We start from the raw sequence: 576,716 nt of genomic DNA, 5'->3' as shown, positions 1-576,716 counted from the left end.
TATCGACGTGTACGTACTTATGAACATCTTGAGCGCCTGCAGCGAGGCGTGCTCGTCGGAGTGCGGCGGCGCGACCACGCGCTGGGCAAAGGCCGCTGCGCGCTGTAGCTTCTGTACGGTGAACGCGCAATCCTCGCCCGTCACGTTGCTGCTCATCTGAATAGATTTATACGGTTTAGCTATGATACTTTTTCTAATAGGATGATTTAGAACAGTACAAAATAGTAAGATAAGCGACTATCTCAAGCAGGGTCTGAACTTGTGGGCCGTTTGGTGTAGTGGTTCAGAACGGACTACTATACCGAGAGGTCCCGGGTTCGATTCCCAGCCGGGCAGAAATTGAAATGATGAATTTTAATTTCTGTGACGGGTCTGGGTGTGACTATGTATAATATTTATGTATTTAAAAAAAAAGTATATAAGTAGTATATCCGTTAAGCTAGCACCCATAACACAAGCATTAAGTTGCTTACTTTGGGGCTAGATGGCGCTGTGTGAAATTGTCCAAAGATTTATTATTTATTATTATTGTAAAGAACTACGATTTGATTGAGACACCGAGGCCCAGAAATACATCGATACGCGTCTCATAGAAATGTAATGATCAGCCGGCGTGCAGTGATGGCGATCAATTAGTCTGGTCGCCATCGCTGCACGCCGGCTGATCGCGTGTGATCGCGTTGATCGCCGAACCTTAACTTGTCAAGCAAAAAATATAAAAAAGTATTGAAATGTACTTTAAACACTATTTACAGTCTTCGAAATTCGAAGAATTATTGAAGGAATCATAACGTCATCACATTTGATTATGAAGTGACTGTAATCAGATTTTTTAAAGTGATGCTTGATATTCTAAGTACTTACAAATTCCTTGTTATCAGGCGTCAGCGATTTGGAAACACACTTCAAATTCCAGATGGGAGCCAATATTCTTCCAATGTAGATATAGAGGCCGTTGTGTTTCGCGCTGTACTCGACTTGTATGGGGAAATTTTGATCCCTTTGCTGCTGTGTGACATTCCCCACGAAGGAAGACTGGTTGAAGGGCGTGGGGCTCATCATGTTTTGTTGGAATGGCGACTGCGGCATCATAGACTGGTTGGGAGAGCCGGGGAAGGACTGGTTCATTGCGGCCTGTTGATACGACTGGTTCAGTTTTCCGGGCTGCATTTGCCCTTGAGGACCTCGCATAGACATGGGCGTAGACATTTGCCGCGGCGAAAACTTGGGTGAACCTGGAAATAAGATAAAATAGTTCTGCTACTACCATGACTTAAAGTGAGAACGAGGGCCTCCACTATATTGAAAAATAGTATGATCAGCGCATATGTATATGTAACGTGTTTCCATTGGTACGGCGGGGGGCGAGTTGTTTCAATAGGAGTACTTCTAAAAACGTCAACGACATTTAGACTGTATCAAAATACGTGAATTGGGCTACTGGTCCTTCTAAAGCAGTGTCTTTCAACCTGTGGGTCGCGACCCCCTGGGGGGTCGCCAAGCCTCTATAGGGGGGTCGCAAGAGGTCGTAAAAACTACTTCAGTAAAAAAAATCCTATAAAGACAGATTAATCCGAAATCTAATTATGCAAATGTTGTATGGGTTGAAGTATTCAGTCCCTACAAACATGTTTGCAACATTATAAAACGCATGAAAAAAAAAGCGAACAGTCGGGGGGTCGCCAAAAATTTTTTCATACTAAGGGGGTCGTGTCATGAAAAAGGTTGAAAAACACTGTTCTAAAGTAATCACAAACGCACCTATACTGGAGGGCAGCTGCGAGGTCTGGTGCGGCAGCAGCGGAGCCGGCGCGAGCTGCGCGCCGTACAGGAAGAAGGCGCGCGCCGCCCACTCGCTGACGGACAGGTCGTTGGAGGTCGCGTCCTCGCACGCCAGGTACACTGCGCACGCGCACGCCTGCTCTACGCTGTGGAGCTAGATACACTAATGGTTAATACGAGTATATGAATTGATACTTAGAACAATGGGCCTCAAACGCGACACTAGATTAGGTAGTTTGAGACCCGTTAGTGTCAATTTTAATGGAAAGTGAAAGTTTAAATTCGAGTAAGGGCTCGAGTAAGGTCAGCTGGGAGAGCCACATGGTATTAAGCTCGCCTTTTTGTACCGCTTGTTTTTATGTCTGTGCAATAAGGTTTTTAAATAAATAAGGGCTCAAACACACGAACAGTAGTTTGCTGTCGAGTCGACGAATGTAAGTTCAGCCGACGTTAGGAGTCGCCGGCTGATGTCGAGGGCTACCCGCGTCCTCCATTATAAGTCGACTGCAGAAGTCGAGGAGCGAGGAAATGCACAAAGTGAGCTTAATCGAAGAAAATTACTTTAAATTGCATATTAGTGCTGTCAAAAAAATAAAATGATTTGGAACTCGAACCTACAAGATTACCACAACAAATTATTGAGCCGTAACAAAATGTTAAAGCACTAAATAAACCCGAACATAATTACCTGGAAGAAGTCCTTAACAGCATGCGCCTCGGGCCCGCGGCAGTCGCGCAGCAGCGAGCGCAGCAGGTCGGGCGCCGCGCCCGCCGCCAAAACCGCTGCGCCCGCGCCGGTCACCACCGCCCAGCGAGACACGCTCCACACCTCTAAAAAATACAAATAGTAAAAACGTTATTGACATAGTATTCCTTTTAACAGTTGCAACCACTGATCACAAAAAGTAAAGGGAGATGTGACAAGGGGCGCGGCCGGCGTCGCAGCAATATGCCCAAAACAGAACACATTGCTCGTGATAGCAATGATGACAGCAGCTACGTCATAATGTAAAGAGTTTACATTTATTACATGGTACTAAAGATTATTCCAACGTTGAGTACTGATACCGCAGTGGATAATGAGCACATATTTTGATTACTTTGTGTGTGTGAATTTCTAATGCGACACTGACTTTCGAACTCATCGCATTAGTTGGCATCTCTCTACATCTCTATGGTCGCAATATATTGAAATAGCAGGCAAATCAGCATTTATCGTCACATGCTCGCAAGGGGTATGTCAAGACGCTGGTCTTCCGCGGACACCCTTAATTGTTGGCATTGCGCATCCTATCGCGGAGACACCGACTTCTAAAGAAACCACGGTACTCATGTTACGCTGTGTTGGTAGCCAATGTTCCAGGAGAAAACATCACTAAAACATAACATTGTTTTGTATGTAAATACAAGCAGGCGTAGGTACACCAAGCGGACAGTGACGAATATGCTTTGCGACACTGACAGTAGCACTTAGTCGGTCTACGACGATGGAAAATACAACCACTAAAAATCCCCAAATAAATTCTGATTAATCTTGCAGGCCGCCAGGTTGGTCTCTTCGTCCTTTCGTTATCCTCACTAGAACACTGACCTTTACTGGCGACCATCACAGGTGACAGGCCAGGCCGGCCCGTCCAGCGCTAGCAGGGAATGCGCCTCGCTGAAGCCGGGCCCGGGCAGCACGCGCCTCCCGGCTAATCCTGTCGGCCCCCCATTAAGTGGGGGCGTGTAGGGTACCGCCGTGTAGGGCGGGACGACCGCGGAAGGCGCCGTGGTCGTTTCTAGTACCCAAGGCGCCGACCACTATGCGACAGAGGGAACACCCCAGGTTTTTAGTGGGTTCGAGCCCCACTTAACCTACCGTCCCCCGGCGGTAGGTATGGATAGGCCATTTTCCTGGGTGAAAAAAAAAAGGCAGCACGCGCGACAGGTTCCACAGCGTATCCGCTTCGGCGCCGTTGCCCGTGGAACACCGCCAGGTTGGTATAATTTCGTCTTTTTCTCGCTGAGGCCGCATCACATCCGCACTAGAACACTGACCTTTCCTGGCGACCATCGCAGGTGATAAGTGAGCGGCGCGGGGCGCAGGCAGCGCTGTGAGCGCCCAGGCCGGCCCGTCCAGCGCGAGCAGGGAATGCGCCTCGCTGAAGCCGGGCCCGGGCAGCACCGCCAGGTTGGTATAATTTCGTCTTTTTCTCGCTGAGGCCGCATCACATCCGCACTAGAACACTGACCTTTTCTGGCGACCATCGCAGGTGATAAGTGAGCGGCGCGAGGCGCAGGCAGCGCTGTGAGCGCCCAGGCCGGCCCGTCCAGCGCGAGCAGGGAATGCGCCTCGCTGAAGCCGGGCCCGGGCAGCACCGCCAGGTTGGTATAATTTCGTCTTTTTCCCGCTGAGGCCGCGTTACATCCGCACTAGAACACTGACCTTTCCTGGCGACCATCGCGGGTGACAAGTGAGCGGCGCGGGGCGCAGGCAGCGCTGTGAGCGCCCAGGCCGGCCCGTCCAGCGCGAGTAAGGAATGCGCCTCGCTGAAGCCGGGCCCGGGCAGCACCGCCACGTTGGTATAATTTCGTCTTTTTCCCGCTGAGGCCGCGTTACATCCGCACTAGAACACTGACCTTTCCTGGCGACCATCGCGGGTGACAAGTGAGCGGCGCGGGGCGCAGGCAGCGCTGTGAGCGCCCAGGCCGGCCCGTCCAGCGCGAGTAAGGAATGCGCCTCGCTGAAGCCGGGCCCGGGCAGCACGCGCGACAGGCACCACAGCGTCTCCGCTTCGGCGCCGTTGCCCGTGGAACACACCATCACTAGGCAACCTGGTGGACACGAAAAATATTTGAAAAACTAATCAAAATCAAGGATCACAAGCATTATTATTAGGATTGGCCTTCTCATAGAACATAAATCTAGTCATCACTTCAAAGATTATTTTTCATGAACAACAGGGAATAAGGTAGAAATGAGATTATTTTTATCACTGGAAGAAAAACAAAATCTTGGACAGCAGTCATACCGTTTTCATGAACAGCACTGTGGACTTGTTTAGGCCTGAGTACTGAGGCATTGGGAGTGAATCCAGGTGGAAGTCTCACATGCAGTAGTGTGAGGTACTGAGGCCTTTGAGAACCACCTTGATTCGCACTGAAAAACAAAGCATGATTAAAGATCATTATTTAGTAGGTTTATTATTTGTTATTTTTCATTCAATAATAAAATCAGCTACTTACTCCCCACTCCCTGTACTGAAATAAAGTCTAGCACCAGTTTGCGTAACAGCTACGAGATTTAAGTGTTCAGACTCTGACTCCTCCACAGCTGATATTGCTACAACTGGTTTGAAGTTAATAGGCTCAAGTGTTCTGGAACAAAATCCGATACAATATTATTGATAAAAAACACATATTTAAATGTTAACTAATTCAAACATATTTGTATATTGCTTACTTAACAATGTCCAAAGCTGAAGTAAGAATCTTTCCTTGTGTAAATCGTACAACTCTACTCAATCCCTCACCATCAGCGCCCAAATCGAACACTTCAATGCAGCCTTTTTCACTCAATGTATACAGAATGTTCCTAGAGTTATCCACTTCAATTTTGACAATAGGATCTTCATCGTATAAAGCTGCATTGAGGAATGATGGCACCAAGAATGATAAAGCACTGGTTGAATGATTTACTTTTTTACAGTGTTTGCCAAACCATCCCAATTGAGCCTGGAAAAAATACAAATTGTGAATATACAGCTTGTTATGCTATTCGCTATCAATTTAAAAAAAGATAAATCTGAAAAGACATTATTTCAGCAGTAAATAAGGGAGATTTTTTATATTCCTGACAATGTTAAAAATATTTCTGCAATATGTACCTGGTATGTGATTTCATACAAACATCCATCTTTTCCACCCATAAATATGCGACCTTTTGCAGTGGACTTGACTGACATCATAGATACACCATCAGTTGGCAAAACAAAAACTGGTTCTGGTACTAAGTGTATTTCTTGGAATTCTGATGAGCCATCATTTTTGCTTGAGGAAAATGTAACACCTGTAAATTAAAGAAAAGTAAGTATGTATACCACATTTTAAATAAAAGTATTTGAAAGGTTTCAAGGAGTTCATTGCTTACTACTTGCTTACCTAATACTACAATTTCAACTGTAGTGGTCAAAACCAGTAAATACTTTACAAAACTTTGGAATACCCCCGGTTTAGGCTTGACTAACCCCACGCTGACGATGGTCTCTCCTAGGCCATCAAAGTATGCTACATCACAACCATGTTCAAAAGCCCACACATAAATATTGCTATCTATTGCAAGCCAAACTCGACTGATTTCTGGAAACACCCCCATCAGGCAATGACATTGCATATCTGATAGAATTATTAAGAAAATTATCAACTGCATACAAAATTGCCAAATCCATAAATTACAAAAATAGGTGAAGGAAAAACCAATATTAATTAATAATTATCAGACTCAAAAATAGTATTTCAAATGTAGGTATTGGCATTTAAGACCAAGAACAAAGGATAATAATGAAGCAATGATACTGATTTAATGTAGGTATTTTGTAAAAGGATACGGGCAAAATGTTCCATTATTTCTGGTGGCAGTGGAACCTTATTTAGTATTTTCAACTGTGATAAATTTGGATGATTGAGCAGGACTTCGAGGTTTCTGTAGTCTCCAGCGTTCAATCCACTGCATGTTGGACTCCTTTGGGCTGCTATTCCAGTTATCTATAATTTAGAAACCAGACCAATAAATTCTCAATTACAACATTTGTAAGATATTTGAACTTGGATTTTATATCAAGCAAAAGTTCATATTTTGCTATGTAACGAGAAAAATAAAAACAAACCTCCAAAAACGAAGGGCGCGAATTATCAGAGCTTATGTACCGGTCTAAGGTACAACCAGCCAATTCCAAGCACTCCAGCTGCATTTTGCTTCCGTCCGATGGGCGAGGTACGTCGACACTACTACTTACTATACTTGGCATCTAAAATCAGCATCATTTACTTTAATGTACACGAAATTCTTCAATCACAAAGTTTTGATGAACGTAGCTTTTGAGGTTATATTTTATGTCAAAATTTAAAGATGACATTTACATACCTTATAAATTAATTGTTGTAAATTACTTATCACTAATTAATGAACGCATTACCATAAATCTCCGTTTAATTAATCAATTATATTCAGAAATAAATTTGTTTTGATAAGAGTAAAATAGCATAAAAAAACACTAGCTTTTCAAAGTTTGAAACGGTCGAACTTAGAATGTTGCCTGCAACAAAAAAACTACAAAAAGAGACCGAGACAGGCATGTTTATGGTGTAACTAAGAGGGCTATTAGCTAAATTTATAATTGGTTGGCAATGGCAACTAATTCAGTAACAAATCTTTCTTACCATTACCGTGTTTTCAATGCTCATTTTATTGAAAGAGATGATGATAGATGATTCGATCACTTTATTTGTTCTAACGGTTGCTAGCTTATCAAATAGGTAAGCCTCAAGGAATTTATGCTTTAGTGTGTGATTGCAAAAAAATTACAGATGTCACGTGACATCCGGAAAGTTTTTCACTTGGCGCCATAAATTACGTATCAAGAAAAATTATATGCTTACCTCTAAACTATCTAAATATAAACACACTCCTCCTAACTTTTAATAGGTAAGTAATTGCTATGATACATAATTATTAAAATTTATTAAAAACCGTTGATAAACTGCATCACCTAGCCCTGCGAAAGGTATAAGAGAAATAAAAGTCGAGTTATAAAAAACTGATTTCGAAATAAAAATGTGATCATTCTTTATTATTACTCCACAGAAATTCCATGGTACTACACGCACACCTAAATCCATGAACTGAAAATGTATCGGTATTCGAATATCTAAATAAAATTATTATAAGTAAATTACCTACTTACCAGACAATAAATAAGTACGATATTTTTCTGCTATTTATTTCTATGCTTCTTAAGTAGGTACTAAAGTCGGTAGGTACGACAATGTAGGGGAGAGGGTGGCAAGATGGGGTACTTAAGCTTTGAAGATCAATAAAAGAAAAATATACATAGTTAGACAATCATATTAATTTTTTAATTAACAATTAGTTAATACTCTTTTAATATTTGGCAATATTAGGAACTTTTAACTATCCATTTTAGGACAAAAATAACAATAGAAAAAAAGGGGTTTCACCCCGTCTTACCCCATGGTGCTGGTAAGATAGGGTACCCCCCTGAGGTAAGATGGGGTAATGAGAACTATCAGGCAAAAAGATAATTATTTGGAGTGGCAGAACTCACAGACATGATGGCTGGCTTCGTCATCATCGTCATCAATTCCCACACAGCTATTATGTGACCATCTTCTACAATGTGAGCATGATATCCACCCCTCAATGGAAGCGGAATATACTTCACTGCATCACACATGGTGTATCCTCTTCTTCACTTTAATTTTCAGATGAAGTCTCTGTAACTCTTCGTCGTTTTGCTGTTTTTGCTGGAGTTTTTGTAGTAGCTTTCTTCTGTTTTTTTCAATTCCTCTTTTCTCTTCTTTGTTTCTACTTTCTCAATTTTCTTCTGTTCAGCATCTTTTTTCTTTTGGGCGGTGACTTATAATTCTTGTTTGTAGGGAGACGACGTGATAATTTGTGTTTTCCCACGTTTTTTAGTAACACGAAAGGTTTTTTTGGTAACCGAAAGGGAAAGGAGATGTTTTGGAGAAGTCATTACCCCATCTTACCTGCTAAGTCATTTTCTAATAATATTCAAAGAAAAAAAAAACAAACAGCAATCTCTAGAAAACACAATGCCTACCTTATTATAGGTTTGTTTAAGCATCAATCACAGCCACACATCATCAGCTAGCGTTATTAAACAAACCATAGTCACGTGCCAAAACAGAAGAAAATATGACAAGCAATTTGCAGCAAAACAGTTTTTTCAAGATATATTTTACACGCGTGCACTTGTGATGTTAATGGCCGGGCGACTGATAGGTGTCATGGCGGAGCATCGAACGATGTATAAACGAGCGTGATTGGTCAGTTAAAACTGTGATTTTTGCTGGGTACCCCGTCTTACCCGCCACCCCATCTTACCTCCTTCTCCCCTACCAGCCAGTATGGTAACTAGTAAGTTTAGATTTTAGCATTTTTTACAAGATTTTATTAAAATTAGCAGATTTTACTACTTACTTCTTTTTATTTTTACTGTAATTTCGTAAAACATTTAAAAATTTACAAAAAAAAATATTTGTGTAAGAACGTTACATACTTAATTCTTGCCTACGTTTCATACAATGTCTACTAAGATGAATAGGTACATAATTTACCTACATAATATACTTTGTAACAACTCCAACAGTAATAAAGAACATTAACAAATTGCTTGTAATACATGTAGCACTATTTACTCTAAAGTTTTTAGCAGTTTCCACTTCCATTGTTTCGATTGGTTTTGCAGGCTGTAAGGCACCATTGTTTGGAATAGTCGCTTTGTTATTAAAATGATCCTCTGCTTTAACTGCTGTCTTATTTGTCTCTAGATTTGCCCCATCTTCAAAATTCTCCATGATGATCGGGTAATCTACATGTTTAATTTTGTTATCAATTGAAGTTGTCATGTTGCTTAGAATATCTTTAGTGTGATTTTCATTATCTTCTTGGGCATTCGATTTTTTGGCTGATATTTGGGCGATAGTTTCACTAATACTGGGCATTGAAATATGTGGTTTAAGTATTCTTGTGGCGGTATCATTCTCATCTAGATGGTGAATTTGATCCATTTCTAGGACAATCGTCTCTTCATTTTTGGTTTCATTTTTTGGTAATTCATAGGCTAAAATAACAATTTAATTAGGTAGGTTATATAAAATATTAAATTTTATGTTCGAAGATCTTTTTACTGAAGTGAAAACCGTTAGACATTATCGAAAAGGAGGATGATGATGATGATGACGAAGACCGCACGGATATAGAACGGCGTTAGGTTTATCGGCTTCTCAAGTTATAAATGTCATTAAAACTAACTTTAGCAACAGATGGTCATAATTCATTGCGTCGAAAGATTCAAATTAGGGTTTGTTGGTAAATATCCCTCAGATATGTAAAGCTGTTGATTTGCAGCTGCAAAATAATAAAAAAACCCTGAAACCCATGAAATTTATTCATTTAAAACCATCTATCAGGCAGCTAACCAACCCACCCTGGCCTTTTCAGTGGGCGGTTTATTTAATTTTAGTTTTTGTCATCCCCATCAGTCATATTCCGCTGAATGCGGTGCAGTTATTGTCAATCGTCCTTTTCGTTTTTGATAATATTAGTTAGGGATGTGGCCAAGAATCAAATTCAGATCCATTGTTGTTGTTGGGGTATACTCGTACTACGTACGAATACTTTAGTGTCCAAACAAAAAGTGCACATGTTAGAACAAATGTGTGTGTACCAAGTGCATGATAAAAACCCCCTTACTTAATTCTATCCGGTACACTTACTTTCTAGTGGGTGCTAATCATTACCACCTCACTTATGTATTCAGTGAGTGGCTTTTTGATAGTGAATTACAATGTGAATGGTGCAAAATGGGAAGTGAAATAAAACAGTGCAGAAAAGTGATACAACATTTATCTATTTACTTATTTGTTTAACAACTATTAAGCGCATTATTTGTACATACTTATAAAATAATTTATAGCACACGAACTTATCATAACGAATAGTTTTGGTCTCTGCGTGGACTCTGTGAAAATGGTTTTGTAATACCACAACGACCGTAAACCGTCAAAACACGAATAATACTGATTCACAGTAACTATTAGTAAACACAAAATGGCATATTAGTAAGTTACATACGACACATAAAAACACAAAACACATTCTTTTTAATAATGACCCTCTCTAAGCAGAAGTTGCCCCCGAGCCTCCTTGCCGACCAAATCTCCATCAGAGTAGATTAGTTGCCCGCGCAAGTATGTTCTATGCACTATTCCATTTAGAACTCTATTCATGTATGGGCTTATCTGTAACAAAATGCATTTTTACACTTGAGGAAACATTGAGCATTATTTACCTCACTGAAGGTAAAATAAATTAAGAATCCACTATTACTTTTACAGTTTAGGTAGGTACTGTGAACATTTCCTAATATTTTCCTTGTTTTTTTATTCCTTTCCATTGTCATGTAGTGCAATTCTTGGCTCTACTTAGCAATATAACTTACCTTGTTTTTATAACGAATGACTTCAGGCGTGACTATGAAAGAGCCGTTGGGGTCGAAGAAGATGAGGTCAGCATCGAGGCCAGGCCGCAGCGCGCCTTTGCGGTCTTGGAGGCCTACGAGCCTGGCAGGCCCGGCAGATAGGTAATGGCTCACTGTGCTCAACGAGTAGCCCCGGGCCTTGGCCTCCGTCCAAAATAATGGAAGATCTGGAACCGAAGTTTAGTAACTCATAAACTCATTTGAATTAAACTCTTAAATTGATTCCGATCCAAATACAGATTTGGGAAATTAATTAATGGTGTCTATTGTCGCATCCATTCGACTGTCCTCGAATTAAATTGAATACTTTTATGGTAATTTTAAATTAATTATCAGTCTTAAAACAACTAAGTAATGAAGGTTACGCTCTTCGTGCAGTGTTATGTATGTACTTAGGTACAGAAAAGTAAATATCGCACTTTAAATTTTTAAGTGATACCTATAAAAAAAAATAGTTAAAAAAGTTAAAATCTTCAAATTAAAAAAAAATGAACATAGCTTTAATGTGAAAGGAAATACACATATTAATGAATATTGAAGAAAAAGAAAACGCTAATTTCATGTTAGGACCATACTAGTTGTAAAACATACCAAATTGAAGTGATGATATGCCGCCCCATGCAGTCAAAAAATTTGTTCCTTTGAGATCCTCGACACTAGGAGAGTGGTCGGACACCACTAAATCTAATCTTCCCTTTCTTATATATTCCCAAAGTTTTTGCTAAAACGATAAGGGGAATATTAAAACCGCTAATCATAAATGTCAAACTAATCGTCAAATCCTAAAATTAAAATTAGTTAGGACGATATTATAGCTAATAATAATATTGTGAACATTACAGAAATAGTAAGAGTTAAATTTTACTGATAAGCCTCTCATCACACCTGTTCTTAAGGATGACGTTTAGATACTTTACTTATTACAAATTACGGAGAACAACTGTTTCTGACAGTAAGTATACCTACGTAATTGTCTCGCAATAATAAAATAAGTATTTAAGTTTGGACGTCACATTAAACTTCTAAAGAGATGACGTTATAATTACAAAATTAGCCTAAAACCAAGGCTAAAAATATTTATTTAGGTGTAATGTAATGAATGAAGTTGACCTAATTGAAAACGTAGTAGGTAGCTATATTTACGTCAATTTATCGACAAAGCCTTCCATAATAAGTAAAATAAACAAAGTTTTTACCCGGGTCTACAAGTTCACGAATACCTAACTATTCATACATAGGTCACAGGTATTATTAATACATTCGGTAAGTAAGTAAGGTACCTAACACTGAAATACCTAGTTCAAAGATTTTAAAAAATTGTACCATATTAACTACTATTAAGAAAGCAATACATTTATTGAGTATTTTGTTAACAATGGCACAGGCAAATGAACCAAGTTGGTTTAACCAACATAACTGTGTTATGAAACAACAGAAAGTTATATCACATTTCAAACTTAGTCCGATTGTACTTAAACTGTAGAAGATTCCATACGAATTCAATACTCTACCTTGTTTGTATTGTTTCTGATAGGAGGCGAGCATTTGAACTCGGAGTGCCCAGGTGGAATTTGCTCAGAGCTGAGGGTCAGGTAGTGGTTACAGGTCTCGGCAGTAATACCTCCCCTCCAGCCCTTGAAACCAGATTTCAACCGTTCTTCCCTGGCCTGCTCTAGTATGGGCACCACACCTTCGGCCGATACGTGGACTATATGGACATGGACGCTGCATCAGAGAAAGAAAAGTGTTAGTAGACGAACATGTGACGAGAACGTTAATGATGCCAGTCTTATAGTTAGTATTTTAAGGTATATTATTCGAGTTTTTTTTTTTTTGGGAAAATATTCTTGACCAATTAATGCTTGATCTCCTTTGTGTGTGCGTATGAACCGACGATTGCGTAAACCTACGACACAAGTAAAATACTCGTACATGCAATGATAGCAAACACGCAAACACGTTACCATTGTGCATAGGAAAAATTAAGACCGAAAAAGCCGACTACCAAATCCCCAATTTTCTTTTAGTACCTAACCATAAAAACTTAGAGCAAGTTTCTGTTTCTTACTCTGTATGTGGTAAAAATGATGTGATTAGCTTAACAGCTTCTAGTTCCATATCTTCGGGGTGTGTAGCCATGAACGTAGTGAACAGAGTTGGGTCTGAAAAATATTAGGAGTGTTTTTAGTAATGTTTGAGTGTTAGCAAAATAAATAAATAAATAATTTGTGAAATTAAAACCCATGTTAAATATTTACCTGAACAACCACCTTTATTGCATACATTGTTACTCAGACTATTATTAGTCACCTCCGCGTGAAACTGGAATAAAAATTATCTTCTTTAATTAAACGACTTGATTGACACCATTGCAAGACTGGCTGCATCGCCAATTCGTCAATGTTGATAAGAATGATTAATTACCTACTTTGAATAGCATTTAACGATGTATAAATGACAAAGCAAAATAATTAACAAACGTAAGTATGTATTGTATGACCAGATAATGTTACTACTACACTACTATAAACTACTTGAATGTCTGTGAACCAATGTTATTAAGTTGGAAACGATAAAAGTGCTTTATTTCTTATTTGCTACTTACAGCTAAAACTGTCCCTGTTCCATTCAGAACTGTGAAAACTTTTTTCAAATCCGTGGCTGTAACTTTCGGAAACTCTGACACTCCGCTATCAGTCAAGAAACACTTAAAACCAACCACTCCTGCTCTGATCAGGTCATGAAGCTCTATCTGAAAGAGAATAAGTATTGAAGCAGAATGTATTTTCAATACCCAACCATGGAAAGAAGTGAATTTTATTTGTTTTATGTTGGCTACTACGGGATATTTTTCGTAGTTGCTACGAAAACTGAGACAGCTCTATTAACAACACCTGAAAACCCTGTCTTGTGGCGTAGATAAAACTAATCGTAGAGCCAATAAAATGATAAACACGTGAGTCATTAAAAATGTGTTTGCATAAAAAGAACATGAAAATTCCTCGTAGCAGTTTCGTAGCTACGAGTTGTTGCTACGAGGATACCCTATTTTTACTCGTTGATCCCGTTAACTAAGAGTTTTTTCATGAAACTCTAACACATAATATGGGACAGGAATGTTGTGATTGTTATAAACTCATTTAGGTACTACCTAGTTATAACTTTGGTTTCAAAACTTACTTCATTACCGGGGACCACTCCTCCCCAAAATCCGACATCAATAAACACCTCCCCTTGAGCTATAGAAACCTTACTCCTCAAATTATCCAGAGTAGTTGTAGGCGGTATAGAGTTTCTGTAAACAATAAAACAGTATTTATCAACTAAACATAGGTATTTGAATTAACACTTTTAAATTATAAACTACCTATTTCGTCTGATAAGGTGCACTTACTTATGCAAAGCGCATGTGTTTTGCGCAAATGTAAGTACCTAACTTTAGGGTTTTGGTAGACGTATTTTTACATTATTTTCGTTTTAGGTGGAAAATGGAATTAGTTGTAAAATTAAAAGGCGATTAAGTACGTAAATAAGGACATTATGACGTCCCAATCTGTCTGACCAGCGTAAGAAGTGAAGGCCAAAAGGGTTGTGTTTCGCAGTGGAGACTTATTTCATCATCATCATTTCAGCCACAGGACGTCCACTAGCTCACATAGGCCAATGACTTCCACATCGCCCGGTTGATAGCGGCCTGCATCCAGCGCCTTCCTGCTATCTTTATGAGGTAGCAGGTTCACCTTGTGGGTAGACGTAACACGCTGCGTTTTGCGGAACTTATTTGGAGACTTATGCCCGTTTTCACATTCAATCCCAAATTTTTAAGTGGGGTCACTTATTGGTAACACATACAGGAATTTTGATTTCAAATGGGTCACTTAAAAATTAGGGATTGATGATGATGTACTTACAGCGGCATATCGATGATAGTGGTGATGCCCCCCACTGCAGCCGCTTGAGTGGCCGTCACGAACCCCTCCCAGGAGTTGCGGCCTGGCTCATTGATATGGACGTGGGAGTCCACCACGCCGGCCATTAACGCTAACTCACCACCATCGATTATCTGAATGCGATGAAAAATAAATAAGATAATTGATAAGTTGAAAAGGAAAACCATGAAAATACCTTCTTCTTTCAGTTTAAATTTTCCTTCAGTTTTATACTGTATTTTTTAAAATTATATTCTACGTAAAGATTTTAGGGAATAATAAAAACAGGTTTTCCCAAACATTTTAAAACTTGGTACGTCTATTGTCGCATATAGAGCCCTTATTGTCTTGGGATCTCAATCTTACGTTGAAATACATCGACGTACTTACATTTGAAGCTCATTTATCATCAGTACTTTTTTTTACGGATTGTGGAAAGTCATATTGTAAAACATCACTGTGGTAAGCTTGTTTAAAAATCTTTACAAACCTTCAATTCATTAAGATTCTGTGACAGAATCGAATTGATCATATCTCGCTTGAGCACCGCATCTATTATTCCTTCTTCGTTAACCAGCACTCCTCCATCAAATTCACTTGATTCTGTCACAACATGTCTACTCAAAAATAATTGTTTCCCCAGGGTCTTCGGTTTTGGCATTATGTCGATCATTCGACATGATCCTGCAGCTGTATAAAAATATAACAAATATTAACTATGTATCGTTATCCAAATATCAAATTAGAAAAATAAAATTTGTATTTACTCAAAAGTGTTAAAATCCCCAAAATATTAAACAACAACATTTTAATTCGCGCGTTTGTAGCAGGCAGCGCGCCGGGAAAAACTGTTACGATTATTGAAGACGGCTCAAGATCATGAATCGCTTCATCAAATACCAATTGTATTATCTTTTATGTCGTCGACGCAATACAGTATGACATATTTAGCCATTTGTTTAAGAAGTGGCTAATCGCACGTCACTGATAACTTAGTAGGCTGTTAGGCGCGACTCATTTATGGATCACTGAAGCAAATCTGCATACAAATAAAGATAATTTGTCTAAGTAAAAACTGCTTCAATTTGGGCTTAGAATACATATAGCAACTAAGTACGTACTTAACAACTATACTAAGCACACACAATACACTTACAAATTATTATGTTATGTTACAATATTCGTATGAAAACATTCCTGATTATTTTTTTCAGCTTATGAAATCTATGAACGTGTAGGTACACGCTGCAAGGCAGGTACCTTGCAGCTTCCGCTGAACAATAACATTCTTAGCCACATAGTGTCGATAGTGTCATTGATACTATAACATTTCCGTACATTTCTAGAAATATGTGTACCTAGAGTCAAAGATATTGTTTTAATAAGTAAAACCAGCAATAGTGCCATGAAGTCATGCTACAGTAGAAAACATAATACTGAAATAGTCATGCGCCATTAATAGTGTTTATTGCATAGCATGTGTTTTCTAAAGGTGTTGTCTACGCATTTTAGTCGGCCGTTTTTGGTGCAGTGGTTCGCGTAGCGGACTAGCTACTATGCCAGAGGGCCGCGCATTCGATTCGCGCTCGGTACAAAATTTGTATCCATGAAAATATTTGTTTGTATTGGGTCTGGGTGTATTCTATTATCTATATGTAATGTACTTACAAAAACCAGTTGTATAAAGTTTATTATATCCGTTATCCCATACCCATAGGACTAGATGGCACAGTGTAAAGTGTCCAAAAATATTTATTTATTTATTTTCGATGATTACCTACTTACAAACACTGAAAAAACAATAAAAGGAAATTATTTATTAAAAAAGCATCCTCCAACGTAGAGTCAAGAAAATATTTGCATTTAGGTAGGTACCTATTCATGAGGGCAAAGACCCCTTTAACAAAGGATGCATTATCTACTTTATCATCTGGCTTTACCTCTAGATATCCTGTTTAATCTTGTCTGTTCTCAAAATGTCAACTAACAAAGTTAGAATCTCGGAAGATAGCAGTGCATTATCTTGATTGTGTTCAATCCCATTTTGATAAAACAAAATGAGAACACTGTTGTCATCAATCTCGATAAATTGATTTGTGAAATACTTTTTGTAATCTTAACAAAAGAGAACATAATTTTGAATCCAATGAATCCGCAGTGAGGATTCCGCACTTAGGTAAATGTCATAGTAAGAAATAGCACACAGTCCTTGGAATTTTTCCACTAGTCGCAAATTAAGCAAATCTTATTAGTATTAAGTAGTAGAACATTATTATGTTACCTACATGTATTTACGTAAACGAAGTTTGAAATATAATAAAATGAAATCTGCAAAAAATCCCGTTAATGATATCATTTTAAATAATGTAAAAACTAAATAACTATACGCACATTTGGTTTACTTTAGTCATGGAATTTCACCATGAAATTAAATTCATCGAACTCAAGCCATTATAATGATGGGTAATTGCCTAAGCAGCGAGTGCTACCACACCTTTATTTAACCCTTGAACGGGTATTACAATGTTCATACATTGTATTTGCATTATTCAAGGACTTCGTACAATTTTGAAAAAATAATGCCCATAAGATCGCTTACATGTCGTTTGTTATGCATTTTTTTAAGAAACTACCTTGATATTGTTCGGTATTATTTGCTTTGATTCGGAAGAAGGTATTATTGGAGGTAATTATCAACTGCCTAGGAGTTTATGAAGATTTATAGGTACTATTTACATGAACTGAAGGTTCATATTCTATCAACTTGATTCTGAATTGAGAAATTGTCGCGATGAAAATTTTTCCTGATTAGCTCTTAGCTTCTTTTCTTTTTTGCACTGATAGAGTTATCTCGTAAAATATTTTGCATATTATAGTAGTTTGTTAACGTTTCGAATTTTGTGGTGGTTAGACAGGGTTCTCAATCCAAGCCAAAGTTTAAAAAAATAATAAAACCTCAATAATGTACATTTACAATAATATGTATAAGCTGACTTAAAGGCAGTTAAAGGAACTTGCTTGTAGATAGAGAGCTCCAAAAACTAGGTACATACTAAAATTGCGGGCGTCTATCAGTACCTACCTAAGTTGGTAATAAAACACATAATATTCTTATCCATATTCATTTATTTTAGAAGTTATTCAATAACAAAGTTCCCTTAGGTTCGCCAACAATGTCCCCGTCGGCGTATATCAGTTGTCCGCGTAAATACGTTTTCTTCACCACACCTTTTAGTTCCTTGCCAATGTACGGTGTCAGCTATTAGGAGAAGAAAAAATAATTTAATTAGAAAATATTTAAACTATCTTATCCATTGTAGTTCAATGCACTTTATGAGGACTAAAATAAATACTAACTATAGGTTAAAATCTCCTACTTTAATGTATATGTAGGACGCTAATCTTTTATGTTTCCTAATTACGTATTTAAAATATTGGTAAGGAGACTCAAACAGGAATGACGTTGCATTTGCATCATTTAAGAGAAGAGTATTTAATGGTTATTGAAATCTAAAATTACCAGGATAAGATAATATCTACTTAGTTTTTCAGATAATGCTTCGGTTTTAATAATTCAGGTAGAGTGTTAATAATACTTTGCAGAAACAAAATATATCTTCGAAATCAATTCGATTCAATTTTCAATACATTTATAGAAACTTCCTTCCTTGCTTTGTTTAGATAGCATCATTAATTTAAGTCCTTGTCGAAATGATAATACTGGATAATACCTATCTTGCTTTGATCTAGGTATAGCATTAAGTCGCAGATTTATGATTTCAAAAATGTTACCTTATTTTTATGCCTAATAATGTCAGATGTAACGACGAACGAAGCATCAGGATCAAAGAAGACCAGGTCAGCGTCGAGGCCTTCCTTCAGCGCCCCCTTCCTGTCCTGGATGCCGCACAGGTGGGCGGGGCCAGATGACAAGTACTTGCTGACCGTCTGAAGGTCCAGCCCTCGACCGACGGCATTCGTCCAAAACAGTGACAGGCCTACAAGTAACAAAGTTTATTAAAATATTTTCTTTGTTGCCGGCCGCGACTTCGTAGGTACGCGTGGATCCCGTTTTATCCCCTTAGGGGTGGAGTTTCGTAAAATCCTTTCTTAGCGGATGCCTTCGTCATAACATCTACCATGCCAAACAGCCCGATCCGTCCAGTGGTTTGGGCTGTGCGTTGATAGATCACTATGTCAGTCAGTCACCTTTGAGTTATATAATATTTAGAAGATTGCAACACCTATTTTCAAAAATTACCTAGATAAGTACTTACTTATCTAGGAATTTTTACTTAGGTACTTACTAATGGCAAAAAATGTGGTTGAATAAGTAAAGCAGCTCTACTCGTAGCGCGCATCTTAACAGTATTATGAAGTAGTCTTATGTAATCACTTTTGGATTTTCCGTAAGCAGCAGCTGATAAATAGCTTACCGAATTGCACTGATGAAATTCCGCCCCACGCTTCTAAGTTGTTAGTGCATTTGAGCTCAGGGGTGCACGGCGAGTGGTCAGACACTACCAAGTCCAGTTTGTCTTCTAATAAATATTGCCACAGTTTTTCCTGAGGAAGAGATATAATTAAAAGAATCAGCTCATGGATCTTGGAGTAACTATTGTTTCAATTTCAATGATAAACATGGGACACGTATGTAAACACCTAACAAACAGTCACATATTACTTTAAGAGATTCTTATAATACAATAATTGAAACACCATTTCAGCCACTGCTGATCAGGCGATCCGTCTGCTCGTTTGCCTCCTGTCACATAAAAAAAACTGCTGAACATATGCTTCCTCCAATGATTTTCAGGATTCAGCGCCTTCCTGCAACCTTTTATAATCCAAAAGTTTTAAATAATTAAATAATCAATTACTTCATGTAATAAACAGGTTCCTATTGGCATATAAATGGGAGAATGAAGATCTTTCTATGGGAGAACCTTGTTGTCCTTATCCCTGATGGGCGGAGCGCATTTGTACTCGCTGCGCCCGCGCGGCACGTCGTCGGCGCAGAGCGTGAGGTAGTGGTGACAGGTCTCCGCGGTGACGCCGCCGCGCCAACCCGAGTGGCCGGCTGCGATGCGGTCGTTGCGAGCCTTGACCAGCATGGGGACCACGCTAGCTGATGATACGTGGACTATGTGCACGCGGACGCTAAATTGCATTAAAGTTAAATGTTGGAAGTATTTAGTTGACTATTCTTAATATTGACAAAGAAAGAACTGAAATATCATATTGATTTCTCTAGATATTGAAGTGTAGCTTATGCCTTTTCAGGATCCTTGTATTGCATGGAATCCATGGACACTGAATTATATTTGAATAGAAACAAAAAAGCTTACTGCAGAAAACTACCTATACTAAACGGCTTTTAAAAGTCAAACAACTTTCATGCAATGCAAAGCTTCAGGCATTCGCAAATTTTGGAACCAACTGGTTATTTTTATGGACCAGTATAGATTATGAGTAGTTTTCTGCAAAATTGCTTTAAACAAATACATGAGTAGATCTCAACCCATGATAGTTCTTACTTCGTACTGTCGAGAAAAGAAGTGACGAGTGAAATGGCGTTCTGCTCCATACTGGACGGTCGTGATTCCAAATACGTTTCATACTCTTCCGGGTCTGAAAAAAAACTCTCTTTTAAATTGCCATCTTAAGTTTATGTTAAGGCATGTATTTTCCACAGAAACCTACCTTTCTTTTTTATTTTCTTTTTACTAGCAGCAGTTTCCTCCTCTACTTCAGCGTGGAACTGAAACAAAAAAAAGTTATTAAAATGTCATTTCAATACCTTTAATCTAACTGAATGTCTATCAATCAAGTCTTTTTAAAATTAAATATCATTAATCGTACAGTTTATTCAATAGCACTCATTAAAAAAAATGTTGGTCGTCATAAATTAAGTCTTTCAAGGTTTGTTTCAGTTACGTTAAAGGTTAAATCTGAGACGAATGGCAATAGTTGGACAATTTATTTCCTATTGTGATTTAGTCATAACGCGAATGTCTTCAGCAACTTGTTAAGTTAATTACCGCTAAAAGTGACCCAGTTCCTTCTAGAGCTTCGAAAGCCTTCTCCAAATCCTTTGGCTCTACATTGGGAAATTCGTCTACTCCGCTCGGACATAAAAAGCATTTGAAACCCACTACGCCAGCTTTCACTAGGTCACGCAAGGAATCCTGAAAACAAAATAAATATATGTATTAGGTATTATGCTCATGATTCAAGTCTGAATTCGTTGGAGGTGACACACGCTTATCGCAAAAAGATACTGAAATATTTTTACAATGTGATAGGTACTTAGGATAGTTCCTACTTTATTATTTTATCGTCCGGAATGATTCTACTTTATAAAACAACAACTTTTTCTGTAAGCCTGTTATTGGATGGAAAATATTTAATAAGATAAGTAAAACATACAATTATTAAGCGTTAAGGACGTCTTAGGCATGAACATTTTTAATATTAGTACATTAAATAATAAGTAATTATTTTCACAAACCTGGTTTCCCGGGATCACACCGCCCCAGAAACCAACATCAACAAAAATATTCCCTTTTGCTGATGATGCTTTGGTTTTGAGATTCTTTAAGGTGGTGGTCGGCGGTATTGAGTTCCTGAAAGTTTATATTTTAGTTACTACTTTTAGTATTAACTGATAACGCTTTTCTCTTGAAATATTAGTACATTTTGTAAATTTTTATACATATAAGGAAATAAATTCTTCTAAAAATACAGCGATTGACTTATTTTACTTTACACAGTAAGTTAAAATACTAGATCACGCAAAATTTTCTCTTTTACACTTTCTGCCCCACAATTTCTAGACTTATTGAATCAGTTCTTACAAATATACCTAGTCAAATCTTGCTTCCACAAGGAGCATTTACATGTCACATGATTGTTTTGCTCTACCATAGCTTCCTAGACCAACGTTTCGCGACAGTCCGACGTAGAACAGCACCTAGGTGCTGTTCGTGGACTACGCCAGGTGCTGTTCGTGGACTAGGCCAGGTGCTGTTCGTGCAGGTGCTATTCGGGCGGGTGCTCTATGTGGACTACCTCCGTTTGGCAAGCGCCGCAACGAATTCAGCCTGCTCAGTAAAGCTGTGACTTACAGAGGCATGTCGACGATGGTGGTGATTCCCCCTGCGGCGGCGGCGTTGGTGGCAGTGCGGAACCCCTCCCAGGCCGTGCGGCCCGGCTCGTTCACGTGCACATGCGAGTCTACCACACCAGCCAGCAGCGCTAAATCGCCTCCATCCACCACCTACACAATATATTCGGCGTATGATTCTAGTCTCCAGTCTATTCCACTTTGATCACCTGAATTTGATCACCCAGGTGATCAAAGTGGACTCCTAGGGTCGCTACCCTTTGGTGTCCTTTCATCACCCATGGGTAATATCACCTAGGCGATGCAGTGGACTTCTTATCCATGGGTGATCAAAGGACACCAAAGTGTCGCCTGGAGTCCACTTTGATCACCTAGGTGATCAAATCCAGGTGATCAAAGTGGAATAGACCGCGGTATCTTCACCTACTAGCTGGACTGATGACCTTATAAAAGTTGCAGATAGCTGTTGGATTCAGGCCGCTTCCAACTCCAAATCATTAGTCGGAATTTATTGGCGTTACAGCGGTTCTGGCTACACAGGATTTGCAGCAATGTGAAGGAGAAGTGATAATGGTTCCGTAAATCATGTGGGATGTGGAACGGACTGTGGCGGTCTATTTTAATGATCTTAACGTGTTGCTGATAAGCTGCAGGCCTAATCGACATATTAAGCGCTATTAATGTTTTCAAGTTCCTATCTTTGCAAGATATCCATCACGTAAACGATTAGGTGCCGAAGGCATTCGCATGCCTAGGATTTCAATTTATAAATAAGTAAGTAAAACTGATGTTTCAAACGAATGGTTATCTATGTTTAATAAATGGATTTGTGTGAATATACAGACACTTAAATGAAATCTATGTAATAGAATTACATCTCTGAACTAAAGATTAAATGCTTAAAATGCGTAAAACTGGAATTGATCTCGTATCTACACAAGTGTAAGTGCATCATATTAAAAACTGCAGACAGCTAATAATAGCAATGCCATGCAATGTCATAATCAAATTACCTTGATCTTTCCGTCATTATCGGCGATGATTTTGTCGGCTTCAGTTCTATTGACTATTTTTTCTATAATACCCGATTCGTTTACCAATATTCCTCCATCTAAAATGTCTTTTTCTGCAACTATTCTCTTGCTTAGAAACAACTGCTGACCTTCTAGAGCCATAATTGTAACTCTCGCGTGAACAGCGATAATTTGCAGTAAAACAAACGACCGGCAGAACGGTCATCCAATACACAACTACAGTATTGAACTCAATTTCTGCTGTTATCACAATGTGATATTTGTGATGCGCCTAAGTACTTAGGTATTGAAAACAAACAAATCTGTTGATAAGCAGACAGTCCAAAATTATCGTCACGCCAAAAATATATTGATTGAATAATACCCGTCTTGTCTCTATCTACTTACTCTCAAAGCCTGTTATCAATTTAGTAAAAAGTAAATCTTTCGTCTTGGATGCTTTTCGTCAAGGAGAAAAGTAAGAAAATTGGACCAAAGAAGACAGAAAGGGAGCAGATCCAAATCTGCTAATGGTTATTGCACAAGTTATCATTATGCCATGAAGATGCTAGATAGAGCAAAGAGAATTTTTAATTAATTTATTCGTTCGTTTCAGACGAATGACGTCCACTGCTGGACAAAGGCCTCCTCGAAGGATTTTCACAAAGACCGGTCCTGCGCTGACCGCATCCAGGTACCTCCCGCGACCTTCACCAGATCGTCGATCCACCTAGTGGGGGCCCTGCCCACACTACGTCTTCCGGCTCGTGGTCGTCACTCAAGAACATTTCTGCCCCAGCGGCCATCAGCTCTGCGAGCTATGTGCCCCGCCCACTACCACTTAATTTTAGCGATTCTGCGGGCAATTTGATTCTCCTGCGGATCATCTCATTTCTGATTCGACCACGCAGGGAAACTATTTATGAGCATAAACAATAATTATTATTGTATCAAATTAAAAATATAGGTCACTAATGTGGACCACAGTTCCATTACAAGGAATCGCAATCAACTCCTGGTCTGGCGTGGCATCTACTTCGGGTATTACATACTACTTTAAGCAATCGTTACATTTGTTTTCATCAAAGGTTCAGATGATAAATTAATAAGAATGATGTCAATCATTTGACTCAATTCAATAGATAAGGGCTGTTATCAGGCAGTAACCTTCAAGATGACCGCTTTAAAGTTAAGTATTTTTCTTATATTATCTTGTAAAATTCAATCCATCTCGTCACTAAAGATTATCTCCAAAAATAGCGATGTACGAGTAATTCCATATACGTTACGAGTATCTACTGAAACTCTACTTCAGACAATTAAACTTCTTCTGTACCTAAGGCAAAGCATTTCACCCATTAATATGTATTTTAAAACTCTACCTCTGACTGAAGTATTAAACATAAACTTGAATTGAAATAGAGTTTTGTATTATAATATTTGTAGCAGAGCAGCACCGAACTGAAAGTTTTGATGGCAACTTATTCGTAGGCGCTCCCCTTTTAAATACTTTTAGACATCAGAACGCTATTTAAACTACAGGGTGGCCCAGAAGAAAATTCACTTTTGAAAATTCAAGGAAACGAAAACTGTACATTTTTATAGAACTTTAACTATTGCAATTTAAAGGAAATTAAATGCAATTTATTTTTAAATTTACCTTTATTAAATTACATAGCCCAGGAGATTACCCTGACGTTTACAACATTCGATTGACATATTGTATCAAAATCTTGGAATGCGTTCGTTAGAATTACTTCGAAACCTATTTTAATTTTTTTTCCAAATGCTCGGCTTCAGTTGCTGCATGGTTGTTGGATTATAAAAGTATACTCTATTCTTAATGTAACACCACAAAAAAGAATTTTCTGGAGTGAGATCAGGGCTTCCTGGTGGCCAGGAGATGTCACCCCTGTCTGAAATTATTTTTTTGTGGGAACATGTCTCTTACTATCTAAATGTTCTGATTTGAAGTGTGACACGTAGCCCCATCTTGATGAAACCAAGTGCTCCGGTCATAGCCTTGCGAATCTTGCAGCTTTGAAATCAAAAAGCTTTTCAGCCTACCTGTATAGCGCTCTCAAAAATTAATCATCCTTTCAATGCAACAAACCAATTAAGCAGGGGTGAAATCTCACTGCCTTTAAGAAGCGCTAATCTCATTCCAGCAGACTTCTTTTTGTGGGGTTACCTTATGAGCAGAGTATAATCCATCCATCCTGAATCCATTTCGAGGTAACTACTACTAACGAAAGTTTTCCAAAATTTTGATGTATGTTGACCGAATGTTGTAAACGTCAAAGTTGAATCACATGTACGATAAAATTTATTAAAGAAAGTAAATTTTAAAATAAATTGCACTAAATTTCCTTTAAATTGCAATAGTTAAAGTTCTACAAAAATGTACAGTTTTTGTTTCCTTCAATTTTCAAAAGTGAACTTTCTTCTGGGCCACCCTGTATAATGTTAGGTACAAACAGCTTATCAACCTAAACTTATACATTTAACTTATGAGTGATTTTGCAACAATAATATAATATACCTATTCTGATGTGCGGTAACACATATTAATATAGTAGGTACTTTTATGTACAAACTTACCAGAAAAGTTATGTAATAAAATATGTATAGATCTAATGTAAGCCTACCTACGAAAATGCTTACTTATATAAGTATTTTTCTTAATACGATTGTATTGTTTTAAATCGCCTATTAGAAAATAAGTAAACGAATTTGATGATGAAAACATTGCCTAAAATATACATCTAGGCACCATTTAGGCGCTATGACGACTTAAAACAAGAAAATTATCAGATATTAGTCCTAGCGGAAAAGACATTTTGTTGCAATTTACTTTAAATAGGAATAGAGAACTTCTTTTACGCTTAAGAGACTAGTTTTTTAATACAGGATGTGTCATAAGACACTGTCGAACAAATGTAAATCCACTAGGAGGAAATAGGCTAGTTGCCACTATTTTTATTATTTGATAAAACGGTTCATTACGATTATATTACACCATAAAAAAAATATGAATTTTTTTCGAAGTACCTATCCTAATATATTTTAAATTTTAAATTATATTTTATCTATACAGCCATAAACGCCGTCCGCCATGATGGTCTATTAATTATCTGTGCCGTGACGTCACTATTCTTGTAAACAATACGCGTGAATAACATAACCTTTTTATCGGAATTTAAAACCATGGCTTCGAAAGGATTACATGATAAATATAGTAATTACCACTATTGTATCGTGCGGGAATGTCAGAATACATCAATAAAGAACCTAGAGAAGTTGTGGATTAAAGTACCCAGTGATGAGAATATGCGGAACTCCTGGTTACAACTAGCTAAAAGAGATCCCGTAACTCTGTCCAGTTGAACTGCAGTGTATTTCTGTGAAGATCACTTTAATGTACGTACAATAAACTAACAGCAGATTATTTTTTCAATTTTCACTTTAAACGTTCAGGTGAGGTTATAAAATATACTAAGTCAGTCAATTTTAATTGCATGTTGATCATCATTTAAATGATTTATTCATGTAATTTGTTCGTTTCAGAATTGCCTAAGGAGGATGCTGTACCATTCTTCTGTTGAGGATAAGATTTGTGACAAAATAATGCAAGCAGAACAATGTAATCCTCACTTCAGAGATAAGGCAGTGCAAGCTGAGCCAGAACATGCATCATGCCAAGTAGTTTCAAATTATGATCACAAGGTCACTCAAGTATCAATAATGAAACACTATAGAAGTAAGAAGGTGCAATTTAGTGCAACTCTGAAAGATGTCATATCTTCACCAATAAAGTCTACGTCCCACCAATCAACTACAACATCTCCCAAGAAATCTACATTTAGAAGTAAATTGTCAACAAGAAGATTAGTTTTTTCAAGTGAGGAAAAATATGACAGTGATTATCATACACACCTTCTTCAGGATAGCAAATTTACAAGACTCTCATTCAATAAATTAAATGATACATACATAAAGTATTTTATTTTTATATCAGTCTATTGTACAAAATAGCTTTGTTTTATGGGTTATACTCGTATATTCATAAATTATTAAAGGGGTAAGTATTCAAAAATTAGTCTCCCCACTACGTTGTAAGAGGAACTGCTGTGCAAAATTTCAAGTTTCTTACCCTTTTATACATAAGGCAAGAGGTTATAAATATGTTTGATAGCATTGATATTATGTCAGTCAGTCAGGTAGCTTCTTCTTTTATACTACTGGTTTTCCCATGATTTAAGTTTATTCATCTCATACTCTCTGTTTATTCAGATACAAACATCTTTCTTTATAATAATTTACACTATTAGGTAAACATTAGATATGGAAACAGATTGATAGAAAAGAAAAAAAAATGTTAATATCTTACTATTCAGAGCTTAGGCAATGTGAATTAAATGTGTTTTTGAACAGAACAAGTTAATGAGTATTTTTGTCTTAATACTAGACTTACAAATGGGTAAAAATAATAAAGCTAATACTAAGAGTTAAATGATTTATTATTGAGTTACACTTTCAAATAGTTTAGGACAAATCGTCTTTTGGCCTAGTTTCATTGCAGCCGTCAACACAGACCTTGCACCAAAAATCTTTGCAACCAAAGAACCATCATGCGTTCTGCACCAACTAACTTTTTACCTCTTCATAATCTCCAACATGCTTGATAAACTGACATGATTTAATTTTTCGGTTTTTGCATTCAATTACAAATTCCTCCATAACACTGGTATCTGGTTCCGGAACCTGATGTTTTGTGCTGCCGACTTTTGAACGATTGGATTTTTTTCAGTAGCATTCTACTGATGTGCAAGATGTCTCTTCACTGCGACGATGCAACTACATTAAAAATGCAACAGCATGTTTGCAGCCCCCTGCTGCAGCTGGACAATCTTGACAAACAACATAATCTCTTCTTCTTCATCAATGACTGCTGAAACTGATACTGCTTAGAGTGCACCTTATGTTCAGGACACATTTTACATTTCACATTGTAGATTTTACTTTCCCTTTTAAGTTGAACATAACCAATTGCATCATCACCATAATATGATTCTCCTGCAGACCTGAAAAATAATATAATAGTTTAGCAATAAGTAGTTGGTCAGAGGTTAGAATACACTTATTAGTACTTATTTCCTTATTTTCAGTTAATGATGTGGTCTAAATTAAAAAAAAAGGTTGTAAATGAACTGTACTTACTTAGTTAACTTAACATTCCTTAGCTTAGCTGAGCAGAAATCAGGATTTAAAGCAAACAATTTTGCAACCATCAATGTGTCGATTTTGAGCAGATTTGTGCTTTCTGCTTTCACAAACTCAGGATCCATGATAATTTTCAATAAATGCGAACTGTACAATATTTTTATGTGAAAACAAGGCGTTTATATGAAAGACCACGAATAACCTGAAACTAGTGTTTGACGTTTTGTTGTTTACAATATTGGTGACGTAGAAACATGGCGGACGGTGTTTTCAGTCAAGAGAAAAAAAAGTAAAAAATTAACGGGTTTCAGTTGAATTTTTACAGCAATCCCTTATTTATATTTATTGAAGTTTATATATTTCGGACCCTTGTACAGAATAATATTTGAATTAAAAGTTATTATGATAAATGGTGACATGAGGCAACTAGCCTATTGCAGCCAAGGGCTTGCTAGCAGTCATAGTACCTATTAGTAATAATAACTTAAGTAGTAGTTCTTAAACTATACAGGGTGTTCCAAAAAATAGTGCCAAGCCGAAGCTCAGAGGTAGAGCATCATCACTAGAGCTACCCCAATCACTGCGACTTTTGATAGTTTTCGAGTTATGATTTTCTTTTACAACATTCAGAACTTTTTATGTCTTAGTGTTATGGATGTAAATACTTCGCAGCTAGGCCTAGTATTCATCTAATAATAATAAAAAAATCAGGCATGTACCTTAACTATTTGCGTCACAGTAACCAAAAAAGTACCTAAGCATACAAATTTAAAACAATCATACCTAACTCGAAAACTATAAAAAATCGCGGAACATACATGGGGGTGATTCGGGTAGCTCTAGTGATGCTCTACCTCGGTTTTGGCTTGGCACTACTTTTTGGGACACTCTGTATAAAGACTTTTTTAAGACTGGTTGCCTACGATACAATTATCGTTTTTAGTGACCTTTTATGTTAATACAACATAAAATATGCACAAAATTTTTGGAACACAGGTATAAGTATCTGAAAAACTAAAAATTTTCATTAGGTAAGGCACATTTATTTTTGGGTCGCTCAATTTAGTCCAATGCATAAATCCACGATAATCATTTTGCGCGCGTAATTAGTGCATCTTGTGTCAATCGTAAATTCTGATAAATTCACAGATGAGACAGGGACAGATAGGAAACGGCCCTATGATTGGTCCGTTCATAGTAAAAGTTCCGGCATCTATGGACTTCCATTGGGTAGCGCTAAAAAAAAAAAAAAGATCGTAACTTTTTAATAACGACTGCTTTAGCGACGTTGCAGTACCGCTTTAATATATTTTATAACGGGTAACGTTACCGCACCAATAACGGTACGGCTACATTATTATTTCAAATTATTTATAGAAATAAAAAACCATAAAATAAGTTTTATTAAAAAATTTATTTCATAAAAATACAACTTAAAAACAAATGCATACAACTAACGACAAAATTACAAAGGTGGTCCTATCTTTTGAGCACTTGAGTCTGAACATGAAGTACATCTTAGAATTATCTACACGTTCGAAGATAAATACCAACCGGATGATTTCTTATTCCGTAAGGAAAATTACAAAATAATAATGGAATAAAAAATCATCCGCGCATAACTCGATAAAGTAAGCACCATAAACTTAGGAAACTATGAAATACTATTAGTAATAAGTAAAACTATACAGCCATTAATTCACAGAATCATCAACTGCGGGTTTTTAAGAAAAATAAAAGAAAACCTACCGCGCCAATAGAAAATAAAGTCTGGTTGGGCTTTATTTTCATCAATAACATTGAGACTGAACTATTTATGAACATAATATTTAGTAACTAGCTGTTGCCCGCGGCTTCACACGCGTGTAATTTAGTTTGTCAAATATCGTCATAAATTATAGCCTATACAGGGTGGAATTTTGTAATGCCACCTGGAAGGAAAGTATTCTTAATACTGTAGATAGAAAAATTTATCTCAAAGGAAACATTCCTTTATTTTTGTAAAGAAAGAGAACTGCATTCAGATTTCCGAAAAATTTTGCGAAATTCACCACCATACCATACAATTTTCCGTAAATAATTACAATAATTTAAGATTTCATCCTTATACTTAACTTTCACGATCGGTGCAATAAAATAAAGGGTGTAGTTTTTTCACAGATTTTAGTTGGTTCGATTCCCGGGTGTGGCAAGCTAAGTTTTGGAAATCTTTGAATGCAGTTCTATTTCTTTTAAAAAATAAAGGAATGTTTTCTTTGACTACAATTTTGTATCTACAGTATTAAGAGTACTTTACCTCCGAGTGGCATTACAAAATTCCACCCTGTATGTTAGTTATTTTGGGTTTTAAAGTATAATACTGCAAAGTTTCATCAAAATCCGTTCAGTAGTTTTTGCGTGAAAGGGTAACAAACATGTTAACATCCAGATTCCAGACATCCATCCAAACTTCCGCATTTATAATTTAAGTAGGAAGTAGGATTTGAGTAAATCTATCTTTAATTGCCAAGTAAGTAAATGTTAAAGATTCTTAGTTAATTTATCTCTGTTTGAGTCAATTTTAGTCATAAAACCCATTATTACAAAAAATTAAGCCCGGGATGAACCTTAGAGAATTAAACCTCCTCTATGAATGGGATGAACACTGGTTTAAAATTACATTTCCATACTAAATGTCAATTTTACCTAGAGTTTAACTTTTTGTAATAAATAGGTACCCACCATTGAAGCCAACAGGAACATTTCTATTGTCGCAGACTATAAATCCTACTAATATTATAAAGGTCAAAGTTTGTGTGGATGTTTGTTACTCTTTCACGCAAAAACTACTGAACGGATTTGGTTGAAACTTTACAGTATTATTATTTGTTACATAATAAATTATAATTTATGCCAATCTGTAGCACTAAATTTCACGCGGGTGAAGCCGCGGGCAAAAGCTATTTATAAATTATAAATGGTACCTAATTCTGTTTACAATAAAAATGATGATTACCTGTAATTGCGTAACACTAGACAGCCATTAACAAAATTAATCATTTTTACCGTATTTGCATGTTTATAAGAAACTAGCTGACCCGGCGAACTTCGTACCGCCAGTAAAAATCCGGTTTTAGCCTATCTTCATTAGGGAAAATGAAGGATTCTAATTGTGAAATAATTTTTCAAATTGGTCCAGTACTTAGTTTCGGAGCCTGTTCAATATAAACAAACAAACAATCATAATTATTATGCCCCCTTATAAGTAAAATTTGTGTAGAAAAAAATATACTACGATTTTCTTTAACTTGCGTAAAACTATACAGCCATCAACAAAAGACCTACTTAACAGTACAATTTTCCATAGTAAATTATGGTATTAACAAGTAATTATCAGTTTCCAAAAAGTGAATAATGTATTGCAAGTTTCTAAGAAAAAAAAGACGACAATAAAATTTACCCTAATAGATTTATAAATTATTTGTTTATACAACAACTACGATTTTCTTTGACTCAAGTAAAACTATACAGCCATTAACAAAGAAATTCACAATAAGTACATTCTTGAGGCAAAAATAACAAAAAACTTTAGTTGAAAAAACTATACACTGGGCCGGAATCTGAAACAATATGAATTACATTATTATGATTCTTATTACAAATAATAACAGACTGAAGAAGCTGTTTATAATAATAGAAAAAGAACTCAAAATGGCGACTTGTATCCACTGTGTGCACGTGATGTCTGTCGTCGCTTATTCCATTCATATTAAACCAGATTAAATTATTAAGGATAATACTACTACATACTAGGTGATTCTTTAAGGTGTTGCCATTTTTTTATCATTAGACTCACTCAGAATTATTAGTAACTTAATCGATTTACGTAAAGAGCAGATTTTTTTATTTATTTCTTAATTTATTATTATCAAAAACAGCATGCGTGGACTTATCCATGAAATCACAGTCATTATGGCGCACGAAAATAAACCTTATAGCCTTTACAACTTAAGGTATATGCATACGCTCAAATTCAACAGATTATAGCGCAGTAGCGTAGTCAATACTGCGTTACCGCAACATATTTATGAACAGCTTATGATTACATTTGTCTGAATTTGTTTTAGATTTGTATGATCGTTAAAACACTTACAATATTTTTTAAAATTGGCACTGCGTTTATATTTATGAACTCGACTGTACATAATTTATATTTAAATGATATTATTGAGCGTTTGTCAAACCTACCAAATTTGGTGCTGTATCATTGCGGCAGTTTTTTCACTCAATACCTTCATTTTCTTGATCGTTGACTAAAGATATAAATATGTGGCGAAATAGCTCATACGCTTTCGGGCTCCGTTTTAAAAAAAACAAAGAGTCCACCTTTTGTTTGTATGTACCGCCTCTGTTTGATGAGTTTATTTGCAAGCTGAACCTGAAATAATTAATGACAATAGTATAATACAACATGTATTAATCATATTATAAACGCTTACTTAAAATTAATTATCTACTTTGAAAAAAGCATCAAAATTAAACTGAAATACTTAATATTAATAATTTTAGAAGAATACTAGCGGCCGCCCGCGACTTTGTACGCGTGGATCCCGTTTTACTCCCTTCATCTATCTTACGCGGTTTAGATTTTTTTATACAAATGTTTTTTCCCGCTAATTCCCGTTGCCGTGGGAATTTCGAGAATTCCTTTCTTAGTGCACCTCTACGGTACCTAAGCTATGTCCCTTCCAAATTTCAAGTGCCTACGTTTAGCCGTTTAGGCTGTGCGTTGATATGTCAGTCAGTCAGTTTCTCCTTTTATGTAATTAGATTTGAAATTTAATAAATTAAATACATTATTATGATACCTTAGGACGCAGCAATAATATTATCCATAATGTGGCTCTGATGTAGATGGCAGGATACAGTTTCTGAAATATTTTAATAAAACACAATTAAAATTTATTACATAATTAAAAAAATAGCATAAAATAAACCTATAAAATTAATTAAGTATGATGGTAATTATAACCTGTGGTATAACTATGTAAAATTAATTTAAAAAGATAGTTTTTTAAGATAGAATACTGCAACCTTTACTAATTATAAGTATATTGGAAAAATCCTGTAAAACTTAATGTACAATTAATTATCAAACAAAACAATATAATTTAAATAACTTAAGATAGTTTTCTTTGCAGAACAAAATTAAATGTTCATCATAATAAATACTGCTTACAAAACATTACAATAGAAAAATTACTATCACAAAAAATCTGTTTAAATTAACATATTGAAATTATAAATTATGTTCGAAGAATATTGTAGGTGAATTTCAATTTAAAAGTACTTAGGTATTATTTACAACTGAGTTGAACACAGCATTATCTAGCAACAACATTGAATTGAAGTTATCTCTATTAAGAACATTGATTACTTTTTTAGTCAAATTAAAAAATTAAAATATCTTTATCCGTATAGACTAATTAAATTAGTACTTGCAAAACACTTTATGGTTGAATCTAGGTATATACTTTAACTTACTGGATGACCTGATCAGCAACAGCTTGGATGGTCGCCGAGATGTTATTATTATCTTCATGGATGAATAAAAAATAGGACATCCATTCATCATAACCAATAGATTGTTTTGGATTTATTTATCCTCAAAATGTGATTGGCAGACCTGAAACAAAAATCAGTCAGTTCAGTCCTATAGAAATTGCAGCAAACTTTATAGCAATTTGGAAGGTTGTTTAATAACCTAAAATCACTTGCCTTTCTTTGACGAAGTTGCTCCTTTGTCATAGTTCCTGATAAAGGATTTGCAGGCAGGAAGTACTGCATCTGGCTCATCTGTGTACTGCATCCTTAGAGCCTGCAATGCTTCATCACGTGGCAGGGAAAAAACCCTGGACTTGGTGGACGAGCAACTGGTCACGATGCATTTGAAGTGTATTTAAGTAAATACGGTAAAATGACCATTATGAGCAATGAAAATTGCTTTTTTGTTAGCTTTTATTTCCGAATATTTCGGAATCAAGATTTTTTCAACTCGGAATTTCGAAAAGAATTCAGTGAATGATTGATTGAATGAATGAGCGAGCGAATTCTGCGAATGAATGAGTGGATACTGTCCTGTCAATGTCATTAAAATGACAGTTGACGTAAAGGATGCTTTTTTTTTTTTAATTGGCCTAATCCTACAGGCTATGTTCGCTGAGATTATGTGGATGCCCCTAGAAATGACATTTGACTAACCATCTGTCAAACACTATGGCGTTTCCACCCCGTGGTTATATTTGATACTCGACAGAAGTCGAGTCGATAGACACAAAGATGCTTTCTCAAGAGTACTGCACAAAATGATACGGAACAATTCCCATCTCCCGTTCCCGCCGCTGTAACTCCTGTGTAGCCAGTATCTACAACTTAACCGCCAACAAAAACCCAACCAATGAAGGTAAATTTTGTCCCGGGAAAGTTAAACTGTCACAAAATGATAGGTAGGTAAGTACTGTGTCTACTGGAAAGACTATAGTAACTCATTTCGGTATGACAAAAATTTCAACAGAATATCTTCATTGTATATTAATCATACTACCTACAAATTATCTACAAGATAAACGAATGGACAATAACATTTTATAACACACATCTTTATTTATTTTTAATGACCTTTACAAACTACCCCAATTTCGTAGATGCTAAATTTAGATTTTATATTGATTAAAATCGAACATCGTTTATTTTGAGATTTTAGGCAGGTACATACATCGAGAAAAAAGTTTTCCTTTTTTGGGAGCGAACATAAAAATCCAAAGACGCAGTGAAGTTAGTTAATCAAGGACCGATAGTTAATAAGGCGCATTTTGCGTCAGACCCAGTAAGACTCATCTTGTGGAGTTAATTGTAATAATAATAATAGTGCCACGTTGCAACAGAACTATACCTATAAGTCTAATGCACTGTGGACTGTAGCACTGTACATAAGTACATACTGAGTCCTGTAGGTAAGCATAGGTCCGTAGTTACACATAATTTCATTTTGACATAACACTAATAACACTTATCTCCGACAAGGCGTAACATTTACCTGCGTGTATGAATAATAATTAAAATAATTACGATTCAAACAATAACTGCTTGGCAGCGATGTGGGCGAAGACAAGCGTATGTGACGTGGATGTTGACGAATCACCCAAAATGCCAACGAACCACCTTGAACTTGGCCGCGCGGGATGCTCCCGGCCAGCCACCCCACACCGCATTCGGCCTGCCTCAAAGTCGAAAGACCTAGTCAATTTAATCGCATTCCAGACCGGTTCTTTGGAGTATCTCCAAAAGGGCAAGGGATCCGGACTCCGAAGAGATACAATAACATCATATAAAATCATCTTCACTCTACCTACGACACGCAAACATAGTAGGACACGAATATTCGATGTAATTTCTTTTCTAATGTAGAAAAGGTGTTGGATTCCTAAATGTCGTAGCAAGTTTGGTAACAAATACCGATATCTAAAGCTTCCGACCATCAGGCAAGTAAAAGAAGGAGGTAGGTATATCTAACAAATGATTTAGCACGTAGAGTAGCTCAGTATGAGAGCTACTCTTCGTGCTAAATCAATTTGCAAACATGCACTTAAGTGCGCAAACCTTTACGAAAACAAAGAATGAGTGAATGTCACTAAAAGACTGAAGATCTGTTGAATGAAAGAGCTAACTCATACGTTCATTAGGCGACGACTTCCTTAAATAAGCTAGGTCACCCGTCCAGGTCAGAGCTGAGCGTTGAACAAGGGCAATGCCAATTTCAAGGTCCACTTAGTCAGAGTACAGTTAGGTGGCATCGGCAAAGAAACAATGCGAGTGACATTGGCGGGAAGAAAGGATGGTACGCTGCGTGCATAATAATTGAAGCGCCCAGCGCGCCGGCACCAAGGTGCCACGTACGGTGGCTCCTCACATCAACACCTGACGACTCTTTGTCAGGAGCTGGCAACATTTTCTTGTCGCATTAAAAACATAACCCTAAATCGTGGGCCGGAAAAGAAATTATGAAATGTTCCAAATAAAGAAAATAAAAATAGGTGTAAATCTTTGATTAATTTTGTGCAGACATATCACGAAATACTGGTTCATAAACTGAATATAACAGTTTTTAGTATGTTTACTAAGAATAAATTCAGCTACAAATATTTTGTTCCCATAACTCATTATAATTTAAAAGCAGCATATCGAAAATGAGTTGCAAGCTAAAATTAATTAGGTACATACATATTAATAGCTTAGATTTAAAATGTTTAGCATCTCTTACATTTGTAAGGTATTGTGGGTCTATCGTAAGGCAAGTGTATTTTATTTAGCTACTTCATTGCGAGTATCATTACGATCACATATTTACAATGTGAAAACAGTGCTGAAAAACTACACAAATCAAGTGAAAAGTGTTTGTTCATTTTTGGAGTTATCGGACAATACGCACATAAATACTTATAAATTATTTGAAAACTTGATTAAACAGTAAGTATACTAGATTTTTATTGCATTAATAAGGTTTAAAGATTCTTTATTTCTCAATAAAAAACATATTGTCACTTACTTGAGAACAGAAATAAACTGAGTGATTTACATTTGTATTGTTCGCACCGATATGTTTTATAAAAAGCATTGGCTTTAGTAAATTAAACCATCTGATTGGTAATAAAAAATAAATAACATGCGTAGTTTCAAAACAAACACAATTACATTACAAATATTGGTTTAAGGCTCATTCCACAACGTCTTGAATGTGTAGGGCAAGTTTCCTTTTAAACATATTAAGGGAGTCAATGGTTTTTATTGATGCGGGTAGTTTGTTAAATAGCTGTGCTCCCATGCTCAAAATTATGCATTTTCTTGTGCGTATCTTGGGTAGAATCAAATAGCTAGAGCAATATTATTAGATATTAGGTAGTTATGTCCTCCAACATGCCATCACGCATTATCCAAGTACCTAAATAGGCATATAAGATAACGAAATAAGCATATTAAGCATATTGTATTACAATGTAACAATCTAAACTGCCGAGTCGGGAACAAAGACATATTATAATCGAAATCAACATCCGGCAGTTCCCGGTAGACGCCTCACGCCACCGGACCGATAATCAGCTCTATATAAAGAGCCCGTGATGATGGTATAAAACATTATATTTTAGGCTTCCAACTTCGAAGCACCTTAGGCTAGTTAGGTTAGAACCGTTCAATCGCTGAACACTTAGTTGTAATTTTGTACTTTATAACTTCATTAAAAATCATTGAAAGTTTAAAGTTGTAGTTTTTTTTATAAAGTCTGCTCGCCGCACAAACTTGACTGGCGCAGCCGGTAGGATCTCGCGTCGCGATAATCAAAGTATAACGATTATATCGGTCTTGAGCAATCGCGGTTAGGCTATCAAGTCTACAACGGCGGGATCCACGAACCAAACAAATAAGTCAAGCGGCACCAGCACCAGCAGCAGCACCAGCAGCAGCAGCAGCACCAGCAGCAGCAGCGGCACACCGAGAAGATATGGGGGTGAGCGGCAAGTGAGTAAACCTCTTCGCTACCGTTTTTGTACCATTCTTCCCAACTTTTTGTAACGTTCTTTATCCCAAATCATAATAAACGTTACTGCTCGTAGTTCCTTCCACTTTAAGGATTACGCCAGCGCTTAGTAATAGGAAAGAAATATTTTGAAATTGTTTATTTTATCAGAAAATTGTTAATTAATTAAAATGGAACATATAAATGTTATACCTAGTGAAATGTTAAATTTAATACCGAAGTTTGAAGGCGACGGTAAAACGTTGAATTTATTCCTAAGGGAATGCCAATATGTTATAAATATATATAGAGGCCCTGATGAAAATGTAACACAAAACAGTTATGTATTTCATGCGATAACTAGTAGATTAGTAGGACGCGCAGCGGCATTGTTAAGCGAGCGCGAAGATATTAATACATGGATAGCATTAAAACAAGTGTTAACCCAGCATTTTGGAGACCCCAGATCGGAAGCTTGCATAGCGATCGAACTAGAACAAATTAAAATCAAACATGGAGAGTCGTATAGCGAGTTATGTCATCGTATTCAGAATGTTAAGAGCACACTGATGTCTAAAGTCAACATGATTGAGGACGAAGGCATTAAAGCAGCTAAAGTAATTATATACGATAATACCGCGTTAAATGTCTTTCTATTCAACCTAACTGAAGACATGATTAGAGTGATTAGACTTAGAGGTTGTACCACCTTAGAGCAAGCCCTAAGCATTGTGTCTGAGGAGGAAAACTTCCAATTTCAGTACAATATGAAAAATAAGAACAAAATCACACCAAGTAAACCCAGCTTTACCCAATCTCAACCGGCATTTAAACCGAATTTCGTATCGCCAACTCAAGCATTTAAGTTTGGCATACCTTTCAATAATAATAATCCATTCAAACAAAACTTCACACCTTTCAATAGGTTTAATCCAAATGGACAAAACTTCAGATATAATATGCCACAGAATCCTAATAATATGTCCAATCAACCCAAGTTTGTTTTCTCAAACCAGAATCCACAAAATTTCAGATTCCAGCCTAATCAAAATCCTAGACCTATTTATAGGATGCCTAGCAATAATAACAATCACTACAGGCCTAATCCATATTCGGTTCCAATGAATCGATTCAATCAATTCCCACAACAAAATAACCAATTTAAATTTGGATTAAGCAACCCACCTTTGGCGCAACGTCCCTCATACAAGTTGGACACTGATGTTTCAATGCGTTCAGCAGCTCCAATCCATCATAACTTAATAAATAACCCTGAAACCCCGGAAACACTCTTTTACGAGCCCGAGCCCGAGAGTCCCGAGGACCAGTACTATTATTACTACGACGGTCAGTACGAGGACGTACCTCAGTATGAATCAGAGCAAATAGTAGAACCGGAAACTCATAATGACGAAAATTTTCAAGTAGAAGCCTCACCGGATATAAATCGGAAGTGATAAATCTAAATTATTATGACGGAATGTTAAGATTGCCACACGTGTTAATACCTGAAATTAAAGCAAAGTTTATGATAGATACGGGAAGTACACGATCGTTCATAAGCCCGAAAAAGGCTAACGAGTATTTCAACGCCTATAAATACGAAGAGCCATTTGAAGTCATTAGCACGCACGCGCGTAGTAGCCATAATAAAGTAATCCATATTCCATTATTAAAATCATTTGCAACCACAGGAAGTCATAAGTTTTACGTGTATAACGTAGACAATCGTTTCGATGGCTTGATAGGTAGCGACTTGTTAAAACAGTTGGGCGCTACCATAGACATGGACAAACAAATATTAAAAACTCATAACGCACAGTTGAGAATAATATATAGCCCACCATATGAAGTAACTATAGCACCGCGATCCGAGTCACGTGTTAAAATCCCCACCACTGTGTCAGAGGGTGACGCAATAATTAATTATACTAACTTCGGACAAGGCGTCCGTATGCCCAGTGCTCTCGTGAGCTGTCAACGAGGTTACGCGTATACCGTGATCCAAAATAGTTCGGATAACTATATAACAATAACTATATCTAAACCATTCGCAGTAGAACCGTACAGTGTCAGTGAAATACCAGTTAATAATATCAGTGACGTACCGCAAGGTTATGAGATCGACGAAGTGTTACAGCAGAATCTGGAAAAACTCAGGTTAGAACATATGAATGATGAGGAAAGAAAGGTTATTAGGAATCTTTGCTATGAATACCGTGATATATTTTATTGTGAAAAAATACCTTTGAGCTTTTCAAACAATGTAAAACACCAAATCCGTACTAAAAATGAGGATCCTATTTACGTAAGACCATATAGGTTACCTCAAGTCCAGACAGACGAAATTAATAAACAAGTGGAAAAACTTTTATTAGATAATGTAATTCAGGAATCACATTCCCCGTGGAATGCCCCAGTGCATCTAGTTCCAAAGAAAATGGATGCATCAGGTGAAAGAAAATTTAGGATGGTCATTGATTACAGACGTTTAAATGAAATCACAACCGACGATAAATACCCATTACCCAATATCGCGGATCTTTTTGATAAACTAGGAAAATCAATTTACTTTACCACCTTGGATTTAGCAAGTGGGTACCATCAAATCGAGATAGATAAGGATGACAGACAAAAGACAGCATTCAGCACCCAAGCGGGGCACTACGAATTTCTGCGCATGCCGTTCGGTTTAAAAACCGCGCCGGCGACGTTCCAACGCGCAATGGATAACGTACTGCGTGGGTTACAAGGAATGCACTGTTTAGTCTACCTTGATGACATCATAGTTTACAGTAATAGCTTACAGGAACACATTCAGAGCTTAAGAAAGATATTTGATCGCTTAAGAGAAACCAACCTTAAAATCCAATTAGATAAATCTGAATTTTTACGCAAGGAAGTCTTGTACTTAGGACACACAATCACTAAGGAAGGTCTTAAACCGAACAATGACAAAATTAAAGCCATCTTAGATTTCCCTATTCCCACAACTACAACAGAAATCAAAAGTTTCTTAGGTCTTATAGGTTACTATAGGAAGTTTATAAAAGACTTCGCCAAGATAACACAGCCACTTACCAGTTGTCTAAAAAAACGTAATAAAATAATAATTGATGACAAATACAAATCCGCTTTCGAAACATGTAAAGAACTTTTAACAAACGCACCATTGTTACAATATCCCGATTTCGAGAAACCGTTTGTTTTAACAACAGACGCCTCTAACTTCGCTATCGGAGCCGTATTATCACAAGGAACTGTAGGCAGCGATAAACCGGTCGCCTACGCAAGTCGTACACTGAACGAAGCCGAGACGCGATACAGTACCATCGAAAAAGAATTATTAGCCATAATTTGGGCAGCAAAGCATTTCAGACCGTATTTGTATGGTAGGAAGTTTACAATTTACACCGATCACAGACCACTAGCATGGTTAAATTCGATAAAGGAACCCAACAGTAAACTCACCAGATGGAAGTTACGTTTAGCGGAATTTGATTATGACATCATATATAAAAATGGTAAACAAAATAGCAACGCTGACGCGTTATCCCGAATTAAATTAAACGTACTCACCAATGAGGAAAATATGTCAATGCAGGTAAATATAGACAATGATAAACCATCAAGTATAGTGACCATTTCATCAGATTCCAGTAATTCAATTAATTCCCAAAAACGAGTAGAAAAAGATGATTACGGAGTTATTAGATCACCATCAAATAGTAGCACAATATCAGCACCAGAAAGTAGTTCACATTCCGCAACAGCACACTCCGCTAAGGACATAGATACCATAGGTATACCCATATTAAATGAAGCAATAGACACGAAACCCAATCAAATCATAGTAGATTCTTGGGGATTAGACAAGTTAGAAGTAGTCGATGTTTCCAATTCCAAACAACGCATTTTAGAAATCAATTTACCATTAAATCGCCCTGATCTAATTAAAGACTTCTTAAAACGATATACCCGACCTAAAGTAAAACATTTTATTCACTTCACTGACCCTAATCATCGTAAATTATTTGTGGAAACAATAATAGCATTGTTTAGAAAAGATACTGTACATTTCTTTGAATGCACAGAGCGTATCATTCATATAACAGATGAACAAGAACAACGCGCTATAGTACTAACTTATCACACCGGAACAACATGTCATCGTGGAATACGAGAAACAATAATGCGTCTTAAACGCACCTACTTTTGGAGTAAAATGGAAGAAACTGTTTCAAGCATCATAAATGCATGTGAAACTTGTAAACGAATGAAATATAATAGAAAACCTTTTAAGCCCGAATTACAGTTAACGCAAACTCAAACAAAACCATTTCAGGAAGTTTTTATGGATCTGTTTAGTATAGAAGGCAAATACTATCTTACAATCGTAGACGCGTTTAGTAAGCTAGGACAGGCTATGGAAATACCTAATAGATCTACACCGGAAGTAGTTAGAGCATTGCTAAGGTATTTCTCATTTTATGGAGTTCCGACAAAAATCAATTGCGATCCAGGCTCAGAATTCAATAACGCCCTTTTAAAAGAAATGTTAACATTTAATAAAGTGGAATTACACATAGGTACTCCACATAACCCCAACTCAATGGGAATCGTTGAGAGATTCCACTCAACACTAATCGAGATCTACAGACTCGCTAAATTCGAACAAAAATTCACAGACGCAGCAGCCGTAATGACGTATGCAATATTGGCATACAATCAAACGATTCACTCAACGACAGGTTTAACGCCTTTTGAAGTAACTTTCGGACACACGGACTCTTCAAGCCCGTTTAACGTAGATTTTAATCAGCAATATACGCAACAGCTAGTAAAGGAACATGTAAGAAAGACTAAACACTTATACAGATATTTAACCGACAAAATTATCGAAACTAAAGAAGGCATTAGGAACAAACGCGGCGGTGAAACTGAATTCGACATCCAAATGGGTGATACAGTGTTTATAAAAGGCGTGAATGAAAGACGAAGTAAGGATAAACCCCGTTATCAAAAAGCACAAGTCTCAGGTGAAATAGTTAGAAACACAGTCCCTGTAATATCAAAAAATAGACCCACTAAAGTTCCAATTAAAGACATAAGGCGTCCTCCGCAGGTGCCTCATCCTGATGATGATCCTGACAATCCGCGCCCGGGCCCTTCAACTCGACAAAATTGAAAAGAATCCGGGATTGCTACCAGTGAAGGAAGGTCAAGCATTGATAAGTGAAGAAAACTGGACGGTGATAAAAACCTTAAATCTGACCAACATCCAAAGGGATTTAGATCATAACGTAGACAAATATAGGGAATTTAAGGCTCACATGAGTAACACGGTTAAAATAGGAAATGCATTTGAATATAACAACATTAAAATGCAAACTGATAATATAATGCTCATTACTGTAGAAAAGTTTAAGCAAGTAGTACCTGTAAGTCGTAAAAAGCGCGGCCTAATAAATCCATTGGGATCATTCATTAAAGCTATCACAGGTAATCTCGATAACGATGACGCTGAGAGATACGATACCATGATTAAAGAATTAAAAACAAATCAAGACGCTATTGCAAATAAAGTAACGATCTTATCCGAAATGGCGGGTATTATAGCCAATAATACCAATGCTACTCGACACAATTTCGCCCAAATCAATAAAGAGCTATTAATAATTAGAAGACAGATAAATCAAAGTAACGTAGAAAAATTAGAAAACAAGATCATTCAAGTATTTCATTTATTTATTCATAACTTTCAAACGATCTTTACGCATTTGGACGATATTGAAACCGCTATAGCTTTTAGTAGACTTAAGGTGTTACATCAATCAATAATCGATAATAAAGAATTGTTAAATGTATTAAAACAAATTGAAATAACTAATAAGTTAGTATTCCCAGCAAAATTAGCGAATTTAATTAAAATTGAACAAACCATAGAGTTAAAAGCATATTTTAAAGAAAGACAGATAACGTTTATTATGAGCATTCCCTTGGTTACACCATACATATATAATTACTATAGAATAATTCCTTTACCCATCCTTAATAAAAATAATATCACCACCATCCTTGCACCTAAATCCCCTTTTATCCTGGTACAAGAGGCGAAAACTTGGTCACTCCCCTCACCATGCCAGGAGATCGATGAAAACCTTCATCTATGCAGAAATGTGGATACTACTACACAAGAACAGGACTTATGCACTTCAAGCTTAATGAAATCGGAAACTAACACTTCCATGTGCAAACCTATAGCCGTGGAAATCAATAACTTGTACATCAGATCTTTTTATGAAAACTGGTGGATTGTGTATTCCAGAAATCCGGTAACCCTGAAGGAAACCTGTAAGGGGGAAATCACGAGAAAACAACTTCGTGGCACTTACCTGGTTGGAATGGACGGAGTATGCGATCTCCAAATACAAAAGGTAACTCTCAGACGACGCCACTCTGGAGCGAGAGGCTTCAAATACCATAAAACAGCAAAGATAAACTTACCTGAAGTAGCACAAGGCCCTGTTAACGCAGATGAAGTAAAACCTGTAAACCTGGACGACATCAACTTGGACAACTTGCAGCTTTTGGCGTACGCGCTGAAATCTCCCGAAAAACAAGTGTTAAGTGATGCAGTGATAAATATAAAAAGTGTTAGTGTTGGCACGGTAATTTTATATGTTATAATTGTGTTAGTTATAAGTATAGTTATATTTTATAAAATAAAGAAAATGTACCCAAATTTATGTAATCGAAACCCTCCGATTCCAATTAAGCAATCGGATGATTTCGAACTTAAGGAGGGAGGAGTTATGTCCTCCAACATGCCATCACGCATTATCCAAGTACCTAAATAGGCATATAAGATAACGAAATAAGCATATTAAGCATATTGTATTACAATGTAACAATCTAAACTGCCGAGTCGGGAACAAAGACATATTATAATCGAAATCAACATCCGGCAGTTCCCGGTAGACGCCTCACGCCACCGGACCGATAATCAGCTCTATATAAAGAGCCCGTGATGATGGTATAAAACATTATATTTTAGGCTTCCAACTTCGAAGCACCTTAGGCTAGTTAGGTTAGAACCGTTCAATCGCTGAACACTTAGTTGTAATTTTGTACTTTATAACTTCATTAAAAATCATTGAAAGTTTAAAGTTGTAGTTTTTTTTATAAAGTCTGCTCGCCGCACAAACTTGACTAGGTATCCATTTATTCTTTAAACAATAAACATAAATAACATATTATAAGCAATAAATATACTTTTAATCTCAATTAATAAACCTTCCCCCATTATAAAAGAAGAGAAAATAAGGTATAAATCAAGTTCAATTTAGTGTTAATTTTTCACGTCTTCTCGTTAGCTATTTTGAATGTTGCTTTAAGATTTATTTCCAACAAAACGAAAAGCTATATGGGTGTTCTATAAAATATGATGCCATTAAAGTGACATAGTTTAGATTTAAAGAACCGGTAGAGTCAAGAAAAAAGCTATTGATACATACTATCGTTAAGCCGGCGATGGGTTGAAGAACACAATAATGTAGAAAACCGGTCTACTTTTACAAAATATATGTATGTAAATTAGATATGTTTAGGTATATTTCTTTTTATTTTTCTAATTTACCGTTAATTTCCTTAACCATAATTTATAATGAGGGGTAAAAACAAATGTTTTATAATATTCTACATTTACTAGACTGAGTTTATAATGGTTCATCAAAACATGTTATTATAATTGTCATAGCAGCACAATACAACCAATTTACTTTAAAAATGTATCATATTAGATATCTATCTAACTAAATACTACTTCAAATATCGAAATTATAAGCTACGATTAAAGAAATGCTTAGTTACGAGTAAACAGAAACAAAAATGTAAACAATTTGTGAAGTATAGACTACTAATAAGCTACGAGTATGTCTACTTATGTCAATAACAAGTAGCATACTTGTTTATCATAATTAAGGTAGCAATTTCACGTGCATGTGATTAAAATATTTACTTATAAGAAGGATGCATATTCCTCGTCAGTTATATGATACAAATTCGCTAAGGTGTAAAATATAGGACCCACAAAAGGCACCTTCAGATGCACATTGTTTTCCCAAAATATGTTCCAAAATTCCACCGATACATATACATAAGCGTGGGTGCGAGATGAAGAGCTCGATGACACCGAGTATTTAACACTAAGCGACGCGCGCGCCGCCCGGTCAGTCGCGACACGCACAGCCTAAACGCAGGCGCATCTTCCTGGGGTACCAGTATCGATCCCCACTTATACCAAACAGATCAAAAACTTTAGGTAATTATAATATTATAATAATAATAAATTCCCAAAAAGGCATAATAACAATTTTCAAAATTTGATGTGCTCATTTTATTTGTTTACAATTGCAGATAGAAAATTTCGGGAAAGTGCAATACAAGTCCCCCGTCATGGGGCGAATAACTTGGGTAAGTAGTCTTTTTAGAACTTATTTCAATCTCCAGTTTCTATTTATTTACATTTACAATTGATAGGAATACCTTAAGTAATTTAACATATCAATAAGTTTTCTGAATTTTCTAAATATTTGATAGATTACTTCATAAATTCAAACAAATTTTCCATAATACTTATTTAACAACATAATGATTAATTAATCACGTGTCCATTGAAAGATAATAAACAAACACAATTTGTGTATTAAAGATTGAACATAGGTGCGCGCATTTTGTTAATAGCTTGGACTATTAGAGCTGTAATAAAAGAAGAGTGATTTGTATTTTAAGGTATTTTCCTAATCATTTGTGTTATCTTTAAATCGAATAAGATGTTTTTTTTAAGTTACTTACAAAAATACCTAGACAATTAGTGATTTATCCTTAAACACATACCTCCTTACTAATAAAAAGATACACAGTTGTAAACACTGTTCAACGGCCGTGTAAGTTTTATTAGTAAGGGGGATACTCAGTACGTATGCACAAATAGTGCCCCGTCCCAAAATTTCACTACGCTAAATAACTTGCACTTGGCTCATTACTTATTCGTCGCATATAGCTCGTATAAGTCGTTTGTACAGCCATACGGGACCACAGGACACCTGTTTCGTTATAGGGCAGTGGAACTTACGTGTCTGGCAACGGGGTGGGTTACTCGCAACGGGATTCAGAGATAAAACTGTTCACATTTAAATAAATTGTCAACAATGCACATTTATAGCACAGAAGTTAATAAAAAAAATAAAAATATAAGAAACTAGTCATTATCTCATTATCAAAGCTTATTAAATGAGACATTTAATCGAAATTTATTTTTCGTAAAAACTTGATAAAAAGCTCGAAACTTTCTCTAGCGCGTTTATGTCTTTTTAAGGGCTGTATGCAGATTTAGCAAATGTAGTGAAATTGGTTCTTAATCGAATGATAAATATTACTCGTATGTAGGCAACGTTGAATATAATCACATAGAATTCTTTCGTACTTATTTAACGAACAACGGTAACATTGCAATATCCGATTAAAATAATATAATTTTAGTTTGTCGAAGTCAAACTCAAAAAAAATTTACAACATTGTGTATGTCAATACTGGCTATCTGACTATATTTATGCATATTAATTTAACGTAAGTATCACAAATACCTATAAAAATCAAATAAGAAAATAATCGCTGATTAAAATAATATCAAGTTTCTGAGCGCTCGTTTAAGTCTTTTTAAGGGACAAAAGCTTGAAGGATATTGTTTAACGGAAATTGAAGTACTTATATGATATCAATCAACCTTTTTTTAAAACCTAATCATAATGTAAACATAAGTATGTTTACAGTAGTGAAACACATACATTTCATGTTTATTTACTTTTAATAGAGCGCAGTAAATAAATGACAAACGTGTTGAATAAGAATAGGAAAAAATAGTGTCATTCTTTCATACAACTAACTTCCTTCTTGGTCATATACTATAGAATGACAACATAAAGTATGCAATCCACGTTCTTCGATAAGCTGAGCTCCCTTGTCTGGTTGTGTGATGACCTTCCGTGATACATCACTACAATTACTAAACGAAAGTTATTATTTTTAAAATATCTACATTTTCAACATAAACATAAATATTCGATAATAATAAAATTATTAAACTAGTAGTAAATAGATCGGCACTTAGAATACTAAATGAAAAACAACTAACCACAAAATGTAAGTGGATCTAAAAGCCCTATCACAAAAAGGGCAATTAATATTAGGAATCAATTAAGGACTTAGCAAGGTCGACATCGAAAACACACATGCATAATATAAACAGAATATCTTAGATATGCATATAAGGATAAAAGGCAAAGTATGGAAGCTCAACAAAAAAAAACATTAACATTTGAGAATAAATAAAACTCGCTCTGGGGGCTCTCTGCGCGCTGCTAGTTTGTATCGACTCCAAACATCCAGCAGAAACAGGGTTTAAAGGTATTCACAACACATATTGTATTAAAACGAAAACAAAAACGACAGACTTGCCTTACCAATTAACTTAAAAGCTTCGCGAACTTCAATAGGGTGTTATGTTTTCACAAACAATTCACAGTCTCCGCGTGCGGCATTAGCATCCCAAAAGTACTTTTATTTAGTTGTCAGTTTGAACGTGCCCAAAGCTGTGACATTAATGTAAATTACGTGCAATTTCATGATCGTAAACTTAACAAGGGGCGTGTTCGGATTAGTCCAAATAACACCGAAATAAAATGTATAGCAATTTATACCTCGCACATCAACCGAAAACAAAATAAAGTGCGTCCTAATCGTTGGTGGCGAAATGTCACGCGAATACCATGGTCTTGGGATGATGACGATGACCCCGCCGCTACCTGCTCCTCATATATGCAAATGATTGTTTTCCGAACAGGCTCACTGAGTCAACGTACTGGCGCTCATTTACCACTATAATTTATTAGATCGACTCCACGCCATAATACTGCCTAATCGAGAGGCGAACCTAATCCAACCAATGCCAAGGAAATGTCAGTCGGCGAAACCAGACGTTCCTTGATTAAATGTTAAATTCAAAATATTGTTAATTTCATTTTTTATTGCAATTTGCAATAAAAAATGAAATTTACGAGTACTATTAATAAAGATTATTAACAAAATTTTTACAACCATTTATTTTTGGATATCGTTTCTTTTATTTTTATTATTAAATCCAGTCAGTTTTTACTGGTGGCGTCTCGCATGAGATTTCATTTACAATGAACAAGGATTGAGATATATTGCTCTAAATGTTTACTAAATTATTTATTTTAACCGTAACAATAACAAGTTTTTGTATGGAGTTTGACAGATTTTTGATGTTTGTCAATGTTAAAGTAAGATAGTGCATCTCACCCTAATAAATTCTAAGACCGAAAAAGAAAACCTTTATACTGAAATGATAATAATACCTAATTCAACATGACGGATGGACTGCTTGTGATAACAATCTGACCTATGAGTTTCTTAATATTATTACAGTCAAATATCATAAATGAAGAACCTGATTATAAGATCATAGAGCAACGTAGCGGGAATTTAAATAATTTATATTAAAATATATAACAAGATGCTAATTCAACAATAGAGTCTGTAGCAGAGCAGTCCAGCGCGCTTTAAGTATGCATTCTTTCGATGGCCATTGACTCTGGACTGGACCAAAATATACATTTGAACAGAATAAACAAACTTTTGTGAACCAGTCTTAAGTGTTGATCTTGATTCTTGGCTCTGTCAAGTTATGTAAATTACGCAAAGACGAAGTGCGATACTTGATCGATAGGTCAGCGACCGCTCGCCCACACGCTCAGTTTCAGGCGCCGAATTGAACGCTACCAAACTTCTAATAGCATCTTTGAACTCTATCGAATGATCTTCACAATAAGAAGATTGGCAAATAGAACACTTTTTGCTCGCATCTTCTTTGTTACTGGAATGTAACGGTCTTAAAGGCCGCATAGCGTGGAGGTACCCTAAATAATAGGTAACTATTTAACTCTATTGACTAATGCAGAATTGTGAGAGGTCAACAACCCATCATACCTTTGTTTGATTATTTGATACGAAACATGATAGCCGTATAATCAATGCTAATAGGCCTAACGAACATAAGATGAGGATAATCTATTGACTGATTAAATCTATACTAAAAGATGCAAATGTTTTTTTATCAAGTAAGTCATGAAGTTCCTTGTTTAACTCAGTCAAATACCTAAATTTTCTGTTTAATAATACGGTGACATACCGTTTAAACGGTACATTTTGCCTCATTTCAGAGAGTTAGGAAAAACTAACACAGCTTCTAATGCTAAACATAACTGTGTTTGACTAGTAGGTAAATTAATCATCTGTTTTGTTTCAGTGCGTGCTAGTGTTTTGCGCAACCACATGGGCATCTCCACATTCAGACGTGTCAGAGTTCCTCCGGAGTGCAGTGGAAACAGTCCCCCAACATGACCCCATTGCTGCACCCATAAGATCCTCCGTGGAGAGCATACCGCTCAGGTAACTTTACACTTTAAAAATAACTTTATTAAGTATTCTCGGCAGGCTATTTGAGCCTTTTTTATCTTTTCCTTGACACCTCTACGGCCTGTGAAACATATTAACTTAAATTGGACAATCTGATGATTTTATACCTCCATAAAGCGCAACTTGACTCGATTTATTACAGGAGTCTTCGTGAAGAAGGAGAAGGGAGGCTGCCGCTCCGAGATGCAGTGGAAAAACGACCAATTTCGTTAATTGATGAGAATTCGTTTTCGTTAAAAACGGTTGAGGTAAAACTAAAATTAGTAAACTCCCACAATAACACAATAATATCTCAAAATCTTACATGAAATTTCAATTGACACAATTTCCGATTTCAGGACGAGGAACCGGATAACAACGACGACACCTTCGTAGAGCTCAAAAAATTTTACGGAGCCGCTAGTTATCTAAACACGTATGATACATTATTGAATGTTTTATAAACTTTCTATACAGTGTTCAATGACTTATCATTTCAATTTTTTACAGCAAAAACGATGAACGACTACAACATGGCAATGAAAACTTACAAGGTGAGAAACAATTAATTCAAATACTTTTTAGAGGATTTTCGATTCATAAGTTATTAATCTTATTTATACTTATATTGGTTGTAATGTTTCAGAAATGCAACAAACTAGTGGGGCAACGGATCGTCGCATGGTGGTGTGTTACATGCAGTCCTGGGCAGCGTACCGGGCGCCGCCGTTGGCATTCACCGCTGGCTTGGTTCCACGTTCCTGCACACATCTGCATTATGCCTTTGCGGCTATACACCCCCACACATATGCGGTACTACCGGCCAACGAAGACTATGATATTATTAAAGGTAACATTATAGTTACAAGGCTTTAAAGCTTTGTTTAGTAAATAATTTAAAAAAAGATTTCTTCAGAAATCACGCTATGTCCAAGCTATGTCCACAACATAAATCATATTTATTTAAACTTTTCATTCAAAAGAGGTGGTTTTAATGCCATATAGCATTATCTACCAGTCCACTTTGAGGTTTTCTTATCTGGATTATCTGGATTATCTTCGGTCACATCTGCCATCAACTGGTGTCTTCGAACAGTTTTTTCAGTATCATATTTTCAGGTGGTTACCGCATCGCGACTGGCTTGAAACGCCGACTTCAAGGGCTCAAAGTCATGATCAGCGTGGGCGGCGAGGGCACGGACCGGCTGTTTAGCGAGCTCGTTCAAGAACCCAACAGGCGCAGCCTGTTTATTGACAGTGCTGTCGACTTCTTGAGGGAACACGACTTCGACGGACTTGACCTTCATTGGGTTTATCCAGGTACATAAGTTCGATTTGAGTCACTGAGGTGTATTTGTTTCTTCAACTATGTTTAGTTATTTTACCACTCCTATAAAACATTATTTAAAACGTTATGAATATTTCAGGCGAAAGAGATGAACGCGAAAAAGAACTTCTGACTTCACTACTTTATGAACTCCGCGAAAAGTTTTCATCATACGGACTCCTCCTCTCGACTGTCCTGCCACCGTTTAGATACCAAATCGAAGATGGTTACGATCTGAGCGCTGTCAGTGGGGCGACGGACTACACTATTCTGCAGGCTTGGGATATGACTCATGGAAAGAAAGACGAACCTCCTGCGAGAGCGCTACATCACAGCACTCTACATCGAGACCCTGGCGCGGCATCGCGCGATCAGAGATATGACAACATCGTATGTACAAATAATTTTGATAATTTTCACACATCCTCTCTCTGTTTTGGAAAATTAAACATTTACAAAATATATTTCAGGAGTTCATGGTAAAATACATCATCCGCCATGGAATGGCAGCCGACAAACTCGTCCTTGGAGTGCCACTGTTTGGTCGCAGCTACACGTTGGCCGCGTCCACGTTGCCTTCCCCGGGGGCGCCAGTCAGCGGTTGGGGCGAAGAAGGGCAATACACACAAACAAAGGGAATGTTATCGTACTTTGAGGTGAGACATGCCGTTATATTTAGTATCGTAATATCTGACTATCTATTCAAGTGACCATGACATAATTATCCTAACAACATAAATTGTTGTTTTTAGATATGTATGAAAGAACGCATGGGCGACGGCGTGGTTGCATTCGATGAAGCTGGCAATTCATTCGCATTATTCGACAACCAATGGGTGTCTTTTGACTCCCAAAGCACGGTTTTGGAAAAGGTACGTAATGACACGATACTTCACGATAGGTATTTATAATATGCTTACAGGTTTCCGCATAGTATGATTGATTTTTATGTAATATTCATTAAAAAAAAACTTTACTTCGCAGATGAGATTTGTCATTAGTACTGGACTAGCGGGTGCTGCCGCGTGGTCAGTGGACATGGATGATTTCAGAGGACTGTGTGGTACTCCGTTCCCAATACTGAGCACCATTTCAACGAGCTTGAATGGTAAACCAAAAACCCATCAGTTATTATAATACAACTTATAGTTACATACAGGAATCTTTAGTTACATAATAGTTCTAACTTTTATTTGCAGGAGAATCTATACAATCAGACCAATCTACATTGAAAATAGGGTTCTGCGAATCAGACACTCCATACTTGGCATCTGACGAAGAATCCTGTGCACACTTCCACTTCTGTGCAGGTGGTATTAATTACAGAATGCTGTGCGAAGAGGACCGACTGTACGATCCATCTACAGGATTTTGCGGGTAATGCACCTTATTTCATATGGCGTAATAACTAAGTTCAGAAATGATATAACTATTATTATGTTATTGTTTGTTTCAGTCATTTAGATGTCGCTAAGTGTATTCCTGGCCAAAGTCTTAGGATCAGCGTGCAAGAAGCAGAGCGCTACCTGTCACAAGCTTACGAGACTGATTTTGAAGTAATTACAAATTACAATTAGTTAAAATAATAAATAGCATTAGTTACACACTAATAAAATATTATTATATATTTTTTATTTTCAGTGGAATGGTCAAAGTATCAAAGACATTCAAGCTGCACAACTGTTGTCAAATGATGTTGACACAAAGAAAAGTAAGCCAGGACCATTAATATAAATACATGCTCACTATCTCCCTTTTCTCTGTCTCTTGAACTTAGTCTTACTAAACCCGTTTATAATTTTCTATTAAATTCTTCTTAACCTGTCTTTTTGCAACTTATCTATGCTTGTATTTTCTTTCGCCTATTAGCCAAGGTTGGTGGTATACGGGTCCGCAAAAACGTTTCGACTAGAAAATATAACAAGTTCACCGCTTGGGATACTTCTTACCGGCCGCAATTAACAAACAAAAAGCCCAACACTATTTTTATTGTTCAAGAATCCAATGTTAAACAATATGACGACGAGACAGGTAAGAATTCTCGTAGTCGTAGGTAGTTGTACCATAACATACTCGTACAACATCTGTCGAACAAACATTAAAAAATCATAATATCTAATTACAGATAAAGAAAGCGACAAGAAAGTTGTATGCTACATGACTAGCTGGGCATTTTATCGGCGAGGCGAAGGAAAATTCGTCCCAGAACATATTGACTCCAGGCTCTGCACTCACGTGGTGTATGCCTATGCATCCCTTTCTCCTGACGAGCTTATTGCAAAGGAGTTCGACCCATGGGCTGACTTGACCAACAGTAAGTAAATAGTACAATCATACAAAAAACAAACATAAAACCAAAGATTTTAAAAAATTAAACCAATAATTTCTTTAACCTTTAGAATGCATACTAATTTATTCTTTTTCAGATTTATACGAACGAGTAACTTCTTTGAAAGACGTCAAAGTGCTCCTTGGATTGGGTGGGTGGACCGACTCGGCTGGTGACAAATACTCCCGCCTGGTCTCCTCGGACTCAGCTCGATCGAAGTTTATACAGAAGCTCATACCTTTCCTGCGCATGCACAACTTCAACGGACTTCACCTAGATTGGAACTACCCCGTGTGCTGGCAGAGCAACTGCAAGAAGGGCGCAGCGTCCGATAAGGCGAATTATGCTATGTTTGTTCAGGTATGATTGAAAACATACACAAACTTATTACTCAGAAGTCTTCTTTTTGATATTATCAAAAATTCAATGGTAGAGACAGAAACTACTTTTTGAAATTATGCTACGAAATAACAAGGGATGACGACCAGGCAAGGGAGAAATTTAGGAAATTACATGACATTAAATAAACTTTAAATGACCTGAATAACTTTGCTCTACAGGAACTATCAAAAGCGCTGCACGCAGCTGGCATGGAGCTCGGGGTAGCTCTGTCAGGGTACAAAGAAGTGATCGACTCGGCGTACGACTTGCCAGCGATATCGAGGGCAGCCGACTTCATGAGCACCATGACGTACGACTACCACGGCGGCTGGGAGTCGAGCACGGGGCATCATACCCCACTTGTTCCTGCGCCCGGCGACGCTCTAGCTTATTACTCCATTGTAAGTAAAATAATAATGCAAGTATTTTTGTTATAATATAGGTCCTAGATATTATTATACAAGCGAATGCGCATGGCATGGCGCATGATTGGGAAAGCCGACCCCGCCTAACGGTGATTCCGAGGCAGAAGATTTGAAGAAAACTAGATATTATTATATCGCAGCGATGCTGCTACAGCTTTAGATTTTATTATTTTAAACGGTTGAATTAATACATTTCAGGAATACGCTATCAAAGCTCTTCTAAAAGGTGGCGCCGACCCTAAGAAACTGCTCCTAGGATTGTCGTTCTACGGTCAATCATACAGATTAGCCAAGGTAGAAGGCTCGAAGAACCCTGGGGCCCCAGCTGGGGGCCCTGGCGAACCAGGCGAATTCACCAAGCAACCTGGAATGCTGGCCTACTATGAGATTTGTTACAGAGGTTTGTCATTCGATTTAATTAATCATCATTTCAGCCACAGGACGTCCACTGCTGAACATAGGCCTCCCCCAATGACTTCCACATCGCACGGTTGGTAGCGGCCTGCATCCAGCGCCTTCCCGCTACCTTTATCAGGTCATCGGTCCACCTTGTGGGTGGACGTCCTACGCTGCGTTTTCCGGTACGTGGCCTCCATTCCAGAACCTTGCTGCCCCATCGGCCGTCAGTTCTGCGTACTATGTGCCCAGCCCACTGCCACTTCAGCTCGATTTCGATTTCGATTTAATTACTAAGCACTTATTTTAATGCCGACAAAAATCTAATGTAGAAACAAATTAAGGTATTCTACCTAGATAACTAACTTCGTTGTGTTATGTTTTACAGTAAAGAACTTACGTTGGGCAACGGGCCGCCAAGCGAATGCTGGACCTTACGCATATTCCGACAGTCAATGGGTTGGATATGATGATCCCAAGTCGATTACTGAAAAGGTCAGTATTAAATCTTTGCGTGCACACAAATAAAAACTATTCTTTAATTTTTATCAATTCCAACTCTTTGCACAAAATAATAGAAAACATTATACTGGCCACTTTTTGTTGTAAAATGGATTTAGAAAAAAATATTTTTATTTTTTAACAAATTAATGCCTTTATTATATTTTCTCAGATTAAAATGGCCAGACTTTTTATGTGCCTATAATTTTAAGAACGATAACGTAAGACAAATTTTTTTTCAGTTAACTATTTTCTTTTATTTAAATTATAGGTAATAACGCCTGAATAGTTCTACTTTTAATTAGTAATTTTTAATTAGCAAAAGGTTCGGTAACAATCATCATTCCGCATACTTTTTTGTTACTTGTAAAAAATATTTAAAAAAGTTTAGTCCGTATCTAACTTTATCTGTCAAACGATATTGGTGGGAAACACATTTTCCTTTCGAAATGCGATCAATTCAATATCCAGAAAAATAAAACCTAGTTAGGACTGTTAATAAATTTTGATTAATCTTACACTTAAAAAAACGGTGCAAATCGGAAATCTGTTTAAGCGAAATGAAATAAATAATATTTTTATACACTTACAAACTATGTATGGATTTTTTGGAAGTATGGGTTCGGCCCATTATTTTTCAACTTATTGATTCTGGAAGGTTTAAGTTTAACGTTCTGTTCCTCTAGGTGGAATGGGCAATGCGCCAAGGCTTAGGCGGGGTGACAGCCTGGGCGATAGACTTGGACGACTTTAACAACCGCTGCTGCGCGGAGCCGTCGCCGCTTCTGCGCGCTGCCGGCCGGGCGCTCGGCCGTTCTGTACCCGCGCCAGGCGCCGAGTGCGAGCGCCCGCCGCAGCCGGTCACACCAGCACCTCCTACGACCACCACTGCACAGGCTGATGGTAAGTCAGATAATAAGTAAGCAGCAATAGACACGACGGTATTGTCTCTGGACTTGATAGAACTTCAAATAAGTTCTTGAGCAATAGTCTTGGACAACTTCGAAAACCGTTGCTGCCGGACACCGAGTGCAAGCGCCTACGACTATCATGGTGCAGGCTGATGGGAAGTCTCTGGACTTGACAGAACTTCAAATAAGTTCTTGAGCAATAGTCATGGACGACTTCAAAAACCGTTGCTGCGGGGAGCCTTCGTCGCTGCTGCGCTCTTGGTATTTTTGGTAAATGGTGTCAAATATTGAATATTGAATATTAACTGAAGTTAATTAAAACAAAAATAGGATAACAGAAGAGCAGCGACATGCCGAAATGATGAAAAATTGAAATATTCGATACACCTTACTAACTAGATAAGAAGTTTTATGTTTTTTTTTTAAATCGCATTAATTGCTTTAGGATCCCTCGGTGGCGGCGACCACAGCGGCCACGACCATGGTCAACATACGTCGACGACATGGGGCTGGGTGCCCAGCTCGACGACGCCAACCTCCGCGCAGACGTGGTGGCCGCCCGCTACCACGCCCAGCACGACCACCACTACTAAAGCCACCACCACCACCACCACCACCACCACGACCAGACGACCCACTGCGGCTCCAGTGCGCCCGCCTCCCGATGCAGGTATATTAAAAACATACACTCTTTGATTGGCTTGATACTTCTACATAATGATGTGTGCATATTACGTAATTTTATTTCATGAGTGGAATTCATCAACTTTAGCTAGGTACTCCAGTATTAAAGCTCTTCTGGTAAGATCACAGCATGAATATTCTGTTTTCAGGGAGTGTAGGTACTTATTGTTTCCGCTGAGATTTCAGGCGAAAATTATGACGATAAAAATCTTGTTTAATCACTTATAGTCCAGTAGAATTAGCTTTTAAATCGGAAATAATTCCTACAAAAGATTTTATTGTTTTAATGGCTTCATTGGTTGCCCATTAAGACTCTCCTAAGTTTTCGACTTCGACGGAGTTGTGCTTAAGTGGTGGGGGCCCCCGAAAGAGGCATTTTTTCGGTTTTCCGATTATACTGCGTAAAGGACTTACCCTATCAAAAAGTGGTCTTCATGACGGTTGAAGGGCACTTAATCCTGCATTGAATAAGACCAAATTCATATGTTTTGGACAAACCGTTCTCGCGCTAAAGTTCGGCAAAGTAGAAAATATACGTATAATTAATGACCCTCTCCACGTCCAATGGTTTGTTACCCACAGGCTTCCAAGTCTTGAAAAGGGCCACCTCAACCAGTGTAACCCTATCAAGGCTTACGAGCTTGATGCGCCTATCCTTGTTCGTCCCAGCCGTTCCTTAACTGCGGTTGCTGCACCTCTTCCTGGCACTCACCTGAACGACTCTGTGTTACCTACTGTGGCTGCCCCTCTTCCTTGTATCCTCCTGCATGACTACGTTGCCTAGCCGTATGCCTGGTCTAAGGTTCGACGCCAAAAATCAACAACAAGTTCATATTAAAACGATGAAGAGTTTTTTGTTTGTTTGTTTGAACGCGCTAATCTTAAGAATTACTAGTTTGATTGAAATCATTATTTTTGTGTTGAATAGCTCATACATTGAAGAAGGCTATAGGATATATACAATCACTCTACGACTAATAGAGGCGAAGCAGTAAAGAAAAATGTTGCAAGCACGGAAAATAGTATTTAAACTATTTTCACGCGTACAAAGTTGATTTTGTGGCGTCGAACCTTGGACCAGGCATATAGCTAAGCAATGCAATCGTACAGGAGGGTACAAGGAAGAGAGGCAGCCACATTAGGTAACACAGAGTCGTTCAGGAGAGTGTCAGGAAGAGGTGCAGCAACCGCAGTTAAGGAACGGCTGGGACGAACAAGGATAAGCGAATCAAACTCGTGAGCCTTGTTAGGGTTACACTGGTTAAGGCGACCCTTTACTGCGCGTTGTAGCCGGCCGAGTAAACTGTCCATTTATCACGCAGTGGGTTCGGCTGCATGTGTAAAATTTAATTGATAGTTCTTTTTAATTTATTTTTATTATATAAGACTGTTTTGGCTTTTGTATATTTTTCCTTATTGTATGGACTGTATAGTGTCTGAAATAAATTTTATTGATTTGATTTGATTTGATTTACAAGGCTTGGAAGCATGTGGGTAACAAGCCATTGGACGTGGAGAGGGTCATTAATTATACGTATATTTTCTACTTTGCCGAACTTTAGCGCGAGAACGGTTTGTCCAAAACATATGAATTTGGTCTTATTCAATGCAGGATTAAGTGCCCTTTAACCGTTATGAAGACCACTTTTCGATAGGGTAAGTCCTTTACGCGGTATAACCGGAAAACCGAAAAAACGCCGCTTTCGGGGGCCCCCACCACTTAAGCACAACTCCGTCGAAGTCGAAAACTTAGGAGAGTCTTAATGGGCAACCAATGAAGCCATTAAAGCAAAAAAATCTTTTGTAGGAATTATTTCCGATTTAATCAATTTTTGTGTTTAATTCTACTGGCCTATTATGGCATCGTTTGTAGAGTCACTTGCGTGTGACGAAGCAACCAATCCAAACTTCTGTATTCTCTTCAGGCGGTCTAGAAGGCACGTCGTGTACCGCGGGCGAGTACCGCGCAGCGCCGGGCGACTGCGGCGGCTACCTGCAGTGCGAGGGCGGGCAGTGGCGCAAGCAGCGCTGTGCGCCCGGCCTACACTGGGCCGCGTCCGCGCACCGCTGCGACTGGCCCAGCTTCGCCAAGTGCACTGGTAAGTTAAGCAACTATTTCATTTGGTCTGCACGATTGGCCCAGCTGCGACTGGCCCAGCGCAACTGTTTCCTTTGGTCTGCAAAATGCGTCTTACAACAAAGGTCATTATCGCGATCATATCCGAATTGATAAATAACTTTTTCAACAGAAGAATCATCTAGCAACGAAGCAAGCACAGCGACCAGTACGCTAGCGCCTATGACGTCACGTCCCCCGCCAAGGCCGTCTACAACTACGAGACGAACTACGACATCTACAACTACAACTACCACTACTACGACAACGACCACGCCTAGGCCTACGACGACTCGTAAGCCTACGACCACGTCCAGGCCTTCTGCGCCGAGCAGCAGCGGTAAAAGATTAATCTATATTACAAAAAATACTTAATTTAATTCTAAAATGCATTTAGCATCTCATCAAAATATTGTTTTTTTTATCAGAAGAAGTTTCGGATGGCAAGCCGTGCAATAACCAAGGTTATAAGCCAGCCAGTGACTGTAACTCATACCTTCACTGTGATGGAAACATGTGGATTAAGCAGCAGTGTGCGCCCGGACTACATTGGAGCCCCACTGAAAACCAGTGCGACTGGCCCAAGTACGCCAAATGCAAAGGTAAGGCCACAACATAGAAAATGTCTCTGAAATGTTGTAGAGAAAGTAAATTAATTATTAACCACTTTACCGATAGTGGCTGAATCGTTGCCATGGTGGAACTTTTTAAACTTTTGAACTTTAGTGACTTACCCCCTTACTAATAAAACTTACACGCTCGTTGAACAGTGTTTTAAAGTGACGTTTAGTATGGAAATGTCATTTTAAAACAGTGATCAACAACTGTGTAACTTTTTATTAGTAAGGGGGATACTTAACATAATATGGTACAAAACCATTTTTCTCTCCAGTTTTCTCTATATTGGTTAAAGGGTAACTACTTCATTTCATAAAATTGTTTCATTCAGTTTCAGCATCTACACCAACTACATCTGCGCCAAGACCGACTTATCCTTCTCCAAAACCAACGAGTCTGAGTACGTATTCTGTTTTTAGTGTTTTTTGTCATTTCAATTTCTTCTTTTCCTAACGACTTTTGTTTTATTCAACCAGTGCTGTTCAGAGACTACTTAGCCGTGTCTATAAATTGTATATCTTTACTTTTTTTACTTTTTCCTAACGTCTTTTGTTTCATTCAGCCAAGAGGCAAGCAGTGTGTTTATTTTAATCGTTTCATTTTCTAACTTCTTTTGTTTTATCTAACCAGTACCTTCCAAAGACAAGCCGTCTCTTCATCATTACGATTTCTTCTTTTTTCCTAACGTCTTTTGTTTTTTCAAACTAGTTCCATCGGGAGACAATCCGTTCGAAGACGGCCAGTGTGGTTCCAACGACGTGCACGCGCCGGCCAAGTCGTGCGATTCGTACCTGCTGTGCGTGGGCGGCCGCTGGCGGAAGCAACTATGCCCGCCCGGCCTGCACTGGGACAAGCGGACGAGTCGCTGCGACTGGGTCGAGTTCGCTATGTGTCAAGAAGGTGACAGTCATTGACACTATGATACACTCATAAAACACCACACTACACTTCTTTTCAGTTGACATTGGCACTACTTTGTTTTTTTTACCTATTACTTATTCTGTGCTACTACATACGCCTACTCAAGTCATATTACTGCTTCACAGGATCACTTGTAGTTGCGGGTTCAAACCCCGCAAAGAACATGCAAAATTGATGTTCTGCGATTGGATGGGTCGTACCTACTCACAGAGAATGCCATAAAATACACATCGAAATACATAACAAACCACAAACTCATTCATAAAATCGTCTATCAATTGAAAATGAAATATTTTATTTAGCGACACAAAACAACATAAAAAAATTAAAACAAAGTTTCCTTTCAAATCTCTAACCACTGCTTATTTACTGGTAGATAAACCATCGGCAACGAAATCTCCGATAGCACAATCAACGATAACAACGACCACTACTACTACAAGAAGACCTAAAACTACTACAACAACAACTAGAAGACCAGTCTCCGCGGCTATTGAAGAATCGCATAGACCGAGCACGGTAAGTAGTAGCTATAAAATCAATTTTATGACTCAAAACAGCTATTTATAAAGAGCCCTTCTAGGAGTATCTATAGACTTCTAAAATGTTTGTAGCATCAAGTTTCAGAACAGCATGAGAAGAGATATTACATGAGTATAACACTCAAAACTTTCAGGGTTGCATCACCGGCACGTACTATCCCCATCCGAAATGCGAGAAGTTCTTCGTATGCGTAAACAACTTGATGGTGGCTCAGAGTTGCGCGCCGGGACTGGTATGGAACGCCGAGCGGTCGCAGTGCGACTTCCCTAGTTCGGTCTCCTGCTCCGATAGGAGACAGGTCATGTCTGCAGCTATGACTGACGCCAGTGGAGAATCAACCTCGATGCAGCTCAACGATGAAGTTCCTTGTAAGTACAAAATTACCATGACCTTAAATCTTTCAGAACGTAACCAAGTAACCAAGAGCTAGGCTGCCCTTACAGCTTGGCTATGCTATTTATGGTTTTACAAATGACCACGATGCGTAAATCAGATAATAAGTCACAGATTGGATTGTAGATAACAAAAAAGTGATAGGCAGGCTTCGATCAATCGAAGCTTTTGACTGTGTGATCTGCCTCTAATCGATCACATGATCACGTAACAAATAGCTTAGGGACAAGAGGATAATATATCATTGAGTTTTATTAAATGGCAAAATGATTTCAATAAATTCCTCTTCCTTTCCATAACTCAACCTGTGATGACGGTAAAGTGAAAGCATACATCAAAAGATGATCTGAACTGAAAGCATAGATGATTATAAAACTTATAATGTAAATCTTTATTTAACTTGTTTAACTGCTACAGTCGAATCGTCTTACTATTATGGAGCCCGTACTACATTGATGGACCCTTCCCACTACGTTGATGATGCCTTGTACACACCAGAGCCTACTATGTCCGATGCTATACCTGAGCCCTCCAACTCTCAAGAAGAACGTACGTTATCGTCTATTTGATAGATCAAATCATCACATATATGGAAACCCAACCCCAGATCAACTGGGTAAAACACTAAACAGGAAAAAGTATTCCAAATCGATAATTTAGGATATCACAAGAAAACCCAAAGAAACGGAGGTTGTACATGGACAACATTCACATCAACTACTTTTTCATTTTCATCATCATCATTCATCATAACCACTGGAGCAATGGACTGCAATTTATTGGTTCTTGGTGATCATTCATGACATTCTCATGCTTGCCATCCAAGTCTACATCAATTAGTTTCTTGTTTTGCGGGAATAAAATGACAATGGTATGTTTACAGTGTATTGTGACAATGGGCAGTACGCAATGCTCCCGACTGACTGCACTCGCTACCGACACTGCATCTTTGGAAAATTTGAAGAATTCTCTTGCAGTGCTGGTCTTCACTGGAATCAGGTAAAAACATAACTTCACCGATCTGGGCAACTATTTACTAGTTAATATAAATGTACCAAACTAAGATCGATTTCGTTTCTCATAGGAAAAACAAATCTGCGACTGGCCGAGCAACGCCAAATGCAAAGCTAAAGGAACCACTAAACCTAAGCCTACTGCAGCGCCAAAACCAGAGTCTTCTACGCGACCCACCAAGCCAACAAAGCCCGTCTACATCGATAACGAGGATCATTTACCGGAGCCAAGTCCGACTAAACCGATCGCGTCAGCACCGCCTACTGGAACTTTACCAGATCTACCCTCAAAGCCGTCCCTGCTGAATTGTAAGTTTAAATAATCCTTGCCTTAAAGTTTTATGAAAATTAAGTAAGGCTTGCCATACACGGAACCGCTCGAGCAGTTTATGACTAAAGTCTGGTCCTTGAGCACGTAGAATTTTGTCCAATGACCCCAAGCTACCCATCCTTATCGATCGCGCGTAATTATGTTGCTAACTCGCTCGCACACTCACTGCGGGCGCCCGTCGCACAGTCGCGACAGCAATATAATTACGCGCGAGCGATAAGGATGGGTAGCTTGGGGTCATTGGACAAAATTCTACGTGCTCACGGACCAGGCTTTAGCTGACAGCAGTTTATAACTCCAACTGTCCGTATAAGACGGGCGTAAGTGACACTTCCTATATTCCTATGTTGTAGCCCGCTACAAGCTGGTCTGCTACTACACCAACTGGTCGTGGTACCGGCCCGGCATCGGCAAGTACAGCCCCGAGGACATCGACCCGTCGCTCTGCACGCACATCGTATACGGATTCGCGGTCCTGGGCAATGATGGACTCATGACGGCCCACGACACCTGGTCCGACTATGACAACAGTAAGACTTTGAAATCAAAACAAATCATTTATTTGTAAAAATATGGGTGAACATGTGGAATTCAGATGATAGATGAGAAGACCTATTATGTTTGGCCTATGAGTGGCGTACAAATTAGTCTACACTAATATTATCAAGAGGAAAACTTTGTTTGTTTGTTTGGTTGTAATGAATAGGCTCAAAAACTACTGGACCGTTTTTAAAAATTCTTTCACCATTTGAAAGCTACATTATTCATGAGTAACATAGGCTAATCTTATATAATTATATGAAGCGTACAAACAAAACTAGTTAAATCATAGCAGTTCTTAACATGTCATAATAATTAAATTCTTACTTATCCATTATGTGGTATTTGCGTGAGTAGGTAACATATTCATATCTCCATACAAACTTTTTGCTTTCACAGGATTCTATGAGCGCGTGGTAGAGTACAAACGCTACGGCATTAAAGTCTCCCTGGCCCTTGGTGGGTGGAACGATTCCGCTGGAGATAAGTATTCCAAACTTGTCAACGACCCAGCAGCTCGCGCCAAATTCGTTCAACACGCTGTAGCCTTCCTCGAGAAATACGGATTTGATGGTCTCGACCTCGACTGGGAATACCCTAAGTGCTGGCAGGTTCGTTCTTCAGTGTCTTTTAACAAGTTGGATTTTTTTTTTGTTTTTGCCTATGCTTTAATTTCTCTATGTGACTGACTTATGAAAACTCAGGTCGACTGCTCAAAGGGTCCAGATTCCGACAAGCAAGGTTTCGCAGACTTAGTCCACGAACTATCTGCTGTATTAAAACCTAAGGGACTGCTACTGTCTGCAGCGGTATCTCCCAACAAGATGGTTATAGACGCTGGATATGACGTGCCAGTTTTAGCTCGCCTTCTCGACTGGATCGCTGTCATGACTTACGACTATCACGGCCAATGGGATAAGAAGACTGGTCACGTCGCACCTTTGTACTACCACCCTGATGATGACACCACTTACTTCAATGCTGTAAGAATTTTTCGAGCTTTCAAAACATACCTAATGCGTTTTTTGTAATAAAAATTCTAATGCAACCAAAATGAATCCACAGAACTACACAATTCACTATTGGATGGAGAAAGGCACCCCAGCTTCCAAGATCGTTATGGGAATGCCCATGTACGGACAGAGTTTCACAATCGGTGATAAATGGGACTCGCCCAGGGAACAATGGAGAAAGGACGCCAACGGCCTTAATATTCCTGTCTCCGATGGTGGTGAACCAGGAGAATATACAAGGGCTAAAGGCTTCTTAGCTTATTACGAGGTAAATTAATCAAATTATTGACTAGACCTATGTATAAATTTATTAGACAGAAGATTTATTTACATTACTATTTCAGATTTGTGACCGCATCAGAAACAGCGGCTGGACTGTCGTTAAAGACCCATACCAACGCATGGGACCTTACGCATACAAGGGCAACCAATGGGTGTCATTTGATGACGTAGAAATCATCAAGAAGAAAGTCAACTTCATCAAATCCCTGAACCTTGGTGGTGGTATGATCTGGGCGCTTGATCTCGACGATTACAGGAATAGGTAATATAATGAATAAAAAGTGTCCACAGTACATTTGTAATTTACAGCTAAATTACAGAAAGAACGTTATAAAAACCTATCATAAAACTTCTAGGTGCGGCCAAGGAAAACATCCACTTCTCAACGCAATCAAGTCTGAATTACTCAACCCCAAGATAGAAATGGAGAAGGAAATGCAACAAAAACCTCATAAACCTATTTACGAACCTCCAAACAATATTGACGATGACTTGGATGATATTCAGGTGCCAATATACCATAGACCGACCTCTCGCCCGACCAGTCAGACAAGCATCATGACTACTACGACTAAGAAACCAGTTATGGTTGCAGCTCCAGTTAAAGAGGAACGGTTCAAAGTTGTCTGTTACTATACCAACTGGGCTTGGTACAGGTAATAACAAATTGATCAATTAAATGATAAATCTGCTTTTCATCGTCTTCTGTTTTTATTTATATTTTTTTTACATTTTCAGACCCGATAACGGAAAGTACACTCCTGGCGATATTAACCCAGAACTGTGCACCCACATCATTTACGCATTTGCAGTACTAGACAAGGAGGAGCTGGTGATAAAGTCACATGATATTTGGCTAGATGTAGAAAATAGTAAGTTACCCTACGATACATTTACGTTTTACTTATCACCTGCTATTAGTTTGGAACTGTCCAAGTGTTATTTTAGAGGATGACATTGGCCTGGCATGAAATTGGCCGCTGAAAATGTAGCTAAAGAAAGAACATCTTCTCGATCGAATCTACACTTGCGAGCAAAAGTATGGAATCACTTACATGAAGTTGTTTCCACGCGATCTAGTGTACTAACCAATTTGTTAGTAACAAAAAAAGTAGCACCATTTTAAAGATTAAACTTTTAACTTTAAATTGATACCAAATTCATTTAAATCACACCAGTATTTAAAAAGATATCCCGGCTGATGTGAAAAAGTAAGGAAAAAGAATGTATCAACTGTTTGATACGTCGCGAGTTGCGGCCTATTTACCCCCCATAAAAGCAAGTGTTTTCGGATTTTTGCTTTCACACGTTGATCCATACACATCTCGGCTTCTTTTGACACTTTAACTGGGATTCTACACCTACAGATGCAGCACAAATCGTTGCACTATTGCAAGAAGGGCTCAGCCAGCGGGCTGTCCCACGTCAGCTCCACATAAGCCAGTCCTGGGTTTCGAAAGTTTTAAGACGCTTTCGGGATACCGGTGGCTTTATCCCGAGACCAAGTTCTGAACATTGCCGGTGCACATCGCAGAGGGAAAACCGTTTTTTCATGTCAACTTCTCTACGAAATCGTCATTTGACTGGTATCAACGTCCAGCAAGAACTCAGAAATGTTCGTAGGATAGCTGTTAGCAAGTGGACAGTTCGTCTAAGATATAAACAATAGAATTTGACTCCAAAAAGGCCTGCCACAGGCTTGAAACTGACGGCAGGTCACCGAAAGCACGCTTTCAATTTGCTCCTACACATCTCGATGGGAAGTCGAGCAAGCCACCCCCATAAGCCAATGTTTTAGCGAACCAGCACCCCAGGCCGTCTATAGACCCGACCTCTTCGACTGCGGCACTGCAAAAACAGTCTGCATTCATCGGAGAACAAAACTCGCCTCCATTACTCGCCTTCCGAGTGCGAGCTAATTGAAAGCGTGCTTGTCGGTGACCTGCCGTCAGTTTCCAGCCTGTGGCAGGCCTATTTGGAGTCAAATTTTATTGTACATATCTTAGACGAACTGTCCACTCGCTAACAGCTTTCCTACGAACATTTCTGAGCTCTTGCTGGACGTCGATACCAGTCAAATGACGATTTCATAGAGAGGTTGACATGAAAAAACGGTCATCCCTCTGCGATGTGCACCGGCGCTGTTGAGAACTTGGTCTCGGGATAAAGCCACCAGTCTCCCAAAAGCGTCTTAAAACTTTCGAAACCCAGGACTGGCTTATGTGGAGCTGACGTGCGACAGCCCGCTGGCTGAGCCCTTCTTGCAACAGTGCAACGATTTGTGCTGCATCTGTAGGTGTAGAATCCCAGTTAAAGTGTCAAAAGAAGCCGAGATGTGTATGGATCAACGTGTGAACGCAAAAATCCGAAAACACGTGCTTTTATAGGGGGTAAATAGGCCGCAACTCGCGACGTATCAAACAGTTGGTACATGTCTTTTTTCTTACTACTTCACATCAGCCGGGATATCTTTTTAAATACCGGTGTGATTTAAATGAATTTGCTATCAATTTAAAGTTAAAAGTTTAATCTTTAAAATGGTGCTACTTTTTTTGTTACTAACAAATTCGTTAGTACACAAGATCGCGTGGAAACAACTTCATGTAAGTGATTCCATACTTTTGCTCGCGAGTGTATATAAAACCTACTCGATTATCTCAAAAGACAAATAAATACTACTAACAAAACGAATTTCACAGAGTTCTACGAAAAGGTCACAGCCCTGAAGAGTCACGGTGTAAAGGTGCTTCTCGGTCTGGGCGGTTGGGACGACTCGGCAGGAGACAAGTACTCGCGACTAGTTAACAACGTCTCTGCTAGAAGGAAGTTCGTAGTTCACGCTGTTGATTTCCTCGAACAGTACGGATTCGATGGACTTGACCTCGACTGGGAATACCCTAAGTGCTGGCAGGTAATAAAATAAAATATCTTCAATCAAAGTATTTTATAAATAACAAACAAATTATTGTTTATTGAATAAAGAATCCATTTACAAACTCCTAATTTTGTTTGGACAGTTAAACAAGTCTCATTTTTCAACAGGTGGAATGCGAGAAAGGACCCGATTCTGATAAGCAAGGTTTCGCTGATTTGGTTAAAGAATTACGCAAGGCATTCAACCGTCGTGGTATGCTGCTATCTGCTGCAGTTTCTGCTAGCAAGCGTGTCATTGACTATGGTAAATGACTTTCCAATTGAAAGTTTTAATTATTATTTTAAAGAAATTACATTAATTTGTTGCAATAATATTATTTCAGCTTATAACGTACCAGCTCTATCAATGAATTTGGACTGGATCTCGCTAATGACGTACGACTACCACGGTCAATGGGACAAGAAGACTGGCCATGTCGCGCCTATGTATGTCCACGACAAAGATACCGATAACACATTCAATGTGGTGAGCTTATAATTATAATAATACTTTAAAGTTAGTTGATTGAAAACAACATGTTCAGAAGACTTTTTAAGACTTACAATCCGATCAAGCTAACTGCGCACCTCGCTGAATGCGACTTTCCCTCCCACTTACGGGACTTCACGGCTGCCAGGTGCGCAGTTACCTAACTCGACCGGGTTTAAAGGTGAAAAATGAAATTTTCCATCGCGTAAAAAGCAGAGGATATTCAAACTGTTTTTTTCCAGAACTTCACGGTCAACTACTGGATCAACAAAGGCGCAGATCGCAAGAAGTTGGTTGTGGGCGTTCCATTCTACGGACAATCGTTCTCGGTGGTGGAGGGCGCCGGGACCGGGCTTGGTGCTCCGACGTACGCGGGCGGCGAAGCTGGAGACGAGACTAGGGCTAGAGGCTTCTTGTCGTTCTATGAGGTACGAAAATATTTTTCTGTTCAGTACTTAAGGGCTAATAATAAAATACTACCGAGGAGTAGCCCATTTTCTCAGTCCTGGATTAAGACTAACTTGTTGCCCTAAGCAATATAAGCCCGTGCCACAGAATAATAATAAGTACTTACTGCCGTGCTACCACCCATAAATATCTTAGTATCACCCATAATTACAAAAAATTGGCATTTTTTTTAATGCGACTTGCTACTTTTACGGGAATCTAATTCGCGGAAAATTATTTTTGTGCGCCCCCAAAACGTGGTGCCCTAACTAAGCTATTGCTTAATTTGCTTCTGGGTTAACTGCACTAGCACCCTATTTAGAATAAGTTTGAGGAGGATTGTTTCCTTTAAGACTCTGATGCCTGTAAGAGGTAGTTATAAACAGGCGATTAAAACTTCTGCCAAATTACAGATCTGTGAACGAGTGAAAGTGAAGGGCTGGAAAGTTCACCGCGACCCAGGCGGTCGCATCGGGCCCTACGCTACCCACGACGACCAGTGGGTGTCCTTCGACGACGACTTCATGGCTCGCCATAAAGCCGAATACGTTCGAGCTATGGAACTCGGAGGCAGTATGGCTTGGTCCTTGGATCTAGACGACTTCACCGGCAAATACTGCGGCTGTGGGAAAGCACCACTTCTAACTACCATAAACCATGTGTTGAGGGGAAAGGAAGCTCCACCACCGTGTATTCTTGAAGAACGTAAGTATGAGAAAGACAATTTTTTCATAGTCTTTAGAATTAGACAAATATCATCCCTCCTTGGATCTTGATGACTTCACTGGCAAATACTGCGGCTGTGGGAAAGCACCTCATCTAACTACCATAAACCATGTGTTGAGGGGAAAGGAAGCACCGCCACCGTGCATTCTTGAAGAACGTAAGTATGAGAAAGACAATTTTTTCATAGTCTTGAAAATTAGACAAAAATATCATCTCAAGTCAGGTTGATGGTGTTTAAAATACCTGTTGCTGATCAAAAGCTTAAAGTGAAAATAAGTAATCCTCTCAAACATCATAATACTCTTGTACTATCGGCAACAGTGTTAACTGCCCATTGCTGGTCTTGCCGTCTCGTTCTATCGCAAAGCACCATTTGATGAGAGCAAGAGCAAAAACGGAAATGGGTAAGTTAACATTGTGGCTGTGTGTACATTTTTAAACGTTACAAAATCCTATTAATTCCTCGCTAACGATTGCTTCAATTTTTTCAGTCCATGAATCATCGCCAATGGCAGTGCCTGGAGTACCATCTCAACCTGAAGTTCCAGAACCGGAAGAAAAACCAATGATCATTGACACTGATCGTCATCAACACGTCGAACACGTAGAACCTAGTGTAAGTTCCTAATTTTTAATCGACTTAGTGAGCACCTACGTTCTAATGACCCCATGCAAGAGACTCCTAGTACTTGTAGTTTCTGAGATTTCGTGATGAGTGAGTCAGTCAGTCTCAGTTACCTTTCGCTTTTATACAATTGATTAAAATATGTTTTCCTTATTTCAGGGCATATCGCTTGACGGTAAAGCATGTTCTGGAGCCATTTTCAGAGCAGATGAGAGCAACTGCGCCAACTATTACTTGTGCGTTGGAAAGAGATACATGCAACTCACATGTCCCGCGCCACTGGTTTGGAACCAGGTGAATGACCATTAAGTTTAACTCATAAATTAAATAAGCCATAATAAATTAAATTAGCATATCGTGTATTTAGAGTGTGTCCGTTAAAGGACAGTTAAAGGATTATGAAAACCGGTCAAATCTTTTGCTTTTAAGGCCCCGGTTTGTTTATGAATGCGTAAACATTGTCAGCGACTAATTAACGACATCCGAGATAGTATAAAATTAGATCTTTCAATCTAATTTTGAAAATCATTACAACACGATTTCGATGTAACATAATTCACGACGTAATTATGTACGTACCTACATCGTACGTGTTACGTGAACATGATTATTAAAATTACTTATTGTCTTACAGAACCATTGCGACTGGCCTGAAAAATCGCAATGCAAAGGAAAGACACATCTGAGAATCAGAGATGAAATGGAGCCAGTAGTGCAAGAAAAGCCTATACTTGCATGCTACTTCACTAATTGGGCATATTACAGGTATTTTAGCACTATTTTCAGTATTTAATTAAAATAAGTAAAATGGAAATTTTATTCCAAGTTCCAAAGACATTTATTAATTGCAAGAATCGGGGATGTCATCAAAGTAATAATTATCATTAATTTGAAATGTATTTTTGCAGACATGGCAACGGTAGCTTCGGTCCAGAACAAGTGGACCCATCAATGTGTACACACATCGTGTACGCGTGGGCACACCTTGATCCGGCCACTTACAAATTGGTGCCAGGAAACCCAGAACTGGATATCGATAACGGTAAATTCCTGAATTATACAAAAGCCTGAATTACTTAGATTCAAAAGATTATTTTTTTCCGTACTAAAATTATAAAACCTACTGAAACGATTTTGATAGAGGCTTAGAGATAGTTTGAGTTCCGGGAAAGAGCATAAAATAGTTTTTATCCCAGTTTTTTTTAAATTTCAAGTTTCTACTCTTTTCCTCATGAACGCGTAGACGTATCAAATTGAAATCCATATCAATAAATACTCAGGTCTATCTTGTCTCTCATACACATAAAAAATGTGTTGCCTTTCATATAAAATGCAAGAATATTCATATAAAATGCAAGAATATTCATATAAAATGCAAGAATATTCATATAAAATGCAAGAATATTCATATAAAATGCAAGAATATATAATATAGAACCTTTAGACTGTAACAAAATAAAAGTTATAATACCTACGGGTTTGTACGGAACCCTTGGTGTGCGAGTTCGACTCGCATTTGGCCGTTGGTTTTTTAAAAAAGGACGCGCGCGATAATGTTTTCCTGTGACAGACAAAATTTCACGCGGTTGAAACCGCAGACAAAAGCTAGTAAGAAATAATAATAATGTGACTACTTACAGATTTCTACGGCAAGATGACGGAACTTCGCATGAAGGGAGTGAAGGTGATCATCGGTGCTGGTGGCCTCGAAGACTCGGAAGACGAGAAGTGGGTCGAGATGTCTTCGAGTCCTGAAAGCATTGACGTATTTGTAGAGTCCGTTCTGAAGTTCCTGAACAGATGGAACTTTGACGGCTTGCAGATCGCGTGGCAATATCCTGTCTGCAAACAGGTAAATTGACTCATTCATTATTTTGTTTGTAAAATTTCAGATCGACTATTATCCCTTTTACAAAAAGTTAGACTGGTTGAACTCTGGTTTAAATTGACATTTAGTATGGAAAAGTCATTAGCAATAGTAATTTTGGCAATAGTAGAGCATGAAAGATATGGCACAAAGCTCACGTACTAATAATAAACCATATCGGAATATCTGTCTGTAGTTCAAAATAGAAAGCAAGGGAATTCGTAGAACCGACACGACTTGTTATTATGCCTTAGGGTCGTCTTGCCACAAATGTTATTCTTCATTTCTTCTTTTCAGATCCCATGCACAGACTTCGATATCACCGAGAAAGACAACTTCAGTCTCCTCATCGCCAAACTTTCAAAGACTCTTCACCAGCACAACTTTGAGTTGTCCGCCTTGGTTTCTTCATCCCCCGAGGTGGCAGCACTGGCGTACGATCCAGAGGTCCTGACAGCCACGGTCGATTGGATAGCTCTGGCTGCTAACGATTATTATGCTTCTACATCAGGAAGAACTTCCTATTTGGTACCTTTGGAATCCATCGAAATGGCTGGGATTAACAGCTTCGTAAGTATTTTATTTTTTGTTACGCTTAGTTCGACTTAGATGTTAATATAGGTAGCTATAAAAAAATATGGCTACCGTATAAAACAGTTTCATCATCTTCATCATTTTCAGCCATAGGACGTCCACTGCTGAACATAGGCCTCCCCCAATGATTTCCACAATGGCCGGTTGGTGGCGGCCTGCGTCCAGCGCCTTCGCGCTACCTTTATGAGGTCGTCGGTCCACCTTTAAAACAGTTTATTTTACACCAATTTCCTTAGAAAGATAAGGTGACCATCAGATCACATACTGTGTTCTTTAAAGTCGTCTTGTTTCTGCAGTCGGCAATCATTCTCTCTTAGTTTAAAAACAGAACAGAAGTTTTTAACAGTCATTTTTTCCAGAACTCTTCCTTGGCATACTGGTCGAGCGTGGTGCCCGCTGAAAAACTCGTGATAGGCGTCCCGGCTTACGCGCGCTCCTACACGCTACGCAGCACTGCCCACAAGCACATACAGTCGCCCGTCACGGGACCAGGCATCCCCGGGCATTTCACCAGGGTCCCTGGATTCCTTGCTTTCTACGAGGTTTGTAGTTTTAATGTTGTAGGGTAGATAGAGTCCGCAGACTGTTGACTGCTAAGCTAAGAATGACGCAAGTTGGTTTCATAAAATATTTTCTTTTAGATACCGTGTTAGTGATGTGTAAATAACAAGTACCTTTTTCGGCATGTCATCGTCACGTATTAGTTATTTATAGCTGAGATATGCCTGCTCTATCTTTATTCTGAAGATAAAAAAATTTACTAAGTCCAAATTCACACAAACTTGTTCAGCTCTTTCTTTCGTGGTGATGACTCAGCAATATCGTTTTTTATCGCAGCTATGTCCGGGGTCGAAGTGTAGCAGCTGGGAGGAGACTCGTACTGAGGACGGTACGTTCGCTGTGCACCGATCTCAATGGGCCTCGTACTTGCGGCCAGAGGAGATCCATCGGGTGGGAGCGAGCGCCGCGACAGCTGGCCTGAGGGGCGCCGCACTATGGGCACTCGATCTAGACGACTTCCGCGCGCTTTGCTCCTGCGAACCCAACCCTCTATTGGCCGCGCTACGGCAAGGTCTACTCGACCCCAACATACCGCCTACCCTCTGTAACTCAGAATAGTAATAACTTTAGACTAGGAATAGCCACGCTAGCATTTGGAAATGAGAACGAGACTGAAAACATTTTTTATCGTTCAATAGGTACTTGCTTATTTTTAATTTACCCTTGTTCCACTCAATATTTTTTTGTATTTACAGTATTTTTCAGACACGACTTCGTTCTTGTAATTAACAAAGAGTAAGTAGTACTTATGTTTATAATTATTGTAATTTATATTAAAAGACGTAGCTTTACCAACTACGTTTGTAAAATTAAGGATTTTAAAATGTAAAAACAACTCAAGAAAATATACTTATTTTGTGATATTTTTATTTTTTATCGAAGTAATTTTATACTACATCTTTGAATTCTATTTGACTTGACAATAATTTTATCATATTTTTATCGAAATACGATTACTGCAATTGTCATTTTGAGTAAAATTGCAAAGAAAACAATGTTAATGTAAAATCGTTTCGTGCATGCACGCAACTATCTGTTTCTGTGGGTTAGTTGTTTGAAAATAACAATAACATTGTTTTGAAGAAATAAATGTTCAAAATGTGTTGGCATGTTTTATTTCATCATAAGAAGATAAAAAACAATAGATATGTACTAATTTACTAAATGCATCCCCACTGAATGCTGATATAATTTAAAAGATATACCTAGGCTAGGTATAAACTTCCGTGTGCTTGAGTAGGCACCTGTCAGTATCAGTACAATATCGCTATCTTTTCTAACGTGTTAGATGTCTTATGATAAGGACCGACTTAAATATCTTTCTTATCACATTTTATTCTATGCTATTATACTTAATCATTCCAATAATAACGTGTTACTACATGATGAACCATTAATTTCCGGGTAGGTAATTTCGGTAGAGCATTTTCAGAAACATTCAGTTTTGATTCTCGGGCATAGAGTAACTTTGTATAAATTTTCGGGTAGCGAAATAGGCAAAAGCAAAAGGAACAAAAATGTATTTCAAGAAATTAATCTTGGTGTAGTACTTATTGTAAGGGCTATTATGAGGTAATAAATATACATCGTACCTCATAATAGCCCTTACATAAGTATTTTATTACAAAACAATTTCATGTATGACATCATTCAGGTTGATTCAATACGAGGTGGGATTGTAGAGGCTAAAGTCCACCGTGACTGCAAAATTGTAAATTCACTGCGTTACGTAGCGGCGGAGTTTGAGTTTGAGGCGCGTCGCGTTGCTACCAGCCAAGGTCTCGGCGCATGGCCCTGCCATTATTCTCGATCCGTACGTCATCGCGTTAGGTTATCCGTGATGTTACGTTATAAACAGTGTTATAAATGTTAAATATTACGAAATATTATTCTTCACACAAACTTTTCTACAAAATTGTTTGATTTAGTGAAATTTGATCATTCAAACTGTGGAAGCTCTACCTTAAATATAATCAATAAATGAAGCAATTGTGGGTTAAAATTAACCGAGGAATTTAGTGTTTCATCGCCGTCTAAACAAAAGGTGTTAACAGAACAAAGAGACGTTTTCTAACATAAAATTATTATTTAATTTGTATGTGATAAATAATATTTTTTAAAACTTTGCCATAATGGCACGTGGGTTATGTTTTCGCGCAATTTTTAATTCTAACTCATATTGTAGAAAACCAATAGCAATATTAGCAAATATTCAAAGTCATAATTTACATACTAAGCCAGAGGTAAGTTATTTTATTAAATGTATGGAATTGTATTACAAATATTATTCAGTTCAGTAGTAGATTTATCATTATTTGACTAATAGATTTTTCGAATGGAACCAAATTTTATTTTTAATAAAAACATTTGCTTGTTTTTCCAGGTTCCCACAAAAGAAATCCAAATACCCATACAGTATGGTCACATAGCGGCCAAGTTGTGGGGCAGTGACCAAGACCGGCCGATCCTGGCGCTACACGGCTGGCAGGACAACGCCGGCACTTGGGACACGCTCGCTCCCATGTTATGCAAAAACCGCTCCATTTTAGCTATCGACTTCCCTGGACATGGATTCTCATCTCGCATTCCCGCAGGTAAATCAATAAATTACATTTGATTAAGGATTATATCAAATTGAACCGTTTAGTAGAACACCTAAGTAGGCCTACTTATTACTGGATTGGTATTTACTTGACGCAGATCATAATTATCTGTTTACGTCATTAATTAGTAAAACCGTATTGTTCTCTACGCTAAATATGTGCATATTACGTGAGTTTGAAATAGATGAACTGATACCTACATTTTAATTTTACTTATTCCAGGTATGCATTACTATACTTGGGAGCTTCCACGGCTGATCTTGTACCTGAAAAACTACTTCAAGTGGGACAAAGTGTCACTGCTCAGTCATTCCATGGGATCAATAGGAAGTCTACGATTTGGTAGCGTATTTCCGGACGAGGTCGACTGTTACGTAGCAGTAGACAGTCTTATCTACGACGATTTTGATCTGAATCCCCTTGTGGAAAGGTATCCGACTATATTAAGAAAAATTGAAATAGCGCAGACACGTTTAGATGAAGAACCGCCCTCGTATCCGATGGAAGAACTCGAAAAAATATGGCATTTAAGTACAAAAAAATCAGTTGCCCTAGAAAGCGTTAAATACCTCATAAAACGTGGAGCAAAACCATCAGCAAAAGACCCCACAAAATATTATTTTTCGAGGGATTCTAGACTAAAACAGGCCTTGTTTCAACCGGAGAACAAAAAATTCGTGGAAGCTCTCGTGAGAAGACTTAAATGTCCAACATTGTACATAAAAGCCATAGATTCTCCGTACGCGTCGGACGAGTTTTCAATAGAGATGCGTGAAGTGATTGCGGGCAACAACGAAAACTACGAAATACATTTCGTGCCGGGAACTCACCACGTGCATTTAAACAACCCTGAAAGGCTAGCACCGCTAATAGAGCAGTTTATGAAGAAACACAATCTACGTATCTAAATCTAATACCAAAATAGGTATAATGATACATTTTATTTTAACATGTAATAAATGATTACAATTGCTAGTAATTTATTATCCTGTCGCACAGTATGTTATGAGACTGTATAATCGGACATTCTAATTTATTTGATGAACCGTATAGAGCTCAGTTATACAAACATGATAGTAAAACTCCCGTTTGAAAATTCCAAGTAGTTTTCGCGGTATAAAAATTCAAAGTTACCTATTTTTTTACTTCAAATTTATGCAAAAATATTCTCACTCGTTAACTAATAACATTTAATTCAGAATTGTTATAATACTTCATAGAGCTCTTAAAACTACACGTAATAAGCGTATGAAGTGCTTCGTAAACGCATTCAGTTAATTAGGAAAAATGATTTTAGTGATTTTTGTTTTTATTTTTTTTCTCAATTATACCTTAATATATGCAAACATTTTAAATTGCAAGATATAGTCTGATATTTAATCTAATTGTATAAAAAAAATCAGCTTTAAATTCCGTGATATATTTGAGGAAAATCAAATTGAAAATATGCGCCATATAGAATTGTAAATTTCCCATCACTTTTTAATAGCAATATTTCTTTTGGATGTTTAAATATCATCAGCTCGATTGTACAAAATTATTGTATTGACATTCGATTTACATAGGTTTCAAATCGATGAGAAAATTATTAAAGGTAGGATAAATTCGACTTCCTAGATTTGTTTACATACTTTTTTAGTTAGTTACTTACATACAACTTAAGTTAATATAAGAGTGTTAAAAAAGAAAAAAGACTCGACTTGAGAACCTCCTCCTTTTTTTGAAGTCGGTTAAAAACAATGTGAATGTGACTTTTAAGAACCTTCAACACTATGCACATAACAGGCGGGATTTGAAACTTTTTAGACATGAATTATTCCTTCCAAAATTGTCGACCCTAGACTCGTAAAAATTTTATTAAGACGTTTTATGTTTTTTCTCAAATATATCACGGAGTTTAAAGCTAATTTTATTAATATAATTAGATTAAATATCAGACTATATTTTGCAATTAAAAATGTTTGCATATATTAAGGTATAATTGAGAAAAAAAATAAAAACAAAAATCACTAAAATCATTTTTCCTAATTAACTGAATGCGTTTACGAAGCACTTAATACGCTTATTACGTGTAGTTTTAAGAGCTCTATGAAGTATTATAACAATTCTGAATTAAATGTTATTAGTTAACGAGTGAAATTATTTTTTTATAATTTTGAAGTAAAAAAATAGGTAACTTTGAATTTTGATACCGCGAAAACTACGTGGAATTTTCAAACGGGAGTTTTACTATCATGTTTGTATAACTGAGCTCTATACGTTTCATCAAATCAATGAGAATGTCCGTTTTTACAGTCCCATAACACACTGTGTGTCGGTAATAAATTCACTGAGTTAAAGCACACTATTTAGTAAGTGTTCATTAATTTGTAATAAATATTAATAAATGAGTATAATTGAGGACAACCAAAGATTCTTGGAAAACAATCTTGGCGCCGAAAACACAGATAGTCAAAAGAGAAAACCAAATAAAAAACAGTAAGAAAGAATATAAATAAATAAATATAAATAATAAATATAAATATCCTTGGACATTTTACACTGCGCCTCTAGTCCCAAACTAAGCAAAGCTTGTACTATGGGTACTAGACAACGGATATAAACATACTTAAATACTTTTTTTTTGTAAATACATACATAATATTATACATAGAAAACACCCAGACCCGTCACAGAAATTGAAATTTATCGTTTCAATTTCTGCCCGGCCGGGAATCGAACCCGGGACCTCTCGGCATAGTAGTCCGTTCTGAACCACTACACCAAATGGCCGAAGAAGAAAGTTTATAAATAAAATTATTTAATAGTTATGATAGCAATCCAAAGGAAATTATTTTTTTGTTATCATTACAGTATTTTTGCAGTTTTAAAACTTTCTGTAAGAAATATAACAAATCCTAAATACTGAAAATTATTGTAAGATAGATCCAACTTACTGAAATTGCTAAAAATGTACCAAGAAATACCCTAGGATTTTTTTAGAATCAAATATTTATTTATGCACTTTATGTAAAAACTATTGTACTTAAATACCTGATTAATATTATTAGAATAGTTTGTAAAAATGCACAAAAATTGTTATTTATTTGCTTTATTATTACACTTTTACATTAACCCTATGGGCTGTGTTGTTATGAGACTAGCATATAATGCTGTTCGTCTAAAGGAACATACATATTTTTTGTTATAATAATACAAAAACTAACATTAAGAGTAAAATTATGTTTTGTCACTGTCATCTAAACTAGAATTACTAATGTTGTCACAAACATGGACTCCTTTCCTAACTGGTAGCACTTTGATCAGAGCATCTTGCCAAGACACGCCCTCACAAACTTTCAGCACTATCTCAAAAACTGTAACAAAAAAATTCTCAAATAAGTATTGAATATTGAAAATGTATAATACTCAGAAGTTCATAAGTAACAAAATATATATTTACCATGGTCAATTGTTAAAACCTTTCTTGTTTGCATATTAACATATTTATCTAAAGGAAGCTGCCCATGTCTAATGCCCTGCTCTGTGGCTATTGTATGACACAAACCCTGAAAATGAATAATTTTATATTGTAAAATATTACATTGCTCCAAAAATTTTTGGATAAATAAATTATGCTGATATTACATTACTCACTTTGTGTTTATTGTGATCTACCAATCCACCAATTATATAAAAAGTGTCATCTTCAAAATTTTCAATGACATTCTCAGACTCGCTAGATAAGTAAACTAATTTTTCTTTTGGGAAAACATCCAAATAAGATTCTTCATGAAATTCAACCTAAAAACAATGTATAGTTAGAAACAATATAATTATAATGCTTTTAACAATTCTATATTTAACTTTATAGTTAGACTTACATCCCAATTCTCATATCCATTATGTCTGGAAATATCATTTTTAGATTTCTCCCCAAAACTAGTTACATGAAATTGAAGAGGTGTGTTGGATCTTCTATTTATTGAATAACATCTCAGAATCTGTTTGATGACTTTATACCTGTCCTTTTCCATCATTAGATGATCAAAACTTAGGTCTATAATTATTCCAATATTTTTCTTAGACTTTTCAAATTTCATTTTCTTTAAGGATTTTCTATTCGGGCCTAAATCTATGTTGGCTTCTCGAGCTTCCTTGCGCCTTTCTTTTGCCCGCGCTTTTTCCTTAGCTCGTTTTTCAGCTTTATGGGTTTCCCATCTAACTTTTTTCAGCCACTTGCGCATTTGGTTTTTATTGAATGGTCTTGGTAGTTCGTTACCATCGTCATCCTTTAGACCAGGATCGGTACTTATATCAAAAAGAGTATACTGACGATAGCCGGTCGGAGTACCGACGGCTTCTGCTTCTTCTGGAGCTATTTGTAAGGAATCCTCTGTCATTTTGCCACAAAATTAGAAGATCTCTAATTTAGTAAACAACATCCAATATGATTCGTCAAGACTCCAATAGTGTTTAATTACATAAATAAATTGTACAAACTTGTGTTTTTTCCCAAATGTGATACTGAATTACACATTAATTATCAATCAAATAGCACATTTATCCTGAATTAATAATTTAAATAAATCTATTTGACCAACAACATAACCTCACCGCTAAACGTTCAAATCAAAACATGAGCTCCGAGCTGTCACTGTCACTGTCAAAATTTCAAAACATTACTTTTTTTAATTTACCACTACAAACCAGGCAACGACAATATTATGAGAATAAAAGTAGTTACCAACTTTAATTACCTAGTTATCCAATAAGGTCTGATCTGACGACTAAAGAAATGTCAGTAAATTTTATCGATATCGATAAAATAAAATGATTTATTGCACAGATGAGATTTATTGGATGTCTCGAACGAACGATACACTCTCTGTACTAAATGACTCTCTACTGACCTACCTATGTACAGACTTTTTAGCACAGCTTTTAGTCTTAGTTCTTTTAGTCGGCCGATAGTTAGGCCCGATTCTAATTAAATTTGTATGAAGAATCAGCCGATACACTAAGGTCCGCCAGTAACGGACTAAGAATACACGGACCGCTCATGCAGTCATAGTCAACAGCTTTGAAGCTGCCATTGCACAGCTTTGAGGCACTGCTGGAACAGTTGACATTAACTGCTCAATAAGTCACAAGCGCGCGCGACTATTAATCTAAGCGCGACATGGAATTAAGAGCGGAGGCGGAGGTACGGAGGTACAAGAGCATTCGACCGCTCAATCAGTCAGAGTAGGTATGCCTGGAAGACGTTGTCGAAGCACCGACGTGTGTAGTGTAGCAGCGCCAGCTGCGCTAGCATTAATTAAACCGCTGACGGCTGAATCTGATTAATTCGGTCTTTAAATGACGCGAAAGTAAAGCCTACCTACGCTAATAAATTAGCCTAAGATGCTCGTCGAAACGAGCATCTTAGCGTAGGCGTAGACGAGCATAGGCTTTCCAAAAAAGTCAGAAAACTATTTTTGAGATTGCATCAATAAAGGCATTGCATTTGAGTCCATGCAACTCTTCAAACATATGATTATGATATCTCATGATTGGCAAGTTAAATATTTAACCTATTTAACCCGTTTATAAGATAACAACAGAATTGTCACGAGATAATTAAGTTCTCAGAATAAACAAACCATTCTAAATAAACGATTTCACATTATCACGTGAGTACCTACTCTTGTGGTTAGTTTACGCTTAAATTTTGTCGTAGTCTACCATGTCCGCAGTAAGTAATTTAAAATTGTATAAATATCAAGTTATCGTTAAGTTATTCAAACTTCATACGCAGACAGAAATACAAATCAATAATTGCCTTCAGCCGCAGACCGCTCCGAGATCGTTGAACCGTTTGAATGCATTTCATTCTACGATATTGTAGATAAGTCTAATCTATAGCTGCTAAACTGAGGCCTAAGAACCAATAGATTAGACAAAACCATAATATCTTCACTCATATGTCTACTTCACTCAATTACCCTCAGGATAGATACCAGTTATGGGGTGGGTGTTTCGAGGAGGAGCCGTCAGCAGTTCTGCGTCGGCTGAACGATTCCTTGAGCGTCGATAGCCGGCTGTATCGCGAAGACATCCGCGGTAGCCAGTGCTGGGCCCGGGAGCTGCACCGCAGCGGTCTACTGTCCCACGACGACCACCAGGCCATACAAGAAGGACTCGCGAAGGTGAGTTGAGGTGAATTGAGTTTTGTAAGTTTGGGGAAGAACGTTGTAAGTTTGGACTGCGGCAATCGGAAATGAGTATTTCTCAAAAAAAATGTACATTTTGAAAAAAAAAAGTGTGCTTTGAAACAGTTCAAAAGTTTTATATTTATAAATCATCACACAATAAAAACACACACACAATTTTGAAGGATGACTATTAATCTTTAAGATAACGAAGAATTATAGCTATAATCCTGCTTATTACCAAATATTTAGATATTTTAAAAATAGTCCTTTTTTACCTTTCATACAAAAACCTGTTTGCCACCCTAGCTTTTTCATGTATTTTTGTTTCATAAAATGCGATACGTAACTAAATTATTGTAAATTTCTTTGTATTATCGTTCTACAGTAATCGCAGTTTCTGTATCAAATTGATTTTCTATGGGGTGTCATAATGAATTGGCAATTTAAAGCAAAAAAACAAAATGAGTCGCTCTCATTTACTATTTCGTTATTTACTCTTTAGTTACGATTTATTTCTACTTTCCCATGGTTTCTGAACAATACCGTATTTATTTTACACGGACCACAATAGCTGCACTCTGAATGGCTGTTGGCCTGACGTCTCCGCCATAACATCTATCGCGAAAATTAGTGAAAACGTGTGTGTTTTGTGGGATTACTTTTTCGTAACAGGCAGTAAAATCAGCGATTTTATATAGAACGGTAAGTCTTCATTTAACCATTTTTTGTAAACCGTGTGGTACGAACATTTAGTAAGCTTTTATATTGGCTGTAACAAATTTTATCAAAAAAATACTTGTTTCTGATCTCATTTTGTCTAATATTTCGTTACGTTTTTTACGAATTTCGTTACGTTACGAAAAAGTACAACATAATGCTGAGTGTATAACTGTTATTACCTGACTAAGCATAGTAATATTCACTACTTAATTTATTTCAAAAAATATAGAGCGTTAATAACAAAAGGATTGGATACTATCTGCTTTACAGAAGTGCCACCAGCAAAAAATTATCAAATCATTTAGATTACGTTTTTATGTGATTACTTCTTTTGTTTTTTTAGGAATGCCGCCAAAAACCAATGCCGAAAGGCAAAAAGCTTACAGAGAACGACTCAAAATGGATAAACATGATGGAACAAAAATAATTTTATTAAAATTGTATGAATGATTACTCCCTTATTTTATTTCTAACCCCTTAATATTACCCCGTATTTGGGTGCATACTTACAAATATTTCGAATTGAATAAATGAAGAGCATTCACAATATTTCGCCAATGTATAACAAGCCTTATGGCCTTACTATTTCGTTACTACCGTTTCGTTACGTACATTTTTTTTGAGAAATACTCAAATAATAGTTTGGTTTCCAGAAAATATTTGAACCTGTGATTTCAACCTACAAGCCGCATCTGGGACGGAATCTACATAATATACTAATATTATAAAGCTGAAGAGTTAATTTGTTTGAATGATAATCGCTAAAAATGTTGCGAAAACGGCAAAAAATATTAAAACGGTTTTCACGCGTACGAAGTCGCAGGCACAGCTAAGCTAGTAATAAACTGACAAACGAAATTCTACAGGCAGTCTATGAACCGTCTGAACTGCAAAATTACAGGTTGAGAAGGAGATAGAAGAAGAGCTGACTAAACACGGGTGTCTAAATGACCCCGAAGAAGACATCCACTCGGCGGTGGAGCGAAGACTGCACGTGCACGCGGGCGATGCCGCGCTGCGCCTGCACACCGCGCGCAGCCGCAACGACCAGTCAGCTACCGATACCAGGCTGTGGATGATGGCCTCTATGCAACGACTGCACGGTAGCCTTTTAGAGCTTATTATGGTATGGACTTGTTCGTATAACGAAATATACGTGGTGTAATAAAGAAACGCGTAAAGCGTTTAGCCATAGCTAAATAGACATTACAATAGCCAATAGTTCCACCCAGAATTAAGTTTTTAAAGAAACTGATCGTTTGTGTCAACTTATTTCTGAGTACGATCTGTAACAGATCATCTGTTAGTTACAATGAGCAAATAAACTAACAATATTAAATGTTAAATTGATTACAGGTTCTTGTAAAAAGAGCACAAAAAGAAATAGACATCATTGCACCGGGTTACACCCATTTACAGCGCGCACAACCAATACGCTGGAGTCATTTTCTTCTAAGGTTTTTCACCTTTTATTTATTTTACTTATCATAAATCATGCTATCGTTAACGGCTATCAGCAATAACCACATTTGAAAGTGCTAATATTATTAATCATATTTATCTTGTTGTATGATAGTCACACCTGGCCACTGCATGATGACGTGGCGAGATTAGAGGAGCAAAGGAGCCGTTTATCCCGCTCTCCCCTCGGCAGCGGAGCAATAGCGGGGTGTGCCTTCCCCATCGACCGAGCTAGATTAGCAAAAGACTTGGGATTTGAGGATATCACACCAAATTCCATGTTTGCTGTCAGTTCCAGGGATCATATTGGTTGGTTCATTACGTTACGACTCATTTTTTTTTATTAATTGTAATTATCAAAAAAAATCTCAAGATAACTGTTTCGAGTTTTTAATTTAGATGCGTTTTTGTTTCAGTGGAATTTCTGAATTGGGCATCATTGTGTAGCTTGCATCTTAGCAGGCTTGCTGAGGATTTAATCATTTACAGTTCCCAAGAGTTCAGTTTCGTCCGGTTCTCTGATCAGTTCTCTACCGGATCGAGTTTAATGCCCCAGAAACGGAACCCTGATGGCCTGGAACTTGTGCGAGGAGCGGCAGGCCTGATGTTAGGCGTTTCAATGGCTTTCAGCTGCGTTCTGAAAGGCCTGCCAAGTACCTACAACAAGGACCTGCAGTCTGATAAAGAGCTGCTGTTCAAGTCTTACGACAAACTACTGGATTGTTTAAGGGTCGTAACTGGGTCCATTGATACGATGGAGGTAAGCTCGTAACTACCGTATATTCCGTAAGAAGATAAAGAACACAATCAAACTAGTAATAATTATTACAAAAATTTGCAAAGAAAACCTCACAAAGATACGCGTTTTTGTATACAAAGTTTTTGGATAATTAAACGACAAAGTTTGTTTTAATAAATTGTACTGAAAACTTAGCATCACAAAGCTGCACGTAGCATGAAAGAAAATCTATCAAGTTACCAGTAGTAAAATGTGTACTGATGCAGGCATTTATCAAGTTTGTTATATGTGTCATAGTCAAAGGTCGATATGCAGTCTCTTCGCGGAATGACTGGTCTATCCTAGGTTTGACCAAGGCCTTCAGGCAAACCCCGAAGTGAATTCTTATTTCGGCCTTTGACTAAGTCAAACCTAGAAGTGCCTAAACTGTTCAGTCAAACGTCGAAACTAAAATAATCTGTTTCAAGCTTTGCCTAGTCAATCCTAGAAACGACTGGCAGACTCGGTCAAAAGTAGACGGCAAATAGAAAACCGGCCAAGTGCGAGTCGGATTCGCTCACGAAGGGTTCCGTGAGACTTTGTTGTTGTATGGGAGCCCCCCATAAATATTTATTTTATTTTAATTTTATGATTTATTTTTAAAATAGATATGCAACTAAATAATATTTCAAGGGTTCACCTGTTTACGTTTTAATATCGAGTAGAAAACTGCAACAAGTCACGTTTGATGTATGGGAGCCCCTCTTAAATATTTAGAAAGAAAGAAAGAAAGAAAAATATTTATTCGATGCAAGTAGGTACACAGCAAGATAATAACTAAAACTATTTATTTTTAAGGTGAATAAAAAACTAAATATTTTGAGAATGATTCATGAGATACGAGCTTGGTGACAGACAACCTTTAACGAAGTCTACTATGAATTCGCTAAAGGTTGTCGCTAAGGGTCGCGTTTTAACTCTTTATCCTTTAATTTAAGGTAACAGAACCCTAAAAATTAGTAATTTCAAGATCGATCTAGAAACACTGACAAACAACCTCAGTAAATAAGTTTAGTTACTCGTACCTTTACCTAAAGAGACAGCTGCGCGTGCACGTGAAAACCGACCGTAACGCCTATGCAATAAGTTCAAGATCAGAATAAAGTATAGTTTAGTTTAAAGTCTTAATTGAGGTTTGACTAGTCAAACCCCGATTTCATTAAATTGAGTTTCGACCTTTGCCTGACCAAATTAGTTACTCCTAGGTTTGACTAACATTATTTAGTCAAAGGCCGAAATGTTTGGGCTTTGACTAAGACTTCTAGTCAGACCTGAGGATTGACTAGTTAAACCTAGGAGTGCCGGAAGTTCGAGGTTTGACTATAACATATGAACCATTAATTATTCCAGAGCTTGAAACTTAACGAAAACAACAAATAATTAACTTACCAGGTGAACGCCGATAAGGCACTCGCCGCGCTCGAACCAGGCATGCTAGCGACGGACCTGGCCCACGCACTGGTCCGCAGCGGAGTGCCGTTCCGCCGCGCGCACCATCTTGTAGGCGCCGCGCTGCGACGCGCCGCGGCCCTCCACCTCGACTTGCGGACCATGCCGTACTGCGAATACGTCGCGATTTGGTAACTGTCCTTTTACATTTACGTAGCTAATATTGTTCATAAAAAATATTTTAATCGTATATTGTTTCCTCCAAAAGAATATGGAGATAACAAGTACGTAGGTATTTTTTTAAATAATTACCTGTGCCCAAGAGATTGCTTTATGACAATGTATCTACCACGGTATTGAATTTTCACTTCAATCTTTAAAACCAATTAAGCACAGCTTCCAATAATAATCAAACTTGTAAGCCAGTTGAGCATGAACAACCCGTCATTATCGGGTAACCCTACTTCAAAATAATGCAAACAATCAAATATTTACAGGTATGGTAAAAAGGGACCACTGATTGTGTCCATGCAAATGAGAGAAATGGACAGGGAACGGTGATATTTTTAATCGATATAAAGCTTCGGGCTCCCAGCCCACGTTAGCGACTTAGAGCGACGCGATGTTAGTGCGGCTTTACATTTGAAAGAAGATAGCAGTCACGCTATGTGTTTGTGTATCAAACCCTTAAATTATGATTGAGACAAAACTTTTGGACTGGAGAAAGCAAATCCCACCGAAAACATTTTCATGTAAAATATTGCCAAGCCAAGAGAAGAAACATGAGTATGACTCGCCTGTAAAAAAGCTAACTCTACGTCACCATAGTCAAAATATATTTTCTATTTCAGTCCAGAATTTGGCACGGAAGAAGAGCTGCGGGATGTGTTTTCCTGGGAAGCGAGCGTGGAACAATACACCAGCGCCGGAGGCACATCGCGTGCCGCTGTGCAGAAGCAACTGGATGACTTAGCAATCTGGATTAAACAGACCCAAACTGTATCATGCACCACTAAAAAGAAAATTTAAAATGAAGTACGAATATTTAATGAATAAATGTATTATAATAAAATGTTGTTGTTGTTATTAATGCAAATAACATGTCAAGCCTAGCCCCGGGTGCCAACTAGTGTCCGACCGAAACTAGTTTTACGACCGAAACCGAAACCGAAAACGAATTTCGGCAACGGTGTCTGTTTCGGCCGAAACCGAAACCGAAACCGAAACTTCCTTACAAGGCTCATATTTTGAGGGAAAAATAAAGAAAACGTTATTATAATCAGTCAGTCTTTATTGTTTTCTCTTTCAATTGCATTAAAATTGAACTTATATAGCGCCTTTTCGAATCGATAAAATAAAGTGACAGTGGGCGGGGCACATAGCTCGTAGAGCTGATGGCCGCTGGGGCAGGAAAGTTCTTCCACTAGGTGGACCGACGATCTGGTGAAGGTCACGGGAGGTGCCTGGATGCGAGCGGCGCAGGATCGGTCTTCGTGGAAATCCTTGGGAGAGGCCTTTGTCCAGCAGTGGACGTCTTTCGGCTGAAACGAACGAAAGCGCCTTTTTACTCTTAAAGGTATCAAATTATGTACCTATTAAAAAAGAAAAAGAAGGATTAATAAATAGTCTAGATTTTTTTTAATTACTCGCAATATTCAGGACATAACCCGTCCCATGGTCGGGTCTTTTACTTTAATAATTTCTCAATACAAAATTGGTAGTACGTAAGTTAGTATCTACTGTACTTGCCACTTGGATACCTTAGTGATAAATACTAAAATGAACTTTGAAACTGAATCCATAATACGAGTATTATCACCTTGAAATGCACTATAGTCATAACTAACTAACTAATGTTTGTTTACGTATAGCATTTGCGAACCAAAAAAAAAATGTATAGGTTAGATAAAACTTGATTATACTTTTATCAGTCACATTGAATATTTTTTTTTATGTTTACTACCCGCTCTTGTTGTAACGACATAAAACGAGATAAAACTTACCTAATTCAAAATAAATCACTCGAAAATTCGCCACCACAACAAAACAAAACTAACAGCAAACAAACAAGCGAGCGAATCACGACATTGGCTCTGATCGGGATCGGATTCATTCCTCATTCAACGCGCCGAACATGACCGATAACAGCGCGGAAACTCCCGAATGCACATTCGGTTTCGGTCGTAGTTTCGGCAAGTTTGCCACCGAAAACGAAACTAAACCGAAACTCGTGTTTTTACCGAAACTCAACCGAAAACGAAACCGAAACCGAACATTCGGTCGGACACTAGTGCCAACCCATGCTACGCCGCCACTGCTTATTAGTTCCTACAATAGTAACGCAGCGTAAATACCTATACCTTAACATCTAAAGCATTACTCAACAAGAACGTCTCTCGTAGCCCTACACCTTCTTATGTAAAAATAGAAAACAAATTGAATGTCCCATCACTGCAAATAAAAATGACGTAAAGTTCACGAGTTGTCAAGTACGATGCCGACGGCGCACCCTGGCACCTGTCTCGCACACCACTCCGTGGGCTGTTTTTCCGCCCCGATGCATGAGGGCGGCAAAACGGCGGCGGATTCCACCCCCGTGTTACCTCATCCACCCCCTTTCCTACGCTCAGCCACCGTGCCTGTGGACATTATAACGTTGCCTCCGTCTGAAGCAAACAGTGGACACTGCTCCTACGCGAATTTTGTAAAACGAAATAAAACGTGACTTGCGGTTGTTTTAACTTTTTGAAGTAGTGCTCAACAGGTAAGTTTAAATTTTATATTAATGTAATACCTAATAATATGTAAAAATTCAAATTATTATTTGAAAATAATAAATAGGTAGTACTTATGATTAAACTCAAACTTATTTAGATATTATTGTGCTCATGTTACAAATAGAAAGTTACCAATAAAAATATCTGGAAAAGCTTACGTGCCAATACACAAACAAAACTGTATTGGGTTATTATGTCGAAATCTTCGACTTTGTTGATACTTAGTTGCTAGAAAATCATTTTTATTATATTTATTTATTTATTTTCTTTTCGGATATATTTATAATTTACTTCCCTGATATGATGCTTGTTAGTGTTATTGTAATACACCAACGTAATTACATTTTTTTTGCTGTTCAATGAATTCATGTTAAAAAATACATTTACTGGCTTAGACGTAATAAGGATGAGGATTATTTTCTCATCAGCAAACACAATATAGCTCGAACACATAAAGCCGCCCTTGATAAGCAAAGCTACGCCTCATTGATACCTTTTAAATATTCGATACTTTATTACCGGCGCGCTTGATCGATACAATCGTTTAGTATAAGTATTGGTCGCCGATATAACAATCGAGTATTCTCACTGCCTTTCAGTGAAACTATAGTTCGCTATAATATTGTCATAATAAATACGTGTTTTGTACCAGAATGATTGCGGCGATATGGTCCATCACCACACTGCTCGTGATGACGTCTTTAGCTGCAGAGGTTCCCCTTCCTGAAGTCAACGACTATGACTACGAAACTCTACTCAATGAAATACCGGAGTTATTGCCCTACATCGCCAACAAGGAGGTAAGCGAGTTTTACCTGTCACCTACAGATGCCGATATTGTCTCATTCAACAAGGGAACAAAATTTTCACGCATCGCTTAATTTCTGGCGAAGTCATTACGTATTAATGATTGAAATCTTTTGTTTTGTACGTGTTTTAACGATACTATGGTTTTTAGCAATAAACTGCAATAAATAAGAAAAAAATAGGATTTTCTGAAATTACATTGACGAGACAATATTTATTTACAATAAATTCATGCCTTGGCAGAGTAAAGTCGTTAGTACGTTCTAGCAATGTGTCGTGTGGGACATTTACCACTAGGCCGAAATACGCGAATTGAAATCCAATAGTGTATAGTATTATCATATTTTTGTCAATTTAATACCTATCAAATAAAATTAATCAAACAGTTGAGATGTTTTCTATACAGGGTGTTAGGTAAATGGGTATATGAGCCGACACTAGCCCATGTTAACATGGTCATATAAATGGTATGGTGAAGTCAGAAAATTGATATCTTCATTTTAATTATTTTAATTTTCATACAAATCGGATTTTTATAAAATTTATTATGTATGAAAATTAAAAAAATTAAAATGATGATATCAAATTTCTGACTTCATCATACCATTTATATGACCATGTTAACATGGGCTAGTGTCGGCTCATATACCCATTTACCTAACACCCTGTATAAGTATGTATTTTTTTAGGGTACAGGTCCACTACACTGTTGTAATTAATAATAATAACGTCATTTTTAATGTATGTTTCAGTATTTGAAGAAAATGCATTCGCTGATGAACGACAATCGCGGAGAAAAAAATGATCGAACCTTGATCGAGACAAACGCACTCATCAACACAAAATACCGAACTTGGAAGCGGAACGCAGACCTCATCAACTCTCTGCTAGCTTTGCCTAAGGGAATGAACGACGCAGGCCGCCGCTAGTTCCCAGTATTATATTTCCTTTATCATATTATGTATTTACCATAAGTTGTCTATCCGTAATGTAAACTACAGGTAATTGCTATTAAAACAACATATTTCTCAAAACATAATATAATTATTGTACCATTTATTTCTAATCTAGATCAAATTACATCTAATATTATCTGCATTGAGGTTCACTCACCACTAATACTTAACTACATTAAACAATGTATTTACATATTTTTTTTGCTTTTATAATTTTAAGATTATAGTATAATTACTAATAAGTAACTGTTTCGAACAATTTTAGGTTTTATTTGTTTCGCTTTAGGGGATTATGAGGACATTTTGGTTTCTATATGCAACCACCATTATTGGTTTAATTTAGTACATTTTATGACGATATTTCTCGTTACCAACATGTAACGATACCTATTAAAATACTATATACTATATTATTATCTATGTTTTGAAGTTACATTTTGGGTTTGTCTAAGTAATGCAAAAATATTAATATTTACATATTTTTCAATACATATTTACGAAAAGATTTTGAAGAAGTGACAAGTAGTTACAAACAATACAAGGTTAAATGCTAAGATAAGTACAACGACTATTCGCTTTTTATACGTAACACATAGATTTGTAATATAAATATTATGTTTTGCACGATTTCATTAAATTCAGTTAGTTATTGCAGTTAATTTTGCTCGAAGGCACATTTTTCAAACGAAACCTATTGTCGAAAAAATATCTATAATTATATAGGTGAGGTAATTTCAAAAAACTTATGTGAGATAAACCTCGTAATGATGGTAAAAATATAATGTAAATCGCGAAGTGTACTCAACGCGTACCAAAAATGCTAAATAATATACAATATTTTTATTTATAAACACCCATTGCGCTCGAACGACAGCGGAAAAGTGCTATTGACAACATTTAGATATTATGTTGTGACGCCTAATAAGGCTTGGGCACGCGGTCCCGTATACCCCCATACGGGGTATCCCGTTTAAGCATTCAACCTTGGGTCCGACCAATGAAACATGGCGGTCCTATTAGCACTAAAGCCTTGTTCGCACTAGTCGAGTAATTTAGTAGAATAACTCGCTTTTAATAACAAACTACTAGTTAAGACCAAAAAGCCTTTCGCACTTTCATCGAGTACAGTTACAACTATTTAGTGGTTTTTATATGAACTCTACTAAACCGCCCGGTTCGAACTCGTTTAGCCGGTGAGCGAGTGAGCAGGGACGCGTGGTGGCTTGGCTCGACTAAACGAATTAGTAACCTGCTCCACTAAATTTTTGGTATTCGGACACGTAGCTACAAAATTGCGAACGAGGCTAGTCGAGTGATTTAGTGCGTTTAGCTTAGTTCCGTCGGCGAGCACGGCGCGGATGGAGGCAAGAGCCGGCTAGAACTTGAGCGAGAAACCTGGCGCGAAGTTGAGCGAGCGCTGTTGCACGTGGAAGCAGTGGAGCGTCGTCGGAGTCGGAGCGCGCGAACTGGCAAAATTTTTGGTGTTCGGACACGTAGCTACAAAATTACTCGCCACTCGACTAAATTACTCGACTAGTGCGAACGAGGCTTGGCTTAGTGCGTTAAAAATATCAGCTTTCCGTCTGCGAGCACGGCGCGGGTGGAGACTATAATAGAGCCGGCTAGAACTTGAGCGAGAAACCTGGCGCGACGTTGAGCGAGCGCGGCTGCACGTGGAAGCCGAGCGCGTCGTCGGAGTCGGAGCGCGCGAATTGCTCGTAGGCGGCGCCGCCGGCCGGCGGGCGCGGGCTGTGCGTGGCGCGCCGGTTGCCCTCCGACTTCGCCGGCCACGTCGGGAACATCGCCGGGTCTATCGCCACCGGTTGCTCCTGTTAACGATATTGTTGTCATGAGTATTTTCGTTGCGGCGTGGGACGATTTTTCATTTAGTTTTTTTATGTAGAACAAGGCAGTTGACCGCAATTGCACCTGATTTTAAGTGAGATGCAGTAACAGGATATGGTATATCTGCCCTGTGATCATTATCGACACATTTCAGACAAGACGGTATTAGTTTCACTTAAAAAAATTGGTACAAAATAAAATTTAGCCTAAAATGATACTCAATTAGTTTCTATCGGTATTTTCCATGCGATGTTTACGTACGTTACGAGTCAGTCAACAGTTACTCTATCTATACTTTGACCTCCACGCCAAAGCAAGATTATCTTCATGAACTTTATCCACTTGGTGCTCAGACTGCAAGAAATAACACATAATTTCAGCCGTAAGACGTCCACTGCAACGGGCCTCCCATTGCGGCCTGAAACCTTCCTGCTACCTTTATGAGGTCGTCGGTCCACCTTTTGGGTGGACGTCCTACGCTCCGCTTTCTGGAACGGGCCTCTACTCCAGAACCTTGCTTCTATCGGCTGTCAGTTTTACGTACTATGTGCCCTACCTATAAAAATAACACATACATTTATCACACACAAAAACAAGTGTCAGTGTCCAACAAACCTTAAAGTAAGGATGGTCCAGCGCGGCGTCGGCCGTGAGCCGCTTGGCGGGGTTGTAGGTGAGGAAGCCCTGCAGCAGCGCCAGGCCGGCCTCGGACAGCAGGTCGGGCCCGATGCGCTGGCGCAGCCCGCCGGCCGGGTGCTCCGCGAACGTCATCTTCTGCACCGGCGGCAGCTCGCTGTAGCCCGGCCACACCGCGTCCGATGGCGTCCCGAGATCCTACAATTTTAAATCCTTCACTGACTCACTTATTCACCACCATCAGGTCTTTTAGTCTCTATCACGGAAGTCTAAGGGACGATATCCATTGACCGGCGCGCGTCGGAGCGCACCTACACGGTCGTAAAGAAAATACTATTTTATTAACAGCTCTTAGAGTCGTAATTGCTTACAACTGATCAACTGACATTTCAATCCGGACGGATGCGCGAGCATGCGTCGGCAGCCGGTGGGCTCCGAGCGTATTCCAGCGGATACGCGCGCAGACGCGCGCATTCCACCGCATTTTTACGCTGAGCTGAGCGCCGACTCGCACCGTTCAATGTTAATCCTGCCTAAGGCTACGGCCGGATACTTGCGACACCCCCACTCGGGCGATGACGGAATGTAGTTTTAGTGGTTAGAGCCTTTCCTGTTCAGGACGGAGCTGCGCCCTTTACTCCATGTCAAAAAAGTGATTTATCTCAACTGCAGGAGCACGACCGTCTTTATGTACCAGAGGCAAATGGAGGATTTGACCTACACGTTTGCCAGACGGGTTGCGAAGGAAACTCACTTATTATAAAGACAAAATTAACATCTACAGAAATGTGATGTGCCAAAAGAAGTAACGATCTGGGTAATACACGATTTCAACATCAGCAAAAATGCAGAGTAGAAACCAAGAGAATTTTAAAAATCTAAAGATCAATTTCTGTGTATTTATTAAAGCTTAAATTAAATTAACAGAGCTGTTTTTGCGATTAATTCATTCTATTAAATAAATGAAAATTTTTGATAATGGCGGCAATGACAGATAAAACATAATGGCGTATTATAACCACTCACCTTAAATATCCTATTCAGCTGGTCTACCTCAGACCTGCCCGGGAACAACGGGTTCATAGAGACGAATTCTCCAAAAATGCATCCCACGCTCCACATATCGATGGGCGTAGAGTATTCCTTTCCATAGAGCAGCAGTTCTGGTGACCTGTACCACAGAGTCACTACGACTGGCGTGTATTGACGCAAAGGGGACCCGTATTCTCTCGCAAGACCAAAATCTCCCACCTGTAACATAAAAAAATTACATTAGACTCTACAATCCTTAATATGGAAATAGCAAAATAAGCCAATCACAGCATAGTTCTTACCTTCAATACGCCTTTGTGTGATAACAGAAGATTGCTCGTTTTAAGATCTCTGTGTAAAATCCAGTTGTCATGAAGATGATGAACAGCACTTAGTAGTTGTGTCATCAAGCATTTCACTTCTCCTGTAAAATATTAACATTAAATTATGTAGTTTAGTTAAAACAACTACAAAATTTTCTTATGTATAGAAAATTCAAATCTGCACGTGAGCCATTTGACACCACCACCCATTGGCATCCACAGTATAAGAGTCACCAATGTGCTGCATGCCTTTAATAAAGAATTTCAGTTGATATAACAGCACCAATAACTACAGTAGTTAGTTAGATATTAACAACAATCAGCTGGACTAAAAAACATAGTTACCTGGAAGGAACACCTGCTTCTTCGCCTTCATAGTCACCATAAGGCTCTTCAAGTCGTGCTCCACGTAGTCCATGACGATGAATATCTTGTCCATGTTGGAGCCGACCACGATCTCGCGCACCGTGACTATGTTCGGGTGCTGGCCCTGCAACAAGCGAAGCGGTTGTGCGACTTGTTAGTACTAATGGGGCCACCCTCACCTTCAATGCTTTCAATCCATCGTTTGGGCATTTACAGCTGTCATTTTACCCTGATATCGGTAAATTACAGTATCGTAAAGTTCTAAACTTAGTTTCCCTGGAAAAAACATCAAGCCCGTGCAGTTAAAGAATGAGATTAAAAATGAAGTCAAATGCATTTAGCACTTCTTAGTCGCTCATCATGTGGCGAAAGTAAGATACATTTGACGCCATGTTTTAATCACATTTTATCTGCCTTTACGTTTGGTCATGTAGTACGAAATTTAGAAGCAGCAGCTTGTACACAGCCTGATCGAATACAAAGTTTAAACAAACTGATTTTGGAGAACTTATATCAATCATGTATTATGGATATCTGCAGAGTTATAGGAAAATAAAGAAATAATCGGGCTGGTAACAATGCCTGTTTTTTGTGTAAATTCATTCAATAATACGTTCACAGCATGAAATTGAAACTACGTCTAGCTAGGCTCTGCGCAAACGGGCCACCAACCACAATACCAGTGGCTCGCAATAGGCTGTTCACATGATTTCTAACACGATTTGTATGGAGTATCCATACACGTGTAGGCCGCGACACTCCACCGGTAGCGGCCACTTAATATAAATTAATTATAGCCACCGCTAACTACTAGTAGCGGCCATCGTCCACTTCTGGCAGCCATCGACCATCACGGCCAAAAAGTCGCAACGTTTTTGTTATAATTGAAATAAGGTTGTGTCGTCAACTTTTTGACTACTTTAGGTGTCACGAACTATTTGACGCTGACTGCACCAAACGTGACGCGCGACTTTCACCGGTGGTTGTGGTCGTTGGTCTGCTTTGCACCAAGTACCATTTAACACAGATTTTTTAAACGTTTTTTTTTTACTATTTTCATTTTATTTTTCTTCTTTATCTGGCCCATTCCCATTTTATTTGGGGTTTGGGGTCGGCCCTCTGTATCATGCGTCTCCAGGCGGCTCGGTCCTGAGTCGACCATTATAAAATTTATTCCTCAATAATAAATGCAGTAAATAACAGAAATTATATGATATAGGTTCCCCAGATTAGGGGATACATATTTTGAACAGCATTTAGACTGAACTATGAAACTAATAAAAAAAATTGCAACCAGAAGATATTCAGAAATTAAAATTAAAATAATATTTTTTGGCTATAATGATTTGATGATATTAACCCATTTTTGGATTGTCTTAATATTTTCTTTCTAAACCTCTACGTTGTTTACGTGTCTATGTGTCTTATTCGATTAATTTTTCAAGTTTTATGTGTCACCATAAAATTATGAACTTCGCAAGTTTATAATATAACACGTGAGATTGTAAAACAACGCCAGTTACTAATCTAACGGAGTTCACAATTACGGTGGCATATGTATCTATTATTACGTAGTTTCAATTTCAACAAGTGATACAAATAATTTTCATCATTCATTCATAAATCTAAAGAAAAAATAGATTAACATAACTGCTGTTATAATTTCGAATCTGTGATCTAATAATATAATTACAGTACAGACGACTGTCCATCAAGACAAACACTATAACATTACTAAAGATGTAATGTAATTTACAGAAGACGGCACGTCAACGAAACCACTGTGGGTTCTTGTGCAGTTGCGATAGGGGCGAATTTGCAACAAAACGTGAGTAACCTGATGTGCTGTCGTGTTTACTATTTTGCACCAAAAAACTGAGTTTGAGGTACTGTCGCTGTACATAATACTGAGAGAAATTTTAGACTTATTGAAACCGAGAATTATCACACAGCTTACATAAGTTACTATAAAATCACTAAAAACTTAAGATAAATGACTAGCTTTCTCTATCTATAATTTTTTTTTATTTATTTGCGGTTTTGTTCGAAACTATAATATAATAATGAGTTCAGATTTACAATATCCACCGCTTTCCTGATTATGCAACTCAGCATCAATCGTTTTTTGTTTGACATTCATTGCTGGAGCAATAAAATGAATAACGAAAACCGTGTGTATCTATTTGCTTAGTTGGGTGTTAACTAGTCATCTAGAACCGTAAAAAATATTTTCTAATTGAAGAGGAGGGTTTGACGCAGAACGTTCACCGCGTAAAATGAACACTCGACTGAAAATATGAATTCCGCCGTAGGTGTATTTATCACAAAAGGCACACGATGACGCAAACATGTTCGATGTTTTTTGCTGCGTTGTTTGAATCAACTAATTCAATAGTTTTGTTCTGGTAGTTACCAGAACGTTTTGTTGAATAATTAATTCATTACGTTATAATAATTTTATAGTGACACTATCTCAACCATTCTACGTCAAATCCAATAAGGTTTCTAGTCTAACGAGTATTTTAAATCAGAACTTACTTTGTGAAGTCTAAGGAAATAAAAGGGGAATGCTTGTAATCTTGTAAATTATCAAATGTAACGCTAACCCCAATAATAATAAAAATTACACGTTCGTTGAACAGTTTTCAAAGTGACATTTAGAATGGTAATGACACTTTGTGAGGTGCCTGGATGCGAACGGCGCAGGACCGGTCTTTGTCCAGCAGTGGACGTCTTTCGGCTGTAACGAACGAATGAACGAACGAACGAACGAACTTTGAAACAGTGTTCAATAAGTATGTAACTTTTTATTATTATGGTAGTTATCGTTACATTCGATAATTTACAAACATTCCCCTTTTATTTCATGTGGTAGTTACACAAACTTACAGTATTAATGACTGAACTACCTTAGTCTAACATTATACGAGTAAATAATGACCCCTTAACATAAAGCATGTAAATTATAGTTCTCACTCAGTGCCCCGATTACGCTAATTTTTAACGTCTCCAATATATACGCGCTTCTTCTCCAGTTGCGCTCCGTTTTTCATTCCAGCTGAGGTGCAAATTCGGTATCACGGTAATGGACGTACCTTCCTAGTATTTTCATTGTCACATGAGATATTTAGCCTTACGTTTACGTCTATGCTTCGTTTCAACTAGCTGTCAAAACGACACCGCGATACGGATTTGTCAAAACGTCAGCTATGTTCGTTCGTCGTCCGGACACGTTGAATATGAAAATTTTTTGCGTGATCGGGGCCCTGGTCTGACTTGGTTTTCTTAATTTAAATAAAAATAGACTAGATGACTAGATTACAGACTACATGAATAAAGTTCCTAATAACATAGAAAGATGTTCAGATTAAACAAACAATATTGATTGTTAGGAATATAATGTAGGCATAGATTTAGGGCGTTATTCAATCTAACGATGGCTTTGTTTATTTACCGATTTTTAGCTTGTTTTTTCAACAGCACAGTACTTAGTATTTATTAAGGAAGGAAAACCTGTGATTTGCCATAATTTTGGACATGTTTTATCTATAATTTAATTTCAGAAAAATGCTGTTGGTTTTTTTAGAAAATAAATAAATAAATAAACCTTTACAAGTCAATAATTAACTAAAATCAATTGACATGTCGTCACAGTTACTTCACTAGGTATATGAAAATCACTTAAAAAAGGGAAAAGTCAATAAATTCTTGACAGATTGAATTTCGTGATACAAGTCAATTCGATTCGAAAGGCAAAACAATAATTAAATTAATCTGTCAGGGAATGTTACGCTGTCAGGCACAGAAATACATAAAATATAAGGCACACATTTCATCGACACGTTTGGAAATTTTCTGCACGCACTTTATTAACTGTGTTTTCATTCCATTTCCAGAGCCACTCCAGTTGATAAAGTGCACCTTATGGCCAAAAGTATTCAGTCAACTTACGCGCGCCTTTAGCCTAATACATTATAACAATTAAATTATAATAGTTTTACGAAATAACATCTTGATTAATCGTGGAGTCGTTAATAAAAATGCATAAGACTGAATACTAATTGACAAAGACGCTGCCATAGCTGGGGGAAACTTAAATCATAAACTCATTATTATATTCGTCATATTTATAAACCAAATATATAGTTCGATAAATTAGGAACATTACTTCATATAATTAACGAGAAAATAATTTAAATTATAGTAACTTTATTGTTTCGCTGTATGGTAATTTTCAAGACATAAGACTCAAATAAAAGAGTAATGCCCGTTTTCACCATCAATCCCTAACTATTATTAAGTGACACCTATGAAAACATAATTCCTGTTATGTGTTATCATAAGGGTCACTTAAAAATTAGAGATTGATGGTGAAAACGGGCATAACTTTCACACAGTACAGCGGAAAGAGTAGTACTATTAATTTAATCGGGTTTTGCTGTATTAAGTAATGACCACTCTCTCAGATGTTCGTGTGATGTCACTGCTAATGTTCTAATCTAATCTTCCACAAACTTACAAATAAATAGTCCTCGTAGACTATAGATGACCGATAGTTTGGTTGGCTTCTAGTTTGTTCCGCCACTTCTTTCTTTCTTGTCAACACTTGCCATAACCGGCAGATACCAAATCGGTGTGGCATATTAACAGCCCGATTAAACTATCGACCGACAAAAATTGTAGTCTGCGGGGACTCGTAAGAAAATTGTATTTAGATCCACTTGCGTAACTTTCTTCTATCTAGGATTAGCTTAGAAAAATATACAACATCAAGAAGCACGGTATTAACTTTAAAAACCGGGATGCTAATCATAGATAAAAAAGTATATTATCAATGTGGACCTAAGTTATAAATGGCAATGCCAGATTTTGTATGGAAAGTGGCGTCTTTTTTTTTTCGCGCGTCCATCGACCAAACTTTGTTTTTTGATTACAAAATAGTGTAATAAACCAAACTTACTATGGCATGTATACCTCTAAACTCAGTCTGAACTGAGTTACGAGCAATAGAAGTTTGATTATTTTCATACTAGATTTGCTTTTTGTGCGCAAGTTTTGTAAGAAATTGCAACAAAATATTGCGCTATTTTTTTATTGCGCTGATTCTGCTCCATACTGATGTCTGGAGCCTTTAATGGATGATATTGTTTGTTTACACATACAATCTCACTATTTTGTTGCAATTTCTTACAAAACTTTGCGCGCAAAAAGCAAATCTAGTATGAAAATCATCAAACTTCTAATGCTCGTAACTCAGTTCAGACTGAGTTTAGAGGTATACATGTCATAGTAAGTTTGGTTTATTACACTATTTTGTAATCAAAAAACAATTTCTGGCATTGTCTTTTGGTTCCTGCGGCAGGGAACTTCTTACTTCCTATTAGGGCAGACTCCATTCGAGTTTCAAACATTTTTTATAAAAAGATTGATTGATAAATCTTGTTTGAGCGTCGAATTGAATCCACGAGTTGAATAGTGGAAAAACATAAAACAACCCTGTACAGCCGCCAGTAGCGAATTGTACATTTGGCTACATTATTAGAAATAATATTATTATATCACGAATTTTTCTTATGCCCACTAGTATGATATTTCATGTTCACTTTCTGTTATGCGACTACGAAACAAAAAAAAATGCCTAGAAAAGCTCAAGCTCCGTTTTCCAAAGTATAGAAACATTTGAGGTGGCGATATAACACTCAACTAGACCTTATAATATAAAATAAACGCATTTAATCACAAAATATTGACTAGTAAATGGTACGTCACGAATTATAAATATACGTGCACTTGAACATACATTTTATTAATTCTCTATGATAATATAAATAAATATGTAACAACAAATAGAAAATTCAATGAATATTTGGTAAAAACAACTAGGTAATACATACACAAAAAAAACTAATATACATATACCTAGAAGAAATCCTACAAGAGATGATTTGGAAAATTCCATATTGTTACTAGTTGCATACTCAAAAGAAGTCTTAGGATATGTCCAAATTGTTTATCACGTTTTTTGTGTAATATGTTACAAAAAGTCATATTAGTAGCACATGCCATCAATGTTGTTTATGTTACATAGTCTGAATTCCTTTTTTATTTTTTTTAATAAAAGATTTATCTATAACTAAAGAACTATGAGCCATAGAGCTTAATGAGGGCTATCGTTTTTATACTTAACAGTTGGCACCACTGGTGGTTGACACGCTCAACAGTGGCGCCACTGTCTTCGCAACTAGCAGGCGACAGTGAACATACTCTCAGTGGTGTGAACTGATGACCACTAAAGTCCGGTCGCCGAGCACGTAGCATTTCGTCCAATGACCCCAAGCTACCCATCCTTATCACTCGCGCTTAATTATATTGCTGTCGCAACTGTGCGAGGGGCGGCCGCAGTGAGTGTGCGAGCGCGACAGCAATATAATTACGCGCGATTGATAAGGATGGGTAGCTTGGGGTCACTGGACGAAATTCTACGTGCTCGGCAACCGGACTTTAGGACGATAGCCCTCATTCCAGATGAAACCTTGAAAGGTCTGAAAACAGAAAAATAACATATCGAATTTCATAGTCAGTGAGCTTAGTGTGAGTTTACATCAAACGTCTTCACTAGTGACTGCGTAAAAAAATGCGGCGCTGTATCGTTTCCACCCTGTATAATTAAGCTTTGAACGCCAGGGCCCCTTGGCCCAGGGACCTTTTTTTATGAATATTTAGAATCTATATCTATACAGGCTGTTAGGTAAATGGGTATATGAGCCGACACTAGCCCATGTTGACATATGCATATAAATGGTATGGTGAAGTCAGAAATTTGATATCATCATTTTATTTTTTTTTATTTTCATACAAAATAAATTTTATAAAATCCGATTTGTATGAAAATTAAAATAATTAAAATAAAGATATCAATTTTCTGACTTCACCATACCATTTATATGCCCATGTTAACATGGGCTAGTGTCGGCTCATATACCCATTTACCTAACACCCTGTATATATAAAAGAAAGTCGTGTTAGTTACACCACTTATAACTCAAGAACGGCTGAACCGATTTAGCTGAAAATTGTCAGGGAGGTAGTTTAGAACCAGGAGAAGGACATAGGATACTTTTTATCCCGTTCGAAATAAAAAAAAAGTCTGCTTATTTATTGCCATTAAGGCAGAACAAAGTTCGCCGGGTCAGCTAGTTTAGAATATTTCGGGCGGTCACTACGCCTAGCCGACATTGTATTTTATTGTTACAAAAAATTCAAGCCTTAATATATCTTACGTTAAAGTTACTACACACGTTAAACATATTGTTTATACAGACAAAAGTAACATACAATATTCCTATTGCAACCTTTAATTTGTCTATAACAAAGGCAGTTAATACTTTTAAGTATGAACTAGTAACAATCAGATTCCTCCAAGTCATGTCAATAAAATAAATACAGAGTGTCCCGAAAAGACCGTAAGGAGAAGAAAGACTAATGGATTACCATCTATTTTAGACAAAAAAATTACTTTAGTAAAAGTATCACCGTTTCAGACTATGTTTGATTTGTCATATTTTTTAAAATCCCCCATTTAGGGCATAATATCATGTAACAGTGTCTACAAAAAAGCATGTATTTTTCTTATTCTACGTCTTGTCAAATACTCTCAAAGAATTGATCTACCTCTTTATCATTATTAGAAATGTATTAGAAACTGATTTTTTTTTCTATTGTAATTTTTTTGTCTAGATGGCCATCGATGACCATTAGTCTTTCTTCACCTTAAGTTTGCCATGGTCTTTCTGGGACACCCTGTATACGTCGCATACAAAAAAGCGCTTAAATAATTCTACATTATACAGGGTGGCCCAGAATAAAAATCACTTTTGAAAATTCAAGGAAACGAAAACTGTAATTTTTTTTTAGAACTTTGACTATAGCAATTTAAAGGAAATTTCATGAAATTTATTTTAAAATTTACTTTCTTTTATAAAGGATGGTGCCAGGGTCTGGACCAAGTGTTGCCCAGAATCAACCCATAGTGAATGAGGATCAGTACTGTTGTAGAAATTCAATAAAACTAGTATCTACGTTAATCATTAAGACATAAGAAAGATATATCCTTTTGAATTATCCAAATCGGACCATTACTTACGAAGATATTAAGTAATAAACATAGGCCGTTTTTGCCGCTAAAAGTCAACGTACGCAGGGCCGCGTGACGTCACTATATCCGAATCGAGCGCAGCCGGCGTACTATTGGGATGGAAAATATTTTTTTCCAGCTAAACTATCAGTTTTAGAAAAAAACTTTTAATAACATTTATTCATCAAAATAAAGTAACGTATCGATCAGTAATTTTTAAAAATAAAAAAAGCTTATGCTTATGGACTGGGGGAAGGGGCTAGCCTTACCCAACTTCTGGCCTGGGGGAGGGGCGGGGGCGGGGTCAAGTCATAACCAGTTTCTATGGGCTGGGGGGAGGGGCTAGCCTTACCCAGCTTCTGGCCTGGGGGGGGGGGGGGACTCCAGGGATAGATTTCAGTGCACTCCGGTTTATAAATTAGTATTGGCCTGAGGAACAAAATGCACTATGGTTTCATTCTGGGCAGCACTTAGTCCAACTTCTATACATGGATTGGCACTGTCCTTTGATCGTACATGTGATTCCCTTGATGTTTACAACATTCGGTCAACATACATCAAAATTTTGGAAAACTTTCGTTAAGAGTTACCTCAAAATGGATTCAGGATGAATGCTGCAGTTTTTGGATTATTAGAGTATACTCTGCTCATAAGGTAATCCCACAAAAAGAAGTCTGCTGGAATGAGATTAGCGCTTCTTAGATGCAGTGAGATTTCACCCCTGCTTAATTGGTTTGTTGCATTGAGAGGATGACTAATTTTTCTTTGTTTGAATTGAAAATAGGTTTCGAGGTTATTCTAACGAATGCATTTCAGGATTTTGATGTATGTTGATCGAATGTTGTAAGCGTCAAGGAAATCTCCTGGGCGATGTAATTTAATAAAGGTAAATTTTAAAATAAATTGCATTAAATTTCTTTTAAATTGAAATGTACAGTTTTCATTTCCTTGAATTTTCAAAAGTAAATTTTCTTCTGGGCCACCCTGTATATTAAACATATTAATATGTCTGATAAGAATGTATACTTACATAAAGCCTAAGTAGTTTTTAAAGCATGATATAATCAAATGTTCGAAAAATAATATAAGGAAAATTATTAGGAGTCGTCTCTGGCAAAACACGTTTACCACATAGTATGCAGATAGCAGGTAGGTACCTCAAAATTAAGACAAATGGTAAGGTTGTCTCAATCGTACGTTTAAAAAAGAACTTTCATCTGATCCCAGCCAAATTCGCGTGGATATCAGTATAAAACTATATAGAAAATTCTTAGGTCGACGATAAAAGTATGCGTCTATCTGTAATTTTATTACTACAGATGTTGATTTGATTAATATGAAATAGGATCTATTTTTCATAACAAGAATATAAATTATAGTATGTAATTAAATGTACCATAGATGCCACATATTTTTCAATTAAATTTTGAATGAAATTTTAATCAAAACTCATTATTCCCAATCAGAGGTGGAATTGTGTAAAGCAATCGTAATCATTTGACAGTTCATAACGTATGATAAAGTCAGTTAAACAAAGCGTTTGACAGAATAATCGTACGTTATGAACTGTCAAATGATTACGATTGCTTTACACCATTCCACCTTAGATATGTTTCGCGCTGCGTACTAATTGCTAAATATGGTAGTGATTACCCTTGCTAGGCAATTGGTATACTTTTTATTGGCTGGCAACACGACTCGACGTCATCAAATTGCGAACTCAATTGACTGTCAATTAAACTCAATGGGCTTAGTGTGAGTTTACATCGAACGTATTCGATATCGACTGCGTAAAAAATGACAAATGTATGATGGATTGTACAGCGTCCCTAGCGGATACTTTCAAGAACTAAAGTACGGCCAACGAGAAGGGATACTAAATTATGTAAACAAACCCAATGACAATGTCATTAGGAATAGCAGGGGTGCATAACTTTTAATAATTAGATTTCATATTTTTGTCGACAATACAGTTTTAAAAAATACTTATGTGGTAAAACAAAAAAAAAATAGATGTTTTATTGAATTTTATTTTTGTTATAATTTGAATTATTGTATAATATACATTTAAATTAAATTACGAGAATAATAATATAATTTTTGCCTCACAAACTGTGTGCCCGGTGTATGGCAACAGGTCTACCCCTTTTTCATAGATATCTAAATATATCTGAATAATAAAATAAGAACCGACAAGTAACAGATTCGCCCTCGACTACTTATACTAAAATGGATGTCCGAATGTTGACGACCCCTCTTGACTTTGACATATTTTGGCGGGAGAACGAGATATTGCGACAAATTCACAAGATGGAAAGAGACAGAATAGATTGTCAACTCGACATTCGAATCGATCTTTCGTATCGCTCGCTGCTAGTTGGCCGTACTTTAGAATTTTCATAGATTTTTTTGACGCACTCGATATCGACCACATTTGATGTAAACTCACACATGATTAAACGCTATACGAGGCGTCCGACGTCAGCTCTAACGTTTCTACATCCTTACACCGACGTCAACGTCTGAGAGACGTAGTAGGTACATTTCTATAGTGACGCTGTACGCGACCTACGGCGTTTGAGACCACAGCCTAAAATCGAATTTTACAGCCAATTAATATCAAACTCTTTTATAATGCAGCTGGAATTTGCTGCCATTAGCCAAGGTCGTCAAATAACAAGCTAATGTTATATCATTCCATATAATATGATGCCATTTTCTTTTCGGTCCAGGAATCATGAAAATAATTCGGCACATTATGACCCCTTATTGTTCAAAATTTAAGTTTCAAACTGTATATTTGCTTAATGTAGATATAAATTATTTATTACTTCTCACTAGAGATGGGCCGACTAGTCGCCGACTAGTCGGGAAAGCCGACTATTCGGCATCATTTGTAGTCGGCCGACTAGTGACGACTATTCGGCAAAATATGCCGATTATAATCGGCGCATTAAAAAATTAAATATGTGAATGAAATAAAACTCATAATCACCAAGATGATTATGAGGTGGACCAAGGGCGTTTATCTAAATCACTTTTGACTGCAAAAAATCAGTAAGAAGTGGTTTCACCTGAATGGAAATTTTGGCAATCAGTCTAAATTCATACTAAGTTAAGATTAGTTAAAATTACCAGGAAATCATAAAAAATGTGTAAAGTTTATGTAAGTCCATATAAAAATTATGACACCTTTTTCGGGGAAAAAATGCATGAATGACCTTTTTCGGGGGAAAAATGCATGGAATTGCATACCTATACCGGGGAAGTGGTAGATTATGTGAAGCTCCTCTCATCGGAAGGATGAGGAATACCCACATAAATAACCCTTGAGATCGCCTTATGGCTCATTTTCATTAAGAACTATGGGAACCGGACAAAGCCATCAACTATCACAGTCCGTCCCAGCAATTGCCCACCTGTATGGCGGGCTCTGCCTATCCGACGGTGGTGGTAGTCCGTGCTATGCAGACGGGGGAACCCCCACGCCCCCAGCTCGCTGACCATCACCGTGGAGGGTGAAGAGGAAACAGTGGGCCTAGGTAGGATGCGTGCTGCGATAAGCGCAATTTTGCCCATACCATTTTAACGTCGATAAGTAAGAATAATATCACGGCGCGCATCCTAGCCCAGCAGGAGGCGATCATATTGTCACCTCTTCTGACCCCTCCCCCGTCGAAAATTATGACATCTACCTTAGGTACTGTTAGGTGATTGTAATGTTGCTTTATTTTTTCTCATATTGAAGAAATCTCATTTCTCAAGAAGTTATATTTATCTCTTTAGAAATCTAGATATTCATATTTCTTTGAGAAATCTAGATATTATTCTTCGGACAAGTAGGTATTAGAATGATCGGCATTGCCGATTAGTCGGCCGACTAATCGGCAATTTGAAAACCGATTAGTCGGCTAGTCGGTTAGTCGGCAAAGACCATAGTCGGCCCATCACTACTTCTCACCCATGACTTCGATGGTATAATTGCCAAATACACTTTTAACTCTTCTATTGGTCCACAGTAAAATTTTGGAAAGACTAAATCAAGAGGCCAAAAAAGTCGTCAAACCTGCGGTCATGATAACGACTGTCATGTTGATGAGTCAGGTGTGAGTAATAAACTTTAATGCTTCATCTTGCAAGGAACAGACGCATCATTAGGTCATTCAGTTTCTATTGCAGGAATACGACCTTCTCTAATTGACTTAGGATTCGGCCCCGGGCACATTCCGAAGAGGCTGGGCTGACCCGATGTTCTAATATTTACAACTCGTTCGCCTTTCGCCACGGAAAAAGTGGGAATGGCTCTATTATGCTCTGCGCTTCTGCTATAATAAAAGTCAATATCACGTTGCGTAGAGCCATGACTCATGCGAAATCGTCTTGGTTTCAAAAACTTTACTAAGGTCTTCGACGATTGCTGACATTACACGAATAATCATCCAACTACCGAACAATGAAGGGCGGATTTGTGAATAACGACGATTTCGGAAATCTGGTCTTTCATTCACACCAGTCTTAAGGATTTGTCACTGCATGCGGTCTCTGCGATCAGGTCAAAATAACTCCGCCCGCATCATGTTACATCATCATTTACTTTGACCTGACCGCAGACCGCATCCAGCATGGCATGTCCTTTAACAACTTTACTCTCCAGTAGTTATTACTGTCATCAGCAAATCTATCTACAGCAAAATGGTAAAACTTTCTCAATTCATTTTGATCCATATACTAAAGGTGTTTAATTCAAAATCTATTAGAGAACTTCGATATTTTTTTACTAGGTTGATTAGTTGATTTGCTGACGACATACGTTTCAAAAAATCTACGAATTACTTGATTTTTGAACGTTTGGAGTTCTCGATGTGTTGCGAACTGGTTAGGAGATTGTTCAAAATGTAGCCTCTCCGTTGAGTCAGTGATATTCGCCGATCGGATGTTGGATGATTGTGCCGAGTCAACATTGTCGGTCCGCTTCCCACTCGGAGCCACACGTGCGAGCTGTTTCTGCAAAAATCATAGAACGCCGCCGCAACTGATAAATTGCCCGCGGGTCCGATTGCAAAGTTACACCCGTGTCGGCGTATACACGGGATTATAATCAAAACAAACAGTTACTATATTATATACCTTTTTACGAAGGTATGAGTCAGTAAAATTTAAAATCACGTTACTGCTAAAAGATATGTTTTGTGGGTCCCATGAACGAAAGGTAAATAAAGTAGGATTGTTTTAGGAACCAGTCAAATAGCCAGTCATGAGTTCTTTGTGCGACACCTTGTGAGCCATTTAAACAAAGAGCAAACTTTAAAATTAGCACTGCCTACACAAATAAAATACCTTGCCTATTACTTTTTGGGGAAACGCAACATGATTTACATCAATAAACGTTACGATTTAAGATTATACCATGCTTTAAAATTGTTGGAAAAATAACTTACAATATAATCACTTTATAAGTCAGTTTCACAATCAAAGTTTTAATTTAAAAAATACAACCAAGTCAACAGGATCATTGTGAAAGTGACTCATTATGTCGGGTTACCTTGCTGAATGTTGAAAGTTTCATTCATCCTTCTTGATGTCAAAGGCGTATATTTAAAACTAGTCGTGCGTGAGATATATCGCCATCTCAAATTGCTTCAAAATTTGTTTAGAACCCATATGAGATAATTTGAATAAATTCGTACATTTGTGAAGATGAAAGCATTGGAGTTTGTCCCCTGGAATAAATTCCTTAAAAATACTTAGGCCCGCCCGTGTATCGAAGTTGTTAACCCTGCAAGGGTCACACCTCTTAGCACAACCCTCTTGCAGGTAAGAGGTGCCGGGCCTGTAGGAATAAAATACATGGCATTAATTAAGTGTATTGAGCACATGAGCCATCGAGTGCTTCACAGCTCGCGGCTCAAACGAGCTGCAAATATTACGCTACTACTAAAACATTATACCTTCAAAATAGAGCAGTGATGCATTAAGATGGCTCAAGTGAGCTTAGAGTTATGAAAATGTCGACAGTGATCCTACCTTTAACAGTGTATTAATTTCCCTCAGTGACGTGATCGGGAATCCCTCCTTTTCCTTTTCCATTTTGAGACGTTTAAGAGCGACAATTTCATCGGAAGTTTTGTCACGAGCTCTGTAAACAACGCCGTATGTGCCTTCTTCTATTCTGTTCAGACATTGAAACTCCTCTACTGACCGACAACCCTATAAAACACGACACATTAGAAACAATCGAAATAATTATTATGTAACTATGTAAAACAAGAATTAAGAGATGAATTCCTTTTCAACACTGAATAAAAGATAAACTCAATTCTGTATCAAACTTCAAACAAATGGTACCTAGTATAATCTTAGAAAGTAAAATATATTTCTAGTGACAAATATGACTTGTTTAAACAGAGAGTCAACTTACATAACACAATGTACAAGTTGCACATTTTTAATCAGACAATAAATGGATCACATTTTCCAATACTAGCTAGGTACGTGCCTAATCATAACTTGAAAATATTTAAAGATTTTATAGAAAAAAATGGTGTTAAATAAATACATAAAAAGGTTTAACTTTTACTTACTACAATAAAAAGTTAAATGTGGATCACTCAAAAAATATAGCTAAACAAATATCATGTAAAAACAATTCAAAGTTCACTGAAAAATGAATTCTAAAGAAAATATAATGTTTTACCTGGAGAGCGGGATAATAAGGGGGCAAAGCACTAATAGCTTCCTCTCTCTTTTTAGCTTCTTCATCATCCACTTTGGGTTTCTCTTCTTCGGGAGCTGGTTTGCCATTTTCTCCTGGAGGTGGCGGAGAAAAAGAATGTGATCTACTCCTACTTTTGGATCTAGAAAGTGACCTGCAAATAAAAATAAGAATATTTTTTTATACTTCAATGTGTTCTTCCAAAATAGTTGTGGGATGAAATAGACTATACTATACCTTCTTGATCCATGAGATGATGGAGTTCTATTATCTGAATTAGGAGTATGCGATTTCGATCTAGACTTTGGGCGAGCTTTTTCAGGAACTTTCTCCTTTAATTCTTCCTTGTCTGATTTAATATCCTCTTTATTATTGTCTTCCTCATCATCCTCAGACTTTGAGGCAGCATCAGAATCCGAGTCTGTACTAGAACTGTCATCATCGGTTTCACTGTTGGAATGTTCGCCTAGAATAAAGCATGTATGATTAGAATAATTTTTAATGGAATTCATTAACAGTATTTCTAAAAAAAAAAAATTTTTGGATGCTTACCATCTTCAGGTTCGGAATGTGGAGAATTGCTTTTCATCTCAACATCACTGGCATCAGAGACAGTAACAACTGAGTCTCCGTATGCAGGGGAATGATTGGTCTTTGACTTTTTACTGGACACCTCTTCCGGTGATACTGATCGCTTCTTCCCACGGCGGCGGCGTTCTTCGCGTCTAGCTTCCAGCTCAGTGCGTGATTCATGTTTCCTTTTTTCCATTTCCCGTTCTGTAACACAAGAATAAAATCGTGAGCTTGGTATACACAACATTTATTAAAAGTCATCAAGGAAAATAGAAAATTTATTTTTAGAAATTTTTTTATTTTAAAATTTTACCTGCTTCAAGCAATTTTTTCCTTCTTTCCTGCTGGTGTTTATCCAAAGTGACATGGCGATCCGATCTCATCTCTTTTTCAGAATAGTCAGATGATCTCTTAGAGTCTTGACCTTGAAGTTCCTTCGATATTCTTTTGCTCAGTAATCTAGATCTTAGGTCTTCCAATTCCTTATCTCCAGAAGTTCTATCCCTATTTTCTTTTTCATTGTTATGATTACCGTGCCCTTCTTCAGCCAATAATCTTAATCTTGACTCAATTCTATTATTTTCAACTCCTTTTCTATCACTATCTGAATATTTATATTGACGTTCACGATTTAAGTACACATCACGTTCCCGTGGTACATCTTTCTCCTTATAAGACTCTTTTTCCCTGTATGCTTCACGAGGTCGTACTGCATCTCTCCCAGAAGGATCCCTATAAGCTTCTCTTTCCTTGTAATGATCTCTTTCTCTATAAGGGTCTTTGTCTCTGTACATATCCTTATCTCTTACTTCCCGTTCTCTGTACAATTCCTTTTCTCTGATATCCTTATCCCTAAAAATTTCCTTTTCTCGATAAACCTCCTTATCCCGATAAGCTTCCTTGTCCCTGTATGCTTCTTTTTCACGATAAATTTCTTTGTCTCTATATGCTTCTTTCTCCCTGTACAACTCTCGATCCCTATTGTATGCATCTTTTTCCCGATAAGGGTCTTTTTCTCTATAAGCCTCCTTTTCCCTATAGTATTGCTTTTCTCTGTAATATTCTTTGGTCATTTCTTCACGGTCAGTAGTTTTACTTAGTTCTCTTTTTGACTTCTCTGGTTTGTCACGTTCCCTGTTAAAGCAACAATGTAGATGAATGTGAATAAGCCAGAAGGCCAATCTTATTTAACCATCATAGTTGTGAAATATACACTACCTAAATAATATATTAAAAATAAAAATAAACATAAATTCTGACATTAAAAATAAAATACAGGGCCAGTAATGTAATTAATAGGAAACTTTTTAATGCCTATGTAAAACAGTAAAGCCAGCAATACTTAACCTGCAGGCCTGCATTTATAAAATTGTTTGTTGGAGCTCACATGAACCTAATCACCTTTGTTCTATGGAGAAATACACCAGCTATACTATAATTCCAGGTGCAGTATCATCATCACAATTTATATGGACACATCCAAGCTTAATTTGGTTGAGCTAGCAGCCAGAAAACAAATGTGGATTAAGCATAACTTACCTGTAAAGATGTTTCTTTTCTTTCCGAGATACTTCTTTGAATCTCTCTTTACCAGCTCTTTTGTGACTCCGTTTGTCTCGATGTGATGAACGAATCACAGCCTGTGGTGGCTTTATAACTAAGGAATCAGCATTATCGCGGTCCTCATCTGATAAACTATAAAATAACTTAGGTTAGGACAGCAACAATAAAAAACACCAATTAGGTGATGATGAGGGACTTATTAGTTTTGAAAAACACGTCACATTGTGAACCCTTCACCAAAACTTATGATGCGCAAAGGCTAGTATTACAAAATGATATTTTCACTTGGAAGGACTAGGTATGTTTAGAAAAAGTAGACAAGAACATTGGCCATTTTTCCTTGAATGACCATGCATCCCAAAAGCACATCGTGCAAGAAACATGTAGTAATAAGTTTTCATGTAAGTCACATTTTAGAAATAAGACTAGATTTACCTGAAATCCATTTCGTCTTGAACAGGACTGCGTGCTAGCTCTCCATCTTCACTTTGATCGTCATCGTAATTGCTCATTGTGCAAGTCAACCACTCTAAACATATACACTGCACAAACTAATAGTAATAATAAAAGGAATTTAAAATAATTTACAAAATAAAAATTACGTTTTGTAAAATAAAACACAAACATGAGAAATCCGAGCGTCCAATGAAAATTCAATGTCCGAAGCACTCAAAAAGTCAAGAACGCCATCTTGTTTTGAGCATAAATATTTTCTGTAGGTTGGTAGGATTGCCTTTCCATAGAGTTTTTAGTGCTGCCAGTGCATCGATATTTCGATTTCTCGCCTCGCAGTAGCGGGCATAGAGCCGAATCCACGATTAGAGAGTATGCCGAATCAGCTGCCGGCGCCGGTAGCGGAGGCACTAAACCACAGACTAAACAGAGTAGCTGTCAGCTGTCACTGCACTGACAGTAGTGACAGCTGTTTAGATTTCTGCAATTTGTGCTTTGTATTGTATTTATTTATAAAATTTAAAATATTCTAATTAAAAAATAATAGCCGTCTTCCAGAATAGTATTATTGATCGAGAATGTTTCTAAATTGCTGATTCAAACATTTGGGTCGATGTGTTATTCATAATGGTAATTAAATATTTAATTATTATAGATTATTTTTTCATGTCTGTTCATTTAGTAATAAAATTGTAGTAACAGCAATGTTGCAGTGACGAAATCTACATTTATTAAAATTCAATAGTGCTAAAAAGTAATTTCAATTAGATAGCATAATTATAAAGTATGGTATTTTGTAGACCTTGAAAAAGAATATTAGCCTTCGTGTTACTTTATCAAGGCACAAAAAATTATCTATGTATAATTAATTTAAAATACATTTATGTAAGCCTATACTTACGCAATTCATACCTAGCCCTAACTATAAAAGAGTATTTTTAAAATTGTAACCCTAAAATATTCATGTTTTAGAATAGTAAGATATTAAACACAATCGCCAATGCCATTGACAGTAAAGAAGAAGTTAAGAAACGAATTGAAAATGGTAAATTAGTACTGCAGGAGTTACTTACATGCATTCAAAATTGCCAAAATAGATTTGGTGGAAAGTCAGAGTTGGCTACTGAAGACGACATTCGGTAAGTGCTTAGATTTATTATCAATCTTAGTCTTTAGTTTTTCTATACAATATCAATCAAATTAATTAATATATTTTTTTTATTACAGAATAGCTCAATTATGTGAAAAATGGGAAAGAGTGCTAAGCCATGGCATTAGGACGAATTTATCTAATTCAGCAATACATAACTTAGTGTCAGCTGGCTTAAACTTTACTTTCAATATAGTCAATGTTGGTAAGTCAATAATTTAATTCATTTACATCAATCAACATCTATGCAAGTAAATGATACAAAGAATTGTGAACATAATTAGAATGTGGTGTGTTTTATGTAAACCTGATAGTTTTATAAGAGGGTACAACAGCATTTGATTGATTGGATGATTTGGAAGTACAGCTAAAATGAAATAAATTAAATTCAACATTGCAAACAGGCCTTGTTGCATAGGATGCTCTTTTACTGAGCCAATTTATTTGTGTGTGTGTGAAACAATTGTTACATTTAACTTCTACCCACATCTGTTCTGATGCTCTTACTCTTACTCTCTATGAACTTACTGGAAATATTTTTGTTGTTTTATTGTGGAGGAATAAATCAAGATCTTAACTTAAACCTTTTAATTGCAGGGAATTCACTCTGGAGCTACACATGCTTGCATGTTACTAAGCATGAAAAAGAAAGGTTCAAAATATTAGCAAATATCAACACTCCTCTTGGATATTTTAGAGCATTCCTTCGTGCATCTTTAAATGAGAGATCTTTGGAAAGGTGAAATATGTGATTTTTTCAGTTTTTAAAGTGAGATTTTCTAATTTGTACAACTAATCAAACCTGAAAAGAGAGCAAAGCTGCAGATCATGACTCAACTGCTAACCCAGTGATTTCTAAATATGTATTTATATTATGTAAATAGAGTATAATATGTGCTTATCAGATTTAACAGGGTTCATAACAGTCAACAAATGATAATTTAAAAAAATATCACAATAAGTACAAATTTTAATTTTATTTACTGATAGATATCTTCAAAGCTGGATGTCGCATGGCCTTTTAATGGAATACTATGAAGATGGCGCCCTAGTTCGCGACACGGAGGCATCCAATCTGCTTCCTAATATGGCTTCAGGTAAATGACTTACAAACACTTCTCTACTGTTGTTTACTGTAGTAAAGTATTAAACATTAAAATAATATTTACATTGTTACAGGCTTATCTTCCATTTTATTCGCGTTATCAATTGACAGACCTGAATTGAATGAATCACAGCAAACAAACCAGATTAGCAGAGCGGAACATGTCATTCCATTGCCGACACCAGTGAAGTCTAGTAATATGAAACGGAGACCCTTACGCCAAGTAATATCTTTCGATAAAGCTGAACAACAAAAGAGCAATCTCAAAGAAAAAAGAAAGTCCTTGGGCCCCATTGACCAAGCCTCTGATACTTGGAAGAGTGCTCCAGCAACCTGTCTAAATTCACCTGATCCTAAAGAAAATACCCAAATTACTTGTAACAGTGATCCAACGAGTTCCGAATGTAAAACTGGTATTAGACATTTCTTCCCTGATAGTGTTAAAGGCATAGATAGCCCCTCACAAATCCTCTCTAAGCTATCAGAATGTGCTAAAGAGATTTTTACCTCTTCAAACAGTATTGAAACTAATAACGCTATGAAAGACGACCTATCAGAACTAAGCATAAACAATTTGAAAATATCAGAAAGTGACAGTGAAGAAGTTGCTGGTAGCATAGATGGCAGCACTTCATGCTTGGAGCTATGCTTCACTGAAGATGAGAGTGTACCTGAGGATAAAACTTTGAGTTCAGTTCTAGAATATAAGGAAAAGGAATGTCTCAATTTACAAATAAAGTGCAGTCAATTAGAGGTAGCAAGTAGGGAAAAAATACAAAAGTTGGAGAAAGTAGTTTTAGATTTGAGCAAGTGAGTCAGTATGAAATGAATAAGAATATACTATATTTATTAGCAATAATATATGATTAATATCTAAGTATATTAAACACTGTTTGTATAATACTGTAGAAACCCCAATTTTTTTTTCTTATTTTTACAGGGAAAATGATCGATTAAAAGATCAGTTAAGGAATTACATGTCAGCTGTAGAAATGGGAAAAGCTTTAAAAAGTGGGAGTGGCGACAGTGAAGAAGTGAGTCTGTATGAGAGAAAACTTGTTCAGGTATGTCTAGATTAAAATTATTTTAGTAAAATACAGTGGTTTACCTACACAGATGCCTTAAACCAAAATATAAATTCAGCATAGTAGTTGCTTGTTAGTTCAAGTTACATGCTATATTTTTCTAAAATAGTATGTTAAGTCTTATTTCTGTTGGGTCTAAATAAAGACTGGTATATAAATGCTTCGTGGCGCTAATTTCGTAATGTTGTCTCTATGCAATGAAGATTTAAATAAACAAACCTCAATGACTATTTTAAGTATTTTGTGTTTCTCGATAAAATTATTATAACGATTCTCCCAGGTGGCAGAAATGCACGCTGAACTCATGGAATTCAATCAGCACTTGCAGCGTCGATTGCAAGAGCTGGAGAGCACCGCTATGGAAGTACTGGACTACCCCGAGTCGAACGTTAAAGCTCACATTCCTACTGCATTTTTAGTTGGCAAGAAAACACATTCCTATCATGTTTACCAGGTACATTCAACAGCATCGATAGTATCGCTTGATAGCAGTTTCTTGTACCTTCATTATAAAAACAATTCCTAAATATAATTCATTTATAATGTTGAAAGTAAATGGTTGGTATTATTTTTAGATATTTCTCAAAGTGGGTCAAGAAGAGTGGAATGTATACCACAGATACGCGAAGTTTCACGAGCTTCACACTCAGCTGAAGAAATGTCATCCGGATATAGCAACATATAAATTCCCACCAAAGAAGACCTTGAGAAAACGAGTAAGCTATCTTAATTTTATACATGTTGATTTTCCAATTGTTTAGACGTTATCGATGCTTGAGCCTTACAAAGTCGTCCGATATTATTAAGACCTACATTTTGACTGGAGGCGATTCGTTTTTGTGTCTTTTTCTAGATTTTTATATCTTTTTCACTTTTCTACACCTGTAAAAGAGTCAAATAATATAATAATAATGAAGAAAATGGTCTGACCCTAATAAAATTCTCATTTTGAATTGTATCGATAGGTATAGGTTACACCTATAGCGCATAATCTGCGTCGGTACTAGCGATTGTAGAACGCTCCACGCCACAGGAACCGACTCAGTTGTGCGTTATAGATGTAGTTTGATGAACTTTTAGGAAATGACTTGTTGTACTTTCTCCACTTCAAAATAGATCTTCGTCATTGCGCCTGTAAATCGAACCCAAATTCTTAACTCGAAAAAGTTCCTACAACCCGAACAAGTTAACTGCGCACCTCGCTAGAATGCGACTCTCTCTCGCACTTACCCGCGTCGATGTGACGTCACGGCCGCCAGATGCGCAGTTAACTCGACCAGTAGGCTTAAGATGCGCGCCGCGATAAGCGGTTATCACGCCATTTTATCGATTTTGACGTCGATAAAAGTTATCACGGCGTAGTTTATCTGATTTTGAATTTTAGTTTCAGTCATAATATTGTACGATGTGGAAGTCATTGAGGGAGACCTATGTTAGCAGTGGACGTTCTGTGGCTGAAATGATGATGATGATAAAATTGAGTGAATATGTTATATTAGGATGCAGGGGTAGTGGAGCAGCGCCGCATCGCACTGCAAGCGTACCTGCGGCACGTCCTGCTGGTCCTACCAGAGCTTCGCGAGTGCACCAGCAGAGCGCAGCTCATCACGCTCCTGCCTTTCTTCGGGTTTGTACCCAACATTTATTTACACTTGTCGGAAACTGCAGCGTAGGATGTCAAAGGTAGCCAGAAGACGCTGGATGCAGGCCGCTACCAACCGGTCAAACTGGATGTCATTGGGGGAGGCCTGTAGCTGAAATGATGATAATGATGATTCATTTACACTGGTATTTTACGATTTTTTATGTACTGCTTGATATTTTTTACTGACCTGACACTATTAGAATGTTTTAAGGCTCGTCTTTATTTTTGATTTTGAACATGACCACAATTTTATAGTTCCTCTTTGTATAATTATATCTGTAGGATGGGATCTGTTTAACTTTTTAAAATACCGATTTATCTTTCCAGTATAACGGTAACCTCACAGCCAGAAAATATGTAGCTACAATAAAATTATTACGGGCATTTAAGAATGGATCATATCATACATTTAATAAAATATTATTTGCTGTGATGCACGATAATTATAATTAATTTTAGTAAAAAATGTATTTTTTCATTTACTTTGCAGAACCTCATCGACAACGAGAGAAAATGGATTTAGTCAGTCTATAAGCCGGCAGCAGTCTATTGATTCTGTTTCAACTTACGATGCACTATGATTATACTTTTCTAAAAACTATTTATACTGATAGTATTTGCAACCAGTACGAAGTAAAGGAACTACAATTATTCTACATACAATGAAACGGTCGGCAATAAAATAGAATTCAGAAATTCTGCGATGTAGTAATATGTAAAAAATAAAGATGAGAATTTTATAATTTTGTTATCAAAGTATAGAATAGTAATAATATTAATTAGAATCTAGGAAAGTTTGAATCTTATTTGTATTATTAATATTATTTAAATACCAGAGAAATGTATTGCCTCATCATTTTATTTATTAGTCTGTGATATTACAAGCTAGCTTTATTGTTTAAAACAAATACTTCCATATACAGGGTGTTAGGTAAATGGGTATATGAGCCGACACTAGCCCATGTTAACATGGCCATATAAATGGTATGGTGAAGTCAGAAATTTGATATCATCATTTTAATTTATTAAATTTTCATACAAAATAAATTTTATAAATTCCGACTTGTATGAAAATTAAAATAATTAAAATGAAGATATCAATTTTCTGACTTCACCATACCATTTATATGACCATGTTAACATGGGTTAGTGTCGGCTCATATACCCATTTACCTAACACCCTGTATAACAATGTTCAAGATACAAATGACACGATGTATTAATATGTTATTGGCTTTGGTGTAAGGTTTTATAAAACGTATTTTTTAATGTATCAAACATCTTCACAACGTCATATCACATTGTAGCCTTTAAAATTCATACAAATAATAATACAGTACATACTACGTAATTATAAAACTGTACAATGAACTAGTTTTAAAAACGTATTAAGAGTGAATATATTTTATTTAGATACATACCAAAAATAACAATTTATGAATATTATTTACCTACACTAATAAATGTACGAACATCAGTAGGTAAATAAATATAATTTTAAATTTAACTGGTTATTTCATTTCAATGCTTAACATTGCCTTGGAAAACTTCTAGATGAAGACAACATCACCAACAGCAGGTAGTGTCATCCCATCCACGAAGCGCTCCACCAAGGAGGTCGAGGGAAGCGCGGGGTACGGGGAGTTTTTGATCCGATCGAGGGTCAGTCGCGAAATTATTGAGTGTGCGTGTGCACTCATGATGAATAAACTATACTTACGAGCAAAAGTATGGAATTACCTTCTTGTGTTTTGTTCCCAGCTATCTGAAGAACTCGGATTTTCTATGCATCTAGGGTGATTCCATACTTTTGCTCGGGAGTGGTGGGGCGAGTCTTCATGGATGGCACTATCTATCTATACGCTGATTTATTCCCAAAGAAGGCTGGGGTAACTCTTTCTCTGGTGCGTTAAATTTTGATAAACTATTTCTAAGCGTTATGCTTCTTCGGCGATCACAACCTGGCTGGTGGGTGGCACCAACATCAATGTTTGGTAAAAATAGAGTTAGAAAATTCTAATCATTGGATTTACACTGGATGAACGAAGCACATACAGGCATAGCGTTTAGCCCAGTTTTTTTTGTGTCAAACACCGTGAAAGTCTAGAGCTGTCACGGTGTTACGACGTTTAAGCTTCAGCCAAACCAACGTGTGCAGATCGCGTCGGCGATGGCGATTACTGCGCGTTGATTTGGGGCTGAAGCTTTACGTGTCACCCCTTCCGCATTGCTCCCACAGGACAGGAACCCTACCTACACTCAGTTATCGCATGTATGGACACTATTAACATTTTCAACCGACTTCAAAAAAGGAGGAGGTTCTCAATTCGACCCGTATGTTTTTTTGACGTCTATTTATGAAATACTAGCTTTTGCCCGCGGCTTCACCCGCGTGAAATTTAGTTTGTCACAGATCGTCATAAATTATAGCCTATATGTTAATCTGGGTTATAAACAATAATACTGTAAAGTTTCATCAAAATCCGTTCAGTAGATTTTGCGTGAAAGAGTAACATCCAGACATCATGACATCCAAACTTTCGCATTTATAATATTAGCAGGAAAATAAAAACTGTAAAATGGTGTGTGTGTCGTTATTCTAAGAGGAAAAGGGTCTGTTTTTAAATAAAAAGGCGCTCTCTAGCAAATGAAATTCATAATTTTATTTTCGTAATAAATAAAAATCAAGACAACACTCTCTTCGAGAATTTCCTATATATTAAATACATCATACAAAAGATGTCAATACGAACTAAATCACTTGGTGCAAAGGCAAGCCTTCCGGTTTGGGGTTCGCCCATCCAAGTAGAAGCAGCGTCGACCTCCGGTTTGAGCTATCTATGCAACAGGCGAGTGGAAACCGAGGATAGCCTCTTATTTATCTATATTTTTAACAAAACAACTAACTTAAAGATAAACAAAGACACATATCCTATACTCCTGGAATGTATCTTTGTAGAAATCTCCAGTTTTGAATGCAAAAAATATATTTGATCATGATTACAAAATAATGTATAGAGGTATGTAAAAAAAGCGTATTATCTCCTAAAATGAAAGAAAAAACAAGATAATTTAGGTTTATGATCAATAAATAAAATATAATAAAATCAGTATAGCTTAAGAGGGGAAATAATTTACTATCAACTTTACACCTAAATTATACAATGTATTGCAACACACTAAGGAGCTTTGGAACCATTGAGTAATTGTGGGCTTAAATTTCAGCTGGTAAATAATCTCGAATAGGTAATAAATCTAAACGTTGTGATTTATCTTTGGTTTTCTGAGCACTGCGGACAGTTCCATAACTCCTCGCGGGCGCCCGGCCCAAGTGATTATTTCATAAGTACTTACACGAGTTACAGATCTACTATGAAGCTGACTCTATTCAAATTAAGTGAGTTTATTATAATAACTGCATATTACCCCATTAAAATCCAAACGTGTTAAGGTAAGCTTTAACACTAGTAGCTGACAGGAAAACTGCTTTAACATTTATTTTATTACCAACCTGCGAATGAGTGTTATGTAAATGGCAATGTTAGACATGTAAGCGATCGCCATTACTTATACAACTGTTATGAAGTGAAAGCCAATCTTGAAACTTAATGACTAATATACCACTAAGTAAATTACGCGAAACGCCACCCAAATAAGAAATAATTTGCTAAAAAAATCATCACAGCTCAAGAAGCATCGTGAAGAAAACGCGTAATCATGAGGTCCAAGCGCGAAAGGCGATATGAATGATAACCTACGCAAAACTGTATTTTTTTAATATCGGAAAGTGTTACTACGTTTTTTTCTAAAAAGTCTGTTGTTGAATCGTATCAACGTGTTAAGTTACCAGAGCAAAATGTTTTAGTTGGAAGAGATTTTCGTATTCTGCTGGCGAATACAAAAATCGCCCACTAATGTTGTCGGGAGCCCGCCTGGCGCGCGAGCGTGGCTGCTGGCAGGGAACTTGCTGTGCAGCAAGTCGCCCAGCCACTGGCGCCGGCCGGCGGGCGCGCTCTGCCTGTCGTTATCACTCATGACTCCTTGTCCGTGTACATATAACGAGTACTTAGTGTCGTGTTATCTATATAAATGCTGACATATCGGCATAACATCGCTTATCACAATATATAAAAATATATATTAAAGAAGCTTAAACTACACATCTACACATTTACGATGATGCGCACTCTTATGCATTTGCCACCACACGCGGAATATTAGACATGTACGGCCGTAGATACACATTTTTTTTTGTATTTTTTTTATATTTTTGATTTTATTTGTGCGGTAGCATATGCAAGTCTGCAAACGATTCACAGCTTATTCTTAACGATAAAAACATATTGCATCTTTGAAACCGTTGCTTTATTCCACCGGGAAGGAATGTTGACGTTCATATTTTGATGTTTTTCATACGGAAATTGGTAACTGGCTCGGTATTTCTTTGTACTGAACATTCGATATACCTTGTTACGTCACATTTCTTCCCATAAGATTAAAACACTTAATTTTAGGGTCATTTCATTTAGAAAACAATGCGTCTGGCATTTAATTGAATAACTAAATGTTATACTTAGTCATTTCATAAAAATATATAGTTTATCTGATTTATTAAAAATAGCAACATCAAAGACCAACGAAGCTTCGGGTCTGCTCACATTTCATAATACTTTTGCACGGGTACCTAATCATAATATAATCATTAACGAATTTATATGAAACCTGACCTATTAATTAGCGAAAAGCTATTAAGTTCTAAATCCATGTGCACTTATCGATTGTAAGATTAGATAGCTCAAAAAAATAAGCATATACGAGACTTCTACGATATTTTTAGTATTTTTTTCTGTGATAGAGCTTATAATTAGGCTTTCATAAACACATAGTATAATAAGGGTACAATATTTATGTGACTTTTCCGCTTCACGTGTTAGGTACATCTAGGATGTTTCATTTAAATTCACTATTATGTAACAGCCACCTCTTCAACTCTCATCTGAAAAAGAAACGTTATTTATGTAAGCAAAATCTCCTTGACCTGACAACAAAGTATAAAAGAATGTGGGCTATCTCTATAGTAGGGTATAGTAGGTTATGACAAACAACCCTGGTAGACCTTAGCATGCAGAGCATTATTTAAAATAAATTTCAACATCTTAATACTCCCTGCAGTCTACAGACTTAGGCGTCCGATAGTTTTGTCAGGCTGTTGATCAGAATAAACATGTATGGAAGCACATTACACCGATTTGGTATAGGCCGATTCCCCATACAAATTCAAAACCGATCCAACTATTGGCCGACAATCTGCAGTCTGCGGAGTATCTTGTTTGGGGAAAGCGCGGTTGCGCGTTGCTCTCTCCTAATTTTTAAATTTTTATGTGCTGGAAGATTGGGTTAATTATTTTGAGGTATATGCTAATATTGGCACCGATTATAAACCAGCGCTGCACGGAGCTTACGCTGAGCCGAATGTCTTTTGTCCGTTTTTACTGCCACCTATAAAAAAAATGCGTCAAAGGTCACTCACCCCTGGCGCCCACGATGATGGACTTCCGCTTGATGTCCTGCGCGGGCTGCGGCCGCACCACGCCCGGCGCGCCACCCACCAGGTGCCCGCCGCCGGCGCGGATCGGCTTGGCTGCGGACACATACAATTATTACACGCTGCTCCTATACATACAGCCCCTGAAGGGGGAGAACTGCTACGATGGGACAAGGACGAAGAGAAAATAACTTGTAGGGAGTGAAGAAGTGGTGTGGTGCGGTGGAGTGCAACCTGCCTTTGGCAGCCGCAATTCCCCGCACCTCTCCCGATTCGGCCAGTATAACCGCAAGGTTGGTATGGCCATGGGTGGTAGTGGGTTGCTCCTATACATCCCGTCAACTTTGTTAAGTGTAGGCGCACACTAGACGATAAGCGACAACGACAGCTCGGCGACGACAGGCTACGGCCGACAATCTCATGTACATATTTTGTTCTAAGCTTCGCACTCTTGGCGTCAGACTCGCGGAGTCGCGAGTTAGTGTGCGCCTACAATAAATCTACACTAACATTAGAAACATTTAATCGCTTGTTTGTTTATATTGAATATTGAATTACTAGGCCGATTTGAAAAATTCCTTCACCACTAGAATCCTACTTTCTAATGAACATAGGCGGTACAAAGTTCTCCGGGTCAGCTAGTATGTTAACAAAATCAATTAAAACAGATTAAACTGTCACTATCCTTAAACTGAGCAGCATTCTTCACATTCTTTAATTTATTTTTTACAGATATTCAGTACGATTTCGGTTTCATTAATCGCTAATAAAATTTATGTTACCCGTTACTGTACTACAAGGAACGTTATTGAACGTTTCCTGCTAATCGTACATTGTAGTATGTATTAGCAATCATTACGAAAGCGCTGCTTTCACCGCGCCTACGGTCTGTTTAGTAATGTTGAGTTCCTCCTGTCACGGGCATAATGAACTGATCAAATGAAAATTAATTATTGGTTCGACAAAACTACTATAATTAAATATAACTTAATTTGAAGGAAAATATACATATAAAGTTAGTAAAAGAGACTTACCGATTTGCGCCTGTGGGCCTCTTCGGGCGAGATTCTTAGCGCGGACTGCCTCCTTGATTCTGTCCACTTCAAATTGGTACCTCTTGCGGTCACGCATTGCTCCCTCTTTAGCTTCCTGCGAATTAAAATTAGATATTATAAAACCGCCTGTCTGCAAAGTAATTGTAACTAGTTTCGTCTAGCTAGCATAAGTCTTAAAAGTCAGTTTTGGATGATATAACGTACTCTGGGAAATCCGTCAAGAATTGCAAATAAAGTGGGCGTGGTTTGCGAGCTGCTGACACGACATAAAGTCCAGTTAGCAGCACTGAACCGGCGAGAATGCTTTGTTATTACATATTACGGTTTCGAGCGTTCAAACTTATGGTAGCTCACAAACTCAGTGATCAGCGAGTGACTTGTGAATGTTGTAAGCGAGTGGTCACGCAACGAAAGTTGAGGCGAACGCATGCTCACACGAATGTACTATTTGAATACAGAACACACAAATCAGTCAGAATACGCAAGACGTCAGCATGACGAGGTTTCCGGCGACTGAGACCGCAATTAACTAGGACCGCGGTCCCAACCGTCGGATCCGTAAAAAATAAATAATTTTCTTCCGGCAACTGGGACCACACATACATTTTAGTACTGTACCGATTTTGGCTTGAATAATATATTTTTTTAAGTTATCTATGAGTGGTCCTAGTCGCTGAAAGAAAAATATTTAATTTTTATGGATCCAGCGACTGGGACCGCAGTCCCAGTTAATTGCGGTCCCAGTAGCCGGAAACCTCAGCGCGACTATCGTATCCGGATATAAATTTTCTCCTATACCAGCAAACTTGACCTTCACTGATTGGGTTTTTATTGGCGGTCAAGCTGTAGATCCTGGCTACACAGGAGTTGCAGTGGTGGGAATAGTCCCGTATACCAGCATAGCTCGCTGCCCGCTAGGTATCTGCAAAGGTCATCTCACCTTGAGCGCGGTCTCGAGCGCCTTGACGCGTTCCATGGTGGCACGCAGCCGCTTCTCGAGCTTGGGCAGCTCGCAGCGCAGGTCGGCGTTGTCGCGCACCAGCTGCTTGTGAACCTTCGTCAGCTGCTCCAGGTTGTTCTCCAGGAACGAGATCTTCTGCTTCTGAGCGAGCGAGCCGCCTTCTTCCTCGGCGCCCTCCTCCGAGTTGGTAGACTTCTTTATTCTGGCCTGGTGGAACGATCGAGATCTTTGTACATTTTGCAAAAGCTAATTCGAGTTAGAAGTGTTAGCAATGAGGTGGCATAATTATTTCTAACGTTTCGTCACTTCCGACAAATGGGCGATAGGTTCAAAATGAACTCCCCGAGGAACTCTAGAAATCAGGAAAACAAGCGAAGAACGATAACACTTTATAGTGACCGCTTGAATACATTGACGAAGATAAGATTATAAATAACGGAACAAATCACAATAACACAGAAATAACAAGTATTTATAAAAACAAACAACACAAGATAATGTCGAAGGCTCTATTTAGATCTAGATTAATCTGTATAAATATTATGTATTTTTATCTTGCTTTCATAATCATGAATCACGGTGTAAACAGGATTTAAGAAGAATGCCTTACCTGCAGGTCTTGTACGAAGAGTTTGCGTAGGTTGTGCAGAGTCTGGAGCTCCTTGGCGACGGTGTCTTCCAAGCCCTTGAGGTCGGCGCGGGCTTGCTCTCGTCGCTCCACGCTTTGACTGTTCAAATTGAATACGCAATAAGTTTTAACCCCACATAAAATCTAACATAAAAGTTACCATCTAAACGTGATTACCTGCAACAGTATCTGAGTTATCATATCTTCCGTACGCACCCATCCATAAATATCGCCGCCCCGTGCTTAGGCCGAAATATTTTAGAATATGCCAACTCTCGGCAGAATGAGTATGAATGGGATACGTGCGGAATAAAATGACAACTCAAAATTAAAAAGCGGAAGGCGTTACAAGACCTCGCACTACAACTACAACGATCTTACATCGACTACTTTTGTGTTCGTTGACATCGCAACGACATATTCGTTTTTGTCGCTTCATTGTCATCGGTTTTAATCTAGAAATTCTAATGTTTAGTTTACTACGGAAAGGTTTTTACGGTTCTAGATTAAACCATACAAAGGACATGACAGTCAATCGTCTAAATAGAGAACTGAGGTTGTTAATACACTTTGGTTTTTACAAGTTCTCTGTTTACACGAGCATTCACCAACAGACGAAGGCGACAATCACTCTTCGGCATTTCGAGTGCACATAGACTAGGGGAAGTGACGTGGACTCTAGGAACAAATATCGATAAATACAACCAAGCAGATAAAAGGCGGGGGTGAGGAACGGAATCGGATTGACGAATCATGCAGTATTAATGTTGATGATGATGGCACAATATATTTAAAATAATAAAATAAATGCTGATAACGGAATGATAATAATAGTATAATGTTCCCTTATTTAAATGCATTGCTTAAAACTTATCTGTAACATTTCATCTAAAAAATAGCCTCTAATTTTAGGATTCCTAATTACAAAATGGTTCCATATCACCTATTTATACTAAGTACTAACTTTTTACTAAATACGTTTGTATTATATTTGTACGATATTGCGGTAACATACGCGATCCCGAGGTATACATGCACCCGCGGACGATGCAAGGTACGAATAAATCGCGTAACAATTCAATAAGGCAAGGACCGAATCAAATCATGAGAAATGGTCGTCCTTTTAAATAGAAAAATATTTTAATAAAAATATTAACCAACTCTCTATACAAACACTCAATTATTATTTACAGCGTTATTTACACGTCGATAGCATCTTATTGCTCGGTTTAGAAACCCTTCGCATCGTTTGAAGGTCTTGCACAATACACTTCAAGGAACTCGATTACGAAAATGTTCTTTAAATAATTGAACCTATTTTGTGACAGTCAAATATTTAGCTAAACAACAACGATAACAAAGGCAGTGTTATTTTTCAACACAACATAAAATGCACCAATGTTTCCACATCTTGAACGCGAATTTAACCTAGTTAATGTGTAAAGTACCGACCAGTTAATTATTACTAATAAACATCCACGAACACCTAGCCATGACTACTTTAATAAAAATATATGGTCTCTACTTTAAATATAAATTTTCCTATTACAATGATAGATAATACTCAAAGTTAAATAATCATCATGCTCATTCACAAATACATATCAACATCAAACATGCTACGTTTTATAAATGCTACGTCATGAAGTAATTTTCAAGCGACAATACATTTAAAAATATGTTTGTATATGTATTTTAAACGCTACGATTACCTCTATTTGACCGTTATTTCGCCGAAACAAAATTGCCTTTGTGCAAGGTATATATTGCATCAGCCAAACAACGAACAAAACGTCATTAGTAATCGAACTGTTGAATTATTATAGATTGAGACTTGACTAGCATCATAATTAAAGCAAAGCATTCAAAAAAATGCGTTAAAAATAAAAATATGTTCACACAACCGGCTCATAAACATTATCGATATTATTTGCTAGTGGTTATTGCTTTTGATAACTAGTATAATAAGCTAGTCGTTACGATGAAAGCATAAAAAAATCGGTTCATGGATCTCTCTCGAACACGACCACTCGATCACTGTATAATATGTGTAATTCATTCAATTCAATCGATAAAGGCACTGTAAATAATATTGTCTAATCGCAGGTGCAGAGATCCACGAGTATCACAGAGATGGGTAAGCTAAACCAAAACGACAATCTGCGGGTAGCGATGGGTGAGGAGGATCATGGTGACGGAGATGAGCAGGTGGAGCTGGAGGGGGTGGATGTTGCAGGTGTGGCGCGGGGGGGAGGGCTTGGGGAGTGCCGAGAGCGACTTCTCCTCTTTGGCCGAGGGCCGGTCGAGGCTCATCCCGTAGAAGCCTAGCCTCTGCTTTTTCGGGGACAGGATGTAGTCTTTAAAGTCGCCTTCGTCTTTCCACAGCGTTTGCTGGTTGGCGACCTCCTTCTCGGCCTTGTCGAGGTGGCGGCGCGGGCGCGACACTAACATGAGCTCCTTGAGCTTGGCGGACTTGTCGGCCTCCTCGCGCTTCAGCTTCTCGTAGTCGTCCTGCAGCTGCTGGCGCGCCAGGGTCAGTTCTTGGTAGGTGCTGCAACAAATTAAAACAGTCAGAATGTGGTCACAAGTATGTGTACAAGTTATTTTTACAATGATTGTTGCAAAATAATACTATCGAAGTGGGTTGTGAACGTTTGAGGGGGTGTGCATCCTGGAACTCCTAAACCTAACCCTGACCTAAGTGCTGAGGTAAAATAACACTCCTAGTGCTTTCAGAACACTCAAAACGTCCAACTATGTAGTGATTTCTGGAGCGTCTGCAGTTATGGCTTGGTAGGGAAAATGTCATCGTGCAGTGCAACTAGCTTCTCTAACAGCCAGTCACTCATTTCAAGAGCTACGGCTAAGCTGGAAACCAAATGCCGAGGGTGCTGACTCCTTAAGCAGATTTTCCGAGTGTGTAAAAATAGCTGCATAGAGCAGAACCCGTGGTTGTGGAAATTCTTGGGGAAGGTCTTTATGCAGCAGTGGACGGCTTTTGCTGGAAACGTGCAAGAGATGGCCGAAGGTACTCACTCCTCGAGTAGCCACGGCTAAGCTGTCTGAGTAGGAAAAGGTGACATTGACATATTATGACCTGACAGAGCATACAAATCTGAAGTCTCGCTGTCGTTTGACGTCAACATTAATACCCTCTCGTGCCGCTCTAAGCCTCAGGCATTAAGTTATGCGCTAGACCTACAACTCCTCGAGCAGATACGGCATTATGTCTGACCTCTATGCGCAAATTGTCAAATTCGCAAATTGTCAAGCGGTCGCAATTTGCCAAATTCGCAAAATGTCAAATGCGCAAATTGTCAAATTCGCAAAATGACAAGTTTTAAAAATGTTTTTATATTACGGTTTTATGGTTTAAAAAAAACATTAACATTTTAATGATTAAAAGTTCTGCCAATTACTTGACTTTTATTATTAAGCCTAAACAACTGGACATTTTTAAAACTTGACATTTTGCGCATTTGGCAATTTGCGAATTTGGCAGATTGCTACCGTTTGTCAATTTGCGCATAATGCCGGTTGCAGACCAAGAGCTAAGCTAAGTTACTTTCGTTTAGCTCGCATAGCTGACGCAGTTTCCCATAGAATTGGCATAGTTTTCAGTCTACACACGACTATGGGAAACTGCGTCAGCTATGCGAGCTTAAGGCCTCAGCCTCGAACTTAGCGGGCAGCGGGGCGGCGGCGGCGGCGGCGCGGGAGCGGCAGGATCTTATGCGTAAAATCAAATAGACCGGTTCTCGAAAACAGCGGCGCGGCAGCGGGGCGGCAGCGGACAACGAGCGGGCAGCGGCGAGGGAGCGGGCAACGAGCGGGCAGCGCACTCCTTCTTTTGCCCACAATAAATCGAGCGTTAGGAATAAATTTGAATCGAAATAAAATTGTCGCCGTTGTTCAGACATTTCGTTCGCCAATAAAAACAAATATCTCGACAACACAACCCCGAACACAACACTTCGCCGCTAAAGCACCGCGCGAGCTGCCCGCTGGTTTCGAGAACGGGTCTGCGTTGCCCGCCCCGCTCCCGCGCCGCCGCCGCCGCCGCCCCGCTGCCCGCTAAGTTCGAGGCTGAGGCCTTACGAAACTAACTTAGCTTAGCTCTTGGTCTGCAACCGGTATAAAGGGTGTCTGAAACGGACAAGAGCCCAGCGGTACTCACTCCTTGAGCTCCTGGTGCTGGCGCTGGTTGGCGGCGAGCTCGTCGCGCAGCGCGGCCAGCTGCGTGGCGTGCGCCGAGCGGAGCTGCTCCAGCTGCGCCTCGAGCGCGCCGCGCAGCTGCGAGTCGGCGCGCTGTTTTCGAGAACCGGTCTATTTGATTTTACGCATGAGATCATGCCGCTCCCGCGCCGCCGCCCCGCTGTCCGCTAAGTTCGAGGCTGAGGCCTTAAAGGGTGTCTGAAACGGACAAGAGCCCGGCGGTACTCACTCCTTGAGCTCCTGGTGCTGGCGCTGGTTGGCGGCGAGCTCGTCGCGCAGCGCGGCCAGCTGCGTGGCGTGCGCCGAGCGGAGCTGCTCCAGCTGCGCCTCGAGCGCGCCGCGCAGCTGCGAGTCGGCGCGCTGTTCCGCCGCCGCGAGTTGCACGCGCTCCGCGGCCTACACAAATACAATCATTTATAGTGACGACGTAAAGCCGGGTACACGGACTCGGAGGCGAATTGTAAAGGAAACAGTGGCGGCATTGATACTGGGATTTGATAGAACCAGAATAGCCGCTCAACACAAAAAAGGCGAGTACTGGTGATTTACATCAAGTCAGCAAATTGTTCTGCCGCCGCGATTTGCACGCGCTCCGCGGCCTAAAGAAATGCCACAATCATTGTAGTGATGACCTAAAGCTGGATACTGGTGGTGATTTAAAAGCCACGTACTTGCAGACGCGTGCACTCCTCACGCAGCGCGTCGGCCGCCTCCTCGAGCTGGCGCTTTTTGTTCATTATTACATTATATGTATGTTGAAGTATTTGTTCTGTTATAAAGGTATTGCTGAACTTTGAACCTTAAGACTATGTGAATAAAAGCCACATTGACGTACCTGCAGACGCGCGCACTCCTCGCGCAGCGCGTCGGCGGCCTCCTCGAGCTGGCGCTTCTTGTTCAATATTACATTAGATGTATGTTATTGTTCTGTTATAAAGGTTATTGTTGCTGAACTTTGAGCCTTAAGACTATGTAAATAAAAGCCACATGCACGTACCTGCAGACGCGCGCACTCCTCGCGCAGCGCGTCGGCGGCCTCCTCGAGCTGGCGCTTCTTGTTCAATATTAAATTAGATGTATGTTGCAATGTTGTTGCAAACATTGGAGGACTTTTATTTGTTCTGCTGTAAAGGTTATTCTTGCTGAACTTTGAGCCTTAAGACTATGTAAATAAAAGCCACATTGACGTACCTGCAGACGCGCGCACTCCTCGCGCAGCGCGTCGGCCGCCTCCTCGAGCTGGCGCTTCTTGTTCATTATTACATTAGATGTATGTTGAAGTATTTGTTTTGTTATAAAGGTATTGCTGAACTTTGAGCCTTAAGACTATGTGAATAAAAGCCACATTCACGTACCTGCAGACGCGCGCACTCCTCGCGCAGCGCGTCGGCCGCCTCCTCGAGCTGGCGCTTCTTGTTCAATATTAAATTAGATGTATGTTGCAGTGCTGTTGCATACATAATGAGGACTTTAATTTGTTCTGCTATAAAGGTTATACTTGCTGAACTTTGAGCCTTAAGACTATGTGAATAAAAGCCACATTGACGTACCTGCAGACGCGCGCACTCATCGCGCAGCGCGTCGGCCGCCTCCTCGAGCTGGCGCTTCTAGTTCATTATTACATTAGATGTATGTTGAAGTATTTGTTCTGTTATAAAGGTTATTCTTGCTAAACTTTGAGCCTTAAGACTATGTAAATAAAAGCCACATTGACGTACCTGCAGACGCGCGCACTCCTCGCGCAGCGCGTCGGCCGCCTCCTCGAGCTGGCGCTTCTTGTTCATTATTACATTAGATGTATGTTGAAGTATTTGTTCTGTTATAAAGGTTATTCTTGCTAAACTTTGAGCCTTAAGACTATGTAAATAAAAGCCACATTGACGTACCTGCAGACGCGCGCACTCCTCGCGCAGCGCGTCGGCCGCCTCCTCGAGCTGGCGCTTCTTGTTCATTATTACATTAGATGTATGTTGAAGTATTTGTTCTGTTATAAAGGTTATTCTTGCTAAACTTTGAGCCTTAAGACTATGTAAATAAAAGCCACATTGACGTACCTGCAGACGCGCGCACTCCTCGCGCAGCGCGTCGGCCGCCTCCTCGAGCTGGCGCTTCTTGTTCATTATTACATTAGATGTATGTTGAAGTATTTGTTCTGTTATAAAGGTTATTCTTGCTAAACCTTGAGCCTTAAGACTATGTAAATAAAAGCCACATTGACGTACCTGCAGACGCGCGCACTCCTCGCGCAGCGCGTCGGCCGCCTCCTCGAGCTGGCGCTTCTTGTTCATTATTACATTAGATGTATGTTGAAGTATTTGTTCTGTTATAAAGGTTATTCTTGCTAAACTTTGAGCCTTAAGACTATGTAAATAAAAGCCACATTGACGTACCTGCAGACGCGCGCACTCCTCGCGCAGCGCGTCGGCCGCCTCCTCGAGCTGGCGCTTCTTGTTCATTATTACATTAGATGTATGTTGAAGTATTTGTTCTGTTATAAAGGTTATTCTTGCTAAACTTTGAGCCTTAAGACTATGTAAATAAAAGCCACATTGACGTACCTGCAGACGCGCGCACTCCTCGCGCAGCGCGTCGGCCGCCTCCTCGAGCTGGCGCTTCTTGTTCATTATTACATTAGATGTATGTTGAAGTATTTGTTCTGTTATAAAGGTTATTCTTGCTAAACTTTGAGCCTTAAGACTATGTAAATAAAAGCCACATTGACGTACCTGCAGACGCGCGCACTCCTCGCGCAGCGCGTCGGCCGCCTCCTCGAGCTGGCGCTTCTTGTTCATTATTACATTAGATGTATGTTGAAGTATTTGTTCTGTTATAAAGGTTATTCTTGCTAAACTTTGAGCCTTAAGACTATGTAAATAAAAGCCACATTGACGTACCTGCAGACGCGCGCACTCCTCGCGCAGCGCGTCGGCCGCCTCCTCGAGCTGGCGCTTCTTGTTCATTATTACATTAGATGTATGTTGAAGTATTTGTTCTGTTATAAAGGTTATTCTTGCTAAACTTTGAGCCTTAAGACTATGTAAATAAAAGCCACATTGACGTACCTGCAGACGCGCGCACTCCTCGCGCAGCGCGTCGGCCGCCTCCTCGAGCTGGCGCTTCTTGTTCATTATTACATTAGATGTATGTTGAAGTATTTGTTCTGTTATAAAGGTTATTCTTGCTAAACTTTGAGCCTTAAGACTATGTAAATAAAAGCCACATTGACGTACCTGCAGACGCGCGCACTCCTCGCGCAGCGCGTCGGCCGCCTCCTCGAGCTGGCGCTTCTTGTTCATTATTACATTAGATGTATGTTGAAGTATTTGTTCTGTTATAAAGGTTATTCTTGCTAAACTTTGAGCCTTAAGACTATGTAAATAAAAGCCACATTCACGTACCTGCAGACGCGCGCACTCCTCGCGCAGCGCGTCGGCGGCCTCCTCGAGCTGGCGCTTCTTGTTCTCGGCCTCCCGCATGGACTCGGCCAGCGACGCGCAGCGCGCCTCGTGCTGCGAGATCAGCAGCCGGCACTCGCCCAGCGAGCGCTCGTACTCTTCGATCTGATAGATTAATACGAGAATGTATTAATTTTGATGTGAAACCTTTCTATACATCACTTTCTTCTGCTTATACAGGGTGTTGATTTCAATCCTCGCCATATTTATTTAGGTGATCTATTATGACTTATATAAACGCATTATCCACCAAAAAAAAATTACAAACTAAAGTAGAATTTTTAGCGAATATTTTCCGTGCGACATCAACTGTACTGTGGCTCGTAATACTGCAATACGGTTCAACTGCGGCACCCATCGAGCTACGCGGATCGCTCGCTTATCATGTCTGATAGTCTACTGAAGGAAGCCACGTATTAGGTAGTGTAAATAGGTATTTTTGTTTGACTAACTAAAGTTAAAGTTCGTTTTAAATTAGTTTGCTGTTTCCTATGTGTGTGTGTGTGTGTGTGTGTGTGTATTGGAGCGTACCTACGCGCTTTCCGCCACTACCTACCGCAATCGCGGGAGTATTTTGTACACAAAATTACCAGATTATTTACTCCCTACATTAAAAAAAACACATTCCTTTAAGTTTAGAACTAGGTACCTACTCACCGATGCGACTTCAGATGCGTTTCCACGTGCCCTCCCGTAACAGTAAACCATGTTTACGTACTCACGAGCACTGTACGTATGGTTTGGCATCTTCCTAACACTCACTCACTATTATTACACTCACTATCACACTTTCACACACTAAATACTCAAAACCGCACGAGAAAACAATCAAAAATCGCAAATTTGCAATTAGAAAAGTGCATTCGATGAAATACGTCCATCGAATGTCGTCGTGAATCGGTAGTTATCGTTATTCTTCATTTTCAACTACTTTACGTAATTTTTAACATCAGAAAAGTTTAATTTCGTCAGTTTAGTACAGGAAGTCTATCAACGAATGAGAATGTAAAAGCGGCGGGAAAAATACTTTGTTTAATCTTTGTGAACTAAAGATTCGTCCTATCATTAATGCTCTTAAAGCAAGCTTTCAAAACACTCAAATGCAAATGATTTGTAGATCTTTAATTACTAATCGTTATTATTAAAACGATAAGAATATCAATAAATTTTGGTAGTTATTAAAAATTACATTCATTTAAAATAATCCCGAACATGATGATGAATTATTTTATGTAAGTTATGAAGAATGGAAGTCTAACCTGAACCTAACTAACATTCGTTCAGGGTATTTAAATTAAACGCCGATAGAAATGAAATTACGTTATTACGGTAGTAGGAAGTAATAAGTACTAGAAAACAGTTATCAAGCAGAGAGGAAGAGAAAAGTTGAAGTTACAAGGCAAGAAATAAGAAAATAGCGATTGAGTACTAGGCATTCTAAATACGAGCTAGATTTCGCGGAGCGTGCGCGCGGCCTCTCTGCGTGGATAGCAAAATCGGACTGATGAACAGAGAAAATCGATGATCCACGATTGAGCGCCGGCCGCCCGATGACGCCCGAAACACGAAGATGGGGAAGTACCTATTCCGTGCGAGCCCGATGTCCGTGCCGCGCGCAAGGCGGTGGTATTATTGTATTCAATCACAAGTCACCGCTCCAAATGAAAGATATGAAATTTTCTTTTAAGATATGAAATTTTGTTTAGGTACTGAAATCAATCGAGTTTAAAAACAAAATCTTGTCTTATCTCCTATCGAAAGTGAAGGAACAAGAGTTTGCCAGTGTGTTATTTCTAGGTGTTCAGTTTGCGGTATTAAGTAAGTTAAGTTTTATTTTAATAATTACTATCGTAAAGACGTAAAAGTTATTAAGGTAGAGAGCTGGAAATGTAAGGAATAACGAACCTGTATGAAAGAGCATTATTGTCATCTGTTTACAGTACTTTTGGATGATAAGTAGGTACAAGCTTATCACACACATAAAATCATGGTTTAATTAAAAAATAATAATAATGTAGGTTCTGTAAAAAAAAATATTTTGCGGAAGGAAGCAAATTCGTGTAAAAGGTTTTTTTATTAATTAAAGAGTACTTAATTAATTAGTTTTTAGAACAACAAATAAACTCGTAACATGATAAGGTGTAAGTAACTTTACTCATTACATTTTTAGGGTAGATTTGGATTAAGCTCTGTTAAGTAGTCGTCTTTGAACTCACAGCTGATTGTGGCTGATAGAGTTGACTGACTCATGGGCGAGCGCGGGTAGTGGGGCGCGGGACGGGGGGCGCAGCGCTTGCCCGGGTCACCGGGTGAGCGCCGCGCGCCGTTTGCGTTGGGGGACTATTCTGCACTGTAGTGGTCGATTATGGAAATCGTAGATATTTAAAAATAAATAATAAAAAATTTGGAAGTCAGTTTTTTTGCTGATTCGTGATCAGAATAAGCTACTTAATCTACTCCCTAAATATGGCGGGTATTGAAATCAACACCCTGTATGTCAACGTGTAATTGTAAACTCCGTCAATTTATAATATAACGCGTGCGATTGTAAACTACCAGTGGGTTAGGTTCGATTGTAATCTGACGGACTCCACAATTTTACGGTGACATAAAATAACGTAGAAAAAAGCAGGATATTTAAATTGTGTAACCCATTAAACTCATTTCGACATCATAGTAGGTAACTTATAGTTATAAAGAAGATAAATTAAGCCTATGCTTTATTTTTAAGTGTTTGCAAACACGACGAAACATTTCAGAATAGAAATCCCCGCATATAAGGTTAAACGTGAATTATTTGCTTTTCACCTTTAAAAAAATATATCACATATTTGACCAAGGGCAAATACACATGTTGTTAAAATCTACTAATAACCCACCAAATTTAACTTTAAAATTAATGATGGGCACATAACTTCATCCCAGTGGGCATTTGTTGAAGGATAATAATTATAATTAATCATGCCTAACCACCATCATAATTTTATGTTAAATTACAAGACACACTGTCAGGAATAAACACGATTCGACCGTATTTAGAGCATGAATCATCCGACAAGCTACTCTACTTCGCACCTAATTGCAATTCGCCATAATACCTACATGTTTTTATCTTTCCGTTGTACAATTCATACATGCCTTAGACGAAATTGCAGCTATTGTTAGTTGCGACCTTTGATTCAAGGTTACATCCGAATTACAACCTGTTCATACAATTTGTGCCGACATGTGGATATCGTGTTTTATATTATTAAACTAGTCTTCTACTATTTTTTGTTAGGTTTACGTATTTAATTTCAACTTTCCTAAAATGTAAAATGGCATGCTTCTAAAAAATCTTTATATTCTTTATGATATTATACTTTAAACTACAATAAAATATGTAGAGACTGATATTGTTTATTTTAAATGTAAATAATGAAAGTGTTCACAACTATCAAACCAATTATACACAGATAGAGCAGATGATTGATTTACTAGACATAAACATACTATCAATATGTTTATTAGAATGAGGTTAGAAGTGGTTTAAATATGAAGAAACAAATATTTCTTACCTTCTGGTTGGCATCAATATTGGCAGACTCCAGAGAATGGCAGCGTTGCACGATGTTCTTGACTTCGCTCTTCATTTTGCTGATGTGCAGACGAGCGACGGTGAACTCTTCCTCCAACTTTCCAACTGTGTCTACGTTCAGTTTGAAGTCCAGTTCGGAGCCTCCGACGGCGGCGCCGATCTCGGCCAGGTCTCGCAGGAGATTCGTGAGCAGTTCCGCAATGCGCTTGCGCTGGTGAGCTGATAGGTCGCGCAGTTGTTGCAGCTCGGAAGTCGCACTTGTCAATGCGCTCTAGGAATGACATTATACTGATTAGTGTGGAGATTTTAACAAGCAAGATAATGCCAGTGATCATGTGTATACTGTAAGTTATGATATTTATTATTAATAGCTGAAATGTGATTTATAAAACAAAGTAACATCAATCATAAGACTACTCGTTATTAAGCTTCACGACTAGTCGAGACTTTAAATTTTGGAGTCATAAAACTTAACACTATTTCAGTGGTAGTCTGTTAATTAATCCCAAACTAATTCGCCGTTAAAAGCCGTTATTTAAAAGGCTTAAAAGATTAAAAGGCGCGCTTAGACACCTTGAGTGTCGCCTAAAAACTTGAGTAAATACGTTTCTCACAAACATTATCTATAATAGGATTTATAACCAGATTTACACTTTAACTTAAAACAGCTTTACGGCGACTAAAGATCGAGTTTTTCAAAACAAATTCAGCCTTTATGATATTTTTTCAGATATTTATAAGTCAATGATTTATATTCACTTCACATAATTCATGAAAATATTGTAATAACTAATGTGTGCGTTTAGTTAGAGTAAGGTTTTATTATCGTTACCTGTTTGGTCTGCAACTCCTCGGAGAGCTGGTCGCACTCGCGGCTCTTGCTGTCCACCTCCTGCGACTTCTGGTCGTAGTTGACGGCCAGCTCCTCCAGCGCTTGGAGCACCTCCTTCACCTCCTCCTTGGCGGCCTCGTTCTCCTGCTGGATGCGGTTCATGTCGCCCTGCAGCGCCTCGTAGTCGCGCCTATGGAGACAGAAAGAAAGATACATTTATTACACAAATACAAATTACATACAGGGTGATTTTTCAATCAGTGTCCAAATTCTTAGGAGCGACTCAGAATTAGTAACTTAATCGATTCACGTAAAGGAAACATATTTTTTTTCATGTTTATTTATCAGCGGCGTGCGGTTTCTAAATTTGCTTCGTTCATAGAAAAATACGTACACACAATTAACTGCAAAGTTTAATAAACATAATGGTGAACTAAAATAAGCCATAACCTTTAAAACTTAAGATATGAACACCTGCGAATTAGATTTTGAAAATCTAATTCGCAGGTGTAAAATTCCACGATTAAAAATAATTAAGATAAAGTTGTATTGTTAAACTATTCCAAAGAGCTTATTAAAAAAAATTTGATGCTGATTGCAAAGTCGCCCTGTATAGACATAACAGTGGCACATAATAATGATAGAAAAACAATAACAAAAGTAAACTAAGCAGTGCCACCTACTTACAAACTGGATGCCCAATGCGACAGGATCACTCAGCATATGCAGTTACAATACAACACTTCGAACTCTTCGTATATTCAATTCGGTATGGGTTCCAAGATAGTCAGCTGTCCTTTATGTATATTTCTACAGTCCGCTGGTCAGCGGTCGCATTATAATTAAATTCGTCGCGAGTTTCACGAATATCTTACGCGATTATTGAACTATCTAAAACCTCACCAATATTATCAATGGGGTGAAGGGAGTAAAAAAAAAATATTACGAATGACGTCTTTATGGTTTCGCTCAGTCAACCTATTGTTGACTACGTACCCCTTTTTAAATAATGGTCCAGTGGGAATATTTTGAAATTCAAAGAAAATTAATATTTTGATCTTATGCCCTTCCTAGAGTCAAATGAGATTTATGGTGTAATGCAGATTACTAAAAATAAAAACAGCCCTAATTGCCCTTATGAATATAAATATCTCCTAAAAATGTTATTGTTATGTTAACGAGACGGATATCGAAACCATTTGACTAGTAACAACGCGTAACGTAAACCAGTGGACGAATTCGGAAATCCAAAACAAACATAAGCAAGTGTTTATTATTATATTGATATTTATCAGTATTGTTACGTTATTATGATTCCTTCAGAGGTTATGAGTTATGTTTACATTTCTTGAAATTGCATAATTTAAAAGGAAAAATAAAATACAAACTTTCACTCATTTCAACAGAGCACCAGTACAATTATTCCATAAATGAACTAATATTATTACACTCTGTGAAAGTACATTAACTTCAATCAACGATGTTATTAATTTAATCATCATACCAAAATATGCATAGAAATCATGTAACAAGGAAAATATGTTTGTAGCAAATGCTCGCATGTTGGCAATAAGATATTATATTACAATAAATTTAATGAAAACTAATAAAGTACCAATGTTGTGTTGTGTATGTGATGAACATGAAATAATTAATTGAAGTTTTTTGTAGTAATAAAATAAGTATGATTCAGAAGAAATTATTAACGTCCGTGATTAATTGTATTTTTAATAGTGGATTATAAAGTAAATCTAAATCTGAAATATAAAGTAATACCAGCCGAAAGTATGTTAGCTAATTTTCTTTGACTGAATTGCAGGGCGCACTGTGACGTCAGTTATCTGAATCTAATTTATTTCATGTGCGTGCGGCGCGGACTGAAAACCTTATTTTAGAACGATTAATAGCTATTTTTGTTGTTTACGATAAACGAAGTGACATTTTAAGAAGTTCAATGTGTGTTTCAAACACACAATATTTAATTCCTCAGATGTATGATGTATAATTTATTATATCATGTAAAAGTTATTCGTTCTTTCGTTTCAGCCGAAAGACGTCCACTGCTGGACAAAGTTATTAAGTAACTATAAAACAAGTTGTTTACATGGAAATCGCTAATTAAAATTCTTGACTAACATAAACATCTATGCAGTAGGGACTGTTAGATTATGTTGAGTCAAAACAAGTTTTTTTAAAAACACCTTTGTTAAATCACCAGCAGTTCAACTGCAGTATCAGACGATACTACATTAATGGCAAAATAATATTACGAATCATAGATAAATTGATATTGCAGACTAGAAAAACTTCTAGAATATTTTCTGTAAACAAATCAAGACCTGCAATAAAACAAGATTACATGTCTATCTTACCTGGTGCAGGCGATGAGCTCCTCCTGCTCCATCATCTGCTCCTTGAGCTTCTCGATGAGCTGCGAGTGCTGGTTGATCTCCTCGTCCTTGTCGTCCAGCTGTTGGTACAGCGCTTCCAGCTTGCCTTGCATCGCCGCGTCCTCCACAGCGCTCGACACCGCCACCGGTACCGGCTGGAGAATACACCAAGTTATTGTCTATGCACGGACTACAGATCACAGAAACTAAAGGGAGATGTGACCAGGGGGCGGGGCCGGTGTCGCAGCAATATGCCCAAAAACAGAACATATTGCTCGCGACAGCAATGACACAGTATATATATGAGCTAAAGCAGTACGGAAACTTAGCCCTTTCGGCGAGTTAAATACCTACACTTCAATTGAGTGTTAGGGTTGGCACTCTTAATCTTTATAAAATTAATAAGGTTCTTACTTAAGTACTTATTTATTAAAACGTTTATTTAGGTTTTTTAATTATCAAATACCTAATGGAATAAATTAATTGACAAAAAAATAAAACGTTAATTAGGTTCTATAATGATCGAATACATAATCGAATAAATTGATTACTATTAGAGGCCGGTAGAAGATCTATTCGGGTCATTCCATAAAAATCTGTATATTTTCGACGTCATTTTGTCCGTAACTTTTTTAAGATGCTTTTGAATACTTTATTAGTATAAATTATTGTTTATTAATTAATTATGTTATGTCTAAAAGGGCCAGTCACTTTATGCTTTATTTTAGGAGAAATTATAATTTTCAATTTTTTCATACTACATTACTCCTATATGACTTCTAATAAAGTATAAAACTTTTAACCTTAACATTTATAGATAAGTTAATACATATAATGTAGTTGTTTTGTTATTATCACTATATAAAAAACATCATTCCCTAACTAGTAATTTAGTCCCAAGTGCCGTTTAAAGCTAGGGCCTGACGCTCTAGGGACTGACGATTTGGAGTAAAACTTAACACAAATGCAGAATAACTTTATATTATAAGATGCTTAATACGATGTGCCGAAAATAGCCAAAAAACTACACGTAAATACTATTAAATTATATACAATTTCCTATTATAATCAATAAAGCTACTCAACTAGGGACTGACGAAGTGACTGGATTAACACATGTTTCGGTAACATCTGGCACATTTGCACTAATTAAAAAAACGGCTACCGCAAAGCCAGTATGGTCTGAGGATAACTTCGTATCGTACTTTAAACTCAACTAAATGTCATTCACTCTAAATACATATTAAAGCGCAAAATTATAAAATCAGTGCGTGGCGAGGGAATGACGCTAAAAACTGTAGACTCTTTTTCAACTAAAGAAAATCAAATTATTGTTTATTGAAACCGCAAAATATTAATAGAATTTGGTGTAATATACATTTAAATAGATTATTCGTTAATTAAAACAAAGGATAAAGTTGATGTTTTTATAAATGTGGGTCCCAAAACACAAACTTTTGGAGTACGGACATGCCTAGGGAATGACGTTTTGGGTCATTCAAAAGGAATTTAAGATGTTTTAAAAATAGTTTAAAAAAATATAAATGGGTGATGAATAAAGCACATTGCGAGCTGTTATTTAACAATTTTGGAATAAAATATTAACAAATATTTCATGTGAAATGTGGCGCGGACTAAGAGTTGACATATTTTTGTGGAATGACCCATTCTCATAAATAAAATGCCGGATACTTACTTTCACATACCTACCTATTGCCTCATTTTAAATACAGTTCATCACGTAGTAGGTACAAAAGCGCGCGGAGCAAATTACTTTATCAAATAGATCGAACACATAAATTGTTAAAATTAAAATCAAATGTAACTAAGCACTTTATTTAAAAAGTAATATTTAATCATTTTTACAATTCAGAATTATTACGAAGTTTAAAAAATGAAAGTTCTGGTTTTGAAGATGCCGAGTTCAAGCAGCCGTATACTACGCAATACACATGTGGCATGTTTTTAAAAATACAGTGGACAGCGCATGCAATAAAATTATTACTAAAAACACAACGCGCGCGACACTCGCGACGGATGGACTGCGAGGTTCGCTTAGAGCTCGTGTAAAGCGTGCGTCTGTGTGCGTGAGTCTGATTTCGAGCGTTTGTATGAAGCTTCCGTACTGTTTGATTTATCTACTGTGGCAATGATGACAGCAGCGACTGCGACGTCATAATGTAAACAGTTTACATTGCTTGCGTAGTACTAAAGATTATTCGAACGTTGAGTACTGATACCGCAGTGGATAATGAGCACATATTTTGATTACTTTGTGTGTGTATTTCTGATGCGACACTGAGTTTCGAACTCAGCGCATTAGTTGGCATCTCTCTATATCTCAATGGCACGGACATTGAACCATAAAATACAGAGAACTGGAGACAAGCTACACAGTAACAGCCCGCGAGAAATGCACGCATAAACATCGTTCACGAAATACCAGATATAGTTGTATCAGTTCGAGCGCGATTGCCGCCCGATGCGAACACGGTACGTCACACGATTTATTTTGCAACTAATGGAACAACGAAATATAACTTTTTTTTATGACGAATGTTCGGATGCTTCTATTTTATTTTAGTCATAACATGAGTATATTGTTAACCACTTCTTAAAAAAATATACCATGTAAGATCTAGTTAAGCCAAGTACTTACCGGCACTGGGGGCTTCTCTTCAATGAATGATGTGACTGGAGTGACAGCTTCAATTTCTTGCAAGTTGACTTGTTCCTCTGGTCGCACCGTTTCGCCCGACCGCCAGCGACTAAGTTCAGCCTCCAGTTTCTCAACCTAAATCACGAATTCATAAGATTATGTGAAACTTGAAAAGGCAATGCTGTTCACAAAGATAATTAAGAGCGATTATTTACCTTTCCTTTGAGCCTAGCCACTTTCTCCTTTTCTCTCTCATAACGCCTTTTCCATTCTTCTGCAGTGAGTTCCTCATTGACACACACAACATTCTTGACAGTTTTAGCCCTAAAGAAAAAGAAATACAAACATTTTAAAAACATTCTTATTGCATGTACGCTGGGACTGTAATTAAATAGGGTTGATATTCACCTTTTACCAAAGTCCAGAGTACTTTTAGTTTCGCTTTCGTTGAATGAGGCAGGAGAGCAGCAAATAACAATGGTTGTTCTTGCGTTACCACCCAATGACTCTTGTAAAATACGTGTCAGTTTCGAGTCTCTGTATGGGATGTGCGATTTGTTACCGTCTGCTAACGCCGAAATGACATTACCCAAGGCCGAAAGTGATTTGTTGATGTTTTTCGCTTCATCAAGCACAGTACCTTCAGCACCAGTTTTAGATACCTGTCAATGTTTTTCAATTAGCAGGTGGATCAAATAATTAACAACAGATTTTAAAAAAGTTAAACATTTTTAGAAATCATACCTTTTCAGAACCAGCCAAGTCCACAAGATATAACTTTCCAGAGAGTTTCTTTTGATTTTCTAAGTTTTCTTGCTTCACATTTATGAGGAAAACTGAATGAGATCTTGATGAATGTTCATTCATGTCTAGGAAATTAAAACATTTAAATTAACGTGATATAATTTCAATATTATTAGCAAATAAAATGCACAAACTTTTACTTACTTGTAACAGCAATGTGCCGATTTGATTTTCCTTCCTCAATAACTTCAAACACCTCTTCTGGACTTGACACAAACCTTTCAGTAGCACCTTTTACGAATGGGACTCTGTTTTTATCTTCATGAACACTGAGGTTCACCTTTGATACTAAAAATAATAAAATAAAACTTTTAAATTTTAAAGAAGTAACAAATGACTCAGTAAAAATCATTAAATTATGAAAAATATTTATATTACCATCCAACAAGTCCCTGATTTTATCCATGTATATTTCAAAATACGAAACCTTAATGTGAAACTCAAGGTTTTCTTCCATTGCATAGATATGATTGAAAATATCATTGACTATTCGTGGTATGATACCCTGTTTCCCTGGATCTCCTAAAATTGTTTAAATGGGTTAATATGTGCTATTCAAAAATTATAACTAAATAATTAAAATGAAGTAAATACATGAACACCAACCTATGACACCTTCCATTGTATGTGTTTTACCGGAACTAGTCTGACCATAGGCAAATATAGTGCCGTTGTAACCTGCCAGTACATCTGACACAATGCTTTTGGCGGCTTCATTGTATACTTTCTCTTGGGTTGCGTTTGGTTTGAATACTTTGTCAAATAAGTATACTTTACCCTAAAAATACAAGACTAAATATTTTAATTTGGTTATCAGGGGAAAATTAAATCAATTGGAAATCAATAGGTACTTCCACAAAGTACTTGTTATTCATTTTAAAACATGCCAGTTCTAGATTTGATGATAAAGTATGTCTCTCAAGCTTGATTTTTTACACATAAAAGTGTACACATAGGTCAATGCAATTAGTATCCATGTATTAAGGATCATTGTTAATGTTGTTCACACGAGATACCAATCAGTCTTATACATGGGTAATACATACTTCACACATACAAGAAAATAACTTTGATAAAAGATGATTTCAGTATTCCAGAATTTGTTTATTATTATGTATTTTACAACATTTAATATTTTTTTTCCATCATAGATAAATGTAAGTGAACACACTTATAATAATAATATTGTATAATATTTTTATAGTCACTCACTCACTAGTATTAGTGAGAGGCGATATGCATTAAAACTATGCCAGTTACAAAATTATGGTCACTGCAATAGTTATTATTGACCAATAACTTCAATCACTGGCAATTATTGCGGGCATTAATACAATTCAATGATTCTAACCAAAGAAATGTAATGAAACACTAGATATTTAATTCTAATATTTTAAATGTAGGTAGGATACTACATTGAATAAAATTGAATGATGAAATCAATATTGCCAAAAAAAATTAAGACATCTCTATTTTTTTAATATTTAAAAGTTTTAGAAGACAATGTAAACATAAATCTGATGCATTTATCCAACTAGAAATAATCAAGGGATACTTGGGTCAAGGTCGAGAAGTATTTGTATTGATTTTCGACAATACAAAGACTTACGAAGTATGAATGCTGAAAAATTTGGTCAGAATCTCCAATTTTACACGATTATAATCATAATCAACGAAGCGGAATAGAAAAGAAAGGCCATTTCGTAGCAGGTGAACAAGTCGTAATGTATTAGTCATCATGATCTAATTTAGGCTGATGATTCGGGAATGCAGGCAGAGTAAATGACAACTTACCCCTATCGAAATGCAATTGTCATCAGGTCCTGAAGGAAATTTCACAATAAATTTGGAACCAGCTTTTTCTTCAGAGTCATTGAGTGGCCGAAATCGGCATACAACTCGAATGCTGTCTTCTGCAGCAATCTCACGATCAGCTGCCATTTTAAATAACAAAAATACCTTACACTAAACACCGTATATGCAGTTAAAAAATAAAACGTTCTTGGAACATAAAACCGTGCATGAAGAACTACAAAGATAAAATTTATGTCACTGAAAAATCTTCATGACAGCAATATCAAAATGTCGGCCATATTCTTCACAGAAGAAAGGTCTGAAGAGATTTTCTATTGGTCGGAAAGACAAGACTTTAGCCAACTTAACAAAAAGAAATCGATTGAATGCCAACGTGACAATTCAAACTTTAGTTTAAAAACTAAAATGTAATCCATTCTATCATTTGTCTACAAAGCTAAATTAACACTTAAAAATAATTTTTGAGCTGTAAAATTAATAAAATGGCTAAAAGTAATGTTATTAGGTAGACACAAATCTTCCTCAGATTTTACTGAACCCCATTTTAGAGAAATTAAATTTTTAGTTAGAAGACAACCAGCTGCACTGCACCTCTAAGTTTCTGAACGTAACATTTAAACGTCAAAACCAAAAACTATCATGGTTCGCTAGCCAATAGTAACATGGCATATTTTGAATTGACGAATAAAAAAAAACTTTTATTGGTCTAGTGACCAATAAATGATCGACGAAGACACCAAGACAGAGAGATCATGTATGACAGAGAGAGAAATAGGGATGGATTTATTTATTTAGCAGCAGATGAGTAATCTTTCCTACATTTTAGTTATTATATTTATTTGATTGAACTTAAAATGTATATTTAGTGTTTTTATTTCATTAATCGGTAAGTACACAATTTGACTGACATAATACATACTAGTTTCTTTGTAGATGTATAGTAATAATGGCAAGGCCCTCACACTTGCTCGCCCCATGATCTCACGACCTGATTTTAGTGTAATTGGCTAAAACAATATTTGATTCAGTCATTAAATTTATAACTCAAAGAATATTACAAGTGGTATTTGTTTCTGAAGCCTTTGGTTAAGTTAGGTTACATTTCCTCTATATCAGATGGAACTTTAAATACACAATGGGAATTGTAACATTAAATGTACTAGGTATCCCTGTTTTAAATGGTTTGAAGGTTTCTTAAGAGCTTGCTACAAATTTCAACATAGTATAAAATAACACAGGCACTTTCATCATACTAAATAATAAATAAACAATTAACCTTTATCATTTTACACTGACCCATCTAGTCATCTCAATACTACTCAATAGTTTATTGCTTCATAATGTTTACAAAAGGTATTATTGGTAAGGTAAGATACAATTATATCTATAGAAACCTTGTAATACTATTAGTACTCCTAGTGGTACAACGGTCAGGGAAACATGAAAATAGGTAGACTATGTTATGTGTATGTGTGTATGTACCTACATTACTAAATAGTATGTTGGCCAATACAAACTGATTCAAAATTCAAACTGATTAATTAATTATTAACATTAAAATATTGACAAATGTTTGTGATGTTTGGGGATTGAACCCATAATTTCTTGCATGTCCAAAATGCTAAACACTCATCATCATCATCATCATCATTCCACCTCTGTTCATAGTTCTTATATTTTAGTGGTAATAAATCTAATACAAGCCTAATTTTTCTATCAACATTATGGATTTATTTATTTATACTTCAATGCCAAAATATTAACATTAGGCGAACTGAATGCCATAAGGCATTCCCATATTATACTGTTGATGTTATTAAAAAAAACTTAAACAGATGATAAACACGTGTTTAAAATGACATTTTTATACTTAAAATATTAACTTAAAGAAGTGTTCAATGCCCATTTAACTTTTTGTAATAATGCCACTATCAGGTTTTAAATTAATTATTATTTAATGATGTTAGAATGGTTCATGCATCTTTATCAGTCATATTAAATAAAAGCATTTTTAATTGGACCTTTTTTATTATTAGGTACCCTAGTTTCTTACTTTAGAATTTGTAAAGGCTTAAAATGAAAATCAATTTAAATACATGGTTCTAAAATGAATTTACAATAAAATGCTCATCACTAATAACTCTATACCTCAATTTTGATATCAGCCATCAATGAATGTCCTCATCCCCAAATACTGCCCTTTATGATTTTACATAGATATCTAGGCTCTCCTAGTCTCCTTTATTAGTTGTAAAAAAAGTAAAAACCTTATTGATAGTTTCTCTAAAGAGTTGTATAAATATACCAAAATGTCTCTACTTTTTGCGTGGAGCCCTAGAATATTTTTATGACTCATGGTCTCCAAAAATCTCTAAAATACTCTCAGTTTATTTATTCGTTCGTTTTAACTTTATTTTCGATTTAATAACTGATAGCGTTATAACGGTTTATCAGGCGATAGGTGACGAGCTTTTGGGCTTTAATTAGCACTTATCTCCCCTGGCCATTCCCGCTAATATATGTAGTCTCTTCTCTCGTAAAATTTAAGCTTACGTATAGCCAGTCGCCGTTGCAAAACGTTTGCAATTTAAATTATTTGAAAACATTTTCATTGCGCTTCCATCGGCATCGCGTCATCCTAATCCATTCGGCCATTGATAAAGTTAACTTTACTTGATGATTTTTTTTTTCAAATCAAATCACTTTATTTACAAGACAACTTTTTTGTGACGAAAATACACTTTATGCAATAAAGGGCAAGCCGACGTGAAGTAGGGGCGGGCGTTGACCCTTCCAGTGCACCCCTCAACCGTTATAGTCGCCTTATGGAAACTGGCTGAAGTTATACGGAAACGGAGGTACAGATATAAACAAAAGTCATTACCACTTTGATCCCTACCGTCATAGACGTAAAGACATTTTTGCTATTTTGATCGTTGCACTGCCTGTACGTTTTTACCGGTAGATACACGTAGACTGTGGTTATCCATTATGTAGATTGCATGCCTGAAAGGGTAGTAGGCGGCTCGTTTTCTTGGAATACTTAACCGTACTGTTAAAATGTTATGGTGTTCCATTTACAAGTAAATGTATTCTCGTCTCATCTCTTGCATTACGCTACTATCGCTTACCATGCATATTATTCCGACTACCTAATATTACGTAGCCGGAGGAACATTAGGATCGGTTTGAAGCAATAAATGGTAGGTATACTGATATTGCTCAAATGCCCACTATTACACAATAGTAGGCTGTAGACTGTAGCTCTACAGTGTACAAGTCACTCTAGTAGAAGTACAACCCAGGACAGACTGTCCTGGCGCCTCAGATCAAGGAAAGCAGACCCCAAATATTGGGAAAAAGGGCTAGCTACCAGGCCGATCAAAAATGGTTTACGATAAAGCATTATGGCATAGATATGAATAGTAACTGAGTAATTTACATAATGCTATGGTCATCGCCGCGCTGTACCACCTCAGGTATGCTGACGTGAGCGCTTGATTCATACTATTACTTGTATGCTAATGACGCAATGTGTACGACCTACAAACCTGATGTTGGCGCTCGTTTTACCACTCCAAAACTTTTGGAAACAATTCTTGCAAAGTTTAATCAAAGTTTCATTATATTCGATTGCAAAATTTAAGACCTTACTTGGTTAATTCCTCAAGTTTGACCTCAAGAAAGGGATTTCCAGAAAATCTTTATTAATATCTTTAAATCTTCAGCTTTTGGCTTTCTAGAGTCTATTAAGGCTGTGCAAAGATAGATTTTATTCTGCGCAACAAACGATTTTATACAGGCCTGTCTTCTGAAGCACTTATGTTCCATTTCGATTTATCCTGGTACAGACAGACAGCTTCGCTACAACTATGTAGGTCAATGTCAAATAGAAGCAGTGTGTCATTGTTTCAGCCTTATAACTTTTTACGTTATAACGTTTCCTTGAATAAAAAGGGTTTGGTAACTAGAACACTAAAGTTTAATCACGAAATCATTATAGGTACTTACCTGTAGTCTAAATTTATCTAAATCGGTTCAGTAGGTTAAGCGAGATAAAGTAACAGACAGACAGAGCTACTTGAATTATAATATGTAATAATATGGATGGATGTTATCATCATCGTGTTATTGTACTTGATTTAGGAAAGCATTAATTTGAATGTCACTTCTACTAAATAGACTGACGATTTTAGTTAAATTTTGTGGTCTTCTTGTCCGTCACAGATGTCCCTAGCCCCTGCTGCTTCACGGTGAACTTTATGACTCGTATTTTTGCGTTCTCATTGATTGATTCCAAGAAGGAACGGTGACGGCGCTGCGCTGCACGCCCGCTGTATCGCTGACGAGTTATTTTCTGTTCCATTAGTCACGCGTGTATCCGGCGCGGGCGCAGGTCGCGTCGCTCTGCACTCTGCGTCTCGATAATAACGTAACACTGTTTGCAATAAAAAAAAAACTCGTTAAAACGAAAGAGAAACGACTTCTTTTGTCGCTAAAGGGTAGTAGGTCAGTGAAAAGTTTAAGTAAAAGTGATTAAAAAGTTAAAAGGGACACACCGAAACAGTTTATAATTTTTGCCTTGATTTTTGGAAATATTGATTGGGTTTTAGTGACTGATAGTGTTTAATTAAAAGGAAAACATGACATGAGTATAGTGATTTCATCCAAGAAATTGTTGTTACTAGAAATGTGAGTAATGTGACTCAACTAATATGACATTGGATTGTGATAACAGTGCTGTGGAATTTATTTCTTTCAAATAAATCGTCTAGTGCTAGAGTCACGTTGTGTATAGTGTCTGTATTTACATAAAAGTTAAACGTTTACAAGTTCTCCTTGGCTAGGTAAGTTGGAGCTTTTATTTTTGAAGATAACATAACAAACAAAACAAATAATTTGTAGCTATTAGTTGTAAGGGAGAAGAAGAGAAATAGTTTAGAAAATAGAAAATAATATGATAATATCATACTTATTCAAAAGCAGAACGTCAGAAGCAAAATGCTCATAAAAGTCATGTATATTAAAAACTCGCGCGCGAACTATTCCTTTGAGTGATCAATTCAGATGGTTGGTAAACACAAATACTTACATCAAAAATCTCATCAACTGTTCATTAGCTAATGATTACCAAACTTTTTTTTTGTTAAAATAGTACTCATGATTGATCATTACCTATTGAAAACACTTTTGACGTTGACTGTCCTTTATTTGTTTCAATGTTGATTTTGAAGCGAGAAACATGAGGGTAAATTGTGTGTAATATCAATGATAAATGTAACTAAAACGTATAACATTAATTAACAATGTCGATAAATTGTCGTTTTTATAAAACTCATACACAAAATTCTCTATTGGTTTCTTCGCTTCTTTAGCATTTTCATGTTACGTACATGGCCTTACTTCGTTCGTTCGTTTTGTATTTGCTGCACCACATGGCAACACGTTTAAAGCCGTTTGTACATTTTGTCAACACACGCTTTTATTTTCTTCGGTCATCCCACAGCCCGCCGTGGCCTCGATTCGTTGCGTGGGCGGCGCCCTTTCTCGCTCGCCGCCCACAGGTGCGTGGTAGCCCGTAGCCCATGTGGTTGGGTGTTAGTTGACAGGGACCAGTCTTGTCTCTTGCAAAAGTTGTTAAACTAGTAGTAATCTTGCACCTGTTGATAAGTTATAAGCTGTTTTCATTACTGTCCTTTTCTCTATTACGAGTAGGTAGGTATTCATTCAGAGTTGCAGTAAATGATAACGACAATTTACTTTTTACGTATGTTATTATATGTTAAGTCTAGAAACAGCAATATACTGTACAGTGTATGGCTTATCGTTTCGTATCTACATGGTTTTTATGTAAATATCGTTTTAATTTTGCAATAAAACAGTTTAAAATATGACTAATTAGTAGACGTCTTTCATGTTTTCAGTTATAAATATACCCAGCGATGAACCCATTTCGTTATTTGTTTTAAAATACAAACAGGATAAAATGCTGTTTAATATTCATTGCAATACTATACTAGTAATAGTATTTTTTCCTGTGTAAATAATTATCTTTTTGTACATATTACTTTTTTGGCAGTTAGGCCAGATAAAATACGAAACAACTAATTCATTTTGAGTAATCATTTTGCTTTCCTCAGCAATTAGTAAATCTCTGTGTAAATCGTATGTGTAGGTATGTAGCGTGTCAAGCCAAGTTCAAGTAACAGAACTGGCGAGCAGCACTGTGTGTAATTGGAGCCACTTTTGACCCCCTCATAACTCAAAAACTATTTCACATAAACGTGTAAAATTTTGCTCATATTATTGTAACTTACATGATCAATTTTAACTAACACAAATATTAAAAACATATTTTTTATTGATTGATTAAATGCCGATGTGATTCCAGCTAAATACTATACAGCATTTTACAATTAGTAAACACGATGTAGGTATATCTGACCTACCTCAACAGCTCGGAGTGTGCAGAAGTAAAGTGTGTAGTAATCATGTTTTTAAATTGTTACAGAAACTAAGATCTGAAAATCGAATCTTCAAAATGCAACGACCGATAATGCGATTGCTCATCTGGGCGTGTCTGGTGGGGCTCTGCTGGTGTCAAAGGGCGGAGCACCTGCTCGCACAGAACCCCTGCTCCAGCAAGACGAGCTGCAGCAACTGCATTCGCACCCCCAGCTGTGCGTGGTGCTTCGCCCCCGAGTTCAATGGACCCCGGTGCTTCAACCCCGCGATGGAGGGCGGCACCGCAGGCTGCAGCGAGGAGTATATCTTCAACCCGGACAACCAGCGCTCTATCGACCCTATATACAATAAGGAGCTGACTAGAGGTACCTAACTAATTTATTCATTTTATGTTGTATAGGTATATGTAATAGCCTATTACTAATAGGCTTTACTCCCTGCAGACTACAGACTTTTAGTCGGCAGATAGTTGGATCCGATTTTAATTTGTATGAAGAATCAGCCGATACCAAATCGGTGTAATGTGCGCACTGTCATACGTCTCCATACTGATTAACAGCCCGACTCAACTATCAGCCAACTAAAAGTCGGTGGTCTGCACCTAGCATAACACTTATTTATACTTCCTATTACCAAACCAAGTCCTAACAAAAATCATACCTAACTAATGATAATGACAGTTAAAATTCCATTTTTACATTGTATTGTGTAGGTAACGTGATGACTATTGAACGAATAGGTCGTTCTATCACTGTTTTGTGGTTCTACCTAATTGAACACTTAAATTGAGTTAAAAATGATGATTACATTTTTACATAATATTAAATTTTAGTCTACTAAACTATTTACAGTTTTGCGTGTATACAAAATATGAGAGTTATACCGGAAGAGATAATTGTCGCCCAGAAGCGTAGCGTACCTTGGCGGGGCCCCGTATAAAAATTTGTTTAAAGGGCCCCCCTTACGAAGGGTTAAAATTTCTCAAAAAAGAAAAAAATGTTAGCATAAAATTAAAAGAAATGTTTACTTATTCATCATAATTATCTATCTGTCACATTTTTTTTTTAAAAACAGTTAAATTAAATAATAACTCTCCTTGCCTTTTTTCGGCAAACTGATTAATTAAATCATTCATAGCTGATGATGACTAGTTTTTCTAAAGTTTCTGCCTCTATGGACAATAGTGACAGGTCTGACAGGCGTTCCTATCCCATAGAAGTTCTTAAATATTTTTTTATCAGTTTCGAGAAACTTCTTTCAGCAGTTGCAGTTGTAACTGGAAGAGTCAAAAATAAAAAGCCTGCTGTTATTACCTCCGGAAAACTGGTTGCAAGACTATTGAATTTTATCAGTAATAATTCAATGAGCTCCATAATGGAATGAATTTTTTGAATATCAGAATTCAGGCATGTTTTTTGAGCCTTAAATAATTTAGTCATAAAGATTTATTGAATGTCTATATTTAGCCGCCAGTTTTCCGGAAGCGTTTAATATCTATTCGTTTGAAGAAAACAGAAGTTTCTCTGGTTGTAATATTTCAAACATATTACTCAGGTTGCAAAGGCTCTGAAATCTTTTCTTAAAAGGGTTATGCCCACTTAGTATGGGACCTTTGGCCTGAGGTGGACAGACATTACAGCATGTAATTTGATGTTTATTAAATAGTCTATACCAGTAAGAAACAGAATATAAATATAATTTTGTATCCAAGTCCTTAAAAAAATTTTTTTTGGCTTAAGACTAGAAAGGTTAGAAGCAAAATAAAACACCATTTTTTTATTATTATTATTTTAATCTGACTCATGGGTCAATAAAATATTGTCTAGGAACTAGGCAGGTGGAAATACATGTTCCTGATACCTTGCCCAGCTCAAAAACCACTAAATTGTCATAACATGAGCACAGCGACCTACTGTTATTCGGCCAATATAAGGGCAAATGAATCCTCGTCCCATCATGTGTTTGTTGGGGCTCCACAGCATATGTAGCAGTTCGATCAGCTCACTGCCATCAGGGATGACATATTTGGTCAGATCCCCGCAGCTGAAACAAAGAAATTAATTATGGTATCATTCAAAATTAATTCTTTAAGATATTGAGATGTGATGTCAATTTTTATCTATCAGTTAGAAGTATTTGTATAGAAAAAAATATACACTTTGTTCAAATATATCAAGCCAATGTCTCTAATAAAATATAATGAAAATAATTATAAAAAAACTTACTTGACGAGGTGAAATCTGTTCCATTATTACATTATTTTCGAATATGTGATTCTCTTTCCGTGTTAATATGCAGTCTATGGAACGTATTTGAAACAAAGATAATCCACGTTAACTGTGACCGGTGCTAGTGGTTGCTTCTTCATTTGAAATATTATTTGTCCTTGATTGGTGCAGAGCCACACCGTGGACACGGTCCAACATGAGTGACAACATACACTGCTGTTATCAATCTAAAAAAAAGTTTTATTAGGATTATGGTAACCTACGGTAAAGGTAGTTGATCAAATACATTGTAAAAGGTATTCAACAAGTCCACACGCTCATTCAATAACTTACCAGCTGAGGAGTCATCCATCACCACTGACATTATAACCAACTGAACTTAATAAGCTCTAGGCTATTTCGCCTCCTCTGTATCATGTCAGCTATACAATTGATACAATATCATAGGTTCCTCATGAGATTGAGGAATTGCTGGTTGCATTATCCAAAATCGGCCTGGGGTTAACATTGGGGCTCGGGTCGGAGTCCATACGTAAGCCGTGGTCGGCGTTTAGGCAAGGTTCGAATCGATGTCCGAAAGTGAGCCATTGGTCATTCATTGGTTGAGTGAGATTCGTAGTTCGAGAGTATGCCAGGGTCCTCGGGAAGGGAAGCATCGAGGACCATGGTCAAAAAAATAAAGTCGTCAAAAGGGAAACTTATACAACACTCTTCTGCTTTTATTTTGGCAAAGACTTGGTTTTGAGAACTAAACAACACTCACGATGAAAAATACAAAACAAAGCAAATGACAGATATAACAGCTGTGACAATATTTTCAGTGTTGCCATGCTAATAATGTGGTGATGAATAAAAATACGAGCTATGTGCCCCGCCCACTGCCACTTGATTTTAGCAATTCTGCGAGCTATGTCGGTTACTTTGGTTCTCCTGCGGATCTCCTCATTTCTGATTCGATCACGCAGGGAAACTCCGAGCATAGCCCGCTCCATCGCCCTTTGGGTGACCTTGAGCCTTCTTATGAGGCCCATAGTAAGCGACCACGTCTCAGATCTGTATACCATCACTGGCAACACGCATTGGTCAAATACTTTCGACTTAAGACACTGCGGTATTTCGGACGTGAGTATATGGCGAAGCTTCCCGAACGCTGCCCATCCGAGTTGGATTCGACGATTGACCTCTTTCTCGAAGTTGGACCTACCTAACTGGACTGTTTGTCCCAGGTATACATAATTGTCAACAACTTCGAGTGTAGAGTCTCCAACCTTCAGAGGAGTGGGTGCAACACGGACATTAGACATGATTTTTGTCTTGTCCATGTTCATTCTGAGGCCCACTTGTTGAGAGGCTCTACTGAGGCCATCGAGCATTGTGCCTAGATCCTCCAAGGTCTCAGCCATGACTACGATATCGTCCGCGAATCGAAGGTGGGTGATGTACTCGCCGTTGATATTTATGCCAAATCCGTTCCAGTCCAGAAGCTTGAAGACATCTTCCAGGGCGGGAAGCCCATTGGGGCAGGAAAGTTCTCGAGTGGCGACCACGGGCTGGAAGACGTAGCGTGGGCAGGCCTCCTACTAGGTGGACCGACGATCTGGTAAAGGTCGCGGGAAGAGCCTGGATGCGGGCAGCGCAGGACCGTTCATTGTGGAAAACCTTGGGGGAGGCCTTTGTCCAGCAGTGGACGTCATTTGGCTGAAAAGAAAGAAAGAAAGAAGAAAGAATAAAAATAATCGATATAAAAATCGATTGTATTTTTTGATGACTCGAAATAAGGTGTATAATAAGGTGTGTGTGAAATAAGGTTTAATTTAGTTATTTAAATATTTTTGGTAGTGTTGTTGGAATATTAAAAAGGTTTTATAAATGTCATTTTAATGAATACGTGTTTAAAAAAATACTAATTGTCATAGTCGAAAACCAATCGATATGAATCGACTCTTACCGATAAGATTCATTTTGGCAACACTGAATTGAGTGATAAAGACAGGAAGTTGTAATTATCACATAAAGTACTATTTAAATTGGATTTTTATAAAGGCAAATTGATACAAAGTTACACTAAGTGAATACTTTAAAAATTAATTAAAAATTTTTGGCAAATTCATATTTTCATTAGCAGCTTGTCCACGCCAGGCCAGAAATGAACATTGTCCTTTGCTTTTTTTACTTTTCTCATTTCTGAAATTTAATGGGAAGTTTTTACTAATTTTTGCTTACGCACCTTGGTACCCCGTAGGGCCGGGGGCCCCGTATAATTGATACGCAGATACGGCGGTAGCTACGCCCCTGTTGTCGCCGTTCATTAATAGTGTCAAAATAACTTCACTTAACACTGAAAGTCCTGATTTAGAAGCTGTTTTCTACTTAGTTATTAAATTTTTAGCATTAAGAGTTGCATCTCAAACTGCTAATTTAAGGGTAGGTATACCCAAGCCCAACATTGATGAAACAAACGCTGGCCGTAACACTTGAAAATTTCGACGGGTTCATCCAGTGTCTAAGTAGCTCAGTTGGAAGAGCAGTCGCCTGGCAAGCGAAAGGTCGTGGGTTCAATTCCCGCCTTAGGCAGTTCGATTTTTTCAAGTTATTTATCTACTTGTTGTCTTTAAAGGCGTTTTCATTTGTAGCACAAGGCCGCATGAGCATGAGCTCGTCTACCTTCGAAGAGTCCAGCATGAAAGGCGGCAGCTTCGCAGCTGGCGGCGGAGGCTTCGGAGCAGCGGCTGGTGGCGACAACCTGGTGCAAATCAGGCCACAGCGAGTCAAACTGCAGTTGAGACAAAGTGAGTGAATAATTGCTATAGTCTGGTCTGCGAGCACGTAGAATTTTGTCCAATGACCCCAAGCTACCCCTCCTTATCGCTCGCGCGTAATTATGTTGCTGTCGCACTCGAACACTCACTGCGGGCGCCCGTCGCACAGTCGCGACAGCAATATAATTACGTGCTCACAGACCGGGCTTTACCAAGATAATTCATCAATGTCTTCGCGATAAAGGGGAATTTGGTTACTGTTATGACTTATAACAGGGTACGGTTGTAACAACCCGACTCTTGCTAGGTAGATAAGGGGTAAAAAGGGAAGGGCGTGCGAGCGACAAGACAAGTAAGGTTGTATGGACTCCCCCTTGTACCCCTCACCTACCGAACATTAATAAATAATTACATTCAAGTTGTTACAACCGTACCCTGTTACAATACTTACAACCGTACCCAGTCACTCAGTACCTACAAATCAACTGTGTCTAATTGCGACTCTCTTGCTGAAAGAATTCGCGTAAGTGGGGGCGTCATCTTTTTATTTATTTAATGCAATACGAGTAATACAATAACACTTACGTATCTTAAATAGGCGAGCAAAAATATGTTTGAAGGAAGTTTCGAATGCACATGAATTTTTACAACGCGCAACGAATGTCTTGTAAAAATAGATTTCTTGCATTAAAAGGTTATTAGAATCTAAATATGACTATGTGAGAATTTGACTTGATGAACTCATTATTGACTGTAATAGAATGAGTCATGAGATGATATATTGATGTTTTTATAAAAAAAAAAACGTATGTTTACTTAATCAGCAACACTATATTACGTATTTACCTACATTGTTAAACTAAGAACTTTGTTCGTGACTTTACGACATCTCACAAGCGTGACCCTACTCAATTACGAGTTTATAGTAGCGTAGTTCTGGGTTTATAGTTCAATAAATATTGTAATACTATGTGTTGTGTTAATACCTGCTTATAGTGCTTATTTATTAATGCGAGAAGGTACGGCATTGAGTTATATCAAAAGCTTAAATCTATTTTAATCACATCGAATGCACAGCAATAAAAATATAATGAATGAAGCAATAATTTAGTTGCTTTGACCCAGTTGCATTGCAATGTTGATAGTGATAAGTATGCGCTAATTAATTTATGCTTTGAGTATAATGATTTTATCTGTAATGAGGATTTGGTAACTTTACTTACTTCTTCATATCGTGTCGATAACAAACCTATACAGTGTAAGCCCAAAAGAGTTCTTACACTACTATTACTTCTACAAGAGTGGCGTTGTCAGGAGCATTCATTAAATATCCTTGCGTGCAGTTGTTTGGGCACGCAGGGCACGACATCATGTGCTTCATCGACTGTAACTTGACTGGTAAACACCAATACTAAATAATATTTCTTGTTTCATAGATGCGATGCAGACGCTGTCTTTCTCGTACTCCCAAGCTCAAGATTATCCCGTTGACTTGTACTACCTTATGGACCTCAGTCGCTCCATGAAGAACGACAAGGAGAAGCTCAGTACCCTCGGATCTCTGCTGTCCAGTACCATGAGGAATATTACATCAAAATTCAGAATTGGTTTTGGTTCCTTTGTGGATAAACTCGTCATGCCATATGTGTCAACTGTGCCTAAAAAGTAAGTTGGATGCTAGCACGTTATCATAATATACCCATACTGATATTATACATACATGCGAAAAGTTGTGAAGATAGAAGGAAAAAAATCTTCATGATTGTTCACATAAAAGTACTTGATGGATTTTGGTGATATTTTATAATTATAACAGGTACATCAGCCATATAGGATATCTCTATCTAATTTAAAAACCATAGAAAAGTGAAAATGAAGTAAAGCCATTTATTTTCGGTGTCTAAAATGTGTCTTTTCTGTATTTCATAAGGTCGTTTTTAAGTCAGTAAATGTGTTGTTTTAGCTTGAAATCGCCTTGCGAGGGCTGCGCTGCTCCCTATGGATTCATCAACCAGATGTCGCTTAGCACCGATACTGATAGTTTTGACGTAAGTTAATTTAGGTGTAGCGCTTAACTGAGTCAGTGACAATGACATATTAAATAAATAATAATAATAAATGTTCATCTCCACGAGTTTGCATCGAAAACAAAACACGCGAGACTGACTACACCTCCTGAAATATCTAATCGACAGGACAATCACGAGCGAGCATTGACGCACGCACGTGTATTCTTCACCCATTTGCATTGTAAAGACAATAAACTATGTATGTAAAAACGGTGGTGTAATTAATACTGTGCAGTATTTTAACTGCCTGAAGAATAATAGAAACACAAAATATAATTCATGCTCATGTATTTCCTCCGCCATTTTCCGCAGTTTGGCACCTCACGTCACACATCATTTTAATTTTACCGAAGTCAGCCCTATGGCTTCGGCGCAGTACCGATCCCTGACGTTTGTCAACAAAATGGTGCTCGACTCTTGAGACAAGTTAAATTACACCATATTGTTAACGACATTGAGCATACATTTTTTTAAATACCTTCGCGAAGGAAAACTTTTGTACGCAGTAGGTACCACAGAATAATAATAATTATAATATAACAAATTAACAATATTATACATAGAATGGTACTTATAGTGCGCACATTTTAGTAATTATAATTGTTTGTGGTTAAGAACGCATGTTATGTTTTATCATATAAAATTAATTTGTATAAAGTACAAAAAGACAGCATCAATTTGGAGTAAATTTTGTTATTTCCTTCTATATACATACATATTTGTACATCCTCTAGAATTCCTTTGTGCTATTTCTAATTAACATGCATAAGAAATGATTGATAAAATTGTTTTCACGTAGGGAATAACCTAAGGCATGTAATAAATTAATTTACATGAGTTCGGTTAATATAATAGCGAACCGACTGAATATTCGTTTCGGGGTAAAGTGAGTTGCATTTATGTGCTTAACATTTTACTATTTGTATACCTTTCTATGTTATTGAAAATTTCACTGTCAGCTGTGAAGGGTCATCGTCAGGTCATTTAGTCGACTCTGTTTAATTTGACCTACACCGCCCACGCTGGCCAAACGAGTTGGGGAAGCTTGATATTCGCATGTGTCCCTAATAAAAATAGCGGGCAGCGTATACCGGTCTTTCCTGAACACTATACAGGGTTTCCCGAAAACAATGGATAACCCTGTAACCATCGATAGGCCTCGCCATGGTCTCCCTAACGGCTAATTTTGACCCTAGTAAGAACATCACTGTTTTCAAGATTTTTGAGTTTTTGTGCATTTTTAGAAAATTTTCACCCGTGATTACTTTTTCTCATTACCTTAAAAACTTCCTTGGTAAATTGAGATTCTAAAAAGATATCACAAGCCTATGTATTCTGTATTATTCTTATTTCATGGCTACTTGAATAGCAACTAGTAAGAAGAAAACTGCAAAAAAGAGTTTTTCTCGTAATAAGTTAAACTAAGACTGCATAGTGGCATTAAATACAAATGGAAAATTTTTAGCGTAGGAATTTAAATAAAGCAACATTTTATCATCATCCATCATTTCAGCCATAGGACGTCCACTGCTGAACATAGGCCTACCCCAATGATTTTCATAATGACCGGTTGGTAGCGGCCTGCATCCAGCACCTTCCTGCTTACCTTTATTGTTCTGCATAAAAATATGTGATGTCTATTCCAGAGGGCAGTAGCGGACGCAGACGTGTCCGGCAACCTGGACGCGCCGGAGGGCGGCTTCGACGCCATCATGCAGGCCGTGGTGTGCAAGCAGCAGATCGGCTGGCGAGACCAGGCCCGGAGGCTGCTGGTGTTCTCGACCGACGCCGGGTTCCATTATGCTGGGGACGGCAAGGTAATAATACAATGTTCCGCTAAATTTTCGTGTTCAATGTAGGTACATCTAGGAGAACGAAATTTTTTGGAGGTACACCACAAATAAAAACCTTGTTTTTCCGAGGCACGCTATCTAATGATCACGGTACACCAGAGTGCCGCGGTACAGCCTTTGCGGAACACTCATAAAACTCATTTTATTTTTGCAAGCATGCTTTTAAAAACACTTTTACACGTCCCAGTATTAACCCTACCGGTGTTCGGGACAATAAATGGGCCAGTGTTGAGAAGATAATATAATATTGGAATGGCTGCATCCTCAAATTGGACAATTTCAGACAGCGTCATCTAGCCCCAAAGCAAATTATTATGCTTGTGTTCTGGAAACTAGCAAAAATATTTTTTTACCATTCCGTTATCTATCAAATGCTGGAAAAAATGATAATACGCATTAATAAGCGATGGCTTAACCACAACAATTCGTCATTTACATCGCAATTTTCCTGCTGGTTATTGATATCGGCGGAACATACCGGAATTTAACAGACGTAAACATATCCAGTACAGATGCACCCGTTAATATAGGTCCTACTAAAATAGCTTTTATAGATATTTGATTTAATTCTAGATACAATTATTATAAAGTTCATGATTTGTTACAGCTTGGAGGTATCGTTCAACCAAACGACGGAGAATGTCACATGGAAAATAATACGTACACGCATTCAACCATTCAAGATTACCCAAGTATTTCACAGATCAATCTAAAGGTAAGATATCATTTATTTAAATCTGCTTTCTAGGCTTTTGTTATTCTATTTGTTAATTTTTACTAAACATTTGTGATTCAGGTGAAACAAAACGCAATAAACGTTATATTCGCGGTGACGACGGAACAAATTGGCGTGTACGAGGAACTGAGCAAACACATCGAGGGCTCAAGTAGTGGTGTGCTCAGTGAAGACTCGGGTAACGTCGTGGAGCTCGTGAGAGACCAATATAATGTAAGTGTTGTGAAACTTACAGGAATAATGAATAGAATTAAAATCGCCACGGATCTTTTCCCACCGCTGCATTCCTGTGTAGCCAATAAAACCCCTATCAGTGAAGGCAAATATGCCCAGGGGGAAAGGTAAACTCGGTACAATTTTAGTCTACCCTAAAAGTGGCAATATCTCAATGGCGATGGCATCGGACTGCTGTTTCGATATGTATTGTTTGAACCCACTCCTAACTTTGACCACAAATGTACTGCCAACTATCAAATTGACTATCTCTAGAAAAAGTGTAAGCAATGTAAAGTTTTATACCGCTAAAAACACCCTTTATAAATGACTAGCGGCCGCCCGCGACTACGTACGCGTGGATCCCGTTTTACCCCCTTAGGGGTGGAGTTTCGTAAAATACTTTCTTAGCGGATGCCTACGTGATAACATCTACCTGCATGCCAAATTTCAGCCCGATCCGTCCAGTGATTTGGGCTGTGCGTTGATTGATAGATCACTATGTCAGTCAGTCAGTCAGCTTTGAGTTATTATATTTAGATATAATATCTAGCTAGGCGCTATTTTGCAACAAAAATATAGTTGATGTCCATTTGACTGTACATTGATGCAGCGAAACATGAAGATATTTGAATTATACTGACATGATCACCGCTCTTGTGTACTTATGTGATAAAGCGGTGACAATTTACGTCGTTAGCGATAAACGCAGCGTACCTAATGAGGGTCGTTTCAAGATTAAAACGATTCCGACGTGTAATCCTGCAATGATCGCAGTAATTGCTAGATTTCAGTTTTTGAGAACTCATATCTACTTCTGATACATATTTTTATGTCTTTAAATCAGTATACATTCACAACAGTCATGTCCTACATTTAGTGTTGTTATGACGTATACTACGCATTCGGTAAAACGACTAGACCAGAATAAATAACAAAGGTAGTCTATAATCATTTATAATCTAGGAGACCGTTATTCCAACTCATCCATGCTCGTAATTTGTTGCAGAAAATTACGTCCACAGTCGAGATGAAAGATACATCAAGCGATGCCGTGCAAATATCTTATTACTCATCGTGCAAGGGCGGCAAGGAGAAGGAGCAGACCAACAAGTGTGACGGGCTCAAGGTACCAAATTATATGATTACCGTGCCCATTAGCTTCGAATTGCAATTTTCTACTTATTTTTTATTGGTGGTATTGGTGGTTTAGTCAACTGTATTGCGATGCCTTGTTTTTTGCTACTTCCGATCTTTAGTAAATTTGTGTTTTTATTCACAACAAATACAAATACAGTGTGAGTCACGTTAAAGTGTACATATGAAAAAAGATGAAACTAGACCTATTTTTATCGACAAAAAAGAGGTCAAAAATTTTTGAGATTTTTTTTTAATTTTTTATAGAATTTTTTTTCTTCCAATTACTTATTGTAAAGAAAACGTTATATCTTTTAAACTAAGCGGTATATCCTAATAAAATAAAAACAGTAATAATGCTAAATAACAGGTGATACTAAAAAAATACATAAAATACACAAAAAAGGCCAACAAATAATAAAAAATGATACTTTTTGAAAAAAATCTGCTTTTAAATTCGTGATTTTTTGGTTATTTGATCAATTTCTCCAAAAAATGCCCCTATAACTGGTGATTTTTATTACTTTGTATTATTCTCTATCGTATTACCTTCGTAAAACCAAAAATTGCATGTCTCTATCCCTATCACAACGTTTGCAATGATCGTTTGATCTAAGCCTCTCCGGGCGCGCCATACAACGCTTCGTTAACAACGAAACTGAAAATGGCTCTAGATTTGTAATTTTGATAAAGACAAGTTAGATTTCAAATAAAAACAAAAGATTTCGAAGTAAAATAAGCATTTTAGTTAAAATTAAAATTGTCTCTACCTGTAGCGGAGAATAATGTTGTGGCAGGCCTTTGTTCAAACGATCATAGCAAATGTTGTGATAGGGATAGAGACATGCTATTTTTGGTTTTACAAAGATAATACGATAGAGAATAATACAAAGTAATAAAAACCACCTGTTATAGGGGCATTTTTTGGAGAAATTGATCAAATAACCAAAAAAATACGAATTTAAAAGCAGTTTTTTTTTTCAAAAAGTATCATTTTTTATTATTTGTTGGCCTTTTTTGTGTATTTTATGTATTTTTTTAGTATCGCCTGCTAATTAGCATTATTACTGTTTTTATTTTATCAGGATATACCGCTTAGTTTAAAAGTTATTACGTTTTCTTTACAATAAGTAATTGGAAGAAAAAAAATTCTATAAAAAATTAAAAAAAAATCTCAAAAATTTTTTGACCTCTTTTTTGTCGATAAAAATAGGTCTAGTTTCATCTATTTTCATATGTACACTTTAACGTGACTCACACTGTATGTCGTCGTCGTCGTCGTTTCAGCCAAATGACGTCCACTGCTGGACAAAGGCCTCCCCCAAATATGTATTAGACCAAAACTATTTATCAAAATAATGTCAATTGTCATTAACATCGCACAGCTATTCGAAAAAAAATTCATGACTAACGGTAGATACGAGGAAATTGAAACAGTGTCGTTTTTTTAGGTTGGAGATGTAGTCGAATTCACCGCTGAGATCACGTTGAAGGAGTGCCCGAAGGACCCCGAAAAGTGGAAACAATCATTCCAGATTTACCCTGTCGGTGTGTCTGAGACCCTTCACGTGGAAGTGGAAATGCTCTGTGACTGTCCCTGCGAGCATAAAGGACACCATGTGAGTACCTATATGTTTTTACAACCGATATTTTTGTGATTAAATATTCCTTTATTAAAAAAAATGTTTATTTGGTACCATATAAAAACAATACAAGAATAAACTTCACTGTAGTTTCGTCATTGCTAAATATTACCTACTTACATCAATCGAAATGAATCAGTCTTGGCAAGTGCGATTCGGAGCATTATAATGACGAACCGATGTGATGACTAAATTTCGAGCTATTCAAATAAAACGACATTATTGATGTATGCATTGCCTGTAATAATGATGTTCAAATTATTTTATTTAATAGGTAGGATTAATTAGTAGAATCTTCCTACAGGATTTTACATAAATGTAAACTTCAAACATCGCCATGCCTCGTTGGTGTCATGGTTATTTCGTAAAAATGACTCGTCTAAAGTAAAAATAAAAGAGTTAGAAACTGTTGTGTTTGATTATAAATGTTATCATAGAAAGCTTCCTAGTAAGTATACTTGAAAGTCTTGAAACATCATGCATTATGGGATCAGATGTGTTGATTTATTGATTCCGATGTCGGCCGCGACTTGCTTCTGGTATACCGGAATAAAAGGACTTCAGTATCCAACGATGGCTCTATTCGCAGGCCTACGACGACAGCGTATCCGTATGCAGCGGGCAAGGCATCTCCGCTTGTGGAGTTTGCCTCTGCAACCCCGGGCGCTTCGGAAAGGGCTGCGAGTGCTCGGCGCACGGCGGCGTGTCCCTGGAGCAGGAGCGCGGCTGCCGCCCCACCAACGCCACCTTCGGGCCGCTGTGCTCCAACCGCGGCACTTGTATCTGCGGCGTGTGCGAGTGCAACAAGATGGAGGACTCCTCCAAGGTACTCACTGACAGGGCGGGTGGCAGGGCTGCTAGGGCTCCGCGCACGGCGGCGTGTCCCTGGAGCAGACAAGATGGAGGACTCCTCCAAGGTACTCACTGACAGGGCGGGTGGCAGGGCTGCTAGGGCTCCGCGCACGGCGGCGTGTCCCTGGAGCAGACAAGATGGAGGACTCCTCCAAGGTACTCACTGACAGGGCGGGTGGCAGGGCTGCTAGGGCTCCGCGCACGGCGGCGTGTCCCTGGAGCAGACAAGATGGAGGACTCCTCCAAGGTACTCACTGACAGGGCGGGTGGCAGGGCTGCTAGGGCTCCGCGCACGGCGGCGTGTCCCTGGAGCAGACAAGATGGAGGACTCCTCCAAGGTACTCACTGACAGGGCGGGTAGCAGGGCTGCTAGGGCTCCGCGCACGGCGGCGTGTCCCTGGAGCAGACAAGATGGAGGACTCCTCCAAGGTACTCACTGACAGGGCGGGTAGCAGGGCTGCTAGGGCTCCGCGCACGGCGGCGTGTCCCTGGAGCAGACAAGATGGAGGACTCCTCCAAGGTACTCACTGACAGGGCGGGTGGCAGGGCTGCTAGGGCTCCGCGCACGGCGGCGTGTCCCTGGAGCAGACAAGATGGAGGACTCCTCCAAGGTACTCACTGACAGGGCGGGTGGCAGGGCTGCTAGGGCTCCGCGCACGGCGGCGTGTCCCTGGAGCAGACAAGATGGAGGACTCCTCCAAGGTACTCACTGACAGGGCGGGTGGCAGGGCTGCTAGGGCTCCGCGCACGGCGGCGTGTCCCTGGAGCAGACAAGATGGAGGACTCCTCCAAGGTACTCGCTGACAAGGCGGGTGGCAGGGCTGCTAGGGCTCCGCGCACGGCGGCGTGTCCCTGGAGCAGACAAGATGGAGGACTCCTCCAAGGTACTCGCTGACAAGGCGGGTGGCAGGGCTGCTAGGGCTCCGCGCACGGCGGCGTGTCCCTGGAGCAGACAAGATGGAGGACTCCTCCAAGGTACTCACTGACAGGGCGGGTAGCAGGTAGGGGTTGCAAGTCCCGGTACTAAGGAGTGTTACTGAATTCCCGGTACCAGGTCTAAGCCAGTACCGGGAAAACCGGGAAATTCGGGAATTTCGGTACCCACGTGAATGGTTATTATTTATTAAAACAAATTACCTAATTTGTACGTAATTTTAATAAAAATGTAAATAGGTTAACAAAAATATTAAACTTTCTCTGTTCAGTTCAATTGGTTTGTTACCTTAATAATAAATCAGTCCAAACAGTTACACAACACGACAAAACTAGTTATAAATGCCTATTAAAAATCATAACCGCCATATTCATAAAAAGCAACAATCGTCAACCTATTTTAGTTAAAATATGTTTTCTCACTTTCTATCAATGTCAAATACTGGCAGCGACAAGAGTTACCTAGAGTAGGCGCACACCGTTGATTTAGTTGGCCGATAGTTGTGCCCTATTTTAATTTGTATGAAGAATCGGCCAAATCTAATCGGCGTAGTGTGCGCACTCCCATACATGCCCATACTGATCAACTGCCCGACTAAGCTATCGGCCGACGAAAAATCAACGGTGTGCGCCTACTCTTAGGGACAAAACATAAATTAACTAAATTAGGTTTATAAAAAAACACGCTGTTGAAATAAATAATAAGTAGTATCTAAGTACAATCAGATAAAACAATCAGTCTTAAAAGAATAGTAATGAATTAGGAACATTATTAATATTTTTTCATTTGTTGATAGTGTGTACACAGTAGATATATGAGCTAAAGCAGTACGGAAACTTAGCCCTTTCGGCGAGTTAAATACCTACACTTCAACTGAGTGTTAGGGTTGGCACTCTTAATCTTTATAAAATTAATAAGGTTCTGACTTACTTATTTATTAAAATGTTTATTTAGGTTTTTTAATTATCAAATACCTAATGGAATAAATTAATTGACTAAGTAGTTAACAAAAAAATAAAACGTTAATTAGGTTCTATAATGATCGAATACATAATCGAATAAATTGATTAAGTACTATTAGAGGCCGGTAGAAGATATTCTATTCTCATAAATAAATATACCGGATACTTACTTTCACATAGCTATTACAAAATCAGATGTAAGCACTTTATTTAAAAAGTAATAAGTATTTAATCATTTTTACAATTCACAATTATTACGAAGTTTAAAAAATGAAAGTTCTGGTTTTGAAGATGCCGAGTTCAAGCAGCCGTATACTACTCAATACACTCGTGGCATGTTTTTTAAAAATACAGCGGACAGCGCATGCAATAAAATTATTATTAAAAACACAACGCGCGCGACACTCGCGACGGATGGACTGCGAGGTTCGCTTAGAGCTCGTGTAAAGCGTGCGTCTGTGTGCGTGAGTCTGATTTCGAGCGTTTGTATGAAGCTTCCGTACTGTTTGATTTATCTACTGTGGTGTGTACGTAAAAAGATGATGGCATCTAGTCAAAAAATTTTTATTAAAAATAAATTATTGAAGTCCCGAAAGTACCGAAAGTCCCGGGAATTGCATCGTCAGTACCGGAACTAGATAAAGGATTAGATTATCGGGAATTCCCGGGAAAAATGAGTACCGGGATTTCCCGGGAGCAAACCCTAGTAGCAGGGCTGCTAGGGCTCCGCGCACGGCGGCGTGTCCCTGGAGCAGACAAGATGGAGGACTCCTCCAAGGTACTCACTGACAGGGCGGGTATCAGGGCTGCTAGGGCTCCGCGCACGGCGGCGTGTCCCCGGAGCAGACAAGATGGAGGAATCCTCCAAGGTATAGTTGCGAGCGGTTTCAGCCTTGCGCTTGAGCAAGAATAAGACATAGCCACTATGTTCCAACTTTTAGCCTTTTAAGACTATTCTGAGAGCCTGTAACACGAAATAAATCTCTGTTTGAACTATCCGGGGGACGTAATTTTGACCTGATCATCACCTTCCATCAGTTAAGATGCAAGTCAACGAGTTTACTCATTGCGGGTTAAAAAACTGAATTAATTTTTATTGTGCTTTAACCTCAAGAAAATCAGGTCAAAGTTTTCGGAGAAGACACCGGCAGAAAGTTTCTGTCGCTAACCGTTAGCAACAGAAAATGAAGCGCATCATGCGTGTGCCACGAAAGTAGGAGAGGCCTAGAATAATGTCATATAATTCCTTAAAATTTGTCTATTGAACACCTTAAAGAAGCCATTTATATGTCTTAATTCTCCTGTATTTGTTATCAGGTGATATCTGGCCCGTTCTGCGAGTGCGACAACTTCACGTGCGACTTGAACAAGGGCAAGCTGTGCTCGGGCCCCGAGCACGGCGAGTGCGTGTGCGGCAAGTGCAGCTGCCGGCCCGAGTACACCGGGCCCGCCTGCCAGTGCCTGCGCGACCAGGCGCCCTGCCGCTCGCCCGGTATGGCTCTTATAGACTAATGCTGGATTTCTACCTATATTTAATCCTAATCCAAATTGGACGGATTTGGATTGTCAACTGTCAAATTTTAATATTATGATGTTTTTACATTTTTATATTGTTTATAAGACTATTTAAACAATATTAAAGTGTAAATGCATCGAACATTTTGGAAATATAATCTAAAACTGAATTCAATTTGACAGTTGTAATCTGGATTTGGACAAGGATTGATTATAGGAAACGGGCGTAAGAGTAGGCGCACACCGTTGATTTTTCGTCGGCCTATATTGGGAGCATACGCTTACAAACTTTCAGCTTTTATAAAATGACGTAGGTCTGTCGTTCACTAGCTCTTAGTCTCTTATGTAGCTGAGATTGGGGTGATATTACAATAAAAATGTTGGTCTGATGTGCTGTTGACTGTACATCCTGCCCTCGGCTGTAATCAAGTTTTCACTTCATTAAGGTCATCGGTCCACAGGTTTATTTATGCTGTGTCATATGGTTACATAATCGACATTCTCACTCATAAAATTATCACTATCGTGGGATTCCAAAATCATTCCTCTTCTGAAGCTAAAATGAAATAAAATAAAGCTAAAGTGGTTTTCTGAATAAAGAAAAATAAAATAAATAATTCCAAAACTTGCATGCAAGTATCCGGGGAGGTTTACTTGTGGACTAGTTTCCTTTTTCAATCACTTTCCATTTACTGAGTTTTTTTTTCATTAGAAAACGGTGAAATCTGCAGCGGCAACGGAAAATGTGTGTGTGGCCAGTGCGTGTGCAACGTCGACGACGATCGCCACTACTCCGGCAAATACTGCGACAAGTGTCCGGTAAGAAGATTGTTTTATTTTTAAATAGTTACTATGTTACAGTTCACGACGCCTAAGCTGAGCTTTGCATTTGTGTGAGTGATCACTAAAAGTAGAGTCAGACAAAAATCTTGTACCGTTAATAATAAGAGACTGCTTGAGTATTCTCAACAGCTTTGAGCAGACTATATGGCTCCAACGGTTTAATTAACAATGAAGTTGTTTTACTCATAAATATTGGTCGTTTTTAGGGCTAGTATGAAGTGCTTGAATGTCTACTTATCAACCCGGAAAGGGATCAACACCGTATTTCCTTTCGCCGCACTTACGTTACGGTACGGATAAATGTGCGTTGCAGTACGGAGTTTCATACTAAGAATACGGACCGCTTCAAGTTGATACGGTTTCAATCCGTTTCCGGACTTTCCGGGTTGATTAGTGTCCTTCGTTCTTTATGCTGTTAATTCATTTCAAGTTTCCAATTTTTTTCTTTTAATAAAACTTGAAAATATACAAATACAAAAGTTACAGGGCCCTAAAGTTGCGCTTAGCAAATATTCGCGCCATTTTGATCGGTGTAGTCACGACAGTCATTCGGAAATCACCCCTGCCCTGGTCCAGTGCTGTTGACCGATCCATTTATTTTTAAATCTAGTAGTTTTTAATTTTACAGCCAGGGTCACTCAAGATTCTTTCTTAGTAAAATTGTATAACCTTTTTAGACATATCCAAGACCTGACCATATACAGGGTGTTAGGTAAATGGGTATATGAGCCGACACTAGCCCATGTTAACATGGTCATATAAATGGTATGGTGAAGTCAGAAAATTGATATCTTCATTTTAATTATTTTAATTTTCATACAAATCGGATTTTGTAAAATTTATTTTGTATGAGAATTAAAAAAATTAAAATGATGATATCAAATTTCTTACTTCACCATACCATTTATATGCCCATGTTAACATGGGCTAGTGTCGGCTCATATACCCATTTACCTAACACCCTGTATAAAAAGAAAAAGAAGACTTTGACATTATAGTGTCATTCTCGACAATGCGTTAGGGGTGGTTAGCATTGTGATTGAAACTTGAACAGGTGGCCTAACGTTACGGCACCGCCTATGTTTAAGTTCCACGCGAAAATATGGAGGTAATTTAAATAATTAATTTCTCAGCCATTTCTTGATGGATTTCAAAAACAACTTCACCGGCTTTTTAGTTTTGGTCTATATTTTAATCCCATTCAGTGAAATCTAATGTTTTCAACATCACGAAACTTGTTCATTGTCAGTCTCTATCAGCGCAGTAGTATCTTTGCCAGTGCTCCCTCAACCCTCACTTAGAGTAGGCACACACCGCTGATTTTTAGTTGGCCGATAGTTGTGCCCGATTTTAAATTGTATGAAGAATCGGCCAAATCGAATCGGCGTAGTGTGCGCACTCCCATACATGCTCATACTGATCAACTGCCCGACTAAACTATCGGCCGACAAAAAATCAACGGTGTGCGCCTACTCTTACCCTCAATCTCCTACAGACGTGCCCGGGCAAGTGCGGCGAGTTCAAGGAGTGCGTGCAGTGCGAGGCGCACCATCGAGGCCCGCTGTACACAGAGGAGCCCACGGGCGCGCCCTGCGGCAACTGCGCGCTACACCCCATCATCGTCGAGGGCAAACTCGAAGGTACGTTAATACAGTACCCGGCATTAAATATTGCACATCGACCTTTGGAAAGAGAATCGGTTAATTTCGGCTCGTAGAGCGTTATCTCTGTCGCACACTACGATTGACAAAACGTCATTGACAAAACATTATTCAATGAAAATATTGCCCAAACCCTTAGTATTTCTCTTCGACAAATATTTTAACACATTGTGAACCACTTTTCTTTGATGACTATAAAAAGTTTTTAGCAATTTAATTCACAAAATCAATTGCACACATTTAAAATAAAGTTTGTTTACACTTTGCAAAACGTCATTGTCAGCCTTTGTTCAAGTGCGACAGTGATAACGCTCTACGAAACCGAAATTAGCCGATTGTCTCTTTCTAAAGGTCGATGTGCAATATTTATCGCCGGGTATTGTACGTTTCTATTGTAGACCGCATGAATAGGTCACTTTGCGGGTAAGATTCGATCAGTAGCTTTGCCATGAGTTTACATTACATTATAATCGCTACCAAGTACGTTAATAAGGGTAATCGCTAGCGAGTAAATATGGCAATCTTTAGTTCTTAAAAGTCGCTAGGGGTGCTGTGCTGTACAAACTGTTATACATTTTTTTACGCAGTAAACTCATGGTAAGCACACAGATACGTATAGCAGAAAGATTTCTAAAAGAGACGGACGGAAAAAGACGTCACGTCGTAGGTGAATATTGTAATTTATAATCAAATTTAAAGATTAACTTTTTTAATGATTTATCTTTATTTATGAAATTTATAAATAGTACAAGTACTATTTAAATTATGAGGATTAAGGATTGTAAATTACTTCAGCACTGCTAATCTTTATGGTTGTTGCAGCGAACGAAACATTGAACGAGCATTTATGTAGTTTCTACGACGACGAAGACTGCTTGTACCTTTACGTGTACTCGTACGACGAAAACCAGCGCTTGCTCATCCGGGCGCAGAAGGAACGAGAATGTCCAAAGAAGGTATGTTTAAGTAGCTTAAATCTCAACTAAAATAGAAAGACACGGGTCTTAACGCTACTAATTTGTCGTTTTAATAGGCTAGTTTCCTAAAAAAATTTTTTACCCCGTCAATTTTAGTACATATAAAACAAATATTGGACACGTATTTTTAATTGTCAATCAAACAAATAATTACAAAGTTATAGTGCGTTGAAGTTCCGCGCGACGTCACAAAGTGCTGCACTTTTACGCACTCACTGACGTCACGGGCCTTTTCTTTAGAACTTTGGCACGCTTTATCTCTTTACATTTTCATTACTTTTAAAAAGTGAAAAATACGTGTCGAGTAGTTTTTGATAAGCTAACTGACGGACTAATTAAAACTCTTGCTTTTTTACCCAGGAAACAACAATAGGGATATTGTTTAGCAACCGTTTTGGTTAAAAATTATGCAATATTTTATCCCTGACTTTACATAAGCGTGTAATGTCGAATTGAAAGAAATAATAAAGACATGACATATTCAGCGTTCCATTGCTTGTCAAATCTGATCAAAATCTGCTCTGCGATTTAAGAAAGGGAGGAAACCATGACAAATGACTTTCGCTTGATAACATTGGCTAGCATAACTTTCAATAAACCTTTATTTTTGTATGTAAGACATACATAGCCTCACGTTAACGGAGGACACTCAGTTGACAGCTATTGACGAGGGTCACACCCGCTCCGTGTCGCGCTAGGGTCGTACACATCGATTCCAATGTAATCGGGATACAAACTAGAATATGTATGTTTTATCGCAATATGACGGCCAGACAGCGATGACAAAACAAGTTCATTGAACTAGATTTGACCCAAAATACGGACTAAATCAGTTTATGCATTGTGCTTACAATATGATCTTTCGACAAACAAATATTTATTTTATCATGTAAATGTCATAATTCTTTCGACAGACAATAATTTATTTTATCATGTAAATATCATCATAATTCAAGTGAACATATTGCAATGATAGCTTTGACATAATATCATCATCTTTTGAAAGTGGGCAGGCACCCGCTGATTTAGCGGGGTTTAGCGGAGTCCTTATGCAAAAAAAATGGTATGATATCAAAATTCTTGCATTCATCGGTGACAATATTATGTATGTCAGTAATGTACGTTACAATTCGATAACTCGATAACAAGTGAGAGTCGTAACTTATGATGGTCAAGTCCTAGGTAAATTGACGTTATAATTGCCCTTAGGTGTTCATCCTGGGCATAGTCCTGGGCGTGATCGCGGCCATCGTGCTGGTGGGGCTGGCGCTGCTGATGCTGTGGAAGATGGTCACCACCATCCACGATCGCCGCGAGTTCGCGCGCTTTGAGAAGGAGCGCATGATGGCCAAATGGGACACCGTAAGTACAACACTGCTTTGGTTTTATTATTTCTTGAGTAGGTGAAAACTGCATACACGCAACTGCTTAATGACGCGTTTCCACTGCGGCTGAGCGGAGCTTAGAAGAGTTTAAATTATATCGTATTGAAGCGGCGCGAGTGGCGTGTGAAATAAGTGAAAAATCCGTGTCAGTTACATTTATTTAATGTGTGTGTTTTAATATCCTCTGTACTAAATAAAGGCTATAAATATATTATGTTCTGTTAAATATATTGTAAGAACACGGAATAACCACTTAACATTAATTAAAAATGAATATTTACAGTTCCGTTCAAATGCCCGACCGCAGCCAAATGACAAAATGTAATATTTAAACTCGCTTCGCGGTTGATGTTGATATAATGCCCCCATAGGCTCAGTAAATCTATCGCGCGTCTCTTTTGTTGTCGCTCCCGCGGGAGTCATGCGATATTGTTACTATGAACACTGACATTACATTTTTCTTTTCTCTGGACAGGGCGAGAATCCTATCTACAAGCAGGCGACCTCAACCTTCAAAAACCCCACGTACGCTGGGAAATAATGTGGATAATATTAACTTGACGACACTAAACCAACACACAAGTGTCTGGAGCGGTGAAGACACTTTCTTCGTCGGTTGCATTTCATAAGTAAAACAGTAGCATTAAAAATATTAAAATTGTGAAAGCTTATTGCTGGTGTTAGAAAAAGTTGCCTTATATTGTGCCTTTCATATATTAAAACATGTTTTAGTGTTTATTATACACTCATCCGCACATTATTGACTAGACTTAATGTAATATTACGTGACTATATTTTTGTCAGTTTTAAAAAAATACAAAAAACTGTTTCAATGCTTATCGAATAGAAATTCTGCGTTGCAAATTTTAAGGTCTGGAATAATCTCAATATTATTATATTGAAAGCGTTTTGTACTTATATGAGGGAGCGGTATGTGCTTATGTGTGTGTAGATGTAGACTCGGCAAGGTACGAATTGAAATTTAGCTTTCCTTGCTTGAAAAGTTTGTAGCATCCAGAAAAGTAGTGTTGTAAAATATCTGTCACAACGACCTGTTTAATTGTAGAAATATTGTATTCAGAGGCAATCTCGAGTCTGGAAATCAGTACATTATTTTTTTGTGGATAAAGATTTTGTATGTAGTCATAAAAAGAGTTTAGACGTTATAGATGAATGAAATTAGATGTGTTTGTGAACGTGTGTAAGGGGACTCATTTTGGTTGTCTGTATTGTCACTGCCAACAGTCAAGGTTTAATAGGGTATTTTACTACAGTCTGCCTTATTTACTACATTATTTCTTGTACTGTCTTTCTTTCTATTATCTTTTCTACACTTCTATTATACGTGTGCAACTCACATTTATTGTATTATTAATTTTTTAATTTACTTATAAGTAACTTTATCAAAAAAGGCAAAAATAGTAAATTTACCCTATTGTCTTCATCATATTGTGTATGAGAATGTATATTTAATAGATTCAAGTTGGCTTCCCTAATATTCTGGTGCCTTATACACCCTATTAACAGTAAATAATAAAACTAGTGCCATTACTAATATATAAATGAAGCGGTATTCCGTATGTAATATTTATTAAATTAGATATTTTGTAATGACTTGAATATTAATTTTATTCTGTAAGTGACATTTCTGATTATACGTAAGTTCAATTTTGTATTTACCTTAATTAATAATATTTTGCATTTTTGTCAAGTTTTTCTATCGTTATTTTTAGGTATTCTCTGACAACACTTTAGTCTTGCCTTTGTAAAATTATTTAAAACATACTTGAAATATTTGAATAATCTGTAATTCAATATACCTAATAAGAGCTTAAGTTTATTTTCAATATTTTCAAAGAATCAAAATATAAAATATACGCCAATAGAGGTTTTGAGATATTTACGTTTGTATATAATTATTTTGATAAATCTATAAATTATTTTTATTTTGTCGTGGTCTCTAATAGTAGCTAATAAAAATATTAACTCTACTTTCCTTGTTTTATTCGAAATATCTTCCACTATAAATAAATATTTCTTAAAAAACAAGCAACACTAATCTGTCAATTTCTAAGAATCCAAGGATGCTAGATCAGTTTATATTTTCACCATTCAGACAAGTTTACTAAGGTAACCTACCTACTTAATATGCATAAGAGAGAACTAACCATCAAAAACTCCGAATTTTGGTAAAATATCTGGTAAATTTAAACTGGTGTTGTATTCACTATCTGTAATTCGCAGATACAATTAGTGTGGTTAGCCGCTTGCGGTTAGTCTCGATAAGTAATAGCACAGAATAAGTAATAGTACAGGTACAGAAGGATTACTCCGCAAGACGATTTAAATAAATGCGAGTCTTGCTACGACGCGATACAGTGGAATTCAGCTCGCACAGCACTACGTACCTACAATTTTATTCACCTACAAGTTTTGTCTCTTTCTATCGCGTGCCTCTGAACTCTTCTTACGCTGTTAGGGTTGCTGTCTAGTGAAAAAATAATTAATCTACTTATATGTCATGAGGTACGTATGTAGGTTTACGTACGTATTACGTACGTATGTAGTGTAACGCATTCATTATGGAAAACCTTGGGAGAGGCCTTTGTCCAGCAGTGGACATCATTTGGCTGAAACAAACGAACGCATTCTGAGCAGTAGTCATGGTAGGTTAGGTTCCTATACTATCCTAAGAATTATTGATTACCTACATGGCCAACATACCTTTCAGCATCTTTGGGAAGCGAAAAAAAAGATAAATAAAATCCGGTAGATTTCTTTTCGAATTTAAACACCCGAACGCCGCACAATTTCTTTCTCTTTATGTCCATTTTTAAATAAAACTTCGATCGTAGAATAAGATACTACAACTCACGCCAGCGTCTTGACGGGCGCGCGCGTGACACTCGACTGATATAATACCCGCCGGCGGGGCGCTTCGCTGTAGGTAATTATCGGATGTACCGCGTGGAGTGAGCCAGGCCTGGTAATAGTAAAAATAATCCGTACAACCTATTAAGTTACATCATACATAATGTATCGTAATTGATTAATTAGTTTAACTAAGAGTATTTTTTTATGATTTGCCGGTGCCCGGGTGTGAAAAAATATTGCTTGCAAAAGCAGGAAAAGCAACGAGTTACAACAGAATTTTATTAATGCACAAGTAACTAATTATTATTGAATGTAATGCTATAAGGACATTTTTTTTAAACTTAGCACTGATGTCCAATACAAACTTCGTTTGTTATTTCCTGTGAACGTCGGCGCTTTGTTGCGAAATTTGACTTAATTTTCTATAAAAAATATTGGAAAACACTGTCCACGAGACCACCTTTAGCATTTTTTACTATTTCCTAACTGTGCGTATGTTATCATCCGATCAGTGAAACTCACTTAGCTTATTGGCCGATACGTGCTACCGCCGCTGCCAAGAAATAAATCTGTGGCTTATTGTTGTCAACACTTGCACCACCTAACTTTAACTTTAACGGTAACTATAACGATAACCGGTGTTTGTTGTATGAAGTTTGACAGATTTTTGACGTTTGTCACAGTTATAGTAAGATGATGCAACCCAGCCTAAGTTAAGTACCTACATATAGGTACGTCTGTTCATATGACACCATTATTACTTATTTATGTATGTACTAGGTAGGTAGGTACTCTGTTAATTTCCATAGTGTACCTACGTACGTACGATACAGAAATTTGTTATCCTATAGGGTTAAACCGTACATAACCGTATTTTTTGTAATATTTGCACATCGTATGTACGATAGAATATGTTGGAAACTTCTCTTTTTATAACCATTTGTAACCGTATTCTGGCAAATATTATTATTATTATTTGTACGCTTTGGAGCTCACGGGTCAAAAGTGGCCCGGTCCTTTATAAGGCTTGCGTGGGGATACAGATCCAACACGTAGAGGCCGTTTTAAGCGCAAAATAATCGACAAAAGTGAAAGTGGTGCACATGCTGGATCTAGTCTCTCATGGGATGTAGCCACCTAAGTAGGTAGGTAGGTACTTATAGTTGCTAACAAATAACTTTTTATTATTTCTATGTACGAGTAGGTACTCGTATTTGTGTAGGTAGATATCCGTGGGCAGGGAATAATTCCCTAGTTACCCTTAGCAATATAGACTTTTTTCGTCAAACATATTCTGCCCAAGGCAAAAAGTGTTCTCAAATTAAGGTTAAAAAACAGTTTTTATAAAAATAAAACTTAGCTAGAGAATGTCCTATCATTATTTTAAGAACATGTTAAACTAGCCAGTTAACGAAACCAACCTTAATAAAAGGTTTGGGAAAAACTTGGAAATCACACAAGAAATCTAAAAAATCTACGTGATTACAGGATAATGTAAAGTAAAAAAATTAGACCAAGATCTATCTAATGGGCTAACTAGCTGACTCGGTAAACTTCGTGCCACCTAAGTTCATCAGAAAAAATGTAGGATTCTAATACTTACTTACTCTATACAAAAAAAAAAACAATCAAATATTTCCTTTTTGTAATAGTATAGTAGACCAGTGATGGCCAAGAGGTCGACCGCGAAGACGATTTTGTTAGCCCGCGAGAGTTAAATAAACTGCACTTATTTATTCTCGCCAAGAACACTATCTATCTACCTATAAATATAGGTACTCACACGCATCGTTCGGTCGTAACGTGGTAGTAATGTTGCTCCTAAAATGTTAATATTTCACTCTTTTAAACTCTACCTTGCAGTCGACCGCAAGAAATATTTTCGAGCATAAGAAGACCTCACAGGTCAAAAGTTTGGCTACCCCTGGTGTAGACTAGTATCATGTGACTTATTGCTAGATACTTATTATTGTGGAGAAATGAAATGGTTCATCGATACCCTTACCCTTATCATTTAATATCCGGTTGTTTGAGTAAAACTAACTTATATTACCCCTCGGGCTTCATGGGGTCGAGTGTTACGGTCCTGGCACACGTCGGACTGGCTCACAACAAATTGGATTTGATCCTTCGGCGGTAATTCGAGGAATGGACTTCACCTTTCGGTTGGAGGCCCAACTATATTTTAGTTGCATTTTACATGAGGGATAGTGATACTTTTTATATCCGCAATGTGAAAGTTTGATCTGGTTACAAATAACATAGCTAAAACAAGCACACGCTCACTACTTGACTGGATATCAAGATTCAAAATAGCAATTACGGGTTTGAGTCCTGAAGATAGAAAAGGTACAAAATCAAATGCTATGTGACGAAATTAGCATTACGAAACAAATTATTTTGTACATACACGTCCTACGTACATCGTACACGTCTATAACAGTAAGTAGACTAGGTAGATACAATTTCATGGCTAATCAATAACTACGTGACTACGACAAAGGAAAAGCGCTTAAAGTTGAAGTTTTCTTCTTCTAACGCCAAGTTAGAAAGTTTTGGTTTTATTAATTCTCTGTGTAAATAAATTGCTGAAACTCTTATTGCATTTTCCACTTGCACTTAATAATTCTCTGAAGCAAGTTGGCGTCGTAGCACGATTGCTACGTAAATAAAAACAGTTGCGAATTAATTTTATTGAACCCAGCGTGTTTTCCCTCGCCGCGTTGTCTTCGTTTCAATGCACTTTGTTTGTTGTTTCAATCTCGAGTAGTAGTTAGTTTGTACTGTAATGTAATAGGTGATCAAAATATAATTACAACTTTGTGAGAATAACATAAATAAATAAATATCCTTGGACATTTTACACTGCGCTTCTAGTCCCAAACTAAGCAAAGCTTGTACTATGGGTACTAGACAACGGATATAAACATACTTAAATACTTTTTTTTTGTAAATACATACTTATTATACATAGAAAAACACCCAGTCCAATACAAGCAAATATGTTCATGCACACAAATGTTTGTACTGTGCGGGAATCGAACCCGCAACCTCCGGAATAGTAGTCCGTTTCGATGTTCGACATGTTTAGTTTTATTATAAATCTGTTGCATTTATAATCAATACTAAGTATTCTTGTTTTGTTTAATCTTAGTTGGACGCGCTTTGAACTTGATCGATAAGTTTAAAAATCTGTTGTAGGTATGTAGGATCTACAAAGAAATCTTTTAAATTAAAAGTATGTCGTCAGAATGTTGATACAATATCAAGATTCATGAATTAAAAAAACTTAGTATACGTTACAAAGACTGGAAGGTCGTCCAATGAAAATTATATCATTAACTCAACACATTTGATTACCTACTAAAACCGTAAGTCGCAAAGCAGGTCAAAAGCTATAAGTTAAAAGCACCTACCATCAATAAAATTTAAGGTAGCACTTACAGTATGTTATTTCCGTCATAAATGTGGTCATATGTAGTTCAAAATATATCACATGCGTCACGTATGTCATCATTGCATGGTCACAATAACAATATACTGGAACCCTTATGATCTATGTTTGGCCTCATCCTTTGGTTAGCGCAGGTAACGTATTTCTGCAGTATATTCTGAATGTGTCATAAACTTGTCAGAGATGTTATGACACTGTCGCCCAGATCCGAATCGGGGCCACATGCATGCAAGTAGCAATAAAGACAGTTTAAGAAGAGACTAAGGCTGAGTTGCACCACCTAACTTTGACCGTAACTATGACGATAACCGGTGTATTTTGTATGGAGTTTGACAGATTTTTAACGTTTGTCAAAGTTAAAGTAAGATGGTGCAACCCAGCCTTAGTAAGTTCAGGTACAGAATAACAATGTTCAGGGAACTGCTATTAATTTATAAGTACTTACGATGATACTGAATAAACATTTTTTCTTTCTTTCTTTCTTACTTAAGTACTTATTCTACCAGAGTTATCTATTAGGAAAGGGTTTAACCACAATATAATGAGTAGAGATTCTTTACTCTGTGGTTAACTTTTAGGGAACTTTATTACTCTTAATATAATAACTAGTTAAAATAAATAGAAATAATTTTAAGATAATACTTTAAGCGGCTTTGTATTCGTGTGTAGATAAGTACTGTTGGGCAAACCCTTTTTGATCATGGTGTAAATATATAATGATAGTGCAGTCCATTCGGTATAACGCCTACGCCCGCTCGTTTCTGTGAATGGAGCCAGGAATTCTCATCTGACTTTATTAAGGGATTAACTTTCATCAGAAGTCTTGTTTTACAAAGGCAAACACCCCTTTTTACGAAAGCGAACTTGTATTTCGATTCGCACATTTTATTTCAAATGTGAAACTTACTTCATAAACTATGCAACTAGGTACTTACAACTGCATCTTACCTAGGAGTCTTCCGTACATGGTGAAATATGAAGGTATTTTCCTAGACAAAGGAATACTTCTAAAATGCACTTTACTTGAAACCTTTTCAACACAACGATAAAATAGAACATTTACAATTTCTCAGAAATGGGAACAGTTCTAGAAAATAGGTAGGACTTAAAATTTTCCTCATTAAATGAAGGTAGTTACTTATTTTCTTGATTTTACTGGAGATTGATCGCAATCAAAGCTTTCAGCACATCAAAAGCTTTTAGTAAATTGTATAGGTACTTAGTGTAGGTAGGTAACTATTACTAATAACAAATCATCCATTTTAACCTTAAAGTAAGATGTTGCCTAACTGGTGTCACCGATGATTTATGATTATCGAATCATCGGCGAATGTTAATGCATACATTAGCGTCACTCACAAATATTTTGTTGGGAAATTCAATTTTCCCGAATCTCGTAAAAAGTATATCCACGTTATCAGTTCGACAGCTCATAAGGGGGATTGTTTGTCCCTCGAGGTTTATTTTACATCAGGGAAGTAAATTGGGCCACCAGAATAAGATTGGCTAAATTCGGAAAAATATCAAAAATATGAATAAGTAGCTGGCTAATATAACTTTAGTAGGTACTTAATTTGTACCAGTTAAATACTATTCTAGTTGTAGTTGTGCCACTATAGTTGTTCCTGGCCAAATTAGTAGACCGATAAGTATGTTTTTTCTACTATAAAACGGCGACTGTATCATCATCATCATCATTTCAGCCACAGGACGTGCACTGAACATAAGCCTCCCTCAATGACTTCCATATCGCACGGTTGGTAACAACCTGGCCCTGCATCCAGCGCCTTCCTCAGATTTCCTTATCAGACTGTATAAATTACTATAATACCTACTAATTACCTTTAGTTAAGAAATTAATATAAAAAATGATTAATTAAATTGGCTTTAGTAAAAAACGGATTTTTTTGCGTACTTACCTGAATATACGAGTATTTACCTAAAACCTTTCAAAGTCGTCTCTAGTAGGGTGAAGAATATACCTCTTAAGAGATAAAATTTGCAGAAACCCCTTCTCATGGTGTATCCCTAGGGTACTCAGGGAATCTTTCTGTGTGTTGTCTGTCAGTTAGTAAATGTCAATCAATCAGTCATGGTGCTGTTTTATGTAAAATATAGGTATATGGGTCCTGTTGTTGGTTTAGTAGAGGAGGCTAAGTGTAAAGGTTTCAATATCAGTAGCTAGGATGAATGTTGTCTCAAATAGGTACTTACAATAACATAACATATAATGTGTTGGTGCTATAATGTAAACGGGTCGGAGCGAAGACGTGTTAGGGCGCTAGGTGTTGGACGCCTGCCGAGCTCGTAAGTTCAGCTTTGAACAGAGCAGGCAAACTTTGACAGGGCACTGTTTAACAAATTGTTGTGCCTGGAGGTAGTTTACGTCACAACTCCTTAAAAGCTCTTAGAATTACAACGTAGAAAAGTTTGTTACGTAATCACTGTCTTCATGAATTAATTATAATTAGGAGTAACTATTAACAGAGCACTTTGTAGATTTTGTCCCATAAAAATATTTTTTCAGACAAAGCACTCATAAAACTTTATAAAATGTCCATTGAAAATAATGCAATAACTAAAGTTAGCAGCTGATTAAACATTTTAACGAGCAAACTACGACTAGTTAGACTAACAGTTATAGAAAGTTTCAGTTTGAGCTGAAATAGAAATACGCTCATAACAAAGTTTGTGTATAATAGAAAAACTTTAAAACTGCAAAATCATTTTCGAAGAGAGTAACTTGTACAATAAAGAGTTAGGGATTGGAAGTAAACAAAGAGTCACAGGTGTCAGTCGTCTGAAAGAGGCGCGTCTCCCAACGGGTTCAGTGGTGCCTGGCTCGTATTGTTATTCAAAATTGTTTGCAGTAACAGAACACATTAGCGGTATAAAGGCTCCGCAGGTGGCTCGGCGATTAATCACAGCAAGGAATTCGTAGGCGCGTGGGGCGGCGAAGGCGGTGGGCGGCGGCGGAGCGGTAGTGCCGCCGCGGAGCCACGCCGCGCCGCTCGCCCAGGCTGCAACCGCCCGCCCTCGACGCGCGCCGATCACCGACCACGCGCCACGCGCAACCACTACACTCGCACTGAGTCAACTTTCCCGACCGGTTAAAGGTATGTCAACAAACGCCTAATTGATTTCTGCACCCACATTAATCGCTCCTCCAGATTTGGACAGCTGCCTAATAAAACTTTCAACTTTATTAAGTAAGCAACCTGTTGCTGTAATTTCGTGTTTCGAGTTCGATTACCATGGTGAGTAAACTTAGTCACGATAATACTCTGTTTATTTTTTAGCAGCCTGTGGTGAATTTCTGTTTCAGCATTTTATTTTCGTTCCCCTGAGTTATAATGGGATGAATTAATTATGTGCAGATCATTAGGATCCTAAATAATTGACAGCTCTCTCCGGCCCGCTTCATGGGCGGGAAAGTGTCGTTACTCAATTAATTTACGATGGAGAGTAAGGTAAACAAATGGAATTTGGTTATACTTTGCAGCGTAAACATACTTCATATTTTGTTTCAAAGCTTAAGAAAAGATTTTAGCTGAAATGGATATTTCAGAGACTTTCTAAGTAATGCTTAATGGCAAAAGAACTTCAAAGGTAAGTAATCAGTAACTTCATTACTGTTTGTCTGTAACAGGAATTATCTAACCAAGTAATCTATACGGTTGGTTAGCTTTTTACTGGCAATATTATCTTAATTAGCCTCAGCTTACTTAATTGCTCGTCGTATTAATCACATATACGTATCTATACACGTGCGTAATTTGATATGCTGCTGGTTGGGTCGCAGTGACGGGGATGAATAGTAAAGTTTAAACATAGACAATCGCTCCAATTCGCAACAGGGGTCACAAAATCCTTCTAACAGCATTGCTTTTCCCGGAGCTCGTACCTCTCATTCATACGAGGAAGGGACAGTGTTATGGGACGGCCTGAAATAGGAACATGATTATTATTTTATTGCTGCCTACCTTTGAACTTTGTTCATATTTCATGGTTTACCCTGTAATAAAAATACATCATGCTATGTCCTATCTTTGTTACAATTTCAGAGATGAAAAAGAATCACATTCGAATATTTGGTATCACGAATTCTGTGTGTATTTCTGTAACATGAAATAGCTGCGTGCACTCCCGTCTCGATTGAACTTTCTCTCCGCCACACATTTAAAAGTGAATTGACAAATACGAAAAATATCCAAATACGGTCGTCATTCTTATAAAATAAATAGGAAGGATTATTTATTTATGTAAGTAAAGTATATTGATTAGTTTTTTAAGTAAATGAACTGTATCAAAAGAGCATGAAATAAAAAGAGTTATTCAGTTACTCGGAATGAATAAGGAGCATAATAATTATCTCTCCATTTCCTTTTTGATTTTTTATCTGTTAATGGAACTCGCTCTTAGTGTTTAGATCTTCTTATTCAGAACACGGCGTTTCCACAATATTATTTTGTTGAATTGAATTAATTAGACCGAACGAATATAAATCTTACCGTGCACGTAGTAGGGTTGAGTTGCAATCAAGCGGAATTAATAGTCCGTAGGTAGCGGTGTTGCATTGTTGATACTCGTATGTAACGAAGTCGGATTGTGTTCGGCCGGCGGTGCAGATCGACGCGGCGCGGCCTGAAGCCTGCCAAGTAATTAAATCTCTCTCTACTTGATAACTCCACAATACACACAAACAATACCGCAATCCATGTGTGATCGTGACTTAATCAAGAATGCTGACATAATTATACTTAGTTCCAATTCAACTTTATTCCATATCTAGGTCAATTAACTCGTGATGTAAGTTCTTATCGTCCCGTGACGACTCGAACTTATTCTTTGATTTAACTTACGAAATGTTAATAATTCGTTCGTTCGTTCGTTTTAGCCGAAAGACGTCCACTGCTGGACAAAGGCCTCCCCCAAGGATTTCATTCAAGTTCCAGTTAATAATTACTTGTTAATATCAATTTTCCATATGAAATAATAAACTGTTAGCAAGATATTTTCTCTCATATAAAGTTTAGGATGCTTACATCCTATAACCGTGTGTGAGAGAGTGGCTGAGAAATTGCTTTCCCGTGGGATAAACTTGGCCTTCGCTGTGTTATTGGGACTTTATTGCGGGTCAAGCTGTAGATCCTGGCTACACAGGAGTTGCAGCTGGGAACAAGAGTTTGTATCTATCCTGCGCTTTGTAACTACCTATCTCTATCAAGAGTTTCAAATGTTAGTACCTACTGAAAGTTTATCTTTTTTTTTAATTAGCTACTGTGCGGTGCGATGCGGTGCGGCAAAGGAATAATTTTTGTCTTAGTTAGTACTTTCGAAGAGGGACAGTCGTGCAATTTAGTTGGGTCCCGACAATGATAAAGGGAGTCGTTGAAGATAACCGGCAATTTTGAGCATCCAGTGTCTTTACTTAAGCCTGCACTAACATTCCTAAGTCCCTTCTCCGAGCTTTGATTAAAAGCTACACGCTGTGAGTACTTAAGCACCACCTCAATCACCTCATAATTCTTAAGTTTTTTTCTCTCTTGATGTTGTATGGTTTGCTGTAGTAATGTATCGAAAGACTTAAAGTAGAATAGACTTGATAAATAAGAGCCTAGTAGTACTCCCAATTTTCAGCATTGTCGTAGTCGGTCGTCGTAGACAATCGTAGTCTCGTAGCAGTATAGCGACTTCAACCCCCAAGACAAAAATTTTGGTGTGAGCTTTGTATTAAGGTCGAATAAAGAGGTCTATTCTTATATTATTCTATACTCATACTCATAATCACCATTTGAATACCAATATTGAAACAAGAAGAAAATGTCCCCAAATTCAAAAGCAGCATTGTTCCTGCGAATTCACATTGTCATCACGGGGCTTTTGTCGTTACTGTGACCAAAGCCTCCAATATACCATACATAATGCATGTATCCAGCTTGTTATACCGATGGCAATGCCGATTGGCCGCGAGGTTGACAAAGCTTTGTGCTAATAAATCACCATTTAGCCACAATTTCAGTCGCAATTTTGTTGATAATATGATGTCTTGATAGGTATTGTTTAAAACGCGATCGATATGTCTAGACAATAGGGAAGTCTCTTTTGTTATTACTTATTTAACTTGAAACCTACGTATGTTTGTATTTGAGGTTTATTTATGCCAAGTACAGTGACATTTTCGAGTACTACGAGTACCTAGAACTAAATAATGATTTTGTAATGAATGCGCGTGCGCCTGTTTGTGTGTTAACACAAACTTGTGTGTGCATAATTAACTCTAAGTACCTATTTATGAAATTATTAAGTTTTTTTAAAGTAAATGGGCTAATCCCATTACTTACATACTAGGTAGATATAGGAGTGTGTATAACTGGGAGATTGAGATTGGTGTGATGGTTTATAAGTAAAGCATTCCATATTGTACAATTCAATCGTATAGATTGATGACATTGACAATGGTGTACAGAAATTGAGGTTCGGTAGCAGATGTGGCGTATCTCGTCAGTAGGTGCTTTAAAATTAAAAATTAGATTGGTGAATTTGTTATAAATTTTAAATAGGAAATTGGATGTACCTAGCGACTGAATGCCTAGACAGTAAAATTTGTGACAGTAAAATTCGCATTACAAATACACCGGAGCGAAGAGTATTTGGAATTAATAGGAATTCGTACACGGGTTACAATAATAAAAGAGTCGAAAAAAAAAATATTTTCAGTTTTCGAAAAAACACGCATATTTACTGCGAAAAAATAAACATTTTGAACTACCGATGTCGGATTTCAGTTTTTCAGCGAGCGTTATTTTAAGCTCATCTGTAATTCGAGGATGAAAAACCAACCATGTCGGAATTTACCAAAATATAACCATTTATTAATACTTTCCATTTACTCCTTTCATTAAAACAAAACATGAAAACGTGTGCTTTTAATATAAAACTTAACAAGTATATTAAGGTCAGTACCTACGAGTCACCAAACCCGTTGATAGCTCAACTTCAGATCCAAGAGCTAAGCTAACTCGACACTATACCGAAGATATCCCGGACATCAGCCTATACGAGATTAGGATGGCTCTCAAACAGCTAAAGAACAACAAGGCCAAAGCAAACCGGGTGATGACGGAATAACATCGGAGCTTCTGAATGCGGGTGGAACACCGATACTGAAAGTCCTTCAGAGACTCTTTAACTCCGTCCTACTCCAGGGAACTACGCCAGAGGCATGGAACAGAAGCGTGGTGGTGCTCTTCTTCAAGAAAGGTGATAAGACCTTGCTGAAGAATTACAGACCCATCTCGCTTCTGAGTCATGTCTACAAACTGTTTTCGAGAGTCATCACGAACCGTCTCGCGCGTAGGTTCGATGACTTCCAGCCTCCCGAACAAGCCGGATTCCGAAAAGGTTATAGTACCATAGACCACATCCATACGCTGCGGCAGGTTATACAGAAGACTGAGGAGTATAACTTGCCACTATGCTTGGCGTTCGTGGACTATGAGAAGGCCTTCGATTCGATTGAGACTTGGGCAGTGTTACAATCTCTCCAGCGGTGCCGTATTGACTATCGGTATATCGAGGTGCTGAAGTGCTTGTACAAAAACGCCACCATGTCGGTCCGAGTACAGGAGCAGAGCACGAGGGCGATTCCACTGCAGCGAGGCGTTAGGCAGGGAGATGTTATATCTCCGAAACTGTTCACCGCTGCATTGGAAGACGCTTTCAAACTCCTGGAATGGAAAGGATTCGGCATAAACATTAATGGCGAGTACATCACTCACCTTCGGTTTGCCGACGATATTGTGGTCATGGCAGAATCGTTGGAAGATCTTGGCACAATGCTCGAAGACCTTAATCGAGTTTCCCAACAGGTAGGCCTGAGGATGAACATGGACAAAACGAAGCTTATGTCGAATGTCCATGTTACGCCCTACCCAGTTTCAGTTGGGAGCTCAATTCTCGAGATTGTCGACAAGTATGTCTACCTCGGACAAACGATTCAGCTAGGTAGGTCCAATTTCGAGAAGGAGGTCAATCGTCGAATCCAACTCGGCTGGGCAGCGTTCGGGAAACTACGCAACATCTTTTCGTCCAAATTACCTCAATGCCTGAAGACTAGAGTGTATAACCAATGTGTGTTACCAGTGATAACTTATGGCTCGGAAACGTGGCCTCTCACTATAGGCCTTATACAGAAGCTCAAAGTTGCACAGCGTGCTATGGAGAGGGCTATGCTTGGTGTTTCTTTGCGAGATCGAATTAGAAATGAAGAGATCCGTAAACGAACCAAAGTCGCTGACATAGCCCGACGTATTAGCAAGCTGAAGTGGCAATGGGCAGGGCACATAGTACGCAGAACTGACGGCCGATGGGGCAGAAAGGTTCTGGAATGGAGGCCGCGTACCGGAAAACGCAGCGTGGGACGTCCACCTACAAGGTGGACCGACGACATCGTAAAGGTAGCAGGGAAGCGCTGGACGCAGGCCGCTACCAATCGATCAACATGGAAAGCATTGGGGGAGGCCTATGTTCAGCAGTGGACGTCCTGTGGCTGAAATGATGATGATGATGACCTACGAGTATAGTAAAATTATAACTTACTTAATTATACATCTTTTACTTCTATTAATTAAGGCTCCTACGATCATACCTTGATTTAAAACACTTATCGAATTCAAAGAGTACCTATAAAATATTAAAAATGAAATACTGAAAATTATTTCAGTAGCAGGGTGATCGCTACTAATACGAGTAACTATAAAACTAATTGTTATTAAAATGCCTTTTTTACAATGCCTCCAGGAGGAAATCTCTATTCACATTGCGTGGGTATATAGGTAGCAATGTTCAATGAATGTTGAGCCCGGTCAAGAAACATACAAAGAGGTTTTGAATAGGCCTTTCCCGCACGGCATGGCTCTTTTCAATGCATTGCCTTGAAGTTTAGGCGAAGCAATAGCGGGTCATTCCACCGGCCAAGAAAATCACGTGTCCGGGGCCAAAAAGTACCCGAATATCATAATATTTTAGTAACAAATATTTTTATCTAATAGTATAACTTTGGTTCTTGTTGTTAAACCACAGAGATAGTTAATAATAGTTAATTAAGTAATTTAAAAAAAATCGTAAGTCGTCAAAAATTGATTACCACGACGTGTCCGCGCTCCCGATTTCAGAACAAATTTGCTCGTATAAATTAATCCGTTATTATTACTGCTTTCAATGCTTATGTAATCGATTACTGATTAAATAAACATTGATAAATTAAATACGATATAACTATATGACTAAAAGGTTTTGTAAAATAACTATTTGAAGTTGTGTCCGGGCGTTAACCGTGATTACCCCGACACGTCACTAATGTGCGCCTACGTCCCTAGCTACGCAATTTAGAAACGAGCTCTATCCTCCCCCGTGAACCTTTAGTGGTGGCCTGCGTGCCGAGGTGATCGGTAATGCAACTCTTCGCAGGATTTCGGAGTTATCGAGATAATAATATGATTACCCCGACCTTGGTTCAGTGCACGATTGATTTACTCTATCCTGTTTTTTTAGGTTTCTTTACATGGAAAGTTCTTGAGAATGTACAGGAATAATGGTCCATGTAACCGCATTTTTGTGTATTAAAACATATGGGATTCAACTTACAGATTGGGCAGGGCTCAGGATAAACCTTAATTTTTTGACTACCCCGACCTTGATTACCCCGACTTTTGTCACCGAGTAATCAATAATACTGTAATTTTACTAATGAATGATTAACTAAATAACGTTTAATAAGCAAAATTACCCTTTACTAAAATGAAATCCTATCTCCTATTAATACATAATATTATCCCTCAAAATTGGCAAGACCCCTGGACTCGACCTTATCACCGCTGAAATGCTGTAAGCCGATGTCAACTCCGCCGTTAACGTCCTGACACCTGTCTTTGAAAACATCTGGATGGAAGAGGAACTCCCAGACGACTGGCATAAGGGGCTTCTAATTATTGTGCCGAAAAAAGGGTAAAGCAAGGGTATCAGTACCGGAAGACCCAAGCGATGCGATCTGGAGTGAGGAATTGCACACCGTTGGTGCAGAGGATGTCCAACGAGTCCACAATTTCACTTACCTCGGGAGCATCGTTTCAGAGCCTGGAGGTACCGAAGAGGACATCACTTCGCACATTGCCAAGGCCAGAGCTACCTTCGCACAACTTCGAGCCGTATGGCAGTCACGGAAATTGACCCAAGCAAGATCAAAATATTCGGGTCCAACGTCAAACCAGTTCTGCTCTATGGACGTGAAACGTGGAAGGTCACTAAGGTTATCTCGCACCAGCTGCAGATCTTCTTCAGCCGCTGTCTTCACCGAATTCTCCAAAATCTTCAAACGACGAACTTTTGGAACGCTTCCACGAAATACCGATCTTTCAGCAGAATAAACGCTGCAAGTGGAACTGGATCGGCCACACTCTCCGAAGGGACCCCGATCACATCCCCAAGCAGGCTCTAGATTGGAACCCCCAGGGAAAATGCAAACATGGTCGCGCCAAAAAAACATAGCGGCGCACTGTTAAGACTTGGAGCGAGATCAAACACGAAGCTCAAGACCGAATGCGATGTAGGACTGTTGTGGACGCCTTCTGTCCCATATAGGAGACATAGGACATTGAGTCACTAATATTATATGTATAATGTATATGTATGTTTTTTACTCTTTTACGCAACAACTACTTAACAGATTTTGTTGAAACTTTACAATATTGTCGTTTATACATCAAAATAACAAATGGCTAGTTATAATAACATTTATTTTACCATAACTTAAAAAAAACCTTAGAAAATAAAATATTTTGTTTTATTTTTGATTACTCTGACCCCCAACTTTGATTACCCCGACCATGAAAATTTTGATGTCGCATAACTTTTTATTCCTGCTTGCTACAGATGGGCCAATATAAAAAATATGCTCGTAATAATGTCTATTTTGAAATGTTTTACCTAAACTTACTCTAAATTAAAAAATAAAAAAGGTCGGGGTAATCAACAAAATAATCCAGATCCGGAGAATGACCGCGCGTCGAGTACACAGATACGTCCGCGGTGAAAAGCGGAAAACCTGGCTTAGGACGTGTAGGCAAAAAAGGACCTCTCGGACAAGGTTTAGTTACCAGTACCCACTGGAAAAGGCTTCCTAGGATGAGCAGGCCAAGAACTTATTTCTCATTGTGATCAATGGATTAACAGTAAATAATATCTTATGTCTGTGATAATAAATGATGATGACACACCCCATCAAGAAGAGCACTGTGTGTAGAGTTTACCAGAATAAAATCAAGACTCTCATAACTTTTCATGCATATAATGCTATATCTTTTGGTTAAGACAAAGAGATTTTAGGTAAGTAATTAGTTCAATGGATAAAATATTGTATATTTTTATCTCAGCGGAACTTCTGTAAAGAAATGAATTATAGTCTTTGGTGCATAGAGACCGTTGCATTGTGATTGCGGGGCTATCCCGTTCCATCGCGAGCCTCTCCGCTGCGTTCGACGCCACCCCGTCCATTTGGAAAATAACGGGCTCTCCTGTTAATTGTCCACATTGTTTTAAGCGGCCCGCTCAGTGTTACTTCGTTATTGATCAATAAATTGAATGTTCCGAACGAACGGGTTTCCAGCTCCAATATAATGATATTGTTGCCGCTCCTGTCTACAGACGGCTTCAGTGGTATTTCTTAATTGGAATGTTCATAAGTTAGTTAATTTGTAGCTTATTTGTTTTGTTTAATTTTGACGATGTTAATAATAAACATCCTCAAAATGGTACAAAACATTAGGTTAGATTAGATTAAGCGTTTAATTACTTAATTAGTAATGACATACTTTTAACGTACCTACCCAAATATCCAGTTATTTTAATAAACTTTTACGAAGTCATTTCACATCATCAAATAATCCAACACCAATAAATCTGTTACTGTAAGTAAAAATGACGCGTAAAACGAGCTATTCGACACAATAGCTTGGCTTGGTTAGATCGTCAAAGTGTTTAACCGCCAATTTAGCTCGAACCACAGGCAAACAGATTGCCACATGGCAGTGCATGTATTTCACTAGTACCTAGGTAGGTACATGACGCCGAGTATCGCTACTAGGTACTCCAGCCAAACGTCGATAGTCAAGTACCTGCCTCAGTCGCTACTAGGGTTTCTGATTTCTCGACCTATTTTTTTTCTCGAGTTTCGGGAATTCTCGAGGCGAAAGTCTCGAGTTTTCTCGGGTCTCGAGTCTTTAAATTAAAACTGTTGAAATCGGTTGAAATTTAATAAAAACACAGGTTTTTTAATCTAATATACCTACTTTAATGCACAACAATCAATATTAGAATTTAGTACCACTTATTTTGGTAAGAAAACAAACAAAAAATGAAATCTTCTTCCATAATTAATATTAACTAATAATCATAACTTAGTTATTAACTAAAGGAACAAAAGTCATAAAGTCGCGTGTACTTTAAGGATAAATAACAATAAAAAATCTGGAGCTACAATTGAATTACTTGTTTTCCAAAGGACACAAGTCCAAATAGCAAAATTACGATAAATAGTTTTTTTTTTTATAAACAAAAAAAAACACTTTTTAATATTTTTTTAAATTTCTTTAGGATAACGACTTGAATAAACTTTACGAGGAGGCACGAGTACCTAACCTAACAGACAGTTAATAAATTTTTCGGTCTTTAAATCAGTCAGAGTTAAACATACATACATAATAAATAGGTATAGCATACTCGTAGGTAAACATTATTACTTAGTTTCGATTGAGATCATTAATTGCAAATCAAATCAGTTAAAAAAGGAAGACTAGGCCAGTCTAAAAGCAACGTTAACCTATTAAATAATTAAAAACTTACTTTTGTCTAAGAAAACAGGCTTTCAAGACTATTAAAGCTTCAAAATCGAAACTCGAGAATTCTCGAGCTCCGGTAATTTTTTTCTCGTCTCGAGTGAAGCCAAATTTCTCGAGTTTTCTCGAGTTCGAGAAGGCTCGAGCAGAAACCCTAGTCGCTACAAAATGCTTTTATTCGTAAAAGTATTTTCTTATTTTTCACAAAGCAGTGTTCCTACACTATAGCTAGATATTTAAAATTACAATTTTTTCATGCTCTTACTTTTGATTTTTTTGCGTCTATGAGAAAAGGGTTTTAACCCTAATGTAATTTTGCATAATTAATTAGGTACTACTCTTTAGGTAATTTCGTTTGTGCCCAATATTTGGGTTATAATAACTCTCTAATTAGAAAACTAAATATCGTAAAGATCAAGTTTGCTACATAGGTAGGTATATTCGTATTTTGCAAATAAAGTCTGAGATATTGATCTACGCACTTCTTTTTAGCCCCTCGTTCTAAGGCTAAATATGCTTGTGTCACGAGTGAGCTCACCACAATAGTCGAGCGGCTGCGGGGACCGAACCCGCGTTCCCCGGATCACGAGTCGGCCAGTCAGACCCCTTCACCGTTCGGCTATCGTGGTTTTTCTTTACGTGAGAAGTTGCCAATAAACATTTTCTTTCTTTCCTTTGATTTAACAGCTAATTTCAATAACTGAAATGAAGATATTGAAATCATGATTAAAATTTTTACTCAAATCTTTGGACAATCTACACGAAGTAAATCACATTGTATTTTTATGGTACCGTAGTAAAACTAAAGAACTCTAGTAAAGACAAGTCTGTGCCTCTGTTCGCTTTTCTACGACAGAGACTATTTGTTACTTTTATGTACCTACTTTGTGCTTTTTTTACATATTCTATTTTAAATTTAATAAAAGTGTTATTATTTTGACGTTACTTTTTGCGGGCTCTAAACCTACGGAACCCCTACGCATAATCTGACACGTCATTTTGCCAGTTTTTTTTTCGTTTCAAAGCAGTTTTTAGACTGAAAGCTGATGAAGTACCTTCTGAAAATGACAAACTGCTTATTTTCAGTAGAATTTAGTGCCTATTTGAAAAATGCTTTTAAGACATGCGATTTTGATAATAATTTATAAACACTTATAGTTATTTCGAACGTAAGTAATAATGCGTGTGTGTGTACGAGGGCGTATAAATCGCCTGTTCAAACAGAAACATTAGATATCGCCGATACAATAACACGAGTTGGCGGAAAAACTCGACCAAATATAGTTTCATGTTTATCTACGGCGGTATTCTTATCTAACATGAACATGTTTTCATTACCAAATCGATATTTACTTAGGCACAACTATCTACTAGCAACTTTCCAATGTACCTAAGTATATTGTAAAAGTCTTACTATTCAATACATATTCGTAGAGCGGATACTATGTACGAAGCTTCCTCGTTGTGGATAAAAAAAAAGTTTTTTTAACTAAGTAACCTGCTTCAGGCGCAGAGGTCCCGGGTTCGATTCCTAGTGGGGACAGATTTTTCTGTTCGGTTAGGTTGGTGGTAGGGCTTGTTCTAAGTCCGCCTGGCTAGCTACCACCATCTTACGTAAGTCTGTCGCCATAACAACAATGTTAACAGCATTGTTGTGTTCCGGCAGTTAGAGGTGAGATAGCCACTTCCTCCGTTGTTGAGGATTCCGGGTGAAGCTCGCTTCCACCTTCGGCCTGATCATCACTTACCATCAGGTGAGATACAGACCAAGAGCTTCCTCGTTGTGGATAAAATACTTACATTAGTTAAGTAGTGTAAGTATTAAATTGATACCAAATATTATATTGTTTGCTTTACCTATTTTTAATTCACAAAAAGAAGATTTCATTCGTTCATCATTCGACCTTCCTTCATAATTTTAATATATTTGTTTTCCGTTGTAAAACCAACGTTTTTGCCTAAACTTACATTGTTTCTGCCTGTTAATCCTTCTCAGGCCGACTTATAAAATTGCCCGTGGCGGCTGCTTCAATGTAATTAGGCAGAATCCATTCAAAGCCAAATTGATTAATTCAGTTTTTCGCTTAGGGGATATCAGATTACCTATGATGTTCAACCTTTTCGAGGAAGAGGTTTATAATGAACTTCTAAGGGTGCTCAATTTATATTTGAGGAGTTAAGTTGAAATAAAATACATAGCCAGAATATTTATTTAAAATTAAAACATTTAGTTAGGTATTTCAAACATTTATAAAAGTAGAGACTCCATCTAAACTGTTAAATTAAATTGTTTACTGCTTTGTTTTCAGAGTCTGTATATTCTTCGGCAAAAAGTAAACCACAACAACGCCATTTTGGACGGGCTTAAGGCGGTCAAGTGCAAGTGTAGTCCCTGCTGTAGTGGCTAGACTCTGTAACGGTATGCAAATAATATCGATTTTAGCTTACTCTGAAACTGCGTGCTATTCATACACAATCAGAATGCGATGAGGTTCTAGATTACCACGGAGACGCCAGTAAATCTACTTAAATGGAGCTGAAACATGTTTGTGGGGCTGTTATTTTACCATTCTATCCCAAATAAAAAACTTTACATAATGTTCTTGGGACTGGCTGAGTGCACTACTATTCTGATCACGTCATAATGTCTGCCTAGAGGGCTGGTAAATATCATTAAGGTTGATCGCAATTTCACTAGGGGACGTAAATATTGTAAGGCCGACCCTTCGGGACTAGCACTAGATTGTTCTACTGCCCTAGTAAAGATAAATAATACCTAGTATCAAAATTCAAAGCTGTTGTCATTTTACAAAAAAAAAAGCTACGATAAGCGACGCGACTGTAAAAAGAGGAGATTGAATTAATTTTTCCTTTTATTTATTTTCTTTGAAGTTCATCCTGAATTTGGTAAAATCCAATACTTAAATATGCAGAAACAAATCTTTCTGTAATTATTTTCCGTAAAGACGTTCCGCAAATATTTATCCGTTCAGTGTGAATACTAAACATTGGCATTGTGTTCTAATAATAACTGCAAGTGGGCAATACTGTAAACAATGTCGATGAAATATTAATTTCGTTTCCATCTGTTCCAGCAATTCGCTCAAGTTTAATATAAATGTTATTAAACATGACACGAATGATTCATTCATGATATTTATATCTTGACTGTTCGAACAATTCTAAGTAAAGCTTTTTTTAGTTGAAAATAATAAATACTGGAATAAAAATGAGTCAACGCGAATATTTGTTATTTTGTTGGTGATAAATGCAGTATCATAGGTATTTTTATATGACTCTTGCAAGGTTAAAGGGTATAAGAAAATGAAAGTTATATTTGAACCACCTCCTCATATCTTGAAATATCACAGAGCTCCATCTACGAGTAAAGTAATAAAACTCGGTGCACACTCGTAGTTTTCGGAGTGTTTGAAAATAAAATTTTCAAATCACAAATTGCCTGGTACACAACACTTCAGTAGTTGTAAAAGGAATTTTGCGAAAAAGAGTCGTAACTCACTAGGAACGGAAGATATAAATCTGTTTACAAAAAACTGCGGCGAGCGTTCCGCCCGCGACCGCTGCAGGCGCTAGGCGGCCGGTAGGGCGGCAAGGCGGCAGGGCGGGCGGAATGCCGCGGGGTCGAACCGTCTCTGCCTTATCACTGATGCAGCTGGTCGTTTGCATTCATTGACGGCTGGGAAACTTAAACAACCTCAAACACTAAGCGACCTGCTATTTAGGTTGTTAAAAATACATCAGGGTCAATTGTTATAAAGTACTTTTTAGTTCTTGAGCTGCAGAAGTAAAGGACGACCACGTTGTTAAATATATTTTTAACGGAATATGTTATGTGTAAAGTTAGACATGAAATGTTTACCCTTAAGAATTCAGCTTCATTCAACACACAAAACAATAAATTCTCGACACAACAAACTTATAGGTTAATACCTACTGAGTGAAATAATTAAACTAGGTACACATTATTTTTCATTATTAATTTCATATAGACGATAATTCAACATATTAATATCTTCGCGTTGTTGTTATTCATTAAGTAGGGATTATAAGATATGAATACTCATGAATTACAAACTGAAGAGTAGGTATAATAATATAGTACTTAAGTATTTTAGTTATAAGCGGGTATATTATAATTACCAACAACTCAATAAGGCTTAATTAAATCCTTTGAGTACGTTTGCAAATTAAATTAATGTTCAACGTATCGATATTAATTTTATTAATGTATATCCTCCCTCTGTGTTATTAGTGTCTGCCTGAATAGTTTTATAATACCTCCATTTTTGACTTCACTTGATTGTTTATGAACATATCTATTAATTTTATCTAGGTCAGCTTTTATCTGATAAATACAACTTTACATCTAGAAGGTTGAATGGAGGTTACAATCGATCCTTTTTCATAAAAAATGTATAAAAGGCAAAATGAAATACTTATCAACAAAAAATATGCTCTCTGGGGATGCCTAAGTCTAATTGTTTTCTTTAGTGCCCATTCGTATTACGCTACGAGAGGAAAGTAACTATGTAGGGAGGCTTTAGTACACTGCGACATATAACCAGACAACCTACTCGTAGTTATATCAAAGCAGTAGTGCCTTGTAACAAGCTTCTTTTAATTTAAAATAAAAGTTAGCCAGTCGTGTGCGAGAGCTAATTGGTAGCATTTACGGCGTACGAGTTAAAGGCTGCCTTATCGCGTGGCAGACTTATAGGCGGACGTCCGCTACGATCGAGTCGCGATTCATTCCGCAGATATCTCCGCTTCCCGCTCTCCGCATTAAGCCGCCAATCGGCGACGCGGCTTAAAAGATTTTTAAACCCCAATTCTCCTTAAGTATGAATACAACGGCTGATAAAATCCTCATTTAGGTGCCCTAAAAGCTTTTTTCTTCAATTAAGCTTTTAAAAATCACAAGTCGCAAAGTTTTGGTAACTATTAACCCTAAACAAGTCGGTTTTGATAAACAAGATATTTTTGCATCGATTAATCAAGTTTATGGAATTTTCTGAAAAGTATGCAAAGCGAGAACCAAAAGCTCCAACATAACTCAATGTCATATCAAATAAATGCTCAAATATTATTTCCTGAAGAGCTTTCCATGCGCGCCATCTGTCTTTGCTCTCGATCAATATTATTTTTTGTCAAAATTCAGGAACGTCTTCCAGTCTCCACTCATTGTTAATCTTATTAAAGTAGCTGCTTAAGGTACGGAGGAAAGTTGGGGAAAATATTATTTATGGTTTCTCCTGGTTACTTTGAAGGAAGCAATAATAAAATTTGCCTTTGATGTTTTCTTTCGTGAAATTCACAGTGTAAAATAACTTTCTTACCGTCGATAAACACCTTAGGCACTGTATAATGTTCTAGGATTTTTATTCATATATGCCATTAAATTCAGTCTTAAAATGTAGGCGTTGGTCACGTAAAATTGTGAATAAAGAAGAAAATCTGCTCTAAAAATATTTCAAAATAGTTTTATACTTGTACGAGTAATAAAAATACCCAAAAAGATACTCCTTAAAATGTGTTTCAACAAAGCAGAGTTTTCACGTCAGGTTTGAGTTTACTTTATATTTAGTTAAACAGTCTTATTTCAGTAACTTGCAATATTGTACTAAGCTAACAGTAGCGCGCGGGCCGCCGGCAGATAGAGAGGAAATAGTTAGAATTGCATGACAAGTTGGGTCGGGTCGCGCTCGCCGGCTTATCTCGGCATTAACTCATGCCTTATTGCTGACTGAGCCATATACTAAGCTGTTTGCCATTTGAAACTACCATTTTAAATTGAATAACGATTAATTGAGCAAACTTCTTTGATAAAAATGATCTCATTACTTATGTAGAGCGTTTGTTGACCTCATTAAAGACGACTCTATCTCTGCGTCCAATTAGCAAGCAAAAATGCGTAAGCGGCCTTTATTTACTCTGTTTGGTGGAGTAATGATGTGACTAATTGTACTTTAGTATACATATTACATACAATGTAAAAATCTGTCGTTTAAATACTGATTTGTTAAGGTGTGCAAGTTTGCCCAAAAGCGAGACAAAAAGAAAAAGTCCAGTTTTAAATTCAGGAAATCTATTCTATTGAAAAATGCTTTTCAAATGCATTGAATAAAAGTACGTCGTACCTACATGACATGCATAAAACTCGGTCATACTCAAGTGATCTCTTTGTTTCCCGGTTATTTTCCTGAAACTGTAACAAAAGAATCGATGGACAGTAAACCTCTTATTTATTTCAATGTTTATATATTTCACGTAACAAACGAGACACTTGGGTGCGTTAACAGAAATATCATCCGTTTCTCCTCGAGACGCTGCAAATCTCAGTAATCCAATAAGCAAGTACTTACTCAAACGAAGTTACTTAAGTGAACGAAACAGATAAAAGTTATCAAGTTATCGTCGCCGGTCGAGACAGAATATAAACTTTTTGGATACGTTTTTATTTGTAGTTTACCTACACTAGGTAGATTACAGAAAACAAATTTCGTATTGCTAATTGTTTAAGCAAATTAATTATTAAATTTTCATCAAATTAATGAAAATGCAGAATTTTTCACAAAAAAGCCAAATTTTCTTGTCAAATCCCAAGAAAGGAATCAATATTTCCTCGTAACTTATTGCGCTCGCAAAAAACACATTTAACGTTCACGGGCTTGGCTTTTCATAAAAACCGAGATAACACAAAAGTCGGTAATCCTACAGGAGACCCTCATAAGGCTAATATAAACCAAAGTCAATAGCACAGGCTCTTTTCGAGAACAGCCTTCAGAGAGCACGCGTCCGCCGCTAACGCAGAACGCACGTCGACCCGGCTTTGCGGGCTTAGCCGCATATTTGCGCGGATGTAATCAGCAGACCCTTAGATAACTCTGGACTAAACTAATCATATGGGTAGCTGTTATTAGGATAGAACAAAGTTTATTTACCAACAAAACCGAAGCAACCTAGACAGACCCCCAGGCGGTAAGCTATTATCATGTTGGAGGCATTAAACTTATAGTTACAAGTTTTACATTGTTACATGTATAACTTAATCTTAGAAATTATGGTATCTATGTTGTTTAGATGTTTAAAGTTATAGGTTGTGCAAGGATTAATTTGATCTGAATATTAAGTACTAGCATTTGTACTAGGTACCTATGTAGGTAACCTATCTGAGACCGCCAAGAGTAAGCTCTTCGTTTTAATTCAAATTCTTCTTAGTTAAATTGTGGTAACTTTACTGTCATAGTCACGAATTACTTGCTAGTAATTATGTTTTGTTAATGTCCTAAGCATTTAGGAATCACATTGTATCGTAGGTTCGCTGAAGCCTTACCCGCCCGCGCGGGGACTCGCTTACCATTCATAGAACATGTTCTAATAATGAGATCTATAAATCCGAAGGAAGCTGTCGCCTTTGGGGGAATAACTTGCGTAATCATTGTTCCTAGCTTACAACCCAATACCACAGATAACATATTTAACATGTATGTAATGTCAGCATCAAAAAACATAACCCTCCTTCTGGCGCAGTCGGGTAATTATTGGTATCATTGGAAAAGACTTAAATTGGAACAGAACTGCATTTTGATATTAACTTAACAAAAGTTTACATACATTACCTTTAGTTTTAGCTCTACTTCATTATATGTATAAACAAAAAAAATGTACAACTTTAACTTATGAATTGACTACGTAATAGAATATGAAAGAAGGAGTAACTACCTAATATTTTTCTGCGTCGTTATTTTATGCATTAATTCAGAAAGAAGATTATTGATAGAGTTGGTAAGTCGTGGTAAGTACCTATTAGTTTATAGACGTGTTTGCCTTACTTACTCGTACCTATTGCTTGTTCCTGTGTACGAGTATGGAACTACTGATTTGTGACTTTTCATTTAAAGATATTAATATGTTAGTCGAATTTAACAAACAATTAGACACAGTTTCCGAGTTTCGGAGATCAATAGAAAATTTTGTTCCGTTTCTGTTCTGTAGAGACGAGTGGCTGAATGAAATGAAATAGGTAAAACCACCTGATATTAATTCAAGTTCCATAGCCACGAGGTAAAAGTTTGGTTATTTTGAGAGGGGAAACATTAGCGGTTCAGGGAGAACAATACAGTCCGATCTATTTCAACGGCCCTTCTCTTATCCCTGCCCTGGTGGGAGGGATCGCCGGGCTGTCACCTGCGGTTTCGCCCGCCATTAGCTAAGTATTTAACATGTTTAATCGGCTTTTCTCATTTGAGAGTTTTATCCCAAATTTTAAGCACGTCGTCAGTTAATCCTTTATATGGATGTCTTTGACAACACCAAGAACTACCTAAAGTAGTTAAATTAGTTAAACCCGCTCGAAGCTAAAATTGGGCCAGATTCTGCAAATCAGTGCCAAACAGAGCATATACCTGTCTAAGTTAAAGATAATACTTGTAACTTAAAATCAATACCTACCTCTTATCTTACAAAAGAATAACTGGAATAGGTAATTGTGTTAAAAATATCGCAGTCACGGTCGCCGAAGTGTGTAAAAACAATAACTCATGATAAAAGAAATCATAACAAATTAATAACTTTTCGAAGAAGCGAATAATGGAGCGAAACTGGGTTTCATTTTTAAATTACAACAGTGACGCTGCAGTGTTCGACGTTTCCATCGTCAGCAGGCTTTTGAATTCCCTTTCGGCCTGTACTTTGTTAAGTCGATATTAACAACTCTGTTCAATTATAAGCGTAGTATTTCCACCCATTATTGTTAGCGTTAATGTGGATGGGGTGGTAAAAACCAAGGCTGGTAGTGAGCGGCCTTGACGCCGAGTAGAATACACGTAATAAAACATGTAGCAAACAACTAGCGAATAATTGCTAGGCAAGCTTCCGCTGCCAATTTAAAGCACCTTAGACGCGTTTAAAGCTCCATCAGTATTTATTCCTAATAAACGTTGTTACTTACTTAGAATTAATTTGTTGTTACTGTGTTTCAAAATTTGCCTTGTAAATATCATGATACTAATTTATTATAGGCAGAAATTTAAGCCAATTTTTAAAACCAGAATTTCTCAGAACTACCTTATTGCACAAGTATGTCTAGGTATTTGATATTTTTCATAAATAATACTTTAAATAAACGTAGTACGTTTCATATGTACGTCCATGAGAAGGTAAAATCATTCGATACAACATAATATCTTAAAAAGTTTTTCAAGCTAACATCGGAGTGTAGTTCCCATGTTTGAACAGGCACCTTGGTTGGGGCTTGGGGGAGTCGATAACATCTGACAGTAAGATTGGTCACGCATCTCCATATCGCACGAGGATATGGAAATAAAGACGGCAAGTGCAAGATTAATTTATTAAATGCCTGCAGGGCCAATATGAACTTTAACTAAGTACAACATTTGGAATACAATATAATAAGGCAGTTTTACATTTAAATGTTAAAACTTATAATATTTCAAAACTAAAATGTTTCAAACAGTTGAGAGTAGGTATACTGTGATTCCTAATATTATTACGTTTCAAAAGACACAAATGAAATTTCTGCTTTGAGGCATGTAACGTAACTAACGTTGCCTAGTTTAATTTACTGTCTAGTGTAGAATTTCCAGTATTCTGCGAAAATATGCAACCTCCTTCTGTTAATATGAATTTCTATGTAATTATTATAATGACACCTAACCCATTTATAGAGTCAATAGAGGCGTAATTACTGCTCAGTATCTATTCGGACAGCTAAACCAACAACCCATTGTACGAGTAGGTACCTACCCATTTCATCTACTTATCGAGAAGTTATTTAATGGTAGTTTGTTTAAGGGTAGTATTTAAACGAGTGACTGTAAATGTATGTTGTAAGTGTCAAAAATAATTAATGTGGGCTAAAGAATTACTAAGTGAGCGACTGAGTGCGAGTGACGAAAAATCAAAAGAACAGCAACTTACAAAAAAAAATTGAGTTCCTTAAAATACAAAATGAGAAGCTTCATAATATTTGAGCGACCTAATATTTGATTGAGTGTCAACGTTAGGTCCTGCATTTTTTTCAATATTTGGCAAATGCTTTTTTTATACTGAGCGGTATTTTTAACTTTAATGAAGTGTTTCGAATGCAAAAACTACTTTGAAAAATACTATTATGAGCAGCGTATTATGAGCCCACATTTAAATAAAAAATGATCTTATGAAATAAATATTTGACGGAACACTATTGTAGTAGCGAAAAAAATAAATCATTAAAATTTAAGGGTAGGTAATCAAATGAAACAATGTATTACGAAAAATGAAATAAATTTGTATTTTCTTAAATCGAATCAACAAAAAAAAAAAAAAAAAAAATAAGTCGCTTCTGTCAACCCAAAAAAAAGTAATCTTATTAATAAGGTTCATTGATTGGTACCTATGAGGATTGAGGAGCTCTACCTACTCATCGTCACTGTATGATAAGTGCTGGCTTGGACTTAGCGGGCCGGCCTCGTTTTCTTTTTTGTCCAATAAGTAGGTATCCGTTTTGCTTCCAGTGGCGGTGTTGTTAGTTTGAGCCTAATTACTAGACCCAAAACGTGTTTGCATACATATTTTGTTAAAAATTCGGGACAGTCGCCCCGCCCCCATTCGAATTCGCGCGCTGTAACAATCTGTAGTTTTCATTAATAAAGCGTATCAAAATAAAAAAACATGAGACCTCAAATATAATATCAGTAACCAATAATCATTAATAAAGCAGCTCACAAAACTTTGCTTAGAATTAACTTTTTTGTAGTTCGTTCAGTAAAACCTCAATTAGAAAAATCTAATGTATCTTCATATTAAAGTTGCCCCTCTCTGTATTTCTAGTCGCTCACTTAGTAATTTAGTCGCCCGGATATTATTTTTATGTCTGAAATGTAATAATCAAAACCCACATTTTGTAAGCTCGTTCTGGATTTTATTATTGATCAATATTCGTCGTTAGTTTGGTTAATTTTTCGCTTACTCAAATTCATACCGCTCAAGGTATTAAAACAGTATGCCATCATCAGTCGCAAAGTTTTTTTTTAGTCGCTCGTTTTATAATTCCCCTTTGTTTAATCGGCCATTCTCAGATGAGCTAGTTTTTGCGTGTCCGGGCTGTTAAATCGTTAAAAATGACAAATTAGACACATGCAAGTATTTTTATATGTTACTTAACAACCCTATCCAGTTGTGCATTAAATCATAGGCCTCTATTTTAAGTATTTGTGACTTAATTAATTTCATGAACCTCTGTTCTCTAATTACCGTTACGCGTCCGCACACCGACTTAATGTTAAAAGTTGGCTGTAATTTTTATGTCGTATAGATTTGGTTCACTCCATTCAACATTTTAAAGAGTACAAAAGATTGTCTTATGCATATCAAAATATCTATTCAATAGAACCATTGTGTAAATAATTAGAATTAAAAAACTGCTTGTCCGAGCGAAAATCCTAATTCCCGTGACGTTTTCTGTTTTTGGCCACACAAGCCTAAATAATAATATTTGACACATCATTTACGCGCGCGGCGCGAGCCCTTAGTTAGTTCTAAGACCTCTTAGCAAGTAGACGTCTATTGCGTTGGCGTACCGTCGATGAATTGCGTAAGAGTATAATTATTAATTACCATATCTTTGGTTTTCAATTTTTCTATTTACCATGTCCTTATTTTTATATTCGATTTTTGAAGGTAGATCCACGTTGTTAATTTAAATAGAATCAGTACTATGGCCTTCATACGTTGTAGTAAGACAGTATTTGTATACGCTGCAGATTTTGGAAATTTTGAAGAAAAACTATCGTTTTATAATTTCCATGTACTAATTACCATATATTTATAATCACCGTTGTATAAAATTATTACCTACAAATTGCACTCACGATTGAATAAGTATGATGATAAAATATGAAATATACCTAGACTTTCCCATAACAACTTTACGGACTTTTCTTCCAATCTGACATCAAAATTTTGAAAAGCTTTCGTTAGAGTAACTTCGAAATAGATTCGATTTCATGACGAATGTTCAGTTTCAGTTGCTGCATGGTTGTTGGATTTTAGAGTATATTTTAACCCCTAAGGTAACCCCACAAAAAAAAGTTAGCTGGAGTGAAATCGGGGCTTCTTGATGGCCAGGAAATGTCACCCCTGCGTGAAATATGTCTCGTACCAGACACTTATTTTTACTATTAATATCATTGATATTTACATGTTATATCATTAATTAATTATAATATAATACCATTAAAATCTATCCATATTACCTTTGCCCTAAGAAGATGAGATTGTCCAACATTAACACTTACCTGGCGTGATCACATTAAGAACAAAAGGGAACAAATCAACAGACAATGGGACTTTTCAAGACAAGAGTGTATAGGCACTTTGTACCATCCTAGACTGCATCCTGATTTGTTATGCATAGAAAAAACTTCGTGATATGCAATGGATACTGGGCAGAAGAAGCTTGGAGAACAAACTATATACAAATGCATCCTAAGACCCATGTAGACATAATGGCATCGACTTAGCCTCGCAAATGTAGAAATACTTTAACGTTTACAAAATAAAGTATTAAAAATCTTGAGCTGTGCACCTTGGTTTACAAAGTCCACTGAAGTGATACAAAACGTCAAAGAGGGTGTAGAAAATTCCTGTAAAGCTTACAAACAAAGACTAGACCGTCATGAAATCTATTTGCTGCATCCCTTCTAAATTCTGAGAATTCTGCATTCAGGCTCAGGAGAAAGCGAATAGCATCAATCTGCAAACTTGTTGTAAAAGAATCGAGGTGACAAATCATGGGATATGCAGAGCTGGAAATGTCATTATTACAAATTCAATTTAATCTGATAATGGCTGATGGCTGATCGCAGATAGATTAAAAAGAGGAAAAATCACCTTTTTTCGATATAATTATGCATATCCGAAAAGTCTAATTCGTGAGACCTCCTGATCCATTAATTATCTGTACGTTAAATCGTTTGTACCACATTTAAATCAAATAAATTATGATTAAGATTCTGATTCAGCTAAATGCCCTCATTTAAAATGTGACACGTAGTTCTTGCTGAAACTAAGTGTTCCTGTTATAGCCTCGATTCTTGCAGTATACTGAAAATATCTTGATACAATAAATAATAGAAATTAGTGTTTTTCTTTTTGCAAAGGGTTTATTAAGTGTACCTACAGCTTTTTTATGACGCTATACAGGGTGTTTGGCGCATCGTGTGCCAAAATGATTTGGCGGATAGAATGGGTCATCCCAACTAATATTATAAATGCGAAAGTAACTCTGTCTGTCTGTCTGTCTGTCTGTTACGCTTTCCCGCTTAAACCTCGCAACCGATTTTGATGAAATTTGGCATAGAGATAGTTTGAGTCCCGGGAAAGAACATAGGATAGTTTTTATCCCGGTTTTTGAAACAGGGACGCGCGCGATAAAGTTTTTCTGTGACAGACAAAATTCCACGCGGGCGAAGCCGCGGGCGGAAAGCTAGTTTCCTATATTTTCAGCCCCCATAACACGTTCCATGCCAGGCGGCTACTTTTATATTAATTTTTTTAGTAATTTCACCAAAATACCCAAATCGCATCATTTAATTTCGATTTAAAAAAAAAACTACTAGACGTAGCCTCAAAGTAAATATTTTGTTTTGACGTGCATTGATGTAGGGTTGCATCAAATCTAAATTTACTGGCAAATATCATCTAGTTTTTTTAAATTCAGCTTTGAAGTTTTCCGAAAAGTTAAAAATGAACTGAACATTTAAGTTTACATGGCTATATTTTTTTTTAAAAGAGATAGCGATCTTCGGATTTTATCAAAACTTCTCTAGTCTATCCCCATTCAAACGGTATACTAATCTTGTTTAAATAATAACAACAACTTCACAAATTCCTTAAATTAGTGCATTGACTCTACTCGGACTGATTTGCGAAATTTGTGTTTTTAGCCCCTTTTTGTGTGAATAGCACGTTAAATACCTTCAGGTAAAAATTATTTATCTTATGCAATGTAAAAACCTTTTCCCTATCGTTTTTCAATATGGATTTCTTGTAATTAAAGACGAAAATAATTATTTTGATCGTTTATTAATTATTACAATTTTTTTTCAAAATGTCCGCTTAGGCAACGTATACACTCACGACATCTTCTTCTAATTTCGACTGTTGTCGTATGCAGGCTCATTTCTCTTTTTTTATTACTACAAAGGCGTTTTTTAATCGTTGTTGTAGTTCTTCTATTGTTTGAACTTCCATTAAGTACACCAGTTCTTTAGCTCGTCCCCAGACGTAAAAATCTAACAGAGTTAGGTCTGGGGAACGTGCAGGCATATACAGTGGTATAGGGCCATCTCTTCCAATCCACGGATAGAAAACGCCTTTGTAGTAATAAAAAAAGAGAAATAAACCTGCATACGACAACAGTCGAAATTAGAAGAAGATGTCGTGAGTGTATACGTTGCCGAGACGGACATTTTGTAAAAAAATTGTAATAACTAATAAACGATCAAAATAATTTTATTATTTTCGTCTTTAATTTCAAGAAATCCACATTGAAAAACGATAGGGAAAAGGTTTTTACATTGCATAAGATAAATAATTTTTACCTGTAGGTATTTAACGTGCTATTCACACAAAAAGGGGCTATAAACACAAATTTCGCAAATCAGTCCGAGTTCCGAGTAGAGTCGATGCACTAATTTAAGGAATTTGTGAAGTTGTTGTTATTATTTAAACAAGATTAGTATACCGTTTGAATGGGGATAGACTAGAGAAGTTTTGATAAAATCCGAAGATCGCTAACTCTTTTAAAAAAAAAATTATAGCCATGTAAACTTAAATGTTCAGTTCATTTTTAACTTTTCGGAAAACTTCAAAGCTGAATTTAAAAAAAAGTAGATGATATTTGCCAGTAAATTTAGATTTGATGTAACCCTACATTAATGCACGTCAAAACAAAATATTAACTTTGAGGCTACGTCTAGTAGTTTTTTTTAAATCGAAATTAAATGATGCGATTTGGGTATTTTGGTGAAATTACTAAAAAAATTAATATAAAAGTAGCCGCCTGGCATGGATCGTGTTATGGGGGCTGAAAATATAGGAAATGACCCATTCTATCCGCCAAATCATTTTGGCACACGATGCGCCAAACACCCTGTATATTTGTATACAAATTTATCAATGCAAGATGTTGTTTTTTTTGCTATTTTACATACTTTTCTAATTACCGTTAGATTAAGTATTAGCCTTATCTAATTACCGTGACCATAAAATTTTTGGATCTCATTTACGCGAAAACCGCTTTGAATAATTTGACGCCTTTACGATTGTTAAATTCGTACTTTTCATGTGTTTTATATTTAAATGCATTTAAGTCAATTAAGCCAAATTTCAAAAATGATATGGTAATTAGGCTGAGAACGCCTGATCGTGAGAATGACCGTAATATGAAAAAACCTAGCCTAAGTAGTTAGTAGATAAATCAAGGGAAAAAAGTGGTCCAACTTCTGCTTGTAGAAGTTTAATGTTATTATACAAGATGCGATATTATGTAGTAATCTTAATATTATGTAGTAACTAAATCAGGTAAATAATATTTTTAATTGTAGTTATAAAAACAATTTTTATTTGTAATAAATTAAGGGTTGACTCCGCGCTCGCCGCTTACCTTCTCGGTGCTGCCTATGTTTCTATGGTACGTCATTCATGAATTCAAGAGCGTCATTCCACCCAGTGACCTGATGGACGATAATATTATCTTATCATTCTCAACAAATTGTCATCATACATAGATTTGAAAAATATACTTGGGTGAATATCCCAAACACGTTTTTTACGCGGCGGAGCTGAGAATCGATGGGAGAAATGTAACTAGAGCGATGATTTTTTTTCTGTATATAGTTTATACAGCGTTTTACACGATAGCAAAGTCTTCAGGACAATAGGTAGTTATTTTATGTACTAAAAAAATTTTCAAAGACCCAAAATCTAATAGCGGTGGCGCGTCCTAACTCTATTTCTACTCATAAATTGTGTTATTCCTTCTTTCTCGGAGATTCTAGTAATTTAAAAATAGTATAGCCATAAAATACATTAAATAAGACTTCCAAATGATATGAAAGAAATGTGATATTTCATATTTTAAGTGTTTTAAATAGCCTTTCAAAACTGTCCCACGAAAAAAAGCAATTACAGTGGCTCAATTTCGACACTCTCTTACTTCTCCAAAGAAGCTTTGAGAGACGTAGAGTTCTTCTTCCCTGCATCAATCAACTGTGTCCTCCTGATCGGGCTATAAAGACTTGCGACTTGTGGTATTGTTTTTCCAGCAGACCCGTAAATATTAGTATCAGCGGCACAGGAATACAAAATTTTTCAATTTCGCTGGCAAGTGTATGAGTGAAAGCTACTTACTTAGATGCTAAACGATTCTTTAACATGATTAAAGTTTGGTGTTTTGTTGTATCTGCATACAGAAATTATTGATCAGAATTATAGTTTTCTTTATAATTTGAATTTTTTAACAGTTTTTCAATTCCGGTGGCGCAATTTCGGTGGCTCCGGTGGCGAATCTATTGCCGGAATTGGTCTTATTGGCTCTGGAGCATTGTACCTAGGTCTACTAAGGTCTCAGTCATAACTACAATATCGTCAGTGAATCGAAGTTGTGTGATGTACTCGCCGTATCTTGATACTGAGCTCGGTCTAGCTCAGAAGCTTGAAAACCTCTAAGTGGGAGGTAGTGAAGACTTTAAGAGATTATGGTGTCTCCAACTCTGAACCCTCGCAGCAATCAGATAAGTTTCGAGTTCTGATCTTGGGGGAGGGCTGATATGATGAAGTTTTCATACAAATACTTCAGAAGTTGCATGTATCGACAGTCAATTTGACGCCATTAAAGAGACTGTAGCACAGCCCAGGTCTTGACCGAATCGAAGAAGGTACAAAAAGGTCAATAATAATGACTGATTATAGTCCTCAGTCTTCTGCATAATTTGACGCAGCATTAAATATGTACGTAGTATTACAAACGTCTTTTCGAAAATGAGGTTGTCTGGGAGACTGGATGTTTCAGGAAAAAGCTGCCTCACCTGACTCTGGACCATCGCCAACGTCCATTCCATTCCAGTCTCTAGCACCACCACCATGTCTTATTTTTTGGTTTATCGACCAATAAACATGGTGGTATTTAAGAGAACTTTAGTACTAGCTTTCCATCTGATTTCATAAGCTCAGTTGTGATTTCATTATCTCCTGGTACATACATTGTTGTTTTTAATAGGGCATTCTAATCTCACTCAAGCTAAAGTCTAGGATATCTTCGCTAAAGTGTCAGAATAATCTCGATCTTCAGCCTAATTACTAGTAGTGCTTCTTAATCTCTCCTAGCAGCTTAGGCATTTACCAAAATGGTTCTGCTATCCTCGTTATTCATGTTGGTATATTCAATTTGGTCCTCGCAAATACATACTTTCGATTTATTACAAAAAAATCGTCTCTATAATACACTTTGTATCAGCGTGAGGACTTGGATAGCTATTTATACATCGATACTAAGCAGAATCTTAAAAATAGATGAGAATAGTCCTGAAACAGCTAAAATTTCCCTAGTCTCGTAGGTTGCAATCTATTCTGCCACTCGAGATGAAAATTCGTGGGGCTTTGGAGCTGGATTGGCACTGGTCGTGGCTTAGGCTTCATCAGTCGACAGGTTTTGAGCATCTTTTATTCGGCATTCTTCTATTTCGGTGATGACTTCTTCTTCTTCCTCGGTCCCTCACTGATGAGGATCGCAACCGCAGATAGTGTTCCTTCATAGACTGCGGTCATAAGCTGTGTGGTGATCGGAGAATGCAAATGTGATTAAATTGCCTGTTCGTCTAAAAATGATTACTACATTTTGATTTTTGCAGTACTATTAGGGTGCAGCTCAGTACGCTTTTACAGTTCTGGCATCTTTTGCTAGGCCTTCTCTCTCTATGAGGCTGGCTGGATTTAGTCCTCCATTTCTTAATTGTACTACTTTCATCTAGCTCATTGTCGCTAGGTTTGCATAGTTTTCCGTTAAATTACCCTGTCACAAATATGTAATGTGTTAGTTCAGTAGCTGGTATAGATCTAGAAATATCTTCATACTTAATCTCCAGTTCGCATGGTCTTTAGCGAATAATTAGTTGCGTAATTCTGAGTATAGGATAGGTATGATACCATCATGAAAACTTGGCTAGCCTGGACCAATATTTTTACTTATGGAAGATAAACCTAACACCAACCTGGGGCAGTTGGTCGCCCTCCCGGGACTAGAGTTGGTTTCTGGGTTCGAGGGTCATGTATGATGTCTTTGTGATGACTCTAGAATAACGGGGCTGTTGGCGGCTAGAGCCAGAAAGTTTTGGATTTTTGTTCTCTATGGAGGGATTTTGCCGTTATCACCATGCTTAGCAGGCTGGTTGGTAGTTCCAGTATGGTAGTATAATACCCGGAAAGATGCTGCAGCCCACCCTCCAGTATTTTGATTCCTTAGTCGGCTATTACGACTCACGTGGGAAGATTTCATGCTTTTTTAGGGTCACAACACAGGCCTGAATATTGTTTTTAATTATAAACATCTTTACTGGATAATAATACTTAATTGATTACAAATAAATAAGTAATTTGAGACAATCATCCGTAACATTCTGAAGTCCGCTGTATAAATAAATTTCGGTGGATTGGTTGTTAATTCCGGTGGCTCAAATACAATTTCGGTGGCTCTTGATAATTTCAAATTGACATATCTCGAGAAGTATTAATAATATTTTGATCTCTACCATATCATTGAATAATACAAGTTATTTACTATTATTTCTGCCACAAAAAAGTTTTGGAAAGTGGAAATTAAAATTCGCCACCGGAATTAGGCAAAAAACGAGTTTGTTGATATTCACCCACTTACTTACTACCTTACGAGTAGGAGAGAATTGTTGTCGTAAATTGTACCTAAGACTTACCTACTTAATTCTCCAAAGAAACTTTCTCAAAGAAAAAAAAAACACTGTTCTATTGAGAATGAAGGGATCCTTTATTTCAATTTAATGCATTTGGTCACAGTCATAACTTGAAATGACATACGACTTAATAAAAGCATTTTTACCAAATCTCATGCCAAGCAATTAAACTTTTTCGAACAGAAACAAAGCCTGCATTGAATCACGGCTTTCTCTTCAGTAGTAGGTATTATTACGGAGACAATATAAACAAAGCAGGTATCACAAAGAGACGGTTTCTTACTATACATACACGTTTTACGTCTTTACTCTTTACCCACTTAAATTATTATTTCATGTAGTCTTAGGTAGCTAGTACCTAAGCTGAATAATAACCTCAATACCTATAAAAGTGCGAATATAACTAAAAGTAATAATAGACATCATACAACGTACCTATTCAAAGCGCAGGGCACATTTACATGCTAGTGTTGATCTGGTGATTTATGAACATTCTGGCGGCCGCATTATTCCGCACGCGAAACGGGGAAGTTGTTATTAAAAGGCCTTTACAAGTTTTCGTCATTATTTCTGAATACAAGAGAAAGTTCACAAGGGGCACTTACCGCGGAGTCGGCGACTACAGTGCGCTGTTCATTTTGTTCTGCTCAATTGAACCTGGCCACGCCATTAATCAGTCGACGAGGTTTCAACGTCTGCTTGCCTCGTGCTTTCAATTAAACTCCTCAAGTACGCGTTTATACGACTATTGAAACGGCTCTGGAAAGAGTCGGTAGTTAACAGCATACATAGTAACGCGATTTTCGCATCGCGAGCTCTTTTATTGTATTACATTACATTACAATAAGGATACAAAACGGCAACAATTGACGAATCTTTAGCACAGTACGAACCACTCGATATCTAATAACTGTTCATTTGTAGTAGGCAGGTCAGGTATTGGGTTTAATGAAACGGAAAATTCTATCGATTAATTAATCTGTTCCAATGATAGTAACTTGCCAACCTATAATGAAAATTCTGATTACATTAAACTTTATCGCAACTGTTTGCATTCGTTTCATCTGCGTTTAAAGTTAATAGCGCGTTTATGAGTCTTAATTTGCCCTGCGTAAATAAAGCTTAATGAACAAAAACAAACAGGCGAAAGGGTATCGATTCGACTGATATTAAATTGTGTAGTCGCTTGCGAAATGCCGTTAAACCGTTCGCATTCATTATGCGTATAAACCGATAGGTCGCGTTTTAATACTGTTTCGATAGTAAGACTCATTTACGGCACGCGGCGAGTTCAAAGGCAGCGAGTGATGTTGTCAAATCAGCGCCAGCTTTCGCCTACATCAAAGGGTTGTCATGACACATCAACCCGGCGCAACGCTTTGACGTTATTTTTTAATCTTTTCCCGGTTGTGCTCTGTAACTTCTGCCTTCTTAATAATTTAAGAACGTAGGTTTCACTTACTCGTTCTTTTGAATGTTTTCATAATTAATACAGATGTATTAATATTAATACATTTGATAAGACAATATAAAAAACAATGTTACAATGGAATTTTCATTAGATAATATAGAAGCTGTATATTGACAATATAGACAACTTTTACTCGTATATCGAACACGAAATTGTCTCTTGTGTAGATAACTAATATATCTATTAACCTTGGAGAGCTAGACACATTCACTTAACTTACTGTGTCACTGGGATTTGTAGAAAAGCAATTAATTTGCCTTTGAATGGGTATACTCGTACCTACGATGTACCTACATGGAATAATACCTGGAGACATATGGAGCATAGAGATATGAAACGTTAATAACGCTTAGGCTGAGTTGCACCACCTAATTTTAACGGTAATTATAACGATAACCGGTGCTTTTTGTACGGAGTTGACAGATTTTTGACGTTTGTCAAAGCTAAAGTAAGATGGTGCAACCCAGCCTTAGACAACTTAATAAATGTTTCTCTCTTCGCAAACTACCAACAAGATGCCTTTTTTAAAAATATATTTACGCGTTGATCTAAATATATTATACAGGGTGGAATTTTGTAATGCCACCTGGAGGGAAAGTACTCATAATACTGTAGATAGAAAATTTTACTAAAAGAAAACATTCATTTATTTAAATAGCAATAAAAATACAGGGTGTAATTTTTAACAAATTGTAGTTAGTTCGATTCCCGGGTGTGGCAAGCAAATTTTTAGAAATCTTTGAATGCAGTTTCATTTCTTTTTCTAAATTAAGGAATGTTTCCTTTTAGTAAAATTTTCTATCTACCGTATTAGGAATACTTTCCCTCCAGGTGGCATTACAAAATTCCACCCTGTATAACTCAAAGGTGACTGACTGACTGACTCACCCCTAAGGGGGTAAAACGGGATCCACGCGTACGAAGTCGCGGGCGGCCGCTGGTAGTCCATAAGTAGCAAAGTTTGGTGGCCACGAGCAACTCGCCGGGCAAGCCGCGACCGCCGCCCGCGACTTAACGTCCCAACTTTTCTAATGCTCACATATTAAAACTCCGAATCCAGCAAACGCCTTGTGCGTACGTTATAATTGGATACGCTTTTCAATTCGTGAAACTTTCATGACTCACCTTGTTACAAAATTATCCTCCCGTAAGAGGAGGCGACTGTAAACTTTGTTTTGTTTCAGTCCCATGTATTCTGAAGACTGGAATGAATTGGCGCAAATTGTTTGGAAATCTCGTATTTACCTTCAATCTTCTCTGTCTTGGTTGTGAATATTTTAAATAGGTACACCTACGAGCAAATTGGAGTCCTAACTAGAATAGTTCGAGTTTGCATAAGTACTAGTAAAGAAACCAAAACCATCTAGAATGTGGAGCTTTATTTTAACCTGGGCAAAATGTAGCAATTAAGGGTAAATTGCGAGTAGTGAGCGCTCAGTTTACAGTTTCCGAGCTCGGCAAGTTTAAGCAGCTACGAGCTTACTACGCCTGCCGTAGCGTCCACCCCGCCTGCCGTAGCGTCGTAGCAAGCTGCGCTACGAGTTTCCTCGGCGGCCGGCAAACACGCTCGCGTGCTTGCCACTATTACCTTTGCCTAGACTTCAGCTAATCACCCGGTAATATCGTATAAATATGACCCTTGACCCGATACTGCATTTATGCACCTTTTAATGAATAGTTGCAATTTTCTACACGTTGTTTTTAAACAGTGCGTCTATTATATATTTAGGTACTTTTAATTTTGGGAACAAAAACCAACACTACTGAAACAATTTGATTTGATTAAATATTGTCAATATCCTAATGTAAGTACCTACCTATTACATTACACAACTACCAGATAAGTTAATATTTTAAAAAATCTTGTTCATTTACTTGCTAAAATAACTTTGGAAACTTTGCAATGAGGTCCAACCATGGGTCCAACCGATACCCGACCCCTCTATCGCTGGCATATCAAGTTTTACGATGTTAAAACAGCGCTTTTGTGGTCGATCATAAGACGCAATCACGCTACCCATTTTCTGGCATGGTTCTTCAATATTTTGGACATTCTATTTTTATATTAAGCTAGAGTATGTCGTTCGCTGAGAGGGATAGTAAAATTGGATCGCATATTGATTTTTAGTTAACGAAAATATTTGAATATGTAATACACGAGCTTTACTTTGAATATGCTTATAAAAGAAACTACGTAGGTACGAGTACTTGTACCTTCCAATTTAAGGTAATCACTTCCAAATTACAAAGTATAATTATAGTATCCAGCAAAATTCAATCTGTGCTGTAAAAGACGATGTAGCTATTTTCTATTCGTTTTTGCAAGTAATTCAGGTCAGCACGCTAACCTTTCTTTATCTTGATCAGCTCATCAAATGCTATCACTACATCAACCACTGACACTAACAAATCGCGATAAACAAACATTCAAAATTCCCAGGGCCATCGATAACTTAATCTATATTATCTGTGACTTAATTAAGTAGAGAGCCGTTTTATAAAATACAAGCTGTAATAGAGAGCAAGTTTATTAAATTAATTGTTTTAGCACTTGAAGTAGCTAAGTAAGATTAGTAATTACTCAAGTCTATTATTAAAGTTTTCCATTCCCTTAAAATCAATGGAAACGTTGTTTCAAAGTCTTATTAAAAGGTCTCATTTATAGAAAATAAATCGTGCAATAAACTTTACAGCAAGCTGAAATTTTATTTTCAATCAGCGCTCGCGCTCGTTTAGAGCCCTTCAGGCTTGAAGCATGAAGGAAACTTCTCGGTACGAACATTAATATACCCCTCCTCTCAAAACATTCTAATTTTGCTCTATGTTACTTGACTAGGCGTACCGTTGTCTGTATTTTTATAAATAAAATAATTATTAGCCTTGAGTTCAAAGCGAAATTCGTAAATATGCTGTTAATATTTTTCACGATGAACTATGTAAATCACGTATCGGTTTCTGACTTACTTACTGCGTGTATTCGAGTAGCAATCACGTGATGACGTCATTTGCTTATCTGCCATCTTATCAGCCCCCCGCTTGTTTCCGCCTGGCATTAGGAGCCCGTGACCAATTTTCAAAACTAAGCGAAATACGGGTAGCGCGATATAAAAATTCTTATCAACCGAAAAATATTAACTGTTCTCCACTTAAACTGCAATTCATATTTAATTGAGTGATTTGATAAACTTCTTTTTGGTTAATTAAGCAAAATTTTACAGGAATTTTCTTCATCGTAACATTTTACCTAGGTAAATGTAAAAGAAGTTATTTTTTTGATATAATAATCAGATTTAGTTCGTGACAGAATCATAATATAGTTACACTGCCTAAAAGCTTTTTGTTGTGACTACATTAAATGTACCAGCTGTGACACAAAAATGAACTAGGTAATAAATAAAGTACTTAAGTAATTGAAGACATAACTAATGTAGCTAGATAGCAATATTACCATCTAAAATATCAACTGAAAAAGGTCGTACTCCACTATAAATACCACCCCAGAAATAAGATATAAAATTATCCATTAAACTGTAATAAAAGAGTTTTCTGTCCAGTGCGTTACGATGTGACCGATTTTGTAAGGCGAGTGAGCTTTACATGTGTGGTGGCTCGCTACTGTACGTTTTTCAAAAGTTTTGACAGACATACACTATCCTTATGTGCATGAACGTAGGTACAAACACAAGTAAAGCTCACTCGCTTTCGTGAGTTGCAAGAACTATACTGTTACTGGTAGTACATATAGCTGCAGTCCTACATCACATCTATGCATTCCGCCGGCGAGCAGTCGTAAGTCGGTAGAGTCGGGTGCTATGCTATGTCATGGTTTCAATTTCCGGAAAGTGCCCACATCGTGCTATCGTCAACCTCTATTTAAGCAGTTAAATTCGGCGAACCGAGAACCCATGTGATTCGTTTGATGATATTCCGAGAATTACGCGATACGTTGCTTTATCGAGTGGAATATCGTCTCGAAATTATTGAGAATTGAGGTCAATTGGAAATTTGGAATATCTACTAGACTACACAGTCTATTATGAAGTATTCGGCTGTTAGTCTTAATTGTAGAGTACATGGTTGGCTTTATTCAGAGTTAGTAATTATATTATATTTATTTCTAAGAAACGTTTTACTAAGTCGGTACGAGTAAGTAGAGATGGAGATCAAAATAGGCTCTTGTTAAGTAAGAATCAAAACATAATTTGAACAGTAATTGGAGCTAAATATACTCGGCTGTTAAAATATTTTGTTCCTTTACTTTCCTACAAAGTTATAACAATTCCATTAGTAGGTACCATGTTAGGAAATTTTTTCCTCTTAACTTATATTTGTATCACTTGTTAACAACTTAAATTAAGCATTTTATTTTACATTGCTTAGCGATTCCAAATTAAATTGAGCTTATTCACGTGGATGAAAAATAAACCTTTTTCATTGATTATACAATACCAAACGATCAGAAACCGTAGGTGTACTTACAGCTATTGGTAATCAATTTTTGTATCACAGCGGTGCCATATTTTATTTAGTAGTCAATCACGGCGGACAGGCTTTGCAATCTCGCGGGATTACCCAGGGTAGACCTCGTCAGTATTGTTTCAACATACTGTAATAGGATTGTGTAGGTACCAATACCTATCTGATTGTTTGATTTCCATTTAAATACGAATGGACCTCAAACAAACATGATGTGATTTTGTCATGCATATTTATAACTCTTGGTATGCTCTTAATATTATCGTGATATAGGTACCGAAATGTACTAGATTGTTCAATGACTGAATCATAAGACTGAGACTACTTATCTACTCGTAATCCAAAAATGACATTGCAGCGCAACGATCTCGCATCTCTTTTCCTTGTTCCAATGGCATTATCTGTACCCGACACAACTGTGCTTTTCGATTTTCATCTGCTAACTTCTAGATATAGTTACTTACATGTAGGTACCAATACCTCCACTCAAAGGTATCAGCTATGGTATCAGGCACAAGGCAGGCATCACCACGGCGCTATCCGTAACGAACATGTTTTAAGTTGCCAACTTTCGCGTGTTTCTCGTACTTGGTTGTCGTATCAGTTGAGAATTCCCTTGAGTCGTAATCGAAAAGATAACAAAACTGTTGGTCTGTCTGGTACATATTTGTTTCGTCACTGGTGAATCCGACTTTATTTAACGTTTAATCGCATGTGAAGTTCATTTTGTCAAAAACTTTATCGTGCATCCCTCGGGGAACATGCATTTTCCTGGTGTATCGTATATAAAGCAGCTTTAATTGCCTACCCCTTGTCAAGTCCTCCAAGCACTCGTGAAGGCTCTATTACAGTAATAGCGGTTAATTTAAAACTTAGTTCTAAACAATTTATATAGTGTCTAATGTAACTAATACAGTACTTATTATTATTCTGTGCCTACTAATACTAGTAGGTACTAATACCTACTTTACGTAGAAATATTAAGTTACAATTTGTAATTGCTATAAAAGGATCCAAAAGAGAGATGAAGATAGTATAGTCTTCTATGAAAAAATATTCGTTCTCTCTGCATAATAATGAAGCATCTGATTTTTTCCCACGATGCCAATGTTCATTTCGTGATAAAGGTTGTTTCAAGTTTACATGTTTAGTACCTAGGTCCATTATATTTTTTACCCAACTTACGAGTCAGTAACTTTTTCAGGTAAATGTAGAAATTTTTTAGGAGATTATAAAAGGACAAAATAATTAATTTATGAAGAATAATATTACCTATTACTTCTAGCTAAAAAGCTACTAAAAACTACTTCAAATAAAATACGTAATTGACGGGGAATTCACATCAATACTTATTTAATATGTATAGGTAGATATAGATAGTAGGTTAGGTAATGAAGAAGAAGGTCCAGACTTCAAGACTTTGGGCGGCCGCTTTGTCAAGCGTGGCCGCACAAACGGAATCACTGATGTCCGTGAAGCCCACGTTAAAGCTTAAGGCTTGACGATGACATAAAAGCCTCTTTTGAAACCATTTTTCTCACATTATTTCTTCGCTATATCCTTTCCTTCTTAAACATGATTAGACAGTCACGTCATAACAGTTTAATACATTTAAAGTACATGAAAGGCCTTTCATGCCTACAAATGTTAAACCTAGAAGGTTAACCTTGAATTTTTAATAACACAAGTAGTCCAGTAGAATTAGCTTTTAAATCGGAAATAATTCCTACAAAAGATTTTATTGTTTTGATGGCTTCATTGGTTGCCCATTAAGACTCTCCTAAGTTTTCGACTTCGACGGAGTTGTGCTTAAGTGGTGGGGGCCCCCGAAAGAGGCATTTTTTCGGTTTTCCGGTTTTACCGCGTAAAGGACTTACCCTATCAAAAAGTGGTCTTCATGACGGTTGAAGGGCACTTAATCCTGCATTGAATAAGACCAAATTCATATGTTTTGGACAAACCGTTCTCGCGCTAAAGTTCGGCAAAGTAGAAAATATACGTATAATTAATGACCCTCTCCACGTCCAATGGTTTGTTACCCACAGGCTTCCAAGTCTTGAAAAGGGCCACCTCAACCAGTGTAACCCTATCAAGGCTTACGAGCTTGATGCGCCTATCCTTGTTCGTCCCAGCCGTTCCTTAACTGCGGTTGCTGCACCTCTTCCTGGCACTCACCTGAACGACTCTGTGTTACCTACTGTGGCTGCCCCTCTTCCTTGTATCCTCCTGCATGACTACGTTGCCTAGCCGTATGCCTGGTCTAAGGTTCGACGCCAAAAATCAACAACAACAAGTTCATATTAAAACGCTGAAGAGTTTTTTGTTTGTTTGTTTGAACGCGCTAATCTTAAGAATTACTAGTTTGATTGAAATCATTATTTTTGTGTTGAATAGCTCATACATTGAGGAAGGCTATAGGATATATACAATCACTCTACGACTAATAGAGGCGAAGCAGTAAAGAAAAATGTTGCAAGCACGGGAAATAGTATTTAAACTATTTTCACTCGTACGAAGTTGATTTTGTGGCGTCGAATCTTGGACCAGGCATATGGCTAAGCAATGAAATCGTACAGGAGGGTACAAGGAAGAGGGGCAGCCACATTAGGTAACACAGAGTCGTTCAGGAGAGTGCCAGGAAGAGGTGCAGCAACCGCAGTTAAGGAACGGCTGGGACGAACAAGGATAAGCGAATCAAACTCGTGAGCCTTGTTAGGGTTACACTGGTTAAGGCGACCCTTTACAAGGCTTGGAAGCATGTGGGTAACAAGCCATTGGACGTGGAGAGGGTCATTAATTATACGTATATTTTTTACTTTGTCGAACTTTAGCGCGAGAACGGTTTGTCCAAAACATATGAATTTGGTCTTATTCAATGCAGGATTAAGTGCCCTTTAACCGTCATGAAGACTACTTTTCGATAGGGTAAGTCCTTTACGCGGTATAACCGGAAAACCGAAAAAACGCCCCTTTCGGGGGCCCCCACCACTTAAGCACAACTCCGTCGAAGTCGAAAACTTAGGAGAGTCTTAATGGGCAACCAATGAAGCCATTAAAGCAAAAAAATCTTTTGTAGGAATTATTTCCGATTTAATCAATTTTTGTGTTTAATTCTACTGGCCTAAAGAGAATTTAAGGGATGTCTAAAAACATGGAGTGAACGAAGGTAGTAAGTAGGTACATATATCCTTCACTAAGAACGGTTTTAATTATGTATTTAATGTGGGCATATTTTAATATGAATATGAGATTACGAAAATGCTGAATAAGTTATATTCCTTAAATTCTAAGGAGATACGTTATGAATCACAATGTAGGTACAATCAAAATACCACCTAAAGATTCCAAGATTTTTCCGATAAACTTCGGATATAATGGTAGGCCTAACTATCCTACTTAGAAAATATCTAATTCTCAAAGGTCGACTCGACAAAGACGGCGGCGATACTTTTAACAAAAGAAATGTTCTTTCTGAAATTCTGTCCAAACACGCTACCTTAATCTTCCTCACCAGCGGCGGCAGCTATAGATTCTACGGCCGTATTTTCACGCCCTCCTCGGTAGCTCTGCTGTGTATTAATATAGCTAACGTTCATTTTTCACTAGCCGCTATAAGCTTAAAAGAAGGAAAGCTCTCGACACCTCATTCTCTATCTTGAGATTACTGCTACTTTTTCGCCTTCGAGGGTATTAATATTAACTAAAATGCCTACATACCGAAGATGATAGTAACTAGAAGGTATTTAAGCATATAAATCGTAGCCCCGTGAATTATATTAAGCTAGTAGTATAAGGCACACTTAAGCCGACCGTTATTCAATCATGGCTATAAGTACTCAAAGATTCTCGAGTGGTGACCCCACTCGATCTATAGTTATCTTTCTTTGATTTGATCTGATTGCTCGATCACCAGAAAAAAACCATGAGACGAAGAAGACCTGAAAAATCTTTTGTGGTTTGCTATTTCCAAGAATTTTGAACTGTTTTCGCTAGTATAATGGGAAGGTATCAAGGTAGATATAGTTTTAGCAGAAGTCAATAAAATACTAAGAATACGAAGTCTACTAATTAATAAATATCGCACTAGCAAATATTTATAAATCAAAACAATGATTGAGTCGAAGTGTTTACTCGGTAGGTATACAATTTTAATTGTTCCCTAACACATCACAAGTATGTAAATTATCTGTTTATCCAGGAAAATATTTTGGAGTTCGGAACTTTGGGGAAAGTTAAGGATAAAATAACAAGCCGAAAATTACTTCGACATCATCAAAACAATTTAATTGTACAAAGGTTATATTATAATATACTATTACAAAATTTACAAATTATTATTATTTGATACCAGGGAAAATAATAATTATTTTTGTGCTCGTTATATCGAAGACGTGCTGTTAGGATAAGCTCAAAATAAAAGCTTACATCCCCTGGCTGAAAAAGAGTAGGTAGTAGTAACCATAGCTGGGCATTAACTCGTTAATCCGTTAATCGTTAATTAACGAAGTTAACATTTCTATTAACGGATTAACTTTTAAGTTAACTTTAAAAAATGTTAACGGACTCGTTAACTTCCGTTAAATTATCCTAAGTCCGTTAATCGTTAATCCAGTAGCTACTATTTACCAAAAAGATACAGCAGACACGCTGAAAAACGCGTTCTGACAAGTACGTTCGGGCTTCCAGAACTTTCAGAACCCAAAACAACAGTTTTTGTAACCAGATTACCAACGCAACGATATAAAAAATGCATTTGTTTTATTTATTTACAACTGAATTTAAGACCAGTTTTCCTCAACCGATTGAGCTGGGTATACTTATGTAAGTACGATTACAATGCAATGATATGGTACCATTGAGATGGTCTGATGATGGAGTCAGGAGGTGGCCATAGAAACTCCAAAATGAAACAGCGGAATCGCATCGAATTTGGGTTCGTTGGATTTGTCATTTTGAGCACTTTAGTACTAGATGATGTCCAGGGTCCTGAATTCCTGATGATGGAGTCAAGAGGTGGCCATAGGAATTCCTAAACGAAACGGTGGAAACTTATCGAGTTTGGGTTTGTTGGATTTGTCTTTTCGAGCACTTTGATGCTAAATTGTATTGTAATTGAACCAAGGCTCGGAGATTGAGATACAAATAAAGTGTAAAATTATAATAAAAGCTTTTATTCTGAAATGCAGTTGTACTAAAACGAAAAAAATAATTGTACTTATGCAAGGTACCTACAAATAATTTCGAAAGCTTGTTGCGCAAACATAAAAGAGGAATAAATTCCATGCGCGATACAAGCTTTCGAAATTATTTGAACTTTGCATACAATAGCTTTTTTCGTTTTATTATCACGTGTTAACGGATTAACGGTGCCCAGCTATGGTAGTAACTACCTATTCATATACCTTCTAGGTATTAACCATAGCTGGGCATTAACTCGTTAATCCGTTAATCGTTAATTAACGAAGTTAACATTTCTATTAACGGATTAACTTTTAAGTTAACTTTAAAAAATGTTAACGGACTCGTTAACTTCCGTTAAATTATCCTAAGTCCGTTAATCCGTTAATCCAGTACCTACTATTTACCAAAAGCAAGCTGAAAAACGCGTTCTGACAAGTACGTTCGGGCTTCCAGAACTTCCAGAACCCAAAACAACAGTTTTTGTAACCAGATCACTAACGACACTTGTAAGTATGTGTGGGACAAGGGACAACTCTTGCAACTGAATTTAAGACCAGTTTTCCTCAACCGATTGAGCTGAAATTTGGTATACTTATGTAAGTACGATGACAATGCAATGTTATGGTACCATTGAGCTGGTCTGATGATGGAGTCATGAGGTGGCCATAGGAACTCCTAAATGAAACGGCGGCATCGCATCGAATTTGGGTTCGTTGGATTTGTCTTTTCGAGCACTTTAGTACTAGATGATGTTCAGGGTCCTGATGATGGAGTCAGGAGGTGGCCATAGGAATTCCTAAACGAAACGGTGGAAACTTATCGAGTTTGGGTTTGCTGGATTTGTCTTTTCGAGCACTTTGGTGCTAAATTGTATTGTAATTGAACCAAGGCTCTGAGATTGAGATAGCACTAAAAAGTGTAAAATAAAATTATAATAATTAAAAAACTTTTATAAAAACAAGCTTTAATTCTGAAATGCAGTTGTACTAAAACGAAAAAAAAAAATTGTACTTAAGCAAGTTTCAAATAATTTCGAAAGCTTGTAGCGCAAACAAAAAAACCGGCCAAGTGCGTGTCGGATTTTTTTTAAAATTTAAGTTATTTGTATGAAAGATTACGCGGTAGTAAGCGGTTTACGATTTACAAGGTATTAAAAAAAACTACTTACTAGATCTCGTTCAAAACAATTTTGTTCACATCATGTTTTTTTTAGATTTTTCATTTTCTTATTTTAGAAGTTAGAGAGAGGGGGACCAACTTTTTTCCACTTTGGAAGCGTCTGTCACGCAAACTATTCGATTTAGAAAAAAAATATTTTAGAAACCTCGATATCATTTTTGAAGACCTATCCATAGATACCCCACACGTGTTTGATGAAAAAAAAAATTTGAGTTTCAGTTCTAAGTATGGGGAGCCCCCAATATTTTTTAGGGTTCCGTACCTCAAAAGGAAAAAACGGAACCCTTATAGGATCACTTTGTTGTCCGTCTGTCCGTCCGTCTGTCAAGACCCTTTATCTCAAGAACGCGTGAACGTATCAAGCTGAAATTCACATGAAATACTCAGGTCTATTGTCCCTTTAAGCTGTGAAAATATCAAACTTCTAAGCCAAGCCAATCAAAAGATACAGCCGATTATGTCGATATTTTCAACAAATTTTCGACACTCGCAAAGGAATCAAAACCTACAGGATACTTCCCGTAAACTCAGAATCTTGAAATTTGGCATAAAGCATTGTCATATAATGCAAATATAGGAAAAATTGAGAAAATTACATTTTTTTAGTTTTATAATATAATAAAAATATTTTAATAAAATGAAACTTACTACCTTATTTCTCACGAACGAATAAAGGTATCAAATTGAAATTTATACCAAATACCTAGATCTATTGTCCCTTTAAGAAGTAAAAAAATCAAACTTCTAAGTTAACGCGATCAAAAGATACAACAGTTTATACCGACACCTTAGACGAATTTCCGTCACACGCTAGGGAATCAAAACCTACAAGGTACTTCCTGTGAACTCAGAATCTTGAAATTCGGCACGAAGCAACGTTATATAGTACAGATAAAGGAAAAATTGCGAAAATGATAAATTTGAAGTTATATAAAATTTAAAATATTATTTTTGCTTACATGACATAAAATATATTTTTAATAATTATAAACTTACTACCTACCCTTTTTCACATGAACGCGTAGAGATATTAAAGTTGAAATTCATATCAAACACTTCTTAAATCTAATTGCCTCTAAACTGTGAGAAATTCTAAATCAACGCAAAAATTCAAAACGCTGAGGTAGGTACCTACCTATAATGCAAATATAGGAAAAATAAATAAATAAAAAATAATCATACCGCATATTTTGAAATTCGCCACTACTCGCAACGGAATCAAGTAAGTAATTTTATTTAATATGTCATAAATTGTAAACCGCTACGTTTGTACGGCGGAACCCTCGGTGTGCGACCCCGACTCGCACTTGGCCGGTTTTTTTTATTCACAGAATACATCTACCTACCAAGTACATACAATATAGCTCTTATAGTTTCGGAAAAAAATGGCTGTGACATACGGACGGACAGACAGACATGACGAATCTATAAGGGTTCCGTTTTTTGCCATTTGGCTACGGAACCCTAAAAAAGAGGAATAAATTCCATGCGCGATACAAGCTTTCGAAATTATTTGAACCTTGCATGCAATTATTTTTGTCGTTTTACTATCATGTATTAACGGATTAACGATTAACGTTAACTTGCGTTAAATCTTGTGAAGTGTAACGTTTTAACGTTTAACGAAGTTAATTTTTTTATTAACGGTTTAACGATTAACGAAGTTAACTATTTGATTAACGGTTCCCAGCTATGGTATTAACATATAATAAATATGTACCTACTAGTTATTAGGTAATCTGTGGTATTATTCGCAGAAATAAAGAATTCATAACTTCATTTTACAGCTTTATAGAAAGCTGAGTGAGATAAATATATTCACTGTTTTTTGTGAGGCCTCTAAGACATCAAACATGTACCTACACCTACTTGTAAGCTTGTAATAAAATTGTATCCCACGCGTGATATTGGCGTGGGCTTCACTAAGTTAATATTTCCAAGAACCATTGGGTTGTAAACACTTTGATAACATCCACTTCAAAAACTTATTTGAATCTTAATACAAAGACTATGTTACTTTGTTCGTGAGTCCAGTTCACTTGGTTCAGGCCTTTACTTATTTATTTAAGACGCTTAAATTGAAGTTATTCAGCTTATCAAAAAACAAAACTTCGCCAATTTCCTTTGCTGTAATGGACGTTTTGTGGATCCAAACTTTTGCGAAACACTGCTTAATTTCAACGTAGACAATAATAATGATAATCAAATCTGTTCCACGAATTTAATAAACCTTTTCTGCTTGATCCGTGTAGAGTTTGCAAAAAAAGTCAAACGTTATGTTCGTCTTTTGTCCCGACATAAATCAGACGACCCCTTTACAAGCGCAAAAGAATTTTCGGCAAATTTTAGGTAAGCTCAAAGTGTTTCCGTTAATTAAATCCAGAGACTGTCATTGAAACACATAAAATGCCAGGAATTTCTATAAAATGTCGACGGACGTTCTTGTCTCTCACCAGAAGAATGAAACGATGAATATATGAGACAAATATTTTGATTTAATAAATGCTTTATACATAAATGCAAATACAATTTCTAAAAGCGATCCATTTATGATGCTCTACGTATACCTACAACATACATACTACGTATTACCATTAATATTCTATTACAGCTCTCTCACTTTGTTCGCTCTACTATCCAGTTACTAATTGCATGTTCGGAGTGCTTTTCCTATAATACCTACACTTATAGAATTACACACGTGTAGGTACTGCATGCTACACTTTTGCTACATATTTAACTAGGTACTTATTTATGACAAAGTACTTTAACTGTAAAATTAAGATTAATTACGAATAATTCTTCATTTATTTATTTAAGATACTCGTACATGAACAGAATACAATCTTCCTGAAAAACGCTTCCTTTGGTAGGTTGTGCGAAAAAGTCCATTTGCTTGTGCCCTTTGGTCTAGTTGTATCTTTGTAAAATGGACCAATAGTCTACTCGGGATAGACTCAAATTGTAGCTGAAGTAGATATCTCCCGCATCACACTTTGCAAAAAGAGATCTAGTTAGTAGCATAAAACAAAACTCGACTACCTAGGTAAAAGTTACCTACCAGAGCTTTCTAGATTAAAAAGCATTATCAAAAAAATATTTTCACAGCCTCTAATTAGATACATATAAATATCTATATTTTTATTAACCTAAAATATTTAATTTTCAATTAAAGACTAATTAATTTAAAGCTTTCCATTTATTAAAAGAAATGAAACGACTTAACAATGAAAATAAAACGAGTCTTTATTGTTAATTTTAAATTAAGAACCCGTAGCGGTAACGCAAACTTACAGTAGTACCAGAACTTTGAACGTTGAACTTTTACGAGACTGACAAAGCTTGTAAAAATAATTTAATTCAATTTTTCAATTAGGTTAGTTGTGAAAATGTTAAATATTCGATATCTCTTGTTAATGGAGTGGTACAATGACTGGGAAAACATTAACACTTGTATTTGGGTAAGTTATTTAAAAAAATACTTTTCTGTATTTAATTAAAAAATATTTTCTAGAGCTAGTTCATTAGGATAAGAAATCAGTTTAATTTATTTAGGCATTTATATATGTATATACCTAGGTTTATGAAAATATATTGCCGAAAAATTCGCTTACGCTAAGAGGTATTAACATTTTAAATTATACTTACTTATTTGCGTAACATTATTCATTCCAATATTCCTCATACCTAACAAAGCGAAGACTCAAATTTCAATCTACGCAGCCTACTTACTTTTATAAATATAGGTACACGTAGGTGTCTGTCTAGCTAACATCTCAATCTCCTTGACTATTTAAGAGCATTTCTATTACCTTTATAAGCGTTTTCTTGGAACTGGTATCTAGTTAGTTGTAAAACAACAAAGGGTTTAAGTGTTTATAGAAAGCCTCTTTTACGAAGTAAGAGAGACCATTTTATTTGTATTTACTTCAGTCGATACAATAAATAACTAAAACATTATTTGAAGATGTGAAAACAAAACAAAATCTTAAAGTAATACTTGTACCACAGATAATATAATACTAGCTTGTACTTAAGTGGCCTTCAATTTTATTGATCAACATTTTATATGTTATTCTAGTTATGATCATAATGGAAATATTAATTTTGTATCAATTGAAACGTTATAAATAGGCAAATAAATGATCAAAGGATGTTAAAACACAAATGCGGGCATTGTAGAGCAATAATTACTAATAGCACGTCTATACTAGAGCTATCACAGTCCTAAGTATCTCGTACAAGCAAAGTATGAATGTATTCAAACAACACTAACTTGAGTTTATAAGCAACTTATAAACATTGATACACTTTGAGTGGGACTGTGGCTTGTTTTGTGGAGAAGTAAGTTAGTAAGTAGGTACCTATCTGTATTAAGTTCTGTGGCTGACTTGTCAACTTGAGCTTAACTACGGCTTCGTAAACTGTCCTCGGTTAGGTATAGCTGAAGATTTAATGAGGTTAAAAGAGCATTAACTTAAGTATTTTAAGTTACCCAAAGTTGAGTTAGTGCACCTAACTTATGTAATACCTATTTGAGTAGCCTACATCTAAAATTACTCGTAGCTTCTCGCAATTTCGCCTGACTGGATTTCGGTCTATTACAAGTTTAGTAATACAGTCAAACCTGGATAAGCGAGAGTTCAAGGGAGCACAATCTCATTCTCGCTTATAGAGGTTTCTCACTAACCCGAGTTTCTCGCTTATGCAGGTACATGGGTAGCGTTTCTCTCTTATAGGGGTACGCAGCAATAACAAGTCACAGCAAGTGCGAATGTAGTAAATATTTATTATGATAAAATTATGTGCATGATATGCACAACATATTATATTATGTACATAAGTAGGTATATATTTTTAAATGCTTACGAAAACAAAACAAAAATTCATGTACTTACTATGTAATTTTATTTTGTTTAGAACTTATTTGCACTCAAAAAAATCCGTCAATTTCGTTTGGGTTTCTGTTTTTGTATTTTGAATGTTTTTCTCTAACTCATAAATTTTGTCAAATATTGCTTGATCAACAACCGCCGCGTATTCAAAGTACTGATGCACCGTATTTCATTTCGCGATTTTCCGGATTCAAACGCATTCACTATTTTAAGTTTATCACTTAATGACAGTACTTTAATTTTCCGTTTTGACATGATGCAGAGCAGAACTTTCAACTATAAACTGAGTAAGTCTGACAAACAGGACGGTACACAGGCACACGTGTCCATTTGAAAAGAATGCGATAAAATAACAACAATAAAGTTATATTTAGTTCCACGAAATAGAATAGGAACAATATTGACGAGAATACAAAAACAATGGAAGAGCCATTTCACAAAAATATTCCGCGCAAATTTAGGTAAAAGCTGTCAACGCAACGTCAAAAGAGTAAAAAGAACGCTGAAATGGACAAAAAAATCTTGAGCCGTGACCGTATTAAGACTTGATTTAAGTTATTAATTTTAAGGTAGAATGAGGTATTCAAACTTGATAAATTAATTTAACTTTTTAATAGAGTTTATTAAGTTTTTTTTAATTCGATTCATAATGAAACACGAATAGGCACAAGCCCAAACTCCATAGGGTTCTATTGTTTTGTTACGGAGGTGGCCATTGCATCTCCTCCAGATCCATTATCAGACAGAGCTAAGAAATAAATAAATAAATATTATTATAAGTAAACAAATAACTAAAATAATTCATCTTACTATCTTACTTCTTACTAGTCTTACTAATATTATAAATACGAAAGTTTGTGTGGATGTCTGGATGTTTGTTACACTTTCACGCAAAAACTACTGAACAGATTTTGATGAAACTTTACAGTACAGTACAGCAGTACTAGGCAGTCTGTGTTCAACTATCACTCGGGTCGGACGTTCCTATCGCAAGAACTTTGGTTCACTCAGTTCCGATACGACTCTAGTGCTGTGTGTAATTATTTTCGTGAATACACTGAGTTTATTCATTTCTACGAGTGGATTTCATTTTGCCTGAGACCTACGCCATGAACCCTGAACCAGAAGACCCTGTCGCCAGCGACAGCGACGCTCATCCATCCCTGGCGTCGACCAGAATAACAATGTATAGGTTATAATTAACAAAATATGACGATCTGTGACAAACTAAATTTCAAGCGGGTGAAGCCGCGGGCAATACTACATATTTCATACTAGCTTTTTGCCCGCGACTTCTTCTGCGATGAAGTGGAAAATGGTTCTAATAGAATTAAAATATTCTAAGAAAATTAATTTTGTAAAATGGTTATATTTTTTGATATAAAATCTACAAATTATTATGTTTAAATATTTGAATACTTACAAAATTATGAGATCTTTCTAAAACAAAATTAAAACACTACACCTGCCGCAGATTTCTTTTTTGTTTTTCCTTCAGGTGCTAAAATCACCAGGCTATTGTGTGCGCATACTCTGGAGTATTCCACATACAACTGGTCGTCGGAGAAGCATTTTATTTTATTTTTATTTTATTTTATTCAGAACAACAAACAATTACATAATATAGCTTATACCAGTATTAATGACTATTATTAATATTACTAATTATGTAACCAATAACATTGTTCGCAAAGTAATTTTCAAAAAAGGAAAACAAAAACCAAAGCAGCGACAATCTACTAGTGTTACGTATTAATATAACAATTTATATAACAAATACAAGACAATAGTGCCGAAACTATTATGATACACAAAAGTGAAATAATTATAAATAAATTAAATTTTCACTTAATAAATTAAGAGTGCAAGAACTTCTAAATAGATTATGATGAAACTTTACAGTGTTATTATTTATATATCAGAATAACATATGGGCTACAATTCACAACGATTCGTGACACACTCAACCTCACGCGGGAAAAGCCGTGGGCAAAGTCCAATATTACCTTTATGAATATAAAGACAGAAATTAAATTAATCCTGAATGCTCGTACTAATAACTTTTAATTTTGAATGGATTGCATTTTTGAACTGCCCAAGAGATAGCGTGAATAAATCTATATTAGCAAAGTTTTTATTATACGAATGCATGATACGCCGTAGCGGTGCGCGTTGGCCCGCTATAGTCTTACAAATTCCGGGTGCAAAAACACCATGTGTACGAGTGTTGCGGAGACGTATGGAGCGACCGGGCAACTGGTAGAATATGTGGTCAGTTAACTGTGTACAATCAAACAGACCGCCGAGTAGAATTTCTGAAAAACAAGTACTAAAACCGTACTGAAAAAAAAAGTATTAATAATAATGTTATCTAATTTATTTATTAAACGTCGAATTTTATCAAAGATTTTGGACTAAAGTTTTTGAAAATATTTTATAGCCTACATAAAAAAAAATTAGGATTCTAAATCGTGAAAGATTTTTTTTTCGGAGCCTATTGCCTCCAAACAAACCAAACAAACAATTAAATCTTTCCTCTTTTATTAGTATAGATTTAACAACAAAGCTTCCCTCTCGAAACAAAACGCTTCTTTTTCTTCTTCACGAAACAAAACTCAAAGCGGATAAATAAATAAACAAATCTTTGGACAATTTCACAGCGCCATCTAGTCCAAAAGTAGGCAACCAATATGCTTGTGTTAAGGGTGCTAGCAAAATGAATATACTTTTTTATAATTTATTTATTAAATTAAATACATGGTACCTACATATTATACATAGTTACACCCAGATCCGTCAAAGAAATTAAAATTCATCATTTCAATTTCTGCTCGACCGGCCGACTCGAAACAGCCTCTCGGCATAGTATCAAATGTATTTGGTCACCGTACAAATCACCGCTTCACGACACGAACGCACGTAAACGTCACGGCGGGAAAAATGACACAGGTCCTGCCTTGACGGGCGCTCGCGCCATACTAATCGATGTCGGCTTGCGCATTGTAATTTATACTGATATTCACATCAATATTTTGACAAAGTGGTTACTAATATTTAAACAATAACTGTAGAAATCAATTCTACAATGAATATTCTTTATTTTGGGATACTTTTATTGCAGTTATTGCTGTGTTTTTAAACCAAAAACCACGATCAAAATGTGACGTTAATCTTCAAATTTGCCAAATTATTTTTAGATTTTACTCAATAATGGTAATGAAATTCAAGAATCTATTTCATTAATGAACTACAAGAATATATGTCCGATGATTACTATATATTTTTAAGCGTATTATACGAGCATAAATAATAGATACAGGACTTTGAAAATGAGTCTGCGGCAATTTTTCCGTAAAATGGTTGTGGGAGATGGGGTACTGTGAATTAAGCAAAAGAGTTTTAGTAAATCCGTTTCATTAATGGTCAACGCCAAGGATTGACCTATCTTTCGCAGTTATTAAATAATCTCTGGGTGTTGCTTAAGATAGTAATTCATGCTTCCAAAATCTTAGAAATTCGCACGAAAATGTAAAATGGCTCTTAAGAATGAGTCATAAAATAGCACATGTTAAATTTTTGTAAATAAAGCTCGACTGTCGCTTATAGAGGTATAGATAAGTAGCAGTCTCACTTACGGAGGTCTATGAGGGAAAAACGACTCTCTCTTACAGAGGTTTCTATTTCTCGCTAATAGAGGTTTTGGGAGCTTAAAATGACGGGTCCTGGCTATTACTCTCACTTATAGAGTTTTCTCACTTATCCAGTTCTCACTTATCCAGGTTTGACTGTAGACCGAAAGTGTCTCGCAAATAAAATACGGTTCATTGTTATTGTATCTTAAGTTAAATCAGTGTTTTTATGTAATTACTTACCTTACAGTTTTAGAGGATAAACTGGGACTGACATGTGAACTCAAAGTGAGTTTAAAATTGGAATTACAAATTCGAACGGATCGGTTTTGATATTGATATTCGTGTAAGCGTTAAGTATATTAAAACACGTATACTACTAAACGGGGTCCTGCAAAAAACGGGATGTCTTTTTAGGAACAAGCTCTAACTCAGTAGAGTTGTATTGTATTCATTACAATGAACTTTTACCGACATCTAGCGGAGAGCTTTTCAACTGCGTTTTAAGAACTTGCACGTAGTAATGGTGGGTGCAAAAGACGAAACATTACAAGGTTCATAATAGATGTCACTAAGATATTATATTTGATAGATTTTTTCTATAAATATTTTTTAGTTTTTATTATTTTTAGTCATTATTATTCTAAGCAAAACGATACATAATAATATTTAAAATAATATCAATTACCTTAGATACATTTTTGCTTATTAGAGCATGTAATAATGTAATAGATAAGAGTTTCGTTGGTACCTACCTACTTTTTGGGCACGGAACTGCCAAAAACTACCTGCCTACCTCCTACAGGTAGATAAACCGAATGGTACAAAAATTGTAAAGGTAAGTAATCCATGACATAGAAAAATCAAATGTCCATGAGGATGACGGAGAATTAGCGAGACACGTGTGTAAAATTTTGATGGACATCATTTTGAATTAATTAACATTGTACCTACGTGTCTACCTATCTAATTCTAGTCATAAGTAGGTACACTACACACAGATATAATTATTTACACAGAACCTACCACATAATAAAGCTATCTACCGAGCGCGTATATTTTTAACGTGCGTACCAGTACCAACCCCTGTCCCCTATTTTATTCTTACTTTACAAAAGTAATATAGGTACCAACATCGAACTATTTAGGTAGGTACCCTTATTTTATCAAGACGAATGGTTTGTGTAGAACTCTGAATGAGAAAGGATACAAAGCGTGTTTCACACAATAGTTTTATTGGGGTATTCTAACAGCTGCGACGTATAAAAAGGCCATCTGTAAACGAATAATGTGGATACACATTTCCTCTTTTGACTAAATGATCATGACATGATGATACTCTGTATTTTGGTATTGGCAATGATTGAGCGATAATGTGTGCGATTTTTATGTACAGGTAGGCGTTCAAGTATTCTCAAGTATATTCAAGTAAGTAATATTCCCGCGTGAATTTCGGTTGCCTTAAGGATTTTTTAAAATCGGTCCAGAAGTTTTATAGTTTAATCATTACAAAAATACAGATCTTTCCTCTTTTACAAGTACTAAGTTACTTAATCTATTAAATTATCAATGTTATGTACTTAAAAAATATGCAAATATAATGTTAGAACCTGTCTAATCTGTACCCTAACTTAGGGTCCCTAAGCACAAACTCTCGTAATCATCTATATATGTATATAAAAGAAAGTCGTGTTAGTTACTCCACTTATAACTCAAGAACGGCTGAACCGATTTAGCTGAAAAGTGTCAGGGAGGTAGTTTAGAGCCAGGAGAAGGACATAGGATACTTTTTATCCCGTTCGAAATTTAAAAAAAAGTCTGCTTATTTATTGCCATTAAGGCGGAACAAAGTTCGCCGGGTCAGCTAGTAACAATATAAAGGTAGGTAGGTACCTATCTAATTGACTGATCGTGCAGATCGTGCTTACTTATTCGGTAGCAACAGAACGCTGCCGCTGTTTTGTTTTTCATAAAAAAAATATTACCTTATACTTACGAGAACGATTTTTATTTGTGCTCCGGGTACAGTTTATCTTACTTAATCGAAGAGGTAAGGTAAATTTTCGAAAATAATAAGTCCTACCTACCTGCCCACTACAAAGGCTATTTTTGTGCGAGTACTTTCATGAAAAACTTTAATTAAAGTCGATCAAAAGATCGCCTAGTAGGTACGATCAATAATGGTACGATAGGTTAGGTTAGGTGTTTATGCAGTCACTGGAGGCTATATCAGTGGGTAAAATCAGTCAAGCCAGAGACACCCGCAGTGTCATAGTGCGGGTACCCGCTCAAGCAGCGAAGGAGCTGGCTAAGAGCCGGCTACTGATAGGGTGGGCTTCGGTGCAGATAACCCTGCTTAAACCGAGGCCGTCTAGGTGTGTCGCCTGCTGGGGCACTGGCCATACGGCCTTCAAGTGCACGGCTGGAATTGACCGCAGTGGATTCTGCTTCCGCTGCGGAGAAGAGGGCCATAAGGCCAAGGTGTGCTCAGCCAAGAACCCCCGCTGCCTTTTATGCGTAGCGGCTGGGAAGGCGCCGGAGCACATTCTGGGGGCAAAAAAACTGCCCCCAGCCGCCGCAAAAGCCTAAGTCGGTGCCACAGAATGGCACGGCGGCTAACCTTATGGAGGTGGACACGGGGGTGTCCGCCTCCTAACGATGAGGCCCGAAGTGCGCGCGGAGTCCCCGCGCGCTTTGGAGAGAGGGCGTCCTATTCAGACGCCTTATGGGAGAGGCTGCGGCACCCGAACAATTGTTTGACTCGCGGTGTGCCCCACTAAGCGCGACCAGAGGGACCCGACTGGTTTTTAGTGGGTAGGCCCTGCTCTTCTAGCAGGGAGAGCCCCACATAACCCATTGCCCCCCCCCCGAGCCATTGGGTATGCAACTCAATGCATTTTCCAGTCGAAAAAAAAAAAAAAAAAAAAAGGTGTTTATGCAGTAAAACTCATTGTTTCATTAAATCAAGATTTATTTAACAATCATCATCTATCAGTTGGTAATATAATTTAATAATTACCGTTAAATTTAATTGCATATTGGCAATATTAGGTAGGTACCTTGATAAACATAGGAAGGTAGGACTTACACAATAAAAAAATTGCGCGGGTAGGTAGATATTAATGCAGTATAGTATTAATCCTTCAAGCTCCGCGAATCTAGACACAATAGATAATCAATTGTTATGACATTAATTAATGCCGTCTGGGACTCAATCGGTTAAATAGCTTAATGATGAGGCCTTCTTTTTTTCTATTTCACGTTTTATCGAATTCCTACTTAACTGAACTTTCAAAATTGTTTAATGTAAAACCGTAAGTAAAAAATAAAAAACAAGCATTTTGGGTCGGTTCGTGTTTGGGTTTTGTGCTATGGCTAGCGGCTAGTAGTGGTGTAGTTAACAAATGAATAGAAAAAAATACAAAAGCAGTATCCTCCTTCCCCGCGCGAGGTGCGACGGACGGGAGTAGGTAGGGAGATGCGAATTTAGAGGGAACGCGGATCGCGGAGGTTGTTGGGATGACGCTGGGATCGGGGGGCCCGGGCGGGAACGATTCATTGATCCGAACCATTCTCGGCAATATGAAAGAGACAACAAAGGGAGAACAGAGAACACAAGATGACAAGACGCTACGCAGCTTCTCTCTTTCTATTACCGTTCCGTTCAACATAGAATTTTGACAAGTTAATAATGGTCTCATTCAGTGTGGTAATAATAATAAATTGTAGCAAAAAATAGACAATATTTAGCTTAATTATATTATCATTGAAGTTTAGTAAATCATTACCGGACTAACTATGACTATAATGCTAATGACAAAATATTAAATTGACGTGTGTTTGTGTGTGCCGATAAAGCTTTTTGTTTATGTTTTTATTAATAAACTGTTCAGTGACAAAAACAAAGTTTATTGTTATTTTTAATATACATACTTATTGAACAACATTAATTAATAAGTACCATAAAAGTCATTGTCTCGTTGACACTGCATTTAATTTAGAAAAAAATAGGATTGATAAAAAGTTGAAAACATTCATCGTGGTTGACGCTTTTATCAATGTGTGTGTGACTATGGTCGTGCCGTTCCGTCGCTATTCGTAATGTGCGAGAGTGAAACAGAAATATCTCACATCGTTATTCAATGACCGACTCGCGTTCAGTAGTATCATCTATCTTTGTCACACAGGCAGCGATTTGCACGAACGACTCGTTGAGTAGCCACGCGTGCTCGTTGTTGCACATCGACATCAACCGCTTTCAGTGCTACAGCGCGTTCCTCCGCGCTACAACTACATAACCTAAAAGTTACAATCTTGATTATTTTTAGTATTGTCATTGTAATTACCATTAAACACTCATGATTATCTCGACTTAGTAAGTTAGTGCTGTGAAAGTTAAAACGCCCAAACAAGGGGCGTACGTGGAGTGTATTTTTGTGCAACACAAAGTAAATACAAACGGCAAGCTGTGGGGATCAGGGGCCTTTTTTTTGCCGCCGCAGGGGATGTATTATCCTGTAAGTAGAAATACGCATATTATCTCTCAAAGTCTTGTAATGGTAAATAATTTATATTTAGAGTCAGACATGACAACATGTCAAGAGATAACCCTGTACTCCTCATTTGAAACAGAGAACAATAAATTAATGGCGCATGGCGTTATTATTACGCCTAATTCTCCTGTAATACAATTTACCATTGCATGAGTTATTATATTCAGCTTCAGTTTATATTGTAGTTTTGACGATTGAACAGTGAAAACAAAGTAGGTACCAAACCCAAATGACAGCCACTACTATAGGAGGTTGTCAGGGTTACCTACAACACAGATTAAAATCACCATGCAACTGTGTGAATACTGTGATTCACATTCATCATTTACTAATTTAAACAAAAGTCAATGTAAATGGTGTCAAAACAAGCCAATCAGCTTTATTTACTATATTGACTAGTAACCTATGTGTAGTGTCCATATTGATATAAATTCAATAATGCAAATTCACTTCTGATTTATTCATAATAATGGTTTTAATTCAATGAAGTAGGTATAAGTTCTGCAGATTTAAACTATCAGTGCTAAGGGAAACTGTAGTGCACAGGGAAGCTTCATTATTATAATTGCTATTGTTGTAAATCATGATATTTTAAATCAATGCTTTAAGTTTTATGTTGCAAGTACATAAATTTATAAATTTTATAATGCATCAACAAATCTCATAACGTGTTAAATGGTGTCAAATAATATGTGAGAATAGTTTTAACCTTTACCTACATTCTGAAATATTATCTTCTTTAATTTTACTTTCAAACTTTAGTTACTCACATTATTTATGAGCTGAGACAAATAATTATCTATTTCTATTATCAATCATACCAATTATTTCACCAGTCATATTTTATCGTTGTCATTCGTCTTAGATAAATTCAGTACCTGTACCTACTCTACATGCTACATTTAAATAGCACTAATACTCATTTCAAAATAATAATGTATGTTTTCAAAAACATTTTATTTCGATCGGTTTGTCTACTGGAAACAGTGGAGTAATAAACTAGTTCGGCAAGGATTTTCAAATTGTCACGAATAATTATCATTTCGTTAAGAAAGAATATTATGATGTTTGAAATTAACTAATTAATATCAATAACATTAGGTACATACATTATACCATAATGAAAAGTTTTGTAATGAACATTAAAGTATTGTAATATCACTTCGCTTATTATAACAAAATAATGGAGAGTAGTTAATCCATTTCCACACAATAATGGGAACTTTATTTTTTTTTAATCCTTCAAGGCCCGCAAATCTAGACACAATAGATAATCAATTGTTATCATTATGACATTAATTAATGCCGTCTGGGACTCAAGCGGTTAATAACAAATTATTGTAATTTTTTAATTTATTTCAATAATTGTTTCTTTGTTTTATTTTTTTTTTATTTAAACAATAATTATTACATTGTTTTATAATTGTTACTTTGTAATTGTTATTTTGTGTTTGTACATAATACCAAAGAATTGGTCTTCGGCACAGATTAGATAAAAGTTGTTCTCAGATTCAGGACATGGTCTTCGGCACAGATTAGATAAAAGTTGTTCTCAGATTCAGGACATGGTTTTTGCAATGTCTCAATATCATTAATTATTATTAACTAGCTTTCCGCCCGCGGCTTCGCCCGCGTGGATTTTTGTCTGTCACAGAAAAACTTTATTGCGCGCGTTCCTGTTTCAAAAATCGGGATAAAAACTATCTTATGTCCTTTCCCGGGATTCAAACTATCTTTATACCAAATTTCATCAAAATCTGTTCAGTGGTTTAGGCGTGAAAGCAAGACACAGACAGAGTTACTTTCGCATTTATAATATTAGTATAGATTAATAATTAGTCTAAAACTGTTTAAGATTAAGATGCATCCCTTCAAAATGTGTCTTTCATGATAAGCAAGATCTTTGGCTAAAGATGTAATGACTTATAATATTCCATATTTCTTATCATACCTTACAGTCCTTTGCCGCGTTCCGGCCGCGTGTTTTTGGACCGTAAAAGACTCATACCGACCTTGCGAACTGAGTGTGGGTAGACATTGCCCAGTTCAAAAGTTGATGACACTCAGGAATCGTACTCATTTCTGTACAGTTGTAAACAGTTCATTGCAACCAGAAATGTTTTACATCTATAGTTATTTAGTAGTCAATCAACTAGCTTTGATTGGGTAGAGGCACAGGTCTTCTACTAAGTTATGTAATTATTATCATTTCATTTTAGCACATAGCATTAATCATACCTACTATTATAGGTAACTTATTAAAGTAAACAAAGAAAATAATAATTTAGTGGAGTATACAGCTAAACAGCTTACTTAATCCATCACAGAACAAATAAGTAATAAAACTTCAACGCCGTCAGTATTTTATCATAATAGAATTTCAATCTTGCCGGAGATGTCTGACGTTCGCTTATATCCCTGATGTTTTTCAAAATGTAATAAACCACCCTCCCTCGTTCATATTTGGGCTGTGCAGCGCCACGGGACGGGTGCTTGTTTGTAGGGGATATTAAGGAACCCGTTCATTTCTCAAGGTTAACTTGCACGTCGGCCGCGCCGACCAGAGATGGTAATAAGGACAAATTATTCGCATACCGCCCTTTGTTCACATTTCGAGTTCACGGATACATTCGCAGCCTTGGGTTCGTCTACCTGCTCCTAAAAAAACATTGTACGCGTACACCCAGGTAGCGGGCATGGAACACGAGAGCTGCGTAAAGCAAAACAGTCCAGTCCCAATTTAAACGACGGTTTCATAACCGTCGTCCGATATGGTTAAACTATATTGAAAGGCAGAATGGTGCTATCAATTTTATCGGATATAATAAGGCCCTTAAGTTAACCCTCGGCTGGATGGATTTTGGATTGGACACTCAAAGAAGAGCGATACCTACTTGCCGAATCTTAATTTCTGGAATAAAAGTAGGTAATGTTAATAGGGATTCCTGAGATAATCCTTGTTATTGATTAATAGTTCGGTACTACTTACTAGTAGGTATTTTTATAAATATTTTATTTCAGCTAATTAGAGGTAATAAAATATAACATTATAGCCGCGAGTATCGTTTTCGTTAAATTTTATATATTCATAGCGATTGATTATCGGGTATCCCTCTGGAATATAAATTATTTAACTCCAGGATTTAAAATCAGCGTTGTACCTAAATTAATCTCGGATAACTTTTATTGGTATGGTAATGCCAGGCAATGTTTAGTGCTTAAACTTCATTTATTTGTTTTAGTTACCTATGCCTTTGTTTCAAAAGCAAAATAAATCGGATGAAAACGATATACCTACTTACAGGAACTAGACAATATGTCTTTAACGCAAAACGATATCGATTTATCGGAGCCATCCGTCACTCGCTAACGGCAGCATCCCAGGGTGAGCGAATATTATAATAATTCTTAGGTGTAATTTAAAAAAAAAAAGTTAGACAGCAGAACTCTATCAAATTAATTCTGATGAATCCAAATGACAATAATGAACTCCTACTCAATTAATGTAACTCATTAAAAACATCACAAAGTAAAATATTATTACAGATATACAGAGATATCTTAGTGAATAAACCAAGTAATAAGGATTACTTTATTTTTGTTGTTGTCGTTATTCGAGTCGGAAAACTCGGAAAATAAGGAAGAGAAAGCGTATCCTTATAATTGCCACTAATTAGCCGTTGTCCATTAATTTATCATCTGTTTTCTGGCGCAGGACGAGGATAACACACTTCATCATTCATGATTTGCATTCAGACGGTAACTTGTGGTTGTTTTCGTTTATGATGAGCGAAGCAGGCGGAACTTATCGGGTCGCTGTGTTGTTTATCCGTGCGTATTGTGTGACATCCTAGCGGGTTTCAATTACTTCACTGATCGACAGAACGTTCACCATTTGCAGTACGCACACTGCACTGTACCATGTTATTATAACAGTACGGTACAGTAACAGTACCCTACTACATGTCTTGATAGCGATTGTATTTTTAATTTCAGGTCTAATTTTAAATAAAACAAATACATAAAATATTTTGTGTCATTTTGAAAATTAATTTTCTTACCCTTAATATAGATATTTATGTTGAATTCTCTGGTGATATTTTATTGCCGTCTCGCGAGCCAAAGAATCTCGTTGACAGAATTGCGACATTTCTGTTTCTACTGCTACGTGTTATTTCATAATGGTACAAAATCCATGTTATTTCACATAATATAACGGTATAAAATTATAAATAAACACGTAATAACATTTATTTTATTTTTTCCAAACCTACATTTTTACGTCTTTCTTGTCGATTGTTTATTATGCATTAAAATACTAACTAGACAAATTAGTATTCGTTGTTACGAGGAACTCAAAAGACGATTCAGAAAAGTATGGTAGTTAAAAAGATACGGAATAATTTAGGTAGGACTTTACATATTTCCATTACAGGAATTTCATTTCCTGGAAAATGATAAAATAATGAACGCAGAAGAAAATACATTTTGAGAGGTTTGTTAGAGAGACATGATAAAGTCAACGGGAGGAGGTGCCAAGACAACTAAGAATGTCATCATTATGTTTTAATTATTATCACACAAAACTAACTACTACTAGTACTAATTCGGCTTTTAGGTGCCAAATGGTTTTAATAGCTAGCTATAGGCTTACTGTTGACGCGCGTCGAGAAAGTTACAAATTAATTTAATGTTCGCTGTACACCCGACCTTGCCTTGTTGGACCTGCTAATGACTTACTTATTTCGCTCATTTGAAAGTTTAACGGAGAAACAGGAAATTTATTTGCGCACCCTTTGTGCCCTTAACCCGAGGCCCGCGTTAATAAGTAGGTCTTATTAGTGCCGTGGTATGCTCGTTTAAGTGTGAGTTAAACTTTAATAGCTTTTTGTTACAAGATTATTTATTTATGACTGATGGTTGATGTTTGGCTGAAACAGACCATAGCTTCCACTGACAATGCTCATACTTTGTTTAAATGAAAACAATGTAGATAATACTCAGATATAAGAGGTGCAGCCTGAAAGCGCTAACTAAGAGCGCTTTAAATAATGGTAAATGTTGCAGATCAATGTTGAATCGTAACATATCGAAAGATAAATAAAAATAATAAATAAATCTTTGGACAATGCCAGGGTTATATGGTATAAGTTATAGCGAAGCCCTTATGCTCTTGTATCTGACAACTAACGGAACCGTGTATTTCTAGAGCTCCCGTGAGAATAGTGTTCGCCGCGATGGCAAATAGGCTTCCGCTCCTCCCATCCCGCCGCGCCGCGCCGTGCTGAGCACATCATTGAATCTACCCGTCTAGTGTTATTCGTAATGACTTTTTATTATTACCACATAGTAAAATAGTATAGAAATTTGTTTTAAATATTGTATTAATATGAGATTTCTAAAAAATATATCCGTCTAGCGTGGACCATCCTGTATTTAACCCTTAAGTAACACCGTGGGGTAATTTTTTACCCCAGGCGCATAAAAATTGACATATCTTTTTTTCTACCGAAGCTAGTGCAATGTCGTTTTGTGTATTCTCAATGCAGAGTGTGCGCTTTAACCCTTAACCACTGACGTGTCATTTTGTTACACTAACACTGACGTACGTACGGCATACGTACGTAACTTTGAAGACCTCCTGATGTATCAATAGAGTGTAACTTTGGTGAAATTTGTATTTAAATTATTTACACATATTTATATTAAACAGAGATAGTAAAAAAACATAGTAACATTAATAGAATAGTATGATATTGGTGAATTCCTCCAGATGTAATTAAAGTAAGACAGGCATTTTTTAAAAATCAACACAAAAATATTCGATAACACTAGGAACTTTTATTTTGGCCATATTAAAGATTAATAATAGTTTTAATCAGGAAAAAATCACAATAGCAGTAATTCACAAATTAAGTCACTTTTTAATACAGTTCATTTAGGAAGCCTATTTTCTATAGTCTTTCTTTGTTTGATGACCTGGTCACCAGTTTGCCGTGCTTCAAACTAGCTAGGAAATGTGAAAATATGGTAAACAATCTTCAGAAGAAGTCAAATCCAAAGCCACGAACTAAAGCTCCTTCACCATCATGATGATTGTCCTCGAAAACCGCAACTAATATAAAAATTTTCATCCACTGGATTTTTTGCTAATTTGTTCGTCATTTGTAATAATTTTTGGCGTAAATAAGGTTTTTTATATATAGACGGCCAAGTAAATAAATTAGACTGCTAACAATTAATTTTATCTATGGACCAACATACAAAAGCGATGTTGAAAAAGTTACACTAACACTGACGTTACGTACCACATACGTCGGGTGGTCTAGCTCTCCTATTTAGGGACGTGCTAGCCATCTATTTTTTCCCGTCGCACACGCATCTCTGGCCACTAGGAAACTACCAAAAAGGACACGCAAAAATTCCCGCATAAAATGAAGTTTTGAACGAAAAACCGTTTGAGCGACGTACCACGTACGTACGTCAGTGGTTAAGGGTTAAGCTCGTAGACGCGGGATGTGAAAAAAATCATCTGTTTGGCTTGTACAGGTAGGTGGGGTGGAAAATTACCCCAGGGTGTTAGTTATGCATGCTTTAATTTATCATCACCTAACATCTTATTAGTAGATTTTTACAATATTTAAACAAAATGAGTAAAAATTTATATGACGATTAAGTAGCACGTTGTCTCAAGAATGCAGAGAAATAAATAGAGCTTGATATACATGATATTTTTCGAACTTTGAAGACATCCCCTCAGAACACAGCGTTCATAAATTCGACACAGAAATACTGCCCAAAAGTGATAATTATGTAATAGTTAAGCGAGTCTGATGTGTTTTGAAAAAAATAATTAGGAATAAAATAAATAAAAAAATATATTTTCATAATTTTATTTAAAAAAAAGTTTTTTTTATTTTGCTTTATTATAAAGCCAGAAATTTTCGTTTTATTTCATTTTGTGTTTAAAATATGTATAAAATATCTATTCAATGTCCGATTAGTGTAAGTTTTTGGTTCCCACAATAACTTTCCAAGATTTTTCTAGAAGACCATTGTGGAGACTATTAGTTGCCAATGAAAAAATCTTTGTTTTTTGTTATGATTGATTTAAGATGTTTCTTTACGCTAGATAGACGTTCTTTTAAAACAATAGTATAATTTAGTGAGTCCATTAATACACAGTAAATCACAAATTAAATTGATTTTAAATATTTACTTAAAATTTTTCAATTTCCGTTTGGGGTATTTTTTTTACCCCAGGGTGTTCTAAGTGTAACCAAAAATAAGGATGTTACTTAAGGGTTAAATACAATCATAGGTTAGATAATATTAGGTCATTACTGTTCCTAAGGATTATATCTGTTTTGTGGTTAAACTCTCTAAACACACACACTAAATTCTTCTCCTTTCTTCTTTTTTCTTTTCTTTCTTTTCTAAAACTTCCCCAAAACATGCAGTTATCGTATTTTAGTATATTAGGTAATTAATTCCTAGTAGTAAAACAATTCACATTCGGAACTATTCTCTTTTTATGTCTACTTTGCGTTTGACATTGACCTCTACACACTTCTCGTGATCCTTGACTTTTTGGCTGGCTGCTGCGTCAAATTAAACTAATATAAATAACGTAATATTTATATTAATTTCAATCGTCTCATTTGATGTGACTAATCACGAAGTTGTATTAATTAAGTGGTAACACATTGATGCTTTACTGTTGAATCCTTGTTATTTCGACGTGGTTTGGTCATTTCTTTTTTTTATTATTTTGGAACTACATACTCGAGGGGCTAAATACTCATATTGTGGCAACCCGATATTATCATAAATTACAGATACCTACATTAAATTACGATGGACCGTAAACTTAAATTAAAACAGTCTGCATATCTTATGCAGCGCAGTGTTGTATGAGAGAGATCTCATTTATCAGAGACATCACTGCCAGAAATACATTACCTCCAAACAATGGTAGGTAATATAATTTTAAAGTTAATATTTTTAATGGTAGTATCTCTTGTCTATCCTATAAATGTCATACAAAACGTAATGTTTCTTGGAAACCTGTATGAAATGAAAAACATAATATTATTTTACTCATGGCTCCATTAATAATGATTTCATCAAATCCCCTTTTTTCCGTATAAGCGAAGCTACGCTGAGTTCGTGACGTCCATTTTTCAAAATGTTGAAGCAGTTTAGCTAGATCGATTGGACGCACAGACACTTGATGCCAAGTCCTTGTTAAATATACCGCACCCCTGATAAATGAGCAAGGTATGTTTGAGGTACATACCTAAATTATAATGTTGATCTCCGTAATTAACTATGCTTAATGAATTTGATTGATTCCATCACTGAACGAACATCATTCGAGGAGATTTCCCCTCGCTTCACTCAAATTCATGTCCGACCGAAGCTTTATCAAAGGTAAATTCAAAATTGTAATACGTTTATGTTGTAATTTTGTTGCTAAAATGTAGGCTTGTCTCGGTAAAATTAAGGAAATCGAATTGAGATGTATTCAGTTATAACAACATGTGCCTCGTTGGATGGAAAATTAATGATATTTTAATGTAGAAGACTGAGAATCTTTGTTTCACGGAGAAATATTAAATAACAATGTTTGTATCTCGTAAAATGACGCAAAATGTCCTTTTATAATACAATAACAGGTCAAGATCACATCTAACTGAGGCCTTTGTTGGTTTTTAGGTCATATTTATGTAGTTGTGAAATACCTTTGAGAAATTGTAGTCGACCCGGTTGTAACTAAGTTATTTAAAGATATTACGTTGAAAGCTACCAATAGCGGAATTGTTTATGCGAATTATTGCGAATACTTAAGCAGGCTAAAAAGTACCAATTCTTAAACTCCTTGCGACAGCGTCGTTTAGTACTCAAGAAGAAATTTGAAGTCAGTGCTGCTGGCGTTTTACAATTAAACCTGCGGTCTCATTTCCCTTCAGTTGCCTACCTATTGTGTTAGGGTCGCGTTATTTACTGCTCGCGAACACTCGCCGGAAAAGTGGAAACAGCTGCGACTGTAATCATTCACTCTGAAATGGGACTGAATGTATCTAAATGGTACCTCACGTTAATCTAAAATAACGGCTTGTATTCTAACAACTACTTACGACTATTTTGAAAGTTTAATTTGAAAGTTACCTTCTTTGTGTGTATTTACAGATTAATGTTACTACATATCAGCGTTGCCAGTTTTTTTTTTCGCCAAGTCGGGACTTTGGTACTTTTTGAGTGAAAATAGCGGGATTCTTCCGTACAAAAGCGGGACATAGTAAAAAAACGTATAATAATCAAAGGTTTTCAAATATTTTTCTTTTTATTTGACTTAAAATTACGTTTACGTGACAATAGATAGCAAAAGTAGCCATAGAAAATGTATTTTAACAAAAAAATAATATTTTAAATCAGAACGGCTAGCACGAAAATCTTTCGAGTTCAAATCGTTTGCGTACTCAAATCGCCATCAAAAGATTTAGTACGAAAACTACAACAGCACCCTTGTGTCGTAAAGTGGTTGCACGAAACTTATTTTGAGAATCAAAATTGTCACGTTATCGTTTAATTCGAAGGTTGAGTATCGAATTTTATCGAATACGCAAACGATTCGAAGACGAAAGTTGTTCATGCTAGAGGTACAGATTTACTCTATCATTAAATTCGTCTTTAGAATAAAAAAAGAAAAAATATCGAAATTAAAAAAGTTTTATTATTTACAATAATATGGCGTTTCAAACAATAGTCTGGTGAAGTGAGTGTTTCTCTCCGAAAAGCGGGACCGAGCCTGTCCCGCGCGGGACATTTAAATTTGATTAAAAAATCGGGATGTCCCGCCAAAATCGGGACGTCTGGCAACGCTGCTACATATGTAGGTAACTATTTTTACTCGTAGCGACAAGCAGCAGGCAGTTCATTTGTCTCGTAAGCTTTTGTTGACAGACATCTATCAACAGAGTTATTTTCTCATAAAGATTCCACTGATGAATATTGGACATACTTTCAGGATTATATAATTATAATTTTTTTTTTTTTTTTTTTTTTTTTTTTTTTTTTTTTTTTTTTATAATTACAACTAATCTTTTTTTATATTTGGGAAACGTACAGTTACAATATACCTAATTTAATAAGATACAGTAAAAACACATAAATCAATTAAGTTTCCACAGATAACTATGCATATAAAGTTTGTTTGAATGAATAGAATCAACAACTTTATTTGCAAGAATGTTACGAAGAGTGGTAAATACAATTTATTAAATTGGTAGGTACCTTAAAGCAACATCGTGTCTGACAAACCTCCTACAAATATTTGCTGGCATAGTATCTGATACTTATCGTGTGGTTTAATTTTCCGCTATTCTAAAATTGTTCTGTTAGCTGTTGTTTTAACAGTTATTCCTGTTTTCTTATGATTATTGTAATCGATGGGTCTAAATGGATGTGCCAGTGCGGTCAGAAGCTAAGTTATATTCAAGTAAAAAAAAAAATCAAATACAAAGGATGATGCTCTGAGGGAGGGCTAAAAAGTCAAAAACAAAAAAAAACCTTTGTATTACAATATGTATTTTTGTGTAAAACACATAAAATAGACAGTAGACTAAAATAGGTTGAGCCAATATTTTCGTAGGTAGATGAATTCTTTTGTATTTTCTTTTCGCGGATTTAAACTCTTCATTGAGTTCGATGCACATTGATCTGTTGCGTTACTTAGCGCACATGAACGCAGTGTTGATTAGCATATTCTTACTTGTTGGAAAAAATACGTTAGTGCAATACATCTGCATGACGCTCATGTTTTAGAGATTTTCACACTAGAAATGCAGATTTCACCTGTTTGTGGCTGGCATTTAATTCTTAATCTAATCTAGTGATCTGATCGGCTTTGTTTCTAACGTCCAGATAAACATTGAACGGTTAAAGTGAATAATAACATCTACTGTCTCTAATATTTTCCTCCTATGCACGCAGTATCTTGACAAAAATGTTTTGGACAAATTGGCTACATTTAGGGCATGAATATCGGAATCTCGGAATCTCGTAATATCGGAATCTCGGACTGCGAGATCCGATATTTCAATTCCGATATTGAGCGACCCAATATCGTAATATCGGAATCAGATAAAAGTTTTAATTGAGGTTTTAAACAAAGCGTTTAAACGCGCCACAACCTGCCACAAAGCCCAAAGTACATGATTGGCAAAGACCAATGATTTTCTCATGTCTCTCACCATCACTTTTTGTTCCACTGCAAATATTTTAATATCTTTACTATTTATGGTTAATTTAACTTGTTCCAAATCAATTTTAGCGTTTGCCATAGGTACGTGGTCAACAAAGAACGACATCTCAACTCCCTTTCAAACATTAATTTTACTGGACTATGGACCGTCAGTTCTGCGTACTATGTGTCCTGCCCATTGCCACTTCAGCTTGCTAATCCGTCGGGCTATGTCAGCGACCTTAGTTTACAGAGCTCCTCGTTTCTGATTAGATCTCGTAAAGAAACACCAAGCTTATCCCTGTCCATAGCAGGGTCATTCCATGACAAATGTTACCGAGGGTGAAAAACTAAATATGTTCTTTTCGCATTAAATCTGATGAATTTTGAAAGTATACATTCCAAATTATAATGTGCAACAAAAAAAATCTGAAAGAAACAAGTGATTTTTAAGTTATTAGTCTTCAAAGTCTATACTTAAGTCAACTGTCTGAATGATCATTTTCTCTCTTAATTATTAGTAATACGATTAAAAAAAAACTATCAATCTGTGAAACGTTTTGCCACTACATGATTCGAGGGTATTTATCATAGTATTGGTAAATAACGTCATAGTCCCAAAAAAATTGATAATCATCAAGTTTTAAGTGTGTTTTCTTGTTACTTCGGCGATGTAACACCCGAAACAGAAAAACAGGTATTTGTTTTATTACTGTACCTTACACATGGATTAGGTTAACAATATTTGGTAAAAGTAAGGTCATGGTAGTAATGATTTCAAATACTAACTAATATCTGAGCATGATACTAATTTAGTATGTTTCTTTCATGATTAAAAACTGTAACACCCGAAACGTTTCGGATATTACATTTTTATTTATGTGTCGATATTGTGTGTATATTGCTTGGAGAAGTGAAAAAGTATTACTGTGAGGGTCCTTTGACCTCCCACTAGCGCTGGAATCGGAAAAGGAGTCATATTTCTCAATTTAAGACTTTTTTGAAATGTCGACTTAACACTAAAATTAAGGTATTGCTAAAAAGTGTCGATGTTTGACATTTCCAATAAATATCGTAATTAGAAATTAAAGTAATGCTATTTCAAGCCAAAAACAATGGAAAAAGCTATATTCTGAGGAAAAATTAAACTTGCACTTTGTATATTTTTTAAAAAAAGCTGCTTCGTAATTTCAAACCAGAATTCGCTCTAATTGTGTTTATTTGTTGTACTTTTTATTTTGTAGTACCTAGCTACTAATAAAACATCGATTTTATCGATAAAACGCGTTGAATTTTCGTACTCGTAACACCCGAAACAAAACCATTGTAACACCCGAAACAAAGAAGAAATTTATAAAAAAATAGTAAAACGTTTTATTTAACAGTGATTGTATGTTACATGGTTTGTAAATTTCATACTTTAGAAGTCCTGTAAGTTTTAGGTATGATTCCTTAAGAAAATTCGCTAAATCTCGAGTAAATGCAGCGACAGTCGGAACATAGAGGCAAAATCTCGTAACGCCCGAAACGCACACTTTTCGACTCATATTTTCGTTATCCTACATTCTAAGCTGTACAAACTTTATTATTTAAATAAAACAACTAAAAACGGACAGATTAAGGCACTAACATTATTAAAATACTATTTCAAAATACATGAAATTGTTGAATATGTGTGTACGAACGTAACACCCGAAACGATGGAATGACCCAGCACGTTGTGCCCTATATTCAAAGGCCACGTTTTCGAGCCGTATATCATCAATGGTAACACACACTAATTGAAGACTTTCGTCTTCGTATTAGACGATTTACCTCTTTCCCGAAATTGCATCTAACTACCTAGCTGATCGTTTGTCCGAGATAGACATACTTACTTGTCAACAATCTCGAGAATCGAGCTCCTAACCGAAACTGGGTAAGGAGCAACATGGACATTCGACATAAGCTTCGTTTTTTCCATATTCATCAGAAAGCCTACCTGTTGGGAAACTCGATTAAGGTCTTCGAGCATTGTGATAAGGTCTTCCAACGGTTCTGCATTAGTACGAAAAACAGACGGACGATGAGGCAGCAAGGTTCTGAAGTGGAGGCCACGTACCGGAAAGCGCAGCGTAATCAAATCAAATCAAAATTCGTTTATTCGTGGAACATAGGTAAATAACATATTACAGGTGTTAAAAATTAAGTAGGACTCATAACCACAAGGTGGACCGACGAACTCATAAAGGTAGCAGGAAGGCGCTGGATACAGGCCGCCACCAACCGGCCATTGTGAAAATCAGCATCGGAGCCTGTGTTTAGCAGTGAACGTCCTATGGCTGACATTATGGCTGGCTAGTGGTTTTGTGAGTTGTACATCGATAATCAAAGGAACAAATTACAAGCATATTCAAGTTTTTTACCACTCTCTACAATTTTTGTAACACGTGATTTGAATGACTCTAAAATTCGTTCCACCAACATAAAACAGGGTAATATAATGAAGGAGTAAAAGTTTGTTTGATACCTGTGATTTTACAAAAACACTTTAATTATTTGCTAGTCCATATAGGCTCATTATCAGTAACCATTCATTATCAGGTGATCCGTCTGCTCGTTTGCCTCTTGTCACATAAAAAACAAAATGCAATGGATACCCATAACGTAAAAACGGTTTTAAAATACTTTAATTTTATGAAATGCTGTTTTGTACCAAATGACTAAAATCATTCTTTTATTGTAAACAATCCAGAATTCTTACGAATATAACCAAATATTAATTTTATAGCACATGAACTCAATTCCGATATTAATATCGGAATTCCGATATTGAGATGTAATATCGGAATCCAATATCGGAATTGAAAACCTTCCGATATTACATGCCCTAGCTACATTCCAGCAAAACTCGCAGATACCGAGTTAAATGCTGTCGTATCAGACGAATGTCGTCGACTTGAATGCTATAATTACATATGATTTACATTTCCTCCGTCAATTTAATATAGGTGTAGTAACCAATATTTTAAGTACATTATGGCTTCTTGTGCCAACTTCTAATTTTTAGTAGTCATATAAAAAATAATTTTACTACTGAGGTTAAGAACCGTTGAAATATTTTGCCATCAAGCTTGAATATAATAAAAACAACCAAGAAAAATATTGTCCGTCGTACGACACAAAACATAAATTTTCAAGTTATTACGCAAATAAATCATGATCATACATTTCCCATTTCTTTTAACTGCGATACGTTGGTACTTCTTTCTAAGAAGTATAAATAAGTAGTATAAAAATCTCGTTAGACAAGATAAGTGGGTATGTATGTATGTATGTATGTATGTATGTCACTTATCGTATTTTAGAAATGCGCGATAAATCCAGTGAAATCAATGATTCAATTTTCCTCGTATTCGTAAATAAAGAACTACGAAAGGGTGCGGGTGTTGTCTGTCAAACTAGATGATTTACTATGATACTGTATTTGTAAAATACGTAGGATCGCGGGATATGTTCTGGAAGTTCCTGATAGTTGTAATGCATGCAAGCATCCCCCATGGCAGACAGCTAGCAGCCAGACAATTTGATTCCAGGATAATTACATCCTGTTAAACTAGTTAGTCTAAAGTCTAGACAGTGACAAAAGATTATTTTTTATTTTAAAGATAGCGTGAATTCGATTCCGAAAATCTTTCTATAGACATAGATTGTATATTGGAATGAATATCTAGTTGTGTCGCAACTAGTATGTCCTAAATAAGCATTTATCTATTTAATCTTATTTGTAAATCGCATCATTCCTTCACGGAGCTTAATTTATGACATGAACTGTTACTTTAAGTTGCGTCACTGTGCGATGATTAATAACGAAAGACTACAGAATCAACATTGGCCTTAAATCTCCTCGCTCGCCGAACGGTAGTTAGTTTACAAACCGTCATTATCTCTGTGTTGAAATTCTAATAGGTTATTATAGTTTGCGTTAGATAGGAATATCTAACACGCTGCGCTGCGTTTGGCGGACACCAAGTTGGCAAGCTCCTTGCGCGAGCTTATGCAATAAAAGCTCTGGCGTTTTACAGAGCTCGTTATATGCGTTTTCTCTTTACTTACTTGCTAGTAAGCTGCCTGGGTAAATTGCGTTGTAAGTTCGTTTTAACTAAAGAGTCCATTAACTTTTCGTGTTTGTGAAGTTTTCGCGCATTTAATAACCCAAACGACGTGTACAACTCAGTATTCACACCTCCGTGCTGTTCGTAATAATTACTCATTATTAATGAGTGAATCAAATGAGATCAGATTTTTCTACTTTTTGAGGATTTATGAAGAATCAATTATGTACTCATAATTTTCAGCAGAAGCTATACTTAACTGCCGAGTTTATGCGCAAACTTTTTAATGGCGACCTCTAAATGAATTCTTTATAAGTCATGGACCCTACAAAATAAATGATATTAAGGCTTGGTATTTCTGCTAAAGTAGGTATTTCGCGCTGTCAAAATCTGCGCGCGCAATACTTCGCCGAAGACAGCGCGCCAAAGAGCTCTCGCGGCTACACAGTATAGAAATACCAGTTGGTTAGGTTAGGTTGACTTCCTTCCGTTCAAGCGTCACACTCACAGCACTTTCTAATACAAATCATATCCAAGTGATAAAAATTAAAACAACTTTCAGAATTTTTGGGAATATATTTAAGAATCGAATAAATATAAAATATAACTGCCAAAGTAAACACGGTTCAAAGAGGCGTGGCGTCACCCGACCTTCCGGAATTTTCAAGATTACGTCACCCGACCTATCGTTAGGTCCTCGGGAGCTTGAGCGATTGGAAAAACATTTTATGATCAGTTACTCTTAGTAGCGATTATTTAGAGCTTGGATAATAAATTATAGTTGTTGCAATTCACGAAACTTTGCATGTAGTTAATTACATTAATCAGTACACGCATCAATTTTGTTCAGTCTTTTTGTTTATTAATAAATAAAAATATTATACTAAAATTGCATACATATTTTTTTGTATTGGTCTGGGTGTTTTCTTTCCATAATTTATGTATAACGTATGTACGGGGCTCTGTATTGAAAATCACTATGAGCATCACACGCGGTTACTTGCCGCAGGCACCCGCTCTGAGCACTCATGGGAGTTTATGCAGAGGTCGCTAGAGTTTGACTTTGAGCTTTGTTTATAGTCATTACGAAGCAGATTTTGATGGGAAACTGCACTGTCTTGAATTCGAAAGGGTAATTTGACGGTGTTAGGGGAATTCTAGGAATAAATGCAGAGCCTCCTCATTGAAATTGAGACATTTCAATTCAAAGTCAAAGTCAAAGTCAAAATTTCTTTATTTGTTTGGACTAATAAATAGTTCTTACAAATCGTCATTTTGCTCTTAAGGAGCCTCTACATGTCTCATAATCTTTTTACCCTACCAGCGCTTCGAGACCAACATTTGGCAAGTGCTGAGAAGAAGCGCCGCAACAAACTCAGTCACCACTGTCTGCCGGTTAATATAAATAAATAGAAATAGTAGTAGTAGGTACATTCGATTCAGGAGCAGTTCACTGAATTTACCATGCATTCTTGTATGGTGTATCTTATAAGAATGGGTATACAAGATTGCGTGGTTTATTAAACAAGGTAGTGACGTGCTAATATCTAGACTTACATATTAAGATACTAGTAGAAATGACTCGCATACATAAATTTGAATAACTTGGATTGACCAGTCCCCGAAAGCAGCGCCTGTTCACAGACATGACGAGTGAACCAGCCATCGCTTCACTCGACCATATTAGAGGGAATATAACGACCCGCCTCACTACGCCACCACCCCAGAGACATTTTAGTGAGAATGACAATTCCAAGTTATCTCTTTAAAAAAAAAACTAATAATAAAGCTAAGTAACAGTCCAGATTGTGAAGCATGACACTATAACATTTGAGAAATTATTATGAGTTTATACATTACTTTTCATTTTAATTCTTTTTAGTGCGAGCATGAGAGGACCATAATCCTACTCCCAGGATGACTTATCATTAAGAAAATCTCGAGTTGTATAATAGGCTTTTTTAAGCATGTGATCTTTAACTATATCTTTAAATTTATTATACGGTAGCTCTTTATATTTATCAGGGACTTTGTTATAAAAATGGATACCTTGTCCCATAAAAGAGGCAAACACTTTATTAAGTCTAAAAGCGGGTATAGCCAATTTATTTTTATTTCTATTGTTAATTTGAGATTTCACTTGACATTGATTGCAATCTGACATGGAGTTTTCAAACACTTGTAAAAATAAAAAGTAATTAAATCAAAAGCAGTAAGACTCCCAAAATAACTTTCTACCCCTTTTACACGTTTGTCATAAATTATAATATTAAGGAATTGTTAAGCAAAATTTCAAGTAGATTGAACCAAATAATCACTGTCCCATACAAACTTTGCCCCCTTATTTCACCCCCTTCATTTCTTGACCCCATTTCAGAAAATCGGATGCCTACGTCATACAAAGAACACACCTTCCAACTTTCAGGTCTCTACGATATCCGTCAGTCATTTAGGACTAAGCATTTTTATTAGTTGTCCAATACTCTATCGTTCCAGGTATGTCATTGACAGGAGGGCGCTACTATCTTAATGGGTTATTTATTAGTCCCAACTTTATACCACTTGACATTTCAGAATCGTTTGACTTTAGATACCTAAGCGATTTGATATTCAGAGTCCCTTAATGAAATCAAGTTCTAAAATAACTTGAGGTGTTGTACCCGATCAAGCTTTTCATTGCAGGACAGTTAAATAGTTTTATTATTAGTTTCTTCTTTAAGTCTTGATTTGTCAGAGTAGGTAAAGGCTCCATGAGAGCAAAATTTAGCTTTATAATAGTTTTTAATTTTTTTCTTGAAATATTTGACGCCTTGTAATCTCTCGTTAATATAGGTCCACACAAATAAAGAATGTTTGACTTCGACTTTAATAATTATGCTCTTACATAATTAGAATAATATAAGAATAAGAATTTTTCGGTTTTTATATAAGGTGTTATTGTTTTAACTGATCATATTTTACCAACACATCCTATTACCCCCTATTGGGTTAGTAGTAGTTTCGCACGATTTTCCTTCGCACGAATATGCGAAACGTCCCCTTTCAATAATATTTTTTTTTAGTAGGCGTTTCGCCCGGATGTATTAGAAGTATTAAAATCGCGTGCGAATCGACTCTTTTTTGAACTAGTAGTATGCGATTACTAGTTCTCAAAGGGGTCGATTCGCACCCGTTCGATTGTGAAAACCAAACTAATATATTTACTGTAAGTAAATGCTAAATAGTAAATATTAGTTCGGATTGTGAATATCCTATCCTACTATAATATTATAAAGGCGAAAGTTCGGATGTCTGGATGTCATGATGTCTGGATGTTTGTTACTCTTTCACGCAAAAATTACTGTACGGATTTTGTTGAAACTTTATAGTATTATTGTTTATAACCCAGATTAACATATAGGCTAACTTATGACGATATGTGACAAATAAATTTCAATAAATAAATAAGACGTGTCTAAAAAGCGTACTCTACCTATCGTCATTGGTTAAAATCTACAGCGCTGGACAAACTACTTTAAGACGTTCGTAAATATTCATTCGGGGGAAGCCGTGAAACGCCATCTATCAACATGATATCTAACGGGGGTAAAACGAGGTCCACGCGAACGAAGTCGCGGGCGGCCGCTAGTTTATAATAGGTAGCTTTCCCTCCGCAACCTTATTGGTATTCCATGTATGTGTCTTTTAACTGATTTCTGTTAAACATTTCATGTAAAATTTGTCCAGTTATAACTCCATTTACATCTGCATCTGTAAACAAGGGTTCATGTTCTCCAGCCCAGATGCCGAGTAAACAGAATCGTCTTTCAGTGACGTGCAGCTGCCCCTATATTTGACCCTCTGACCTAATTTTTTATTATTTATTTGTATCAGTGTGCTCTTCTAATAAGTGTAAGACGATTGTATGTAGGTACTATTAATATGTAATTTTAACTCATTGGTTTTGTCTCATATTTAAGGAATTTACTATGTATCATGAGTAGAGTCTTCGTTTAAAAGGATGCGAACGATTTAAATTTCAATAGGTAGACAAAATTGATAATTCTTAATTATCAAATATTTTAGCTTTCTCCAGTAACACTGATATTATTATACTGTGACTCATCAAAGTCATCATTGTCAAAAATATTGACAAATCGCGAACTGTCACGTCCAAAAAACTGACACGCGTCCGTCCTCCGTAAGCGCCACCGCGCGACTGATTGAGATTGTCCAAGCCGTCATGGACGATTTTTTCCACATTTTTTAACATAGTAACTAAATAAGACGCAATATAAAAATTCCATCCGTTAAAAGCCCTCAAGTTATTTCTGAACTTTAGTTTAGTAAAAGATTTAGAATCTCAAATCGCTTATTTTAAAAATAAAACCATAATTAGAAAACGAATAGAGGTAACTTTGGGAATTTATTCTATCGAGTCAACTTCATCAAATCGTGTTTCCATCCGTTAATAGCCCTAGAAAATATCCTCAACTATGCCCAATAAAAATCTTAGCCTTTAATTTTACTGTTTAGTACCTCAAAAATGAAAAATGAAAACCTCATTTTCGCCATTTTCTCTGCTACCCGGCCTTAATTAATTAATTTAAATTGCGTACATGATGCTTGCTAGATACGGTAAATTACTTTTGTAATTCTTTGAACATTTGATTTTACGGCGTTTTATTGCATGGAATACTTATTTCAGAGGTTCTAGGTAGCATTTCGGTCGGGTAGAAACCCGACAAACAAAAGAAAGACCAAACCAAACCGAGATTATAAAGCTCTCTTTTGAAGGTTATTTTGCAGGCAGTGAGGTAGAGACTAGTGGACAATGATGCCCATAAATTGGCCCTAAAATACGTAGCTTTCGTGAAAGCCTGCAATGAAATGCCTGTCGTCTAACGGTTCTGGTGTAATTTTTTTATTGCTCATGGACCCTTGGGACTACGTGTTAATAGAGACCAGGTACCGCGACGCTGTAAATAGCAAAAGGGTTCGTCCCTGCAGTGCCATGTTTGGTATTGATCTGTTTATTGTAAAGAGCTGTAAACTCCTTCCTGTATCTCGGCGATGATTGACTCGTGGGTTGCGTGTTTATAACCGATAACGAGGTCACGCTTATCTATAGGATTGCTATTCTTTGTAACCGTCATACGTTTCACAATCACAATAGCTAATGACGAGTAATCTAATGAAGGTATTTGCTGTCTGTCGCTTAACCTTTGTTTCTTCGATGATACTCGTATTAGTATCTATTGTAACGACAAATAACCATCTATCTATCGATACTGCGCTGATTAAATAAGTTTGGTTTGTGTTTGTAGTTCATGGCTAGCCCCTTGTTAACCGTGTTTGATAGAGCTTGTGCACTCACTGGTAGCGAGCTTTGATTGCATCCGTACGCTCGACCGAGTTCGCTTCAAAAAACTTCGTAGTGAAAGGAAGCGTTTTTAATGTTTCCATACTCATGGGCCTTGAATGAACTCCAGTCTGTTAGTATTCGCTTTTGTTTATTCCGCCGTGAATGATACTTTTTAACTAGCAGTGCAGAGCAAGACACATAAATGTATGCCTGTGTGGGCCATATTATTTATCCATTAAACCCTTGTCGTTGACGCACTTTGGCTGTAAATACCTAACTGTAGATAGTGTCATTAACTTGTTTGTCTGTGAATGTCATTAACATGCATTTTAATGTTCTTATAATTACTTAAATGTATAAAATGGTAATTAGTCCAGTCAATAAAGCATTATAGATGGAAAACTGTAGAACACAATTTCTGACTTCAGGACTTTATTTAGACTAGTTAGGAGGTGAACATAGCAAAAGTCCCCGCCCTTAGCCCTTGAGCCGGCGGGGAGAGGGGGGTTTAAAGGTGCCACTTTTCGGTTTTTCGCTTAATCCTCGGAAACTATGCGTCCTAGTGACATGACTACTTTGAACCAAAAAAAGCATATTCAATTTGCTACAGATGAGATTGACAAGTTTTTCTATAAATTGTATAGTTTTCGCGGTATCTGCTCTAGAAGGTCTGTAATATTGGAAATTTTATTTTTGTCTTACATGTTCCCATCAGGAGAAAATCGACTAAATCAACATTGAGCAATCATTCAAGACATGCGGGAGCATGTTAAGCCTAGTTCCAGCGAGGGGACTACACCGTGCGTATATTTAGACGAATCACTTTGAGCCACTTTTGAGTCCTCATCACTCAAAAACTACTGCGCATTAACACTTCAAATTTGGCTCATGTGTTGAGACTTACAAGATATACATCAGTTTCAAATTTCATAAATCTGCCTCAAACGGTTCTTTAGATATTGACGTCCAAAAATCTACATGTCTGACCTATAGACCAAATTCTAACCACTTCCAGATGACCTCGAAGGTTCAAATTTGGCATCCAAAAAGGTAGTTATGTAAATACAAAGGAACAAATAAAAAACCAGTAAATTTTAACATTTCACATGTGATAGATAGATATTAGTGCTCTAAATATCGATGTTTGAACGTCAATACCTAAATAACCGTTTGAGGTATATTTATGAAATTTGAAGCTGATATACATCTTGCAAGTCTCAATACATGAGCCAAATTTGAAGTGTTAATGCACAGTAGTTTTTGGATGATGAGGAGTCAAAAGTGGCTCTAATTGGTTCGTCTAAATGTACGCACGGTGCAGTCCCCTCCATGGAACTAAGCTTAACATGCTCCCGCATGTCTATAGTGTTTGCTCAATGTTGATTTAGTCGATTTTCTCCTGAAAGGAACATGTAAGACAACAATAAAATTTCCAATTTTACAGACCTTCTAGAGCAGATGCCGCAAAAACTATACAAGATATAGAAAAACTTGACTGTCTCACCTGTAGCAAATTGAATAAGCTTTTTTTGGTTCATAGTAGTCATGTCACTAGGACGCATAGTTTCCGAGGATTAAGCGAAAAACCGAAAAGTGGTACCTTTAAACCCCCCTCTCCCCGCCGGCTCAAGGGCTAAGGGCGGGGACTTTTGCTATGTTCACCACCTAACTAGGCTAAATAAAGTCCCGAGGTCAGAAATTGTGTTCCACGGATTTCTCTCTACACCGTCGTTAAGGCATTCATTGACTGGACTAAATTAGAAATGAGCAGTTAATGCTGTTAAATCATATTACATTCCTCTAATCTTTAAATGAGATATTACATCGCTTACTAACAACAGCCTAATTAAGTATAATGGCACTGCGGCAGCTATAAAGTGAGGTATTTGTAAGAATATTATATTGATGTAATATTATCATGACGTATACCTACTAGAAATATAGTAGATCTCCTAGTCATTTGGTATGTGAAGGCGAACCAGTTGCGAGCAAGTGGTTGAGTTGGTCGTAACGCCTCCATTTGCGGCCCCTATTTTTCACTTTGTACGATCGCAGCAATACGCAAGCAATGGAGCGAGCAATGGAAAGTGGACTTCATTACACAAACAGTTACAATGAACTTAATCATATGACTGTTCTGTCTTAATAGATAACGTCTTGAAGTTATCACTTTCTCTTGTATTGATTTATTTGTTATTTTTATAAACATCCTTTCATTTCTTGATAAGAAGTGTAACGTGCAGTTAATTTATTTGTTTATGCTACACAATATTAATGTTCCAGTCGTTATTTTAGAGGTCAGCCTCAGCAGTAATTAAAAGCTAATAACATAGAGATGTGTACTATAGATAATTCGTGTCTATTAATTCTAATCCATTGATACTTAATGGATTATCAGATTGAACTGTTATAATATTACTGTGGCTGTGATTGCTTTAGAACACACGCCACCCAATCACAGCAGTAGTTATTGTATACGTTTGCGTTTGATCAGCGTGACTTGTGGTCATAATTATAGCTTTCCTGCGTCAAAGGGTTGGGCCTATTTTGCCGATAGGGAATCTAAGGGAGATGTATTGCATATTGGATTCCAAATCGGCTCAGTTAGTTTAACTAGGAGCCTGATGTGAGTTATTCGCTTCTTTGTTGCTGCCGCGTACAAATGTTGAACATGAAATATTACGACTGTTTGAGTAGGTAGGATATTTTTTGTGACGCATGGAATGGATGCAGCTGTTTATTCAGTAGGGTGCGAATTCGAGCGGAGAGTTCCCAAGACTGCGTAAACAGGAATGTTATTTAAAAATGGAAAACTTATTGCAATCTGACATTCTTTAATTAACGAACGAGACACGTTACGAGTATAATCGTAAATAAGGTTGCGTCTGACGTCGTAACGTTAAGTTTGTTTACATTTTTCAGTAGATGGAGTTCTACGAGTATGTATATCTATCCAACCATATATTGTAAATTCTGCGATTTATTGGCAAACAAACGCAGCAACTGTGTAAAAAATCGTTCTAGTGCTCACTTTTTTGTTCAAGTCTTAATGTATTGCTACGAATATTCGATTGGTAGAAATATTTCCATTTTACTTAATGTAAAGTACCTAACTGACGTATCTAAGATCAGAGACTAAACAATGTTGTTAGGGAAAAATCTACTTATAAAATTGATTTGGATGACCGACTATTAATAAATGATAATAATATTTACAAACATTTAACAACATTGTTTTTCGATTTAATTATTTAAATGTTTTAACGCTGACTAATGTTTTGTTTAACAAGTAGAAAATACAAAAACAACACGCTATGATATTTTCCAGTCCGATGTCCCTTGACTTTCGTCGACCGACTGATTTTACGCCGATGAAACTACCTATTAATACCTTTACTGAGAATTACTGCAAGAGACATTGGTCACTGATAATAATGTCATTTACTAGTCCTATCTTAATTATAACTGCCCCAAGTGACCCTTGTGACGCGTCATAGTTTACTCGTGACCGATAATTAGCTTGTTAATTAGACGAGTAAACATTACGGGTACAATCACATTAAGTCGTTGGTTGAGGATGAGCTACTTTGACAGTTAATGATTAAATGTAAGCAAACAAAATGGAAAACTTAATCTTCTATTGTTCTTTTCGTTTGCTATTAAGCTGAGCTTATAAATAAATGATACTATTGAAATTTTAGTTGAGCTCTTCACTATGCATCGCGATCGCGGTCAGATTTAAATGGGTACCGATTCAGGTGAATAGGGCGACTTATCCCGGTGGCGGGCGCGGCACATGAAAAATATTTGGCTGCGTGCCAGCGGCGCCGATGTTCGCTTCGCGATCGCAGCGCGGTCGGCGACCATCGTGCCTCCCTACTACGGCTCGGTGCATCTTATTGGCTGTATCATTATGGGCAAGCGAAACCCAGGATGATTTTTATATCGAGTTAACTAATATTACCTACCTATCATTTAAGTTGCCGTAGATTGTTATAAAATATGTAATGTCAAATATAAGAGTCGAAGTGATGAACTGGAATGCTTCGTAGATACCTACTACGAAACCCGTTGTGCTGTGCTTCGTAAGTTTGAAGACCAGTAGCTACTCTGTGCAATGTGCATAAATGTACCTACAATAGACATTAGATTATAATTATTGAATAATTTTGTAACCATAATCAACATCCAATTTTGGTGTTTAACTAGTGTCTTCCTTTTCTGAAATATTTTAAACAAAATAGGTACTGTGAAATCTTCTAACAAAATGTCTATTGTAGAGTAGACATGAGCGTCTGCTCATAGTAACAAAATTTAATAGAAATGCTTTGTTGTTGGTAACAATAGAATAAGTATAGAGTACAATTTTCTTAAAGTCCAAAAATTGGTACTTATACCCAATCCCTTGTGTTAAGAAAAGGACAAGACAATGTCTCTCCAGAGACAAAACGGACAAAAAATAGGACATTTACTACAATGCGACGTTCTTGTGTTAAAACACACACAACCATAAATTAAACATTAGCAGTATATCACCCCTGGGAACTCATAAAAACACTATAAAATGTTTTGTTGAGTACATGATTCTAGGGCTCACAAAAGGGATGATTCGCTGCGAAACAAAAAATACAATACAATTCCCTTTTAATACGTAATGGCGTGAGTGACAAGGGTGAGATTTTTCGGATTGCTCTTTCAATCGTACAACATTCAGCTACTGTAAATACGAGTATGTAACTTAATGGGGACGACCCGCATTAATTGCAATCCGTGACAGAGTGACAACATTAGTGCGTCACCTTACGCTGTCTGGCGGCCGCGGGCGTCCGGTACCAGCCCTAATGCAATCCGCTGACGGCTGTCAGAGATCCTCTGCCATTTATCTTGGACGCAACACGCTCCCGCACGCACGCGTGACATCGCCACCGCTACACACATTAACACACGAGTTGTAATAAAAGCGATCCAATTTACATGTTTACTCAGAATTTGCCAGCGGGTTATATTAAGTTTGCGTGTGCAGTTAAAATAATTCACATAAATCATTCAATTTTCCTTGACTCGACTCGATAAACTATCACTACACATATTCTCATGACAAGACGCACGCTTGTGCATTTTTTTTAAACAAGCTAATAATGTTATTTGGAATTTCAGTATGTTGACGTTTATTGTGATTTCTTAGGCAAAGTTGCACCATCTTACTTTAAGTTTGACAAACTTCAAAAATCTGTCAAACTCCATACAAAAAGCACCGGTTAATGTTATTGTTACAGTTAAAATAAGGTGGCGCAACTCAGCCTAGGTTTAATTAATTATACCTAACTACAAATAAACTAAAATTAATGAAAGAAATAGGTACTTATTAATTTTTTTTGTGTTTGTTACAGGTGAGTAACGGCAATGTCATCGATACAGGAACACCAACCCTACTGGTATTTATCGTTTACTTTTTCAGCATGTGTATGCTATAAACCACATCATACTAGCTTCACATGTATGAATGACCACCAGCTGTTATCTTCGTAAAAATGATCTCATTCATTTTAACATGCCTGCAAATGCAATTATTAATGTGATACATGTAGATGATGCTGATTGTTAATGTCTCTTGCTGGACTAGTCTCAGATCGTGCCATTCATGGTTAGATAATTTTCTTTGTTACTCATATGCGTCAATAGTCAAGACACGTTCAAAAGTTTCCACGAAATCTAAAAAGTTTAGCCCAAAGAGAAAAATAAAAAAGTAATAAAAGAATTTGCATATTAAAAAGTATATTTTTACTCGTATTGTTTCTAGGTGTCTGGACTTCTTAAGCATGTTTTTATTTAACAATTATTTATTTTAATTGCACAATGCATTTTCTGGCCTTAAGATTAATATATGTACTAGAAAAACATGCATACTCATTACACAAGTATCTTACTTCGAAATCTTACTTGTTTATTTGCAACACCCTAGACATTATTCGTATTTTATTTTGCTTCTATAAAGGTAGATACTATCATTTAACTGTAGTATGAAATTATAATACGATGAACCCTCATTTTATCAAAAATCTTATAAATTGGTCAAACGAGATATCGTTAACGAAGGCTCAGAAGTACGAATTTTGAGTCGCCGACTAATTACTGAAATACGTGTCTTCATAACAATGGAGACAATCATCGCGAGTATAAATCACGGGACTCAGTCGATACACTTTTATATCGAAATCAGAATTTCGAATTGCAAGTAGAGATATCGACATCATTTTCTAATTACACGCATGTTCTCACGACAATATCATCATAACCCATGTAAAATTAAACGCTTCCAACGGAGCATGGCATTGATGTAGGCTAGACATAATTGTGACAGTATGGAATGCTTTGATCTTAATAAACGTTGTGTACAACTACTACATAGATAATTATAATTTAATTAATTACATTCTCAAGTATGTAGTTGGCATGTTACAGCAATCGTCTGGCGCTATTGTTCGGTTATTATCTGAACCAACCTATTGTATGTTTTCTTCTCTATCATTTCACTGCGATAAAAATAAAGTAGATAGTAGAATCTCTTATATTCGCGAGATTTTACTTACATTTAAGTATCTTCCAGCGCTGTGTTCGGGTGTTCTTGCGGCAACCCATGGCATTGACGCCTGGCTTGACTAGTGCGAGGCGCGTGCTTTGCGTTCTAAGTTATCAAATTTTTATCGAACTTACTTTTCAAGCGAATATGTACCCTTTACTCTTTTACATAAAGTGTTGACTGATGAATTGTTTTCAAACAATGTGCTTTAACCATGATGTCTCACGCTCTTGTAGAATATTGATAGCATGTAATTTTCTCTACCGGACACATCCAAAAATATCTGGGGGCACGGCAGTGCCCCCGCCAAGTCGAGCGCGAAGCAAACACTGCAGTACCATCCTTTACTGGAACCATTTCGCCGCATTTTCAGGCCCCTATTTGAGAACCTCTGGATAAGACCAGAACGCAGAAATTTTCGTCATCTAGTAAGCTATAATCACATACTTTAAATCCAAAATTTCAAGTCTGTAGGTCATTTAGTTCCGAAGTTAAGCGAAAGCAAAGTTTCGCATTTACGACACTCACTCACTCACTCACTCACTGATGATCATCAAAATAGAACTAGTACTTCCCATTAACTCAGAGGGCTGAAATTTGGTACAGAGTTAGGGTTTAATGGCCACATAAAGGGAAAACTATAAAAACTAGGAAAATCGAAGATCTGGAGTAACCACATTCATTATCAATACTACTCCGGCACCGTGGTGTTCGCCTGTATCGCTCACCGCTAGATGGCGCTAGCACTAGCAAGCGGTGTCCAGATTTTTTTCCTTTCTAGAGAAAGTCGTCGATTAAGTTGAATGTTGTGTAATTTGCATTTCGTTGATTTCGTTTATTATACTGTAAGGTTCGCTTAGGTTATGTTATAATTAAAAACAATCTGATTCGTTGTCCATTTTAAAGGTCGTTGAGTTTATTTGTGTTTAATATCGTAAAAAAATGTTGATAAACGACGACGTTAAATAATTTTGCCACGTTCCACAAAAAGAAGTGAAATCCCACCAAAAACATTCTGTAAAAAACTAGCCAAGTCTCGATGGAGCTGCTTGTTTATCTCTAAAAAGTAATGAAATCTAGACGAAGTCGTGCCAAGTCTATGGTTCCTTACTGCGATTTCTTTATTATTATAGTTAATGTTGTGTGACTTGGCCATTGAACAATCTTTATTAAGATAATCATACATTATAAATACGCAGCTTTACTGAACCTACAATTGACTGGTTATTGTTGAATCAACGTTTTCCAAGTGGCAATTTTCCATCGTCAGTGGGTAGCGGTTCAGGCGACTGATTGGTGCAATGGTGTCATGGAGCACCTGGTTTTGTCACCCTTCAACGGCCAAGTCACACAACATTAACTATAATAATAAAGAAATCGCAGTAAGGAACCATAGACTTGGCACGACTTTGTCTAGATTTCATTACTTTTTAGAGATAAACAAGCAGCTCCATCGAGACTTGGCTAGTTTTTTACAGAATGTTTTTGGTGGGATTACTTTTTTAATGGCAGTCATATACGATACTCTTTTATTCGTTGTTATAACAACCCCTATACTTTTATTTCAATTTCAAGTACGTGGTATTGTTAACGATGTTTCAAAAGAAATTTCATTCTAAGGGGCCACAATAAAAAACTTATCCGGACTTTGCGATGCGATGTGATCGCAATCGCTCGGTTTTGCTTATTTTTACCCGTTTGGAATTGCGGAAAACGTGGTTGGGCGCTTTGAATAATTATTTTAGTATTCTCTTTGTTCGTCTTTCAGCTAAAAAAGTGGGATGGCTTCTTGATTTAATGGCGTGACAGCTGGTAGCGTTTTTTGATTCTGTAGGCACTTTCTTCTTTTAATAGTAGGCAATTAAGACATCTTATATCGTCTTAAATCTTAGAGATTTCTGCATAATGATATAGTTATTCCAGATGCTAAATATTATCAACTTTATTTTATGTGGTATTGTAGATACGAGCACAACTATGATACACTCGAGTTTTCATAAGTTTTCTGTGAATTCGTATCATCAGATGTTTAAATGTTTATTTAGGACGATAATTAAAATTGTTCCATGTAGGCTGGTGAGAAAGTATCTGAAAGTTCCATCATAAATTCATAATATTATCTGTGATATCATTCTTCTAAAATCATCTCTTTCAGACCGTCTAGTAAAAAGTTTTAATGTAATTTCAAATCTAGTAGGCCTAAACTTAATGAACACAAGTGTCTCATTTTGCTTTGCCAAAGACTAAAAGTATTTTTTATGTCCTAGTTTTTATAAAAAGATACCTACTACGATGTATCTCTAACATTTTCAAGACTTGCGGTGCGTCGGCAATAAAATTACCATAATTATCTCCTAAAAAGGATGCCCTTTATACGGAAATAAGTAATTTGCCGCTTATTTAATTGTAATCATAAAACCCTGAGATTATTACGCAAGTTATTCCTTTCATACTTTATTTTCCGTAAAGATAGCTTTACAACGGTAGAGCCTAATGCGATGGGATTTACGTTTGAAATGGGTTCGCGTTCCGTGCGATGCTGTAAGTGTACACAGTCTCTTATGGCTGCGCCACTCCGCGTGGTGCTCATTTTAATTTGATATTGATCAAACAATTTAGTATTTTTATTGGTTGGTGAAACAATTGGCTGTCAATGCTGTCATGCGTGAAAGAGTGTTTTACGAAAATAGTATAATATAGTGTTTGACGCAATGTTTTTCAGTTCTTTTGATGCTCCTTTTATTGTTATCAATCGGTATCAAAACCAAGTGTGTCACCTTTGAGAGTTGTCGTGCATCGAAGTACCATTAAGGCCTCGGCTGGACGAGTGCCAGAGGTGGGATATTATTAGCACGCCGACAACGTCTGAGTTAATCAAGCTCAAATAAGATCAATATTTCCCGTAGGTGATGGTTTCAGGGCCGGCCCGCGCCTGTCGGCCAGGATTACTCCGCATCGGACACCGGCCGACGTACGCCCATGTCGAAATCTTACAATTTATCAACCCAAATACACTTCTTGTTATGTTTTCGTAAACACTTAGTTCAGGCATCTGCGCGGTGGCTGCTTCTTATTTTTAATCTCAGCAATGAATTTCCCACACAATAACAAGTTACAAGCTACAGCTTTATTTTAGACTTTCTACCTCGTGTAAACAGCCTGACTGTGAGTGGAAATGAAGAAAGCTTAAACTGTTTACTACTCACCTACTATTGTGCTGACAGAACCGGTCCCCTGCGGCTCGAGTCTTTTTCTCGGAACGTTTGCTTGCACCGACCCACTGACACCGTGTGCAATTGAACCCCTATTTGACGTTGGATTTATCTACTTCACTGAAATACCTTTGTGTTGAAAGTAAAAATACTTTCGGAAGTTTACCAGAGATCCAGTTCTGTGGACATTAAACATTTCATATTTGGGTTTCAGTGAGTAAATCCGAACGGAAAATAAAACTGGAGCGTTATTTTTTCAGCCGTGTCCCTCATTGATGAGGGTCGTAATTCGCTGTGGAACGAAACGTACTATCGACAGCAACATACCTGACTAAACAATTTTGTTCTCTATCCTCTATTATTCTCTCTATAGCATTGATTGCATAAAAACACAATGTGGCTTTATGTCCCGATGTCAATCTTGTTGACTACTTTCTTGGAAATATTTAAATTTCAATTGACTCACTAGAGTGTAAACTGAACTCTGAAACATTTTTTTTGTGATTAATGTGAAAAAAATAATTTATCTCAAAGCTTTTTAATAAAACTACTTATTTTCTGGTGACCCCATGAATATTTGATTTCAATTTTTTGGCTTGCTATGAATATTAATATACGGAACCCTGAAAGCAAAGATACTTTCCATACCAGTTGCGTGACTGTTCGCTTCCGATGTCTACTTACCAGCCAGTGAAATTCCCCTCTATTTACGTAAATTACTATAGACACACTTGTGTATTAATGGAGCAGTGATTTAACATTACCAAGACACAAAGATTTGCAATACCTATTTATTTATGTTGTTGTAGGATTATCTCATAAATGATTTAAAATGTGAATATACAGGGTGTCCCAAAACAATGGATAACCCTGTAACCATCGATAGGCCTCGCCATGGTTTCCCTAACGTCCAATTTTGACCCCAATAAAAATATCACCGTTTTCAACATTTTTAAGTTTTTGTGCATTTTTAGAAAATTGCCACCTGCGATTACTTTTTCTCTTGCCATTTCTACAAATGAGGATACTTTTCAATCTAGTTTTTTTCCTTATCACAAGGAATAGTTGGGCTATCAAAAGAAAAGCTTAAAGTTCAACAGACTAGTTTAAAAGTATGAAAATTTTAAGAAATTGCAGAAAAGAAGGAATAATTAATTCATTGTCTTGTACTTTTGATCAGCCATCTTGTAAAAAAATGTAAGAAGACCATCGTGCCCATTACCTAAAAAACTTCCTTGGTTAATTGAGATTCTAAAAAGGTATCACAAGCCTATTTATTCTGTACTAGCTTTCCGCCCGCGGCTTCGCCCGCGTGGAATTTTGTCTGTCACAGAAAAACTTTATCGCGCGCGTCCCTGTTTCAAAAACCGGGATAAAAACTATCCTATGTTCTTTCCCGGGACTCAAACTATCTCTATGCCAAATTTCATCAAAATCGGTTGCGAGGTTTAAGCGGGAAAGCGTAACAGACAGACAGACAGACAGACAGACAGACAGACAGACAGACAGAGTTACTTTCGCATTTATAATATTAGTTGGGATTATTTTTATCTTATGGCTACTTGAATAGCAACTAGTATGAAAACTGCAAAAATGAGTTTTTCTCGTAATAGTTAAACTGGGACTGCATAGTGGCATTAAATACAAATGGATAATTTTTAGCGTAGGAATTTAAATAAAACAACATTTTATCATCATCATCATCATCATTTCAGCCATAGGACGTCCACTGCTGAACATAGGCCTGTTCCCTAATGATTTTCATAATGACCGCTTGGTAGCGGCCTGTATCCAGCACCTTCCTGCTTACCTTTATGAGGTCGTCGGTCCACTTTGTAGGTGGACGTCCTACGATGCGCTTTCCGGTACGTAGCCTCCACTTGAACCATGCTGCCTTAGTTCTGCGAACTACTGTGCCCTGCCCATTGCCACTTCAGCTTGCTGATCCGTCGGGCTATGTCAGCGACTTTAGTTCGTTTACGGATCTCCTAATTTCTAATCCGGTTTCGTAAAGAAACCCGAGCATAGCCCATTCCATAGCACGCTGTGCAAAAAATCCACGTTTCCGAGCCGTGTGTCATCACGGGTATCTGTCTATAGGCACAATTATAAGGTTTAAAACAAAAATTAAGTAATCACAAAAACGCAGAACTTACGGCCGATGGGGCAACAGGGTTCAAGTGGAGGCTACTTACCGGAAAGCGCATCGTAGGACGTCCACCTTCAAAGTGGACCGACGACCTCATAAAGATAAGCAGTAAGGTGCTGGATTCAGGCCGTTACCAAGCGGTCATTATAAAAATCATTGGGGAACAGGCCTATGTTCAGCAGTGGACGTCCTATGGCTGAAATGATGATGATAAAATGTTGCTTTATTTAAATTACTACGCTAAAAATTATCCATTTGTATTTAATGCCACTATGCAGTCCTAGTTTAACTATTACGAGACAAACTCATTTTTGCAGTTTTCATACTAGTTGCTATTCAAGTAGCCATAAGATAAAAATAATACAGAATACATAGGCTTGTGATACTTTTTTAGAATCTCAATTAACCAAGGAAGTTTTTTAGGTAATGGGCACGATGGTCTTCTTACATTCTTTTTACAAGATGGCTGATCAAAAGTACAAGACAATGAATTAATTTTTCCTTCTTTTCTGCAATTTCTTAAAATTTTCATACTTTTAAACTAGTTTGTTGAACTTTAATCTTTTCTTTTGATAGCCCAACTATTCCTTGTGATAAGGGAAAAAACTAAATTGAAAAGTATCCTCATTTGTAGAAATGGCATGAGAAAAAGTAATCGCAGGTGGCGATAAAGTAAAGATTTTCTAAAGATAAAGAGTAAAGATTTTCTAAAAATGCACAAAAACTTAAAAATCTTGAAAACGGTGATATTTTTACTGAGGTCAAAATTGGACGTTAGGGAGACCATGGCGAGGCCTATCGATGGTTACAGGGTTATCCATTGTTTTTGGGACACCCTGTATAGAGCTAAATGCATACCTGCATTTTGTCTGTCTTACCTGCTATCGGTAGAAGCAAAATTCTTGATTTTTATTGACAGAGGCAAGGTAATATAAAATGGCGTTGCTTTAATTACACGTGCAGTTTACCTTAAAAACAGTCATCATAAATAAATACTCCCAAGACAAGCTCATCAATAAATTATTCATTTATTCACAAATAAATATTAAATAACGTCAGTTCAAATAACATCCAATAACAATAATAACAAAAACAAATCGTCACCTATAGTGTAAACTTGTTAACTAACTACTAATTAAGTTTTACACGCTAAAAAAACTATTAATTTTATTTGTTGTTTAGGAAGTTAACGTAAAATACAAGTTAGTTGAAATTGCAATATTTCAATGTACCTACTTACAAGCAAACTGTAATCGTAGTCTGCTTCCTAAACAACAAACATAAAATAAAGTACATAGGTACATAATCTATAGTTTTTTTCTTCCCTGTAAAATTTAATTTATTTACACTGCAAGTTTGTATTTAGTATTTTTAATTCCTGTCTGATTAATCATGTTCCGTTCGAATAACCTAGCCCTAGAGGATCAGATTGAAATAGAAAATATTGAAAATATACTTAATTCATCCCCTGGAGTATCATCCAACTATCCATGAAGCGAAAAGTATAATGCTAATTACATTTCCAATTGTCTACCGTTCGTATAAAAATTTGCATTTTCCTAGTAACCCATATAATAGGTCGGGATTGAAAAATACAAGGGTTAATTAACGGGCCCAGCGATCCGTAAAATAGGGTACACCTCTGTGCAGTTTCAAAGAGATTGGCTGCAACGCGATGCAGCGCGTGGTAGAGCCCAGTAGTATTTTATTTACTCTGAACTAGTGGCGACATAATGATGCCTAGTCTAGCTAGTAAGCTAGTTGTAGCTACCACGGGTATATGCCACAACCCTTATCAGCAAACTATGATAAATACGTCTCTTATCACATATTTATCAATAGGTTTGAGTTGAGACGCTCCTCTAATATTTAATCGCCCGTTCGACACGTTCCCGTGTGTATTTCAAATATTAAAAACTAGTTACTTCTCATATTTATTTAAATATTAATATTATGTAGGTACACGTTATTATAATTGTTTATTTAGTTGAAAATAGAAATAATAATTATTAAATCTTACTCAACAAGAAAAGTGATTTGAATATCTGGATACCACCAATGTCATGTCGTGCACTTTGCTTGCAGCTTTTATCCTGACTTAGCCCGCGCCCGCCGCTTCACTAATTAATCGCTCACAATCCCCATTAATCACTTTCGAACGAATTAAAGTTTCAGCGGCGACTGAGCAGTCGTAATTTTATGTTAGAGTTCGTTTAGAAAGAATTTACGGCTAACAACGTTTCTGCTAATCTCTTTCTCAATACATGGTTTACTCGTTTCGTTTTCTCTGTTCTGTATTACATTTAAGGAATTTTTTCCTTTCAGTGTGGATGATTGACAGTGGCTTGAACACTTCTAATATCTACAAACTTGTAACATTTATTATGAAACTGGACTTGACCATTAAGCATGTATGTTCACACGCCTCTGAATATTTTATGAACGTTTTCTATAGTTTATGACATGATTACAGACAGATAAAATAATTTAAATGTCAATTATGTATTTCTGGATAAACCTATTAAGAAAAAAGTGTCCTTTAGACTTTTCGATACTTTTTATTTAAAAGTTACATTTGAAAATTATTCTACAGGGGGTGGAATTAATTTCCTCTTTAATTGATCGCTACAAAGGCTCTGAAAACGGTCAGGTATAAAGGCCCTTTCCCTTATTAATTACATTTAAATGATGTTTGAAACCTCAGGTGGCGAGCCTATTGGCTTAGTTAGCCAACCAACATTTTGGTTTACCTGCCAATGCAGCGTTTTCTTACTTGTCCAATATTACATTGTTTCCCACCCTTATAATGTGTAATTTAAATTTGCGGTTTAAGCAGATCCATTTTCGAAAACAATATTAAAAGAGCTGATGCAGGGTTTATCTAGATGTTAATAAAATATACTGGCAGTACTTCTGCACGATTCAATCGTAGGCCTTAAATAAAAGTTCACTTTAGTAGAACCAATTTTAATAATCGGTCCTCCATCATCAGCTCACGTTTTAGGTATATTCCGCGCTGGATGACCGCATTTGCTAATACGCGAATTCAGTTTATTATCCTGTAAATAAGTTCGTCTTCGAGAGCAAGTTATCCTGTAGCTACACTAGTGAAAATATTTAGTTAATATCTTTGTTATGAATGAGTATTATCCGAAAACTGATGCACGAGTGCTATTTTAAGTTATAGCTGTTCAGCAATATAAACAGTTTTAAAATTTAAAATTTTTTTTTAGAACTCAAGGAAAACCCTAAATAGTGTCCACATTTGTTGCTTGCACCGTCGTTATTAGCTGATAAATTATGTCACGAGTGGCACAACAAGCCGGCGCAGTCAGCATACACGGTCGCGATTTGCATGCATAACTTGCTAACGAACTGCTTCTGTGAACGGCAGCACCGATCATTCGGTCAATGCAATACCACTCAATCACTGCACAAAATGCTTAATCAGCACCCCGATAAATGAGGTAATTTGACGCTAATATCATCCCAATTTGAGGATACCAAACCAATATGATACCAATGTTAACACAATATACTACGAGTTTCCAGTGTGTAAACTCTTTTCTTTATTATAAAGATAAAATTATATTTCCAGTGGCAAAATTGTGTAAACTAAAACTTAATAAATATAAGCACTAGCTTAGTAATTGGGTACGAAACTACAATATTGACTTACTAGTGAAACAAACTTAAATGTTCAATAGATTTTAGGTTTTATACCGTCTGTATATGTTTTGACGAACGCAAATTTTATTTGAATTGATTAGAAAATAAAGTTCTAAGACAGGTTAGTAAAATGACTAAAATGTATAGTAATTCTGTAATTAATTTCAACATTTATGAGATTAGAAAGATCTATACTGTAACTTCAAAGAATTGTAACAAGGTATTTTTTCGGAAACTCGTTTCTAAATTAAATGAAACATCATCAGGCAATGTTCTTTTTTTCCCGTAAAATGTAATCAAATATTTATCGATTCGTAATTCGTTGAGCGGCTCGGCGGCGTGATGTAGGCAGACGATAGGCGCGAATTATTAATGGAGTTTTGGGAGATTCCCTTTCCATCAACCGACGCGGTCGGCTCTTGCAATTTGATCCAATACATGTAACGGCTGCTACAACAACGTAATAATACGAAAAGAGGTGCGGTTATTGGGCTCAACTCGGCAAGCATCAATAGCTTATACGCATACGCACGGTTGAACGCCGACGAATAACGTAACGGATATGTAGACACAAAGTGTGGTCAAGGTTGCCGTTTCAGTTAAAAAAACACTTCCACATCGATTGACTTGACACCTAGAATAGAAGTAAGGCATGTCATCAACCTCTCTGAAACGATGTGCGATTGAGTGCAAGCAGATAATGGCGTGGGGCGTCCATGTGAATATTAGCTTCACACTGAGTGAATAAGAGGCTAACAGGGCCCCAGCGTCCGGAAGTGGACTATTTACGACCGATCATTACCCAAGCGTATTGTCGTCGGCGGCATGACCGCGCGCCCTGTGCACTACATCGTCCCAAATTGCCTTCTGTATTTACAGCCTACATTCCATAATCTTGAGTTACTGCAAGAACAGTATGCGGAATTCAGTTTCTGTCATTGTACTATATTGGCATCTTATGAATAATAAACAATTATTCGAACGATACTCATTATCATCGCGTATTAGAAATGCGATAGCAAAAACATAATTACTGCAAAGTAAAGCAAGCTTAGCGAAAAAACCGTTTCACGGAGAATCAGTTTTTGCAGCAAGGTATTTATGTATCTACAATTTCGTGTTAATCACTTTTACTCTATTATATCGTCGACTATTAGTGGTAACATGTGTATTAAACTACTGGGTCTAACTAAGCATCAGACTGATATAGCTTAATTAATATTAATTCACGGCTTTGTTTTATTCGTAGTATCGTTTACGTAATATGCAAATATTTTTAATATGAAGAGTCTCATCCCAGTGGCTGCTTGATATGACGCTGTAGAATCCGTGTCATAATTTTAAAAGACAAATATTACGTTAGTAAGTGGCAGATTATCCATATGCATGTAATCGGCAGCGCGGGCGGCCGCGGCGGGCGGGAGCCCGGCTGGGCGCGGAGGCTTCGCGCTTCGCTAAGCACTGTAAATACTCTCCCGGTCACGTAGCGCTGCGCTGCTGCAAACTGTTGAATATTTATACGCAAAATAATATTCACTAGAAGAAATTCCCTGAAACAAAATCCCGTCCGTGCTCGAATACGCAAGAAGCGGGAGCGACGTTAATCCTCCACGCGGATGACGACCGATTCCATAGGGGGATATTAAGATAATTGATTTATATTCCATTATTATAAAAGGGAGTTTGTTGAGTCGACATTTTATGTAAATTGATTTGATATCTCTGAATTTTTATCTAATAATCGGTATTGAGTATACCGTTCGTTTTAGCTGATATTACCATCTTCTGTCATCGTTTTTACTCGAGCATCAAAACACAGTAATCTTTATTATGTACGTTACATAGGTACCTGTATACTCGTATATCAAAATTTGACAGCACTCTTGTGCCTGCTGGATGAATGTATGTATTTGAGTAGGTAATGTCAGGTCAGAAGCTGGAATAACCTTATAGAATTTTTGCAAAGTGGAATTTCGCTACATACTAGTATGTACTCAGTAAAAGGCGTTACTAATATTAATTGCAGTAATTCCTTCCCGTTGGATTAACTTAGAAATTTCTTTTTATATGTATTTAATACTAAATAAGGTCAAGAAGATGTCATTCAAGAAGTGGGTCAAGATGTTTCATTCCATAATTTCCCCTGCAAGCTAAAATTTGAAAATGAACTTCCTGTCATTGCTGAACAAAAGGATTTTTTTAATGTAACCATTAAATTGTTGTTCTAAATCCGGTTTATAATAAACTTAATAGTGTAGATGCCAATTCATAACGTTTTCGTTGATTTTCAGTTACAAATGGCTTTACCAAAATGGAATGTAGAAAGAAAAATAATTTAGACGCAGGTACTTATCATCCATCAGATCCATCCACCAAAAGAATAAACGAATTTAACGATAACTAAACCATTTTCAACTTTAATTAAAATATCCTTTTGGCTTTTGAACTTATAAAATTTGAAATAGATAACGGCAACAAATATTATCAGATCGGGATTGGGTCCGGACGGGGTGTAATTTTACTATCTCTCCTTAAACGCGGAGTGTTTGTTTACAAGAGCCAGCTTCTGTTCAGCGGGGGGCGAGAAGTAGAGCGGGCGCGGGGCCCTGGGAGGGACCACGGGCGAGGGAGCTGTGCATCTACACGCTCCGTTGAAGCCCACGTCATTAATCCATGCGTTTATAGACGGACCGTTCGGAACCTCTTTCAGATATCGGTGAAAATCCGAACATTGCTCTACTTAGTCCCCGAACCCCGTTTTGTGGCTTGTGCGATCACGAGCGGTGACGCGCGTGAAACGTACAAAGCAATCCCCATTTACACTTCCCGCAGATGAATTTCAAACGACTGCAGTCATGGAATAATGTACGCGAGGTTCTTTGTGACGCCTAATGGAATCGTGAAACATTATTCTGTTACGTAGGTATCCTATATCTACATTAAGTTATCCGCATTTGATTTTTGAAAATAATTTTACATATATTTGAAAAGGTAGGTATATCAATCGTGACAACACTGAGAACTGATTTTCTATTAGGCTTGGAAACAACAATTTGAATGTCAATGTTAAAATTAACACATGCAATAGTAGGTGTTATTTCGCTTCGATCGTAGACAGTTAACAACAGCAGGCAATCACTTTCTTGTTTTGTTCTTATTCATTGCTGAGCAATGCTGAAAACATTCGTCACTGGTTTCCAGTGCTCTGGTACTCTGTACATTGCTAAATATAGAGGTTTGTTGAACTCGCTGACTCTTTCGCAACACGCCGCTCGTAAAACCATATCATCACAGTCTACAGAAGTGTGCCTGAATGTTGTCTTGTATCAACCATAAATCAGCCTGTTTCTATACAGTTATGAAAACTTAATATGATGTATTATACGTATGAATAAGGCTGGTTTGATAAAGATATCCTAATATCCTGATTTGAATCGGATCAATATTGACGCACCCATATTACAACCACGTTCAAGTTACATATTTTCCCAGTTTGTTCGCAAAGTGTCTAAGTTCAAGGTGTGTTTGGCTCATTCTTCAACTTTTCTCATTAAGCGGGTGTATTTCGACTGTTCCTCTGTCGTGTAATAAGAACGAGCTAATGAAAAAGTCTGACCACCCAGTTTCTATTCCGCCATGTGACATTGTTTCTAATTTAATAACTAAATAAAAACGAACACGACTTCTTAAGTTTTCATAAGCTTTTCAATTTCATTTGAACCTTATGAGTTTACGATATAAGCTACCACGTAAAGATTATTCACGAAACTATTTACGTAAAGTAAAATTTTACTGAATCGTTCTTTCAAATGGCAGATTATGAAGCTTTGAATTGAATATAGAGCGCAAAGCAGTGTTTGAAAATTACTTGTTCGATCACGCCACGCTACAATTGAATCGTTTCCAGACACGATTATGCCAAATAAGGGACAAGAATACAGAATGAGCTATTTTTCGATGGCAGATGTCCATTACAAACGGACCAGTGACGCATCTCGGTCCCCAGTGCTGCGACGTACCCGCAGCATTATTGCTCCTCTCGCGTTCAATTACATTTAATTGTTCTTCATAAAATTACCTAATTGTGAGTCGGCCAGTGAATGCCATTGAATGTCGGTGTGTTTCATATTACGTCATATTACTATCACCATCCAAGTGAGGAACATTTTCCAATCCAATTTAATAACATGGTGCAATAGTGGAAAACACAATTAACTCAATTCCAATTTCCGAACGTTATTAGTGAATATGGAATTGGTTCTGATATTGGAGATCGCACAATTTTGTTCACAGTTCGCCGCACCATGAAACGGCTCATCGCAAATTCATATCCTCACCCGTATTCGTAAGTCGCGCCCGCTCTACGAAACCTGAGGAAATAACCCGTTTAGTTTGGAACATGATGCTGTTATTCCTTCACCCAGGAGTATGAGACAAATTGTTTTAGATAACTTTTCTATTTCTGTTGATTATCTTCAATTCTGAAAAGTAATGAAAAAGGAGACTGCAAAAATTGCAAATATTAAGGATTGAAAGTTCCAAAGTTAATCTGTTCAGCAGATGGATTGAGCACATTCGCTAGCTAATATAGTTCCTTTTTCTATTCAAAATGTAAACTGTTTTAAAGCGTGATCAAAACAGTTAGCGTGTTAGGTAGATTCTATATTGCAGTAAAGGCTGATCGCGCTGTAAGATCAAATAGTTTACGTTGAACACTGAGCTGTGTGTATATTGTTGACGGCGTTCATAGCTTAGGCAAAGGAGACTAAACAGAATTGCGGCGGGCGCGAGACGAATCACAGGCGCGCTCTATAAAAAGTCTGTTTACGCGACCGCCGGATATGACCGGGCTGTGGTGCGCCACATGTGTAATGGTCATCGTTTACTTTTCTCTACAGCTCCTTACTACTTAATCGAAGCCTACAGCTGCCATGTGTTTCCGTGTTTTAAGAGTTTACATTTTATTCCCTTTAAGTAAATTTTTAAGAAATTCTAAAAATAAAGCCAGTCTTTGTGATCAATCATGCATAAACTAAAAACAAATATCTAAAATTAACTGAAAATGACAAAACGCTCATTATAATTTTATGAGGAAATTGAATAGCTGTTGAAAGGAGCTGGACTATTACAGAAGTAATCCTTTGTAAGTTTGACGCGCTTTATTTTTAATCTAAAACAAAACAAATGAAAGTATTTTGGGTAGCCTAAATGCCGCTAGCACTTACAATCCCTCGTTACGCGCTGTTAAAGAGTGAGTCACACCATTGTAGCTGTTACCATAAATAGCAGCGAGATGTGAAGGGTGCTGTGGCAAGTCGACACATGTACGTACTAAATCATCGCTAGGCCTGGACCATCTGTGGTTGGACAATTAAAACTCAAAAGCCGAGTGTTCTTAGTTTGTTCGTAGCGAGACGCTACACTCCGTCGTGTGACTGTCGCCACAAGCACCTGTGTACAATGGCTTTCTTTTCTTTCTAAATATACCCCTCATCCCTTTGTTCCTCATTTTCTTCTCCTTATATTAAAATATAACCATCTAAGTGCCGCTCTTGCTAGCGCGAGGGAGTTTAATAATCTTGTAAGTAGGTATCGTTATCTTGGCAGTAGAACAGAACCGCTTTTACGCTTCTTTAATATTTCCCAAATTATTACATTTTCCCCAATAATCCAACGTAATAGCCGTTTCATTGACAATTATTTTCCCACGTGCACTTTATTACGGAACATAAACTTCTTATTAAAAATATTGAATACGAGTCATGAAATAAATCATTTGCTTAATATTTCTGTTAATGATTGTACTTTGTGCAAAAATTCCATAAAAGCTGGCGCCTTATTAAACCATTTTCGTAGTAATGTTTTTCAAGGCGCTCTTTGTAGTCCTATCGCTACAAAACCTGACTGACATCTGTCAATTTTCAACCGTTTTTCTTTCACAAAAAATCGCTGGAATTCTTTTGGCTGCCAAACCATTAAAGTATCATTAATATTTTTCATAGATAATGGCTGATGTTTAGGTAATAGAAATCGTGAATAAACATTTTGGAGATTTCTGCTCGTTGTTTTAAATTATAATGAAGGTAGATACTTAGATGAATTTCACGGCATGTTTTATGTTGATTAATGCTAACTTGACAATGTCGTGCGTCTTCTATCGTGTGTGCTGACTGCTGTAACCGCAGTCCTGGCGTCAAACTTTATGGGCCGCTGTAGGAGGTGGGTGGACATTCTTTATCGTATTTGCGCTCACCATATTAAGGACTGACGCGGTTTGATGTGTCCTTCGAAACACGAAATCGTATTTCTTATGTACATGTACAATCATTCCAGCCTTGGAACAATTAGGTGATTATACAAAATTAATTCTACTCGAATCTAGGCCCACAGAGTTTGCCACGGCGGATCACGGAGTTGTTTTGGGAAATGTTTCGTATTCCGGTTGTCTTTGGTATTCGAAAGATGCGAGCTTAAAAAAGAGCAGCACTCAAGAGCAATGAGATCGGGGAAGAAAAAGGCCGCCCACCTCCGCGCCTCGCCGCGGCCCGTGATTAATAATGTCTTTGAGACACCCTCCGTCCGCCACTATTGACTGTATCGGTATTAGTATCCGACCCACCCACCTTCAAAAGGAGTCTCATGACGTTTTTGCGAACAGACCTATTGTAAATCAACACAATGAGGGTAAAATTGTGCTATTCAAAAGTAACTCTATTCATTTTATTTATGGAGAAAATGTTTCTTTTGTAGTTTTTCCACTCTGTATTTTCGATGTTTTATTGTGTTTTTCCGTTTTTATTAATACTTGAGCTTGTAAACGAACTCTGCTACTAAACGAGGTTATTATTTTCCTCCAATCTGGATATTAGTAGCCTTGTATTTTATTTTGTGATACAGACAATGCAGTGAAACATGTTAATAACATCTGCCAAGAGCTTTTTTCACTCTCGCTTCCATTAATTACTCAACGATATGAAAGTTATTATCTCGAATTAATACTAAGTGTTACCGGTATGTTCTAATGCAATTGATTCGCTAAATTCTACACGCCAAATGATATAAATTTTATGAAATCAATAGAGCGTTTACGGAATATTTTTTATAATGTCCGCATCGGTTTATTTTACAATTGGTATGAAAACGTCGTTTTTTTTTTAATATTTAGTTGTTATTGTTATCATTATGTGTAATTAAATTCACTGTTTATTGCATCCGATTTGTAAAGCTGTTGTTATAGCAGATTAATCTAACGCCTTGTGAAAACTGAATGGGCGGGCGCGCACATAATCTTGGCCGCCCGGGCTCGCTGACCGCCCGTGGCCGATCTAATCCCACTATCGCTTGGTAAGCTATTGTAAACAAACAAGATCGTTGTCTCTGTTCTGCAGTTGATGATATTATTTCTGGTTGACAATGTCAAGTTGTCGACATCCACAATTTACAATTTCCCATTAATACAACAACTTAAGATTTTCCCATTAATAGAAAGTGTTTTACACGTTTTACATTACACTGATTATGAATAGTATGATTTTTACTTTTATTGCATGAAATACTCAAACTGGAAATTGAACGCGTTTCTAGTTGCGAGTCTAAAATCAGACAAATTTCCTGAGGGAGCGACAGCAAAAGTTTTCGCTTGTTAGATTAGTCGTTATAATTTGTAGGGAAGCAATTTTATTTCTCGAGTTGGCCGTTGTTGATCCCATAGGGAAAGTTGTATTTGACCGTTTCTCGTCTATTGACTTCATTTATTGAGTAAAGCCCAATTGTGTACAATATTTGATTTAATATCAATTATTTATTGATAAAGAGGTAATTTGAAAAGTTATTGCTGGTCATAATAAGTAGTCCTTCGGTGATAATAGTACGGTATATATTTTTATGGAGCAGATTTTATTACGTCCGCTCTCAAGCCAAGCAGACGGCTGTAGTTGACGCAATTGCGACCAATAACCACTTCCTAATTTTCTCGTTTCCGGAGCTCCGCTGTGCACTAGTCGGGTCTAATTCACTCAATGACTGGCGACATTAACTGTACTTTTTATTACTGTATCAACTGTACGAAATTCATATTTCGGGCGTGTTGGGTACTTATGTAGGTACATACGTACATTATATGATAGGTTAGAGACGAGAAAGGGTGGAAATTGCCAAAATCATGCGGCACACCGGCCAACGAACCATGGGGGAGAGTGTTAGAATTTATTCGCAATTTTAATTTTGTTCCCGGTGGATATATCGGGCGTAAAATAAAATCGAGCGTGCGAGTTTAATAAACGACAGTTATGTAGGTATATTTTAATAAAATATCCAAAAACGGTTTTCTATATTCTCAAATACACGAATAATTCGAAATTCTCCGAAACGGATTCGGTCACAAAATGCTTAGTAATTCAAGTTAAACCCTATTTGGCATGAGATCTGAGTAAACTAAGCTGGCAAACTAACTCCATTGAAAATACTGTATTCAACTTAACCTATGCGATTGCGGTAGGTATCGTGCGAGACGGTACGGTTCGTGTTTTGGCACAAGCACTCCGCGTCAATATTTCGATTCGCAGCCCAGTAACGTCAAATATATAATCGGACGTATTTATCGCGACAGAATTAGCCATAAAACTAGTCGTCGCCCCTGAGACGCGCCTGTCCTGAATTCCTATTGTTTAATTGACACATTTAATTATTTCGTTTGTGATATCTGTTCTGATGTATGGTTGTATGTTATTTTCAGCACATGGTGGGGACGGGCATGGCGGCCCCGTTTCCCGCGGCGGCGGCGGCGGCGGCGGCGGCCGCGCAGTACGCGGCCAACGGAGACCTGGCGGGGGTGAAGGCGGAGGCCGGCGGGCCCGCGGCGCCCCCGCAGCCTCCGCTCGTCAAGAGCGAGGGCCCGCCGCCACCGGCGCCCTTACCGCCAGCAGCATTCTCACCACAACCACCTCCACAACCCCACCAGCCAAATTCAATAGATCAAAATACTAGTTCGGTAAGATCCATTTTTAATATTCAAAGAGTCTGTAAATACTCCCAACCAACTAAGCAAATAATAAAGGGTCACGAGTGAATCTAGTCTAGTAAAAAACATTAGATATTAGCTCAGTAATGTATTCTGTGCCTAACGTTACAAAACGACTCTCTCGTTTTGTGTAGCGCAAATAGTATTAAATATTTCCCTCACTCGGAAGGTCAAATCGTCCCTCCCAAGTATCTTATTAAAAAAGTTGTTGGTTTTTCGGTATAAAAGGCCTGCGTAATTTTGTTTTCCTTTTCACAGTTGATAAAGCAAAACAAATAAAGGCCGGCAAAGATCCGTAAAATTAAAAAATATTAACTGTCATCTGCACATAGGTAACTCAAGCTTTGGAGCCGTTGGCATAATTTCACATTCATTTTAAATTAATGTTATTTGAAGATGTACCCACATTTTTTATGTTTCATGACAGATACCTCTACCAAAAAGGCCGTATCCGCCGTCTGTTTATTCGTGTTACAAATCCTAATCATACTGTACTTGGACTTCATTTATTTAGTTTTTTAGTCATGTTTTTAATCGTACAATCATAATAAAGATTAATGACCGGCGGACTACACAATTTTGCAAAAGATTGCAAAAGATTAGTGAGTAAGGATTTTCAATTGAATGATAAACAATATTTTGCAAACGGAACGGCCTGTCATACCAGGGATATTTATTGGCCATCAATAAATGCTTTACTCTGTTCTGGGCAATAAATCAACCACAGGACTGCGGTTGGAATGTTTGCCAAAGTGATTTGCTCAAACGTTTGTTTCGGCAATTAAGGGTTAACGTTAAATATTTACAGCAAAGCGAGGGAGAGTCGAATGAGGAAAATACACCCGTGAGCGTGTCAGCGGCCGTAGCCGCGCAACAGGCCGCCGCGGTGGTCGCACAGCAAGCCGCGGCCGCGCACGCAGCCGCCGCCGCCGTCAGCGCTGCCGTCGCCGCCGGCGCCAACGCCGCCGCCGCCGCCACGCCGGACAAAACACTCGTCCCTGTCTCACAAGCCTCACAACCGAAGCGATTGCACGTCTCCAACATCCCCTTCCGATTTAGAGACCCCGATCTCAGAAACATGTTTGGGGTACGTAGACACTTAGTTTTTTTATTCAAGCACGGCATGATTGATCGATGTTGTTATTAGACGATGTGGCGGCCGCAAATTTAATTTGACGTTTTATATTTCAGCAATATGGCACGATACTTGATGTAGAAATAATCTTCAATGAAAGAGGCTCAAAGGTAAGCATTTTTATAGGCCCATAAATAAAGTGGCTCCCTGAAATCCATTCCATGGGTGGATTTCATTGTGGCTACTTTTTATTATCACTTTATATACTGTATTATTGAAAAATCAGCAAAGCAATAAACTATAAAGATTTTTTCTCAATGTAACGTACAACGAAATGTACCTTTTTCGTTTACATGAATTATTTATGAAGAACCCTTTTATGATTATTGCTTAGTTGACAATTTCGAAATACTTACAGAGTGTAAAGAACAGCTTGGCAAAACCTTGAAAAGTGAACCCAAAAAGTGAATCATTGTCCCGAACTTAAGTTTTTCCCGGAAATGAAAACAAACATTTTGTATTCAGGTTTTTCTTTCCTTAATGTAATAACATCTCTTTTGTGCCCGTTTCAGTGCTCAAAATAGATTTTTTGGGATGTATTTTCGCTGAATATACACTTTGTAAATGAAGTATAAAATGAAATATCGTAGTATAAAAAATATGGGATGAAATTCCAGTGGTTTACGCATAGTCTGGATTTGCTATTTTAGTATTTACCAACCTGTCCCTTACACTCTACATATTGTTGCAATTACAGGAATAATTAATTACTAAATTTTCATTGACTGTGAAACATTTTATCGTAAAATATAGTGTATTTTGGAATGTTTACTCCTAGTAAATAAATTTACAAATTTTAAGCCAACTGCTGGTGACATAGAACTACACAATAATGACCCTCACTCCCTCCTACAAGTGCGAGTAAGACGCATTATTGTTGTCTCTACGTTACTCGTCAGTCCTAAAGAATGCGTATATTATGGAAATAATTGTCATTAAATATTCCTGTGATTATTTATAAGTTTGATATTCATAGCTATTGCTTTAATTTAAATCTTTCAACGTAATATAATTCAAACTTTTATTTTAAGATCAATACGAGAATTTGCTAATTTTAAAGAATATTTTTATACACTGCAGTAGCTAAGAAATCTAACTAACACTAGTAATTAGTATTTCTGCCCAAACTAAAATAACAATAAGTAAATGACCCTATACAATGAAATTTTCTCTTCTCTTTCAATTCATGTGATTTGTTAATTAATAGCTTATCAGATCTAAAGGCAAATGGGCTTAGTATTAAAATAATAATTTAATTTATTAATCATGTTTTAAACAAGACTATTTTCATAGCGTATTCTTGGTTTTAATGTTTGGTGCAGTATCTCTAATTGCATTGTATATTATCATTGAATAATAAATAATTAAAAGTCTATTATTCTGATTTTACAAATCTGATCTATGATTTCTCTAAAAATGACTGTGACATACTTTTATATCAATTTACTTTTATGTTATTGACTCTGTAATCTGTCTTGCTTAAAAATACAATTTAAAAAGTAAGTCACAGGAGCAGCTGTTAATCTGAACATAATTTTAATAATGATACTCAAAAAACAACTCACTGTAAATGACAATTTCCCATAAATTTGTGAAAATTTTACGAAAACATTTTATAATTGATTGGATTGAACGCTTTTTCGTGTTACTGCTTTCCTTGTGTCCGTTTGGTGACCGCCCCTGAAGTAGTCCATGCTCGCTCATGTCAACAAGTATTTTTACTCTTTTGGAATAATAGCTCCGAATTATTTTTTCTTCAATGCCTCACATTGGGATATGCAGTATTAGAGAATGATGCATCGTCACTATAACAGCTGATTTCCTAAGTCATATTTTTTCAGGACAGCTCTATTATTCATGACTAATAATATTGTTGTAATTTGTAATCGTCCAAACTACTCAACGAACAAATATTCTGGTCCATAATGTAACTGGGAGACCTGTAGAGTCTTCTCTCAAGAATAGATCAAGCCTGTGATTGATCTCAGTATTGAATCGATCAGACGCTTAGTCTATGCTTGAATCGATGTTCGAACATCATTTAAGAATACGACCCTAAAACTAATTTACAATTGGTTATATTCCGTGATCATAATGTGCAATAGTTTTAAAAATTATATGTTTTCTCTCTTGTTCAATGTGCGTGTAGTTTGGATGACAAATCATTCTGAAGTTCCTACTTAATCCAATTTAGTTAGACTCTCTTATACATTAATATCCTGTCCATTATAACTTACTTAAAAACCGGTTTGTAAGTCATACGCTTCCTAACAAGGGAACATGATTTTCATTAGTTTTGAGCATGTACATTCCGCTGACCTAAACAATGTGTTAATAAGTTTAAAAATTGTAAATTATATCTAGAAGTAACTGGTGCATCATTTAGTTTGGCTTATTTCAAATGTCACTCGTGTCTTCTTCGTCTATCGGTTAGAATTTGATGTTTTTCATTAATAGTGAGAGCCTGGAGGGCTCGGGCCGCGGCCGCGCCGACCCATCGTGGCGAGGCCGAAGAGGCTCGCAGTACCCTCCACCTCATTATTAATTTACCTCTCTTGACCTCTCTTTCTCTCTGCCCAGATCATTGTTTACCTAATAATTACTTGCACTCAGAATGGTAATAATAGAGCTGTCATTGCTTTTATAAGTGTAAGCGTTTCGTACAATCAGCGACTTGTTTGCCACTTTCACAACTCGTCTCTTCCACTATGATGTGTGCTGTGCTAGCTGCTTTTTGTATCTATGGGTTATCACCATGTATTGACAGTAGTTAATTTGTCTTAGCACGACCTATTGATACAAGTGATTTAATGAAATTATTATCATGTGTTTTGATTTGTATGCAGTTTTACGTCTTTTAATTATTAAATACTGACTTTTGTTTATTTTTTAACTCACGTAAAGTTGTTAATAACGAACGACATAAACCTGCGGCATTCCCAAGATATTAATATTGTTGTATCGACAATGTATCAAGTTTTTAATAGTTTTTGGCACTGTACAGTATTGCACAATGTTATAAAGTACAGTAGGTACCTACCCGTTAGTGTGTCAATGAGTTAGTACGTGTATATGTATAGGCTGTTGGTTGTTGAATGGCGATTTAGATATTGGAAGTTTTCAGTTGAAATGTGTTTTTGCTCCGTGAATTCTGTATCTTCCTCCATGTAACACATGTCAGAGACCGACTCCCAGCCACAGTGTTGGTTGCTCCGCTCCGATTAGTCCATATTAGTGATTGATGCATGATCGGTGACTTTTCTGTATAGATCAAACTGCAGCTAACATTCCACACGAAGTTTACTTGTCATTTTGATTCAAGTAGTGTCTTTCAATTAGCTTCGAAGAGATTCCTCGATCCTGACATACACAGCAATACGAACTGTCCTACAATTAGTACAGACCACTTGGTCGAGCGACTTTATATTAATTTATTGTAATCCAAATGCTTATGTGTACCCATTCAGCTAGAATACGCTCAAAGTATCAACGTAATCAAATCAATAATATCCTATCAATATTTTCACTAGAATATTTAAATAAAGAATATGCAATGCATAAATGTTAATTTTTGTTGCACGTTGTTTTTTGAGCGACGCTGTTTTTAATGCATGTTTTGTCTGTCTTGCATGCAGGGATTCGGTTTTGTAACATTCGCAAATAGTGGTGATGCGGAGCGAGCACGAGAGCGTCTTCACGGCACCGTGGTTGAGGGCAGAAAGATAGAGGTGTGCATGACTCAATGAATACCATCCGTAGCACTATGTAACTTATAACATCCCGCTCCTACGCCACGCCCACCGCAACCTGCGCTCGTCTGCTCTGTAGTATTGTCACGCTAGCGCCGGCCGCCGCGCGCCGCGCCAGCCGCGCCTTAGCACTAAGTATGCCGACATCTAATCCACAAACAAACCTTATTTATTTTATCCCTTTACTCTCTAGACGGTCATTTAATATGCCGATCGAATGAGAGAGTCTCACAGAGAATGTAGAACGAACCGTACCGTCAATGCCGCAGAGGTAAGATTACAAATACAAATTTTAGTCCATTATAATATCTATTTGTTCTGAAACACACAAAGTACTAACATGATAATGATGACTTTGTGACATTCATTTTTTTATTTTCGAAAATTCAATCCCGTATGGTTTTCCTCCTCATTCCTTTCAACACCTTCCAGTGTCAAACGTCTTACGCAATAGAGTTACCTAAATTGTTGTAGCTATTTCTGGAAATTCAAACTAATTTTGAAATCTCTTGTCAACACTTTGCAAAGACCTTTGACACGAACATTGGCTGACTTTACTGTACTATTAATAGCTTACTACTAACTATTTTTCTTGTATATTTTTATTATAAATGTCAAGTAAAGCAAAAATGGGTTCGAATCCCGTTGGTTAACTTTAAATATCAAAGAATAAATTTTTGAAAGTAAATAAAATATTATTTAATATTAGTAAGTAGAGTAAAATATAATTCAGTTTACTTTTGTTTTGTTTGCTTTAATTAGTTAATTTCTTTTATTTCAAAGTCAGCCAAATCTGTTTTTTTTTAGACTTAAAAACATGTTCTGACATAATGTTTACTTCCAAATCAGGTTAATAATGCTACAGCGAGAGTGCAGACAAAGAAACCACCAACTGTACCCAACGGTGAGTGTGAGAATTATTACCTTTACTAATTTTATTTTTATTTCATTGATAATGATCTACCAACCAGTTATTTAAATATAATATAAAAAACACATATTGTGAACCCTCTTTTGCATTATTAGCTTAACGCATTCCATAAAATTACAAACTAACATTAACTCAGTAGATTTCCCCTCACAGTTTACAATATTATGACTGCAAGTTTCACATTTACTGATGTCTTATAATAAATTTAACCGCCCACACTTGTAATGACATATAATGCATCTTGGGATTTTTCTCTTTAACCCATCCAGTCATACTGACTAGAAACGGATCAGTTCCCACTCTGGGTGAGAGAGCTGGATTTATAAAGATCGGTGTTGTCCACTTCAATGTAACTTTACATGTTGGCTAGATCCGTTGTCTGAATGCAACTAGGTGAATGCTATTTAGAGAATGAGTCCACTGTCAGCAGCCGGAGACAGTCTGCGCCTGGGCACGCGGGCGATCTTGCGCAGTTGCGTTATGCACTCAATATCACATTACACTAAAAGCTATTATCACATGACCTCGTTACTCTTAACGCATCCACCGCTACGGTTCACTTTGTTTGGTTCTGACGCGCCAGTAGTTGACATGTCTAGGCTGTCTCCGGCCTCACTGTTTGCCTGAAGACATCTCTGTGTCCGAACGAAAACACCCAACTATTAGACGGCTTGCTAGATCCATATTATACACCTTCTTTAAGCTATTGACAAGATTATGATTACTGTTAATTATCTTGACGTTTGCTGGAATGAATGTTACTTCGGTCTTGCACTGTCAATTTCAATTTTGTAGTTGAGAATGTGTTAGGTTTGTCTTTTATGTGTCTAGCCTTAGAAGTGCCGATTAATTTATGGCTCATTTTTAATTTATTCAAATTTATTTTGTTTCAGTGTGCGTCCCATGGCCTGAAGGTAAGACAGAAAGAAATCATTATGTATGATATATCATTTATTCAATCAAAAGCTTTCGCGTTTACATTAATTATTGTAACATTCATACGAGCATGATTTTTCTTTACTTAATGTGGTGGGAATATGCGGTTGATTAGATTTGTTGCTCGATGAAATGAATGTAACCTGTCGAATTTACAGCATTGGTAAAGTTGCCCCGACGGCCATGTTTCTTTAGAGCAGTAAAACTTAACCGAGTCATCCTCGGTCCTCGGTCACCGTGTTGGCCAGGCATATTTAACGTGGACATTTATCAATAATAAAGAATACGCGATCAGATAAGCTGTAACGCAGCATGGCCATACGATCCTGATTCTGTTTAATTTGTGAATTATGTCTGAACGCTCAGCATCGTCATTTGATTCGCATCCTAGTGCATATTTAGAGTAACATAGTTTATTTCGTGAATAACGTATGTACGAGCGATGTATTTACTCGCTTTTCGACTATAACTACTAAAAACACCTAATAGCAGCAGTTGTGCGTCGGCGTTCCTTTCGAATGTGGCATTTCTTTGCTGCAGTTTACAGTAACGAATTGAACTCTGTGTAGACTGGGGACATCGACATTAAAGTCGTGGATTAATGATCACCAAACTTGCATATTCAGTCTGGCAAGCAAATATCGAAAACCATTCATTTATTGCTCCATCGTAAACGAGAGGTGATAAAAGGTTTCGATGATGTAGTTCATATGATTATTTCAAATCGGGGTTAAACGGGCGATACCGAGTTGCGAGGGTATAGAGGCGCGATGTGTGCGCAGGGCTGCGGGTGTCCGGCGTGACGTGGCCCTGGCTCGGCGCGGCGCCGGCGGCCGCGCCCGCGCCGCCGCTCGTGCTGGCGCCGCGCGCCGCCCAGCGACGCAGGTACCCCCTCCCCGCATGTTAGCTCTCCCGTGTGTTGCATGTAGCGGCCGGGCTGCGCCGCGCGCCCCGCCCCGCCGCGCCCCCGCCCCCGCCCCCGCACAACCACGTGACACTCCCGCACGTCCTGCCCCGCGCCGCCGCCTACGCGACGCAGTTGCACGCGTATGCACCGTGAGTACCCACACTAGCCACCCGCCCGCGCCAGGCGCCATCGACCTACCCGCGCTCCCAGATCCTCCCTTTCACATTAGTTTCTTAAATTAATTAATTTCATTACTTTTGCTCAATTTATATTGTAAGATTTGTAAGGCACTTATTTTATTATTTTTGTTAAATTTAATAAGTAGTGCTATTGATTTTTATTGTTCATAAAATTTACATCACTACCTTTTCATTGTCTATCTTTGCCAATAAAAACAATGTTACACATAATTTGAATTAGCTGCTTTCATATCGATCAGATTTGACTTGTACTCAATTAAATAAATAATACGTGATATTTAATTGTTACCACCACAGGAGACCGAGCTATTGTTGTCAATATGGTCCGAAGTAACCTCATCCCTTTCCTCCCACCCTCCGAATCCTGATCCGAACCCCGTCCTTGTATGATTCACATGGTATGAAGTTTTAATACTTACACTTGTTAGATTAACGTATCAGCACAACCCGTAATTAGTTAGCACACTTGTTTGATCTGTAACTAACATTTAACAATGAACCTAACTAGTTTGCTCAAGCTCAGTAAACGCTTTACATGTTAATAATGCATAACAATAACGTAGCAAATATTATAGATGTTTAATAGTTTTGCATAACTGTTAGAAATATTATTTTAAATAGGGATGTCCCAAAACTTAGTGTAAGCAAGCAGCAAAACTAGTTTCATGAGAAATACAGAATCACTTCTGAAGAACTTAGACATATTAATCAATAAAAATATAAACTAGCGATTCTTCAAGATATTTGATTTGTTTGTTTAATTTCAGAATTACTTAGGTAAAACCTTAGGCTAAAGCTATGACTTATAAACATTTAATCTCATTCTGATGTAATAAAAGAGCGTAACTACTTCTGCTCTTGACACTACAGTATTGTGACGTCTTAAGAAGTAGATTTTACTCGCATAATAAAATAATGTAATCAGTAGTTCGTATTTGTAGTTACTTTTGCATATACAGTAGATTTTTTTAATGCTTTAAGTAATTAAGGCACTCAACGTATATTTTCAAATGAAATTATTTCAGATTATAATTATAGTTATGTACAGATAATATTGTGTAATTACATGTGATTTCGTTTTACTTCCAGTGTATATTACGACCCATTCTTAGCAGCGGCTGCAACGGCTGACTCCAACTACAGACTTCAGGTAAAAATTACACTTATTATGAATTTTATCTTTTTATATTGCTTATACAAATGTCACATCAAAGAAATTTCCCTAGGCGTTATTCAATGAGTCGAAAACCATCGTACAGCAACGAACACCTTTATTTCATGGTCACCAAATCACGGAACACAAGCAACCTGCTATGTGAAGGTAGGCGAAATGTATGATGCACCATACAAATCGCCTACATTGCGTAGGTACAGTATCAAACTTGTGATCCGCCTTGTGATTTTTACTTTCGACATGAAGGTGTTCGTTCATTCATAAAACCAACTTCTTATGTCTTTGCAATGTATATTTGATTAATGATGCAAGTAATCAGAGCTATGAAGGTAACTGATGTGGAGGGCCGTGGTGACCGTGCGTGTGTTGTTGCAGGCCGCGAAGCCGGCAGCAGAGGTAACCCATCTCGCCTCTAGCGCTCGGTTTCGATTGTGACTGTATCAGTATCTCTTTCGCTTCCTGATTCATGTTTACACCACGCTAGCATAAGTTGTATTATTCATCGTGGAGTGAGTGCTGGGATTTTGTTTGCTCCTTATTCGTATGGTCCTATTGGTTGGTAATCCACCGTAATGCAGGGTGCACTGTGTTTGTGATAACGAGTCGGAGAGCACTGGCGAGGCCGCCCCGCGACCGCGCGGTTTGCTTACTGTTGAGTTTATTATCCTTGTTCGTTGGTATTGTGGTGGGTGATTTAGTTTAGGCGTTTGCTCAAGCTGTGAGTTGACTCGATCTGATGCTAATTTATTATCATGCTCCGAGTAGAACATTGAGCCCACAAAATTTAATTGCAACTTTCGACGTTTACTAACAATCACCATGTAGTATAGTAACAGTATTTTTCTATTTTATTTTATTTAGTTTGTGTCGTTTTACATTATTTTGATCTTCTGTTTCTCTAATTAGTGCATGCCAATAAATCATAAAATCATCAGACTACAATTTTTTTGCGGCAAAAGCTATTTCAGAAACGCCCAGTTTGAATTTGTATTTTGTCGCAGAAAAATATTTCATCGTAGGACCGTGTGCGAGGAACGCTGCATGTTAATATGTAAATATAAGTAAAGTCTACACCGGCTCCTTATCGTGTACCTAAATAGTTTTCAATGCGTAATTCTATGCATCGTTCTAGCTTCTGTATTTCTGGCTACACAGATAAAATCTGCTATAAAATAAACTTTATATCTCATCGGTTGGTGAGTACACCTCAAGCAAGAATATGGTAAGATAACATTTACAGGCGTTCTATCTGTTTTTAACGTGAATATATCCATAATATGTATTTTATTGATCAACTGAGCTGCAAACTCATCAGTGCTGGGGCCCGCATCATTCAGTAAATAACCAAACCACGCTACCGTGGATTGTGGGCTCATTGTTCGTTGTTTAAAGAAACACGAGTTCATTCATGAAACTGAAACGCGATGCCGTATTTATTTATTTTGATGGTTAGGCTGTGTACATATTATACATATTAAATAACTTGATGAAAATCAGAGAGATTATTGTTTGCTTTTAATTTATTTACTAATTTCATTCAGTTTACAGTTCAGGAAATTAAGGGATTAATGTAATTGACTTCAAATGTTGCCGTTAGGTCATTTTACACACTAAAACCTGTCTTATAACGGCTTCACCTACAGCTATCGGGTTAAGGCTCCGTCTAAAGCTTTGTTTAATAAGAACTGAAACTAAAGATGGAACTGATAACTGTCGTTACGCACGGGTAGTCGTTATAAATACTTCGCCTTTTAGCAAAGGTGTTTTAAGAATGCTACGCGTTCAGCGTATACTTTAAATGCGCCGCATAACATGTCCGTGATCGCGCTTGCAGGCCGCAGCGGCAGCGGCAGCGGCGGCGGCGCCCCTGCTGAAGTCGCCGCTGACGACGGCGCAGCACGCGGCGGCCGCGGCGGCGGCGGCCAACTACGGCGCCGCCGCGCGCGCAGCCGCCGCCGCCGTCAGCGCCGCGCCCGCTCCCACCGCGCTCGCGCCTCTAGCGACGTAAGTGATGCTTCCATCCAACTAATGTCTTATATTTCTTCTTTTTCTACTATGTGCCCTACACATTGCCACTTCAGCTTGCTAATCCGCCGGGCTATGTTCTTTTTCTTAATGGCAATCAAACCTCTGAAGTGTAAATAAGCGAGTTACCTAAAAAAAACTTAGTCCGTCAGTTACATTATCAAAAAATATTGAACATGTATATTTTTATTTGTCAATCAAACAAGCAATTGCGAAGCTATGATGCGTTAGACCTTACATCATAAGATCATTTCTATAGTAAGCTCTTCGCTAGACCTTCACACTTTGTGAAGTTTGCGTGACGTCACAAAGTTCTACACTTTTAAGCACGCTTTGACGTCACAGGCTTCCATTGAACTTTGGCACGCTTTATCTCTCAATTTTCATTAGTTTAAAAAAGTGAAAAATACGTGTCGAGTATTTTTTGGTAAGTTAACCGACGGACTAATTCACTCTTGCTTTTTACCCATGAAACATCTCTATTGTGCCAATGTCAAGTGGAAAATTGATATACCTAACTCGAACAATAGAACATGTGTTTTAGTTCTATTGTTTTATGGATTCCGTGAAAACAAGTTTTCCGTAAGGTTTCAAGACGTCATCGGGGCGAAAGCAAGTTGTTCACACGACACACTCAATGCGTGCTTAATTAATGAGGAGCAGTTTTTACTCCAATGGAAATTGCCGAAGTTGAATAGATGCATTCTATTTCTGACAGTTGATAGGGCATTTCCTAACAAATTGACATTTAAAACGATAGTTTTTGATGTTAATTTAAAATTAAATGCCACTTTCCCGGCCAAGTTTCTAAAATTACTTTTCAGGGGCTTGCTGACCCAACGAAACGTGAAGAACATTATTCATCGACCCTGTTATTAATAAACAACGTATTTTGGCAGGTATGGCAGAGAATACGCAGACCCATACCTAGGGCACAGCATCGGCCCAGTCACGGGATATGGGGTAAGAAAACACTTTATTTTTTTCTTGTTGATTTGTACTTATTGTTTATTTTTGGTAATTTTTTTTCTTCTTCAAATTCGGTACAGTGATCTAAGTTCACTACATGAGTTTACCTCCCCTGTATATTAAAATTTACTTGTGTTTAACCTAATTAATTCTCCTTTTGCAGACTGCAGTCTACAGAAGCGGTTACAACAGATTTGCGCCATATTAAGCCAGTGGAACAAAGTTAACATTTTACTCGAATATGAAACTACCTTCACCTCTAACCTAACATGACAATGAACTCTCTTTGTAAACGTACAAACATAATTCATAATTAAGGTAACAGTAATAGTGCTAGCCGATTCCTGTGTAAGTAAGCTTGGTAGCATAGAACTAACAGCCGACCGCCGCGGCCGGCGTCGGGAGAACTTATGAATACCAAAGTCATTAAAATTTCTAACGGAAATAGTTTATTAAGTTAAACTGTATTGTAAATTATTTGTATACCTAATGCTATACAAGTGCGAGCAGCTAAAGTAAGTGCTTTCGTTCTATTTAGATATTTGTAAGAGTTACTATTTTACTAATAACACATGAGTGAATGTGAATATCTACATAATAGTGTATGGTATTTTCTAGTGTAGATGTTAACCTTCTAATTGACAATAGAAATTTCATGTAAACGATATTTAGTGAGCTTTGCACTTGCATATCATAGAGAAAATTGTAAATAATATAAATCCAGAACACGTTTTTACTGTTTTAAACGTTAATAAAATCACTTTAAAATCGTTTCCAATCGCTCGCGTATTGCGAGGTCGATACAGGAATGTAATTCTCAATTATGTTTGATGAGACTCGTTTACAATCGCCCGCGGTTTGAACCTGAGCTCCACTAGATAGCTTCCAAACAACCCACTAGAATATTAATTCGTACCGGCCCCTATTAGGTATTTATAATGCGGATTCACGTACTCTCGCATGTGCCGGGAGACAATAGAATTACCAGGGTTCGAGGATATATATCAAGGGATATATATCTTGATATATATCGGATATATATCCGATATATATCAAGCCGGTTTTAATGATATATATCAACTTTTAAAATTTGTTCCTGTATTTGTACTTTTTGACATAAGATTTTTATTTTTTTAGTTCATTTTGCCGTATTTCAAAGAAATTTTATGTTTTTGCTTTATTTCTCTGATTTTAAGTTTTAAAAACATTAAAAACATGTTTATGTAACACTTATGCAATAGTATTCATGAATAATACAATAAAATAATAGTATGGCTTTCATACAAAATTGATATATATCAAAGTTGATATATATCCGATATATATCATAAATATCCGATATTTTGATATTTATAATAAATATCGGATATTTTCGAACCCTGAGAATTACCAACCCAAGAAGTACACTTCCAGAATGTGAATGTTTATATTTATAATCATTACATTTTATATGGTGCGATTTTTATACGGTGCCATTTATTTGGTTGTTGTTTTACAAATATATTTTTTCAAAAGTTACCTTCTAACCTATACATAATATACTGAATGAGTAATTTTAAATAGTTGTAGGATTGTTCTGCGTACCTTGTAGTACGGCGCCTCGGGCCGCCTCTCCCGGTTGTGGAGCGCCAAAGTTCATTCGTGTTCCCGAAATAGTCCTTATTTCAGCACTTGCTCTGTACATACAATTCGCTTCAAGCCGGCGTAGGTAATCTCAAGATGTTTACTTTTCAGTTGAACCTATTACCTGTAAATCGAAAGCGCTAGTTAATAATTATTAATATTTTACTGAAAAGTAGGCGTAACGCTTTAGACGTAGATGTAAGAGAGAAGGGAACTCCCTCGAGTTCTCACATATCATTGAGATTTCTCCTTGTACTTTTGTTTTTGTTGTTTTCCCAACAGTGTAATTTTACAGTGCTATTTTAATACTTTTTAACCGATGTATTTTCGTTTTACGGAACAAACACGCGTACGGGTCCAACCCTTTAGACGTCGTAATGTTTAGATCTATAATAACATTTGCATTAGTGTTGTAAAGTATTGTAACATTGAATTCGCTCAACGTTTATACCAAAGCACAAAACCCATCGATTCGTACGTATCCGGAGCGTTTGCATGTCACTAACCACTTCTCAGTAGATTTCATAGTCTTTCAAATAGAAAAACTTTAAAAATCTATGAGTCACATAGATGATTCGGAACGAACAATTAATATTCTTAAGTTATATTACTGTAGTTTACTAAGTAATTTTCTCTATGGACATATCTGTTTGCCATCTAGAGTAGTCGTCGTATCTTTATCGAACAAAATGATTTTAGATCTGATAAAGTTTATTTGCTGTTACGGATGTGTCGTTCAATATGTAGTTCATTTGTAGAGAGTGTATCCTTGGAATGAGAGTGTGGCACTTTTATTTTTAAAAGTCTTCAGTTAGTTCAAGATAGGAAACAGGCACACGAACGCTACTAACATATCAAGTAACAAGTGAAGGCATATTGAGGCCTCCGAAGTGACCCGCGCGAGTGCCCGCGGTTTTAGCTTTAACTCGCACGTGCGCGGGCGCCGCGCCCGCCGCCTCAAGTAGCAGTCCCATGACATTTTTGGTCTTGCAGATATTCTAGTCTTTACGCACAAACTACATAGTAAAGGTGCTTATTCGTAAAGAATTCATGTGATATTTACGGAATAAGTTCCGTATATCTGATCTTGATTTAAACGTATGCTCTTTCTTTTATTAGTATCTTATTTGTTAAGATCTTCGTGTCATATTTTTTTCTGTACGCTGAAGTTATACAGCTTCACTCATTTTTAGTGCCACTGGCTTTGTATTGTGTAAGTTGTAGTTATTACCTTATTTAGACGTAACTGTAGCCAGTCAAGTTGCAGCTTCGATCAACATTTTGTGCTTTACTGCTGAATACTCATGCGTGAATGTGTAATTTTAAGAAACCTATAGTTTTTTAAGTGATCTGTTTAAGTTTTTTAAATGCAAGTTTTGTATCTAAGTACATTTAAAAGTACATGTGATTCTATTGATGATTTTATGTATTAGTTTTATTAATATTTTTCTGGTGGTAACTGATGTCACAAATACTTACATTAGTAATGATTGTCGAATAAGTTTGCACAAGTAAGCTAAGCGTGTTTTAGACTAGCGGCCACAATGGAATCATTAAGTGATTGTAATTCGATTATTTGTTTTAAGAGCTAACCGTACCCTGCGTCTTAAACTCGCCGCAAACTTGATTGCTAGTGCTATGATAATAATCATTTTTTTATTATGTTAAACCATTTTAGCCATTTCAAGGTGATTACGATAATAAATCTCAAAAAACTAACTCAATTTCTCGTTTTATGCAAGACTTTTAAATCTAAGCCAAATTTTCACTTGGAGAAAAATTTGAATTTAAATGACATATCTGACAAAATGGTTAGTGTGCTACGATAAGATTAAAAAAAAATCATCAAGAACAATGTATTATAAATATAATAATCATTAAATTAAGGATAATATGTATTTTGTAACGCGATTTGTTTCTCGGTTTTTATGAGATGTTAAATTAAAATTTCATACTATTCTCGTTTCTTTATGCTGTGCACAAATTATACGATCGACGGCTTCGATATTGTAATCATTAGATCTAAAATGAATTGTTAAAATATTGTGCATAATAAGTCATATCAGTAGTGTTGTTAGCGAATGTCGATGATCGCTTGGCGCCGAGCGCTGCCCCGCGCTAGCCCCGCGCGGCACATCACACAACGTCACGTCATGGCGACTCGCTGGTTAAGGCGAGATGAGTCATGGGAACCGGATCATTGCTAGCTCTCAACAAATACCAGTTGAACGGTATCCATCGCTCTGCTTGTCTGGCCAGCGCAACCGCCAGCGAAGGCGCTAGCGCGGCCCCGAGCGCCGGCGGAGCCGCCAACTGTAAATAATGTTATCGGTGGACTCTCTACCGCATGTTGTGCATATAATTTTTACCCTCGGGTTCATATTGTTAAAGTAGCCAGAGTTAATAAGTATCACTTGTTCGTCAATTGCACTCGTCGACGCTGTTCAGTTAGTGTAGTAGCGTACTCAGATATTAGCAGGGTTAAATTTTATGCCTATGTATCCGAGTGCGTAACGTTAAAGTCGTAGACGCGCCTCGCGCTCGTAGTGCACGATAGAGACATTCACGGTAGGCGCATCTACGAATTTAAGACAAATATTGTTATCTGTAATACTAAACGTGGGAACATAGGTAGACGTAGCGCATACTTTTATCGGTATCATAGAGCTCTGCCAGCTACACAATTTAGAGAAACGTTATAGAATGGTTGGGAGTAGTTTATTTTAATAATGGTAAATTACTGATGGTCGTACGTTGCGTCGCGGCACGCTGGCACCTCCGCGGCCGCCGCCGCCGCCGCCGGACCGCGCGCCGCCGCCGGTCGCCGGAGTATGCGCTACGCCGAGGGCGGGCCCTCCACTCGACCAGTATTTGGATACTAATACAGTGCTCAATTTCCATAAATGTATGTTGTACGTAATGTTAAAACTAAATGTTTTTGAAATTTAATGTGAACTACAATAGATTTGTTACATAATGAATGTCTTCCGTTTGGCACAGTTTATAGATTCAATGCACATTTTATTGTTGCACGTCGGTCCCGATGAGGAAGTGCAGTTTTAGAACGAACGTTTTCGAGCCAAGTGCACAGCGAGCTCCCCTCGTACCATTTGTGATAAAGTTAATAATGAATAGAATTTCCTTTTTAGTGTGGCAATTTTTAATAAATTGCAAAGCTGATTTTCTCTTTATTGTAAATATATTTTTTTCAAAATGAGAAATATTGAATGAAGTGAATCATTTAAAGCCTTTGGCATTGTGTACTCATTTACGTTATTAATAAATTATAGTATGAATGTTTGTTTTTTATTTGGACATCACACCATCATCGCACCTTCCTATCTCTCCAAAGAATCAAATTAATCAGTAATGGAAATCGAATAAACAATTTGATCGTTATCATTGGTGACACGAAAGAATGACGTCGAGGACTTTATTATTTTTCGAACGGCGATTATCACTGAGGCACGAACGCGGCGAACGATTCGACACGACTCTACATTATAATCCGCCGCGGTAAACGAAGGAAAACTGCCAATGCCGGAGAGCGTTGATTGGGGGAGCGTGATAATATTATTAATGTTGATAAGATTGCAAGGTTCCTTGATAATAAATAGTAATCACTCCTTAGTGTGAAATAATTAAAACAATCGGAATGGCAAGATAATCTGGCGGAGTGATAACGAGTGCCGTTTTTCCAATCACGCAGTCGAAGCCCGATGCGCGAGCGCTGCCTAGCTCTCTATTCCCATAATTAGAAAAAAAACAATGTGATATTTTCTGTGCCGGTGATAGATCAGAACATCAATATGGTGCTGTGTCCTCCGTTCCGGTGGTCATCCAAAGGTGGATTTTCTCTAAACAAAGTGCAACGCACGCATCCTGCTCGTCCCACACGACGCGAGACAATCGCAGTAAGTATTGGCTATAATCTGTTGTGTACCCTATAATTATTTACATTTGACCACCTAATGCTGCGTCTCCTTATCTGCAAACAATAGGTGTTAACTGATTGCAGTTATAACGCATAGAATGAAATTACACTGATTTAGATAGCTACTTTGCAAATGTAACATGACTTGGAAGTACCTATTTAATATAGGTAGGGTTTGATGATTTAAAAAGATGCGTTATGTCTAAAATTATGGGGATCAGGGTGAACATTACTTTAATCCAAAAGTCCTATTAGGTAAACAAAAACGTCAGTTGTATAACAATGGTTAAAATCAGCTAGACTAGGCAGATATCTACCTAAATTCTTTATTAGTACACAGGCCTTTTTCAGGGAAAGTTAAACAAGTTCCAAATAATAAATATATCGTGACTTACCACCACTTCGGAAGAACAACTGATGGACAGGTGGAAGAAGTGGCAGAAGAAACACAGTCCCTTTATATCCATAATTGTAGAGAAATGAAAGAGCATTAACTTATTATGCTCTTTCATTATAATTTTAATGCTTATTATCGCCGTAGAGATTAGGCATCGGGAATGTCCCTCGCCGACCTTCATATATCAAAATTGCCTTGGCATAATATTCTAGTTAATCTAGTACCTACTTACCTATTTGTATATTAAGTGCCGAATTAAATCTAAAATAAACGTACCTATGCTGAAAACGCCGCTTTCCTACAGTCTTAGACGGTAGAGCTATCACTTTGACCTTCGCTTTAACGTAAGCAGGTAAAAACTGAATCATACCGTTCAGAAAATGTATCTGTCCTTTGCCTTCAAAAAGTTAACTGCTAGGTATAATGTAATTAAGGATGTAGTTACACTGTCATTCAATAAATATTTAGAAGGTAGGTGTATAAAATAGTAAAAACATGAAGCAGGCAGTGATACCTACCACTTTCATTTAAAATCCAGCGGAAACAAAAAGCAATTTAAGAAACAATAATCAATGTATTGTAGATAGGCTACATAAAAGTAGGAATTAAGATAAAAATTAAGTATTGTGATAGTGGGTTAAATCACTGCAAAGATAACAGTAATATGAAACAAAATAATTTTGCTTTTTTAATCTCACGTCATAGCTTTGAAAAATTAGATCTCAATTGAAGTACCTACCTAATGTAACTTTATGTTAATTTATTTCTCTTTAAGAATGACCTTTGTTACTCGAACCTACTCATATTGAAAATGTTTTTAGGCATAAATGAGGCATCTTTATTATAGGACTTTTACGTACGATAGGTACTAATTTACTTTTTAATGTGAAATATGAATTATACCAATACATTTCAGATATTTCCCGAGGCGTTAGGAGAGTTTTCACCAAGGAGCAATGGAGAAATTACAAATGGATACTCTCCAGCGCCGAACAAGATCAGTAGCTTGTCTGCTGTTGACCTGTCCGTTATTGAAGACATCAAAAAGACCAGTGCTGTGAGCCAGCAGAGCAGAGAATCCAGATCCAGTCACATGGATGCAGATAGCGGCGTAGTGGATGACCGAAAAAGTAGCGCAGGTCGTAAGACTATTGCGGACTTAGTCCGAATTGACCCTAATAAACAAGAGCGCAAAAGAAGAGCAGTTATTGCACCCCCGGTGACCGTCGACGCCTCGGATCTACAGTATGATAAATTTGAAAAAGATCAAAGGTAAGTTTCCTTTAGAGTTTAGACAAACAAAACACTGTCACACAGTCTTTCTGCCAACCTACCAATTTGATATAACAAACAGTTGGATACTTATTATTCAGCTACAGCTACTTAATAGGCAAGAGGTTACTTCTACGGGAAAATGAGGTTACCTTATTTAAACTACTTTGAATATTTATAGATCTGCTGCACAAATCAGTAAAGCCGTTATGGCTAATGATTTCTTGAGGAATTTGATGGACGAAGAAAGACTGAAAGCCGTTGTGGAAGCCATGAGCTCGCAGGACTGTCCAGCAGGCAGCCTCATTATCCGGGAAGGGGAGAGTGGCAGCCACCTGTACGTTTCAGCACATGGACAGTTCGAAGTCTTGAAAGGAGGTCAAGTGGTCGGCGCCTTCGGAGCCGGTGAAGCGTTTGGCGAATTAGCAATTTTATACAAAGCCAAACGATTCGCATCTATACGCTGTAAGTGGATTTTCAGATAGATCCAGTTTATTCTGAAAACTAAGTATTATTTATACCGTTTGATAGAGCTTGTGAAGCACTTTCAGAATCAGTAACGAGTATTTCGATAATATTTTGTGTAGTTCGAGTAAGATCACTTATCGTATCCACCCTATATACCTATTTTTCTTTTGTGACGAACTTCAAGCAAACTGATTGATCCCATAAAAGTGGGTAATCGCCATTTCTATCGCAGTTGAATTAATCATTTAAGTAATCCGCAATAAAAGAGATTATTGCTTTCCATCTAAATCACCACTGTGTTTACATCGTTCAGGTATAACAGAAGCGAAAGTATGGACGCTGGAGAGGCGAGTGTTCCAGAAGATCATGGTGCGCAGCGGGCGTCAGGAGCAAGAAGATAACGTGCGATTCCTCGCGTCAGTGCCCTTGCTGCAGGGCATCCACCCCATTGAACTCACTAAGATATCCGGGTTCTTGAAGAGGGTATGTAAATTATCGAATTGGGTAAATGGGTTAAACAGCGTTGACTTGAGTTATGTATTTTAATTATGACAGTCGAGTGACCTACTGGTTGACCTTCATAGGTTGGGTTTTTATAGGCTGTCAAGCTGCAGATCCTGGCTATACAGGAGTTGTAGGGGTAGGAACGAGAGGTGGTAATAGTTCTGTGACCAAATCGTTGGTTTTGTTATTATAGGAGTTCTTCTCAGCTGGTACGGCTGTTGTGCGACAAGGGGATCGTGGGGACAAGTTTTACATCATCCGTGGTGGTACCGTAGTGGTGACGAAGCGAGAGGGCGACGCGGGAGAGAACCGCGTGGGCACGCTGCGGCGAGGAGACTATTTCGGCGAGCAAGCGTTGCTACACGAGGACCGGCGGCTGGCCACCGTCACGGCGCAGCCGCCCGGAGTTGAATGCCTCACCCTTGAACGAGGGTAAGTTCTGATCTTTCTAGATACGTTACGATACGTAGGACTGTTGTGCCACGGTTCAGTGCAATACATGGCATTGAATGGCAAGTAGATCAGTCCAACTTCACGTTCCGACATTCATCTGTTGCACAAGTCAATTTTGATGCAACATTTTTACTCATCATCTAGTCTAGTCCCAAACTAAGTAAAGCATTAGTGTTTCTCTTCCAGGCCTTTCACAGAACTACTGGGTGATCTAGATGAATTGAGACTAAAACGGCATACAGTGCCGCGACCCTCCCAGCAAAGCAAGACATCGCAAGTCAGAAGCGGTTTGTATACCTATCACTTTTAATCTAAACACGTTAATCGTATCGTACCTATAGTGTGTTTTAAGTTAACAATTAAATAGGATGAAATACTAAGTAGAATAATAACAATAGTAATAAAAAGATTATATTATGACACTGCTCGGTACTTCAAATTCTTTGTCCAGGTACTAGGTACACCTTTTAATAATGACGTCACTTAACTAATGATTAATGTAATGACAATGTACGCAAAGATAACATTCAGCTTATTTGCGAATAATAAATTTGATCAACAATAAATTGGGTAGGTGAGATTACAATTAGTTATCATATGGGTTTCTGAAAAACTGATCCATAAAAACTTTTTTAAAGTAGGTAGGTACCTACTTAATTAAGTTGTCACAAAGTCGTTGCCTACGATGTGTTGGGTAAGTATAGGCTATAAATGCGTGATTAAGGACCTACCTACGATCTTAAGTGGAGAGGTCTCTCGATTTTTCCTTTCCCATATTGGAGACGGAACTAAAGTAGTAGGAATTGATCTGTTTCTGAAAATTCACTTAAGAGCCATTTCACAAAAATATTCCGCGCGAATTTAGGTAAAAGCTGTCAACGCAACGTCAAAAGAGTAAAAAGAACGCTGAAATGGACAAAAAAATCTTGAGCCGTGACCGTATTAAGACTTGATTTAAGTTATTCGCTGGGTGCGAAGTACTAGGTGGGGGTAACATAATCGATCGCAGCGCTCATGGTGGTCAAAAGTAGAAATAATGTAAGCTCTGTCATCAGTTGTATCTGTCAATGGCAAAGCGATTCTACTTAATACATTTTAATATCATTAACTAATCGCATGAAAAGGGTCCTACTGGGAACTTAAATAAAAGAGTGGACTGTATTTCGATAGGGCTGGTTTAATAGCCGTTTACAATTTGGAAATAACTAGACTATACAACGTGGTAGTACAAAAATGAGTCACAGTAGTTGTTGTGCACAGATGTTTGCCTTATGATGAGAGCGTGAATTATTGAACTCTGCCCTTGTTTTGTTCTTAATTCTTCTACATCTCGGACTTGTCCAGCCAATACCAACAACTTTCCTTAAAATACGGTTTGTGGTTGGAATTTGATATTGTAAAACTCACAAACCCGGTCTTCAAAACAATACTCATTTCGATCTGAAAACGATATTTAATTTATTACTAGCGATACAGGAACATTTAAATATATTTACTTTTATATAATGAAACCGTTAAAGTAGCTTTTTCTTTTTGTTTTACTGTAAAACTACAATTATAAATGAAGTAAACAAACCCTGACACAATCAAAATTAAACACACTTTTTGGATTTGATTTGAATGACCAAAATGATTTCAAAACCTTTTTTCCATCCAAATCGTGGTATCACAACAATTTATTAGTTGAAAATATTTGTTATTTTTTCATTTCGATATCATTTCACAAATATACGACCTAAATGTCAATGTGACAGAGCACACAAAGTTGTGGACGCTAGTTGGCGCTGTAATCGTGCACAGAGCCAATTAATTTTAAGGTAGAATGAGGTATTCAAACTTGATAAATTAATTTAAAATTTTAATAGAGTTTATTGTCTTTTATATTTCGATTCATAATGAAACACGAATAGGTATAATATGTAAAATATATATTAAGTACAAAATAAAGACAGTCACATAGTGAAAAAAAAAATCTGCCCCCTTACAGCTCCATCATCGGACGCTGGATACGAACTATTCGTCAAGGCGAATCACACAAGCCCAAACTCCATAGGGTTCTATTGTTTTGTTACGGAGGTGGCCATTGCATCTCCTCCAGATCCATTAACAGACAGAGCTAAGAAATAAATAAATAAATATTATTATAAGTAAACAAATAACTAAAATAATTCATCTTACTATCTTACTTCTTACTAGTCTTACTAATATTATAAATACGAAAGTTTGTGTGGATGTCTGGGTGTTTGTTACACTTTCACGCAAAAACTACTGAACAAATTTTGATGAAACTTTACAGTACAGTACAGCAGTACTAGGCAGTCTGTGTTCAACTATCACTCGGGTCGGACGTTCCTATCGCAAGACCTTTGGTTCACTCAGTTCCGATACGACTCTAGTGCTGTGTGTAATCATTTTCGTGAATACACTGAGTTTATTAATTTCTAAGAGTGGATTTCATTTTGACTGAGACCTACGCCATGAACCCTGAACCAGAAGACCCTGTCGCCAGCGACAGCGACGCTCATCCATCCCTGGCGTCGACCAGAATAACAATGTATGTATAGGCTATAATTTATGACGATCTGTGACAAACTAAATTTCAAGCGGGTGAAGCCGCGGGCAATACTACATATTTCATACTAGCTTTTTGCCCGCGACTTCTTCTGCGATGAAGTGGAAAATGGTTCTAATAGAATTAAAATATTCTAAGAAAATTAATTTTGTTAAATGATTATATTTTTGATATAAAATCTACAAATTATTATGTTTAAATATTTGAATACTTACAAAATTATGAGATCTTTCTAAAACAAAATTAAAACACTACACCTGCCGCAGATTTCTTTGTAAACAATGTTTTTTTGTTTTTCCTTCAGGTGCTAAAATCACCAGGCTATTGTGTGCGCATACTCTGGAGTATTCCACATACAACTGGTCGTCGGAGAAGCATAGATTTCCATTAAGTCTACTCCCGCTACCATAATATAGAACTCCGCTAAAACTCGTGAGGGCGCCAACACTTACCTACTTTTGTATCGAAAATTAGTATGAGCAGCTGTGCACGCGGTTGCCCGTTGCAGGCTCTATGCAACCACACTATTTTAAACCGTGGTCCATAAGCATGAGATGGGAAACTGCACTCTCTTGAATTCTCTTGAATTTGATGGTGTTAGGGGAATCCTAGGAATGAATACAGACTTTCCAATGGAATCTCCTCATCAATATTGCGAAATTGCGAGTTGCAATGCAATGTTACGTTTTCACTTGTTATTTTATTGTTATCTGACCTTGATTTTTCAAACACGTGTCAAAATTAAAAAAAAATTAAATCAAAAGTACTAAGGAATATTTCATTGATATCAACTTAGAAACAAGCACAGATTACAGAAACTAAAGGGAAATGTGACATGGGACAAATTGGAACATATTGCTTGTGAAAGCAATGATGACAGTAGCGACGTCATTATGTAAACAGTTTATATTGCTTGCATAGTATTAAAGATTATTCGAACGTTGAATACTGATACCGCAGTGGATAATGAGCACATAATTTGATTTCTTTGTGTGTGTGAATTTCTAATAATACACTGAGTTTCGAACTCAGCGCATTACCTACTTAGCATCTCTCTATATTTCTATGGAACCAAGTTATCTCCAAAATAACATTCCACACCTTTTTAACCTAGTCAGGTAATAATTTTAATAAAATACGAAGCACGTCATCTATCAATAGGATATATGTATATTTTAGAAGTTAATAAATTATGCATAAAATATAAACACTTAATAAGTTTAGTTAAATCGTAGAATTTCTGAAAAACAAGTACTAAAATCGTACTGAAAAAAAAAGTATTACTAATATGTTATCTAATTTATTTATTAAACGTCGAATTTTATCAAAGATTTTGGACTAAAGTTTTTGAAAATATTTTATAGCCTACATAGAAAAAAATTAGGATTCTAAATCGTGAAAGAATTTTTTTTCGGAGCCTATTGCCTCCAAACAAAAAAACAAACAATTAAATATTTCCTCTTTTATTAGTATAGATTTAACAACAAAGCTTCCCTCTCGAAACAAAACGCTTCTTTTTCTTCTTCACGAAACAAAACTCAAAGCGGATAAATAAATAAACAAATCTTTGGACAATTTCACAGCGCCATCTAGTCCAAAAGTAGGCAACCAATATGCTTGTGTTAAGGGTGCTAGCATAATGAATATACTTTTTTATAATTTATTTATTAAATTAAATACCATGGTACCTACATATTATACATAGTTACACCCAGATCCGTCAAAGAAATTAAAATTCATCATTTCAATTTCTGCTCGGCCGGCCGACTCGAAACAGCCTCTCGGCATAGTATCAAATGCATTTGGTCGCCGTACAAATCACCGCTTCACGACACGAACGCACGTAAACGTCACGGCGGGAAAAATGACACAGGTCCTACCTTGACGGGCGCTCGCGCCATACTAATCGATGTCGGCTTGCGTATTGTAATTTATACTGATATTCACATCAATATTTTGACAAAGTGGTTACTAATATTTAAACAATAACTGTAGAAATCAATTCTACAATGAATATTCTTTATTTTGGGATACTTTTATTGCAGTTATTGCTGTGTTTTTAAACCAAAAACCACGATCAAAATGTGACGTTAATCTTCAAATTTGCCAAATTATTTTTAGATTTTACTCAATAATGGTAATGAAATTCAAGAATCTATTTCATTAATGGACTACAAGAATATATGTCCGATGATTACTATATATTTTTAAGCTTATTATATGAGCATAAATAATAGATACAGGACTTTGAAAATGAGTCTGCGGCAATTTTTCCGTAAAATGGTTGTGGGAGATGGGGCACTGTGAATTAAGCAAAAGAGTTTTAGTAAATCCGTTTCATTAATGGTCAACACCAAGGATTGACCTATCTTTCGCAGTTATTAAATAATCTCTGGGTGTTGCTTAAGATAGTAATTCATGCTTCCAAAATCTTAGAAATTCGCACGAAAATGTAAAATGGCTCTTAATCCTGAATGAAAATGAAATTTTTATTATTAAATAAACACTTTTAAATTACAAAATATGTGCCGCTCTCGTAAAAAGTTAACCTGTGTAACGAGAGTTAGAAGGAAGGTATAGCCTGACCAGGAACATAAAAACCCTGGCATAGAGGCGCGTCAATTGCATTTGATAGTGCAACACTGAGTACAGTCGTACCTGTGTTAAATTAATAGGCTAACTTTATGTATTAGGATTCAGGATTACGGGCTAATTTGATATTTTCATAAATTTACGAAAAAATATTATTATAGGTAACCTGGTTTAAATAAATTAAATGAAACCATCAATCGAGCTAGTAGGATTTATTTTATTATTATTCATCAATAATCAAATTCAGAACTTGAATATTCAACTGCAATGTCTGCTCATGAACGCTTCAAACACTTAGAAAGTGACAATTTTTTTTAAAATTGGTATAGTTGAAACAAACCATAGCAAAATGTTCATAGTGGACTGTACTAAACGATAAACATGTCAGTCAATTTGACAACCTTTGTCGGAAACATTATTCAATGAAAATATTGTCCGAACCCTTAGTATTTCTCTTCGACAAATACTTTAACACATTGTGAACCACTTTTCTTTCACGACTATAAAAAGATTTTAGCAATTTAATTCACAAAATCAATTGCGCACATTTAAAATAAAGTTTGTTTACACTTTGACAGCAATAGACTGACATGCAAGGTGACATGTCAATGAAGTTTTCAGTTACTGTTGCCATTAAAAGAAATTAGTACCATTAGTTTTCCGCAACATGGCGAGGGTTTTTATGTTCCTGGTCAGGCTATACTTACACAATTTCTTGTGTGTAATTCTCTCACACAATAAAATTTTGCTGCCGTGGCCAAATTTTTCTCATTTTAACCCCTCAGAGTTCGAGTACGTGGAACTAAAAGACTTGGAGATCGTTGGCACGATGGGCGTGGGCGGCTTCGGGCGGGTCGAGCTGGTGCAGTACCGGCCCGACAAGACCATCACCTTCGCGCTCAAGTGCCTCAAGAAGATCGACATGGTCCAGCAGCAGCAGCAGGAGCACGCCTACAACGAGAAGCACATTATGATGGCGTGCGACAGTCCTTTCTTATGCAAGTGAGCAGATCGAATTCCTGTCTTCATTAAAGTTCTGGCAACTCACGAAGGCGAGTGAGCTTTACTTGTGTGTACACACTCGCTATACATAGTATAAAAAAGTCGCTTTCCGCTGTCTGACCCTATCAACCCTATGTATGCTTAGATCTTTAAAACTTACGCAACGGATTTATGGAACAGTAAGTTTTATATGTATAAAATATGCATATCAGCATTGCACATGTGCGAAGTCGGAGAGAGACGCTATCTTCCTTATAAGTTAAGCACTTCAAGTTTAGGAAACGTGTCGAGAGATTCTCGAGAAACAAAATAATTTTCATAACCAAACTTAATCAAAGCTCAGTTATTTATAGTAACATTTTCAAAGATTTAATTTTAAAATAGAGTGGTGTGAGTTGTTCCATCAATTAGTTGCTCATTGATATCCTTTCTTCATCAGTTATACATAAAGATAACTACTATTTTCGTCGCGCTCAGTTGCTTCTGTAAGATTAATGAACGAAATCTGCACTGCATTTAAGCCTGTTTTTTGATTGCTTTTTTCATCCGTCTTCCTTTTTCCGAGTACATTTATTAGTTTTACGCATTTAAATAGATAAATAAATATTTCAACAGCTACAGGATTGCTGTCACCCGTAACAGAGCAAAATTAGTTTAATTAAATTAATTGATAACCTGGTTATTTCGAAATCATGACATTCTCGGTCACGCATAATGGCAGTAGCTATAGCCTCATAAACATGAAGGCGTGTCTAGACAATTTGGTATGTGGGTATTTCTCATCGCCACGGTTCTCATCGTCACCTTCGTGGCGAATTTTATTTCTAACTTATTTCAACTTTTTGTAAACAAAAATTGTAGCGCTTGATGTGAAGATTGTATTCTCAGTAAATCAGTCAAAAAGTGAGTCTCGTTTGGAAGCTTTAACGTTTTGAATTTTTTGATGCCACGAAAGTGATTCTGTACTTCACAGCAATAATTTTTTCAAACTTTACAACTGTAAATGACTCTTAAGTGTTTATAAAACATATATTTTGTCTTATTTTCATAGATAAATAGCAATAACATAATATAAATAGGTACCTACTTAAATACAAGATAAAATTTTACCGATTACGTCACCTACTAAGTTACAAGATTCTACGCAATTGGTTTTAAGGGTGACACTGGTGGCATTCTGAAATGCTAAAGAAGCAAAAAACGGATTATCAGTACCTCAATAAAAAGGAACTCTAACTGATTATCAGTCCCTCAACAAAAATACATTTTTTATTTAGGCCAGAGTGAGCCTCGTATTTTTGTTGTACAACTTTTAACTCAAACTTTAGATTACATTTATCTTACAAACAGATACACAGTCACATATACAGACATACATACAGTCATACAGACAGACAACAAAAATCGAGGCCCTTATTTATTTATTGATGTACTGATCTCTACTTACCACTTATAATTTATTAGTTATTAAAATATTGTAAAAACATAAACACCAGTCACTATATTTTAAAATAAACCAAAGCAAGAAATCACTTTCGTGGCCTAAAATCACCTTCGTGTATAAAACACCACGAAGGTGATGCCACGAAGGTGACGAAAATTTTAGTTTTTTATGAATTATCCTTAAATTTGAATTTAACGGTTCAAATTGAATACTACATACATAAGTCTAACATGTTAAGTTTTCAATGGCAAAGTTTCAATTAAATTGTTTAAATTTTAGAGGTAGAAAATATTGTTCAAGCAAGCGACGGTATGTCTATGGATAATCACAAAAAGTTACGTATTTTTTTCGCGGAACGACGATCGACCTACCTCACCTCCCCAATGGTCGAAGAGCGACTGACGTCAGGCCCGCCGCTAGCTGTTTCGTCGCCCGCGTGCAAAACCGATTATGCCGCCCTACGACTACCTTACTTACTGAGTTTTGTCAATTTAATTGATGTTTTCTCATTTTTCATGCTATGACATATTTTCTTAAACTTAATAGTCCAATCAATAGGTATTTTTTTCCTGCAAAAGGTGGAAAGTAAAATGTTTTAATTTGTATTAACTAAGTATATTTTTATGTATGGGCTTAATGGGCTAGTTATGAAAAAAGTATGTTTTCGAACTCGAGAGGTCAGAGCATTAGTCACCATCTTGAGTTAAAGGGCCGAACATTGATTATTTTTTACATTTAACGCTTCAATAGTTGACTATGAGAAAAATGTCTTTGAGAAGTATAAAGACGATAAAATTTCAATTGTTTAAGTATTTTTATTTATTCTGTACGTCGCGTAGATAAAAAGTTATACAAGGGAGAAAATTTTCATTTGCACAAAAATCATAGTAGTAGCCTCCCCATCCCTCTTGGGTAGAGGGACGGTGCACACGAGTGTGCGATAGCAGGGAGGGTTAGTGGTGGACGTTTCGTGTGCTACTCCCGCTCTAACCGCACTGGAGCAATGAAGGGTGTGGGAGGGACCCGCTCAATTTCCTCTCCCTTACCCAGATGGGCGCTTACCCGCTTTGATCGGGAGATGGCCAAGGAGGCTGCATTCGTATGCGATAGTCACGGACGGTGATATGGCGGTCATCCAATTAAGAAAATCGTTAATTAAGGTGTGTGATGTTAACATGCCTCGATCACGCTACCGCACACCTTGTCGTGCTGTCTACTGGTGGTCGGCTGAACTAGCTGAGCTGCGTTCACTCGTAGCTGGCGTAGACGTTCACGAGACCCGTCATATGGCTTGCCATTATGAAATCGGAGCCGCCAAAGACCGAGCGAGGGCAGAAATGCTCGCAAGTTTGGACGACGATACTAACTGTGGGAGATTTTATGCTAGAAACCAACTACAGCCTATTGGTCCTCCACTGGCTAAAGAGCAGGCTCTGCTAGACAAGGTTTTGCGAGCGCTCTTCCCGAACCAGTTTGCCTCTTTCGCTCTACCATCCATGATAGATTCCCGCAGTGTCAACTCAGCTGTGGGTGCCCCTCTTTGCCTGCCTAGGCCGGACAACTATGCCTGCTGCGCAAGGAAGGCCGTCCAGCTAACTCAACATCGGATATGATTGGGTACAAAGCGGCGCCCTCCACCCGGGCGTAGATGTTATCAGCTATGCAGGTGACACTCGTCACAGCCTGAGGGAGGGATTGTATGGACGCGGCCAATTTGGCGACCACTGTCAGCACTTAAATTGCCAAGCGCATCTGGAGACTGGAGTGTTTCTCCTAACGCCCATATTATTTTACCGTGGATGGAGTCAGGATAGAAGTTAAGGTTCAGAGCAATTGTCTGGGCCTGATAGTGGATAGCCGGTGTCAGTTTGATCCTCATTTTGCCATACTGTCATAGCGCCTGCCTAAGGCCGCGGATGCTTTATCGTGGGGGGGTTCGAGAGCCAAATGGCGGCTCCTTTACGCCAGCATTTTGAAAAGCATTGCGCTTTACGGGGCTCCCATATGGGTTGACATTCTCGACAGAAGTCGAGAGGCCCGCTCGAGAAGAGAGGTGGTCCGCCGCGTGGCTCGGAGGACGAGGCGCACGATACCCTCGCAGTGTGTGCGGCGTGGGCTCGAGGCGCTGGGCCGAGACCTCGTGCTGGCTAGCATAGTCAAAGAAGGAGGCTATGGCCGCCCAGGCCTCATTACTGTCCAGTAATGAGGCCTGGGCGGCCATAGCCTCCTTCTGCGAAAACGTCATGTTGCAAAATGAGTCCTCGGAGCGAGAGCACGAGGACGAACCAAACGCGCCCTCACTCCGTCGGCGGCGGAGGGGTCAGAGGAGGGGACAATATGATCGCTTCCTGATTCCCCTCCACGGTGATGGTCAGCGGCTGATAGTGTGGGGGTGCCCCCGCCTGCATTGCACACACCATCTCCTCCGTCAGACGGGAACAGCTGCGTGATCCCAGCTGTTCTGAGCGCCCTGAGCTTATCTTCTCGGAAGCTCTGAGCGCCCGATTTGCCGCCCCCCTGGGCGTGCCGCCCGCGTGCGGTGCACGCCTTGCACGCCCGCTTGCGGCGGCCCTGACTGACGTTAACCGAATAGAACGCTGTGATTGGTTGCTGGTGTTCGGTTTAACGGCAATCTTGTATTATTACTCAAATTTTTAGGTACCTAAAATCGTGTGACCAACGTATTTCGCTTTCTCAATTCAAAATAATTGTAAGAAGATATTTTTTTGACTATTGTGTGGAAAGTATATTTAATTACGATGATTTTAGTATATGCTACACACAAATTGAATGAAAATTGTGAATGCAGTAACCAAATCTTTCATTGCAACCGAAGGTGTGACACGATGAGAACGCGAAAAATGACCCCGTTTTTTATCGTTTCATGTGATTTTTTCGTATTATTTTTGCTTCTATTACGATAAAATTTATTTTGTATGTAGCTAAATAGATATTTTATCATCTGATTTCAAAGTTATTGTTCTAACATATACCGTTTATAAAAAAAAAATAAAAGAACTATTATTGTGTGACCATCAAATTTGAGTGTAAATGAGAAGTACCCATGTATGATCGAATCGAGAGACAGCAGCGACATTGAACTCATAAAAATGTAAATTTTCTACAAAGCATACTATCGCTAGGTAGATATAGAAAATAAGTCTTCAACGAACCTTAGGAAAATTTAAAACACTTTAGTCACCTTGATTTCCTTTGGTAGGTAGCAATTAATGGTCTAACTAGCCTTATAGCTAAACCAACTATTCGTGTAGCCAACTAAGTAATAATCTTTTTCGCAGTTGTTAAACTGTCATAGGGAAAAGCTTCAACACATAATTTATAAATCAATGGATTACTAATAGCGATTAATCACGTAACAGTAACCGCATAGTACCTACTTTGTCAACAGGCTCTACCGCACGTTCAAAGACAACAAGTACATCTATTTCCTAATGGAGCCGGTGCTGGGCGGCGACTTGTGGACCATCCTGCAGAAGCAGCGCTTCTTCCCAGAGAACGTGTCGCGATTCATGACCGCCTGCGTGGTCGAGGCCTTCCAGTACCTGCACTCCAAGGACATCATCTTCCGGGATCTCAAGCCGGAGAACTTGATGCTGGATAAGAACGGCTATATCAAATTGGTAGGTCACTTACTTAATGTTTTTGCTGAATATAAAAATCTCAAACAATTATTACACCCTGAAAAATGTTTCCCTTTGTTTTAGGTTGATTTTGGGTTTGCGAAGAGAATATCAGCGAACAGTAAAACTTGGACATTTGCGGGAACTCCTGAATATGTTGCACCAGAAATTGTGCTGAATAAGGTCAGTAAATACTTAACGTAATTACGTCAACGTCGTTTCTTTTTCGAGCTCTCTGGAAAATCTATAACCTAAGCTAGAATTTTCCGTAGTGGATGAGAAAATAAAGTGAAACAATATGACGTTCAGAGTAATTTTCTTATGTCAATTTAAAGGGACACGACCGTGCAGTGGACTGCTGGGCGTTAGGGGTGTTTATTCACGAGCTGCTGGTGGGCAAGCCGCCCTTCCGCGCCACCGGCGGCGACCACATGAAGACCTACACCCTGATCCTGCGCGGGATCGATGCTGTGGCCTTCCACCCGCGCGTCTCCAACTCCGCCAAGAACCTCATTCGGAAGCTGTGTCGTGCTGTACCGGCCGAGCGACTTGGGTACCTCAAGAACGGAATGGATGACGTTAAAAACCAGAAGTAAGTGGCTTACAACTCTCAAATACCATCTCGCATATATTTTGATGTCGAAGTCGACCCGAGTTCATAATCTTGAGGCAATGATCAAATTTCAGGCTCTTAGTTAGAGTAAGTATAGCTGCATTGGAATTTTCTGCAAAATCATATACCTACCTACTTAAATCACAAGACTTCATTTCCACGCAACAATACTAAACTGCTCGAATTCTCACACAGAGGTATTATTATAATAGTGGCATGTTTCATGCAACGCTCACCGACTTGTTTATTATACAAAGCCGAGCTCTGAAACATACGTAACCCACATAATACTTAATTATAATGGTACAGTACCTATAATAATCAGTTCACCTACAGTTAAGTAGGTAGGTACACTTATTACGCGAGAATGTCTGAATCAATAGGTTTTGGCTTTCTTACATTTAAATTTCTGATAAAATTAATAATTTCTGATAACTAATCCACTTATAGTGAAACGAGCTATGCGATGCACATTTAAGATTAAATGAAGAAATGCGTCATTAAATGGAATAAATGAATGCATTTCTCGTTAAATAGATAAATACTTTTTACATTTACGAGTAGATGTGGTAGTTTGTCATGCATGCATAAATGAAAAAGATAAGAACATGTTTAAATACAGGGTGGAGATTTACTCGTATGTCCCTGCATTAATGAATGTGATCAAGTTTATCAAAAATAAAGATCAAAATGACCCACTTTTAGAATAGACACAACATGATTCTTTAATGTCGTTGAGGTAGAGCGCAAATTTTTATGAAGAAACAAAAACTTATACACGAATTTAATGGTAAAATTGGTTTAATAAGCATAACCAAACCAACTACTTACTGGTTACTGCATATAGGAAATGGCCATCCTGTATTTAGAACACTGGGCTCGGCGAGTTGCGTTCTGTCTGCATTGTCGGTAGAGAAATTTAACTTTCTACAATGTTGTTTTTCCTCTATTTCCAGATGGTTCCTCGGATTTGACTGGGAAGGCCTACGCGAGCGCCGGCTGAAAGCGCCGCTGGTGCAACCCGTCGCCAACGACTGGGACCTTTCCAACTTCGAAAAGTATCCCAAAGACAAACTGCCTCCAGATGAGACGTCGGGTTGGGACATAGACTTCTGATCAATTAATAGAAGACTTGATCAAGAAATGTTTTACATGGAAAAGTACTTTTAAATTATGTAAATATTTACCACAAATCATGGAGATACTTTTCATGGGCTTTCAAAATGTTGTTTCTCCATAGATTTTGAGTAGAAACACCCACCATGTTACTTGTGGTACACAGTTCCACGCGCTAATGAGCCAGCTTTTCAATAGCCTTTAATTTTATTCCACGAGTACTAGTTTCGTGCAAAATGACAAGTTTTTCACTAAAGTTCTTAACGTGAACCGTGCAACAGTCACGGCCTATAGAATACAACGAGTTGCCATAAATGGAAAATGTGATTGTGATGGGAACCCTACATCAACCGGGTCAAATGTTACAACAAGTCTCTTGGTGTCTTGGTGTACAGGCGTTGACATATCAAACTTCTGTGACATTTTAATTTTGTAATTTGTGTGCGACTTTTCAACAAAAACGTAAAGCCTATTGTGTTGACGATTGTACATAGTCATATACCTACACCTCAACAAAAACCAAAACCTGGCACAAAATAGAATTAAAAGCCGAGATTATTCATTTATTTAGGATAAGTTAAATGTAATAATAATTTAAGATGTACTTAACTAAATGAATGTGTAAGAACAATATTAAAGCAAGATAGAAATAAATTTAAAAAAAAATATTTTCAAGTCCAAATCATAATAGAGATACTAAAACATTAGTTAATATGCTTTGTACCTAACTAGAACACAAAAAAACTCAAGTGTTGTTCCTTCAAAATTGGCTTTTAATGAAATAAGGTAAACGGCTACTAGTTCGTGATAGTACGTAAGTTCGTAAGTTTTTTTTCTAGCTCAAATAATAAGCAAATGGAATATTATTTATTAAAATTCTTCATTACTACAAAAACTCTATTATTTAAGCTATCTAAAAAACCAAGTACCAACATTGTGGCTCCAAAAATGAGAGCAATACGAAGCTTCAAACTCTCAGAGAGCCAAAAACAGCCGTGCGGCGTGCAAAGGTTGCTCTCACCCTAAGGTTAGCGCTCCAACTTCTTAAGCTTATAGAAAGGCGAAGAAACGCCCATTTGAATAAAACTTGTAATAGTGGTTTCATGTGTTCCTTGACAATTGATTTGGCTTAGAAAAAAGTTATAAGAAAACGTAGAATTCTTTTAAAATTGCGATTAATTGACTCACGAAATAGCGTACATATTATTTTTCGGGTGTCCCCTATTTCGTGACACTACCGAATCAAGGATATTATGGATAACATTTTTATGCTTGGTTTTTAAATAATTATTTATGATAATTTAAATGTAAGTTATGAAACAAATAATGCATTTATTTAAGTTTCTCATGACCTAAATTCGGTATATGTTTCGTTCACTAGAATTTATATGACACGAGTTTGAAGTTCACATAAATGACCAATTTTAAGATAAATTAGCATAAGTACTACCAGTGCAATTTTGGTTTTAATTCGATTTGTTTTATTTGTCTTTGTTTATTTGTGTTATATATGGGATAGATAATAGTTAATTGACACAATTTGACAAAAATCCATGAATTTTACTTGGGGAATTTGGAATAATCAATATCACGAAACAAGAAACCGTATTAATGTTACTTTTTTACAAGTTCGTGATACATAAATGTATAGTATTAGGTACTTTTATGATACATACCATCAAAGAAATCGACATATTTTTTAGTTTTTTTAATACTGACCTACCTACCTAGATAAAAAATTTATTAATTACTTACTTTTTATTATGAATCATTGGCGTATCTGGGGTTATTTTCAGGGGGCTACCCTCACTTGAAGCAGCTCCAGAGATGGGATTGGGGGAAGGGGGTTCGACAGCCCCCCCCCCCCCCACATTTGTAATGGTTATATAAATATTTTCACATATTGTTAGATTAACAAATCAAAATTTTATACGAAGGTACGTACCTTGCTAGACTCACATTATTTCTCATAAATATTTCAGGTAAGTAATTATCGTCAAATTCACACAATTCATTTATTCTAGATGTATATTTTCGTTTTTAAATTTATTAAACCCTTAATCATTATTAAAATATCCTAACTCGATCCATAAAACCTTATCCCGAAATAGGGGACATGAGTTCACGAACTTAGAATCAGAGCAAAATTTTATCACGAAACAGGATCCAAACAAGAGGTCCACAGAACAATTAATATTAAAAAAAGTTCAAACTATATAACTATAATTTATGTATTAAGTTACTGTCAAAAGACCAAAGTTTAGCATACAAAAGCTTTCATACTGTTAACATGCTTGGTTATTTTTAAATAAAATGTTAAAGTCGTAAGTGCCTTAATATACCGAAGTAGGGGGCACTTACCTTAGTGATAAATTGACTGTTCTGTGAATGCAGCTATCATAACGTTCATAGCAGAATCTAACCCTGATACGATCCGTCACGCAATGGTTGCATTCCCTTGATACTTATTATTACCTGCTATTTATTACCATACTAAATAGTGTGTGTTTCCGTCATTACATAATGTACCCAGCGGATTGATAAACAATAGTACCTAGTTCATGCGCTTATTCATATTATAACTTCATCATTAATAACTGCATAATTCTATTATTTTATCCAAACTAAGTAGTTTTAATTGGCGATGTGTAAATAAAATAACATACATGCAATATTCTGATTAAGTTGTAAAATAAAGTTTGTACGTTTATACTGATTTTGTGAGTTTTTATCATTTCCCAAGTAGATCGAGAACGTCCATTCAAAAGAAACTGGCAATTTTTTAATAAATTATGATAGGTAAAAAAAACCTACTAAAACAGAGATTGACACTGAACTGTTTAATGTTGTGTAACCGTCTCTGATTGCATTTGCATTAAAGTCGATGTAATTTGGGTTTAATTGCTAGAAAAAACACCAGTTTCTATTGGCGTGGACTATAGCATCGAATGGGTGCGTAGAAGAACGCACACGTGTGTTGTTCGATGCGCAAACGCATTGCCTGAATGGAGGTCAGTGGGGGAATAAACCTGCGCGCGCATTGCTCCGTGCCCTTTATCGGGGTCACTTAGCCACTACTTATTCATTTTAGTAACCGTTATTTATATCTAATCAAATATTGCTTTAGATGTTTAAATAAAATTAAAATTTAGACTAGACTAACTAACCGTTTCAGTGCCGATGGCACTTCAAATAACTGTTGGTCTCAACATCAGGCTGTTCATCATTGTCAGTCAGTGACTCCAGTATAGTTGACATCGGAATCTATAAAATATTTATTATGTCAAATTGTCTATTTTTTACATTTTAGCAATGCAAGGCAGCCATATCTGAAATTTTCTTACCAATCCTAATATTTGTGGCCCATTCCCACACTCAAAGTAATTAAATGCATCCAATATATTCAAATTGTTAAACAAAACCAAATAAATCAATCACCGGCGTGATCTGTTCACACTTGAGCGTCGTTTCTAATACATAAATATTAGACCCTAGGTCAATTTCATGCAAGCACCTGTAAACAGACGACGTTGCTGTCTTTTGTAAGAAGACCAAAAATTACGCATCTCGTGTCTCTACCTGGTTGATTTTATCGTAATATTAATTTTAATTTTATTGATGAATTATTAATGCTCTAAATCCGCTAGTTGATGAAATGTAGGACTGAATCTCTATTCTTTGGAATAAAAATATTGGAGGAAATATTAAGCATGAAAGCGCACCAGACTAGCAACCAGTTTTATGTGTACTTTCAATGAACTAAATTGAAATGTGGCTGCTACGCGCTTCCATGCTATCGAGCAGCGGCGCGGTGACAAACACCGTTCAGCCACCATGTCTCGCTGCTGGCGAGCCGTCCGTTCGAGCGGTTAGTCGCGGACACATCCCGAGAGCGGGCCCACGCGCGCGGATCCGCTCGGCGCTACGATGCGTTCCTCCTAAGATCGTCACACGTCTCAAAACAATCGCCGATAACGTAAACATTATAACACAATGGACTGTGAGTGATATTCGTAAATACGCACCACCGAATCGAGATTGATTTGCAAGTTTTAAATCAGAAACTATTACAAAACCGCGCAGAGACATACTTTCGGAGGTGAGCTTATATTATGATTGTGACATGCATGTTAATTTCGTTTAGATACAGTAAAATCAAGGAAAATGCATTTTCATATTTCTTTTTTCCAATAGTGAATACTTATACAGATTACCTGTAGGAAATTACATACATAATAAATTCTAGCTCCTGTTGAGCGCATGTTAGACCGTAGTCTGCAGGTAGGATGATAATGCACAGATTTATACATAGAGATAAAATTTCTAGGCAGCAGACACTAGACTCAAAACTTGTTTATAATATGTTTCAAGCTTATTTTATTTATATCTAGATTCTATTTAAGGCTAATTTCGTGCTCACCGGTTATTCCGGTTTAGCGAAATGGAAAAACATCTTATCAAACTTTGAAAACAATATCGTCATAGGCAGTACGTTAGTATTCATTCATCATGAAATCTTAAGAAATATTTCACGGAATTCTCCAAACGTTTAATGGGGAAAACTGGATTTGATCTAACAAGTTTCGTTGTGGTACCTACTGGCAGTTAGCGTTTACAAGTAATATCCGGAACATTGAACCTTATTTAATGGTTAAATCTTGAATTTTAGCTTAGGCTCATTGCCTGAGAGGAGGTGCTTCTATGTTGTATTTTCCCAATCCTAGATACTTTTCCACTACGAGGAGTTATTTTCCTACTACATAGTATTCGTAGCAGTCATTGTTTCATAAGGCATGGTTGTTTATCGACTCGCTTGGTGTAGGTTACAGCGCATCAGAATACATTTATTTTGTAAGTAGCAAAATATGTACAGATAGGTAGGTAGATACCGATCTATTGTTACTTACTACAGAAGATGCCAACTGTCTAGCTTGATGTATTGTAGTCTTTATAGTGCACGATCTTCATAATAAATACCTATGTATAAAAAAACCCTCATATCTATTATGTTAACTTAAACAAAACTTGCCACTTAACACTTAAGAAAACTAAAATAACTAGGTAGGTAATTTGACCCCAACATCACTACACATCCAAACGAATTGAAACATTTTTTTATTGCTTTTAGTAGGTACTGTACTTTCAGTGTCTGTAATTCAGTGTTTTGTGGTTTCTGTTAAAACTCACGCGTATATGTACTTACTTAGGATGTTATGTTTAGTGTTATGTAAAAAGCTTTTCTGAATTTAATTCATAACAATGACTACGTTTCATCACTCTTAAATATAAATAACTTCCTTTGCCACGTGCCCCGTATTACTAAAGAATGCGATGAAGCGTTACCATCGCATTGTTCTCACAAAAGGATGTTCCTTTGGTTCTCGAAACTAGACAATTGCCTTGACGTGCCATATTGGTGGCGCTGCATAAATCTATGTTAACAAAACTATTGTTCTAACGATTGTCCAAAAAGATATGTAGCTACGTACTTACCACTCACACGAACATAACTTTGTTTGCATTTCCTCGTTTGTAATAGGCATTAAAGTGGCCCGATAAGCCACTACTACCTATACATACCTAACTACATAGGTAAGGAAGGATAAACATTTCAGTGAGGAATTTCAGGATTTATTCATTAATCACTCACTTCTTAATTGCCTATAGTTAACAGAAATTGATATCATCGCCCGAAATAAAGACCGCACTTGTGGATATGTTACGGTTAATGTGATAAATTGAAAATTATTAATAATAACCGGTTATTATGAATAATTACCGACAGTCGCGGTAAAAGTGATAAATTAATCACATTTAACAGTGATTATTTAATAATTCAACCTTAGTACTAACAAATTTCTTAAAAGAGAACAACATCTTGTGTACGTGCTCGTGTACAGCCAAACTTTTGAACGTTTTGATATCATATATTAATATAATTTGGCATAATGAGTTTGGAATGTTTCTTGCATAATATTACTTTTCCATGATGCCTATAACATAATGTTTTGATTTAAAGTGAAAAATAGGTTAAGGTGCGGCGGGGGTGGCCCTTGGGCCACCCCTAAGCCGCCTATTTAGTTTTATACACACATAAATGACCTCATATTAATCACATTAACCAAATCATGCGGTAATTATTCATAATAACCGGCGATTATTCATAATTTTCACATTTATCACTTTGACCGTAACAGATACACCATTGATGAATCAAGAAAAAATAGGTCGCAGATATTTTTATCCTTGCGGCATTAACCCACTCATTATTTTTGTCATTTGTTTGATGAAAGTATTATACGAGTACGTAAATCTAGTTTAATAGTTGTTTTTTTATTTGTTCATTACGGATAAAAGTAACGAACTACGCAATTCTTATGTCGCCGTTAATGTACACTTTATAGTGTTATCTTTAAATATGTCACAAAAATGTAGAAAAGTAAACACGACCTGTCTCCACGGCGCAAACAAATGAAATTGTAATTTTAGTTCCGTTTACCTATCTTATAATATAAATCTAGTTAAATAAAATAAGTTAAGCCCAAGCCATCTGAAAATGGCCTTATAGATCCTGCATGTTAACCTGTTCAAACAAACAATTTAATCTTTCATGCATATTGCATATTAGGTAGACCACTCAAATTAAGTGTGTTGTATAATATTATGAACCTTGAAACTGTCTGAAAACGGTGTCATCGTCCATATTTAGTGACACTCCTTTTTTCGTACATTTTAGTTCAATGCCTCGTTTATTAGACAATCTCATTTGTCTCGTCAACTCGATGGGATATGGTTTAAGTGTACTAATTAGTTCTATTACTAACAGACTCACATCGCAAGTTCAAAGTCGAAAGATAAAAACTTAATTACTATCAAGTATTTGCATTGAATGATGGTTGAAAAAGATTCCGTCGTACTTATGTGACAGTTCCACATTAGTTCGCAGAAGTCTTCTCGCGTGAGGTAAAGTAAAAGCAGGTCAACGGTTCCACGCCATCCTATCTATGCTTAGTTTACGCACCAACATAAATTAACTGGAAAATAATTAAATTAAACATTGCTAATAGAAAATTATTCTATAAATATAGATTGGTATTATGAAAACTACTTATCAACTTCTCAGAACATCGAATTATTAAGCGTATTAGTTAACTGTAATATTATTATAATAATGATGTAATTAATATTGGCTATTCTGATTAATTAATCACTTACTCATAATTAACTCGCAATATAGCTAATTGTTATTTCCTTCCTATAAAATTATATTATCGAGATGAAGGCCGACGGCGAACGTTACCTTTTTCGCTATGAACGTGAACGTGATCCGTAACTAGGCACGTGTAAATAGTTAGAAACTGAAAAATCTACTGTAATCGCAGGTTTTTAGGTAGGTATGTATATAGATTAAATAGTAATTAACAAGCCACACACATCTGTCGATTATGAGACATATGTTCGAAAAAGCACAATTTAGTAAGTAGGTACGTCCTATTTCTTGGAAGCGATTTCTCCCAGACAACCCATGGTACTTAGTTATTATCAAAGACGCGACAATCAGTGGCGGCGTAGCATGGGTTGGCACCCAGGGCGATCACCCCCCCACCCCCCCTCGTTATAAGTCCTAAAGCACCCCCTGGTACCCCCAGGATTTTGGGGGTTACCTACCGATTCGAAGATTGAAAGACAATCGCACCCCCTCCCCCCGTATCATGACATAGACCGCAGACTTGCCATGCAGATGTGCGCCAGTGAGTACTAATCTGCGCGACTTGTGTCACCCCCTGATGCTTGGCACCCGGGGCGGACCGCCCCCACCGCCCCCCCCTTACGCCGCTACTGGCGACAATAGCCCACAATAGGCCAATGGTGTATATCGCGTTAGATCCGTGGAACGAGCGAGGGTTCGAACTCCGCCGCGCCGCTGGACCATTGTGGCGATGGATATTTGTAACTTACCCCGAAGTGTTAACGGGACTTAAAAGACTATAATACTAAGTTAGGTATTTAACCACGTAATTGAAGGGGTGAGTGGACAAAGGTGTTATCTGACAAAACTGAAGAATCGACTTTTTTGCATGAACATAGCCCAAGTAACATTTTACTCCATTTAAGAGTTCACATTTAGTTCCAATGTGTACTTAAAGCATTAGTACAGTTCACTCGTGATGTATAAGCTGTATTATTGCAATTAATTACACCTATACCTGTCTAAGGGACTTATAGGAGTGTAGACTAGTGTAGAGTTATACTTTTATATGATTGTTGGTGTTATAATACTCTAACAACTATCCTTTAGTCAGCCGTCTGACTAAGAGCATTATAGGAGGGTAGAGATACGGCAACCGCTGTTTAACGGCCTACTTGTACGATGTTATAGAGCTAGCATTTTAATAGAACACACGTGGTCATTTATAAAGCCAAAGGCTGTTATGTTTACTTGTTTTAGACTGTTATACAGCTAGTAGCTGTAGTAGGACTTGTTTGTGTTAATAAAATAACCTTTTTTTACTATCTGTACAAAAGTGTTTCAATGGTTCGCATGTGCACTGTAGGCTGTTAAAAGGACTATATGTGTTGTCCATTAACATCAATAGCAGTTTATTTGTCCACAAGTACTACTCTTATTTCGGCTGAACCATTTAAGAACCTAGTAAGAGCAGCGGAGTAAAGGACATTGTCAGAAACCGCCTTAGATTCCTGGGCACAGCAGTAAAGTATCAAAATTAATCTCTTACTTTTTGAATACTTAAATATTAATTAGATTGTAACGGACACTTGAGGATTAAAAAATGAAATAATAAAAGTATTTTATATGTATTCCATAATACTATGACGACATCCGGACATTTTAGGGCGTGGCCTGCTCCATATCCTATGAAGTTCCATAATTTGTGTCGATAAAATCTATGTAAAATCGGCACAAGGCAATGCCGTACTTCATTGTTAGGAATCCATGTAATAGTGATGTTGACTGCGGTCATCATAGACAATAAGATACCGATCTTGTAAATAAAATAAATCGTCCAAATTGCTACAGTATGACTAGATTTTAATTAAAAGTTAAAAATATATTGCACGATACTACAAGAAGCTATCTAATGTGTCCAACTGGTCGAAGGTCATGAATAAAATAAAAAGAATTGTGATCATAACACTGATAATTATAGACAATGACAACAATATGGGATCATCTTTAATATATCTGTTACAGTTTCAAAATTCGATGTAAAATCCAATGCCGCTTAAAGTGAGAGAAATGTCTAAAGTTCTAATAGAATTGAAAGTTTTATTCGCTCAAAATGCTTATAACAATAATTGGTAATACATTTCAAATATTAAGTACCTTTATAATGTATCTGTTACGGTTAATGTGATAAATTGAAAATTATTAATAATAACCGGTTATTATGAATAATTACCGACAGTCGCGGTAAAAGTGATAAATTAATCACATTTAACAGTGATTATTTAATAATTCAACCTTAGTACTAACAAATTTCTTAAAAGAGAACAACATCTTGTGTACATGCTCGTGTACAGCCAAACTTTTGAACGTTTTGATATCATATATTAATATAATTTGGCATAATGAGTTTGGAATGTTTCTTGCATAATATTACTTTTCCATGATGCCTATAACATAATGTTTTGATTTAAAGTGAAAAATAGGTTAAGGTGCGGCGGGGGTGGCCCTTGGGCCACCCCTAAGCCGCCTATTTAGTTTTATACACACATAAATGACCTCATATTAATCACATTAACCAAATCATGCGGTAATTATTCATAATAACCGGCGATTATTCATAATTTTCACATTTATCACTTTGACCGTAACATATCGATAGAACCAAAATGATATCCTCTCAGCTTGGAAAGGGAAAACCCAGGATTGGGGGAGCGCTCCAGGCAATTTTTAGAACATTTCGTAGGTGGTAGTAAATAATATTTATTTTATTATTAAAATTGAATATTTTGATATTGATAAAATTGAATATATCCTTCGATTCAAATACCGAATATTTTTCAATAGATAATAATTATCGAGAATTGTTAATAATATTCAATTAAAAGTTGTTCAATCCCTAGTCATGCATAGACTAAGACGGTAACCATGGAGATAGTTAGTTTGGTAAGTCACGTGTTAAATGTCAAGAGTGGAAAGTAAACATAGGATTCATGTTATTTATTTACGTGCAAAATGTAAGTAAGTAAATCATAAAAGTGGAACGCCGAGCTATTTCCAAAACCCGTCCAATATTATAATACAATTTGGCTGCGACAACTACAATACAGAACATCTCCCAAATCGATGTGCATAAAATAATATAATACAATACTAGTAAGTAAGAGGTTCTGATAACAATATTGCTATCAATAAGTTTATAGAATTGGTCCGCCAGGAATAATTGTTCTTACATAAAGATTTGTGTCATTTAGAACCTAGAAAGTATTATTTCGGCACTGTTGATCTAACGGCGAACAATGTATGGAGAACGAACATTGTCCTTTTACAGGAGCGCGAAAAAACACATTTTCGTTTACCATACTGGTATACTCAAACTTATGAAAACTTTTTGATGTTTATTTTGAAGCTTAATAATTTAACTATATATTTTACAATAAATTAATTAATTAACTTTTAAATAGCAAGTTTTATGGCCCTTACTAACACTCAAATGGTTTTCTTTTTTTTTTTACTTCGTAAAAACCAGAATCCAAACCTAGTATGAGCGCACTTCCTAGGTTTTAAAATGGTTATTGGGGTCAGGGTCCATTTCAATCTTACCATAGGTCGGTCAAAACAGGAAGTGATCACCGAATGGTAAGAGGCACATTGAATATCAGACCCAAGCTGGAGAGGCGTCGACTGATGAAGTCTACACTCCACCCAGCGCCCATCCAACTCCAAAACCCCGAAACCTTTCAGCTCGAGTTGCAAAATCGTTTCAAATGCCTAGGAGACTGTGAAAATGTGGACGAATACAATGACAGGTTCGTGGAAATTGTCCAAACGACTGGGTCTAAGTTCTTTAAAACCGTCGTTCAAAAGGAACCAAAAAGATCTCTGACCTCACCAATAAACTTATGCAAGAGAGACGGAACTTGGTTCTGCAGTCCTCTGAAGATGCTGCTCAGTATCGGCATCTTAACAGACAGATCTCCAAGTCTTTGACTCACGACCTACGCCAATTTAATACAGATCGTATTAAAGAGGCGATTAAGCGTACCAAAGGCTCTAGGGCACTTCTTCGAAATCGCATTCTTCGGCTGATTCATATGGACAAATTTCAAATTCAATTTTAGGTTTGTCACATAGACTCATATGAAAATAGGTACACCCAATAACATATATTTGGATAAGGGACTCGTTTTTGTAAAGTAGTTTTCAAGATATCGACGTTCAAATATTTTGTGCCCATATGAATCAGAATTTGTTACATATTAATCAAAAATAGAAATAAAATTTATGATATTCATGTACAATTGGCTCTAAATTAAGAAAATAATCATATTTAACAAAAACAATGATCTGTTGTTATGAAAAAATGCAACGATTCCACAATAATTCGTGAAAAAACATTTTTTTGAAACTTTCGTATACATCCATAATATTTTGTCATCATCATAATCATTTCAACTGAATATAAGCCTCTCCCAATGATTTCCATAATGACCGGTTGGTAGCGGCCTGCATCCTGCGCCTTCCTGTGAGAGGACGTTCTACATTGAGCTTTCCGGCACGTAGCTTCCACTCCAGAAACGTGGTATCCCATCGGCCATCAGTTCTGTATACTATGTGTCCTGCCCATTATCACTTCAGCTTGCTAAAACATCGGACTATGCCACCATGCGACTTTAGATCGTTTACGGATCTCCTCATTTCAGATTTCGATTGCATAAAAAAAACAAGCATAGTCCACTCCATAGTACACTATGCAACTTTGTGGTTCGTAAGCCTACAGTGAGAGGCCGCTTTTCAGTACAATTTGTCATCACAGATAAACACACACTGGATGTAGACTTTCATCTTATGGCACTAAGGTATTTTAGATGACTCTACCGAGCTGTATCACTTATCCAAGCTATTGTTGTTAAGACGTCCAACTACAAGGTGAAGAAGGTGAGATGAGCTTATAGCAATGGCAATCAGTTAATCTCGAAATTATTGGAGGCCTATGCTCAGCAGTATATTATTATGTGCTATGGACGCCATAAGTGTAGCTGAAATAATAATACAAATAAATAAATCGTTGGGCAATTTCATACACCGCCATTTAGCTACAAAATAAGCAACAAATATGCTTGTGTTATGGTTGCTAGCTTAACGGATATACTACTTATTTACTGTTAAAACACAAATGATAATGTTTTTTTTATTCCTATCAAGACCGCAATCGTCTTAAGTGATATGCAGTCTGGGATGTCATTCTTAGTTAAAAAAACCCTTTTTTGGTGCTTGAAAGACCAAAAAATAATTTATTTTGTGATTCATATAGGGGCCCTGATCATATGAATCATGCACAGATAAATCAGTTTTTTGCCTAAAATCGAGCAAAACTCGTCATACATACAGACTACAGTGTTTTCATTTTTCTACATGAATCTATAACCCAAGAGCATCACAAGAAAGACAGATTAAATTTTTAATGCAATAATGTAATTTTATAAAGTAGGCATTGTAATCAGCATGTCACCTGAACCAAGCACAGATGAATCAAGTATTTACCTTCGTCACACCGGGTTCTAAGCCAACCAGCTCCACGTCTGCCTTCTAGATCATCCGTTGCAAGATGGGCTTGCCTCCACGCCAGAAACTAGACTCTCATCATTAAAACCTGACCAGTTATGGTCAAGAACAGCTCACGCCATATGAATCAGTATTTTATGCCGGACAGTGCTTATTTATTTTTTTGCGAACAAACTAACTTAATTAAAATTATGACACATTTTTTTTGTAGAAGGACAACTCATTAGCTTTCGAAATAATTTTAATTTATATGATATATTAAAAGGAAAATGCTACATCAACCATTTTGTTCCGGAAAATGGCTAACGGACACACCATATGAATCAGAGAATCACACTTCAAATATTTTTATTTTGTATAAAGACAGCAATTATGTCAAAAATGTAATTTGCGCCAGATAGGGCTATAGCTAAGCTATACGAAAAAAAATATTGCATGCCATTTTGTTAGTTGGTTACAGAACTATACCCAAAGACATCGAAAATTTTGCCTCCGAAGAAATACCCTCTAGTGTTCGCAAGGGATCTGTCTGTTGGCCAAAGCCAACTGACCAAGCTGAAGACCGAGGATGGCAGAGACATCTCGTTGGGGCCTGAGTTATTGGAAGAGGTTGAGAAGCTCTACGGACAACTATACACGAGTGTATGTACACCTGTCACAAATCTAGCCGGAGAGCCAAGAGCTAGATTGACCCGACACTACACCGAAGATATCCCGGACGTCAGTCTGTACGAGATTAGAATGGCTCTCAAACAGCTGAAAAACAACAAGGCACCGGGTTATGATGGAATCACGGCTGAGCTTCTAAAAGCAGGCGGATACTCTTCTTCAAAAAAGACGACAAAATCTTGTTAAAAACTATAGACCCATCTCACTTCTGAGCCATGTCTACGTCCGAAACTATTCACCACCGCCCTGGAAGATGTTTTCAAGCTTCTGGACTGGAGCGGATTCGGCATAAATATCAACGGCGAGTATATCACCCACCTTCGTTTCGCGGACGATATCGTAGTCATGGCTGAGACCGTGGAGGATCTAAGCACAATGCTCAATGGCCTCAGTGTAGAGCCTCTCAACAAGTGGGTCTTAAAATGAACATGGACAAGACAAAAATCATGTCAAATACACGTGTTGTACCCACTCCTCTGAAGGTTGGAGACACTACACTCAAAGTTGTTGACAATATTATGTATAGGTACCTGGCACAAACAGTCCAGTTAGGTAGGTCCAACTTCGAGAAAGAGGTTAATCGTCGAATCCAACTCAGCTGGGTAGCGTTCGGGAAGCCTCGCAAATATTCTCACGACCGAAATACCGCAGTGTCTCAAGACAAAAGTCTTTGATCAGTGTGTGTTGCCAGTGATGCTAGGTTTTTTATGGTCGGGAGGTGGGTGGACACGAATTTTCATTTCCCAGTAAGGCACATTGACCATTATAAAACCTAGTATGTTCATGCACTTACTAGGTTTCGAAATGGTTTATGTTACTTACTGGTTTTTTAAAATGGTCAAATTGGGTTTGTGGTGTAGTTACTAGGTTTGGAGTCCCTTGCCTTTTAGGCTTCTAGTTGTTTGATCGCAATTTCTGTCTTTGTATTCGGTAGGTACCTTAATATTATGTAGCTTTATGATAAAAAACGAAAATCTGAAAACATGTCCCTTACTAGGTTCTTAAATGGTTCAGCCGATTTGCTTTAAGCTGAAAATGAATGTGAATGTGATATTCTATTACACTTTTCCCCAAGCCTGTTTTTAGTTGTATTTATGGTGGTTCTGTACATGATGCAGAGGAAAATATTATGCCTGAACCTGAAAGTTCCCTTCAAAATATACAGATATCAGTGTGATGATTGCAGTTCTAGTGATAGTGAATACAATTTTGATTTAGACAATTATTTAACGTTTAGCAAAAAAATAAGAACATGGGCTATTGAAAATCGTATTCCTCATTCCGCTTTGAATAAATTGTCAGGCATAATAAACGAATTTAAACCGGGAACACTACCGTCTGATGCTTTAGGTATTCATACTTGACTATTAGTACCTGGGCTAGGCGATTTAACGGACATTAATAATTTTTATTGCGGATCTCTAAAATTTCAGTATTTGAAAGAATTAAAGATACACAATTGACCTGAACTAGGTACATCTTAAAGCTGTACATAAGTTCACATTAGAATAAATTTATAGACATTAGCGCTGTAGTGGTACAAATGTGGAACTTCATATAGATAACAGCATTCTAACAGAACACATGTGAACCTAATATACGCTCACCGCATTAAATTGGAGTTATAACAGTTCACATAGCCGTATTTCATTTCCACCATTTTGTTCTACATAACCTTAAATATTTACCAAATAAATCTCCAAAATTAATGCAGATTTATCACAAAATTCGCAGATAGAGCGATTGAGTTTTGGTTTCATGTTATAATTAATTACCGTAGTATAATTATAATGCCAATACAATATCAAAAACTGAAAATTGTAGATTTCCTCTCAGCCAGTTTTAAATATTTTAAAATGAATATCGCGTTTTTACTGAGGCGCGTAAATATTTTAGCTGTAAATATGTATACATTTCACGATAAAGTTGCATTCCCAATGGCATTAACATTATTAAGTATTTAAAACCCGTGTTATTATTTGCATAAATGATTATATTATCCGCCCGAGTTGTTTCCTCTTGGCACTCACGTACAAATACCAAACTAATATTAAAATGTGGAAATAATTTAGGACACACGTGAACTTTATGTAGCATTGCATTGGAGTACTTTTGTCGGACTTTATAACTTTGAAAGCTGTGCATTTAGCCACTTGTTACTCTTTATTGTCCTCACGTACGTTGTATGGTTCACACTGCGTCCCATATAGTGCCGTAAGTCAGCCTTAAGTACGATGTTACTACTTAAACTGCTATTATAATGCTATTATACTGCTAATGTACAGCCATAGTGAACTTAAAGCTGTCTAATTTGTGCCCAAACTGGTTCTATAAAAGCATTATAGCAAGCTATACAGCTCGTATACAGCTGACATACACAGCTTGTGGAGTACATGTGAACGACTATTGAACTCTTAAATGGAGTAAAATGTTACTTGGGAGGTTTTAAGAGTAGGCGCACACCGTTGATTTTTAGTTGGCCGATAGTTGTGCCCGATTTTAAATTGTATGAAGAATCGGCCAAATCGAATCGGCGTAGTGTGCGCACTCCCATACATGCCCATACTGATCAACTGCCCGACTAAACTATCGGCCGACGAAAAATCAACGGTGTGCGCCTACTCTTAGTGATGATAAAATCGACTAATGAGCTCAAAACAAAGGTGTTATCTGACAAGCATTCATACATTTCAGGATTCAAATGTGGTATGAGCAGATTAACATTTTAAAACACTCACTCATTTTGTTAGTTAAGACCTTTGTCCACTCACCCCTTCAATAGACATGTTGACACCACCACTCAATTGACGTACCTACTTTTTAACTGTCAAAACGAAACTCTCCCATAGATTTTGTATGGCATTAACTACATGCAAGTGACGTCACTATTTTGTCAACTCAATCAAACTACTTTTTTCAATTAAAATGCGAACAAAAATCGTAATTTACAGGTAATTTAAGATGAATTAAATTTTTAAAACTTTTTAAAACAGTTGTGGTTCCGAATTATTGGGGTATGGTGTCAAACTGTCTATTATGTAAATGTTTGGCCACCTGTTGTTGCAGCGTCGCGCACGCGCAGCATGGAGGCGGTGTGCGCGCGCGGCGACGCGGGCTGCGAGGCGCACGCGCTGTCCGCGGCGCTGCACGCGCTGCACCTGTACTGCGCCACCATCTCCGCAGCGCTCATCTGCTGCTGCGCGCCTGGACACCACTCCTGGTAAGCAGATGTCATTATCACTACATAGAATAAAACAAAGACGCTTTTCGCTCTAAGATCTTTAAAACTACGCAACGGATTTTGAGACGGTTTTTTTATAGATAGAGTGATTCAAGAGGACGGTTTATTAAGTATACTTAGCACCCGTGCGAAGCGGGAGCGGGTCGCTACTAAAGGTATAAGTCCAAGATGGGCTGCAGACTGCAACTGCAGGCGACACTCTGACTAGGGCTGCGGTGGACCCCATTTCATATAGTCAATTTCATAGAAACCGTGGTGGCTTGCAGTTTGCGGTCTGCAGTCCATCTTGGACTTGAACTAGGCGGCCAAGACCTTGCGGCCAACTATTTCTTCCGTGGTATTATGTAAGTGCACGTATTACGCGGCGTGGCTCCGCGGCTAATGTGTGGTGGGCATTAGAACGTCAACAGTTTAAGGCTGAACAGTGAACATAGACTTTCACAAGCCGCTAAGTCATCATCATCATTTCAGAATACGTCTACTGCTGAATATGCCTACGTAGGCCTAACCCAATGATTTCCATTATGACCAGTGCATCCAGCGCCTTCCTAACTACTACCTTTATGAGGTCGTCGGTCACATTGTGAGCCTACGCTGCGCTTTCCTGTACGTGGTCTCTGCTCCAAAACCTTGCTACCCTATTGGCTGTCAAAACATGGACGTGACCTTCACATGAGATAATTTTCCAAGAGAAAAAGGACTCAACTTTTAAACGGTGTATGTTCAGCAGTAAAATGAAGGCTTTGTTTAAAAGTAAGTGTATGATTTGTCTGTCTATCTTATCTATGAAGAAGTCGTAGTAAACTTTTATGTATGTCTCTCTCACCAGTACCCATTACTAATCACCAAGTGTGTAAATTAAGGCAGATGTCCGGTAAACAAAAGTTTCCATGTGGTAGAGCACTATATGAAGGACATGAGAACTGCGTTTACGTAACGTTTTGTTTTACGAAGATTAATAAAAACTATACGTCATTTGTTAAATGAACGTACGTACGTAAATACTTTGCGGTTTACATAGGTAATACTTATTTATTGTTTCATTTAATTAACACAACAATACAATATTACAAAATGCGAGTAAATATGACTGCGACGCAGAGGACTGCCTACATGTATGCGGAAAATAAAAGTGTTTTCACATCGATATTTAATTTTGTGGTAATGGGCATATTAATGTTTACCTATTTTCTTAAAATTACTAACATAGACAATTAATTAAGTAAGTATTGGTTTAGGTATGGAAAACGCTGGCGGGGTCAAAACGTCCGCGGAGCCGCAACCCTCACAGTAGGAGCGGCCTGGTGCTGCGGCGCTGCGGCGGGGTCTCTGCGGCCCGCGGCTACCGTGGCGCTGGTCTCCCTGACCCTGGCGCCGCTGGCCTGGCTGGCCGCCACCGCGCTGCACGTCGCTCTCTGGACCCGGCGCTCCGCAGCTCCTCTCTTATACCTGGCCATTTACTGGCTACTGGCTGCCGCCTCCTCCGCTGGGATCCTGTACCAAAACCTAGCGACAACAGCTTCTCCAAACCACATAGAACTCTACATCCAAGGGATTTCCTTGGTTCTCTCGCTGGTCACAGCAGGAGTAGACAGTGTCTGCTTTTACGATGAGGTTGGTAATTTTACATAAAAAGCCACATTTGCGCGAAGCCACAACAAGGACTCTCGCGGAAAAACAGCTTCTTGACATGCCCTTACGAGCATGTCAGGATAAATGCTGAGCGAGCCTATTGACACAATGGCCCACAATTTTTCTTTATTCGTTTTGTGTTGATATTGCTTATAATTTGTGCTTCTGTGTTCAAAAAAGTCTATTTCTTTCTTTCTAAAATATTTTGCACACAACACTTGTATATAAAATAGACATAACCCATATTATCACAAATCGAAATAAACGCAGACAAATCCGCGGGCAAAGACTAACATATTATAAGTTCGTATTGTGCTACTCTACTATGTTCCGCACGTCCCAAATATTTAACGCTCGGTGTTTTAATGCGAAACACTATGCTAATGGAAAGTTGTGGAATGGAGTGATAGTTAAATGTGTGTGAGCCGGGCATGTCGCAGTGGCGTGGTGGCATGCCGTGCATACCCCGGCCTGCAATTATCGGACGCAGCGCGCGACATCGTGGAATGGGGACCATAAACCAGATATACAATCTTTAAAACCCTAAGTGGCTATGACTCTACCAAAAGTATTTTAATTTTATAAGTAAACCCAAAGGTAAGCTGGATGAGAATGCCCTATGGCATTAAGTTCGCCTAATGTTAATATTTTTGGCATTGAAGTATAAATAAATAAATAAGTAGATTGAAAATAAAAAATACCTTGAAATACATATCGACAAAAATAATAATTAATCATTGAAGGCCACAATGCCTGCTGTGTGACCTAAAAGCGTCGCATGTGTTCTCGTTTATACGTAGCTCTATTATGTAGAGTACCTATAGTCATACGCGTCACGCTCATAAATGCACGTTACAACTCCTATTAACAATCAACATTATGGTCATAAAATTTATAGAGCCAAATTATAGCTTAGGCGAAAGCAATAAAATATCTATAACATCATACAAGTCAGATGATCATTACAGAAATACTTTATGTTTCTCATACACAAAAATCGCCACAAAATAAGGAAATTCAGAAATGCTGAATGTTTTTCAGAATGAGCTTTTAAAAGAGTTAAATGTAATATTTTTCGCTAATTGACATCGTGCAGCAAGTGGTCATAGCGTAGCATTTGTTTAAAACAAATGAATACCAACTTTCTACGTAGCTCGTTTAAAGCGGGTTAACTACGGAGTAGTGTCAGCGTATCGTTAATCGTTCGAATGTTAATCGTCTAAACAACGAAAAGGGCTGAGTCATCAGCACTGGGAATGATGACGAAAGGCTTCGGGAATTACGGGACGACGACCCGGAAGAGCGACGACTTCATCCTCATATCTTATGAGATGGAAAACCCAACCTAACACATTCAGTCGCTAATCTAATTAAGAAATGACTGCATGAACTAATGCAGAATTTTAGGAGTCAGTTAAATTACGTCGTCATTTTTGTATCTTTTACAATATGAAAATAGAGCTCATAGAGCTAATTTACATAATGTCTTTATTTTTAGTACAAATAATTTAATGTAGAGTCCATTAAAGCAATTTTATAATTTGTTAAAATAGATAGTAAGGACCTACGTTACGCTACGAATTTTAAATCTAGACCCTCACAAAGAAGTTTCAAAGCATGGTGCGTCAGCATAAAGGTATCAACGACCTTCGCAAATAGCTTAGTCCAGACGATATCGAATATCTCCGGCACAGAGGTATTAAAGTATTCTGGATCGTGCGGAACAAGGAGTAGTTTCGAGTAGCAGCGGTCAGGCCGCCAGACGCCGAGCGCCCGCCTCGGTCGCTTTCCAAGTCTGGCGCCAGTGATATCCAGTTTTATACCGCCAAATTGCCACTACACATCGTAAACAGAAGCTCCGGTACAAATAAGCCATTTCATTGAAGCAATAGATAATAGTTAGTTACGAGTACATGATTTAGATAAGAAAGAAGTAACTCCAGTAAAAGTTAGCTTATTTTAATGAGCATGTTTTAAGGCTGTACCTACTCCATAACTAACTTGAGAATTCAAAATTGTTTCAGGTTACAAAACGACACCGAGATCGTCCAAAGTCTTCAATAGAAAGCCATAATGTTTCATATAAACACAATAACACTCATTTCTTTTCGAAGATAACGTTTTTCTGGCTGAATTATTTATTGTGGAGCGGCTATGAGTCACCGCTTGAGGAAGACGATTTGGGAGAGCTGCCCGAAGATGAAAGATCTACGATTTACTATCATAAGTTTAAAACAATATACAATCTCGATAGGAAGGTAAATATTGAAAGGTGCTTTACAAAGTAAATGATATGAAATGTATCAAAATAAATGTAAAGTCTGTTTTAGGTGACAAAACCCGATGAAAGAAATCCAAGTATATGGCGATGTTATATGCGAACAGTTTGGCCTAATTTCTATATCGCCGGACTTATGAAATTGCTTAGCGATTTGATAAGCGTGGTACCACCACTTGGCTTAGCTGTTATTATTCAGTATATTGAAGGACCTCTTGAAACTTACGATGGCAGTTCTGAAGTCACGCTCCAGGAGTTTTTCAGCAACGGTTATGTAATGTTGCTTGTCGTGACTCTGGCACTTGTGTTTCAAGCACTTCTCTCGCAAAACTCGACCCATCTGGTGACAGTGGAGGGCACTCGATTGAAGACTGGTTTACAGGTATTATGAGATAGGTATATCTCGGTTACAAAAGAGATCTAGGTATTCTGGATGATACGGTAGGTCCCTTGCCGATATGACGTCAAACGTAAAACCCAATCAGCTGAGTCAGTGAGTGAGATTATCGACCTGTTTTGATACCTATTACTTTAGAATGTTTTCGTCGAAATGATGCCAAGAATTTATTATTATTGTTTCATGGAAAAATCGTGATTGTATATATGTGTGTAATCTACCTTTTTAGGGAATGTTGTTCGACAAGTGTATGCGCCTAGCGCCGTGGTCATCTAACGATAATAACGGAGACGAGGAGTCGCCTCTGTTGCACGCACCCGAAGACTCTTCAGCTACGCCTTCAGGAGTTCTCACAAACCTCATGTCACAGGACACCTATAACATCATGTCGTGCGTTTGGATCTGCCACTATCTGTGGGCCATACCTTTGAAGGTAAAAAATGATAGCGTTTTTTAATACTGGACAAATAGGTACTGCAATGTTGTTTAATTTATTTATTTATTACGTGTTGAATTTTCAGGTAGCCGTAATTTTGTATTTATTATACACAAAATTAGGAGTTAGCGCAATTATCGGCACGGCTGTTAGTGTCCTATTCATAACTCCTTTACAATTTTATATCGGGAAAAAGATATCGGATAATTCCAAGGATATCTCAAAATGTACAGATCACAGAATATCTAAAATAACTGAAATATTGCAAGGCATGAATGTTATAAAGCTTTACGTTTGGGAAGACCTGTTTAAGGAAAAAATACTAAATCTAAGAGAAGTAGAGTTAAAACTCTTGAACAAAGATTCAATTTACTGGAGTTTTTTGAGTAAGTAAAACACCTACTACAAGTAGGTATGTTATTTTAATGTAATAAAACACGTAATGTATTTCTATTCTAATAAAACATTATTGTTGCAGCATTCACTACACAAGTTTCGACAGTACTGGTAACAGTGATTACTTTCTTAGCATATTACTTTTTGAACGACAGCAAAGGGCTAACAGCAGTCAATGTATTTGCCGGGCTCACTTTGTTCAACCAGCTCACTGTCCCGCTGCTGATACTTCCTGTGACAGTGCTGATGATGATACAAGCTATGGTAGGTCCAACCACCTTTCTTCATAATTGCATAGACCTAGTTAACTTCTCATGACGCCACACTACCAGTAAATGAAGGGTTGCTACTTTTCCAGGTCAGCACGAATAGAATTAAAGATTTTCTGGAACTACCAGAGTCAAATAACGTGAGAGAAGATTGCCTCTCTGAAAACTCAAGAAAACCTTCAGATATTTTCAACGACGCTTTTGTTGACAACGTGCCAGACGACAACTCTATGGTGGAAGATGGGGTAAAAGATATTGTGGACGCAGAAGATCAATTTTCTGACGATGAAAATTGTGGAATCTCTTCGAATCAAGAATACGTTGTTAGGTTTAGAAATGCCGCTTTTTCTTGGGGAATGAAGAATGACATGCTATTAGAAGTTGACGATTTGGATATTCCAGCAGGTCAGTAGCATTTATTTGAATCGGCCACTGAGAAGTAGGTAATCTTACTTATTAACATGGTGTTATTTTATAGGAAAACTAATAATGGTGGTTGGAACCAGTGGTGCAGGCAAGAGCTCGTTGCTGTCGGCAATGCTCGGCGAGATGTTCTTGGAGCGCGGTGATGTCACTTACAACGGGTGAGTACTGAATAGGGAATGATGCTCCACAACCGTGACAAGTAAACACGTTACTCGTACATGTAACGGTCTTTTACAATGACTGCGCCTGTGCATGTTGTGAACGGTATTTTGTGGAAAGTCTGAATGGGAGAATAAACTAGTACTGTCGCTCTATGAGTGAGTATCAACCTTTAGCTGTTGTAAAACCTTACCCAATATTTATAGAAAACGGTTGAATGTTTGACGATAAATGGTTCTTGAATCTAGAGGTACTGGGCCGATCCTTACAACAGTAGCTAGCTAAGTAAATTATTATTATAGTAAATATGTAACTCCGTTTCGATTTCCGAAGGTTGCGATAAAATTTATAGGGTCATGATCATGTTTAAATTAATTTTAGGCGATGCACGACATGGTACGCAGGCCAGCCTCCATGGTTGGTGGAGGGCTCGGTGCGTGACAACATTGTGATGGGCAGCCCCTGGTGCCAGCGGCGCTATGGCCGCGTGCTGCGAGCCGCTGCTCTACGGCCAGATTTGCAGCTGTTACCAGGTAACTAACAGCAGTAAAAAATCGGAAATCTCGACAAGAAAATGATTCTAGATATTAAATTAGCTTTTTAGTTGCTAATGAAGAACCATGCTACCTAGTTTTCAGTGAAAAGGTAAAAAAGACTAAAATCAAGTCCTACATTACTTGACAAAATCCTGGAGTAACCAGGCAAGAAACCGGAAGAATAACAGTATCTACGGCTAGAAGCTGAAGGTGCTTCGCACTTTACTACATGTTCAACTAGCACAACTCTTAATAATCACATCGGAGATAATATTTTCCTCCTGCTGTTAATTAAAGATTGCACTGTCAGTAGTGCCTAACAGTAATAATTAATTACAATCTAACTGTGCCTAATTAATAAAAACAGTTTGTCCATCGAATCAGCAGTTTCGCTTAACGGTTCATTTTATTAAAGTTTCTCATTTTCTTTTAACGGTTGAATTGAAAACGCTATAGGATGCGAAATATAAGATCTACGAGTAGATGACGTGAAGTAAGTTTGCGTTTTTCAACTAGCTCGCAGTCTTTTTCTATATTTAGATAGCGTATCTTTCCATCACAAAAAGTTAAGTGAGTAAAAAATGTACACAGTAAGTATTTATTTTGATCTACATAGTATCCAAATATTCTTCGAGAAAATGGTATCTCAGCAGACAGCAAATCCAATAAGCAAGTTGAAAAAACAAACGAACGCTTCATCAACATTTCACGCTACATGGCTGCCGGTTAATAGCGCACGATTTATTTTAATTACAATGAATTGGAATGTTTTTCAAGACTCATTACGTTTATGGGATTTAATACGATTGTAAATTTTATGACGATTGAAAATAAAAACTTTATCTCAACTTTAGTGGAGAAGACTACGATTAGAATAATATCTTACATCTTGCAATTTGTAATAAAAATACATAGCAAGATGAACTTGCAAATTTTAATCATCAAAATTGTCACTGTAGGGGCAAGTGTAGTCTATGAACGGTTTTACCTGTGGACATCGCTAATTACTTTCTTTCAAAATCCGGGAAATGTCCGTCCATAGGTATATTAGACACTTGCGCTGCATCTAATCATGTTTTACAAAAACGCGATCTATGTATTTTACGGGGATGTTTATGACACGTATTAACAAAGTTGAGGGAGATCGTTATCTTTTATGCATATCGGTTGGTGACACAAATTTTCTGCTTGGCCCAAAGGTTGACTGGAAAAGAATGGAAAAGCCATAGGACAGTAAATTCGCAATTTGTCCTCTGATATATTGTGTGCAATAAAGCTTGAAGTGTTTTTTATTCTTTAGAGGGTGACGCCACCCGCCTCGGCAGCCATGGCGCGCCGCTATCCGGCGGACAGCGCGTGCGCGTGTGCATCGCGCGCGCACTGTATTCCGGCGCGCGGCTTCTAGCGCTGGACGAGCCACTGGCAGCGCTAGACGCGCCACTCGCGAGACACGTCGTGGCCCGGGCCCTTGTACCCGTGGCCAGGGCCGGCCGGACGGTGGTTGTGGCCACTAATCGGTTGGAGCTGCTGCATTATGCGGATTTGGTTAGTATTTGATGCTAAAAATCTTCACTCTATATGTTCTAAAATGTTTAGTCAATATCCATCATTCCTGTTTTTTTTTTTAGATTCTTATGGAATCAAATAAATCAAAAGACTTACTTTGCATGCGTAAAAAACACCGGAAATCCTCCGGAACTTAGGGACTTTTCACGTGCAAAGATTCGTAATTTAGATGCAATACAAGAAACTGGGGATGCGAAGATCTGGATACGAGCAGCGCAGGACCGGTCACCGTGAAAATCCTTTCTAATCATGTAGAGAATATGCTCAAATGCAGAAAAATTGCAAGAGCTTATTGTCTATCGATTTTATGACCACATTGTGTATGTACTTACATAGGTGATCGCAATGGAGGAAGGACGTGTAAGCGGCGTGGGCCGCGCGGGCGCCGGTGTGTGCCCGGGCGGCGCGGGCGCAGCGGGCGCGGTGTCCCGCTGGGCGCGGCTGGCGGCGGAGGCGCGCGCGGCCGCGGCCCGAGCGGGCGCGGGCCCGCCAGGTGGCGCCGCCCGGGAACGCACCAGGCTCATGCGGGAGCTCACCAGAGCCAGGTTCCAGAGGTGCAACTCTGATGATACTATGGTAAGTAAAACTGTCGTAGCACCTACACAACTTTCTGGCTTTAAAAAATGTAAATCATAGCAGATTTGACCGCAATCACACCACATGTTAAGAGAGATGCAGTCTAGGATACGAATATTCATCGAGAGTTGCTAGATTTGAGTTACAAACTTTACGTTAAAAGCGTACTTACTTACGTTACCTATGCTTAACACCAAGGTCTTCGGTAGAATGCTATGATCTATTCGCACATGATTCGCACAAATGGAACATAAGATAAATGGACAATGGCATTATGTGAAATGCTTAGTGAAAAATCAAACAATCAGTTTAGGAAATGGTCGACTGCATTTGTGATGGATTACTACTGCTCCGAAACAAGCGACTTTCTACGTTATTTTTTTTTTCAACTTAGGTATGTTATAAATTCGATTTTGATAGACAACAGGTAGACAGTATAGCGCGATGGTGCTAGGCACGAAAGAGGAATTCCACAAATTCTTCCAAGCGCCAGTAAATAATAATTGCTGTAATAATTTATCGGGTTGTCACGCGTTCATCGTTCTAGTGATTAATTAGTCTCTCTACTAGGTCCAGGGTCCAATAGAAGAAACACGTTAAACATTACCTAATTGGGATGCTTTAATTTGGCTTGAATCAATCTGATCGTTATAAAAGAATACGTCGCTTCGGGCGATTCGGTTTGCCATGGCAATGTGTCCGGCCTAATTAACTCAGCTTAGTGTTAAACCTCAATTAGACTGCACTAGTGATTGCAGGTGCAGTCACCTAACAGATGCGATACGGGCGGACTGAGCCATTGGAAACAGTTTACACTCGCGCCATCACCCGCGCCTCCACTCTGATGAGGTTTAAGTGTATCACACTCATAGAGATATAAAGAGATGCCAACTAAGTAATGCGCTGAGTTCGAAACTCAGTGTCGAATTAGAAATTAACACACACAAAATAATCAAAATATGTGCTCATTATACACTGCGGTATCAGTACTCAACGTTCAAATAATCTTTAGTTCTACGCAAGCAATGTAAACTGCATACATTATGACGTCTAAGCAATGTGTTGTTTTTGTGCATATTGCTGCGACACCGGCCCCGCCCCCTTGTCACATCTTCCTTTAGTTTCTGTGATCTGTGATCACACTACTGTCAAGTTTGTCAAACCTCACAGGTGGGTATCTGCGAGGCGGCGGGCGCGCACCTGCTGGCCGAGGTGCCGACGCGCGCGGGCGGCAGCTGGCGGCGCGCGGCGCGGCAGCGGCCCGCCCTGGAGCGGCAGCTCTCCTCGCCGCCGCCCTCCGTGCACAACTACAAGTATGTATCATCATCATATCATCAACTAAAGTACGGCCGTACGAGAAACGATACCAAATGTAAACAAACCCACTGTCATGGGTGAAACCGTCTGACTTTGACATATTTTGGCGGGAGAACGAGACATTACGACAAATACACAAGATGGGAAGAGACAGAATATATTGTCAACTCGACAGTCGTATCGACCTTTTGTATCGCTGCTAGTTGGCCGTACTTTACAACATAACTTTCCACCGGGACAAACTTGACCATCACTGGTTGGGTTTTTATTGACGGTCAAGCTGTAGATACTGGCTACACAGGATTTGCAGTGGTGGGAAAGAGAGGTGGGAATAGTCTCGTATCATATCATCAATCATTTCAGCCACAGGACGTCCAGTATCCACTGCTGAAAATAGACCTCTCTCAATGATTCATTATTGACCTAGCTAGCGGCTAGCGGCCTGCAGCTATAGTGCCTTCGTGCTACCTTTATGAGGTCGTCGGTCCACTTTTTGGGTGGGCGTCTCACGCTGCGCGCTGTCCGGTTTTTATAATTAAAATGTACAGATGATCATCTAGTCTCATCAGCATCCTGACAGCCAATTATTTTTTCTTGAACTCTGACCAACCGTCTCTCTTAAAGATTATCTTAAACAATCGTAGTCTTATAGAGAAGTTACAATCGTAGTCTCTAAAGATGAATAAAGATGTTAAATAATTAAAACTAGCCTCTTGCAATCTATGCCATGCACATGAAATTTTATACAATGAGTGCTTTTATAAAAGGTGGCGCCGTGAAGTGCGGCGCGCCGTAAGCGCCGATGCATCGAATGCAGCGCTGCAGAGGGAAGCCAGCCTGCTGAGGCGACTGCTACGACCCCGCCCACACCGGACTTTAGCCAGGTAAGAAATAATTTATACTCAGTAACTTCTATGACTTCGGTTTGAAATGGGAAATCATGAGGAGGAAAATAATTTGATTTTTATTTTTAGATGGACGCCTCGAACTTTACGGCGACTATTGAGTTCGGATTCCGAAACGACTACCGAAGAGAATATACCTAACGGTAAGTCAAGCTAACGAGACAGAAGTGGTTGAAGTGATATTGTAAGTTTTTATTCAAAAAATATGAAATGTAACCAAATGTTATCTACCTTGGCAGGAGTAGTCGATGAATCAGCCTTGGAGACAGCGTACACATCTCTTACATCCAATGGAACAGAAACGAGTACGGTTGTTATCCAAGAAGAGACACCAAACAAACCCGAATCCGATGAACCTGCAACAGAAGTAAGCCAACTGTATTTGATAAACTCCTAACGAACGAACCATGCTAATGTGACTATGAGCTTTAATTTATTCTACTTGGGTAGGTACATTATCCCATTTAGTTCAAGGATAGAAAAGTAGATCTAATAGGCACGCCATGCAGCTAAATGCTGAATTACTGACAAAATGTTGGTAAAGCATATTATACAATTTAATGACTTCAATTGGATAGGAACGCTAACTATGACGGAGCAATCAACATTAATTCATAGTAATGGACTTCGGTAGGGGAGACCGGGGATGGTTGCCTATAGGGGTAGGTAGACTAACCGCCAAAAACTCGCCAACGGTTTGAGTATTGCGTCATCCCAGCGCAGCCGTGCATCACTCTCTGCCCCCCGCTCAGGCGTCGGTAGCGCCGCGTCGCCGGCACACGTCGTTTTCGAGTAGTGACCCGTGATTTGTTTTCATATCATGTAAGTAATATTTTCGTGTTGCAAATTTTTTGATTTGGTACCTACACATTTTATGTTAACCGTTTGCCTATTAGTCAGAGTGTTTTATGAGTCCACATTGATATTATTTTTTGTGTTATTTCTTTATTAGGTGGCAGTGTGTAGGTTATCCATGCCATCGAAACTTAAAATGTCGTTTGGGGTTGGTAGACTAATTTCTTTCGGGGCTGGTTGAATAAACCAACCCCAATAACATTTTGAGTTTAAAATATCTTTAAAATTATCTATTTATTCGATTCTTAATACATACATTCTTTTTATTGCTACAGCACGATGAGGATCTATAAACGGACGACTGAAAGATGAAGAAATAAGACCCTTTCCTAAAGCGGCGCCACGTTTAGATAATAATAGAAGAAATATTCGGAAACGTAAAAGTACTATACATGGTGTCACAGAATGGGTGAATCAAACTGCTAGGGGAGGTAGCTCTACTAATATACTATCCCAAAAAAATATGAAAAAAAAAATTTGAGTTCGGAATTTTTTTTTAAATAAAGTGCTCTAAACTCGAAATCTAGTCATTATTTTCAAAAGTTTGTTTACAGATAAACGAAGCGATCATGTACAATTAATATTAGTAAGAAAAAAGTACAAATAAACTCCAAACGCAGCAATTATAGCCAGATACTTAAGCAAAGCTTATTGATTTTCACTTAAAAAAAAAATTGTGTCTTTATGTGCTTTATTTTTTTTTCATATTTTTTAGGGATAGTACATTAGTAGAACTACCTCCCCTATCAGTTTGACATCATCTGGGACACCCTGTATACAAAGATTGATAATTATGTAATTTAAAATGAGACTGAAGAAGATTTTAGTTTAAAAAGTTTAAATACTAAGAGTTGACACTTTTTTAAAAGACTTATTAAAGATGTCTATACCTGATTATAATTGTTTTTGAATAAAGAGTTCAATTAAATTGAAAATAGCGTTTTATTACTTGACTCTTCTCATAATTTCTTGCTTATTGATACGTAGGTCTACTTACCCCGGGCATATAGTCAATCTACCCCGGAACCGGGGTAGATTGACTAAGAGTTGATGTTCTATAAAATGCATCTAAATATGATGATGATATTTAATAATGAACTATGTTTTGTTGTTTTTTATTAGTTTAATAGTTCTTCTATCCATTAATGCGATTTATTTCTCTGTATGGATAAAAACACAAAAAATATGTATGATTTAGTAAAAAATTAGTCAACTATCCCCGGTCTCCCCTAAATACGCGTTATTTTACATAGCATGTGACAGTCGCGGGAAGCAGCGGGACCGTTATGAAAGTCCTTAGGGGAAGGCCTTTGTCCAACAGTAGACTTTGGCTGAATCTAACGATCAAACTAACTTTTTAATAAGTATTAAGTAGGTACAGTCACTAAACCTTTTAATTATTTTTTACAGCTCTGCCCCTTAAACATATTTCCACCATAATTTGAACCTTCGTTTGTTCGTTTCAGCCGAAAGACGTCCACAGCTGGACAAAGGCCTCCCCCAAGGATTTCCACAAAAATTTTGAACCGTACTCCTTTTTAAGGTTAAAAAGACGACTTAGGCCAGAAGATTCACTAGTACAGAAAAAATATTTCTTTGGTTTTATACCTTGTAAGACCTCAGTAAAGTCCACACTATCACACTACATACTACCCGTTCGCGCTAAGTGTGCCGGTCCGTGGAATGCGCGTCCCCCTCTTCCAACCGCGATTAAACGTAGTAATTAGTTAGTGATTAAACGAAATTAATGTGTCTTATTTTACGAAAATACACAATTTTTATCAATAATAATAATAAATAAAAAACATTTTAAACATAGTTTGTTAAAGTTATAGACGCTTCTCTTCGAGTGACGTCATATCGCCAGCGGCAAACTTAAAGCGAACCAATAGTAACAGCTAACGTACTCTCAGGGTGGCGCTACGTGCGAGTATGCGCGCGCATGCGGCTGGTGGGGCCGCGCGTACTGGGCGGCGGCCGCGGCGGCGCAGGCGCTGGCGCTGCTGGCCGACTACTGGCTCACGCGCGCCACTGCGAAGAACGCGCAAGCGCCCCTCACTGATGAAGAGGTACTTTTTACACATTCCTATGAAATTACTAGATTTTTTTCAGCCCCATTAATTTAAATACAAAAAACTTTTTGGAAATGAAATGCACATACCTACTCGTAGGTAGTTAATATTTATAAGCAAAACAAAAATAAATACATCAATCATCAAGAGTTGCAATCTTACCTTTTTTTCCATAATGAAATGCTTTCGCGTACACACTGGCCACTAGTCAGTTAATGTGGAGCTCTTCAGGCCAAAAGGGCGGGGCCTATACCCAGTATACCCACTATACTGGGTGGTTTTATAAAACCCATTAATGTCCTCCCAAGTTCAATGGAACGGAACTGCGAGTTATCTAGTGCCCTATTAGCCTATGTTCATGCCAATATCAGTAATAGCATTAATACCATACGCCATACGTAGGCAAATTACGTTCCATTCATTAGGAAACGCTGAAAAAGGGCGTGTTATGACAACTTCAACATACACCCATTACCTTGCCATCTCCCCCAGATTCTTAGAAAGCTTTAACAATTCTCTAATATTATCCAGATGTGGTGGAGCGTGCGCTCTTACGCTGGCTGGTGCTTATGCGTGGTAGTCTGCGGCGGGCTAGCGCAGTGCGCGGGCGGCGCGGCGGGCGCGCGGGCGCGACGCGCGTTGCACGAGCGACTGCTGCACGCGGCGTTGCACGCGCCACTGCACCACCACCGCTCCGCCGCGCCCGCTGCGCTCCTGCACCGCTTCTCGGCTGATGTGCAGGTCATAGATAGGGTGAGTTTTTTTACCCACAAACAAGTACTCTTGGACAGCATCTCACTCGATGGAAAATGATGATCAGACCGAATGTGGAAGCCAGCTTTACTCAGAATCCTCAACCACGTAGGAACTGGCTATCTTACCTCCAACTGCTGGAACACAACAATGCTGTTATCATTGTTGTTATGGCGACAAACTTGGATAAGATGGTGGCAAACAGCCAATCGGAGTAGGACAAGCTTTACTACCAACCTCATCGAGCAGAAAATTTTACCCCCCTCGGATATCAGACAAAGTTCTTCCTGCAAGTCTTCTATCCTTTCACATCAAATTTTCCTTAAGACAGTGGTTTTCAACCTTTTTTATGATACGACCCCCCTAGTATGAAAAAATATTTGGCGACCCCCCCGACCGTTCGCTTTTTTTTTAATGCATTTATTTTATTTTATAATGTTATAAAGATATTTGTAGGGACCGAATACTTAAATCCATACAACATCATCTGTCTTTATAACTAATGTTTTTTTACTGCTGTAGTTTTTACGACCTCTCGCGACCCCCCTGTAGAGGCTTCGCGACCCCCCAGGGGGGCGTGACCCACAGGTTGAAAAACACTGCCTTAAGAGACAAAGCCAGCGACAGTTACTTGCACTTGGTTTGTTTAAGTTAAATTGTGATGATTTCCAGAAATTACCCATAGCGGTCAGCCGCTGGGGGCAGCTAGCCCTGCTGTGCGTAGCGGCGCTGCTCGTGAACGCGATCGCGTCCCCGTGGAGCCTGCTGGCGCTGCTGCCCGCCGTGGCTCTGTACTTCACGCTGCAGTCCGTCTACCTCTCCAACGCTAGGTGGGTCCGAGTACTTAAGTAGATAACCAGCACTTAGGAGCTGTAAGATTCCACTGGCTGAAATGACATACGAGAAGATTATTTAAATAAAGTTTGCGGTATCCAAAACGGTAACTGCTTTAAACTCCTACCTGGCCTGACCCCAGGAAGATACCAGGAAGACTGCCTACACAAGAACAGGCACACATTATAGAAACGAAACTACATAATTTATCCAGCGGCGGTCTTATTGCCAAAAGCGATCTATTCTAGATAACCTTAAAATTAAGAGTTAGTAGCTACCGTCACTATACTCGTATTAGTTTTTCTCAAAATGAGTAAGAACAGCAGAATCTATCCGCCGACTAAAAATATGCAAGGTTTCTCAGGGGTTCTTTACTAGAGTAAATAATTCGGTTTCTTTACTCATGTGCTGCTGTTCTCCCAGGGAACTCCAGCGCACCGAGGCGCTGAGCGCGGCGTCGGTGGTGGCGCTAGCGGCGGAGACGAGCGCGGGCGGCGGCGCGGTGCGCGCGGGCCGTCTGCAGCCACACATGCGCGCCGCGCTGCTCGCGCGGCTCGACGTCAACAACAACGCGCTGCTGCTGCTCAACGCCGCCAACCGCTGGCTGGGGCTCACGCTGGTAACTTGAAATTATTTCAAACCGGGCAGTCTTTGAAGCCCCGGTTATATGAGAGACAGTCTAAGCTGAGAGCCGCACATGCGCGCCGCGCTGCTCACGCGCCTCGACGTCAACAACAACGCGCTGCTGCTGCTCAACGCCGCCAACCGCTGGCTGGGGCTCACGCTGGTAACTTGAAATTATTTCAAACCGGGCAGTCTTTGAAGTCCCGGTTATATGAGAGACAGTCTAAGCTAGGAGCCGCACATGCGCGCCGCGCTGCTCGCGCGCCTCGACGTCAACAACAACGCGCTGCTGCTGCTCAACGCCGCCAACCGCTGGCTCGGGCTCACGCTGGTAACTAACATGATTCAAACTGAGCGCGGCGTCGGTGTTGGCGCTAGCGGCGGAGACGAGTGCGGGCGGCGGCGCGGTGCGCGCGGGCTGCTGTGCCCTAACTGGGTCCACATTGTATAACTGCCTAAATTGTAAGACCTAAGTAATGTGAATGCTAATGTGGTTATGCAATAAACGATTGAGTATTGGGTGACATAAAACATACAATGGAAGATTAGGTAAGAGATTAGGTCCCTGCAATAGTGAAGGGGTGAGGAAGATAACTACTTTTTTTTGTCGCGGAGGAAATGCTTTGCGCACCGTCATCACTGCCGGGGGACAGGGTGGTGTGTGGGACTCCCGGCGCCTTGAAAAGGGCGGGGTATACCCACTAAAACCTCCGCGGCGTTCCGTCATCTCCCGAGTAAGGGGTGTCGCGAGTATCTCTTTAGCACTGGAATAGTGTCACCAATAATATCTTTCTATGCTACATACTTACTTAAAGTTACATCAATATTCTAAATTGTGTTTTACAGGACCTGGTAGGCGCCGCCACGGTCTGCGTTTCAATCGGGGTGGCGTTACACGGCGGCGGCGGCGGCGCGGTGGCGGGGCTGGCGGGCGCGTACTCGCTGCTGCTACCGGCGTACTTGGCGCACCTGGCCAAGTGCCGCGCCGACCTCGACCTACAGCTGGCCGCCGTAGAAAGAGTACGAGCGGACACTAATGTGCCGCAAGAGGATTATAGGGAAGACTGTGAGTACTTACTTATAACTCGAGCTGTTCTACGGAGATAAAATATGTTCGGTGTAACTAGCGCACCTAGAAAAGTGCCGCGCCGACCTCGACCTGCAGCTCGCCGCCGTCGAAAGAGTACGAGCGGACACCAACGTGCCGCAGGAGGATTATAGGGAAGACTGTGAGTACTTACTTATAACTTGAGTTGTTTACGGGGATAGCCGGCGAACTTGGCGCACCTGGCCAAGTGTCGCGCCGACCTCGACCTGCAGCTGGCCGCCGTAGAAAGAGTACGAGCGTACACTAACGTGCCGCAATAGGATTATAGGGAAAACTGTGAGTACTCACAGGGTTGGTTGACTCTTAAGTAGGAGTTGTTTACGGCGATATGCCGGCGTACCTGGCGCACCTGACCAAGTGTCGCGCTGACCTCGACCTGCAGCTGGCCGCCGTAGAAAGAGTACGAGCGGACACCAACGTGCCGCAGGAGGATTATAGGGAAGATTGTGAGTACTTATAACTCGAGCTGTTTTACGGAGATATGATCGGTGTAACTAGCGCACCTGGAAAAGTGCCGCGCCGACCTCGACCTGTAGCTAGCCGCCGTCAAGCGGTCAGTCAGAGCGGATAGCAACATGTCCAGGGTTGGTTGACTCTAGTTATTTACGGAGATATGGTCGGCGTGCCTGGCGCACCTGGATAAGCCGCGCCGATCTTGAGTTACAAGTCGTCGAAAAAGTGCGAGCGGATACCAAACGTGCCGTAAGAGGATTATAGAGAAGACTATTAGTACTTACAGGGTTGGTTGATTCAAATGAATTAGGTATTTTACGGCAATAGGAACTTTCTTTCTTAACTAGCTATGTGCAAAACTCCAGCTGATCATATCTGCTTATTTTGTTTTTGTAACATTTCAGGTGCAATACCGTCTGGATGGCAGAGAAATGGAAAAATGGACTTCGAAAACGTAAACATACAACATGATCCAGATTCTCAACCAATCCTGAACAACATAAACATCTCTATCGCGCCAGGAGAAAAGGTAACTATAATTTTAATAAATTAATGTTGGTGAATGGAATCGAAAATGAATGCTAACCAACAGAAAAAACACTGGTTGCACTACTACTGCCAGCTATTTTCTTGAAGTCGACCTATCGAGCAGGCGGGCATTCTGCTACGTTTTTTTCAATAAAGATGTTTCGCAGGTTGCAGTGTGCGGTCGCAGCGGCAGCGGCAAGTCTACGCTGGTTCTAACCTGCGCTGGCGCCACAACTATCCGAAGCGGGCGCCTGCTCATCGACGGCGCGGACGCTACGCAGGTCCCGCTACGGGCGCTAAGACACCGAGTGGTGGTCTTGCCACAGGAGGCCATGATGTTCTCTGGCACTCTTCGGGAGAACTTGGATCCGCTAGGGGTGCATACAGATGAAGAGATCTGGCAGAGCCTGAGAGCTGTTGGGTTACAAGACTTCGTTACCGCTCAGCCCGCTGGATTAGGTAAAACTTGTTTTACTGTTTTATCTAATAAAATACTTAAGTAATCATCGACACATACAGGTTTTAAAAATTTTGAGAACTTATAGATTCCAGTATAGCTGCGTGTGCACACACGCAAGACCAACAGCTATAAAATTAAATCGATAGTCAGTGTGTTCTGCAATGTGCTTATAGAAGATGTAAACCGTGTTCTATTAGGACAATCCGATAATGCATTGTATTTGTGATCTTGATCCGATTTTACCCTATGGAAAGCTTTTGTGGTCTATAGACGTAATTATGTGGTAAAATAACAACATTATGATCAGCCGGAATAGGATGCGCGCCATGAAATGTATAGGCTTATCGCGTAAAATCGTTAAAAGTTTATCGTGGCCGCGCGTCCTAGGTTTACTATCGGCTTGTAATATTACCTATAATCCTTTGGGTATAATTTTGCAAAATTCAACCCTTATGGGAGTTAAAAAAGGGGTTGGAAGTTTGTATTGCAGTCCTCGGTTTTTAAAGTAAGAGGCTTGAAAGTTATAACTTTTAAAAAAATATATAACCGACTTCAAATGCGTGAACACAAAAAAAATACAAAAAATAAAAAAAAATTGATAATACCTATTCAACAAAAAAATAATCGTTCAAATTGGTTCATAATCGGCGGAGATATTGCGTATAAAAAAGTTCATCCCCAATTTTCCACCCTTGGGGGTGAAATATTTTCTTCAAATTCGCATGAAACCACCCTTTTGATAATACCTATTCAACAAAAAAATTATCGTTCAAATTGGTTTATAATCGGCGGAGATATTGCGTATAAAAAAGTTCATCCCCAATTTTCCACCCTTGGGGGTTGTTTTTTTTATTATTAAATTTAAATGGGACCACTCTTGAGGTATTACCTATACGCCGAAAAAAGATTTGTTCAAATCGGTTCATAATTGGCGGAGTTATCGCGTAAAAAACATAGAAAAAAAAACATACGGGTCGAATTGAGAACCTCCTCCTTTTTTTGAAGTCGGTTGAAAACGCTAAGCAAAAGTAGTTAAAATGTAATTAATTACCTACTTGTAATATTTCAGAGTGCGGCGTGGGCCGCGGCGGGTGCTCTTGGAGCGGCGGACGCGCGGCGCGAGCGTGCGCGGCGCGGGCGGCGCTACACGCGCGGCTGGCGGGCGCGCTCGTGCTGGACGAGCCGGCGGCAGCGCTGGACGCGCCGGCCGAGCGCGCGCTATTAGCAGCACTGGCCGCGGCCGCGCCCAACACCACCATCATTACCGTAGCTGTAAGTAACGACTTTTGATAGCAGCCATTATGGAAACGTGGTCGACCCAGGCAAACTTGGCGGCGCACTGTAGCGGACGAAGCGAAGAAGATCGGCAAGACCTGGAGCGAGATCAAGCGAGAAGCTCAAGACCGAACGAGATGGAGGACTGTTGTGGACGCCCTCTGCCCCATCTAGGGGACATAGGACCATAAGTGAAGTAAGTCAATTATGGAATTATTGGAACTGGAATTATGAAATTTTCCATAGTAGAACAGCGATAACTGTTCAAATCTTCGACTCGTCTCCATAAAGCATTCCCAATAATTCCAACTACAGTCTACATTACGGTCCTGAAAACAAAGATTCGAATTTTTAGTAGCAAATAAATTATAATACATGGTTCGTAAAAGTGATTTCATAGCCACTGCCAGCCTTATACGAATAGGGAATCCAATGAAATAGGTAGTCACCTTCTCACAGCTTTTAAAGAGCGTGTAAATCGACTAGTGGCGTCAAAAACCCATACCTTTACCTTTCAGTATCAAAAAAACCCCTTAACTTTCAGTATCAAAAAAATTACATCTCCAATGGAGATTCTCCATGTCTAAATCAATTAACCTGTTCACTCACTTCCAGCACCGCATCTCGTCCGTCCGCGGCTACGACCGCGCCGTGGTGCTGGACGAGGGCCGCGTGGTGGAGCAGGGCGCGGTGGGCGCGTTGCTCGCGCAGCCCGCCTCGCGTCTCGCGCGAATGCTCGCCGCGCACCGCTCGCCTTGACATCTAATGTACCCGCCGCATCGCACGCCCTGACCTCTGCTGTAGCCCCGCCCCCCTCGGCCCGCCCGTCATCGGCCTTTAGACTCCCCGCAGAATACACTTTTAGTCGGCCGATAGTTGGGCCCGATTCTAATTTGTATAGAAACGGCCGATACCACTTGCCGCACAATGTGCGCACTTTTATACATCATGTCCTTACTGAATAACAACCCGACCCAACTATCGGCCGACAAACAGTCGGTAGTCTGCGCCTAAGCTAATACGACCTACAAAACTACTTACCTACAGGATGAAGCGCAAATCTCGGTACATTTTAAAGCATTGATTCGAGGCTTAGATTGGTTAAACGTTAATAGACCAATCACAAGACAGAATCTATCTAATTGAATCGAGTTTTGCGCTACGTTTTTTAATACGGACGAACGTCTATGGACCGTATAAATACGGACAAACGTCTATGGACCGTATAAATCACGTAAGCAAAAATATGATAAATCTATGCGATCTAATACTACGCGATGTTTGTACTTAAGTTTTTCTAATTAAATTGTAAGTAATTGACGGGATTGGGAGCGATGCGTATTTTTGCTCCGGAAAGGTTTGAAGTAATTACAAATACTATCGCCAGATTATGTACTCGCATAGTATAGAGAAACACATACTGGATTATTGTTTTTCATATATGGTTATTTGGTAAAAGGGTGGGGTTATAAGTATGGCGATAATTAGTGCTATAAAGACATTTGAGTAATTCCTTATGGTCGAAAATACATAAGTATTTATCGTGATGAATCAATTTATAGAGATGTAATACATACCTGTTAAAATAAATATGACATGATGTCTAATAATAAGGCATCCTTCCTTATGCATATAGAGCTGGTGCGAATGTAAAACGAAAGATATGAACCGTACGCTTACAACAAACCGTCGATATTATCAATTTGTTTTCATCGACGTCAACGTTAATTTCTACTATTTGCTGTCCATTTTATAAATCTGAGTAAACTAATTACTGAGTAAGCTATTATATTCTACCGAATAGAATACAAATCTGGACTGTTGGCTTAATTTTAAGATCTAAAAAACTTTTTAGTTATTTATAATATTATTTTAACTCAATAAGTTTGCTTTTAAGAGCATCCAGCATTTACATCTTAAGGATGTTATTTAATACTACTTTACAATTAAAAGTACTACCCACTTAATAATGTCCAATAAGAAAATTAGCCAATTATTTCCTAACAATCAATAATTAGTATTATTTACAAATTGATTTCCTTCTATTTATTTTCCCACCAATATAACGTAAGTTATTTATGTCGTTATTAAATAAGAACTGACTTACATGATATAATAATATGTGTTCAATATAAAGGTTCAAATAAAATGCGTGTGTTTTGTTTCAAATTGTATTTCCAATAGAACAACAATTGCACATAACTGTTTAAAGCTCAGGAGCCGCCGCCCACGGGCCAGAGTCAACGATACTTCATAAAATTATATCACTACATAACAATTACAACAATATTTACGTTGGCACCGATTTATATAGTATTATAAAAACATTTGTGTCTCTTCACAAATCATATAAAAATATTTACTTAAAGTACTTACTTACGTAAATATACTTACAGTAACTAAATTAAATCTCGACACATTTTATAAATTCATCTTTCCACTTATTGACTATATTGGTATTCACGTCTAGTCTGACAGGACGGGCGTTTTCATCTAAAATTTCATAGTTACTCTACTCGTACATTATTATCACACAGAAAGCTATTAAACATACATTTCATATATTGAGGATTGTTATCTTTGGTAAAAAACAACTTTTGATACAAGTATCTGAATCCAGTTATCGTGAAGGTTTGCAGCTAACCAAGACTAACAAGGCACTGGGTGAGGCCACACAGTTCAAACACATGTCAAGTATACTCAAATAATGTACAAATCAAGAGGATATGAAAGTTCAGTCAAAAATAGTAATAAAGTGGTACGCTCAATACTCACTGATAAAAGCTAATTTCATATTTTATAACATTTTTTGCAATATAACAGCGCCAAAAAGCTTTACTAAACATTTTCTCAAATTCAACACATATTTTGTGCGTAAATATAATTTTGAATTTTGAAGCTACATAACTAGTGAACACCAACATTTTCTAATTCATAATTTTCGATTTTGCAACTTTTATAATTACCACTTCCATTAAATATGTGGTATCAACATGGCATGTTTATGAATGAATGGCAGTCGACCACCGCTGTTTATATGGCAAGCCTCGAAAGGTTAAGTCACGTCAGAGTTATTATAGCCCATCAAATAACCAGGTGAACCATTTTCTTTAAATAAGTAACGTGCAAAAAATCAACAACATCTTTTACGAAATATTTGTACATTATCACAGTCTTGGATCAGAGCCAGAATATAGTAATAAAATCCAATTTTCAACGAAGATATCAACAACGTTACGAAATATAAATCTAAATATAGGCAATGAATGGTTCATGTGAACAATTTTGATAATATCAATATTCAAAAATATTTTCGATCATCTGTTTTAAATACAAGTTACGTCTGTAAATAAGCTCTGCACCAAACCGCAATTATAAAATTATATTTCTTTACAATAATATTCAATTAGTAACTAAATATTTCTAGCTTCTTTACCGGTGAGTTGCACATCCATAGTGGAGTCAGAATCAAACAAAATAACATTAATTCATTCAGTAAGTCACCAGGGAGATTTAATATCGTCTTATTATAAAATATATAAATATAGATAGAATTATTCACAGAAATATATTTATAATACAACATAAACATATTTATAACACAATACATATCCCTTTTACACCGTGCTGTGGAAACATGTTTGAATCATAATAATAATTGTGATATATTAAAATAGAACGGAAAACTATATTTGTTACGACGCAGACGATAGAAGAAAAAGGAGACTCCAAAACATTTTAGTGTAGGAGATCAGAATATAGATAGTCTATAGTCGCTGTATTTTTTCCATTCGTTCTTAACAGAAACAGGCTAAGGTCAAAGACCATGCTGCCTAGTCATTATAGGTCTAGCGCTTAACTCAGTCAGTGCCTGGGGTATGGGAGCGGCACGGGAGGGTTTTTGACGTCAAACGTCAGCGAGGCTCCCGTTCTGCTTCAGATTTATATGCTGTCACGTCAAAATATATCAATGCCACCCCTCCCGTGCCTCTCCTATGCCTCAGGAACTGACGCGTTAAGTACTTTGGTACTGGTAGTTAAGTAAGCGTTGGACCTTCGTCCACTTGCGACGACAGAGTAATGGTGCGTTCACACTGGGCGAACGGGCTCGCGCGCTAACTCGACATCCTGCTCATTCAAGAGCAAGGTGAGCAAGATGACCTGCATGCCGCGCGATCCCGTTCGCCCTATGTGGACGCACCATAACATCTCGAATTATAATACTATAGTTCGAGATGTCACACTGTCGTCGCAAGTGGATATCAGTAATCTTATGGTCGGTGTAAAAGGGTTTTATAGTAATGAGGGCTATCGTTTTTATACTTAACAGTTGGCACCCCTGGCGATTGACAGGACCTTACTCTACAGTGGCGCCATCTTGATGAGTGCAAATGCGATAGTCCTCCTACCACTTTAGCGCTCACCAGTTGGCGCCACTGTCTTCGCTACTAGCAAGTGACAGGACCTTACTCTACAGTGGCGCTAACTGGTGAGCGCTAAAACGATAGCCCTAATTGCGAGCTCACCGGTAAAGAGGCGTGTGGTGTCGCGCTAGGTGGGCTCGCTCTTGACGCCGGCGCTGGAGGCAGCCGCCTGGCGCGCCTCCTCGGGCAGACGCTCCGGGTTGGTCAGGATGTCTGTCGTCGTGCACAGGACTCGGAGCGAGTTGAGCACAGCTGGAAGTGAGATGGCACGTTGAATAAGGCGATACAACAGTAAGGCTGAGTCGCACCAACTTACTTTAACAGTAACTATGACAATAACCGGTCTCTTTTGTATGGAGTTTGACAGACTTTTGACGTTTGTTAAAGTAAGATGGTGCAACTTAGGCCCGGTTTTTTGATTCGTAGTTAAAATAACCAATGGTCAAGTTTGACAGATGTCAAATGACAAGTGGTTAAATATCAGAGAAAAATGTTTTTCGAACAATGGTTAGCTAGACTTTTAGTACATTTTTTAACTATGAGTTAACATTTTGTTAATATTTAACCATTAGTAGCAAAATTTAACAATTTGTTATTTTAACTATGAATCAAAAAACTGGGCCTTAGCCTAAGTTTAAATATTTTTTAAGTATAGACTAAAACGTTGTTATATCAAGTTGTGTCATGTGTCTCAATGGCCACTTCATATCTTCGAGTTTTACATTGGTTGACCAATGAAATATTTTATATGTATTTCCTTTGTGGTTAAAAGCAAACCGCTAGAGCCAAAAAAAAAGTATTTTATGGAAATATCAGCGTATTTACTTTAATTCTGTAACCTAAAACCCCATGAATGTAAGATTTTTTAAAGCCACAATGTCTTCTTAAAACATTAAACTAAACTGAACTTTAATTTAATTAACTTAAAACTCATTTTATTTCACCTGGTCTCATCTCCACGAGCGAGCAGTGCTGCTCGGCCCACAGCAGCGTAGTGCGCACGAGGTCGGCGCCGCTGCCGCACGACACGCATGCGCTGAACGAGTCCACCAGCGCCGCGGCTACCACGCTAAACTGAACCTTGTGCCAAGGAACATAAAGCTCATATCTCACCTGGTCTCATCTCCACGAGCGAGCAGTGCTGCTCGGCCCACAGCAGCGTGGTGCGCACGAGGTCGGCGCCGCTGCCGCACGACACGCATGCGCTGAACGAGTCCACCAGCGCCGCGGCTACCACGCTAAACTGAACCTTGTGCCAAGGAACTTAAAGCTCATATCTCACCTGGCCTCATCTCCACGAGCGAGCAGTGCTGCTCGGCCCACAGCAGCGTGGTGCGCACGAGGTCGGCGCCGCTGCCGCACGACACGCATGCGCTGAACGAGTCCACCAGCGCCGCGGCTACCACGCTAAACTGAACCTTACTCCAAGGAACATAAGGCTCATATCTCACCTGGTCTCATCTCCACGAGCGAGCAGTGCTGCTCGGCCCACAGCAGCGTGGTGCGCACGAGGTCGGCGCCGCTGCCGCACGACACGCATGCGCTGAACGAGTCCACCAGTGCCGCGGCTGCCACGCTAAACTGAACCTTACTCCAAGGAACATAAAGCTCACATCTCACCTGGTCTCATCTCCACGAGCGAGCAGTGCTGCTCGGCCCACAGCAGCGTGGTGCGCACGAGGTCGGCGCCGCTGCCGCACGACACGCATGCGCTGAACGAGTCCACCAGTGCCGCGGCTGCCACGCTAAACTGAACCTTACTCCAAGGAACATAAAGCTCAAATCTCACCTGGTCTCATCTCCACGAGCGAGCAGTGCTGCTCGGCCCACAGCAGCGTGGTGCGCACGAGGTCGGCGCCGCTGCCGCACGACACGCATGTGCTGAACGAGTCCACCAGCGCCGCGGCTGCCACGCTAAACTGAACCTTGCGCTAAGGAACATAAAGCTCATATCTCACCTGGTCTCATCTCCACGAGCGAGCAGTGCTGCTCGGCCCACAGCAGCGTGGTGCGCACGAGGTCGGCGCCGCTGCCGCACGACACGCATGCGCTGAACGAGTCCACCAGTGCCGCGGCTGCCACGCTAAACTGAACCTTACTCCAAGGAACATAAAGCTCAAATCTCACCTGGTCTCATCTCCACGAGCGAGCAGTGCTGCTCGGCCCACAGCAGCGTGGTGCGCACGAGGTCGGCGCCGCTGCCGCACGACACGCATGTGCTGAACGAGTCCACCAGCGCCGCGGCTGCCACGCTAAACTGAACCTTGCGCTAAGGAACATAAAGCTCATATCTCACCTGGTCTCATCTCCACGAGCGAGCAGTGCTGCTCGGCCCACAGCAGCGTGGTGCGCACGAGGTCGGCGCCGCTGCCGCACGACACGCATGCGCTGAACGAGTCCACCAGCGCCGCGGCTACCACGCTAAACTGAACCTTGCGTTAAGGAACTTAAAGCTGATGTTGCATTGGCTGTAGTTCGAAAAAACAAATGTTTTTGATCCCAGAGATTTAATTAGATATTTTTCGACACTTTTAGGTTGATTTTACAGTAGGAGTGACAATATAAATTGAGCTAATAGGAGTAGTTAGGAGTGGCCGTAGTAAGCCTTTCCCCAGTATGGCGCTAATAGGGGTGGCTTCATTTGAAACCTGAGACAGTCTTCAGAAATCACCTCAGCAATTCAATCCAAAAATTGCAATCACGCCCACCCTTGGCCTCAAAAAAAGGAATACAAACAAATAGATGGTAGCAAAGGCCAAACTTTTAGAAACTTCCTCAATTTTTAGCATCAAATTGGTATCACACCCACCCCCTTCCTCTGAAAAGGGGACTTCGAATAAATTGTTAATTTCTATCTCCTTTCGACTGTCGATATTGCATTTTCTCTTGTAAAAGGATACGAGCCAATACTTCCAGTTGTGCATGGTGCGGTTGGCCACGTGGCGCGCGAACATCTCGCGCAGGCGGCCGGCGCGCGCGCGCGACACCGGCGCGCCCGTCGCCGGCAGCAGCGAGTGGCAGTTGCTGAGAGAAAAGAGACCTTATTGAACAATGATACTTCTATGAAACCACTACGAGTATATCAGATGCTTTAGCGCCCAGAATGCTGCGTTTAGGGCGCACTAAATTGTATGAACTTCTATTGTGGCGCAGTTACACTATGTGCAAACTAGAACGAATGCAAGCGCGATCACGCGCATGGAAATATAGGCGACGCACGGAAAAACAAACTGCAATGAGGGTTCTCGCGAATGAAAAATCCGCCAGATGGCAATACGTAGACGCGAGGTCCAAATGCTGCATGATTGGTTATTTTTGACATGACATTGACAGATATGTTAAAATCCACCAATCACGCAGCAGTCAGACCCCACATCCACGTCCCGCCATCTAGCGGATCTTTCATTCGCGAAAACCCTTATTGAGTTCAGATGTTTACACTATCTGATTCGATCAAGTTCGCGCACCTAACCGCGCCATTGAACAAATGCTGCATTGCATCAATCAATTTTATAGAGGAAAGGAAACGCAGAGTTCTGGGCGCGTGGCTCGTTATGACTAGTCTATAACAGAACGTAGCGCGCGCGCGACACCGGCGCGCCCGTCGCCGGCAGCAGCGAGTGGCAGTTGCTGGGGGAAACAAGATCTTATTGAACAAAAACACTTCTATGAAACCTCTACGAGTATATTAGATGCTTTAGCGTCCAGAATGCTGCGTTTAGGGCGCACTAAATTGTATGAACTTCTATTGTGGCGCAGTTACACTATGTGCAAACTAGGACGAATGCAAGCGCGATCACGCGCATGGAAATATAGGCGACGCACGGAAAAACAAACTGCAATGAGGGTTTTCGCGAACGAAAAATCCGCCAGATGGCAATACGTAGACGCGAGGTCCAAATGCTGCATGATTGGTTATTTTTGAGTTGACATGACATTGACAGATATGTTAAAATCCACCAATCACGCAGCAGTCAGACCCCACATCCACGTCCCGCCATCTAGCGGATCTTTCATTCGCGAAAACCCTCATTAAGTTCAGATGTTTACACTATCTGATTCGATCAAGTTCGCGCACCTAACCGCGCCATTGAACAAATGCTGCATTGCATCAATCAATTTGATAGAGGAAAGGAAACGCAGCGTTCTGGGCGCGTGGCTCGTTATGACTAGTCTAAAAACAGAGCGAAGCGCGCGCGCGACACCGGCGCGCCCGTCGCCGGCAGCAGCGAGTGGCAGTTGCTGGGGGAAACGAGGCTTTATTGACTAACTATACTTCTATGAAACTACTAAGGGACTTAACTGAGTCAGTGCCTGAGGAATGGAAGCGGCACGGGAGGGGTTTAATTGACATAATTATAACGTGAACAAGCATACAAATTTCGCTGACATTACGTTCCCATTATCAGACTCGCCAGCACCCAGAATGCTGCGTTTAGGGCGCACTAAATTGTATGAATTTCTATTGTGCATCAATCAATTTCATAGGAAACAGCGTTCTGGACGCATGGCAGTCCAGAATTTTTTTTATAACTAGTCGGGCAACCGATTGTGCTTGATTAGAGAGAAAGAGCGTATAAGAAATTGTAATTGAGAAAACAAAACAGTTACTTGTTATTATGATCTCAAGTGGTACTTTTGTATCTCATTGTACTAGTCACGTACAGTTAAGCCTAGACGCAGACCACCAACTTTTTGTCGGTCGAAAGTTTAGTCAGGCAGTTAATCAGTATTGGCATGTATGGAAGGAGGGGATGGAAATCCTCACTCCACATCTGGTCAAAATCTTCAGAGCCAGCTTGGCCTGGGGACATATACCGGAACGATGGACCACAGTAAAAGTCATATTCATTCCAAAGGCTGGCAGAAAGGACTACGCCTTGCCAAAGTCCTTTAGGCCAATAAGCCTCTCATCCTTCCTTATGAAGGTTATGGAAAAGGTAATTGACATCTATATTAGGGACGTAGCACTAAAAACGAAACCTATTCACCACACACAGCATGCCTACCGCAGAGGTAAATCTACGGAAACAGCCCTGATCAGCCTGATTGACAGGGTCGAAAAGGCACTGGAAGACAAGGAAATCGCGCTTTGCGCATTTCTAGACATAGAGGGAGCTTTTGACAACACTCCTACTACACTGCTGGTCGAAGGTCTGGTTGCAAAAAGCCTTGACCTGACGACCACGAGATGGGTGGAGTCGATGCTCTCCAACAGGAGAGCTAAGGTATCTCTGCTTCAAACCACTATGGAAGTTACAACCACCAGAGGATGCCCGCAAGGGGGCGTGCTTTCGCCCCTTCTCTGGACTCTGGCGGTTGATACACTACTGTATAAAATGGCCGACCTCAACATTGACACTCAAGGGTACGCTGACGACCTTGTTGTCATAGTAAGGGGCTTCTGCCAAAGTACAATATCTTCCATAATGCAAAGAGCGCTAAACACCATAGGTGGGTGGTGCAAAAGAAACAGTTTATCAGTTAACGCTGATAAAACTGTCATTATTCCATTTACCAGGCGTAGACAGTTGAACAAACTAGTCAAACCCTCTCTAAATGGAAAAGAGATCGAGTTTTCCACGGAAGTCAAATATCTGGGCGTCACTATCGACCAGAAACTAACATGGAATACTCACCTTAATAACATCATACAAAAGGCAAAAATTGCCTTAGGCTCCTGTAGCCGCATGATGGGCAACAATTGGGGCTTGAATCCCCGATCTGTCTTATGGCTGTATACCACTATCGTGAGGCCGACTATATCGTACGCCTCTGTAGTGTGGTATCACAAAACCAGCCAAAAGACAGTAACAGTTAAACTAGGTAGTCTGCAAAGGCTTGCCTGTCTCATGGCAACTGGGGCAATGTCAACCGCACCTGAGGCGGCCCTGAACGCACTACTGTGCCTAACGCCCCTAAGTATGCACATTGCTAAGGAGGCGGAGGCAAGTGCCTACAGGATAGACGCTCAGGGGGGCTTCCATTGCATATCCCAGAGAATGAGAACATTACTGGAGGCTATAAAGAGCACACCTACTCTTTGCATGACTTCTGACATCATGGTTCCAAGTTGTAGCTTCCAAAAGAACTACAAAGTGGAAATACCACACAGGGAGGACTGGCTGAACAAGCAAGTCACCTGTGAGAAGGGCAGCCTTATATGGTTTACTGATGGGTCAAAAATGGGCCCTAACGTAGGCTTTGGCGTGTATGGAGAGCAGCCGAAGCTTAGGCTATCTCAAAGCCTGGGCAAATTTGCCTCTATCTTTCAGGCAGAAGTCTACGCCATTATTGAATGTGCGGAAGCTAACCTGCGAAAAAATTATGCCAACCACATAATTTACATTAACTCAGACAGTCAGGCCGCGCTGCTGGCCTTAAACTCCAACTTAATCACCTCAAAGTTGGTAGAAAACTGCATGAGTAGACTAAATACTCTAGGAGAACGAAACAGAGTAACGCTGAGATGGGTTCCAGGTCATGCGGGAATCGAGGGCAATGAAAATGCCGACGAACTAGCCAGAGCGGGAGCGGAGGGAACACAATATGGTCCAGAACCCTTTTGTGGTGTTCCCAAAAGTCTCGCTCGAATGACCCTGGAGAACATCTATTTAAACAAATCCTTTATGGCATGGTCAGACACGCCAGGATTAACTCATTCCAAAGCTCTCATAAAAGCCTATGATCGAAAAAGCTCTAAGCAGATCATAGGACTGAGTAGGACCAAAATGCGCATCTTAGTTCGAGCCCTCACTGGACACTGCAGCTTAAACAAGCACTTGTCCACTATGGGACTGTCCGAAACAAGAACGTGCAGGATGTGCCAAGAGGCAGATGAAACGCCACTACACATGCTCACGGACTGCGGACCTCTGATGCGCAAGCGGAGCTTACACCTGGGCAAACACATCCTAAGCCCACAAGATGTAAAACATATCGCCCCCCAAAAGATACTGCACTTCCTAATGGATGCAGGACTCGGAGGCGAACTGTAAGGAAAACAGCGGCGATCACAATAGATCGATAACGGTCGCAGTGATACTAGGACTTTATTGAACTAGAATAGCCGCTCAACACAAATAAAAAAAAAAAAAATGTATGGAAGTGCGCACATTACACCGATTCGATTTTCATACAAATTAAAATCGTGTCCAACTATCGGCCAACTAAAATCGGTAGTCTGCGTCTAGGCTAAGTCAAATTTATTAGTCGTGAATCGCAACTCGTTCTATTGTATTTTGAGGTTTAATACCTCAAGTGTTTCATATCAAAACTTAGTTAATTTAATTAAAATGCGCAACTTACGATATTGAGTTATTTAAACTTTCTGTTTGTTGCCGAAGACTTTCCATTTCTTCTTTTATTTGATTCCTCTCAGCTTTCAATTGTTTGATATATTCGGCGCCTTTTTGTAACATTGCAGCTTTGCTAATCTGTAAATAATCAATTGAAGTTGTTGTCAAGTCACATAAATATCTTATATTACAATATCTAATAATCAGATCTCACTTAAATAAGGTACAGTTATAAAAAGATAGGAAAGACATATTTTATTATACGCTTTGTTTAATAAATAAATTCTTACGTATAAACATTATCACAGAGGTCTCTTTCCAATCTCACATCTTCAATTTTAAAAGCATTCAATTCGCAGTTTAGTTACGTTCAGATGGCGCTCCTACCAGGAAGAAGGCCTAAAGTCAGTAAGGATCAGTAGAAATCAGTAGGATCGCCATCGCCATCGCGCACGCAGTGCTAAATATCACGCGCGCGCCATGTTCATAAGGCACGACACGTGACGTTAAAGTTGCATGCAGTCAAACAAATAAGGTTCGAATGTCGTCGGCATAAGGCCTCCCGCGCACTAGGCAGTCTGCCGCAGCCTGACTGTGGCAGCCAGTTATATGAATACTCTTGGCTGCCTAGTGCTTTATCGTCCTCACCTTGGCGGCGGGGTGCGTGCGGCGCGGCTTATAATATAACATTAGGCCAGTCATTATAGCTACCTTGGCGGCGGGGTTGGCGTTGAGGTGCGGGATGAGCGCCTGCAGCGTGTCGAAGCCGTTCTTGATGTTGTAGCGGCGCTTCTGCTCGGCGTGCAGGTGCGTGCGGCGCGGCTTATAATATAACATTAGGCCAGTCATTATAGCTACCTTGGCGGCGGGGTTGGCGTTGAGGTGCGGGATGAGCGCCTGCAGCGTGTCGAAGCCGTTCTTGATGTTGTAGCGGCGCTTCTGCTCGGCGTGCAGGTGCGTGCGGCGCGGCTTATAATATAACATTAGGCCAGTCATTATAGCTACCTTGGCGGCGGGGTTGGCGTTGAGGTGCGGGATGAGCGCCTGCAGCGTGTCGAAGCCGTTCTTGATGTTGTAGCGGCGCTTCTGCTCGGCGTGCAGGTGCGTGCGGCGCGGCTTATAATATAACATTAGGCCAGTCATTATAGCTACCTTGGCGGCGGGGTTGGCGTTGAGGTGCGGGATGAGCGCCTGCAGCGTGTCGAAGCCGTTCTTGATGTTGTAGCGGCGCTTCTGCTCGGCGTGCAGGTGCGTGCGGCGCGGCTTATAATATAACATTAGGCCAGTCATTATAGCTACCTTGGCGGCGGGGTTGGCGTTGAGGTGCGGGATGAGCGCCTGCAGCGTGTCGAAGCCGTTCTTGATGTTGTAGCGGCGCTTCTGCTCGGCGTGCAGGTGCGTGCGGCGCGGCTTATAATATAACATTAGGCCAGTCATTATAGCTACCTTGGCGGCGGGGTTGGCGTTGAGGTGCGGGATGAGCGCCTGCAGCGTGTCGAAGCCGTTCTTGATGTTGTAGCGGCGCTTCTGCTCGGCGTGCAGGTGCGTGCGGCGCGGCTTATAATATAACATTAGGCCAGTCATTATAGCTACCTTGGCGGCGGGGTTGGCGTTGAGGTGCGGGATGAGCGCCTGCAGCGTGTCGAAGCCGTTCTTGATGTTGTAGCGGCGCTTCTGCTCGGCGTGCAGGTGCGTGCGGCGCGGCTCGCGCGGGGAGCCAGCGCGCGGCGAGCCCGGCGACGTGGGCGGCGACAGCGACTGCGCAAATCAAATCAAATCAAAAATACTTCTTTCTTCTTCTTTTATTTTGGCATCGACTTGGTTTAGAGAACCATGATTTCCCAAGTGTCACGTAAATAACTTTCACAAAGTTACAGGGTTTTTAAAAACTCAAAAATATTTATTAATTTTGAGCAGTAATTATTAACATATGGCATACGGGGGACTCCTTCACGCACATTTATGGGCCGGATCTGACGCAGAATGCAAACCGCGTGCTTTTCCATACTAGTATATAGAAACACTAAAGCCTTTACTTTATAGAAAAGTGCACATTTTGCGAAGTGCATATTCTGCGTCAAAACCTATAGGCCGACTGGGCCGTGCGTTGAATACAGGTCGTTTGAGATCTCTACGTGTAATGTAGTGCAGCGCAGAGGCGCTCAAATACGGCCTGACATTTAAGAAACACAACTTTATCATGAAACTAAAAAAAACTAAACAAGTAGGTTAAATAAAACATGTCAAAATGACAAGTTTATTCTTCAAAGTTATGACGATTAAAAATCAGCCCTGAGTCACAGATAATACTAACCGGATGTGGTGACATTATATCACTGCCGATAGGCGAGGGCTGGCCTTTCCGAATTGGGGACTTCGGATCCGATCCTCCGGCGACTTCCTCATTACTCCCCATTTTGTACACGCTTTTAGCTGGAAGGGGATGACGGAATCATTAGTAACCCTATTCCATATTTTACTGAAAATATACTAAAATAATGGCATGCAAAAAAGCTTAACAGTGTGCGTAAGATTCGCAAGTGTATGAATTGTAGCATTGAGCAAATATAGTTCAAATGCCATAGGCAAGGTGTGCTGTTCTTGCACTTGAGTGATCCGATAAACTACGCTTGACAAAAAGTCCCGGGTCGATCAAATATGCATCTTATGTCAATGTGAGTGTAGAGGCTATGGAGGGATTGTAAAGACTATTGGAGGGAGTGTAGAGACTATGGAGGGATTGTAAAGACAATGGAGGGAGTGTAGAGACTATGGAGGGAGTGTAGAGACTATGGAGGGAGTGTAGAGACTATGGAGGGAGTGTAGAGACTATGGAGAGAGTGTAGAGACTATGGAGGGAGTGTAGAGACTATGGAGGGAGTGTAGAGACTATGGAGGGATTGTAAAGACTATGGAGGGAGTGTAGAGACTATGGAGGGAGTGTAGAGACTATGGAGGGAGTGTAGAGACTATGGAGGGAGTGTAGAGACTATGGAGGGAGTGTAGAGACTATGGAGGGATTGTAAAGACTATGGAGGGAGTGTAGAGACTATGGAGGGAGTGTAGAGACCATGGAGGGAATGTAGAGACTATGGAGAGAGTGTAGAGATTATGGAGGGATTGTAAAGACCATGGAGGGAGTGTAGAGACCATGGAGGGAGTGTAGAGACCATGGAGGGAATGTAGAGACTATGAGGGATTGTAAAGACTATGGAGGGAGTGTAGAGACTATGGAGGGAGTGTAGAGACTATGGAGGGATTGTAAAGACTATGGAGGGAGTGTAGAGACTATGTAGTGATTGTGGGGGCTTTGGGGGGAAAGTAAGGGCTGAGAGGGGAATATGGAGACTGTGAATTTAGTGTAGAGGCTGTGAATTTAGTGTAGAGGCTGTGAATTTAGTGTAGAGGCTGTGGAGGGAGTATGGGAGCAATGAGAGCTATGGGAGCTGTTCAACTGACAGTGCTGCGCGGAGAGCAGCTGCGCGAGCATGACGCTGGCCTGCGGCAGGCTGGGCTCGGACGCCACGCTGTTGAGCGGCGGCCGCGCGCCCGCCTCGCCGCCGCCCGACTGCGAGCGAGAGCGCATGCGCAGCGCGCTCGGCGTGCTCTCGCGGGCCTGCGAAGCAACACGTAAAGGTTCAGCCAAACCAACGCGATCAGCCGGCGTGCAGCGATGGCGATCAATGCATTTAACGCCCGTATTCACAAACATTACTATGAGGTCTCACAGTGCGCGTGAACGCACAGGGTGACACACGAACCAATCACAGAGCTCTATTCAACGTTGTGTGTTCGATTTGCTGCTTCACTTAAGCAAGCATCGTTTGTGAATACGGGCGTAAGTCTGATCGCCATCGCTGCATGCCGGCTGATCGCGTTGGTTTGGCTGAACCTTAAGGGCGCCTTCCATTTAGACGTTTCGTGTCGAGTGTTTATCGTGCGTTTGCAAAACCGCACACTATTAGTAATTGTCCATTTATTCCGACGCAGTTGTCATACAATTTACCGTCTGCAAACGCCCGACAAATGTCCGCCACGAAATGTCTAAATTGAAAACGCCCTTTAGGAATATCCACGATTGTCTAGTGCCGGCTGTACTCTTGTCAAAGTCTCGTCTAAGAGCTCTCGCTCAGACTCGCCCGAATGGCTCGCGAGACAGCCCCATGTGCGAATTAGGGAGCGCCGAGAGAGGAAAGCCGAGAGGAAAAAAATTTATTTTCCCCTTCGGCGAGTCTACAGCCGGCATAAAGCGTGATATAACGCGAATGTGGATGGAACAACAAGAATAACGAAGCGCAGTCGCAGCATCACGCCTCTAGTTTACCTTTATTTTGTAACGCGCACTCGTCTTTTGTTTATAGTACACAAAAGACATTCACCTCAAGATTGCGTCCCCACCATTCGCGTTACATGACATTACATTACACAAGTCTGAGCTTAAAGTAATTTTGATAAAAGGACTCAACAAGGCTTTTGCTTACGTTTCAGCAGTACAGTCTTGAAATTCTTTTTTTTTATCCACAACGAGGAAGCTCTTGGCCTGTATCTCACCTGATGGTAAGTGATGATCAGGCCGAGAAGGTGAAAGCGAGCTTCACTCGGAATCCTCAACCACGGAGGAACTGGCTATCTTACCTCTTACTGCCGGAACACAACAATGCTGTTAACATTATTGTTATGGCGACAGACTTAGGTAAGACGGTGGTAGCTAGCCAGGCGGACTTTGAACAAGCCCTACCACCAACCAAACCGAACAAAAAAATCTGCCCCCACTGGGAATCGAACCCGGGACCTCTGCGTCTGAAGTAGGTGGTCTTACCACTAGACCACAGAGGCGGTAAATGGCAATGCCAGATTTTGTATGGAAGGTGGCGTCTTTTTTTTTTCGCGCGGCCATGTAAAATCATCAAACTTCTAACGCTCGTAACTCAGTTCAGACTGAGTTTAGAGGTATACATGTCATAGTAAGTTTGGTTTATTACATTATTTTGTAATCAAAAAACAAAGATTGGTCGATGGCCGCGCGAAAAAAAAAAGACGCCAATTTCCGGCATTGTCTTTTATTGAATTTATCATGTGCACTCACCCTGGCGGTATGCCTCAAGTGCGTATCGTGGGCGTGGGGCGGCGCGTGGGCGTGGGCGGGCGCGCTGAGCGACCAATCAGCGTTGAGCTGCGCGCCTAGCGGCAGGCTGTGCGAGCGGAACTGCTCCTTGCGGCCCGGTCTGCCCGAGCTGTTACCGTCTTGAACTTAACTAATTTCATCATTATACACTTAGCCACTCACCCTGGCGGTATGCCTCGAGTGCGTATCGTGGGCGTGGGGCGGCGCGTGGGCGTGGGCGGGCGCGCTGAGCGACCAGTCGGCGTTGAGCTGCGCGCCTAGCGGCAGGCTGTGCGAGCGGAACTGCTCCTTGCGGCCCGGGCTGCCCGAGCTGCTACCAGCCTGCCCTGAGCTGCCGGCGCCTGACACCTGACGACAAAAACAATATTTATAGTTTAACGATTCTAAAACGTCAAGTGCCAAAAATCGGAACTTATAACCCAGCATTATAGTTCCAAAATACTGAACTGTCCTATCCATGACATTGACAGTGGGGCGCCACCGTCAATACCGGATCGCTGGTTCCGATTTTTGCCATGTTGGAAACCATATAGTTGAACGATGGTAGCGCCCCCCTGTCATTGAGTTTGGTGGGACAGTTCAGCGTGGGTCATCTATAATAGTAGCGCCCTCCTGACAATGTCATAGCTGGGACGGTTAATGTCATACTTACTTCTATTCTTAGATTTAAGTTGACAGTCATCAAATCAAATACATATAGTATACAGATAATACAGAAAAATGAACCGGCCTGGCTGTATAAGACTGGGTCTAAAGGTAACTTAACTTTCCCCTGGGACTAAAGTAGTCTTTACTTGGTTGCATTTTATTGATTATCCAGCTAATCCAGCTAAAGATCCGGGCTACTGAAGACTTGTAATGGTGGAAAGGAGATGTAGTAATAGCGTAGAATAAAGTAGATTCATAAGAAGACTCAAGATCACCCAAAGAGCGATGGCACAGAGCTCGTAGAGCTGATGGTCGTTAGGACAAGAAGCCATAGTGTAGTTAGGCCTTCAACTAGGTGGACCGACGATCTGGTGAAGGTCGTGAGAAGTGCCTGGATGCGGGCAGCGCAGGACCGGTCTTTCCACCAGTCGTTAACGTAATTTGTCTGAAAAGAAAGTGGATTAAAAGTGGCTTACCTGCTGTGAGGTAGCTGCCACGAGAGGAGGCGAGGGCATCTTGAAGGAGCGCTGGTTGGGCGCCGCGGGCTTCGGCTTGTAGGCCTCGGGCGCCGGCAGGTATTGCATGGGCGCCGCCGGCCGCGGCCGCGCCTCGTAGCTCGGCTGGCTCGACTGTGACGAAACCACATTTAGTAACCGAACGCGCCTACTAGGGATGATCAATTGACAAAACATCGCTGTTCGGTAAAACATCGATGGTGATCGATATATGCATGAACTATCAGGTTTAATCAAGTGCACCGTGGGTAAAATTATGTCCAGGTATCAAGGTTTTAATAAGGTCAGAATTTAAGAATAGTTTTGATTTTACATACATTGTAATTTATCTACATCGACGGTTTTCGTCAATCAGTCTGCAATCAAAAATAAGTACAAAATGGGTGCATATTCTTAACCTTTTTTTCATGCAGCATAAAATTTTGAAATCCCGAGGTTTAAACAAGCAACATCGACGTTTTGTATCGATCACCCCTACTGCTCTTACGACAGGCAAGCGGAGCTACCATCTGCTGCGGGTAGGGCTGGTAAGGCGGCGCGGGCGGCGGCGCAGGCGGCGCGGGCGCGTAGTGCGGCCGCCGCTTGTCGCTCGATCGCGGGTAGCCGCGCCCTTGCAGCACGAGGGTGGACGCGTACTTTGAACTCGGCAGCGGCTGTTGGAGAAGCGTCACTGTCTCCGGCGCTGTTTGGGACGGCGGCACCGCTGGGAAAGAATAAGCATTGTTACTTTGATGAAGGTGGGTTACAAACTGGTGCAAGACGATTTAATTTCTTGAAAAGCTCAATTTTATTGGAAACAAATAAGAATGTACTCAAGTACATTCACAAGTGCCAAAATACTGGTCAAAATTGAATAAATATTTGTGATTTATTATTTTTCCGAAAATGACGGTTAGTCAGAACTGCCTAGCGGTTGTAGTGACTAGTGGTGGAGTCTGCAGAAACAACTGCCATAGAATCGCAAATTGTAGTCGTTTTACATTCATTCTTGGTCTATCGATCACTGTCACCGTTTACGGATAGCATAAAACAATAAAGAAGCTATAACACACCTGCGTAGGAGAACCAGAGTGACTGACATAGCCCGCAGAATCGCTAAAATTGTGCGGTGTAAAAAGTGGCAGTGGGCGGGGCACATAGCTCGAAGAGCTGATGGCCGCTGGGGTAGGAAAGTTCTTGAGTGGCGACCACGAGCCGGAAGACGTAGCGTGGACAGGCCTCCCACTAGGTGGACCGACGATCGCGGGAGGTGCCTGGATGCGAGCGGCGCAGGACCGGTCTTTGTGGAAATCCTTGGGGGAGGCCTTTGTCCAGCAGTGGACGTCTTTCGGCTGAAACGAACGAACGAACACACCTGCAGTATACTTGTAGTAGGAGTCGGGCTGCGTGACGATCTTGGGCGCCGCCACGTGCTGCAGCCGCGCTTTGCCCGCGTAGGGCTGCAGCGGCGCGTCGGGCGCCGGCGCCGGCTCATACCTAGTGATGCGAAATTAACAGATTTTTGAAAAACGTGAAAAAAAAACTTGACGCCGTTTTTATTTTTGCCTCACTTTTTAATTCAATTATGAATCAAAATACACTAAATCAAGCTATTTATGTATAATTTAGTAATAACAACTTCCAACAAAAGATTGCCCCTTTACTTATTTTCTTTCTTATTTTTATTCTTCATATTTCCTTTAATATCAGTTTCAATGCCTAATCTACTTGTCTTGTGGTCAACGTTGCCAATAAATTGGTGAAATATTGGTACTATTCAACCAGAAAAGTACAGTAGGTATCTTAGAGTCAATAATAAACCGAAATCTGTATTATTATGTACTCTTAGACTCCCCACAGACTACAGACTTTTAGTCGGCCGATAGTTAGGCCCGATTCTAATTTGTATAAATAATCGGCCGATTCAATGTGCGCACTTTCATACTTGTCCATACTGTTAATTATGAATAATCTAAAACGTTAAAATAACGGTATCGTTGTGGCCAATGAGGTGCTGTCATAGTGACATTGACGCATTGTCAATGTAGGGTACACTAGGTGACACTAGGGTAAAACGTCAGAATAGAGGGACGCGTGGAGACGACTCCGCGCGCTTTTGTGCTAAGTGATGAATTGTATCTAAATTAAGGCAATATAATGTGAAAGATGAGTATCCAGTGTTTTATTTATGAGAATAGATTTACCGGCCTCTAATAATACTAATTAACAGCCCGAATCAACTATCGGCCGAAGTCTGTAATTTACGGATACTAATTAATTCATTTCTAACGGTCGAGAAAAATAATTGTTTTTGCAACACTACATACCCGTACTGAGGCATCAGCTCCGCGCCCATCATGCCCTGCATCTCGCCCTGCGCGAACATTCGCGAGCCCTCGTACGCGCGCATCTGTTGCTCGTTCTTGATCGACTCCTCTGACATTAACATTTGAGTATTGTTGCTTGTGCCTGAAAGGTGAAATCATTCATGTTAAAGGGCCCAAAGTCAAGTACCCTATTCATCATGCGTAAAAGTTGGACCTATTTCTCTAATTCTTTTTTTATTGTGTTTGTTATTGTCATGAGAAGGTTCTTATGTAAGATAAATTACTCAATAATTGAGTAAACATAATGGTCATAATAACTTTTCTTAAGATAGGAACAACAGGTCATATTAACGTCTTTCGGAATAGCTAGTACTAAATATAATTAATTTGCTATATCAGTACGTTGGGCATCCTTGGGATGTTACTGAGAAGTGAGGAACAAATTCGGCCACCTTTGTCGGTCTAATTACTTTGAAATGGCAGAGAATGCCATCCGGCATTAAGTCCGCCACAGTGCATTGTTACTTTGTGTGCTGAAGTTTAAATAAATAAATAAATGTGCGATAAAATTTGAAGTTTTACTACTTAGATTTAGCGTCACGTAATGGAATACTGATTGGTTGGTATTTAACTATTTGCTAAATGCTAAATTGCCTTGAAAATAGTTTTTAATGATAATAATTAAGGATGGTGACTCATAAAAGTTTAGGTACATAACGTTACAATCATCGATGTAAACCACCTATCGAGCCGCAATAAATTTTGCTCAATAAGATATTATGATATTACATTGTAGATAAAGATAACATAAAAAGTCAAGTCATGGGCTATAGATATTATCTGTGGCTATAAGTAAGCTAGTGGAATGGAGTGCAAGTTACATAAAGACTTATTTGTGAAGTAAATTTTAACAGACTTCGTTAATTGGGTATTTGACACTATTCATTCACCAATTTAAAGTAAAACTTTTTTAAAAACACATTTCGTTCTGCTCTTAAAACCTCAACTAATTTTAAAATCAAATTAAATTAAGAGTTAATAGCCCTACAAAACATATTATGCGAGTCTCGTTTTGACAGTTCATGAAAAGTACGTCGGAATCGATAGAATAGAAGGTATTTACGCCCGTATTCATAAAAAATGCTTGCTTAATTGAAGCAGCAAATCGAACGCACAGCGTTGAATAGAGCTCTGTGATTGGTTCGTGTCACCCTGTGCGTCCACGCGCACGCAAGGAGGAGGATGGGCGCTGGGGCAGGAAAGTTCTTGAGTGGCGACCACGAGCCGGAAGACGTAGCGTGGGCAGGCCTCCCACTAGGTGGACCGACGATCTGGTGAAGTCGCGGGAGGTGCCTGGATGCGAGCGGCGCAGGATCGGACCCTATTGTAAACTGTTTTATTGTTTCCTACCATGTATAGTCATCTGGCTGGTGGGCATGGCGGCGGGCGAGCTGCCGAGGTAGCCCTGCTGGTACGAGTCCACGGACATGCCTCCGCCCCGGTACAGCGCCTCCTCGGCCGGGAGCGCGCTCTCCTCGGGCACGGGAGGCAGGCGGGGCGTTGACGACAGAAGTTCTGCAAGTATGGGGTTATGGTGGAAATAACTCATTAATTTTTGCAACTAGGTTATAATGGATAAGAATAAGAGAAATATCTGCTCATTTGTACACACAGCAACAAGAGAAAGGCTCAAAATTTAGGATGAAAAAAAAAACACGAAAAAAAATTGTATTTGATACGGGCACGGGAGGCAGGCGGGGCGTTGACGACAGAAGTTCTGCAAGTATGGGGTTATGGTGGAAATAACTCATTTATTTTTGCAACTAGGTTATAATGGATAAGAATAAGAGAAATATCTGCTCATTTGTACACACAGCAACAAGAGAAAGGCTCAAAATTTAGGATGAAAAAAAAACGAAAAAAGATTGTATTTGATACGGGCACGGGAGGCAGGCGGGGCGTTGACGACAGAAGTTCTGTAAGTATGGGGTTATGGTGGAAATAACTCATTTGTTTTTGCAACTAAGCTTTTATGCTTTTAGACTAAGATGAATGAATAAGAGAAATATCTGCTCATTTGTACACACAGCAACAAGAGAAAGGCTCAAAATTTAGAATAAAAAAACACGAAAAAAAAATTGTATTTGATATGGGCACGGGAGGCAGGCGGGGCGTTGACGACAGAAGTTCTGCAAGTATGGGGTTATGGTGGAAATAACTCATTTATTTTTTGCAACTAGGCTTTTATGCTTTTAGACTAAGATGAATGAATAAGAGAAATATCTGCTCATTTGTACACACAGCAACAAGAGAAAGGCTCAAAATTTAGGATGAAAAAAAACACGAAAAAAAATGTATATGATACGGGCACGGGAGGCAGGCGGGGCGTTGACGACAGAAGTTCTGTAAGTATGGGGTTATGGTGGAAATGACTCATTTATTTTTGCAACTAAGCTTTTATGCTTTTAGACTAAGATGAATGAATAAGAGAAATATCTGCTCATTTGTACACACAGCAACAAGAGAAAGGCTCAAGGATGAAAAAAAAAACACGAAAAAAAATTATATTTGATACGGGCACGGGAGGCAGGCGGGGCGTTGACGACTGAAGTTCTGCAAGTATGGGGTTATGGTGGAAATAACTCATTTGTTTTTGCAACTAAGCTTTTATGCTTTTAGACTAAGATGAATGAATAAGAGAAATATCTGCTCATTTGTACACACAGCAACAAGAGAAAGGCTCAAGGATGAAAAAAAAACACGAAAAAAAATTATATTTGATACGGGCACGGGAGGCAGGCGGGGCGTTGACGACTGAAGTTCTGCAAGTATGGGGTTATGGTGGAAATAACTCATTTGTTTTTGCAACTAAGCTTTTATGCTTTTAGACTAAGATGAATGAATAAGAGAAATATCTGCTCATTTGTACACACAGCAACAAGAGAAAGGCTCAAAATTTAGGATGAAAAAAAAACACGAAAAAAAATGTATATGATACGGGCACGGGAGGCAGGCGGGGCGTTGACGACAGAAGTTCTGTAAGTGGGTTATGGTGGAAATGATTCATTTATTTTTGCAACTAAGCTTTTATGCTTTTAGACTAAGATGAATGAATAAGAGAAATATCTGCTCATTTGTACACACAGCAACAAGAGAAAGGCTCAAAATTTAGGATGAAAAAAAACACGAAAAAAAATGTATATGATACGGGCATGGGAGGCAGGCGGGGCGTTGACGACAGAAGTTCTGCAAGTATGGGGTTATGGTGGAAATAACTCATTTATTTTTGCAACTAAGCCTTTATGCTTTTAGACTAAGATGAATAAGAATAAGAGAAATATCTGCTCATTTGTACACACAGCAACAAGAGAAAGGCTCAAAATTTAGGATGAAAAAAAATGTATATGATACGGGCACGGGAGGCAGGCGGGGCGTTGACGACAGAAGTTCTGTAAGTATGGGGTTATGGTGTAAATAACTCATTTATTTTTGCAACTAAGCTTTTATGCTTTTAGACTAAGATGAATGAATAAGAGAAATATCTGCTCATTTGTACACACAGCAACAAGAGAAAGGCTCAAAATTTAGGATGAAAAAAAACACGAAAAAAAATGTATATGATACGGGCATGGGAGGCAGGCGGGGCGTTGACGACAGAAGTTCTGCAAGTATGGGGTTATGGTGGAAATAACTCATTTATTTTTGCAACTAAGCCTTTATGCTTTTAGACTAAGATGAATAAGAATAAGAGAAATATCTGCTCATTTGTACACACAGCAACAAGAGAAAGGCTCAAAATTTAGGATGAAAAAAAATGTATATGATACGGGCACGGGAGGCAGGCGGGGCGTTGACGACAGAAGTTCTGTAAGTATGGGGTTATGGTGTAAATAACTCATTTATTTTTGCAACTAAGCTTTTATGCTTTTAAACTAAGATGAATGAATAAGAGAAAAATCTGCTCATTTGTACACACAGCAACAAGAGAAAGGCTCAAAATTTAGGATAAAAAAAAACACGAAAAAAAATGTATATGATATGGCAACACTTTTCCAAAAAGAAAAAAAAATTATAGATGACCATCCGTGTATCATCTCCTTAAGTTTGCTCTTTACGGGACACTGTATATTTCTCATTAGAAAGAGAAAATGAGAGACGTACTGTCACCCGTGCGCGTACGCCTTTACACGTCCCAGTATTATTTTAACCCTACCACTGCTTCGGGACAAAAAATGGGCGAGCAGCGCAAGAAGCTCAGTCACAATATTGTCAGCCTCTTTTCCAAGGGTTTACTAACTAGGGATGGGACTAAGATTTATTAACTAGCGCTACGCTCTACTCCGCTAACTGTTCTGCCTTCGCACGGCAATGTATTATATCGTACATTTATAATACGTTCTTGATCCACTCTATCTTTGCTGAGAACTGCATTAAAATCCGTTGCGAAGTTTAAAAGATCTAATCGTACAGACAGCGGGGGCGATTTTGTTTTATACTATGAATGCAAAAATGTTTATTGAGTACACAGTTACATACAGATTACAGTACATACGTTTTTGTACTAAGCTATTAGTGATGCGCATGACCTCAATTACAGCATACCTATTCAAGATATTAATAGTACCTATGCTTGTGGTAAACGGGAAGGCCGAAAAGTATTGAAGTAATGAACAATTTTACATGTTTGTTTTGCCAGTTCGATGGTAATTAGGTAGGTAATAAATTATTTTTATCATAGATGTGTCTAACTAAGAATGAAATCATTACCGTTATAATTGAATTTATAACAGGTAATAGATAAAACTCTAATCTGAAGGATTCAACTTTAAATATATGTATCCACTTTTTTTTTTCAAGATAATAAAGTACATCCTAATTTAGTACATAGATCTAGTCCCGATTTTAATCGATACATGGTTTGTCACTTTCTGTCAAATGTTAAATTCAATGTGATGAAACGAGATAACACGTCGTTTAACTTAAACCGAAGTTATTATAGTAGACATTTTTAGCGTAAGGGGATAAATAAATTTATTATTATAGTGTAGATAAGTGAGCTAGGTGACAGTTTATGAAGAGTGTCGACCTACGATAAATAGATATAAATAAGTTCCATTACTCATACTAAGATTAGCCCAAGCAAGAAGAAATGTTGACCCTTTATAAAAATAGATCGAGAATATTACGCATTTTTCTACTCGATTGCGTCATCATACTTGCAGTCATAATATGCCTATAGAAAATATAAGCGTTTGCAATAAAAGATAAAAGAAATGAAGGTCAATAAACACGTAGCCGGAAATTATTGGAGAAGTGGCACAAACATAATAATGAGATAACGAGTTTTGTCTTCCTCACCTTGGAGTGGTTCCAATGTGTCCATAAAATCATCGAGGTTAGGTTGCAAAGGACCTAAGCTCGGCTGAATGAAGTCAGCTAAGCTAGCACCTCTTGCTGAAAGTAAACAATATTACGCACGTGTTAATATTATCACATAATTATTATGAGAACGTATCTTTGTCTGTCTGTTACGTTACACTGAACCAATTTTGATGAATATTGGTATAGAGATATGTAAGCCTGGAACATGTGATTGTAATTATCCCCATGATTCAGGGGCATTCTAACGAAAATAATGTTTGTATGGGGATAATTTAGCAGGTGAAGTCGATGCAATAGCCAGTTTACAATATAGACAGGCTATCTACGCCTATCCACATTCCAAATACGGTGAATTAATTTAAGAATAAATTTATTCGTCTTGATGAATAAGTATTTGAATCAATTGTGTACAAAACCGTGTAAAAACTGACAAAAATCTCACGCACTTGTAATTTCATTTGGGAAATCTTGCACGGCACTATGTGCTGATAAATTTGTAGGTACTTTATTCGAGTCATACTGGCGATTTCTTTTGCGACAGCTTAGATAAAAATATAAGGAGTTTCTTGGTTTTATTCCCAACTATTTTTGTTTTATAACTATCCAATAACCCGTGGCTACCAAGCGGTCAAAGAGCATCCAACCGTATGGTAAGAAAAAATAAGTAAAAACTTATTTTTGAGGATTTGGAAGAGGATTCATTAAGCGATTCGGTAAAATTAAATAAATAGTCATGACATACGTCTATAGCTGGTCTATAAGGCTGAAACTAGTGTGACCTTTTACTAAAAGTACTTATCACAAGATAACAATTGAACAGCATACCAATCTCCCTGCAGTCGGGGAACGCGAAAGGTTGGTGGTTGGTGATGGTCGAGAACAGAGTGTCACTCATGAAGCTGAGGTAGTCCTCGTCTGTTAACATGTTGCCCGCGAGGTCGCTGCATTGCGAGAACGACTCCACCGTGTCCATGTCCGATATCTAAGCAGAAACATTCATGAACATTCGGCGGTCAAATGGTTAAGTTAAATCATACCCATTTTCAAATGCCTCACCGTATCCTGAACGGCGGTGTCCCCCTTGCCGAGGAGCCGCATTATATGAAACATGCGCCATTTTTTATATTCTGCGATTACTGCTTCGGCTCTTCGTTTCCAATATTTGCCTTCTAATATTGTTGTCTGTAATTAAACGAACCAGTTACTCATATTCTCAGTATAGCTTATTGTATATTTCAAAAGTTTAAATAAGTTACCTCTGGTTTTACGTGAGTGTCAACGTCTAACGGTGAAGCGAACTGGCACACCAGGGTATTTTGCTTCTTTATAACTGCAAATCAAATTCAATATTGAGACCATGTGTGTAAGTAGGCAGCTCGTGTGATTATTAGCCAATTAGAATGATAAAGTACCTACTTAATATTAATATGAAGATCGAGACGCAATCTTCAACAACAGTCTTGATTATCAGTGATTTGTTGCTCAAGACTCATTTGAATAGTAATTAAATAGTTAACTTCGCTAATACTAATTAATCATACACCTACACACACCCCTCGATGCGTATGAACACACACCCACGGCCACATCCCTCATTGCTTTTACCGACACGAACATATTGACCAACTTATCAATGATTTATAACTCAGCAAGTATTAATATGATAAAATCGTCTACACGCATCGTTCGATTGGGTCCTTTCACGATAATAGTGCGTGGTAGTCTTGTCGTACATTCGCGTTAGCAACTACAGATACCAGCACCACGCATCATTCTAGCACGTGCTAGATAACATATTAGACATAGTTACAATAGTACCGTTTTCAAAACTAGGAATTGAAACATTGCCCAAAATCTCGATAAATCTACAAATTAGACCCGATTCTCTCACCGTTTATAGAGCGGTCACAAGCGTCAATACTAGTGGACTTAAATAAAATAAAAAACGTACTTACTACCCAAAACTAAAAGTATTAGTATAATAAAAATATGTTTAATAATACTTATTGTATACATTTTCGTTTGAACCATGAAAAATGAAACGGAAAGTTTTTGTTTGGCGGAACAAACCCAATAAATTTTGTCATGCTATTTATACCTGATATAAAAAACACATAGTAATGTCTATGCTCACAAATTGTTTTTACGATAATACAAAGAGCTCTAAAGAGTTTACTTATCCCAACTAATATTATAAATGCGAAAGTAACTCTGTCTGTCTGTCTGTCTGTCTGTCTGTCTGTCTGTTACGCTTTCCCGCTTAAACCTCGCAACCGATTTTGATGAAATTTGGCATAGAGATAGTTTGAGTCCCGGGAAAGAACATAGGATAGTTTTTATCCCGGTTTTTGAAACAGGGACGCGCGCGATAAAGTTTTTCTGTGACAGACAAAATTCCACGCGGGCGAAGCCGCGGGCGGAAAGCTAGTTGTCTATATTTAGGTACTAAACCAGTCAATATTCAGCAATATCATTGTGGTCTCGACTTAGGGGCCGATTTTTAAGATATTTTTAGAGACAAGTAGTCCAATTAACACCAAGTTAGGAACTGAAGATGAAAATTAGGGGAAATCGAGAAAATTGACAAATATACCATAAATAATTTATAAATACGTAGGTACTTATATGTATTGTAATTGTAATATAAGGCACCACTAGTCCAACGTGACTACCGATTCGCGAGTCGGTAGTACGATTCCCAGTGACCACCGCAAATCCGCAATACTGCTTTGCGGGCAGTCTTACTAGACTGCCCGCACTGGTGCTACTGCACCAGACTTCAATCTGTGACCAGCTTTTAATAAATAGGACATACCTACTTAAAAAGTCACTTATTTTTAAAAATATTAAAACGTATTTCAAGACTTCAGATTTAAGCCGCTCAGTATTATCGAACTGAACTAAACTAAAGGTATTTGAGTAATATTTCTAAGCATTTCTATCGATAAAAATGTATTCACAAGCGTCACCTTTAGCAGATTTTTCATTGGCGTCGAGGTATTTGATTCATGATAATAAATCTCAAATACCTACATTTTTTTCAATAGCTGCTGATAAATGATACTTATTAAAATATAACAAAGATCATCAGTTACTGGACAACTGGACATTACCTATCTATAATTACGTTTCACGTCAAGAAATAAGTTTTAAGAGGTCACTGTTATCTGACAATATTTAACCACATTTAACTTATGCAATACAGACTTTTTAGCAATCATTGTGCATTAAAGTATAACCAGACCTTTTTTATACAAAAATATGCGTTGCTTTTTAATTAAGACATTAACGAGATAAAACCGGTAGGTTTCGGAAAATTTTGGTACATTGATAATTATTATTTACATAAAAGTATTACGCATGTAAACTGATCACGAAGTATACTTTATACATAGCAAATGACGTCACGGCACATTAAGCTGATGATTTATCTTTGTGTGAGTAAGACATCAAACAACAGGACTTCAAGCACTTCTCAAACACTAATGTGTTCTTACTAATAAAACAAATGTATAATTTTATACAATAAAGTCTACTGAATAGTACTGACACTGACTAGGATTATTACAAATAAATTATTAATTTATTACAATATTATCTATTGGCCTAGTATTAACAAAGCAGCTAAATGTAATAAATTCATTAATGACTCAAAATTTTATAGATCTTTACTTCATTTTAAATGCAAAAAATATGGAAATTATTCAGTAATGTTAATATAACAAGTAATTGGTAGTACCTCTGCAACATGGCCAAAATAAAATATTATCTCAAAAAATAAAATACTTACATTGCATGTGCCAACATCTCCATATAACATTGTTCAGTCTGATTTTGTCCTTCCACCGGAGTTTTATACCTTTGAAACGATTCCATTTTGGAGAGGTTAGTTTTTGTCTGAGAAAAATAATAAAATAGAAAAATTATTTTTATATTCACTTACCATAATTATCCTAACAACTTCCAGTCACAACCCAATACTTTTTAAAAGCACTTTACTAACTAAGTTAACTATATGAGTCCTTGAGCTAAGAAGTATCATTTTAACTTGTAATGAATTTAAAATAGGCATTATTATGAATACAAAAAAATGTATACTTTATTAACAAGTACAGACTTAGCGTGGAGCTGTACTGTTGAAATATGAAATTGTCTGACAGTCGAATGCTAAGCCACTTATCAGCTGTGCTATCAAATGGATCTTAAGCTTATTGCAAATAGCAGGTTGATAAGGAATAAACTCAGACTTCTTATCTTATCACCCTATAGTTCTACAGTCTCCCAACCGTAAATATAGGTGAAAAATAAATTACTTAACTAGTCTCCTACCTAGTAAAATCAGTTTTATTTTTTGTCTTACAGAAAATTGCTCTAAAAGTAATAAGAGTTGTAATCAGAATTTAACTTTGTTGCTTATTTTGTCTTTGTGACTTTGCTTGTTTACAAGATATTTGTTTTTTTTTAATGATCTGTTTAATGGTTACATTTATTTATTATTATTTAGGTAATATTACTATGGTTTTACAGTTTATGAGAGGTCAAGACATTCAAGACTTCAGACTTTGTAAACGACTTTGAATAAAAAAAGATGTTTTTAATTAAAGGGACTAATGTATAGCGCCAGGCTTACTCATAAAAGGTACTGGTATGGTGGCTCAAAACCTTGATTTACTTTTATGAATAAAACAACTTCAAGAACCAAAAGGATAGGTAAATTAAATATTTATTTTTAATTGTTTTTTTTTTTTACATCTGAAGTTTTTTTCTATTTACTTATTGGGCATTAACCCTTCAAGCCTCATGAATCGAGACAGTAGATATCAATTGTTACGCAGTCTTATGCAACCGTTTGGGGTTTATGATGTTTTGTTTGATATATAATTTTGATTTTCTAATAAAATTACATTTATTTCATGTATTAGTATTGGAATACTTTTTCATTTCATATAATATAGACTTATAAACATATTTTATAATCATGGTTAACCACAATATTTTTCAAGAGGTTTATTGATTAAATTACATATTCTTTTAAAACAACAAAATAGAGGACATACCACCTAAAACAACAGTAAAATCATGAATTATACTATTGTTAGGTAGCTTTGAAATTCCAGCTATGTAATTATGTTTAGTATAAATAAATCAGTATTATCAGCTACCCTTACCAACAAATCAGTGTATAAAATTAAACACAAATATCAATAACTAAGTATTCATAGACGGAGTTATCTCAGAACATGACCTGCGTCTTTTACACAGGCTATGATGACCTCCTGTTATCTTTGCACACCAAACTAATGGAAACATACTGTTTCCTCATTTTGAGAAAACAAGATTCTCTACAATGTTAATGCATGCTTTAACACTTGTAAGCAATTAAAGACTTCCAATAGCTTAGATCAGGTTCCTGTCCGACAATACAATTTCTTTTTATAGCTCCAAATTGGACATTAGTTCATAGTAAAAGCAGGATCAAAATTTAGATTTTTACTAACTAATAAATTAGTTACCTACATGAATCAATGTAACAAAACAACATTAAATTTTACCAATCATTTAAAAACACACTCACCTGTAAGCTAAAGTCATACATTTGAATAATTTTGTAAGCGATATTTCGATAGAAAGCTGTTGATGTTGTTTGGTCACGATTTTGTCTGAGGGAGTGAATTGTTCTTTCGTGCCAGGTACGGTGTAAGTTGTAACCACAGACACTTTTTGAATGTTCTGTTCTTCGTCTGGAACAGGTACTGCCAAATCGTCAAATTCATCTTGAGCTTCTGCTTCAAAATGCGACACCATAAAATGCCCTGAATGAATAGTCTCCTTTCCTGGTCGAGCCTGGCGTTTCTCAACGTGTGTCATCGTTGTTACCTTAGTATTCAATTGCCTAAACACTAGGTGGTAAAGATGAATTAATAATCACATAAAATCTAACTAAGATCAACTTTTGGACTTAGACATATTTTTCATTTTTATCACTATCGCACACACTCACATTGTTTTTCGTCTGACAATGACATGACAGCAAGACCAATTGACAGCAGAACAAACAGAGCCCCGTTGACATTATAATAATATAGAGCACTCCATCAATAGGCAATCCAACTGCTGAAAGTACACTTGGCCAAATCGCATTAATGTGAACACATACTTGACAGGTTTCTTCTTGCCGATATGATAGGTGTGCTTCGACCTTTATGCGTTAGCAAATATTTGGCTATATGGACGATATCCCAAGCCGTAAACCTTGTCTAGAAAAAAAATAAGCTGTGACGTCACAATCAATGAAATGTCAAAATTTGGCTCTAATTTTTGTTGATTTGATTTTTGAACGCTGCCTCCACTTCCTATGTATTACTTTTCTCTATGGCCTCCACCTTGTTGTAATGTGGGTATTTAACTTTCTATTTTGATACACATATTCTTTATCACTTTAGTGTTAATCATTATTTATTTGTTATAGTTTTTAGGAGACAACACAACATTTAATTTCTCTACCGTGGACAGCATTCACGTTACAAACATGAGTAATTCACCCAGTGCCAGTTCTCCTAAATTCAAAAATTTAAGGAAGAAACAAAGAAGCTCACCTATGGAATTAAAAGAAAAAATACGGAAGGTCAGTAACATTTTTTTAGCTTTACTTACATGGTTATTTCCCTTGTAATCTTGCAAACAAACACTTGAATGACCACTCCTTAATCTTATTAAACCTAGATGAGTAAGTTAGTTGGCCCCTGGCTAGATGACATGATGATAGTAGTTACCTAGTTCTCTGTTACATGCTATAAGTTACCGGTTGGCCGAGGTGACAAGACAAGTTTATTATGGTTGGATAATCGGGCAAACCAGCTTTAATGTGACTGTCCTAATTCAATTAACCCGGCGCCAATGACGTGAAAATAATTGCAAAGACGATGACCCCGGGTCATATTGACCCATACTTCATCGATCATTTTTCAGGAAATTGAACAAGTAATCTTAATTTTAATTACTGTCTATGTTTATAGGGTTCTTTACTGAACTAATAAAACAAAAATAATACTAATACATAATATAAATCAATTTTTTATAAATTTTTAAACAAAACATGAAAAAATCATGTATAAAAACACAATGAGTCTATATTTTTTGTTTTTGGTAAAGATTTTTAGTATTTATAGGAATCAACAATGTTATATAGTGAAAAAAAGACAAAATCAACATCTTATATGCAGATACAATGAGATCAGTCTCCTACTTCATCATTCAGAGTCATGGAACTGCTGCAACTGGTGCAGTATGTAATCAAATGGTCTGGGCATGTAAAAGTGGCATGACGCACTTGCCGACGTTGTACTAATACAAGTTCGAGATTATCCGAAGACTGAGTCCACACTACTTGCGTATTTTTCACATTCGTTGCCATTTCTAAGTTTTGGCTATAACAGCCTGAAATTCTTCACTTTCGGAATCAGACTCTTCTAGCAGCGCTTCATTCTTGCTGGGTCATTTAACAAAGTCATTTTGACCAAAACTTAAAAAATAACAACATAAGCTAGCACTAAACACAAAATAAGTGAATAAAAGTAAGCCACAAAATCACCGCGCCACCGATGACGCCGGGTCATAATGACCCGTTTTATTTTGAAGCCTGTGTATCTTGCTACGCAAGTGAAGTCACACTGAGTTAACTAACGGAATGGACTTAGGGAGGTTGCATCTCCAGCTATACGAACGATCGAACCACAAAATGAACGCAAAAAAAAATTATGAACGTTTGAAAATGCCTCGGGTCAATATGACCCAGCGTCATTGACGCCGGGTTAAGAATTTAATATTTCTCTCTCAGCAGACTTATGTGCTCAAAAAGGGTGGTGATCACAATTAGACAGGTTTTTTAATGTTAACTTAAAAATAGATGAGATAATCCATTTCATCTGCAGATTTAATATTTGTTTCCATTTAAAGCTCTTGATTTCTTTATCTTTGATTACAGAACTACAAGGACAAGATTCAAAATTGCCGTGAAACCCTAATGAATAGGTTTCGTGGCACAGTAGAGGAATTCGCTCTTCACAATACTTTGACTGAAATATATAATAATATGTTTGACTTATCAAATGTGCCTCAAGTTGATGATGAAGACGTAGAAGTTTTAGAAGAAATAAAAAATGAACTGATTCAGGAGGAAATGGACTGGTAGGTTAACTTAGATTAAAATTTTAACTTTAATAAAATTGTAATCAAAATATTAAATTACATAATAATATTATACTATGTGTATTTTTGTGTCAGGATAATAACATATTTATTTTGTTTAAGGATATATTGTTATATTAATGCAATTATTTTTTCAGGTATTTGGAAGAATATGAAAAGTCTCAAGTGGATGTTGATTGGTCAACAATTGAACAAGAAAATAATGTAATATGTCCAATTTGTCAGAAAAAAAATCTTTGTCTTGAAAACTGTGACCTAACTTGCTTACATTGTAAAATCACTATAAAAACCGATAAATCATTAGCTGATGTTAAAAAATCAATTTTATATTCATTAGAAAAACATAGTGCATTATGCAACCATGAATTCCAATTTGTCTTAGTACCAGAATCACATGAAAGTCACATCTACTTAATTTGTAGTGGTTGTCAAGAAATGCAAATTGTTGTTTGATTTGATGTTTAAAAATAAGATTTAAGTGATATATTTTTTAAACTAAAAAACCATTATTTGGGTCTAATTTGATAGAAATAATAATTGTTTGTATCTATTGAGTCATAGATACATACATACATTAACCCTGGACCTTAAAATAAAATGTTTGAAAATACACCTGCAACTTATTTTTTGAACAACTTATTCACTATTTTGTTTATTCTTTAGAATTTTAATTTTAATAAAATGAAAATAACTTATTCATATCGATTGTTTAATCATTTTTGTAAATATTTTAATAAATTAAATTTAATTGTTTACTTATTTATCAATTGATTTTATTGATTCCTACAAATCTGCAACAGAGGACCTGTGGTAGTGTGTAGTAGCGTGGTAGTAACGCTCTGTATAGGTAGGTACTTACTTTATCAGTTTTATAATAATTGCCTGAACGCCTACTTATTGCCAAAAAGGTAAGAAAAAGGTCTTTATTTCCATCTACCCCCTTCAAGCTTGCCACCGCGCGGGGTGTTGGTTGACAGCTTAGATTAATTAATCTAATGGCGCATTTTCATTAATCTCGTTCGGTATACAGCATGCGGGGACTCCCCGCATGCGATATAACGACCAATGAAAGTTGCAAGTTGATACGAATTCGGTACAACGCCTGCGGGGATTCCTATCGTGCTATCGACCAATGAAATTCATCATTCTGTACGGCTAGCACGAAAAACTTTCGAGTTCAAATCGTTTGCGTACTCAAATCGCCATCAAAAGATTTAGTAAGAAAACTACAACAGCGTCCTTGTGAACGTGTCGTAAAGTGAACTTAGTATGAGATGTGGTTGCACGAAACTTATTTTGAGAGTCAAAATTGTCACCTTATCGTTTAATTCGAAGATTGAGTATCGAATTTTATCGAGTACGCAAACGATTCGAAGACGAAAGTTGTTCATGCTAGAGGTACAGATTTTCTGACGCGCCATGCCTGTTTCTATTTTTTAGTAAACTTCGCACCCAGATTGCGGGCCCTGTGGCACGCCGTAGTGAATTATATCCTCTTTGTGGCACGCGTTCCAGAAATCTCTCGCACTCCGCATGCGGACCCTATCGATGAATGAAAACGGTTCCCCGAATGCGGGCTCTGTGGCATGCGCATGCGGACCCTATCGATGAATGAAAACGGTTCCCCGAATGCGGGCTCTGTGGCATGCGTTCCAGAAATCTCCCGCACGCCGCATGCGGACCCTATCGACTAGTGAAATTGCGCCATTAGGTTGGCAGGCACTAAATAAGTAGGTGGCGCGATGGCGTTTATATTCCTACCTATCTGGCCCCCTTCGGTTGTTGTCGTATGATCAATGGCATCTTCTCTTGGGTTGCGCAACTAGACAACACAAGCAGAGTATTTTGTATTCACAAACATTACTATGAGGTCTCACTGCGCGTGAACGTACAGGCACAGGATCTCAAAAACCTTTATTCATAGACAATACTTGAGTGGCGGAGTCACACACACGAAAGAGCTCTATTCAACGCTGTGCGTTCGACTTCGCATAGCGTTGCTGCATCACACAAGCAAGCATCGTTTATGAATGCGGGTAACGGGTATAAGCTCTCAGCGCTGACGTCTAACTGATATTGTGCTTTCTCTTCTGTCTCGCTTGCAGACATTTAACAAGAGCGAGGTAGCTAGCTAGTGTATTCAATATTTGAACTGAAGAGTGAAATGTGTTATTTGTGTTTGTTAATTTGTTTAGGTATAATAAATTACATCACTGAGTAACGTGTTAGCCTAAACTTTCGTTGTCATGTACTATCGCGAACAGTGTTAACTGCCCATTAAAAGTCACGTCATCTCGTTCTATCGCAAAGAATCGCCATTTGATTAGAGCGAGAGCAAAAACGGAAATGGATTAGTTAACAGTGTGGGCGTGTGTACACACAGTACACACCGCCAGTGTTAACTAGGTATCCATTTCCGTTTTTGCTCTCGCTGTCATCAAATGGTGATTATTTCTTTGCCATAGAACGAGACGACCATGCTAATAACTCTTTTATGCTCTTTGGTACACTCCATACTCAGTACACGCAGTTTGTCGCAGATGGCGCCAGCAGCGGTCCAAATATGTAGCTTCGGGAATCTTTGAGACAATGACCATGTTAGGCTATAGATAGATATTTATGATGATTTACCTACTTGCGAGAACAAATCGCATACACATCTTACTAAACGAGTAAATAGTGCAACTCAGTATGTCTTTACAGGAACGGCTATATAGTAATCATATCAATTGACTCCAAATGGTTTGTGCAATATTACACGGTACCGCCAGTTCTGTTACTTGAACTTGGCTGGACACGCTACCTCGTTTTTGCAACCTAGCCGCGCAACCATATTTTCATGATATTAAGGCGGGATTCGAACCCGCACAGGACTGGAGAGCTGGAATTCCAGTAAAGAAAACACTGTAAGAATTAATATGATAATAAATAAAACACATGATGTACAAAATAAAAAATGACCTTTTAATTCAATTCATGAAGCATGGTAACAAGGTATATTGTAAATTATTACTTTGTCATACAGTCGGGGTTAGAACATTTTATTACAGTGATTAATTCCTACTAAAAGATTAGACTAAACGGTAACTTGTATAAAATGTACAATCTTTATTAATAATATATTGTATAAAACAGTACCATTATCATTACCGACAGTACAGGGGCATCTTTTGTAGTTGAATTCATAATCAGTGTAAAATCAACTATTTTGAGAATTGCCATAGGCCTGAAAATAAGAGTTTTCAGTCATTTTTGTCGTGATATGACAACTATGATTTAAAATAATGCAAAATACGTAATTTAATTTTGACAATCAGTTTAAATAATATTAAATTAAAACTATTACTTAACTATAATGTAATTTCACTAATAGACATAACTATTCATATAATAATGCGAAAATAAAATGTATGATTGATTGAAGACGTAAATAAGCCTGTCTTACCATAATTACATTAGCTGTTAGTCGAACACAATTAATTAAAAGCCATCACTGTGTCGGTTTTACGCAGACGATCTTATTGTAAGTACTCATAGGTTTCTGACATGCATATCAGATTTTCATGGTGTCTTTATTCTTACAAAATTAAATGAAGTGCTCAATAACAAATACATTAAAAGGTTTTGCAAGTTTGAAATGTTCAGTCAGAAAGTTCAGATAACGCCAGATTTTGTAAATTGGAGAAAGTAAATAGGCAAGTTAGTAGAAACAAATAGCATAATTTATAAAGATCCTGCAATCTTTTGTTTGTGTAGTAAGTAACAACCATACAGATTACCATCACATAAACTCGTAAAAATAAATTAGAAAATCTATAAAAAGGGCACAACAAAACAGACTATTATTGGAAGGTATCTTTACTTATCATTTTCTAGTACCACCGTTTACTCTTCAATCCGATTCGCTGCATTCGAATCAGAAATGTGACATTTGGGGTATTCGGCAACAATGTTACCTATTGCTTTGTATTATGGATTGCTGATACATCTATTATGCCGTATAATAGATTATCAGCAATCCATACAATTTATACGTCACTTTTCCAATACTCATGAGCCCAATCGCGCTCGAAAGTCCTGGCTATTCTCACTCATATGTAAGTTATCAATTAACATGACCAATTATTCCTGAGGAACACCATATTACATTTTTATTTTGTACCTGTATATTATTTAGAACATAATTATAAATATGTATATAATTATTTATTATGTTAATATAGTTTATTCACACTACAGGACAATTCTATTTACCTATATTGTAATCCACATTATCTTCTTTATAATCTTACCATGACTTATAATTCATATTATTATCAAGTTAATTCAATTTCTAATATACGGCAGTTTCCTTTTCATTCAGCCACTTTTTATAAACACTAAATTTTGAGTACGTAGTATTTATTCCACACAAAATAAAAAATAGCCATAATTGATGATTACACAAATAATATCGAAATATCCACTATAAGCCAAGTTGCAGATACACCAAAAAATAAATTAGACTAAAAAGTTATGCAATAATGAATAATTTTATGGTGTATCTGAAACAATAAGAACGGCTGGATCATTATTTGGTGCGTTTATTGAATATTTACACTTGTCCACTGTTTGACACAAAGGATACTTTTTGCTTAGTTCTCGAGGCAAGGGAATATAAAAAAACTTTTTTATGGGAATGAACCCATAGTTTGGTGGTCAGTAGTCGTAGCCTTGCTCATCACATGATATCACATATTACGACACGATATAGCCCGACGGATTAGCTTAGCAAGTTGAAGTGGCAATGGGCAGGGCACATAGTACGCAGAACTAACGGCCGATGGGGCAGCAAAATTCTGGGGGCTTAGTGTGAGTTTACGTCAAACGTCTTCACTAGTGACTGCGCCCCTAGCGGAAACTTTCAAGAACTAAAATTTTAATTTTTTTTTAGCGCGCGAAGTTTGATGTAAACTCACACTCACCCCTCTGAAGTAGAGGCTACGTACCAGAAACCGCAGCGTGGGACGTCCACCCACAAGGTGGACCGACGACCTCGTAAAGATAGCAGGAAGACGCTGGATGCAGGCCGCTACCAACCGGGCGATGTGGAAATCATTGGAACCTATGTCCAGCAGTGGATGTCCTGTGGCTGAAATGATGATGAAGATGATGATGAGATGATGATGACACATATGTTATTCTCTGTCAATGTGTGTGGAATCCTCACGTCGCCCACACAATATTTTGATGCATTCATGATGGCTGTGTGCCATAGGTTATAGGTTTAAATGTTTTTACTGTGGTCTTATGCATTTCTGAAGTACATAACGGCTGTTTCTTTGAACGGGAGAAAACTTGATCAGATCAGAGTCCATTAAACATAGTAAATGGACATTTATTAGAACATAACATGGACAGCAATTATTGGGAAAGGAATCGCAAAAAATAATATCATTTTGTGATATAGGCATGATCATGTATATTGCTTTCAGATTTGTCTTAAACAGTTTATACCGATAAAAAAACATTGATGTGTTTAAATACTTGTATGTACTATTCTGTTTTCTGAATATAACATTTGTTGAACATAATAATAATAATGTACAGAATGATGTACATTTAGTGATGTCGACATCGATGCCGTACGTATATGATGTCGCTCAAAGGTTGGTCGGTCTCCAAGCAAAAACCTATGTGCCAAACAAAACGTAGACATGCGTTCTAGCTTGTACTTGAGGTTTCAAATCGGGAGCATCAACATAAATTGCATAATTAATTCTGTATTTACATCGAAAAACTATGACCCAGTCAGTTCACGTCGGCGCCTTATTCTAGGTTTATGTTGTAGGTAGAGTACTCACTATATGATGGGTAGCCCCTGGACCTCCATGAGGTCCTCCTGCTGGTGGGAGTGCGAGGCGGGCGCGGCGAAGTGGTGGTGGTGCGGGCGCGGGCGCCGCGGCGAGCGCGCCGTGATCACGCGCGGCTTGTGGATCTCGTCCATGACGGACGGCGCCACGTACGTGAAGCCCTGCGGAGGATTACAATTTTTTTATGGTTTAGAAAGAAAGAAAGATACATTTATTACAATGGACATCACACAAATACATGACAGTGGCACAATAATGGAAGAAAAAATAAAATAAAAACAAGAGTAAACTGAGCAGTGCCACCCATTCACCAACAAGATGCCCATTGCAACGGGACCTTAAGATATTTATTTTCTCAAATGTTTCCACTCACAGAGAAAATACAATTTAACAAAAATATTAATTACGTAAACGCGCGAACACAAGTGGGTACATATAAAAACATTCACACGCCGAACATTCAACTGCTGATCGAGTTCGACGCAGGCGCTAAGGCCGCGGATACATTAACTCATTTACGCAACAAAATTAATTCAACTTAATTTTTTTTGTGTTGAAATGAAAAATATTTTACGTAACCTAGGTATAGATGACTTACACTGAACTGTCCCACCAAATCATTGACAGGGGGCGCCACCATCGTTCAACTGGAAACCATGTTTCCAACATGGCAAAAATCGGAACCAGCGATCCGGTATTGACGGTGGCGCCCGCGCCCCCCTGTCAATGTCACAGATGGGACAGTTCATTGCATTGGGTTTATAGACCGAGATTTGGCAGTTATGAACGTCAATATTCCATAATCATAATAAATAATAGCCCATAGAGGGCTCTTTTAGATGTTAAATTGCTTCTAATGCTTCAACGCTTACCAGTTGGCGCCACTGTCTTAGAGTAGGCGCACATCGTTGATTTTTCGTCGGCCGATAGTTTAGTCGGACAGTTGATCAGTATGGGCATGTATGGGAGTGCGCACACTACGCCGATTCGATTTGGCCGATTCTTCATACAATTTAAAATCGGGCACAACTATCGGCCAACTAAAAATCAACGGTGTGCGCCTACTCTTAGCTACTAGCGAGCGAGTGACAGAAGAATCTTACTCTACAGTGCCACCGAATGGCGAGGGCAAATAAGATAATTGTCACTGCTGTAATGGAGCGGTGCAGGAGAGTATATTTGTTATGTCACATGTCCCGCAGCAATCCACTATCCATAAACCTAATCATAATGAGCGCTCTAACTAAAAATCATTTAGTCTTTAATGTCCGTATTCACAAACGATGCTTGCTTCAGTGAAGCAGCAAATCGAACGCACAGCGTTGAATAGAGCTGTGATTGGTTCGTGAGTCACCCTGTGTGTCCACGCGCACTGTGAGACTTCCTAATAATGTTTGTGAATACGGGCGTAAGTCTTCAACTGCTGAGAAACTAGACACAATAAAAGTCTATTTTTGAAGCTCGTCCAATATGTTAATGATAAAACAAATACAAAAGTGTCACTTTGAGCAGTCTAACACAAGTATGATAATAATTATGTAAGTATTATGATTTTTTTTGCTCTGCTAGTGATGTACGAAGGTTTTGATCTGTAATTGCGTAGCTAATGACGTCACGCTCACGTCAGTCAAAGATCTTTAAATATTCCATATAATTTTCATTGGCGTTATGTTTCGTAAAGTTCATTCTGACAAAAAATTACCTGAAACATTAAGTTGGCACTTTCGCTAAGGGTAGATTCATCAGGAGAATCAATGGGCGTTTGTAGGGTAAATCGCGTGTCGAACTGAGAGACGTCGTCCTCACTGGTCTGAAAAATAACAGTTCTCCATTAAATTGATTAATATTTATTTTATTGATAAAGGTATACCAACAGTATGTCACAACACAACACAAGCATTAAGTTGCTTACTTTGGGGCAAGCTGGCTAGATTTTATTTATTATTATTTATTAGTAGGGTAAACCGACAGTCATTGGACGCTGCCAGTTATTAGACAAAACAACCCTTGAATTTTCTTAAAATGAATATTCCTTCAAAAAAACGCCCTTTATCTCCATCAGTCGGAAGCTCTCAGTTGTTGAAATAGAAATGCTATTTTTAATTCAGTAAATAACTGTCCAATAACTTTCTTAAGTGTCCTCGCACCTGTGTAATCACACCTCGTGTTAAGTTAGATGCAGTCTAGGATGGTATAATTGATAATATTATTATGGCTGCAGGAAATCAACTTAAATATAACTGCATTATATCACTAGTTGTATCTGCAATATATTAACGATCACAATGATAATGAAAGAATTGATGGCCACATTTAGAAAAATTGTTTTCTATTACATCATTTGACTATTATTTATAGTAGATAAAATGTTATTAACCGTGACTATAAATAAATAAAAAATCTCAAGATTCCAGTTCAACTATATTGTAATTAGGACTGTAAATATCACCAATATTGATAATTTCAACAAGTACATTATTTAAGTCTTATCACTTTTATAAAACAAACTACATTAAGTATCATCAAGGGTATTGATTAAGATAATAATGAATCTGAGAAGTTTAACTTTATTGTGGATTTTTATCTCATACCAAAAGAAACTGATCATTGTTATGATTTATACATTCTAGACATTTTATCCTTTTCTTTCTAATTTATTGTAAAAAATGAACCTGTTTTCTCTTTTGACAATAATTTAGGTATGATTTAATTAATTTGTTTTAATATAGAGCTTGAGTACCGAGTATTTGTAGCTTACCAGTCTAGGTTTAATTGGAGGTTCCAGTCTTCGATTGAACACATCGTCCCAGTGCACATGCTTGAAGAAAGCATGGCCTCGGACAGCGGCTGCCCCAGCTGCACCCAAGCGTTGTGTCTCAGAACGCTTCATCAAACGCCTTATCAAGTCCCGGGCATCTTGTGTAAGGTAGCCCGGCAACATTAATTTAGCCTTCAATATTTTTTCTATTGTTTTGGTACGATTGTCTCCCGTAAATGGCGGCTGAAATTTTGAAAAAAAAAACCTTATATTTGTGTTGAATATAACTTTTTTAACAGATGGCGCTGCTTGCATATAAAACTGGGGTGCCGTAACGATTTTGAAAATGAAAATGTATTTACCTGACCAATAAGCATGTCATACATCAAGGCACCTAAGCTCCACCAATCTACAGCTTTTCCATGTCCATTTCGTGTCAAAATTTCTGGTGCCCTGAATAATTATTTAAAGTTTAATTAGAAGTTACATATTGATAATTTAACAACTAAAATTTAGTACTTTTTCTAAGTGAATTTCATAATAATTTTGCTAAAACTTAAAAAGGATTAACACTTACATATATTCAATTGTGCCACAAAAAGTGTGTGTAACAATTCCCTCTTGAATATGTTCCTTGCATAAGCCAAAATCTGTCAGTTTCACATGTCCTTGAGCATCCAAAAGTACATTCTCTGGTTTCAGGTCTCGATAAATAATCCCCAGACTGTGTAAATGTTCTAGAGCCAAGATGATTTCTGATAAATAAAAGCTAAAAACAGAAAAATATCTTCAGAAAAATGCTTGATAAAAATACAATGTGTTAAGTAAATAAAGTGGTCATTTTTAATTACAGTAAAATTATATTCCAGTTAGTGGTACTTAAAAACGATTATACACCAAGATATGAATTCAGCAGTCTGAGGTTGTTAAGAATTGCAAATGTCTAGCTGACTCAAATGAATATTATATGGACTGATTCATTATCACATAATTTAGAAATTAACAAAATCTGCAGATTGTGTACATGAGATTCAATAGTTACTAAACCAATAATTTCTTATTTGTATAAATCTCAAAGAAACATAAAGGTAAACAAGAATTTGAAAGGATGTCATTGACATTGACCTTAAGGGCATTACTCTTAAAAGGTCAAGGTCATTGAATGTTTAACATTCTGATCTTAATATTTATACAAATTTAGGTCAATGTTAATAATCCTAGCAGCAACCATCACATTCAAAAGTTATTAATTAAATAAGAAATAAAATCCCACACTAGACTATTGATAATTTTTAGGCATAACATAAATCAAACTTTTTTACTTTTGCAATCCCTCTATGAATAGGACTATTGATTAAATACAAAAGGTTAAGGTCAATTACCCTAGCCCTAGCTGTCAAGACAAAAGTCAGTGACCCTTGATCCTTTTCTACCTGGCAGGTGGTTGAGTATATTATGGTTTATATCCATTGTTTGGTAATTTTTCATAGATAACTGAGAAATAATTTATAGATAATGCAAAAATAAACCTTAATTTTAATACCTACCATGCTGTGTCCTCTAGAAATATGCCTTCACGCTCCAAATGCATGAACAATTCCCCTCCGCTTAAATACTCTAGGATTAAGTATAATTTACCACCTGTTTGAAAAGCATACACTAATTCCACTATGAATGGATGCTGGAAAATAAAAATAAACAAAATTTTAGGCACTGTTTATTGAATAAAATAAATTCCAAGAATTTTTCTTCGTTTGTTTTTTATTCTTTAATTCGTAAATAAAAAAGTACCTTGACAGCTTCCAAAATATTTCTTTCTGCTTTAGTGTGTGCTGTATCTTTTTGATTGCGCACTATAGATGCTTTTTTAAGTACTTTCATAGCAAAATGGGAACCGGCATCAGGCCCAGTAATTTTTCGCACTTGAAAGACCTTTCCATAGCCGCCCTTGCCTAAAACCTTTCGAAGCTCAAAATCTTGTGGCCCAAGGCGCTTGCATTGTCCGGGATTTACAGTATCTTCAGACAGTTGGATAGTTTCTGACCCTTCAGCTCTACAATAAAATCATAAATAGTACTGATTGTGCAGGTAGACATATAAATACAAATTTAAATGTTTAAAATACCATGTTACTTACTCAACAATACTGTTTACATGTAACTCAGGATCATAGTCCACCTGCGGTCAAAATGTATCAATTACAATTCAAATATTTAGAAACTGGTGCTAAATACATTTTGATTTTTAGTTCATTGGTTATACGCGTTATGAGCACAAATAAACTCGAAGGAAAGATCCTTGAGCATTGGGTCAATCTTTAGTTGTTAGGTTAGGCAATATCTTAACAACAATTTGCATGGAGCATGGTGATCATAAATACCTCATCAACTTCAATGATATCGTCGTCGTCTGAATCTCCAACAGTAACCGTATCTACATCTAAATCAAAATCAAAAACACCTGCCATATACGATGACATTTCAAGACATCAGCAAGTGCACTATTTTTTTGACACAAAAAATAATGTAAAACGGATCCTTTGCACAGGTATTAAACTGAATTTTGATAAAAAATACTGCGTCAATTAAGATAAATTAATTAACACGCTCTGAAAATATTTTAAAGTAACTTCTGTCACCCAACAATAATAGAAAAGTGAATAGATTTCCGTAATCGTATGAATGAACGAAACAAAATTCAATCAAGCGGATTCCCGTGGCTGGCTCGTGCCGTGCCGTGGTATTTTTTCCATTCAAATAGAATGAATGAACGAATGAAAAAATAACGGAATCACGCTGGTTCCGGTTTCTATTGTCTATGATTAAGTGTTAATGTTGCCAGGTTAGAAAATAGATGTTCAGAGAATTACTGGCAAAATCATTGTGTCTCATATCTAAAAATAAACTTCAACAAATAAAAAAAAGTACGTTGGGGGTGTAAACATGTTTTATCAAATTAATAATTTAGTGCTCTAAAAATGACTTTTTTCGTTAAGTTTTTGAGCTTTAAACGTTTCTAAAAAGCTAACTTGAAGTGATATTATCCATAACATGTGATAGTTTCAAAATCAAGTATATTTTTCTACAAAATCTTTCAATGGCTAGTGACAGCGATAAAAGTTCGAGTAATCATAACTTAGATGGTTCTCTGAGAAATACTAAGAACCAAGGAACTACTGGAAATATTGGTAAGTTATTACCTTATCTCAGTGCCGTTTTAACTTCTCAATTTTCGCCAAAGTTTTGATACACGATGCTTTTTTATAACCTTGTGGTTTTGCTGGGACTGTAAGTATACAAATAAATTCCATAGTAAATCGTGTAGGTATAATGTTTGTTTTTGTTTGGAATTTAACAAACTTATAAAAATTTTCTTTACCTAAATGTGCGTAAAGTTAAAAACTAAAACAATCTTACTAACAAATGATTCATTCATTGATGTCTCTTCATTCATTAGACCTGTTCAAATCAAATTATTACAAATGTCCTAAATATTGTTAATGATGTACCTAAATATAATCTAACACCTCCAGTAAATAAAGTGAATGAATGACAAGCAATAATTAATAGGTAGGTAATAATTATGTTATCTTTTTTATTATAGAAATAGTAAATCTCACTAAGAGATCATCGTTTAATAATATTGTAAATGCAAACTAACCCCCTTACTAATAAAAAGTTACACAGTTGTTGATCAATGTTTTAAAATGACATTTCTATACTATACAGGGTGTTGATTTCAATACCCGCCATATTTAGGGAGTAGATTAAAGTAGCTTATTCTGATCACGAATCAGCAAAAAAACTGACTTCCAAATTTTTTATTATTATTTTTTAAATATCTACGATTTCCATAATCGCCCACTACAGTGCAGAATAGTCCCCCAACGCAAACGGCGCGCGGCGCTCACCCGGTGACCCGGGCAAGCGCTGCGCCCCCCGTCCCACGCCCCACTACCCGCGCTCGCCCATGAGTCAGTCAACTATCAGCCACAATCAGCTGTGAGTTCAAATACGACTACTGGACAGAGCTTAATCCAAATCTACCCTAAAAATGTAAGGAGTAAATTAGTTACTTACACCTTATCATGTTACGAGTTTATTTGTTGTTCTAAAAACTAATTAATTAAGTACTCTTTAATTAATAAAAAAACCTTTTACACGAATTTGCTTCCTTCCGCAAAATAATTTTTTTTACAGAACCTACATTATTATTATTTTTTAATTAAACCATGCTTTTATGTGTGTGATAAGCTTGTACCTACTTATCATTCAAAAGTACTGTAAACAGATGACAATAATGCTCTTTCATACAGGTTCGTTATTCCTTACATTTCCAGCTCTCTACCTTAATAACTTTTACGTCTTTACGATAGTAATTATTAAAATAAAACTTAACTTACTTATTACCGCAAACTGAACACCTAGAAATAACACACTGGCAAACTCTTGTTCCTTCACTTTCGATAGGAGATAAGACAAGATTTTGTTTTTAAACTCGATTGATTTCAGTGCCTAAACAAAATTTCATATCTTAAAAGAAAATTTCATATCTTTCATTTGGAGCGGTGACTTGTAATTGAATACAATAATACCACCGCCTCGCACGCGGCACGGACATCGGGCTCGCACGGAATAGGTACTTCCCCATCTTCGTGTTTCGGGCGTCATCGGGCGGCCGGCGCTCAATCGTGGATCATCGATTTTCTCTGTTCATCAGTCCGATTTTGCTATCCACGCAGAGAGGCCGCGCGCACGCTCCGCGAAATCTAGCTCGTATTTAGAATACCTAGTACTCAATCGCTATTTTCTTATTTCTTGCCTTGTAACTTCAACTTTTCTCTTCCTCTCTGCTTGATAACTGTTTTCTAGTACTTATTACTTCCTACTACCGTAATAACGTAATTTCATTTCTATCGGCGTTTAATTTAAATACCCTGAACGAATGTTAGTTAGGTTCAGGTTAGACTTCCATTCTTCATAACTTACATAAAATAATTCATCATCATGTTCGGGATTATTTTAAATGAATGTAATTTCATTACACGAAATAACTACCAAAATTTATTGATATTCTTATCGTTTTAATAATAACGATTAGTAATTAAAGATCTACAAATCATTTGCATTTGAGTGTTTTGAAAGCTTGCTTTAAGAGCATTAATGATAGGACAAATCTTTAGTTCACAAAGATTAAACAAAGTATTTTTCCCGCCGCTTTTACATTCTCATTCGTTGATAGACTTCCTGTACTAAACTGACGAAATTAAACTTTTCTGATGTTAAAAATTACGTAAAGTAGTTGAAAATGAAGAATAACGATAACTACCGATTCACGACGACATTCGATGGACGTATTTCATCGAATGCACTTTTCTAATTGCAAATTTGCGATTTTTGATTGTTTTCTCGTGCGGTTTTGAGTATTTAGTGTGTGAAAGTGTGATAGTGAGTGTAATAATAGTGAGTGAGTGTTAGGAAGATGCCAAACCATACGTACAGTGCTCGTGAGTACGTAAACATGGTTTACTGTTACGGGAGGGCACGTGGAAACGCATCTGAAGTCGCATCGGTGAGTAGGTACCTATACTCTGATTTTTAATTCGACGGAATTTTGACATTTCAGAAGTGTTGCCAACATTGAAACATTCCCATTATGAATGGAGAGTATTTTCACAAATTAAAAAATAACCCTTTCTTGAATTCAAGGTTTCACTTGAAAAACTAGGGCTTAAAAATGTACTGATCATTTCAAAATGGTTATTTGAATTTTTATTATCATATTATTGAAGTAACAAAAAAAATTGGGAAATTATTTTTCTATTACTGGACTCCCTGGTCAATAATCCATGGGTTACAAACCTTTTTTATGAAAATCCTTTTATTAATAAAATCTTAGCTTCATAAAATAACCAATTTAACAAGATGCCAATTTTATAATCCAAGTTGATTATGATGACGATAATGATGATTGATGATCAATACATATTTTCGTTTATGATAATATGTTGTTTTACTGTGTTAAAAACACGTTTTTTTCTATTTAATCTCTAAAATGTACATAATGATTAGTGTACATTGAATTCACAAAACAAACAATAGTTCATTCTTGTAAGTTGTACTTGATGAAATTTCATTTCATATTATTTATTAATAATTCAAAGCAAAAAAGGCTGATTACATCTGAATTGTCAAAAAATGACAGCTGTCAGAATTCCGTCGAATTAAAAATCGGACTTTAGTTCTAAACTTAAAGGAATGTGTTTTTTTTAATGTAGGGAGTAAATAATCTGGTAATTTTGTGTACAAAATACTCCCGCGATTGCGGTAGGTAGTGGCGGAAAGCGCGTAGGTACGCTCCAATACACACACACACACACACACACACACACACACACACACACACACACACACATAGGAAACAGCAAACTAATTTAAAACGAACTTTAACTTTAGTTAGTCAAACAAAAATACCTATTTACACTACCTATTTTACGTGGCTTCCTTCAGTAGACTATCAGACATGATAAACGAGCGATCCGCGTAGCTCGATGGGTGCCGCAGTTGAAACGTATTGCAGTATTACGAGCCACAGTACAGTTGATGTCGCACGGAAAATATTCGCTAAAAATTCTACTTTAGTTTGTAATTTTTTTTTTGGTGGATAATGCGTTTATATAAGTCATAATAGATCACCTAAATAAATATGGCGAGGATTGAAATCAACACCCTGTATTAAACATCACTTTAAAACACTGATCACCGAGCGTGTAAGTTTTATTAGTAAGGGGGTAATTGTTTACAGGGCAAATAAGTATGATGAGAATTTTGCCTTGTTATGAATGTTATGTTATATGGGTTTAAATGTATCTTATTATTTCTAGTTTACTATGGCAGTAAGTAATGACAGGCAAAACATACCCACATTTTGAAATAATTTTGTTTCAATGTATTAGGTATAGAATTTCTTGTAAATCCACTTCACTTAGTTTGAAATAGCTATGCTGTCTCTAATTAGATAAAACTAACTTAATGTAAGTTTGTCAAGCAACACCTGGAATATTACACTCAACTTTCATATCATATTACATATAAATACTATGTTATGGCAATGTTCATCGACATTATTCAAATTCACTTAGCATTCTAAATGCACTTTAATTTAGACCATCTAATTGTTCATGACAGGATGAAAAAAGCAAGTATTTAAGCATGTTTATATCCATTGTTCAGTACTCATTGCACAAGCTTTGCTTAGTTTGGGACTAGAGGCGCACTGTTCAAAGATATTTATTTATTATTATTTATTTATAGGTAAGTACATATTCAGATTATTTAATAATACTGCATTAAGCATAATATTTTAATTATTAACTTGTAATACAAGTAGAACTACTTTTTTTAGCTATATATAGATATTTTGGATATATTTAATATCCAAAATGTCTAATTAAAACTAAAATATATTTCTTCAATCCATTTTTTCCCTCATTATCTGTAATTAAAGACAATTTTTATTGTTTTGGTTTGAGCTACTTTAAAATTAACAAATATAATAGTGCTCTATTTTATTCTAATTTAAACATATTATAGATGCATATAAATTGGTATGACTTAAAAAATTAACATTAGAAAAATTATTTAAGTCTCAAAGAATTTATTTTTATTAGTAGTGGAACAGTAGTGGAGCCTCAGATCATAGAAGGGGATCTCTTTCTATGATCTGAGAGTGGAGCCAACCATATTAAATTTTGCATTTTTTTTTTTTATATTGCAAAAATACGTATTTAAGACGACTGCCGAGACGCCTATATGAGCCAGTCAGAGCGCCTACGCGCCTGTCTGGGTCTAGACAAAATGCACTTTTTGATCGTATCGAAAATCGAATCCGTCAAAACTCCATACAAAAACCGAAAACCGGCCAAGTGCGAGTCGGACTCGCGCACCGAGGGTTCCGTACCATTGATTTATCAAATTAAAATTATTAATTTTTATTTAAGTTATTAGTATGAAAGATTACGCGGTAATAAGCGGTTTACGATTTACGAGGTATTAAAAAATAACTACTTACTAGATCTCGTTCAAAACAATTTTCGTTGGTAATTTTTATAGTATTGTACATTATGTGTTTTTTAGATTTTTCATTTTCTTATTTTAGAAGTTAGAGGGGGGGGGGGGGGGGGGGACCAACTTTTTTCCACTTTGGAAGCGTCTGTCACGCAAACTATTCGGTTTAGAAAAAAATGTTTTAGAAACCTCGATATCATTTTTGAAGACCTATCCATAGATACCCCACACGTATGTGTTTGATGAAAAAAAATGATGATTTTTTGAGTTTCAGTTCTAAGTATGGGGAGCCCCCAATATTTATTATTATTTTTTTATTTTTGCATCAAAATCTTAATGCGGTTCACCGAATACATCTACCTACCAAGTTTCAACAGTATAGCTCTTATAGTTTCGGAAAAAAATGGCTGTGACATACGGACGGACAGACAGACAGACATGACGAATCTGATAAGGGTTCCGTTTTTTGCCATTTGTCTACGGAACCCTAAAAAAAAATTTTCGACCACTTTTCGATTGGTTTGCGATTATAATGTGCACTTTGTCTAGTCTAGACCTACCTACTGGTTCTAATTGTATGCCAGAAGAACAGGAATATGTATGGAAACAGAATCAATTATTTTTATCTATTACAACAAAGGATTGCACAGATAAAACTCGCTTATTATTGGTAGAGTTTTAGGGGCTCCATATAAAGATGGAATGCAATAGAAATACTTTAGTGAGACGAATAATAAATTATAATTTTCGGAAATTTTCAGTCATAAGGTCATGGTCAGTAAAAGATAAATGTATGCCTTCTCCACATTGTAATTGCTCAAAGACTTATTGAAAATTTGTTTCACGTAATTGTTGAACGAATGAAATGCAAATGTCATTTACGTCAATCAACCATTTTGACACAACAAACAAAACAAACACTCGTCAAAACAACATGGTATTTTAATTCAGTAACCTACTGTTTTTATTGCTGTAAAGCTGCAGCTTCTACAAAGTTATAAATCAAAATGGATATTATAAAATATATTGCTCCTGAAGAAGAGTTTTCCGAGTCTCCTATGACGGACATAATCGTGAAGAGAGTGATTTCACAAAGCTCCGGTGATTCTATTGAAATGAACATTTTGTGTACTGTAATTATCTTATTATTAATAGAAGAAGGTTTTTTACTTATAGATCAAGAAAGTGAAGTGATTGATATACAACAGTTTGACCTTGAACAATTAAAGAAATGGCAATCAAGTGATGGTACATTTCAATTAAATTTGGTCATGAGTGGTTTCAATGATATTCCACTGAAACTCCTCATCAGTCCTCTAGGTAAAGCAGTGCTATTGAATTTAGTGATTCAGGAATTGGATGCAGAAACATACACAACATGCTTAACTCTTGGATCATATGTGTATCCTACACCACAAAGTTCTACAAGCCCTACAGTGTATAATATCAGCAAATATCAGCTCTGTAACATACTTAAGGATCGGTTGACTTGTGCTGTAAAGAGTAGAATAATAAGCCTTCATGGGACTGCAAGTGCAAGTTTGATAGGATTGCCTGAAGAAGTTCTGATTAATATTGTCATGAAATTACCTATATCGGGTGTAATCAACGTTATTAAAACATGCAAGATACTACATGATGCCATAAATAAAGAGATTGTGTGGCGTGCTTTAGTAAAAAGAGACTTTGGTATCAATCAGTGTGATACTGATTCATGGAAAACCACATACAAGAATAAATATGCAGAAAGTGAAGAGGAAAAATTACATCAAATACGTATTATGCGTGCAGGCTCAATGCATGAATATATGGATTTTTCTGATTTTATGTCTTACATTGATAATCCACTGGACATTATTTACCATTTTGATTAAATGACTATTGACTTCATACATTTTTGTTATTTTGTATTTAATAATCCTACACTAAAATTTAAGTAAAGAAATAGCTTGTAATTGTGGATAAAGGACACAATTACACAAGGGAACACCCAGTATAATACTTTGGCATTATTAGAACTGTAAATTTTTACTGGATTAAAGTCAGTTGCCAACCCAGAGCTAAGTTAGTTTAGTCTTAAGCTGCTTTAAGTTTTTATATTTATGTGCAGACCACCACATGAACAATTTTCCCAGATATGTAACCTAACTTCGCTCTTGGTGCAGACCAAGATCAGTAACAGTACTGGCATAAGTTTTGGATTTAAATTATAACATATTTGTGAATGAAATATTTGATATTGCTATAATAGTATGTGCATTTTGTCTGAGCATAAATAGTTATTGTAAAACAAACAATATTTGACATAGGTGAAAGCGGCGAGAAAACAAATCTGGGTGTGTTTCCTGTGGGCAAAGGAGGCCGGCATTTATCGGTTCCATTTGATACTTCAACAGCTAACGGTGAATTGAGTGAGTATATTTTGATTGACAATAAAATTTACAAATAAAAGTATAATCTACTTATGAGAAGTATTTTTTAAGACTTTATGCTATTAACTGAGAAAAAACGTGATATTGTATCCACTGCCTTTAATTAACACAAAACTTTCTGAATATTGGGTTTGTGATTTTATTTTTATAAATATCTAGCTCTCTTATTTATTTGTATGGGCAGAGGAAGAGCTGTTGCTGAAGGATTTATACTACTTACTAAAAAAAATTGTTTTTTGTATAAATTGCAATGTATATGAATAAATTAAGATATTATTATTATTTTAAATATGCAGACATTTTTTTTAAACAAACAACGTGAAATAAAACGCACATGGATGGATTAAAAGAGTTTCTGAGTAATTAAATAAGTAGGTAGGTAAAATGACACGACTTTCGTGGGACACAATCCTAAATATCGCGTGGTTCCTACCATTTCGGTTTTTCGTCAGTAGGTATAGCAGCTTTTAAGGAAGATTATTGGAAAGTGGAGATTATGTTAATTAAAACGAGTTTCGCATTAAAACATCCTGAGCCATAAATATGGACAATATTATCCATGTTCTGTACCTACAAACGAAACCAAAGCCACTAAATATATAAGTCCCATAGACTTAATAATAGTGCATCGGAAATAACCTTTAAGAATTCAATATTAGTATAATAATTAGTGTTTTGTCTTACAGAAAGACTTGCTAACTAACTCTTGCAATCTGCATAAGTACTGCTTATTTTGATAGGTGCCTATTACAATATCAATGACGATTATTTCTTATTATTTTGTGCTATGTATATTAAATATCTTAGCTTTAAAATAATTTCATAGTTGGCCATAAACTATTAAATAAAACATTATCTTCTTTAAATACTAAAATATGCTCGTAACATTACAACATCGTATTGAATATACCTACCTACGTAGCAAAATGGATTGTGTTGAACAACCTTTCCGTATTATCATGGGGTGAATAGATAGATGTACGCTCGGGTAGGCGGGCGCCGGGCTCGGTAGCAGGGCGGGCGAGGGGTGCGCGAGATGCGCCGCGCAGCCTCCGCTCTCCGGATCTGTGGCGCCGCCATCGGCGAGTTGATGCGAGTCCCGGGAGGTGGACGCCACGCCGAGTGTATCTCGTAGATGTAGGCCCCGTGCCAAGTTTATGTGCTGATGGCCTGTAGGTGAGCGGCCGTGGAGGGCCATCGGGGGCCGCGCGACAGGCCGCCGTGGCGGTGCTACGGACCCATGCTTACCCACAGCCGATCCGACGGCGATTTCCCCATATACGCCAGAGGTGAGCGTGTACACTCAATCTGTGTTATTGTCGTTGTGTATTAGCGATTACTGGCATGTATTACTACATCCTTTTTATACCGTCTAACACGTAGATTTTTTTATGTTTCATTTTTAATTCCTGCGATTATCGCGTAACATCGTTTGCCATGGCAAACAACATGTAAATAAGCCCCATGAAAAGAGCTCTACGTTGGACAGATTAGCTGCCATGATTAAAGATCAAGCGTTTTCGGCGTCTGTTATACAGGAGGTATAGTTATATTATATGTTTCAGGATGTAACAGTTATTTTTACGTCTCTGAGACGTTTTTATCATATTTAATGTATGTCGTTATATTAATATGACTAACCACCAAGTGTAATTAAGCATAAACATAATTTTAGATAGAGTATACCTACTTAAACGAATTTTAAGCTTCATTGCATGCATTATCCGCTACATAGGTTTCAGGCATAAAAATGATGGTTCGCCTGTTTTCTAGGGCAATAGGCTCTATTAATAAATGAAGGCTACACGCTTAATCTCACAGCGGCCGCTTCATCCATTTAAAGTCAACTCTGCGCACTGTGATCATTCAAGCAGGTAGTGACCATGTAACATTTCATACACGGTTTATTTTGGTTAATTATAATGTTTTTGCATTATTAGCAATTACCTATCTACTTTACTCTACAGCAATCCACTATAAGCTGTATGGAATTCTAAGCGTGTTCTTGAACTTATTTAGCTATATTTCTTCGGGTCATTATACTGCATTGAATTTTTTGTACCTACCAATTTTAATTCTATACATCAAATTGCATAGGAACATGCTTATAAAACTTATAATGCAAGTATCAGTATTATTTGATGCAGTGTTCCTAAGTTACCTAACCATCCATTCTAAGATAGATTTATAGGTAATAGATTTTTAGACAACGAGCTGTTAATCTAGCGCTTGTTATTTACTACCGAGCTTTTATTATAATATTTTTTCTCCTTCTTCTGGTCATGTTTTAAGAATCCATCTCCTCAACAACCCTTTGCTTGCGATTAGACATTCCATGAGATAATTTCCAGAATCGGTAGTTCTACTAACATTTTTTGTTTATCTTTATCAGTGAATAGCTAAGATGTCTCTCGACTGACTCATTCTTCCATTTTATTCGTGACATCCAATATCACTTAAGCTAGATAACTAGAAACTCTTATGTCGATTATTTTTAATCTTTGATCTGAAAATAGCTTGTTGTTTGAATTGTGAAAACCAAAAACCTAATTTTCAGAAAGGGTTAACTCGCAATATGACTCCACAAATATAACCGGGCAGGGTATTCTATACATTTATCACCATTAGAATGCGCAGACAGACAACGAAATATCTTCAATCGTGTTAGTGGCACGAGGAATCGATGGTATCCCATACATACCTGTGAATCACTCGTCTACAATTTGACGATTGCTTAACGAGCTCTGAGGCACAACAGGTATAATATCCTGTACTCAGAAAAACAATTTGATAAGTTATCGGTCTTATCTTATCGATAAGGTTTCATATAATGTCTTAGTTATAAATCTCCGTCTGAACTACATGCACATATGTGGTGGAAGTCATGGGGACGTAGTTTGAAAGTGGCAAAGTGGATTTGCTGTGTAAGAATGGATGATATGGACATAAAAAAAGTGAAAACAAAACATAGGCCGATAGATGACGACACAAGAAGCGAATCTGGGGCCTTAGATAAGGACGACAATTGTAAGTGTTAGTGTGGTATTCACAGATAACAATATTTTAAAACATACTCAGCAGTGGTTGCGGGATCATCCAGAAAATAATAAAGATACATATTTTTTTTACAAAACGCGGGGTTTAAAATGTAGAGCACGCAAGTGAAGTGGTGGAAACACGTAATCCAGAAAGAAATAAGATTTTTTTTTTCTTTCATGTTGTAAATGCTGTAACTCGTGTATCTGCAGAACCACATCACATAAAAATAACAATAATAATTGGCATTCCCTCGACACTACACAGCAGAGGTTTGCTGCTCTACCCTTTGGACTTCAGCTTGATATTTTTTTTGTTTCTATCATGCATGCCGGCATCGCATGATTCGCATGGTTGTAAGTCCGTGGAATAGAGTAAAAAAAATGCATTTTGCAGTTTTTAAACGAGCCCGAAATCACTGAACGCCTTGGTCCGTGCCTTGGTAGAAAAAATAACACATAGCTACTTAGGTGGTATTTCCAATTGCTATTCTGTTTTAAATTGTACAATTTTAAATAAAACGATAAAAAATTTAAATTTTATAATGAATTTCATATAAATTAACAAAATCTGAGTTGGTTTTGCTCAAAGAAATCAAAATTGATAATAATTAATGATACATGTGTTCATTATTTCTTATCGTCTTTACTTATGTTCATCAGAATTCACAACAATTAATATTTTAGTTATATGTATTTACTTATTTATTTATTTCAAAACTGTTGTATTATGGTAACTATTGTATAATTATTGTTTGTGGTTAATTAAATATATTTTCAAGGAAATTTGACAGAAATATTCTGGTTTGACTAGTAAATATCCTGTGGTTTTACCCACAATGTTAAGTACATGACATTATTGCTGTGGTATGATAGAATTCAGGCCATTCCTAAAATATTATTTCGTTTATGTAGGTAGGTACTATTTGTTTCTATTGAAAATGCATTATGTTTTCTTCGTCATAACTAAAATTAAATCTTCAAAATCAGTTTAACCTAGATGTCATTTCGTTTACAAGCTTTACCTGGCTGAACGTCGACTTAATCATTTTTTCATTATTTAAAATTAAATTTTACCATTTTTGCAAATAACTATAGTATCCTTCAAACTTTCCACAGCATTATTGATTAATAGATGATCATTGATTACCTAAGTTTGTGTTCACTTAACTTACGAATGCTAGTCGCATCATAGTTGTTAGCGTGGAGGCAACGTAAGGAGCCGCGGGGTGTCGGGTGTTACACCTGCTTCGCACGGGGGGCGCGGGCCTTCACGTGGGTGACGCGGCGTAGGTACCGACGCTGCACAATGCAATGGTTGCATCGCACGGAATGACCGGCTTGCCTACTGTCACGGAATAAGAATTAACCACTGACTAACTCGGTATTAACTCGCTCTTTTGTTTTTAAAAATAAAAGTTTGACGTCAGGTTTTTATAGAGTTCGTAATACTGATGGATGTAAAAAAGATTTTATGGCCGTTTATGAAGGAGATTCATTGTAGGTATTGACAATTATTCAAATGAAAACTACATTACAGGAAAAAAAGAACAAGACAAGTTTACTAAAGGTCGTTTTTACCATTATCCTTGTATTGTTACGCTGACTACTTTACTGGGTATGACTGAATAGCAAAAACAACATATTATATGGTTTGTAATTAATAACAGTTAGATGAGATTATTTTTAAACCAAGCCATGGTAAACTTGGTTGGATCTCTATTTATAAATTAAACTTACTGTAGTGTACAGATGCAAAAACATTACAAATGAAGCAAAACGGGTATGGTTCAACCGGCCGCGGCGCGCATCGCATCGTTTGTTGTCTCGGTCGGTGTTGACGTGATGCCGGCAGTCGTAGAGTTCGGAGACTCGCCGGTCGGATGGCCGCGGATCGACGAGGCGAGTCGAGTGCATTTCAACATGCAGGAGAGACAGAGGCAGGCAGCCGAGCCCCCACCCTGCCCCGCACTGCTCGACCCGCGCGCCAGTTCGCCGTTGTGCGTCCCAAGCGGCGCAGGCACTTTGCTATAATCGCTACGTAATCGTCGGGCCCAGTACCGGTATCGCGTGTGCCTTTGTTAGTGCTTCTTGACAGTGTTTGTGTTGATTTAGTAACGAAGATGTTGTGCATGCGAAATGGCGGCGTGTAGTTGACATGTCTCTGAGCGCGCCCGCTCAGGCGGTGCGCGGGACCAGGACCGGTAGCCTCGACCAACTGGATTTTCAGGAGCGAAGGCAGCTGATCGCCAGCACCTTGTCACTCACAGACTTCTTGCATGTGGGTGCCAAGGAGGTTGCAGCTGTAGCCGGTCAGCTTCCCTTTCCTTTTTGTCTCATACGCCCAGCCGCATTCCTAACAATAGCTTTGCGAAATCAAAGACTCGTGCATGGCACTTGGCGTTGGCCTCTATACATACGTATTTGTTTCATACATTCATTACAGAGTCCACCAAAGTACTCACGCGAACGTTAATTGATCAGTGTTGTTATTGGCTCTACATACATACATTGCGTAGATCATCTCAGTCATTCAATACTTGTTTGGGTTGCTTGTCAAACTTGCCTTCATGTGATGGGAGGTCATTATACCTACAACATTGTCCTTTTCAATAACGAAAACATAAAAAAAAATGAGGCATGATCTCACCAACGTTACATACAGGAGTGGCAAGTCAGGCAAAAGTCAGACATAGCGTGCTATCATTACCTTCATTCAAGTTGCGTGTTGTTACAAGTTAGAGACCCTAGCTGAGATTGTTCACACGTAAATAGAATTATAGAGATCTGACTCTATCAAATGATGATAGGTATAATAATTAAGGCTTTTAGAATGTTATCTAAAAAAGCATAACATTAATTATTAGTATAATAGTATCTTTATTATACGTATTATCTATTCCTTTAATAACTATCAATAATGATTACTTGCCTTGCTAATGTAACTTTTTGTCTCGTCGTAAATAACAGAAGGGAAAAAACTCATCGGAGGCCTGTAGGATTCGCACGATTGTCTTGGCGAATATAGTTTTTCTATATATTTTTCGACCGCAAGTACGTTTGCTTTAATACACAATGATAACTTGCTCCAGACAGCTACTTCCAAATGCGGATGGAATAGGTTGTATACTAACTTGACCTTATTATTGACTTGAACATAAGTCTAATAAGACAACCTTTACTAAGGTCGTTTGGGGTAAGGCTAAGGCTTTTTCTAGTACCGGTTTACGAGCCTGTTTATTGTCTCTGTCTACTCAACTAGATGTTGAGTCTTTCTGTGTCTATTCGATCAAACAAAAGAGATCTCATTTACCCACACTTTCCCATGTTGTCGATTACCATGGAAAGTGAAATTGTGGTTTCTTTGCACCATGAGATGTTACAAGTTGTAAACTTTGTAAACTATGGAAACAATGCAAAGTACAGTAAAAACCATATTACAGCACATACTTGTAAAAATGACTAATCTTCTTGCATGACATAACAGGTAAAAAGTGTTTTTGAGCGTTCAAATTCCAAATCATATTTATGGACGCACACAATTCTCATTTGGACTCCTAAAAACGTTATTTTGAATATTACGAGTAATCCTGGTTTCCAAAACCTTTCCTTTTACAAAAAGTAGGTAAAAGAAGGAATCATAGACAAATTATATTCACGGAATAAGCAGACGAAAGCATTCACTATAAATGGGCAATTAACTTGTTCCACGAAGTCGAATCCTTTGATGGTAACCCATTGCTTCCCAAATCTTGACTTGGGAGTTCTAGTTTTTAATTACTCTGCATAACATGAGAACAATTCAGTTTTCGAGTGCTTTAAAAATAGGTTCGATAAATCGGAAATAGTAGAAATCTAATTCTCAAACGGTTTGTTTCCGTACTTGAATTCAAGTTTCAATTTGAATGCTAAGAATACATCTCCTGTGTATCTTTTAATCAGTTTTCAAAGTTGATACCTTAATAAATTGTCTCCAAGTACCTAATAGAAGTACCTAAAAGAGTATTGTACGAGTATTAGGTAACACTAATTAAAAATAACGGACTCGTAACATGATAGTAACTGAATTCGAAAATTGGCTCTACTAATCAACGATTCTACGGATGTTAGTTGAAATTTTGATTGTATTTTTAGTCATCATTACATACGAACAAACTGAACTGGCACAATACTTTTGTGAATAACAGTATTAGATGCCCAGATTATATCTCGCGCATTATTCGCGGCGCGATGATGTCACGTCATGTTCCGTTTTCGCTGACACAGCTATTACGAAGTTAAAACATTTTAGGAACTTTCTAATTGAATATTTCATGTAAAATTAACATGACTGTTCTTTTTTTATTTTAACTATTAAATCACTTGAAGAAAAATATCATTTCGAGATTTATTTCAAAACTATACTACTCTATAAAATTCAGCGTGTTTTGAAAAAGAATCGTCATTTTTTCTATCTACTGGCTTTTTATTACTGAAATGATTGACCAAATCGGTTTTGCAACTTAAGAAATCCATTTATTGGGCTAAAACAAGGACGGCAACAATAAGTTCGTTTACATTACGAGCACGACCTCTACGCTATTTTTACTTTCAGCGCTCGTACTTTTCTCAAATTAAAAACTATGACGTCTGTAATGATATGCAGTGCTGTTGAGCTTTTAGATATTTTGTTGTTATTTTAAACTTACTCCAATTAATTATCCATGACCCAGAATATTGTTATTCCTTAAATATTAAGCATTAGGTGTAATTTAATCTCCTGAATATCATTGGGCATATAGATTTGGAACATGATAATCGTCATGTCACCTGTGTCACACGGTTTAGCCTTTGCCTTAATTGAAGTTAATAATGATTTAAAGACACTTCGCAGTGTTCCAGTTCCCTTTCTGACGTGGTACGATATGAACGCCGGATCCAATACTGCAGGGACACTAGTCTGGCTTCAAAATCGAGTGACAAGTGATTTCATCAAGAAAAATGAGAACAGTTTATTTAATTTATTGGAAAAAGCTCGTTGAAGTCTTATTTATTAGTGTCCTTTTACGCTACGAAGTCTACGAAAATAGACGAACAAAAAAATAGTTTTATGTTTGTGACTAATATTTTATGATTGAAACGTGGCACGTACGCGGTGTAAACTAACAGTGTTAAACTTTGAATGCATAGTTAACACGAGGAGCATAATAATGTGAATATGTTGCGCAATGAAGGTACAGCATTGATTCATCAACATGGGTGTCTAAAGAATGCAGTTACTACATTCCTAGGTATTGTACCCAATGTTTATACTTGTTGGTAATCTTCCTTATAATATCTAAATATAGAACGTATGTATTGGTGTTGTGACGATGTTGATAAGAAATGCTCTACAGCTGACGAATTTATCAAACGTAAACACATTGTAGAATGAATGTTCTATCCATTTTTGTCATATTCATTTACATCTTTTTCATTTCTACGTGTTGTTGCGGAATACATAACAGTATAGGTAATTGTTAACGGTGACTACAAATGACCTAATGACCAATTTTACACTTTTAAATGCCTACGCTGTATAAATGTAGAGTAACAATAAACACATTGTACTCTCAACTTTTATTTTCACGTTCATAGTATTTTGTTTACTATTGCAATTTATCAATGGAAGTCGTCGATATGAATTATAGACTCGATTGATAATACTAGTAAATAGATACATTTATATACGTCAGCACTTCAGCAGTAATGAAAGGTAAAAATATAGTGAACGTTAAGTGCGTTGGTGTCGCACCATTGATCACCGTGGGCGCCCGAGTCGTCGACGTGACGCCACGGGGCCGTCACATGAGTCACGATCACTTGCCATTTATGAGCCACCCATCACTGCCATGCCATCGCGGTCTGTCGCCCCGCTTAGCTAGACGTCTTCGTCTAAGACCGCAACACTTGCAAACTCGCAATAATTGATGCCAACACCAACACGCCCCGATGGATTTCTATGCCTTCTTCACGCCTACATATTCCATACATAATGTAGCAGTAATAGTAATAACTGTAGGGATATAATATTTTGTCAATTTGAAAGGTCTCACACTACCAGAAATGTATAGTCCATATAAGAAACGGTCATTATAACAAATTGTGAATTTTGACCTCGTATTTCTTTCTTAAAGCGATGTTTGATAATTGTGAAAACTAGGTAGGTAGTTAGTTAGATTATTTGGTACAGAGATAAGGTAATTGCGATGTTGATGTCCCAATCGGGCCTTTTCTTATCAGTCCGTATACCTAACTACAGCATTCCTTTCAAATCTATGTCAGCTAAGATTAAATTTAATGAATGCCCAAGAAAAAGTTAGGCAAGATTAATAACGGACTCATTATTTCCTACTTTAGGTTATCTCAGTTCAAAGCTCTTTACAAAGTTGGTGTTCTTGGCAGAATGGATATTTTTTCTTCTGTCGTTCCTCGCATATAAATTGCTGGTAGAGCCGTGATTTGTTTTATGCATGTCTCGGTCTACTTGGATTTTCTTGTAAATTCAGGTGATCAATTATTGCAGTAAGCACGTACATAATAACTTTAACTTATCTACATAAAACCTTTCTCATCGTTTAAAATAAATATATTCTTTTAGTAGGATTTAGTTTAAGGTTATTTCATTTTGTCGACGTATCATTGAGATAATGTTCATTGTTACTTTGTGAACTTAAGAACAAGCGATCGATATGATTGTTCAAGTGATGAATTGTGGACTTTTGTCGAGATGAGAAAGTCGTCTGTTGTAGGTATGTTCGCAGTTCCCGCTGGTATTGTGATAGTCACGGACAGTTCTTGACAATAGACACTCGACGTAATGGGGCCATTGATTGTGTGGATGTAGTGTGTGACTGCCTACTATTGGGCGGGCAGGCATCTCTTGGTGACCATATTTATACAATGTGATTTTTTCTGTTACTTTTCATTCCTCCATGCCATCACACTTTCAATGTAGATAATTTCATGCTATTATGTTTCTTTACAATAAAAATACATTGGAATATCAGTGTTTAAATTAGATAAGATTTTTATCTGTTCCCACATCACAATGCATCATTCATTGTGCATGTGAATAGAATATGAATGACAGATGTTTAAATTATAAATAAGTAGGAGCGCGTTTGTTTACAATATTACCTGTAATTAAAGGCAGTTTTTGTGTTTGTTTGCAGCTAATAAGAAACAGAATGGTTCTACGGTGCGCACGAATAGCCTCGGCTCGGGCGCCCGCACGCCACCTGTCGAGCGGACCAAATCCAAGTTCTCTGCTTTCGGCAGACTCTTCAAGCCGTGGAAGTGGAAACGGAAAAAGAAATCGGAGAAGTTTGAAGCTGCTTCTAGAAGTAAGTATTTGAAGATATGATAAGTCAGCAGTAAAAAAAATTCAGCCCGATAGCCACTTGCCACTAACTGCCTAAACTTAGCGCTAGTGTGGGCTTTATTTAGAAGTTTTGAAGTACCTATATTACCTATAGAATCATGAAAGTATAAAGTTGTAGTTGTAGCCAAAAAAGGAAGGCCTAGAGTTTCGGTTTTGTAGAGAATGTCTGTCAATCAAAGAAGGTCACTCGTTTGTCTATCGTAGATAACGATTGTCTTACCGACCGAGATGTTTAACCAGCTGATTAAATGACTAAAATAAAATTTAATTTCACCATTTCTTTTGATCTTTGGTTTTAGTTCTGCTTCTATTGTCCCGGTAGAGTTCTATTATGAACATATTTGTGTGAAGCTCTACAAAACTGATGCTACTTGCTTCTCTGTAAAGGTCGTTATGAATTGATTGTTACAACTAGGCACTTTATCGTAGGTTAGCTTATTAATTATTTCAAACTAGCTGACCCGGCGAACTTTGTTTCGCCTTAATGGCAATAAATAAGCAGACTTTTTTTTTATTTCGAACGGGATAAAAAGTATCCTATGTCCTTCTCCTGGCTCTAAACTACCTCCCTGACAATTTTCAGCTAAATCGGTTCAGCCGTTCTTGAGTTATAAGTGGAGTAACTAACACGACTTTCTTTTATATACAGGGTGTCCCGTAATGTAACGTCAAGCCGGAACTGGGTGTTGAGGCAAGTTATGCTGGTTATCAGAAAAATATAAAAAAAAATCCATGTGGCATATTTTCAAAATAATGGGCATTTAAAAAAAATCAAAAATTTTTACTCCAGGTGACGGTCTTTTTACTCGTGTTGCCACAAATCTTCACTTTTTCCAAATTTTTTTTTTGTTATGTAACCCTGAATAATTGAATAATGCTTCTCTAAATTGTTATCAAAATTACAAAACCAGCTGCTCCAACTTGGATGAAAAAAATACATTAATCCCAAAAAAAAATTCAAAATAAAAATTTTGCCTAGTTTAAACTGACTGTACTGAAAAAAAATTGTACTACGCGAGTGTGGCAAGTGACGTCATAATTTGGCGCATTTAGTAAGGATTCCAAAATGGTATAACACTTGGTAAATTCTTGCTGTAATTGTCGACAATTTTTGTTTTTTTGGAAATAATCCCGTTTTTAACATTATCTACCTTGGTTAAAAATTATTATTCTAATGTGCCCAAAATTCAAGTTTCTGTGACTGACTACCGTACAGTCAGTCACAGAAACTTTTGTCACCATGACAGTAATTAGTAGTTGACATACTGTGACAAAAGTCACCCGTGCGTGCGCGCCGTTACTACCTGCTCTGCCTGCACTTGTACTTGGTAACAGGGATAATAATGATATGAAGTTTCGGTTATGAATACGGTTACGGATATTACAATAATATTATACCGGTTTCGGTTACGGTCACGGATATGAAATCATTTCAGATTATCCGAAAGTTTCGGATAATTTCGGTTACGGAATTATTAGAATTTCAAAAATGTAGGTATAATTCAAATAGCAAGATGCTGCGTGACCCACATAGCTACTTTATGTACCAACTAAGAGGACAACCTATGTATGATAAAGGTTAAACAGGCTGGCATATTAGATGGTGCCAGGGAATGCCAGACAAGTTGGTAACAAATATTAAGATTTAAGGTACAATTCCAAGACGGGCCGCAGACCGCAAACTGCAAAACTCTATGAAATCGGCAGCGCGGCATTGCTGCTGCGGCGTGTATACTGCAGATTTCATAGAGTTTTGCAGTTTGGAATAATTGTACCCTTAGACTTCGCCTTTATCCGAAACTATCCGTAACTTTTGAATCAGTTTCGGTTACGGTTATGGACATTTTTTTATTTCGGATATCCGATAGTTTCGGTTACGGTTACGGATATCCATAACATCCCTGCTTGGTAAGATGGCCCTCTCCGTCCCGCTCATACCTTTTAAAATGGCTTCTACACCTCATTTAAGCCAGAAACTTGAATTTTGGGCACATTAGAATAATAATTTTTAACCAAGGTAGATAAAGTTAAAAACGGGATTATTACCAAAAAACCAAAAATTGTCGACAATTACAGCAAGAATTTACCAAGTGTTATACCATTTTGGAATCCTTACTAAATGCGCCAAATTATGACGTCACTTGCCACACTCGCGTAGTACAATTTTTTTTCAGTACAGTCAGTTTAAACTAGGCAAAATTTTTATTTTGAAAATTTTTTTGGGAATAATGTATTTTTTTCATCCAAGTTGGAGCAGCTGGTTTTGTAATTTTGATAACAATTTAGAGAAGCATTATTCAGGGTTACATAACAAAAAAAAAATTTGGAAAAAGTGAAGATTTGTGGCAACACGAGTAAAAAGACCGTCACCTGGAGTAAAAATTTTTGATGTTTTTTAAATGCCCATTATTTTGAAAATATGCCACATGGATTTTTTTTTATATTTTTCTGATAACCAGCATAACTTGCCTCAACACCCAGTTCCGGCTTGACGTTACATTACGGGACACCCTGTATATAGATAAAATTTGATAAATTATCTATTTGCGACTGTAGTTGCACCTAATGCTTCCTGACGTTGATTATGAAATAAATGTCTTGATTTTTGCAAACATGTCCATCAACGCAATTAATTTAATTTATTACCGAAATTTTTATTGCGTTTGATACAGACGTATTAATGTAATAAAATATATCCTTTTCTATTTGCAGCATTAGAAAGGAAAATATCCGTCCGTGCGAATAGAGATGAGTTAGTGCAGAAAGGCATCCTCTTACCGGAAAGTCCAGTGACGCCCGTGGCTGAAGCAGGTAAATGTTCTGAAATACTTATTTAATATTATACCTACATAAATTTTAAATGACAATACCGTTTAACAACATTTTCATTAATCGAGTTTATTGAGTTTGTAATTTAATTCGTTACGATATTTTTTTTACAACCGAAGATATATGAATGTTTCTAACAAAAGGAACTATCTAATAAAATGAATTTATTTTTTACCAATTTAATAAGTATCCGCAATCGAAATTGGATTGAAATTACAAGATAGAATTCGTGTTGGCCAGAGTAATGCTACAAATCTGTAGCTACGCATAAACGAGAAAGTTAGATAATTTTCTTGTGCAGTCCATGATGCGTTTACGCTATTACCATTATGTACACAAAGCATAATCAACACAAAATGTATCGCTGTAAATGTTGAATTTGCGTCCAGATGGATTGACTTGTGTTGCGCAAATTTTTGTAATAACCTGCTGAAGTTGTGTAGATCTGCGGCTATGTGTGACATTTAATAATATTTTTGAAAGCTAAGTTCTATAACTTAGATTGCTTATGTAATGCTACATTCTTAACGCTTAGAAGAGACAGCTGCTTTTCTGTTCGATTTTGGTTGCGAGGAATTTAACTTGGGTAACAAAAATAATGTCGCTCGTTCTATGGGTGACCCAACATTTTAGAACACATTTATCTATTAGTTTCTATACCGTGTATACAAGTTTATACGTTACCAAGTATTTCATTTAAATTAAACGACTGGCTGATTTAGGTACTCTACGTAATCAAATCAAACTCAATCTTTTGCAATTTACGTTGCCTGTTCTTTAAATCGAGTTAAAACATACGACGTCCTGAGTCTGATACAGTAGCTTATTTAGATTCTATATCATATTTGGTAAATGTAATTGGAATAGAGAAAGTAAAAATATGAATATTGTAATAGTAGACTGATTTATTTATTATTATTTATTTATATCTGCAATATCGACCCATTTTTATGACTTCGATATATAGTTTTTGTAGTGTTTTGCTAAGTGTAAAAATCCAAAAGTGAAAACTAACAGTTTAGAGAAATCAGATAAAAATCGAAAATGTGTGAATTCGTGACGATATTGGTGTTACACACCAATTACTTTGATAATTGCTGGCATTACTATTTTAGTATGTTATAGTGCGTTTTCGTTTATATTTATGACCCCCAGACATGCATATGGTTTTTCTTCAATAGAAGAAATGTGATAGTATGACTATCTTTTTCTTGTGTTTCACTTTAAATTTGTAATTTCTTTTTACGAATTCACCGCCATATTAATAATACGAATACAGTAAGATGTAGGTTATCTACTCTATACTTGTTAATTCTAAATATATTAATTAATCATTTTTCAAGATATAAATCAACTGTTGAATTAATCGTCCTTGTTAATGATTTAAGTATTATCTTATCAAGAAAAATATGACGTGATTGAATTTAAGAAATTATCATAAAATATTTAAATAAAATTTAAATTTTTAATTTACGCTATCTTGTCGTTTTATCATTCTCAATTTTGCGCAGTCTGGAGATACATTTTCCCAAAAGCCATATAAATGAGTGCGTGTTTCAGATAGAGCAACATCCATCATTGAGCTGGAAACTTTGGTTGATATTAACTTGGTTTTAATAATGAAAAAATTCGGTTCAGTATTGTTTTGCCACAACCCATTACGCTTTTAAATCGTTAAATTACATATAATTACTGATGACACTTGACAATCGATTGATATATTGATAAAGTGAGCGATTGGCTTACGCAGGCTTCGATGTTACGCTTATGTATAATGATTCTGTCAGTTGGTTAATTTAATTATACTTCAAAAGGCATATCCGCGAGTTTGGCATTGATTCCTGATTTGAATAAATCGGATATTGATTATTGGGAGTCATCGCCAACGTACGGCAACGATGTCCGGAGTAATCCGGGTTCCGGGTGGGCCGTAAACCGGCTTCATATCGATACGTGAATGAATTAATGAAGTAGTATACTAATGAATAAGCTAGTTATGGCGTGGATAATGGATTGATATTGATGCAGATAAGGAAGTCTATCTCATTGAGTTCATCCATCATGTATTTCAGCTCGGTGTACTAGAAATGTATGTAAACGAGTGGATTACCTTACCTCCTGATTTCCGTGTAGGTTTGCACGTAGAATACTGTAGATTTCTATGCAGTCGCAGCTTGAAGCTGTCGATATTAGCTGCTTCAAGCTGTCCGTGTATGGAGTCGATATACATGTATATTACCGTCGTCTAACATAATGTTGATGGTGTCTTGTTATTCAGTGAGGAATCATCGCTGTCGTACAGCGACGAGCGCAGCGAGCTGAGCGGGAGCGGCGGCTTAGTTAGAATCCTAATTGTTTAGTTAGTAAATCCCAAAGGGTCGTTATCGTTATAGATTGGAACGCTGACCGCCATCTTGTATTGTTTCCATGTGACTGATTGATTTTTTTGATTTGGTTTCTCCTGGCCTGGAATTTTACCGAATACTATTTCGTTAGCTTAATTTTCTAGCTGCTTATGTCCATTTGTGCAAATTTTACAGGAGAAAATAATAACAGATTTTTTTTCATGGTTAAGGTACTAATTGAAATTTCATTATGTGTGTGTATCTCGCATAGTTTCCAAGTGTCTAATGATATTTTCATGGCATAGATGAGGAATCATCGCTGTCGTACAGCGACGAGTGCAGCGAGTCGTTGTTGTTGGCTTAGTTAGATAGACCTTGACTTATTTATTAGATTCCTTACGATCACTTCGTGTATCAACGAAACATTTTTTTTATTTGTATGATATACTAGCTTTTGCCCGCGGCTTCACCCGCGTGAAATTTAGTTTGTCACATATCGTCATAAATTATAGCCTATATGTTACTCTGGGCTATAAATAATAATGCTGTAAAGTTTCATCAAAATCCGTTCAGTAGTTTTTGCGTGGAAGAGTAACAAACATCCAGACATCCAAACTTTCGCATTTGTAATCATTATTAAGTAGGACAGTAGGATATTTATAAGGGAGAAACAAAGAATATCTTGCATTGTATTGATGGTGTTTTGTTGTCATAGATGAGGAATCATCGCCGCCGTACAGCGACGAGCGCAGCGAGCCGGGCGGGGGAGCGGGCGGCGGGCCGGACCGCGGGCTCGCCAGCATGCACGCGGCGCTGCAGGCGCAGCTGGCGTCGCAGCTCGCGCACCAGAACGCGGTGCTCGCCGCCGCCGTCGCCGCCGCGGCGCAGCAGCAGCACCAGAACAATAATGTCATAGGTATGTGCTTCACTTAGGCCAGCGCCACACTTGACGGAAATGATCGCTGTCTTTCGCGACGGAATGCCAATACATATAATTGCATATAAATTACAAATAGCGGGCACACTACGCGGAAGATCGGTAGCTCTAATTTTGTATGCAGCAATTTGCTTTGCGGAAGATCCGCGACGGCATTTCCGTCAAGTGTGGCAAATGCCTAAACGGCCTAGACATTCTTTCGCAGCTCCGCCCCAGACTGTGGCTCGCTTTTAACCGTAAATAACATTATCCGGTGCTTTTTTGTATGGAGTTTGACAGCTTTTTGACGTTTATCAAAGTTAAAGTAATATGGTGCAACTCGGCCTTATAGACTAAGGGCTAGTGAACGCCAGATCTACGTCATTTTATAAAAGCTGAAAGTTTGTCAGCGTATGCTCCCAATGTAGGATATAATGTTGGTGAATTATGAAGTTTGGGTCATGGTGGCTTTGGGAGCTACCCTGTAAAAAACTGTCTGGCAAGGAGTTGGAACTGTCAAAACTGTCTGGCTGTTGGGGAAATACTTCTAATTATTGTCCAAATATTATACATAAAAATTAGATTTAATGGTATAACGTTAGTAGAATTACAGTCTATTGAATATACAGAAAAAGCCACCGTAAAAGTTAGACTTCGGTTCGTTCGGTGTAGACCCGGCAATGGAATGGTGCTGACACTATAGTTTTTTAAACAAATTTTAACCTTATTGGGTTCTAATATGTATGTCTCCTTATCTTTTAATCTTTACCGGCGCTTTTTGCTCTGTTTTGCTATATTGAATAGGCTAGCTCTTGATCATAATCTCACCCGGGTTTTGTTTTTGAATCACGTAACCTTTAGTCTTTAGACATAAATAAAGTATTGGAAAACTATCTGGGGGCACGGCAGTGCCCCCGCCAAGTCGAGCGCGAAGCAAACACTGCCGTACCATCCTTTACTGGAACCATTTCGCCGCATTTTCAGGCCCCTATTTGAGAACCTCTGGATAAGACCAGAACGCTGAAATTTTCGTTATCTAGTAAGCTATAATCACATACTTAAAATCCAAAATTTCAAGTCTGTAGGTCTTTTATTTCCGAAGTTAAGCGAAAGCAAAGTTTCGCATTTATGACACTCACTCACTGATGATCATCAAAATAGAACTAGTACTTCCCATAAACTCAGAGAGCTGAAATTTGGTACAGAGTTAGGGTTTAATGGCCACATTAAGGGAAAACTATAAAAACTAGGAAAATCGAAGATCTGGAGTAACACCACATTCATAATCAATACTACTAGCGCCACACCGGCATCGTGGTGTTCGCCTGTACCGCTCACAGCTAGATGGCGTTAGCACTTTGAGCGTCGATTTTCTGCACCGCGGTGTCCAGATTTTTTTTCCTTTCTAGACCCCCCCGTCGATTAAGTTGAATGTTGTGTAATTTATTATATTTACATTTCGTTGATTTCGTTTATTATATCGTAAGGTTCGCTCAGGCTAAGGTTATGTTATTAAAACCATTCTGATTCGTTGTCCATTTTAAAGGTCGTTGAGTTTATTTGTGTTTAACTGTTTAATATCGTAAAAAAATGTCGATAATATTTAAAGACGACAACGTTAAATAATTATGCCACATTCTACAAAAAGAAGTGAAATCCCACCAAAAACATTCTGTAAAAAACTAGCCAAGTCTCGATGGAGCTGCTTGTTTATCTCTAAAAAGTAATGAAATCTAGACAAAGTCGTGCCAAGTCTATGGTTCCTTACTGCGATTTCTTTATTATTATAGTTAATGTTGTGTGACTTGGCCGTTGAACAATCTTTATTAAGATAATCATACATAAGTATTATTGAAATACGCAGCTTTATTAAGCCTACAATTGTCTGGTTATTAAATCAACGTTTTCCAAGTGGCAATTTTCCATCATCAATGGATAGCGGTTCTGGCGACAGATTGGTGCAATGGTGTCATAGAGCACCTGGTTTTGTACACTTCAACGGCCAAGTCACACAACATTAACTATAATAATAAAGAAATCGCAGTAAGGAACCATAGACTTGGCACGACTTTGTCTAGATTTCATTACTTTTTAGAGATAAACAAGCAGCTCCATCGAGACTTGGCTAGTTTTTTACAGAATGTTTTTGGTGGGATACACTTATCAATAAAATAATTGAAAAGACAATGGTGGCTTTGGTGGCAGCACTGTAGATTACTGCTACGCACAAAAACTGTAAATGTAAATGTTACGAGTTTACTTCTCAGCGGAAACGTAGCAAGAGTAGAGCGCTTTTATTCACAAAGTATACAAACATTAATGAAACTCACCATGCAGTTTCCCTTTAAAGCACATTCATCGTAGCTAAGTAGTAGGTACTCTCTGTTCTACATTTGCAAATCGAATGGGCTTTTTTCTAAACCTAGTAAATACTCCCAAAAAAGAGAAGTTAAAGTTCTCTCCATTCCCAGCGGAATATTTGTGAATACGTGTGCACCGGCTTTTTTAAGTAAAACCAGGCCTCCGTCACTCGCCTATGCCGGCCGAGATAATTACCTACAGCGGGCGACAACTTCAAGTTGCAAATCAGTCAGGGCCGCCACGCGCCTGTGAACACACGCGTATTTCTATACACGCTCGGTCGATCATCGTCGCAATCAAGGTTTATTGTTCCAACAGCACTGTTATTCTTCTTTAATGGAAAATCGTAATATTTAGGAATAATAATTAACTGTAGTGATTTAAATTATTAAAAAAAACAACACTTTTTAAATAATTTTGAAATACTTATGACAAAAAACTGTAGCAAAAAATTATTTTAGCTAATAAAAACATTAACTTTACTTCACCGTGTCTATTTTCCGACACTACACCTTTTAAAACTGTTTGTCCAATTTCGAATTATCGCAACACTGAAGTTTATTAATAGGTACTTTAGAGATGGTACGATTATACAAACACCACTAGATTAAAGTTTACCAATCGTAAATACAATAATTGCTTCTTAAAATTAAGTTTTTATTTATTTTACTTTGCTTATACAACCCTGACGCTTGAGCTGTGAGGTAAATCAATTCTGAACACAAAAAAATTGCGGTCTTGTGAGCGTAGTAGTAAGGTGCGATTTCGAATGCACCATGTGCGTTGGATATTTTGCATTATTATTATTACCGTTAAAATGTCGGCATCTGATCCTACACAAAGGAGTGCAATTTCTGTTGCTACTATTATGTATTCTGTGGTAAAACCTAAATAAGTATGCAGCTTCACTTAAAATCTTTCTTCTAGTCTTTTTAAGCTTCTCAAACATTGGTTTGGTTTCAAATATTCATTTAGTTTTTCTGTAGTTAAAGATACTGTCCGTATGCATTATATTTTAAGAGCCGACCGATTTATCATAGTTTTACTAGTTAACCGATAGTGCATTATGCTTCACAATGCAATGACAAACGACCTGAGGACTATTATACCCAAATGGCCGTGTAGTCAACGCACATTGGAGTGAAAAAATTGTTTCGTGATTCAGCGTTTTCAGTAACTATTAATTACCGAAACGAACTTACTGTTGAAAAATTTAAACAGTAATGTTTAGTCCGTGGTTTAGTAAACAAAAAACCGCTTCTTACAATATTCATTCTTCATTTTATCAGGTTTACTATGTTTTTATGTACCGCATTGGGTGTTAGATATCGCGCTAACTTTGCTAGAAAGAATATTATCAATTTCTATAAACGAATGGGTTTACAACCAGTTGTTAACAATTGTAACATAACTGATGTTAAATTATAAGTTCTTTGGTATACTTAGATTGGCCGCGCCATGTAGACAATACGTTTAATTTATTAATACATAATTACATAGATATGAGTTTATTATCATCGTCTTATCTGTTACGTGTATTTGAAACCGTTTTAATGCAATAATTTTATCACATTTATGGCTAATATAAACATGTGGTTTTCCTTTATCAACACTTTTTAATGTCACTGTATAATATTATAACAATTGATCTTGTTATACATATTTGCGGTTTCAATAACGGTATTAATTACTAACCGAAAATTATAATTAGCTTTGAAAAGTCTAATAATTATGTCGGCTAATGAGTTTCATGTGAATTTTTAAATAGTTGGCGAGTGGTGGTGATTAAAAAGCAACTGTTGTTAATCGCATAACGTCGGTGTTTGAAGGAGTGGCGCGTGCCAGGAATTACCGCATCCTGGCAGGACGGGGGCGATGACCCGGCTTGCCAATCGTTTGCTATGCAATCATACGAGCTGGAGTCTAGACAACTAACAAGCCTCGCGAAACGTTCAATTGATATTAACCATTTATTTAATCCTGCCTAAGCTTCTTGAACAATACTCGATTGCAACCGTCGGAAGTTGGTGTGATATGCTATAAGACAGTTATTCACCACTCATTTAGGCTGGTGCTTGAACTGGCCAGCGATGAAGTCTTAAATTCGATTAGTTATATAATTTTCATACTGTAAACCGTAATCGCGTTTTTACAGGTCGATCAGACAGTGGAACCGTAGACTCTACATTAGTATTCTTCTAGAATTTAATTTAAAGTTAAAAATCTTACTTCAGACACCTTGGCTTACTTTTGCATCTAATTGATATGGGCTAGTTCTATGATAGGTACCTATTATAAACTTATCAAACAGCAATATTTCGCACGGAGAAATCCCAAAACAATAAAGCACAATTACTCATAGGCATCTAAAACCCCAACTTGCATTTGGTACTATTTGGCTTTACTCAATTATATTTGGCCGCTAGTAATTTAGTCCAAAATATTTTAATCCTTATCATGCAATATACATACTACGACAACATGTCAACTTTACTTATTACGATTATGACATGACGTAATCAAAATTTAGATAATAAATTAGCCGATTCTACGAAACAATATCTTGGGGAAAGTTTGTACCAATTGTCGGCGGAAGAATAGTGATAATAAAATAACTTTTGAGCCTAGAAATGCTTTTCAGAAAACTGTATCTCGTATAATAATTCAATTTGTCTTCTCGGTTAAGGTATTTTTCTTCATTAATATAATAACGTTTGCGTGCAGAACGTAATTTATTAGTACAGTCAAACAAACTCATGTTCGCTGTGTGTTTATGTAAACGAAAATTACTTCCTAACCACTTGATTGATTTCAGGCGCCCGCTTTAAATATATTTGCTTTACGAAAAACTGTGTTTGTTTAGTAACCTATTAATATTCATAACATGAATAATGGCTACTTTTAGGGCTGATTTTACCATCGTCGGATAACTTTTAACTAAAGAATAAACTTGTCATTTTGACATATTTCCCAAACTGTCAATGTGCCAAACTTAACAGGATAACTTTACCGAAATTTGAAAAATTAATTATTATAAAAGATCATCAACACCCACGTCATTTAGTCTTCACTGCACTTGGGTTTAGCTTACCTTCCCCGTGCCGGTTAGACGGGTCGGGCTATAAAAGATATTAATTAATTAGATTACAGTATCAGATTCTCGGGTCGCCGTCGGATTACGTGTATTAGAGTTACGTTTCCAACTGAAGTCTGGATGGGTGTCAAGAGGTTTCGCTTTGAGCCTAGTGGAGAGGGGGTGTCGTGAAAGTCTAGGTAATCCTGGTGCCTAGGGGTTGCGGCGGGGTGGGACGCGCGGGGCGAGGCTCGCGGCGCGCGCCTCAGTGTCGGCCCGCCCGCGCCCGCGCCCACCCGCGCCACCGCCGCGCCGGCCCGCGACCTGCCGCAAACCAACCCTCGCGCCCGCCTGCCCTAACCTCACTCGATAACCCGCCCACGTAGATATCCCACCTGTCAAATCACCGACTGGACACTTCACTTGATCTCCCATCGAGCACTCACCTTCACGCACGGGAAGTCGACGGCAAATGCTGACGCATACAGTGAACCTGATGCAGCGCAAACGGGCACTTCTTGTAATATGATATTTCAGTATTGTTTTGTATTTTTTTATTGATCCGGCACGAAGGACCAATTAATTAAACGTTTTAGAAATGTTTTATGTTTGCTTGGTTATTCCCATTTTGGTTGATTTATTTTATTTTTCAAAATCGACCTAATTGTGTAATATGACAAGCTTATTCATATTATTTACACAATGTTACACTTGGTTTTCGCGTTTCGTCTTTTGCTTTAGTTTCTTTTGAGATGTTATTGTATTTCTTGTGGATGTGTTTTTGGATTGTGATTCATAAAGTTAACGATGTTTGGGTTATACATTTATTGTGAAAGGGTTATGTCTTAGTTATGGCCGGCGACAAGTTGCGAGGCGCGAAGTTTGCGGCCGGTATCGATCGTCACCGGTCGCCAGCACGCGATCGCGGCCGCTGCACCGAATACGTCCCGTGCCACTCGTTATGTGTTCCGATGGAACTATACATTTTTAATTACTTTAATACATCGCATGTTCATGTGTCGGTCTAACCTACCGCACCCTTTTCAGTCATCGACAATATTGGCTGCGTCGTTCTTAGTTTTAGATTAAAGAGAGTACAAATAAAACGCAATAATAGTGTAAATTCTAAACGGAAGACTTGGCTTATAGTCCAGTCAATAAAGCATTATAGATGGAAATCCGTAGAACACAATTTTTAACTTCGGGACTTTATTTAGACTAGTTAGGAGGTGAACATAGCAAAAGTCCCCGCCCTTAGCCCTTGAGCCGGCGGGGTGAGGGGGGTTTAATGGTACCACTTTTCGGTTTTTCGCTTAATTCTCGGAAACTATGCGTCCTAGTGACATGACTACTATGAACCAAAAAAAGCTTATTCAATTTGCTACAGGTGAGACAGTCAAGTTTTTCTATATATTTTATAGTTTTCACGGCATCTGCTCTAGAAGGTCTGTAATTTTGGAAATTTTATTTTTGCCTTACATGTTCCCATCAGGAGAAAATCGACTAAATCAACATTAAGCAAATATTTTAGACATGCGGAAGCATGTTAAGCCTAGTTCCAGGGAGAGGACTGCACTGTGCGTATATTTAGATGAATCAATTGGAGCCACTTTTGACTCCACATCACTCAAAAACTACTGTGCATTAACACTTCAAATTTGGCTCATGTGTTGAGACTTGCAAGATAAACATCAGCTTCAAATTTCATAAATATACCTCAAACGGTTCTTTAGGTATTGACGTCCAAAAATCTACATATCTGACCTATAGACCAAATTCTAACAACTTCCAGATGACCTTGAAGGTTCAAATTTGGCAAACAGATAGGTAGATGTGTGAATACAAAGGAACAAATAAAAACCAGTAAATTTTAACATTTTACATTTTTAGATAGATTTTAGTGTTCTAAATGTCGATTTTTGAACGTCAATACCTAAATAACCGTTTGAGGTATATTTATGAAATTTGAAGCTGATGTTTATCTTGCAAGTCTCAACACATGAGCCAAATTTGAAGTGTTAATGCACAGTAGTTTTTCAGTGATGAGGAGTCAAAAGTGGCTCCAATTGGGTCGTCTAAATATACGCACGGTGCAGTCCCCTCCCTGGAACTAGGCTTAACGTGCTCCCGCATGTCTAAAATATTTGCTTAATGTTGATTTAGTCGATTTTCTATTGATGGGAACATGTAAGACAAAAATAAAATTTCCAAAATTACAGACCTTCTAGAGCAGATGCCGTGAAAACTATAAAAGATATAGAAAAACTTGACTGTCTCACCTGTAGCAAATTGAATAAGCTTTTTTTGGTTCATAGTAGTCATGTCACTAGGACGCATAGTTTCCGAGGATTAAGAGAAAAACCGAAAAGTAGTACCTTTAAACCCCCCTCTCCCCGGCGGCTCAAGGGCTAAGGGCGGGGACTTTTGCTATGTTCACCTCCTAACTAGTCTAAATAAAGTCCCGAGGTCAGAAATTATGTTCCACGGATTTCTCTCTACACCGTCGTTAAAGCATTCATTGACTGGACTATTAGATAAGTAGACGTGTAGTACAAATCGTAAACGTTAGCGGCCTTATCTTTGCCTAAATGGGAAAAAATCGGTAGTTGGAAGATATGACAATATTGCGAGGAAAGTGCGTCGTGATGTGGGTCGGCCGCGGGCGCGAGAGCGTTGAGTGCGGCGGATAATAGCGGGCGCAGTGTCGCGAGCGCCGCACCGCGGCCGGCGCGTGCCGCCGCCCCCGCCGCCGCCCGCGCCTCGCGTCTCTATGATGGGCTACATCATGGGATGCGCCTGCTTGAGAGGTGCGTATTACACTCAAGTCTAAGCTCGTCACAGTCACATCTTCTCAGACATTGTCAGGTTACGAGTCAGCCTTCTGCGGCTTTTGATTTTTTTGGGTGCCGCCCGCGCCTCGCGTCTTTATGATGGGCTACATCATGGGATGCGCCTGCTTGAGAGGTACGTATTACACTCAAGTCTCTGCTCGTCACCGTAGTTACATTCCTTCAGACATGGTCAGGTTCCAGGCCAGCCTTCTGCGGCTTTTGAATTTTTTTGGGTGATACCGCCTCCGCCGCCGCCCGCAGCTTGCATCTCTATGATGGGCTACATCATGAGATACGCCTGCTTGAGAGGTTCGTATAATACTCATGTCTCAGCCGTAACCGTAGTCACATCCCTTCAGACATGTTTAGGTTACAGGCCAGCCTTCTGCGGCTAAAAGTGATCTATTCGACAGTAAAATAAGTCACTAATTAAAAAAAATCGTTAATATCTATCTGTAAACTCTCATAAATCTAAATGCTACGGAAGTTGAATCTAGGTAATATACTTTTCTAGGTCCTTCTTTCTGTATGTTACGTAACTAACTAACTGATATTTTATTTTAACTGATTCACTGAAATTTCAGCTCTAGGCAATCAGTCATCATAGGTTAATGTTTAATCCCTGAAAGTGAAAACCTTTCTCGAGAGAATAATGGTACTTTGCATAATAGAAAACCTCCGGTAGCAGCGACTGCCGGAAAGCCTTTTCAGCTTGTGTTACATATTGTAAGCTCTATGTGGTGGATTTTAAGGTGGCTTTTGTCATGTTCATTTCGGGTTGAAGCCGCTTTTTATTGTTCCTTTTAATGATGATGTGTGTTTTACAAAACATTCATTATAAATTGATCCCCACCCTTTCAGGGCAGGGTTCCGAACCCAAGAGAATAATTTATAAGGTTACTGTGTTAACTGGCTAATCTGGGTTTACGTAACTAGTACCTTTTCACTCATTGGTTGTTCAATGTTGCAAGATGCGGTTGACATCTCCGCTTGGTTTGGTTTTCATTTTGAAACAGCTGTTACATTATTGAATACCTACATACAATACAAACATAAGTGAAATGGTTGCGTGTCCTGGTGGTTTGCATATCGGATTAAATTTCTAGGCGCGGTCGCGGGTTTGGATCCTACCTTAAGGGACAATTTTAATGTAATTGGAATAAGTGTTGAACGTAACAGTCGCGGACTTTGATGTATTTACGAGTATTTATGTATTCTTACGAGTTTATTTAAGTATTCTTAACTATTTTTTAAACTATTAGGTTGTCTTTGAACAATTTGTCGGCCGTTTGGTGTAGTGGTTCAGAACGGACTACTATGCCGAGAGGTCCCGGGTTCGATTCCCGGCCGGGCAGAAATTGAAATGATGAATTTTAATTTCTGTGACGGGTCTGGGTGTGACTATGTATAATATTTATGTATTTAAAAAAAAATATATGTATAAGTAGTATATCCGTTAAGCTAGCACCCATAACACAAGCATTAAGTTGCTTACTTTGGGGCTAGCTGGCGCTGTGTGAAATTGTCCAAAGATTTATTATTTATTATTATTATTATTAATTTATTTCCAAGCGCGTAAAATATAAACCTACTCAGCATTTTACCTATTCATTAGAATCAACTTAGACTTCAGTACGGCTAGAACGAAAAACTTTCGAGTTCAAATCGTTTTCGTACTCGAATCGCCATCAAAAGATTTAGTAAGAAAACTACAGCAGCGCCCTTGTGAACGTGTCGTAAAGTGAACTTAGTATGAGATGTGGTTGCACGAAACTTATTTTGAGAATCAAAATTGTCACGTTATCGTTTAATTCGAAGATTGAGTATCGAATTTTAGCGAATACGCAAACGATTCGAAGACGAAATAAGAAAAGAAGAAAGTTGTTCATGCTAGAGGTACAGTAACTTTGCAGAGTATTTTCAAGTACTTACGTATTTAAATTTAGTGCCCGCGTTGTAATAATAGGCTTGTGAGAATTCCATTCAGCGTTTAGTTATTATTGGTACTTCTAAGAAAATATTGAAAGGCGGTTCAGTGTGACCTTTACGGGTAAAAGTAAAATCTTAAGTTTATTTCGATCGATGAAACCTTTGAAATTAGAATTCTACAATACAACAATGAAAAAAATCGTAAAATGCAGAAATTATTCGTTTTAATGAACGACGATATACTTAGGGCATGGAATACCGGAATAAGTTTTATACCGGTATTGATACCGGTATTGAAATTTCAATTACCGGTATACCGAAATTTCGGTATTTTTTCGGTATTTCTTGAGATACTGCTATTTACTGTTTAAATGTTTCCAAGAACGATTAGTAAGTCTCGTTTGCGAAAAGTTATTAATAGGCCAGTAGAATAAGACGTGAAAATTAATCAAATCGGAAATAATTCCTAAAGGTTTTGTTTTAATAGCTTCATTTGTTGCTCATTAAGACTATCCTAAGTTTTCGACTTCGACGGAGGTGTGGTGGGGCCCCCCGAAAGGGGCATTTTTCCGGTTTTATGGTTATACCGTATAAATAAAGGACTTGCAGTATAGAAAATTGATCTTCATGGCAGGTGAAGGGCATTTAATCCTGCATTGAATAAGACGAAATTCATATATTTTAGACAAACCGTTTTCGTGCTTATCTTCGACAAAGTAAAAAATAAGCGTATAATTAATGACCCTCTCTAAGTTCAATGGCTCGTCACCCGCTGGCTCCCAAGCCTTGAAAAGGGCCACCTTAACCAGCGTATTCCTGTCAAGCCTCGCGAGTTGGATTCGCCTATCCTTATTCATCCCAGCCGTTCCTTTACTACGGTTGCTGCGCCTCTTCCTTGCTCTCTCTTGAACGACTTTCGTGTTATCTACTGGGGCTGCCCCTCTTCCTTGCACCCTCTTGTACGACTGCGTTGTCTATTCTTATGCCTGGTCCAAGGTTCGACTCCAATAATCAACAACAACAGTTTCATATTAAAACGCTGAAGAGTTTGTTTGTTTGAATGCACTAATCTCAGGAACTACTAGTTTGATTTAAATAACTATTTTTGTGTGGGATAGCTCGTAAATTGAGGAAGGCTATAGGATATTATACGATCACGCTACATCTAATAGGGGCGAAGCAGTAAAGAAAAATGTTGCAAGCACGGGAAATAGTATTCAAACTATTTTCACGCGCACAAAGTTGATTTCGTGGCGTCGAACCTTGGACCAGGTATACGGCTAGGCAACGCAGTCGTGCAGTAGGGTGCAAGGAAGAGGTGCAGCCATAGTAGATAACACAGAGTCGTTCAAGAGAGTGCTGGTAAGAGTTTCAGCAACCGTAGTTAAGGATCGGCTGGGAACAAGGATAGGCAAATCCAACTCGTGTGGCTTGACAGGGATACGCTGGTTAAGACGGCCCTTTTCAAGATTTGGGAGCCGTGTGGTGACGAGCCATTGGACGTAGAGAGGTTCATTAATTAATACGTATATTTTCGTGCTTATTAAGATGCTCGTGCTCGCTTCAATGATATCAGCAGAACTGACTTGACTCAATCGATTATTGGAATCGATATGATGATTCGGATCATTATCATCTGAATCAATATTAAAAATAAGTATAAAAATAAAAAGAGATGGTGTAAAACCTACCAATGACTTTCCATTAGTTGAAAAACTGCCGATATTGCAAAATTAGATCACTTTTTTCGAAAAACCGAAATACCGGTATTTTCCCCTTAAATACCGGTATCAAAATACCGAAAATTTTGACCGGTATACCGGTATTTCGGTATACCGGTATACCGGTATCCATGCCCTAGATATACTCGTATGTAAGTAAGGCTGTTTTAAAGTAGCAGCTAGGTATGCCCTTTTTACCATCAATCCCCAATTTTTAAGTGACCCCTATGGTAACACTTAACAATAATTTTGTTTTCATAGTAGTCACCTAAAAATTAGGAATTGATGGTGAAAATGGGGATTATTTTCATAAAACTGACCATTTAATTTTAACCTCACCTACATCTAGCTCAAACAAAAACTTTACTACAACTGCACTTGGCTTAGTTATTCAGTATGCGAACCACCAGGCTAGGCGACCGACAAATAAGTAGAGTTTATTCCTAACATTAATCACGATTTTACGAACGACGTACGAATCCCTTCTAGTGTTAATATATCAAACGGAAGAACCAAAAAACATTCAGGCTTTAGATAAATGTCTCTAAAAGAAACATCCATCTTATAAACGGGGCGCCGTATCCCCTAAACCAAATGTATTTCCAATTACATAAATGTTGTGAAACTTTCCTTGTGTGAAGAATATTGCTCTATTTGAAATTGTGCTATAATAGCCGTTTGGAAGGTAAATGCTTTGATCGACTAGGTATGCAAGTTAGCATGTACTATAGAGTCAGTATAATGTTATTCAAATTGCTACAATATAACGAGCGCAGCTACTCACGAATGCAATTGTACCGACACCGACAAGGTATAATTTAGCTGTGAACCTGTGTTGGTTCACAGCGGTCACGTGCAGATTATGAATAATAAAGCATTTGCCATTCTCGGTGCACTTGTTCTCCGACCGCTATTGTGTCACTGACGTCAAACCGCTTGCATATGGCAGCGCAGACTGCATAACCACCACATCGCGTGGGAGTATGACGTTAAACTATAATATACAGCAACAGTTTAACCCTTTAACAGCCGTTCACGTACTCAGTCCGTGATTATATTATGATAATATGAATATTCCGGCGGTTAAAGTGCTAACCAACTCGAGTTATATTCAGCAATGAAAATCTCGACGGCTATCCTCAAACAACAATGAAAGAAATATTCATAAAATTCAAGTACAGTTCCTTTTTCTGAAGTTGTTTCGTTCTTTTGATATTAGATTTGAAATTTACTTTCTTAAAATCCAATAATGGTAATGAAATACGAGATTATTTTTCTTTGATAAAGGTTATTTTTGTTTGCTTCTTTTGAGACAAATATCAAGAGTAAGTGGAAGCTAAGTAAATACTGAAGATACACATTTTAACGTGATTGAATGTATTTGTAGAAGTTCTACCGGCAGCACTAAGCTGCTTACAAACATACGTACATCTGGAATACACAGCTGTGCAATACCAACACAATTTCATTAATTGATTAATTATATTCTTAACTCACAAATTCCACTCTACTTATTACGAATAATGTTCGTATTATGAGTGACTCTACCAGTCAAGTTGATCTAAATTCTAGGTGTTCCATTCTTTGACTCATTGGCCAAATCTTGGTTTGCACATTTCTTGTCTCGCATGTAACAAACATAACGACACAAAAAAGATGTCATTGACTCCTCCGCCTTAATGATTAATTAACGAATGAATACAAAAACACGATGCACGTCAGCGTCATATAACACAGTTATTTTAAATTGTGTTCATGAAAATGATATCCTCTTTATGCTAATTACTTGACATGATATTATGTTCTCTGAAATATTAGTGTTACTAGCGAATACTCTCATATTCATTCAAATGGTTTGAATAATAATAGGATGTAGCTCCGAGAGGGTAGTTAACATAACATGATAACAATACGGAGAATGTAGTTTATATAGCAAGATTGGCTCTCAAGTTCTCATTGAATATTCTCTATTTGTCCAAGGACGTAAGTCAGAGGTCACTGACTTGTTGGGGCTATTTTAACATAAAGCTACCTTAGCCATTTGCAGTTTAGTCCTCTTTTTATGTGGCCATTTATGGAACTGGTACAGACACCGTACTTAAATATAATGTAGAGCTATTACAAGCATAATACCCTTTTAGAAATTCAGTCGATTTTCGTTGTTTAGATTTTGTAATGTCCTTGTTTTTCGTTAAGATCGTTTTCCAGATAAAACAACTAAACGACGCGGAATTGGCCGTGTCGTCTTGTGAACAAATCTTGCAATACAAAATATTAATTCAATAATAATATTGTTTCTTTGCTATTCGTTGTAACATAGTTTAAAATCGTTCTTTTATTTAAAGTCTTAAAGTAGGTTCTAGTTTTCAAATAACTTTGTTACGATTTACATCTAAAAGTTTTAAAGTTCACTGTTCATGTCCATAAGCAAGCAAATTAATTTCAGTTGTCAGCAAGAAGGTCACCGAACTTTAAGACCATAGAGCTGCTCTTTTTCTTGTTACGTTGCACGAGTGCTAGATGAATGGCGATAAATTAAAAATTCAAAACAAAGCGAGGCGGCGCGTGGGCGGGCGGATGGCAAACGCGGAGGGCGGGCGGCGATCGAAGAGCGCGCGCGGAGCCGGGGCTGGGGGGCGGCGTAACGATCGCGGCCGGCCGCAGTCTTCCAGCGAGCGCGCCGCGAGCATGAGCGACGTCGGCACGCTCGCCGCCATGGACGCCTTCGCGGGCGGCGCGAGGCGACGGCCCGCGCGCCTGCCGCCGCCGCCGCCCTTCGTGCCGCCGCCGCCGCCGCAGCGCCACGACCACTACTACGTCCGCCGCAAGTCCCCCATTCCGAGGCACGCAGCAAACCTCACGCTGTTCGCGCGCAAGAACGGTACCCTCACACGAAACCATGCACTTGCACTCCCGAGCCATGCACGCAGCGCGGACGCTGGCCGCGTGTCATCCTCGCCCGCCCGCACCCGCCGCCACGCCATACGCAATGTCAATGTCACGCTATCATACATATCATCACTGCACGTACACCACTTTCAATCCTTGCCTGGGAATTTCTGTGCTGTATCGCATTCTTTGGATTAGTGGAGATGACTCATGAAACTTTTATTTCAATCTTCTGGTACGTTAACTAAACTATGGATTTTTTTATAAAGCACTCTACTTTTTCAACAAACAACTTTTTAAACTTTATTCAGAGTTAGATGTGTCTGCTTATTTTAAACATCTACGAAGTTAATGCTTATTTATATCCTACGCATCTTTGTTCACCACAAAGAACTGAACTTTGGCGTAATATTTGATACACTTTTATGTTTACATATCGAATGCCTGACTGACACAAGGTTACAGGTCGTTTACGATGCGATCTAAATGGATTTTAATAGTAAAAGTTCTTCTTAATTAATTATTATGTCATATCTTGAGCCTTTCGCAATGCGGCACCGCTATATTCAAAATGACCCCTAGTTTTCTGTAAGAATTAAATGAGTATTTTAGATCACTCCAATTTGTTTAATTTATAAAAAAAAATGCTTTAATGGCTCTTTCTTCTTCGTACTGAATTTATCGCTAATTGTTGAAAACTGAACTTACTTGCATTATCATTATTATAAAACCCTTCGCGATAGTTATTTCGTCTTTCTTTTTAATATAAACTACTTTAGTTTTTTAAATTATTACGGTTTTCGGTAATAGGCTTTCAGTAATACTGATGACGTGGCGTCGGAAGGCATTGTGTACACTTTCAAAATTCGAAGTGGGTATTCTTAATCTGACGGTATTTGACGATTGGTTTCATTGGGAACAGGGATGGGTCCTTCCTTTGTCACACTTTTCATGACTGTCCATGCCATGCTTAAGGAATTGGCATCTTCACCCTGGTTGGTTTGTCATCTTATTTCCTTAACTGTGCATCTTCCGTAATTTTATTATTACATTCCAGCACGATATTTTTTTCAAAGCCTTTAAGTTCCTTCTTGCTACAAGTCCTCTAATTCTCCTTCAATATTGTAGAGTCCGTCCTACGTCTGAAAGGATTATGAAAAGAACAATAAAAACTGATGAGGGTTTCTTCTTTATTTTAATAAAAGTAGAAATACTGGACTGTAAAACTTTTAGTATGGAAATTCTGAAAATTAAATTGTCGTTCCTCAACTTTTACGTAATGGAATTATGAACAAAAAAGTAAAGGGACAATTAAAACTCCAGAAACAGAAGTCTAGTTATCTTTTAAATAAATGTCAGATACTCGTACCTTAAACAGCATAATTAATTATAAAGAAAATGTTACTATCCTTATTCAAACATTTGCAATGCTATTTGAAAGTTAACTTGTTTCAGCGGAATACAAAATATTCATTGTTAGCACACCCCGAGGTACTGAGGATTATTAATCGCCCACGCGGCGCGTTCCGCCCGCTTTTCATAACTTTAGCATAATGTAAAGTCCTTATGTGCTCGGGTTAAGTTTTGTGTACATAAGTTACCTATTACATATTCAGATTCGTCCTAAACTTATATCCAAGTATTCAGAAGGTAGGTATATCCCAGCTAATCAAAGACATTCTAAGATTTATGTTTCATTCGATCTCGCAAAATATCTACAACGATTACAGAATCGAAGCTCTTATTTGAAATAAAATGTAAGTAGGTAGAGCTTTTTACGTCTTTGTTCATATTTTCATTAGATTTTATGTCCTTTCGTGTATTGTCTGTAATATTGGATTTGCTCGTGACAATTTCCGATAGAGTGCTTGATTTTTATTTCAACTTCAATATGAATCAGTTCGTGATGTGTGTTAGTCGTCAGAGAAAAGGCGGATGTTTGCGGAGATCGGTTTGGTGCGGCGCCGACGCCGTGGATGTCGATAAATAACGAGCGAAGGCGTCGCCTCGTGGCCTTGCTCAACTATTTGCGGCGTGCGTCGGCGCCGATGCAAAATGAAACGCCGATTTAATTGCCCGTCCGTGTGTCAATCATCGCATTCCAGGGAGTAAGGACTCATCCAAACTTTCAATTCAAAAATAAGTTAAAAAAGAAAGCATTGGAAAATCAATCGCCCAATTTTTACCATAAACAGAAAGTTAAATTAAAAGTCAACAATGTTAAAGATTATGATAATAACTGTTATGCCGTAAACTTTGATTTCAAGATAACATTATTGTAAAAGAATAAATTGCTTTTCAACTAAATATAGCCTTATAAAATCAAGTAGGAATATCTGCTGAAAAATAATATAATTTTCCTATCAACTTTCATGAAGGAATCGCGTTTTGGTCACTCGTAAAAAGAACTTCAATTGCTTGTGGTTTCGCATTCCCACGTGATGCGATGTATTTTTCATACTGCAATATCAGGTGATAGGACCACTTTGTTAAATATTTACGAGAGCCGAGATTGTGCGGATATTGGGATAAAGCAAAGGCAATAATTCGGGGTATGAGAAGGGCAGATTCCCGTAGCTAGGGCGGGCGGTCGCGGCCTTGACCCACCGCCCGCCGCCGCTTCCGTTGTGCAGCGGCCGCCCGCGATAACTGCTGCTCGATTGAACGCTTTGTTTGCGCTTGTTAAACTTTTATCTACTTCTAGTCGGTGTACTGTAAACACGACATTGTTACCTATCGGATGAAAACCTGCGATAAACTTCGCACTCTGGTAATAAAACTAGGTTACCATTCTATGATGTATCTACTGAAAAATTCATCTTACAAGGATGCTAGCGGTAACATGCGTAGAAACTCAGTTTTAATGGTATGCTAGAATATTATAGTCGAGAATTAAAACAAAATGATGAATGCTGAAAAACATAATGAGACCCAAAAATATGTTAGTAGGTCAATGGTCACCATGACAGATTCCATTTGTTGCTCACGGTAGCATATAAACATAAAACATTTAAATGCGGATTATGATGATGTTTACGAGTTGGCTCATGCTTTCGTTACACTTTAAAGAGCATGTCTTATAAAATTGTATAACATACATTGTACTTAAATCAAGACATTTTTAACTTGGATTAATTAATTGATTATAATTATTATTTAATGAAATTGGTTTAATAATTACATTCCCTTTATTGTAGAAATTTTCAGCAATTTATGAATGAAACACATACACAGGCAATTTCAAGTACTAAATTATTGTTTAAGTAACAGCTGATTACACACTTTAAATGGATTTAACAATCATTTAGGTGTCATGAATTCAAAACGTCAAGCTTCAATTGGATAATTAAAATTATGTTAATAAATAAATTGTGTAATTGAAGTACTGCCTGTACTGATTTTCCGCTCTACTGAAGTTAACGAAATAAATTATTTATAAAAATAAATTATTACACTTGATACTATGATATAGTAGAGTATATTTAACATGCTAGAATATAGGCCAGTGGAGGTGAAGATATTATTTATAGTTATCTTCTGATAGTTCTGATACTGTTCTCAGTCATGTTCGAATAAACTATGTTTGCACAATACGCTCGAGATTAATCAGGTTAGCATAGTGGTTCTGATCGCAATCGTTCTAAAAATTTATTACAGTCGATCGAGTTAATGCATTATCTTGTACCGAGAAGCCATATTTCAATATTTTTAACCGATTTCATTAAAACTAGCTTTTGCCCCCGGCTTCGCGCGTGTTCAATGATTTTCTTTGAGTCACAAACTAACCTAATATCATCTAAATCGGTTCGGTGGATTAAACGTGAAAAGGTAGAGTTTGGATGATAACACTTGACTGCGTTGTTTACGTTATGGACCTAAAGATGGTACTTAGTGGAGTTTTTTTATAAAACTGAATATACTTTTATCAGTCTTCTTAAAATTGCTCTTATTAGAAGAACATTATTACCGCACCCGTCGTCGTCCGCCCACGTGGCACTCGTCACTGTCTCTAGCGATTTTTTAAACGCTTTTCTGTAACGCGAATTCCGCGCGAGCCGTTACTCCGCGACCCACTTATATTGGTTTCACTAATTTTATTGGCCTCTTTATGTCTTGTGTTCTATACTTTCGCATTCTTGACTTCTAAGCAATGTTGAAAGTGAAAATTATTTCAGCTTTAGCAAGCAACATTTAAAATTATCGTGGAATTTAAAACTAATCACTTTTTTAAATTAAACTTGCTTTTGCGTTAATGGAATTTATTGACATGTATGAATACAGTTAATGTGAAATGAGTGTTAATATTGATTGAGTTATCTCTGAAAATAAATCTTTGAATATTTTGTTTATTATGGAATAATCAGTAGTTTCACTACTATCTAAATAAACATCAATCGCAAACTAAATCGTAACATAAAATAAAATGACCGCAGCGCGTCCTTTGAAGTTATACCTAAACAACGACGTCGCTTTAGACTGCGCGGTTGGAACATTCTCTTAGGAGAGTAATAACTTTGTCAAGAATGTCGACAGTAATTTTGTTTTTGTGGGCGAATGAAAAGCTCCAAAACACTGTATTAAAGTATTCGTTTAACACTCGTAAACAGGCCAAATGCCTAACGCGTCAGTGCAAATGTTTTCTCTTCTGTAGCGCTAAATGTATTTTTAACGAGCTCGTGGTCGTGTTGTTGGCGTTTTACGCGACACGACGAGAGCGCGAGCGTGCATGTAGCGCGTGTCCACCTCTCGTACTCTTGACATTGCGTGTGCTATTACTAGTTCATCCTTCGCGCTATTGAAATATCTCACTAATTACATCATCCTATTTCCACGACACGGCCTTCCCAAAATCAACGACGATCGACGTAACGTGAAAAACGTTCGATCGGAGATTCTTCACGTCAAATTTCCGGACCGCTGCCAGCAAAATGATAATAATATTGGTTTAGAAATAATTTCCATTGGTAGTCTTACAATAACCTAGAACGCAATATCGCTTCAAAACGTTGCTCGAGATGTTCGCACCCTCAAGGTTGTTCAATTGATTAATGGTGGTGGTAACTGTGTCCTTGGAATGTCCGCGGCGAGGTTCAATAGCACGTGTTGGGAGATGGCGTTACATAACGCTGCAGCGTGGCCGTCTCGGGCGAGGGAGGATCGGCCAAGGGCGGCTCCATCGATCGGGGTGCCAGCGCGCTCGCGCACGCCCCGGTGGCCCGCCTGTTGAATAAACACCCCGAACCTCAATACCACCGAAACAGTAACAATTACGATCACGATTACTTCAACAAGCCACCCGCACTCGCTCTTTGAACTCATATTGAGTAGGCACTTGACTGAATATTGGAATTGATATTGCCTTTGTGATAGCCTATTAATTTTTATGTGCTTTGTGTGTGTTTCCCACAAAAATCTTCTGATCTTCTTCATATTAAAATACAGGTTAAATAATGGTTACGGTTAACGACGTCGTCATTTTGTTGTTCACGAAATTACGTAACGAATAAGATTACAAGTATTTGTAAGCTAAACTTTTGCTAGAAATGGTGGAATGTTTATTTTGCGACTGAGAGCTGCAATTTGTCAAATGTATCTAACCCCGAAGCAGTTTATGATGTAACTTTATTTGAGCAATGAAGCCTTAGTGGGTCATGAAAATGAAAACGGCCGGTGCCGGCGCCGCCAGGTGCCGCAGCAACATTGCTTCATGTGAGCACCGGCACATTTGAATAGGGTGATTGATCCATTTGTGTCGAACTTTGTACACACGTTATGTTTTTACAGTATTGTATCGACTCTACAACAGATTTAGAGCGCCGTAACTTCGTTTTGTGTTTACTTGCGTTAGAATACAAACAATGTGTTATTTCACATTTTTGTTTAGATATATAAAATGTAATTACCTGATGTTCTCTAGGTTTAATTACTTAAATTTATTTATACTCTACACAGTTCATTCAAACCCACTTATTTAGCTTTAAGATGAAACACATTCTAATAGTATCAATTAGAAATACGTTACAAACAGTGTTATGATTCATACACATTCTAATGAACCGTGAAGAAACATGAATTTGATTTGGTTATTTCGCATATTTACGCTCATGCCTCCTCAATCTCCCCTTCGTAAATGATGTGTGCCAAATTGTATTCTATCTTAATAATGTTGATCTATCTTCAAGGTTCGTTGGAACGCAACGAGGTCAAAGGCTATGATTAAGTTCGCAAGTTTGTTAACGTGTTGTTTGCTAGACTTGTACTTGAATTTAACGCTGAGATATTTCGAGGCGTGAATATCATCAGCTTTTGAAATGTTCGTCAACACTAAACCTAGTATAGTGGTAGTACCGTGGATATGCTAATAATAGACGAATAGTCGAGTGACGCCGCGTGGCACGCGCCTCCATTCACCGCCGCCGGCCTTGGCCGCCCATGGAGCTGTATTGACGCATCCTCGCACACTACCGACACATAAAATAAATACGCCTTCCAAACATTTACGATTCGCTGCTATTAAGCAATCGACTCTCGTTAATGAATTAAAGATAATGAATCAATGGATCGTACGCCAACGGAACAACGTTACGTACATATTCATTCATTAGCAATGTATATAATAACTTTTAAAAAAAATAAAACCGACTTCAAATGCGTGAACACAAAAAAAAACTAAAAATTGAAAATATTGGGTATAAAAAAGTTCATCCCCAATTTTCCACCCTTGGGGGTGAAATATTTTCTTCAAATTCGCATGAAACCACCCTTTTGATAATACCTATTCAACAAAAAAATAATCGTTCAAATTGATTTATAATCGGCGGAGATATTGCGTATAAAAAAGTTCATCCCCAATTTTCCACCCTTGGGGGTTGTTTTTTCTATTATTAAATTTAAATGGGACCACCCTTGAGGTATTACCTATACGCAGAAAAAAGATTTGTTCAAATCGGTTCATAATTGGCGGAGTTATCGCGTAACAAACATAGAAAAAAAAAAAAAAAAAAAAACATACGGGTCGAATTGAGAACCTCCTCCTTTTTTGAAGTCGGTTGAAAATCTTGTAAAAATAAACGATTAATCTAGTAATGATTCGTTTGTCGAGCGATAAGTCTTACAGTATGATGTTTTTTTTTCAGAACCAAAGAAAGACAAATTGGAAAATGGCGGTGAGCTGATGAGGCCCGAGCGGCCCAACTCCTTGACAGCGGGAAAGCTTCCGCGGCGGATATGCTATCAAGGAGACGTTGGTGGGTATTGATTTATCAATCAACGACTGTAAAAGGAGAAATTTTAATTACGCACCTTCTATTTTAGCTTCGTTAATTATGTCATAATTACTCGCTAGCTCGCTACCTTTATTGTTAGGTACTTTATTACTCTCGGAGGGTTAACACAAGCTTTAATCTGAGAGTAAAAGGGACTTGTTGGCAAAAACTTACACATAGAATAGAGGTATTTGCTCCGAGTTTGATTTAATTTGTTCCTTTTCTTGGAAATAGAAGGAGGAAACTTGACCGGTAATGAAATATAAGCAACATTGTTTTGTCAATCTATCCAATTCCAATATAACTATTCACATTTTATAAAAGAGTAAACATTTATGAGAATTTTCCAGAGAAACGAGATTAATCTAACCTTTATATTAATTGAAGAGACCTCGTAATTACACGTACAAAATTACATTCAGCCAAATCCTTGATTAATTTTAATAGGGGCTGTCAAGGCAGGTGGAATACTTAAATCTTTATTGATTAAAATATACCTACTACTACACACATACAAACCTTTTATATTGCAGTAATTGTATTAATATACTTTTACTCTATTCGTTAAATACTCTTCATTGTTTTAAAATAATGTATTTAATATCCAACATTATCATCACTTTTAGCCTCTTTCGCTGCCTCTGCTGTCTTGTACGTGTATGCTATACTACGTGTATGCTATAGTACTTAATTACGTACATGCACGGAAATAAATATTTGTGACACTGTACATTTTGTTTTTCCACTTACCAAGGTCAGCACCAATGTGCACTGCTCAAATGTTTACACAAACACACTGATATGCGTCCAGAACCTCTGCCTCTCCACCAGCCTTATCTAGGTACACTAATATATTATAAAGAGGAAAGATTTGGTTGTTCGTTTTTGTATTGAATAGGCTCCCGATTTGAAAAAAAAAATCACCACTGGAATTCTACAACATTTTTGATGATCATAGGCTTTTTTTGACGCGGAGGAAATTTTTTGCGCACCACTGCCGGAGGACAGGGTGGAGTGTGGGACTCCCGGCGCCCTGAAAAGGACAGAGTATAACCACTAAAACCTCCGCGGCGTTCCGTCATCGACCGAGTGGAGGTGTCGCGAGTATCCGGCCGTAGCCTAAGACTTCCGCGACAAACATAAGGCTGTACGAAGTTTGCCAAGTCTATTTCTAAGTTGACTTTAACATGTGATTCCAGTAGGTGGGTACGGGTCTTCGGGCGTCGACAGGGGCGGGGGCGGCGGCGGCGACGGCGGCGACGAGCCGCTGGTGCTCTCAGAGCTGCCGGAGCCGCCGATCGCGGTGTCCGAGATCGGGCCCATTCCGCCGCCGCCCATGTTCAGCTCGCCCAGCCCTACGAGGCACCAGCACCAACATCACCACCACCAACACGCCATCATTCAACATCCTCTCTCTGACTGTAAGTTACCTCACAGCTTCACGGCACCGAGACTGCGGCAAAATTTCTATCGGACAACAACGAAGACGATCAAATCATTGAACCATTAAATTATTCTGTCAGTCATATTCCTAATTATTAAATTTATTTATAATTATTCTTTTTAATCAGATTTGCTTTACTTACATTTATTTATAAATCCTATTAATCTTCAATAAACAATTCTATAATTGGATTACGTTGGTGGATTGACATTTCGCATAGTCAAATAGTTCTATTTTGAGCAGAATCCAATTATTTTTCAAATCTAATTATGTGCCTAATTAGTTTATTACGGAATCTTTTGGTTTACGTATTCCAATACGGTCCAATGACCTGTTTTATTCTAAAATGTAAATTACCTTCAGTTGTTGTTTTAGTTCCAATAACCGCATTTCCCGGTAATTCATACAGATTGGGTACTTGTTGTATTAATGTATACAAGATTGCGATGTCTTGATACTTGTGTCGATGAAATATACAGTTATAATCTCAGCCCCCTGTGATTATCTGTCGTTATTAACTCTTACGACATAACTTCTTAACTGGGCATAAGAATTATCTTACTCAAATTCGTTAAGTTTTTGGTTTAACAGCGATAAACACTGTTAATTAAATTACTAAATTCTGAAAACTTAAGATTTGGTTAGAGTTGAAAAGTTCAACCACCAGTAACTTATCGAATGTTGTCTCAGTAAGTTTGTATAGTTAATTATTAATTTTCCCTTCACCCAGCCGAAGAGGAGGACGAACAGGAGGAAGATATTGAACCCTTAAACCTAGGCGCGGACACCAACAGAGTAGAAGAGATCCCACCTAAGGAGCCGAGCTTCAACGCGGTGCCGCTCAAGTCTGCGCTCAAGAAGCGGCCCGCGCCCGCCGCCTCGCCCGCCGCCACGCCGCTCGCCACGCCGCTCGCGCCGCGACAAGACCATCACCATGCCAGCTTCAAGTGAGTGGGAGATATAACGTGGGCTACGATTCACAAACTGACTTGTACTATAGCATACAGCTAGCTCTTGTATCCAGTTAACTTTCATTCATGATCTAGGCTTCCATGTCACATGTAATATGAACTGTTAAAGTATCAAAATCAAAAATGTACTTGTATTGAATTAACTCACGTGTAAAATTTTTAGGACACACCTAAACTTTCATTGTTATTTGTAATCGACTCAGTGTATTGGTTTTGGGCATACTTGTGAAGTAATTCGTTTATTTCCATAATGTGCCGGCTCGCAGGCGGCCGCCGCCTAAACCGAGGATTCGCATATGGTAATGGTCCCAGACGTTACGTCAGTGTTGTCGAATCACGCCATATCGCCCAGAGGCCTTCCGACGGCCCGCTTCGCCTTTAGTCCATGCATCGTGCATCGCACGCTTCCGTCTATCATCTGTCTTGAGTATTTCCTAACTGTTCGATGTGTCTAACGCTCTCCGCCCGTACGCCAATATAGATGTGAACACCCACTAACTCACCGAGTGTTGTGACGCTTTACACAATTTCTAGACCATTATCAAAATCGTCACCGCAATGAAATGGTCTAAAAATACTTACAGACACTTTCGTATCAATGTTCAAACCTATATTATGTACTTGTCTTGACAATCATAAATCATTTGTTGTTAATGAATGTATGTCTTGAGCATTTATCTAAACTATAATTTAACTTATATCCTGTTGTTATGTGTTGCATGTAAATGTTATTTAATTTATGACTTAGTATAATTTCTTCTGTTTTATGACTATCAGATCTAGGTATTATTTAGTTTTCCTTTCGACTTAGATTTTTGTTGTTCAAGTTGTTATGTTTGGCTTTTTAATCAATAGGTAAATAAACAGTAAAATTATACATAATGTTAGTTTGTTATCGATGTTTGTACATGCAAGGATGAAAACTATGACCTAATTATTTGATTTTTATGTTACAAATTTATTTTTTCTTTTCAAAAATGCCATTTGCCTGTAACATGTATTTGCTGGGTCAAAATGCTTCATACTGCTGATACTTATTATTGATTTAGTTGAATTGATACGTAAAAAATAGCATCGTCAAACTAAATCTTACTATGCAGATGTAATTAAGTAGTAATAAAGGATAGAAAAGAAATTCAAGTATACACCTTCAGCAGACGATGGAACTCTAAAATACAGTGTCTATCATCTGCTTTGGTTCTAACGCGGAACGGTTTAACAAACATTGATTTTACGTGGCCTGTTAGATGGGACACTGATTTAACCAGATGGCCGCTCATGTTTTTCAAACCAAAGCCGTTTACATAGTTCTCACAAATATAGTCATTATTTAAATCTTGCTATCATGAATACTAAGTGCTATTTTCGCGTGCAGCACCCGTCCTGTGCGCGTGGGCAACGCGCTAGAAAACAAAGAGAACGCGCGACCGTGGGCCGAGGGCGGCGAGTACCGCGACGACTACGCCACGGAGTCGGAGCGCGTGGCTGCCAAGCTGGCCCGCAAGGAGAGCCTCAACATCAAGCTGGCGCTGCGGCCCGACCGACAGGAGCTTATAAACAGGTCAGTCATTAGCAGAGCCAGAGAACAGAGACAACGCGCGGCCGAGGGCGGCGAGTACCGCGACGACTACGCCACGGAGTCGGAGCGCGTGGCCGCCAAGCTGGCCCGCAAGGAGAGCCTCAACATCAAGCTGGCGCTGCGGCCCGACCGACAGGAGCTTATAAACAGGTCAGTCATTAGCATTAGCCAGAGAACAGAGATCACGAGCGGCCGTGGACCGAGGGCGGCTAGTACCGCGACGACTACGCCACGGAATCGGAGCGCGTGGCCGCCAAGCTGGCCCGCAAGGAGAGCCTCAACATCAAGCTGGCGCTGCGGCCCGACCGGTAGGAGCTTATAAACAGCTCAGTCATTAGCCACTAGCCAGAGAACAGAGGCAACGCGCGGCCGAGGGCGGCGAGTACCGCGATGACTACGCCACGGAGTCGGAGCGCGTGGCCGCCAAGCTGGCTCGCAAAGAGAGTCTCAACATCAAGCTGGCGCTGCGGCCCGATCGCCAGGAGCTTATAAACAGGTCAGTCATTAGCATGAGCCAGAGAACAGAGACAACGCGCGGCCTGGGGCGGCTAGTACCGCGATGACTACGCCACGGAGCCGGAGCGCGTGGCTGCCAAGCTGGCCCGCAAGGAGAGCCTCAACATCAAGCTGGCGCTGCGGCCCGACCGCCAAGAGCTTATAAACAGGTCAGTGTTTAGCCACTAGCCAGAAAACAGAGACAACGCGCGGCCGAGGGCGGCTAGTACCGGGATGACTACGCCACGGAGTCGGAGCGCGTGGCCGCCAAGCTGGCCCCGCAAGGAGAGCCTCAACATCAAGCTGGCGCTGCGGCCCGACCGCCAGGAGCTTATAAACAGGTCAGTCATTAGCATTAGCCAGAGAACAGAGACAACGCGCGGCCGAGGCTGACTAGGACGCCACGTAGTCGGAGCGCCATGCTGGCCCTCAATAAAAAAATTATCTTAAAATAGGTAAAAGGCCAAGTTTTTTAAATACTCGTGAAATTGATTTTAAAAATATACCTTCATTCACATGAGTCTTAAAAATAGACTTAATTTCTGTGAATTTTATCAAATTAAACATAAAAATATTTGAACAGGCTGTTCAGAACAGCAAATGGCCAATTATATCGCTTTGATACGAATTCAAAAATACTTTTTGGCTATGTTCAAACCATTACACCGTTAATCTATTCTAAAATTTGAGGACACTAAACGATTTTACTTGTCACCCAAGTAATTAAAAATATTTATATCGCCATTATGTGACTTGAGTATATCAGTGGTAAAAGCTGAACATAAGAAGAATCTCAAAACATTGAACAGGTCATTTTGTTTGTTCCATTTTATTTGTTTTCATACCCACAATTCCGGTACTTTGGAAAAATCCATTGTTTATTATTGTTGATGCTAAAACAATAACAATCTTGTTTAAAAATAACATTGAAATCTAATTTTATTGCATTACAAATAAAAATCCTTAGACAATGTCCATTCTTGAGAAAGGAAAAGAACCATGCTATGAATAACTTGCACAATATCTCACCATGCCCATGTAACTTAATAACTTTTTCCTACAAAAACAATCTAAAAATGACAAACAATATCGAAAATTTAGGTCACTACCGCGGATGAATGATTGTCTGAGAAATTATGTTTATTAGCCATTATTTAGATTGCCAAAATTATTCAGTGTGTGACCCAGAATCAAAGTAACCTATACATTAGCAATGGGATGACTAACATTGTGTCATCGGCGCAAGAATACAGTGAGTGTGTCAACTCGCTCCCAGCTGTACCTACGCAGCCGGCTGCTCGTTGACTGCGCCTCAGTGACAATTAATTAAACCTCATAGTTGATATGAAGTTTCTTCGGTACGCTTGTTTGTTTGTTTATAAATTTTATAGATTAACAACGTTCAATGTTATTAGTTACAAAAAAACTGGCCGCACATTTTGTGTCGAGTTTCGTTCGCTTGACAACAATGCACGCCTGGGAGTGTTATTTTTGTTTGCATCGGCGGGCAAAGTCATTGTAATCGACGTTTCGTTCTTCCTGATACCGAGAGCTCGTTCTTGGCACTGGCATTGTTACTAGATGTATAATTATCGACATTGAAAATGCGCGAAAAACTTTTTTGAAATTTCGTAATTTCTCGTACGTCTAGCGTGTATGTCATTCTCACTAGAGACAGCGTAAACTGGAAAAAGTGTTGCGGGGTGATAAACGATAGTTGTTAATTAATTAGGAGCTAGCCTTTATTAGCGACTTGGGATATAGCCAAAATATTGTGTTAATCAGGCGTTATTAAAACATTTTTAGCACCGTGCGAGCTTTTGGCAAATTTTATGTTACCGGTCGGCTGGCAGGGTGCGCGCGCAGTGAACTGAATAAATATTGTTAGTGGTATTGTATCATCGGTGCGAGACAGTTACGTCAGAGTGAAGTGGGAAGAAATAGAGTGATAGGAAATTGAGTGCAGTGTTTGTTGGCAGAAATATATTGGTGGTGCAGAGCGAGCACGAGCGCCAGGAGTCGTGGGAGGCGATCGGCGCGCGCCTCATCCGCCGCCTGTCCATGCGGCCCACCGCCGACGAGCTGGTCGAGAGGAACATATTGAAGAGTGAGTGCATTTGCCTTAACATCTCACTTAACACCAGGTGCGATTGGATTAAAACTTTCTCATGTCCTTAGTCGTCATTGCATGGGCGGCGCTCTCTGTTATGATATCATACATTTGAGCAAAGTTAACGGTGTTGTCTAATATGGAATGGTATGACTTGAACTTAAAAAGCAACTGTATTTATTCTGATTGGTTTAACAATCCCGAGATTTTTATAAAGCATCTTCCATACTATCTCCGCTTTTTGGTGCAATAACATCAATTTATACTTAGTTGTATAGATTATGTGCAGCGTAAACAGATGTTTGTATTTACATGTTTTAATGTTTGAATTATAGGTCAATCACCCGCTGAAGAAAAGAAACAAAAGGAAGAGAAGAAGAGGTATTTGTTACGCAAGCTCAGTTTCCGGCCCACAGTAGATGAACTCAAAGAGAAGAAGATCATAAGATTTAGTGATTACATCGAAGTAACACAGGTATGGATGAATTCACTTTTCATATTATTATTTCATATAAGTTTTTTCACATTCGCGTGTAAAGCTTCTTCCAAACCAAAGCGTGCTCGATAGCGTGCACGCTGGCAATCAGGTGTTGTTTATGAACTTGTAAAAATGTGTTCACATTGATGCGTCCTAGCTGCAAGCTGAACGCGTTGGTTTGGCTGAGGCTTTATTTCATCTACTTTTTTGTCAATCTATAAAACAAAAGTCACAATCAAGGCAGCATTACTGAGTTTTTTAATTACTAGCATTACTAAGTTTTTCTTGTTTTTGTATATTTTAGGCGCACGACTATGACCGCCGCGCGGACAAGCCTTGGACGCGGCTGACGCCGCGAGACAAGGCGGCCATCCGCCGCGAACTCAACGAGTTCAAGAGCTCCGAAATGGCTGTGCACGAGGAAAGCAAGCACCTCACGAGGTATGCCACCCTTATTATTTATAAAAGCGAAAAGTCACTGACTCACTCACTCATCACGAAATCTCAGAAACTACGAGTGCTAGGAGTCTTAAATTTTGCATGGGGGTTCCTTTTAGAACGTAAGTGCTCACCAAGACGGGATTTTCCAAAACGTAACCCCTAAGGGGGTAAAACGGATTTAAACGGCCGCTAGTTTATTTATATTTGGGAAACATACAGCTACGATTTATGTAATTCAAATGAGTTGCAGTAAAATAACGCACAAACTGTAAGCCTAGCGCTTAACTCAGACAGGGCCTGAAGTGTGGGAGCGGCACGGTAGGGGTGACATTGTAGATCTGAAGCCTCGCAGACGTTTGACGTTACAAAAACATTCCGTGCCGCTCCCATACCCCAGATACTGAGTTAGCTAAGCGCTAGACCTATAGTTTGTGCGTTATTTTACTGCAAAACTCAAAACTTTTAAATACTTTTTTAATTGTAGCTGTACCTATAATTAAGTTTCCACAATTAGGGCTGGGTTGCACCATCTTATTTTAACTTAAACAAACGTCAGAAATCTGTCAAACTCCATACAAAAAACACCGGTTATCGTTAAAGTTACGGTTTAAGTTAGGTGGTGCAACTCAGCCTAAGTATACACAAAGTTGAGCAAATCATGTGAATATAATTTTGTTGTGAAAAATATGAAAGTTCATTTGTTTTAAGTGTCATTCTATCCGACACTATTTTTCCTCTTTCCGTGTCTACAGTAGATAGTAGTCGCCTTTGCCATTCACTCCTTATTAAACAAATCAAGTTCGTTGTTCGCTTCGTCAGACGTCTTATCCATTTGAGACCGGGTTTGTTTATCTGGATTAATAAGTTCTTCCTTATTGATTTATTAATGTTTGGTTTTGTTCAACTGTAATTATGTTCTAAAATACTTTTTAAAAATAAACATAGTAATGACGTGACTATAAAAGCGAAAAAAGGGCCTATGAACCGACGATGTGACGAAGGTAATAACAGGAACTTGACTTTGTTGAATACAAACCGCATGCGATAGTTCGTTTACTTTGAAAGATGGCTTATGTTCAGCAACAGATCACCCACGGCTAAAGGTGGTAATGATGATGACTGTGCTTCCAAAGCGAATAGCTTTCTCTTAAAGCCAATTTCGCACACACGGTCGGCATAAGCGCGGTATTACTTTTCAATATAATTGAATAGCCGTAAGCTACATACGTGTAGCAAAGTCATAGCTGTGTAGTGAGATTGACAGGTGTCAAATCTTATGGATAAGTATAGCCTAGGTCATCGGCGGTCTGTGTATTGTTAATTGTGTTGAATCATACGTGTTTTTGTCCGCAGGTTCCATAGGCCATGACGGCTGTGCCTTACAGCGGGCGCGGGCGCGGTGGGCCTGTGTCCGCCCGCCATCGCTCACCTAACTCTTGTATCGTAGTTATTGCCGAGTACAATTTATTAATTATTATTATTAAAACGTTATGTTAAGTTCAAGTATTCTAAGCGTACCTATACATTCTTTGAATTGACCTTCGCGAAAGGTTAGTGATACTGATTATTGTGGTCGAGATTATGCGCTTCGAAGCTCGGTGAACTGTGAGATTTACGAGTGAATTATTTTGATATGTGAGACGTATCCGATTATAGAGTTTTTGTAGTCTTGTGATTTTTTCTTATATTGCTAGCTTTTAGCTTCGTAGTCGTTAAGCTAGATTCGATTTGAATACATATTTATTTCGTATTGAATTTCTATTTTACGGTCACAATTCGATTGTTTTAAATAATTTCACTTTTTGAATTACGTAGTGTTAGCGACTTACGTTGGACGCCTTCCGTTTGTTTGCACGTTTACGAAAATGCAATGACTAAGTACACAGCGGATTTTCGCTCTCCATCTGGATTAGACCATGAGATACTACCACTGATTTTCATAACTTGTGCGACAGTCACAAACGCCTGTCAACTGAATCGCCTCTTACATACAATTGGAAATGCCAGATATGTTTTGTAAATGTTTGTTGACGTGAGGATATACGTAGGTGTTATATTGGTTACGGTTGTGCGACACCTTGTCGCTCGATTTCTTTCATCACTCCAGTCTAATGAACTAAATATCTTAGAAGTGCTTCCAAATGCTGTGCAACGTAACAATAAATCATTAAATATGGGACTCCGTTCCTTATGTATAATAGAAGATTTATAAAAATAGTACTCTCAGTAGCAATTTGGTATCTATTAAAAGTATGCACAACTATTAGTTTGCTCAACTAAAGATTTCTCTGCATGATCAAAGTTTTCTTTTTTCGTATTTTAGACTAATATATCACCTACTATCTTTTATCACAATGCAAATATCTATATTTGTAATTTTAAAAATTTGTTGATAAGAGTAGTTATTTTCATAATACGCTTCTAAATCGAAGTACCTATGTATATTTATATCATAATCATTAATTTTTGTAATTGTATAATCTCCGCGTGATGTGCAGTAACCGATAATAATCGATATATTATGGTAGTTTACTTTGTGAAATTGTTTACGTATAAGGCGTATGGTCCAGTACTGCTATTCCTACAGGGAGAGTCGGCGGCCGGCGATGGCGCCGAGAGGATGGCTGAGGGCACTCGTGGTCTCCTGGTCGCTCTAGCCTAGCTCTTATTTAGGGTACTCAAAATTGAACGAAGTATTCAAGTAAACAACTAATTAATTGATCGAATAACTCTAAAATGTAGGTGTTAATTAATAATGTTACGCCTTCTGAGATTACGTTATGGTTCGATATTGTAAATGTTTGCGTATGTTTTGGTAAAGACGGTAATTGTAATTTAGAATGACTTGATAATATAATGAGCAATAATTCTGCTGTCGGTCTGTTTCGATTGTTTAAAGTTTTAACGTTGAGATTTTTTTACATTACTGTATAGGTGATTACTTCGTAGTGTAACTAATAGATAGGGATCAGTTAAATAAATCATTTTTATAAAAACGATATATTGTTCAGTAGCGGTGCCATTACTCGTGAAGTCGTGACGTGTTCGGGATCCAATCGATAATCACATTGTTGTTGAATATGATATCTTAGGAGTACTTGTCAGTGTTAAGGGATGATACGCGCACCAAGTAGGGCCGAGGTCATTGGTCTCGCAGACGTTGTAATGGATATTGTGGCATTACAATACATGTAACATCATCTCGCACGCCCGTGCAGTTCGCATTACTAAGCCACCTCACAATAATATAGGTCAAACAGGTTCATAATACGCAGAAAAATAATGATAGCAGGTTACAACAAAATGTTTATACAATGGTTATTCTTGAGACCATTCCATTATAGAATAAAGTGGAAGCCAAAATGACGACTTATTTTTCTAAACGATTTTGTTAGATTTGCAATTAAAATATTAAGGTAACATGTAGATGTTTATCGATATATTATAATATTAAGACATTCAGATTCCCAAAGATCTAAGGCTCAACTAAATTCTTTTAGCTAGCTTTCATATTGCCATTGTTATCGTATATAATGTATATTGCGATAATGTACGTACGTCTTGACCGACACAAATTCGTCTAAAGTGTGAATATAATTCTGCAGACATCACAATATATAGCGTGTATATAAATAAAATTACTTTTACCATTAAAATGTGATACGATTTTTAATTTAGCAACTTTGTATTACTTTAGACTTTTGAAAATACATACATTTATGTATAATATATTATTATATTATGTATAATCCATCATCGCTTTTTTAAAACTCTAGGTGGTGCTCCCTGAGCTGCGTAACAATAAGTATAATCATTGTTGTTGTCGCGCACACCACACAATACTCATGCGGGAATTTGTACTACAAACTTGAATATAAATAAATACGCCTGTGACCACAATGCAATTTATTAAAACCATGCATACGGATTTTTTAAAAGATTGAAGCTTTTACGAGCTTCAGGATACAAGTCTCACGTTGTATTACTTAGAGTCGTTAAAGGACGTATAAATATGAACATGGCAACAAAGTCTAATGTGATAAGGATGTTTCTAAAGCAATTATATCGATAAACATTATTTTTAATGATGTCTGTATATAATTTTAATATCGTGTACATTATGGAATCTCTTTTATTTCCATTGATATCGTGCGTATCATTTGTGCTATTATTACATTAATATAATTGCTAACTTCAGTAAACTGTATACTGTTGCTTTTATTTTGAATATCGTGTAAATTATTAATGACATGCTGTAATGAGTATATTTACTGATAGCCATAAAATTACTTGTTTTATATAACATAAGTCTGTAAATATCATGATTATACATTAAGTTTTATACTTGATTGTTTTGTTTTATCTCCAATACCCATCACCCAAACCTTCAACTTTAGACCGGCCTTGCGTTGCCTAAAATTGTAATTCTTTTCAATCTAACCTAGATTTTTATAGATTGTACATAGTTCTATCTCCATTAAACTGGCGCCGATTCTTATAGCATGTTGCTTTTATCAGAGTTCTAAGATTTTCAGTTTTAAAAATTGTGCAAGTTGACCTATATTGTTTAAAGCAAATTTCAACTAATGAGGTAAATTTTATTCTTGATTTCAAAAAACGTCTTGTCATTGTTCGAGGCAGTGTTTACGCTAGAAAACGCCAATAAATAAATACTAATGAAGGCTGTGCCCGTGAGGCTGCGGCGGCGACTTTCGACGGCGCCTTAGCTTATGCGCGGGAGAAAGTTAACTGTAGAGCGCCGCTTACCGCCCGCCCGCCAGTGAGCGCCGGGACAGAGCGCGACCGCACGCGCCATGTGCACACGCCGGCTGCCATAACAGAAAGCGACAGTGCTAAACAAAGTGCCCTCGTTGACGTGATAGTGAACAGTGGATGACCCGGACCCGGCGCACCCGCCGAAGGTCAGTGTGAGTGCGACGACCCCGAACCACCCCCGGAATGACGTTCTCTGGAAACATGAAGGAGAGCAAGCCGCGAACCGTGAAAGACACATGGGAGTCGGAGGTGAGCGCGATATTTTCTATCATCATTGTCTCACGTTTTATATGCAAGATTATGCATCTAGCACGCATGCGGTTCATGATTGTTATTGTTTTATGATCTCAGTCGAAAGTTTTCTCAATGGGTATTCTCATTAACTTACGCGACAATTATTTTTATAGCGCTACTTTCTCTCGAGTGCTTTATGGTGTCAAGATATTGCTGGTTATAAAAGATTTTTATTGCTCTCGTACTCGTTAGTAATACAACGTAATGAAACATTTTCCTCAAATCGTCCTAATCTCAGAATTTTACGATTGCATAATTAATTACATTTTTTATATCTTTTTGCAATTGCTGAAGCAACACTCTTTCTGATTTATGACTTAATTAAAATATAATTCGAATATAAAAACTTGATGTAAATGATAATAGAAGCTGCACATACTGCTTGTGAGCTTTCACAAAATATCATTTTTTATGGGATTTCTGATTGTGTACTGGACTGTGACTTTATCGATAGAGTAAATATGTTATTCTTAAACTACGAAATGTACACTCGCGAGCAAAACTATTGAATCACTTACATGAAGTTGTTTCCACGCGATCTTGTGTACTAACGAATTTGTTAGTAACAAAAAAAGTGGCACCATTTTAAAGATTAAACCTTTACCTTTAAATTGATACCAAATTCATTTAAATCACACCAGTATTTAAAAAGATATCGCGGCTGATGTGAAGAATCACATCAGCCGCGATATCTTTTAAGGAAAAAGACATGTATCAACTGTTCGATACGTCGCGAGTTGCGGCCCATTTACCCCCTATAAAGGCCCGTGTTTTCGGATTTTTGCTTTCACACGTTGATCCATACACATCTCAGCTTCTTTTGACACTTTACCTGGGATTCTACACCTTCAGAAGCAGCACAAATCCTTACACTATTGCAAGAAGGGCTCAGCCAGCGGGCTGTCGCATGTCAGCTCCACATAAGCCAGTCCTGGGTTTCGAAAGTTTTAAGACGCTTTCGGGAGACTAGTGGCTTTATCCCGAGACCAAGTTCTGAACAGCGCCAGTGCACATCGCAGAAGGATGACCGTTTTTTCATGTCAAACTCTCTATGAAATCGTCATTTGACTGGTATCGACGTCTAGCAAGAGCTCAGAAATGTTCGTAGGATAGCTGTTAGCGTGTGGACAGTTCGTCTAAGATATAAGCAATAGAATTTGACTCTAAACAGGCCTGCCACAGGCTCGAAACTGACGGCAGGTCACCGATAAGCACGCTTTCAATTTGCTCGTACACATCTCGATGGGAAGTCGAGCAAGCCACCCCCATAAGCTACTGTTTCAACGAACCAGCACTGCACAAATCGCTCCCCAGGCTGCCTATAGACCCGACCTCTTCAACTGCTGCACTGCAAACACAGTCTGCATTCATCGGAGAACAAAACTCGCCTCCATTACTCGCCTACCCATCAAAATAAGTGCGAGTTAATTGAAAGCGTGCTTGTCGGTGACCTGCCGTCAGTTTCGAGCCTGTGGCAGGCCTTTTTGGAGTCAAATTCTATTGCTTATATCTTAGACGATCTGTCCACACGCTAACAGCTATCCTACGAACATTTCTGAGCTCTTGCTGGACGTCGATACCACTCAAATGATGATTTCATAGAGAGGTTGACATGAAAAAACGGTCATCCCTTTGCGATATGCACCGGCGCTGTACAGAACTTGGTCTCGGGATAAAGCCACTAGTCTCCCGAAAGCGTCTTAAAACTTTCGAAACCCAGGACTGGCTTATGTGGAGCTGACGTGCGACAGCCCGCTGGCTGAACCCTTCTTGCAATAGTGCAAGGATTTGTGCTGCTTCTGAAGGTGTAGAATCCCAGGTAAAGTGTCAAAAGAAGCTGAGATGTGTACGGATCAACGTGTGAAAGCAAAAATCCGAAAACACGTGCTTTTATAGGGGGTAAGTAGGCCGCAACTCGCGACGTATATAACAGTTGATACATGTCTTTTTCCTTACTTCTTCACATCAGCCGGGATATCTTTTTAAATACTGGTGTGATTGAAATGAATTTGGTATCAATTTAAAGGTAAAAGTTTAATCTTTAAAATGGTGCCACTTTTTTTGTTACTAACAAATTCGTTAGTACACAAGATCGCGTGGAAACAACTTCATGTAAGTGATTCCATAGTTTTGCTCGCGAGTGTACTTTTGGATAAGATGTCTCCGCGTAGGATAAAAATATTTTCTAAACGCCTCAGAATAATATACAAATATCTTCAAAGAAGCATTCTTGCTTAGTAGGTAACGAGGCCCATATTGCTATACGTTTCGAAAATCTTCCCGTTTGAATGTCAACTAAATATGTAGAAGACATCGTCACGACATCTCTATACAACTTCGCCCGTAAACTGTGATCATAGATATGACGCGGCATTATAAAAGTACATGTATACCTATTGGTTTTGTCTCCAATAATTATCTAATCAGTTATGATCGAAAGAGCCATTGTTTGCGAGCCTGGGTTCTCACTTTGTATGGTAAAACATGCAATCCCGATGGTCTTACATAAACGTAAAAAAGTCAGTATTTATGGGTGTTGTGACGCTTTCGTAGCATAAGTATTTTGATAAGCTTTTCGCGTTTAAAGAAAAACTTAAAAAAAGTAAGTAAAAAAGTTGATATACATTCTTAGATACGTTTAATAACAATGAAAATACATATTTTCTTAAAGCTTGATTAGCAAAAGCTCCTATGTGTCACTCAAAAGTACTTAGGTACTCTATATTATTGTCCTGTTTGAAAAATTGAACAGGAAATTGTAAAGTTGATAGATCGATTTTGGTGCATATGTACGTCCTTGCCTATTGCCGCCTCTCACTTACCGGTAGGTACCGTATGTAAGGCAAGACATGGCTGTAGCCAATTGATAACGACACGCTGCACGATTTAGAGACGAGAAAACAAGTTTCGATTTCGAACAGGAAGTGTTAAGCGAGAAAACTGGGGTACTAACCAATACTACCGGTAGATCGCACGTATTCTAACATGCATGCTACTAATGAATACAATTGCATGCTACAAAATCTTAACATCGGTCAAAAGTCACAAGCCAGAACAGAATGCTATATCGTTCAGTTATATACGATAGTAAACATGTGCAAAAACTAAGGTAATTTTTCAGTTTTGCACTGTGGTAAAAGCGAAGCAAAAGAGAGTATAGTGGTATAGGTAACTAGGTACTAAGTACATTACAAATACGGTTTCCAAATCTGTGAATTCTACAGTGTTTTGTTTACGTCAAGATCAAAAGTTACTTTCATGCAACGGATAAAAATAAACTTAAAAAATCTTAAAAAGCTCAAGATAAAGTTAAATATTATAACAAACAATTTGACATTAATTTAATTCCTACATATTGTAAACATATTTATTTTAATTTTGCCTGTTTAATTGCCTAACTTACACACTATCATAAAATCAACCTATCCTATAACTCACAATGGAATATTCAAATTAGACGTTTTACGAATCTTTTTTAGACTAGGAACTATAATAGGTAGATACATCAGTATTATTTATAAATCTAAAATGTTAAGTTACATACAATCATAAAGGATTCTCCTTAATTGTTCTGGTAGGTGTATGCGTAGGTAATCATCTTGTTCATTGATGAAGGCTCATTCAACCATTAACTAACAAGCAACAACTCTTTGTTAAGTATTATTGTATTCGCAAAAGTGGTGGGTGTTTACAATGAAGCTTCTGCTCGCTACCTACGAACATCCTAGACCTATTTTTAGCACCTGTTACTTTAATACAATATTTTTCTTAACCCTTGGCATGCCTGGTAGGGTCTGTCAGACCCATACCAACGCGCGAACCGTTGTAGTTCGTTTAATTTTGAATTTTGCGCATCACCGTTTTTAGTAGCTGGCCGTTACTAACCGCGGAATGCAGTCCGCCCGCTTCCCCAGTCCGCGGCGAGCTACGAGCGTAAAAGGAAGTGCATAAAGTGCGCGCGGGTCCCGCAGACCCCACCAGGCATACGGCGTGACTTTATTTTGTAAGTATTTATTTTTCTTTCTTCTTATGAATATTGGCATTTATCCGTTAAATAATATTAGTTTGTACATTATCATATTTAATTTTTTTCAGTTTAATCATGAATAAACAACTAACAGACGAGGATATAACTAGTTTATTATTCCAAGAGTTGAATAAGGAAGACTTGCATTTGATTCAAGTGGAGAAGAGTTTGACGTTGCTCTAGAGCAGTGTTTCCCAAAGTGGGCGATAACGCCCCCTTGTAGGCGCTGCAGGGTTAAAGGGGGGCGGTAAGAGACCCAGAAAAAAAATCGGGACGTTGTGTAGAGGCTTGGGAGGCGTCATCTACTAGGAGGACTCTTAGACACCGACTGAGCTCGACTCTTGACTACAAAAATGGAGGGCGCTAAAAATAATTTATTCTCAAAGTGGGCAGTAGACCAAATAAGTTTGGGAACCGCTGCTCTAGAGGATGAAGAAGCTGTTCCTGAGGAGGAAGAAAATGATGCAGGCTCCACCTCTTCGGATTCTGAAATGGATGTGCCTCTGTCCATCCTTGCGACTACACACCACATTTGCAATCAAGAAAATCGAGTATTCGCCTTTCCACTGATCTTTGTAAAAGAATACCGTTAAAAAAATCAACTCCTGGAATAAAGCGCAGATGCCACGTCTGTCCCGCGAAAAAAGATCGGAAAACCCAGTACATTCGTGAGACATGTAGTAGTCACATTTGCCTTGACCACTCGATTTTTCAATGCGCAAAGTGTTACCAAACCAAAGCCTTACAAAGTGATGAAGACTAATTATTTTGTTATTTAGATTAAGTATATGATAGAGCCTTACACTGGATTAAAGTCTGATTAAGATCTTATTACTTTTGATACTAATTATATGTTAACAAAGTTATAGTCTCGAAATGTTGCTTAAAAATGTGAGTTAAAGTTTAATTTCAAATATTTAAATAAAGTTGATTAATTTCTAAAGTGTTTTTTTTACTATCTCTTTTTATTTAAGCATGCGTCTTGAATCATTAAATCACCTTACATAATAAAATTTATAGAAAAAAAAGCTATTTTGAAATCGGGGTCTGACAGACCCACCAGGCATAGCGTGTAACTTATGCCCACCAGGCATGCCAAGGGTTAAAGCTCGAACGACACCTTGACATCACTTTACGTTAGGACACACACTTTAAATTTAGATTTACGAAAAATTTACTCTACATCAAAAGTAAGTCATCTAAAATACAGGATCGACAATTTTTAATTAATGCGAAGAAGTTTTGATATGAGGTTGAGGTGCGTATGGAATATGGAAATATTGACCATTTAGATATTTCGGTGAATCGACTGTAGAGAAGTGTGTCAGTAGAATTAACGGCGCAAGCGCAGCGTAGTGACCCGTGATCCGGGTCGACGTCTTCGCAGAGCTGTCTCGAGGTTTTCTCAAACATGATGAAAAACAAAATTCTAAAGATGAGTCATAAAATAACAGTGTTCAAATAAATTATCTAGCGAATAGTTGGTTTGGCACTTTTTACCTCTTAAGTTACGTTACTCGTACATGAACGTTTCCTCACCGTTTACTTTCATAATTTGTACATCTAGTGCTTCTTATCTATGTTATAATGATGTTCAGTACTTGTGGTTAAATACAAGATATTTTATTTTATTAGGTATTATTTATTTTCATGAATTATTTGCTTAGTTTGGGACTAGAAGCGCAGTGTAAAATGTCTAATGATATTTATTTATTTATTTATTTTTAATTTTTTTCGGTTATAAATCGTACCAACTTAACTTCCTACTCCACATTTTAAAACAGATCTAAGTCTGATAAGTTCGAATTTAACAATACTACAGTCGACTTCTGAGCATCTCTACATTACGGGCACAATTAAGTACGGGCCTTGGGTAGATTTAAATTAAAAATATATTAGATTGAACTATTGCAGATCGTCGAACGTGTAACCTCGTAGGTAATTGTATCAATCATGTTCTACTTGAAGTCTTGGCTATGCAAACAACGTTAGTTGTTCATAAATACTTAATTAGTTGCCGTTCTAAAGTTTTACCGTAAAAGTCATGCTAAGTTAGTCAAGGTAGAAATCGATTATTTTAACGCATGGAAACGGTATTCCGTTTTGTGAGGAAGACCTATCAACTTCAACTACTAGGTAGGTACTATGCAAACCTTATAAAAGGCATTTTCATCTTTATAATGAAAAACCATTGGACCCATCCATCATTGTAGTGATGATCATTTCATAATTAACGCCATAAGAAGACAGATTGTGAGACAGACAGCTGTAGCTAGACGTGGGAAAATTTCAAGGCATAAAGAAATCTTTGATTTATTTACCAATACTGCTAGTCGCACTTAATTATAGAGTTCGATAAAAACTTAGGGAAATGGCTCTGTTCGTACATTCACTTCTTATAATTAACTACATGTACATATTTCTGGAAACGAGTAGGATTCGATGGATTTATTAATGTATTAGGATAATACACCACCTTTTATAATAATAAAGTGCCTACGAGTATGTAGAATAGCTCTACCCTCAGATCATAGCTGATCTGAGGCTCTTCCTTAGGAATAGCTATGTAATAATTTCAATTTTTTTATTTAAAAGCGTATTTTTATTCAATAACTATAATTACTAAATTAAAGCTAGATTATTGTTCTGTCAGAATACAATATTTTTCAAAAGATTTTCTGTAACACTGAAAATATAATATACCAGATAAATACGATTTGTTAATGTAATTAACAAGATTAGGCATAATAATAGTTATTATGACTATTCAAATTATAATGGCTACACTTGATTACGATTATGAACACAAATAAGTATAAGACTTCCGTAGTTTCTTACAGTGTAGGTTAACGTCTCATAATAATGTAATTTTTAAGGGACATTAATTAAATTACATAATTCAGCTTGTTACAAACGTAGCAAAAAAACTAAGTCAATAGATAAAACCGTTACACGTACGCTTCGTAGTTAATTTCACTAAAAATATATTGTTGTTATTAATTGGTAAACGATAAGTTAAAGCAAGGTACTCGTATATTCTATGAGTGTTTTGTTGCACTACCTATCACAGAATGTTGCATTCTTTGATATCATACATTTACTATACAGTTACATAAGCATGCTAATAAAATACTTATTAAATTTAAATGCAAGTACCTAATTTGCATTTCAAAACACTTGTGACAAGGTGAACAAATATTATTGAAAAGTTCACGGCCTTCGAAACTGGTAGATCACGAAGTGCTTCTTTTGTATCAATTTGAGTTTGCTTTTGCTTTTAGTCTGAAAAATCAAAATTTACGAAACAAACTGAAATTAAAAGTGGCATAAGTAAGTTCTCTAGTATTTGTGAGAACTAGGTGAGTTTTGAATAGACGCAGTGGTAATGAGATGACGTATATTATGCCGTATACAGTTTCAAAAGAGTCAAGACCGTAAACCGCATTTGCGGGATCTAGTTACGGTCACTCGTCTCGCCGCAGAAAATCAAATGACAAAAATAATGTAATAAGTTCAGTTGGAAACCTCCGTTATACTTAATAAACTTGCCCAGTGATCCAGAGCAGAAATCTGCTGAACGTGATTCACATCTCTCGCTCAACTTTCATTGGAAAAATATTACATTAACTCTAAACGGGATTTGAGACTACATAATATTTTCAATCATAGACCTTTATCAAATATTCCATGATGACCATTTGACCATAATATCATCTTTAGTAAGAACTTCACTTCTTAATGTAGAATTAAATTCCTAGGTACTTTGTAGTTAATGTAGAGTAAATACTTGTCGTAAACAAGGAAAAGTAGGTGTGTAACCATACTTTTTAACCCCCTGGGGCCAAGATCGAAATGAAGATGTAGCTTACAATGCAAAAATTACAGTACAGGTTTATTATTACATCACCTCAATAGGGCATAATAACGCCAAACAGGACAAGGAAGAAGACAAAAACAACTTGGATTATTAAAATACCTGTTTAGTCTATCTCCCCATTTATTCATTCGAATTATTTATTCAGAGAATACTAGAATTTTAGCAAACCAACACAACAACGGCACTTTATTGCTTCCCGTTAAATATTAGCATTTGAGAAATGCGGCGTCGTGACCGACGTCATCTGTCCCCGGAGGCAATGTTTACATAAAATTAGCGGGTGTAGCAAGACCTATTATTTGAAATGAGCGCGTTCAGAATGAAAGTGAGGGCGTTCGCATTGTTGAAGTTAGAGATCTTAATAGAAACCAGCGAAAAGGCAGCGGCGTGCGCACAGCGCGCTTTGTTACCGCGAGCGAGCAAAAACGTGAGGCGGGATGTAGGTCGCGGCAAGTGCACGATGCACGCACCCACTCTGCGTCATTCCCGCAAAAAATGTCACCAAAAGGCTTTTCGTGACATTACCTCTACGTATCAGAAATACGGATTTAATGAGATGTCTATTACACTTCGCTACGGTCGTCACGATCACCGTTAAATAACTCACGACCTTCTTCTAAAACCTTCACTTATTTCAAGTTATTGGTACCTTTATTACATAGGCGCATTTTTGTAATTTTGTTTAAATACTCAATGCTTGTAGTTCGTTGAAGTCTTTTCTTAGGACGGTTAACAAATTACGTGTAAAAGGCAGTAATTTTATGAAAATTACTACAAACAATTTGATAAATAGAAGCTCCAATTTATAAGTACTTATTATTATTCTGTGGCCATAGCTACACCAATACACCACCACCATACAACCATCGTAAAGTCCTGAAAGTCTGGAACGTCTTTGATAATATGATTTCATCCAAACTATGCATTTAACCAGTAAATCATTCGCTAAAGGTTTCTTACCTGCCAAATTGTTGGTCTACCTTATACCTAGTTACCAAATATTGAATTCTCTTTGTTCCCTCGTTTGCGCTCAAATGCCATTTGTATGTCAGTCGTGTCACGCTTTTGCGTTTGGGCTTGGGCCTTGTTGTGGTACATAACTTCGTAGTTAAATTTCACGATAATTTGCGCTGTTAGAAATATGTTTTGAAACCCGACTTGAGCGTCTAATGGAGCTTTGTAAACAAACGCACACGTTGTAACTTTCGCAATACGGCAAGCTTTGTATGCATCAATAAAATATAAAAGCAAAAGCCATGATATGTGTTGCAATGTGGGCGAGCGGTGTGCAGAACATCTTCGTTATATACAAAACATTAAAGCGTAGGTACTACTCGTATAGCTATTTAGCGTAAAGCTTCATGGAAAATTCTTTGTTAGTTCTCATAATAGGTCTCCTAAATAGAGCTACACACACATAGTAGTTAGGTGCATGCTCAGATTAATTGTTTAGTTTTTGACATGAAGGTAAGGTAAGCTTGGTAGGTATCTTGGCATCAATAGCAATTAAATAGTAATAACTACTTTCCCACCAATTTAATGGATACATTTTCTCTATCCGATCTGACATTCAATTAAATCGGAGTAATTTCGAATTAAATCCATATTGTACAGTCCAGCGCACTTGTTGACGCAACAAATATCTGATTTCTTGCCATTTGATATTAAACACCAGCATAGTGTTTCGATCTACAGAAACTGTTTCAACACGGCAACGAAACTATCATGATCACAGAGCTCTGCGAAATTGTAACAATTCGCTACTTCAGGTCAATTACCTGGTCTAGGACAGCGCAACTGAATTTATTCCAAATAGTTTTTTTTTACTAAAACACGCGACTGGAATTAAAAGTTTTTAAAATTCGCCATTCGATTTATTTAATTAAAGAAATACTTAATTGACCGTAAAGCTCGTAACTAATCAATAGTACGGATTGACACGTCTATTAGTTAGCAGGAATACCTACTACGAGTAGTTTCTTAGGAAGGATGACCGATTTAAGCTCCATTTTCAGAAGAAAACCAAACAATGTGTTTTATTAATTTTACAGCTGAGGCAACACAAGCTATTCACAAACACTACTAGTATTCATCCATTATTTGTTGTAAAGCTCTACAATGTTTGGAGCTTTTCAAAAAGTTAATTTCACAGATTTTTTTACATTCTATTAAAGGTTATGGAACTTTAGAAGTATCCTCCGACCTTTGCACATACATATGTACAAAATAAGTTTATTTCCAGAAGTGAGTGCCTACATTCAAGGATGTCAACAATCTTTTTTAGCTACAATAATCACTTTTCAGACATCGTATACATTGTTACTTATCTTTCTTCGCTAAAAACTGTCTGTTAAATAACGGTCAAGCTGTTGCTTATGTGGACAGAGGCAGGTGTCGTAAACACCCGGAACGTGGTAGATTAAAGTCGGTAATGACTAGGAAGCACATTTCTGTCTGGCTTCAGTGAAGATTTGGGTCTAAAGGGCGTCACACAGACGATGTTCACCGTCACCGGTGCCATTTTTGCACAAAATTGCAGTTTTAGTGGGATTAGTACCACGCCATATGTATCACTAAGCTTTTTAGTGTACTTAGTAAATTATTAGATATTTTCGAATACTTTCGATAACTTTTGAAAAATGTATCATGCAAATGAACACTGCACACATTTCAAGTCGACAAAGTTCAGTCAGTGCCTACTACTTACCCACGGTCGCTTTTAATGGTTGCTTTCATTTATTCAGTGTTAATATACAATGCCTAATTTTGTAACGCTGAAAAGATGCATCGAAGATATGAGATCACCTAATTTCTCAACAGCCAATGAGCTCGCTGTGAAACAAGAGCACTTCTGTTCAAATGTGCTTTGACATGTAAAGCGTGATGTAACTTCTCAAAGAAACACTTGCGTAGTACTTATTCGAAGCTGATTGTATTGTGAGCATCACAAAAGGAGATGAAGCGTGTCATTCAATCTTCATCATTTCTTTGACCACAACGAAATATAGGTATAGGTAGATAACTATTTTTTCCTATGCAATCATTTTGTTCGAAAACTCCTAGTATCGGCATCGTAATTTAATAGATTAACAGTACAGATACCTAATTCAACTAAAAAGACCCCATATCAGCTGTAGCTCTCACCTGTTTATTGAGTTATTGTGCATTTTTATGGACATTTTCATAGCTCAGACGAAGCAGCAAAAACGTGAGAGAATTTTTTTCTTGTTTCATGTTGTTCTTGAAAGTGATGAGTAAATTGAGTAATGATCCCGTTTTCTTTTAGCTCGGATACGGATGGTCGCACAGCGGAAGGCGATGCGCGCGCCACCGGCCGCCGGAGTCGACGATGTCGGTGAGCAGCGACATACGGTTCACGAGGCGCAAGCTCAGCCGGCCCTGCCGCGGATGCTGCGCCGCGCTGGCGTCGCTGCTGGTGCTACTCTTGCTGGCAGCCGTCGCGGTCTACTTAGGACGTATGTGTACCTATCGTTCGTTCGTTTCAGCCGAAAGACGTCCACTGCTGGACAAAGGCCTCCCCCAAGGTTTTCCACAAAAATCGGTCCTGCGCCACTCGCATCCAGGCACCTCCCGCAACCTTCACCAGATCGTCGGTCCACCTAGTGGGAGCCCTGCCCACACTACGTCTTTCGGCTCGTGGCTCCGCTCGTAATAATTAATACTAAATCAGACATTAATTAATTTTAAAACCGGGCTGCTGACCGAGACTATTGATTTTCTATTCTACTGACAAGCATAGCGAAGAACGAATTTGATACGGTGGAATTCGATAACTGCGTAGGTATTTACAAGAACTTAAGTAAGTAATAAAATATGATACGGCGTTTTCCTTTTGATATCTCAAGAAAAATTGTATTGTAAATTGAAAGGTTATTTAAGTTTTAGGGATACAAGATAATGCTTTAGTATATTTTGAACTACTACGAGTATTTTGTCCTTCCATAATGAATTAATAAAGTGCACAAGCTCATCAAATGCAGTACTGCCAACGCATACCTTTGTTGGTAAACACCGAGGCAGACAGGTGAGAGGGGTCAATAGAGTCTGCACACACGGCGAGAGGACGTGGGCAGGCGAAGTGGTCAGGCCAGGGAGCTTACTCTGAAAACCGACTTCAATATACACCGCTATGCATCTCTCTCACCTATAATGCCAGCATTCCTAGGCGAGTGAGACGGATAGAATCCAATAACAACTCAGTTTCGCGGAGATAGGACTGTAGAGTCGCTAAGGCCTGCGGGTGACGGCAGCGGCCTTGCGCGATCCGAGCGACAAGTGCGCTGATAAATACCACTACCTACTTAGTTTGTAATTTTAGATCGTATCGTTTCTATTATGATCTTATTATTAAATAGCTTAAACATTTGGTAACAACAAAATAGGTAATTAGTATCAATCAACGCGACTGAAAAATGGAGGACAACAAACACTCTCTAGTTCAATAATGATTAAAAAAAGTTGTAAACTTATTAACTTTTTTTCCATACAAGTTAGTAAATGCATGTTCAATATTATTGTTAAAGATAAATATTGCAACTTAATAGTAGTGACTTTAACTAAGTAGGTACTTATCGACCTAAAAAGTTCAACTTCAATAATGCAACATAGATTAACATCTTTTCATGACATCTACTCGTATTTCCTTAAAAAACGTGTTACATCAAGCTTGACAAATTGTTTTTCTTCCAGACATGTACCTGTTCGGTGACCCGCTAAACCGGCAGACATTCCGGGGCTCGTTCGTGGTTGGCTCGTGGGGGGAGCGCCCCGAGGGCAGGGACCTGCACAACGACACGAGGGAGGCGCGCCTGCAGAGGGCGCTCGTCGATTTATATCAGGACTCCGAGCTCCGCTCGTGTTTTGTGTCCGCCGAGATCCTCGCATTAGATAAGTGAGTCAATGACAATCTTCAATTCAATTATCTTCAAAGCCACAACAAATGATAACGTACGCGAACGAAGCAAAAACGTCCACGCGTGTGAAATTGATGAATAGCTGATCTAAGAGACATCTCTTAAATCACGGAAACCATCACATATTGTACGTGACAAACAAGTTGCCTTAACTCATACAATCCGCATAAGCACAAAAAATTACAGCAGACATTTTAAACAATTTGTTGTGTTACTTTACTGTCGTAACCCAACGAAATAGTATTTATACTTTTACTATTATTTTTACTATATTATAACCTACATTTCAAACTGTAATTTAGTTGTAGGTATTCTAAGCAATTCATATTTTAAGCACATTTGAGACGGTTTAAAAGTTAAATTCAAGAATGGCCGTTGGTACGGCTAGTTACCTCATTGAGACTTACGTAAAACTGCTCTTATTTCGAATCTCTAAATTGTTTGTTACGATGCTTGTTTTAGCATAAAATTGATCGCGAGCCACAATTTATTTTTGTTGTGCGTGTCTATATCTAGGTACTTGGTCTAAAACAATGTTTTATAGTTGTTATGAACTTACTACTTGAGTAGTTCCGCAATACGAAAACTAGTTTTTGTATCTCATAAACTTTTTCATCTTAGTATTTGAAGTTCAAAGGCACATAAGTTACGCTTTTTCATGGTCACCAGAGTTTGTTGTGTCTGGTCACGAACGAAACGAGATCACTTAATCTACATCCATGATAGAATTAGCATTTGATTTCCAATGAATTGTTAGATCACGCGTTTAAGTAGTGCGATATGAAATCAAGGTAAAGGTTTCATGGCCCTAAGTGGGACTAGAACAAAGGCGACAGTGCCTTATCGGTTCTTTATGGAGAAAGCGAACTTTCACGGAAGGTATACATTTACCTATAGACAGACCAGACCTTCTTAGTCAGGGTAGAATGCGCATTGTGAGAAAAGCTGCAATATTGTATTACATAGTTACTTAGAATAGTAAAACACGCCGAAGGAAATCTATGAAAATTATACCTACTGTTAATAAAGATTAAGGGTTAAAGCTATATTTTAATTTAACTACATGGTGTTTAGCGGCTTAGAGAAAGTTCAAATCGTTTTAATAGTGTAAAACAATAAAAGGACTTTAACAGAAGTCTAATCAATTTCATGCTACTTTGTCACACTCACAACTTCATCACGAAATTGATTTTGTTTGACCATTCGCTATGTAGCGAATACTAGCTTTAAACTATTTACCTACCTACTTCAAATTAACTACTGCATATTTTAACATAAGGTGATAAATTAAACCGTATCAGGTATTTCGATCTAAAACAAATCTTGCAAAATATAACTTCTATCAAAACTCAGGCACCGTAAAATCATAGAAATCAGAAAGTGACTGAAATTATACATACCTAATTTATATTCATTAAATGTTGTTCACTAACATGAAAAACTACATACAATATGCACGGGTGATACAGTGGAATATAATGTACCTACTGATATAGAAAGTTCGATACGTGTTTTGTTTAAAATCCTTGCACTTTCTATGCGGAGTGCGTTGTTGCACTGAACCACATTGCCATAAAGTACTAAACGATCCCGACAGTCGATGCTCAGGGCCCTCTTCTGAACTGAATGCCAAACACGCACTCGATACATTCAATATACACGTTACAGGATGTAAAACCTGCACTTGAACTCAAAAGGAATTAGTTTATGTACGAATACGTTGTACAAATTATGACCAGAGGCCATTCGGCACTCCTCTCTATATCCATATAAGTTCCTTTTCCTTGTATGTTTAAGGCACTTGGAAAAGTTGGCATTCAGTAAAAAGGCAAGTTTCCAAGCTTACCTACCAACTTCAGAGTGGTCTATTGCCTAGAATTAAAAAATTCTGCTTTCGCAACATCACAAGTGATTAACGTAGTTAATAAGTAAGTAAACGGATTTCTTGGATTAGCCGTTTTAGTTACTGGATAGGGACAAACAAGTTTTTAAATGCAAGTTTCGAATAAGACGCGATGAGTAGGTACTCCAATTTAATTAAGATACCTACAATCTCTTTTCAAGTGTAACGTGTAGAGACGTATTAGATGTCCCCGTACCTACACTTTCTTCCTCGCTTTTAAGACAACCTTTCCAACAATGCTTCAAAAGTTGATCGGCAAGAAGTAGCCCAAGAATAGCATCTGCCGCATGAGCAGTACTTACTATGATCTGCTAGCATCTCCCATTAGGTACATTGTCAATTTGTCATACTTAACTAATTCAAACGCCAAACACAAAAGATCACGCTTTCGCGAGGCCTATAGGATGTGGGCCGAGTTTTAATTTAACAATCAATGGGGCATTAATCGTTCATTAAACGTCAATCAAATGTTTTATCTAGCTTTGGAATCTGTATAGTTGCGTAGGAGCCTTGGTTTTTGCGGTTGTCAATTACGATACAAAGTGATATTAATTTAAATGGATAGATTTAACAATATTATCATTATTAACTTACAATACATAATATCATAGATAGCTGCAAAAAGCCGCAACTTTTTATACATGCCGGTAATCGATGGAGCTTAGTGAGTAGGTATACTTACATACCTAGAAACTTTGATTGAAAGATTCAAAACAACTAAATATTTGTTAAGTAATATAAAAGTTAAGCGGACTGTTTGCATTTCACAAGATTTTCTAGATTTTCCGATAAGAACAAGGTCTTAATTATGCAGTTGATGCACTCGGCGATTTTTTAATAAATAAAATGTCATACATACTGATTTTAGCGTGGAGGAAGGCGAACGTGTCCACTTCGAGGTGTCGTTCGAGCCGATCTTCACGGCGGTGACGACGGGCGAGGTGGCCGCGGTGCTGTCGCGCGAGCTGGCGGCGCCCACGCACCTGCAGCTCGTCTCGCTGCCGGAGACGCTGCATATTGAGGTTGGCCATTATTAATTGTGTCTAATAGAACAAATTAGCAAGCGCAAGGCATATAGAATCTATTAGATATGGAAGGTTGAGCGACCTATAGAACATAATCAGCGAAAATCGGCAACTGTTGATCGTATCTATTCAAGTACCTAATTAACGTCACATTATCTCTCTTTCAGTAGCTTTACATTCTATTTCACATTAAGTACCTGCTGGGAAAAATAACGCCGACATCATATTCATTCTTCAGGAAAATTCTGTAATATCTTCCCTTGAATTGGAAAACACCGAGACAACGCTCGATGATGAACCGACGACAGAAGCCATGACGACTGAGGTGGAAGAAATCAGCAAGTGCTACCCGAAGACGCTGTCGATATGTTCCCACTTGCCATACAACACGACCACTTACCCCAACCTCGTGGGACACACGTCCAAAGACGCCATTTTGAGGGACCTCGTCGCGTTCAGGGAGCTTTTCGATGCTGAATGTTCTCATCTTGCTCAGGTAAAGTTTCAGTTTATTTTACAGAAACTAAAAACATTTATGTTTTTATACTTAAAGCTGAACCACAGATAATATGCTGAACATAGGATACCCATCGAATTATAGGAAAGAAAGAGGTAAAAATCCTACTAGCTGGAATTCCGCAATTCATTTATGGAGGAAATGTAGAGTTCATTTTGTTCGAAACCCTATATCCATTTGTACCAAGATCAAAGGCATAACATTATCTCATTAGAATTCGTTACCTAACGATAAAATAGCCTATTGATTGTTTACCTTCTACCTATCTATCTCCAGGACTTCGTATGCCAAATTCTGCAGCCGCGTTGCGACCTAGGCCGGCTGGTGAGACCCTGCCGCTCGTACTGCCGCGCTTTCCACGCGGGCTGCGGCGCGCGACTCCCCGAGCGGTTGCGGGCCTATTTCGACTGCTCGCACTTCCCCGACTACTTCGGGCCCGGGTCTTGCATGCCAGAACCAGGTAACTACAATACTTCGGTCTATCATCGTGATATCAGATCAATAGAATCTGTTTTGAAAAAAATGTTGTGCTAAGTGTTACAGTGTGTGACTGTGGTTTTAAATAAGAAGCCTCAATAGATCTAAGGCCCAGAACAGACGGTGAAACGCAACTGCAATGAAACTGCAACTGCTAGTTACTTTTGAGTTGCATTTAAGTTTCTGACATAGTGTCCGTTGAGAGACCACACATGACGCGACTAGTTTGAAACTTTCACTTTCAGTTTCAGTTTCATTCATCAGAATCATCAGAAAGTTTCAGTTTCGTTGCAGTTGCGTTTCACCGTCTGTTCTGGGCCTAACAGTTCTACATGTATGTAGCGCTGATGTTTTGAGTACCTATAAGGGTAAACCTGATAACTAACCATATCCACAACAAATACTAATTTTACGGTATTGACGCAGTAACTTATTTTTAGATATAACAAAAGTCAGTGCCTATTTAGTTGTAAGTGTGATTTATTTTACTAAAGCAGCACAAAATCGCACGCTTTGAAGCGTAAGAATGTATTGTACCTAACTACGTAGGTTTTTATATTGTTTCCATTTACTAAGCTTAACGAATCCATCGTAGTTAAGTCACAGAACCGATTAAAGTAAAGAAGCGTGGAAAGGCCTTGAACGGCTTGACTAAATTTATGCGTGCCTGAAATTTTTCGTGAAGAATTTATGAAATAAATTGGTTTGGTAGATACAAATTCCAAAGAAATGTAACATTTTAAAGAATTCAAGAACATAATATTACATTCTCTTAGTAAATGCTTAAGACATAAGGAGATACTCAAGTGCAAATAATATATGAAAATGAATGGTGTTTTGAAAAGTAAAAGTGGATGTTACCCTAAATTATGTTTTTTGTTACGTATTTATGACACTGCTTTGCACTTTAGCTCTTTCGTAATAAGATAATTAAAACGAGTCTCTTACACAAATAACTTATTTAAGACATGACGTGTAATCGCCTAATTGAATTCGTCAAGAAGAACATTACTTACTTACTCAGTTTGAATAGACCACTCAGTCTACTCAGTGGGCTATTCAGTCCAATTTTGTGTAGAGTAAGTTGATTGTTACCCAGTAATAGAATTTAGAGTTTTAAATAACATCGTCTCTCGACTTTTTTTGTTTTTATTTATGTGAACTAAATCGAGACTATCACTGAATCAACTGTGTAAAAAGTACTTTTACCACAGAATAATAACTACTTCGCTTTTACGTACGTTTCTCAGATTGCCTGGGAGGTCTGAACCGGCTGGCGCTATCCCGGCGCGCGTGCGACGGCATCCCGGACTGCGCGGACGCAGCGGACGAGCGCGGCTGTGCGCACTGCGGCGCCGGCGGCGGGCTGCGCTGCGCACTGCACCCGCACTGCCTGCCCTCGCACTTGCACTGCGATGGAACACCAGACTGCCCTGATGGCAGCGATGAAGTCGGCTGCTGTGAGTGACCACACGTTATTTTTGCCTAATAACCACACTATGGTAATAACCGTTTAATGGTAGCTGGCATTCTAGCTGTTGATCTAGGATACACCAGAACTTTTAGCAGTGAAAACGAGAGTTATGGTACTATTCCCACCGCTGCAACTCTACATATAGCCGGGATCTATAATCCAACCAGTGAAACAAGAATTGGAAATGAAAATTATCTTGATAAACTGCGCGTGTGTGTAACTGTCAGCAACAGCAACACACTAACGACGCGATAATCTAGCTTCCTAGCGTACTGTAATCGCAATGCCTGTACCCTAGTATCCTGATCAGATAGCAGATCGAGAAATTAGAGAAGTTAATTTTCTCAAAGAAAAGAAACTGTAGATTATGGCTCTTCAGGAGAGGAAGAGGTGAGCTCATTACCACAGAAAACTGGTAGTCTAATCTCTCCCCGCCCTTTTTTCAAGACTTGGTCTTCAGTGCTTACCTAGAAACTTTACTAAATCTCTATCCACAGTATGGATCACGCGATCGCTGGCAGCATGGCGGCGCGAGCGCGGCGAGGCGACTCTGGGCGCGGTGCGAGGGCGTGGCGGTTACGCGGTGTGGTCGGAGCGCGGCCGCGATGGTAAGATCTGCGCCGCGCCTTACGAAGCCGACAAGCGCGCGCTCAAGAGCGTCGCCACTTCTCTCTGCAGGGCTATGAGTTTTAGGTAAGCATCTAACCCCTTTTAATCACAAAAATTAATAAGAGAGTACATAATTATAGGTGACTTGGGACAATACCTGCTCAAAAGGAATTAATTTAATTAAACTTACATTACATTATTAACTATTAACCGCCTCTATGGTCTAGTGGTAAGACCACCTGCTTCAGACGCAGGTCCCGGGATCGATCAGTGGGGACAGATTTTTCTGTTCGCCTTAGTTGGTGGTAGGGCTTGTTCTCAGTCCGCCTGGCGAGCTACCACCATCTTACCTAAGTCTGTCGCCATAACAACAATGTTAAAAGCATTGTTGTGTTCCGACAGTTAGAGGTAAGATAGCCAGTTCCCCCAAGGTTGAGGATTCCAGATGAAGCTGAATTCCACCTTCGGCCTGATCATCACTGACCATCAGGTGAGATACAGGCCAAGAACTTCCTCGTTAAGATAAAAAAACTAGACAAGTTAATTAAAATCTTAACATTTTCGTAGCAAACGTCTAACTCGTTTATGTCTTTTGTTCGACACATTGTTCATTGACGATTAATGCACAATTAATGTTGATTAATATTTTTAATTTCAGCGCTGCATTGAATGTGGAGGTGGTATCTGATGCCGAAGAATTGAAGAGTGAGCATCCAGAATACGTGGAAGTGGTAGATCCTTTCGCGCCAGAAATATCGTTCCTGAAGAGCGAATGTCCCCAGCGTAAAGTCATCAAAGTTATCTGCGATCAGTTGGGTGAGGAAAACTGTTCTTTTTCAACATTTACTGTACCGTGAGAGAAGTACATCTAAAGAATGCTAAATGAAATACTGGAGATTGAGATAGTTAAGAGTTTATTGCTATATGTCGTAAATTACAATGTTATGCTAATGCTAAGAATGACGTGTGATTGCTATGAATGCGATGAAAGCACTGATTTATTGAACGGAATTAGAACGTACAAACGGCGGAATTGCTGACGGAATGATTTGAGTGTAATACAATATGTACACCGTACATTTACAGCAGTAATACAATTAGGCGGTTATCACACTGCGCTGCGCTCCGCCGCGGAGCGCCTGATTTTCATATAAAGAATCACGCGCGCGGACGCGTTGTCAGTGTAAAGTGCCGTGCGTGTTTTCTATACAAACTGAGGTACTTGCATACAATTATTAAATCTGTCGCCCCGCGCTCCGCGGCGGAGCGCGGCGCAGTGTGGTAACCGCCTTAAGGCCGGGTAGCAGAGAAAATGGCGAAAATGAGGTTTTCATTTTTCATTTTTGAGGTACTAAACAGTAAAATTAAAGGCTAAGATTTTTATTGGGCATAGTTGAGGATATTTTCTAGGGCTATTAACGGATGGAAACACGATTTGATGAAGTTGACTCGATAGAATAAATTCCCAAAGTTACCTCTATTCGTTTTCTATTTATGGTTTTATTTTTAAAATAAGCGATTTGAGATTCTAAATCTTTTACTAAACTAAAGTTCAGAAATAACTTGAGGGCTTTTAACGGATGAAATTTTTATATTGCGTCTTATTTAGTTACTATGTTAAAAAATGTGGAAAAAATCGTCCATGACGGCTTGGACAATCTCAATCAGTCGCGCGGTGGCGCTTACGGAGGACGGACGCGTGTCAGTTTTTTGGCCGTGACAGTTCGCGATTTGTCAATATTTTTGACAATGATGACTTTGATGAGTCACAGTATAATAATATCAGTGTTACTGGAGAAAGCTTAAATTTTTGATAGTTAAAAATTATCAATTTTTTGTACCTATTGAAATTTAAATCGTTCGCATCCTTTTAAACGAAGACTCTACTCATGATACATAGTACATTCCTCAAATATGAGACAAAACCAATGAGTTAAAATTACATTTTAATAGTACCTACATACAATCGTCTTACACTGACACAAATAAATAATAAAAAATACTGTCTAAGGTCTGTAGCTAAAGGTCTAAGCTGTAAGATAGAAGAATCTTCTAGCCAAAAAGATGGCAGATGCAGCAGATGTCAACGGATTTAAAACTGGAGTTCATATGACTCCTTGTAGACTTGAGTCTCTAGAGCGTTCCTTCCTCCACCATGCGTAAGAATTTTCACAAAAATACTGTCTAAGGTCTGTAGCTAAAGGTCTAAGCTGCAAGATAGAAGAATCTTCTAGCCAAAAAGATGGCAGATGCAGCAGATGTCAACGGATTTAAAACTGGAGTTCATGTGACTCCTTGTAGACTTGAGTGTCTAGAGCGTCCCTTCCTCCACCATGCGTAAGAATTTTCACAAAAATACTGTCTAAGGTCTGTAGCTAAAGGTCTACGCTGCAAGATGGAAGAATCTTCTAACCAAAAAGATGGCAGATGCAGCAGATGTCAACGGATTTAAAACTGGAGTTGATGTGACTCCTTGTAGACTTGAGTGTCTAGAGCGTCCCTTCCTCCACCATGCGTAAAAGTTTTCCAAAAATACTGTCTGAGGTCTGTAATAAAAGTCTAAACTGCAAGATAGAAGAATCTTTTAGCCAAAAACATGGCAGATGCAGCATATATCAACGGATTTAAGACTGGACTGGCACCACCTTGCAATGTCATCCTCTCATTGTTATCTGTAATGTAAATTATTTTTAAAAAGTATTTAAAAAATAAAATGTTCGTTTTATTATTTCAATAATCTGACCTCTCAACTCAACTACACTACACAAACACCTTTGTTCGCAACTGTACTGACGAAACCTCGATATTATACCGTTCATTTAAGATGGCAAGCTTTTTGCTGCGGTAATGCACTCCAGGTAACCGTGTTTGATGCTTATTGCTCATAGTGATTTTCGGTACAGAGCCACGTACATACGTTATACATAAATTATGGAAAGAAAACACCCAGACCAATACAAACAAATATGTATGCAATTTTAGTATGATATTTTTATTTATTAATAAACAAAAAGACTGAACAAAATTGATGCCTGTACTGATTAATGTAATTAACCACATGCAAAGCTTTGTGAATTGCAACAATTATAATTTATTATCCAAGCTCTAAATAATCGCTACTACGAGTATTATTATTTTTTATTTGTGTTGAGCGGCTATTCTAGTTCAATAAAGTCCTAGTATCATATACTACGAGTAGCTGATCATAAAATGTTTTTCCAATCGCTCAAGCTCCCGAGGATCTACCGATAGGTCGGGTGACGTAATCTTGAAATTATTTTAGCCGGCGCGGAACTTCCGGAAGGTCGGGTGACGCCACGCCTCTCTGAACCGTGTTTACTTTGGCAGTTATATTCTATATTTATTCGATTCTAAAATATATTCCCAAACATTTTGAAAGTTGTTTTAATTTGTATCACTTGGATATGATTTGTATTAGAAAGTGCTGTGAGTGTGACGCTTGAACGGAAGGAAGTCAACCTAACCTAACCAACTGCGTATTTCTATACTGTGTAGCCGCGAGAGCTCTTTGGCGCGCTGTCTTCGGCGAAGTATTGCGCGCGCAGATTTTGACAGCGCGAAATACCTACTTTAGCAGAAATACCAAGCCTTAATACTGTAGTCTAGAACAGTTGATAGGAAATGTCGCACTCGCAACACCTTTCAAAGTAGGTACATATTGCGTTAAAATATGAATGGAGATTATTTGCCAGTTATCAACTGCCAAGATTTTAATCAATATCCATCTTACAGAATGTGGCATCCCAAGCGCTCGAGTGGCGCGCGCGCGCAGCGGCGTGGAAGGCCTGCCCCGTTCCGCGCAGCCCGGCAACTGGCCCTGGCACGCGGCGCTGCTGCGCGCTAACGTGCACGCGTGCGACGCCGCGCTCGTGCACGCGTCGTGGCTGCTCACCACTGGCTCCTGCTTCCAGGTTGTTCTCTTGAAATCTAATTCGATCTCCCTAGGTTGATCTGATCGAAAAACAGTGTACAGTTAGATGCAGGCCCCTCTTTCCCACTGGGCAGTTTGGCACGTGCCCAGAGCCCCGCAATCGAGGAGGCCCCCGTCTGTTCTCATAAAAGATCTTTTTCCAGATGAGAAGGGCCTCCCTTGATTCTTATGTGCCCAGGGCCCCTAGGAGGGTAACGACGGCCCTGGTTAGATGAATGAGATTGAATACTTATTCAAAATAATGTGCTAAAATGTACTTTTTAAATCTCTATCTGTTTGAGATTAGGATTCACAGACTTGCTTCTCGTATTTAGAATACTTATAGCCTCATTCGACATTTTTCTATATTGTCAGGGTCAACCCAACGTAGAATGGATTGCCAGACTTGGCACGGTGCGCATACAGAGCACAACACCGTGGCAGCAGGAGCGGCGCGTCGCAGAAGTGATCCCTTCCCCCGTCGAAGGCAGCATGCTGGCCCTACTGCGCCTTGAGAAACCCGTGGAGATGACCGACTTTGTACGTCCCGTATGTCTACCGGACAACACCACCTCCGCCGACCACGCCATCTGCAACACGCTGAGCTGGACACGGAATAGAGACCAGCTCCAGAGAGTGCAAGTGATCACTAGTCCGATGAACAAATGCGAGAACGTCAGCATTGCAACTGTCAACGGAATTTGTTCAGAAAGACTTTACGACAGTGATGATTGCGATGTAAGTTGAACAGCATCTAATTGCAAAATTATCAACCAATATTACTTACTATCCATTATTCTAATAATAACCGTTACATATTTTGCAGGAAGAAGAATACGCTGGAAGTTCCATGATGTGCTTTGACGAGAAAACGAAGCACTGGTCTCTAGTTGGTGTAAGCGGGTGGCGAATAGCCTGCTCAAAAATAGGGCTTGGCCGGCCTCGAATATATGACTCCATTGCTTCACACCTTGACTGGATCAAACAATCTATATCCCACTATCCAAGGTGACCTTTTAACAACTGAAGCTTCTGTAAAGACTGCATTGTTATTCTTAATTGTTAATTTAATAATACAAAATTTGTATGATCAAGTATAGATAAGAAAATAGTTTGTCAAACTTAAACAGGTGGTGAAGAGGTTGAGAGGTAACCCTTGAAATGATGCAACAATTGTTTTACAAATGTTATAAACTCTGTGACAAGAGATTTATCTGCAGACAAATTATAATTAATGTTAGGTATCTACAAATTCAATAAGAGCAGAGGCAAGAATAATCATCATTCTTGAATTGAAATAGGTAGGTATACCTTCAATAAATAAATTGGTACAGAATTATTTTTTCTTGTTTATGGTAGCAAAAATCTAAAACTGTGAAGTAAAGTAAGTACCAAAATAACACTGGAGTCTCAGAGTAAGTTATGAAAAAATATTACCCTCACAAGAACTCACAAGGCATCTAATCCAGTCATTAGAAAAAAATCCTATAAAACAACACACAGTTGAAAATATCACCCTGTATATTTAATTAATATGATGTTATGTTTACATGTTTAACTGTAAAGTTTATGCCTTGTTAATTACTAAACTAATGTAAATTACTATGATTTTTATTGTAGGATAAGATAATTTATTTCAAAATTGTGTCACTGGAGAAAATATCCACTTGGATTCTAATTAGATGAATAAGTTGCAAATGTGTTCGAAACTAAACAAGTAGGTAGGTATCTGTTAATTTTCATTTCTATGAAAAAGAAATTTGTAAATATAAATATAAGAAAATTTACCAAAATTAATTGCCAGATAAATGTTTGTACCTAAATGATGTGGATTTTTATTGAGCTTGCAATGCCAAGCTTACCAAACTGATCCTAGAGTAGTGAGCTAGTGAGTTACACCTTGATGCCCAGTTTTAGCTAAGATACTTCTAAAAATATTCAAGAATTAACACTTTTGTGTTAAATTATTTGTACTTTTTTGCTTTAATTTTGTAAAATGTTCCCTTCCTACCATGTTAACTTTATCAGACTAATATAAGATTTAACCAAAACTATCTTGATGGAATAATAATTGAAGCTCATATCTACTTATTGTGGTCCATCCAACTACTAATGTAGGTATTGAAGTTAATAAAACCAAGTAATGATAAAATTCAACCATTTTATTGATTTGAAATTTGAATCTAAGAAAAAGTACTAAACTATTTACACTTCTGATAACATCTTACAAATAAATAAATAAATACTAAATTACTTGAGAACACCTTCTTCCTGCAGTTCCTTTCTAATCTTGGCTTGAATGTGATCAGGGAAGTTTTTGAGTTCATTATTGATGTAATCGTTTAGGTTTTGCAGTGGTTTGTAATGTTGATGTACCAATTGAGATCCAGCTAACATGGAGAACATCGCGGCAAACGAAAACGTGAGGTACTGGCCCCAAGTCACTCCGGCAGGCATGTTAAGCAGTATGTCCAGCAGAATACTTCCTTATTTTATCTTCAACAATGTCGTGAGCTCTGCGCCTCTTGAATGTGTTATAAAAGTTGACCTCACCAACTTTCCAGTTAATCATAGAAAATTCCAAAGCTGCGCCGAGTACGAAAAACATAGGCAGAAACCTATACATTCCAAATGTTTTCTTGCCTGGCCATTTGTTGACTAGTTTTTGAATCCAGCCAATTCTCATTGCATTCGTCAATATAAATAAAACTTATTGAATTGTGTTCTGCAGTGAATAAATTGTGAACAAATCAACAAAATTGTGAAATAACCTCAAATTAGAATTTTAGTCATACTCTCTAATCTGTGATTAGAATCACCACCAATAACTGTCAATGTCAAAACACAGATGACAGAAGTATGTTCCGAAATACAGCGAAGTGTTTCATTGCTCTCACTAGTCACTGGTGAAATTATGTTCGATCCATCTCCATCAGTGCACTGCTGGGAAAAAAAGAAAGCGTAAATCATTACCATTTTTATACTGTAAGCACTACAGTGGGTCTAGACAAAGTGCAAATTATAATCGCAAACCAGTCGATAAGTGGTCGAAAAGCCCCTTTTTTGTATGGAGTTTTGACGGATTCGATTTTCGATTCGATCAAAAAGTGCGTTTTGTCTAGGGGGGCAGGTAAGCACTGGCGCTTTCGAGGTAGGTGTTCTCAGTACTTTGATCAAGTGATAAAAAAAACAAAATACTGAGCAGTGCTCACAGCGTAGATAGAGAATAGAGGTAGATGGGTCATTAGCGTACACCTGAGTGAGATAGCAATATATGTACATACCATATCTATAGCTACAACAATAGACTTAGTATTGGCTACGTTAAAAATTACCCTGATTTTAGGGGTAAATAGGTAAGCTGCGGGTGAAACTGAGGCGCAAAATCTAGTAAGTATTACTATAAAGGTGAAGTGAAAGTTTGTGTGTATGTATGTTTACCTTTTTACGCTTAAACAACTGGATGGACTTGATTGATGGCGTGTGCGTGCAAGCTTTTTTCTATATTTAAGAGGTTAAACTGAGTTTTTGAGGATTTAAATAAAAAACCACTTTAATATAATACTTTAATCAGTATCACTGACCCTTAAACAAAATTAATTTGTTTTAAAAATTCCTGACGATATCAGACTTTTCTGAAAGCTTTTTAGCTGCATGATGTATTCGAACTTTCAGATACTTTAGCATCTGGATTCAAAATGTCTGGAACATATTCGAGAATGTTGACTTGGATGCCAATGTACTCGGCCCGTACACTCCGTCCATTTATTTCTTAAACTTGGTTCATTCGGGAATCTAAAAACAAAAATACATGAGGGAATATTGACTAGGCCTGCTGGTATCCCCAGCGGCTTATAACCCGACTAATGACAGATTACATGTATTATCATAATGAATCTTCTGGCACATGATGACTTTCACTCCAGTCGGTTAATACCCAATTTATAGGTTTAGAATAATCAAATTTTTAACATAATTACGAGAAAACTTACATTTCGGTAACATCAAACAATCGTTTTCTTAATGTTTATTACCTTCAGTTACCATATAATAGCGAAAAAATGCTACTTACCGATGAAAGGTTATGTTTGGTTCTTTTCGTTCACTACGGCTTTTACAACCAATTATACAACAATTCACCATTACTGCAAACGAAATCACACAAAATACTGTGTAGAACAATGTTCTGATTGTTTTATTTGACATGAAATCACTATAAATTGATGAAAAACATCAAAACACCACGCAATTGTCTGCCACCAAAGCAAATGGTGGCAAACATAAAAAACCGATACGCAAGCGGAGACAGAAAAAAATGTTTTGTCCTGCTCTCCCATATTTATCTGACATATAAGCTTTCTCACTCTAATTTTTTTTTTTAATTAGTAGCTTATCTATACTCTATCCTCTATCTACGGCTCACAGTGTGTATTTCGGAACATTCCCCTCAGCCCCCTTCACAGATATGGATAGATCATGAAGCTAAAGATAAAAATGGAGGGCAGAGTTGGAACAAAAACTTGAGTCAAATACCTACTTATATCTATCTCGCTCTCTGCGGCCCTACCTCTCTTTTTAGTGTGAACTGTAGTATTGCTATCTTCTGATTTAAATCTCCTTGTAAATTCTTCGAAATAGCCAATTCACTAACCAAATCAGAAGTTAAACAAATAAATAATTAATATTTGAAACTAAGATTACCTAGTTAAATAAAAAATAACAAAATTTTCGGCCATTTGGGCTTAATGTGTTGGCGAATCAGGGAATTACAATCCCAATTCCTGGGTAATCGGTACCATGTGGCAACATCGGCCCAATCCGGCCCATCATGGCGGTTGTTTAGTTAATTTCGTTTGAGATTGTTTACAGGAAATAATCATTGTTTTATCACAAGAATTGGTGCAAAATTTTGTAGTGCGTGGTTGCGGTAGTACGTGGTGTCCTGGAAGTGACATAAGATTCCACGCGTAAGTGTTTATTTCGTGATTTCCGACATTGGATCATTGTAAACATTTTTCACATTTTTTACAGTAATTTCTTCCTAAAACGTTTTACCAGTAATTACACTTATCATTTTTAATGATACCTATGTCAAGAAATAAAGATTTTACATTGGTTTCATTGAATTTGAGAAATTTTATATTTTTTGTTTATTTAGAAAGAGCGAGTCTGCCCACAGAGAGCGAGATAGTGATACTTAGTTTGTGCTTCAAGTAGGTATTCGGAGTGTGGCCTCCATTTTTATCTGTAGCTTCATGGGATAGATGCAGCATGTGTCAAAAATTGTATGAAGCCGAGCGTGCCACTTTTTAAACGTCATTAGTGTCATTTTAGCGAATTTTAGTGATTGCCGCAACGTAAAAGTAATCGTATCATCGTACTGCATTTGCAAAGTCATCGAATGATATCGTGTGACTCGATTCGAAAATTAATTAATTCCGATAAAACTGATAATTTGTTAAATACAAAACCAAAAACATCTTTATTTACCTTTTTAAAATAAATTAATTCTTACAAATCGTCAAATCTCGTTATTTATTTTACCCTACCAGCGTTTCAAGACATAAATGGCAATGCCAGATTTTGTATGGAAGGTGGCGTCTTTTTTTTTTCGCGCGGCCATCGACCAAACTTTGTTTTTTGATTACAAAATAGTGTAATAAACCAAACTTTCTATGGCATGTATACCTCTAAACTCAGTCTGAACTGAGTTACGAGCATTAGAAGTTTGATGATTTACATACTAGATTTGCTTTTTGCGCGCAAGTTTTGTAAGAAATTGCAACAAAATATTGCGCTATTTTTTTATTGCGCTGATTCTGCTGCATACTGATGTCTGGAGCCTTTAATGGATGGTATTGTTTGTTCACACATACAATGTCACTATTTTGTTGCAATTTCTTACAAAACTTGCGCGCAAAAAGCAAATCTAGTATGAAAATCATCAAACTTCTAATGCTCGTAACTCAGTTCAGACTAAGTTTAGAGGTATACATGTCATAGTAAGTTTGGTTTATTACACTATTTTGTAATCAAAAAACAAGGTTTGGTCGATGGCCGCGCGAAAAAAAAAAGACGCCAATTTCCGGCATTGTCTTTTGTCAAGTGCATGAATACATTCATCAGTGTGTGTCTTATTGTTATGAGTAAGTACGGTTCCTTGGGATCGGTATGAGTGCACCACATACAGGGACCATGGTTTTAACTCTTAAGAGTACATCGCAGGATATGTATTAAAAACAATGCTACTTTACACTTCTTCTACTGCTACTTTATTCTAATTAATTATTTGTTACTTGTGCTGTTAATTACAATTCTCAATCCGTAAATAATTTCTTCTTTCTACCGTGTTCGTACTACTGTCCCCGTAAAATCATCGTAACCGATTATTGTAATCGGATTACATGAACATCACTCGACCATGTATGTCCATTTGGACATATCGGAATGGCACGCTTTGACGATCAACTTGCTGTATCTACTCTAATCCATATCTGTGGCCCCCTTAGACAAAACGCACTTTTTGATCGAATCGAAAATCGAATCCGTCAAAACTCCATACAAAAAAGGGGCTTTTCGACCACTTTTCGACTGATTTGCGCACAGATATGGATTAGAGTAGATACAGCAAGTTGATCGTCAAAGCGTGCCATTCCGATATGTCCAAATGGACATACATGGTCGAGTGATGTTCATGTAATCCGATTACAACAATCGGTTACGATGATTTTACGAGGACAGTAGTACGAACACGGTAGAAAGAAGAAATTATTTACGGATTGAGAATTGTAATTAACAGCACAAGTAACAAACAATTAATTAGAATAAAGTAGCAGTAGAAGAAGTATAAAGTAGCATTGTTTTTATTTTAATATATATCCTGCGATGTTATAGAGATGGGTTTCCACCCGGGTAAAAACCCACATGAGGGTAAAAACCCAATAAAAACCCGTTTCATTCCACCCGTGGGTGTTTACACCGGGTGAAAACAAATAATTTTATAATTATTTCAATTGGTATCTTTTCTTTATTTTTATTGAATTTTTCTCATTTAAGTTTATTGATTAATAAGTAATAAGTCAAATTTAACACTAATATGCATTTATATCGTGGCCAAATCATAAAATTGATCACGTTATGATGATGTGACCAATTATTTTATAAAATGGTGTTATTTCAAGAATCGTTGAACCGATTTAGAAGAAATTTAGTAGGAACACAATAATTTGTGATCATGGCAAGGACATGGAGGGGGGGGGAGGGGGGGGGGGGATGCCAAAGATGCCAAACTCTCTCTTTGATGATAATTACGGTATAAAGTTACAAATAACTACACCAACTACAAAGTACTTCTGCTTAAAAACTTGAAATCGAACCGCCCTTCCGCCACTGTAACGCATTGTAACGTTTTTCAAGACCTCCTCTCCCCCCAGATTGCATTACGTAACACTAGAACGCCCCCTTAGCAACAAATACCACTTCCGACTTTAAAAAAACGCTATTTTTGTTTTCACCCACCAGAATGGGTGATAATGGGTAAAAACCGGGTTTTTACCCAAATCACCCAGTTTTAACCCAATCGGGTGAAATGGGTTTTTACCCACTACCCATCTCTAGCGATGTACTCTTAAGAGTTAAAACCATGGTCCCTGTATGTGGTGCACTTATACCGATCCCAAGGAACCGTACTTACTCATAACAATAAGACACACACTGATGCATATATTCATGCACTTGACAAATTTGTCTTGAAACGCTGGTAGGGTAAAAAAAATAACGAGATTTGACGATTTGTAAGAATTAATTTATTTTAAAAAGGTAAATGCCTATGTTCAGCAGTGGACGTCCTGTGGCTGAAATGATGATGATGATGATGAAAAAGGTAAATAAAGATCTTTTTGGTTTTGTATTTAACAAATTATCAGTTTTGTCGGAATTAATTAATTTTCGAATCGAGTCGCACGATATCATTCGATTACTTTGCAAATGCAATACGATGATACGATTACTTTTACGTTGCGGCAATCACTAAAATTCGCTAAAATGACACTAATGACGTTTAAAAAGTGGCACGCTCGGCTTCATACAATTTTTGACACATGCTGCATCTATCCATATCTGTGGATTTGCGATTATAATTTGCACTTTGTCTATAGTTCCAAAATACTGAACTGTCCTGTCCATGACATTGACAGCGGGGCGCCACCGTCTATACCGGATCGCTGGTTCCGATTTTTGCCATGTTGGAAACCATATAGTTGAACGATGGTAGCGCCCCCCTGTCATTGAGTTTGGTGGGACAGTTCAGCGTGGGTCATCTATAGACCCACTGTGGGTCTAGACAAAGTGCAAATTTTAATCGCAAACCAGTCGAAAAGTGGTCGAAAAGCCCCTTTTTTGTATGGAGTTTTGACGGATTCGATTTTCGATTCGATCAAAAAGTGCGTTTTGTCTAGGGGGGCTGGTGTTCACACTCGCATGTCATTTGTCACATTTGTCAAACAACATGTGTCAAACCACAGATTAGAGAGTATGTGTCAAACAACATGTGTCAAAGTCAAACGGCCCTTGCCTCGCCCTCAACATAAAATTAATTTTATTAGAATTATTTAAGTATAATTAGTATAGTGTAGAAATCGAAATGAAGTAATGAACAATCATTTCTCGAAAAGAACGTATGAAAAAAATTTTTTCGAGGCCAATAAACCCACAAAGTTAACCGAAACAAGAAAACTGAAACTACACAACGAAGGATGGGGATTACTTACTGAATATTATCTGGAATCAGTTAAAATCAACAAAAATAACAATGGTACTATATCATCAATTGCTACATTGAAAATCAGTGATAGATCTGGACAAACAACTTGTTTAATAAGGGGTCCTACAATAGGCCTGCTATTTGGCTTGGAACCGTCTGAATGGTTGGAAGTAGAGAAACTTAACAGCTGGACACAGCAGTTATTTTATAGATATTTCAAACATGGACTTAAAACATCATTTAGCTATGAACAAAAATTGTTTTATAACTTTTGCCTCATTAATCAGAAAAAGGATGTTTTAGTTGCTATTTTCCACAGATGTGCTAATAAAAGAAACGTGGATAAAGACAGTGCTGTTCTTGAAATTGTAGAGCTTAGAAAATGTACTAACTATTTTTTAGATTTGTATTCAGAATCATTGAAAAGTTTGGGAAAATAAATGTAATATTATTGTACTTAAGTTATTATGTTATTATGAAATATTATTGAGCTTCTGTAATCTTGCTTGCCCATCTTTCAATCATGTTTATATTTGTAAATGATGTATAATTTTTAATTAAACTATGACATATTGTAAGTTTTCCTTTATTATTACTTTCAACTGATGCATTATGGTTGATTTTCTTCCTACATCTCATCCATTTCATAAAACTTCCTTAGTTTTTAAGTATTTTTTATTATTTATGATCAGGTATGTAGGTAAAATTACATTATGTACATAGATTACCACTTCTAACATAATTAATAATATCTAATAGGTACTTAAACATAGCTACAAATCAAGTTTAAATCTATTTACCAGTTACAACAAAACTACATACTTAAGTGCTTAGTATGGAAAGATACTACAAAGTAAAAGTTAAAGGAAACTCCAAATTCCCCCTCCACTGATCAACTTGGAATAACAAACACTTGATCAAAGAGAGACCCTTACAATTTATCACTCTTATAATCTAGAGTTTACAAACATTTTGCTAGAACTATTTTAATAAATCTGGTAGAGAAAATCTCATCAACTAGGTAGGTATCTAAATCAGTAGAGGTATCAGATTCCTATGTATGTTTACACAAAGAGTAATGAAATGAAACTTACTTTTACCATTTACTTGTTTTAGAAATGTTACTTTTATACCATATTTGGTGAACTTGGCTCTACTTAACCGTTTTTAACAATTTCTATTAAATATTTTTACACCTGAAAGTTCTAAAAAGTTTTTATTTCAGCATACTAGGTCAAAATGCACACCATTTGGTGAGTTACTCGATGCAACAGTCACGCGGAGTGTGGGCCGCGTTCGCAGGTCTGGGTGGCTGGTATCTCAGTACCGGTGGTGGGCGTTGACATCGAGTAGGTACGGTTTTTTGCCAACGGAAGGCAATAACGATATTCAAATTTGTTTAGTTGGTTCTGCGAGTCGCTCGCGCAGTCGGCTACAGAATAGAGAGCAGTAAGCTTTGTGACGGCGCGGCGAACGCACGAGTCGGGCCGCGCGTGATAACGAAAGAGCCTAGAGCTCCCGATTGTAGCTGCAGCGAACGAGACGCAGAGATGGAAGTCGCGGGTCAATGGCGGCGGGAGTGGGCAGGCGCTGCCGAATATGGAAAGGTGAGGCCACCGACCTACCCCTGAGCTTGCTAAGTTCAAAAAGACACTTCGACGTAAGACCTAGAACTAATTTTGTACGCGTAACGTGTTTTCACTTGAAGCTTTCTACAATATTTTATGTGGGTGTTTTGTTATAGGTGTAAATATCGTTCGTTTCATTGATTGTGGTGGGGGCACCACATAAATTAAGCAGTCTATGGAGAAAAAAACTGCTTTATGCATAGCAGTAATAAAGCACTTAGTAGTCATTACCAAAAAAGTATAGTAGTCGTTTCCTTATACGGCTGTAAAGCTACGCGGCTATCTGAGCTTTATTTTAACATTTTAAAGTATTACAAAAATGGAACTTGGGGAACATTGTGGTAAAGTTCAATGTCGAGAATGAAAAGCCCGGACAAACCAGTCTGTCAGACTTATTTTTTCTTTGCTCTTTTAGGTTTCGCGAGAATTATTAGTTACTGACGTTAAGCCAAACGTTAGGTCATTCACAATGTTCCTCATCTTGCAAAAACTAAACCAAATAGTTGGGTAAACCTCGTAGTAATTTAAGTAAGTACCTACCTACATAGGTAGATTGTTGCACCTATACTTACAGTAGGTACGTTAATTAATTAATAAAGACTTATACCTGTAAAAAAATACATGTCCTAGCTTTTGCTTAACATATTATAATATCCTACTAATCATTAGTTCCTATTGGACATCTAACAATGTTGCGCATTTCGTATTCCATGCAGTAGTTTATGCGGGTGCGATTTCACCCAAATCGTTGTGGTTGCATCTTACAATTTTCCCACTGATTCAAAATGAGTAAACAAACTTTTATATATTTTCTCAGAGAGATTTTGCATTGTCGCTACAAAAAAAAGCTATCATAGAATAAAATTATAGAAGTTTATAAAAAAATTATTGCCCTATGTGATGTTTGTTTCACTCTTTGTTTTTTTAACTAAGAAAACGGCGTGTGTTTAACGCATTTCAATTGCTTACTTACATTTAAATTTTCCTCTGAAATATAAAATAAAATATAACTCTAACGCGTTGATGTCTTTTATTCGATGTCGATATATGTATTATTTTATGTAATAAGTATTTTTTTAGTTGATGTTGGCTTGGCTTTACTTACTTATTAACCCTAATATACTATGTTAATTTAAAAAATATCGATAATAATAGTTTTATCCTTGTGTAAACCAATTTTCATTACCTTGTAGATACCTATCTAAGTAGGGAAATAAATACGTACATACACTAAATAGGAAAGTACCTAGTCCTTAAAGGAAGAAACCAATACATAAAATAGAGGCAAAACATAAAATCCTTTAATTCGATATTGATCCCTAAGTGAAAGTTATTAAGATTGTATTTTCTTAAAAGATTTCTTATTGATTATGTTGTGTATAAGGATGTAAGTATGCCTAAAGTGAGGGATTGCGTGAGATGTAACAATTGGAAGTGCTATAGGAAGCTGTAGACAATAGCAATCTCGATTCATTTGTCGAACGGTGAAAGTGCGCGACGTAGGAACCTACTACCTACAGAAAACAATTGTTTCCTATTCATTATCTTTGTAAACGTACCTAAACAGAGTAGATTACCTAATCTTTTTTAGACTAACCAAGTAGGTAACATTTTTTCTGTCAGGCATTTTGTGTCTCAAAAATTCAAATGCTTGCGTTGATATTTGAGCAAGGGAGAGAGCTTGAATAGAATCAAATCAATGGTCTATACAAATCTGTTTAAGCACCAACACGTATCCCTAAGAATCCTAAGATCAAATTAATTGAGCCTAAAACAGAGATTGCAGCCGAAAATCGGTATCGTTTTACAAAGTAGAGCCACTGATTTCATCATTGTTTTGTTGACATGGCGTGACTGCTAATGGTGGCTTAATCTGATCAAGATTTGGAAGTATCATCATTATGTTTCATCTTCAAGGACCAAGCTTGGTTGTCGCTAAAATGGTTAACGATCCATGGCAGGAGGAGCCGATGTTCAGTTTCGTGCGCATGCACACGCTGCCGGAAATCCTGCGCAAAGGCCGCGACGAGGCTGCGTATGCGTTTAATTATGTTATTTTTTGTGTTACCGGTGTTTATCATCATCTGACTAGCCTATTTAATGCTAATATGCTAACAAGAGCAGAATGCCTATCACTATCACATTCATGTTTATTAATATCTAATAGAATAGAAAATCAAGATACTGAAAAAGACGCGAGCATTTACTGCCAACTAAAATTATTTTCCAAACATTCTAAATTGTAATATATTTTATGTAAACCGCTTGCCCATAAATATTTTCCTAATGCACTAGTTTACAGAATTAGGTTATGGTCATGATTAACAAAGGTCTGCAAATAGATAATGTACCTACCTACCTACACAACGTTTGTGTTTGGTAGATAGCAATCAATGGGTTCGCCTGATTAGTTATCTTAAATAGATAAATATAGATAGTACAAAATGCAAAAGTAAGTTAAAATTGTCTAACCTAATCCAAACTAATAAAATAAGTGTGAAAAGATTCTGTGTTACGTTTCATCTAATTTCATAAACGAATGTACCTACTTAGTAGGCAGATACTTAGGTAGCTTTTTGCCCACATAATTACAGCACAATGCCATGCTAAAAAAGAAGTGATTACTTGCTCAGTACATAAGGAAGAATAGGAAGTATTTAATTTTATGTCATTCACATGATTGATGTCAATGGCACCCTTTGAGGCTTTGCGCCACAAGAAATTAAGAGATCAAAATGAGTGAGTAATAAAAATGCGCACAAGCAGGTTCATTAGCCCCCCATAATTCGTAGACGTTTCGCAACCATTCATTTCATGGTGCAATGGTTAGACGTTAATTATGTTTCAGGTTTTGTTTATTCTGTTTTTCAAATAAGATTTCGGATTTCACGGTTTAACTGCCATAGAATCCCTCTATTGTTTTACAATTATTAGTTAAAGTTATTGTTCTGTAGGCTTTAACCATTTAACATAGGTAGAGAGTAGTTAGAGGGTAGAAAGTTACAAACTTTAAGCATTCTGAGAGAAATATAGATATTGTCTTTTTCATTTTTAATGTAGGTGAACCTAGACTTAGCTCGATAGGTGATATTTTGTATTATATGAGGATGGATAGATTTTAAGACAAAAATAATTATGTACCAACCTAGCAAATCAGAACAGAATATGTACAATCTTTATGATTCAGATTTTTGAACTTAATGCAAACAAGACGCTAGTAAAGACATCCACTTGTAAAGTACCTACTTACTTAATTTGTAATTTGTCCCATACATACGTACTTATTTTTTGTCCATTGTTAACCACTGCCTATACAGCGTGCTACGCATTAATTACAATTAATACATAGACCTACTATTGGGATTATATTGGTCATTCATTGTACTTACTCCGGTAAAGAATTGCAAATTAATGATAAATACAATAAATGATAAATTGTATCTGTATGAATATGGATAATATGTATAACGTGGTATAACTATCAGAGAACAATATGTGATAGTAATATCTAGTGACGTCAATACCATACCTAAATATAAATAAATTCAAATTATAACAAGTTGCCGTTGGGTTTCTCTCGTGGGTGACTAAAAGTTACGCATACATTAAGCTAATTTATATTACCACACTGATTCACGCCTTCCGATTCCGACGAATCAATGTAATTCTCTTAATTTTCTAATAAGCATAACTCATATCGGATTTACAAAGTCCAATATTCCCTCCCAGAGCTAGATGATAAACGCAACGGAGAGCAGCATTCTAGGCTCTAGGCAGGCTCTGTACGTATTAATAAGTAATTAAGTAAGTAAGGCATCTAAGGAAATCAATACTGAATCAACAATGTAGCTCATTTGTATGAATTCTTCCTACTTTGTTGACTCATGTTGATATTTCCCTAGACGTCTTGAGATGTGTGCGTCTTGAATCTCGATTTAAGACCGGAGAGGCGCGAGTCGACGACCGCGCTAAGCATCGCGTCACGATGCCGTCCACATTCGCATCATCAAACCGTCTGACCACTTCCAATGGAAATACCTAATAAGCACTAATATGTAACATAATAACCGTTATTCGAACTGGACGAATGAATCGATGATCTTAGTACGCTAAAATATACGGAGTATTTCACTCGATTGTTCACTTCCAAAGATCCAAAGAGTAAAAGTAGTTTCATGACATCATTAACTGCAATTCTAAGAAACTCTTTGTCATCTTTGGAAGATCGCAGGCTTTTAAGTTTCAAAAGCAAGTCAGTGGGTTGCGGCAGCGACCTTACATTTAGTCGTGGTCGGCATTCGATCATACGAATGACGTCACTTTATCCACTGAAAATAAATCACCTTGATCAACAACTATTGTCAATTTTATCTTATAAGTAAATATCTCAATTAGAGTAAATAAAAATCGTGATGTAAAAAGGTAATTTAAAATTGACGGAGCATGAAAATAGTAGGTATTGAAAGCCTTCATTTTTTATTCATAATTTCTTTTTATAAGAAATTAGAATTATTTTGCGTAACTTGGTTAAGTTTTATTGCAGGCTGTTATTATTTTAACAAATAATTTAACCAAAAAAACTAAAACTTGAGCAACAGCTCCTTGAATTTCAATAATGGAAAACTACAAGACTTATGGAAATATACCTTATTGTCTAGGACAAATTATTTGTAGGCGAATAGTAAATATTGAATATGACACCCACCGAGTTCAACAAAAGTGAGTAGTTCATTTGGAAAGATCGCAATCGAGACAACCGCAATTTCGTTCGCCCCCGCACCGATCACGTCACTATTAACAATAAATACTTGCTCGCTCGCTCGAAGGTCGCCAGACTTGTACCTGGGGCCCTGAGCATAATGAAGCTTTTGTAAATAAACACCAAGTAGGAGCATTATTTTAATTATAACATAAATAAACACTGGACCCGGGGCTTGGATCCTCTCCAGAGAGAAATTGGGTTTACACACGGACCGGATCACCAGACTTGAATCTTTTTATAGTCTTCTTATTTAAAAGTTTTAACTAAAACACTATTTTGCCTTTATCTTAGTGATATCGACCTTTGATAGAAAATGAAAGCATTTATTAGCTAACACGACCGAAGGAGATCGCTTTTTTAATCGATAAGACCGCTTAAATTGAACCAACAAAAAAATAATAATTAGAAAATGACGTTTAAATAAAGTTGCTTAACAACAGTTCAACAGGTAATTTTATAATCTTTACACCAGTAACTTTTAGATTGCTGGAATTCAGTGAAAATTAGTCAATTCCTGAAATCCTGCAGCGCTACTAACCGGATCTCTATGAGCAAGGAGAGCGCAAGTGCTCCGCTGCCTTCTACGGCACGTTGCTCCGTCGAATACTTACCCAAGCACTTGCTAGACAGTTATAATAACAGTTGAAGCCATCAAAGCTCAGCCTCATGAATAATTCATGTACTATTTACTTGAAAGTAGTGTTGCTAAAGTCATGTTAAGGTTCATTCATAATTTAAACGCTTTTCAACTATTTACTTTTTAAATAAATACCGAGGGTGATTGTCAAACAAAAGTACCTATTTTCTATGTAACACAGTTACCCAGATAAGAACGACTTATTATTCTAGTCATGTTTAATAAAATTGTAGAACATGAATGCTACTGGATGACTAAGTAGCTAAGCTGTAAGCTACGCACTCCATAATTACCAGGCTATGGCATGTCATGCCTACTCTTACATGGTATACCCATGAGCTGCACCATGCATTAACTCACTACACGCATCGTAGATAATAAGGGACATTATTTCACTGGTCGAGGGGAAAATTATACAACATAGGAAAACACACCACGTACGTACGTAACTAGGTACGTAGTATATTTTCCTCTATGTAGCAGGAGGTAGTCTATTTCATAATTCAAAAGTGGTAGGTTTATGCAGCATTTTCTTTAGACGGCAACGTTATTGAGATTATAGTCATTATGTAACCAGTCATTTCTTTCAAAAAGCAAAAGTTGCTTCTTTATACCGCAAAATTTTCAGTAGGGTATTATCAGGTACTTATATACCTACGTATGAGCTCCTTAATTCATGAAGGAATACAATTCCCATTCGGTTATGGATTTGTCAAATTGTATAGGAATTCGTGTGCGATAGGTGTGTTATTTTTGTCTCTGTTGTAGACATAGACTTGCTTTTTACGGTAATAAATAAACAACATTGCACGTCTGACGTTTGCAGGTGACGGAGGGTGGCGTGACGCGGCGAGTGGCGCGGGCGATGGAGGTGCTGAATGCCAGCGGGCCGGGCGCGCGCGTGCGCGTCATGCGCGCCGCCTACCACTCCACCTCGGGGCCCGGCGTCCCTGCCTCCTCGTATATGCTCCACTCTTCAAGGAGGGTCAGTATAGAACAACATTCAGAGATTGGGAAGACCACACCTCTGCCTACTCTGCTTACTTCTTACACAAATCATATTTTTTTGTTTCAGGTCATATCTTCTGGATTCAACATTTTAGAGTCGCCAAGCTTCCCCACAAAACCGTTAGAAATATCTTCGACACCATTAGAATCATCACCAGAGTCGAATATTGAAACTGAAAATTACAAAGTGACAGAGCCGGACGATATGGATATATCGGAACCTTCTAAGTGGAGGGGTACAACTGGAAGAAGTTCTATACGAATGCCGAGCGAAGAATCATCATCCACAGACAACGCCAGCATCATAGACTTGGATTCAAGGTTTAGCCGTTCAGGGTTGTACAGAAAATACTCTTATGATTCAGAAAATAGCGATGTACACTCTTTTAAAAGGGACAGCGCTAGAACATCTCCTCTTCTAGATGCCCCAGTCACGTTGAGCACCCTAAAATACAAATCCCTCTTAAACAGCAGTAGCGATTGGAATAACAGGCGAAAAAGTTACAGTTTCGAAGACACATCTCCCTTGAACGAAATTATCTTACAAAGCAACGATACACTAGCAATGGAATCATCGACAGACAGCGGTATTTGTAAATCATCTGAAATCGTTAATGATTACACTGAAGACACACATAAAAAAGATTTTATGAGAAGGGAAAAACAGTACAATATTCGAGATTCAATTGAGAATTTACATATCAAAAACAAACATTCATCTTATAAAAGTTCCAAAATGAAAACATACAAAGAACATGATATCGTCATTGAGGACCCACAGGAAAATAACATAGCATTACAATCAACGGGGAAACTCACAATAACTGTTCCTATGACCATAGAAGGAGATGAAGACGATGACGATAATAAAAAATCGAATGAAGACGGTGATCGCAAGGTTAAAAAAGTGGAGTTTTGTAAAACTGAATTGCACTTTGCAGCAGAATCGGGAAGAGTCAATATAATAGCAACTGATGAAAAACCACCACCCACTAACGATTTTCGTAAAAGAAGGAGTGCTTTTGTACCGATTAGGGATAAATTTGAAAAACCGATAACTTTATTTGGCGAAAAGAGTGACTTTCCTGTGACGCAAACTATTGATGAATTTAGGTTAAGAGACTTCGGTGAACCTGCAGAATTTGATGAGAATACGGCAGCTACAAAAAGTATTCTCAAGAATAAAATTCCAAAGCCCAAACCATATCTTTTAGGAGAGAACATGGCATTTGGGAATAATCAAGACACTATTCAGTCTCTTGACAGCCCGGTATCTGTTGGAGTATCGCTAATTAACAAAGAATTGGAAGCGAACAGGATTTATAGTAACAAACAATCCATAAACAATTATGTAACTGAGACAACAAGGGAAAAGAGCTTTACAAATTCACTTAGGACAATAAATAAAGGTACGTAAATATTTTCTTGATACAGATAAGGTTCTTAAGTTTTGCTAAGTATACCTTACCACAATAATTTTAAAGAGCAGTTACAACGTCTAATTACGATAATAACGAATGTCTTACAAATATTTACAATGTATATATTATATTTTATTATTGTCTTTTTCAGGTTCTCCAAAAGAATTGAGCTCAAAAGTTGAAAGATCTAACACAATCAACGAAAAACATTCGTCACATACAGATTCAAAATCAAATACCGCAGCTATCAAAGGCAAATTGCAAGTCTTGCAGATGTCTCCAGTACCTACACCTAAGACGAGACAACTACGTGAAAGTGAACTCACGTATTTTGGTATAAAACAAAATGACTGTAGCACAAACAAAAAGATTAATCGTACTGAAAGCAAATCAGCTTTGCCATGGACTGATTTATCAGAAAATACTTTCAATACTTTCGAATCTGTAAGACTAATAAAAAAATATTCCAACAGCGCTCAAAACAGTGACGCTGAATCTACCGATTCCCATGATTATCAAAATATACCGCTGAAAACTAATTTTGCTCCTGTGCCCATTCCAAGGTCGCGCGCAAAATATATAAAACCTGAAGAGCAAGGTGTAATTCTAAAGCCTATAATTGAACAGGTCTATGATTCCAACAAGGCTGTGCAAGAAACGCGACGCTCGAGAAATAGAAAGCAAGACGATTTACAGACGTCGACCAGTCGCAGTCTTTCTGCACCAGCAAAGAATCATAACAATTATGTCGGTGATACGATAAAAAGATACGAAACACGAGTAAACAATATCAGAAAAGAAAACACAAAACAAAGGTATATATTTTTTGACTACTACAAAAACTAAAATCTAACAATATTTTCATTTTACTAACAACACAATACTCGTACAAGTAAATAGCGTATTGTTAATCATTGCTATTTTATTCTAGGAATGAAGTTCATTCGGGAACAAAAGTCAGCAACGACAAAAATCGTAATGATACGGCAGAAGACATTCCCCTATATGCGAATGTGGAAATAAGAGAAAATGAAATGAATGATTACAATACACAACAAGCAAAACCAGTGCCGCTTGGAATCAAAAGTTCCAAGCAAGTAGACGAAAAAAAGAAATCAGAATCAGAATTAAGTTCTATAGACAAGAAACAAATAACAAACAAGGTAAATCATCGTGTTAAACGAACAGAAAAGTTGTCTACACCTGAAAAATCTAACACTATAGACAAAGGCGCAAGTCGAACTAGAAACAGTTTAGATAAAAGTATCAGTAATTCAGGCAGCGCAAAGGATCAATATAAATCTCGTCAAAAATTAAATAACAAAGTCGATATTTCATCACATAATAATGAAAACCGCCAAGAAATTCATAAACCTAGATCTGCTAAAAAAGAGGATGTACTTAAAAAATCCAACGGTCACACAATTAAAGATAAAAATGTAAAGGCAATCGAAATACCACGCTCTAACAAAGATGTCGAAGCAAACTCTTTGAATCATCGTATCACCTCCAAGCAGTCTAAGATGGAAAAAGACGGCGCCGATAGAGTGAACAACAATACAAATGGACGAAGATCGTCTAGAAGAAGTGAATATGTTATTAAATATGACGACAAGAATGGCACTGTTTCTTCCGTATGCAAAGTTAGATCAGGTCACAGCACCCAAAGAAAAAAACATCAATCGAAAGAAAGAAATAAGGAACACATAAAAGATTACAACACTAAAAATACAGAAAAATCTGCTCTGCGTAAGTAAGTCGCATGCATGCTCGTAATATCAACATAATAACCAAATGTGTGTATGTAGATGACATATTAAAAATGGACATTTTCAGTACAGTTTCCCGCACATCGGATACTAAACGGAAGAAATGAAGAGAAGAAATGGAATACAAAAGTTCACGTACAAAGATCTTGCCAACTTTTGTAGATAGGTAAAAGCGATTGTCTAGTCTTACTGGATCGGGATTGAAAGTGTAGTCCTATAGCACTAATGAATGTGAGTTGATTGCTATTTGTGAATGCGTGCATGTTTTATCAGAACAAAATAACCATGATCTCACCATGTCAATATTTAAATCATTAATTTAATATGAGCCTAACAAAATGTATAACAATACTTTGTGGTAAGATTAAGGTATCAATACTAAGAACCAATAAAATATTTACAAACTACTTCAAGTATTTTATTACTTAAACATAATAAATTACATATTTAAACAGTTGTTAAGGGATCCTTATCAAGCTTGCTTACAAACACTTGAACTTGATTGTCAAGTCTTTTCTCAAGATATGATGAATATACCCGTAGAAATCCTCTCTCTGAATCGGAATGGTTTGTTAAAATAACTGAAATTCCCTTTTGAGCAGCATCCAGGACGTCATGATGGAGCATTTCACCTTTAACAAATTATGCACGTTCAACATCTAACATGAAGTTTAACAAGTATGTCCTAATTTTTTTTCTAGTGTTCAATTATTACAGGAAGATCAAATGGGTTTGGAATTGACGAAATATAAATGCTAAAAAGTGTATTGCAACCTTCGATCAACAATGCCAACTAGATATCGGGTCAGCACAAAAAAATACGTCTCAGGGAAATAAGAGCGCACTTGAGAAGCAATTTACTGTAATTAATCTTTAAAATTCCCATCTACACTCCGGTAACTGTGAGTTGGCGTTAATTAATTAAATAAGAATTCACTTCTCAAGTGTGTTCTTATTTATCTAGTAGTGTAGTCTTATTTACTAGTGTATCTAGTTGATATTTTTGATCGAAGATTGCAACTGTATTATTTTGATAACGCGGATTACATAACTAGATATTACCTGTTAAATAAAGATCAGCACTGACGCCTTTGAGCACCGAGCTGCCAGACCCAGCGCATAGTCCAATCTTCGATATGGTATGGTATGGTTCCATGGTTTTGCCTTTAGCAACAGCTACGCGTACATGTTGGAGACCAGTGAGTTGTTTCACACTGGATACTGCTTGTTGTAAGGAAATCCCACTGCTAAGCTTCAAAAGTCTGTAATAAACAAGTTTTCAAATAAATAAATTATTTCCATTCTTCTTAGGGAGCACGGGTGACTTTTTTTGTCGTGGTACAGTATTATCGAAGAGAGAAATACTGTCACGGTAACAAAAATCATCCGTGCGCGCGCGCCTTTATAATTTTCACATTAACATGACTTGTCACGACCGGTGCGAAAAGGCACTTAAATAGTAGAACATATACAATACCTTCCAGCTCCTGTATTAGGGTCAGCCCCTGGTGTAATAGGAACCGACTCTTGGAAGTCGAATGCAGATGCCAACCAATCGTTCACGCCGCCCCTAACGCAATCCCAGCTAGTATGAGGTGAGTAAAGGGAAATTCGTTTTTCTAACAAAAGTGATACCACTCGCTCCTTCCAGGACCTGAAAAGTGTATTCCAAGTATAAATATAACTCCAGTTTTATGTAGAGGTATTGTGTATTGTGTATCGTCGGGATAGTAAGGACGCCGTGCCGTGATGTTATATTTTTTCAGCTGAATGTATAATGATGAATCTGTATTGGTTTCGATCTCTTCACTATTCAAAGTATGTAGTAGATACAATAGTTTGGCTCATTATCAGAAACTCTCCTTATTCAACAGAAATTAGTGCCATTTAGAAACTCTTTAATCAACAGAAATTAGTTCCATAATACAGGGTGTCCCGTAAATAAAAAGAGAAACGGTAAGGAAAGGGGAAGAAGCTAGACATCCTGTTTGATTTCGTACGTGCGAAAAAATGCGAGTAAGTATACAATTAATTAAATATTTTAGCAATACAAAAAAGATTACCTTTGGACGACCGATTTCATAGGCGCAAATATGGGCGGGTGATAAGATACAATCATTTCACATCCATTTGCATCAGCCTCTATGGCTACATCCTCTGTCAAATCATTTGTGAGCATGATTTTTGTTATATTCCTGAAATAATTAAAGTTCACATTAATCTACTGCATATCTACAATTACTTTAAAAATTTAAAGTATTTTGTATGAAAATTCAATAAATCATACTTTGCTGTGTATGGCTCAACAAGTAAACCAGTATTATCCCATCCTTCTGCTAGCTGCTTGGGGGCAAATTCTTCCAGTGCAGTCACCACTTTATTCAAAGGAACACCAGCACTTATTTCAGCCGACATTTTTGATACTTTGACTGAACAATAATACCTTACAGCTGGTTTACACAAGTTTGCAAACCTCCCAAGTTTAAATAGCATTAGTTACACTGAAAAAAATTACATAATAATATAAAGTATTCCAGGAAATATTAAATTATGTAATAACAACTCATCCATCACTATTAAATTATTAAAAAAACATAATATTATTATACTATAGCAAAAAAAAAAACAAATCAATCATTCATTAAAATAAGTTTATTATTGATAAATAAAATAAAATGTAAACATGAACTCCTATACAGCCATAGCCACCACTTTTGCTTTTAATGTTAACAATATATTAATGAACTAGCTAGCTATTTCTTATAGCTACTCAGTGAATTTCCATAATTTAATTTCTCCATTATCGCTGCAGGACAAGAGCTCTTGATTTCCTGTAGGATTCCATTTTACACAATTGACATCTTGAGAATGGGCATCTAATTTAGTGCATATCAATTCAAATGTGGGTGCATTGGGGTCGGAGTCTTCTGCTTCTTTAAAGATCCTTATAATGTCATCGCCACATGCTGTTGCCAGCAAGCCAGTCTTGTGGCACCATGCTATGTCATATATGCATCTCGTGTGGAATCCTGACAAAGTACAAACACACTTCCAGACAGAGTCTCTGTCAACCACCATGACACCTTCTTGATTGTCTGGTTTATATTCCTTCCATATCTTCACAGTTCTGTCGTCACTACAAGTGGCTAATCTTTCCCCAGTCTTGTCAAATGCCAAACTCCAAACTGTTGATTCATGTGATATAAGAGTTGCGATGCAGGTCCAATCATTATCTGCAGGATCTTCTTTGTACATCTTCACTGTATTGTCATAAGAAGCCGAGGCCAAGATATCTAATGTAGGATGCCATACCACCTATAAACATAATGAATGTATCACAATCTTATTATCATTTGGTATGATAGAATTATAAATATGAAATTAATTACAAACTTTCTTAACATCCTGGTTGTGCGCATTCAGGACAGATTCACATTCATATTCATCTTCCCCAGCGACCTCCCACACCCACACCGATTTGTCCCGACCACATGTCGCCAGCAGCTGACCCGAGGGTGACCATGCTACGCTTTTCACTTCATTTTCATGGCCTTCTAATGTGGCATTGCACTCAAATTGACCTTTAAAAATATTGACAAAAATAAATGGATATTTACCAAACTGCCAACTTTTACAAATACTTTTGCTAATCATTAGCATACACACCACTTTTTTTATCCCAAATTGCAGTAGTTGCATCAAAACTGGCAGATGCAAGAAAATTTCCACAAGGTGACCAAGCCACTTCTCTGATAGTACGCTGGTGACCATCGACGAGGACTGTCTTTGTGGTGTATTCTTGACATTCATTACTCCATAATTTAATAATTTTATCTTCACCGCAAGAAGCAAATATTTTACCTAAAGGGTGCCATGACACATTCCATACAATACCTTTGTGGCCATTTAAGCTTTGCATGAGCTCTAGCTTAGCCATAATTTACTTGTAGTCGTTCAAAATATAAAATAAAGTCAATTCTTTCAATTTATTTACCAAACTGTATTAGTAATCACTACAAAAAAATTACCTCAGAAATACCAAATTTTTATAAGTGTATGAATGCAGAGTATTCTTTTAAATGCGATTAAGAAAGATCGAGTTTTTATAGAAGTAACAATGGATTAAAACCATTAACCAAACTTGAAAAATAACCTAACCTCAAAAATATTCAAGTGTCTTCCGTCTCCGACTAATATATAGTTATCTGTGGTCTTCCGTCATCCCCTGTTTTTTTTTTTTTTGGTTCCATTCGTTCACAGATATAGTTCCAAAATACTGAACTGTCCTGTGCATGACATTGACAGTGGGGCGCCACCGTCAATACCGAATCGCTAGTTCCGATTTTTACCATGTTGGAAACCATATAGTTGAACGATGGTAGCGCCCCCCTGTCATTGAGTTTGGCGGGACAGTTCAGCGTGGGTCATCTATATAGGTATATCTATATCTGTGCATTCGTTCCTTCTGGAACAGGCTAAGGTCCAAGACCATGCTGCCTAGTCATCAGTAATCTTCTTGATTTTTTTCATTTCCAGGGTAGCTTCATTTATGCTTCGTATGCTTCTTCCTCCTTCTTCAGGTAGAGTCCCCCAATCATATGGGAATATCCCACAGTCAAATAGTGAAACTTATTATGATCCATGTTGTATGTCTTCAGTAGTTTGATTTCGTAATATCCAGGTTAATTCGTTAATCTTCATTTGTTTCAAGTATTTCTTCATGTCCAATTTCCAGTTTTCCAAAAAGGATCATGGATTTCATTTCCAAGTCCATTAATTTAGTCAAATAGTGAAACTTATTATGATCCATGTTGTATGTCTTCAGTAGTTTGATTTCGTAATATCCGGGTTAATTCGTTAATGTTCATTTGTTTCAAATATTTCTTCATGTCCAATTATTTCCATAGTTTTCCAAAAAGGATCATGGATTTCATTTCCAAGTCCATTATTTTAGCAAGCAGTTGTCAGTCAAAGTTAGGCATGGAACATTTCATGAATAGCAGGTGAAAAATCATATGAAATGAATTTCATTAATCACACCTGCTATTTTACTTCACATAGACTGCTATAATTTCACAGTCAATGAAATCACGAATCACATGAATTTCATTCATTCATTCGAGCGAAGTCCGTGAGCGCAGCTCTGCGAAGCGACCGAGCGAGTAAGAAGGAATGATTTGATCATGTGCGTGTTAGAAAAGGACAAGAGATGTGATGACGGACGAAACTGGGCATTTTAAATATGAACTTTAAACTCAAAGGTGTAAGGTTTAGATTTCCTTGGCATGATTCGTATGATTTCATTAGATAGCAGGCAAATGAAATGAATGATTTTTCACTAGTCGCGCGGTTATTGATTGTTGCATACATACTGTGCTGTGAAACTGTTTGTTTTTTGTTGTTACATTTCATATTTTAGCTAATTAGCAATCGTTCATCATAATTCATACTTAATTAAAAGTAGCACATTATATGAAAGAGCTACATTAAAACACTGCGAATAAAAATCATTGCCTGTGAAATTTCGCATGTGAAATCATATGAAAAAGAATCATCATTTCATATAATGAAAATGAATGAAAAATAGCAATCATTTCCATGCCTAGTCAAAGTAGACGTTAAAAACGTCAGTCAGTTCAAAATCCGTTCAGTCAATTCAAAACACATCAAAGCAAGTCAAGTCAAAACACGTGTTTATCTGGCAGGAAGAAAGCTATTTACAATATTTACAAAGAAAAAGCGCGGGAAACGTCGGTTTGTTCGGTCGTCCTTTTTTTGCTCTTTTTGAAATTTCATTAATTTTATAGTATATTGTATAGGATCAGTTGTAAAATAGTGTGTATATTAATTATCTGTATATATTTAATATAATCAGTGTAAAAATTCCTGTACATTGGTAAGTTTTTCACTTTTATAAAGTTTCATGGATGAGTCCGACGATCCTGGCGGGACCGGCGTCCCCCAGGTATCTAATTTTGTAACCATCTCACAAGGTTCTGAAACCGAAGGATCTCAAAGAGACACTGATTGTTCAGATGCTGGTCAATCTAGCTCTACTCGGAAACGTTCTATAAACCGCAAATATTGTAAACATTGCAACAAAAAGAGGAAACATAGGTCAAATTCATCGAATGAAATTAACAGTTGTTTATGTGAAACGGAAAGTAACCAGCCTAATATCTTTATTAATCCGCCTGATAAATTTGTAGTTCCAAACTCTCCCATGTCGGAACCCATTCCAATGAACTCCACTGAAAGCCCAAATCCTCGTATACCGACTTTTGTAGGCAGATCTCGCTACGAAGCTTCTGATGCAGCCCCTTACTTAATTCATGTGCTTAAAGATCAAGACCCATCAAATGAGCGTCTATCTAACATTCACCCGATTTCATTTGGCCAATTTTTGAAAAAGAACAAGTTCAGAAATATAGTTAATGGCAGTCTGAAAAAAATTGGTAGAAACCGTATTGTAATTTCTTTTTCAAATTTTGAGGATGCAAACAGTTTTGTCTCAAGTGCATTGTTAAAACAATATAATTACAAAGCATTTATACCAGCAGCTAATGTGACCCGTATGGGAGTGGTTAGAGGAGTGCCAACTGATTGGACTGATGATGAGGTTAAAACTAGTATATCAGTTCCCATAGGTTGTGGTGATATTTTAAAGGTCAGACGGTTTAAAAGGAAAGTAACAAGTAATGGTAAAACTGAATTTGTCCCTACTGAGACTGTTGTCCTGACCTTTGATGGCCAGGTCTTACCTAAGCGTGTGTTTCTTTGCTATAACTCATTACCAGTAAATTTGTATATATTTCCAACAATTCAATGTTTCAATTGTTGTAGATACGGTCATGTCAAAAGCCAGTGCCGATCTACTCCCAGATGCTTTAGATGTGGTCAGGGACACTCGGGAGATAGATGTACTGTAGAAGAAAGTATTTGCTGCCTTTGCTCCGGTCCTCACTGTGCTACAGATAGGAAATGTCCAGAATTTGATAGGCAAAAGGGAATTAAGGAAACTATGGCTAAAAATTGTCTGTCATATGGTGAAGCCTTGAAGTTACATCCACCCATTACTAAGTCATATGCAAGTGTCCTAATATCTTCTCCTCCGCCATCTCCATCAATTAGATATAACTCTGACTTACCTAACAATAGCAACAGGTCATATAATAAAACAGTTTACTTAAAACCGAAAGCCCCACCTAAACATGGAAAGGGCTATGATCGTGTAGCCCATAGTGAGTTAGTAAAGGATTATAATGCTCCTCAGCCTGAAAATGGATGTGCCCTAAATAACAATGACCCTAATTCCCTTTTTAACATACCTATTAAAGATTTAATCATTGCGTTAATAACATCATTATCTAAGTCAAATTTAGTTTCTTTACCGTCCAACGTTGCCATACCTAACAATAGTATACAGGAAAGTAATTCTCAAAATGGATCAAAGCTCCCTAGTGTTGCAGTGGAACTGCCGCAGCATTAGTAGTAAGAAAAGTGAACTTTTTTATTTAATTAACAAGTTTAAACCATTTGCTGTGTCTCTTCAAGAGACATGGCTACAACCTCATGTACATTTTAGAGTACCTGGCTTCTCTTGTATAAGAGAAGACAGAAGTGATGGCTACGGCGGTGTAGCTATCCTTGTAAATAGATCTGTTTCCTTCACCCACATACCCATCCCCCAGCATAATAGTGATTTCTCAATTATAGCAGTTAGTATATGTAATATTTCATTTGTGTCCCTTTATATTCCTCATCCTTCCTCAGTAATATTTGATGAAGTGGAGAATTTATTAGTTAATATTCCAAAACCAGTTTTAATTATGGGAGACCTCAATGCCCAGCACCAGTCCTGGGGCAGCACTAGATCAAACTTCTATGGCTCTAGAACTTTAGATATAATGGATCATTTAAATTTATGTTTATTAAATACCGGTGAGCCGACGCGACGGACTTTACCTAACGAAGGTATTAGTATACCAGATTTATCTATTTGCACACCCAATTTAGCTTCTTCTTTAACCTGGACAACACTAAGCTCGTCATTCGGAAGTGATCACTTTCCTGTTGTAATTACATTTCCTAATGAAGTAGGTAAAACATCAGAAAGGCGTCCGCCTCGTATGAAGTATAGGTTAGCTGCTAAAGCGCGCTCTACACTCGCTCGCGATTCTTGCTGTGAATTCACGCCGCGATTCGCGCCGTGCACTTCGCGTTCGCGTGTGTCTCTCCACACTCGCGAAGCCTCGCAGTCTCGTTCGCGGCCTCAATGGATGACGACGTGATTGTCGCTGCTGCGGTGACGCTCTGTGCTATATCGTATTACAATTACCTATGTATTAAAAATAAGACACAAATAAAACATGTTTAATGGGTTTATATATTTCACTTGAGCTTGCCCCACTATGAGTGGAATCCTTAACTTTCTTTCTATAGGTTCTATAACTGGACATAAGTGAGTCCTTTTTTTTCCGCGTCCAGGCATAGTGGGTCTTATTTTTATTTTTATGGTCCTTGTGTTTGGACTGCCAAAGTATTGGTTCGGATTGAAAACACTCGATAAATTTCAACTCAAGTTCATTATTCCATGCCTAGTACTCATTTTAAAAAAAAAGAACGTTAGTAAGTACGCAATAATGCACAACCACTTGCGACGGCGTCTTCTCAGCTATTGCGAAAAACTGCGAGTGTAGTTGCGTTCGCGATCGCGCGCCGTGAACCAAGCGCGAACCTTTGTCGCGGGACAAAAAAACCGACAACGAACGGGGAACGGCGCGAAGCGTGAACGTGAACGCGCGAAAGTCCGCGAAACCATCTACACACGCGTTTCGCGGCTTTCGCGGCCTTTCGCGCCGCGAGTGTAGAGCGCGCTTAAGATGTTTTTATAGTATAGATACGTTATACCCGCTCAAGAATGGCAATGCAAAAGAGATACAATTGGACCTCTTGCATTCAGTCGTACATGATCGGTTGCCGCGAACAGCCACGAATGCACTTCCCGATTGCCTTCCTGATTGATTGATAATATGCCTTCGTGTGTTTTTAGTTGATGTACAAATTACACTGCCACTATTATGAACCAGAAAAATGTGTCATTTCATTCGTAAATACAGTTTAATTAGTAAAAAGTTAAATTTAATTTTTATTCAATTTGACAAGGGTTGACGGTTGAATTTGACATTTGAGCTAAAATCTAGAGACCACTGCCAGGGGAAGTTGGGGCGAATATCTATCACTTAAGAACTCTGCATTTAACTCACGGAATTGTTTTTCTCTAGAAAAGAATATTATTATAATTATGTATTCCTGTATTCATCCGAAATCGATAAAATCAATGCTATGGCTATTATTACTGTATGATTATAATGATTTATGATCAAACGAAAAAGACTTACTCGAGGAACAAAATTATAGCAGAAACGAATAATAATAATTATTTATTATTATTATTTATCCTTGGACATTTTTACAATACGCTTCTAGTCCCAAACAAATTTGATGTACCTGTATAAATTTACAGTCTGCTAAATCAAAACTGTGGTTAATATGAAAAATATGGGCGGACTATGTTTTCCTATCGAGGATTATATTTCAAAGCCTACAGTCAGAAATGCTACTTCCCGATCCCAAAAAGATTGCAATTTGTATAAATAATCGAATTTTAATGTCTTTTTAGGGTTCCGTAGCCAAATTGCAAAAACGGGACCCTTATAGGTTCGTCATGTCTGTCTGTCTGTCTGTAGCTAGCTAGAGAATATTCCACTTTTAATCTCAGGGTAAAACCTCATAAATTTTGCACATAAAAATAATCCGGATTTGAAAACTCATTATAAAAGACAAAAAAGGCATAAGACTCAAGTTGAGTCGGCCGTTTGGTGTAGTGGTTCGAAACGGACTACTATTCCGGAGGTAGCGGGTTCGATTCCCGCACAGTACAAACATTTGTGTGCATGAACATATTTGTTTGTATTGGACTGGGTGTTTTCTATGTATAATAAGTATGTATTTACAAAAAAAAAAGTATTTAAGTATGTTTATATCCGTTGTCTAGTACCCATAGTACAAGCTTTGCTTAGTTTGGGACTAGAAGCGCAGTGTAAAATGTCCAAGGATATTTATTTATTATTTATTATTATTATTATTATTTAAGGGAAAATAATAAGTTACGTTTTGTCTTGCTTTTGTTTAAATATTAGTTTGATAGTTCATTCGAAAATACAATTTAGGTTCTCTATATCTGTGAGGTTCACTCTACCCCATTCTCCTTTTCTGTGCAAAATGTCAAAATGAATAGCTGTCATAAAATAGGACTACTTGCGCCATTTTAAAATACAATAATGTAGGCGCATAACGTGTCTATTTATATGATATGTCATTGGTTAGCTGATGCAAATTGGTATGCATTCCAACAGGAAGTTCAACGCCAGATCCCCTCGTTACCTAATGTCTTTAGTAGTAATCATTCAGAGTGCGCGGATGCAATCTCTCAATTGCTAATTAAAACAGCTGATGAAATGTTTGCCACTAAAAACCATAATTCAAATAAAATCCCTTCTCCTCCCTGGTGGGACCAAGATTGTTTGACAGCTGTCAAAAATCGGAAAGAGGCAGAGAGGTACTATAGGTCTGAATCTACTGTTGAGAACTTTGAATATTTGATGGAAGTAATGAGTGCCACCCGGAAATTGCTCAAGAAAAAAAAGTGGGAAGGCTGGCAGTCCTTCTGCTCATCAATATCTCCGGATGTTTCCCCATCAGTAATTTGGTCCAATGTCCGTAGATACAGATCTATATTTAAAGAACCTCAACCTTATAACATGGATGATACTGTAATAGACCAATTTTTAGATAAACTAGCCCCTCCTTCTGTACCATTATGTGCCGCATTTACAAACCCATCCATGAACAATTCCCTCGATAGTAATTCTGGGTCTTTGAATGAGCCCTTTACTCTCTGTGAATTAAAAGGAATTTTGTCCTATGTTAAAGATTCATCACCAGGAGAGGATGGAATTCCTTACTCCTTTTTCTTGCACCTTAGTGATTCTAGTCTTTCCTATTATTTAACATTGATCAATTCTATAATGCTTAACGGTAATGTCCCAAATGCATGGAAATCACAAGAAATAATTCCGATTTTAAAGCCTGGTAAATTAAGCTCTGACGCTAATTCATATAGACCGATTGCACTTTCATTAGTAATTTTTAAATTGGCTGAGCACCTTGTTAAGAATCGCTTAGAATGGTTTGTAGAGAGCACAGGGTTATTATGTAACAATCAATATGGTTTCAGAAAGGGTAGAGGAACTATGGACAGTATTGGGATATTTACTACCGATATTCGCCTAGCATTTTCTTCTAATGAGTCACTTATAGCGGCCTTCCTAGATATCAAATCTGCATATGACAACGTCCTAATTAATTTACTTATAAATAAACTTCATCGACTTAGAATTCCATCTATATTAGTTAATTTTGTTATTAATATACTCTCAGAGCGATATATCAGTGTATTTCATGATGACCGCTTCTACAAAAGGTTTGTTTGGAAGGGATTGCCACAAGGATCCGTCTTAAGCCCCTTGTTGTTCAACTTGTATACATATGATTTAGATTTAGCACTCAATAATCAAGTAAATATACTACAGTACGCTGATGACTTGCTTCTGTATATCTCGGGTGCCTCTGTCCAGAACATAACTAATTCTTTGACAAATAGTTTGCTTGTTCTCAAAAACTGGTTAGATGAAAATGGCCTAAGTATTTCGGTTCCCAAAAGTTCTGTAATTTTATTTACTAGAATGAGAGTGCCTCCATCTGTATCCGTTCTCTATGATGGTAGCGCCATCCCAGTTAAAAATGATGCTAAATTTTTGGGTGTCACGCTAGATGCGAAACTAACTGCCGTCCCTCACTGTTACAATATAGCTGCTAAATGTGAAAAGTTACTTAATATTCTAAGATGCGTTTCTGGAGTCTGGTGGGGTGCCCATCCAGCCTCATTAAGACTGTTGTACAATGCAATCATAAGAAGCGTATTGGACTATGGTAGTTTTTTCCTAGAACCATGTAATTTAGTTGGCTTAAATAAATTGGATGCAATCCAATCTAAAGCACTTCGGATTGTGGCTGGTGCTATGAAATCGAGTCCGATCAATGCCCTTCAAGCCGAATGTGTTGAGCCACCCTTGAGATTGCGCCGCCAATATTTATGCGACAAATACCTATTTCGCGTTCTTCAACAATTAAATCATCCAATTTACAGTAAGCTTAACAGATTGTCTGATTTAGTTGATACTTCCCCTTATTGGTCTCGCAAATCCCCACCTTGCTTAGTTATAAGTTACCGCAAATTTGTATCTATTCAAGCTCCAGTACACAGATCCTGCTTCCTTCCGCTTTTTACTGTCAATTTTGAGTGCCTGATCCTTACTCCGACAGTTCATCTTAATTTAGATGTAAACAAAGATGACCGTAATGCTGATGTTAAATTTCGACAGATATTAAGTGAAAACTGGCATGGTTGGCATCATCTTTACTGTGATGCATCTAAACACTCGCCAACGGGTCACGTTGGAGTTGGCGTATTCCATCAACAATATCGAATTTTTCAACAAGTTAAACTTCCTCCTGAGTCGTCTGTTTTTACAGGGGAATGTTATGGAATATTTAAATCCTTAGAGTACGTTCTTCTCATGAGATTAGACAAGACTGTTATTTTTTCCGATTCCAAAAGTGCTTTGCAGGCATTATTAAAATTTCCGTTTAAGAGTAATACCAGTTATCCCGTTATCATGGAATGCAGACAATTATTATATAAATGCCATTTAAACAGTTATTCAATACATTTTGCTTGGATACCTAGTCATAGTAACATTACAGGGAACGATAAAGCCGATAAGCTAGCCAATGAAGCGATTGAATGTGGAGATATTTATCCATATACAAATTATTGCCATGATTTAACAGCAGCCCTTCCTAAAGCTTATCTCAGATCTGCCTGGGAGGAGAATTGGGAAGTGACTACTCAATCTAAGGGGAAGCATTATAAACTTATTCAACCATCTATTCCTTATAAGCCATGGTTTGCTAAAATGAACCTTTCAAAAAGAGTTACTACCACTTTGACGAGAATGAGACTTGGTCACTTGTGCACTCCAGCACATTTGGCCAAAATTCATGTTATAGACAGTGATATGTGTTCCTGTGGATCTGATGTGGGAGATATGAACCACATATTTTTTAATTGTTGCCTTTATGACCGTTCCTCTTTTATTAGCTCGCTTTTATCCATCCATGTTCCTTTCCCTACCTCTATCACTTGCCTCTTAAACTCTAATGATAGTAAAATCTATAATATTTTAGCTGCATTTATTACTCATAATAACATCAAGCTGTAAATAATGTATGATAGTATTTTTATGTAAATATATTATTTTTTTATCCTTATTATCCTTAACCACTATAAACACTGATTCTATCCTATCACACAATATCTTTGTTCCGTTTCCTTCCGTAATCATAATTCGTTTCCCTACCTTTTAACCTAATCCCACCCTGTCTAAACGCAAAACGCAATGTCCGAAAAACCAAACGCAAAAGTCAAGAACATTCTTTGTCAAGAACCACATCAAGAACTCTGTCGTGGCTAAACGCAATCCGCGAGAGCCATAAAGAAGAAAAAAAAAAAAAAATATTTACAAACACAACAAAGATTGTAGGAACAGTGATTAAATAGGTATATACATTTACTTAATTTACAATTAACAGAATTAGATTTGCCCAACCGTATTGCTGATGAATTTAAACATAGGAATATAACTTGAAACATTTAGAAGAAGATCCTGTATGGAGCACGGGACTGAACCAGGGTTATAAACTTCAATCAGCTCGTCCATAAGCACAAGGCGCTGAATGCCGAAGCACGAGCAGTCAAAAAATATATGTGCTAAGGTTTGGTCTAATTGTGAGTTACAGTACTCACAATGAGGACTGTTGACCATTTTCAAGCGAAAAAGGTGATAATTTAACCGACAATGGCCAAAACGGAGTCTCAAAATAGTAGTAAAAAATTTTCTGTTATAATATGTGGGGAAGTATTTGCAAAACCATGGCATGGTTCCAATGGGAACTTTATATGTTGCGTACCATAAGCCTTTGTTTTGAATTTCAACTATTTGATCCCAATGCTTTTTCCAAATGTGTATACTTCTTTCCTTCAATAGAGGGACTATATCAGAATGCGGTATAGAAATATTAAGACTATTGGAGGAGTCCGGAATAGTATCTGAAAAATTGGTTATAGATCTAGCTAAAAAGTCAGCTCTTTCGTTTCCTAACACGCCAACATGTGAAGGTACCCACATAAATGTAACCTTTATATTCTGAACAGTGAACAAGTCTAACCAGGATTCTTTAATTAAAGCGATAATATAATTAGAATTAGCATTAAATTTATTACTTTTGAGATTTACAAGTACACTCATGCTATCACTAACTATTACCCAGTCACAACATCCCTGATTTTTTTGCTTTATGTGTTTTAAAGCTGCTAAAATAGCTAAGGCCTCGGCTGTAAATATACTTGTATTTGAATTAATTTTATAACCAATACCAGAATTTGATAGTCTATCAAATACAGCAAATGACACTGCAGACTCAGTTTTAGAACCATCAGTATACAAAAACCTATGACCAGTCAACTCAGAAAATTTCTTGTATACATCTTCTTTTGTGGATAAATCATGATCAATGATGGTGTTAATTGCAGGAAATTTGCTATTATAATCTCCCAGATAACATGGGAGAAGAGAAGATCTATGAATTTGAAGTGTTTCAAGAAAATTTACATATTGAGTAAAGCCCAGGAGTAAGTATACAGGATTACGAATTGAAGTTGGAGGGGACTGTTTCAAATTTAAAAACAGGTGATTATTATTTTTACTGTATAATTTCAATAAGAACTTTTCTTTTAAATATAAAAACCTTATACTCAATGGTGGAAGTTTGCACTCAACTTGCATTACATTAATGGGAGTGCTTTTAAATGCTCCAGTAATGAGCCTTAGACTTTTATTTTGTATTTTATCTAATGTTTCTACTAACTTAGTATCACCAGCAAAACAAAGAAAACCATATTCAAAATGACTACGGATCAATGATTTGTATAGAAGTAACAATATTTTGGGGTCTGCACCCCAAGATGTTTTACACAATGATTTTAAAATATTGAAGGCTTTGTTTGCCCTAGCACATATCAAGTCTACATATTTCTTCCAAGACATGTTATATGTAAAGGTGACACCTAAAAACCTAGCTTCTTGAGAAACAGGAATGGGAACATTGTTATAGCTCACTGAAGGAATGTGGTTATGAGTTTTACCAAAGAGAACTAATTTAGATTTAGATGCATTTATATCAAGATTCAAATAAGAAAAATATTTACAAAGTCCTTGCAGAGATTTGTTAAGTATATTAGTAATATTTGTTAAATTTTTTCCAGAAATATATACAACCAAGTCATCAGCAAAATGAAGACTTTTGACTTCTGTACCTAAAATTAAGTTTAAACGACGAATATACAAGATAAAAATCAATGGAGAGAGAATTCCACCTTGACAAACACCAACAGAAGCGTATCTTGGACCATATAATCTACCATCAGACTTAGCATATACTTTTCTTTCAGTCAAGAACTTGTGAACCCAATGAACTATTTTGTTAGGAATTCCAATAGAAAGTAATTCAGAACAAAGAACATCAATATTGACACTATTAAAGGCTCCAGCAACATCAAAAAATATGGACATTAAAAAGTTACTATTATTAAAGCTATTCTGAATGTCAAGCTGTAGCTGACATATACTTTCACGTGAAGATGTTCCCCTTCGGAACCCAAATTGATTAGCAGGTAAAATACTGTTTTGTTCTACATAAAATTCTATCCTTTGTTTTAATAATTGCTCAAAAACTTTACCAACACAGGATGTTAAAGCGATTGGACGATAAGAGCTTGGGTCTGAGTCTGGTTTACCTGGTTTTAATATAGGTATCAGACAATCAGACTTCCATGAGTCAGGAATATCATTGTTTAGCCACAAATTATTGATAACTCTAAGAAACATTTGTAAACCATTTTCACTCAATTTTTTTAACATAATGTATGCAACACCATCCAGACCAAAGGCACTATCCTTTCTAGAATAAATAGCTGAGATCAACTCTTGTATTGAAAAAGGTTTTATTAAATAACTATTAACAGCATTGATTTGATTGTCAAGAGAGTAACTAGATTTATTGTTAACAAAGTCTGGTCTATATATCTGAAGAAAGTCTTGAATCCAGGTGTTATCACTATTGTTGCTGGAATATGTTTTGTTAAATTTACGCATATATTTCCAGATCCTTGACATAGGAGTGCACCGGTTAAAGGAATTGCATAATTCAACCCAGCTATTTTTAGATCTTACTGTTTTTATGGTAAGTTTTTTAAGTGCTTGCATTCTTTTAAATTCTACGTATGTTTCATCAGAAGGATTATTTTTGAAATTAAGGTAGGCTGTTTTCGATTTTACAACTGCCTCAGAGCATTTTTTGTTCCACCAAGGCAATGGAGGAGTCTTTGCCGACTTTTTCCTCAAAGAGATATCAATGAAAGTATTTTCAGGTGAATTAGAAGATGGAAGCGAATTTTTAACTGCATGATGTAAAATTTCACAAAAACCAGTATATGCTTCTAATGAAGTAGAATTTACAGCCTGAAAATTTGATAGTAATATATCAACATTTTCTTTATACGCTTTCCAATCTACCATCCTAAGGTTAGGGAAGATGGGCATATTTGAATTATTATTTGTAGGACCACTATTAACATTATTATTTACAAAAACTTTAATATTTACAGGAAGGTGGTAGCTGCCAAGTGGATCATTATGTACAGACCAATCACAAGAAAGAGCTAATGATGGTGAAACCTCAGAATACGGAACAAACCAGAAACCGTCAACGGGCGTAAATGTGTATTCATATAAAGTACTCCAAATCGCACTACTTTGACTTTAAAGCAATCAGTCAATGGCCGGCGCGCGCATTGTTTACATATCCGTCAGATTGACACTTTATAATTAAATTATGCCGTCTTGTGCCGTTCCAACATGTAATGGTACGTTTACACGCTTGCCAAGCCTTGGCAAGCCCCGACAATCACAAGCGTGTAAAGAAGGCGTTTGGCTTGGCTTGCGTGAGCTTGTGGGCGCTTGCTTCCGATCCAGTCGAGTGTCGGTTTTTTGACGCAGATCAAAGGGCGTTTGCGGCAAGCGCTTGGGACGCATTTACACGTTGGTCCACGTTCAGTGGGCATTGTGATCTCGCGGCGAGTACACGCTTGTACGGACAAAATAAAAAATGAGTAGCTGGTCAAATGACGAGTGTCTTTCCTTCCTCGAGCATTACCAGATGGAATCCTGCATCTGGAATCCGAAAGATGCAAATCACAAAGATAAGAAGAAACAAGCAGATGCATGGATTCGTCTCGCTCAACTTACCGGAAGGCCAGTGAAGGAAGTAAAAAATAAAAAAGAGATATTGATGACTACTTTTCGCAAGCACTTAAAAAAGAAACAGGAATCTATGCGTTCTGGCGCAGGTATGTTCCTATGATGTACCTTTATAATTATTTTGATAGTCTGCTTAGCAAGGTGTAACTTTAATTAAAGTTAGTTTCTCTATTATTCCGCAACTGTCTCGCTCTAATTTTCGACGTTTTCAAAGGTTTGAGAAAATAATTGTGATACTAAAAAAACTCTCTGTTAGTCACTAGATTACCTATTCCCGTAACATTTCCCATATTTTAATCATATTTTCTTTTTGGTCACTTCCGTATTAATTTATGAAGATACGTTTTGAATTTTTTTTTAAATTTAAATGAGCTATTAATGTAAGTGATCAAAAAAGATATATGTTTAAAAGTGTTTCCACGCATTTTAAATAATAAAAATTATATTCCTATAATTCCATTATTTACATTACATTATATATCTTTTATTTTAGGTGCCGATGAAATATACAATCCCACTTGGTATGCCTACGAAATCATGGAGTCATTCTTACTGCAAGTATATACTTGTAATGAAGGGTTAAACACCGAAACTGTAAGTCAAAAGTCATTTATTCTAAATAAAAAAAATCCGTTACTTATTATAAATTTATTTATACATTTTTATCAACTTATCCAATCCTATTAAAATATGAAGTAAATTCTTCTCTGACTTCTTTGGCATTCAGCGGAGATCTTCTCTGACTTCTTTGGCATTCAGCGGAGATCTTCGTGGTATTTGTGGTAATGTTTGCAATGCATTATATCCGTCGTTATCTCTGCGCCATGAACCAGGTGTAACCATATTTCCACTACTGTCATATACGTCTAACGAACCCTGAGGAATATATCGATTTGAAGAACTTTTACTTGTTCTCAAAAAGTTATGTAGTAATACACAAGTCATCGTAAATTCTGTCACAGTTTGTGGTTCTAAATCGATAGGACGTCTGAATATTCTAAAAACCGAGGTTAAAATTCCAAACGTATTTTCAACTACAACTCGGGATTTAGATAAGTTTTGGTTAAATAGCCTTTTTGGTGAGCCTACTTCATGGTTTCCAGGGTAGGGCTTCATTACGTGTTGACTCAATGCAAAAGCACCGTCAGCTAAAAACACGTATGGAATATTAATATTCGATCCTGGAAGTGGACATGGCGGTGGAAAATCTATCTCGTTCCTACATATTCTTTTCCATAGTAAACAATTATTAAACACGCCACCGTCACTTATTCTTCCTTGACTCCCGATGTCTGCAAATACAAATTTGTATTTGCTATCCACTAACGCCAAAAGGACAATGCTAAAAGTTTTTTTATAATTGAAATATTCTGTTCCACTATGAGTTGGGCTTTCAATGACTACATGCTTGCCATCCAATGACCCTATGCAATGTGGAAATTTGGTCCTGAATCCTTCTTCAATATTAAGCCATCCTTCTGCTGTGGTGGGCATCTGTAAAAAAAGAAACTAAATGAAGTGTGAGTAACAATACAGGGTGTTAGGTAAATGGGTATATGAGCCGACACTAGCCCATGTTAACATATGCATATAAATGGTATGGTGAAATCAGAAATTTCATATCATCATTTTAATTTTTTAAATGTTCATACAAAATAAAATTTAAAAATTCAGATTTGTATGAAAATTAAAATAATTAAAATGATGAAATCTATTTTCTGACTTCACCATACCATTTATATGTATATGTTAACATGGGCTAGTGTCGGCTCATATACCCATTTACCTAACACCCTGTATATTATTCTTTGCAGCAATCACAACAAATAGAAGAAATTACAGATCAGACAGAGGATGATCCTCTGATAAGAGACCGCACCAGTACGGCTACCACACCATCCAGACCACCATCTAGATCACCATCCATACAGGCAGTTAATAAACGTCGCCGCCTTGCTTCTGATTCTGAAACGGCTGAAAAGCAAATGGCCGTGGCTTTTGGTCAATTAACGAATGTTTTAAGTCAAAAACAGAATGAAAATAGACCTCCTTACAAAGAAGATGATTGCGATCTATATGCTAAATTATTGGCTATAAAGCTACGTGAACTGCCAAATGATGAACGAAAAATTATGATGTACCAAATAGATGGGTTGTTTATAAACAGAATCAGTCAAAAATCAAATGAGCGTCATACACCATACCCTCAATATTATTCTCGACCTTCCTCAATTGCTGGTTCATATTCACGCCATACACCATCTCCTCAAGTCATTCAGAGTCGGCCAACATCAGTTAATAGCGTTTATTCTGAACCTATACATAACACTCAAAGTTTTTTTCCCTCTCCATACACAGAAACCTCTCATTCAGTGCCAAACACAACAGAACATATACCAACTCCAATACCTCCAGCTCCATCTACATATTCTACATCAACAGCACCCCTGTCATCTATTCGTATAATATCGGACCAAATCCTCAACCCACCCCCGCGAGACACCAACATTATAAACTTAGCTTTATTGAATGCTTTCGAAGATTTTGAGTCGTCAAAATAATTCTTATTTAAGGTTAAATATAAAGTTAAATAATTAAGCTGTAAAAAAGTTTCCTATGAATCAATTAAAACCTAAACAAATGTATAACAATTTTTTCTTTTATTCTTACCTTAACTAGATCCTTTAGAATTTCATTAAGAGATCGGCAAACTTCACGAATGGTTATTGATATCATAGAGACAGATACTTTAAACATGTAGTGAAGGCTTTTGTAAGAATCACCAGATGCTAAAAATCGTAGCGTAATGGCAAGACGAAATTTGGCCGGTATAGCATCTCTGAAGTCTGTATCTTGCTTGGATATCATTGGTGAAATTTTCTGCAGTAAAAATTCAAAATCGGTATAGCTCATTCGGCAGAAGTTATCAAACTCGCCAGAAGGTTCATATAAAAGTTCATTAAATTTCTCTTCTATAAATTGTCTGTAACAAATAAAATATAGGTACAGTAAATATTGTGGAATAACGTAACTACAACAGATAATGGTTACACCAAAATAGTAGTTACCTGGTACGATTTCGATGAATCTTTTTCATCCACCATCTTCGTTGTCGTCGAGTTTTTCTTTTTTTTGTTTCACTTTGCTTGCATTTTAAATAAAAGTACGATAAACCAAATGCAATAGCCGTTACAAGTTCGGTGTCCGCCATGCTTGGATCTATCTTGCAGACTGACGCGTTCCCAAGCGTGTAAACTCCTTTCAAACGCCAAACGAGATTTGTGGAGGCTTGGAGCTGTTTGCCGCTTGCGAAGGCTTGGCAAGCGTGTAAACGTACCATAAGAATGCTACTGGAATTACGAAGAAAGTGCATGGGATCATGTTTTATCCGTAAGTAGCACATTTCCAATTCATTTTAATTAAATAATAATTTTCAAAAAAAATCACGGTTGTATTTTGTAAGTGTTGCCACAGGTCAACGGAATATTTTACCCTACTTTTTTATATTGAATTACATTTGTCTACTTATAAAAAATTCACGCGTTAATTTTGTTAGCGTTACCACAGAATAATGGAATATTTTCCCCATCCTTTTTGTTTTAATTAGTTTTTAGTGTAATTTCATCCATGACATGACAACCTGATTAATTAAATTATAAGTGCCACTTGTGGTCTAAACTGAATAAATATTTTTGATTTTGATTTGATTTCAATATATTGAATTAATTTATAATATTACTCCCTAATAATGAGGAGATAATAAATTACTATCGTGAATTTCATACTTTCCCATTTATTCAAAAGTAAGGCATTGGTATCAACAGATCAGCAGCAGCAATATTTGTATATTTAATAATAATTTTAAGTAATTAATTATTGCTTACATACTTACTCTGATTTTTTTTCAGGATACACAGCCAGAGTTGCCTCGCAATCAAAGGACATCATCCATTTTGGTCCAAAATCAAAAGTGCCGGCCAAAAAATAAAAGTGCTGTATTCTGATAGAATACGTCCGCCTTAGCATTTATTACTATGGCACCAAAGCTGTAGCACCACTGTGCATCGTAGTATTTGAGCTCTAAAAATATATGAAACGACTGACTTTGATCTCAAATACTACGATGCACAGTGGTGCTACAGCTTTGGTGTCATAGTAACAAATACTAAGGCGGACGTATTCTGTCAGAATACAGCACTTTTTTTTTTATTGGCCGACATTTTTGATTTTGAACAAAAAATGTATGAATCGTCGATGAATTTTAGATCTCAAATACTCGACGCACAGTGGTGCTACAGCTTTGGTGCCATAGTAACAAATGCTAAGGCGGACGTATTCTGTCAGAAGACAGCACTTTTTGTTATTGGCCGACACTTTTGATTTTGAACAAAAAATGTATGAATCGTCGATGAATTTTGGATCTCAAATACTCGACGCATAGTGGTGCTACAGCTTTGGTGCCATAGTAACAAATGCTAAGGCGGACGTATTCTGTCAGAACACAGCACTTTTTTTTTTATTGGCCGACACTTTTGATTTTGAACAAAAAATGTATGAATAATCGATGACTTTTAGATCTCAAATACTCGACGCACAGTGGAGCTACGGCTTTGGTGCCATAGTAACAAATGCTAAGGCAGACGTATTCTGTCAGAATACAGCACTTTTTTTTGTTGGCCGGCACTTTTGATTTTGGACCAAAAATATATGAAACGTGGATGATGTCCTTTAAGTATTGGTGATGTTTTTGATTTGGATTCTGTTTTTCACTCCAAGAAAAGTTAAACTAAAAGCACTACTGCGCCGTAAACAAATGTTTTGTTGTCGATATGTTTACATAATAAAGAACCTTAAGTTTCTTTTTTGTTTTACTTGGCATTCTAAAATTTATATTCGACTTTTGTAATTGACTTTTAAATAACATATTATACCTACATAAAATATAGTACATATATTACACTATTTAATAGAAATAAATAATCATCTTACACTTAGTTACTTCGGAGTAAAAATTAAATTCATAGGTAGGTAGGTACTATCTATGCCTATGGCCAGTCATGTCGTCTCGTTCTATCGCAAAGAATCACCATTTGATAAGAGCGAGAGCAAAAACGGAAATGGATAGTTAACACTGGCCGTGTGTACTTATTTCACTTACTTATTTTTTACTTGTTTAACATCTCTTTAAAAAATTACATAATTTTACCCCAAAAATGGGGGTGTCACACGGCGCTAGTAACACTAAAGGGGGTAGAGGGGCGCGGGAGGGGAAGTATTTTGGACACAAGTTGCCACCTGAATGTCTCCAACTTCCTCATTGGCCCTAGAGCAATTCCAAGTATACCATCAATAAAAGCCTAATTAGAGTCATCAAACCTCTCAGTCATTCAATTAGAGCCATTAGAACTTCATAACTATGAGTTGTTTTCTGTGTGTAAGCTGAGGACACGTGTCCCCAGCTGACACATCTGTATCTTCGTAAATATTTATGCTACGATAATGTATTATACCTCAAAAATTACAGTCGAATCCAAATAGTAGGCTTTCCACTTTTCAAGACTTTAGCTCAAATACTGTTAAAACCACGATCAAAAAACTATGTGCGAGCTGGAGTACCGTGTCTCCAGCTTACACATCTGTATCTTTGTAAATATTTAAGCTACATCAATGTTTTATATCTCATAAATTAAAGTCGAATAAAAAAACCCGACTTCAAATCTTTCAAAGCTTTATCTCGAACCGTTTTCGAACTACGAACCGATATGTATGTGTAAGCTGGTGACACGTAACACACGGTGGATTATTAAAACCGTAGAAGTTAGAGTTGCGTTTTAAAGATCAAATAATTCGTTATAATTAAAGTACACACGAGACATAATTTCAAATCTCTAGGCCTCTTAGTTTCAGAATTAAAAGCCAAAAACTATTTTCCCGCCAAATAATTCAAATAATGTGGGTCGACTGCGACGTTGCCGTTCCGTGCGTCCACTAGAGCAGTCGAATTTGAACCTAAAAACTAGTAGCGTTTGAATCATTTTTATTTGTAGTTTAACCCATTAACGCCCAAATGAGAACTACGGTCAATTTCACATAGCCAATGTTTATTTTCTTTATAAAATTACTTCAGAAATAATACTAAACAGAAAGAAAACCAAAAACAAAATCAGAAGTTAGATTTTCAGGGGTGTACTAAGTTTAGTACAATGGGCGCTTATGAGTCATATTGAGCAAAGCCTTCTCCATCTTGGCACAGTTTTCAGGCACTTGCCATAAGCTGTTTTGACTCTATTGAAACACACAGTAATTTTAAGCGGTCAAATCAGCTTGTTTGCTGGTTTATTTTGATTATAACCATTATTTCATATTTCTTCTCCATCAACTAGAGCAGGATTACCTACTATTATTTATCTTTTATAGGTCAAATATGTGCGCTACTATAATATTTGCGGAATGCTAGCTGATCTAAGCGATTATATGAGTTTACTATGCAGTGCAGTCTGCATGCATTTGAAATTGTCATGTCCATCATATAAGCGAACAAGACCCATCCACCGCTTTTTTCATTTTACCTCAGTTTGGTAAAGTTCTATAGACTATCCATCTGATCTAACCCACTAATCTTTTTATCATACTGGAGCTGGACACCCAGTGGTGCCTAACTCTACTTTTTTTATCAAGAGACCCCATATAATGACCTTTCCCAATGGTTCTAAAGCATCAAAATTTGTTCCAATAGTACCCACATTATCTTTAAATCAATACTAATAAAATTATGTTTGCCTTGTCGAATCTGTCTCTAGGCGTTTTGTGAAAATCTTTATAAGTAATCAAAGGATACCGTTTGGTTCTGTTGTCACGTATGGTTCCAAAAACTATGTAACTAAGTCTCTTTAGGTCGACAAACAGGTCGTAATTGGGAAAACAAAATGTTTCTTTTTGTTGTCTGTAACCCCATAAATAAAGAGCCATGTTATTGGAAAAAGAAAACAATGATTACATATAAGAACTATGAAGAAATAAGTAAACACTCTAATAATAATGTCATTATTTTACTATTTTATGTAACATGTCAAGCGCCCATTGTACTAAAGTTAGTACAGCATCACTTTGGGAGTTATAGCATAAAAAACTTTCCATGAAATGAACTTTTTTATGCATTTTTTATTAGAATATGTTGTTAGCTAATACACTAACAACTTATTCGGTATTTTGTGTAACTTAAACCTTGTATAAAAAATTTTCAAATATCCACTAGGAGATACGAAAAAATCACTGAAACGAAATCGCAAAATACTCCCTTAAGATTTTATAATTATGTTCTGTTTCATCTCAGGATGTAATGCATAGGCCTTTGTTTACCGATTCGAATTATTTCCAGAGTTAAAATACCCACTAAATCAGATTTATCGTAACTTAAAGTTGTGTACAATTTATAGTACGGCGGGCGTTAATGGGTTAAATCATTTAATTTCGATTATAAGAATTTTAGACTAGGAGCCGGCTGATTTGTGTATTGAGTACCTAATAACCTATATTTTATTAATAAGAAAAAGCTAGGTAAAACAAAATTATATTTTAATATACAAGTAACGAACTTGTTTCCAAAGGCTCAAATATTTGTGGCGTTTCTAAACGCAACCACTTTAATTTTTATTTAAATACCGTGAAGTCCCACGATTCTGCTACGTCAAGTGGCAAAAATGGGCAACAACTATATTTTGCTCTATGGTTACAAACAGATTTTGCTCTATGACAAACACAGTTGACAATGAGGGTTTTCGCGATTGAAAAATCCGCCAGATGGCAATAAGTAGACGCGAGGTCCAAATACTGCGTTATTGGTGGATTTTGACATATCTGTCAATGTCATGTCAAAAATAACCAATCATGCAGCATTTGGACCTCGCGTCTACGTATTGCCATCTGGCGGATTTTCCAATCGCGAAAACCCTCATTGAATTCTTCTTCTTCTGTTGAAGAATCAAATAAAAAAAAATTAACTACAAGAATAAGCGAACATAACGACATATATAGCCTGACCAGCCCCCCTAGACAAAACGCACTTTTTGATCGAATCGAAAATCGAATCCGTCAAAACTCCATACAAAAAAGGGGCTTTTCGACCACTTTTCGACTGGTTTGCGATTATAATTTGCACTTTGTCTAGACCCATAGGAACATAAAAACCCTCGCCATGTTGCGGAAAATTAATGGTACTAATTTCTTTTAATGGCAACAGTAACTGAAAACTTCATTGACATGTCACCTTACATGTCAGTCTATTGTTGTCAAAGTGTAAACAAACTTTATTTTAAATGTGCGTAATTGATTTTGTGAATTAAATTGCTAAAATATTTTTATAGTCGTGAAAGAAAAGTGGTTTACAATGTGTTAAAGTATTTGTCGAAGAGAAATACTAAGGGTTCGGACAATATTTTCATTGAATAATGTTTCCGACAAAGGTTGTCAAATTGACTGACATGTTTATCGTATAGTACAGTCAACTATGAAAATTAGCTGTGGTTTGTTTCAACTACCTATTTTAAAGTTTTTTGTCACTTTGTAAGTGTTGAATTTTATGGAATTGGGAAAGAAGTACCGAGTTTGAAGCGTTCATGAGCAGACATTGTAGTTGAATATTCAAGTTTAGAATTTGATTATTGATGAATAATAATAAAATCCTACTTGCTCGATTGATGGCTTCATTTAATTTATTTAAACCAGTTTACCTGTTTTATAATATTTTTTGTTAATTTATGAAAATATTAAATTAGCCCATAATCCTGAATCCTGATACATAAAGTTAGCCTATTAATTTAATACAGGTACGACTGTACCCAGTGTTGCACTATCAAATGCAATTGACGCGCCTCTATGCCAGGGTTTTTATGTTCCTGGTCAGGCTATACAAGGTTTCCCAAAAAGTACTGTCAAGCCGAAGCCCAGAGGTAGAGTATCACTAGGGCTACCCGAATACTCGATTTTTTCAAGTTATTTATAATTTTCAGATGATTTATGATGATGATGAAAATCTTTATCATATTTCAAAAACCGGGATAAAATCTATCCTACGTCCTTTCCCGGGACTCAACCATTATTTATTATAATTTATTTATAAAATATAGGTTATTAGGTACTCAATACACAAATCAGCCGGCTCCTAGTCTAAAATTCTTATAATCGAAATTAAATGATTTAAACTACAAATAAAAATGATTCAAACGCTACTAGTTTTTAGGTTCAAATTCGACTGCTCTAGTGGACGCACGGAACGGCAACGTCGCAGTCGACCCACATTATTTGAATTATTTGGCGGGAAAATAGTTTTTGGCTTTTAATTCTGAAACTAAGAGGCCTAGAGATTTGAAATTATGTCTCGTGTGTACTTTAATTATAACGAATTATTTGATCTTTAAAACGCAACTCTAACTTCTACGGTTTTAATAATCCACCGTGTGTTACGTGTCACCAGCTTACACATACATATCGGTTCGTAGTTCGAAAACGGTTCGAGATAAAGCTTTGAAAGATTTGAAGTCGGGTTTTTTTATTCGACTTTAATTTATGAGATATAAAACATTGATGTAGCTTAAATATTTACAAAGATACAGATGTGTAAGCTGGAGACACGGTACTCCAGCTCGCACATAGTTTTTTGATCGTGGTTTTAACAGTATTTGAGCTAAAGTCTTGAAAAGTGGAAAGCCTACTATTTTGATTCGACTGTAATTTTTGAGGTATAATACATTATCGTAGCATAAATATTTACGAAGATACAGATGTGTCAGCTGGGGACACGTGTCCTCAGCTTACACACAGAAAACAACTCATAGTTATGAAGTTCTAATGGCTCTAATTGAATGACTGAGAGGTTTGATGACTCTAATTAGGCTTTTATTGATGGTATACTTGGAATTGCTCTAGGGCCAATGAGGAAGTTGGAGACATTCAGGTCAAGTTGCCGCGTAGAAATGTTATCGAACACTCCTTCTGGTTTGTTCTGTATTCTGAGGGTGAAACCAAGGACAAATCCAGGGCGTTTGGACGCCAAGTCAAAGAACCAACTGTAGTTACTTCACCGCTATTTAGTAAGACAAGACCATTGTCATCAATAACCTCCAGAATATCTCTACCTCTTGAATTCACGGTATTGCACCCCCATGATGTATGATGAGCATTGAAATCCGTCATCCCCTGTTTTATCTGTCAAGTAGTGTTGTGCTGTTGAAGCAATTGATTTATTTAAATCGATGAAAAATGCGAGTTTGTGTTCACTCACTGAGTGTATTCCAGCATTTCCAGCAGCCTCCATAAACTATTGGCACTATCAATTTGAAATGCCTTTGCTCCGGGGTTTTCATACACACTTCGCTCCATTAACGGATTTGATTTTCGGAGCGATCAAGAAAGTGTTGATATTGGACTTTTTTCGATACTAAAAGTGTCGATCAGTGGGTAGACACTTCTCATACAAAGACTAGTCTCTATATGTAGCAATTGATATACAACCTTATCCCTTAAGCAATAAAGTGCATTTTGGATTGATTTCACTATAGCAGGGGAACCCGCGGATCAATACCACCATACTAAAAATAATTGTTTAGTGTCCTTATGTTGGTAGTATTGTTAGTTTGACAAATGAAAAAAAATGTCTGTCAATTGAGTTTGAGTTTTTAACCGGCGAATTGATTCGTGTGAAGTTATTTTCTCAGATTTGGTGCAATATTACTGTAAATAAACTTTTCTGTCGTTTACGTTGAGTTGATTAAGTTCCTCCGTATCGGGCGTGATAAAGTTTGCTGTTCAGTGTTATGTTTTTTGTGAGATAGAGACTCTTTTAAATAAGCTGTGTTTCAACTTCTACAGAAGTTTAAACTCTTATTTACTTTTCTGTTTAATGGGTATGTTATCTACTTACTTGAAATATTAGATCTATTACAAATCTATTTTTCATTAAAAACAACCCTATGTGATGAAAATGTAAATGTACTTTCAAAACTGGTAAATGCATGAACCAGGGCATTGACACTGGTTGGAGAGAAATTATAGGCTTTGTTTAATTAATACCTATTTCATTTTAGGCTTCTACTGATAATGGAGAGTAGAAACAACAAGAAGTGCGTTATTTGTAATAAGAGGCGAAGTCGTGGTGGATCACCCTTACTTTTGAGTAGGTTTCCTCTGGATTCTGACCGGTAAGTTTCTAATAACACTCATTTATTACAAGATAATTTTACTGATTGTGTAAACTTAAAGGCTGGGATTAATATTTTTAATCATACAGTAAATCCGTACCGCGCGGGAATAACTTGACATCTCGACCTGCACTTTTTTTTTTTTATTAGCTTAAACGTTTCCTCTACCTTATACCCTTCTGGTATAAAAAACTCAACTCGAAATACCCAAAAATACTTGAAATATAGCTCTTGTTCATAAGTAAATATCTCTAATTTAGGCAATAAATATTTGACATAACGATATATCCAATTAATATTATTCGTACAAACATTTATATTTCGATTTATCAATGTATGTCAGAACATGTATTTGTTAATATCTCGACTTATACATTTATGGATTTTCGTTTTTAATTTGACAAAAACAGTTATCAAGTTATAATCCCCTCTGAGTACTAAACATATCCATGATATGTGCAGTTGTCTAGTTATGCACACTGTCAAGAGTTTGGATATTTGGAGTTATCCAGCTATTACATTCGTATAATCATATTTTTATATGTCATTAGCAGTTTTTAAAATATAACATTGTCAGGATTTCGAGTGTTTTTAAATATTTTTTACTTAGCAACCCCTGAAAATATATTTTTAATATATTTAAGCGTTAATTATTACTTTTATTACTATTTTCAATAGTTTAAAACTAAATTAACGTTTAAATAGCAAGTTGAAAGTAGAAGGATAAGTTTAGTCAATAGGTAGGTACTATCTACTAATGTTTTTTCATAACAGACTAAGATTTCGTTTGACAACCGAATATAAGTAAAAAATCTAATAATAAACTTTTAGGTCAACTTTAAGTTCCGGATATTTTTTATAGTCTATTGACATCAATGACATTAATTAGGAATAATGATGAGGTAAGTAGGGTCGATATGCCAGATCTCGTCCATTTAGTGAGTTGGTAGATTTGAGGAATAAAAATAACATACAATTTTTCGTAATCATTTTTAACGAAAAATTGTTGTCATTATGCTCCCTTTAGTCTTTATAAGTATAGTATTAAACTTGCTCTAAACCATTAGAAGTTTTAATATCTTTGTAATATTAATATAATATAGAAAAAATGCATTCAAAATCACTAATAATTAATAACATGCATGGAAATAAAAAAATATAGATAAAATCTTACTAATTGGTATTCAAAATATTTAGGTATCACACTTAATAATTATAAACATACATTTATATTATAGTTTATTTCATTTTTTTAAATTTCAATAGTACCTATGGCTCAATTTGCAATATGGTCTCCTCTCTAGGCACAGTTTGCTTTTTAATATTATTTACAACGTCTGTATTTAAAAAATTGTCGTGATAATGTGGACGCAAATTGGCTATCACAAAGGGTAAGCTACATTTGGAGCGTGTATTAGCGTCCAGGAAAAGGCCTAAGTACTGAAAAAAATCTTTGTGTTCGATAAGTCATGTAAATAACGTTTTAAATAATATACAACATGCATTGTTTTGTATATTTTAATATCTTAGACCCAGTTAGACCAGACCGCGATCACTTCTGACGCAAAGTGGAAATTTCATTGTAGTAAATTCGCATCCACCTTATTTTAAGTGTCATTTAATAAAGTACAATCACCGATATCATTATCCGTATTGTATGGTTCATGGTTAAGGCTTAGAGACTGCGGTAAATCCCAAACTAGACCTAAATATATTAAAAACTTACCTTGAAACGCGCACCTGCTCACGTGGGATTTATTTTTGGCAAAAATGGTAGCATGCTATAAGATTTTTTTAATGTGGGTTTACCTGTCATACATTCAGGGAATCATAGCAATAGCTTACGTTCTAGAGTGATCCATCATTTGGACGTGAACTGGACGGTGGACGCGAAAGGGCGTGTCGACCTTACGCAAAAATATATCCAGTTAATTTTAATTATTTTAAGCCTAATGGTAAGCCTAAAATAATTAAAATTAATTGTGCTTGTTATGAAGCATGGCTTTTGTTCTTTTATTTGTCTTTTTTTTAAATTTTAAGTAAACGTACAATTATCTGATCAAAAGCAATCATAATCTGCGATTATATTTGATTTTTCTAATAAATTTGTTACTATTTCATTGCAAAAGTGATAAAAATATGTTCTATTTTTATGTTTTGTTTTTTTAGTTAAACTTCATTCAAAATAATTAACTTAAATCCAATTTTTACACCTTAAATGTTTGTTTTTCTTTGGTGAATAACTTGACAAGTCGTCGGTACACAACTTGACAAGTCTTTTTTTTACTAGATTAAGAAGATAATTTAATCAAATTCTTACGCCAATCGAAAGATACGCATCAAATTAGCTTATTTCAATCATAAAAATATCAATTATCATTAATTCCGATTTACCAGAGAACTCTGAACTTTAAAATCGCTCCCCTGAAAAGTACGCAAAAATGACATGTCAAGTTATTCCCGCGCGGTACGGAAATAACCATAACCAATTTTTAATTTCAGTATTTTGTTTCGTACTCTGTAAATGAATTGCATAACAATACTAAAATAAATTAGTTGATGAATAAATTTCAGTTTGTTATTCTTTTTCTTTTCTAATAGGTATTTCTTATTTCAGTTGTCGAATGTGGGTTAAAAATGCTGGCATAGAAGACTTAGCATATGTACCTATTGAAAAGTTACACCAACTTAAGTTTGTTTGTGGTGGGCACTTCACTCCTGAATCCTTCAATGCCAAAGGAACTCGGCTGAAGAACTCAGCTATTCCAACACTGGAATTGAGCAATCCCATCTTGCCAGATGAAGTTTTGACAGAGTTTCCTCTTCATGTAAAAGACTCCAATAAAGAAAACCTCAAGACAGGTATGATGATGACTTCAATTATTTTTTTTAAATTTAATTTACTATCTGTCAATTTTTCTGAATTATTTAGATGTCTTAATTAATTTTCTTTGGTTTCCAAAACAAACCAACCGAATGCAATTTAACAAGGTTCTTTCTTTGTAACCACAAACATGAGTGTTGTATGCTTATCAATAAATAATATATAATTTCAATTATTAATTATATCTATACTTTGTTACAGTTCTTTATCATTCATATTGCATTCCAAAGAAGTCAAATCCAGTTGAACGAGGTATGTTTATCTAAAATTATACTAATAATATAAAAAGGAAATATTTAATTGTTTGTTTGTATTTGATCGGCTCCGTAACTCGAAGCCAAGATAGCCTAAAGTGCGGGTTAGAACCCCACAGCTTGAATATTGTAGTAAACCCACTCGTAACACAATTTAGCTTAGAATGAGGTGTTGAGTTAGAGGGACTTTAGTAATTTGTGTAATACAAATTCTTCAAAAAAAGTACCGGACCAATTTGAAAAATTTTAGGCAATCTACATTAATTAGCCAGGTCAGCTAGTTTAATAATATTTATAAGCTAGTAATTTTTAAATTGAGCAAGACATGTACTAGACTGATTGTACCCTAAAGTTGGGTAAGAACATGACATTTTATTACCCAATTCACATTTCATTATCTGCTTTCAGTTCCCCTTACAACTACAACCAAACAACTAAATTCAACATGTTTGGGAGCTGTGGATATACCAGATTCTGGTATTTCTGTGAAAACAACTTTTGAACCTCTTCCTTCTACTTCCAATGCACCAGAACATATGACCTATAAACCCATTGCTCATGGTAAGTGTACAAACTAATTATTTACCTTCTAAAATATGCCTTCCCTCAAACTAAAGAATGCCACCCTGGATGCGTTCTGCAGTCTGCAGTCAGGTCAAAATGAACTTATAATATGTACAACATTCTAGGTTTCTGTACATTTTATATTAATGCGATTTGACCGTGCGGATACGAACAAAGAACGCAAAGCACACGTGACTGATTGCCTTATCACGACCACTTACAGATTGTCTTGACATACCCGCAGACCGCATCCAGAATGCAGAACATTAAAACCTCTAAATGCCTTTAATTTAATATTATGTCATTGTTATTGAAGGTGGGCCCACGCTTCATATTTTATGAGAAGAGCTATCATTATCCTGTCTTTGCATTTTTTTAAAACTTGATAATGATTGATTGATTTGGAAATAATATGTTTCATAAAACAACAAAATAAATTTTAAACTAATTTGCATATTTATAATATTTCAGATGATAAAAACATTTGCCATCAAGATGCACAGGCAGAAATATTAGTCCACAGTTATAAAAGACCTAAGAAAAACATTGAAATGAAAGGTAAGATAAAACATACCTAATTTAAAAAACTAAGTAAAATTGCTGATTAATTAACCAATATTCAATTCAATTTGCTTTAATGTTGTTTTTTTACTAATGGAAATGTTTTTATTACAGACACTTCATCAACATTTACAATTAAAGAGAAGAGGCTTTGGCGACAGTTACAAAATGCAAAAAAAACAATAAGGAATATAGCGAAGTCAAGAGTGAATTTAGACAAGTTAGATTCGGAAGTGCTGACATCGTTAGTAAAGGATGTAGTGCAGAATAACAAAAAAAAGTCACAAGGAAAAAGGTGGACTTTAGCCAACAAAATATATGCTTTGGCTATATTTAAACGGTCCCCTAAAGCATACCGCTATATGCAAAAGCTGTTTACGCTACCAAGCACTAAAACGCTCCAAAGGATTTTAAAAAATATACCAATGGAGCCTGGTATAAATAAAAATATAATTGATATGTTAGAGGCAAAAGCATCAAGTATGCCAAAGGAAAATAATTATCCTGTTTTCGCCTCCGAGATTTATTTTACCGTGTAGTACCCCTGTACGACAAGCCAATCCGCACACAATATTCAGCGTAGTAGTAGTAAAAAACAAAAGAGCGGGCAACCCCACCCCTACCACGCTGTGGGCTCGGTGTCCGAGCGGTCTCATTCCTTTGTGCGCACGCGCAACGACCGCACGCAGTATAAGAAAAATGCTTAAGTGACGTCACCAGGACGTTTTTACCGACAAAAAACGTGATTATTTTAAGTTGTGCAGTGTAGTGACGAAAATTAGACCCAACACAAGGTTGGTTGTAACAACTATTTTGTGCAAGTGCTCGTACATTTTTATTATAAGCGTTGTGACACGACGCGTAACTTTGACCCATTTTTCGCTCCAAGTTAACGCGCGATGTTAACCAGTAGCCATTTTTGCTCTGAGGTAATGCGAGATGTTACCCAGTAGCCATTCTTTTGCTCCGAGGTAATGCGAGATGTTACCCAGTAGCCATTTTTTTCTCCGAGGTAATGCGAGATGTTACCCAGTAGCCATTTTCTGCTCTAGCGAGTTAATACGAGATATTAACCAGCAACCACTTTATATTCGGTCATTTTTGCGGGTCATTTTTTAACCAGTAGCGTTAATACGAGATATTAACCAGCAGCCACTTTATGTTCGGTTATTTTTTAACCAGTAGCCGTTTTTTCGCTCTAGCGAGTAAAAACGAGACATTAACTACCGAGATAGCCAGGTATTGTAAAATTATTCACTTTTACGAGTTAAGTATCTTCTTTTCGGCCATTTTTAAAAGCCGTAAAAACAGAACATAATGAGCTCATACAGAAAAATGTTGCGTTTGTACGAAACTACCCACATTAAGAGCTTGCCTTCTTGACCTTACACCTTATGAACCATCAACCGTCTTGGAGCATGATGACCCGGCGCCGCGGACGCACTCGCCCCAGTCGAGCCTCCGCCTGCTTTTATAACGACCGATGACCCTGTGGCCATACACATTGTTCAATGCTACAAAGGGTAACTGAATAATTTTGTTGTTTCGTATTTTTATACATTACACCAATCGATATTGGTCTAAATACAAAGGCTAGTAAGAAAGAAATAAGTATCAGATCAAAATTCAAAGTGCATTTATGTAGATTCATTACTTGCTATTATAAGGTCAGAATAAAAGATCCTAAATAAACATTAGGCCGGTTTGTTGACCGAACCGAGTCGAAGTGGAAATAAATGCCTACTTTATATATGAAGTATGACAATATGTCGTTTTTTCTATGCAACGACTCATATTAACTGACATTGTGATTGTGAGTACTTATCAGTCTCACATTTTTTTGTTGGAAACTTACAAAGATCTTTCTACATTTCCGGTCGGTCGACCAATTACATCGACGGTCGACAACTATAACTCATTATAATCCTCTAAAACGGGAAAAGAGGTATTTATTTGATATGACAACTAATCCAGGCTGCTGCACTGAATATATAATTTAAGCTTTAGCCGTTCGCATAACTGTGTGAATCGAGGCTTTATACAGAGGCCGTACCGACAAGCTACGCCCTGCTGTATGGTATGATGGGCTAAGACCTATCACCCACCCGCGGCGCAACCACGCCGCCTTCCACAAGCGCAGGCGCCGTTATTTACGCCGCAGCGCCGCGCCGCCGCCGCCGCCGCATGCCCAGCGCTGCCAGCGCAACGCGGGAAGCGCCATTAAAGACCGACCAGAACACCAAGGTAACCCGCGTCCCTAGACGACGCGCCATCTATGTACAGGTATGTGCTGGCCGCTTAAAATATTTTTATTTTAAATGCAATGTACCTAATATCCGGTTACAGAATTTATTGTACCGAGATACCTATTCGATTCCCGATTCGAACCCAGATGAATTTTTTCATAATCATCATAACCATGCGGGTAAACATAATTAATTATACATAACAAATAATTATACACGTCGGCGCAGAGACGTTGATATTAAGAATATTCTTAATCGCATCCGTCGACACGAGTACATTCTGAGATTACCCACTTGTTAAAAAAAAAAAAATGTTACTAGATGGTGGACTTAGATAGCGTTTATATAAGATGCTAAACAAAGTTTATGTGGTTTAAGCACTTCAAAAGGGATGATATTTTAACCGCAATTAAACTTTTAACAAAAGATTCATTTATGGTTTAAAGAAACTTATTAATGTATTTTATGTTTATTACATAAACACGATAGCCACTAAAAAGCAAATAGAATTATGGTCTTATTTTAACGGATGTTTGTTTTGTATCTGAACAAACAGGCAACATTTTTGTTTGTCTCTTTGCGGCCTTTCTTTAGCCCTGATATTTTTACAAAGTTTATTTTTTTTATTCATGACGTCTCACCAGCTTGTATCTATAAATAATAGATAAAATCTAAGAGCTTCCTTAAACTGTATCGGTATCGGTACATAAGATGACGTCATTTTTTCTTGTATTGGAAAAACATTATTATGTAGGTTTGTACCTACTAATCAATGTATGATTAATGCTAATAATACTATTGATAGTCTTACAAAGTAAGGCTTCATCATCATTATTATTATTTATTTACTAAAAAAAAAAAAAAAAGGTCAGTTTTAACTCCATGTACTGTTTTACAATTGGTTCGTATAAATTATTTATGTATAACGTTAGAATTCTCATAAGAAGAGATGCGACATCATGAAATACCTACATTGATTCATTTCTTATCTTGCTAAATCTTTTAGACAAGCAAAGTATCTTATTATGCGTTAAAGCGATAATAACTATGCCTTTATAAATAAAACACAATAATAATTACATTGTAATCAATGTAATAGAAAATTATTGACCCTTAAAAAAAAAAGAAATCGGGCCGCTTGTAATAACAACCGGACTAGTGGACTTTGGTCAGTCAAAGAACGAATCAACCACATAAAATAAACTATGTATTATGTAGGTACCTATCAGTACTACCACTACTTGTAACCTTTAGTTTAGATTAAGGACATTTTTTAATAATACCAAAAAATAATGCGATATTATTTTACGAATCGATAACGCTGCCACAAACTCATAATAATGAATGAGTCTTTCTTCCCTTTCTATGAAGTATAAATTGAGAATTAGTATTTTGTTATTTTTTTTTAGCATGATTATAAAAATTCAATCATCACAGTCATAATACTGAAGCTGACTGAATCAAGGTGTCTGAATAAAGACACGGAGTAGGAGCTTGGTTCCATATTGTCTCAGAAAATGTTAGACGCTTTGGTACATGACATAAACCTATTTTTTGTTTCTTGAACTTTGTTTGATATTTAGTCATAATTCATATTTTATCGTCTGGCGTAGAGATTTCTACACGATTAACATGAATTAATTCCAATTAATTCGCCTTAGAATGGCGACCATTTTTTTTAGACGTTAATACGTTTTTTCACTAAAAAAAAAAAAAAAAAATAAAAAAAAAAAAAAATAGAATGCTGGGGCAACAGGTACATCAGTAGTACCATATTGCCCATTTAAGCTTACCTTTCTTTGGCAGTGAGTTTTGTATTTGGCAGTCGTGGATCAAACAAAACGTACCAGACTCCGCTATACACTCCGCAAATAATAAATAAATATCCTTCCTTCGACATTTTACACTACGCTCCTAGTCCCAAACTGAGCAAAGCTATGGGTCCTAGACAACGGATATAAACATACTTAAATACCGTTTTTATACACATAAGTACAAATTATACATAGTAACACCTAGACCCATCACAGAAATTAAAATGTATCAATTCAATTTCTGCCCGGCCGGGGATCGAACCCGGGACCTCTCGGCATAGTAGTCCGTTTCGAAACCACTACACCAAATGACTGACAAATAAATATTTTTACAATGCTCAATTACATCATTGTACCTACCTTACTCTATTTTCTTAGCATATTCTAAAGTCGGGTGCATCCTATAACCACCGCTTAGCAATATCGTTAGTGAAATCATATAATTTATTGAAATATATAATTATTTAAATAAATATTTTAATTTATAGGTCAGGTTTCAAGAATCAAAAGATTGCTATTAAAAGGTGCTATTAAATAGAAACCAAACTTTTTCCTCGCAACAGTGTTACTTGGAATCCAAATCGATACTGGTCAAACTGTATCCAAATAAATTAATAAGTTTTAATTAACCACATTATTTATTTATTTAATTAAAATGCAAGTGAGCCTATGTTTTACAACAATCAGAGTGTTAGCCTTGCAGTCACTGTGATCGATTCGGTGTTAACCACTACCGTCGTCAAGCTCAGTTCTGAGATGAAACTGGATAAATATAGGAAAGGAGTGTCGACACGAGGGTGTTCGGCCCACACAGCACGCGACACCGGCAGTATTGCCTGCGGTTTGCGCCGCTGTCAACGTTGACACAATTAGCCAGTGTGCTGGATAGACAGGATGCTCCGTCAACTGTCTTGGCAACATTTTACAATCAGTAGTCGTACTTAACAGTTAATAGAAGTACAAATAAATGTATATAATAATACTCTATAATGAACAAAATCTTGTTGAGACCGTGATACTTGTTATTGTTATGAATAAGTGATGCAATACGATTATAATACAAAAATATTGCTTTATTATGTATTTAGTACATTGACATTTACTCTCTTAACCATTTAACATGGACATTGATCCATGCTCTAAACATCTACACGGTAAAATAAATCTCGGAGGCGAAAACAGGATAATTATATGATCAAACGAACTTACCAAGTGAAGTTCGATCTGAATTATCCTGTTTTCGCCGAAGAGATTTAAGGTCCCTCCCAACCCGAAGATTTCTATATCTTCTTCCCTGGAGGTAAACGTCAATGTCATCTCTTCTCTAAATATAATGAGACCGCTCGGACACCGAGCCCACAGCGTGGTAGGGGTGGGGTTGCCCGCTCTTTTGTTTTTTACTACTACTACGCTGAATATTGTGTGCGGATTGGCTTGTCGTACAGGGGTACTACACGGTAAAATAAATCTCTTCGGCGAAAACAGGATAATTCAGATCGAACTTCACTTGGTAAGTTCGTTTGATCATATAAATATTGCTCGTTAATATTTGACGAGATGGCGTTAAAGAAACGGATAATTTATAACGAAATTGCTGATAAAGTGGATGGCTACGTGGATTATGGAGAGGGCGAGAACATGGGACGAGAAAAGAAAATCGCAGACCATGCGTTAGTGTTTATGATACAGGGTGCTAAACATAAATACAAACAATATATTGCGCACTATTTTGTGGAAGGCACAATATCAACAGCAAAACTGGCAAAAATTATATCGGACATCATCAAAAAATTAAAAGAAATCGGATTTGTGGTTCTAACAACAGTTTGTGATCAGGGATCTACAAATATAGGAGCTCTTAACATGTTAAAAAGAAACTGTGGACAAGGCATAGATAGCAACTTTTTCTCTGTAAATAATGACAAAATTTTTATAATCTATGACATCCCTCACTTGTTCAAATCATTACGAAACAATTTCTTTAAAAGTGGAAATATGTCTTTCGATGGAAAAATTGCACAATGGAGGCATTTGGTAGTTGCAGAAGAACACAACAGAAATTTTTTAAATTTTAAAAAACTGAATAGTACCATTGTAAATCCAACATTCAAAACTAAGATGAGGGTGAAGTATGCTGCGCATGCTCTGAGTAATACCGTGGCAGCTATTTTAAAAATGATGGCATGGAAAGAAGTTTCTGATTGCAATGATACAGCATTTGTGATTGAACAGTTAGATAAACTATTTGATTGTACAAATGGTCCATCATCTTTAAATGACGTAAAGAAAGGGATCCGGGAAAATGTTTCCACATCAAGTAATCACATTGAGTCTTGGACCTTTTATACTGATAAGTTAAAAACCATAAAATTTATAACAGCAGAAAACACGATACTAAAAAATGTTAAATGCGTAAAGGGATATCAAATATCTATCAAATCCTTAAACGATATTTGGGAAAAGTTAAAGAATGAAGGGTTTAAATATATGAACCTTAGACAGTTTAACCAAGACTCTCTGGAAAACTTATTTGGAATCATTAGGCAACACAGTGTAACCAATAGAAATCCCACTATCACGCACTTTACTGCAGCGCTTAAAACAAGCATGGTTACTGGGCTGAAAGTGCCTCATAGCAGAAGTGCTAATTGTGAAGCAGACAACAATAAACATATGCTGGAATATAAAGACATTTTAAAAACTAATTTAAAAACAACAGAAATAAAAATTAATGTTCAAGATTCCACAGACACTGAATTTTATCCTGTGTTGTCTATCCCGGACCCTGAAAACTTAGAACAGCCCATTGAAAATTTGTGTAGCCTTGAAAACCAACCAGTAGTATATGTAAGCGGGTATTTAGCTGCCAAACTATTACAGAACAGTTCTTGTTTAATTTGTGAAGAGTGTTTGAGCGTGAAAACTCCTGTTGACAATGATTTGTATGCATATATATCTCTTCGCGAATGGTGGCATGATAAAAAAAGTCTCGTTTATCCAACAATTCAATTATGTACCACCGTAAATGAAGCTAAACAATTTTATCATGACCATATTGCCGACCAGATATACAGGGTGTTAGGTAAATGGGTATATGAGCCGACACTAGCCCATGTTAACATGGGCATATGAATGGTATGGTGAAGTTAGAAATTCGATATCATCATTTAAATTTTTTAAATTTTCATACAAAATAAATTTTATAAAATCCGATTTGTATGAAAATTGAAATAATTAAAATGAAGATATCAATTTTCTGACTTCACCATACCATTTATATGGCCATGTTAACATGGGCTAGTGTCGGCTCATATACCCATTTACCTAACACCCTGTATATGGAAAATGTTGGAAAATTCATTTTCTTAATGTTGAGTACAAATTGTAATTTTAGTTGGTTTAAATGTCAACAACATAATAAAGAAATTTATGATAAGATGTTTAAAATATTAAGTTACCTTTTTCTAAGAAAAAGTTGTAAAATCATTAATGACAGCTTCATAAAAAGTGAAAACAATTTTGCTGACAAAAGTAAAAAAGCACAGCAACAAAGCATTGAAAAGTAATCTTGAGGCTGAGGTTCGATCAGCTGATAAGAAAATTAAAGATGTTTATAAATAAAAATCCTATTTTTTCTTAGAAAAAGTTGTGAAAATAAAAGTTTACAAAATTATAATTTCTGTACTTTGTTATAATATTCAATAATTCCTCATGCCTACAACTGCTATGTCATGTTCAATACTTATTGTAATATACCTATTTTATTTCGAAATAAATAATTTACGTTACAAAACTTCGTTTTACTTACACATAGTATAAAATAAAAATAGTAATCATTAAAATATTGAAGGTTCCTATACTAGATATCGATATGCAATTACAACCCTAGCAAAGTATCGATAATCGATAAGTTATTACGAACGTCACTAATACTGTCAGAAAATAAGGCATTATGTTGGTAGCTCCGCCTGCAGTTTGTGCGGTTGGTAAAGATTTGCGGGTCGTTCTCTAAAATGCATATGTGTGCGTGAGCTCAAAAAATATCTATGGAGTGCCGTCTCTTACTCTTTTATGCTCTTTGATGCTCTTTGGTGTCGATAGTTGGGCTACACTAACGTCAAGTTAATGACATTATATTTTTTAAGTTTTAGTTTCGGTCTTGGCACACTGATTTTTGATTTTCCATTCACCCTTGATGACATAGATTTAGCTAGATAGATAGACATGCCTTCCCGAACTTGTCTGGCCAATGCTAGTCTATAGCCTGACCAGGAACATAAAAACCCTGGCATAGAGGCGCGTCAATGAGGATCATTTCGATTTTTAGCTGTGAATGAGATTTATAGGAAAAAAAAAATACACAGTGCAAAAATTTTTGTTCTAAGACAAAAATTGACGAAGTTATGGCCAAATTACTAAAAAAGTTCACTGACCGCCCGGCGCGGGGACGATGACGTTATTATATCCGATCCGAACGCTGCCGGCGTACTGCGTGGATAGAAAATATTTTTTTCTAGCCAAATTATCAGTTTTAGAGAAAAACTTGTAATGACATTTATTCATCAGAATAAAGTAAGCTATCGATAAGTAATTTTAAAAAATGGAAATTGTGAAAAATAACGCAAAAAATCCATACGCTCATACGATTCAATGGCACGCAGAGACGCGATTGGGGTCTCCGCGGTGGTATATTTGGCGATTTATTCAAATAAAGTGTACATAAGTGTTGTTAGAGTCATATCTTCTTCCAAGTAAAATATAAAAATGTATAAGTATTAATTTATTTACTTCTAACAATAAGGTATAACTTCTAACAATAAGACATTGCTATGAAAATCATTTCGATGTACACTTAATTAATACCTACCTGTTATTTAGTTTTTCTGAGTTAAACCTACGCACCTACCTATCTATTCGCCGTTCCCATGGGCGGGCCAGCTGCTGCAGGAAAGGACAGCCGCTCCGTGCTGGAAATCTATTTAATCTTAGCCTAGAAGCTGGGTATGACAACCCCGCCCCTCTCCTCTCCCCAGGTCATAAGCTGGGCATGACTTCCCCATCGGCCAGAAGTTGGGTATGATTTACCCCCCCCCCCCCCGGCCCGAAACTGGGTATGACTTGACCCCTCCCCCTCCCCCCAGGCCAGAAGCTAGGTAAGGCTTGCCCCTACCCCCAGGCCATAAGCATAAGCTGGATATGACTCCCCTTCGGCCAGAAGCTGGGTATGACACCCCCCCCATGCCAGAAATGCCAGAAACTGGGTATGACTTGACCCCCCCCCCCCTCCCCCAGGCCATAAGCTGGGTAAGGCTAGCCCCTCCCCCCAGCCCATAGAAACTGGTTATGACTTGACCCCTCCCCCCTCTCCCCAAGCCAGAAGCTGGGTAAGGCTAGCCCCTTCCCCCAGTCCATAAGCATAAGCTAGGTATGACTCCCCCTCGGCCGGAAGCTGGGTATTACTTACCCCCCCCCCCCCCCCCCCACCCCCCACCCCCCAGGCCAGAAACTGGGTATGACTTGCCTCTCCCCCCTCCCACCAAGGCCAGAAGCTGGGTAAGGCTTGCCCCTCCCCCCAGGCTATAAGCTGGGTATGACTTATCCCCCCCCCCCCCCCAGGCCAGAAACTGGGTATTAGCATCATATTATGTATTATTATGTTCAATACAAACAATCATTAAGTTACACTCACCCCAACCGCGTCTCCGCATTGCATCAAATCCTAAGAAAATGTGGTTTTTGGACATAGCAATACTTATTTTTCACAATTTTTATTTTTAAAAATTACTGGTCGATAGGTTACTTTATTTTGAAGAATAAATGTTATTAAAAGTTTTTTTCTAAAACTGATAGTTTAGCCGGAAAAAAATATTTTCCATCCCATTAGTACGCCGGCTGCGCTCGATTCGGATATAATGACGTCACGCGGCCTTGCGTACGTTGACTTTTAGCGGCAAAAACGGCCTATGTTTATTACTTAATATCTTCGTAAGTAATGGTCCGATTTGGATAATTCAAAAAGATATATCTTTCTTATGTCTTAAAGATTAACGTAGATACTAGTTTTATTGAATTTTCTGCAACAGTACTGATCCTCATTGCATTTGATAGTGCAACACTGAGTACAGTCGTACCTGTGTTAAATTAATAGGCTAACTTTATGTATCAGGATTCAGGATTACGGGCTAATTTGATATTTTCATAAATTAACGAAAAAATATTATTAAAGGTAACCTGGTTTAAATAAATTAAATGAAACCATCAATCGAGCTAGTAGGATTTATTTTATCCCGGCAAAAAAAGCCAAAAATTCAAAAAAAAAAATATTTTCATAAAAAATTTTCTAAGTCTCGTGCCCCATAGCGCCCCGTTTCCTATACACTGACCTCTGTTGTCAGTCAATTTGACAACCTTTGTCGGAAACATTATTCAATGAAAATATTGTCCGAACTCTTAGTATTTCTCTTCGACAAATACTTTAACACATTGTGAACCACTTTTCTTTCACGACTTTAAAAAGATTTTAGCAATTTAATTCACAAAATCAATTGTGCACATTTAAAATAAAATTTGTTTACACTTTGACAGCGATAGACTGACATGCAAGGTGACATGTCAATGAAGTTTTCAGTTACTGTTGCCATTAAAAGAAATTAGTACCATTAGTTTTCCGCAACATGGCGAGGGTTTTTATGTTCCTGCCCCCCTAGACAAAACGCACTTTTTGATCGAATCGAAAATCGAATCCGTCAAAACTCCATACAAAAAAGGGACTTTTCGACCACTTTTCGACTGGTTTGCGATTATAATTTGCACTTTGTCTAGACCCACTGAGGTGGAATTGTGTAAAGCAATCGTAATCATTTGACAGTTCATAACGTACGATTATTCTGTCAAACGCTTTGTTTATAGATGACCCACGCTGAACTGTCCCACCAAACTCAATGACAGGGGGGCGCTACCATCGTACAACTATATGGTTTCCAACATGGCAAAAATCTGAACCAGCGATCCGGTATTGACGGTGGCGCCCCACTGTCAATGTCATCGACAGGACAGTCCAGTATTTTGGAACTATAACTGACTTTATCGTACGTTATGAACTGTCAAATGATTACGATTGCTTTACACAATTCCACCTCTGCCCCCCTAGACAAAACTCACTTTTTGATCGAATCGAAAATCGAATCCGTCAAAACTCCATACAAAAAAGGGACGTTTCGACCACTTTTCGACTGGTTTGCGATTATAATTTGCACTTTGTCTAGACCCACTGGTCGGGCTATACATCAAATTATCCAATTTATTAGAGGCAAATGGGAAGAGAGCCCACAAGAGAGCCGGCCGTGAAAATGCAGTAGAGAGTCTCATGACGATGATCACGATGATGATGATAGAAATAAGATTTGATAAAAAAGCTATATTATTTAGCTTTTTCACTACTCTTAAAATTATTATATGATCTATGTCATTTGTGCCAAAAGCAATTTGCTAGAACCAGAAAATCTAGAACCTTAAAATAATTTTAAAAAGTTAAAATGTCAACAATTTGAAATGTCAGTCAGTGGACATTTTTAGGTTATGTTTAAATTTCGTTTAAAATAAATTCCGTGATTATCTTTAAAACAATGGAAAATAGTAATAAAATAATACCTCCTCATCTAAATGCGGAAGTTTATAGAACAGATACCACCGGCGCATGCTCAATCTCTTATTTGGATTATATTCGTCTTCACCCAGGTAAAATGTTTGGTCGGAACCTCTAATCCTTAACTGTGGTCGGAACACCACATTAGTTCATAATTAATCTAAGTTCATAATATGAAATAAAGTTTCGGATCTAAGGTGCCGATAGGTCTTGAGGTTTATCATCATTAAGTTAGTTTAATTGATAACTCCTATAGGTTTGCTCTTTTACATCCAAATAAATTGTTAGAAACTCTAATCCATATCTGTGGTTAGAACTCTATCTATTGTTGTAACCCGTGCAGCTAACTATTAATTTTTATATAATTATTGCCGCCATTGTGCTTATCCTTGCCTTAACAGGCTTCCTCGTAATTGTTGACATTGTTCTAAGTTTCACCTTAAATGCCTTTACAATTTTGCACTTTAAGTTTCAGTAATATTCTGCAAATCAATTCATAAGATCAAACTTTTTTTTTTGTTTGCTGGTTTTACAGCGATAAAACAATATCAAAGTCTAATAACTTTTTGCAGATGATGGTATTCTAATAGGATGCTCCGAACTAACTGGACGTTATTGGAATGGTGGAGCGAATCTCTACAAATCTGTCACTGAAGCGCAGAGATCTCATTCAAATGAAAAAAGAGCCATAAGTCTGACAAGTGGCACAGCTGATGGTTGTTTTGTTGGCAATCCATCTAAGGTAGGTTCCTGTGATAAGTCTTTATATCTAAGCTTAGTTGACGGCTAGATGATGGGTATGAATGATATTGAAATAATTTAATTCGATATTTTTGCACATATTGGTAAATTTATATTATAGTGTTAACTAAATTCAAATTTTAAATTGATAAAGTCGAATTGCCTAAGGTGGAAACCAGGATCGGTATTTACCTATGCACACATTGTATTACTAGGTCCTTCTTTGTGAAGACAGTGGAGCAATAAGCATATGGACAGTCTCCCATAATGACTCGTGGAAACAATGGAGCGAAGAGAAGTCTGTGGCTGAGCATGACGACTCGGTGTTAGCCGTGGACTGCCTTCAGTCCGAAAAAGAATATGTTACAGCAGGGGCTGACGGCAATATCAAGGTAAATAAGCCATGGAGGTAATAATAAATATAGACTTAGTGACTGTGGGTATATTTGTCCAGTAAAGTTTTGTTGTTATTTGTTTGTCAAATATTAAATGATAAAATCAATTACTTTATGTATAATATTATTCAGTTGTTTAATGTAAAAATTTATTAATTTTTTCTACTTTTAATGCATTTCGTAACCTATATTTTTGATTTTCTAGGTGTGGGATATCAATGAGATGATTTGCATTAGAAATTACCTAGCAGCACATAGTTTGGCAATACATGGAGTGGTGGTACGGCCCTCATCAAGTGCATGTTTTGCAACAGGCTCCTTGGACTACAGTGTGACGCTATGGGATGAAAATGTCTCACAGCCAGTTTTAGGTAAATAAATTAAAGTACTATTATTATTCTGTGATCTTTATTAAATACCTTTAGGATTCATTTGTATACAAATTGATTTCAGATCTAGCCAAAAACAGCTGTGGTGTACGGTGTCTGCAATGGACCGACGAAAATAGTCTTATTTATGGTGATGAAGCTGGTGTCATGTATTTAGTTGATGCCAGAAAACCAGAAACTACTATAAAACTATGTGAATTCCCTGCTGCTATCCACAAATTAGTGGTTCACACTGAGTATGTAAACAGTTTTTGTATGATAATTTCTTTGTAAAGAAGAACGGTCATCTGTGACCCAGGCCCGACAGAAACGAGACATACCTCAGTTTTTTTGTCATGTCTTAATTAGTTAAATTATATATTTTTTATATTCGAAATCTATGTATAACACCAAAATATTACCCTTTGTTTTTGTTCAGGCGTTATACAAAAACTAATACAAAATGCCTATTTATCACCAAAATTGGTAAATGTATGTATCTAAATGTCTATTACAGCTGCTATGGAATGTATCTAGGTGACCTGGAGATACAGCCGGATTATACAGGGTGGAAACGATAAGTGATCTCACTTGATTCATTCTAAACTATACAAGATATCGAAAAACTAGTTACTGATTCTAAAAGTGCTTCACGAGCTCTTTCAAATGGTACCAATAATAGGTTGCAGATTATGGAAGCTGGTAACATTGAATTTTTGGATTTTGTAACTTCTCGTTTCCACCCTGTATAATCTGTTGCTGTATCTCCAGGTCACCTAGATACATTCCATAGCAGCTGTAATAGACATTTAGGTACATACATTTACCAATTTTGGTGATAAATAGGCATTTTGTATTAGTTTTTGTATAACGCCTGAACAAAAACAAAGGGTAATATTTTGGTGTTATACATAGATTTCGAATATAAAAAATATATAATTTAACTAATTAAGACATGACAAAAAAATTGAGGTATGTCTCGTTTCTGTCGGGTCTGGGTTTTTTTTTGTATGGGGCGTGACCGTTCTTCTTTTATCAACATTTTTTATGATAAACTTTTTTCTTTACAGAGCCCATAAAGTGGCAGTGTGCTGTGACAACAAAATTGTATCAGTATGTGAATTAAACGAAAATGCCACCCAAAAAGTAATATACCATGACAGACATATGCACACAAATTACGTTAGGGATGCTGCTTGGGATTTGATGGAGAGCAAGACTCTGCACACAGTCGGGTGGGACGGTGAGATTAAGTCGCACAATATAACCTGGGATTGTGAGTAGTTTACATGCATACCTGATCGAAATAAACAATTCCCACCTTTATTTAGAAACTTTTATTTCATCTTAATTGTACCCTGATAATTATGGGCTATGTATGATACATGATGATTGAGTAAATATTGCTACATTGAACGTTTAACAGTGTGAAATGAAATATAAATGATAACATAGATGCTGAGGAAATGTTTATTAGTTACATTGAGGGTAGGTAGGTATTAGTCGTCGGGCTAGTGGGTCGGTCAATGCGTAGAGGGGGAAGGGGCGCGGCGCTCGGGCGAGGGGCACGGGGACGACCCGCGGCGGCTGGTGCCCGGACTCTTGAGGCGCACCATCGTGTCCAGGTGACGGAATCTAAAAATAACAAGCAAACTTTCAGTGACATCATTTAAATAGAAAATATCTCGCTGTTAGAGAATATCTACTTGGACAAATGGACCTTAATATTGTCATTGGGCAGAATAAATAATCATCATCATCATCAACAGCCCTTTACACTCCACTGCTGGACTATGAGCCTCCTCCACTATAGTGGAGGGTTTTGCCATAATCCCCACGCTTGGCAGGCGGGTTGAAGATTTAAAAGATTGATTTTTTTCAGAGCGCGTTTGATGTGTAGTCCGTAAGTCGCCTCTTATGAGTATTATGTAAACTGCCGTGTGGTGACGGCAGAGACATTTGTCACCAACCCCTACTCTTCCTACGGGTGTCGTAAGAATAAATAATGCATTAAGTATTTCGATTTGTAGGATTACTACCTTAGCGGCAGGTCGTTAGCATCATTGTCAACGCTCTGGAAGAAGAACGCAAGTGGCCAGCTTATCCACGAGGATTGTTTCCTGAAAAGAAAATAGATAAATCTTATTTTTTATCAGTTGTTAAAATGCGACCGGGTAGTGAGTGACTCCTCTATAAATGAGAGTGTGACATGCAACGTGGCAGTTGTGTTATAATATTTCAATCAATCAAACGGTCCTTTGCCAGGATGATCAAAAACATCTCTGCCACGCCACACAGGTGGCGTGATTTACGCTACACTTCCGTACGTTGCAATGCCACCATCAATTCTTATGGATTGCGCTATTTGCCGGCTTTAGTGGTCTTCTGCCTATATGTGACTTCGCCCATTGGGTAGAGTAGTATAGACTGTATACAGTAGTTGAGTCCTGAATGAGCGTCAAACATCGGACTAGATTTTTGTTATGTTTTGTTAAGTTTTTACTTACGGTGTCAGTGGCTCTTTAGGCTCTGAGTCAGAAGGCGTGTCCGGCGTGGTAGGCACGGCGGCAGGCGGCGGCGAGCAAGGCGTGGTGGCCACGGGCGGCGGCGTCTTGTTGATGGCCGGGTTGTAGATCTTCGGGTCGCTGACCATGCGCACGAAGAACGAGCGCTTGTGCGCGAGCGCAGCGCGGTTGCGCCTCGTGCGAATCTCGTTCAAGTCCTGCATTTAAAAAAAATACAGTCAGAAATACTTTCAAGGGCAGGTTAAAATTGCCTTCAAATTAAAAAAAAACAATCAGTAGGTATTACTTTAAAGGCTGCTTCAAATTAGAGGAGTAAGGAAGCGCTGCAGTGGCGCGCTTGCCGCACCACTACCAGATTTCGTATTAGAAGCGTAGTTGCAGCACTACTTACATCCATTTGCATTTGTTAAGGTAGTAGCGCTGCATGCAATAGCGCTTCTAGAAATTGTATGAAGTAATAATGGTGCGCATCAGGCACCTTGATTTTTACCAAAAAAAAAAATTGTCTTACTCGTTCCTTGTCGGGGCCTTCGAGAAGCTCAGTTGCAAAGTCGCTAATGATGTCCCAAGCTATTTCTGTAAAAAATTCAAAATTATCCATAAATTCCTACTTGGCAAATGTAGCAGGTGGTAGAAGGTTGAACTTTGGCTACAGTACGGGACTATTATTCCAAGCTCTCGTTTCCACTGTCTCAACTCACTTCACTCACGTCTCAACAACTTATGTAGCCAGGATCTTCAGCTTGACCGCCAATGAACCCTTTCAGTGAAAGTCAAGGTTATTTCGAGGGAAAGTTAAACTGTCATTGGACCCGCAACGAAATTAATCAGAAGATAGGAGGAGTTCGAAGTTAAGATTCGACTTATGGGATAAGGTTTATTGATTATAGCAGAGCAATATACTATAGGGTGGCAGGGCTGGCGAAATGCCACGGGCCCCCGACCTGAGGGGGCCGCCCCAAGACCCAAGATAGTCCCGAAGCCCCCTCAAAAAAAAAACTAGATACGCCAAGGGCCCCATGCACAGAATTAGCCACGGGCCTCGGATGGCATAGTCACGCCACTGTAGCAGAGATTGTTACCAATATCTTCGCGCGTAGCGTGCTGCTGCACCACACAGAAGCGGATGACGAAACGCTCGCGCACGTTGGCGGGCACCATGTGGATCTTGCCCGAAGCGTTGATGTTGGTCAGCAGCTTCTTGTTCATCTCGTCTGCCTGCTCTGGGGTCTCGTCTGAGCCGCCCACTAGGCGAAAGCACACGAGCCCGAGCTGAGAGGTAATAGAAAAGGATGGAGATGTATGTTCAAGTAAGTAAGGCTTAGGTCAGAATATAAGGTCAAGACTGAGATGTGTTTTTTTTATCATAATGCTCTCGCCGCTTAGAAACGCATGAATAGCTGAACTTCACTCCTACAGTAACACCGTGTAAGTTCGTTGAGTCTTCAAGTCCGTCAGCTAACCAGTGACACTTGCACCGCGTCAACTTTTAACATCAGGCACGTAGAATGGACAATGATCTCTCTGAATTAGACTCAACACTTGGACGAATTAACCCAAGACTCAACACAATTCATTCGTGTGAAGTACGCAGAACAAAAGTCCATCTTAGATACGTCGACCTTCGCTCATCTCAGATCTCAGTGTCAAAAGTAAGTGGCTCTCAGATTAGAAGTGGGTCAACTATGAAGTGGTCATCTCACTAGGAACTGAAATAGATTTAACTGATGGCCTGAGTACCTATCTACAATCTGGATGATACAGTTTTAAATTGAAATGTGATAACGAGTATTTGTAACCGAGTAACTTATAACACGAGTGCTTAACTAAGGCTAAGTTTATCAAACTTACCTTTACTTGGTTGCAGACTTCAAAGCGGTCGTCCTTCTTGACCAGCTTTTCAAAATATTTCGCAAGCTCGCAGTGTCGACGCACGTATCTCTGCAGGCCACTGATCCCGTAGCTCCTCAGCATGAACCAGAGTTTCAGAGACCTAAAACGTCGGCTGAGCGGCACTCCCCAGTGCCGGTAATCGATTGCCGTGTGGTCGTAGCAGTGTTGAAGGTAGAGAGGGTCGACGACCAGAGCCGACGTGAGTAGGTATCTGTTGGTGACCCAGAGGAGAGAGCAGTCGAAGCTTGTGAGCATGAGTTTGTTTGGGTTGGTGTTGAAGGAGTCTGCGTACTCGATGCCCGCGAGGTTGTGTTTATGCTCGGGGCATAAGAAAGAGCTGCCAGCATAGGCGGCGTCCACGTGCATCCACACGCTGGGAAACTTGCGCACCACCGGGCCTATCTCGGGCAGGTTGTCGTAGGAGCAGCAGGACGTGGTGCCCAGGGTCGTGGCCACGAAGAACGGCACCAGGCCAGCTTCCTCGTCCTCTTCCATGGCCTGTATTCAAGGTAAGTTTTCATTTTAATGTATTAACAGTAAATTATGTTGTAATAGTAATCTAGCCAAATATAGGCATACCCCTCAGTACTAGAAGAAGCACCAATAAATACATCCTTAACCAGTGTAAACATCGTATTGAGAGCTACTGCAACAGTAGTTGAGTACCTACCTACTTATTTATTTATAGGTATATTTTAGCAATGATAAAATCACAATAGAGAAAAATAAGAAAAAGCTGTTTAATATGAATAAAACGGCTGGGGGTAAGAATAAAACGCTAAATATTTTTGACCCCAATAAAAATAAATCATCCAATTCAGTTGCTGAGAGATCTCAATTAGAGCGATCTTTCATAAGAGCGTCGTATCGTGAAATTTCAATATTTGCGGCATAGAAAGTGGCACACAATGCGGCTCCATTACCGCCCGGCTCGCCACGTATTTCCGGCATCCAAGGGCGAGTCATTAAACGGGGAACAGCGCCACAGTTGAAACTGAACGGCTAGTCCACTACACTACTATTAAATGGAGTTCGTAAACAAATACAGGGTGTCCCAAAAATAATGGATAACCCTGTAACCATCGATAGGCCTCGCCATGGTCTCCCTAACGTCCAATTTTGACCCCAGTAAAAATATCACCGTTTTCAAGATTTTTAAGTTTTTGTGCATTTTTAGAAAATTGCCACCTGCGATTACTTTTTCTCATGCCATTTCTACAAATGAGGATACTTTTCAATCTAGTTTTTTTCCTTATCGCAAGGGATAGTTAGGCTATCAAAAGAAAAGATTAAAATTCAACAAACTAGTTTAAAAGTATGAAAATTTTAAGAAATTGCAGAGAAGAAGGAAAAATTAATTCATTGTCTTGCACTTTTGATCAGCCATCGTGTAAAAAAAATGTAGGAAGACCATCGTGCCCATTACCTTAAAAACTTCCTTGGTTAATTGAGATTCTGAAAAGGTATCACAAGCTTATGTATTCTGTATTATTTTTATCTTATGGCTACTTGAATAACAACTAGTATGAAAACTGCAAAAATGAGTTTTTCTCGTAATAGTTAAACTAGGACTGCATAGTGGCATTAAATACAAATGGATAACTTTTAGCGTAGGAATTTTAATAAAGCAACAATTTATCATCATCATCATCATCATTTCAGCCATAGGACGTCCACTGCTGAACATAGGCCTGTACCCCAATGATTTTCATAATGACCGCTTGGTAGCGGCCTGCATCCAGCACCTTCCTGCTTACCTTTATGAGGTCGTCGGTCCACTTTGTAGGTGGACGTCCTACGATGCGCTTTCCGGTACGTAGCCTCCACTTGAACCCTGTTGCCCCATTGGCTGTCCGTTCTGCGTTTTTGTGATTACTTAATTTTTGTTGTACACCTTATAAATGTGCCTATAGACAGATGCCCCTGATGATACACGGCTCGGAAACGTGGATTTTTTGCACAGCGTGCTATGGAAGGGGCTATGATCGGGTTTCTTTACGAAACCGTATCAGAAATTAGGAGACCTGTAAACGAACTAAAGTCGCTGACATAGCCCGACGGATCAGCAAGCTGAAGTGGCAAAGGGCAAGGCACAGTAGTTCGCAGAACTGAGGCAGCAGGGTTCAAGTGGAGGCTACGTACCGGAGAGCGCATCGTAGGACGTCCACCTACAAAGTGGACCGACGACCTCATAAAGGTAAGCAGGAAGGTGCTGTATGCAGGCCGCTACCGAGCGGTCATTATGAAAATCATTAGGGTACAGGCCTATGTTCAACAGTGGACGTCCTACGGCTGAAATGATGATGATGATGATGATAAAATGTTGCTTTAATTAAATTCCTACGCTAAAAATTATCCATTTGTATTTAATGCGACTATGCAGTCCTAGTTTAACTATTACGAGAAAAACTCATTTTTGCAGTAGCCGTTGTGTAGTGTTTAGCAGTAGTAGTATTCAAGTAGCCATAAGAGAAAAATAATACAGAATACATAGGCTTGTGATACCTTTTTAGAATCTCAATTAACCAAGGAAGTTTTTAAGGTAATGGGCACGATGGTCTTCCTACATTTTTTTTACACGATGGCTGATCAAAAGTGCAAGACAATGAATTAATTTTTCCTTCTCTTCTGCAATTTCTTAAAATTTTCATACTTTCAAACTAGTTTGTTGAACTTTGATCTTTTCTTTTGATAGCCCAACTATCCCTTGTGATAAGGAAAAAAACTAAATTAAAAAGTATCCTCATTTGTAGAAATGGCATGAGAAAAAGTAATCGCAGGTGGCAATTTTCTAAAAATGCACAAAAACTTAAAAATCTTGAAAACGGTGATATTTTTACTGGGGTCAAAAATGGACGTTAGGGAGATCATGGCGAGGCCTATCGATGGTTACAGGGTTATCCATTGTTTTTGGGACACCCTGTATAAAAAAAATATTTGAAGAAGAATTTTGAACTTGATTAATTAAACTTCAAAAAATATAAAGGAAATTAGGAAGAAAGAAGAGCACTGGCTCTACATTGTAAGCTCCAATTTAAATCTGGTTTGGCGCGATGCTGGTATTTGGATAAACTGTTTAGTTTGAGCTGTGGCAGCGTAGATGCGGGCAGAGCACCATGTAGGCCATGACTCTCAATTAAAACGTCCGATTATCTGTGCAGTTTTGCACAATTCCAATTAAAAATCTTTACAACAATGGATTCGGCAGGTTTTTAGCGTTTCTAGAGCTAGAATGGGAAAAATGGCAAGGAAAAAGAGAAACGTAATTAATAAGTAATAACAGCTTTAGTGTCAGAGGTGACCATCATCATCATCAATTCGACCACAAAACGCGGCGTCCACTGCCAAAGAAAGGTCTGGGGAGGCCTTAGACGGGTACAAATAGAACTTTGTAAATGGGATGATAACAGTTTTGTATTGCCTACCTACATCCATGTCAAATAGTTAAAAGAGATCAGAGTCAATAGTTATTTCGGGAATGGTACAGGAAGAAAAGTCAACCATTCTAAAAGCGGAACACTCAAACGCACTTACTTGTTTCAACGTTTCGCCTCTCAGCGAGCCGTTCTCATCTGGCTGCAGGATGCGTAATTTGACGAAGCAGATCATGGCTGCCTTCTCGACGCAGGAGTGCGCCTCCTTGGAGCAGTAAGCTATGAGCTTGGACAGCAGGAGACCCTCGTCCACTGTTGGGAACTGGTGCTTCAGTCGCTTGATGCCGTTGGCGCGGGCTGCTAGCATAGATACCAGCACGCATTCGCTCGCCGAACCCTGGATTTAGGTAAGTGATCGGGATCAAATTTTCAGACGTTTATGAGCACTTTTTCAAAGATCATTATTAAGTTTTCGTGAAAGTAATTAAAGAGGACTTTGCCGCTTTTACCTCCTGGTTTGAGGCTAATCGTATAATTTGTTAAAAACCAATAACTTTTAACCCGGCGCCAATGACGTGAAAATAATTTCAAAGACGATGACCCCGGGTCATATTGACCCTAATTTCATCAATACTTTTTTAGGAAATTGAACAAGTAATCTTAATTTTAATTACTGTCCATGTATATAGGGTTCTTTACTGAGCTAATAAAACAAAAATAAAACAAATACATTACATAAATCAATTTTTGGAAAATTTTTAAACAAAACATGAAAAAATCATGTATAGAAACACAATGAGTCTATATTTTTGGTTTTTGGTAAAGATTTTTTGTATTAATAGGAATCAACTATGTTAAAAAGTGAAAAAGAGATAAAAACATCTTTTTTTATGCAGATAAAATGAGATTAAGTCTTCTACTTCATCATTCAGAGCCATGGAACTGCTTCAACTGGTGCAGTATGTAATCAAATGGTCTGGCCTGTAAATGCGGCATAACGCACTTGCCGGCGTCGTACTAATGCAAGGTCGAGATTATCCAAAGACTGAGTCCAAATTACTTGCGTCTTTTCACTTTTGTTGTCATTTCTACGTTCTGGCTATTACAGTCTGAAATTCTTCACTCTCGGAATTCGACTCTTCTAGCAACGATTCATTCTTGCTGGGTCATTTAACAAAGACATTTTGACTAAAACTTAAAAAAGAACAACATAAACTAGCACTAAACACAAAATAAGCGAATAAAAGTAAGCCACAAAATCACCGCGCCACCGATGACACCGGGTCATAATGACCCGTTTTAATTTGGAGCTTGTGTATCTCGCTACGCAAGCGGAGTCACACTGAGCTAGCTAACGGAATGAACTTAGGGAGGTTGTATCTCCAGCTATATGAACGATCGAACCACAAAATGGACGCAAAAAAAAATTATGAACGTTTGAAAATGCCTCGGGTCAATATGACCCAGCGTCATTGACGCCGGGTTAAAGCGACGAAGGTCTTTTTGTTAGATAGGCCGTAAAGTCCACGCTCAAAAAGTGTTATTAGGTATCTATGAATACTAACACTACGTAATCGCTGAAAAGTTCTACAATTTTGTAATTATCTTATTTTGGGGGATATAGTTCTTAGGCTTCATCGATAAAGGAACCTCACCTCTATAACACCACCCCCCTTGCTCCCTTCTTCGAGAGCTAAAAAGGCTGGAGGCAAACCAATTGCTTTACCTGAGAAGATTAGAAAACTGCAATGAGTTAGGGAACGACCGGATAGCCAGCATTATTCAGTGTTAGAGTACCGTAAAGTTAAAATATCGAAAGAAACACGTTGTTTCGATAAACATTACAAGAGGTTTTGTAATTTTGTTGCAAATAATTTCTGAAACTATCCAGCTACATTTATTATATAGATAGGTTAATCTTTTTGAATTACACCGAAGTTGACACGGGCGAAACCTAGTCACTTATGTTTTCTGAATGAATACAGCCTGCGACTTACATAAACGCACAACATTCGCTTTCGTGTAGATGCTTATTAAAATTTAAATGGAAATGTACATACCCATCCAATCCAGCATGATTATCTCCAGTTCTGTACACGCCGGGCCCGCTGCCTGTAAATATTACACGTGCCATGTAATTTAGCCCAATGCAATTGTTTTAGATGATAATAAGTTTATTCATAGTTATTGCGCGTCAGGGTTATTGTTGATTTTACACCTAGTCGATTCGTCACGACGATTTAAGTATTAAAATAATCGAATATTACTTTAAAATAATAAACACGGTAAATTAAACTAAGTAAGACCTACATATACAATAAATTATGTACAAACAATAAAGTAGGAAATAGGTAGATAAATAAGTTTTAATTTAACAAAGATGCCCCTGAACTTTTGAATTCTTTACTTCGGAAACCTTTGTCAACTAAATTAACGGTTTTAATTAGTACCTACTTACAAATCGTGCTTTGCAAAAAAGGCTAATTGAAAATTACTGGAAAGTCGCGTGTTATGACCACTAAAAACTCAACAAGCTAGGCTAGCACGCTTTGATAGCTTTTGGACCTTACACGAAGAGTTTGGAATCTATGATCTTTCACGCATTTTAATTTTAGACACACAGTTTTTCTAATGATACTTTTGTGCTATAAAAGTACTAATGTGAATAGAGCTCGATATAGACCCTTGCGGCATAAAATACAACGATTACTTTCTAACCCACGTAGACGTAGCAAACAAGGAACATTAGTTATTCAAAACAACGATTACAGGGTAATCAATACAGCTGCATCGATGTCATTGACGTTTGCTGATCCACGTTACTACACGTCGTAAATTCTACTGTAATCATGTATGTAATTTGTCTTTGGTAAATAATCAATGCATGTCATTATTTACTAACTAATAATAGTTTTCTGACGAAAAAACGCAGTAAAAACCAACAGTTTAGTGTTTTTCAAAGTTTAGTCCCGCACATGAACTTTTGTCAGCTGAAATAATAGGCGTCCAGAGAAAGACAGCTAGCTATCTTGATCTTGACAAACAAAGCTTTGCATTTCTTTGTCGGAAAAAAAGCTCAATACTGGAGCAACTGAACACCAAGACAAAGACTGTCCTACTCTACTGGTGAATCCAAGTAAGCACTTTAAAAACTACTTGGTTCACGTCGTCCAGAAAATTGAAAAAATTTAACAAAAGCCGGCCAAAGTACTAGATTAACATGCTGACTAATGAAGAATTATAACATTCAAAACTTGAAATAGACATTGATTAAAACGAGTCTGTTGTGAGCTGAAATAGCAAACGGTTACATAGGGTTACATCCATGTAGCGTAGTAAAGTAATTTACGTATCTCCGTTAAAACTGTTGTTAAAAGTAATTGAGTAAATTAAATGTCGATTATTCTGTATATTTTAAAAACTTCCTTTTCATATTAAGTATCGTATCACGAATATTATAATAATACAGAAACTTGCCCTAGATCTTTTAACGATAAGTAACAATATCAGTTTTCATAATTGCTCATCGAGCCGATCAATCAAAGTTGTCAACTAATAGGGATATGTGTTTACATTTTTATCTGTAAGATCTTTTAAAAAGCTTTTAACCGAATATTTTCTATTTCATTCAATAAAGCTATGACTAAAATACAATTCGAATAGATAATTATATTGCTATTGTCTGTACTGACACGGAATATTAAAACTTTCACTTCGAATTATTAAAGTGTACAACATCGTAGATTTAGAAACTTATAAAATCTTATCAATTTCTCTAAAAATACAAATTCGCGACGGTATTCCTCAAAGGCAAGAAATCCTTGTGTCATGAGATGGATCGCAAAGCTCGTGGGAAAGCTGTTATAAATTCCCAACTCATACCTATGTTGATACAATTTATTACTTAACCTACTAGTTAGGTACCTAGTTTACAGACACATGACCAGCAGCATATTGTTGTAATTTCATTGGGTTATTATTTGAGTTCATTTCAGCTGTTATCACATATCATTTCATTCTTATAAATAATGTTTTCCTAATTTAAGTAAGTTCCTAAAAATCTTAAAATACATTTTATATCCGTTGTCCTTCGGACGGTTACCCATCTCTTATTAACAGTTTTTACCATCGATTTCCGATCGATATTGAATACAGTGGACAGCTGATATCGTTACGACCACTTATCAACTACTACTTAGATAGGAGTAGGTATCATGATGATATGTAGGTACTAGGTATTTAGTATTTACCCATGAGAATCCAATGCAGCCGATGCCAGCTGACAGCATGTCGCCAAGGATGGAGGGATACGCGTTGCCCGAAGGGAAGTAGGCGTGGAATCGCGGGTGCTGCCAATGCGTGACCCCGGGCATGATCTTGTTCTCCACATCGCTCATCACGTCGTCCCAGGGCTCTGGGTGGTACGGAGCCTCGGCAGGCAGCGCGGCGCGAAGGTACCCCGGCTCCACCGATGGGGTCACCCGCCGCTTTTGCAGCGTGGTCATGTACGTGCATATGTAGTCCACCATCTCCTTGCCGCGCACGCGAAACTCCTCGACGTCCATGGTAGGTGTTACTGGCTAGTGTTGTAGCATAAGTCGTGCGGTGTCAGCGCCGCGGCGGCCTCCGGCTGACTCGACGACGGCGGAGCAGCCTGTGGTCGAGAGGGCGGAGGGTGCGCGGGTGGGCGTGGAAGCGCTCGTGAAGGCATGGTGAATGTTCTTGAGGCGCATCGTAAACTCGCACAAGTGATGCGCGATAGCGATTCTTTGCAGAATCCATTGTAATGATTTCGAATGATTGAAAATTTTAAACGGTAAGGATTCTTTTATAATACCTAGTTAAAAACAAAAAACACAAATAGGTAGGTACCTATAGCCTTTTTTCTATTTTTTTATGTTCAGTATATTAACATTGACAAGTTATATTTATGTATTTTGAGTTACTATTCGTAGCTCGTAGCGTTACAGTTAACGTTGTGCTACGTGTTGTCTTTTGCTACGGTCAGCTTCGTAGCAAGTGTCTAGCTAGATAGGCTTAGCTGGATGGCTACTGTAACTGGTAGCTACTTATCGTAGCAGTAGTAGATGGGTCGTAGGTGTATGTGAGGTAGCAAAATCAGCGCGGCCGCATACATAGTAAGCTGAAATTGGGTTCGTTTATAAAGGATTGTGTTTGGTTTGTTTTATTGAGAACTATTACACTGGTCGTAGCTCGTAGCTTTACGGTTAGCATGCTACGTGCCGCGTCTTGTGCTACGGCAAGCTTCGTAGCAAGCGTCTACTACAAGTTAGAAGGGTATCGTAGCAGTAGTAGACGGGTCGTAGGCGTCGTAGCAAAACCAGCTGCCCGGCCCCTTTACATTTCTAATCGCACCAAGCACCATCAAATAGTAAACTGAAATTGATTATTGTTTCCTTTATTGAGCTGTTGAGCTGTTGTGAATAATGTATCATGACATGAATTAATTAATAATCCTCTAAAATATTTCTTTGATTTATTTGACTGGTCGTAGCTCGTAGCTTTCCGGTTAGCATGCTACGTGCTACGTCTTGTGCTACGGCAAGCTTCGTAGCAAGCGTCAACAAGCTGGGTGATTATCGTAGCAGTTGTAGATGGGTCGTGGGCGTCGTAGCAGAACCAGCCGCCCTGTAATTAAATTCTTTTCGCAGCAATGTCAGAAGTGAACTGAAAAATTGGCTTCGTTTAAAAAGGATTGTGTTTGGTTTCCTTGAGCCGATGTGATAATGTATCGTGACATGAATTAATTAATCACCCTCTAAAAATAAATATTTTTCCGATTTATTTAACTGGTCGTATCTCGTAGCGTTACGGTTAACGTGGTGCTACGAGTACGTGCTACGGCATTCTTCGTAGCGAGCGTCAACAAGCTGGACGCTCATCGTAGCAGTTGTAGATGGGTCGTAGTCGTAGGCGTCGTAGCAAAACCAGCCGTCCTTTAAATTACACTAGTTTACAAGGTTTTTTACCCAGAGATGAAACTGATATGTATCGGTAGAGTTATTAACCCTTACGTAAAAACTGAACTTAGAAAAAATTTAGGACGTCAAATTTTGTAAATATTGATTATATCAATTTTTATCATTTTTATAAATGTATCTCTAAAAACAATCAAAAATGAGTCGTGTTACTCCTTCTTTTGTACTGATTAGTATCAGTTTCCCTTATTATAGACCAGCAGCAATCTGCTAACATATTTTTATCCCAAATTCCTTGATATCTTTCCTCAAAAACCTTCAAATCCTGGTGAAAACTTTCGCCATGCTCAACACTCACGCTTCCCAGGTGCACAAGAAAAAAATCTAGGTGATAATGTAAAAAATGAATTTTTAACGACTTATTCACACCCATTCTTTGGTAATTCCTCAATAATTTGGAAATCATTTCTGCATAATTCTCAGATAAAATAGTTTCCCAGGAAACTTTTCACTACTGCTTTAATTTCATACCAAGCATCTTTCCCTTACTGGAATTGCTGGGTAATGACAGATAAAGAACTCCTTCAGATTGTAGCACAGGTTTTGTGACTGATGCAACATCAGGATATTGTATGTTCTTGGTTTTTGTTGTTAAAACCTGTAGTTTTAGTGAGGCAGAAGTAACAGTCATTAGTTTGATTTGTTGGTTCTCTCCATGACGTTGGGGTGCCGAATCGTATATGTTTTCTTTTTCCTGCAGCCTAGTGCAATAATATACTTCTCAAATTTTCGCACACTACACCAGGAACACATTTTTTATCAGGTTTGTTACCGAGATTTGAAAGTAATAGAAATAGGCCCGTTTTACGGCCTTAGTGATTGGTCTTTTCTTTTTTGACAATATAATTTGACCACAAACTCAGCAAAAGTTATTTGGGCTTAATTTACACTGCCTTAGTGATATTTTAAAACAAGTGAAAATGTTAAAATAATACTTAAACGCAATTAAAATAAAGTAGAAACTCCGACACGGCTAACAAGACAGCTTACTTAAGATAGCATTCGGATCAAGACGACCGCGACGCGAGACCGCGACTCGAGACCGCGACCGGCGACCGGTCGCAGGTCGCAGGGCGACAGCTACTTACTAATCTTCGCGACACGAGTCGTGCGACCCATACGAAACTCAGTATGCTTGCAGTTACTAAACTAAACGGTTGTATTCCATCCATCTGTAAACAATAAAAATAAGTACCTTTTCTAATAAAAATATGTATCATTTGAACTTACTTGTTTTATTTAATGCTTTTCCAATTTTTTCCCAAATATTGTCTCTCACAGTATTATCTTTATAAGCTTGAAGTCTCGTATCGAATACAGGTGCGTTTTTACTTACTAATTCTATTAAAATTTCGTCTTCGTGCGAAGAAAACACGGCCATTTTGCATCTGTCGCGCCACGGCACTGCCTTGTGAGCGACCGAGTCGCGCGACGCAAGTAGCCGGCAGGCCACGCCCACACGTCGCGCGACTCGGTCGCTTGCATCCGTCAGCACTTCCTATTAATTCATATAAAGCAGTGGGTCGCGGTCGCCGGTCGCGGTCTCGAGTCGCGGTCTCGCGTCGCGGTCGTCTTGATCCGAATGCTACCTTTAGGTTAATGTGGATATCTCAAAAACTTGACGTGATAAAAATATGAGACATATATTTTTGTAATAAGGGGACTGGTAGAAAACACATCCAATGTGAATTATCTTTGGGTAAAAGAAAAACTTTTTTTTTGTAAACTAGTGTTATTTTCTCACAAGTACCATGAAAAATGGATTGAAAGCATTTTAATTAAAAAGGCTTGTGTTTGCGGGTTCCTTTATTGAGCTGACGTGCTAATGTATAGGAAATTTTGGCAGAAATTAATGGACGGACTTATTATTATATATATCTTATCTTAATATAATCCTAATATTTTCTATCTACCCGCAGCCCGCTCCTCGCATGGGGCCCGCGGCCGGCCGCGGCGCCGCCCCCACACTCAGGCCTCTTCATTATGTCAGCTGAACGCCAACGCAAGTATTCCTAGGCAGACGGACCATATGACCAACCTCAATGTCTTTCTTCATTCTAATAACGTGCTGATTTATTATGTAAAAATCGTAATAAAACTCCTTATTAATATGCAGAACACTTCCGCGATTTCCAGTCAGTTTTATTTGGAGTCCAAGCTTTATCATTGTCTCAGATTATTTTATTTCATGGTTTCTATTGATTTTAATTGCTGCCTGCGTTGCAAACCTGCTGTAACTGATCAGATTTAATTTTTATACCTAATCGGTTAGGTTTTTTTTTTAAATATTAGTCACGTGGAACGTGACTAATAATAATTTTAACGTTTACCTATAATTAACTATATTAAAAACACATTCATGGCACTTAGTAACCGTTTAACTAGGTTTAGGTTTAAATAACATTTATTTCTCATTAAAAACCTTACATTTTGAGAAATTAACAAATTTTATATTGGTAGGTAATTCAACAAGCAGGTGTACATTTGCGGGAACCGTTCTAACACAATACTAAACATTTAGTCTAAAAATAACTCCGTAAAAAAGTTATTCTGTGAATTCGACCACCTGAAACATAAGCAGGCGAATTTTTGAACAGTTTAAGATTGGGTGAAAAGGCGCTTGTCGCTCGAGTGTCGGCGAGTGCGGCCACATGAATATTCAACCCTCAAATCGTCAGCTGCTCAGTTTCTACCCTCCAAAATACTCCTTTCGTTTGCGCCTTACATTGAGAGAAACACTCGTCTTCCCACTTCCTACAGAGTTAAGCCATTAATGCTGACTTGTAGTACCAAGCTAAAGATAGCAACTGAAATGATTATGCAAACTAAACGACTAAGTACCTGCTCTATCTTTATGCATTTCAAGTACCTACGTAACACGGTGTAAATAAATAGGTAGCTAGGTAGATTTTCACTTTTAAAAATCTTTTCTATAAAATATTTAAAAAAAACTATTGCCATGTTACAGAAAAACGTACTCAAATCGAGACTTGGGACATCTTCTTACCACAAAACTGGGAGCAGTGACAAATACCTACCTCTAATAGCTTTCATATAAAATTCATATAAAAATTAGAAACACGACTAATATAAATAACTAAAAACCGGGCTGTGTATCACATTCCTATCTGCAGAACTTGAAGGTCCGTCATTGTTCTGAGTAGTATCTATCTCATACAAAATTCATCTGCCGGCCACGGGCCTTCACTGAAAATTTTGGCAGACTCTCAAATTAATAATGGTTTTCAAATTGGATGTTCAAACGCTTATTAAATTATTCCCTAATTTGATATAATCTCTGTCTCATTATTTGATGTAGATCACTGATATCGAAAATAGGTACAAACATTTATTTTATATTAATTACGCACATATGGTTTGGGACTAGAAACATAGTGAAAAATGTCCAATAAATTAATTTTAAATAAGGGTTCCGTTTTTTGCCATTTGGCTACGGAACCCTAAAAATCAACACATTTCGTCGAGTTTCCGGAAAAGACCGTCTGAATCGCGCTTATAAATATAGTTATGGATAAAAAACTACGGGACGCCCACGATCGATAGTGTGAAGATCAATATTTATTAACTATATTCATAAATGTTTCAAATGTTCTAAGCCACATTCACATTCTTAGTGAATTCAGATCCATCTATCCCCATGAAGCATTCTTGCGCGATTTTCTATCAATAAAATTGAACTTTCCAATGCAGAATTTAAGGTAGCACGTGTCCGAAATTTTAAAATATTTTCCAGATATCCAACATTTCGAGCATACTTATTTCTGAATTGCGATAGGTCTGAACTAGAAGGATTCAGTCGCATTTACGACGTGGGCCATAGAAGCAGGCACGCGGCTCGCCGGGAAGTCGCCGCCGAGGCACGCGCATTCTTCCCCACCCCGCATACCGATGCCATATTATTATGTGTGATCTCCTCCCCTATTATGCAGTAGCTATACCTAGTACACGCCATTCACATCGTATATTCCATTCTTGTAAAGCAGGTCACGTTTTAACGCGAATTATTCAATAGTAATTTTGTCTGTAAGGCGTTATTCCCGACAAGTTAATTTTCCCTTAACGTGCTCTGAAATACTGGAATAATGTGTATTTAAAATTGAATGTACTCTAATTGATGATTTTAATGTCTTCAAGTCTTGTACCTGTTTATATTAAAGTATAAGTAAAAATAATTACGCTAGCTACTACTACTTTTGGGTTGGTTCATTTCTATTCAAGTTTATCGAAACCCAAATCAATAGAAGTAAATTAACGACAGTCTAAAGTAGACTTTTAGTTGAAACTAAAAACTGCGATAGTTAGAAAGTAGATGTTGATGACTGTAACTTAACCTTTGTATTAAAAGGTTTTAGAGTGATCACTATAACTAATTGAATGAGACTCGTGCCTATACAGGAAGTTAGGTAAGTAAATGGGTATATGAGCCGACACTAGCCCATGTTAACATGGTCATATAAATGGTATGGTGAAGTTAGAAATTTGATTTCATCATTTTAATTTTTTTAATTTTCATACAATTTTTTTTTATAAAATCCGATTTGTATGAAAATTAAAATAATTAAAATGAAGATATCAATTTTCTGACTTCACCATACCATTTATATGACCATGTTAACATGGGTTAGTGTCGGCTTATATACCTATTTACCTAACACCCTGTATATCCTACTTAGCTAGCATATGCGTAGTAGTAGTCTCTCCAAAATAGACGATATTTAAAATATTGTACTTTTAATGAGGACAGCACAAGACTTCGTAGGCTCGCTCGTTGCGGGAACCGGCTGTTGATCGACACTAAAACAATTTAGGCTCCTTCTGAAATTGAATTGGGGCTGCGAGCTTCTCCCGGCATAGCATTTCGCCACAATTATTGAGCGCAAATTCAGTTATTACAGAAAAGTTGTTATCAACGAACACGGAGCATATTATGGAAATAGCATTAATACTTGCTCAAATACCTCACATTTGAAGTCATAATTTTTCTTTAGAATTCCCAAGATCGTTGTTTTCTGCAATAAAAGGATTCAATTAATTTAATTAAGTCCACTCTACAGTGGTTCTGCACGATATCTCGCACTATGACAAAAACAAAAAATAATGAACCGGTTTTTTCATTCAAGCAACGCGCGCAGACGTTCTGAAGACGCTCTCGATAGATCTCGTGGATATAAAAGGTGCCGTCGGTGGTGGGAAGAAAATGGACTCGTTGAAATCTAATTTCGCGTAACCATAACGGGCAGGCACTCGAGAGCGATGAGCCATCCGCGACAGGCGCGCTCATATCAATTCGTTAATTGAGCGCGCTCGCTCCGGCGCGCCCTGTGAATCGCCGCCCGCCCAACTGGGTACCAACTGAACTTTCACACTTCGTTCGCCGCTCAATGAACTTTTGCTTAACTTTTAATTTGAAATGAATATTTTTAAGAGCACTGCTTTTGATAGCGTTTTACTTGACATTGAGAGAAATTTTGGAGAAAATCGTTATTTTGCTGATTTTGATTTAAGTTTGTGGTAGGTACCTACTTATTTATCTTGCTGATATATTTTCTACAATCTACAAATATAAAATAGTACGCAATATTCTGAGAACAATAAGCCTGCCTATGACTTTGCAAATTAAAAACATTATTTATTCCATCTATTCTATTTATAATATTTTATGATAAGTATTATGACTATTTAAATATGTAGTGTGTTTCTGAAACAAAAAAAAATCCGCACAAACCTACATAAAAAAACCTACACCTAAATAAATTGTATTAATATTCTTCGGCGTTTTCCTCAACCGTTTCATTATTCAAATTTTTTATATCATTGTGTAAAAACGGTCCCTCGTTGCATCGCGGCCCTTCGCAGGAGAAGTTATCGAATTCACAAAATTCACCCATCACCATCTGAAAAAAAAAAACAGGTTGCTTGTTCAAAGAAGAACGGTCACGCCCCATACAAAAAAAACCCAGACCCGACAGAAACGAGACATAACTCAACTTTTTGTCATGTCTTAATTAGTTAAATTATATGTTTTTTATATTCGAAATCTATGTATAACACCAAAATATGTATTACCCTTTGTTTTTGTTCAGGCGTTATATAAAAACTAATACAAAATGCCTATTTATCACCAAAATTGGTAAATGTATGTACCTACCTAAATGTCTATTACAGCTGTTATGGAATGTATCTAGGTGACCTGGAGATACAGCCGTGCACTTACACACACTTCTTTGAAGTGTTTTTTTATTAATTTACTTCACATTATTAGCCTTTCTAAACTACAGTAAGATAGCGCCTATAGCTATGGGCATGGCTATTAGGGTGGTCCTTATTCCTACGAAAAAAAAATTTTTTCTTATATTTTGCGGGGCACCACGTAATTTGAATATATACCATATGAAAGTCTTTCATTATTTTTTTTTTAATTTTTAAAAGTCATTTAGGGGTCGCTACCAAGGTTTGAATTTTAAGTAAAAACACAAAATCTGTATTTGTTAGATTCATTTATTTTTAGCCAAAGCCAAATAAAAATATTACAAAATTATTGTTGTTGCTATGAACTAAGATATTATGTACAATGTACATTATTTGAATCAATTATTTTTAAGATATAAGAGTTTACTTGTTAGTATCTCGACGCGTCGGTACCATGGTCGGTACAGAAGAGGGGTTGAGGGGAGAAGGGGACAAGAAGCGACTGTCTATTTTATCTATGCGATGTTCATTTGCACCTAAAATGTGATATAAACACTTAAATAAAACATTTATGAAACCATGATTTAAGATCTTCAAAGCTTTTGTAAATATTTTGACAGCTGGTAGCGACCTCTAAATGGGTCATTCCACAAAAATATGTCAACTCTTAGGCCCAGTTTTTTGATTCATAGTTAAAATAACAAATTGTTAAATTTTGCTACTAATGGCTAAATATTAACAAAATGTTAACTAATAGTTAAAAAATGTACTAAAAGTCAAGCTAACCATTGTTCGAAAAACATTTTTTTCTGATATTTAACCACTTGTCACTTGACATCTGTCAAATTTGACTATTGGTTATTTTAACTACGAATCAAAAAACTGGGCCTTAGTCCGCGCCACATTTCACATGAAATATTTGTTAATATTTAATTCCAAAATTGTTAAATAACAGCTCGCAATGTGCTTTATTCATCACCCATTTATATTTTTTGAAACTATTTTTAAAACATCTTGAAGCTTTATTATGTATTTAGAGTGAATGCCATTTAGTTGAGTTTAAAGTACGATACGAAGTTATCTTCAGACCATACTGGCTTTGCGGTAGCCGTTTTTTGAATTAGTGCAAACGTGCCAGTTTTTGCGGAAACATGTGTTAATCCAGTCACTTCGTCAGTCCCTAGTTGAGTAGCTTTATTGATCACAATAAGAAATTGTATATAATTTAATTAGTATTTACGTGTGGTTTTTTGGCTATTTTCGGCACATCGTATTAAGCATCTTATAATAGAAAGTTAATCTGCATTTGTGTTAAGTTTTACTCCAAATCGTCAGTCCCTAGAGCGTCAGGCCCTAGCTTTAAACGGCACTTGGGACTAAATTACTAGTTAGGGAATGATGTTTTTTATATAGTGATAATAACAAAACAACTACATTATGTATATTAACTTATCTATAAATGTTAAGGTTATAAGTTTTATACTTTATTAAAAGTCATATAGGGGTAATGTAGTATGAAAAAATTGAAAATTATAATTTCTCCTAAAATAAAGCATAAAATGACTGGCCCTTTTAGACATAACATAATTAATTAATAAACTATAATTTACACTAATAAAGTATTCAAAAGCATCTTAAAAAAGTTACGGACAAAATGACGTCGAAAATATACAGATTTTTATGGAATGACCCAAATCTTAACCAAAAAAAAAAACAAAAAAAGCTAATTTCATATTTAGAGGTATATAATCGAATGAGAAAGTGCCCCGGGGATAATTCAAAAGTCGAAAAATAAGGACCACCCTAATGGCTATAGGTTAACTGATATCTTCTGTCTGTCGTAGAGCCAAGCAGGGCTGACGAGTGACGGCCAAACGCCGCCTCTCGCCAGATGTCTAAAACTTCCTCTAGTTCCCATTTACCATTCACAGAAGAGAGAAGGGACACAGCCATATTCTCCATTGTTGCAGCGGTTAATACTTACGCCCATGTGATAGACTAGGAACCGCATGCTATAATATGGGGGAAGTTTATGTCCAGCAGTGGACTTCTAGATGTTGATGTGCTGATGATACCTTCGTAGGGTGTTCCGGGTCAGGCATAGGGTTGCAAGCGCAGCGGCCGCAGATGCATGCACCTCGACCAGTGCATTTCGGGCCCTCCGTCACTCCCGGAGGGTAGCAGTTCTCTTCCAAGTGGCCTCCGGCACATGAACACTTCGCGTTGTCCATAAAACTTACTGGAATAAGTAGTAAAAGTATCAAATACACAGTTTTTTCTATTAATTCATTTTATATTTACTTATAGTGGTAGAGTTTTGAGCAATAAAATAAAATGTCCTTGGACATAATTTTTACACTGCATCTAGTCTCAAACTAACAAACTTACTCTTACTTGACCTAAGTCCTACATAGGTAGGTACTCAGTTTCGTTATCACTACGTCTCGTCTCTAATACAAACAATTAGCTAATCAGTTTGTTACGTTAGAGATAGATAGACGAACTCATCATTATCATGTAAAGGATGTAAAAAATCATATTAAATAATTTATGCGTAATTTCAGAATACTTTTGATTGTATTATTTATGATCACAGTACTGCATATCTACGAGTAGGTATAGATGGGTGGTTTAAATGACGAATCAAATATACGCGGGCAACAACTACTTGAAGTTACAAAAATTATAGTACATATGTAAATTCACTTACATCTATAATTTTGATATTCTGTTGAATTATCTCTACAAAAATCTTCAAAAGTAGGCAATTTCCTTGAAAAGCATCTATTTTCCGCTTGGCACCAAGAACACTGACTCAGTCTTAGGCACTCTAAGCACGACCGTTTCACGTTGCACACCCAATTCTCGTCTATAGTGAATTTACGAGTAACAGTAAATACTGAAGGTAAAACACAAGCGATGAACACTGCCAAAATAGTATTCATTTTGTTGTGATACTTTATTCGCGTGTGTAGTAGCACTTGTTAATGACTGTGTATTACTCGAGTATTTTCGTTACTGTATCGAGTACCAGATAACCTTTGGGCGTATAAATTGCGCAAGTTAAGTATGTCAATTAACTCTGCTAATAATAAGCAACTTCTAATGAATTAGGATCTGTAATAATGATTGCGCATTTTATAAGCGTCGTCTTTGTACTTGGCAAAATAATGAAGTCGTCCAGTTACTATCGTTGTTTTAGCCAAAAAGTAAGTTTAAGATTGTTTGTTTCAATGTAAATAGACCGTGAAAAAGATACTACTTCTTCTTCAGACTAAGGATCAATGAATTTCGCATTAGGTACTTATTAACCAGAATACATTTCACGCGTCTAAATAGTCTTACAAGGGTATCCCAGGATGAAATACAGGATGGCCCAGAAAGAAATGCACTCTTGAAAATTCAAGGAAACCAAAACTACTTAAGTAATATGTATAATTATGTAAAACTTTAATTATTGCAATTTAAAGGAAATTAAATTGAATTTATTTTAAAATTTACTCTTTAAAAATGATATTGTCCAAATGATTTCCTTGACCTTTACAACATTTGACCAATCTAGAAACAATATTTTGGAAAACTTTCGTTAAAATCCTCGAAATGGATTCTAGTTGGATGAATGCTTTTTTTTTTTTTTTTTTTTTTTTTATGTGATAGGAGGCAAACGAGCAGACGGATCACCTGATGGTAAGTGATTACCGTCGCCCATAGAGTTGCAGAGAGATATAGAGAGAGATAGAGAGAGATAGAGTTGCATGCTGCAGAGTTTTTGGATTAATAGAGTACAGGCTATACTCTGCTCATGAAGTAATCCCTCAAAAAGAAATGCTGGAGTGAGCTTGGGGCTTCATGATGATAAGGATCAGGAACCCCTGCTTAATTGATGATTGGATTGAAATAATGATTATTAATTTGAGAGTTGGCGTGTTGAAAACTTGTTTTGATTCCAAAGCTGCAAGAATCTCGAGGCAGGAGCACTTAGTTCCAGCAAGATGTAGCTACGTGTCACACTTAAAATGAGAGCAATCTAAGTAGGTGGTAAGAGACATAAACCCACAAAAATTAATTTCACGCAGTGGTCACATCTGGCCACCAGGAAGCCCAGATCTCACTCCAGCAAACTTCTTTATGTGGAGTTACAAGAATAGAGTTTATACTTAGGTAGGTACTCTAATAATCCTAATAATACCTCATTTGGCTAGTACCTACTAATGAACGTAATCAAGAAATATAATATACGGACAGGCGAGTAGGTAGTCAGATGGATTGTAACAGCGGCGATTACCCTACATTCCAAAACGCTGGTTAAATTTTAGCGAGCAAAAAAACACGTCAGTGGTCTTATAGTCTGTCGTGTTTTTTGAGAGCGATTTGTAAAGATATTTATAAAATTAAAATTGCGATAAAATTTAATCTAGGCGTTTAGTATCTTTAAATAGACTAAGAGCTAGTGAACGCCAGACCTACGTTATTTTATAAAGGCTGAAAGTTTGTCAGCGCATGCTCCCAACATAGATAAGAACCATAGCCAAACATGAAGTTTGGGTCACACGGTGGCTTTGGCAGACATTACCGAAGGCACGTAGTTCCAAAATACTGAACTGTCCTATGCATGACATTGACAGTGGGGCGCCACCGTCAATACCGGATCGCTGGTTCCGATTTTTGCCATGTTGGAAATCATATAGTTGAACGATGGTAGCGCCCCCCTGTCATTGAGTTTGGTGGGACAGTTCAGCGTGGGTCATCTATACTATCTATACAGTATTCCAACTCGGCCATATTTTTGAAATAAATGTCAACAGCCGAGCGGTACGTCACCCTATGACAACATGCGATAGGGCTGCCCACCTACGGACCCTATTTTCACTACATCTGCCTACTTAGAATTTCTATCTACATAGTTTTGTGAGTGTATTTTGTGATTGTAATTTTATTTTTTATTTTGACAAACAAAATACTTTGTGAATGAAATAGGATAAAAATGCATGTTGTCTTGTCATTAGTAGATTTAACTAAAAAAATATTTGTGTTAAGATTTAGTAACAAATGTTATAAATTTGCGACCGTAAAATGTATGCTCCTCGACCGAGGCGTACAAAATGCTTGATTTATTATACAGAGTGTTGGGTAAATGGGTTTATAAGCAGACACTAGCCCATGTTAACGTGTGCATATATAATAAATGGTATGGTGAAGTCAGAAATTTTATATCAGCATTTTAATAATTTTAACTTTCATGCAAATCTGATTCTGATCTGAGAGAAAATTTAAAAAAATATGATATCACTGACTACACCATACCATTTACAATATAATGTTAATAAGGGCTAGTGTCGGCTTATAAGCCCATTTATCTAACACCCTGTATAAATAGGTACTTGTAATTATTTTTTATAAAAACAACACTTACTGTTTACAAAACAACACATCGTCAGTTTATTACTGTGGCACATTCGCGACACCCCCGACTTTTGCATGTCGAGCGCATACCGAGATTTAAATTTCGAAGGAAAGCTCACGTTTCGTCCGTTTATATGAAGTTACAATACTGTAGATAGTATTACCGTGCCGAAGGTGAGTAAAATACCAACTTAATTACGGCAAAGTATAAAGGCGGATTTTTGATATTTCCTTCTAAATGTTATTAGAAATGACGTCATTCATTGACAGACACCTACCATGGTGGCACCGTGGCAGCCCTTAGCCAGACGCCCTAAAGTTCATGAAAATGTAGTCCTACTTACGAGTACGTCATACTATAAAGCTGATATTTATATAAAATATGTATTTGAACTATCATTTGATGAAGTTTCCTCATCAGCCAGACACTTCTGATGGTTCCTTCGCCTTGCCAGACAGCTTTTAGGGTGGCTGAAAGTGCGAACGCGAGTAACTACACTGATGTACATTACCATGAAAACTACCAACGAAAATTGGTTTGAACGAGATGTAGTAAAGTAGATTTTTTTAAATTATTTAATTTTTTTTAAAAGTTACTACAACTTTCCTCATGAACGAGATGTATTAAATTGAAATTCATATTAAATATTCAGGTCTATAGTACCTTTCTTTATGCTGTAACTAAATCAAAATACGGAACACTAGGTGCGCGAGTTCGACTCGCACTTGGCCGATTTTTTTATAGATAGTATTACCATATTATTCTGTGGTATTACCGTGTCACTAGTGAGGGATGTTAAGGATATGAAGTTTCGATTATGGATACGGTTACGGATATTAGAATATAATTTCGGATTATCCGAAAGTTTCGGATAATTTCGGTTACGGATATTAGAATTTTAAAAATGTTTAATTCAAATAGCAAGATGCTGCGCGAGCGCGACCCACACACTTTACACCTAAGATAAAGGTAAGACAGGGGGGGGGGGGTGTGTATTAGATGGTGCCAGGGAATACCAGACAAGTAACAAATATTTATAGGTATTACGGATATTTTTTTATTTCGGATATCCGATAGTTTCGGTTACGGATATCCGTAACATCCCTACAGTGACGACATTTGATTGATTTGATGTAGCCCTCTGAAGAGTTTGGGTGTTTGTTTTCTTGAACGCTGTAGTTCTAAAAAATCTAGGGCTGTTTGTTTCTTTTGTGGTATTTTGAGGTTTCTTTTTATGAGATAGGTAAATTAAAAAAATAATGTGGTTCTATTGAACCTCTCTCTCTAGTATGATCAACCTTTGTATTAAAATTTAAATAAGTATCAAAAAATAATACCTTGTGTAAATGTAAATGGATTTTAGAACACCATCAGAATTTTTTATTAGATTTTAGATAAAAAATGTAATAGGTACACTGAAATTACATACAACATTTCGGAACGTGCTGTTTGTTAGTGACATGTTATCTGTCAGTGTCATACGTCAACATCAGCTGTGTTAGGCAACCCGGCCATACGACCGCATTTTCATTAAAAATCTAAGATTTAGCATACAATTAACCCGTATTTAGAGGTGAAATGGAAAACTATTTCAAGGGAAAAAATGTTGAAGAAGAATTGCAACGTGATAGTATACCATTAAAAGATTTACCTGTAAATTTTCTATGGATGCAAGTACGTAACTAAAACGGACTTCTATAAAAATAAACATTGATGTAAAGTTATTAAATTGTTTATTTGAATATTCCAGGTAAAAGGAGGAAGTAAAATTACCAATTTACTATCTCACGCTACGGGTATTTTAGAAGATAAAGCGACTACTGCCGTTGTTTGGAGTGGTGCTGGAGTCGCTATACCAAAAGCGATATCATGTGCAGAAATCTTAAAACGACAGTTCAGTATACAACATCAAGTGACCAAACTGACTCACAAAAAGTTAGTTGAATCAAATTCTCCAACACTTCAGATTTAATTTATTTTTATTGTAACCTTTAATGAAATATTCTAACCACAAATAAAATTAACTTTAAGAAATACAGATGAACCAGAAATATATTCTGATATAAATCTTTGCAGAGTTGAAGAGTATTGGGAGCCAAAACTGGATGGACTTGAGACTATTGTAGTCAAAAGACAAATTCCTGTTATTCACATTTTATTGTCTGTTGACGCCATTCCCGATGTGAATCAAATTGGGTAAGATTTAAACATTTTCATCTGCTTACAGTTGAAATCAACTTGGGTTTTTGTGACTTTTCATTACTGCTTAGGAATTGTGTAAACCAACCGTTATCATTTGACAGTTCATAACGTACGATTATTCTGTCAAACGCTTTGTTTGACTTTATTGTACGATATGAACTGTCAAATGATTACGATTGCTTTACACAATTCCATCTCTGATCCTGTAATAATCACTATTTTTCATATAACTGTAACTAAAATATTGTTTTTTTTTATCAGGTACCAAAATTTGCAGCAGAAAAAGTTTTGGCAAAAAGACACTAGCAGCAATTCAAAGCCTTCATCATCAAATAAGTCAAAAAAGCCTTTTAAATACAAGAAACCTCAATAAATTTGTAAATCTTTTTTCTTTCTTTTTACTGACATAGCCCCAACTCCTTTGCAAATATACATTTAGGATGTCACATGGATAAATACACACTGAATGGGGAAACCTATAGATATATGAATTAACAGTTGAAAATCAGAGCCCCGATTACGGTAATTTTTAACGTCAACAATCCAGACACGCTTCTCGATTCTGCGATACGATTGGTCGTTCAACAGCGTACGTCAGCTGTTTTGACCAATCGTATCGCAGAATCAGAAACGCGTCTGGATTGTAGACGTTATAAAAGTTACCGTAATCGGGGCTCAGTTAAAAGGGTAAATAGGTAGAGTGGTAACTCTAGAGTAATGTCACAATATCTAAGCACATCAAACAACATCTTTCATTGAATACACAGTGTAATTAACTCTATAATAGTTAAGTATTTAAATAAATGGCTTAAAGTTATTATTACAAAGACATGGGAATACAGATCACTAAATTATTAATCAAAATGCATACATATTTTTCATTAAGTGCTACACACTTGTCAAACAAATATGTTGGCAGATATTCCTAATAGAAGATTTCTTGTAACCTCAAGCTTCCGACTCTCCCACAGGTTGGGTGATAGGTGTTTCATCATCAAGTTTGGGAAGGATTAAAATTTCTTTTGATATGATAGAGTACTTAGTTACAAAGTAAGTAAATCTCTTGCATAAATGTGTTTCTTTCTCAAATGCATCAAATATGGAACGATGATGGAAGTATGCATGTGAGAAAATTCTGTAGACTCTTCGGCAGACAGAGCCCAGCTTGGCTACTGATGACTCCTTGATGCTCACTCTGTAATGGAGAAAAAATTATCACTTTTCTTCCTTAAAATGGGACCACATTGCCATTTCATAGTTAATTTATCAAACTCATTTTTTTTTTAAATAATTATAATTTTGATAAAGATATCAGTTATTTGTAAAATATTAACCTGCTTGGAAAATATTTGTTGCTATTCAATAAGCAAGCAGCACCATCGAGAGTATGTCTTGTGTAATCAATAGCAGGACATTCCTTGGGTGTTTTGTGAGCAGCACACAGGAAAATCCATTGTTCTGTTGCAGTCATCTGAGTGCAAGTTTCAGGTTTACACTCGCTTTGTAATCGCACAGCTAAACCATTCAGTTCCATACAAAACTGCCTGTAAAAATAGGAAATAATGTTTATGACAAATTGAGAGAAGGAATAATGCCATTGATATTTTGAGAGAATTAATTCGATTTAACCTTAAGTGTTCGTATTTCCAAACACCTTCATCCTGAGCTTCGGGCATTTTTAGGATGGCTTCAAGATTAGCGGGGTCGCGACGAATGGTTTGTTGAATGAATTGCTGGACAGCAAGTGTGCTATCCATCTCTTCGAAAGGCTCATCTGGCCAACGGCAGAAGTCCTGAAAAATGATGTTTAACGAGTTGTGAATAAACTAACAAGAATCAAGTTTTCTTTTGCAGATTTATGTTTAAACTTTAAAAATACCTTAGCCTTTGAGCCTGGACGATTACGACGTAATACTTGTACTCCATCAGCCATACTGATACACAAAGTTTAATAAAATTAAGGAATATTGCGATAATTCTTTCACAATTTTATAAATAAATTGAAACCAAAATTGCTGCTAGTTCTTGGCTGTCAGTGAGAAGTTGACATCAGTTGACATTACAAAATTATCCACCATTTTGTTTATGAAGTCAAAATCAAAGATCGTATAATTTCTTCACAAATCCCAAACTTGAATGAAAACATAATAAAGGTTTACGCGCACTACATTATACAAAGGGTTTTAAAATACACAAATCTGCCCCCTAGGCAAGATCGAATCGATAATCGAATCCGACAAAACTCCATACAAAAAAAGGCCTTTCGACCACTATTCGACTGGTTTGCGATTATAATGTGCACTTTGTCAAAACCCACTGCTTGCTTGTGTGAATCGCCTCAACTCTCTCGCTGTGCGATATCGTCCGCTATTTGTGGGAGGGAAGTACAATAACCTATCTATCTGTAGTGTACAGCATCTTTGGTGTGCCAAATCTGTCAAGTGTCAAATTTGGCAACAAAAATCACACAAAGGAGAAAAGACGGAATGTGGCGGGAAACTTCGAAGTGGCAAGGCGCGCTTCCGAAAGTTTTAAATTAATATAACTAAATCTGTTAGATTATTGTTGTTAGGAAAGTTTATTAAGACGATGGGGAGGGGTAGCAAAAAAAGGAAAAAAGTGGAGGTCACCGATTTGGATCCGGGCGATCGCAGCAACGGCGATACCAGTTCATCAGATTCCGAGGTGGAGGATGGTCAGGGAAGTGTTCTTGTTCCGTATTATGTTACTGACTACACCAGGTTATACCCAGAGGACTCTGCAGCTTTTGAATTCGTAGTCTTCATAGAGTCAGCTGATAGCCAGAGGCCCATTGGTACCAGAGATTTATTATCTCTTTCCAACGTTCTGAGAAGGTACAATAAAGGCGTTAAGTATTTGAAAGCACTCAACAAGTACAAAATAGGAGTCTACTTTGAAAAGCCAGGTCTAGCCAATGCACTACTGAATAATAAAACCTTCTTAAGTGATAATCAGTT

At 37.5% G+C, this 576,716-nt stretch overlaps 29 protein-coding genes, 7 long non-coding RNA genes and 1 other non-coding gene across 48 annotated transcripts in view; 18 read left to right on the top strand and 19 right to left on the bottom strand.

The window, feature by feature from the left end:
• Nucleotides 1-7,056, bottom strand: part of LOC135072129 (nuclear pore complex protein Nup154) — a 19,387-nt gene extending 12,331 nt beyond the window's left edge. Inside the window, exons 1-15 of the mRNA XM_063966082.1 lie at nt 6,960-7,056; nt 6,651-6,791; nt 6,372-6,528; nt 5,926-6,159; nt 5,652-5,833; nt 5,228-5,499; nt 5,011-5,142; nt 4,797-4,924; nt 4,405-4,599; nt 4,211-4,369; nt 3,823-3,981; nt 2,471-2,613; nt 1,762-1,936; nt 865-1,235; nt 18-156 (exon numbers count right to left, since the gene is read on the bottom strand). Coding sequence (XP_063822152.1) covers nt 18-156; nt 865-1,235; nt 1,762-1,936; nt 2,471-2,613; nt 3,823-3,981; nt 4,211-4,369; nt 4,405-4,599; nt 4,797-4,924; nt 5,011-5,142; nt 5,228-5,499; nt 5,652-5,833; nt 5,926-6,159; nt 6,372-6,528; nt 6,651-6,791; nt 6,960-6,962 — 2,590 coding nt within the window. The 5' untranslated portion in view covers nt 6,963-7,056. The remainder of the gene's footprint in view (nt 1-17; nt 157-864; nt 1,236-1,761; nt 1,937-2,470; nt 2,614-3,822; nt 3,982-4,210; nt 4,370-4,404; nt 4,600-4,796; nt 4,925-5,010; nt 5,143-5,227; nt 5,500-5,651; nt 5,834-5,925; nt 6,160-6,371; nt 6,529-6,650; nt 6,792-6,959) is intronic.
• A 514-nt stretch (nt 7,057-7,570) lies between these two features.
• LOC135071817 (allantoinase-like) lies at nt 7,571-15,881 on the bottom strand. Its single transcript, XM_063965644.1, has 12 exons — nt 15,763-15,881; nt 15,486-15,685; nt 14,978-15,129; nt 14,247-14,361; nt 13,672-13,818; nt 13,325-13,388; nt 13,135-13,228; nt 12,578-12,791; nt 11,658-11,787; nt 11,028-11,233; nt 10,701-10,827; nt 7,571-9,647 (listed from the first exon to the last, which is right to left on the bottom strand). The coding sequence occupies exons 1-12, from the start codon at nt 15,800-15,802 to the stop codon at nt 9,142-9,144; spliced, it is 1,995 nt and encodes a 664-aa protein (XP_063821714.1). The 5' UTR covers nt 15,803-15,881; the 3' UTR covers nt 7,571-9,141.
• A 2,222-nt stretch (nt 15,882-18,103) lies between these two features.
• Nucleotides 18,104-23,390, bottom strand: LOC135071816 (allantoinase). Its single transcript, XM_063965643.1, has 10 exons — nt 23,135-23,390; nt 22,123-22,274; nt 21,507-21,621; nt 21,037-21,183; nt 20,699-20,756; nt 20,533-20,626; nt 19,942-20,155; nt 19,432-19,561; nt 18,788-18,993; nt 18,104-18,254 (listed from the first exon to the last, which is right to left on the bottom strand). The coding sequence occupies exons 1-10, from the start codon at nt 23,294-23,296 to the stop codon at nt 18,126-18,128; spliced, it is 1,407 nt and encodes a 468-aa protein (XP_063821713.1). The 5' UTR covers nt 23,297-23,390; the 3' UTR covers nt 18,104-18,125.
• Nucleotides 23,391-26,100: 2,710 nt separating this feature from the next.
• On the top strand, nt 26,101-26,904 carry LOC135071814 (uncharacterized). The gene is made up of 2 exons (XR_010257329.1): nt 26,101-26,611; nt 26,702-26,904. It is a non-coding gene; the product is annotated as an uncharacterized LOC135071814 (long non-coding RNA).
• A 732-nt stretch (nt 26,905-27,636) lies between these two features.
• Nucleotides 27,637-28,787, bottom strand: LOC135071815 (uncharacterized). Its single transcript, XR_010257330.1, has 2 exons — nt 28,355-28,787; nt 27,637-28,218 (listed from the first exon to the last, which is right to left on the bottom strand). It is a non-coding gene; the product is annotated as an uncharacterized LOC135071815 (long non-coding RNA).
• A 965-nt stretch (nt 28,788-29,752) lies between these two features.
• On the bottom strand, nt 29,753-34,465 carry LOC135071813 (uncharacterized). Of its 2 annotated transcripts, none has more exons than XR_010257327.1 (5): nt 34,115-34,465; nt 33,881-34,022; nt 33,205-33,267; nt 32,585-32,774; nt 29,753-31,956 (listed from the first exon to the last, which is right to left on the bottom strand). It is a non-coding gene; the product is annotated as an uncharacterized LOC135071813 (long non-coding RNA). The 2 variants fall into 2 exon arrangements; XR_010257328.1 differs by having other exon boundaries at nt 32,723-32,774; nt 34,115-34,460.
• An 11,650-nt stretch (nt 34,466-46,115) lies between these two features.
• Nucleotides 46,116-74,494, top strand: LOC135071807 (probable chitinase 10). Of its 2 annotated transcripts, XM_063965636.1 has the most exons (52): nt 46,116-46,230; nt 46,326-46,382; nt 50,296-50,438; nt 50,608-50,713; nt 50,804-50,880; nt 50,955-50,998; nt 51,091-51,294; nt 51,564-51,764; nt 51,872-52,161; nt 52,242-52,427; nt 52,524-52,643; nt 52,756-52,879; nt 52,971-53,148; nt 53,228-53,327; nt 53,413-53,482; nt 53,897-54,085; nt 54,198-54,460; nt 54,661-54,882; nt 55,105-55,306; nt 55,691-55,797; nt 56,490-56,706; nt 57,160-57,384; nt 59,324-59,497; nt 59,648-59,854; nt 59,943-60,116; nt 60,464-60,532; nt 60,841-61,032; nt 61,430-61,572; nt 61,730-61,964; nt 62,407-62,538; nt 62,873-62,988; nt 63,074-63,311; nt 63,687-63,863; nt 64,273-64,484; nt 64,578-64,856; nt 64,939-65,154; nt 65,231-65,430; nt 65,525-65,824; nt 65,907-66,040; nt 67,868-68,079; nt 68,211-68,346; nt 68,426-68,568; nt 68,814-68,999; nt 69,432-69,723; nt 70,236-70,360; nt 70,529-70,663; nt 71,004-71,134; nt 71,278-71,411; nt 72,010-72,221; nt 72,534-72,806; nt 73,190-73,372; nt 73,668-74,494. In XM_063965636.1, the coding sequence occupies exons 2-52, from the start codon at nt 46,365-46,367 to the stop codon at nt 73,947-73,949; spliced, it is 8,928 nt and encodes a 2,975-aa protein (XP_063821706.1). In that variant the 5' UTR covers nt 46,116-46,230; nt 46,326-46,364; the 3' UTR covers nt 73,950-74,494. The 2 variants fall into 2 exon arrangements, with proteins under 2 accessions (XP_063821706.1, XP_063821707.1); XM_063965637.1 differs by lacking the exon at nt 62,407-62,538.
• A 631-nt stretch (nt 74,495-75,125) lies between these two features.
• Nucleotides 75,126-76,982, top strand: LOC135071809 (probable serine hydrolase). The gene is made up of 3 exons (XM_063965639.1): nt 75,126-75,634; nt 75,775-75,985; nt 76,217-76,982. Exons 1-3 carry the CDS (start codon nt 75,524-75,526, stop codon nt 76,900-76,902), a joined length of 1,008 nt encoding a protein of 335 aa, XP_063821709.1. The 5' UTR covers nt 75,126-75,523; the 3' UTR covers nt 76,903-76,982.
• A 1,985-nt stretch (nt 76,983-78,967) lies between these two features.
• Nucleotides 78,968-80,637, bottom strand: LOC135071810 (tRNA methyltransferase 10 homolog A). The gene is made up of 5 exons (XM_063965640.1): nt 80,591-80,637; nt 79,858-80,500; nt 79,631-79,777; nt 79,437-79,542; nt 78,968-79,350 (listed from the first exon to the last, which is right to left on the bottom strand). Exons 2-5 carry the CDS (start codon nt 80,374-80,376, stop codon nt 79,214-79,216), a joined length of 909 nt encoding a protein of 302 aa, XP_063821710.1. The 5' UTR covers nt 80,377-80,500; nt 80,591-80,637; the 3' UTR covers nt 78,968-79,213.
• A 757-nt stretch (nt 80,638-81,394) lies between these two features.
• LOC135071811 (argininosuccinate lyase) lies at nt 81,395-87,595 on the top strand. Its single transcript, XM_063965642.1, has 8 exons — nt 81,395-81,710; nt 81,967-82,164; nt 83,792-84,016; nt 84,247-84,347; nt 84,467-84,660; nt 84,768-85,111; nt 86,522-86,709; nt 87,370-87,595. Exons 1-8 carry the CDS (start codon nt 81,702-81,704, stop codon nt 87,545-87,547), a joined length of 1,437 nt encoding a protein of 478 aa, XP_063821712.1. The 5' UTR covers nt 81,395-81,701; the 3' UTR covers nt 87,548-87,595.
• A 3,531-nt stretch (nt 87,596-91,126) lies between these two features.
• LOC135071808 (cyclin-dependent kinase 11B) lies at nt 91,127-112,952 on the bottom strand. Its single transcript, XM_063965638.1, has 12 exons — nt 112,678-112,952; nt 112,219-112,374; nt 110,993-111,813; nt 110,659-110,883; nt 110,344-110,572; nt 110,089-110,260; nt 109,419-109,601; nt 95,240-95,384; nt 94,874-94,995; nt 94,566-94,790; nt 93,519-93,737; nt 91,127-92,887 (listed from the first exon to the last, which is right to left on the bottom strand). Exons 1-12 carry the CDS (start codon nt 112,752-112,754, stop codon nt 92,681-92,683), a joined length of 2,781 nt encoding a protein of 926 aa, XP_063821708.1. The 5' UTR covers nt 112,755-112,952; the 3' UTR covers nt 91,127-92,680.
• Nucleotides 112,953-113,163: 211 nt separating this feature from the next.
• On the top strand, nt 113,164-119,187 carry LOC135071806 (sorting nexin-29). Its single transcript, XM_063965635.1, has 11 exons — nt 113,164-113,325; nt 113,668-113,834; nt 113,923-114,050; nt 114,443-114,584; nt 114,836-114,942; nt 115,025-115,760; nt 115,891-116,014; nt 116,316-116,489; nt 116,611-116,751; nt 117,535-117,662; nt 118,171-119,187. The coding sequence occupies exons 1-11, from the start codon at nt 113,323-113,325 to the stop codon at nt 118,259-118,261; spliced, it is 1,941 nt and encodes a 646-aa protein (XP_063821705.1). The 5' UTR covers nt 113,164-113,322; the 3' UTR covers nt 118,262-119,187.
• Nucleotides 119,188-120,319: 1,132 nt separating this feature from the next.
• On the bottom strand, nt 120,320-145,931 carry LOC135071805 (kinesin heavy chain). Its single transcript, XM_063965634.1, has 19 exons — nt 145,596-145,931; nt 144,408-144,579; nt 144,180-144,323; nt 143,946-144,089; nt 143,742-143,866; nt 143,406-143,659; nt 143,213-143,321; nt 142,998-143,132; nt 140,321-140,493; nt 137,949-138,138; nt 137,097-137,387; nt 133,483-133,644; nt 130,314-130,480; nt 128,319-128,420; nt 125,852-125,969; nt 125,221-125,448; nt 124,260-124,374; nt 123,211-123,321; nt 120,320-122,676 (listed from the first exon to the last, which is right to left on the bottom strand). The coding sequence occupies exons 1-19, from the start codon at nt 145,740-145,742 to the stop codon at nt 122,666-122,668; spliced, it is 2,898 nt and encodes a 965-aa protein (XP_063821704.1). The 5' UTR covers nt 145,743-145,931; the 3' UTR covers nt 120,320-122,665.
• A 470-nt stretch (nt 145,932-146,401) lies between these two features.
• LOC135071800 (integrin beta-PS) lies at nt 146,402-175,839 on the top strand. Of its 2 annotated transcripts, none has more exons than XM_063965629.1 (17): nt 146,402-146,502; nt 152,128-152,446; nt 156,943-157,098; nt 158,505-158,733; nt 159,032-159,116; nt 160,784-160,954; nt 161,598-161,705; nt 161,787-161,939; nt 162,949-163,068; nt 164,528-164,695; nt 165,309-165,545; nt 168,785-168,959; nt 169,695-169,801; nt 171,321-171,465; nt 172,309-172,442; nt 173,673-173,825; nt 174,324-175,839. In XM_063965629.1, exons 2-17 carry the CDS (start codon nt 152,158-152,160, stop codon nt 174,387-174,389), a joined length of 2,496 nt encoding a protein of 831 aa, XP_063821699.1. In that variant the 5' UTR covers nt 146,402-146,502; nt 152,128-152,157; the 3' UTR covers nt 174,390-175,839. The 2 variants fall into 2 exon arrangements, with proteins under 2 accessions (XP_063821699.1, XP_063821700.1); XM_063965630.1 differs by lacking the exon at nt 146,402-146,502 and adding an exon at nt 149,980-150,463.
• Nucleotides 153,836-155,146, bottom strand: LOC135071803 (uncharacterized). Its single transcript, XR_010257325.1, has 3 exons — nt 154,643-155,146; nt 154,307-154,536; nt 153,836-154,124 (listed from the first exon to the last, which is right to left on the bottom strand). It is a non-coding gene; the product is annotated as an uncharacterized LOC135071803 (long non-coding RNA).
• On the top strand, nt 156,811-156,883 carry Trnaa-ggc (transfer RNA alanine (anticodon GGC)). Its single transcript has one exon. It is a non-coding gene; the product is annotated as a tRNA-Ala (tRNA).
• Nucleotides 175,840-282,505: 106,666 nt separating the features above from the next.
• On the top strand, nt 282,506-290,583 carry LOC135072128 (RNA binding protein fox-1 homolog 3). Its single transcript, XM_063966081.1, has 6 exons — nt 282,506-282,742; nt 283,581-283,859; nt 283,964-284,017; nt 288,506-288,560; nt 290,306-290,404; nt 290,453-290,583. The coding sequence occupies exons 1-6, from the start codon at nt 282,506-282,508 to the stop codon at nt 290,581-290,583; spliced, it is 855 nt and encodes a 284-aa protein (XP_063822151.1).
• A 3,140-nt stretch (nt 290,584-293,723) lies between these two features.
• On the top strand, nt 293,724-294,987 carry LOC135071804 (uncharacterized). Its single transcript, XR_010257326.1, has 3 exons — nt 293,724-293,808; nt 294,729-294,792; nt 294,962-294,987. It is a non-coding gene; the product is annotated as an uncharacterized LOC135071804 (long non-coding RNA).
• A 5,071-nt stretch (nt 294,988-300,058) lies between these two features.
• LOC135071802 (cGMP-dependent protein kinase, isozyme 1-like) lies at nt 300,059-317,084 on the top strand. Its single transcript, XM_063965632.1, has 11 exons — nt 300,059-300,335; nt 301,669-302,024; nt 302,206-302,489; nt 302,806-302,975; nt 303,190-303,428; nt 303,636-303,736; nt 309,399-309,615; nt 314,469-314,700; nt 314,785-314,883; nt 315,036-315,292; nt 316,270-317,084. The coding sequence occupies exons 1-11, from the start codon at nt 300,231-300,233 to the stop codon at nt 316,427-316,429; spliced, it is 2,220 nt and encodes a 739-aa protein (XP_063821702.1). The 5' UTR covers nt 300,059-300,230; the 3' UTR covers nt 316,430-317,084.
• Nucleotides 317,085-320,296: 3,212 nt separating this feature from the next.
• On the top strand, nt 320,297-353,855 carry LOC135071799 (ATP-binding cassette sub-family C member Sur-like). Its single transcript, XM_063965628.1, has 26 exons — nt 320,297-320,528; nt 332,916-333,069; nt 334,329-334,704; nt 336,747-336,980; nt 337,053-337,382; nt 337,627-337,830; nt 337,919-338,219; nt 338,312-338,493; nt 338,588-338,903; nt 338,977-339,082; nt 339,465-339,616; nt 340,920-341,164; nt 341,522-341,761; nt 342,932-343,074; nt 343,846-343,962; nt 344,053-344,126; nt 344,223-344,350; nt 346,752-346,907; nt 347,442-347,663; nt 348,336-348,493; nt 348,921-349,116; nt 349,968-350,187; nt 351,087-351,211; nt 351,378-351,669; nt 352,740-352,942; nt 353,561-353,855. The coding sequence occupies exons 2-26, from the start codon at nt 332,933-332,935 to the stop codon at nt 353,702-353,704; spliced, it is 5,001 nt and encodes a 1,666-aa protein (XP_063821698.1). The 5' UTR covers nt 320,297-320,528; nt 332,916-332,932; the 3' UTR covers nt 353,705-353,855.
• A 4,802-nt stretch (nt 353,856-358,657) lies between these two features.
• On the bottom strand, nt 358,658-384,678 carry LOC135071797 (MLX-interacting protein). Of its 3 annotated transcripts, none has more exons than XM_063965623.1 (18): nt 384,219-384,678; nt 382,434-382,540; nt 379,900-379,973; nt 379,700-379,825; nt 379,469-379,625; nt 378,620-378,715; nt 374,672-374,836; nt 373,262-373,403; nt 372,310-372,431; nt 371,462-371,658; nt 370,917-371,069; nt 369,955-370,140; nt 368,127-368,283; nt 366,982-367,100; nt 365,379-366,425; nt 364,678-364,805; nt 360,270-360,393; nt 358,658-359,795 (listed from the first exon to the last, which is right to left on the bottom strand). In XM_063965623.1, the coding sequence occupies exons 1-18, from the start codon at nt 384,509-384,511 to the stop codon at nt 359,655-359,657; spliced, it is 3,534 nt and encodes a 1,177-aa protein (XP_063821693.1). In that variant the 5' UTR covers nt 384,512-384,678; the 3' UTR covers nt 358,658-359,654. The 3 variants fall into 3 exon arrangements, with proteins under 3 accessions (XP_063821693.1, XP_063821695.1, XP_063821694.1); XM_063965625.1 differs by lacking the exon at nt 384,219-384,678 and adding an exon at nt 382,587-382,820 and having other exon boundaries at nt 382,434-382,502; XM_063965624.1 differs by lacking the exons at nt 358,658-359,795; nt 360,270-360,393 and adding an exon at nt 361,524-361,611.
• A 344-nt stretch (nt 384,679-385,022) lies between these two features.
• Nucleotides 385,023-387,610, top strand: LOC135072248 (uncharacterized). Its single transcript, XR_010257379.1, has 4 exons — nt 385,023-385,037; nt 385,113-385,268; nt 386,628-386,830; nt 386,989-387,610. It is a non-coding gene; the product is annotated as an uncharacterized LOC135072248 (long non-coding RNA).
• A 2,184-nt stretch (nt 387,611-389,794) lies between these two features.
• On the bottom strand, nt 389,795-398,205 carry LOC135071798 (ribosomal protein S6 kinase beta-1). Its single transcript, XM_063965626.1, has 10 exons — nt 397,842-398,205; nt 397,599-397,639; nt 397,253-397,514; nt 397,009-397,142; nt 396,039-396,230; nt 395,824-395,914; nt 395,462-395,704; nt 394,406-394,513; nt 392,695-392,864; nt 389,795-391,982 (listed from the first exon to the last, which is right to left on the bottom strand). Exons 1-10 carry the CDS (start codon nt 397,938-397,940, stop codon nt 391,946-391,948), a joined length of 1,377 nt encoding a protein of 458 aa, XP_063821696.1. The 5' UTR covers nt 397,941-398,205; the 3' UTR covers nt 389,795-391,945.
• Nucleotides 398,206-398,371: 166 nt separating this feature from the next.
• On the top strand, nt 398,372-456,422 carry LOC135071795 (phosphatase and actin regulator 4). Its single transcript, XM_063965622.1, has 13 exons — nt 398,372-398,648; nt 405,837-405,938; nt 416,188-416,358; nt 419,109-419,207; nt 422,286-422,486; nt 444,427-444,537; nt 445,755-445,976; nt 446,730-446,946; nt 448,346-448,699; nt 451,024-451,151; nt 451,490-451,629; nt 451,937-452,073; nt 453,427-456,422. Exons 1-13 carry the CDS (start codon nt 398,558-398,560, stop codon nt 453,440-453,442), a joined length of 1,989 nt encoding a protein of 662 aa, XP_063821692.1. The 5' UTR covers nt 398,372-398,557; the 3' UTR covers nt 453,443-456,422.
• Nucleotides 456,423-456,854: 432 nt separating this feature from the next.
• On the top strand, nt 456,855-481,744 carry LOC135071801 (atrial natriuretic peptide-converting enzyme). The gene is made up of 12 exons (XM_063965631.1): nt 456,855-457,098; nt 468,334-468,523; nt 469,758-469,959; nt 472,753-472,906; nt 473,148-473,405; nt 473,703-473,886; nt 475,154-475,363; nt 475,875-476,070; nt 476,645-476,802; nt 479,740-479,918; nt 480,293-480,655; nt 480,744-481,744. Exons 1-12 carry the CDS (start codon nt 457,033-457,035, stop codon nt 480,927-480,929), a joined length of 2,346 nt encoding a protein of 781 aa, XP_063821701.1. The 5' UTR covers nt 456,855-457,032; the 3' UTR covers nt 480,930-481,744.
• A 320-nt stretch (nt 481,745-482,064) lies between these two features.
• LOC135072247 (ubiquinol-cytochrome-c reductase complex assembly factor 6) lies at nt 482,065-482,374 on the bottom strand. The gene has a single exon (XM_063966189.1). It carries the CDS (start codon nt 482,372-482,374, stop codon nt 482,168-482,170), a length of 207 nt encoding a protein of 68 aa, XP_063822259.1. The 3' UTR covers nt 482,065-482,167.
• Nucleotide 482,375: 1 nt separating this feature from the next.
• On the bottom strand, nt 482,376-482,736 carry LOC135072246 (small integral membrane protein 4). Its single transcript, XM_063966188.1, has one exon. The coding sequence runs from the start codon at nt 482,601-482,603 to the stop codon at nt 482,376-482,378; it is 228 nt and encodes a 75-aa protein (XP_063822258.1). The 5' UTR covers nt 482,604-482,736.
• A 733-nt stretch (nt 482,737-483,469) lies between these two features.
• Nucleotides 483,470-484,332, bottom strand: LOC135072245 (uncharacterized). The gene is made up of 2 exons (XR_010257378.1): nt 483,990-484,332; nt 483,470-483,712 (listed from the first exon to the last, which is right to left on the bottom strand). It is a non-coding gene; the product is annotated as an uncharacterized LOC135072245 (long non-coding RNA).
• A 5,548-nt stretch (nt 484,333-489,880) lies between these two features.
• Nucleotides 489,881-500,310, top strand: LOC135071763 (extracellular matrix-binding protein ebh-like). Of its 4 annotated transcripts, none has more exons than XM_063965556.1 (6): nt 489,881-490,285; nt 496,532-496,690; nt 496,781-498,122; nt 498,286-498,949; nt 499,066-499,887; nt 499,976-500,310. In XM_063965556.1, exons 1-6 carry the CDS (start codon nt 490,229-490,231, stop codon nt 499,995-499,997), a joined length of 3,066 nt encoding a protein of 1,021 aa, XP_063821626.1. In that variant the 5' UTR covers nt 489,881-490,228; the 3' UTR covers nt 499,998-500,310. The 4 variants fall into 4 exon arrangements, with proteins under 4 accessions (XP_063821626.1, XP_063821625.1, XP_063821624.1 ...); XM_063965555.1 differs by having other exon boundaries at nt 489,882-490,285; nt 499,066-499,883; XM_063965554.1 differs by having other exon boundaries at nt 489,882-490,285; nt 499,971-500,310.
• Nucleotides 500,306-527,897, bottom strand: LOC135071766 (NIF3-like protein 1). Of its 3 annotated transcripts, none has more exons than XM_063965562.1 (6): nt 527,744-527,897; nt 502,191-502,404; nt 501,967-502,098; nt 501,381-501,557; nt 500,966-501,165; nt 500,306-500,535 (listed from the first exon to the last, which is right to left on the bottom strand). In XM_063965562.1, the coding sequence occupies exons 2-6, from the start codon at nt 502,394-502,396 to the stop codon at nt 500,351-500,353; spliced, it is 900 nt and encodes a 299-aa protein (XP_063821632.1). In that variant the 5' UTR covers nt 502,397-502,404; nt 527,744-527,897; the 3' UTR covers nt 500,306-500,350. The 3 variants fall into 3 exon arrangements, with proteins under 3 accessions (XP_063821632.1, XP_063821631.1, XP_063821630.1); XM_063965561.1 differs by lacking the exon at nt 527,744-527,897 and adding an exon at nt 504,062-504,121; XM_063965560.1 differs by lacking the exon at nt 527,744-527,897 and adding an exon at nt 503,932-504,097.
• LOC135071765 (probable cytosolic iron-sulfur protein assembly protein Ciao1) lies at nt 502,538-503,937 on the bottom strand. Its single transcript, XM_063965559.1, has 3 exons — nt 503,570-503,937; nt 503,297-503,484; nt 502,538-503,218 (listed from the first exon to the last, which is right to left on the bottom strand). Exons 1-3 carry the CDS (start codon nt 503,838-503,840, stop codon nt 502,670-502,672), a joined length of 1,008 nt encoding a protein of 335 aa, XP_063821629.1. The 5' UTR covers nt 503,841-503,937; the 3' UTR covers nt 502,538-502,669.
• Nucleotides 505,645-520,115, top strand: LOC135071764 (uncharacterized). 2 transcript variants are annotated; one of them, XM_063965558.1, is made up of 8 exons: nt 505,645-505,799; nt 513,533-513,647; nt 514,680-514,836; nt 515,412-515,819; nt 516,311-516,388; nt 516,813-517,553; nt 517,958-518,058; nt 519,279-520,115. In XM_063965558.1, exons 6-8 carry the CDS (start codon nt 517,313-517,315, stop codon nt 520,023-520,025), a joined length of 1,089 nt encoding a protein of 362 aa, XP_063821628.1. In that variant the 5' UTR covers nt 505,645-505,799; nt 513,533-513,647; nt 514,680-514,836; nt 515,412-515,819; nt 516,311-516,388; nt 516,813-517,312; the 3' UTR covers nt 520,026-520,115. The 2 variants fall into 2 exon arrangements, with proteins under 2 accessions (XP_063821628.1, XP_063821627.1); XM_063965557.1 differs by lacking the exons at nt 505,645-505,799; nt 513,533-513,647 and having other exon boundaries at nt 513,935-514,836.
• Nucleotides 527,898-544,514: 16,617 nt separating the features above from the next.
• On the top strand, nt 544,515-547,457 carry LOC135071784 (methylosome protein WDR77-like). The gene is made up of 6 exons (XM_063965610.1): nt 544,515-544,719; nt 545,200-545,369; nt 545,584-545,760; nt 545,969-546,134; nt 546,217-546,388; nt 547,202-547,457. The coding sequence occupies exons 1-6, from the start codon at nt 544,608-544,610 to the stop codon at nt 547,413-547,415; spliced, it is 1,011 nt and encodes a 336-aa protein (XP_063821680.1). The 5' UTR covers nt 544,515-544,607; the 3' UTR covers nt 547,416-547,457.
• A 24-nt stretch (nt 547,458-547,481) lies between these two features.
• Nucleotides 547,482-558,540, bottom strand: LOC135071778 (tyrosine decarboxylase). The gene is made up of 10 exons (XM_063965598.1): nt 558,174-558,540; nt 555,984-556,035; nt 555,579-555,649; nt 554,084-554,320; nt 550,508-551,047; nt 549,739-549,928; nt 549,168-549,232; nt 548,639-548,853; nt 548,171-548,251; nt 547,482-547,766 (listed from the first exon to the last, which is right to left on the bottom strand). Exons 1-10 carry the CDS (start codon nt 558,486-558,488, stop codon nt 547,655-547,657), a joined length of 1,878 nt encoding a protein of 625 aa, XP_063821668.1. The 5' UTR covers nt 558,489-558,540; the 3' UTR covers nt 547,482-547,654.
• A 7,007-nt stretch (nt 558,541-565,547) lies between these two features.
• On the bottom strand, nt 565,548-569,414 carry LOC135072244 (integrin beta-6-like). The gene is made up of 3 exons (XM_063966187.1): nt 568,843-569,414; nt 568,208-568,371; nt 565,548-565,837 (listed from the first exon to the last, which is right to left on the bottom strand). Exons 1-3 carry the CDS (start codon nt 569,075-569,077, stop codon nt 565,703-565,705), a joined length of 534 nt encoding a protein of 177 aa, XP_063822257.1. The 5' UTR covers nt 569,078-569,414; the 3' UTR covers nt 565,548-565,702.
• Nucleotides 569,415-572,997: 3,583 nt separating this feature from the next.
• LOC135071762 (ribonuclease P protein subunit p25-like protein) lies at nt 572,998-574,125 on the top strand. Its single transcript, XM_063965551.1, has 4 exons — nt 572,998-573,210; nt 573,287-573,471; nt 573,613-573,732; nt 574,000-574,125. The coding sequence occupies exons 1-4, from the start codon at nt 573,115-573,117 to the stop codon at nt 574,109-574,111; spliced, it is 513 nt and encodes a 170-aa protein (XP_063821621.1). The 5' UTR covers nt 572,998-573,114; the 3' UTR covers nt 574,112-574,125.
• Nucleotides 574,126-574,488: 363 nt separating this feature from the next.
• Nucleotides 574,489-575,798, bottom strand: LOC135071761 (MOB kinase activator-like 4). Its single transcript, XM_063965550.1, has 4 exons — nt 575,618-575,798; nt 575,368-575,531; nt 575,073-575,282; nt 574,489-574,933 (listed from the first exon to the last, which is right to left on the bottom strand). Exons 1-4 carry the CDS (start codon nt 575,669-575,671, stop codon nt 574,687-574,689), a joined length of 675 nt encoding a protein of 224 aa, XP_063821620.1. The 5' UTR covers nt 575,672-575,798; the 3' UTR covers nt 574,489-574,686.
• Between the last annotated feature and the right edge of the window lie 918 nt (nt 575,799-576,716).

Source organism: Ostrinia nubilalis, chromosome 5 (genome assembly GCF_963855985.1).
Source record: "Ostrinia nubilalis chromosome 5, ilOstNubi1.1, whole genome shotgun sequence".
Lineage (NCBI taxonomy): Eukaryota > Metazoa > Arthropoda > Insecta > Lepidoptera > Crambidae > Ostrinia > Ostrinia nubilalis.
This window is presented reverse-complemented; position numbering and strand designations above follow the sequence as displayed.

Coding starts and splice junctions, on each gene's coding strand:
- LOC135071817 (XM_063965644.1), bottom strand. CDS start 15,802: ATGTTGTTGTTTAATATTTTGGGGATTTTAACACTTTTGA. Junction 14,362..14,977: donor ACTATCATCGATATGCCGCT/GTAAGTACATCA, acceptor TATTGTTTACAG/AAACTCTATACCGCCTACAA. Junction 9,648..10,700: donor GCAACTTCTGCTTAGAGAGG/GTCATTATTAAA, acceptor TTGTTATTTTAG/CCTATGAATTACCAAAAAAT.
- LOC135071816 (XM_063965643.1), bottom strand. CDS start 23,296: ATGGCTCTAGAAGGTCAGCAGTTGTTTCTAAGCAAGAGAATAGTTGCA. Junction 22,275..23,134: donor ATAATGACGGAAAGATCAAG/GTAATTTGATTA, acceptor TATATTGTGTAG/GTGGTGGATGGAGGCGATTT. Junction 18,255..18,787: donor TTATTAGGCATAAAAATAAG/GTAACATTTTTG, acceptor TTCTCCTAATAG/CTGACACCGTACATTGGCAA.
- LOC135071807 (XM_063965636.1), top strand. Junction 53,328..53,412: donor CTTACGAGACTGATTTTGAA/GTAATTACAAAT, acceptor TTTTATTTTCAG/TGGAATGGTCAAAGTATCAA. Junction 63,864..64,272: donor CTGGTCCGACTATGACAACA/GTAAGACTTTGA, acceptor TTGCTTTCACAG/GATTCTATGAGCGCGTGGTA.
- LOC135071809 (XM_063965639.1), top strand. CDS start 75,524: ATGGCACGTGGGTTATGTTTTCGCGCAATTTTTAATTCTAACTCATAT. Junction 75,635..75,774: donor ATTTACATACTAAGCCAGAG/GTAAGTTATTTT, acceptor TTGTTTTTCCAG/GTTCCCACAAAAGAAATCCA. Junction 75,986..76,216: donor CTCATCTCGCATTCCCGCAG/GTAAATCAATAA, acceptor TACTTATTCCAG/GTATGCATTACTATACTTGG.
- LOC135071810 (XM_063965640.1), bottom strand. CDS start 80,376: ATGACAGAGGATTCCTTACAAATAGCTCCAGAAGAAGCAGAAGCCGTC. Junction 79,778..79,857: donor ATGGATATGAGAATTGGGAT/GTAAGTCTAACT, acceptor CATTGTTTTTAG/GTTGAATTTCATGAAGAATC. Junction 79,351..79,436: donor GGTTTTAACAATTGACCATG/GTAAATATATAT, acceptor TTTTTGTTACAG/TTTTTGAGATAGTGCTGAAA.
- LOC135071811 (XM_063965642.1), top strand. Junction 84,661..84,767: donor CAGTTCCAGGGATCATATTG/GTTGGTTCATTA, acceptor TTTTTGTTTCAG/TGGAATTTCTGAATTGGGCA. Junction 86,710..87,369: donor TGCGAATACGTCGCGATTTG/GTAACTGTCCTT, acceptor TTTCTATTTCAG/TCCAGAATTTGGCACGGAAG.
- LOC135071808 (XM_063965638.1), bottom strand. CDS start 112,754: ATGAGCAATTACGATGACGATCAAAGTGAAGATGGAGAGCTAGCACGC. Junction 94,996..95,239: donor GAAGCAGGTGTTCCTTCCAG/GTAACTATGTTT, acceptor AATATTTTACAG/GAGAAGTGAAATGCTTGATG. Junction 92,888..93,518: donor TGGACCATCCTTACTTTAAG/GTTTGTTGGACA, acceptor TATCGTTAACAG/GAGCAACCGGTGGCGATAGA.
- LOC135071806 (XM_063965635.1), top strand. Junction 114,585..114,835: donor AATGAGAGATCTTTGGAAAG/GTGAAATATGTG, acceptor ATTTACTGATAG/ATATCTTCAAAGCTGGATGT. Junction 114,943..115,024: donor GCTTCCTAATATGGCTTCAG/GTAAATGACTTA, acceptor ACATTGTTACAG/GCTTATCTTCCATTTTATTC.
- LOC135071805 (XM_063965634.1), bottom strand. CDS start 145,742: ATGGCAGCTGATCGTGAGATTGCTGCAGAAGACAGCATTCGAGTTGTA. Junction 143,133..143,212: donor TGGCTAGGCTCAAAGGAAAG/GTAAATAATCGC, acceptor TTCGTGATTTAG/GTTGAGAAACTGGAGGCTGA. Junction 130,481..133,482: donor AGGAGTGCGCGCGTCTGCAG/GTACGTGAATGT, acceptor GTATTTGTGTAG/GCCGCGGAGCGCGTGCAACT.
- LOC135071800 (XM_063965629.1), top strand. CDS start 152,158: ATGCAACGACCGATAATGCGATTGCTCATCTGGGCGTGTCTGGTGGGG. Junction 160,955..161,597: donor ATTATGCTGGGGACGGCAAG/GTAATAATACAA, acceptor GATTTGTTACAG/CTTGGAGGTATCGTTCAACC. Junction 168,960..169,694: donor GGCGCCCTGCCGCTCGCCCG/GTATGGCTCTTA, acceptor TTTTTTCATTAG/AAAACGGTGAAATCTGCAGC.
- LOC135072128 (XM_063966081.1), top strand. CDS start 282,506: ATGGCGGCCCCGTTTCCCGCGGCGGCGGCGGCGGCGGCGGCGGCCGCG. Junction 283,860..283,963: donor ATCTCAGAAACATGTTTGGG/GTACGTAGACAC, acceptor TTTATATTTCAG/CAATATGGCACGATACTTGA. Junction 284,018..288,505: donor TCAATGAAAGAGGCTCAAAG/GTAAGCATTTTT, acceptor CTTCCAAATCAG/GTTAATAATGCTACAGCGAG.
- LOC135071802 (XM_063965632.1), top strand. CDS start 300,231: ATGGTGCTGTGTCCTCCGTTCCGGTGGTCATCCAAAGGTGGATTTTCT. Junction 302,490..302,805: donor ACGATTCGCATCTATACGCT/GTAAGTGGATTT, acceptor TACATCGTTCAG/GTATAACAGAAGCGAAAGTA. Junction 303,737..309,398: donor GACATCGCAAGTCAGAAGCG/GTTTGTATACCT, acceptor TTAACCCCTCAG/AGTTCGAGTACGTGGAACTA.
- LOC135071799 (XM_063965628.1), top strand. CDS start 332,933: ATGGAGGCGGTGTGCGCGCGCGGCGACGCGGGCTGCGAGGCGCACGCG. Junction 343,963..344,052: donor CCACACCGGACTTTAGCCAG/GTAAGAAATAAT, acceptor TTTTATTTTTAG/ATGGACGCCTCGAACTTTAC. Junction 349,117..349,967: donor GCTGGCTGGGGCTCACGCTG/GTAACTTGAAAT, acceptor TGTGTTTTACAG/GACCTGGTAGGCGCCGCCAC.
- LOC135071797 (XM_063965623.1), bottom strand. CDS start 384,511: ATGACACACGTTGAGAAACGCCAGGCTCGACCAGGAAAGGAGACTATT. Junction 379,974..382,433: donor GAGATGTTGGCACATGCAAT/GTAAGTATTTTA, acceptor TTTGATTTGCAG/TTATAAAGAAGCAAAATACC. Junction 360,394..364,677: donor AGTTTAAATAACTCAATATC/GTAAGTTGCGCA, acceptor CTTTTCTCTCAG/CAACTGCCACTCGCTGCTGC.
- LOC135071798 (XM_063965626.1), bottom strand. CDS start 397,940: ATGTCATCGTATATGGCAGGTGTTTTTGATTTTGATTTAGATGTAGAT. Junction 397,640..397,841: donor ATATCATTGAAGTTGATGAG/GTATTTATGATC, acceptor TTTTGACCGCAG/GTGGACTATGATCCTGAGTT. Junction 397,515..397,598: donor CATGTAAACAGTATTGTTGA/GTAAGTAACATG, acceptor ATTTTATTGTAG/AGCTGAAGGGTCAGAAACTA.
- LOC135071795 (XM_063965622.1), top strand. CDS start 398,558: ATGGCTAGTGACAGCGATAAAAGTTCGAGTAATCATAACTTAGATGGT. Junction 416,359..419,108: donor GTTTGAAGCTGCTTCTAGAA/GTAAGTATTTGA, acceptor TTCTATTTGCAG/CATTAGAAAGGAAAATATCC. Junction 448,700..451,023: donor CGACAGGAGCTTATAAACAG/GTCAGTCATTAG, acceptor GTTTGTTGGCAG/AAATATATTGGTGGTGCAGA.
- LOC135071801 (XM_063965631.1), top strand. CDS start 457,033: ATGACGTTCTCTGGAAACATGAAGGAGAGCAAGCCGCGAACCGTGAAA. Junction 468,524..469,757: donor CGTCGCGGTCTACTTAGGAC/GTATGTGTACCT, acceptor TTTTTCTTCCAG/ACATGTACCTGTTCGGTGAC. Junction 473,887..475,153: donor GTCTTGCATGCCAGAACCAG/GTAACTACAATA, acceptor TACGTTTCTCAG/ATTGCCTGGGAGGTCTGAAC.
- LOC135072247 (XM_063966189.1), bottom strand. CDS start 482,374: ATGCCTGCCGGAGTGACTTGGGGCCAGTACCTCACGTTTTCGTTTGCC.
- LOC135072246 (XM_063966188.1), bottom strand. CDS start 482,603: ATGAGAATTGGCTGGATTCAAAAACTAGTCAACAAATGGCCAGGCAAG.
- LOC135071763 (XM_063965552.1), top strand. CDS start 490,229: ATGGAAGTCGCGGGTCAATGGCGGCGGGAGTGGGCAGGCGCTGCCGAA. Junction 496,691..496,780: donor TGCTCCACTCTTCAAGGAGG/GTCAGTATAGAA, acceptor TTTTTGTTTCAG/GTCATATCTTCTGGATTCAA. Junction 498,950..499,065: donor AAAGAAAACACAAAACAAAG/GTATATATTTTT, acceptor ATTTTATTCTAG/GAATGAAGTTCATTCGGGAA.
- LOC135071766 (XM_063965562.1), bottom strand. CDS start 502,396: ATGCTATTTAAACTTGGGAGGTTTGCAAACTTGTGTAAACCAGCTGTA. Junction 502,099..502,190: donor GTTGAGCCATACACAGCAAA/GTATGATTTATT, acceptor TAATTATTTCAG/GAATATAACAAAAATCATGC. Junction 501,558..501,966: donor ATGAAATCGGTCGTCCAAAG/GTAATCTTTTTT, acceptor TACACTTTTCAG/GTCCTGGAAGGAGCGAGTGG.
- LOC135071765 (XM_063965559.1), bottom strand. CDS start 503,840: ATGGCTAAGCTAGAGCTCATGCAAAGCTTAAATGGCCACAAAGGTATT. Junction 503,485..503,569: donor AATTTGGGATAAAAAAAGTG/GTGTGTATGCTA, acceptor ATATTTTTAAAG/GTCAATTTGAGTGCAATGCC. Junction 503,219..503,296: donor ACAACCAGGATGTTAAGAAA/GTTTGTAATTAA, acceptor TTATGTTTATAG/GTGGTATGGCATCCTACATT.
- LOC135071764 (XM_063965558.1), top strand. CDS start 517,313: ATGAGTAGCTGGTCAAATGACGAGTGTCTTTCCTTCCTCGAGCATTAC. Junction 517,554..517,957: donor ATCTATGCGTTCTGGCGCAG/GTATGTTCCTAT, acceptor CTTTTATTTTAG/GTGCCGATGAAATATACAAT. Junction 518,059..519,278: donor AAGGGTTAAACACCGAAACT/GTAAGTCAAAAG, acceptor TATTCTTTGCAG/CAATCACAACAAATAGAAGA.
- LOC135071784 (XM_063965610.1), top strand. CDS start 544,608: ATGGAAAATAGTAATAAAATAATACCTCCTCATCTAAATGCGGAAGTT. Junction 545,761..545,968: donor GGGCTGACGGCAATATCAAG/GTAAATAAGCCA, acceptor TTGATTTTCTAG/GTGTGGGATATCAATGAGAT. Junction 546,135..546,216: donor TGTCTCACAGCCAGTTTTAG/GTAAATAAATTA, acceptor AATTGATTTCAG/ATCTAGCCAAAAACAGCTGT.
- LOC135071778 (XM_063965598.1), bottom strand. CDS start 558,488: ATGGACGTCGAGGAGTTTCGCGTGCGCGGCAAGGAGATGGTGGACTAC. Junction 554,321..555,578: donor AGGGGGGTGGTGTTATAGAG/GTGAGGTTCCTT, acceptor ACCTAAATCCAG/GGTTCGGCGAGCGAATGCGT. Junction 547,767..548,170: donor GCTAACGACCTGCCGCTAAG/GTAGTAATCCTA, acceptor TGTTATTTTTAG/ATTCCGTCACCTGGACACGA.
- LOC135072244 (XM_063966187.1), bottom strand. CDS start 569,077: ATGAATACTATTTTGGCAGTGTTCATCGCTTGTGTTTTACCTTCAGTA. Junction 568,372..568,842: donor AGAATATCAAAATTATAGAT/GTAAGTGAATTT, acceptor TACTTATTCCAG/TAAGTTTTATGGACAACGCG. Junction 565,838..568,207: donor ACCCGGAACACCCTACGAAG/GTATCATCAGCA, acceptor TTTTTTTTTCAG/ATGGTGATGGGTGAATTTTG.
- LOC135071762 (XM_063965551.1), top strand. CDS start 573,115: ATGGAAAACTATTTCAAGGGAAAAAATGTTGAAGAAGAATTGCAACGT. Junction 573,211..573,286: donor TAAATTTTCTATGGATGCAA/GTACGTAACTAA, acceptor TGAATATTCCAG/GTAAAAGGAGGAAGTAAAAT. Junction 573,733..573,999: donor CCCGATGTGAATCAAATTGG/GTAAGATTTAAA, acceptor TTTTTTTATCAG/GTACCAAAATTTGCAGCAGA.
- LOC135071761 (XM_063965550.1), bottom strand. CDS start 575,671: ATGGCTGATGGAGTACAAGTATTACGTCGTAATCGTCCAGGCTCAAAG. Junction 575,283..575,367: donor TGGAAATACGAACACTTAAG/GTTAAATCGAAT, acceptor CTATTTTTACAG/GCAGTTTTGTATGGAACTGA. Junction 574,934..575,072: donor AACAAATATTTTCCAAGCAG/GTTAATATTTTA, acceptor TCTCCATTACAG/AGTGAGCATCAAGGAGTCAT.